The 520891-nt window shown below is 43.4% G+C and overlaps 4 protein-coding genes across 15 annotated transcripts; 2 read left to right on the top strand and 2 right to left on the bottom strand.

Moving 5' to 3' along the window:
• Positions 1 to 24737: 24737 nt before the first annotated feature.
• On the bottom strand, positions 24738 to 169723 carry HIPK2 (homeodomain interacting protein kinase 2). 8 transcript variants are annotated; one of them, XM_074825965.1, is made up of 16 exons: positions 169463 to 169723; positions 124046 to 125144; positions 70157 to 70280; positions 67938 to 68057; positions 67121 to 67207; positions 65837 to 66021; positions 63403 to 63462; positions 61853 to 62015; positions 59070 to 59196; positions 57353 to 57474; positions 52654 to 52796; positions 52097 to 52276; positions 49203 to 49484; positions 39001 to 39248; positions 37830 to 37990; positions 24738 to 36076 (listed from the first exon to the last, which is right to left on the bottom strand). In XM_074825965.1, exons 1-16 carry the CDS (start codon positions 169479 to 169481, stop codon positions 35609 to 35611), a joined length of 3588 nt encoding a protein of 1195 aa, XP_074682066.1. In that variant the 5' UTR covers positions 169482 to 169723; the 3' UTR covers positions 24738 to 35608. The 8 variants fall into 8 exon arrangements, with proteins under 8 accessions (XP_074682066.1, XP_074682062.1, XP_074682064.1 ...); XM_074825961.1 differs by having other exon boundaries at positions 59070 to 59289; positions 169463 to 169721; XM_074825963.1 differs by lacking the exon at positions 169463 to 169723 and adding an exon at positions 167223 to 167636 and having other exon boundaries at positions 59070 to 59289.
• A 35660-nt stretch (positions 169724 to 205383) lies between these two features.
• Positions 205384 to 437557, top strand: TBXAS1 (thromboxane A synthase 1). Of its 5 annotated transcripts, XM_074825957.1 has the most exons (14): positions 205385 to 205572; positions 258607 to 258700; positions 284649 to 284701; positions 307397 to 307493; positions 334525 to 334641; positions 341983 to 342071; positions 344513 to 344661; positions 346352 to 346482; positions 367303 to 367617; positions 426939 to 427027; positions 429455 to 429592; positions 433021 to 433183; positions 433811 to 433893; positions 435339 to 437557. In XM_074825957.1, the coding sequence occupies exons 1-13, from the start codon at positions 205475 to 205477 to the stop codon at positions 433883 to 433885; spliced, it is 1608 nt and encodes a 535-aa protein (XP_074682058.1). In that variant the 5' UTR covers positions 205385 to 205474; the 3' UTR covers positions 433886 to 433893; positions 435339 to 437557. The 5 variants fall into 5 exon arrangements, with proteins under 5 accessions (XP_074682059.1, XP_074682058.1, XP_074682056.1 ...); XM_074825955.1 differs by having other exon boundaries at positions 433811 to 437557; XM_074825958.1 differs by lacking the exon at positions 334525 to 334641 and having other exon boundaries at positions 205384 to 205572; positions 433811 to 437557.
• A 1113-nt stretch (positions 437558 to 438670) lies between these two features.
• On the bottom strand, positions 438671 to 456183 carry LOC141924097 (protein mono-ADP-ribosyltransferase PARP12-like). Its single transcript, XM_074825954.1, has 12 exons — positions 455821 to 456183; positions 454682 to 454817; positions 453291 to 453585; positions 452240 to 452338; positions 449354 to 449477; positions 447560 to 447755; positions 446838 to 446958; positions 445217 to 445313; positions 444155 to 444233; positions 442733 to 442863; positions 441886 to 442037; positions 438671 to 441058 (listed from the first exon to the last, which is right to left on the bottom strand). The coding sequence occupies exons 1-12, from the start codon at positions 456114 to 456116 to the stop codon at positions 440781 to 440783; spliced, it is 2004 nt and encodes a 667-aa protein (XP_074682055.1). The 5' UTR covers positions 456117 to 456183; the 3' UTR covers positions 438671 to 440780.
• Positions 456184 to 481597: 25414 nt separating this feature from the next.
• On the top strand, positions 481598 to 487953 carry SPIC (Spi-C transcription factor). The gene is made up of 4 exons (XM_074825333.1): positions 481598 to 481703; positions 483355 to 483467; positions 483994 to 484102; positions 487526 to 487953. The coding sequence occupies exons 1-4, from the start codon at positions 481598 to 481600 to the stop codon at positions 487951 to 487953; spliced, it is 756 nt and encodes a 251-aa protein (XP_074681434.1).
• Positions 487954 to 520891: the final 32938 nt, after the last annotated feature.

Below are 520891 nucleotides of genomic sequence, written 5' to 3'. Positions count from 1 at the left end.
GCGATGAGGGCATAGCTACGTGGCAGGACATCCACGCAGCATTAGTGTTGCTCTAGGGGATAGCGGGCACAAAGACAGGGGAGACCTTTTCACCACAGGGCTCCTCCTGAGCCCAGCTCTCCTCAGGGCCATGGGTGAGTCCGGCAGTCACTGAGGAGCACCAGCAACAGCTGGGAAAAGGTCCCGCCAGAAAGTGAGCTGGGCTCACCTAGTTTCCAGCTGCACTCGCAATAAAAAGGACTAACAGTATATCAGGGGGGTTCCTAACGTTGTTCTCAGCACACATTGGTCACAACAGATAGACCTCGCTGCCAGAGAAGGATGGAAGAGTGAAGGATTCATCTCGCTGACATACAGAAATAAAGCGATACCCATAAGCTTTAGCTGTCCATCACCCAGCGCACTTCCCAACACAGTATTGCACAGACAGCAAAGGAAAATAATGCATGGCAGATCCTTGGCAATGTAAATAAGCAAGGCTGAAATCAGCCAAACTACATCAGCTGAAGATGTGGCTCAATATAGACACGGTGAGTAAGGGGAGGGCGTGAAATCTGAAAAACCTCCCAGCTTTAGGTTAGATGTTTTCAGGGTCAAAAAGTCCGCGGATGTGCTGTCTTTGGCGAGGTATCAGAGGCAGTCACTATGATGAGTACTTCAGGCCTTCTAGCACGAGACCTGTACTTTCATTCTAAAAATTGCGGTCAGTACGATATAATTTTCTTTCATTTTGTACAGTGGAGAGATGTTTCACAGAAAATTTCATGGGTGATTACAACCTATATATTAAAATGAAACTAAAAATTTGAGCTATAACATGCCATGCAAAGATGTTAAACATTGCAAAAAGACCACAGTGGGACATACCCTGCCCCCCTCCCCCCCCCCTCCAGTTTTCAAAACATCTAACAAAAACTGAATGAAGAAAAACTTGCACCATTTATTTTTTTTTTTTTTTACCTGAGCAAATAAAAAAGAAAATCAGGGCCTGGGGATTGTTTCTGTTACATTAAATTGCTGATAGAGAGAAGTATGTCTTTGATATTCCTTTTTATTTACTAAAAAAAATGAGATTTCTGTTTCCCAGAACACATTAGGAATCAAACAGCATTTTTTTTTTACTAGTTGCCAGTCCCATGAAAACAGCTCAGCTCCAAAGAGCACTCATTAGATTTTTTTTTATAACTAGGTAGCCACCATTTGTGGATACGTGCCATGTTAGGTACTTCCTTGCTGCCATCTCTCTCAGTTTCTCTCGTCCTTCCCAACCCCTTTTGCAGATCTGCAGTGCAGGCTAAACAATAGCCACCAAAAGCTTAAAAAAACCCACTTCATTCCAATATGCCTCATTGTGAGCAGCAGCGTGCACCCGTGTTTGGCACTGGAGTGTGCAGTTACATACTTTCTGTTTGCAGAATGTGGTTTTCCTTTTCTTTTAAAAAGCTAGCCCTCAGTATTCAGTAAGTGAACAGGAATCCATCCCTGCTTCAGGTTCAGTGGGAGCTTTGGCAGTTAATAGTTAATTTCAAACCAGATTTCAGATGCTGCCTATCATCTCCTTCGCTGAAAGATACCACATTACATCGTTGTCCTAACAGTGCCTCTAGTAACAGAGCACGTAAGGCTGCCTGTAGTACATTTCAGATTGCCTGTAGATAATCTGTTTCACCAAGCCGCAAAGGTAACTTCGCAGACTAAAGTGTGAGACGACTTCTCTCACATTTCTGAGATGTTACCCGTAATGAAATCCACCGCAACTGCTAACTCATTCACTGTCTCAGCTAACACGATTTCCTGCTCCAGTTCCTGGAGTTCAGTTCACGAAAATAATCTTCCTATCTTGTGTTTGGGTTCATGTTCCCCAGTTTCTGTGTCTGTTGAGACCCAACTGGTATTTATGTTATTTCCCCGCTTCCTGAGCTAATTTAAGAACTGTCACATTTGATCGCATATTCTCTATTCCCTTGCAATTTCACACGTTCCACCAGACACCTCCAAATTAAACTCCTGTTGTTAAATAACAGGGGGAGAAATGGGCGCTGTGAGGCAGCTACCTGTTATGCTACAGTACACTCCTTGTTTTGGTCTGCTGTTTTCCAGAAAGTGTGAAGGAATTTCACTAGTCACATGATCCTCCGTCCTGCTTAGCTGCCTCTTTCAGTGGAGCCATGCTCTGGGGCGATGCTTTTGCCATTGTAGCTCCTACTCCCCTTAATGTTAGTTAACTTTCATATCTCTGTACTTTGTTTAGTTCCTTTAATCCTTTTTGTAAACCTCTTAATCCCCCTTTTTCCTAGAAAGCCTCATCATCTGTGGCAACCTGATTGACAGTTACTTCACCCATTTGCCTTGATCATAGAATCATAGAATAGTTTGGGTTGGAAGGGACCTTTAAAGGTCAGCTACTCCAACCCCCCTGCAAGGAGCAGGAACATCTTCAACCAGATCAGGTTGCTCAGAGCCCTGTCCAACCTGACCTTGAATGTTTCCAGGGATGGGGCATCTACCACTTCTCTTGGAAACCTGTTCCAGTGTTTCACCACCCTCATTGTAAAAAATTTCTTCTGTATATCTAGTCTGGATTTACCCTCCTTTAGTTTAAAACCACTACCCCTTGTCCTATCGCAACAGGCCCTACTAAAAAGTCTGCCCCATCTTTCTTATAGGCCCCCTTTAAGTACTGAAATGACACAATAACATCTCCCTGGAGCCTTCTTTTCTCCAGGCTGAACAACCCCAACTCTCTCAGCCTTTCTTCAGAGGAAGGGTGTTCCAGTCCTCTGATCATGTTCGTGGCCCTCCTCTGGACCCACTCCAACAGGTCCATGTCTTTCCTGTGCTGAGGCCTCCAGAGCTGTACACAGTACTCCAGGTGGGGTCTCACCATGGCAGAGTAGAGGGGCAGAATCACTTCCCTTGACCTGCTGGTCATGCTTCTCTTGATGCAGCCCAGGATATGGTTGGCTTTCTGGGCTGCGAGAGCACATTGCTGGCTCATGTCCAGATTTTCATCCACTGAACCCTCAAGTACTTCTTGGCAGGGCTGCTCTCAATCCCCTCATCCCCCAACCTATATTGATACTGGCTGGGGATTGCCCCAACCCGTGTGCGGGACCTCGCACTTGGCCTTGTTGAACCTCATGAGGTTTATGCGGCCCCACTTCTCAAGATTGCCAGGTCCCTCTGAATGGCATCCTGTCCCTCAGGCATGGCAGCCACACCATGCAGCTTGGTGTCATCCGTAAACTTGCTGAGGGTGCACTTGATCGCACTGTTTATGTCATTTATGAAGATATTAAATAGCACTGGTCCCAGTACAGACCCCTGAGAGACACCACTTGTGAGTGATCTCTATCTGGACACTGAACCGTTGACCACTACCTTCTGGATGCAACCATCCAAACAATTCCTCATCCACTGAACAGTCCATCCATCAAAGCCATATCTTCCAGAGAAGGATGTTGTAGGGGACCATGTCAAAGGCCTTACAGAAGTCCAGATAGACGACATCCATAGCTCTTCCCTTGTCCACTGATGTAGTCACTCCATCATAGAAGGTCACTAGGTTGGTCAGGCAGGACTTGCCCTTGGTATAGCCATGCTGGCTGTCTCGAATCACCTCCCTGTCCTCCACGAGTCTTAGCATAGCTCCTAGGAGGATCTGCTCCATGATCTTCCCAGGCACAGAGGTGAGGCTGACAGGTCAGTGGTTCCCAAGATCCTCCTTTCTACCTTTTTAACAGTGGGTGAAATGTTTCCTTTTTTTCCAGTCACCAGGGACTTCACCTGACTGCCATGACTTTTCAAATATCATGCAGAATGGTTTGGCAACTCCATCAGCCAATTCCCTCAGGACTCTGGGCTGCATCTCGTCAGGACCCATGGACTTATGTATGTTCAGGTTCCTCAGGTGGTCACGAACCTGATCTTTTCTTACAGTGGGAGGGACTTTGCTCCCCCAGTTCCTGCCCTGCCGTCCATCCACAACCAGGGCAGGAGTTATCTATACGTATTTGGCATCTTTGTGGCAGCAGACTCATGATTTTATGACCAACTACGGGGCTTTTTTTCTTCGGCTTCCCTTTATATAGCCTTCAGCTATTTCTTCAGTACACTTCTCATCTACCAGAAAGTCCTGAGTACAGCAGGAATCCTGACAAAGGATAGGTTTTTTTGGTTACAGCTTCAAGCACGTCTCAGCCTGTACTTCTCTTTGTGCTTTCCTCAGGACTTCTTTAGGCTGGGTCAGTGCATCCTCACCACCTTCTCTCTCTCTGGTCCTTTTCACCTTTTGCAGATGCACAGATAAAAAGTGCTACAGAATAACCAGCGAGAACTTCACTCAGCTATCCCTCCAAGGGATGACATTCTGGGACTTGTGGTGGAGACTGTGTTTTTCCTTTCCCTTTGGAACAGCAAAAATACCCCAAACCACCTTACATGCTTCTAACAAGTATCTTAAGTTCAAGAATGACATTTATAATAACAATATTAAAAACAAACAAACAAAGATCCATAGAAGACTTCAGATTCTACTAAAACAGAAATCTGAGGAAATGCAGCAAATTTTGCTAGGACATTAATACATGCCGGAAATCCTGGAATCTGTGGCTCTCACAAGCTTCCCTACATTGTCCCTTGCAAACTCACAAAGTGAAACTAGCTATAATTTTAACTACATTTTACTCTGCAGCTTAAGTGCATTCATCACAAGAAGTAACTGAGTTGGAAGGTGAGAAATTCTCTTTCCTATGGTATTCTACTGTGGTCTTTCACAGTATGGATCAAAATATTAGCTCCCCCTGCTTAAGGGGAGAGTAGAAGTAATCTTTTGTAACAGTGAGGCTTGCAAGGGTTATTTACTCACAGCTGAATGACTTCCCATTGCATATACACCAGGAAGTTTTTGACATTACTGAGCTTTCCACTACAGTGACAGCTACTCTGATTTATCACTGGGGCAAGACTGAGGATGCAAAAAAATCAAAGGCTGTTCAAAGTATGATTAGATTAATGATGACAGGCTCCACCTGGAAACCAAGAGCTTCTTTTGTGAAGGACATAAGGGGAAAAAAAAACCTGCGACATTTTGAATAGAAACCTCACAAGTGAACACACACAGGGGGACATTTGGAAGCTGAAACCTCAGCAGTGGAAGTGAGCACCCACACTGCAATGACAGAAACAAGAGCGTCCTCAGAAGGCTCTTTGTGGAAGTGCTCATTTCTTCTTGTTGCCCAGGTTTTGCTGGAAGGGAAGGTGTGAAATTAGACCCTCTTACAAACCGAAAGTACTTTCCAATCATTTTGTTTTTCATAGAGTTATGTAATACCCAAATCTGGAAAACCATTCCTCAAAACCGCACATCAAAACACTGTTTCAGACATGCTGAAGTGAATGGGAGACCATCAATATTATTTCCAATGGAACCAGACAACTGCTCAGTAATTTAACATGCAGTTATTACTGGTTTGGGACTCAGTGACCAGAGCTGCTGAATATATTTTCTGCTTTAGTGAACAATATTTATATTTTAAAAAAACCAAACAAAACAGAGGTTTTTTTCTCCTGCTCTTTTGCTGCTGCTGAAATTTATGAAGAAACAGATTTTTTTGTGAATGTTTCCAACATGCTGAACTACCCATTGAAAAAATGTTCAAAGCGAGAGGTCCTAACTTGGCTTTGTGAAGACCTTCAGACAGTTTATTAGGCTATTCCCAATGCTCTCAAACATCTAGTTTTCTTACCAATACTTGTGTCTAAGGGAGCAGAGAGTGCTTTTTTCATTATGGTTTTTCTTTGACAGCTGTGTGCTGTGAAAAGTTGCACGGTATGTGACATAAAAAAGACTCAAACCATTTACAGATCAATACAGCCCAGTCTTGTGCACTTTCATTCTACTTCTGAACTCTCATACTTTGCTCAATCCAAGCTTGTGCTCTAGGTTACTTCTGCCCTGCCCCTTTTAACTAACTGATGAAGTACAGTAGCAACAGCTGCTGGCACCAAAGAGAAAGGAGCCAACTTCAGAAGGCCAGACTAACAAAACAGATCAGTTTTGTTCTAGAAAGTACAAGGAAAGTACTAGAAAGTATGCTTTCTAGGTTAAAAAGTGAGAGAAAAATCCAAACTTCGTTAGAATATAGATTTTTGTTCTTGTGTAGTTTAACAAGATAGTCCCATGTGGTCTCATGTTGTAACTGTGTAAAATGCAATATTGGGAACTGGCACCAGGAATGCCCACACAAATACCACATTGTTCCTGTGTAAAAAAGGAAAAAGGCAAGAGATGCATATATGCTGTGTTTTCAACTCTGAGCTGCTAAGCTGGAGAAATACATGGAGGTAACTCAGAGAAATAGTGTTTTATAAATAAAGTTGTCTAATAAATTGCTTTCTTCCACATTTTCCACTACAGATTTCATTGAGACATTAGAGAGACTGGCCAAGTGCATCTCTATTTTGCTGAAAGGCTTGTCATCTTTTTGCAAATACCTCAGGCTATCTGTTTAATCCAGTTCCTGGACTTCTGGCAATGGGTCTGCAACAAATGTCTCTGATATACAGCTTCATACTCTTCCTAAGAATGGTTACTTTGATTGCCTCCTCTGACTCCTTCACTTTCATCACCTGCCAAAACCTTTTACCTCAAATTCCCATCTCGTCAGTTCTTCTGAGGCAACGCGATAGAATAAATGAGCTTAGTATTCTTCCTCCAGTGAAGAGGTATGTAGCTCTCTGAACCGATGGTCTTTTTTCCTTCATATCTTGCCACCAATCCTGACCTTAACTGTCCCATTTTGTTCATAAAATAGCGTTTTATAACACAGACATACCATATTCAGAAATTATTGCACCGCAGACGTATTTTGCCCTATCAAACTATCCTTCATCCTTATACACTGAGAAACTGAAAATAATTCCATCTATACTTAGCTAACTTACCATAAAAATAATACATTTCAAGTTACTGTAGCATTGATTATGATAGCAATTAGATTATTTATCTGCGTTATGGAATGACACACAAAAGGCGAGCAAGCGAGATCTTGTCTGTTGTAGTTTTGGAACTTAAGTAAATTTCAAGTACAGTGAATTTATTATAAAATATCCTTGGTAATCCCATCTTAAACAGAGTGCTCACTGAAAAAGTCACTAACACATACATCCATTAAACTCCTCCCACAAAACAGAATCAACAAACGTTCCTGCCACTTTATGCAATGTCAATAAATACTTCCAAAATATATCCAGCCCTTGCAAAATCCTCCCCCACATCTGTTTCCAATCATCACTTCATAATTCAGGGTACATCTCCCATTCCGGAAACCATTTGGACTTCATATAAAAAGATAAGGCTTCCTCCTGTCTGGCCCAGATATAGTTTATACCAAAGATAAATCAAATGCTATCCTAATTTATATAATGAACAAGGCAGATCTGCAGGTTTTGCAGACTCAAGGATTAGTGTTTTTTGGAAAGTAAGAATAACAAAATGAGGCGATAGGTAGATGCTTTGCCAGATTTTAGTAGGAGCAGCTGTAATGAACACTTTCAAAATCTTGCCCATGACATTCACCTCTAGTGAGTTTTGCTCCTGCTCACAGCTGCTAGTAGCTTGACCTTCCTGAGATAAATGCTGTAACAGCCCTTTTCCTTTTCCTCAAATTTACTTTGGTTTCCTACTGCTGATGGTTTCTGGTGCCTCTAGAAGTTACAACCCCAGCATCCCTCCCATTCAACACCTGCCACAAAACACCTATACTTCTGTTCTCTACTCTTTTTTCTTCATTCACATTTGTCTTCCTACAGCCTTTCCACCTTTATGTTACCGTAAAGACCTTTTCTACCCATGTTGCTTCCCTATCTCTCAGTGAAATGTCACCATCCAGGTCTCTGTAAAACAAGAAACTTACTTTACATGACTCTACTTGAGGCCCAAATTGTGTGATTCCTAAGCCACGTTTCACATTATTTTCTTCAACCAGCATTGTCCCCCACCAAACACCCTTGTTTAGCATTGAAAACTGCTGTTGGAGTGATGCTACTTCCATTACTTTTTTTCTTTTCTGGAAGTAGAGCTTACAAACCCTGCCTGCAAACCAGGACCCCGCTGTATCAAACTCAACAGACACAGAACAAAGGAAGCCAGAAAAGACGGTCCTTGTCTGTCTCTACTAAATAGCCAAAGTACAAATCCTGGTTTTGGAGCCGGCTCATTCAGCTTTGCCTCAGGGTTATTTGCACCACGGTGTGTCACAGCACAGCTGTGCCCTAAGTAAACTTTAAAAGACCATTGTACAGACTTGTGACTGTCAAACATAATAGAGAGACATAAAACACTTGAAAAGCTTTAATTGTCAAGAAAAAGAAGAGTTTGTTAAGGGCAATATTTGAAAGAGAAATAATTTAACCTAAAAAAGGCAAACCTGAGTCAGAAACTCCAGATAAAATTTCTGGCAGTGGGATACAACAGCATGGAAATCACCCTTCAAGGACAGCAACAAAACCCTGCTCTTCTGGAATTTTAAGGCTCACGTAGATTGGGCACAGGGCAGAATCCAGGGAACAGCATTAGAAGCCATGAAAGGCTTACTCCGCTGCTAAATTCAGTGACAGAGAAATGAGCTGAAAGCTCTGGTGTGTTACTAAGGTACCTCTTATTCACAGCTCAGCTGTCTTTTATGTTTACATTCATTACAGGATGCTGACGTGGTGTTTTCTTCTGTACTCTGATATGGATTTTAAGCTGAAAAACACTAGTCAAGAGATTGAATTACTGACACAGATACATTAATTGGTTATTTGAATATTATATTCTATGTGCATCACAGAAATAATTAAAATTATTTCCCTTTCTTCAAAAATGGGAGAGAAAAGACAGGCAAATCAGAAATTGCCTCCGAACCCCATAGAGACATTAGTGACACAGGCATTTGCCCCAGCAGTCCAGCGAGTCATGTGGCTGGGACATGCTCCTGAGCAGCCAAGTCTTCAATAAAGATAAAAGCATGACTAATTGCAGTCTTCCTTCTTAGGTGCCACGGCAGTAGGCATTAGCCAGACTGAGCTCAAAGCATTAGAGTAATTAGCCTGAGTCAGTAGTGGGCCAGCATTTGTCTGGGCTGGTGCTGTGTGGTCCAAAGCCACCTCTAAAACTGCCCTCTGTGGATACTCATTCCAAATACTGAGGGTGAGTCCCAAGGGTGAATGCAGGGTAAAAAGTAAAGACCAAGAAACTGAGACAAAGGAGGATTTGGGACACCTCTCCTGATAATGTTTTTGCTTAGCTAGGGGAAAGCCACAGGACAGAGTAATCCTTTCCCATGGAAGAAGTTCTAAAGGCATGAGCTGCAACTACTGCTGATGTTTGGTTAGGAGAGCTACTGGAGTGAGCAGCTGCAAGTTGAGCCGAAACTCCTTCCTTCTCCAGTTCTTTTTGGTGATATTTTATGCAACGTTAAATTAAGGTCAGATAAAGGACATGTTAGTAATGTCCTTGCCAGTGAAAACCACAAGTTAACTATTAAATTATGTTTATTTACTTACTGCTTTATAAAAAGAGTTTCTCTTTGAAAGTCCATTTGAGGAACCTGTGAGACTGGGAACAATATTTGGACACAGCTCTGAACAGTTAATGGAAGTTCTCTGTGCTCTGTCTGAAACCAGTTGTGGTTCCCTTTTAGCACATTAGTTGAATGTATACACTGGGAATATTTTACTTTGTTTTATGTTATTGCAATTTGCAAAATTTACACTAATAGTCCAATTTCATGCAATTATCTGAATGCAAAACATTGTTCAGTTGAATTCCCATAGCTTAATCCTACTAGTTCCCTTGGCTGTGTCACTTTCAATTACGAACCAAGGTCTGCACATCAGTTGAAATGCTGCTATTGTAAAAATGGATCCTTTCTTTAAAAGTTATTTTCAGTGGTCTTCTGCCATACAGGCTGTTTTTATTGTCTGCAACCAAAGGCACTTTAAGGAAATCTGATTTTAACATCACAGGCTTGCAATACATATACTTTAGCTAGAGTGGTTTGTTGTGTTATTGTGGCAGTAACCCAGTTATGTTTGCACCATAATTGTACCTCTAAATGTCTCTTGAGCTGCACATATGGGGCAAAGTGTGGCTTTATGAATACACAGGGGAAGGGGAAGAAAAGAGGAAGGCCATACCAAGAATTACATCCTTTTTTCCTTAACACAGCTTACACAGTTTTGGAAGGCAAGCAATGGATGATGTTAACACTACATTAATGCCAACTTGGTGTTCAAATCTGAGTATTCAGAAATCATAAGGCTGGCTAAGGGATCATACATGTCTGGTTTTGTATTTGCTTTTCCCTTTTTGGAGCCTTTACAGTTCACATCTTGAAGTTTTACTCCACAATCTAGGGGAAAAAAGTTTTTCTTTTTAAGTAAAGTCCAAGTTTTTATTAAATTATGTGACTCCAGAATCTAGGACTTAAAGAAGAATACCAAAGAAGTTAAGACTTATACAAGTCAGTGACAATGTGGTAAGTTCCCCAAATCAAGTGAATGAATTAACCTAGACAACTGACCTGCCTTTCTGGAAGGAAGCACATTTTGTACATCTTGAAAAACGTGGATAACGTCATGCTGTGGAGTATAGTTCCTTGAAGCTTCAGAAAGCTTGACTCCTGCTCTAATACATCCCCCCCTCTTTCTGTTCCTCTGAAATACCTGTCCTGCATTTCCTTATTTGTGCTCAATGTACTGCATCCTTGATTGCTTACAGACCTCTCCTTTTTGGTAGGAGGAAACTATTCTTACATCCACTTTGGAAAGAACTTGCATTCCTTGACTCAACCAGGACAAATGTAATAGATCCCTTTTAACTGAAGTTACATGCGTGCATTTCTTTGAAACAGTCTCTAAGCTCCATTCCTTTGTTGTGAATGAAAGAAATAATACGCATTTCCAGGTAAGATAGGGCAGACATCAGCCTCTGGCCTTACCTGGCTTTCTCCTTTGTCTATAGAGAAAGGCTTCGATAACTAGGTCCTTTCTTGTAGATCGATAATGTTAGATGAAATGAATTCCAACACTGATGTCACATTTTGGGTAACCATGAATCAAAATAATAAAGTTAAATTCCTTTTTTATTTTCACTGCCTCAAATATCTTCCATCTTTTTTGCCCTAGAGGAACAGCTGCCTCTCCAAGCAGTGAAATTTGTGTTCCATATAAAAGCTACACATTTATCTGACATCATTATTCAGGTCTCCGGATGACCTTCATCAAAGAAAAGGAACTGGAGACATGACATTTTGGATATTAAAACGTGAAAAATAAGAAGAAAAAGAGGGAAACCCCCGAGATTTTAAACAGGACAGCAGTAAAAAACAAACTCACTGTTTTTAGCTTTGCATTTCACATTTTACAAACTAATTATATAGTCACACACCCAGATACACACACATAGATACCCTGTTACTAATTACCTTTAAGGAATACTTCAGACAGTAAGGCAGGATTCTCCCATCTTATTTTGGCTGGCATGCTTTATAGTAGCCCCTTCTCGTTGAACCTGCAAACAGGGCCATTCTGGCACTTTACTTACATGGTATTTTATTTGTGAATATTAGTGCTAGCCCAGAATAAAGTCTCAGGGAACACAAATTTCATTTTGTGCTATATGCCAGCCGTCTCCATCACAGGCACCAAAGAGTAAAAAATATATATCAGCTCCCTAAGGATCCTTTCATTTTCTTCATCTGCTTTGTTAGAGCTGCCACAGTCACTCGCTCCTTGCAGAGGATCAGACAGACACATGTAACACCTTTGCTCACTTCTACAGGAAATCACTCACAAAGCTGGTTTCCTATCATTAGGCTACTCTGAGAAGTAACTGATAGCGATGCAGGCCTCGGCAATTATTTAACATGGTGAACAGACAGAAATAAGTGGACTGGCTGCCTTGATGCTGCAGTACTTTTTTCTCATGTGACTGTCTGGAAATTCTGCTGCCCTGAATCTCTGGTTTCTAGTGAATGTATAGTAATGCACCAGCCTCTTGCTTGGGGTATATTACTAATACAGAATATTATGCTTTCCAGCATTTATGTGTTATGTGCACTGCTAGCACAAAAGTATACGCTAGAACTGGCAAGCTTATTAATTACAATTCTGATTTAACTTTCCTATTCCTATGTCTTTTATATCTTTGCAACATCCATTTTTATATATATATACGTGCATATATATGCATGCACACATACATTTATAAGTATACAAGCATTGGATGCTCTATTTTTGGAGCAGAAATCAATACTAGCTGCCCACTGCCAAGTGGCTCCCCAGAATGCCTGACCATGAAATTCTGCATTAAAAAACACCACATGGGACACAGAGGAGAAAAAGGAAGAATGTTCAAATGAAGGCATATTTCCATTTCATACTTGCAAAGCACTATATAAACAGAAAATTAGAAGGTATCAAAATTGACATTCTTAGTGCTCTTAAAGTTGTGTATCACATATTGTATTTCATTATACATTTTTTTAAAAGACTCCACCTACTCTCTGGGACTAGAAATCTTTTAATAGCATGAAGTTAGTCAATCTTTCTTTCATTAATATTCATATATATGCCCCAGTTCTTACATTTAAATCCACTGATGAAGATTCAGTGCTGCTGCAGCCAAACACTGTGAAGGACTGGGACCTTTTTGTGCCGGCAGCCCCCATGAAGCACTGAACTGCGTGGTGGGAAAATGGCGTTCATTAAACAGCACCCACTTCTCCTGCTTTCTGCTCTCCTAGCCCTTCTTCTAATTCCTTGAATATCTTTGGTGCACCCTCGGTTGAGGGGGGATGTGTTCCCATGCAGTGATGAGAGTGATAGGCAGGGACTTGTAATGTGCCTGTCCTCTGTGTTGCAAAAGACATTTTAATAATCTTTGCCAAGTTATTCAATATTTTAATCTTTTGCATTATAAAATGTTCCCCATTTTATGAAAGGGAGACAATAGTGCTTCTCTTCTTCCCAAGAATTTCTTACAACCATACAGCTTCTGGTTTCCATTTAGCACTAACTCGATCTCCTTATGCAGCACTACACTGTGATGTGTAAACTTAGCCTGAAATGGAGTATGAAGGCAGAAGAGACCATTATGATCATCTAGCCTGGCTTCCTCTAGGATTTTTCTCAGGGATTCCTGCATGAGGCTCCACAGTTTCAGTTGCCAAGGAAACAATTATCAATCTTTTCCATCCCTCACCATCCCTATCCCTCCTTTCCATTTTGTCATTTCTTGCTACAATAAAAAATCTTGTCAAATGTCCTAGTCCCTAGCTGTAGCATCCTTACCTCCACCTCAAAGAAAGAATGGGAAAGGGTGGTGAGGATCTTTGGCTGGGAGTTCAGCCTGAAGCTTACCTCTTATTCTTGGATTCTGTGCTGCAGGCGGACAACCCTTTTAAAATTATCCTCTCCACTGCAGATAGCTTATCAAATGCTGTACTGTTTGACTAACACAGGACATATTATTTTTTTAAATTACCCAGCAGTGTACCGCTTGATATATTTTTGGTACCTTTTCTTTCACCATAGCCTTAGCTCCACTACAGCCTCATGTAGAAATGCTTTGGAAAAAAACCACACTTTATTGTAACATGCAGCTGAGGAGCAAAAGCAATAATGAGGTAAAGAAAGGAAGATGCAAAGAGATGGAAAACAGTGTAGGAGAAAAATAGAAGGCAAAACCCTGCATCAACTAGAGAATAAATTAGATTTGGTCAGAGCCAGAGATAAACTTCTGGACTCTCAGGAGGTTAAACTTGGGTACCTTCAGGCAAGTTACAGGAGATCTGCATGGTTCCTTAAGGTCTGATGAGTCCACCTGTATAATTCATAGCTTCTGACAGTTGCACTGATTTTATTCCCTTAAATACAACTCTGGTCAGGGCAACTAAAGGACAGAAGGGTGTCTCACCAATGTAATTGGAAAGGTAATCCCCTCAAATCCAGTGGAATTATATCAGTGTAATTAGTTCCTCAGTGTGCACAAGAAGGAGGATGAACACACTAACTGCAGGGAGGGAAAGAAGAGCCAAGTACTCACAAAAAGCTTATGGGGAAGAGGGCTGCCTTTTGGCATGTTTTGATAATTCACCACTTAGAGTAATTGTCCCGCTTTTATAAGTAACCTAACAGTAGCTCACATAAAGGAAAGCAGGCTTACCTTGCAAACCTCAGGAATATCAGATGATCAAATAAAAGTCAGGGATACGCAGAAACTGAAACATTCCTCAGGGTAAGCTCCTAGGGAGAGAGAAGCAAGGTAGACTTAATTAATAAGTCAATTCCTGCTTATGGTCAGGGAGTGATGCTCCAGCCCTTCCTCTTCTGGACACTCATTTTTGGAGCTTGCTGAGGTTTTTTTGCTCTGTGTGTGAGATATAACAAGGTGGGTCTGAGGATAGCCAAACCATGCACATATACACAGAAAATGTAATGTCATACATACACCACCATGGAAACACTCAGCGCATGTCCAGTAGATTGGCACCAGAGCCACTGGGCCTCTGCTGGGACCTCCATGGGCCAACACCTCAGGAGCGGCCTGTGGCATTACTCACTATAAGCCTGGGAAATCTGGATCTTTTGGCCATTTGGGTCCATTTGTTTAAGATGCTGGATCAAATGTAGCCCAGCAGGATGCACAGATACTGAGATCCCTGATACTTTTTCTGCAGAAATCACTTACTGATGGTTTAGGGTGGTTGTAACAGAAGTAGTAAGAAAAATCTGTGTGTGAAAAATGATGGAGAAAACAAGTTATTTTTATGAATGTCAACAATATCTCAGTTTTTCTGTTGGCTATTTTCCTGCCAGGCTGTACAGAAGAATGTTAGAGGGAAGCAAATAGGAAGAAAACAGTGACAACGTACCAATACAGTTTCAAATATCACAGAGCTGTTAAAGAAGTATATTGGGGAATATCTACCCACATACCTTCAGGCAGGCAAGTGTTAATTTCTCCTAAATCCAGGGAGAATAAAGAAGACACTGAACTGCTGAAAACCACAGCTAGACAAAGAGGAATGAATGAACAGCAATGTTGGGATGAGTCAGAAAAAAGCCAGCCTTTAAGAGAGAGTTGGTTTTGGCACTCGATCTCAAACAGGTGTGTTTATGCTTAAGTGGAGACTGTTGAAACCATGTTTTCTGGTAGGACTTACGTACAAATGCTCTTTCTTTGTTTCATCTCACGTTTCATCTTCTGATTTCCTTTGGCTGAAGAAACATCTTTCCTTTCAAAAAAGATATTCTTGAGCCCTCTGGATCCGCTGCTGGCCTGAAGTGTGTTGGGTCAGTGCGGTGCAGAGCAGGGGCTGCTGACTTCTCTCTTCACATGAGTGCTGGATTCAACTACCCTGGAGAAGACTATGTGGAGGGAAAAAAAAAATCCCTAGTTGGCAGCAACATGAGGTGAGTTAGCGTGCTGGCTGCCTCACAAGCCTGTACAGCCTCCTCCCTTCGGCAGTGGTACACAAGTGTGACAACTCATTATTCCCAGATAAGAAAAGCAACAACTCTGTATAAAAACAAAACAAAACAAAACAAAACAAAAAACCCCAACAAACAGGTAAACCTGAGAAGGGTACTGTCACTTGACTCTACTGTTTCTCCCACTGGGGCGTGCTGCATAGTTCCCAGGCAACCGCTCCCCTGCTGCTGCCTGCCCCTGCCAGGCTGATGGCAGAGAAAAGAGTATCAGTTTGCAAAAAGAGAGTGATCCCACTCTGCTCAGAAACAGCTCAATCTTCCCTTACGGCAGACCTGAGCATATTAATCGAGCAAATGGCACCTGGAGGCAGAACCTGAAGGTTATCTCTTCTGCTGTCCGCCTGGGCTTTAAACTATTCAACTCCCGTTCACGCTATAGGACAGATGGGCAGTGGGGTGCAGGCAGCAGTGTCCTCTCCACAGCCCTGGCTGGAGATGTACTGGGGAGGAAAAGGCTCTCTGCTGCTTAGGAATCTTGAGAGGGAGTCAGTGAGGGCCCCGATCATGGAGGTCTTGTGTCCTGGAGAGCCTCTGCCGCTTGCTTCTGGATCCAAGACAGACCCTTTATGCCCTCAGGATCAAAAATAGCTCATTTCACCAAATATCCCCTAATATCTTGAATGTTTCAGACTCATCAATGCCATCCACTAAGCTAAAACTTCCCCATCTACTACTCACAGTTTCCACCTTTCCAAGACTAAGCAGCCCTTTGCTATCAGAGCACGCCCGATCACTCTGTGTGACTGTCTTCATCACTGTCTTCTGTCCTGCTAATCATTGCCAGCCCCTGCTGGTCTAAATAGTGATTTCATGTTCATTTAGATCATAGGTTAAATTGTTACATTAATGGATTAAGCAGCTTCCAGCATTGCCCTAATCTCCATGAGCCTCTCCTGGACTCCTCACTGGCTCTTTGAGGTCTGTCAGCAGGCCTCCTCTTGGTGCTGTTCATGCAAGCTGTATTGATATTTGCACGGTGTTCATTTTGAGACTCAAAATGCAGCGCACTACTGACTCATATGCCCAACACAGTTTCACATACATTATCAATCACCTTTGTCAACCAAATATGTAGTCTTATCAAAGCACAAAAATCAGGTTTGTTTGATAAGTTTGCTTATGGTTACCATAAAAAAAAAAAAGTGGCATTAATGATATTCTTTTCCTTAATTTTTTCTTGACTGAATCCCATACAAGTTTTCCTTTATTTTCCTTGAAACTGAGCTAAGCCTAGCCAGCCTGCAATTACTGGGCTCATTCTCCTGGGCAAAATTAATACTAGTCTTTTGCTCTGCTTTGTGCCTTTATTGTATCCTTGTCCTGACCCCACCCTTCTCTGAGTGTCTCTGCCCTGACCTGCTTCACAGAGCAGCATGTCCTCTTTCGCTCCTGGAGGGGCTTAGGGGAAGGCATTGAGGCTTCTTCCTCTCCCTTGCAAACCATTGCAGAGCTACTGCATGTATGAAAGTCTGGGTTCTGGGAGGGTGGAGGGCAAGAGAGAGGACTTTGGGGATCTACATGCCCACAGTACTACCTTGGTACCTCCACATTATGTTACTCTGTCCCAAAGAGACAGCCCCTGGTCTCAAGAGAGACCAGACTACCTGAGAAATCAGGGATGAGTGAGGACGGTAGAGCTGGAGAGTTGTCCGTCCCTGCTCACGCTTCTCCTAACCTTTGTCCAAAAGGTTTAACAGTACTGCCATGATTGATGATACCATAATTGCATCCTTTTGTTTGTTATCAACAGCAAGGTTCAAATTATATCATTTCTTCTTACCTGTGGGTCTACTCTAAAGTCTGCTGGAGCCTTTTCATTAGCATTAATTAGCATCAGATCAGAGTTTATGATTGCATTTCCCTGGATGCATCACACTCATTCTCTTCCTTTTTGGGATGCTCAGCATGATCAGAGGGTCTCCTTTGCACGAGAGCAGTAGCAGTTGCATTTGCTTTTCCAGAGGAGTTACAGGGCTTCTTTCCACTTGCCAGGCCCTGTTCATACAGTGCGGCGTTTCAAAGCCACTGGTGGGGCTCCTTCCCACCAAGCCAGATTCTCTGATTGCAGGATTCCCGAAAATTAAAACAGATTTTTCCTACAAGTCCTTAAAGAAATCAACGTTTACTCACCAGGAAACAGATTCAAGACCACACAGCTGTCCTGCTAGGGTAACCTGTTGTAAAAACCTATATAAAGAGCATATGCCAGGCCACGGAGAGCACAGGAGAAACACATGTTGCATGGTAGAAAGGGTAGATGCAGCAGAATCGGTTTCAGAAGATCGTTATTTTATTCAGCAACATACTTCAAGTGCCCTTTGCTAAGGAGGCCTATTAATAAATGGAGACAGAGGCTGTAATAAACTAAAGAACAACTGCTTCACAGTTCAGAGAGTAAATATAGTGCCCTGGGCAAGCAAGCGAGATGGCTCAGTAACAGAGAGCTCAGCACAGACCAGTCAGGACCATTGATAACTCTGCTTATCGCAAAGAGGAAAATCAGGATGATGAGAGAAAATAAAGAAAAGAAGAAAGAATAAAAGTGAGAGAGAAGGCAGCCACAGAAAACTGAGCTTTATAGTAAGTGTGTGCATTGCCCTGTGACCCTTCCTGCCTATAGTTAGAGGGCAAGGAGTCATATACCCTATTAAAAATCTCTTAAAAAACCAAATCCTTTCTCTGCAACCTCTGCTTGTAGTGAAGTAAGGTCATAAATGACAAATGTGGTTCAGAAAAAATTTCTCAAAGTTTTCATTAAACATAAAGAGTAATAAAACATTATGAAAGGAACCCAAGCATTGTTTCTGTTGTAAACCACAGGCGATTTACTTCTCAGAGATTGCTTATCAGTTATTCTTTTTCCACAAAGCAGATCATTGGCTTCTCAAGCATCTGCACATAGCTCAAAACCTTGGAGTATTTCGTGGTGAAAGCCCTGTCTCCTTTGAAAACTCGGAAAGTGGTAATGAGGAAAGACAAAACAGACACGCTTCTCCGCTCAGTTTTCTTCTTGCAGGGCTGAAATCAGGCTGCTGCCTTTGCAGCTGAGGTGAAATATATTGGGGGGGGGGGGGGGGGGGGGGGAATAAAATCTAAACAACTCCTCACCTTCCTGAGAAGTGATAGTCTTCATCATTACTGTAGCCAGGATCCTCTGGAGAGCAGTGGATTTAAGAAGCCAGAGGACTCCTATTTCTGTTCAAAGGGCAGGCAACTGAGATGGATGAATGGGCCCCCACGACCTTTCACCATCCAGATTTTGCCTTCAGGTAGTTCTATCAATTTGCTGGGAATCTCACAATCAGTGGTTCCAGCACTGGATGTGTTGGAGCTGCTAACATTTGATATCCAGCTGAGGTATTATAAAATCCTCTGCACAGGCACAGCGCTGTTTCCTGTGATCAAAGGCAAGCCCTGTGATCAAAGGTATATGTGTTTGAGGATCTTTGACTCTTTCTAGAGAAAAGCACCAGTAAAATCCTTACTGGAGTGCTGAATGAATATTCTGCTTACTTTTGCTTTACCTCTAGTACAGACTATTTTTTTAACTGAAATATTTGAGTACCTTTTCTGTAATTGTCTCTATGGTCTCTGAATTCTGCTACCTCCCTTTCAAAGCACCTGCATTACAATGTCTCTCGCCAGGTTTCCCAACGCTACCGGATCTGGCTGGGATGGAGTTAATTTTCTTCACAGCAGCCCATATAGTGCTGTGGTTTGGATTTGTGTCCAAAACAGTGCTGATAACACAACAGTGTTTTAGCTGTTGCCGAGCAGTTCTTGCACAGGGTCAAGGCCTGCCCTGTTTCCCACTCTGCCCCACCAGCGAGTAGGCTGAGGGTGGGCAAGAGGCTGGGGTGGGAGAGCTGGGGCAGCTGATCCAAACTGACCAAAACGATATTCCATACCATATAATGTCATGTTCAGCAATAAAAACTGTGGGGAAGGGGGAGATTCCAAAGCTGCTGTTGCTCAGGGACTGGCTGAGCATCAGTCTGCTGCTGGGAGGTGGTGAGCGATTGCCCTTGCATCGCTTGTGGGTTTTCTTCTTTATTTGTTAAACTGTCTTAATCTCAAGCCAGCCTTCTTTCACACCAATATATTTGAGTATTTCTACCGTGCTTGGCACTTAACAATGTCATCTAGCACCCAGCCTGCTTTATTTCATATGGCTGCACAGCACCGAGTACAACACACTGGCCGCGACTAACTTTTCTGTGCCACCTAATTGCAGTTAAGGAATAAGACAGGATTTTTAAATCCCTTCACTTCTCGGTACTGACAGCGTGTCCCGTACACTCACCCGGGGGAGCCGAGCCGAGCCGCGCCGAGCCGCGCCGAGCCGGGGCGGTGGGCGGGGCCGTGGGCGGCCGCAGGCGCCGAGCGCCCTCTGGCGGCCGACGTGGCGCAGCGCCTCGGGCCGGTGCCGGAGCCCGCGGGTGGCGGCTGCCGAGGGCCGAGCCCAGCGCCGAGCCCAAGGCCGAGCCCAGCGCCGAGCCCATCACCGCTCCGCCGGTAGAAAAATATTTTCTTCCTGCGCTCCAACGTCTTGTGCACACCCCACATTGGAGACCACCGCTCCAGAGCCTGGGTGGAACAATCTGAGAGACCACCTGATTTTTTCAAGAGGGTGAGCGCTGCCACCCCCACCCAATCTTCTGTATTTTGCTTAGAGCAGTGAAAACTCATTGCTTCTGAAAATCCCTTCTTTTCTCTTTCCCGTCTACATCACTATTTTTTTCTCCTCCTCTTTGACCCACTGCCTGTTTTCCTCTCAGCTCTCTTTCGTCATGTCTGATCTCAGAACATTTCATCCCCTTTATCCAACTTTCCCAGTAATAACCAGACCCTCTCCCATCTTGTGGTGCCCTCCCCCTTCTTCACACAGTCTTTTTTACCTCCTTTGTTTAATCTGCCTGCGTTGTGCACCCACATTTCCATATTTTAGCAGGCAGCATCAAGGGCAGGGGGTGGAGAGCGTGACAGACTGGGGCAAGTGGCAGTGCCGGGGGGATTGCATGGATGTGGGGGAAGGATTCCCAGCTGCCTTGGTTCTTCCCTGCCAGTGTTTTAACACTAGTGGGGTGCACACACACGTGAAGGGTTAAAACAAACATGCTAGGAAAGAAGTGCTCGTCCAGGCTGAGTGGTGAGCCCTCACCAGAGTGTCTCTAAGGCCTTGCTGCCATGCAAACACAGTTGTTCATTATATTAATTTAAAGCCTTAACCCCCCCCCCCCCCCCAACCCGTCCTAATGGGATTTGCTCTTCCCGTCACCCTCCACTACACACTATTGCCTCTCACAGGCTGCACCAGCCCACCCCGCGGCTTTCACCTGCCCTGCTAAATTATGCACACACATGCTGGGGTCAAAACAATATTGAAAGAAAATAAAGGAGCCAGGGGGAGAGGTGAAGAAATGGGATCATGCAGGACAAGGGTCATTTAAAAAAGAGGAGGGGGTATTCTGATCCTAGGGAAAGCAGGGATAAGGAGGGAGACGTGACTAGACTGGCTCACTGATACACAAGACAGCAGAGCTCTGACACCTGGGGACTCCACATCACGTAACTTTTGTAAGAATAAAATAGACAAATAATCTGACACGTGCCGGTGAAGTATGGCTGAACCTTCATCGATGTCTCCTGTGGTCTCCTTCCAGACCTGCCTTTATTATTGCTATCGCTTCTACTCCATAAACTCCTGAGGAAGCCTGTTGCGGTCCGAAGGAGAGAGTCAGATCAAGGATATTTGGGTGTGGAATAAACACCCTCAGAGAGCCAAAGTGAGCTTTTCTTGAGCAGCCCAGCAGCACCGTGATGCAGCTGTGACCAAACCCCTGGTCTGTGGGGGGAGCAATTCAGTAGCAGCCATGCTCTTTGTTTGTGTGTGCATTAATTGCTCTCTGTGGTTTTCAGACTGTCCCTGAGCATCCAAAGGGAAGGGATTTTTTTTGTCTCAGAGACCAGTCACAGTATTGTGAACTATAGTAAGTCTTTCTTTTTAACTGTACTTCCCCCCATTTTTTTCCCCTGTGACATTACTACAAGTTTTAATTTATTTTTATACAATCTTGGAATAAAAAAAAGGGGAATAAAGAGACTTTTTTGTATTTAATGCACCAGAGGTAGCATGCTGTCCAAGTACAAATGGGAAGAGTTCCAGATGCCTCCTGGACTTGTGGCCTCCTGCACCCCAAAACTACATGTCTGGATGTGTCCAGAAAGGCCTGTGCACAAATGCAGCCTGGAGTTAAGTGTACTTAAGCTACCTGGCATGCCTTTTCATTGGACCTTGTTACAGGGTTAACACAGGGGTGACGAGTCCCCGTGGGGATGGAGTGCTGCTCCCTGGTTTGTGCTGGGTCCCTGGGGCTGGCACGGTGGTGGCAGCGCTGCCTGGAGAAGCCTGCTCCTGTCCCAGCCTGCTGCCTTGACAAATGGGTTTTAGCGTGGCTCAGGATCTGCACGCTGAGCTCCTCCCAAGGCTGCTTCCCTTTGAGCAAAAGCCCCAAATAGCAGAGACTGACATATAGTGCAGTGCGGGGGCCTTTAAATAACAGCCTTTATTGCTCATTATTTGCACAACCCCCTCACAGGAGAAAACATAAAGAGAAAGCGCATTGCAGGAAACCCTGATGCAGGCATGTTTGCTCTAGCCTGACCGGCATAGTAAGAAAGAGAAGACACAAGAATTTACGAGATGCAGGTCCACAGCTCCAGCATGGGTTTGCTGTGGAGATCTGACACACGTGCACAGGTGACTAAAGTCTGCGTTTCACAGAACAGGACCACTCCCCTCCCTCTCCCAGTCCCCCTTTTCCAGTTTCATTTGAAGTGAATAGCAATTAGGAGGGCAAAGCAGCGTTGGAAGTCAGACAAGGTCTCCTCACATGTATAAATACGAATTTAGGTGCCAAATTTTAGATGCCAGAATTAAAACAAAGCCACTGCATTGGAAAGCATAAGCAGCACACGCCAGGAACATCAGCACTGCTATGCGTACATACACCATGTTGGTGTGTCCCCCCACCCTCCCAATTTTAAGTAAGAGCCATACCCACCTTGAACAAAGCAGTTTGGCCGAGGTGAACACTCTCAAAGCAGCAGCAGAGATTCCTTCTGGCCCAGAAAGAGTTGGACTGGCCCAAGCTTGGTGATGGTAATTTTTACCAGGTGCTCAGGCTCATGCTCTCCAGGCACTGATGTTACTGCAGGTCCAGTGGGTTTGTGCTACAGTGAGAGTGTCTGTCTGTGTCTGACCTCAGCTCCACAGCGGGTCAGGCTCTCCAAGCCCTGCCAGGCAGTTTAAGCTTCATGCATGTTGCACTTAGTATCTTTTGAGTGAGCTCGGAGGGATGGGGGATGAATTCCTTGTGACCAGCTGTGCCAGTGGAAGATGCACACACGGACAGTCCTGGCCTCCTGCTAGTCAGTAAGAGTTCCCTTAGGTTTCAGTACAATGCCTACCAAGTTTGATTGAACTGGACTCAGGAGCGTTTACAAGTGGATGTGCACATAAATGAACACCACTCCTTGGTGTTGGGCAGTCTGGAGGCCAGGCTTGGGGTGCTGATGGTGTCAGATTCTCTAAGACCATTCTCATCCTTTCATCTGATAGCTGAAAACCCTCACTGTATCCTCTCGCAAGGCACTGCAGGCTCCATTAGAAGCAGCCCTGCTTAAACTGAGAATTCCCCTCCTGGGAAAAAATGGTCAGAAAGTACATTCTCCAACTACAATGCATTTTTCATCTGTTTTGGTCTTGGACAATAGAATGACAAATATTTTTTACAGTTTTATAAATAAGTTTTACAAAACAAAGAAACAAAAAAAGAAGACACCATAACACAATACAAACATGGAGAAACTCTGCACTAGTTAATCAAGTTCTCCTGGATTTCAGCTGTTTCTGAGGTTAGATCATTCACTAATGTCTCTTCCTTATATCATGACCCAGTAAACTCCCCATTTCCAGTAGAGCACTAACCATGCAATTACCTGTTAGAATATGTTTAAAAAGCTTGAAGTTTAATAGGACACACAATTTTAAATTAAACACAGACTTAATTAGTTTGCTGAACAGGCACAGGCATCACAGCTTTAATTGCTTTGGCTGAGTTGAGATGTCAGCCACTTTAAGGCAGCTAGGAGAAAGGTCCTGTGACCTCTTGTCACCAAAAGTTTCATATCTACCTAGAAATTCATAGCAACAGTCTGCAATGCTTGCTGCTTATTCCAGAGATTCCTGAGACAGAAGGCTGGAAAACCAAGACCACGGAAAGGGGATTTTGCCTCACTGCCTGCACTCACTGATAAAACAAGCTTCCTGCGCTACCTGAAGGTTTATGTCTTGATGCGAGCCCATCGCCTGGCAGGGCTGTGCAGTGCCATCAGGCAGTTATCCCACGTTTGCAGAAGCCATTCGTCAGACACCTCACGCAACGTGTGGCCCCGTCCTGCAGGCAGCCCGGTACAACCCCTGAACACCCCACTGGCCATCCCCAGGGACGGAGAGGCTGCAGCAGTGAGCTGAATCCCGCAGGCCAGGAAACCCGGGAGCTTGTACCTGAGTCACGACGCTGGGAAAGGTCAGCAACAAAACCAGGCAGGTCTTACTTTTCCTCCATTAAGAGTAGTTTTTGAGGGCAGCCTTTGCAGACACGTCTCCAGCTTGCTCCTGAGCAATCCTCCTGGTGAAAACCAGGCACAGCCCAGAAGGCAGGTACCACTATTGGCAACAGGTGGTGGTTTAAGCATCTTAATGTCTCTGTAAGCCTTTCAAAGGTCAGCTGGGACTTGGCAAAGGAAAGAAAGGGAGCAAATGAAATGAGGGCTCAGGCATAAAGAAAAGAAAAAACAGCCTGATATTTGCAGCCGATCCACACACGTCAGTTGGCACAGCAGGACGTAGCAGGGAGCTCTTGATGGAGCTGAACGTGGCAGCCCTGAGCAGCCTTCTGTGCTTCACTGAAGCCCAGATCTGAACATCTGAATGCAGATGCTCTTCTGCCCTGGGAAAAAAATACCTCTCACAAATCTAAACATGTCACCTCAAAGGGAAAACTATTCATTATTAATGATATGATTACTGCTGTTTTTCCAATAGACTGAGGAGATTAAATAATAGTAACTGAAAACTAACCAAATGTTCAGACCAAACTTTAACTACTGAGAAGACATACAGACACACAAACTTTGCAGTGACTTAAAACAGTTTAATGTAATTCCAAGACAAAGTGTGATTACATTTCTACACATATACAATATGCATATGTGAGTTTACAAATTCTGATTAATAACTCGTTTCACCTCAGAGACCGAAAAAATGATCAAAAAGAAACCGTGAATAACAAGCTATAACATAGTTCACCACAACGGGACCTCCTTTCTCACCCTACAGTTAGTAATATTACAATTAAAATAACTATATTCTTCTATAATGTATTTTCTGTTAAAATCATCTCATAAATTTACAATGCTATTATTAGTTTCCAAGACTAATATAAATTCACTCCATTTTTCTACAACGAAAATGATTATTAATTAGAAGCACACAACGTCATGATGAAAAACACAAGCATTTTTTTTAGTAGCAAGAACTTGATTGGTTAAGAATTAGTTTTCTTGTAAAACATTCTAAAGCCAAGTAAAATATCCATTCTTATAACATACCTATAATATGAGACTAAGGAATAGGTTACATATAGGTCTACAACACATCAGTTTGTTTTTGTTTTTTCTTTTAAAAGAAGAAAGACATATTACCAAAAGAAAAAAAAAAAGAAAAAAAGGAAGGAAAAAAGAAAAGAAAACAGAAAGGGACAATTCACATAGGAAAAAAGCAGTACACAAGAAAATACTGTTGCACACAATAATTTTCACAAAGATTAACATGGATTAACACTCTTATTACAGAAACCGTACAGTGAAGTAACACAACGGCTCAGGGCTTTCGTGGGGTTACTGGGCTGAGATGATACTGTAGAGAAAGAACCACTTGAGATCCAGAGCTGGGGCAGGGGCATCTTTTCCCTTGCGATTGTGATAGCGTTTCACAGCTTTTTCCCCCCCTCTCTGCCCCTTAATAATTTTGGTGCAGTGTATTTTAACTTCCACTTTCCATCCAGAGTACGCTGGGCTTGTGGGCAGTCGAAAGGCATAAAACATTCCCTCCATTTCCCCTCTCCTGTTTTTAAAAGGATTTTACGGCTCATAAAAAAAATGTTTCACCCATTGGTTCGTTTTTAACTACCTGAAGTCTAGACTCTTCACCTTCCGAGATGCCCTTCTTTCTTCTCTCTTTCTCGCTCCCTCTCTTACTCTCTCTCTCTCTCTCACACACACTCCTTTAATAAAGCTATTAATGACACTTTCTCTCCTTTCAGAAATTTGATTTGGTATGAAAGATACAGGCTACATTCTGGTTCTGCCCAAGTAGAATCTGGTACCCAAACCGCCTCGATTGCTCTGTTGGTGAAACATGGGATGAGGAGATCCTTTTTTACACCTGAAATGGTTGTGCCCTGGAATATCCGTGGAAGTTTCATTTTGAGAAGGATACAGAGAAAAAAATTATAAAAGAAAATAAAGAATCAAACACATAAGGGATAAAAGGGGGGAAAAAGAAAAGCCAGAAGTGTTGTATGTAACCACGTGAGGTGGAAGCATTGCAGAAGCGTTTTCTTTCCTTGCTGAGGGCAGAGGTGCTATATGTAACCATCCAGATCCTACAGGATGTGCGTTGCCAGTGTCAGAAACCCCTTCTTGCCTAACAAGCTGCAAGCCAAAGTATTCAACAAGACCCTGTGGCTCCTTCATTTGAGTGTGCTGGTATTTGCGGGTCTGACTCCCTCCATGAGAACAGAAGGCCAGGCAGATGCCATGGACAGCAAAGCGTGTTGGTTGGGTGGCGCTGCACGGTGAGAAAGGGTGGACGTTTTCCAGCTGGCCCAAGTGCTGCTGACAGTCCTGGCTTGCCGTACCATACGTTTATCGCTTTGGTAATGTGGATGACGAGTTGGGCACGGCAGCCCCGGAATGGTGCTGAGGGAGGAGGAGGAGGAGGCGGGTTGCACTCCCCCGGCCCCACCGCTGCTGATTGTACTGGGAGCAGCACAGGTGCCTGACTGCAAAGCATCGCCAATCATTCCTTTTCACTACCTCTGCTCTAAGCTGACTGATACAGCCCCATCAGGCATGATGGAAACACGCAAGGAGCCTCCTGAGAGTAACCGAGCTCCACGGCTGAAGCTTGGTTCTTCAGATGTACATATACATACTTTTAAATGCCAGTTCCTGTACTTTCATGACCTCAAAGTACCATTTTGCCCAGCAGACATTTATACCATGTTCATTGGTTACCCAAGTGAAAGAACACAACAGACAAAACTAGACAGCTAAGCTAGACCGGGGAGGGGGGATTGTGATATATCAAAATGCAAAGTACAGGGTAACAGCAGTGGGGAAACAGCATTCACAGGAACTGGCATGGGCTGAGAAAACAGAGCCGACAAGGAGATGGTCAGTGAACTTTGTATTTTGTTTACTGGTTCAAAACATTTCTGTGGTGGTAAGCATCGTTTGTAAGAAAGGGGTGAACAGATGGAAGCCAAATTACAGCATTGCCTCTGAGTGGCTATCACACACACACACACACAAAACCCCCTCACAAAATAAAACAAGCATTCACTAACTCAGGAATTAATCATTTGGCTAATGATTTATCAACAGTACAGTACAATCCTTCCTTTGAATATCCTTCATTCTCCTGACGTGGGTATCTTCATCCAGATGAGGATCCTACACAGAACAGTGAATTTAGTATCGTGCTCCCTGCTTCATCCCAAGGAGCCCGATAAAGTATGTTATTAAAACAAGTGAACAAAGAAATAGCTTATCTGTTGGACTAAATCTTCAAAGTGGGTGGAGTGTTTTTTCAACCAGACTTTGGAATACAGTGGGTTACTTGATTTCTGGACTGACTTTCTGACACTATGTTATATCTCAAAACAGAATATACATATTAAAGACACATTTGTACTTTTCCATTTTTAACGGGCAAAATTAAAAAGAGGCAGCTGTATTGAGTTTTTGAAGGTGTCACTTACAAACACAAGATTTCCCTTAAAAAGTACCAGTTTAAATGTAAACTATAAAACACTGTAATAACTATAAAATGTAGCCAGAAAACTGTTTAAGTAGCCACAGTCTATTATTCAGTTCATATTGGTTTAAAATGTGACTCATTAAATATCTTCTAGAAGGCCAAAGCATTTTACAGTAGCTATAAACATATATACTTACATGTGCATTTTAACATCACAATTGATTAAAATACATAAAAGAGTAATCTATTCCTTGGTTTAATTTTTTTTTCTTTTTAAAGATTCACTGTCTTCAGAATTCACTCAAGCAACAATGACCAGGGTGGGCATTTATCGCTATTCCGCCCCTACGGAGTTCAGAGTCTTTGAATCAAAGTTCAAGCTGGCTACATGTTTTCAAAAAGGCTAAAACCAGGATGAATGCCCACATTTGAGGTAATTATTGCCATTAGGTCACAGTTTGCGTAATATAAGTGTATCTAAATCCTTCTTTAAAAAAAAGAAAGTATCCCGTTGTATTGGGGGATACCCTTTGTAGCAATCAGAATCCAGAATCCTGATCAGTGGGTTTGCTTCCAAAGGAGCCAGTGGTCCTGGAGCATCAGGTGCTCCCGGGACAGCCACTGGCCAGCCTAGAGCTCAGGTGAGCAAGCCTGCAACAAGCCATTTTTAATTTTTTTATTTTTTTTATTAAGAAAAAAGAAAACAAAAGAAAAATCGGAGGTGCCATAAAATAGATTGGTAACTTTTCTGATCAGAATTCCAGACTGAAGCTTTTCTATCTGTCTTATGCCTTTCCAAACAGTTTGCTGAAAAAAAAAAATAATCAAAACACATTGGCATTAAATATTAACTCTATGCCAGCACTGCAAAAACTCCTTGGCTATGTTCTGAAAGTGGGATAAGCTTTGCTTTTGCTCTGAGCATTGTTGCCCCATTGCTTTCTGTTTCAAAGAGGAAACCTTGTTTGAAAGAAAGGAAAGGAAAGAGAGAAGGAAAGAAAGAAGGAAAAGAAGGAGAAAGAAAGAAAGAAAGGAAGAAAGAAAGAAAGAAAGAAAGAAAGAAAGAAAGAAAGAGAGAGAGAAAAGAAAGAGAAAGAGAGAAAGAAAGAAAGAAAGAAAGAAAGAAAGAAAGAAAGAAAGAAAGAAAGAAAGAAAGAAAGAAAGAAAGAAAGAAAGAAAGAAAGAAAGAAGAAGGAAAGAAAAAGATCAATCCCTGGCTGTCAGAAGTACACGCAAGTATTTACAAGGTTTGTGTGAATCTGCACACAGTTCCCCTCACAGCGAAAGAGTTAAGAACAGAGATGTCACAATATTTATCAGTGCAGTAAAAAATATCATTTTTGGAAAAAAATATACCTTTAGTATTGCCTTTCTTAGATTAACTATGATAAGCAAAAGATTAAAACCAAAAACTTTATCTTCAAACACACATGAATAGTCTGTTATAGCAGCACTGCTAAAACTGGAAGGACAAAGCTAACCCGTAAATGAGAAACAGGAGTTTCAAACTATAAATGCCAAACGCAAAGCCTCCTAGTATGCTTCCTAAGACTTCTGAAGAACCAAGCCAATCTACCATTCAAATTTCACTCCTGACACACAAACGTTCTAAACTGTGTCTTCCCACTGAAAGCATCCGATGCACGCAGAGCTCAGCCCGGCTTACCTGCAGTCCAGTTCTCACACCTCCACCTGCATCGGCAGCTCTTCCCAGGTAACTACCGCCTCTGGGGTCACTCCCAGCAATTACATTTGTCACGGGCGAAAAAGACACCTTCAGCGCGGAGCCCTCGGTTGGCAGTGCTCCTCTGCGCGCTGCCTGGGCTCACTTCGAGGGGCTGCCCCTGCGGTGGGTCTCACTGTGTGCCTGGGGTGGACGGCGAGTGCGGTGGCATCACGGCATCACTGGCAGGTAGAGGCGTTCCCGGGTGGTGGGGAGAAGGATGGAGACCACAGGGACACAGACCAGCCTGGAGAGCCCAGCGCCTCCTGTCCAACACAGTGCTCCAGCAAGGAGCCTGCGTGTGGCCATTTACAACAGGACCGTCACCACGGCCTCGAGCACCGCGGAAAAATGTACCTCACTCAACGTCAGCACCCCGGGGTGAAACTCTCACCGTCGTCAAAGGCAGCTTTGCTGGAGTACGGCAGCAGGGGAACCCCAGCAGTGCAGACCCATCTTCTCCTCTCCCAGTATGGAGGGAGCAAAATGATCTGTAGGCACAGAAATGGGCCACGGGAAGTAAGGTGGGAACTCCACGTACTTTGGGCACAGGCCCTCCTCACAGCAGCACCGGCAAGACTCAGGGATGGGAGGGGGGCGTGACATGGATGAGTGTCCAGCACTGCGAATCAACTGCTTTGAAGCTGCCACAGCAAATGGAACCACAGCAGGGACAGCTCTGTCAGCAGGAAGGGGGAAATCATTCCTTTCCCAGTTTTTCCCTTCTGCATTGCCTACCCTCAACAAAGATTATTTCTGCAGACCCTGCCTACGGGTATCCAGGATTTGGCCCACAGGTAGCACTGCAGATCTCTGATGGGCTGATTGCCAAGCCATGGAAAAACACACGCCTAAGTCCAACACCCTTGCCCAGCTGTGCCTGGCCTGACCATGGCAGCATGGTTTGGGATCGGACCCACGGAACAAAACCAGTATCCTAAATCCAGGGAAGGAGACACTACAGAAGCACGGAGAGCATCCAGAAGCTTATCCTCACTATGCATCTCACCATTTCCACACTGCATTGTTGCCACTGAAACACTTGAATCAATGTGAACAATAATGAGAGAAGAAGGTTTTTGACATCCCCTACAGTTTAGGATAGCAGCAGTATTTAGTATGAATTTCTCTGCCTGTCAAGCTAGCTACTCAAAATGATGACAGAAACTTGAGAGAAAAAGAAAAAGAAGAGAAAGGAAAGATGGAGTTCCACAGTGTATCCCCATTGCCTGGCGGTCACGACTCGTGGCTTCATTTAGTTTCCGGAGTGGGTAGGGGTCTTGTTCTCTCTCTCTCTTAAAAAAATATATCTTTGGTTAAAGAAAAAAACAGGTTTATTACCCTTCAAGTTTGCTAATGGAATTGCTTTCAAACCAAATTACAACACATAATCCTTTGTAAGTATAAAAAAGGAAAAATGTCACAGACAGAAGTGTCCCTTTCTTGGAATGTTTTCTGTATTATGAAAAAAATACTAGAGAAAGAGAGAGAGAGAGACTTGCCAAGGTCCAATTTGTTGGGTGCAAGCAGGTACAACTCTGACGAGGAAGATATAATTGCATTTGATCTCTCAAAGGACTGGATTTGGCCCAGTCTGCAGTGAGAAGTGCTTCCATTTGGGTTTTCCATTCTGCTCATGTTAGCAGTTCTCTCCCATCCCTCCTGCATTCTGGTTTCACAGCAGGAATTTGAACATCCACCTCTGAGGAGAGGTAACGTCCATGCTTCCTCCTGCTTCCCACATGAGAAGAATGCATGATGAGATGATGGAGAAAGGGACTGCATTTTCACTGTGCCAGCCATCAGCCACCCATAAAACTTCCAGTATCTAAACATTCACCTCCCCTCTCAAGTTTCCATGTCGTTTACCCCCCACACATGAAGAACACTAACCCAACCCAACCACGCCAATCCCCTTTCCTCTCCAAAGGACTCTGCAAGCAAAACAAGCTGGCTGTTATTATGTATGTGGCACCGACAGCATGCAAAGATTTTGCTTCCTCTGCTGAAACGACCGTTTTCCCCCTGTGACTAACCGTACCGCACCTTCTTCCATACTATTCCTTTATACAGGTGTGAGGGAGGAGGTGTTGCTCAGCTCCCCCACACCCACCAGAAAACACAGCTCCCATGCAGTGTTGCACCATCAAAGCAATTCGATGGCCGTGCTGTGCATCTCTTGCAATCACAGCGTCCCATCACCACAATCATCTGACGACCTACAGCTGGCAGATCAGCAACTCCAGGATGGACAACGTGAAACGTGGCTCCTCTGACACACAGTGTGCCCCGTCTCGCTGCCAGTCTGTGCTGTTATAACAGCTCCACTGCCAAACGCCCCCCAAAATCAGATTTGAGCCCGTGTGGGAGAGCAGGTCAGATGGGTACACAGGGAAAACACAATTAATACAAGTAAAACATTACCGTGATTGAGACTGCAACCTTCCATGCTTCACTGGTCCTAGGCCAGAGGAGCACATAAACAAGTAATTAACTTGAAGGGTTTAAGTCTGTTCTTTAGCAAAGCACTCAAGTGCATGATTAACTTTAAGTCTCTGCTGAAGTTCTATCACATTTTTATGGAGTTTAAATTAAGCCACTGCTTCCCCCCATTCTAACAGAGCAGGCAATGCAAATGAAAACATAAATATTTAAACTCTAGCAACCAGAATAGCTTAATAAAATTCCACAACAAATAATTATAAAAGAAGGGAAAATCTACATCAAGCACACACAAAAAAAGAAGCAATCCTAGCATCCTGGCCCTGCGGACACCTGATTAATCTTCAGTGAGAGAGGAAGAGCAGGAGAGGAACCCTGCCCTGTCTGCGGCCATGCCATACCCAGCTAACACTGTCCCTGCGCACCAGTGTCCTTTATCCAGTGATGGGACTGAGAGTCACACCTCCGCTGCAGCTCCTCCGATAACCCTCTTTCTGGAGAGCCACCTATCTACTTTCTCCTTTAGGAAAATCAAACCCTTAATGTGTAGCGTGGCCTTGGGTTCATCGAAAGGGCCCAATGATCATGGCCTGGAGCACAAACAGATCCTGATCTTATGTAAATGTCCTATCAAACAAAGTGATGGTGAGCTGGATCCTAGGTCACTCAGGTCCTTACCTGCCTTTGATCCAGCTCTCCTGACAGATCATTACATTAGCTGCTGTTTGGTTTTGGCCTCTGAGTGAATGTTTCTGGACTTATTCTGAAATGCAGATATGACCTGGAGGATAACTCCTGTCCCTCAAGGCTGTAACCGCTCTCACAGAGCAGCCCCGCTCCCCCTACGTTAGTGGCAGAGTTTTCATCATCAGAACAATCTTGTTTCCCCTTCTTCCTGCAGTTTTCAAAAACACAGCAACCCTTCTGATGCCACTGATGAAGAGCAAAAAAATTAACAACAATAACAACAATACTAAGAGAAAAAAACCCCCACAAAGATTAAGGAATGCGTGTGCAATTAAAACCCAGAGTAAAATATAATAATAATAAAATAATAATCATAATCATAACAACCATACAATAAAATAACATTATCTTTCCTTTTCATGACACAAGCAGCATGACACTCTCGCTCCCGAACTGGTGGGAGAGGAGAGGAATGCAACAGAGAGAGCAGGGCTTTATTTTCCTGCCTCAGACGAAAGGGGACGTGTTGTCTTTCAAAAGGAAGGGGAGGGGTAAGGTGCATAGGCTGCTGGGAGATCGCATCTTCATCTACGGTATATTGAGCTAGAATGAAGGACAGGCAGGAGAAGAAAACTGCGCAAGGGTAGGTCAGGAACTAGAGCTGGCAACCAGGGAGGTTATTTGGTGGTTTGCCAGAAGACAACAGCCTTGTTGAACAGCCTATGCATAGCAGGATCCCTTCTTCTTCCAGGCCAGCCAAGCACTTACCGCAAGACAATATATTTGTGCTTGTCTTTCTGTCAGCTTTTCCCACCTGAGAGAGCCTCCCTCCTCACTGCCACTCAGGGAACCCATCCCTTGCCACCCTGCCAATGAACCTGCTATTTTCCAGCATTTTGTGAAATACCTGAATACTTCATGCTCTAGTTACAGGTAGAGTGGAACTGAGCAGCCACGTAGACTTCAGCTTTCATGGAAACATGGGAACGCTCCATCAAAGTCTCTTCTCTCCTTCCTTCCCAGGCCATCCACAGGCGTGGGTACTCTAGAGACACTTTCAAATACTGATGCACCAGTACAACTGCCATTACCAGCGAAACTCCCCTCTGAGCCAGACCCAACTGTAGGAAAGGCTCTCTTTAGAAACCTGTTGGAAAACAAGTCGACCATGTAGCGTTCCTTGACGTGGAGGACCCACAGGACCACTGTGCTCTCCGGTTCCAGGGTCACTCTGCTGCTGCAGGCAATCTTTGCGGGTGTAGGTGAGAAGGGAGGAGGGGAAGCGCATACTGTCACAGCTACGTTACAGTGGGTAAGGCCCGATGTATTACAAGACTCTTTTCACTTAAGAAACCTGAGTTTGACTCTCTCAACTGGATTTTCTCATGCTTGCTTTGGGACTCCAGCCCTTTCCCAACACCTTTCCATCGACAGACGTAGCGAGAGTTGTTGGCAACAACTGGTGTTTCCCCCTTTCACGGGCTAAAGTTTTGTTCCCATTTCAGACATGCAACTGGGACAACCTGACAATGCAGGCGGACGCTGTCCTCCCACTCCTTCGAGAACGTCGGCAAACAGCAGAATGAGAATTCAGTTTCTGGGGAGGAAACCTGCTATTTCAACAGGATAGAAACCGACCAGTCCACAAACGAATCCCTAGACCCTCTGGGAGTCACCCTGGGTCTCACAACTGACCTGGTCACTTCCAGCTCATCCAGTGCTCGACAAAACACCCAGCTATATGCACTTCCAACCCCGATGAGCCTCCCCAACACCTCGCCAAGGGAGCTAAGATTGTTGATGTGGGAAAAAAAAACAACACCACCAGCAGAAGAAGAAAACCGGCAATAACAACCCCCAAAAAAGAAAAAGAGCTGAGAGTAAATTCCGACTAGCCTCAGTCAGTTTCTAGGAGTACCAGTGGAAGTAAACCCTTAAACCGCGTCTGTAGTTTGGTAAGGCACTACGAGGGAATGATGTAAAACTAAGACTGTGACAGTTGTAATGGCTGTGCCGAGGAACACACCACAGAGAGAAGGCAGCATCTGCACGCACACGCACGCACGCGCGCACACACACACACACACATACATACCTGGACAATCACATTTGTTACATGCCTATGTTATATCACTTTTCTTTGTGCAATCACATTGAGGAATAGTCTATTGGTATCGTTGAAGTTCAACACAAAATAGTAAAAAGGGCATATGACCTGTATAGTGCTACATTCTACCGGGGGCTGGGGGGGGCGGGGTGGGGGGCAGCTAAAATGTCTCCTCCTATACTAAAACGGCTAGGGATTGAAAAGGAAAATTTCTGAATAAAATAAAATGAAACGCAACTGAAATCCAACATACATTATTAGAGATCTCATTTAGGAATAGCATTTCTCAGGGATTTATCCAGTGTGTTCAAGGAAAGGGAGAAACATCCCCATCGCTTCTGCTCTCAACCAGTGCTGCGTGGCCTCTTTTGCCCAGGCGTGTTTAAGTGTAGCAGTGCTAGATCCGAATTTACAGCACTGGGACAACATTTTCTCCTCCTCCCTCAGCCTCCCTTACCCACTTTCTATTTCCAGAAAAAAAACCCCAAAACCTTATGCATGCTTTGGGATATGAAGATCACTGTAAAGATGGGGTATAAACCCTTTGAAATGCTGGATAAATCCCTAATCCATATACCTACTGGATTAAAAACCTAATGGATTTCATTTTAGGTGTTCTGGATAACAAATTTCTAAATGTAGCTCACTATTGGATGAAAATAACCTTTAAAAGTCTGTTGGTGAAGTTCTTCAAAAGACAGGACCCGCTGGAGGGTCCTTCTGCTTCTCTCTCTCTCTCTAGTTTGGTGCAGAATGGTTGTTTTTTTGTGGTTTATTTTTTTCTGTTCTTTTTTTCCATTTTCTATTTTTTTTTTTAAATAAAAAGTGTAGAATTGGTTCTCCCCCTTCTTTCCTCTTTTTCATTTCTTCCTTAAAGTCTCCTTCGTTCAAGTTTCACGCGAGCCTCCCATTGCATTGTTCGTTTGTCACGTTCTTCAGTACAAAAGCGGCCGCCTCACTCCCCCGGGATGGGTGCGTCTCTTGCTCCTTATTCCAGTGTTTAGATGTAAGGGTACTGGTTGACCTTGGTGGGGCTCAGTGGGTATCCAGTGTAGACTGTGGAGGCTGGAGAAGCACTGATATAGGTCTGATGGGCAAACTGAGCCTGGTACTGACTCGGGTGGATGGTGGGTGAGGGCAGAACCCGTGGGCCCATGCTGACGGGGACCTGGTGGACGATGCTGGCGGGGTAGGTGGTGTGCTGCACGGCGTGCCGCGCAGACCCTTGGGAGGCCACCAGGTGCGCGACGGTGCCCGTGGAGCCCAGGGCGGCCGGGGCGGTGTATGTGTAGAGGTGGGGTTGGGTGGGCAGGTGAGCAGCGGCAGCCGCGGCCAAGTGAGGATGAACTGTACCATGGCTGGGACTATTGTGCGGGAAAGAGTACGGGGCCTGAGCTATCGTTGGAGTGATGTAGGCTTGCTGTCTCCGGTGACTCCCTGTGCGATCGGTCGTGATGTGCTGCTGGGCCTGGATAAAGACAGCAACAGTGATAAGCAGTTACAAGACAAGAGACGGCTCTTTACCGCCTCAGTGGTGCCTGGGAGCCTCCCTGCAACACCAGAACGGCCTCAGGAAAGTCCCTTGTGCTCCTCCTGACGCCCTCAACATCACCACAGTCTTCCCTTAGAAATGGGTGATGGCAAAGGGTCCCTCCCAAGCCTAGGAAGACCCTGTAGTTTCATACATTCACTGAAATGGCCCCAAAAAAGACAATGCAGTCCCCCAGTTTGAGTCACAACCTCCTGGCACAGCTACCATGAAGACCCAGCCTTGGATGCCTGGCTCCTAAGAACATCTTCCACAAGTCCAGTCGCTCACACAACACACGGCTTTTGTTAGTGAACATGCTGATGAAATGTGGTCCACTGACAGCTCAGGGGAATGAAGTTGCCTAACTAAGTCTGGAACAGGCAATTTATTTTTGCTAAGTTTGGGTCTTTGCAGTTATCATTCCCTTGGTTAGTAAAAATAACTTATTTATTTTTGAAAGATAAAACCCTTGGCTCGATCAGATCCTGCAGGCGCCCGGTACCCTCACGTAATCAGCTCTAATTACTTGAGCACAGGCAACGTCTTGCAGTGGGACAGGAGTAATGTACTTTTTCAAGGATCTTCTAAGTTGGTTTTTTTTGCATTGCACAATAATGTCAAGGAGTTTTCCCAGTCATTTGTAGTCAGAGTATTAAATAACCAATCAAGTAGGAATTAGAAGGCAAGAAGCGCAATGCTCCATGTTATTTCCTTCTATTCTTCCAAGCCCTCTCATCCTCTCTGTAAGCACTCCCTACACTGTCATTGTGGTCTGAAATGCAGCAGCCACACTCCTCCCCCACTCTTGGAAACAGCATCTCGCCCACTTCCTCCATTTTCACTTGCTTTTATTTCAAGTTTATTTAAATTTTTAAATTTCAACTACATTTTGAGGGGGAAGAGACATTCTTCTCCCCCAAATTATTTTTTTAAAAAAAACAGTTCTGCTTATATCCCGCTCTGGATGCAAACCAGCACTGTTCTCCGAGCTCTCCAGACCTTCTCCTCTTGAAACGTTGGTAACTGTGCTGTAACTTCCCTACTCTCATTATCTCACCTTGGGGAAGAGAGGCCCCAAGTGCAGTATGTGAAAAGGGCATTATTTACTGAAGCTCCTGGGGAGCTCCCTGGATGTTTTGATCACAGACTCTGAAACACCTTAAGAACTGCCTGCTGCCAAGTAACGGGATTTGCGCAGATCTCAGCCCAGGTTTATCACAGGATGGATCCAACTCACTACGTGAGGTCATGTATATACACAGAGGCTCTGCTTTGCCTTGTCACATCTGATGGGGACCTCTCCCAATCCCGCAGCCGGGCTGATGCACTCCCTTCACTTGGAAGACACTCTCCTCATAGTTACCCACAGCTAAGGAGAATTCAGTCCTTCCTACACGGTCATGCTCCACTCCTTTGTGTCTGAGCCACTGCACCTTCTCTCTCGCATTATTCCCCCTCACACTGCCAGATCATCTGACTTCAAAACCATGGTAAGAGTACCACCAGCCCGCTCAGGGGTGGGATCTGCGCTACCTCTGCTGCCTGAGCTGGAAGATCAAGGTCTGCAGTGAAGTTGAAACAAGTCGATCAAACCCAACACGGGGCCCAACTATCATTAGACTAGACAGGACGCTGGAGGAGCGGTAACAGCTGGGTGACGCACCACCAAAATCTGTCTCGGTTGACTTACCTGACTTAGATTAAGAGGTTGCTGCTGCTGGAAATGTGCTCCTGGTCGCTGCTGCCTATAGGCAACGGCTCCAGACGAGCTCCCTGAAGAGTGACCGCTGGTGGAGGTCACGGTGCTGGAGGACTTGGACTTGTAGGAGGATGAGTGGTGACTGGTGGTGACTGTGCCAGGAAAGGAAACACATTTGTAGCTTACATCACATTCTTTAATTGTTCACCCTACCTTTTCCTCACTGAATCTCCTCCAGAGTGGCTTTTGGGAGGAGACATACAACAGAAGCAGGATAAGAAAACCGTTTCTCTTAATTAACAGAATACCTCAGCAGTGCTTCATATACATGGCCAGCCTGTTATCCTAGAGGCAGACAAGCAGAGCCAGTATCTGGACCCAAACTGGGCCCAGAGAAGGCTTTATAGATCCTTCAGAAGTGTGAGAAACTGTTCTGCCAGCAGAACTGTACGATGCAGGTATAAATCCCAAGGAGAGGAAGGAAAGTATAGTGTGCACAGCACAAAAAAGCCCTGTCTTGGCTGACCTCATGGTGAGTAGGAAGGGAGGGAGAAGGAGCTAGTGGGGAGCTCACCCTCTGAGCCTTTGTGTTCTCCAGCAGTGTGTCAAAAGAAAGGACTGCCAAGTAGCTCAAAGCCAATTGCTTTGGGCCAGACTTCCACCATAAGCCCCTTTTCAACACATCGTACTATCTAGCATTGCGGAGGCTCTGGATCAGCAAACCTCATCAGTCCGTAATGAAGATCCTGGGGAAATGTTCTTCCCAGAAATGTCAACAAGTCTGGATGAAAATGCCCATGTGTTTTCAACCTCTTACCCGTTTTAAAGTAAACCTATGGAAAGGCAAGACAGCAAAGGTTCACACTTGCATTTGGGAGCCTTTCATGTCAAATGTTGAGCTAAAGGCTGCATTCTGTTCTTGGGTTTGTACAGAAGTAACTGGGACCGACACTTGCCCCTGTGACTCCTGAGTGTACCAGGACACACAAATAATGCAATATGGCTCCCAAGAACAGATGTGTCACTTGAGAGAAGGGCAGGAGCATGGTTTCTTTGGAAAACAAAACAAACAAACAAACAAAATGAAACCGAACAATGAGATTCTTCCAAGATAAATCATTTATTTCTGACTAATTTTCTTGACGGAAGAGGTGCAATTTACCTGGTGCCAGGCTATCGCACTCTACCAACACCTCACTGGCCTGGGTTTTCAGTGGTGGGACGATGATCGTTCGGGGGTTCCCACTGCAGTGAGTCTCTGGGACCCCTTTGGTGTCGTAGGTGTTTCCGTTGTTCTGCCCTGCGCGGTGCTGCACAGAATAAGGGCTACTGTTGCTGGACGAATCGGAGTAGGGGGAGTCATGCACGGTGACACAGCTGATGACGTTCTTTCGCTGCTTGGACAAGGTGCTGAAACACAAGCACACAAGTGCAAAGAGTGAATGGGCAACGATCGACTTGGAAGCGTCCCGAAGACTCTGCCTGTGACAGACTAGCTCTGTAAAGGCAAAGCACACCCTTCAGTCCTCTGTCAGATAGATGCTGCTTAAGCCAAATCCCGGGCTTCAAAACTCACTCGTTGCTATTCCAGGAAAGCCTTCATGGAGGTCAAGGAGTGAGTAAGACATTGTGGATAGATCTTATATTCACACTGCTTAGAATAGCACTGAACCAGACTGCCAGATTTATTTTCAGACTGCTTTTTATATATGTGTGCTGTAGAAGCCCAGCAGTTATACTATGCTTTGTTGCAAGTCTCACCACCCCCACAAAAACGTGGCGGTTTTTCCCAGCCTTCCAGCAATGATTTAATAATAGATGCTACGACTTTTCATGCTTTAATCCCATGAATCTACAAAATACACTCCGTTCTATTTACTAATATGATACAATGGGCATATATTCTCAATAAGCATTTGAAACCGAGAAACAAATGACAAAAAAATGAGCAAAGTACGTAACGTTTCTGGTTTTCTTTTCTTTCTCTGAATAGCCACTGGGTCTCCTGACTCTAGCATGGATTATCAAGGTCCTGCTGCAGCTAATCTATCTATGACATCAAAAAAGTGATTAAAAAAGAACATCAACACTTCCAAGATTAGTGCTAGAAGTTCATTAGACTAGACTGCATGAGTACGATTGGGATTTGCTCTGCTATTGTGTCTAATTATTCCTGATGGTTTCTCCTTCCTGTTATGAGCTTGTTTAGGGAGAAAAAGAGAGAGTGAGAAAGAGGAGGGAGGAAGGGGGATGGTGAAGATTTGCTTAAATGGCTCACATCCTTGACAGTGCACAGACCTTGACTACAGAAAATAGCTGCTATGTTTCACTGATTGCATTATGTTGTTATGGCAACTGAAGTTTTTAAAATGATGAAAAGAAATGGATAGCACATAAAAAGCTAAGTAATTAGGCTTAATGGTGGAAACAGCCCCAACAGGAACAGAAATGCCACAGAGAAAAGGAATCCATCTCTTAACTTCTTGAGTGTGCACTTTAAAAAGAGAGAGATCCCTTTACCACAGAGTCTCCTCTCTGTTCCCTCACTCCGGCCGGTCCAGTCCAGGGAACAGCTGATTAATCCGGTCTTAGTCTGTGATGGATCCATTTATTCCCTAGTCTCAGCATCGCTTCTTACGCAGGGAAAGGTGGAGCAGATGCTGAGAACAGTTTCCTTCCAAGGACATTGTTTGCCTTATTTATTTATTTTTCACAGTGCTACAGGAGCACTGGTGGGTTCCCTTCAACTTGTCCATCCCAAAGCCTCTCCATCAGCATCGACAAACTGCTGCTCACCACCTTTCCCAAGACTTGTAATGGAAAAGCTCTCATCTTCTCCACTAGAGAACGCCCTGGGGTGCTGTATTCACAAACAAGTTACCATCACGCAGACTTGCCCTGGGCTATCACCACAGGATCCTGGTGTGCCTCAAAGAGGACACAAGACCATGTTGTGCTGCACACAGCAAAAAATATGTCTCAAGAGGCCCCTGCTATCCTAAAGCACTGACACTTGAAACAGGGCAGATGATAGAGGGGAAGCTATCGCGCAGCAATCTGGAAGCTGAAAGCAAAGGTATGACAGCGGCCCCTGGTATTCTGGCTTTCCACAAGGAGCTGGAGAGTGCTGGATTAGAAATGGAAAGAGCAACAGCGTATCTTAGATGGACAACTACTGTATGTGAAGAAAGATGTAGCAGTTTGGATATGGTGTTACGAAAGAAGACTATTAAGCCAATAAAAATGACGAATATTGCATCAATATTCCTCTCTCCTTCAGTAGAAATGCCTGTAATCATGCATTTATGAGTATCCACACTGCTTGCCCTTTGCAGATACCCTTGGCTGCCAGTTGGGAAGAGATATATATTCTCTACCTCTGACAGTTATTACATTTTATAAAGAAAAATCAAGTCACTAAAGAGTTTTCTGACAACTGATAAGGTCTAGCTATTCTTTTACAGCCCCTTCCTTCCATAAGTGGTTGAGCTGCTGAACTGGAAATACTTGCTCTCAGCTGACACTTGACATGGGAAGGCTAAGCTGCAGAACTGGAAAGATATTTTTCTGTGTAATCTATGCTATTTATTGCTTTAGAATGGGCATATTTTTCACCAATTTGATTGAGGGCTTGTCAAAGCAGGGACCATGAGGAGCCTTCTCGTTCAAAGTGTTACAGATCCTTGGTTACAATAACAAAATCAAGCAGATCTGTTTGGTTAAACAAATAAGCGTCCCCAAACCTTTCCAGAGAAAGGGACCATAGCAGGATATTAAACTCACTTCATGGATGGGAAACTGAAAAGGACCAGAGCTATGGTCCTGCCAAGCCTTACGCAAGTGCTCTTCACTACTAGTATGTGTCATCCACCAAAGTCAGCTGGACTTCTCCAGTAACAGAGTTAAAGCACATGGGTCAGTATTTGCAGGACTGGGGCCCAAGTGATTAGCCACTTGATTCAGCAGGCTCCATCATTTCAAGCGCATGAGAAGTCCCATCAAAAGCAGTTGGATTTTTGTCTTTAGGAAAGGTAATGACTGAGGTTAATGTTAGAGCAGGCAGAGAAGTCAGTCAAGACTATTCACACACGCTCAGAGCTCGGCACCTGCTGTACCATAGCCTGCGCCAGATATTAAGGGTGGGAATTTCAAAAGCATCAAAGGCCCAACTCAGGCTGAAAATCAGTTGATTCATAGGCTTAAAGATACACGTTAAGCCAAAAGGGGGGCTTCTGAAAATTCAACCCAGAAGAGCTAGCTCTGCCCATTCTCCAAGCCTTCTTGCTAGCCAGCAACTGTCCTCCTTCCAGCTCCCTCTGAGGACTCAGCTGCTCTCCCCACCTCGCAGTAACGCAGGAGTTATCTGTGTGAGGTCCAGGCTGATGTATCGCTTTCCCTGCTCACAAACTATCAGGACTGAGAGCTTTTACCTGTTGACACAGCACTTGCCTACTCAGCAAGCTTACTGTAGTCCTATAACTCAGCCACAGCTTTTGGGGATGTTTGTGCTTACACAGAAAAATACTATTAAAAGTCTTGCCCCCTTCCTATTAAGCTCACTCCAAGTCTGGTAATTGCTTTCCCTCCTGCAAGCACAGTAGCAGCAGCGTACGTGATTTAGTAGTGTTGAGAGTTGGCATGTGTTCCTGGTCAGCTTGTGTGCCTGCCTGCATTATATGGGTAGGTGTATTTTAATTCTCCAGAGGAAGGAGGGGGAGAAGATTACCAAAGTGGCATCAAATCCATTTACGCAGCCTGAAAAGCAATAAGCCAGGAAGGCTTTTTAACCCTTACTGGCTAGAGCTGCGTCCTCCCTTTCAGAACAGCAGCTGGAAAAATACGCACTGCTTTGTAAGTTTATTATTATTTATGAATGGTATCCCATTCCCACCTGGTCCTGAAGAGCTTGTTCTCAAACTTGGGACACACAACAATTCAAGTCTGTTCAATGCGCAGACACAGAGCATGACCGTGCCTCTGAACATGCAGCAACAGGTCTTGGAGACAGCTCTCTAACATATACTACCCTCGTGAGTGCACAGCAGAGAGAGGGATGTGGATCCTTATTCCCCACAGCAAGGTAAGATCTCAAGGAAATGTCTGATAGAGGAAAAAGATGACAGTTTATGCACAAGCACTGGGCAAGAAACTAAGGCGGGCATCTGAGACATCGTTATAGAAAGGTGCCAAATGCAGACATCAAGAACAAAAAGTGAGAGGAAATTAAGGTAAAGAAGATGCTGAATTAGGTGTTAAAACAACACTGAAACCACCTAAATAGCCAAGGACAAGGACAGGGACAACAGCTCTTGTAACAAGGCAACTTGAGATTATTTCTACTTGCTGAAGGCCCAGCCCAAAAGCTCTGTATGTGATAGCACTGCCTGAACACAATCTTTTTTCCCTGAGTATCTTGAATTACACCAGAATCCTAGAAAAAGCAAATGGTGTCTAGTGGGGGCAATTCTGCAGTGTGTGGTTCACCCAAAGAGACACAAACCTTTCAGTGTGGCTGACACTATGGCAACAGAGGCTTCCAGCTCTCAAGGTCACCAACATGCCCTTCTAGTTTGGGGGAAGAAGGCCACCATCTTACAACTGTGCCTCTGGACTGGTGTGCGTATACACCATGGCACATTAGCTTTACATCACATCACAAAAATTCTGTTCCAGGTCTCTGAAAACTTAATAACATGCAACCTTTCCAGTTTGCTGCTTCTGAATAATCCACCTATTCTAGGAAAGTATAGGGTCAGCCAACAAAAACTCATGCTACAACTGCAATCGTTCTCTTCACGTTGAAATCTTATGCCATGCATAGCTCAGTGTTGAGAACATGCCCCTCTCTCTTCAGCTCAACCTCCATCCCAACCTCTTAATCTGCTCTCACCTTCTTTGTGAATTTGTGATGCTAAGAAATATTTATCATGTACTACACTGAGGCCATTTTATTAGGCTACACAGCATGTGCTGTAGCTATTTAAGTCATATATACTGAATTGCGTAGCAGCTTGTAAAGGTCCTGCTGCTGAAGGTTTGCTGAAGGAGCTACTGTCTATCTTTGTTATTTTAAGTATTAGTTGCATGTCAGTGTGTCTTCTAGAGATGGAAGGCAGCAATCTTTTTACCAAATGACTGTGGTTAGTCAATGTATTGCTATGCAGAGTCAGTGCATTACTATGCACAGCATAACATAGCCACAATAGGCTACATGTCAAAAGAGAATTACAAATGCTATTTTGACCCTCACACACACACATCAGCAAGTTGGCAAAAGCACCTGGTTTGTGCCTGCCAGCAATTTCTGTCCGTAAGGGGAGTGAAAGTCCTCTGAAGTAGGCTTTACCACCGTTGCGCTACGACGTGAATAACAACTTGCATCTGCTTACGCTCTGTTATAAAGGTGAGACTCACACAGAGACCACACTGTATAGTTTACCATCTTAAGAGAAAGGGAAAAAACCCAAGCCTGCAATAATTTTGTGCCAGTGAAGGTGGCCAGTGAGGTAGTTGCTCGGTATGCCCACATGACAGCTTCGGTCAGTCCTTCTTGCCCAGGAAGACAATGATTACTGTGAGGATCCCACAGAAAACCAAGCTGGAGAGGTGTTACTTAATGATACTAGCGCAGAGCAGGCAGTGAGGAAGTGAGGGGCTCTCCTGCCTCTTTGGGGTGGAAGCACCCTCAAAACCACCCACCTCAAGGCCATCATTGTATAGTTTCAAGAAAACAGTCATATTTTCCTTGGCTGCTGCACCCATTGCTTGGATGGGAAGTCATCTAGGCACATCACAACAGCCTTTCCTCCACTGCCTTTCCTTCCACCTCTTCCTCTTGCCACGCTCTGCGATGGGGCCCTTGGCAGGACATGGAAATACCCGTCGCTGCACCACCAGCGCGGCCCGGCGCATCCCTGCTGCAGGGCCGCGTGTGCTCTCCCTCCCTCCCTCCCAGCCACAATTCCAGGGTGCACCTGTGCCTCTCTGCTCTGTGTTTGAGTTTATTTTTCTCCACTTATAAGCTTCAGAAACATTTAGTCAAGGGAGGACTTACATTTAAACCACTGCACTATATGAAGTTGTATACTGGGGAATACTACTCACTACTCGGTGAATATGTGCTCCGATTACTGTGACTGCGGTTGCACTCTTGGTCTGTCTGTCTGTCTGCTTGACTTTCTTGCAAGAGCAAGTAGAAAAACCTAAGAGGAATTTATATGAAAAATATCAAGTTTACTCTCTGTTTCCACTCTCTTCAATGCTTTACAGGTAATGGTTAGACCTAAATTCTTCTTTCCAGAATAAATAACAGTCAGGGTATTATCTTACAGAGCAGAAGTAAACAGCTCTTTGGCCTATAAAGTCTCTTTGTAAAGGATGCTGAACTGAGAGTTTAGAAATTCACTGGTGATAAATAAACAGGGTAAAAAAATTGTTTCCTGTTCATTTAATGCTTTTTATATGCAAATTTTTTTCTGCTGTTCTACAGGACAAAATGTCACACACAGAACTTTGTGCGTATCAGAAACCAGGTAAAAACAATTTCATTCAGTAAAAATGTTCCCTTTTTATTTTGACCATTTCAATTTTTTTTATTATTTGCTTGAAAGAACCCCCCCTCCCCATTAAACCAGAAAAGAGAAGTCTTCCCCTTAATTAGTTAGCCCACTAACACTTCCTTCCCTTTAAAAAAAAGTCAAAACTTTTTGTAGTTTTGAAGCTTCCCCAGATTCCACTGTGTTGGGGATATTACTAGAAAAATCTAAACGTAGCTTGCAAAAAGCCTTAGTTTTGACAAACTGATTTTTTAAATCAGGAATATTCCCCCTGAAAATCTCTGACCATTTCTCTGAGGACAGTCCCTGCAGAACTGTACCTGAGGTCCCTCCTCAGTGATTCTGCCCAAGGCACGGGGCTGGGGCCCAGTAGATGGCCCCCTTTGACAAGGCTCCATCCAGAGGTCCTCCAGAGCCCACCCTGCACCACTTCCCCAGCACCTTTACCCGACAAGGAGCCCAGCATTTTCAGACGACTATTGATTTAAAAAAAATTCACCAAGCTATGCTCATCGACAGTGCAAAACACACGTGAGCACAGAACAAGCAACATGCTGGCCTGCCTGCCTGGTCAGCTGGCAGTTCATAAACATCCTTCTTGAACATCTGTGCTTTTCATTAGGAAAAGGAAAATTCTGCCCATATCACATTGAATTCTCCAGATTTTTCTTTCGCCAATAAAAAATCTGCATCCCCTATACAAGAAAAGCTCTCTCTGCTGCTCTGGTATTACAGAGAGGCTTTTCTGTCGGCTGTAGGGCTCCTTTACTGCATCAGCAGTATCATATTTTATCAGCATTACCAGTCCTTCTTAAACTGAGACTTAGGAACTCTTATATCATTGAAGGATCTACTACTTCTCGCAACCACAGGTAGCTCTAATCTCTTTTTGCTGAGCAATCAATAAAATAAACATTTTTAATCTCATGGGTCAAAGAGAAATTTCTACCACCATAAGAAATAAGAGAAGTAGTGTTGTAGCAAATTCAGGAGCTGATTCAACTCCAGTGAAGTTAATGCAAAGATATCACTGCTATCAATAAGATGGGCTCAGGCAATTAACTTTGATCTCTCAAGTGCCATATGATTTCTGTACTCTAATCTAGAAAAAGCTAATATTGTTAGGATGTGACCAATAGCATGTTTCAAATAATTCCTTATTTTTCACCCCCACACCACAGCTATTGCCCAATAGGGTAATATTTGCATAAACATGGGTGAGACAAGGCATTCTTTGCACGGTTTCATTTTCGACTCAGATCCTGAACCTTTGGGCACTGACTACACTAAAGCACATACTTCACTGTCACTCCCATTTTTCTTGGAGCCAAAAAATAGGCGAGTAAGAAAACTTGGAGGTACTTTCCTAGATGTGACGCACTTTCAATGAGAAAGACCTCAACTTTGGCAGGGGCAAAGTTCATTGGCATTAAATGCTCTTACAGCTTCCTTGACTGGAAGTTACACTCTTATTCCAGCTGAGAATCTGGTCTTAGATCTGCCCAGGTCAAAAGGCACTGAGCGAGTTGATTTCACTCTCCCAGAGACTTTGACCAAAAATTCTCATTCTGGACATGCTGTTTTCCATCTGTGTCTCTGCCTCTAATTCTCCACTTGCTCTGGTCACATCTGCACAGGCAATTTAACTCACTCTGGAATTCCAAAAAGTGCCCGAGAACAGCCCGTGTCCATTCGAAATGTCTCTACATGGTTCAGAAATTAAATCTAGCTCTTAAGCTTTGGCCTTCCAGGAATGCTGGCACCCTGGCACTCTGTATAGATATGCCATATGGATACAGAAAGTAGCCAGGGATATGATCCCAGGCAGGAACGTGTCCTGAATATGCTTTAGTCATATCAAAGCCAGTTTGTTTATGTAAGTCTGGCTCCTGGGACTACTTTCCTACCCTTGGCAGATCTTGCCCAAATATTTAAATACCCCAAACTCCCAACTCGATTTCCAGACATTTTCCAGAACTTCGTTCTGTCTGTCTCCCTGGAGAGGTGCCGAATGAAGAAACTGGTCAGATGGCAGCAAAGTTGAAGCAGAGGAGACAACTGTTAGCCGAAGTGGCCGCAGGATCCCAGATCTTCGCTCCACCCTGCTCTGGACCCAAGACGATACCCAGATGGTAAGTATAAGTATTTGCACATAATTTCCCAAAGCCTGGGATCAGCACCATGGGTAAACATGCTTGCAAATAGCTCCCATGACCCTTGAAATACCTGCCCTCTTCATGCTGCCCCACCTCACAACCTTACTTTTCAGCACCTCGTCTTCCCCTTCCTTTCCCGTAAGAGCCCTGGAAGTGGGAGCTCCTTAATTATAGTCCACCTGACTTCCACGCTGACCTTCACTGAACTCTTTCTGGAGAGACACTTTCTTCTCCCTACCAAACTAAGGAATACTGTAGCAATTATTTTTTTTAAAGGAAATATGTTTGTTGTTTTTATTTTTGAAGTGAAATAAGTTATGCTGTCCGGTGATCAGTTCCCCATGATAACCACTGCATTCACAGCAAGCCTGAATTTGAGAGTCACTGAGCTCTTGCTGCCCAGTGGAGTTCACTGGTAGAGAGAAGGGGAATGGGAAGTGGCAGTGGCTGTCGGGAGGCAGGCTGAAATTGCAGCCCTGGATGCCTGCATCACATGTCTCCTCTTTACAGATTTTCAGCTCCTTGAGGCCAAACGCATCTCATCTGTTCTGCACACATTTGCAGTGCTCCACTTAACACCACAGCGTAGAGATGCAGAGATATAGATAGATATCTCCAGTGATTAAAGGAAAAAATGCCATGGTGCATGTTCCAAATAAATAATAATATTAATTCTTTCTCGACAATACTGGAGCAAGAAGGTTAAAACAATTCCCAGCTCAGTTACCAACATAAAGATGGTGTAATTATTCAGCTGTTTACAAAGCTACTTCTCAACAACTTATAAAGCAGAGTGATGTCTTGTGACAGGCATCAGATGGGAAACCTAGAGTGCTTGCATGTGATGAAAGGTGCTGAAAAGACAGTCCTGGAACATTAGGTCCTCTCTCATCCACAGCAGATGATCACCAGTGGCAGCGGTCCTGGGCCGCACTGTTCACTCGCGTGAGGTAATTCTCTGAGGAGCAAACTCAGTCACCACGGTCTTTATAGCCTCATCTATGCTCCTCTGTAGAGCCAGCCAAAAAGCAATCAGTTTCTGCCACTATTTACAATAGTTCAGGGATGTTTTGGCAACACAATCAGAACTGAGCAAACCTCTCGCAATGTATTTACCATTATTGAGTGTTTAGGACACAACCACTAACTGTTTTTCAGGACCTTTTTATATAAATTAGCACATATAGAAGGTGTCATTTAATGCTCTTTATAGATGCCTGAATCACTTAGAAAGAGAAAAGGCAATTTTAAGCTTCCTTCCTTCCAATCCTTTCTTTTTATCTTTGTTTTAAACAGCTCTCTGACTTAAAGAGGGACATCACCATAGGGTCTCCTTTCAACAGTCCTGCGAGGTTGAGAAAGCTATTACTTCCTCTTACAGATGAGAGACTGTGGCAGAGAGAGACTACTACACTTCTCCAAGGTCACACAGCAAATGTACAGCACGGTAGGGAACATCACCTAAGTCCGCCGAGTCCTCAGCTAGTATTTTAGCTTCCCCTTCGTCTTTCCTCTCAAATGAAAGACGACCTGGGTACAGACACCCAGCTGTAGCTCCTGGGACCCCACAGCAACTCCTGGGATGCTCCAGCACATCTCTGCCTCTGTCTCTCTCTCCTGCACACAGAGACGAGCAGAGAGTCGCTGCTCACCTGGTGGGTGCATGCTTCTGCTCCTCCTCTTCATCTGTGTCGCTGCTGATAGTGATGACACTCACAGCAGGGCTAGGGGTGTCGGGAATGATTATCGTCTGCCGCTGCCGCTCCCGCGTGGTGCTGTTGACCACATCGCCCCAGCTGCAGGAGACGGAGGTGCTGCAGGCAGGGCTGTTGTGCACCATGGCACAGCGGGGAGGTGTGTTTTCCTTCACTCGTTTTGAGCGCTGAGGAGAGCTGATGGACTGAGAGGATGAAACTTCATAGGTGGATGCATTTCTGGAAACGGGAAAGGTTGTTAGTTGGTTAAAACTCAGTTTGCTTAAGTTGCCCGTCGCCATGGCTTGATTCCTGGTCTCTGTGGCACCGATTTAAGGAGTCTCGGAAAACTGCAAAATTGACATAGTCACCTCTTCAAAGGTCAGAGTGCCTCACATGACTTATTTATGTAATTGGCTGAAAAGTAGTTTCTTTTAGTGAAAAATTCAATTTTGTTTTCCCTAGAAATTTCCAGATGAGAAATGCTGCCTCTCAGGAGTTTGTGCTGGGAGGTAGAGGCTAGTCACACAGCCCAGACATACAAACCACAGGCAGGCACAGTACGGCTGTCGCAGAAGGAAGAAGAACTGAAATGATAACCCTGTTCTCCTGTACCCTGCATGGATGCATCACGAACAGGTATTTTTTGGCCAGAAAAAGCTAAAGGTAAAATTAGGATATGTTGTGGAAAACAACAATCATTTCTCAGGAAAACTGAAATTTAATTTTCTGTTTTAGAATCTTTTCAATGAACTTTTCCAGCCCAATGCTTCATCCTCTAGGATAGTGGACTCCCATGGATGACAGCACACAGATGGGAGCACACATACTCAGTTTCATTCCATTCCCATGTGAGGCAGCAGATACAGCATATATAAATCAGAAAGAACAATCTTTTTATTATGCAGTAGAAAAACATTCTCAAATCCTGCTTTTTCCCCAGTCTTCCTACTTCAGCTTCCCTGCCTGACAGATGGAAAGGGCCCACTTGAATCAGGGATCTGAACACAGAACCTGTCCACCAAACAGTGCAGCACAGGTCTGCAGATGGGATTATTTACCAAAGCACACTGACTAAAGCCCATTTCACTCATTTCCCACATTTTCTTTCTTCCTTCTATTTCTTGTATCTTCTCTGCCTATTGCAGAACATTTGCAGATACAAAAATGAAAAAAACAATGTTCTGGTTTTGTTCTACAGTGAGGCCTGGGCTGCACATTCAGCCTGGCCCAAAAGCTAACAAAAGGAATAGGTGGTATCCATCAAAAGGAAGTCATTCTGGACGTATCGCACTATACCAACTTACACGGGGTCTTTTGCATAACAAACGGCTGCACAGTAGCATTTGCAGTGCTTTTTGAATACCAATGAGCAGTGTGGAGTACCCTCCTCTCCAAATGAGCATGTTCCTCATGTGGCTACAAAAGTGTCACAATTAAGCTGTAAAAACCCACTGCTCTCAAAGTGTCCAGTTCCTCCTGGACACTGCCACCCTGCCCCTGGAGAGGGAAGGGAGAGGGGAGGCCCTGCACAGGCACACTGGTTGCAACAGCCGTTCTCTTTGGCTGGCTTGCAGGGCATGTAGCTGCCTCTGCTCTGCGTTACGAATGGACTAAGACAGCTGGAGCCCACCCAAAGTAAATGCAACACTAGAGAGCAGATAAATGGGAAGGATTTAAATAGTGGCCTCTTAACTGGAGTCAAATTGGTTGTGAACTCAAGAGCTCCTCTGGACCCAGTCCAGTCACCCAGGAAAACCACAAGCTCCTGTTTTCGCCACTGCACAAATGGTGACCCATTTTGGTTCTCTCCCCTGCACTGTTCTGTTTTATTTTTTTTAACAGAAATGTGCTAGTTTCACAGCCCAGAGGACTTTCCCCAGACCAGCTGCACATACATCTTAAACTGCCTTGTCCTCTAGGCAAGATTACAGGGCTGTGACAGGCGCTGCAATCATCCCATCATTTGAGTTGTGCCACATAACAGAGTATGAACCAAAACCCAGTCTCCTCCTTGCAGAACCAAATGGTCCTACTGGGAGCTGATAGATTTAGGTGTCTGAGGACTGCTCCTGTATGAGATGTCCTTATAAAATGTTCCCTGGTTTATGCTGCCACGATTATAAAAAGGCCAGTGCGGGTATCTGTTGCTGGAGTGTACTGTTGAAGATAGGGACCAACCACCTGTGTTAGGCACTAGAGAGCTTGAAGGTGGCCTACAGCCACCCCAGTCCCCCGCTCTGCATGGCATTAAAGCTCAGAAGATAGGTCATCACCCCATTGCTTTTGAAAGGACAGATCTTGTGTGCACACATCAGGCACATGTTCCTGAAGATGCAGTCCCCTGGAGGTGCACCACCCTGTGGAAATGCAGACACTGCACCTCAGGAGTGCTTCCTCGAGATGATGTGGGAAGAAAAGGTATGGCAACCGGGCACTACGCCACACTGACCTGAGAATATAGTTACGTTTTCAATTCCGGTGACTACAAGGCCTCAAATAATCACAGCAGCATAATGAGCTGTATGAACTGGGTGTGAGTCTCCCATCCCGCATCCCCTCCAGCCACTAACTCCTGCACAAAATGATGCTCACCAGGTATAAAATGCACCTGACTACCTCTTACCCTCTGCTCTCCTGACCTGGGTACAGACGAGGTGAAGCAGCACAAAAAGCGTGACCTAATCACTTGTGGGCCGTGGAACAAACTTCCTTTTTCCCCACAGATGTCAGTGAATACCACCCTTGTCAGCACACGCACATGGCAGGGCTGCATTCAGAACAAACCGGGAACGGGCTCCCGCCTCACCCATGCCACGACCAACGCCAGCACCGGGGCCGTGCACACTTACCGGGGTGCTGACTGGTGCTGCTTACTCTTCCTGGCAGAGGTGGCGGTGGCGGGTGGCTGGCGCATGACGTGAGCAACACCCACGTTGACGGGCTGGGCTGCCGGGAGAGTCACGTGGCTAGCTAACAGCGCGGGCTGCTGCATGATGGGGTTATAATGGCTGCCGTGGGCGTGGGTGTTTCTGCAAAGTGGGGAGACAGGCACACACTTAAAATGCAACTGGCGGCTCTTCAGCAGGCTCTTTCACATGCTCCCCCACTGCCTTCACCGAGGCACCCTCCTCCAGGGCCCATTGGGCTCCCAGTCCCCCCAGGAAGGAGTGTTTCCCACAGGGAAATGACTCAAGGGAGCGGCATGGGCACAGTCCTCCATTTCAAGGACGGGGAATGGAGAAGCTGCCCGTAGCTCTCAGACAGGGGGGTCGCAGGCTGCAGGCTCTGCCCTCCTGCCCCTGGCGCTGCAGCCTCGCGAGAGCCCAGCCCTCCTGCCCCGGCTCTTCTCACAGCTCCTCCAGCACCGTTGGGTGCTTCAGGAAGCCTCCAAACACCTCCTGTTTACCTCCAGTCTGCCAGTGGTTGGGTGCCCGCCATGGACTCCGGGATGACGGTTGCGTGCTGGACAGAAGTGTGGGTGGCCACCCCAGTCAGCTGCTGCCAGGCAGGAGGGAGCAGGATCTGCTGAGTGCCACTGGGCCACGCTTGCTGTTGGACAGAGGGAAAACAATTTCTTAACAAGAAGCATCATACACTGAGCGTGAGTGGTGGTTCGTGCTCAGCTGGGGCTGCTAATAACGATCGTGGTCATACTATCTAGTTCTTAACACTTTTTAGTCATAGATGACAAATACAGTTAGGAAACGACAGCAAAAGCAGTAAAAGTTATCAATATAGAGAGCACAAAGGAGGGGAAAAATCACCCCTGACGTCCAAAGCAGCACCTGTGTTTTAGGATAAACTGGGAATGGGAGGGATTGAAACTGGTCGGCATTTCAACCCAAACATCAAACCCTTTAGCACCTTCGAATTTTGACTCTCCAGATCAGCTGGGCACTATGGTCTCATTATTACTGTCCCCTTCCTACAGACAATTTTCCTTCCCACCGCAACAGGACATAAAGGACTTCAGAAACTTAAAGGAACTAAAAAGGAGAATGAACTTTTCAAGGATCAAACAAGAGAACAGGGGGCTGCAAGGCTTTTGTGAGGAGGGAAAAAAGGTGAATTTGGGGATACCAAAAGGGAATGCGCATCGGTCACTGAGTGCTCCTCAGGAGGCACATCTTGCTGCATGGGCCAAGGAGCCCAGTCACCTGCCTCCAGCTCACCAGGAGCCCCCCGGCCAACGCGAAGCGGAGCCATGCGTGGCTACACATCGCGTGTCTGTCGTCTCCATGTGCTCTCCAGCTTTTTCTGAGCGGGTGCCCCCCTTGCAGGGATGGAAATCTCTGCCCTGTGAGTTGAGCCATCGCTCTGCTATGCAGCCATCCCTCCAGCTGCACTACCACAGGCATGACTCAGGTCGTCCTGCTCTGGTGACTCCACACACGAGTCAGATTACTTGTTTTCTGACTTGGGGAACTTTCTTTTCTATGTACTGCCTGAAGGCAGCTCCAGCAGCTTCTCACTGCCTGGGCTGGGGAACAGCCCTCCTTAGTCCCAAGTGGCACTACTATACTGGACCTGTGTTGTGTTATCTCACAGCTCTAAGGAGGCTAAATTTTAGAGGGGAGGCTTTTTTCAGGCATGCATTTGTTTCCATCTCCATCTTCACAAGAATCCTGCTAACTGCCTCCATGATCCCCTCCTATTCCCCAGTAAAAAAAAAAAAAACCACCCCCCCATGCCCCAAAAACCCCCCACTTTTCCCAGTTCTGCTCCAAAGTTGGACTGTCTTGTAATTTTCCATGTTGCTGAGCTAGGTGAAAAGGCTGCTACGGCAAGACCTCTCAGCAACATCTGCAAAGGATGGACAGTCACAAGGCTCCTGAGAGCTCTTCATCTAAGGAGTCACAACTACAGACTGGTGCTGCTCGGAGCAAGTAGGAAGAGAAGGCAAAGACACAGAAAGATCAGGGAGGGAAAAGCTTTTTTTTCCTTTCTTTTCTTCCCAGCTTTGATTTAAAAGAGGAGACTAAACTACAGTTGCAGTCAGTCCCAGGGGACTACCTGGATTTACTTGCAGAGAAAACTGCTTCCTCCCTTTTCAGGAAGAGAGCTGAACAAATCTAAGCTCCTCTCCCAACTGCAGTGCATAAATTTAGATGCAGTGTCAGGGTCCAGGCACAAATTCCTCACTCATTAGGTAAGGACCACTGAATCATTTAATCTGCAGATAAGACTTGTCTAGGCTGATCCACCAGCACAGTGTGCTGTGCTTACACATGGCAGGCTTGTGCCGGCAGCCACAGCCTGTTCTCAGTTATTGCATTACTGTAAAATCATGCTGCTGTGGTGGAGAGCCACGCTGGCCCCTCTGCTCCGGAGCTGGTGGGTCGCCCGGTGCGACAGAGCTCCTGCTTTGGATGTAGAGCAAAAACAACTAATGGAATAAGTGTGTTTGTTCGGAAAGCTGCTGGCAGGACTTCCTTGGGAAGAAGTGTTGTTGAGAAGGAGTTAAAAGGAGAGAAAAATCAAGAATTCAGGCTGTTATTCATGGACAGGGGACAGTTCTGGGTCATATCATGGAAGCCTGCCAGGAAACCGTACAGCTTTGTCTCTTTTGAGATCTGAAGCTGTAGAGAGCTATTAGTAAAGACAGGATCAGTGTCTATGCATATAGTATGGTCTCTATGCGTATAGTATGTGGACCACACTTGCTTGAAAGGGTGAAAATAGACCCAGGGAAGTTACAAGTAAGTTACTTTCACCACTGGGTCAGCATCTTGCAGGCTGCTTACTCTGTCTAGCTCCACACCACAGCCTGCACAAACACAGCTGCCAGAGATGATGCTCACTGTCTCTGCCCTGGGTCCCTCCAGCTCCTGGAGCTCCTTCCCCTGTTCCTCCTCTAGGACTGCTGGTCTTGTACAAAACACAGAGGAAGAACTGGATGCCAGCTGCGCTGGGATGCAGTGAGGCTTTGCCAGCCACAATCACCCTGCGCTGCGTGCTGGGCAGGGGAGAAAGCTTGATGGCACAACACAGTGCTGGGAGCACAAGGAGCAGCATCATGCCTGATCAGGGGGGACAAATAAGGCGGGTGGAAAGCCAGAAGTGGGTTCCGGAGGCACTAAGCTCTTTGCCTGGGACAGTCCCTCTAGTAGTTGGAGCAATTGCACGGTCTGGTCTGAAGAGCATTAGATAGGCAGCTGTGCATGAGAGCAATAGCTCTCTGGCTGAGAGAGATACGCAGCCGCTTAGAGATCAAATGTGACTACAATGCATTACAAAGAAGCTGTGTTTTTCCATTCAGGAAACTGGTATTGGGTACAGATTTGTTTATCAGACCAGCTGCTCAGCCCGAACCGAGCGAGGCCCGCGGACACCAGATGCCACTGGCATCAATCAGAGCGCCTTGCCATCAGAGCGGCAGCTAGCATTTCTCATTGCGTGAGACAGATGTATCAACAGGCAGACCGCCTCTCTTTTATTAAATCAAGAATTAAAAATCTATGCAAGTGAGGAGTGTTTCACAGAAACAGCTTAAATTCCCTTGTGGAAGGGACGGTGAATAAAACGTCAGTAGAAAGTATGAGCAGAGCAGCCCATGAAATGGGAGTTCATGTAGGAGGGGAAGCAGAGAAATCGGTAGCAAAGCTCCTCCTGAGCACTCCCTCCCTTGCACAGACTGACTGGTGACCCCAACAAGAGCACCTTAAGAAGAAAAAAGGAGCTAGAGGTCCTGAGATCTTTATGGATCCTGCTGCCTTTAGGATGCTTCAGACCTGACTCTCATCCCTTCAAGCCCCATGTAACAGCACACCTCAGGAGGCCTGGCAGAACAGCAGGGCGTGCAAAGCTCTGTCACCTCCTTCACCCACTGCCTTGCCTGACGTTTTGCACAAGCAAGAGGTGCCCACAACCATGCCTGCAGAGATTGCTTCTTGCTTTGCCACTGTTTTTGTTTCCCCTGCCTCTTAGGCTCTCCTTTCCTACCAAACAAGAGAGGTGGCCCACACAGATTGTTATGACAGGCTGCAACAGAGGTAGGTTGGAGGTTTCAGACAGCCCTCTAACAAAGACTCTGCTATTGGGAAGGGGCCTGGCACGTTATTAATGAAAATCATGCAGGCTGCAAGTTGTGTTTCGATCTGCCTTCACCAGATAAGCGTGACTGGTAGCTGACAAAAAAAGGCAATTGCACCAACAGTCTTACCGCAGCAATGCAACACACAGGCATAAACCCTGAAATCTGCTGGTACCTGACTGCGTATGACCGCACTGGCATTAATGAAGGCATGGCAGATCAACCGATCCTGAGCCAGAGGCATGCATTTTTGACTTGTAGGTTGTCTTTTCCAGGTTGCACAATTTCATACTATGTATACTAGGTGGTTTATTTTTTTTTTCTGCCAGAAACATGCCTGATATTGGCAGAGGTGCCATGGCACCAGCTGAAAACCAGTAGGGGCAGATTCACTGAAGCAAGCACAGGGAGGAATGAACTGCTCCTCCTTCTCGAGGAGCTGGCATTCCCCTTGAGGATGTGCATGTGATCAGTGGTACCCATTCCCGCCTGGGTTTTTTCCTGGGAGGAACCATGATTTTCCTGTGAGCACATTTCAGACAATTGTGGCAACAAGTGCTGCTGATAAGGAGAGCTCTGTGGCTGTGGGGCCCTTGCCTCTGCCCCCTACATCTCTCTCATAACTTAAGAGCAGAGAGGCAGCTCATAAAAGAGAAGGGTGCAAAATTAAAGCATGAAAGATATTTATCTGCAGCATGAATTCACCAGCGCAACTCCTGGCCACAAACCACCACTGAGACTGCGAGTTCAGGACGATGCAGGAAGGTTATTACCAGTTCCTCCTCAGCAGAGGCCTGACACAGCTTCCCCTGAGGCTTCCCACTGATTCCAGTGGAGAAGCAGAAGGAAAGGTCTTTCTAGAGACTTCTGCAACTCTGACATAGCCTTTGGGCTGAACAATGAACTGAGGGAAGTCTGAACATTTTGGAGAAAGCTGGAGACCCTTACATGCCTGTCCAAGTCTCCAAATTGCACTACAGAAGGCCGTCAGAGAAAGTTACTCTCCTCAGCCTCTGAGAGCTAAACAACACAAAAAATACCTGCCAAGCTCAGTGTCTTCAGAGCTCCTTACCTGTGCGAGGAGTCCTGGCTGGATCTGAAGAGGCTGAGCCCCAGGAGCCTGAGTGACAATGGGAACGGCGTTCTCCATCCGAACTGAATACCCAGCGTGCTTCGAAGGGGAGGCTTGTAACCCTGTTCCACCAGCACAGAAGGTACAGCATTAGCCATCAACAGCACTGCTAGGAATGGGGGTCTGGTTTTCAGAGGTCTCTAAAGGCACTCGCTGATGTCCACTTAAATTGCAGTGTTCAGTCCCTCCAAAAAACTGGGCTCTCAGGGTTCCACATATTCTACCCCAGCCCAAAGATGTCCGTCAAATATTCATAAACATGATACATGTATAAAGGGTGCAGAAAAGACATTTACAAAAACATTAAGGGATTAACTGAGTTCATATTTTGAGGGTACCTCAAACATGTGGGAAACATCTCAATACAATGTGTACAGGAAGAAAAGGAAGAGAGGGGAGGGAATGGCTTCTCTTACCCCATATTCTCTGGTTGGACAACAGAAAATGGTCCTTGCCAGCCAAAACCCATTGCTATGTCGAATGCTCTCTTTAGACCAAAGTGGAACAGTGCAGCGGGAATCCAGAACCCCGTATTCCCTCAGCCTTGACAAGGAGAGCTGATTTTCTCTTGCACAGCTTCTCAGGACTCATATTTAAAAGGCTCTGATCTGACCAGGCAATCTAGCACACCCCAAACTCCAGTCACCGCTGACTCAACCACGTACTAGCATAACTGAGCTGGAGGAAGCTTCCCTCTCCACCACCTCAGTGCGTGGCACTGCCTGTGCTACTTCCTCTGCTTTAGAGCTTTCTCAAGACAGCAAGTGGAAGATGTTAGCTTACATATTCTAGCAATCCATTTCTGAAGTCAAACCCTTGAGATGCATTTTAACTATGTAGAAGAGGTCTAGCTAAACTCTCCTAGTTCAAAAGAGCTTTGATAATCTTGCAGAACATTTAACAAGTGCCTAGAGACTGCTGCACAGACAGGCTTGTAGAAATGAAGAGCAGAAGTTGCACCAGCTGAATCAAGGTCTATTTAGACCTCTTCCTACAGATACCTGGCTAGTTTCGCCAAATTGCTACAGCGTGTACCGTCAAGAGAAGGACAAGTGGCTAAATCTGATCATCACCCGACTTGTCTGACAATGGTACCTGCCACTAGTACATGCGGGCAGAGCAGCTTGCAGCAGGGCTCGAGCTGAAGGAACTGTACTGATAAATGGTCGGGAGCATCTGTCATGGGGGCAAACCCTCAGCTCCACCAGCACCACACTCCCTTCTGCGTTAACCTCCGAGTTCCCCTTTTAACAACTGAATCCACTGAGAAGTGACAAACCCATTATTTATGTACTGATTTATCATTGTTGTGGGACAAAGTTTTCAAGTTTACCAAAGTGAGGCAGAAAAGCCTGAAACTCTGTTCAGGGCAAAGGATGACAAATACCACATATTCTCTCCCAGCCCCTTCTCAGTGCCTGCCCTGTTGTTTTAGACCAGCCACCTCCAACTCATGATGTTGGAGGTGCCTGTAAGATCCTCCGCTGTTGCAAACATTTCCATCCGTAACAACCTCACTCCTCTGATTTACTAGGCCAGCAACTTTTCTACCATAGGATCTGCACTAAGGAAGCTTGTTTCCAACAAGAGCGAGATGATCAAACAGCAGTGGGGAGGGAAGAGCGACTGGCCAAGACCTGGCGAGGCTGTTACTTACCTTGGAAGCCTGGTGGGCAGACGATGAGAGCTTGCTGGAAGGGGTCAGGCCGGGCGCAGATCTGCGCTGTTCCTGTCTGCAGGGGCATGCTCCGCTGGGCCACCGCAGCCATGGACGCCGCTGAGGGCTGGTAGAGTGCAGATTGGTAATTTAGTATGGAGACCTCGGGGTTGGCTAAGGAAATAGTGGCACTGGAGGAGGTGGGAGCCAGGTTGGTGGTCTAAAGGAATGACGGGAATTAAACAAAAACAAACAAAAAATGAGGGAGATGGGTACGTTGGAAGAAGCAAAATCCAAAAATAAAATAAAAAAGTAAAATAGTGTAAGATAAAGTTTAAAAAAAAAAACCAACAAAACAGCAAACTGAAACCAAACAAGGGGCAGAACAGGACACCGAGGAGCACAGAGGCAAGGGCAGCGATGGGGAAAGGAGCACGATCTGCCTGAATAACTGCAGCTGTACCACGCCGTGCGACCTGTGGCCATGCGGCGCTGCTGTGTACTGCTCGGAAACATAGCATATTCTCCAAAGCGGAACTGTAGGGCCATTTATTGCCCACTTGGTTCTGGTTTGCAGCATGATGAAGATGGGTTCAGAAAATGCTACTACCCCCAAATCACATTGTGTTCTCATCATGCACATAGCTCTAGAAGCAGCTCGTATTTCTTAAGCAAAAGAAACTCAGCACAGCCATACTCTGCGCAGCCTCATCCTGAAAGGGGAGACTCATTCCAGCCTTTCCTCTACCTTGTATCTAAGATGGCACATGGCCCTTGAATTATGTTTTGAATTCAAAGGAATCAGAATGCATAACAGGAGGTAATAATAATACTTTCAAAGTCCAAACTTCACGTGGCTTAACTTTAAAATCTCTCAGAGCAGAAACTCCAGCAGGGGATGTTGCAAAGCCACAAAAATCAGCGCAGTGTTCTGCAAAACATCTAGAAATCTGAGGGTGACTCGTTTTTAATTTGGACTGAGTCTGTAACAGTTGCAGACAAACAACCCCTAAACAGCTCTGACACTGCTGTATAAAAATACATCCTTAGCATTCACATCTAGGCAGCTAAGTTCTACCAGACCAAAGCCCACCTTTCCCCTCCATCCAAACGCACCAGCTGGAGATAGGTCAGACAACACTTTCTCATGGTGAACATATGAACCCAGGATGAGGCTTTGATCAAGTCTGCAGGAGGGAGCAGGCAAGCATTTCGTGCTGCCCTGGTTGCCACTGGGCTTGGAAATGGTACCTATGCTGCACTGCCACAACTGCAGCCACGAGGGATGTGATAGAGGAACATTTCTTCTTCCTCCTCCCCTCTCTGTGCAGAGGCAGAGGAGTGCAATCCGTTCCCCTGTGCAACACACCGAGCAGCAACCACGACAGCTCCCACACTCCTAATCTCAGGAGTCATAACTGGGAGGAGGCAATCCCCAGACATTTTGCAGACACAGGGAGCACCAGAGAGCCAAGATGAGTGGTATGTTGAAGAGAATGGTGAAAGGCTTAGAGCTTGTTCAGATTAAAACACCCTTCCTGGAAATGTTTCTACCACTTCTTCTAGGAACACTGGAGATACTGGTTCTGCTCACAACACACACCCCTTATGAGAATTCAGAGATTACCACGGATCAGCCCAGCCAACAACTGATCTCAACATCAAGTGAGTTGTGAGGAAACGAAAGCAAGTCTGCATTTCCTATTAGCAATTGTGGTACAAATGGTGTCTCTGCTCTGCAGCTGGGGCCTAGGGGAGCATGTAGCATGCATTTCTTTAGTCAGCATCTCAGAAACAGCCAAGAAAGGGAACCAGTGTTTGTAACTAATACCCTATCACACCAAGCCATAACCCATCTCTGTCTGCATCTGCTTAATGAATTGTTCCAAAAGACCTTCTGTGATCACATGTATCGAGAACTGAGTCATGAAGTCTGGTTTTCTCAGCGAACACCCTGTACATCTACACGGGCTCTCTTGCTTTCCAAGCACCATTTCCGCAATGCCACCTGCAATCTCTAGAGTGAATCTTGAGCAGCCTGTTCCCAAAAGGCTTAAAAGACAGTAGCTACTTCTTGAGCTTCAGTCTCCCAGAGTGCTGTCCCTGGAGAGTTTCCTTTTGCTGCTGTAATACAGTACTGCAGCGAACAACTTAGCCTGCTAGTCACATAAAATTTGTCAACCCAGCATCCCCCAACACTGGGGCATGTAAAACTAATACAAGAGTCCAAAGCATGATTACAAAGCCAGAGCCCACCAATGTAGACTGCACTGTGTTTGGAGTGGCAGTTTGTGCACAGGGTCCCCAGGTCAACTGTGGCACCTGGAGTAAAGCCAGTGAGGGATAAGAATAAACATTACCACTAAACTCTTTTTTCCTGTTGATCGGTTACAGTGCTGTGTCTGTTACAAAGGGTTTAAATTCCTTTTACTTCAATGCCAATTTGAAGAAGGGCTGTAAGATCACAAATACTTCTGCCTGACCCAGGGAGTGCAGGCCTGCTTGCTGCATTAAGGGACTAATGAGCTTTTCCCCATAGCAACTTCTCAAGTAAGCAGGATTTATCACCCCCAACAACGAGGACAACATTTCACTGTCACACAGAATGTCACAAGATTACCGCTTGCCTGAAGAAAAGAGAATGAGGAATGGTGGAGGAAGGAGAGTAAAAAGGACCATCTTTTTGCAGGCATGTTAAATGGGATGCTACTTTGCTTTTCATCTTCTAGATCCTACTGACATAAATGTTTCAAGCATTGGCTGCTTCTGATCGATGGCCTTACCTGGTTGTGGACTGTGTTCAGCTGGTTGTTAAAAGTCATGGTCAAGTTGGTCGATGTACTTGGGGCTACATGGGTGATGAATGGTGTCTTGCTCTGGTTCACTGTGTCATACATATTCACTCGCCGCTTGCAAATCTCCATGTTCTGGAAGCAGGACTTGACGCTGTGTAAGGAAAGGGGGGACAAGGAAGAGACAGAAAATCAATCAGCTGACCAACACAGGTAACAGTTCATCACAGTGGCCCTGCATTAGGTCTCCACGGCAGACTTGGCACTTTCTAGGCTCTTAGAGCCCTTTGCTATTTTATGCAGGTCTCTTAACCAGTGAGAGTCAGATTAACCCTGTACTGAAGAGGGCCAAATGGGTGTCAAGATGAGAGCAGCTGCTCTGGGACTCCTGGGTGCCCTCATGGGTCTAAGCACTGCAATGTAAGTCACAAAAAGCAAGCAGATTGGTTGCTCTTTAGGTGGCAGGGCAAGAAATACAAAGTGGCTATTTTAAAAGACTGAAAGAGACTGCGAGCAAGCAAGAAAGATAGATACTGGTTTTCTTCTGACAATTGAGCCTGACAGGAAAAGACAACTCATGCTTTCTGCCTCAGTGTAAGTCTGAAGGTAGTTTTACAAGTCTATTGCAAGGAAGAATTTTACTGTTCTTGGTCACTGAGATTCCTGAAAAATCTTACTTGTTCCTTTTAAAAAGTAGTTCACTGAGAGTTGAGTCCAGCCAAGTGGTTAAAACATTGCCCCTGTCTGGCTAAACACTTCCACAGATGCTTATGTTAAAGCGTATGAGCTGTCCTCTTCCAGTCAATGGGACAATTCATATTGCAAAAGGTTACACCAAATCAGATTCATCAATGTCCTGAGGGACTCAGGTTCTGAGGTTATCATCTCAGACTAAGAACTGGATCTCTGGGGGAAAAGATTACAGCTTCTTCCTCTACAGAGACTTTCCTTTAAATGTTATTGATATAGCAATGGAAATTTTGAGAAGTATCGTATTTTGTATCCCCAGCAAATGAGATGAAATACTCTCCGCATTGCCAGCTACACTCTAGGTGTCTGGTACATGAAACTGCTGGTATTTCATTTTTATAATTGGGATACCAAAGCTTACAGAGGTTTAAGAGATAACATAGTGATCTTGCACAAAACTGTATTTTTAATAAAATCTCATTTTTCCAAGGTCTAAAACCCAACACAGTTTTTCACAATTCTTCCATAATAATTGTTTTTACAAACGTGTGTTTCAGAGTCTGAAACACAACCCAAAAAGGTATAAAGGCATTTATTTTATTTCCATTATCCCAACCCAGAAAAATAGAAAATCCAAAGAGTGAAAATCATCTGTAGCTATAAAAAAATCAGCTGTATGCATAATTTCTTTTGCAATGATCTAAGCTGTTACAGGTAGGGGAGGTAAACACATCCTCACATAATTTTTAAGAAACAAATGTCCCTTCAAAAGGAACAAGCTCAATACGATCCCTAGGGTTGGTCAGGAAGACGACCTAGATCTTTTTATCCCTGTCTTGTCTCTTACTCACATGGTCATCTTTCTTCTCTTACAGGGAATATCTTGATAACGGGGTCTGTGGCATAAAGACCTGCAGATAAGACAGGCTCAGGACACTGTGCATAGCTGCGCATTATGTGCATTCAGTTAAAGAACTATCAAATACCTCTAAGTTGCAGAACATTCAGAAAAATCAAACACTTATTAAATAAATATTCTATATTTATCGGACTATTGGATTGCATTTTTCCAGTCAAGTATGAACATAATTCTCACTCCAAAAAGTAGAAGGCACTGGAAAGAGTATAAATTCTGTACATGATAAACTGTGTGTGTTACCAAATGGTTTTATATAACAAGGTATAATCTCTACTAATGTAATACTGTGCTCTCTGTCTTTACTTTTCAAAAAGGGGGGGAAAAAAAAAGGCAGGGACAGAGCAAAACAGACAGAAAGACTGAGGAGTACCCAACAATTTATGAGCCAGGCAGTTAAATATGTGAAGTGGTGAGCTAAACTCACTTTGCTGTTTGTTTGAAAGTAAGCAGAACAGCCCCTCCTGGGCTGCTCAAACTTGCAGCCTCTCTGAAGCATGCCACAGCAGAGATTCCTTCCAGAAGCTCCAGCTTCCATATATTCTCACTTTCTCTGCTGCCTGATTTACTTTCAAGAGAGATTACAACTCCCTGCATCTCTCGAGGCTTTGAAGTTTCTATTCTCAAAACCACAGGCAATCACAGACAAAATTTCCATCAACTTGCCACGCTGGTTACAGCTTATTGCTCTCTTTACCAATCACTGCTTCCAACACGGAGGGGCTGCGCGGGGTTACGCACCCGGCTGGCACAGCATTTAGTATTCAGAGACCTGGTGCTGAATTGTTTATTTGGGTAAAATTCTCACTGCTACTGGCCCCAGTGATATTTGCAACCTTTCTGGGGCTTTGCCTGAGCAGCCACAAGTGAGCATTTCAAAAAATGAAGATGCAATTATCGTCTGTTGCGTTAGCAGAAAGATTTCTGATGGCGATGCATTATGCCACAAATCTCTCCTATTTTACACAATTGGTTGTTGCACAGTAAAAAGGACTGCTGCAAATGGAAAGATTTTAGTTTATGATGCTAACACTGTTAGAAAATACTGTCTTTTTTTATTTATGAACATTTTTATACGAAACTTGCTTTCTCTCTGTTTAGCACAACAATCTCCCATCTTGTTTTCATTTATCAGTTTCTATTTACTTATAGATAACAATGTTCAAAGATGTCTGTGCAGGGTAAGTGTGGGTCTACACAGATCGTGCACCCACTACCTTCTGGTAAGCAGCTGCTCCTATCTTGTGAAAAATGTAACAAAAAGGCAGCTACAGCTCCTTTACAGAGGGAAAACTACCTTAAATGAACTTGAAATACCGCAGGTAAGAGCACACATGGGCAGGAGAGGTGACACAGTAACCTGCTGCTCTGCAGCACCCACACAAACATACTCTATGACTTTTTAAGCAGTCCCCTTTATTTTCATATCTGAGCCCCTCACAGCCTTTAAACACCCATGCACATGGCACCCAGTGCTGCATGGTCAGTACAGTGCTGCACAGGTAACTCTGCTCTCCTGACGAGGTGAAGGGACAGCATGCAAAAGCACCTTGAACTGCAAAGTCCGATCCTGTAAAGCAGGATGGTCAAAGCTAGGTGTCCTGAAGGCTTTGGAAAATTCCTACTATGTGTCTGCCTTCACTTGCACCTGAGAAGCCTGGCCCTACGTGAACTTCCCAGGGGAGAAGAGCAATATGTTGGGCACAGGTTTCCTGTGTTTCAGGCTGCTACACTCCATGATGTAGCCTGAGGAGAAGGGGGAGCCAGTCTTGAAGGCATGACTCTTCTTCACATCTCCATCGGGCAGTGGAGCCCATCTCCATTCCACAAATGTGTCAGCTGAGGTCAGAGCGTGGTGTTTGATGTTACACAGGTGGGCAACAGTAAAGCCGAAAACTCAACTCTTTGTCCTGTTGCCTGTGCCTGTAAACGAGCCTTTCTTCCCTCAAAAAGCAAACAGCCCCAAATTGACCCCTGCAAGATGGGGAGGTTCTGGGAGGAAGGGTCGGCTCTCCACTGCAGATAAGGTTGATTACTGCAGTAACAATCAGACTATATTACTTTGAGATACACTGATACTTTCAGCACTAATTGCATAATTTCTTCTGCATTTTAATGCAAACATACGTAATTATTGAATATTTACATAATGAATGTAGCACAGTCTGCAGTGTTTTAAATGCCAAGCACCTACAACACAATTCTTGCAACCTTAAGAGTTGGTAACCCTCTTTATTAAACCAGAAAAAGATTAAAACTTAGGACTTAAGCATCTTAATAATGCCCTTCAGATACATTTGGTCTCTACCACAACCAGCTCTCATCTGAACCCCTCAATTCAAAACCCAAGGGAAATGAAAGCCACGTACTGTGTGCTGTGAGGGAAATCAAGCAAGTGCGTCATGGTGACAAAAGGGTGGTTCAGAGTTTCAATGGGTGTTATTCTCTTATCTGCGTCTATCGTCAACATCTTCTTTAACAGATCTATAAACTCCCGTCGGTCTGCCTTTTCCACCAACATATCACTTCCTTCCAAATCTGTTGTCATGTTCACCTAAAGGAGAAAGGACAAGGGTGAGCACTAAAGAGACAGAGCAGATGGTCAGGTCTCCAGCAAACTGTTTACTCCTCGTTGGAGCACATGCCCTGCAAGCTTCTCTGTCTAAAGGGGTAGTTGCTGAAGTCACATGGCAGACTCCACAGTGGCTAGTCATCTGGCTTGTGCATGTCAGATCTCTAGACAGACTGTTAAGTGTTCATCTCGCTTGGGTCAATGGCTAATGAAACACTTAGTCACCCTTCACTGAAGATGAACAGCTTCCATGTGGTAGCAGGCAAGCTCTGATAATCAGTATATTTATCACATAAAGGACTGTGCTATCAGATACTTAACTATGTGTTCTGTGAGCAAAAAATATATAAAATAAATAAAAATTGTCAGTGGGTTTATGAGAAACATTCCATTCATGTATCAGGTGCCAGGAAAAAAAAAACATTATGTTATTTCATCCATTTATACAGTCTCACCCGATTTCAGCCCTCCATTTGCTTGTGAACGCTATGATGTCTAGACTTCCTAGCACAAACTCCAGCTTTGGGCTAGTGTTGTGCGCTAGTGCTGTGCCAGTTTTGCGCACTAGTTTGTTTGCTAACACAAACTCCAGTCACAGGAGTGGTTATGCTGGAATTCGCTTTCACAACCACACGGAATTGACACAGTGCGTTAGTACTCCCCATTCCCCCAGACAGCCACATTCTACGGACAGCGCGCTCTTCTGCAGCCACGGCGATTATTTCCAATGTCACTGTTTTACAAGTGGAAACTCTAAAGCACAAAGAAGTAAGTGACTTGCCAGTGGTCACATAGAGAAGCACTGGAGAGACAAGAGAAAGCACAGGATTTCAACACTCAGAGATACAACTTAGCCACTTTCCAAGGCTGCTTTACTACAGCCCATTGAGCCCACATGCCCCTGTGTGCAGTTTCCCCTACAAAGCAGCACATAACAAGCTGATTTGGTAGGCATAATCCTGGTATTTCTCAAGAGCTGGCACAAGAATAGGATACATGGAGAAATCATGTAGTTCTCCTTTGTTAGCGTTGCCCCAAAGCATGTGAGGCAGTCTTACTGGTTACTCACCAATGCTCTTACCTGTGCCATATCATCCAAACAGTTGAAAATATACTTTCTTGCTTCCTTCGACTTAATCCCCGTCTCTGCCTCGTGATCATCTGGCGTCTGCGCAAAACAGGAGACAGGCATTGACCAGAACTGCCCTGCAATCAGCTGCGGGTTATGTGCCACTTCCAGCTTGTGCCTTACCCTTCCCTCATCAGAGACCACTGTGTCTCTCTTGCCTGACCAGATAACATTTACGCTATCTCCGCTATGGTTATATGACACCTTTTGTGTCACAAGGTGATGTATCTCTTCTTTTTCACTTCAGAGGATCCTCCCAACTACGATGGGAGTCACAAAGGTCTCTTACACCCGCTCCAGTGTGAGGCTCAGCATCCCATCCTTACAGCCAGAAGCCCACTGGCCTCTCTCCTTGGGGACTGGATGCAGACAAGCATGCTGGTATGAGAGACTCAAGGCTCACTTGCATTACTGGCGGGTTTGATTATCAGAATTGAAATGCCTTTTTTTCTCCCCTGCCCCAATGCATTAGATATTAGAGCAAAGACTGCCCAGGGCATGTTTCATTTGAACTACACATTAATTCATTGACTACTTCGAAGGAGATTTCCAGGTCAATTCCGGACTTAAATTTCCCACAAAGCAGTGCCGAGCGGGTGGGCTAAGGGCTGCAGACTTTGGGGATGACAGTTTTACCTCGGGCTATACCCACCCCGATGTCTGTGCTGCATTGCAAAAAGCAGAGACCTAGGCCCTGAGGTGACCTGAATGTCTCCTCACTTCCAACCAACAACTGCAAGGTAAAAGAAACAAGGGAGAGTCTTCTTACCTTCAGTCTCCACAAAGGATATGGTGAGTCTGTATCCCTGTTGAAAAACCTCGTAGTCTTTGTCCCTGCACTTAACAAATACTCTGCTGGTAAGCCCTGTGTCTGTGAAATATAGCGAATCTGTAAGAGAAGGATGAGAGGTCACTGTTCATCCTGTGAAGATCTCTGGAGGTCTTCCCTGAAGGAGGGCAGGAGGCATTTAAAACAACAGAACAAAGAAAGAAAGAGAAAATGTAGCACGTAGCTAGACTTCACCAAAAAAACCAAGACCAGTGCAAGGAATGAGAAGAAAGAGAATTCCTGTGCAGCAATCCTCCGTTTATCACATACATCACTGGAAACTCACCCTTACGGTACGCTCCCACAAAGCCTGCGGATAAAGGGAGGAAAGTCCCTAGGTTTTAGAGGTCAAAGAGGAAGACCCACACAGAGATTTCAATGGGGTGTTTCACCGCTTCGCACCTTTTTATGTCACACTCTCCTCTCCAGGAGATAAGTTCAACAATTTGATGTTTGTGTTCTAACTTTGGCTGTTTTTTCCACCAGCTGAGCGCACAGCCTTTCCTAGGAGCAGTTTGAAGTTCAAAACAGAGGACTATGAAGTGACTATCTTTGAACTTAGATGAAATATACACTCAAATGAACTGACACCCTCATGGTATGTAAAGTACTTCATCTCTACTGCCTACATGACTTCATCTGTTTTGGGGTTACTTCCATGACTATGACCTCGCTGGCACTCACACAGCTAAAAGATGCTACACATGTGTTTCCAGGATCTCAGACTTCAATTTAGTTATTCAAAGGAGAAAGGGTCTGTGATTACACAATTAGAGACTGATCTCACACACGCCTGGGGTGCACAGGAAGCCTTAACTTTAGCATCTCCTGACTGCTGAATGTTTCTGCAAAACTGCTGCAAACTCTGCAAAACTACTAAAAATAGTCATCTACGCTAGAAAATTCTAGGGAACAATGGAAAGTGGTTTTGAAAGAAGAGACAGAGGGGGATAAAATAAATAAATAAAGGCATAAAAAGCAGACGTGGCTTCAGACTTCCAAGTTCTCAGGACCCAGTTCACTGAGCGCACTTTGCTTGACTCTGCAGCTCCTCAGGTCCATTGGAGCCTGCGTGCCTGAGAAGCACCAGGACCCTGCCTGCAGCCCGGCACCAGTGCTGCAGGGCGAGCTGGGCTGCAGTGAGGGGCCAGGATCAGTCCCTGCCCCTTTCCCAGCTCCCCAGGAGGCCTCACCATAATTCACTGAAGGAAGCTTTGAGCTGGGCAGTTAAGCTGGGCAGGTATGTACGGTGATTTCTTTTTCAGCTGTGTGTTTTATGGCTTTTGTGGGGTGAGGAGAAAGAAATCTACTCTTCATGCCTGGTATCTGATTTCTAAATGCTTGTAAGTTTTTCAGCTCCCTCTGATTTACTTTGGAGTCACTAATGGCCCTGCTCCTCACTGCTGTTTATTTCCCCTGATAAATTTCACCTTTAAAGCTCTGACTGAAAAATACTAGTTACATCAAAGAAACATTTGCATATATGAAAAACTTATTTATTTATTTATTACCCTGCTCTTTTTTTTTTTGAATTTTCTAAAAGAAAAAAAGACCCTTTTCAGGCCTCATTTGCAGAAAGCTAAGATCACCCCGAAGAAGACTATGGGAATGGAAAGTGTTCTGCAGCCCTGGCTCTAGCAGCCGCTGCGCTATCAGTTTTAGAACTACAAAAGGAGCAAAAAAGCCTATAGGGAGAGAAGCACGACAGCTTACATTAACTGGAAACCTACACCACTGTGAACGTTCTCCTTCTTGTCACTGTGTTTAATATGCACCCTTGTAAAAGGGATTATGAAACGCAGCAGAGATCATGCAGTTTCTTCTAACAAATAAACCTCTATTCAGTCCTTGCTGTTACAGCAGAGAAAGGGTGCCTGTTCTGCTCAGTGAGGAGACACAAACACAGAGCTCTCCAGTCAACAGCACTGTTGACTCTTGATTGAGATTTCACTTTGGCAGTCAGGACTTAAAAGCCAGCGTACTAAAGAGCACACTGGTTACCTAGAATAAGTACCCCAGGTGGATAATGAAAAAGTTGACTTGGGAGGGTGAGAAACACCTGTTAGCAAAACAGGAGAAGTTGGTATCTGTTCACGCTGACACAAGATAGGAAAAACATCCATGCACTTACCAGCATCTAGGGCAGTATCCATACCCACCTGATCATACTCTGAAGCTCCTGGGTACAACGGCCAGCCCAAGAACAGCTCTGCAATGACACATCCCAACGACCACATATCGATTGCTTCACAAAACGGTAAACCGAGGATGATTTCAGGGGCTCTGCAAAGGAAGACATCAGAAAACATCAGCAACAGGAGCGGATCCGCTCAGCTGGTGTGGGGAGGCCCGTGCAGAGCGCAATGCTCATGAAGCTGCCTGCTGCCCACAAGTGTCACTGCTCCTAAGGAGCTGAGGGCTCCACTGACCACCGGCAAAGTATCTGCTAATCAAGCATGAGTTGGTGAATATTTATCCTTGTAGAAGCGTCCTCTGGCAGTATTTAGTCAAGAGACAGCACTACATTTCACAGCAGTTTGCAGAGGAGAGAACTACCATTATTTTCATTTGGCAGGTGGGAAAATGAAGCACAAAACAAACATCATGCGTCCAAGGCCACCCAATTAAGGCCCCCACTCAAGGCTCTTGGGCCCAGCTCACTATCCTGTGGAGGAACTGTGCAGACTCCCTGTGGTGAAGCATCCTCCATTCACACAGCTCGGTGGGCTTCACAAACAGCCAGACATTAAATAATCATTACAGGATTGGTATAAAAGGATTACTGAGTTTTTAAACAAATGGATGTAACTATAAAGCAGAGAAATAATACAATTAGATCTATTAGACCTAAGCCTTTTCCTCAGGAGGAAGTAGCCAAGAAGCCTTCACTTCCCAGTCTGTCCCAGGCACCTGATTAGATTTCCTCTTCCCTTCCAGGCCAAACAGACAAAATGCAGTGGCACTCCTGCTATGCATTTACTGCTGGCTTCAGGAGATGCCCACTGAGGCACCTCTGCTCAGCGAGTTTCAGGATTAGCCTTGCTGAGGGAGTAGAGAAAAAGGTAAAAGCCTTGCATTGGCTCTCCAGGAGGATCCTTGGATGGGGTGCGGAGGAGACGCCCAAATAAGCAAGACCAGTCTCAGCTCAGACTGCCAGAGGACCTTAAGGTAAGGGTCATTTCACTTTTCAGCCAGGTAGAAGTCCAATCTTAGCCAGGTACAGTGCAGTCAATGGAAGACACACATCCCCCCCCAAGGTGGATTTGTCCTACTGTCTTGGGATGGTTTGAATCTTTCTTCTCTGAGACTAAACTCCAGTGGCCAAGGTGAGACAAGACGAATCCTCCCCTTAGCACACCAAATGCTTTGTATTTCAAAAACAACTTCTATGTGGAAGAATCAAAAGTACCTTACAAATACTGAAAACCTTATACAAAACCCACCTCCACACACAAAGACCTTCCTTCCTTTCCCTACCTCAGCCCAGACTTCCACATGCAATTAAGTGCCATAGTTTCTATCTCACACAGGGATCACCTAAGGCTTTCTCTCCTGCTCTTCTTGCAGATCTTGCAACACTACTAAAGCCCCAGCTTCTGAAGTCAGGTGATGTACAACAGAAAGAATAACTTACTTTCCCATATTCCTCTAAATATAAAAAAAAAAAAACCCAACAAGCAGAAGACAGATAAAAGAAAGAAACATAAATTATTTGAAAACTTTCATCGTTTTAAAAATAGCCTTGGGATTTCTCAGGCCCTGATGCATATTTTGGGAATGCCTGGGGTTGACTATTGAGCAAATCAAGTGCCATCATCCAAGGCTAGAAATAGGGCCCATGGTTCCCAGTTTCCATCTGTCATCAGGATAAGATCTGACACTAGTGAGATCATACTAAGGATTACCAATTGCAGTGGAAAATATTATGTTTTAATCACACCATTGCATAGTCATGTGAAGACAAGTCTTTAGCCAAGAAATCAAGCAAAATGGGTAATTTTTTCCAAAGAAATAAGCAAAGGCCCTGTAGCAAGAATCCATGCCCCATCTTCAGTCCACAAACTTCCTAATTTTGGGTTGACTGGTAATGACTAAAGCCCCAAACTATCTGTTCTCAAACCAGCAGTGCAGAATGTAAAAATTACAGGAAATTCTAGGATTTCAAGGTTAGGATACTTTGGTCCATTCCAACAAAAACATGCCAGAAACTTAAAAAGCAGCTACCTTTAGCCCTTCTAGCTTCACCTATGCTTGTTCTTATACCCCACTGTTCTTCAGCCCATTGTGACAACCTTTTTATTCTAGCATCAATCTCTCCTTAGGAACAAGGGGTTAATTTTCCTCCTTTCCTCCCCATTCCGTCACTACTCAACACCTAGACAAAATGCAGAGAGAAAAAGACAGCTATGGTGACCTGAATCTCATTACTATGTAAATCCTGCATTCAAAGCCATCTGCCTCTCCCTGTCTGCCTTCCACATTGTGAACGAAATGTCCCTGGTCACTAATGAGAGCTCAGCCACGCATCGCCTGAACTTCAAATCCCTCCCACTAACTCAAGTGGAGGGAGCGAAGGGGTGGACTATCAGTGGGATATTCCCAACGTGATTTTGTGTAGAAACGTCCCTGTTCATAAAAATCACTTCCACTGCTGTCATATGCAGCACGCACCTCCTTCCCTCCCGCCCCACGCTTATGCTGCCAACACCTCCAGACCCCTGTAAGAAGGGATGACCTAGAATTTGAGGTTAAAATTTTAATTTTTTTTTTTTCTCATGAGTCTTCGGCTGTCCAGCGCATTTTTCTTAAAGCTCCAGCTTCTGGAGTGCAGCACTTAGGAGAGAATTTCTTTTTCACACACCAAAGAAGTTTTGTACCTCCACTGTTGGGAAGAAAAGCACAAAAGTAGTGTCCGTACCATTTAAACACATACAAGGCAACTAAACAGAACACCATTCATTATATTAAACCAGACCTATCGTTGCAGGGAGGGGAGGTGGTGAGATAGCTTTATTTTATTTTACTTTTTTGAAAGCTGGTATTCGCATTACTCAATCAAGCCTAAACATTAGTTGCAATCTTTGCCTGTTCAGCCCCAAACAGATGATAATTTTCGAACAGCGATGAAAACTCCTGTGAGAAGGAGGCCAGAATGAAGTGATATGGTGCCCTACGTACACCACAGCCAGCATTTGCTGTGGCTTTCTCCCAGCCCTGCCTTCGCATCATGACTGCAATTTTTCCATGGAAAGGGAGTGGCCCTAAGACAAAAAGATCTTGTTAACTTAATTAGGCAGTCATTAAGACACCACAAGAATGACAGGTATCAGACACCACACCAGCTTCCAGATTTTCAGCTAGCAGACACCTCCCATTTGCGGCGCAAAAGAGAGCTGGAGTCACCTGAGGAGGAGCAGCGGTCTGCCTGCCTGCTGGCACTCCGCTAAAGGCCAATGCCAAGCATTTTGGTGGAGGATGCTACAAGTTCTGTAATGAAACAACTTGTCCACTGATAAAATGCCTTCTGAACCTCTATTGGGTGGAAATTGTTCTGTATGCTCAGTTATGGATGCATAGATCCTTCTGCATACAGACCTACATCTAACACATGGAACTCCTCTTTTTCTTAATATAAACATGTCAATTTTTCAAGACAAGGTGAGATCTTGACTTCAATCACATGCTGTGGCATGGAGTTCCACAGGCAAACCTTCTGCCTTCAATAGCATCTTAAGTCAAGTTTTTTAAAACCTGATTTTCCTTCATCAGGTTTAAATTTGTCACCTCTCACTTCATGTTCACATGGCTTGGCCTAGGGGTGAAGACGGAAGTGCTTGAATAACCTTTCTTTTAGCACAAGCTATTTTTATCTCTCTGCCCTGTTCTCCCTTGTTTGCAGCAGCTTCTGGCTTCTCAGTCTTCCATCCCATGGATGCTTCAATTCATTCCCACTGCCTGGCCCTACAACTCCTCTTCCTGACATGACTTCTTGGAGACAGGCTGAACAGACCTAGAAACAGTTAAACATGAGGATATTCCCAAGACTTATTTTACACTATTTGCAGAATACTTTCGTGTTCCAGTCTTCCCTGAGCCTAATATTTTGTTTGCTTTTGGAGTGACAGGAGGTATTTCGGCAGATGTTTTATCTGAGAGATCCTCTGAGACACACAGTCCTTTCTCCAGAGGAGCTGCAGTTAATTTAGGACATAGAATTATGTAGAAATGGTTCAGTTTTCCTCTTCCAATGTTTACTGTCTTTCAGGACTCTGCTGATCTGCCATAATGTAGTCTGTAATCTAGATAAAGGCCCTTAAATGTTCCTCATTCTTTTCGCAGCCTCACCTAAGCAAGTCTGTGGTATCTGCACACTTAAGCACCTCACTGCTAATCCACCACTTTTTATAGATAATATATCAAATAACTGGTCCTAAAATGTGCATGCAGGCCACTCCATAACTGACCCTTTTATTCCTAAAAGCACTGCAATTTAGCTCAGCTGCTCCAAGAATGGTGTGATTCTCTTTTCCAATGGGAAGGAAAACATTTCCATGTCTTAGCCAGTTCTTATGTGGGATTTCTCCATTCTGCAGCTGGTAATACTATGAAACAGGGGAAAATACCCTGTTAAAGTCCGCACATCAGAGTACTGCAATTATAAATCAGAAAGATGATTCACATGATGGCAGGACTTCCCAGAACAGCACTGAGATCTTCAGCAGCTCTCTCCACAGCTGCACAGGGAAGTGTTTTCTGCCCCAGTATTACTGCTTTTAACACAGACTCACCAAGCCTTTCGACTGTGGTGGGGATCTTGTTTGAAACCACGCTAAGGCAGCATGTTGCCAGATACCTTGGTACATGCAGGAACGTCCCCATTTCAGCTCTCCCCCAGTTTTTTGGCTGTGCATCTGCAGCCCCTCGGCACAGTAATTCCAGCCTCTGGTATGAGACACATGGAGGGAAAACAGAAAACTCTGCCCTCCTGTCCTTCCTCTCCCGCGAGCTGCCTTTGACATCTCCCAGGCACTCCCCTCCTGTACACGCAGGCACAACCTGCTCTACAGCTCACACAGATCTTGCCAGCATAGACCAAAGATTTGGAAACTGCTCACCATCAACCTAGGAGAGACCAAAGAGCCCACCCAGAAGCCTGTATCTCCAGGAGAGAAGCAACCAGTCCATGCCTGCTCCACACATCTCCTACCCCTTTCTCAGACCAGATTACTCCCTTGGACAGCACAGAGTGACCTGCTCCTTGGCTCGGCGCTGGGTCCAGAAAGTCCCCCATCACCTTGGAGCCCAGCTTCAATGTGCCCACATATACCAGAGAGCTGCCAGCGCTGGGTGCCGGCGACACAGGACACAAGTCCCCATGCTGGCAGCGCCCACAAGTCCCCAGAGGCAGAAGTGCCATCTCGTCATTTGCTTGCACCTCACATATGACCCCGTCCTGTTTTCAGGCCTGCTGCTGGCAGAGTATTTACTTTAGCAACCCTGCTTTGTGGCAGGGTAATTTCATTGTCTGGTGTTTCTGTCAGGAAAATTAATTACCAGTCTAGCTTGCTGGCTTTTTCACCCACACATCACAGGACATTAAAAACAAATGCCAAAAAAATTCATTTCCACAGACTTGGATTCAGAGAGCTGGGCTCTTTGTGAATTTTAAAACTCCCCTGCAAACTACCCTCCTTGGGGATAATTTACCACCTCTGGTAGGGTCCTGTGGCCGAGCGTGATTGTCTCAGCAGAGTCCTTCACGGACAAGTATACACAGCAGACAAAAATATAACTTAAAACTTGATACTTGCTGGCACCTTGAGCAGAGAGTGTGCCTGCTTCTTGCCTTTGAGGTGATGCTTCTAAAAGAAGGCTGTGGGCAGCTGCAGGCAGTGCAGACAGACCTACAGTGATGCTGTCTGCTGTGTCGATATACACACCTCCTGTCGTCCTCTACCTGTTAGTCTCAGCTGCCAAAGCCTGAACTTCAGGAAGCAGTAGCTTTCACATCTCCATCCAGAAAGCCCTGGACAGAGGCAGAGAGGCAGGAGCCCAATCCCTTGGCCCAAGTAGGTATGTACTGACAGGCTGCACACCCAGGGCTACGCACCAAGATACCTCCTGTGAGGAGGAGGAACTGCATCCTTCACATGTCTTACAAAGGGGGTTTTATTTAAATGATGGGGTTCCATCCTCCTCTCAGCTGAACCCTTTTTCTTTGGCATCTTTATGGACTCTTTCTCATACCTGCTCACTTGATCCTTTTGTATTTTGCAGAGTTATCCACTTTTTATTGCCATATACTGTAGCATGTAGAGTACCCTTAGCTCTTAGTTAATGGAGATGAAGACTACACAGCACCTTTTTTTGTCCCTCTGTACCTCTCAGACCCCAAATCACTTCTTAAGTGCCAGGCTGTAAAAGGAGACAGGCTCATATTCTGGGAGTAAAAGGTTATAGTTGCTATTTCCCTCATCCCTCCACCTCTCCACTTGCACAGACACCTGGAAGGGATGCAGATATCTAATACCAATGACCCCCAGACTCAAGGCCTTCCTCTGCTCCACAGCTGGACAGCCGCAGACTTCCCATGTGTGAAAAAGCCAGCCATCAAGACCAGAGCTCAACACCTACAAGCACCAACAGCTCCTGCTCACTCCCTCACTTCCCCATCCCATGCAGTGGGCAGGAGAGCAGCTCCAGACCCCAGCAGGGCTGCTCCCAGCTGGGGAGAGCCGTGCTCACCCTCATTGCTGGCTTCGCTGTGGGACCTCTACATTTTTCGTGCATCCCCAAGCATGGGATTTTGATCGGATGCTCAGCTGAAGCCCATACAGAAGTGCTACAGCTCTGCAGACCGCTCGCTAGGGCCTCAAGAACTGCCAGGAACTCCGGACTGTGTTGGGAAGCATCAATCCAGCAGAATTGCAAGAAGGGACAGCCCTCGGAGTCAGGACTCATCCCAGAACATGCAGGCACACCATGCCTTTCAGATTCCAGCATAAAGTTCAAATCCTGGAGAGTTTAGTCATCACAGGGATATTCATGAGGGAGGGAAAGGGCCATTGAAGAACATCACCCAATCTATCAGAGTATGCTGTTTACCCACAAAGATGTTTTGTTTTGAGTTGTAAGGAAGGACGGTGCCTCTAAAGGGCCTACTAACACGCTCCCTATTTCATAGGTCAAACATAGCTACATGTGGTTTCTGGAAAGGACTGTGGGTGTAGCCAAAGCCATTTCCAGGGCTGTCAGACCACCAGCACAACCACCACTAGAGGGTAGCTCCAACAGTGCATTGCTCACATTGCCCTTGCCCATCCCTCAAGATTAGTTTGCAACACATCAAAAAATATCTCTATCAGCTCAGAGGACTGGAAGCTGGATCCACTCAGCCTTCGGTGATGGTTTATGTTACAGGACATAAATATAAACTGGAGGCTGGTAACAAGTGAGGTACCTCAGGGGTTTATCCCGGAATTGGTCTTGTTTAACATCTTTATCACTGGCCTGGGGGAGGAGGCAGAGTGCACTCTCATCCAGTTTATGGGTGACTCCAAACTGGAGCGACCTGGTGATGTGCTTGAGAGCAGGGCTGCCACCCAGAGGGACCTGGATGGGCAGGAGGCATGCACCAATGGGGACCCTCTGAAATACAGCCAGGATAAATGCAGAGTCCTGCCCCTGGGAAGGATGAGCCCTGGTGACAACTGGGGAACTGCTCAGCGAGAAAGGCCATTAGCACCTTAACTTAGGGGGCAGTGGGCTGAAACGAGGACCCTGGTCGCAGCTGGACCAACGGCTTCCCTGGAGCAGGGCCAGCTGACTGAGGAACATGATGACCCACCTCCAGCCACACCTGTGAAACCACATCTGGATACCATCTTCAGCCTGCGGCCCCCAGTGCATGGGCAAACTGAAGCAACCTCAGCAGGGGGAGAGACAGCCATGGGGGACCTGACAGCAGCCTGCCTCCTTCTCCACCACATGGAGGAGATGATGCCAGACCCTTTGGTCAGGTGGGCTGCAGAAAGCGGAGATGATAAGACATAAACTGAAAGAGGGGAGGTTCCCACTGGGGACAGGGAAAACACCTCCACTGTGCAGATAATGAACCCCTGGCACAGGCCGCCCTGAGAGGCTGTGCAGTCGCCATCCTTGGAGGCGTTTAAGATCTGACAAGACAAAGTCCTGACCTTGATCTCACAGCTGTCCCTACCTTGAGAAACAGGTTGGGCTAAATGACCTCCAGAGGTGCCCTCCCACCTGAGCCACTGTATGGTGCGGTAACTATATGCTTGTCAATAGGAAGGTCACCACAACCATCCTACATCCAGGCAAAACACTACATAGCTGGGAGTGTTTCGGGCAGCACAGATGCAGGTCCCAGGGTGTTTTTAGCAAGTATATACACAGAGTTCTATCTTTTAAAAACAGAGAGCAAGGTACACAAGAATTACTTCTGGACTTGATTGGCATAATTATTGAACAAGCCTCAGGAGCCTATCATTACTAAGGGTATTTAATAGCAAATAAATCATAGAAGCAGACTAAACTACCCGTCCCTTGACACCACTCATGTTCCACCAGGGTGCTGACTGGGAAGGGTGAAAATACTCCAAAGGATGGTGTCAGAGGCTGACAGAGCTGACCCTGACCTGGGAAGTCACCCACTCCCCTCCCTGCACTGATTATCGGGCCATCCATGCCTATGTCACTCCTGGCAAGTGTTCAGCCAGCTTGTCTTACAAACCTCCCATGGTAGAGTGTCAAACTTTTCTGTGCCCCGAAGGACCTCACCCCTTTTAATTCTAAGGAATAATACAGCTGTGCATAGCTGACTTTATGTCATGCTTAATTACAACTTGTTGTCAATCTGGCATCTCCGTAACACATATGGAAAAACATAACTTAATACATCTCACTTGACTTTGCCTATACCCATCTTCCTGCCAGGCTGTACCTCCTCCCTGTGGCCTCAACACATATTCAGTACCTATAGCCTTGTCTCTTTTTCTCTCCTGCTTACCTCTGTCTCCTTTTTCTGTCTTGTCTTTTCTGCTCTCTTCCTGCACTTATTGTGGATGAAGAGAGAGGTGGACATCACCAACAGGGAGGCTGAAACTCCCTGCCCCCATGGAGGGGATGCACACTGCGCGCCTGCAAACACAGCCCTGTGCTGCTATGGGGACAAGCTCAGCAAGCACAGATTGTGTGCACCCATTTTAAAAATGGGGTTTCACACAGACACACACCAGGCACCCCAGTGTGATCCTGACACTTGCTGCGACCGTCAGCATGAGGCTCTTTGGAAAAGCAATTTCCATGGGTTAATCCTGGAAGAGCTTCAAGCAAAGCACACTAAGCGTACCCCAGGCACTTGCCATCGCTACGTACCTTTCTTGGGATTAAGAAAGCCGGATTCAGCCACGAACAAAGCCTGGGTTTAAATGGGGAGAGAGGGGTCCCTGCCGGGAGGCTCTGCACCACTCTGTTCTCCTATATACATTGCACATACACATTCCATTTAGGCTAGGGCCTGAAAGAAAACCTCCTGCTCTCTTCAGCAAGAGTGTGTGAGCAAATGACTGAAGCCCTGAGCTGGTGAAGGCAGCGCAGCTGTTTGTGGAAAGAAGACAAAAGATTTAGAAACAGTTGCTTTTTTTCCCCCTCTCCCATGTCAGGCTGTTTACAGAAACCAAGGGATGAAATTTTGCAGACAAAAACACTGAGAGCAGCCTGTCAGTCTCAGAGGGAGGGAGGGAGGGAGAGAGAGGGAGAGGAGCGTAGGCTTCTTTCAGGATTATGGATCATTGCTAAATTGCTCTATCAATTATTAAACCCATCACTCAAAGCACAGTAACCAAAATACAGCAGATAAAGCCTTTCTCAACCACTCTCTACCAGCTGCTCTCCTCCTCCTAAAGCCAGAGGGGAATGAAAATTCCCGTAGTTTATATTTTATAAACATCATTTTCCTTGTGCCTTGAAAATAAAGGCTTTTTCGGACAAGGTACAGTAGAACCAAGCCCAAGGCAGGAAGATATTAAAGGAGGACTCACCCTTTTGATTAACAAACCCAAGGAATAAAACAAAATCTCTCCAATCAATATGATTTCTTAGCACTGACAGGTTAAAACATTTGTCTGTGGATAAATGAAGAGGCAGGCCCCAGCCATTAATCGCTGTTAGTTCCTATTTGCCTTTGCCGCTGGGCGGATCCAAGATCAACAGCAGGGTGAGCATGGTCCCAGGAAAGGATGGGACATGGCCAAGTGGCATTTGGTCTGGCCAGTGACTCTGTGGAGAGAGCAACTGCAAATGCATCCAGGATGAGGGAGGAAGCCCTGGGTGGGCAGTGCCAACAGGGAACCACACAGGGAGGAGGACCAGGCCCTGACATCCAGCCGGAAAGGGTTCCACGTGACTGCTGATGTCTGAATGGACATGGGTTTTTAGCAGCAGTATATGCACTTGCCAGAGGCTGTGGCTCCAGTTCAGCAAAACCCTTTACCATATGCATCACCTAAAGCAAACAGGTGCCCAAGACCCGGCAAGGGCACTGGATGGAGCTGAAGTTAAGCATACATGTAAGTGCTTTGCTGAATCTGCTAGCAAGTCCTTGTTGCACTTGAGCTGGAAATCTTGGGAGGCAAGAAAAGCTATTAAACCAAATAATGGAAAAGAAAGCCAGGTCTTGGGTCAGCCAAGAGACATACTAAGCTTGTCCCAGCCAGAAGTGCATCTTCATACATCCCTGAAGGAAGCCCTACTGGCCTGATCACAGTCATGCTCATCTCTTTGGACTCAGAAATGCAGGACTCCATAAACTTCAGAGGAGGTGCACAGTGCTGAGCACCACGACCATTGCCCCGGGGTCATCAGCTCCACACTGACCCAGAAGAGCAGAAACATGCACAGGGGGTGATGCAACAACAGCTACATTCAGCACAGTGTGACCTCTGGTTGTTCTCCGAAACAAAGGGTAATGCATGGAGGGGGGAGAGCTGGGGCTTTCCCAGGTTATGGAAGAAATCAGAGAATAGGAAAATCATAATTTGAAAACAAAAGCCCTATCCATGCCAGGCAGTGAATGGATGAGCCGCAACGTATTGGGTGCAGAGATCCCCCGAAGGAGGCATCTGATCAAGAGGGGAAGAATGCCAATTATGTGCTCCCATTCATGCACCGCAATGAAAGCATAATTCTGACTCCGCTTTCTGACCCGCAGTATGCAAATCCAAGCTGTTCTCGCTTCCCTCAGAGCCAAATGTCCACCAATGCCAGAGCTGGCTCTAACTTTTTGTTTTCCTTTTCAAATCTATTGTTTTCACTGTTGAATATTTAAGATGTTTTGTTGTTGCTGTCGCATTTCTTTGGAAATGAAATAATAATTAAAAAAATCCCAAAGCACACACAGACAGACAAGAGTTGACTTCTCATCTCCAATGGCCTTCCATTCTGCCATGCTCAGCTCCATCCCAAGCCCTTATCATTCCAGCCCAGAGCCCTGCCACGTATTGGCCAAGTGAAGCTCCTCACGTCTGATCTGTAACATTCCCCGAGACTTTTGTTCACAGCAAATACTGCAAGTTGTACCAAGCTGCATGGTGGTTTTATGGGATTAGCCCAAATACTGAACCAACTGTCAATATAAGGCTCCAAAGAATTTCTAGCCCTGGAAACCATGGATATGAACCAGACTTAGGCCACGACCCTAAGATTGGCTTCATAGAACAAGTAGCAGGTCTGAGGCTAAAAGTATCAAATTACTGCAGCCTACCTTTTTTTTTTTTTTCTTTTAATCATGTCTACTGGCTTTTTTTTAATTAGAAAAAGACAAAGACAAAAATAAAGTACTTATCCTGCCTGCTCCTTGGAGAAAGGAGCATTGCCCTTTACTTATCTGTGAAGAGCCATGCAGATTTAATATTATTATTAGTAGCAACTATTTGTATTTCTGTAGCACGCGGAAGTCCTGGCGGAGAGCAGAGCCCCATAATGCTAGATGCTAAAACAAGACGTGCTAAGGGACTGTGTCTGCTCCAGAGAATTGATGATCTAAGGCGATGTGTGGTGACAGGGGAACAGACTGGTGGAGCAGTTCACCCAAGATCATACAGAGAGAACGTAGCAAAGCCAAGAAAAGAAACGGGGTCCTTGCGAACAGTGTGCCATATTAGACCACAACATCTATTTACGATATTTGAGAATAGCAATATTAATACACAGATTCAAAGACCCTTTCCAAAGAGATGGGTATTACTGAGGTAAGCCAGTATTTTGAGGTGAAATGACCTGTAGATGTCACCCAACAGGACAATAGTCATGTCAGGAATAGTTCACAAAACCCAAGACCCACTTTAATGTCCTGCTTGCTGAGTGGCAGCATCCTGCCTATGCTGTGAGGGCCTGCCTGGTCTACAAACAGGTTCTAGGAAAAGCCTGGGAATGCCTGTCGACCCTCACATGGACGTACACATGGCTGGGAATAGCAGGGGCACCCTGGAGCTGCCCCAGTAGGCTATTCCTGCTGCAGAATGTTGAAAATTTCCACCTTCAACTCAAGCCCTACTTGAATCAACACAGCCCGCGGAGCGAGTGACAACAGTCCCCTGTATGAGCAGCAGGGCACAGCACTGCAGAAAAACATTCCTCTTCCACAGAATTGCAGAAACACAAATCCACCCTGAATTTAATTTGTTTTTATTGTATTTATATTAGGGCTAACATCTGGAAGGGTTAAGTAGGGCCCTACTGTACTAGGTGCTGTAAAAAACTGTAAGAAAACAGTCCCTGCCCTAAAAGACTTGCAACCTAATTTGGGATCCCTCATCACTCTGGAAATAGAAACTCTTGGACTTGCTGCTCAGCATCTGCTAAGTGGGATCTGTAACCAAGCCTGTACAAAACACAGTCCCTGACCCACTGGGGGGACCACTGACAGTCTGGATCCTGCAGTCAATGGGGACAAGATAGAGCACATGGATGTAAGCAGCCCCACTGGGAAGCCCGAGCTATCAGTATTCCATTGTCAGTTATGTAAGGAGTACAACGAAGTACGGCTTAAGCATACCTGCAGGAAGGACAAAGAATCATCACTAAAATCTCAAGCTGCTGATAACACACGGCTACCCTGAAGAAGCCAGCACACAAACACCCTCCAGCACGCATCGTGTCAGTGTGGACCTCGAGTGCCCAAGGCTCTCAAGCACAAACCCGAACACCGAAGGGTAACTGGGTACCGCCTGCTCCTCACAGAAGACCAGGCCCTGGGCACGGTGATGGTGGTGAGCAGCACCCCGAGGGCTCGCTGGGACCAGCGCCTTGTCTGCAGCAAGTGGGGCCCTGCTCCCCTCACACCACACCTCCAATGCCAGTTCCCCTAGTTCCTGCCCCTCCCTCGCACTCCTCCTGCTGTCCCCACCAGCCCCTGCTCCACTCCCAAACTCTGCTCAGCTCACCTGCTTGCTTCAAACGCCAGTCTATTTCCTCCTGAGATCCCCTCCTTCCCCAGCTCTCCTCCTAGGTTACAACCCTTCCTGTCTGAACGCCCACTGGTCCAGTGCCTACAGAGCAATGGGATGGACAGGGCAAGCCCAAAAGGCTATCTCTGGAGTGGTGCTTTCTGTGAATGCCCTCTGCTCCCACCAATACCTTATCTCACATGGGGATGGGAGCTGCCACATTTTAAGGCCAAAGACTGCAATTCTCTGATTGTCCAGACAGGGAAGAGAGCCCTTGCAGCTGTTAGCAGAGGAACTACTCTGACTTTAACCTTTAGTGCCACATACCTTACTGGAGCTGGACAGAAAGCCAGAATACAAGCAAGAACGCATGCATGGTGTGCAAATAGTCCCAAAGGAACCACGATGTTTGTGGGGAGACAGGCAACGCTTCAGAAGGAAGACTTTTAAAATGAAAAGTCTGCAAAGTGAAGTTCATTCTCTATTTAAACCCATCATATGGAAAATTCAATTGTTCTCCAACGCATCTCTGTACCAAATCAGGAGACTAAATTCAATCATTAAAGTGTGAAGCTGATGAATTTAAATCCATAGTAAGTGCAAATTTCAACACAATTTTAAGTAAGGAGTCGCTCCCAACACCTTCATAACATGTCAACACATAGTCATATATTTGTTTCTGGGACTCTTCAAATGTCTCCTTTTACAGTTTAATTTTTTTCTTGCCAAAACAAATTCTTAAAGCTATCTTGATGTTCTGAAAAAATATAAACATTTCCCGCATGTTAAAAATCTTAGGTGGCCATGACAGAAATCTTGGAGAGACAAAACTTGCATAAAAAAACATCAAACAAAACAAACTTTTCCTTCTCTTCACCATACACAAGGGGAATTTGGACTGATTCCCGACTGAAGAATTTTAACTTCTAATTCGTCCTTGAATTGCACTGCAGTATGGATGTAATTTCTTAATTTGACTGTTTTGCAAGTAGCCAGTACTGTCCTTGTAAAGGGCAAAGAAATCCCCATATATCAGGAATGCTTTTGGCTGAGAGGAAGTTTAGTAATTACTCCAGAGAAAGAAATAAAACAATCAAAAGTACTTCCCAGGACATGAAGGCAAAGATCCTCCCTTTCTTGAAAGAAATGGCTCTCTTATGTATACATTCATATCTTCAATTATCATGAACTGCCTGTAATCATTTAGCTCTCTGCTGAGTCAACTGCAGGGTTCAAGAACACTTCCTGGCATTCTTCGCATTTTTTCACATGTTGCAATTTTATCTGGTGTATATCATATGCTTCCCCCCAAAACGCCTGAACTGAACAGTCTCCCTTCTGACAGAGGAGTTTGGGCTTCATAAACTTGTCCGCAGCTCTCAGAAACCTCATTACTTGAGGGCTGCGTTAGAAATTACTGAAAATGGAGCAAGTTTGGCTTTGACTGGTAAAACCACCGTACATTCAAGCAGCAGACGATGCAAATGGACCAACACCTCCCCTTAAAGACACTTTCATCTAGGCCTGTGCCACAGTTATAAGCCCATGAATTTATCGCTCCAACATCTTGGAGCTTCTCCGTCCCTCCACCAAACACCTTAGTGTACATCTTCGGTTTTGTTACCTCCTTTACTGCACCGTTCCCCACCTCTACACCCATAGCTCCCCTGACACCTATTTTAGTTGTGAAAAGTGGTTTTTTTGGTTTAAGTGGGACCTCGACGGAGTTGGTGCCATTGTCTGCACCGTGATGGGCAGGCAGCCTCCAGCTGGGCAGGGGGAGGATGGAAAGGTACCTGCACGAGGTGCACCTCATTACCTGCCATATGATTTACTACCAACACACGGCAACATTTAGGGCGCAGTAATAAGGCGGTACATGAGTGCTTTACCAACAAACAAGATGGGGAGGGGAATAACTGTATTTCCGCTGTTATTCTAAGGGAAGGTTCACCAAAAGGTTAGTGAGAAAACAATGTAGGCCATCGATCACGGGGACAGCTAACCTAGAAAGGTTACCGCATGTTCCTGCCTCATTTTTCACATCTATAATTACCTCAATGCTTCTCCTCACATCCCACCCATCACCAAGCACCAAACGCAAACCACCACTGCTTTATTAATTATGTATTTTGTTTACCCTCATTGTCACCGCCCTGCAACATGCCATTGTGTCTGAAGGATTAAGTGACACAACTTCTGCAATCCCCGCAGGGTGGCATGGCCAGGGAAAGGCAGCTTGAGGACTTTTCTGCCCTTCCTTCACCCGACATAAGAAGCTGCCACCTCTCAGTGGAGGTTGAGGTGGGATGGAGGTAGGAGGGATGCGGGTCTTTACATCCACCATGTGAGACAAAGAAGCAAGGTAGGGGCGTGCGAGGGAAGACCGTTTCCATTCATGAAAGGCTCTGATTTGCTTTCGGCTCTTCATCCAACTGAAACAAAACGCCAATATTGCTGAACATACTTAGCACCTCCTAAAGCGCAATCCTACTCCGAACAGTGCTTGCCTAAAAACAGCAACACCAGGCTCCTTGTTTACTGCGTCTCCCTGATGCCTAATCTGAATTTCTCAGTTTAAAAGAAGAATTACTTTTTTTTTTTTTTTTCCCCCGTCTACCAGTCCGGCAAACCCAGCTGAGGCTTTGAGAGCCACTCTGGACTCATTTCTTGCACATTTATGCATGCAGACATGGGCAGCCAAATTAGAGTTATGCAGAGATGGGCAGGGGAAGTGTAAGGCAATGATGTGAAGACAATGAATTTGCAGGGAACTCAGTATGTTTCTACTCAAAGTATAGCATCACGTTTCTGATGCAAGGAAGCCTGAGGGTCTTTTTTATTATTTTTTACTATTTTTTTTTGCTTTGGGGAAACCTAAAATAGCTTCCTTTGAGAACCTGTGCTCTGTAATCACCATTTCTTTGTTCTGCAGTATTTCTTGATCCAGGCTTTTCAGTTGTAGAATAGTAGTAAATATGTATAAAATAAGGAAAACTGCTGCTGCAGCAACAACAGTGAGAAATACTTTAAGCCCTAGATCCAAGAACTATTTTCTGTTCTTGCTTTTTTCTATCCCATCAGAAGTTATAATTAATTCATGCTCTAACAATACTAAAATCATTATTTTCTAATCGTAACCATATCTGGAACAGAACTCCATGTTGATGCAAAGTGGAAGAGAAAAAAAAAATTGCTGACAAGAGTGAAAAGCTTGCGTGACAAAAGCCATGCACAGTTATATGCATGTCCTGTTTTGGACCCCAGCAAAGTTCACACTCACTGAATGCTCTGGAAAAGCCAGTACGAGTAGTCTCAAGAGGAAATAAACCACAGAATTTCTCTTGAGAAAGAAACCGAAAAAGGTGAGAGCTTTTGCAGAGCCTCTGAGGCTGCTGAGCTCTGAGATGCTCACCTCAGGACCCTGATAGAAAAGCTAGGCACAGGTAGGATCCAGAAAAAACAAGGAGCTGTAGGCCTGCTTTGCATTGGCAAGGAAAATCCAAAGCACAGCACCTGCTACCCTCTGAGGCTGGCTAACTCTATCAAATATAACAATGCTCAACCACACCAAAATAACACGTTTCCAAATGTTTGTGAAGAGGTCAAAAAATAAAAATAAAAATCACAGAGAGTCAGCCCATCCCTAAAGCTTTATTTCTGAGTTGGATCCACAACAGACAGTGGAGAGGATGCTGAAAAAACCCACAATGGATAACAATGGACATTGGTTCCCATGTCCCAGAGGTGCCGTGCAAAATCTCTCTTTCTCCACACACTTCAAGAGCCAAACCCTTTCTCAGCCAGACTCCCCACTCCTGATGCCTGTGAGCACGTCCTGCACTCAGATGAGGCTTCCCTCAGCCAAGCCCTCAGGAAAGCAGCACGGGATGGCTGTAACAGCGACCTGCCATCTTCGGTGTTGACCATGTGTAATGGTTTAGCCCCTGCTGGGGTCTGAGACCACGCGGCTGCTGCCCCTCCCCCACAAAGGGAGTGAAATACAAAGCCCCGGTCTGAGATAAGGACAGGTTTAATACAGCAGTGCAATAGCAACACAACAAACAGCAACAATAAGAATAACAGTGATAACAATGAACAGAGCAAAGTATATCTACCAATACAGGAGTGAGAGGAGCAGATGTATAAAACCATGCGCCCCGCGCCAGGATGTGACGCGCCAGGATGTGACGTCTGCATGGTATCTGAATAACCCAGCTAGAGCTCCCCCCCCCAATGCTGGGGAAACTTAACCCTATCCTGGTTAAACCAGGACACCATGGCACAGATGTTCCAGCTACAGGCACCTCCAGTTCAGCTCTCACCCTCCTCTTTATAGTTCCTCTCTCCACTCAATGGGGTATCTGATTACTGAACCCCTGTGGTGCTCCACACCAAATCCCTGTGGCTAGAGGTGATCCTGGCACCTCTGCCAGGCCTGGCTGGTGGCTGAGATCAAGGGAAAACCCACCATGAACACTGGCTTTTTGCACTGATGCCCGTCCTGCACACAATCAAGACGGGTGGCTCCTGACCAGAAGTCAGAGCTACCATCCGTACAAAACCTGGATCAGGCTGGGGAAGAGCAGCCAGAGATCATTTGAAACCAACAGAGTAAAAGCCACCGACAGCCACTGAGGGCCATGCTTTGTGCCCTCCTCCCATCCACACCCACTGTGCTGACTTCTCCAGAGTCACGCCTGGTTTATAGTTATCTTCTTTCATCCAACAGCGAGGCCCTGTGTCAGCACAGTGCGCATCCTCCCCTGAATCCACGAGGCAGTATTCACTGGTCACATCAGCAGTAGGACTGACACTTGGGTACAGTTTGCTGTACCAAGGGGGAGAAGAACTGGACCAGGAGATGTCTAAAAGCTTCTGGTTTTGACAATGCCCAAAAGATCCTCAGGGACATCAAGAGAACAGGAAGAGCCCTTATTGTGTTTTCAAGGCAATTTATGAGAAAATTTGAGCATCTCATGTGTGATTTTAAAGATCTAAAATTGAATGATGGGAATTTTCTTCCCCTCCTGATTAAGCCAATTTACAGTTTTTTTCAGGTTGATGGTTTACCCATAAGTTGGGGCATATCTGTTGGGGGACATCTCTTGGTTGTTCCTTTGAATTCTATTGTTTATTTATTTGCTACAGAAACAAAGGACAAACAACAACATGGTACAGAGCCACATGTTCTGGAGTGGAGCAACAGCCACAGGCCCTCCAGGATTGAAATGGGCCCTCTGAGGATCCATCTCACTCACTTTTAGAAAAATCCTGGCTTTTCCACTCTTCCTTGAAGCAGCAAACTAGATGAGGGAAGGATTAATTAGCTGATGTCTGTAAAGCCCTTTGAAGATGAAAAGTGTTATTTTTATTTTCAAGTCTCACCAAAGGAAAAAAAAAATTAAAAAAAGAAAAGGCCAGAGAAAGACTTCTGCTGTTTCCTACAGACGGGGGTCTCGGGATTGAGCAGTAGTACAGTGACACTCCTCCAACAGTATATATTAACTGGCAAGCTGACACTGCAGCCCTTCCCCTGGGGCATGCATTAACAGGGTCTCTGCCCAGCTGCCTATTTTCATGAAACATGTAGAACTCAATACCACTGAGACCTCTCCCCCTGCATCAAATACGCTTGAATTTGTCCACCGGATTCAAAAGTTAAGGGGAACACAGCAGCGGTGTGATCACACACATCTCATTTCCTTAGAAAAGCAGCCCAAAAGCAAATGAAGGCGGCCGCGGAATACAGATGCAGAACGCCTGGCTACCCAGAACCCAGGCGGGCTATTTTTTCCTGAAGTGTAAATTACAGAACTGATTTATCTTTTTTTAAACACTTTTCACCTAGTGTTGGAATTTCTGTATGCACCTTTTATTTTTTTGCAGTTTTTTTGCCTTTTTTTGGGTTTTTTGTTTTTTACTCCCCGTGTTCTTGGCATCACGAGGATGCACTACAAGGATCCCCCGGCAGCTGGAGAGCAACAAGCAGCTTACAGGTGGGTGCCCTGCTCTAGGAAGACAAAAATAGCAAGAAGACAGACAGGATTGCAACTTATTAGCAAAGCTGTGCTTAACACCTAAATCAAGGATGACAACGAGCTGTTACAGGTCAGGCCTGAAGTGAGCTGGCAACCCAGAAGGGGAAGACTAATGTGTGCAACCCATTACAGCTTCTTCAACTCAGTGATCTCATCAAAAACCTCATGACCACCAAAAATAAACAGGATGCTAGCTCTGAATTATCCTGTTAGATAACATCTAAATATTCATCTTAATGATGATGCCTAATGTCCAGCTCCAGGTATGTTCGTTTCTCCATGACCAGGACTAGCAGCATCTGTCCTGAGCCTGCTTTCACCTGAGTTCCCTTCCCTGCTCTCAGCTCAGCAAGGCACAGCGCGCAAGATCTGTGAGGTCCTGCATAAAAACAGCCATCTGGTGAAGGGGCAGGAAGAACCAGTTAAAAACAGAGTAGCTCCACCATATGGAGAAAATAATTCAGTTGGGCAGTGTAGGAAGAAGCAAACCCTATTATAATAATTGTGTTGCCAAGTGATGTTGCAGACTTGTTTTTCCCCTCACGGCTTCTGCACTGATTAAGAACAAAGCTTCCCCCATGATGTGGCACCATCCTCACAGCAAGATCAAACCGCTCCCCTAAGTGACTTGTGGGATTACCAGGTTACCACCAAAATGTCTCTGTGCTCAATTCACGCTGTAGGCAGGAGCACTGCACCCCACCACCACCTTGCTTATTCTTCTATTCCGAGTTGAAACACCAAGACTTTGGGAAAAGGTGATCCAGTTCAGCTGGACGGCACTCCAAGGAAAGCAGACTCAGAATTAGCACAGGAGGTAATTACACTAGTGCAAGCTCAGGTTTGAAACACTTCTGGCCCACCATACGCAAGGACAGGCAATGCAATCCTGCTTGGGGCTAAGGCACCTCTCCTCCTCAACACATCAATTCTCGTCCTCCTGTACTCCCTCATATATCTGGGAGAGAGCAACCTGATAAAACCCCAATTATAAACAGATCTTTCTAGAACAGCTCCCCTTCTTCTTCAGACATTTCTGGGCTGTTGATAAAAATGTACCAGGTGTGAAAGCTCCAGAAGTACTCCTTACCCTGCAGAGTGAAGGCAACCCCTCTGTGGAGATCACACTAATCAGCTCCCCCACGGGAGCCATTATTAGTTGGGCTCCCAGGGTCCTCCAATCAGATTATCACCCCTAAGAGCTAACTACGTGCAAAAGGATGAGTCTCCTCAGGTCCTGCCCAGGCTCTCCTGGTCACAGTGGTGTGTCCCTCTTGGGAACCTGGCAGGCAAGGGATCCGCTTCTCCTGCTGCTCCCTGCCCACTCGCCATGCAGACTATCAGGTAGCCCCCCAGACAGCCGTGTAAAATAAGGTTGCTAGCACCATTACCTTGGTCAGTATGTGCTGCTGCTGAGCCCTGCATGCGAGGTGGAACAGATGCCCAGGCCAGGCTAACTCTGGGGCAAATATGGATCTGGATGTTAAGCACAGCCTCCATGTTGAATGATGGCAGGTAACCCCAACGCTCCACCTCTGAGGACATACCCTCCTACTGACCCATTTGTTACAGGCATGTTCTTTCAGGTAAGAGCAGCTCAGGTCCAAGTTCAAGGCTCTAGCTTTCTGTTGGTAAAGAACTTGCTCTTTCCCCCTTTTTCCTTTGTTTCCCCTCTCCCCTTCCTCCCTCTCATCCATTCCCATGCTGTGGCTTTCCACTGGGCTACATTTATTTCCAGACATGCATGGTTGTAACCAGAGAGATCTCCTTGCATGAGCAGCCTCTCAAGCTTCCAGCTGAAGGTGGACAAACCCCCTAATGTCTCCAGAGGCGTGGAAGGCAGAGCGGGAAGCACACCCTCTTGCTGCAGACATCATTCCCAGGCAAGCGAAATCCCAGTCTGAGGCCAGTTAACTTATTAGTCATTAATTCTGGATAAAAGGAAATTTATTTGCATGGCCCTGCTTAGACAAGACTGAAATCTTAACTTGCCCCTCCCCCTTCCCCTGCTCTCCTGTAATAACTTATTAATATTGTATGCCAGCACAAGCCGACATGCAAATAGAGCTCTATGCAAATACGGCTCAACGCAAAGACAGCTGCCCTTAGTTCAGCGCCTTAGTGCAACTCCAGAGGAATAGCCAGGGGATAAAATCATATAGATGATAGAGAAAGGATGACTTAACTTCCAAATTTGCAGGGAGAAAGCCGTGTGTGCACATCTGTCAGAGCAGAGTTTACCAAGTTTCATCAAGCAGATAAGGTAGTTAATACTCTGCTAATTAGAGGCTGCAGTGTTCTTTTTGGGACACCGAGAGGATTGCCCTCCTAAGTGTCTAAGGCTCTGTCTTGCAAAACCTACTTCTAAAGTGGACTTAAAAGTGCAACTCTGCTCAGTAATGGCAGTACTGTCAACTTTCCTGTCCACTGTTTCTTTGTACTTCCACATCAGTAACTCTTAGTTTCTAGACAGAAACCTTTTCACAGGTTCTCCCTGAAGCACAGTCCTGCAAACAACAGCCCTGAATTTGAAAGTCAGTCACTTCCATTCTTTCCCAAGCATGGCTACCAGCATTGCATTAACTGCTGCTGGCAATCAACAGGTCCGCAGGTATAAGGCTGATGAGGGGCAGAAGTATTTCTGCTGAGAGTTTTGAAGAGATACCTAACAGAATGAAAATTGTACCTTGACGCATATGCTGTCTGGCCCCTTGGAGCAGGGTCTAGGTCAAGGATGTTCACAAGAGCTGCTGATAACTACCCTACTTGCCTGCAAGCAGAATGAACTTCCATTCGACTCTAGCTGTGAGAAGCAAGCCAGCAGGTCAGCCGTTAGGGTGTGGGTGGTATCAGAAAGACCCAAGCACTTCGTATTTCCATAGACACAGCTGTTGGACTTTCAGAAACTTTAGTATACCCAGGTAAGGCAAGCGCGGTTTATTAATTTAACTTTTTAGCTGGGAAGACTAAGAGATGCAGCAGAAAAATAATTTAGACAACTTCACACAAGCAAACAAGAAAATAAGTTCCTTTGTCCCAACCTTATGTGTTAGACACAAGACCAACTCTAGATACAGGTGCCAAGTTTATTAGTAATACATATCACTGCAACTGGTGACCTTGCATTCAGAAATATTTCTTGGCTGTGAAGGACAGCTGAGAACGCATTAAGGTCACTTGGAGCACTTTTTGAGAACAAGCAGTCCAAGGAATGTCATTTTTGTTGAAGAACTATTTGGAAATGAGGTTCCCATCTGGAAAGCTCATCTGCTAGAAGTGACAAAGGAACAAGGGCATCTGTCTTGCCCAATAAATACAGAAACAACACGTCCCTGCTCTTAGCACAGGAGCCATGAGTCTCCAAGGAGCTGGAGTTCAGGAAAGAATTAGAGCCCAAGACTGAAAAGGAGCACCTTGCACCCCTCACCGGCACCTCTTCCACCCAACACCACTTCAGCAGCGAGCCCCGGGGAAGGAATAAGGCTTCTTTCTGGATTCAGCAAGGGAAAAGGTGACATCCAGAAGGAATGCAGGCAACCTCTCTTTTTCCTCAAACAAAGCTACTGGACCATATTTTAAAAGTTCTCTCTGTGTGCTGCTTCTATGCGATGGTTTTTAGATGTTATGCAAATGTCAACCTCAAAATAAGGGAGAGAGGGAGGCTACAAAACAATGTAACACCTGATATCTTCACAAAGCAATGTCCTCTCTTTGGTAATCTTTGATTCAAGTCCAAGATGTTGCTCTTAACTGTACTCTGTGCTATTATCCCATATACTGCTCTTTATTACAGATAATGTTATAGATCCACACCTGCTGCACCTGGTAGTGCTTTTATTTGGAAATAACCACGGGCAGACACCTGGCATGTAGCAACACATCAGAAAGGGCCTCAATGATTTTTTTTTTTTTTTTAAATTTCAGCGTGGCTACTCTTTTAACACTCTTCCTTCTTTATGTAACTGGGAAAGGGCTGAGGTGAGAAGGATCCCACACAGAAAAAGAGCTGGCTTGCAATGCAGAAGAATGAAAGCACTGCTAGGAAAATGAGAAGACAGCTGGCTTCCACAAAGGGTGCCAGACCTCATGTCTAAAATTAAAGAATCTCATGTTCTAAGGAAAGCACCTAGTCTCGCCCTTAAGTAGAAAATTAAAAAGCAAGAACTGGAGTACACCATGTGATTATTAGTGCCCTATAAATACCTTACACAGGTTGGGAGCTAGATTAAATCCTACGCATGTCAGTAGTACCTGACAGGCTTTATTTTTCAGTGGTTTGTTTCAAGGCCTGTGCGAATGGAGTTCAAAAAATGGTTGGGTCAGCAGCCAGGAGCTGGACTCACCTTACAGAAACAGTCACTTTGGGTAGCACGGTTGCGCAGCCCTGGAGGCACCAAAGATCAAGAGAGTCATGAGGTTGGCTTAGCCCTTTACCTAGATATGATTTCTCCAGGTCATGTAAAAGGAAAAAGAAAAAGGGGAGCGGGCATTTCACCCCTGCTTCGACACCAGCCATGCTACCATGCTTCCCACCTTCCCTGTCTACTTCCCCAGCACAAGCCTAACTGTTCTTGATCGGAGGCAGACACCCTGATTAACAGAGATGAGTAACAAAGCAGGTACCAATACGGGCAACTTCTGCACAGCTCTAGGCCAGCATCAACAGCTTGTACCATCTGCAGACCTGGAGTCCCACCTCCACGGGAGGCATGGGGAAGCACACCCCCAGCCTGTCCTGGCTGTTGTGGAGGCTTTGGTCTCCAGGTACATCTCCTTCTGGTGGCACTGCTCGTTTAACCAGTCTCTGCCCCGAACCCCAGGTCCCACCCCTGCACTTTCCCTTAGGACAAGATGCTGCAAATGCTCACCGGGTTAGGTGGTGAGGAACCAACTCTGACTCACCAGAGAGGTAAGATAGGGAGATGGAGGCAGCACTGCTCAGGCAGCCGCTGTCACCAAAGGGCACATATGTGAGCATGCCCCAAGAAGACAACTGCTCCCTTGGTGAGCTCATGACCAAGCTATCACACACAGGTATGTAAAAACCAAGCCAGAGCAATGAGTAGAGTGATGGAGATCTAAGTGGGAGAATACACTGCTGGCCCACAACTTGTTTTTCCTACGCCTCTGGCAGCGCAGTATCTTTCAGGTGGTGCTTGGTGGTTTGGACATTAATCACAGATGAAGGGTATTTTCTCTCACATAAAAGCAGAAATCCCCCAGAAGACAGTCTGCTGGTGCCACCACTGTGACTCACCAGGTGCCTGAAGGAGGGGCTCCAGAGGCACGCACCTCATAAGGGATCACGGACTTTACACTGTCGCCCATCCTCGCCTGTGGAGCTGCCAGGGAGACGAGCTTTGCTTTTCATATGAACGCACAGTAAATTAATCTCTTTCTTTTAAGAAGGAAGGGGGAAATTGCATCACCTTCTCAGTTTCCCAGCACTTGAATCCTGAATGTGTTTCCCACCAACACCACAAGCAAAGTGTCTCACATCCAGAAAGCAGAGAACAGCACAGAAAGCGAAACAGAATTTACCGCTCCCGATCAGGTAACAAATATGGGGGGGAAAGGTCTCTGGTAAACAGTCAGAAGGACTCAGGAGAAAAATCTCTTATTTTTTACCAACCTATTTCTAGCTCGCTTGTATTTAGGGAAAAAAAAAATAAATTCATCGTCATTAAAGTAATTTTGAAAAAATTAGTTTTGCATCAACTCCTCTTGCATCACTTTTGTGCTGGCTGAGGAGTCCACATACTACTTCAGTCTTCGTAGATTTTCTTTAAGACATATTTTCTCCTTGGCTTTGGGCCAAGCCCTGGTATTCTTTTTACTTGGGGAAAGTCCTCAGGAAAGTCTGTCACAAATTTGTCTCAAATCATGGGTCTTTGCCTGTAAAGATTCATTTCTTTCCATCGCTGACTAACACATGAAAACAGTCCAGATCTGGTTGTCGGGAATTCGGTAGGATCATGGAAATTACCTAGCTGTGGCAACCTTGGCCACAACAGGCTGTGGAAATAACCTTCACACTCCACGGGCTGAACTATGAGAAGCCACCTGAGAATTAATGTACACTGTTATTGATATTATTATGAAAATCAACACTTATTTCCCCTGCTCCTACATTTCTGGAAACTAACTACAAAGACAAGGCCCAGGTGGCTTCCCGTGCTCGTTTGGTGGGCAACCAGCAGAAGGTGGGTGCAGACCCTCTCCCTTACTCCCCATCCTGCCATGCCCCTGTCCAGCCACCCCCCAGTTCAAAGTCGCTGGAGGCCTTGGTTCTTATCATGAAATGTTCTGCCAAATCAAATGTAAACAAATGACATGCACAGTTGACATGGCAACAAAGCAGCCCTGCACGCAAGGGCTGCGGCGGCAGCATTTAACTCTGCCGGGCTGGGCACAAATTTGCAGGAAAGACCAGAGCAGCCAGGAAACTGCAAGGGTAGAACACAGTATCTCCTCTCCGTTCCTCAGGTGCCTGGAGAAATACACGGCTCAGCACCCAGGGGTTTTCTGAGAGAACAGTCGGACCATCTTCTGCAAGATGTCTTCAAATTTCCAGGCAGTTTTGGGTGGCATGAGGAGAGCTCTAGAGCAGCACACCTGCTTATACATCTCAAAGCTCCTCACAAAAGAGTTCAGCATCTCAGACTAATCTTTCCTACTGAAGACTGGCAGCATATCCCTCTTCCCATGTGACCCTGCCTTGTGTACGGGTCATTCACAGGAGCAGAGCCCAGGCACCCAGCACACACACAAGGATGATACAAAGCAGGAGAGAGAATGAAAGGGCTCAGGGAAGGGACACAGAAGCACACAGGATCACTTGGTATACAATACTGTGCTATATGCCCCCTTCGCACATCTCCCACCAAAATACAGCCCTAGGTATATACATATTTAATAAAAGGAGTCAGAATATTAAATAAAAGGAGTCAAAATAAAAGTCGCCACTGCACTTGGGCTCACCTTGGATTGTGCAGTTTCGTCAGCTCCCTTATAGTAAATCAGATTCAATGAAAGCTTGGAGCCAAAGGTGGGTGTTTAACTGGAAGCACTTTGGGGCAGGGACTGCAACTGTGTGATCTGACACTGCTTTTCCCTACAGACCTCATCGTCTTCTAATTTTAGATGCCCAGGACAATTTTCATGCTCTGACCTAATAAAAAATACCATGCACTGTCAAAGAGCATCTCACTTTTATCGTGGTGGCAGCACTGTTCCAGGGATGGGGGCACAAATCCCTGCAAAGCCTGCACAGGGGGTGAATACTTTGGGAGCCTCAGCACTAGGAAGCATCCTTTTTGGAGCAGACTATTTCAGTTCCCCTCTCTAAGGAAGGTGTGCGATCTCTGAGCACCCTTCCAGGAGAGCCTAGCAAGCAACATCAAGCCTGCAAGGCAAAGTCCCTTTAAATAAAAGCGGCTGCTGATGTTAAGATAAGCATCCAAGCAGTAAAAATAATGAAGCTGGCTCTTAAATAATGAGTGCTGATGGCCCCCTCTGCTTGCATTCCTAGCCTAATTACTTACATGGTTAGCTCAGCCCTATATGCCTTTCAAATGCTGCCATTTAAAAATGAAAGTTAAATCTACTTGGAGCTGACAAGAACTAATGGGAACTACCGTGTGTGCACACTGCTGCCAGAGGTGAGGGTCCTGCCACAAGGGCCCTTCCCCTCACTCTCCACTTTCAACAGGAAAACACGATTTAAAAAAACAAACAAGTAGCCCACCTACAGATGGAAGAATAGCTCTTTAAGATGGAAGAATCTGCAGCTTGTGAGCTTAGGAATTCAAACTGCTGCCTTGCACGAGACATTAAGAGGCTCAGGTTATGGTGCTGATGCCAGGGAAGGCAGGAACAGCAGCTCCTGCCAAAGCAACCACAGGCTCAGGTCGCAGCCCCGCTGCTGCCCTTTGCTGGGACCTGCTTCAGCTCCGTCCAGCTCCAGAGGAGCACCCGCAGGTGTCCTCACACTGTGTGGTGTGTGCCCCAACCATGTCCCAGCCACCCGGACAGGCCACCCACTTGTACAGACAGGTATATGAAGTCCTACCAGCAAATCCATAGGGTTCCTTGCACAGCCTCTGAGACCAAATTACAGGGTTAAGGGTTGCTCAAAAAAGAAAAAAGGAAAAAACAAGCCCTAAGAATGAGATGCAACTGCACATACTGGACAGGAAACGGCAGGAAGGAAGGAGGACAGATAACGGTTTTGGTGAAGAGGTCAGGGCCCAGAGCATCGTACCACCCCTCACCCCACTGCCACAAGAGGGGTGCTCATCAGAAGAAAGGCTGCAACCTCACAGGGTAGCACCCCAACTGGTCTCTCACATGCACTCTCCCCGTTTAGTTTGGCACCAACATTTTGGCTCCAGAAGCTATCCTGGCAACAAATTCTTTCCTGAAAATTTATCACATGCCTTTATACAAAGCTGCCAGAGTCATTTATAGCCACTTATCTAACAATACCTGCTTTCGCTTCAATCATTAAGGAAATAAACAGAGGCTGGAAAAGAGTCAGTATGGAAAAGGGGCCTCTACTTTATAGAAACAACAGCCTCGAACTACCGGAGACAAGCAAATGCTGCCCTGCCTCAGAAACAGGCTAGCGTGACAACAGTGATGGATTACAGAGAGAGATTGCTTCTCAAAATGACGTCCAATTACTCTTCATGCCCAGTCAAATTGGTTTTAAGTTATCCCTCAGGTGAAAGAAGCATTCCTGACCTAGAAGAGAAGGCAAGGGCTTTACATGTAAATAAATAATTAGAAATAACTATAGGCTGATGGCGCAGTTGCTGGGGTCTATCAGAGAAGAAATGACAAAAATCAGCAGCAATGGATTGCTTTCTGTCTCTTATCTGTGAGGATTTTTTTCAAGATCTGTAATTTATGACAGATTGTTTTTATGAGCCAGTAAGCAATGATTTATAACATTAATAAACAGCGATAGGTAAGTTCCCCAAATATGATCCCCCTGTGTACTTCTCCATGACAGGGATAGAAAAGATTTTTCCTTTCGAATACGAAGATCGAGCCTCATGAAAGCAACCACAGAAGCAAGTCCTATGCTTGTCAGGGACACGAGCCCCGCTTGCAGCTTGCCTTTGTCCCCACCCCTGAGCGCTTGCCCCAGAGTGAGGAGGAGGGAAACGATGGCTGGGCTCACTCACACATACAAGTCTGCACAACTAGGACTCCTGGGTTGCGAGGTGCTTGGGGATGTGCTATGCCTTTTGTAAATAAAGCACCAGCTATACATCTATGTCCCTGGATAAATAATGTATTCACTGCAATCACTGTGTATCTCTGACACCAGTTTTCCTGCCTTTAACAACTCCAGAATGTCCCCAACCATTTCAAGAAGGGAGACCTGACAATTATTTTTCTTTTACAGCCTAGATTTGGAATAAATGGCTTGGAGGAATCCAGAATAACTCCCTAAGCCCTTTTCTCACAGGTCCTCACAAATTTCATACCTCAAAAAACCCCCTGTGACCAGCTGAGAGCTCAGACATAAAATGCGGCCATTAATGAAGATGTGCCTCTACTTCCAGAATGCAATTCGTTAGGAAAAGAGTGAAGGGGAGGGCAGAAAGGGGGGAAATCAAACGTAGCTCCCATAATGTTCACAATTATTCTATGAACCAGGAGTCCTGTTCTGGGGAATATGAGCAGTAAATTGCTGAGTGGCTTTCTAATCTAATTATTTCACTTGCAATTCAAATTATTTTCCAATTAAAACCAAGCTAATACATTCTGAAATGTAAATCAGACTCTATTACCTTTTTTAATTGCAATACCTATACTATTCCCCCTTTCCCTTTAATTGAGAGAAGTCAGGGGGAGATTTCCATACGTTCTCCTGCAGTCCTGCAGGGTTATTTCATGCCGGCCTTGCCGGTCTCACCGTCCTTCACCTCTGTCCTTGTTTCCACCACAGCAGAGGCCGATGCTCTCTGCTTAATGAAAGCAAAAAACTTAGAGAAAGAGGGAGAGAAACAGCTCTTTTCTCTTTGCATGGTGGCAAAGCCTTCCCATTGCAGCACTGCAAAGGTATGGACAAAAGATGCCTGTCAGGTGCCACTTTTTGCCCTAGAAACAGGGTGTTTGTCCCCAGTTGCTGTGGACCAGCCAGCCCCAGTGTGGTACATGCAGCAAGTTCCCGTGGCTTCGCTTCTCCTACACTTGACGGCTGCCCTCTTCTGAAAAAAGAAGAGGAAATAAGTACAGAACATTTTGTCCATCGAGCCAGCACAGGTCAGATATAAATACATAAAGAATGAACAACGAAGCCTCTTCCGTAAAGGGAAGCTATTTTCGATTTAGGCAGTGCCTCTTCCAGACTGACAACTTCTGAATAAGCTTGCAATGTCTATGATACTTCCCTTTTCTCTCCGATTGACAAAACTCAAGGGCAGAGGTAGTCTGCAGGATTGGTTCTCTCACATTCTACGCTCGCTTCCTTTTCCCAGAGTACCAATACCAAATTCGAGCCCAGCAGCCACTGACAAGCCCCTCCTGCTCCAGGGTGGGTGTCCCCACTCTCCCCCAGGGACACCAGTGACCTCCACAGAATTTGGGCCATCAGATGCCTGTGCAGCAGTGCCACCCAGGAAGGAGCCGATCACAGCATGCCCACCTTCCTGCAATACTGGCAGAGAAGGCATTCACTGTCACCTGCTATTTTATCCGCATGGGATAGGAGCAGATAAAATAGCAGGTAACTGCCTGTTGACTCCGCAGTCCAGGTGTGCGTTCGCTCCTGAGCCCCACTGATCATAATGTGATGGATGGAGCTGAGCAAGCAAAGGTGCCGTGAAGGGTGGGTGCTCGTTGTAAAAGTGTGAGGCAGCTCCTGCTACCCACAGGAAAAGCAAGTGAAAACCAGTGAAACCAAGTGGGACTTCATGCCCCATTGGTGTGGGCAGCTGCTCCAGCCGCAATGGTCTGTGCTCTTAAGTTTTCCCCTTCTTGAGTCAGAAACGTGAATTAAAGGGAAAAAAAGAAAAAGAAGACACAAGATTAAAGAGCAGGAGACGTTCAGCCTGGCAGACTAACTGTACTGACAACTGCAGCATGAACCCTCACCTTTATTCCACTATTAATGGAATTAATTAATAGAGACTGCAGATGTGGAAAGGCTTGTCTCAAATTCAGAAGGCGCCTAATCCAAATTCAGTGTGGATTTATACTTCCCCACAGTCACACTGCCTTCATCAAGGCTAATGGAGATATAAGTCAAAGGGAACGACCCTCCTATCTGGCGCAAATCCACTCTTTTCTGTTGTTTAACTTTTCAGCATAGTCTCTGAGATGCTCTGGGAATTTTCAAAATTGAGCTTCTCTTCATTCAGCAAACATCCATTCTCTACCTGTGCTTTTCCTACAGTTTGATATTAACATTTGGATTGCTTTGTAGTTTACACCACTGCAACATACTATAAACCATTCAGAGAATACAAATTCTTAATTAATTGCTCTCACACATAGACCAAAAAAATCAATGGCATGTGATTATTTTTTCAGGTTAGCCCTCAAATGAAGAGTTTCATCTGAAAAAAATCAAAATTCTCTAAATATTTAAAGTATTTAATATATATATAAAATATTTAAAAATATTATGCATTTTAGATTCTTAAGGCAGAGAACTAGCCAGGCAGTTAGAAGGTGTGATGCCTTTTGAGCCTGACCTACCAGGACCCTTTAAAAATTGTATGTGGAGATACTTAAAAAAACCTGGCCATAATGTACAGTTTTCTAGAAGTCATCTCAGCAGGTGGGTGTTAATCTTTTGTTCCTACAGAAACCTTTTCAGACTTCTATTTTATTTTATTGTTTAAGGAAGGTACAAAACAGACCCAAATCTTAGATGTGGAAATCCCCATTTTCAAAGTACTGAGGGAAAAGAAGAAGAAAGAGGAAAAAAAAGAAAAAGAAAAAAGAAAGAAAGAGACAAGCATCCAACTGGAAGAAATCTTCTTCAAGTGTCAAACCTAACATTTCCTTTACATACAGATTCATTTTATTTGGGGCAAACTCATCTCCAGCAGAGCACTGATGATTCTAGTAACCTGTCATACTTCAGGGACTAGTGGGATTTCTATGTGTCTATTAACCCACTGGTAATCTCTTCATCATCCAGGTGACGGTAATCCAGCCTCTCCCTCTCTGGGATTTGCAGCGGCTAGCTGCAGCTCTCCACACAGCAACGACAGTCCTCAAAACCACTATGCCCCGTTATGTTTTTCTCTTCTCGGTTTTAAGCCATGTGTTGCCTGGCATGGCCAGCCTGCAGATGAAATAACACTGCATTCATCCAAATCCCTCCTTCCCAATCGGTTTGCTGACTGCGGGGTGGTTTTGCACTTGCCATCCCTCCTGGGTGCTGGTGCATTCTGCGTTGTATTGCTTTGATCTCTTCAACTCCCTCTTACTACAAACACATTTCTGAGAGAAGCAGCAAGTACAGGGGCGAGCGTGCAGGGAGGTGGTGGTGGGTTTGGTACTTGGCACTTGAAAATAAGGAGGTTCAAGGGAAAGAACAGAACAGGAACGACCCCGTGCTTCCCTCCTGCTCCAGGGTTTCTTCTTCCACCCAGCTGCCTAGAATGAGGGCTTCCTGGCACATGGGCAGTCACCTCCCCACTGGTTCTTCCCCCATGGGAGGCTGAGGATTTTAAGGATCTGAAAGGCTCTGGGCAGCTGTGCATGGAGAGAGGATGTCTACCTGGGCAGCTCTCCACTCCCCAGGGCTGGGGCTCACACAACACCAACCACCCCACACCCCCTTGCATGGGGGATGCCCCAGGGCCTGCTCAAAGCAAGAGGTGTAGAAAGAGTGCTGGCCCCATAGAGGAAAGTGCAGGTTGGGCCTGTGAAAATTAGAAAAGAGCAGAAAAAAAAAATAAAAATAACATAGCCTAGACTTCCTCGGCAGCTCCTTGTCAGAATCAGGGAAATTCTGGAAGCAGATTTTCCAAGAGCTGTCACTGCAGTGAACCTGAACCACAAATAACTCCACAGATGTTGCACTGGAGATGCAAGGATTTAAATCAAGAGAGAAGCAGCTCCTCTGACTTCAGTATCATGGAGAGTCACAGAGCTATTCTTCTCCCACCCAGGCTGTTTCTGCAGGTTTTCTCCCAGGAAAGGATTACCTAAAAAGTCACCTGCCAACCTCCAAAATCACATCAGATTTTTTTTTTTTTTTTTTTTTTAATTTGAAGAACGTATTCAGTCTCTTAAATTTAGCTTGTTTTCAAACTCTTTCTTGCAGTAACACTGAGGTCTAGAAATGCCTCCCCCTTCTTTTAAGTTAAAAAGCAGACTCTCTCAGGTGGGTAGGATGTCCAAAAGACAAAAAGAAGAAATCTTTATAAGATCTGATGAAAATGTAAGGAACTAACAACACTGAGTGCTTCTACACCAGTGTTTCAGTTGGGCCCTTTAGAGCCAAATCTCCCAGTCGTTCTCACTTGCTCTGTGCTCCCATTCAGAGTGGTCTCAGAGCCAGGAACAGGCATTCACCCAAGACCTAGTCCAAAACAGTCAACCCAAAAATGGCTGTCGGGTCCTTGGCACCAACTGATTTACTCTCCAAAGCGGGTCCCACCAGGCCATGCTGCTTGCTAGGACACACAGAGCCACCATCTCCTGGGTTCCTGCATGGGTACCTCGTTCCCTGCTGTTATCCATCGACAGTCATTTTATGGTTCGCATCTCTGTGCCCATGCCTGGAACGATGCAAGTTTCATCGTGCATCCCTTTACATGGGAGGACAAAAGCACAGGCCTGATTTATCATGTGACCCTTCATTAAGCCCATTAAAATGTCAATAAAATTAATTGAAAGGGTTAATACACATCTGTAAGAGGCTATCCCGGTTATGACACTTAACTTCCCCACCACGAACGAGTTATCTGGTCTCTTCTCTAGAGTAAAGATAACTGTCAGCAGAGATCAACAATCATGTATTATAAATATACAATGCGTATTTTTTTTTCTCCTGCTGTTTTGAAGTACTGAAACTGCTTTAGATGACATGCATGAAATATTTAGAAACCGTTGGAATAGGATGTTCTGAATCCTCCTAAACTTTTAATAACTTGCAAATTGTGCTGTCACCCACAGGACAGCACCAAGAAGGTGCCTGTGCCAAGCAGCAACAAGCCAAAAAACAGCTCCACTTCCACTGCACCGAGCAGGTACCATTTCCCACAAAGCAGGAGTTGTAGCTGTTGAGTGTCACTTTGTTACACCCGGACAGTAGGGTATTAAATGCAAAAGAAAATTTGCAGAATAATTATCTCAATTCAGTAAAATCTTACTGAGCGCTCTCAGTTGAAGCGACATTAACTTCTTGCCGTCCAGAGAAGCACACACAGCCTGCACAGGCAGGATCGGCTTTACAGTAGGCACACATGTGCTAGATAGCTGTTGTTTACTAGGTCATGTTGATTTTGCTTTCAGCTATGTTTTCTTAGGCACCCACGTCTCCTCATGTAGGAGTGCCTTAGAAATTACAAAATATTACTCCCACTCAACATGCACTCGTGTATGTATACACTGGGTTTGTGTGTACATAGCTATAGAGATGCCCACCATAAACAAACATATACATCCATGAGCTTTCAGAAAAACAAAGGTATTTTTCCACCCCTTCACAGGGAAGTACTGCACCTGAAGCGAGGAAGAGCTACAGCCTCACCGCTTTCATCCACCCCCCTCGTCCCAGCAGCATTTTGGGAGCCCAACTCCTCCGTGCCTCACTTCCAAAGACACCACGCTGAGCATGGCCCTGTCAGGCACCTCTCTCCTGGGGCAGATGGAGGAGCAAAAGGAGGTCCTGCCCTGCTGAAAAGCCTCTGCCTGCAATGCAACTCGCTTGCAACTCAGCATTTCCCCACAGAGGGGCCTCCAAATGCACGGATAATTTCACTCTTCTCCTTCCCTGCCTCTGAAGCATCCCTTCTGCTAGCTGTGGAAAAGCCCAGTTTCTTGGAAAGCAGCAGACTCTTACTTAAGATAGGAATTCCTGTTAAGGAAGCTGATCCTGATCAAGCCCTTCCCTTCTGCCCCGACCTCCACCCCAGTTTAGGAAATTCACCTTCCTGGAAATGCCTTGGCTATAAATACAGCCCTAAGAACAGCTTGTGACATTTTTCCCTTTACTACATAAACTTTCCACTTGCCGAAATCATCCCAAGGAAAGCCACCACAGAATATAAACTGAGGAAAGCAGCGCTTCGCCGGAGAGGCGGCGCGGGTGGCAGCAGGCAATCCACACGCAGACCCTCAGCACACGCCTCGGCATGGAGCTACCTCGCGCATGGATTTGTGAGACTGTAATATAACCTGTCCTAAGGATTCATCCCCGTCCCTGCCACCCCTTGTGCTCAGCACCCTTCTCCCTCCGCACTCCCCCCCCTTGCTGTTACCCCAGGTTTGTTTCATTTCGTAAGCAATGGCTTACAGAAGCCACTTGGCGGAAGTTATTAACGCCGCTTTGGTATGGGGAAAATCTCATTAACGTCAGCAAAAGGAGGAAGAGTTCTGAAAAGCTCCCAGCTAATTTGCTTTCTTTTAATTTTCTTGCAATTACAGTAAGCAGTGTAGCGCTCTCCCAATAAATGAGTGTTTAGCATTGTGGCAGCAGTCTTCTCCCCGAATCAATTCTCGCTCAAACTTTTAACCCTTCGCTAGATTGCCGGAGAGGAGAAATGACTGTACGGTGCACCTTCCCAGAACAAATGGATTTCAGACATTTCCAGTAATTTATCCACATGGTGGAAAATCCCTGTTTTGGCTGTGCTTTTTTTTAATTTTTGCTTTGCAGTCATCACAGCGGTACCGAGCTGGTGCTTCCCACATCCTTTACTTGGTCTAAATTCAGTTTCTCTTACAGTAAACACAGTTCCTAAAGGCTGCAATCCAGTTCTTTTCTGAAAAGAGGTTCAGTGTAGCATATCCCACACACTGGCTGATTTTTAAAACTCGCTGTGTGATCTATTTTCCCTTACTGCTTTGGAAAGTTGAAGAGCAACACTTCTATTTCAGACTGCAGCTTATTATTTTTACTCCACTGTAAAGAAATAAAATTAAAAATAAAAAAAAAAGGAAGAATGTTGAAGAATGTTTAAGCATACAGTCTGGAGGATAGTAAGGGAACAGGGTTTTGGTTTGTTTTATAAAAAAAGAAGCAAAAACTGTCCTATACATAAAATAAAATTGGATTGATTTTTCAACCACCAAAAATGTTACAATAAAGCCCAACACCAAAATTTCATAGTGGCAGGTTTTCAATTAGAATGTAAAAAAGGTTGGAGGTTTTTTTGTTAAAAAATTCGGAGAAGTGGAATTGTGGAGGGAAATCGTGTTCTGATTATCCCTAAATGAGATCACTTACCCACATCAAAACAAGTCAGGGAAGTCCAAACACCATTATTATTTGATGGCTCTTTCAGTCAATACTTACTTTTTTTTTTTTTTTTTTTTTAATTCTCAGCTGTGGTTTCATCCAAGAACACTAGCTTTCTGTTTTAATTAAGTTTCTAATCATCAAGGCTCCAACCCAAATCTTTATGGTATCAACCCTACAATCTAAAAAAATCCCAACCCAAAATAAAGAAGAATCTGTTGTTATTTTTTTACCACAGTTTGACCAACTATTTTCACCCATTCCCATGGCAGCATGCAGGGGAAGCAGGGACAGCAGGAGCCCCTGGGAGGGAGCAGAACTCCTGCTTGGACATTTGGAAGTGTCTGCCCATGTCCCACCGAACACTGTGAGGGTCCAGCCCTCCCAGCAGAGCACACTGCTGACACTGGAGTGGAGAGAAGGGCTGGATCAAAGCGGCATCAGAAGTTTCCTGCCTTCACAGTTAACAGAGGCCTCTCCACAAACAAGTGACCTGCCTGTCCTGGGGACTTCACAAAGCAAGAGGAAAAAGCATGTCCTGGCACATGCTACATTTTTTTTGTAGAGCTCTAATCAGCACACATGAAAGGAACACTGTTTTGATTAAAAATTACATTGCACATGGAAATTAGGTGGTTAATGAATTGGTGTTTGACTGGACCCTTTGCTGAACACATTTCAGCCCAGGGAAGCTTCTTGCACTGATTTGCAAGTTGCAGAAAACCCCACTGCTGCCAACATTTGAAAATAATTAAGTAGGACCTTTGTTGTCTGTGGAAAGAAAAGAAGCCAATAAAGACACATTTTTAGCTTCTTTTAAAGGATATTTGATGATCACAAGCTTCCTGCATGGATAAAACTCTGCACAATGAAAAAGGGTGTCCCCTAGCACATACATACATGTACCAAGCCCTGTGCTGAGAAACAATTCCTGCATCATTTATAACTCCTCTACATACTTCAGAATGTATGCATGGATGAGCTATACTGAATGCAGTATACTGAAACTGTCTCAGGTCAGTCACAATCACGTAATTAAAGGATGGCCATAAAAAAATCCTCATTCAAACCGGGAACAGCAGGAGAAGGTTAATTTTGTTTGTTAGAAATGAGCCGACCCCATTTACAAGTGAAATCAAGGGGTGATGGTGATTTTCAGCAATTAGAAATCAAGAAATCTGAAGTGGGTCAGGAAAAGCAAACTCAGAAAAGTCACGCAACAAACCCCAAGGGTTGGCACCCCAGCAGAAGTCACTGTCAGGAACCAAACGCCAGCTCAAGTTTTCCTCTTGGCTACGGAAATATGGACCCACTAGAAACACAGGTCTTCCTTTCCACTCATCAGTACTCCATCCTCAGAGCTGACAGCGTTTTAAATTGAGCTCTTGTTTAGTCATGAAAACATAGGGCACCAAAGAAACACATCTTCGGGTGGTGCAGTCACTGGGGAAAGGTCCCTTCTTGCCACCCCTTCCTTCTCAGGACCCAGAGCTCCTCAGCTGACAGGAGCATTAGAAAACCCACTCTGTCACATGGCCAGAAATTTCTGCTCTCACTCAAAACACTGAGCTCGCTGTGCTCCTAACAAAGCAGTGTTCAAAACAAGCGTTGGCATGTGCGTTTATGTGAGATGACTGAATGGCCCTGCAGGTTGATAAAAGGTTCTGGAGTCTTTCACATACAACTAAAGTCATCAGTTTGAACCCAACCTGTATCAGTGGTGTCTGAAATTGGCTGCAGCTGGAAGACTGCTGGTGTCCTATCTAACAGAGTTGGTAGTATTGCTCCAACTCCTGGAAGACAAATATACACACTGTTTGGGGTACTTTGCACAGAGAGGCCAAGACTCGAAAAGGAATGAATTTTGAACTTCCTTTTTGTGCACGCTGTTTGTCCCGCCAATGCAGCCTGCAGCAGCAGTAGGCTCTTGAAGTAGACACAAGGTCTTTCATGGATCGTGATACACCCTCCACAGCTAAGTTTTAATTGAAAATATCTTCTACGTTACCATTTCATACAGTTCCGCAAACCATCTACCACAGCCTCGTGAACTGGGGCTTACGGATGACGTTGATGTCTCAGAGAGAACCTGATGGAAGAGTCCATTCCTCCCACACCACGCAATAAAATCCTGCTAATGTTAAAACTGAAAATCATCCCTGAAGAAGTCATCAAAAAACCCCCAATACCATCCATCTGCCCTTGCCTCCATCTCCCAAGGCCATGACCAATTCTGCCAGTCAAGTTTCCCACGACAGCTCAGTGTTAGTAAACTCATTCCGCCACAAAAGATAAACACGGATAGATAAATTCCCCATCCCATTTGTTTGCATACAAACGTTTAGGCTGAATGAAGCAAAACCGCATCCCTGCTGCTATAGCTCCCTCTGAAACTCACTTCTGAGAGCAAAGGCCACAGTGGGAGTGCCCCGCAAGATGGGGCAAACCCAATTGTAAAGTCGTACCGAACTAAAGCATGGTTCAGATAAAACCTCATTTTACTGGGATCTTCAGACCTCCTACTGGCACTCAAATGGGTCTGCTTTTAGTCCATTTTTACAGCCTCACGCTGACCACCTTAAAAATCTTATTAACCTGATGAAAAGTGCTCCCTAGGCCCTACTTTCTAAACAGTACCAAGCTGCTCGTCAGCCCTTACCAAAATGACAGAGAAATAAAGAGTGATCCTCTCCGTGTGAGTTACAGGCTTTGCCCCTGCCTCGCTGAGGCGGCAAACCCTGCTGGCTCGCTCCCGTTCACACAGCCCTGCACATGCTCAATAACACCATTGATTTTGTGCAGGCAGAGAGAATCCAATTTTAAAAAGCCACATTGATTCCCACCCATTAAAAACAGAGCAAGCTGCAGTATTTGCTAAATGGATAAAAAAAGACTGAGGTCAGGGTGGAGGGGTGGGAATAATGTCATTACCCCAAGCTCGTTCTGAAGAGCAGAGAATGACAAAAACAGACAATAAAATAGTAACCGTTTGACTTTACGTTATTTGTCGTAGTTTCTAAATTACAAAAATAGCAATTCAACAAGGGAGTGCCCAGGCGCAGAGACAAGGGATGCACAACGGAAGGCATCCAAGAGCATGTAGCTGTGATTAGTTGCATTTGGAGCATGAAGACACACACGCACGCAGCGAGAGAGGGCACAGACACAGGAACCGAGAGAGAAGCCCTGTGAGTATCTGCGAGGGCCCTGTCTGCTTTTCAGTTCTTTGTTTTAGCACATTAAACAAACAGAGCCATCGCACAGGTCACCAAGGACCCTCCTTCTGCAACTGTGGCCCCAGCTGCACTGCACACAAAAACTATTATTATTCTCTAATGGCTGCACCTTTTGGACAATGATTCAGTGTTTTGGGTTTTTTTTTCTCCTTTTGTGCAGTGCCACTTAGTCTTTCGCTTCATTTTACGCTTTATTCGCACACTCTTGAAATCTTCATGTAGTGACTAAAAATTCATGAGGAAGCCATAACTAGGAGCTCCCGCTCCCCCTCCTTTTCTAACCGTAGTGAGCAGCTAAGTGGGTACTGGGCATATATCGGTGTTGCCTCAGCAGCGAGGCGGTGGGGAGGGAGATGGTGCTGCAGCCCTGGGGGTACTTCCTCACCCCGCATCTGGGAACACGAGCTAGACACAGTGCCAATGTAGGGCACTGCGGCTCATCGGTGCCCAGCAAATGCACCCCAGAGCGCAGAGACCCCACGCTCCACGCAGTGGCTGTGCTTCAGCTCAACACCGTGCACCACCTGATCGCCAGCCTGCCCGTGCACTGCGGAGCAGTCACTCATCTCTTCGACTTCAGTCCAACGATGTGAACAGGCAAGTGCTTGCTAGCATTAGTGAGGCTTTCATAATTGGTCCCAGCTGGTTAGTTGTAACATGCCTTGTTGTTGAGCAACTACCTACTAACGCTGTCAGACGTCCCCTGGTTGCATAAGGAGGGTTAGTATCATTATTAATTATGGGCTGCCACCGGCCTGTGTCACACTCTGCAGATAAGAAAGCCTTTAAGCTCTTGGTCAGTTGAGGCCTCATTGGAAAATCTTGTGCCAGCTTTGAGGAAAGCAAGCTCAGACTGTAGCCACAGCAGCCTCCTGCCCTTTCTACCACACTATGCTTCCTGCAGTGCCTCAGTCCTCTCTCCCCTCTGGCTGCCACGGGGGCTGCTGCCACGGCCAGCTACTTGCTAGCCCTCCTGCCACGGCACCAGCCAGCGTGCCGAAACCCTGGCTCACCAGAGAGGTCCATGTGTGTGCACATGGGTATGTACAATGAGAGCATGGCAGCTGTTTCAAAGCATCGTGAAGAAATGTACCCCAGTGCCCGGCCACACCACTGATGAAAACCACGACGGCAGCAAATACTATAGTGTGGCACAGCTCCAAGCATAACCTAAAAGCTAAGCAAAGCAATGCAGTATCAAGCAAATGCACTGTTCCTGGTGTGGAAGGGATATGCACAGCAATTTGGATCTCTCAGAAGGCAAAAGCATCAGGGAAATACAATGGAAGCAGCTATTTCGCAAGCTACTTGAGCGTGCCAATGGCTCTGAAAACTTAAGTCAAAGTTTGCAACCATCCCCACTCCCCCAGCCTTCACTCACAATGCAATTTGATCTGAGCGATACAGAATGTCAGGGGCATTTTCTGCAGAAAACCAAGCAGCATCCCCTTCTTTCTGCCCTGCCACTGGGCTGCTGTGACAGTCCCCTTACAAAAGTTACAGTTGTATTCTGCACACAGAATTCTTACATGACTTAAAATGCCATTTGGTGGGCAATAATCATATCCTGTAGCCCCAGGCTAAGGTAAAAGCTGCGCATGTGTTTAGGAGCTAGAGCTGGAGGGTTGCTCAAAAGCACAGACCTTGAACTGGAAAGGTGTCTCTTCAAATCCCACATAAGAACACACTGCAGAATCGGGCTGAGAGTAGTAGTCCATGTGGCTGTATCGGCTGTCTAGAGCAACTCTGGCCTTTGCCATTCTCATCTTTCATCTGAGCCAACACCTCATGCTCTGGGTTTGCTCCTGTTTCTTGTCTCTCCAACTTCTACTTTGGCTGCCCTTCAGAGCCTGCAAAGGGCATCAGGGTGCTAGGAAAATGCCCTGACAACTTACAGGTGGGACAGACACTGCTGTGCTTCTTAAGCTGCCAGAGAGAAGTGGCTGGCAATTCTTCACCTCTCCCTAATGAGGAGGCTGAAGGCTTGAGCTCATTCAAGATTCGCATAACAGGACACTTCCCCCCAAAGTGGGGGTGCGGTCAACTGTGCCTTGACACTCAGCTGCGGATTGAGTCTTTTTCTAAGATGTGAGCTACCTCCCCATGCATGCCCAATTCCTCCAATAACCACCCAGGAAACGCAAATACACTGCAACACTTCATACACATTACCACCATTCCTCATTTTAGTGTAGCAATTCAACACATGCTTTAATGTTACCCATACCTCTGGAAGCCAAGAGAGCCATTCACATAAGCTCAAGCTTAGTTTCTTTTGCTAGATCATAGGTACTGATGCTGGAAGGTAATTCTCTAAATCCAACGTAAATGTTTAAAGTTTATTCCCAAAGGATTTATGTAGACATAAATATACAGATTAAAAACAAGCAAGACTTTGGGGGCTTTTTATTACCTTCTAAAGTAGCCAGGCACATGGATATTTTATCTCTCTTTTGTACCTGCTTTCTTCCCACTGCACAGTTCAGAGACTTCATACAGATCAGAGGTAAAGTTCAGACTAGCACTGACAATTTCATTAAAAAAAAAAAAAAAGAAGAGAATTGTGTTTTCTTATGTTCTCTCCTCTTTTATTGCTATTTTCAAAATGAAGAACAGACCCTATCAAAGTGCTAAGGGCTGAAAACATAACTCTAAACGATACGGGAAAGCCAACTTTGTGCCAATCCAGTTTTATCATCTCTTTGTGGCCATAACAAAGCTGAGAACAAGAGCTAAACAATAGAGAAAAAAGAATATTTTCAACATAATTTTTTTGCTGAAACTAACATCGGTGACAATAACAAGAACCTATTCAAAAGACAGAATGTTATCTTTCAACCCAGTTAACATGCCTTTCTTTCTCTCGCTCATTATATATCTTACACATCAAGCTATATTTTGACCTCACTTACAAAGGAATACGTTTGGAGCCACCACATCTCTGTATGCATATTGGCATTGCTAAGTAAAATGCAGCCCGTGGTACCTTTCCCTTCCCTGGTCCCTCACGCACCTGCCAAGAGGAGATAGGTTAACAAATGAGCCTCCAGAAAAGCATTTCCAGAAACAACAACATGGCTATTTTCTGCTTTTGCTTGTGCTCATGCAGCCCTCCAGTATCCAGTCCACTAATTTAAGTGGCTAACAACAGCAGGAGCTGTATTTTTGACAACTACAGGGATGAGATTGCTTAGGTAAGCTTTTATTTTTGATACAGGCCTCCACCATTACTTCCTTTTATCTGCTGAAATCAAATGGCAGTGTTTCATTATTAACTTTTTAGCATAGTAACCAGCAAATTCAGCTAGCCTCAGCTGAACCTGTTTATCTTTTAGATTTCATCTGTCCCTCTTAATATTGTTGTGAGCATCAAAGAAATACTCCATTTTCCTCTTGGATGATTATTCTCTGTTTGCAGTCTCCCACTGGCAAGTAAAACACTCTCAGACAAAATCAATTGAAACTTTTTTAAGCTATCAGATACTCCTTCCACCCCACCACCCTGGACTTTCTTTTGAGTGCACAGCTCTGCAGGGAAGCAACTAGTTGAAACATGAATTCTTACCATGGTGGATCTGAAAAAGGCCATCAGCTTCCCTTCTGTACACCAGCTGTCACATTAACGTGCGTGCTAGCCCTCATGGTCACGTGTACCATTATACTCTCTATTACCCTTTTGTTTAAGGGCCTCAGCCACAAAAAAATCTTTGTGCGTTAGGTGCTGTAAACACAGCCCCGCTTCAGAAAACACAGCATCTGAGGAGAACAGCATAAGGTAAACGGCAACAGCCACCTACAGCTAGACTGGAGAGTACGGGGAGAAAACAGTGTTGCTCAGCAGTATTACCACAAGCGATCTAATTGTATGATCGGCAGTTAAAACACAACTCATTATAGTATTGCTCCTGTTGTCAAATTAACTGAAACATTGCTAACTTTTCCTTGTCTGCCTCTACATGAGCACAAGCGTCAGCTGGTGGAGCAGACAATTCTCCTCCTCTAAAGGCTTCAGCTGGTGAACTTCCTAGGCTCAGGAGCTGTGCAAGTCACCAGAGTTATTGGAAAACTGTCCCAAGCCTCCCAGAAAAGCAGAAGTTCAGTGATGACTCTACAAAACTTTTGGCACTTTTCACGTCTCATCAGGCCTGGGGTACTGCGCTCGCACTTGAGAACTTCTACTTCAAACCAACTAGGAATGGCAGTGGTTGGCAAACAGAAAAATAATGACAGTTAACCCAACTCTTTGAACCATACGTTTTTTGATTCAGAGTCACTTCAGTTAGATTCAGGCCAAATCCCACACATCTACCCTGCCTCCGCCCCTAAGCAGGAGCCTTTGGAGACAAACAGTAGGTCTGGTAGCAGGTAGACGTCTGCTATCCCTGGCTAACGCAAACCAGGAGGTGCAAGGACGGAGGAGACAGAACGTGAACATGCACCCAAGCACTGATCCCACACAGTCACAGCAAGATAAGGGCAAAACCTGTCAACGCAAAATAAGTCATGTCTGTGCAAGTAAAACAACGGCTGCGATTACTTCTGTCCTTCAGTAAGTAGAAGACAGAGGTCAAGCTGCCACTCAGGGACTCACAGATTACTTTCCAGCCCATCTCAGAAGCACACTGTCCTGTTTGGAAATCACCTATCTCTGGTTTTGAAGTTTCCAGATAGCAAGAAGAGTGAAATCTCATCTTCTTTCCACCCACATCTTTTCTTATACAGAGAACAGGTAGCCATCACCTATAAGAGGATTTCTCCTCTGCTCTTCCCCTCTCTCAGTTCCTAGAACCACTTCCCTTCTATTTATTCCTCTTAGAACTAAAAATTTCTCACGGTATATATACGCATGCCTCTCTTCTGCCTTTTTTTTTTTTTTTTCCTTGTAAAGCACCACAGAATAACCATTGTATGACCTGGCCTATAAGGCAAAGGACATTACCTTGACCTTCCTCCTTAAACAAGTAACAGCTGTGGCTCTAACTCAGCTTAAGTTAGGCCACAAGATTAGTGTTTTTCAAGCAAGACAACCACTTTTAATTGCCTGAGAGTTGCTCTTTTTCCCCAACGTGACCTGGAGAAGGACGCAGCTACTGAGACCCCACCCGGGAATTAGGTGCTTTTACATCAGTTTAGGCTAATTTGAAGCATCATTGCAGCAAGTGGCTTGACAAGTTAAGATAGAAACTTCAGGGACTGAAATCACAGCATTCAGGGGTCTGAAGGTGGGGAATGAATAACCCCTTACTAATCGTAGCATCTTTAGGTAATTTCTCTCTTCTAGTAATGACTCATTTGCTCATAAGCCAACGTCAGTCACTTTTCTAACCTCATTGCCAATAAGCAGCAGAGCAGAAACACTTTCCAATCAGAAAATGCTCTTCAGTGTAATACAGCTTTTCAGTCCCACTGTGCTGGGGCCTAAAATTTGTGAACCTAATGAATGCACAGATGTCTGCAGTAAGCTTCCTCCATGTTACTCTTAAATCTCTTGCCTGCAGTGAACAAATGTGCAGGGGGAGGCAAAAACCTGATAGGATTTAAATATGTGGTACTTGAGCAAAACATTCCTGAAATCCTGTACAAACTGTGTTGCTAATGCTGCTTTTTCATATTCAGAAGTACAGATGATGAATCTCACTACTCGTAATTCTTATTTTCACACTTGGAGCACTGATCTCACGCCAACAGCCCCTCACATCGTTTTGCTTCTCAGCAGCCACTACTGCCCTTAGCCAGCTACTGCCCTGACCCAAACATGCATTGAAATAAGCAGAGAAAGATGTGGATAGTAACAGTCCAGTCTGTGACTGCAGCGCACTCTCCTTCACTGGCCACCTATTGCTGGAGTAACGTCTGTGGGTCACCACACTGCTGTTCCTATGAGCAGCTGCTGCTGTTCTGTCATAGGAGCTGAAAAAAAGAGCACCCTTTCCCCGCTCCATTTCCTTTGCACTTGGCGAGGAAGCAACTTGAGTGGGAGGAGAGAAAGGAGAGCAAACACAAAACCACAGAAGTAAGCAACTAGAAGCAGAAACCGAACTTTATGTCTTTCATATACATGCAAACAGTGGACCCCAATTGCAGCTGGCCCTTGTTCTAGCTCTACTAATTGTACCATCGCTCACAAGTACGGCTGCAGGAGCAACTGCTTGCCACCGTACTGAGCTAAGTTATTTCCCAGCCCCTGGTCTGAGCACAGGTATCTTTACCAAAAGACAGTATGTCTTTTATGTACTACAGAGACGGAGTCTGAAGTGCTACAGCAATAGCTGCAATAGGAGGGTTTTGATTTCTTAGGTAAATAGCTCTTTCTAAGTAAAACAAGCTAGCCATTTGTAGCTATTTCAGACCTGCCCTGGTACAGTAAATACGAGAGTGACCTTGATTTTTCACATCATTTCACCAGGCTGCAGCCTTAAAGGGACTTACTGTGCTTATAAAGCTTGAGAGAAGAAAAACAGACAGCAGGAAATCCTGTGACAGGCTTGTTTTGGTGATCATGTGAGAGAAACAGTAGCAGGAGAAGAAAAAAACAAACCACCAAAAAACCCCTAAACCCAAGAACACCTGTGGCCAACCTGCAAGTGGGGAGACCAGGACCTTCGAGCCTCTCACTGGTCCTCCCAGGGTAACTGAAATGCCTCTGGCAGCAAGTGTAGACAAGGCAGGGATTAGTTTAGGATTCAGTGCTGGGTTTAAAAGAAAAATGTTCATGGATGCTTATGTCAGGAGTTCCCAGATGACTTCAGGTGGTAGTACGCAAACTGGTAACGAGTGTATCTGCACACTGCCTCCTCTCTGCAAGACCTCTTGAAAGCTGGCAGAAACTCCAGTTCAGCTGCGTTTGAAGCGTATTTGTTTCCAAACCAGAAGGTGTTGCTTTCGGGGAGGTCAGCGCCAGGCGTGGGACTGCATGGAGGGAAGGTGAGCTTAAACGGGAAGGTTATGGAGTAGAGGGGGTGGAGGGGAAGAGGAGCACTGTTCTCCAAAATCATGTCTCTCTGGAGCTGATGTGGAGAAGGGTGAGGTGAGCTGCCCCAGCGTGGGCAGGACACCTGTGCCAGAGCTGGTGGTTGACCACTGAGCCCTGGGCAGCAGCTGTGCCACTGTGGCTCCGCTCCGGCTCCGGCTCCCTGCCCGCACAGCACTGGCCCAGGCCGCGGGCAGCACCGCTGAGGGTGCATGGGGCTGCCCGCATCCCGAGGGCCGCCTTTCCTTCTCTGGGAATCACTCACATACTTAAAAGCTGCCTTGGAAAAATGCTTTTTTTAAGAAGCAAACTTGCATTTACCTTCTTTTCCCTGTGTTTTGCTCACTCTTTTGCACAACTGACATTTTCCTAAAAGAGGGATCTTTCTTCAGCCATTCACCTGCTCCCGGTGTCACCCCCTCACCTGAGGCCATCATCCTGCTGCTTGCATTGGTGGCACTGGCAATCCTATCCCCTTTCCACATCTAGAGGGAGACTGTAACTTCAGGCACGGAAGAGAAACCACTGGAAATTAGGAACTCCGAAGAAACAAACACACTTTTTTCACGCAAGTATCGCTAACAGTGATGAACAAGGGAAAAGCAATGTGGGAATGACAGGGTATGGTTAACAGGTGGCCCAAAGCCCAGATTTTGGGGTGCTCTTAGGGTCTCTGGTTGTTCCAACAATTAATGATGAGCGTAGCAGCTAAAAATCTTTTTATTTAATTTGTTGTTGTTGTTAATCTGTGCTTATTGGGACTCTGCCAAGCAGTTCCCTGTGGTGTTTTACCTCGTTGGACTATGGCAGAGGTTTTGCAACTCCAGCCGACTGGTGAGGACCAGAGCCCCTCACCTGTGGGGTGGCACCAGTTGATGGAAAACCAGCGCTCCCGACCCTGGTACCTGCCTCTGGCTGCCTTTCATGTACTTGACTCTGATCTACAACACCCGTAATGGATTGAGCCCTGCCTGTGGACAGACAGATTCCTTCCTTTCCAGCCACCAAGATAAAACTGAGATCTGCAGAAGGAATAATTACTGTCAGTCCTCCGTCTTTGCCATATAGGAGCTGTCTTCAGAGAGGGGAGAGGGCACAGAAGGGACTGGCTCAGCATTCAGTTGAGATATTTGATTTTCCACCACTCAGACATGGATGAGCCAAAAGGAAGCAGCACGAGACTTCTCTCCCTCCTCAGGCTATTGATGTCTTCTCTTTGCTGGGAAAAGCCTCCTTGTCAGGTTCCTTGTGAACAGCCCTTTCTTACAAATATTCTTGGGCCCAGAGGCACATAACTGGTCATATTTTATACACTTTGTTAATAAATAAACAAAGCTCCCCTGTGATGGCCTTTCTGACTCTGCAGAGGAACGCAGGTTCCTCTCGGAGCGAGGCCAGCATCATGTGCTGGAGCTAGGCAGGGAGATGCTGCAGCATCACAGGGAAAGGGGCAGATCACTAACTTTGACAAGACAAAGGAGGAGCTGGCATGTCTGCTCAGAGCAAAACAAAACACACCTAGGGAAACAGTAAGAAGGTTTCAGCAGAGAAAACCCTAGGGAGACTCTGGTCTGGAGAGATTGTTTAGGCTGAAATATAGGCTTTTCTGTTTTAAATTACATCCCAGAAAGGGAGTTATTTTGGAATATACAGTGCGTATCTTCTGTCGGATGCACCATGGGCACAGTGCTGGTTTACCATCCCTGCTCTGAGGTGATTTATGCACAAAGGAACTTGGCAAAGAGCTGTCTTTGCTTGAGTTTTGTAAAACCAAAAACCAACCTGGCCTGACTATCGCTGAGATGGGACAAAGCCAAAAGCTTTCAGCTGAATGTCTGTTCCCTTCCAAGGCTCGGTGGTCTGGGTACAATGAAACTGAGATTTAATTAATCCAGGTGTTGGTTTTGCAAAAAAAAAAAAAACACCTGAATTTTGGTTCTGAAAAAAGCAACTCCAAACTCCAAGTGTCCTTGGAAAAGAAATTAAAAACTGCTTAAAACAGTACAGCTTGAAGTCTGCTTTCCTCCACAAAGTCTTCTGCAATGCATTGCCTGTTTTGCAAACCTACTAGGTGTGATGATCACTAAGTGAAACCGAGCTTAGACTTCAGGAATGAACTTGGTGGTTTTGCTCCAGTCCTCAGAAGAAACTTTCCTCCTCAAATCATCTAGCTATTCTGCTCTTTACCTTGGAGAGGCAGAGTCAGTAAAGCAGTGAATGTTGCAGGTAGGATTGAAACAGACTGGCAGAGCAATGAGGCTCCCACAGCTGCAAAAGGAGTCAAGTCTGAGATAGAGATGTTTTTGCAAGTCCAGAACCGCAGAAGATTTTGAAATGTAAGTGCACTAACACTGTTATACAAGGACGTAACAGATGCCAATTCACTGAGTAAACTAATGAGCGCAGCCTATCCTTGCTGCTGTTACTACTGCCTCATTTAAAGTGCAGTTTTGGCCAGAATGACACATACTCTGAGTCACACGATGGGGAAGAGGTTGTGATGCTGCTCTGGAATCTACCTTGCTTTGGCTCCCTGTCAGCACGGCTAGAGGACTGATACCTGTCACAGCACAATGTCCACGTGTGGCAAGACAAATCCAGTTTAGGCTCCTGCATCCCTCAGGACCCGCACTCACCCAGCGAAGCGAGTACAGCCAGTTAAAAAACACACCTGTACACGGCCTCGCTATCTACTCCATACGGGCAGCTGACAGCATGCGCATAGGCCTTTATGCCTGCGTATTTTCTTGCAGTGTCTGAAACTAGACTGATAAACACCTCTTCAAACTGATACTCGGCTTCATTCTCTGTTATCCAAACATTTCATCAAAGGCCACTTACCTACAAAGCAGACATCTCAACCCAAGCCAGACACGCCACATACCAAAGCCTTTTGAAAACAAGGAACCAAAACTACATTTATCTGTTAATAGTGCATGGGTGACAGCCATAGTTTTATATCTGCAATATTTTGCAAATTCTAAAAGACTTAAATCTCATAAGGTGATTACGCCATTAATTAGTGAAACGCTGTCATCCCTGGGGTGCAACACAGAGCAGCTGTTTCAGCTGAGCAGCAAAGAAAAGCCAAGAGGACAAGGCAGCACAGTGGCAGTGCCCCCAGGAAAAGCCCTCCTGCTCCAAGCGTCCCAGAGCTCCTACCCACACTCTGGTTCCAGCAAGGGAGGACTGCAGCTCTATCCACCACCCTAACCATCCCCTCTCCCAGAGGGTAGTACCCCCTCTTCCACCTGGGGGCATGAATGTGGGCTCTAACAGAGGGGGTGTCTGTTGCAGCCTGAGCCCTGCATTTCTCAGGACGTGGGTTTTCCCGGGAAGCTGTTCAGACACGGATTATCAACCCAGAAGGGATCTCTCTGGTCGTTCATCCCTCTGACCTCCTGCAAAACAGAGATCACAGAGACTACTTCAACAATCTCCCCTTCAAACTGCAGCACAAAAAAGAAAAGGGAAAAATAAAATCCCATGAAGATACCCCATGATGCAGCGGCTATCGCAGCTTTTTGATCGGTTGCTCTGTGAATGGGGTTTCATTCCTAGCCTAAGCGTGCCCGGCTAAAACTCCCAGCTGCAAAGCCCCGCTCCTGCACTGTGAGCTGGGCAGAGCTGCCTCCATCGGCAGCTTCAGTTCCTCATGCAGGCACCTCCAGACCACGGCTGGGTCACCATGTTCCTCCATGAAGGGTCACTGATCAGGCTGACTCAGCTAAGTGATAAGTGACAAGATGAAGGACTACGGTGACTGGGGGGCAAGCTAGGACCACTGTCCTAAGCAAGGGGGAATGCTTGGACGGCCACCAGCCAGGTCCTACACATGCCGGCTAAGGATGCCACAGCAGAAACGCTTTGCAGCACAGTGAGTTTTGCAGCACAGGCTGAAGATGGGTGGAAGGAAGGAGGCTGATCCTCTTCACAGCACTCCCCCTTTTAGATGACAACTCTGACCACAGTACTGACAAAATCTCTGACTTGGCTGGAGCAGCAGCACAAGGAGCGGCCGAGGAAATCAGGATGGGGCAGGAGAGCCCCTGCACGGCCCACCAGCACTGTCAGGGAGCGGGGCAGCGATGCGAGCGCCACAGTGCCAGAGCTGCGCCGCCATCAAGGCCGGGGGAGATGACTGTGGCAGTGTGGGCCTTGTGGGTCCGGGACCCTACCCCTGGTTCCCAGTCTGCTCTGGGGTCATTCCCCGTTAGTAAAGGACTCAGCACCAGTAGCTTTAAGCTCTCACAACGGCTGTGATGTCCTTTGTAAATCCGGTGCAGAGCCAGCGGCAGGGCCCAGGGTGTGCCTGTCCCCCCACCCTGCCAGGCTCTGGCTGGTCTCATCCCCTTCGCCAGAGGCCTGGGGCAGGCACAGGGATGTGACGGTGCTGCCCTCACAGACCAGGACACTCGGCAGCAAGGGGGGGTTTCTGCAAGGCCCACCTTAGCCTGGCGTGTCCTGCCTCTCCTGGGCCCCTCTACAGTCAGGAGCGAGGGAGAAAAATCTCCACAGTATCAAATATGGCAGTAGATCTAGCCTGGAAGAGGCTAGTTTTGCTAAAGACATTTTGATGACCATTTTTGATACCTTCTGTCCCATCCTGCCACCTCAATACCACACAATCCTTCCGGAGAGCACTGGCTTAGCCTGACAGAAATACCCCTGGTGGGACAGAAATGTTCCTGATGTTGGGGCGCCCAGCGAGGGCCCCCAGGCTGCACCAGCAGTGCAATACCACGTCTGCTCACTGTTCCTCTCACAAGAAACCGGACTCAGGGATCCTGTTTGTCTTCAAAGCATGTTACGTGGCAGCAACCGCAAATTGCTCACATAAAGTCTGCAAGCAGCCATGGGACTGTTTTAGCTTATGCTGGCTATGCAGATCTGGGTCAAGAGCAAGCATGGAGTTTGTTTCAAGACACTTCTGTCTTCCACCTCCAGGAGAAGTAAACAGGCCTATCATTTACAGGAAGGGGAAAGGCCTTCTACTGCTCTGAGAATGAGCGGGATCCCACACAACTTTCCTCACTTGAAAGGATTTGGCCATCACATTCTTGAGAGTAGTTTTAAACAAACAAACAAAAAAAAAAGCAGGAAATGAAAAAGCAAGTTGTTAATAAAATATGGGGACAACCTGGGAATTTGCTTTCCAAAGCCCATGATAAAAAACCTCCAGCTGAGAGCCAACCTCTACATTATATTCCCCAGCACTCAGCCATGTCTTTCCTTAAATGCACGGGGCACAGGACTTCTGTCACTTCTTTGGCATGCCTGCTTAGAGTCTGAGAGGTTTTACTCTGAGGAAGCTTTTCCTTCACGTTCAGCTTAAATGTGCCATTTCTTGAAGTCATCCCCTTGTATTTTATACTCTAGTAAGCAAAACAAGTGTAAATTAAATGGAAGACACATGAAATCTTTATAAAGCCCAGTGTTCTCCCTAGCATGGAAGGTCCTTCTCTTTGGAGTGGAATGGATCTTTACTCTGTGCTGTATTTTTCCCCATCAGAAAATGAAGAAGAATAAAAATTTTCCTCATGACTTGAATTTAGCTTCATCAGCAGCCCCCTGCTGATGTAATTCCACCCAAAAACATTTTTTTTTAAATTTTTTTTTTTTTTTCCTGGTGAGCTGCTGCCCCTTTTCTCCTCCTCGCACCAATTCAGGCATGGAAAACAAGGGAGGAATTAGACAGAACTTATTATCCAACAAGCTGCAACTTCAGACAGGGCAGGAATAACATTTAAAATATAAAAAGCAAATTTTATCAAGCCTTTTCCTCCCCAGAGACTGCCACAAAAATATTCCTTGTTTGTCGCTGAGAATGAACCATTTTCCTCTTTCATTTCTGCTTTCTGTCACATATTTCATTTTGGCTGCCCCTTCTGTCTTTCAGCTAGGGACCTAGGCTGCTAATGCAGAATCACAGATAACAACAAAACGCCTGTATTATCTTTTTTCTTTTTTTTCTTCTAGTCTGCCAGGTAATTGCAACCCTAAAAGCTTTTGCATATTTACCACAGAAACATGTCTCTCCTGGAGGATGGGACTGTCATCAGGTAGAATATTTCATTTAATAAGTCTCTTCTGAGGTATAAACTAGGGTTGGGGATTTTTTTCCGGCCTCCTTCAGAGCAAAGGACAAGCAGATAAAAATCAGCTGCTGCAGTGCTACACTGTCAAAGTTCCTGTGAAAATTAACTCTTCCCAAGCTCACAGCTCAGGTGGGCTTTGCCACTGTGATGTTTATGAAGTAGGAAAAGGGTCTGTTATCAACTCATGTTGTTTTTTTGTCCCCAGTCCTCCCGATGTATAAGACAGATTTCTTTCCTATTACAAACAGAGCAACTATCCTGCTTTTCTTTAACCCATCTGATGAGCTGTGGATGCTGCCAGGACTGATTTTCATTAAATCAGTCATCAGGAAAGATGACATTTTCCCTCTTTGCCCCCATTTCACGGAATTACAATAACAAAAACATGGCCTGAACGTTTCTAAATTCAGCTCTCATCTAAAGACAAATTCCCTTTTTTCCCCCCCTATATTTTCCCACCCCTGAGGTAAAAGTAGAATTACTTTTCTCAGTCCTTGGGATGCTGAATCAAGCTGACTGATACCAAAGAGAAGGTCTGAGGAGAACATCTACAGAGAGACTTTGTGTCTTGGAGTTAAGACAGATGACCTTCCAGGGGTTATGAAAAGAGGCTGCTTTGCTGAAACTGTTCAACAGACTGAAGAAGGATGTAGCTGGTTCACACGTTGAGCTTCGCACGCACCTACACAGAGGTCAGAACTCCATCCCAGCACATAACATGCCTAGAGTTAAAAGCACTGTGAGTGGGAATTGACTGTACACGACAGGTCCTCAGTCCAACACCAAATTACTGACAATACTCATTCAACCCTACCAACAGCTTCCCACATGGAGAAAGGTGTTTCCAGCCTGGCCAGGCTGCCTGCTTACCTGGAGCAGAGCCAACAGGAGCCAGCCAGAATCCTCCCATTGACTCTAGCAAGCTCCACAGCCTGTGTGAAAACTACTTGACAAATCATCTTCTGCATCCATACAGTTTTCCTGTGGGCCAACCTTATTCTTGTAAAGTACCTGGTTTCACGTATGAGTACATATTTGAAATATGGATTGATTGTTTACGTTAAGGTCTTTCTGAATCCAAGAACGTACTTGCATTGACTTGGAAAGGAAATATGGACTCTCCAGTGTGGTAGTTTAGGCCCTGCCGGGGTCTGAGACCACGCTGCTGCTGCCCCTCCCCTACCCTCCAACCGGATGGGCCAGAGAGTGAAATACAAAACCCTGGGGCTGAGATAAGGAGAGGTTTAATACAACAGTGCAACAGCAACAAACCGAACAACAACAAGAACAGTAACAATAGCAATAACAGTAATAACAATAAACAGAACAAAGAATGTACCGATACAGCGGTGAGGAGAGCGACCACACAACCCGGATTCTCCCGCGCTTGGGCGCCAGGAGGTGACGTCAGCATGGTATTGAATAACCTGGCTAGAGCTCCCCCCCACTGCTGGGGAAACTTAACCCTATCCTGGCTAAACCAGGACATCCAGATATGTTCCCTCCTCTGGAAACAGTCCCAGAGAGAACAAAGTACTGACAGAGGTGAAAGGCTTTCTAAATTGTAACTGGCAAACTCTGTTTTTACAACATTTTATGGTTATTTACAAATTTCCAATGGTTTTCAATGCAAGTAAACTCCAAGAGGTTTTACCATTTTTTCCTATGACCAACAAGCCATTCTAAGAGCCATCCCAGTTTAGCATTAAGGGATGACTCTCATTCCTTTACAGGAATGTAGGAAAATTCCCATAGATAAAATATTTTTCCTAGTAAAGTTACGAGCCCAGTCTCTTACCTGTAATATCTGGATTGAAGGTAGGTGGAACACACAGCTTTAGACACGTGGCTAGCTGAACCGAAGTCTATGACCTTGACCCTATATGGCTGTCGGGATGGGTCTACCAACATGATGTTTTCTGGTTTGAGGTCTGCATGAATCAGTCCCAGGCTTTTCAGCTTCATTAGGGCAGTTGCTACCTGCTGGAGAATTGGTCGAATGTACTTAAGGGGCAAGGGACTGAATTTGTTTTGTTTTAGGAAATCATAGAGATTCTGCTCCAACATTTCAAAAACCAAGCACGTGTGATTCTTGTGCTGGAAGCACTCGTATGCGCGGACAAAGTTGTAGTCATCCGCGCTTTCTGTACTCAGACGAGCCAGGATGCTCACTTCAATCTGGCCTTGCCGGGCATAGGAAGGATGGTTCTTTAGGATTTTGATGGCCACGATCTCATTAGTGCCACGTTTCCAGCATTTGACTACTTGTCCGAAGGTTCCACGGCCGAGAAACTCTAACACTTCGTACGTGTTGGTCATGGAGCAGAGCACCTCATGTTGCACCAGCTGGTAATCCCCTTCGCTGTTGGAGCCACTGTTTTTGGAGGTGGCCGTGGAGGTGGTGGCGGTGGCTACAGTGGCCCCACTGGCATTGTTCTGAATCATTGGTGGGTGCTCTTCGATGATCTGCACGCTGCTTGTGTTCTCGATCTCCTCACTCTTGCGCTTAAGTCCACATTTTTGGTAGGTGTCCAGAAGGCTCACAGTGCTGCGACGCATCAGGTTGTGTGGCCCGCCCAGTGTTTGCCCAGACACTGCGACCACACCAGAAGTGCTGTTGGCGGATGTCACCACGATGTGCCCCGTGCTTGCTGGGAAGATGATGGTCTGTTCGTAAGGGATGCTTGGATTGGGGATCTGGAGGGAGGCGTTGACGGCTGCTGCGGCGGCTGCTTGGGAGGACTGCACGTTCTTGCTCTGGCTGTAGACTTTGCTGTGTGTGCCGTACCCAGTCATATCCCAGTTCGAACTCGGCTCCACTTTCAGTTTCTTCACGCTACAGAAGGCACTTGACTGAAGGGTGTGAGGAGAGAAAACTTGCACATGCGAGGCCATACCTGCAATACAACATCAGAGTGAAACCACAGTGTCAAGATGCCTTCCCCAGGTTTTTTTGTTTGTTCAGTGGCAGGAAGGGAAAATGGGATACAGACTTCAGATACAGCACATGCACACACACGGAAATCAAGTCCTTCCAGAAATATGTATTCAACACAAATGTTATGCTCTAAAATAAATCATTACCCCTGATTGAACTATACTAACAACAACCAAGATTCCTGCTCTCTTGCTCTCCCTCTTCTCATTTTTAATAACAGGAATGTAAATGTTATTTTTACCTCCTCTGCCTAAAGAGACTCCTATTCCCATTGTCTCCAGGAATATTTCTAGCTCTCAGGAAGAATTCACGTCAAATACTGAGAAGTATTCTGCCTATGGAAGTCAAATCTCAAATCCTCAGGCTCATCCTACATTAAACAGTTTGGTGGATCTGACTTAAGCCCTCTGTTTATTCCCATAAAACCACTATATAGCTTCTGGCCTGCAGAGAGCCAGGATGGGACCAGAAGATGATACACCGTGACAAAATGGAGGTGCATGGACGAAGTTGAGGAGCCAGGACAGAAGCAGCAGATGATGTTTCAGGTTTCTTGCCAAGTCTGTGTGTGTGAATTGTGCACAATGCTGGTCTGTGCTCAGGGACACTGGAGATGGGAGTTACACAACGTGAGCATCACTGTGTGCTCTCAGTTCTCCCAGATTTATAAAACTGCGTTCATCTGTTCTTATTCACAGTGACAATTCCATCACTGGAAAGCAGATCCCCCAGGAATGAACAGCATCGTTAATGAAGCAACATACATGTTAGCATGTGGTAGAACTAGGTCCTGATATAACTATACTTTTCAAGAAAAGACAAAAACCTATTTTACTGCAAGCTTCTTAGGTTCTAGAAGAGTTAATGATCTTCCACATCTTTATTTTTAAAAAAAACAACCACCAAACAAACAAAAAAAGAAACCCACAACCTCATAACCAAAGTGAAAATAAAGTATCACTGAGACAGACTTACTGAAGGATTCTCAGGAATATTCCACTGAAACAGAAAATACTCCTATTCAGAAGAAAAGACATGGTCCACAGAGAAGCAGACATCTAAGTTCTGACTTGCTGACATTCTTCCCTGGCCAGGGTATGGATGGTACCGTTGGGGCAAAGGTATCGCAAACGGCACAAATCTGTGGGGATTCCTGGGGAAGGAGTCAGCGCATGGCGGGAGTTAAAGCAGAAAGGCACAGCCTCCTTCACCCTTCTATCTGTCGTCAGTGTTTCTTTTTAATAAACCAGAATGACTAGGGAAGAAAAAGACAATATGCTGAGCTGGCACCGTTGCTGAATTATTAAGCACAAACATAACCTTGACTTGTTTTCAACTTTAAAAAGTCAAAAGCTGAATGAATGCTTCAGTGACAAAACCACAACAAACTCCGCAGTGCACATGGATGACTTCTTCATGTGGAGATCTGAGAGTGTCTAACACTCGCCTCCCTTTCCTAAAAGAAACCCACACTCCTCTAGTCTATGTTGCTCTTCGGAAAATTTTCTGGAGCTCGTATGTACACATACACACAGGCATGCATAATTGCATACACCCATATAGAAAAATATGAATGTTATTCTACACTTCCAAAGCTCAGTAGCATGGTCAAGCAAACACATCTAAACACACCCAACACCCGTTTTCCAGTTAATTCCCAGCAGCCCAAAGCCCAGGAACTGCTCAGGAGAGGGGCACTGTGGCGAGCAAAAAACCACCGTTCGTAGCTACACAGAAGTACGCTTCAACACCCCCACCGTGGCAGGGGTGACACCCCCACCGTCACCCCTGCCACAGTAACCAATTTATGCAGACAGGGCAGACGCAGAAGAAAACCCCTATCAGGACATGTGGGGAAACCCTCACCCCTGCTGGAACACACAACACAAAACCCCACTAACCCCGCTCTAGCAACGAAGCCCTGCAAACTGCAGTGTGCTCTCCTTTGCAAACGTGACCCCTGGCTTTAATGTGATTTCTGGTGCTGCCTGCTGCCATTCGTATTAACTCCCGCCCACCAACCTCCTTGGCAGCAATTTCCAAGGTCCCTGCAACTGGGTCCTCAGACCCCCTCCCCAGTGCTAAGTGCTTTCTTTCCTCTCTCCTTTCCACGGGGCGATGATGTTGCCACAAATGCCGTAGCATGTGGCACGCAGCAAGCTCGGAGAACCACAGCAGTATTACTCAACTTGTCATCCCAGACACAAATATCATATGTGAGTGAGCCGAAACTGTGTTTGTTTTTCCACTGATTAAGAAGAGTCATGGTGTTCCTTCTAGTACAGTACTGAACCTGCCTGGAGAGTGGGGTTGGTTTGATGTATGTTTTCCCCCTGGACGTGAATAATAAAGCAGATGTAATTGGTAACATATTGTGGACCTAGCCGAGGTGTAATTTATAGCTTTATGGCTTTCATTCCACAGTGTGCTTGAGCAATATCTCTTCATACAAAATAAAAAGGGGAAAAAACGATTGACGCAGAACAAGGAGAGAGGTTCTTCTCGCACGTTCCTCTAAAGGTAACACCAGAAGATGCAGGCACCCCAAATTAAGGTCAGGGATGTGAAGGGCAGTAGCTGCAACTTTCTCAGCGCCGCTGTAAAAATCAAGATAATCGCCACCATTAAGAGACAGACTTTCAACTGGTGCAAACTGGCAGGGCTCCAGTTGGTATCAGCTGACGCTAAAAACAAGGTCAGCAGTCACTCAACGTTGTCAACGTCAGATGGCTGCCTGTGCCCCTTGGTGAAATGAGTTCTTGTTAGGCACTGGTTTCCCACATCAACAGCCAGCCCCTTGCTGTCCCTGCAACACTGCTGGCAGCCTCAGCAGGGGGACAGGAACAGGGGAGAAACACTGACCCACTCTGGTATCCCAAAAATGGAGAGGGTGGAGGAAGCAGGCTGTCTTGGGGCTAAAGGGAGGACTCTGGACTCCTCTGCTGCTGCTTCCACTCTCCTCAGAGCTTATATCTCATTGCAGGATAAATATTTTTATTTCCCTAAAAAAGGAAGTAGGAAATCTTCTTCCTTCCATCCAAAATTATTTTCTCACACTGGAGGTTTTAGGGGCACACATGTAAGGAGAATAACTTGTCCAGCTCTTCCGCATAGTCTGATACCAAGAAATTACAGGCTGATTGACAGCTTGGTGATGGGAAAAGAAGGCTTCTGCAGCAAAGTCATTTTTATTGTAAATTTGCCTGTGCAGTTAATGTGAGAAAAACACAACCCTAGATTTCCTGAGGACACTATCAAATCATGCTGGTGGCATGTTCTTTTTTTCAAAATGGATCTTTGCTCCATGGCAATAGCAGAAATAGCAATAAATGTGAATAAAAGTTGGATGGTTTGTTACAGCGATCAAATTCCTCATTACAGCCTGTAATATGATTTGCAACTTCAGCCTTTTGATTACATAGGCCAACAGTAGCTTGCCACGACATCCATGAAGACACAAGCCTGCAGTAATGGGGCGATCCCTGTGACAGCAATGCCCTCTGAGCATCCCCCAGAGACAGCGGGGATGTTCCTGGGGAGCATCCTCACTCCTGGGGTCTTGGAAAGACGAAGGGGCCATAAGCCACAGAGGGATTGGAAACTATCTGTTTCACTTGGGAAAAGTCCTCTTAAACTCCCACTCACACCTATGCCAAGAAACCTCCTGTGTCAGGCTGGGCCTCTCTTGCCACCATCCTTCGCTGCAGGAAAATCCCAGCAGACACCTTGCCACATTTTGCGTGGAATGGCCCGAGGCTGGCACCCAGCTCCTTGCCATTTTGCCCTCCACCAGGAGCGGAGGGCGTGAGGATGCTCAGGATGAGCAGCTGTGCCCACTGAGCATTCCCACTCACTTGAAGCCCAGACTGGCAGCTCCACCTTCACTAGCAAAAGGTTTCTCTGGACTAAGGCAAGTGGCAACACGGGCTGAGCTCAGGATTGGTCCCTGCCTCAGCAGCGGGGCAGGGCAATCTCCCACAGTCCCCATTAGCCAGCCAGGCTGCACCCAGGACTCCGCAACAGTACAAGCCCTGAAGAGTTCTAATTTTTATATCACCCCTGCGCACAGCAAGTCTCTGGACTGGGAGCAGAATCAAGGTTGGGCACTATGCATGAAATAAAATTCATAGTTCCTTTCTTTAATAATGAGTTTTAGTGTAGCCATTTAAAGCTCTCATACAACTGACAGTAACTGGATTTAATGGGGCCTCCCCTGTCCTTGATACGACTCACGTAACTCCCCGTAGTATCCACATGAGCTGAAGTATGTAGTGTGCAGCCAGGGGACAACGTTAAAACAGCCTGAATGACTTTTATTAAAAGATCTGACTTCTTTTTTCCCTGAGAACTCCTCCCACGTCAGTTTTCACTTAATAATAATTTAGCAGGTGCTATTTACAATTCAGATGGCCCTCTTCTGCATGCAAACACAAATCATACAGCTGCCTCACTTGTACTTCCAACAGGTTTCAGGAAAGCAAATGAGGTAAAGTTCCCCATCCACCCACCTCACCCCAAAGGGCAAAAAATACACTTTGGGGACTAAAGAAGGAACCGTTTGAAAGTCACTGATGTTTCCTTCTGCTTTACTCCTAGCACTTACTGCTGATTTATACATGTGGCCTTTGCAGTGGCAAGAGACCAAGCCCCTACCCTGTATTAAGCAGGCAGTAAGACCTTTTGCCATACCTGCAGAGCTGCCAGTGCTCTGTAACCAGAGGCTGCTTGCTGACTGCCACCAAAATGACGGTGCCTGCTTGAAAAATACTGTAGAAAGCACATGGCATGTGTTCAGCATATAAATGATGCACACAAGACACTCCTGAAATAAATATCTTCCACTTCTCCCCAGAGAGGCACAAGCCTGCAAACTCATATAGAGGCCCAGGTTAAGAAGGCAATGAAAAGGGGATCTGCCAGGTATGGCTAACGTATTGCACCTTCAAAATAGCTGTGTCTCAAGCACAGCACCCTTCTTCACAATGGCCTCTGTGTGGCCCCTTTTGAGGCATTGTCCCCAGTACCACTGCATTCTTGGAACCTCCTTAAAATTTATGTCCCTGGAGGCTACACAAATTCCTTCCCTTGTGCTACCGAATGTTTGGAGACAACCTCAAAGTGGAGTTCAGACCTCAACAGCTTCAGCTCTTTCCTGTTCCTGGTGAGCAGAAGATGTCAAGGGAGCCTTCATTCCAGGTGAAAATCTCCCTGCCTTCCTGCTCTGCTTTTCTTGTCCTGCTAGTAAAACTGTCTCATCCTAATTAGTAGTTTCCTAAATGCTTACGTAGCACGCAGCAGTTCTTAAAGATGTGACAGAGCCTGTCCCCTGCAGTGTTCCAGACCTGCCTTCACACAGCTGCAAGCTGCCACGTTTGATCCACATCCCCCCGCCAGATGAAAAAGCAAGACTTTCCAATGCACAGAGTAGCCATAAACAAAACCAACCAACCAAAGCCAAGCACCTTTCTAACCCCCACACACCTGAAAAAGCGTATCTCCTGCTGCAGGACAGCAGCCAGGGAGCTCTGATCACAATCACCTTCACACTCTGTATCCCCTTGCCACCCCGACTGCCCTCCTACACACCCCTCTCTTGCATTTATAGCATCAGCAGCGCAACCCTGCCTACTATTTCATACTCCACAGCGTGACTTTACTTTATAGATAAAAGTTAGCAACCAGGACCTCAGTTAGTACTCTTGGGCATGGGGGGATGTAGGCAGCTGTTCCCTATCATGCCCTGAGCACTTATTTTGGCATGTAGCTCAGGATACTGCTATCTTCCCCCCCAAACCATCTTTATTCACTTCTTCACTCTCCCTTTTAACTCCTTAAATACAGGGCAACTCGCCTGCTGAGCACTGAGAGCCTTCTCAGCTGACCAGGGAGAAGAGGACACAGCCAGGACACCTGGGGACACCATTCTCTGAGCCAGCCCAGTCTGTCCTGTCCCCTTCCCCGAGACTCTAGCACCACTGCATCTGCCCGTAGGCACAGGAGCTGCTGGGAGAGGTGGCAAGGGCTGTCCAGGGCTGCTAGCCAGCACTGCCTGTGTCTGTATGCTGTGGAAAGCATCCCTGCCACCCCAGGTGAGAGCTCACATGAGCAGCTCTGTGGGAAATGGGCTACCCAGAGCCCTGGCATGTCCCACACAAACCAAATGAGGCAGCACCAGCCTGGGCCAGACCCTGCACCGGAGCCTGGAAACATTCTAGGCTGCTCGAGCCCCATCCGCCCATGCTTGTCACATCTGGTGGGTCGCTAGACAATGCCACGTAAGCTGGATTTGGATGTGGGCAACCACTTACATAAGCATGCTATACATCTGAAACACAAAACTCATAGGAATTAGTGAACACAAGGCATCACCAGCCACAGATTTCCCTTTGAACCACCTGTGCTGTCTTTTACATTATTTTGTCTCTATAGACAAAGGAGTCAAGTCCCTGCAATATCAAGCCTTTCCTTCAGAGCTCTGACCACAACTTCACATCTCACCACTACAAAACTCCACTCTTCCATATCCACTGCAAGCCACAAAGCCCTACTATTAGATATCTTCTGTAACCTAGAAACATCACAATTCTTATTCATCCTTTTGATGTGGGTTCAGGTGCCCACGAGCCTGAGTAACAGGCTGTGGGCTCCTCTGACATATTCCTGGTTTTAGGCACATGAAGCAAAATCTCAGGGACAAATATATACACTTACATTTAAATTCCTGATTACACCTCAGTGAAGGATTCTTTCAGGGTCACCTCCATCTCCCACTAAAATGAATTGCGGTAATGACAAGAGATATTACAGATTTCCTCAGTAAATCGTGTGACTAGTTTATGTTTCACATTATAGTTAATTAACAGTGCAACACCTGAGAACATAGGTTAAAATATACCTCACGAGAGGATGCCTCATTACTTCACTGCAGATGCTGCAGCCACTGGTCCTGACATCAATTTCTAGATCTTGGTGTGAGAAGGTCCAGCAGTCAAGTCCGTGCTCCCGTGAACTGGAAGGTAACCCCTAGATACCTTCCTAGGGGAAAACCCAGCACAGTTGGAATAGTGCAAAACTTCTCTCCAGGACACCTCAATGTCACTGAGTGGAAAGCAAATGAAGGCAGCAAGCGAATACATTTGATAGGCTACAGCCTTGACAAAACAGAGCCAGACCCCAGTAAGTAAACCCCTTCAGCACACCTGTCAAAGCTGACAGGCAGACTGTCACCTCTACAGAAATCATGAAATGACGCTGCAAACACTCTACCAAGACGTCAAAGTGCTCTCCAGATATAATGTAAGAAATGTGGGAGTCCGCTGTGCTCATGGCATGCCTCTGCAGCTTGAGAAGGCAGATGGATAGTCCTGCCGGACGTACCTCACTGAGTAACAGTCCTCCCGAGCCAGGGAGCAAAGCCATCAGCTCCTGTGAAACATCTGGAGTCTCAAGAGCAAAATGAAGTGATGAACAATAAAGACAGAGGCGGCAGCAGCACCTGAAAATCTTCAAGGTCTGCATGAGAGTGCAAAGGAACTTATGCACAATCTCAGTGAAAAGACATTTTAGGAAAAGTGGGTGTCAATGAAGTCAGGAACAAGTTTTACAACCAAACACTCAGTACTCCCAAGGGCCTCAAAGGAGAAGAAAGTCTGCTCTGGAGTCAGAGATAGGATGAGAAAAAAAGAACAAGATGAAGTCAGACAGGCAGGATTGCACAGAGCACTGGCACACTCATGGCCTCCACAACTGCCTAGTGAAAAGGATATTTTGGCTTTTTCCACCACGGCTGCCTCCCCACCTGGGTGACTTCCCACCTGTAAATATTAGCTTTGCAATGTCAATGACTCCAACTGGCCCACAAGTGTGGTGAAACCACAGGCAATGGCTGGCACCTCACATACCTCACAGGTTAGAAGCAACCCTACTTGTGAAGGCAGGACATGGGCAAGGCTCAGGCTGAGCCTCTCACTCCCACAGGATTTTTTCATAAGTGTTTCATTTGCAAAGAGGCCACTGCATGACATTCAGCCCTTGCTTTGTTTACGAAATGTGAAACTCAGATCAAGCACTAGCTGGGCTGAAAAGGTCAGTTTGCCTGTTCGCAAAGTCCCTCCCTTCACTTCATTGGCATCAGGATACAGACTTGTTGGAGAGAAGTAAGCCTCTGCTGAGGTCTGGATGAAATACACAGGATTTGGGCTGCAAAGGAAGATGAAGGTGCAAGAAGAAAGGTGGGGAAGCTGGGCACAGGGCTCTGCCAAAGCAGAAAACTGAGATAGACCAATTTGATGACCTCCCAACCATCCCAAAGCCAGGGTTAACTCTATCTCCTCCCTTCTGTAGCAGCATCTCCCTTTCAAATAAGAATGAAATCCAAAGACAGGATTTACAGCACCCTTATATATCGAGTGCTATGGGGTGTTTTAGGAAATTAAGAGAACGGATAGTGCAGGTTAATCACCTGACCTGCACCTTTAGTTAAAACAATTCTGTACATAACCTGTCCTCATACAGGCACACAAACACACACCCGCAGAAGGAAAAGCCCTTCAGTTCTCAAGGAAACATGTCCTGAGCATGAATTTTTCACCCTTTCTTCCAGACATTATCCTCCTCATCACTCAGGGCCAAGAGAACATCTCCAAAGTGATGGCCAAACAGTCAGAAACCTTTTCTGCTGTCACCCATGGTGTTTGATTTGCAATCCAAATTAATACTGTAAAACCAGAAATTAAACGGGCTGGGGCCATGAGCACAGCTCAGGACCAGAACGGGCACAGCATGACTGAGCCATCCAGCCCGAAACAAATACTGCTGGAGAGACACGGGGTTGCGGTTTTGGATGTGGACTCATTTCTCCTCAAAAATCCCCCTTCAGTCATCTCTTTAATTCACAGGCTGAGCCTGAGAAGAGTAACCCTGTAGAAAACTGCCACTTAACTGTTTCTCGATCCCCTTCCCCTCGAAAGTTGTGAGTTGCTCAGAGAGCATGCTGAGAGCTGCTGAAGTCTCCACGAGAACGTCTTGTGTTAGGGTGTATTCGTAGGAACCGCTGTGCTTGTGTTAGGGTGTATCCATAGGAACCGGAACCGCTGTTCTTGTGTTAGGGCGTAACCGTAGGAACCGCTGTTCTTGTGTTAGGGTGTATCCGTGGGAACCGCTGTAACTGCGGTGCCTGGATCCCCTTCCCCTCGAAAGTTGTGAGCTGCTCAGAGAGCATGCTGAGAGCTGCTGAAGGCTCCACGAGAACATCTTGTGTCAGGGTGTATCCGTGGGAACCGCTGTAACTGCCTGCCTGGAGACTTCCAATCACGGGCTTCGCTGTATTTAAAGTGGTACTGACCCCTCCCACATGGAACACACGATCCCACTCGGGCACACACAGCCATATGAGCACTTTCAAATGACCCACAAAGGCAATTAATCTCTTCTCTAAAAGAAATGAGTGATGCTGCCTGAAATGATCCCACAGAAGTGCCTCTGGACACCTCCCCGCCGCCCTGATGGCTGGCTGCTGGGCCTGAGGGCTGGCAGTATGTGCCTTATTTCCCACTGTCTTCACAGTAACTTTCTTTTTAAGCAAGGTCTGACAGGACAGAGGCCAGTTCAGCATGCAGAGAAGCCACCTGTTTGGGCAAGGAAGGACAGCCTAGGTGATGCAGGAAGCTATTGCTAACACAGAAAGAAAACCTGATTTAGGCATGGGGATAAACTACATGAAGGATTTCAAAGCCTTGAAGGGTAAACATCCAGGGGCTCAGGAAAGGATATCTTCTTGAGGAAGAAGGGTATAAGGTCCTTGTGTGCAATGAAGAAGCTCAGGGACACCAGTAACTGCCTACTCCCCCTCAAAGCTCTAAAAGAAAAGAAATCAGAGCAAAGCAAGTCATTAAGAGAAAGAAAAATCTCCACCTGTATCAGCAGAGCTCCCTGGCTACCACCAGTGTCTCTCCCAGGTTTCTGTTTTGTGCAGGATATGATTATTTATTGACATATTTATTTACTCAGCTCTACAGTGCTTAACGCCATGGCTGCTGGGCTTCTTGTGCTGGCAAGACTAGAGTGTGACAGGAGTGTAGCTGAACCTGGAGATCTGATACAATACATGCCAAATGCCTTCTGTAGTGCAGCCTGAGGCATGCTACCACTGTGATGGGCTAGAAAGGGGGATCGAGCTTCAAAAGCAGGCTCTGGGCGGAGAGAGCCCCACAGCCAGACTGGGCGTACACACTCCCCTTCAACCAGGAAAGAGCAAGCAGGTGTTAGCTTCGGTGGGGTGTACAATTAAAGACAACCCTTGGTGTGACTGTTCCAGACTGCTCAGTGCTTTCAAGACCCTGAACAGCACCCTGCAGAGACAGGGGCACCTGAGCACACCTCACGCCTTGTATGACTGCGCTCACTCTTTGCTACCAGTAACTGCTGTGCAGCACTCGTGGGTGCGGCACAACTGCTGAAACCAAACCTACGGAATCAAAAATCCGCATTAGAAAGGATAGCTGGCTACAGATGACAGACTAGCTAAAGGGGCTGTCAGGCCTCCTCATCCATGATCCTACGCTTGTGAACTGACATATAGCTCTGCAATTCCAGCAGCATGCAGCCACTTGCCCCATCTCTTCAATAAGCATCTTTTGGCACTATTACAGCTGTTTTGCAGCCGTGTCCTTTCAACCCAGAACACTTGACTCTCCTTTTCCTACAGCAATGAAATTAAGAAGATTAAGCCTAGATGCAGTGGGACAAGGAGTTCAGAATCATCAATGTGCTGGTGATATTGCAGCAAAGCTGTCCACAGTCACACCTATGAGTTTTGACTAACGATGGAAAGGAAGTCTGAGTCACAGGGAAAGAAGAGTTTTTGGGAAAATAAGCTCTGTATGATTTTCTCATAAGGAGCAAATACTACTGTTTCTGCAGGATCCAGAAAAAACAAATTAGTAACAACTTGTGGTCAAATCACAAGAGCTTTCAATAGGTCTAGGAGAACACTGGACACCTTAGCTTTGTCTAACATAGGAATGACTAGAGAGAAAAATGGCCTGGGGTGGTGGGCCTATGGTTGTTGCTAGAACAACTGTGAGAATCCCAGTAAACGATAAGAGGGGGGAAAAACTGCCAAAAAAACAAAACCAAAACCAGTTAGGGGAATTTAGTACCAAAAGTCCTGTGAACTTTCATCAGACCTTAAGCACTCAAAACTTAAAGAGAGCTTTCCAACATCCATATGGATGAAGAGTGGGAATGGAAATTAGATTCAGCAGAAGTACAGTAACTGGGGAAAGAATTTCAGTGGAAAGGGGCAAGCTTACACCCTGCATAAATACCCAATTAAATTCGATGTTTGCAGTACTCCTTTGTGGATATACTCCTTGAGTTTGGTCATTTTTCATACCTGAAAATAGCCACACTTCCCTCTTTAGTCCTTCCTGGGCTCATGGGAGACTGAAATGAGTCACCAGAGGACCAGCTGAGTCATCCAGCCAAAGCTTGGAAAGCGATGCAAAATTGGTCATCACATCCACGCTAAAACGTGGATGACGGCAGCCCTCCTAGCAACCAGCCATGCATTAGGCAGAAAGAGTTGGAGACCACTGCCACTATGAGCCATTATTTTAAGCTAGACGGAAGGCGGCCTTAAATGAAACTAATACAAGTGCTAAAACAAGTGCTGACCACTGGTTCTGCATCTGATACAAAGCCCTTCTCCATTCAGTTTCTCCATCCCAGTCGCATTAAGAAAAAGGGAGTTCCTTATCTCAGAAATGGCCATCTCCATCTTCCATTCTCACCGATTTTCCAACTTCCACAAAACAAAGTCCCAATTCATTCTATTTCTTTAGAGTATCATCAAATCTTAACAAAACCTGTTTCGATATGCAATCTCCCTCAGGACCAAATAACTATGATCTTTTAAGAACACAGGTCCATATTTCATTTTTATGTCTATTCAGAACAAAAGGAAGTGGGGCAATTGCTTTTGGGCACAGAAAACATTTACTTAACAGGTTTTTTATGGTGATTACAAAAGTTTAGCGAGTGAATTCAGGACAGTGGGGGACTCTTAGACGCGTCCTGAGGAGCTGGGCACGTTGTGAGCAGATGCAGTGCAAGCTCCCTTGCCCCACATATCACTTGGACAGGGCACCACAACCTTGCATTGGACACTGAACAAATGATGCTCATCCTGCCCAGCTGCCCAGCCCTTCCAAACCTGCTGTCCACCAGCACACACCATCAGGCACATCGCTGACAAACCTGAACGGGCTAAAAGTGCCAAGTGGAACCTCAGTCCTACAAACATTATGTCACAGGCATGAAAACATGATTTATACCAGCACCTACAAAATCAGTATCCCACAACACAAAGCTCACCTTGATCTGTACCTCCCTTTACAGAAATCTGGTGAAAATAGAAGACAAGATGTAGCTGAGTAATAAAACCACCAACAGCCACAGAAAGACCTAATATTAACTATTATGGAAATATTCACACAGGAGACAAGTAAAAGGGAGATGTAGCTCTAAAGCAACATGAACAGTCGGTAGCTCTCTAGGGTAAACACCCGTTCTCCCTGTGCTGTCATGGAAGAGCAACACTGACTTGCGAGGACTGGGTCACATTGCACTGCTGCTCAGGGAAACCCGTCTCTGCACAGCTCATCGTCGCACTGCGAACCTTGTGCCACAAGCTACTGCCAAGCCAAGCGTGGGGGACTCCAAAGCAGCGGGCAGTTATGGGGACAGCATGTGGGGCAGATCAACAGTGCAGGTCCCTCTGTGGCTCACCCAGAAAACCTGCTGGCTTGAGGCTCCCGACCACACTCCTCTCACCTGCCCCAAGCAGCAGCAAATGGCACCAAGTGACTGCATGCAAGATGGCACCAAACAGGTTTTCATGAAACTGCTCTAAATTTCCCAACTAATGATGTCACTCCTGTTTAGTCTTGGTCCTTCCCTCCAGCTGATCCCTGGGTTTCAGCAAGGAAATGATACATTCACCTTGCTGTGCCTCTGCTCCCAGCCCTCTGCACTTCCTCTCAACTTTGCAAAAAAATATTTAAAAAAAAAAAAAAAAGGAAGAAGAGCTGAGAGGTTCAGGTGGACATCAGTTAATGAAGAACCCAACAAACCAGAGTAACATTCGAGCCTTAGAGAAGACGGATGTCAAAGAGAAGCAGGTGTAACTGCACATCTAGTCTTTTAAAGGCTCAGTGGTAGAGACTCCAAGCTGTTCAAATGAAGTCGTAACTTACTCCATGCTCTGCAGAGACAGAAATATGAAACTGGATCCTGGCAGCACCCATAGATCCCAGAATTGACCCTCCCACTTTCTTCTCTGCCCCCTCATGCTTTCTGCTCTGCCTGCTCCAAAGAACATGTTATTCCTGGAGAAGTTTTAAAAGATAAAGCCCAAGCAAGTGTTCTCATGTCCTCTCCACCTCCCAAAGTCAACGCATGGACCTCACTTGAGTGGCCCTCCCATGCGTGGCACCCTCTGGGTCCTGGCACTTGCTCACAACCCAGCACCAGCACCACGGGCTGTCCTGGTACTAACCATGAGCAGTGCAGCAACCGCAGCGTGCAGCTCAGCACATGCAAGCTACAATAAACTTGTCAGACTGTGCAAGACATGAATCATATGGATTGCCACAACAGCAACACAGCATGTGCAGCCCTGATAAAAAAACAAACAAACAAAAAAAAAATCCTAAGACATCCCAAATCGAATATGTAGGTAAACGGCCACTCTCTTCAGGCTGCCAGTAGTTATGCTACAAGGCTTGCCTAAAAAATATATGCCCTCCTGATCTGTTACACTTCAGAAATGCTTCAGCATGGCTGTAGCGGGGAGCCAGGGGAAAGCAGGAGTAACACTCAGCCTCATCTCACAGGGAACCTGGACCCCAACCAAGCAGATGCCTGGGTTGCCCAGGATGCTGAAAGTGAGAGAAAACACCTGTAGCAGAGGCTGCTCATCGGTCACTGAGGGATGAGGCTGCAGAGGATGCTCAGGGTCTTTTGGAAAACACATCTCTGAGTGCACTTAGCCAGCTGGAGGTGCTACTCCTCTCACACCAGCAGGGAAGTTAGCTTGGGGAAACAGCAATGCCTTTTTCTGCTCAAGGTCCTCCTGGAGTCCTTAATGCAGCCATGAGACTGAAGCATGGAAATAATGCTACAAGTGCATCTGAGGGGTTTCCATGCTGCCTTTACTCTTTGGGGCGGCCTTCAGAGTAAATGAGATGGCTACTCGATCCATGTTTGTGGGCCACCAGGACATACCGTTTCAACAGTGAACCTGTCACTAGTAACTAGACTTTACATGTACATATATTTTTCACTTGTATCACTATGATATGGTCAATGGGGATATAGACCATTTTACCACTCTGTTTTTCCCGTGCTCTTTAATGATCTCACTGTGTCACCTCTTAAGCCACAGTTCCTCAAACACTCGCAGACGTGCTTCACCTTCTAACCAGTAACTGCAAGCCTGTGACCCAAGACATGAATCAGGCAGATAAAAGCAAAGGGGAAAGGCGTAAGGCCAGTTTGCTCTTCCTGGAGGATTTCAGCTTTTCCAGGTCAAGACAGTGTCTGCATTCGAAAATATTCTATAAATTCATTATCTGACTGTTTCCCTAGGGCAGCTGGCTAGACCCTCATGCTACAGGCACGTGGGCCTGTGTCTGAGTTTAAGCACATGAATTGTCTTAACTAACTTCAGCAGGACAACTCATGCATTGAAAGCTAACCACATGTGTAAGCATTAGCAGGATCAGGGCATTAGTCATCTTCCCTTGTCTTCTGCAAGGGGGTTTGTGTAGAAAAGCAAAAAACCCCCACAAAACTTGTGGACACAGTTCAGGTATCCGAGTCATACTTGAATCTAAATTAAACCCCTCTCTCCCACTCTCCTTTTTTTAAAAGTAAGTCATTTTCTACCAGTTAAGTATTTGGTCTGCTGTTAACCGATTTGAAAAGGAAATCCGTGGAAAGTAAAGTCTCTAGCACCCATGCCCGCCTGCAAATTTGCGCAATCTCAGAAGACCTGCACGGGTATTCCGCTTTTTCTCTCCTGGATTTTTTGGCATTTTTATTTCCCTTCTTTCTTCAAGACCAGAAATATGAACAGTCAAATATGCTCTCTGCTCTGCTCAGAGTTTGGCTGCTGCTGCTCCGAGGTCTCCACCTGGAGTGAAAACTCCTCTTAGTAACAGCATGTTGTCACCGTCACCAGTGATGATGTCACAGACTGAGTATTGTGACTTCAGCTGGAGAAGGAACAGCGGAAGCAGATGAACTCCAAAAGTAAAGATATTGCTCTGGTGTAAACAGCCTTCACAGAAAAGAGGGAAAAATTTTAAAAAGAAGTATATAGAAGTATATGATAAATAGTTTTCTCTAGGCAGATCTCTCAAAGTCCCAACTAGGTACTGAAAGGTTTGTAATTTTGTTTCTGTTAAGAAATGGGGCCCTTATTAGCTTTTGAAATAAACATTTTCTATCCATTTTTAAATTTTGCTTTTAATACCTTCATGTCTCATCATTGTCCCAGAATAAGCAAACACCACTGCTGTGTAAAGAAACAGGTCTCAAGAAATAATGTACAGCGTGTTTCCAAACGCTTCATAAATCCACAGGCAGCTTGCAAATACTGCCTGCATTCCTGTGTGAGGGTGGTTGTTTTTCATATAAGTCACGTATTAATGCAATTTGAAAAAAAAGTTAACCCCATTCAATCACATCCCCTTCCACCTTTACACTGAAACCCAGAGGTTATAATTACACCCAGGAGCAGGAATAAATTAAAACAAGCACTGGTACTGCCTTGTATTCTTTTTTTGAAAGAAAGGTGATCCCGTCTACCCTGTCTTATGTGCTCTGTCTAACTCAGAACGGGGCTGGCTCGCAGGCAAAGGGGCAAAGAGTAGGTTTTCATGAGGTCAGAAATGAAAATGAGGTCATTTTCAGAGGTCAGAAATGGAGTAATGCATCCCATGTCCTAACACACACCAGATCTTCAGAGGGGGACGTCATCTTCGCTACCTCCCCTTCTGCCACCCAGGATATCTTCAAGCTGTGGCACCTCAGGAGCTCTGTGGAGGGGAGCAGGAGGGAGGATGCAGGCACTTCACGGGTTAGACACTTTCCACCCCTCAGTAAGGGTTATTTAAAAAGCAGCACTCCATGACAAAGCCAACACCCAGCAGTTTGGGTGTGAAACCAGACATTGGGGCAACAGACTGATGCATCGCAGTGGACTCCTAGGCGGGCCATGTCTGAGCCCTTTGCTTGAGTGGCTCAATGCCGTCTTTCAGAGGAGATGAGCACCTCCCATGGTAACAGCCCCTTTCCTCCAAAATCCCTGCTCCAGAGCAACTCCGTGTTTCCCTCGCTAGGGTTATGGGAGACAGGACACTGGTGGTGATCCACACTAAGCGTAAGTGCAACCTGGAGGTGACCAAAGATGCCCACACCAATGGTTGCCCCTGTGTGCAGGCACACACTGCATGAAGCAGGACCAAGGGATGACAGTCCCCTCATTCCTCCCTCGTAGGGCCCTCGGCTGAAGCAGGACCACCTGCGCTACCCCAGCTTCTTCTACAGGGTTTTGACATGGCTGACAGATCTCAGCTCAGAGTTACATACCGAGAGCTGCCAGTTAAAAGGCATGCCTACTTTTGGAGGAGTCAAGTAGCAGGGAATGTGAAAGGCATTTGCTATTAAAAGAAAACGAAACAAAAAAGAGAAAGAGAAACTATCATTGCTTGCTAAAACACAATTGCCTAATGCTTGAACAACTGTAATAACCAGTCAGTGCTGGCAGACCAATGTCTGTCTTGACAAACCTTTCTGAAAATTCACATGCAGAAGAAGAAATATTGGTAGGACTTCAGTTATCAGCTTCTCAGGGGACACCACAAATAATAAGCAGTTCCCTCCCCAAAGTACCCTAATGGCATCCTAGCTTTACAAAAAATGATGCTTGAATTTCTTTTCTGAAATATAAACTTGCCATGCACAGTCAAAATTAAAAAGAAATATAGGGCATTTTTAAGAGAAACTCCATGGGGAAAAGCAACTGTGAAACAGCCAAACATCAATTATGAAAACCACATCAAGAAGAGGCTCTTGTGCACGGGCTTTAGGGTTTAGGGATTTGAAGAAAATGCGCATCTTGGTTTGACTCATAATGTAGGCAGAAAATGAGCAAGTTTCCTCAACTTGTACAGCTCAGTGTGTTCCCCTGCTGAACTGTAACCCTTACTCCCATACTAAGTTACTGCAGAAGAAATGGCTGATAATACTGTGACAGGGGCAAAACTTCTGCTGAAGCATGCATCCCAGCCATCCAGTAGCTTGCTCATTGGTGGCATGATCACAATTTCTACTTCAAACACTCAACCAGAGCCGCCTCCTCCCATGCTACTGCCCACATACAACTCTGAACTAGTAACGGGCTGCGGGCAGCACGACTTCCTTCTACCTGAGGAAACACATGTAGGTAGAAAACCAAAATATAAGGAAGTGAACAAAAGCAGAGGGATTTGGGGGTGATTCTGCCTGTGAGTCTGGGCTGGATCATTTTCCCAAGCTTAGAGATGACAGTCTCATGCATGTACTGCTTAGGATTTCCACAGGGCAGGACCCGGGAGAGGGAGCAACCAGAGTAAAATCAGGAAAAGCCTTCCCACAAGACCCACAGCAAAAACCAATGGGATGATCTTGTTCTTCTTTTAAATAACTTGCAAGTCTGTTGGTTTGTGCCATTGCTGCTTAATGGTACGCAGCATTATTATAGAAAACCAGCATAAACCAAACAGTTGCCATAAGGGAAAAACAGGCACCTCGACTGGTTTGGTTTTTTTCTCCATCCCTGACTTCCCTCTATCTCAAGGGTCACACATGCTCCTAAATGCAATGCCTGGATTTAAGGCTTCACCAAGAATTTTCCTCTCTGACGACCGATGGCACCAGGCATTACCCTGTTTCTTCTTCCAGGAGCAACGGCTGTTTATTATTCCTCATGCCCACTCCGCATAATAGACAACTACACAGAAAACAGAAAAAGGTGAAAGCAAGACTGTTTAAAGCTGCAAATTAAGAACACAAGGCTTAGGGAACCTCAGCTTTATGACTGCCTATGCAACCTTCCTCCAGCCCTCTTTCTTGCCTGTCTACTGTGGCAGAGCTGTTAATCACATAATCACAGCTATTTTTCTACAGGACCTTGGCCTCACCCAGTACAGCAGGATACACGGTGCTCACTTAGCAAGCAACTAGTCACTATTTCATCTTCTCCGTGCTCTTCGAGGTGTGGCCCCAAGCCTTGTTTACTAGGTACCTGCCACACTCTGCTCGGCAGACAAAATTAGTAATTTACTCATGGGCTTTCCTACAGTATGCATCATCAGAGTAACTGAATGTTTCACAAACATAAAGGAATGTATTTTCACAATGTCCTTATAAAGTAAGACACTGTATTATCCTTATGTCATGGGCAGGGAATTGAGGCACAGAGATATTAACATGAAAAGCTTCCACTAATTTTAAATGTCTAATTGAAACTCTTAGGTCCAAATCCTTCAGAGATCTGTTTTGTCTGCTGAGGATGTGGTGGCAACTGGTTTTTTTTAAGGCTTAAAACCTGGCCACATTTGGGCTGATGTTCTTGTAGACAGCAGAAGTGGTGCCTCCTACATATATACCATGCAAATTGTATTGGGTTGTTAAGGTGGGGGCTTGCTTCCTCGTTTCTTTGTAAATTTGTTATATTTAACATGCATCAAAAAAATCAACAGAGGTATAAAAGAGCTGTTTTCTAAATACACATTCTGAGGCAGGTAGCTGGGATGGAAAATTTTTGCCCAGAGAGTTTGTTTTGTAAAATTGTGAAAAAACAAAACAAGGGTCTTAAAATGGGGAAGCTGTTGGATGGCCTCAACAGTAGGTCATTGCCATGACATACACTTTTCTTTCTCTTGGATGATATTATCCAGCTGTTGAAGAAACCACTCCAGCCAGATGTTACACTAACAGAATCAAGTCAAACTTAAATGCAAACTGCAACTAAAGCTTTATTTCATATCCTGCTTCTGTTCAGATAAACAAGATTAATTTATTTTTAATCTTAATGCACAACAAAGTCTTGTTACTCAATTCCAAATAGCAACTTCTGCTTAGAGCATAAGCCCCACCTTTCCTCCTGTTCTCTCCGAGAGAGAAAGCAAATGAAGTGTCAGGCACTGCAGGCAGCACTGGTCATAAGCTGGATATAGGACAGGCAGATGGACAGTACTCAGAGGTAGTGAATCTTACATTGGTATAAACTGATCCTTCCCCTGATTATTTACAGGGAGATTCACCAAATCCTGAAAAAAGGCCCATCTGAAAATTTCAGGCAGTGATTCATCTGTGTTAACACCGGGAAAGACAGACGGACAGACATACAGACAGACATATGGAGGTGAGGGGGAATAAATCAACCAATCACTGGTGCCAGCCTTCTTCAGAGCAATAAAGTATTTTTAGAGACATTTTTGTAGAAGTGTAAAATCCAGCCTTGCAACTGTCCACCAAGTGCACACAGGACTCGGGGGGGGGGGGGGGGGGGCGGGGGGGGGACGACGGTGAAAACAGAGTGAGACAGTGTGGGAGTTGGCAGGAGAATTGGTTCCTCCATCACCTTGTGAACATGCAAGGACAACCCTGGGGTAACTCCCAATGATTCCTCTTTGCCACCCAAGCTGTATTCCTGGCAAAAGATATTATAAACCATCCCTCCCCTAGACACATACCACAGGCACACAGATGAACACAGACCCAGTTTCCCCGTCCTGCACTGAAAACTCTTGCCATATATCCCTGCTTTTCAGCTAGCAATGTCTCCTGACTACGCTAACATTGACTAATTTAGTATTTTTAATTACAGAGGGATTTACAGCACTCCACTACAGTGCTCTCTTTTATTATACCCACTGTTTCTGCTGGATCTGGGTACACTCTACATACAAAGTTGCACATTAGACAAATTACACTGCACATTAAGTAAATCTCTCTCTAGAAACAGGATTAGATGAAGAGGCAAATCTTCCTAATTCCTAGTGTATAAATTAATATCTCCAAAATCAATATGAAGTAAGAGCGTTACATCAATTTACGAAAAAAAAAAAGTTTAAACATTCTCCACAATGAATCAAATTTATGTAGGAGATGCATTCTTTTTCTCCTTTTTTGCTTAATAAATAAAACAGCTGGTCTGAGGAATCAGGTCAATCAGTGTCTGGAAAAAGCCCCATTAAAGCTGCTATATAACCTAGTTTCTCAAGCTGCATAAGTCATCCTCATATTGGAGAAGCAGAAGTCCATGCAGAGACAGCCCGCACAGCTCAGCTTCTGGCCCTTCAGGGTTATGGAGGATATTTATCACAAAAGATAGCAGCAAGTGAGGTATCTTGCAAACATCTAAGGAGCTAGGCTCTAAAGGAGCACAACAAAGACAACATGATGCATCCAGACCTATGTATTAAATATTGCTAGTGATCCTGGGCATCTAAGTTGAGGTCATCCAACACAAGGCGATGGTAAAGGACTAGATTTTCATATACGCTGAGACCCCCTCACAGCTAGCCTAGCCCTGATGCCACGGTGGTGACAGCACCTCTTCTCGTGGCACTCCATGGCTGCATGGTCCCATCCCTTCCATTCCATGGGGGAGGGTGAATCTGACAGTGCCCAAAGCCATGGGAGTGCTGTGCGCGCACAGAGCCTATTCCAGTGCAGGCAGAAATCCCCCATCATCGGCCCTCCTCCTCCTGCACCGTACATGGCTGTTGTCATGATGCCCAGGCCCTGGTCACCTTGGAAAACAGCCCTTCCTTTCTTCTACAGGGTTGAAAATGTTTTGCAAAGGGTATCACAATCCACATCCTATAGAGACAAAGATGGAGCCAGAAGAAAGTAAAGTGACTTGCTCAAGCTTAAAGAGCAAGGCAGCAGCAGAACTGGGAAATGAAACCTCCTGACCCACAACTCTAGGTTTTAGCTTCTTAAATAAGGATTCTCTTTCCTCATTAAAAAATTAAAAATGGGAAGAGGGGGAGGAATATTCTGCAGACACAATGAACTTGGCCCTCAGAGGGCTAATGACCTGATATACTTTTCTTTTCTCCTTCTCACCTCCATTTCCCCTGATAAAGTTACTGTAACTTCAAGGACTATCCTTCTTTACTAGTCTACTTTAACCTAGTGTGTCGGCTCAATATCCTTTTCCCAACCATCCGAAGCTAGAGACCATCCTTCCCGGAGAGGAGATTAACTTCTCGCTTTCAGTCTCTCTTGGATGTCCTCACAACACCCTGGACTGAGACCACTCCACTTTCTGGATTGTGCTGAGGGACACCAAAGTCCTATCCGCTGGTCTCAGCCTGCAGTACGTGGCAGCCTGAAAGGGTACCCTGGAGGTAAAACCTGGTTGTTCTCTATTAATTTTTCATTTCAAGAATGGCTCCAGGGAAAGGAGGGAGATATAGGTCAGAGACTTTGGGGGCTGATTAGTAACTCTGTACATCTTCCTTTCATTTTTTTTCCCCCCCTTTTTTTTTCCCTTCCAAATTCAGAAACAGAGGGTTTTCCCTCTGTATTTCTCATTTACTCCTTGAACATCATCAGCATTAGTCAGCAAACTCCTGCTTTTTCCTCCGCGAGCCCCTGACACTCGCAGAGTGACTAACCCTTCTCTTCGCACGCTTTGGCTTCAACAGTTGCATCTGCTTTTTTCCCCAAGAAAAATGGGTCTCCGCATTGCACACATGCAGCACTCCCCTGTGGTCACTGCCCCATCCGCTCCTGCTGTCATGCGACTGCAAAACCACGATTTTTTATGCACAGAGCTGAAGAGCCAGGAGGGGATGGCAGGGCCTGCATTCAGGTCACTTCTTAACTCACCATCACAGTAGCAGTGTCCCTCAAACTGGGAAGAGTTAGTTACTGCCCCAAGCACAGGCATGTGGGGGACACAGTGGAGGAAGCCTGAAGCAACCTGGCTTCTCCTCATGGCCCTGCCAGCAACCTGGTCTGTCAGGTCACATTGCCTCCTGGTGCCTGTATTGACCTTTCCTTCCCCAGACCAAGAGTGTCTGCCCTCACCAAGGTGCCTGGTGCCTGACATGGCATGCAGAAGGTCTCAGCTTGGCTTCTGAAGCACGAATGCAGGGTGAGTAAAAACACAGCTCCTCGTGACTCAAAGCCACCTCATCAGAGCATGACAGAAGGCTCCTCCTGGCCAGGTGGGCTTGCACAAGATGTCCACCCACAGCCACGCTCACAGGGGACCTCGCATGCAACTCACGCTCACGTAGGCATACCCACAGACCTGCCCACACTTCGCTCTCGGCGCCGCACTCGAGCAGACAGTGAGTTTGTGGTGTTCACCTTTCCAAGGCCATGCCAAGAGCACACAGACCACTGTCCCGTTCGTCCAACATGCAAAGACGACACCTTGCCCCCAGGGCAAGGCCATGCCCTCAGGCTACAGTAGGTGCTACCTGCTGTCACCCATATCGGGAAGGACCCACGTCCAGAGCGGAGCACGTCAGTGAGGATCGGTGGGAAGGCTTGCCAACTTGGTGCTGGAGGAGTCTGTTCCCCATTTAACCTTGACACCCTCACCCCAGCACCAACCCCGCTCCCCCCACTGTTACCTCTGTCCCCATTGTAGGAGAGCCTTCTGCATCGCTGTGTAGGGAGGCATGAAAATAAACCACCGGCTCCAGTGCCACACTCCCTCCTGGCAGATCTGTTTCTCTCTTCTTAACTGTTTCCAAGTGCCTGGCTGTTTTATAATCCCCACTGAGCATTCCCTTAACTCCTTCCTCACTGAGTCCTTCCACCCTCCCTCGCCCGCTCTCTCTTAAAAGGCAGAAAAAGCCAAGGCGAGGTAGGGGGTACGGAAAGCAAAGGAGGGGGCCTGAATCAAAGAAGGAACAACTGAATCAAACTGCACGTATAACAGAACCAGCAGATTAGTCATTTCCCCAGCCTTCTCTTACGCAGACAAACTGACTCTTCTAATAAGATTTTTTTTTTTCCCATGGACATTTGTGTACCTTAGTAGCTTACTTCTTTGCTAATCTCTTTGTGCTTTTTCATACCATGAGGTCATATGCTTCTGCTGGTAGCACAATTTTAAATCACAGAGCAGCTTGCCCTTTGAGGTCTGAACTGAAATCGCTTTCTTAGATCACAAGTAAGTATGAGTTAATGGCTTCATGCCCAGTGTCACCACCACCACCCCACTTATGCATATTGCAAAATCTGAGAAGAATCGAGCGCAGGTATCGCTTCCCAGTGGAAAGGACCTTGGCAGTCACTGTGAGGGCTGTGAGAGGGCTGTGTGGAGGAGCTCGGGCAAGAGGGACAATGCCTCCACGTTCCTGAGATGTGGGACATCATAATTGCCCTGAAGTGAACTGGCGAGAGCTGCACATGCCATCGGTGCTAAAGCCTGTGCATGGCACATGTGTGTGCACGCATGTCAGCGAGTGCAGGTGGTGAGAGAGAGGGAGTTACCCGGCCTGAGACATTTTAGGAGACCCACGGGTCAGGGCTTCACCAGGATAACGATGACGTACTGCAGGTCGCTGTGTGCCGAGGTATGCTGGCAGCGCGGTGTGGGGCGGGACGAGTACAACGACCCAGCAGCTTTGGATTTCATAACCATGATGACGTGCAAAGCAACATCACAGAACACTCTGGTGCGTACACTGCTCCTGTGAGAGGATGAATAAAGAAAAAGGAGGGAAAAAGCAATGGTTTTCGTATGTCCCCTCTCAGGTGGGAACGTGATACCTGCAGCTGGCTGCTGCTCTTTCCTCAGAGCCCATGGCTGCTTCTTCCACTGTCTTGAGGTTACCCTTGACAGCTTACACTCAAAAGTTTGCCAAGGTATCTTTTTCCCTGACAAAATGAGCTATTCTGTCGCACAAGGCTGGGCTGCAGGGCTTTAAAAGCGGTTCTGCTGATGTTCAAAGGGAGCAGCTTGCTGTGCAGAGGAGTGGTAGAGTTAATAGTAGTAGGATCAGCACAAGCTCCTACCCTGCCATCTGCCTTCAGCTCAGCCAGGCCTTCTGCTGAACAGCCAACACGGGCTAGGGCCACTGGAGTGAGCAGCTACGCAGTGACATGAAAGACTGCCTGGGTTAGTTGATTAAGAATAAGATTAAGAGCACAGGAATCCTGTATAGCACTGGTACTGACTCAGCCCAGGGATTTCATGGGGATATTTAAGCCTGGTTTTCCAAAGAAGTCTTTTATTTTGCACAGGTGGGTGTTTGTGTGCCAGCTTAAACCAGCCCCATGAACTGATGATCCCAGAAACAGGGGTCATCTCTGAAACTGCTATGCTTTCTTCTTTGGTCACCCCCAGTAGAAAGGAGGGATAAATAATGCTTAACTACCTCACTCCCCTGTAATGTTTAACTCCTTCCCATTTATAAAGCTCTGCAGGAAACACAGGAAAGCCTACTGGAATGGACAGGGATGTCCCTCGCAACCACGGGTCACAGATCCCTTTTGTTTGCCTTGTGGGCTTCTTTTAAGTGCTGGCCACTGCCAGCACACCCCGGCAGAGACTGCTTGGCTCTGGTCCTGCACATCAAGATTGACAGCTGCCTCAAGAGCTTTCCCTCTTTTTTTTTTTTTTTTTTTAAGTAATAGAAGAGTCACTTAAGGCTTGCAGGTGACCTCAAAGTACCAAACTGCTGACCCGCCACTGAACTCTGAGCCTGCCAGTGCAACCATGAAGAGCAGGGCTTGGTCCCCTTGAGGGATGGTGAGGGCAAAACAGCTTTGTAGGCCCATAACAAAATGCTGAGGTCCCCTCTGACCTGCAGTGATATCCCATGGCAATTTAATTGGCTGATCAGCTGTGGCTGATCTCCAAACCCAGGAGGAGACAGGTGGAAGGAGCAGCAGAAGGGTGCTGGTCTGGAAGGGGGCCAGGGGAGCTGGGATGAGTGAGGGCACAACCTGCCTGCTCCGAAAGCGAAAGGAACGGAGAGGCCCCTCCTTCCACAGACGGAGGAAGGGAAAAAGACAGATGAGCGAAAAGCCTGGACTTAATCATGAAAAACAATAGCTCATCATTTATTTTCATATCCCCACGCTAATGCTGGAATAATGCTAACAGTGGAATTCTTATGGCATGCATGTCATGCCTGCAAATACCAAGTGAATTACTTCTCAGCTAGGCTATGGGCTATGGCACTGAGCAGCACATTTGTTACAAGCGATTGGATGATGAACAACAGTTCCCAAATTCCTCCTTCACAATGCTACTTGCATTAGTTGTAATTTAATGAGAGAGAGAGAGAGAAAGAAAGTTTTGGCTCAAACCACTGAAATAATACTGCCTGCCGCTGCTTCCCACTGGGTCTTGTATTAACTCACACCACCACCACCTCCACCTCCTCCTCCTCCACCTCCTCCCTTTTCACACCTATCCTCAGGTGCTAAAAGTGGTGTCATGAAACCCATCAGCATGGCAAGAGAGCATGGCAGGAAGCCCCCAAGCACATGCATTCCTTCTGGCTGAAAGGCAGGAGAGGACAGAAACCTCTCCTCTCCTCTGCTGGCAGTAACAGGAGGGCTGGGGGGCATTCCTCCAGCAGCCAATCTCTGTGTGAACAAACCTCCAACTCTTCTTTGGTTTCTTAGTCCTAGAGAGCTGGTGAAGGTGAAAGACACTGAACTGGAAACAGAGCACCAAGCACACACAGCATGACCCGTGTCGGTGCAGAGCTCCCACCATGCACCCTCGCCAGCACATGCCTCCCGGAGGGAGTCAGAGCAGGGTAGCCTAGCCTCGTCCTTGCCTCCAAGGCTGTCTTAGCTGGCTTGTCACTCTTTGTAATGATTTTGAGATCTGGTAAGCAGCCAGTAAATGCAAACAAAACCTTTGCTATGGCTAAGGCCTTCAACGGCATAAATGTGCCATCACTGCTGACCCCCAGCAAACCTGGGAATCACTCACAGCTGCCTCCTCATGAGCTCTTGGGTAGGTCTGTACCTCCCATGCCTTCAGGGCAGAAACAAAGTCCCTCTTCCATGCTCCACAGACCCTGCCGAAAAACAGACAGCCTCTTCAGAGAGGCAGGGGCGTCCTGCAGGTTTCTGCCCTGGAAGGAGCCTAACTGGCCAGCATCGCCTCCCACTCCTGCGGCAACCCTGCCACAGAGCCCATCCCCCTTCACATGACAGGACATTTATCCACCAGATGACCCTACATGTAAGGTTCACGCCTGAAACATGACCCAGTGAGTGGGGTCTCATATGTTGGGCCAGAAGAAAGCTGAGAGGTCTGATCTGAGCAGCAGACCTACAAGTAAGAGGCTGCAAATATCATTACTGCTCTCCTGGTGTATCCAGTCTCTTCAGTGTTCCCCACTGACAGTGTGTAAATGACAAACATCCATGGGTTCCTACCCTATGGAGCATTCACAATCCTCCTTATCCCCTCTGTGCCAAATGTAATTTAAAAGTCCCCCACCCGCAGCCACATTTTGTGGTGTTTTGAAAAAACTAATCCAAACTTAATTCATGTTTCTGAAACGAAGGTATAGGCAGGGGAAGGCAAAATGACCTCAGGATTGGAACCAAATGTATTTGTGCAAATGAGTCCTAGGATTTAGAGTTACCTTCCAGCCTCCAGCATGTGCTACAGTCTTAGATTTGGCTTAAAAACCATCTGTTTTCTTGCAAAGGTTGACAAACACCAGTGATCCTTTCTCCGGTGTACTGGCTGAAGTCCCATGGACCTGACTGGGGGAGGAAGGTGGGCAGGATGCCACAGGATGCTCCCAGGGACATCCGCAGACGTGGATCTGTACAGGCACATAGGTGCATGCATGTCCTTCACAGCAATACAGCGGGCACAATGCTGGGGGCCACCTCCAGAAGCTATCCGGATGCAGATCTGCCCCTCACCAAAATCCTCCTCCCAAGCCCAGGTGTAGCATCACACACTCAGTGGCTTTCCTAAAACTACAGCTGTGTTTTAAGCAGTGATGGGGCTCTGAAATAAATGAAAGCATCCAATTCTGAAGTGACCCTAAATGAATGCAACAACAAGCGTTACAAATAAATAAACGAGGATCACAGTCACAAAGAAAAAGGAAGAAATGGTGAGCCTCAGCCTGCTGTGATTACCTGTGTGCTGAGCAGCTCACCCACTCCAGCAGTGCAGGGAGCCTGGCATCTCCCTGAGGGGGACGAGGTGAAAGGGGTCCCTGTGCAGAGAGCAAGTGTGGGGAGGAGGGGACACAGGCATGAGAGGGAAATGGGGGGCTCCCCCAACAGAGGCCCACCACAATGGCTACGTGGCCTTTAGGAGCCTGGCACAGGGCTGGTGTTATCTGCTACAAGCCACACACTGAGCCTGCTGCCCACAAAGAGAAGCAGTGACCAGGCTGGGGAGATGGAGAGCAGTTATCAGGGCAGAACTATAGGGATGAACATACACAACCAGACGTATGGAGACCAGCTGGGCTGCAGGCAGAATGGGCCCACTACTGCAACAACTTCTTCGGGCATCCAGTGAAAACCACAGAGGTCAGAACCGCCAGCCACAATTAATCACATTTACAGTTTAAAACCTGACCAAATCCAACGCTTCTGTTGGGACCAAGAAGTTCAGCTGGAGGTTCCTGGCCCTGCTGGGAAGGCAGAGGTTGTCCTGCCCCTCGGTTCCCCTCCTGGCAGTCTGTCACAGCTCAGGAAGGGTGAAGTTCAGCCACAGCACTCGTTGCCGCACTTGAGTTCCCTTTAAGCCTTCAAATTAGGGCTTACACGGGGCTTAAGCCCAGCCCGTCCCAACGCAGGGTTGGATTTCACAGCTCTTGTGTGCTGCTGGGTTGCCACCTCCCACAAAAAAGGGGCTGAGCACCCCGCAGGCTGGCTGGCAAGCAGCCCATCTGCCTCGACACACCAAGCAGAGGGGAAGTGCCTGCCCCCCACAGCCCTCCCCACGTCCCCAGTGGGCAAGGCAGGAGGGCCGAGATCACCAGGAGAGGCTCCCGCTTCCCTTGCCTCAGTTAGCTAAACACTCCCCAACATCTGCTTAACCACAGAGTGTTTTACCTGCATGACCATGCCTGCCCTCTTCCTTCCCCACGTGCCTGCTAGCCCCCCAAGGCTCTCTCCGAGCCGTAGGGAGACTGCAGAGCCCCTGCCCTCACTGGCCCATGGGCTGGGACATCTGACACGCAGCATTCAGCTCCCACGGGAAGCGGGCACGTTCTCGATACGTGGCACGCTGTGTCCTCGGCCATGAACACCTCAGGTGGGCTGGTCATCTTCAACCAAGTACGCCCAAACATGACAGGGTTGTGCTGGGGAGAGGGTGGCAAAGGGGAAGAGGCTGCCAGGGACAGGAGATGGGACATAAAATACACGAGGAGAGTAAAAACCCCATCCCCTTCACAAGCCCTTCAATAACAACAGGGCGAGACGGACAGGAGTACCAACAGCAATGAAACCCAGACAAAAAACTATGACCTGCAACTTGCACCAGTGATGCCAAGTAACATAAGCACATCTCCTAGATCACCCCCAGTGCGGCCACAAGCATCTGTTTTATTGCGCCCGGTATCAAAAAACATCGGGCATCCCCACCTGAAACCCTGCCCTACCCTGCCATTCACTCACATCCAATCTTCTTCCCTCACACATTATTTTCTACAGGCAGTGTTTTTTTGGCAGGAGACTCAGTGTCTGTTTGCGACAGAGCATGGCAAGGGAAAGCAGACATCTCCTTGTAAAGCATCCTCTTCCTGAAAACCCTTCAACCCTTCCTGGCTGAGAGGAAGTGCGGGGATTGATAATGACTCAAGTGCTCCTCTGGGAAGGAGGAATGATTTTGGAGGAACATGAAATAACTTTTAAACCAAGCCCTGTCCTAAAGAGGGGAACTCCAATCTGTAGCTCCAGTTCGCAGTTGAGTAGGAACAAAACCAGGGCTCAGGCGTCTACTCACAGGCTACTTTACTGAGGTGGTCTCACCTACATTAGATAGGTTGTGAGTGATATGGTAAACACATCTAAATGGATACAGATTCCCCAGGGGGTATTGCATTTGCATACAGACGCCAGCTACCACAGAACCAGGTCAAGACTGAAACAACTGAGGATATAGAAGGACAGACCTGAAGCAGAGCTGCAGATACCCAAGAACTGGACCAGTAGGGCTACCAAAACCTGGCACTGGGAGAGATGTGTAAAAGACACCTGCCACACAGCTGTTCTGGGTCAGGATGGAGATGAGCTGGTAGACGTGGATTACAAATCACTCACAGCCAGAATGTCTTGGATGGTATTTTTCTCAAGCTTGGGTTTCTAGTAACCCTTTTGTTCAGCCTGGTAAGAGTCACACTCCTTCAAAAAATCTCTCCCTGCCTTTTACAGGCAGAGTGGCAGTGTCCCCTCCTGAACACACTGTGATTTACAGCCTTCCACACTCACACCAGCAACACAACCCCTTACACAGAGACTGCAGACAGCACTCCTGCCAACACATACGCTGTCACAGCATTGCTCCACATAAACACCCTGCATTCACCTTGTTTATATTTCCTCCTGTACAGGCTGCGATGGCTCACAAACACACAGAAAGCCTAATTTATATTTATAATAAATCTCCCTTCTTCATTCTCCACAGTGGAAAAGAGCCTTGGAACAAATGCAATTTGGTGAGAGAATGGCGTAATAGCTCTAAGGAGAATCAGGCCCACCACGTTGCCTTCTGTAGACAAAAGGGATGAAGCCAAATGCAAACACATGTGCACTCCTACACGTCTGCAAACATGGGAAGAGTCACACATATACATACATACACACATAATTCCCTTCCACCTGTATTCTCACACACACAGCTCGATAACAGCATCTACCGTCCCCCTTCTGACTCGCACGTGCTTCCACGCAGCACAGGCATTTGGAAGGTGCATTTTCATTATCCAGGTGCTCACAGCCTCAGATAAGCGATGAGAAAATGACACTGCAAGAGAAGTACTGTCACCATCAATGGGATATGCTCATGTTTGGGTTTCACACGTCCTCGTCAGGTGGTGCAGCTATTTTAAAATGGGGTTTGCAACGTGTTCCTTATACCCACTTACTAAATACATACATATTCTGATGTTGAGATAATGCAGAGGGGTAGTTTGATGGGAAGTCAGGTTTCTGGTGGTACCAGTGATAGTGCTAGAAGAGATGAAGGAATTTATAATTATACTCATGACTAAATGTGATCCCCACTTGCTTTGTAGGAGTTATGAGGTCTTGGCTTTCTCCATGGTGTTCACAAACTGGCTGTAGCCAAGAGTTGTCCTTTTGTTTTAATCTGGCTTCAGAGAAAAGGCTGTGATCTCTCTTCCCTCTGCAAAGGACCTCATTCCAGCCTCCCTCACCCCCATCGCCCTGAGGCCTGACTGCAGAAGCGTGTTTCCCACCAGCCTGCTCAGAAACTGGGGCTGGTGTGCTGTGCTGGTGCTGTACAGGCAAAGCACACCCAACCAGTCCTCTGTGGTCTCTACTGGCTCCCAATAAGCTTCTGTGACCTAACTATTAATACCTGTCGAGGTGTTCTGTACTCATGTATCTTCTGAGTGACTTTAATCCCCCATGGCATTGGACAGTCTGAGTGAGTTGTGCGATTCCTCCTACCTGCCAACTTCTCTCCGTCCTGGCACCACTAAGCTGGATCAAAAACTCTTCGCTCAACATGGCCACCAAGCCCACCAGCAGCCTGCCCAGATGCCAGGAAGCTCCTGAGCACTGGGCATCACCTAACCCCAGTGCTCCTCTGCTGCTGACCCAGGGCTCATCCTGCAGCACGTCACTGTACTCCCATAATGGAATGAGCCCCATTACATGCTCCCCTACGCTATTGCATCGCTGAACTAGCTGACACGTTACCTATTACTGCTCTGCTCAGATCCCTCCCCTGCACTCCTCCCTGGGACACCAGAGTGCCTAAGCATGGGATCAAAACTGTTTTTCAATGTTAAGGTGCTCAAGACCATCACCAAAGATTTGCTATGTTAGAGATGACCCTACTCTGGGTATTTTGAAGACTAGCAATGGCCATTTAACTCCCCAGAAATTTTACCACCAGAGGAAGATTAAAGATTGCACACACACACAGAGTTATGAGGATATCTAAGAGGGCTTTCTTGGAATTTTTTCTCCAGCTTCTGAAGTCAATCATCTAAATAGGAAAGTAGCAATGCTGGCCAGAAACTACCGCTATTTGGAGGCAAAACAGAAACCTGCTGAAAATCCTTGCCAAACTATTTGGAATTTGTCAACAGTAAATGCTGCCTAGGAGAAAATAAAACCCCATGCATTTTAGCTGGACGTTCTTTACCTCCAGCCTCATGTGTTAAGCAAACAGATAGTCTTCCTACCAATGTAAGCACGGAGCAGCAGAGATACTCGTCCTTCTGCAATCCTGCTGCTGTCAGCTCCTGTCAGGGGAACAGCCTGAAGCCATGGAAGAACCATGCAGATGGTCACAAACCAGGCCCCTGACCCACTACCAGCACAGCTCTTCCAGAAACATCACTGTGACAAGCTAACACTGGGGTGAGGCTCAGACCACCTCTGCCACGACGACTCTCTGGGCAGGCTGGAGCACTGCCTGGAGATCATACTTCTGCTCATATCCTTCTTTTGGGTACTTTTCCCTTCTCTCCCCATGCCAGCTCTGGCTGATTTGAGCACCTGTCACATCCTTTCTCAAATACAGGTTGCGAGCTCTCTGGGGCAATGCCATGCCACATTTGTCCATCTTTTGGAAAACAAGCAGCACAGAGATCTTTGACTTAAGATCTCAGCTGCTAGGGGCCACAAAAAAATTTGTAATTAAAATAAAAGTGAAGGTGCACCAGGAGACTGTTGTGCCTCCAAGTTTTCTCCAGACTAGATTACTCTCAGGAGACACAGGAGAACTACCACGGAGATAAAAAAATAAATCTCGGCCTACTAGGTTTACACAGAGACCAAAAATATGCGTCTGTATTGTTCTGACCTCCAGATCTTTTTTTTTCCCTTTGCTTTTTCCTAACCTTTAAAAGGGATGTAAGATAAACAGAGGAGAAACCAGGCAGACAACATCCTCAGAAGAGATGTAGGAATATAATCAAGCCCTCAGACACACGCACACAAACACCATAATTTATCTCTTCCTCCTCCTGTTTGATATTATCCTCTGTTCTAGTATCATAATCTGTTGCTATGGAAACAGCTATGATGTCACTACGAGAGGTTTATGGATGCCTTGAACAGGAAGGAAAGGTACATGATGATGGGAGAGAAAAAAACCACCTACAAACAGCTGCTGAGCAGGAGACGTTCCAGGAACGGCAAGTGTTAACAGGGAAAAGATAAATACGTCGACGGTGCTGGCGCTGCCGCAGACAAGAGCAGAATATAAACCACGTTTTAAAAATAAAGAATGCTTACAAATTTTGCCTACAAGTAAAAATATTCTGGGAAAGCTAAAGGAGCTTCCTGAAAAACCAAACTTTCTCTGAAATGTTCTGCAAGTTTTCTAGGACTGGATATTTTTTGAGCCTTGCTGCTAGAGTCCAAGTCTCCATCAACCCACTCCATCGTCTGCTGTAACATTCTCTCCAGAAGTATTAGCGTAACACCCCACCAATGCAGCTAATAGTTAGGGAGCTTGCTGGCTATCAGCTGTTGCGTGTGCCTATACGACTGGTAACTAGAAAAAAAAAAGTCATATCTTCAAGCAAAAATAAACAGAATCATAGAATCATTTAGGTTGTAAAAGACCTTTAAGATCATCAAGTCCAATGCTAACCTAGCACTGCCAAGTCCACCGCTAAACCATGTCCCTAAGCACCACATCTACAGGTCTTTTAAATAACTCCAGGGATGGTGACTCAGTCACTTCCCTGGGCAGCCTGTTCCAGTGCTTGACAAGCGTTTCAGTGAAGAAATTTTTTCTAATATCCAATCTAAACCTTCCCTGGTGCAATCTGAGGCCACTTCCTCTTGTCCCATCACCTGTTGCTTGGGAGAAGAGATCAACACCCACCTTGCTACAACCTCCTTTCAGGTAGTTGTAGAGAGCGATAAGGTCTCCCCTGAGTCTCATTTCTCCAGACTAAACACCCCCAGTTCCCTCAGCTGCTCCTCATAAGACTTGGGCTGTAGACCCTTCATCGGCTTCACTGCCCTTCTCTGGACACACTCCAGCACCCCAATGTCTTTCTTGTAGTAAAGGGACCAAAAGTGAACACAGTATTCAAGGTGTGGCCTCACCAGTGCCAAGTAGAGGGGGGACAAGCACTTTCCTAGTCTGTTGGCCACACTATTTCTGATACAAGCCAGGAGGCTAGTGGCCTTGGCCACCTGGGCACACTGCCGGCTCATATTGAGCTGGCTGTTCACCAACACCCCCAGGCCCTTTTCCACCTGGCAGCTTTCCAGCCACTCTCCCCCAAGCCTGTAGTGTTGCATGGGATGATTGTGACCCAAGTGCAGGACCCAGCACTGAGCCTTACTGCACCTCATACAGTTGGCCTCAACCCACTGATCCAGCCTGTCCAGATCCCTCTGTAGAGCCTTCCTACCCTCAAGCAGATCAACACTCCCACCCAAGTTGATGTTGTCTGCAAACTTAGTGAGGGTGCATTTGATCCTCTCGTTCAGATCATTGATAAAGATGTTAAACAGAACTGGCCCCAGTTCTGAGCCCTGGGGAACACCACTTGTGACCGGCTATCAGCTGGATTTAACTCCATTCACCACCACTCTTTGGGCCTGGCCATCCAGCCAGTTTCTCACCAGCAAAGAGTACACTCATCCAAGCCATAAGCAGCTAGTTTCTCCAGGAGAATGCTGCAGGAAACAATGTCAAAGGCTTTACTAAAGTCTAAGTAGACAACATCCACAGTCTTTTCCTCATCCACTAAGCAGGTCACCTTGTCAAAGAAGGAGATCAGGTTTGTCAAGCAGGACCTGCCTTTCATAAACCCATGCTGACTGGGCCTGATCACCTGGTTGTCCCGTACGTGCCACGTGATGGCACTCAAGATGATCTGCTCCATAACCTTCCCCGGCACCAACATCAGACTGACAGGCCTTCAGTTCCCCAGATCCTCCTTCCAGTCCTTCTTGTAGATGGGTGTCACATTTGCCAACTTCCAATCAATTAGAACCTCCCCGGTTAGCCAGGACTGCTGATAAATGATTGAAAGTGGCTTGGTGAGCACTTCTGCCAGCTCCCTCAGTACCCTTGGTGGATCCCATCCAGCTCCATAGACTTGCGTGTGTCTAAGTGGTGTAGCAGGTTCCTAACCCCTTGGATTATGGGGGCTTCATTCTGCTGCCCGTTCCTGTCTTCCTGCTCAGGGGGTTGGGTACCCCGGCAACAACTGGTCTTACTATTAAAGACTGAGGCAAAGAAGGCATTAAGTACCTCAGCCTTTTCCCCAACCTACGTCACTATGTTTCCCCCCGCATCCAATAAAGGATGGAGATTCTCCTTAGCCCTCCTTATAGAAGCATTTTTTATTGTCTTCTACAGCAGTAGCCAGATTAAGCTCTGGTTGGGCTTTGGCCCTTCTAATTTTCTCCCTAATTTTTTCCCGTGCATAACCTCATGACATCTTCGTAGTCCTAAGTTACCTGCCTCTTCTCCCAAAGATCATAAACTCTCCTTTTTTTCCCCCTGAGTTTTTTCCTGAGCTCTCTGTTCAGCCAGGCCAGGCTGAACCCATCGGCTTGTCTTTCAGCACATAGGGACAGCCTGCTCCTATGCCTTGAAGATTTTCTTCTTGAATAGTGTCCAGCCTTCCTGGACTCCTTTGCCCTTCAGGAATGCCCCCCAAGGGACTCCATCAACCAGGCTCCTAAACAGGGCAAAGTCTGCCCTCTAGAAGTCCAAGGCAGCAGTTCTGCTGACCCCCCTCCTTACTCCTCCAAGAATCAAATATGCTATCATTTCATGATCGCTGTGCCCAAGACGGCCTCCAACTGTCACATCACCCACAAGTCCTTCTCTGTTCGCAAACAACAGGTCCAGCGGGGCGCCTTCCCTAGTTGGCTCACTCATCAGCTGTGTCAGGAAGTTATCTTCCACACACTCCAGGAACCTCCTAGACTGTTTCCTCTCTGCTGTTTCCTCTCTGCGCAGAGACGAACTGAATCCACTGGATCATATCCAGTAGCAAATAAACACCCTGACCCCAAACTATAAGCAAAAATAGAGCTCTTCCTGCCCTATTCACCCAAGAGAAAAACCATAATCTTATAGACTCGCTGCCAAATGTACTGACATACATGACCTGCTACTAGAGAGAACAGTATGTTGAGCCTCATACACTCAAACTGCACCCAGCCTTCAGGCCACGCACAACTGTGTCGGTATGATGCACGTGTGGTTCTCACCCATGAATTTAGGTGCTGATGACTGTGCCGCCACGCTCCTACCCATTTTGGTCAGCTGGACTGATGGTGAGATTAGGGCAGACATGGGGACAGAGGGTGGGACATGTGCCCTTAAAGACATCACGTGGAGGCTGTGGGAAAATTCAGCATGTGGGGCCTGCCAGGGAGGAGGAGAGCAGATAAAATTTGTCCTGCACAGACACCTTTGTCATGGGAAGGGCAATGGCAGCAAGGGAGGAAACCACAAGGATCTCAGATCAATGAAAAGTGCTGGTGTTTTGGCTAATCTCTGCCTCATCAGGATTTCCTGAGCATGAAGACCAGGATCAAAGATCTTATGGGAATGCTATAGCATTAGTTTTGTCACCAGTCTCAGCTCCAGCTATGAAATCCCTAGGCAGGCTCTCTATGCCACCTAGCACCTATATCCTAATGCTGATATCTCCCGTCCTCGCCCACCTTCCCCTCCAAAGATGTTAGAGGCAAATGCAGGGAAAAAAGCCTGGGAGACTTAAGTCAGTAAGGACAGCTGCGAAAACACTCCAAGCCAGGATCTTCAGCAATTCACTCAACTTTCTGTTCCTTGCTGGCCTTGGCTGTGACTGCCTCAGCCCTGTACTTCTCGGTGATCACCTCCCTCTCTCCTGTCACAGTCACTTGTCCTCACCTTCCCTCCCCACCCGTCTCTCTCATCCTTTTCTCTCTTGTTGCTGACCTATTTCCTTACTTCTCAACCTCCAGCCCACCCTTCCCTTCCCCAAACAAACCCCTGTCAAAAAATGTTTAAGGAAACCTTCACATTGTGATTTCCTCTCCCCAAAGTCCCCAGCCGGTTTGTATAATCCACCCTCCTGTGTCTTCATCTACATAAAATGCAAATTACAGGTGGGAACTATCTACCCCTTCATGTCAATGTCATGCCTGGTGCAGTAAGATCCTGCTTTTGTTTGGCACTGGCACCGCTACAGCAAATACAAATGTTCTTAGGAATACTTCAAAAGCTCCAAAGGAAAGCAAAAGGAGGTCTGAAAACAATGCCAAGCGTTTTCGGTTTTTTAGTTTATTTTATATTTTGGGTGCTAGGTTCTATTCCTATTTTTTATGAAACAATTTCTTCTCTTCTGTGCTTTCTATTTGGGACCGTACAGTGGAAAACGAAGCTGATCTTGGTGAAGAAACAGAGATTGTGCTTTTTTTAAATTGGCAGGTGACACCAAGCAGGAAGGGACTGCAAAGTCAGGGGAATTAGATTAGAATTCAAAACAATCCTGACAAATTGAAAATTACAGGTTGAAATTCAAATGGGACAAATACAGAAATCATACGCTTAGGTAGGAAAGTGTAGCTCCACACATACAGGATAGAAAATGGCTCACAAAGCATCAGACCTCTTGGACAGGATCTGGGAGCCACAAGCTACACACAGATGAACGATGTCACGGTGCAAAAGTTAAACCAAACAGGAGCACTGCCTGTAAGAGACGTGAAGGAACACTTCTGCTCTACTTGCCAGCGCAGGACCCCAGGTAAAGCTCTAGTAGTGCCATTCAAGAGAGGTGGACCAGCTGAACTAGGAGGATGGTCAGAGCTGAAAGAGCTGAAGGATCTATCTGAGAGGGGATTTAGCCTAAGGAACACAAAGCCAAGGAGAGAAATGACAAAGAGGAAGGAATAGTTTTTCCATACCCACTGTCGATAGGACAAGGAATCACAGCAAGCAAAACAGAGCAGAGTTACAGAAAAGGTAAAATCTTTTCGATGACAACAATAGCTAAAGGCAGCAATGACAGCCTGGGCAGGCTGTGGACCCTCCATACACGGAGAATATGCTGTACGAGCATGTTAGAGAACATGCTGGACAAGCATGCATTTGGTATGGTACATCCTGCTTCGAAAAACTTTCTGAAGTCTTTCCTATGCCCACTTCCTATGATTTCAATGATTTCAGTGAGAACTAAGTTTCTTCAGCATTTCAGCATAGCCCACAGACCAAGATAAACCTGTCTGTGTTTAGAACCGGAGAAGACATCAGCCTGCAGGGTACCGCTGTGTAACACCGTTGTTCCAGGTCTTGCTAATGCCTTTAAGGATTAAAGGTTGTAATGAACAGGGAAGACAGCTGCCCTTCTGAGTTTCCCAAGTATCTCTGGTAAATACCACTGCCTTGCGGGGTGACCTTTCCCGCTTTTCAGGGTAGGAGCTGTAAGTGATTGCTCTCACTGCATCTTTCCAGAGACGGATATCAGCACAGGCACTGGAAGGTGAGCACGACAGAGAACAAGGCATGAATAAAGAGTGAGCTTCAGCTTCTTCAAGCAAATCTCCCATTCAGTGGGAAATGCTGAAGGAAACCAAGGGAGCAGACTATGCCATCCTTCACCCAGCATAAAACTCCCTCTCCCTACAAAACGCAACGCAGACAGGCCAACACTCGCTGCACGGAGACGGCACTTGCCTCCTGCATAGCTCCCTGGGTTTCACTGGCACTGTTGCTGACCTACACTATGATCCGAAATCAGAATCAAGCCCAGGAACAGCTTGAGGGGCTCACATCTTGATGATGCTTGCCTCCCACTGTCTATTTTGTACCCTTCCTTCAAATAAGTGAAAGACTCCATTTCTTGGCATCATTCTGTCAGTGCCTTGATCAGACAGCCACTCTTTATATAGCACCTTGAACATATACAGCAACTGTATAAACACAATTATTACAGCTTATTATTACTTCCATTCAATAAATAAATTCTAATGGCATGGCTTTGTAATTCTTTTAGCCCTGACTCTGGACTCTCCAAGGTATTTCGCAATGTGGTGATGTCCTTGTCAGCCTAGAGAGACAGGGGCTGCTCCTCCACTCACCTGTGGAGGTGGGGAAGTCTCAGAAGCTTACCACAGAAATTACCCAGCTTGGAAGGCTCCTGAATTCAAGAGTGGTCCCAAAATACACGCACCTGTGCTTTCCAGAAGAAGGACCTCAGTTGCTGATGTGGCCAAATGAAGGAGGATTTATGTGCGCTCTCTGTGCTGTAAACGGGTGAAAGCAGTAACATGCCTCTACTCTTCCCCCACGACGAACAGAAAAATTGCTAAATGCCCTACCATCTGGAGTGAAATTATCACCTGGGTTTATTTTCAAAACAAAAGCTGAACTCTGTACTGCTAGGGGGAATAGTTTCAAAAGAGAAGGCCTCCTGTTAAACACCTAGGTCCATGGCAGGGTATGTAAATAGCTGAAGAAACAACCTTTTCTCTAAACAGCCTTTAATTCTCACTTCTTGTTATCCACCAGTTAACCTTCCAAAAGCAAGAAAAAGCCCTATAAATAATATTTCACATTCAGAGGGCAGAGATTTCCTAGTAAGGGTGAGGAAACAGCCTCATTTTTATAAATGGACTGATTAAGCTATAGAGGCCATGAGTCAGAAAGGTACTTCAGCATGTGGCCAGCTTTAAAGACAAACAATTCTAATGAAGTCAGCAGCACTGCCTGTGAGCTTAAATTTAGGCACAGACCTTAAAATATCTTCTTAAATTGGGATCAGAGAGGAAAAGGGTGGAACTTTCAAAAACATCCAGTCTCAGCCTACCCATCCTCTACAGACACAGGGATAGGGACACCATAATAGCTGTCAGCCCACCACTGAATGCCTTTGCAAACTCTCCTCCTCGGGAGTCTTGCCCAAAGGAACGTGCTAGCCCAGCTGCCTCAACACCTGCACCTAAGTGGTCTAATCTGCCTCATACCGGTGTCTCTCAGCCCAGCGCGAGCAGAAGGTGGCTGAACTTGCCCTTGCCATCTGGCAGGACTGCTCTAACACCATCACCTGAGACCCACTGGGTGAGGCCAGGAATCAGGACAGGGATTTACCTCCATGCTTAGGTCACCAATCCTTCCATGATTTGACATCCCAGAGCTTTCCTTCTGACCAAATATTCACACACTTTTACACATCATTGCTGTGATGTGGCCAAAACCGAGGCTTATTCGCTTAGCCAACCAAGTTACCTGCCTCCAAATATATGGTCTAACTTCCAGAGGTTGACCCAAGTTCAAAACTCTCACAGGCATCAGGGAGGTCTCTGGGCTATCCCCCATCGGTAGAAGACCTACACCGATCAGGGTGCACAGCCAGCTCTTACCCAGTCTGGATGAAACCACATCCAGTAGTTTCAAAGCACCATGTGAAAGCAGGAGGTAAATAGCAACCACAGGGTAAATGGGGAAACCGAGGCACAGGAAAATGAAAATTACTTCATTTTCCAGGCCAGCTGAGGTGTCCAGCTGAAGCCAACAGGGTTCTCCCTACCTGCTACAGCCATGCAGAGGAACATGCTGCACGAAGTCCAAGGGCCAATGACTGCGCCTGCCTCTTTGTCCAAGCACGTTGTTTGTCTGCTTGCCCCGGCCCCTGATCCCAGCAGTGCTCTTTCCGCCTCCGAAAATAAAACCAGCATTTTTCACCCATCACATCTCAAACCCATTTAATCGCTAGATGCTGCAGCATGATAAGAACAATAATTATAACTGGAGGGGGCTGTTATCCTGGCTATAGCCATATCCTGAGCTAATAAAAACTTATGCTTTTTGTCCCACCATTGACTTAGCTTAAGCCCTTGGTTATTAATTCATAAACAGGAAGCACCTCTGAGTTATCATCTCCCTGCACGAACTTTGGGGTAAAGACCTTTACTCTGCCTCACTGGTGCCGCCTCCCCGATGAGCAAGTTTTGTTCGCTTTAACGAGATTTGAGGATGCATTCAAAACCCAGCAGGGCTGGCCTGTTCCTGGCATTAAACTGGATCTGATCCATGCCGCATTCAGGGTCGGATTTTCAGGCTTCCCAGCCCCTCGTGTGACAAGGACAGCGTGCAGGCAGGTTCCTGCCTGTGCTGAGCTCCAGCAGCGGCACCGGTGGCGAGGTGCAATTTACAAATATTACCCAGATTAATTCCATAAGCCACCCACATAGAAAACTACCGACACGGCTGCTAAAAATACACCATGCGTTGCAACAAAGTTGTCAAGAATAAGTAAAAAGCAAAGCAAAGAGGAACAAAACCAAAACAGAGGTAATCACTGTTTAGAAAATAAAGGTTAAGGCACATAAACACTTCTTTTTACGCAATTCTGAAGGATGCCAGGTATGAGGCATCCAGGAAATCACCGGAGGCACCCACCCAGGGCAGAAAGCTACCCACAGCCCAGGCACTGGTGACATCTAGCAGTAGGTCCTCTTAAAATGGGGTCTCCCCTGGTCCACAGACCCTGGCTCTTGTCCTCTACACAGGAGAAAACGTCACACGACGAGCGCACCAATAATGATTTTGCACAGCAAGGGAAACGCTGCCTAGAGGAGACTCTGAAGAACCCGATTCTCGCTTGCCTCAAGCCATTCACCTCCTCTGAAGCCGATACAGCTGCCCCTGAGGAAGCTGCATCTCCGGTGCTCAGCGGGACAGTGGCCATTAGTTTGCCCCAACTCTGGAGCAGAGGCCATGCAGGATTATACCTGATGAGGGCCGCTTTGACGCTCAACACATTTCCCTGTACGGCTCACAATCGAAACTAAAATCCAGGTCAAACATTGTGTGGCGGTGTTACTTCTGTTTTATTTTACTTGGTAGGGTTTTATGTCCTTCATTTTACTGCTCAGCTCTGCAATACCCGGAAAAAAATGAATGAGAAAAACCCAGCAGAGGAGAAGACGACAGCAAAAACTCCGAATTCCTTAAAACGAATGGGAAAATTCTCCTTGCACAGTGTGTGGGGGGAAGGATTTCACAGCAGATATTCACTTATTTATCATGCCTCGCCTATTAATATCAGGTGAGGCATGGTTCTGTTCCCAGAACCGGTATTTAAGCCAGCTGCTCAGCACAGGCACACACCACCCTCACCTACACGTTGAGAAAGGCAGGTGACTTTGTGCATGTGCTCTATGTTATCACTCACTTAAATTTCTACTGGAACCATTTCATAAGGCCTCCAAGGTGTCACATTTCCTCCCGGGGTGCCTTTTCTGTCAAAGAGCCTATGTTCTGAAATCCGTAGGGTGGAGATACTGTTTCACCTACCCTCGCCTGCCTTGCGGTGGTGGCGGTGGGTGTCCGTGCGTGCCACCCAAGACCGCTCGGTCAAGGGCAGGACCAGAGGAGCGACTGCCCGCTGCAGCGCTGCTCCAACCCCTCGGCTCCTGCGCTCTCCTCGGCGGCCTGACTGTACCTGATGCTCCAAAGGAAGGTGACAGGCCAGGCCAGCTACGCACACAACGTGAGGCTCGTAAGGGAGGACGGCAGTCCTTGCCTCCTTCCAAGGAGGAAATCGCATCCCCTGCGATAAGTAAGTTTTTATCTATGCACTGCGATATTGCAGGGAATTCGAAGGACCTCTCATGGCAACTAGGAGGCGAAAAACATTCATTAACCCCTCCTCCGCCTCCCTCGAAGCCATCCAGCAGCAATTTAACCCGCAAACGTGCTGCAACACAAAACAGATAAAACAATCCCTGTCAGCCTTTACGCTACCTGCTGGCTCCTGCCATTTGGGATATTCACCTACTTTAAGGCTTGAGGCGCGCTGCAGAGCCTGGCCGCGGACCCTCCTGCATCGGTCGCTGGGAATTTCTTTTTACGGGTTGCTTTTCAGGGCATTTTTTCCATCCGCTCGCTTTTTCCAGTCAGGCAGAAGCACGGGCGCCGCTGAAGTTAGGATGCTCTAAGGAACCGCTAAACTTCCACCGCACGCTTCGGTGCGGCACCGCCGCCTCCTCGCCGGGAGGAAGCCGGCGCCCTGCCCGCCCCGGCTGCGGCCGAGGCCTCCTCGCCGCTCCCTGCCCTGCCCTGCCCTGCCCGGCTCCGGGGAGGCGGCCGTGCCGGCGCTCGGCGGGCGCCCGCTGCGGCGCGCCGGGAATGGGAGCGCGGCCGGGCTGACCGCAGGCCCCGCGCCTCACTCCGCCCCCGGCCGCCGCCGGGCACCGCTCCGCTCCGCCCGGGGGGATGCGGCCCGGCGAGGAGCGAACTTCAGAGGAATCGCCGCATTACCCACCCTGCCGGCGGCGCCCGCCCGGGAGGGGCTGGGCAGGCTCAGCGGCGGGCGGTGCGGGGCGGTGCGGTGCCGGGCAGGCCGCACCGGCCCGCCGGTGCCCCGGGGCCGTTCCGGGGTGGCGGGGAGGGACGACAGGCCCGGCCCGGCGCGGCCCGGCCCGGCGGGGGGCTGCGGGCGGGGACCGGGCAGGTACGCGCCGCGGCCGCGAGCCCCCGCCGCGACCGGGGGCGGCGGCCAGGCGGCGGCGGCGGCCTCCCCCTGCCCGCGGCAGGCCCCCGCGGCCGCCCGCTGCCGTGGAGGCGCCGGGGGCGGCCCGGGCTCGGTGGGGGGGGGGGGGTGGAGGCGGGGGGGGGGGGGCTGCCCGGGCCCGGGGGCCGAGGCCGCTCGGCGGCGCGGCCGGCAGAGGGCGCTGTCGGCGGGCCGGCCCCCACCGGCACCCCGGGCCCGCCGCGGCCCCTCCGCCGGCACCGGCACCGGCCCGCCGCCGCGCAGGGCCCCGCCGCCGCCCCCAACGCCCCTCCGCGTCCCCCCTACGGCCGCCTCCCCGCCCCCGGCGGCGCCGCCGCCCCCGGGCTCCGGCAGCCCGGTGCCCGGCAGCGGCGAGGGCGGGGAGGGACGGCCGTCCTCCCTCCGCTGCCGAAAACGCTCCTCTTTGTCTGCCTTGCCTCTCGCGGGGTCCGGACTCCGCACCGCCGGTGAGCCCGGGGCTGCCCAGAAATAACCCGGCGGGCCGGTAACTTTACACCGCCCGCCGAGCGCCCTCCTCTCGGGCGCTGCAGCCCGGGCTCGATTTTCTCCTCAGATAAGTTTTACCGGCCTCGCCATAGGGAGAAAAGTACCGTGTCCCCGTGTGTCGCCGTGTCCCCCCCCCCCGCCCCCTCCGCCGCCACCGACCGACCGGTCCCCGGGCGGGATAAATCGCCGGCCGGGTGGATGTCCCCCCGGTTTATGTAACGCTCCCTGGGCACCGCCGAGCCGGGAGGGGTGACGGGAGAGGATAAATACATCGCGAGGGGATTTAAATTAACCCTGATGTATTTAATTTTTTTTATATATATATATAAACAGCCACCCTGAAATACGTACCGGTCTAACACACACACACGCACACCCTCCCCCATTTTTTTTTTTTTTTTTTCAACCCGAAAAAACTAAGTTGGGGCACTTGGGTTTCTCGCCGCAGCCCAGGCTGGGCTGAAGCAGAAGCCGGAGGAGCTGACAGGCGGCTGCCCGCAGCCCCAGCCGCCGCCGCTGCCCGCGGGGTCTCCGCGCCCCGGAGGAGAGCCCCGGTGGGGGGAACTCCCGGGAAATCGGCGAAGGGAGCGGGGTGGCCGGTCCTGGAAATGGAAACTGCAGCGAGGGGCAGGCGGGCGGGCAGGCACACACGGAGGCGCAGGGCAAGCTCCGTCCACCTCATTGTTCTGCTCGGCACCGGCACGGACTTCACCCACCGCCCCCCGCCGGGGCCCGAGCGCCCGGGACCGCGGGGCCGGGGAGGGCTGGGGGGGGGGGTGGGTGGGGGGGGGCAGAGCCGGGGGGCGACCAGCGCCGCGACCCGCTCCCCGCCGGGCGCCGGGCAGGGCGGGGGTGCCCCGCCGCCAGCCTCCCCGCAACAACGCCGGGGGGACGGCGAACCGCGGGCGGCCGGGGACCCCCGGTTCCCCCCACCACCACCCCCCGCCCTCCCCCGCGGCTGGGCGAGGGGTGCCGGCAGGGCGGGCCGTGCCGTGCCGTGCCGTGCGGGGCTTACCTTCGTACATGGGGGCCATCGGTGCAAGGACGCCTGTTATTCATGGCAACGCCGCCACGAACGACGCGAGATCGCAGCCCCCCAAACTCAACACACATCTGCCATCTTGAGCGGGTGTCTCTCGGCGGAGGCGAAGCTGCCGCCTGCCTTCTGCATCGCTGCCCGCCTCAGCGCGGGGGGAGCCGGGCACATCCAGCCCCGCTGCCGGCCCTCCGACGCGGCCGGGGCGGGCGGGCGAGCGGGCGGGGGGCGGCGGCGCCGGGCCGGGCCGGGCCGGGCCGGGGCCGGGGCCGGGGCGAGGCGCGGGGCCGGACAGGGGCAGCGGGCGGCGGGGCCCCCCCGGCTCGGGACGGCGGCGCTGGGGAGGGAGGGAGGGAGGGAGAGAGGGAGGGAAGGAGAGAGGGAGGGAGGGAGGAAAGGAGGGAGGGAGGGAAGGAGGGGGGCTGGCGCGGTGCCCCCGCTCTCAGCGCGGCATGGCTGCGTGTGCCGGGGCGCCTGCAAAAGTTGCACTGGGGGTGAGAGAAAGGGAGAGAGAGACGGAGGGAGAGAGAGGGAGACGGAGACCGAGACAGAGAGGAGGGAAAAAAAAAAAAAAAAAAAAAGGGGGGGGGGAAAGCGAAGGGAGTTTGCAAATAATCAAGCGCCGATGGCACTGATCGCGGCTTCCCAGAAGGAGAGAGCGCGAGCGAGAGAAACCCTCTGCTGAGATTATGTGGGATCTTGTTTAACAACACATTTCAATCAGGAGAAAAAAGGAACAGTCAACAGAAGTTGGTGAAACACTTCTGTCTCCCCCCCCCCCCTCCTCTTTATAGAAAAGAGAGGAAGGAAAAAAAATAAAAAAGGCAGCTGATTGAAGCTTTGCAATTCACTGGCTGTGGGGATCATATAATTTGAGCTCATGTTTTACAATAGCATGGAAAATTCCTACCTCTCCCCCTCTCCCCAAATAAATCTTCTATTCCCTCAAGGCATTTCACAATCTGGTTCACTGACAAAAGTTCCAATTTATCCTTTTTTTTCATTTAGCTTGCTTGCAGTGTAAATATTTAGCGGATGCATTTAAAATAAACATACGTTGTTGCTTTTAGGATTGGGTTGTGTTTTTGTTTTTTAAAAAAAAGGAACCACATCAAAGAAGTGTTTACTTACAGAGATTGACAGCCACTACCCCCCCCCCCTTTTTTTTTTTTAAATTTAAAAGACCCATCTCTGAGCTCTTGCTGTAGGAACACCAACCCGACCAGCATCATTTTTGTCGGTGCACACAGGAAAGCTGTAGGTGAAGCCACATTATCCGGAGCCCCCTTTGCATGACAGGAGCTTTACAAAGGAAGGTCAGTCACCAGGTACCCATTACACAGGCAAGGAAGCTGAGACTCATGCAAAGCCTCTGGCAAACGTGGAAACGAGTCCTCGAGCTGTGATCCTGCATTAACTCCCGTCTGGATCTGCCTGCCTGGAGCTCCTTACAGGCGAGCAGTCTGGGACCAGACCGGTGAAGACGTAGTTTCTTCGTGCCTACTGTTACAGCTGGTCCCCAAAAATGCTGCCTCTTGCTGCTGGTGCCAGCCCAGACCTCTCCCACCGCAGGACTCGATCGCAGTAGGGCTCAACACCCGGCTGCTCCGGTTGATGTCTCGAGGAGGAGGCAAGAGGTAACTTCTATTTGGGGATTTCAGTGAGAGACAAGTGCTCCTGCCAGCCTGGCCACTAGTCTTGGGGTGCTCAGAGGGTGCCTATGCCGGCAGATAAAAGCGGGCCAGGGAGCAACCCGTGTTGACTGGCTGATAGAGCAGGATGGCCATGGCTGCACTGCGGAGGACGTGATCCCCAGGTTCCTCTGGGCCCCCTTGCTCGCAAGGTTTCTTCAGCGTTTTGCATGATTTTTTTCCCCCACTGAAAAATGCCTGGAATAACAGAAGGTCTGCCTCATGGCCCATTAGCATTCTATTTACAACACGAAGCTGAGGATACGTGTTAAATGTGGTGGGGAGTGGCATGCAGGGCAGGTGGAGGTGATTGAGGGCACAAAGTCGGCTGGGATGAAACTGAAGAACTGTGTACAGCAGAGGGAGCAAAACCTGCTGCCATCTCATCCCTGCTTCATTTTGAGAGTGATCCCAAGACCAACCACCACCAGATCTTGGAAAAAAATGGAGCTGACTCCAGCTGGACCACTGGGCAAGTCCAGGCCAGAGCTGGAGGGCAAGCAGGGCAGACAGCAGCAGGCACAGTATTTGAACTTGCTTCTTGCCCCTCTTTTATTTAGTCATGGCGACTCTCAGGCTTTGGCTCTAGGCACTAAGTTGATAACTTCACATTTTCCCAAAATATGTTTCTGGTCATTGTAATTCCACGCTGCTCTCTTCTTTTATGATGGAGGACATTATCTGCTTTCTGAGGCTACTGATGCTTGTGATCCCAGCCTGCCTCCTTGTCCTTGTTCAGCGTGACAGCCATGGACCCCTATCTCAGAACCACGGAGATGTGGAAAAGTATTGGCGAAGTGCAGAGTACAAAGCCAGAGGGGAGGAGCAGGCTGCTAAAGGAACCGGCTTTGCTTCTTGTCATTGCATTTTGCTGCAGCATGGCTCCAGGTTAGCCACATCACCCTCGCTCTCCTTGACTGTGAAATGGGGACAGCGGTACCAGCCTCTCCTGCATGAGACTGCACTGATGGGTTCTTCTACCTCTCCGTTTCACCCTGAGCTATCCCATAGCCATCGGGCCTGCGTTAACTCCATGTCCATCCAAAGCTAACATGACGCAGGAGCTTAAAACATAAGTGAAACTCACTCCCCCATCAGAAGAAAAGAGGAAGGAGTTGGCAAAGTGGTCTGCAGGACTCACTGTGTGTGGCCTGGGCATGGCAGTGGTGGCTTCTGGCCCTGTGGCTGGCGGGTGGAGCACAAAGGGGGATGCAGGAGCAGCCAAACCTGTGCGTGACATACCTACCCAAATGCTAAAGCTGCCTGGCTTCAAAGCACAGGTTATTCTGCCTCTTTTAGGGACAAGGTGCTGAACTTGATGAACTACTTGGCTGGCCCAGAACAACAATTCACGATTGCCTTTCAGGTTCGGTAACACCAAGGACATTACAGATTCTCATCTGCTGATAATGCATCCAAAGATAGGAAAATTAACGGGGATATTTTCACCAACTAGGACTGTTCAGATCTTACGTATTTTTAACTATTGCTGCCAAATGAGGTCACAGCACATTTGGTAAACAAAAACCAGCCTCAACAGGTCTCGACCTTGGCCCAGATTGGCTGCTAAAACCCAGTGCATGGAAGAAACTCACGGTGTGTGGGCCTGCAGCGGGAGCAGGGGTTCAGCTTCCTCCTCAGCTCACACAGGGGCCTCCCCATGAGTCTCCTTCCGAGGGGACTTGGGGCACGTGATTGGAACCAAGGGGTACAACCCCTTGCTGTGCTTTCCCACTACTGTGCACAGATGAGGATGCACTCTGGAGGTGGCCCAGCTCTGGGCCTACAACCTTCTTTCCATCCTCCCCAGAATTGAGCATCCATGCAAGGATGCTACACCCCCAGGCCAGGGCCAAAGCCATGGTGTGAATGTACCTGTCGGGAGCCAGGTGCTGGCAGCGTGGCCGCAACAGCCCCGGGGCAAGGCCGTTCTGCGGGAGAGATCGTGGTCCGCTCTCTGTGTACCTGAGACTGCAGGACATGTCACTAAAATTTTGAATCCAGAGAGATTTTCCCGCCCCAACAGACTGCTTCTTCTCTTTGGCCCCTTCACTCAGGAGAGGATGGCAAGCTAGTGCTAGAAGAGCACATATTAACTTCTTACGATTTTTCATTTCTCCATTTGCATATTTGGGTCTACCGTAAACACACCCGTAGTCTGGGTTCAAGTACGTGGCACGCTCAGCCTCGTCACGGAGTGTCGTGTACCACTGAGGCAGCAGCATCCTCAGCTACATCCACCATGGCTGCTGGGCAGTGGTGGCAGACACTAAGCCAGGGGATGGAGGGGTGGGCTTTTACAGTGCTGGGCTGGCACTCAGGGGGGCTCTTTTCCATTTCTGTCCCACATACGCAAACTTGGTGGTCTTGGGCATGTCACTCACTTCTCCAGAAAGGCACAGGGCGTTTGACTGGCGTGTCTCAGGGGGCTGCTGCTAACAACCCGAGCCTGTACTCAATTGCAGTGGGAGTAGCAGGAGTTCCTGTTTCTTGCTGGAAATGGTGAGAGTTTGGGATTCTTTTTCTTTTCTCTTGGAAAATAATACAGATTTTGAGGTCAAGATGCAAGACGGAAGGCAGGCAAATTTTAAAACATAGTTGTTGGTTGTCATTCACAATTTAGGGGCGTAGCACTAATGGACACGAGGTACCCTTTGGTCTCTCAGAGCCAGAAATGCTATGGTGGCATCCTCTTCTCTGCTGCTGCCACCGGGCCCTGGCTGTGCCGAGAGCATGCGAGGGCCAGTGCTTTGGTGCGTGCTGCTGATGTGGAATTTCTTTCTCTTTCTCCCAAAGAAAGCTGAGGGGGTTTGTGGGTCCCAGATTTCTCAGCTCATTGTCCATCCACTGCATTTTCTTCTTCAGAAAGATTGAGCCTAAAAAATGTACTAATAAAAAAAGTACTGTAAGGTACGTTAAAAACAAACAAACAAAAAACAGAAAAGAAAGGCTGTAAACACACAGGGAGAGCACATCCCCTTCAGTGACAACCTTTAATACCTGTTTGTCTTCAGGGAGGAGCTGGAAGGCACCATGTTCGTAACAAGAATCAGGCCCCAAATCTTTTGCATTAAGCAAAGCAAAATACTTCTGTAAACACCAGGGGAAGGTTTCCCAGTGAAATACACACAGATGTTTTCTTTTTAAATGTAAATCAGTGCGGGAATGGACAGTTTAATTAAAAGCGAAATTATTAGGTAAGTGCTGAGGGAATCTACTTTATTTGCTGGGTACACTCACATATTTTTACTGGTGAGTCAATTGCAAATTTTAATTTCTTTCCTCCTAATACGATCAGCTTCAAGACTAGCCACTGTGATGTGGAATATTTAGGGGAGGATTTTTCCATGGATAGCAGGAATGTCTGCTCTGTGTGCAAGTTGCGGGCACTCAGGCAGCCTGCTACAGTATGCCTATTCCCAGCCTTATGTCTCTGCTAATCGTTAGCAGACACTTGGTATAGGCTGCCTCTGTGGCATCACCTAGAGAAAATCCTGTCCCTTGTGACTGGGATTTTGGGTCACTGCTAGCGACCAAAACACTTGGGCTTGCGCTAGCTGGGATGGTAAGGGAAAGAGGCTACAGTATCAACTGACCTTACACCCTGCTGATGCTCTATCGCTAGACACAGCTCCATCCAGTACCACCCGTCCCTCCACATGCAACCCTTTTTGCACGCAGATGTTTTGCAGAAGCCCCCCTGTCCCTTTCCTCCAGCCCATGCCTCCCTCTTCAGCATGACAAATGATACAGACTGACTCCTAAGCATGTCAGAAAACAGTCAGCATACTGGACTGGGACCATGACTGCTTATTTTTTAATGTTCTGAGTAAAGGCCTTTATCTTTGAATGCATATGAAAAATATACTGCATACTTGAGTGGGGTTGGGGACTGATGGCTCTGTCATAGCTAAAGTTCAAAATGAGACTACAAAAACCTACAGCAAAATTATCCCGTGCACCAGCGAGTGGGACTTCATAAGAACACAGATATTTTTACTCAGTCTGAACATCAGTGGCATCCTCAGTGCAGCTTGTGTGATGCAAATGCCTCTTTCAGGGGGTAACAATTGGATTTAGGGTGCAGACATACAGAGGGATGAGACTTAATTCCTGCTATGAAACCAGATGATGCTGATAAAGCCTCAGTGGCTTCAAGGGATGTACTCTGATACAGACAGGAGTGTGGTAATGAGAAACAGGACAGATGTTGGTAAAACGCTTTAGGTACCACGGATGGAAGAAAGGTGTGATGAAAGCGCACAGTCTGATTTAGTGCCCTGGGGAAGGCAGAGATCTGGGTCACCTCATCCATGCCTACCACCACACCTGATCACATTTCTGAACCTTGGTTCCCCATCAAGAAATAAATGCCCTAAAAATGATGTGGTCTCTCCGTTTGAGGGGTTAAACACAATTTCCCATCATTGAGCTTTTGCAGTTGGCTCAGGTATTGTTGTCAGGGTCTTGGATCCTTTTCTTCTTATTATTAAAAAGAAACTTTGAAATATAAAAAAAAAAGTGCTTATCAGATAATGAAATTCTAGCTGTGGTCAAGTCTTTCAAACAACCAGGGCCATGATTTAATTGGAAGTAATTATAGTCTTTTCTGAAGTATAATTTTTAGGGTATTTTTTCCCCTGACATTTGCAGTGTGGAAATTAAAAATAAAACGATGTCAGAATCACAAGATTTCAATCTGTCTTCAAACAATAATGTGGGCTAGTGTCAGAGGTTTGTCCTTGGCTGGAAAGAGGAAAAAACTCACTGAAGAAAATCCTCCTGGTGAAAATCGCCAACAGGACCTAGTCATGCATTTTCTGTGCTCAGAAATTCCTAGGAGACTCCTGTTTCCCAGAGCTCGCTAGAAACCCTCCTGTGTCTGCTGCAGTGGGAAAGGGCACATCAGTACCTAGCTCCTGAGAGCACCGCATTTGTGATGCAGGCTTTGTTAATTATTCCAACGGTAAGGCTTTATTAAGAGACACACTTAGAGCAAGGGAAAAAAAAACCAAACCACCATTCTACACAACAAAGATTAAATGCAGTCCTTATATCCTGCTGAAAATAATCCAGGTTGTAATAAAGTTATTTCCACAAATCTTTTTCACCCCCAATATTTTCCCAATTTTTAAAGAAGAAACTTTTCAAATTATCCTCTTCTAAATTTTGCCCCGATTTCACTTTGTAATTCCTCAGCTTCCTTTGGTGAAACCATCAGTGCTTCCCCTAACCTCCAGCTCTGTCCTGGTTTCAGCTGGAACAAGCTCACACACTCTGTCTTACCCAAAGTGCCATTCCCAAGGGAGGGACAGTCTCCGCCAGCATAAACTCAACCTTTTTGGTGGCCAGTGGCGTCAACAGGGCCCTGTGGGCAGAGCCTCAGCTGCCACCGGCCAGCACAGCTCTGTTGGTACAGGTGATGCTATGATGCCTGCAGGCAGATAGGCATCTTTAAATACACCCACTTCGAAGGACAATTTGGCCCAGCCTTTTAAATCAGCTGCTCCAGACTCTGAATCATTTCTGTAGGGATGCTTATGCGCATGCGAGGAATCATCTTGCACTCCAAACCCTCTGCTTCTGGATCTGAAATTTTAGATTTAACGCCCATTTTAAATCCATTCCTGAACACCAGTCAAAGGGACAGGAGGAAACTATTTCAGATTAAAAGGGCAACACATATGAAGAAAAAAAGTCACATATGAGGCAGGCTGTGATCATAGCGCTGTACAAAGTGCCATAGAGGATTCTGTGAGGGATGCTCTGCTCTGCAAAGCATGTTGTCTTTTTGATGAGCCATTAGGTGAGGTCCCCTATCATTATAGACTCTGTGGAGTTATTCACCAGCTGAGTTACAAGCCAAATTCACACTGGGCAATGCTTGCCTGGCCCACCCATGTACCCCACCTTGCCACTCAGCTTTATTTATCCCAGTCTCTGCTCTCCATCTTAAAAAGACCCATTGCGTGGCATCACCGGCTCAGAACAGCTATATCTGATCTCAGGCGTGACTTCAGCAAGCAAGGGAAGGGACTTCCCTCTACCCTTCAGCCTCTGAAACAGCCTTTTCAAAGAAAGGTATCAGGAGAGTAATGTTAATTATTTTATTATACTAGAAGTTATGATAAAGGAAAAAAAATTATACAGACTGAGGTGAAATTTTGGTCAGGCCTTATAAGACAAACTCAGTGACTTTAAAGTAATAAAACTTTCTGTGGCACTTTGCCAAGGCTGGTCTTCCATACTTAAGGGATAAGTACGGATGTGCTGACAGGAACCTCGTGGCTTCCAACCCATGCGCTGTGGAGACCCTTGTGGGATTTTCTGGAAAGTGACTGCTTTTCCTAAGTTAAACATTTTTAAACCCCCTCCCTAAATGGCCAGAAGACTAGCAGTGTTTCAAAGACGAGCATGTGTGTTTACTTCCATGACTTTCATGCTGTCAACAGAAAATACCTGAAATTGCAGGCAAAGTTTCCAGGAAAGAAGAAATGGAGATTTTCTTTGCTTAAATTTCCCTGTACCTACCAGCAGTCTTTCTCCTGCGTTTGCGCCGCTCCCTCGCTCAGCTGGGAGCCTGGAGATCTGAGCCCATGACTTGACCGTCGATCTGCTCGGGGACTCTGGTCATTTAGGTACCATGGGCCAAGGAGTATATTTGGTACATGCAGTGCCTGCCACGACACAGCCCTGAGCTTGGTGGGAGCCTCTTGGCCAGAGGTGGGAAACCCTTGTAATATTTACACTACTTAATGGAGGTCATCTCCTTTTCGAGCCCAGATCTCTGTAAGAGCCAAACCTGGCCACAATGTCCACCACTGTTAATGCTGTGCCAATATTAATAGCTAAGTTATTGGTGATGGGTTCACACACCAGTGCTGTGCCTTGCTGGTTAGCCGCAGCCTGTGACTATGGCTTTAAAAATTGTGCTGATGAGGTCTTGTCTTGAGACCCCGCCACCCACCCACTTCCATGCTGAGAGAGCCGAATAAATATTTACTACTTCTCAAAATAACACCCAGCTGCACTCATCCTTACCGCTGCAGAGTATTTCATCTAATTGAAATAAGAATATAAGTAAACTGTTTGTCAAGGCAGTTTATTACGAAAAGCATTGCTGTGTCAGGAGCTCCCTCACTGTGAGAGATGCTGTGTTGTCTCTCTTAATATTTAATGCCATTTTAATAATGTTTCCCAGTTAGGGGTGCAGGCTGATGCTACAGACTAAAGGCCAAGCCTGCTAAAGTGGGGAGGAAGGAAATCTCAGGGACTGAGGTCAGCTCAACTCCATTGTCTTACCCACCCAGAGGTTGGGTAAAGAGCAGTCCTGCTCTTGTTCCAAGGGACTCAGCCACTCCTGGGTCCTCCTCTCAGTACCTTTATCTCAGATTTGTGGATATTGCCTTTCCTCACTCAGAAGGACACTGCAAAAGTTTAGGGCCTCATCCTGAGGTGGTGGAGATGAGAAACCCACACTTTTCCTCTGGCAAACCCATTTCTCATTGCAGTTGGGCTCATTAATCAGATAAACCATAAACTACTGAATGTCTCTCAGGCTTGTGATTGCAGCTGCAGCTACAGCACTTTTACCCGTCGTCGGGAATTCTTGTTTTGGAAACCTCTAAACCTTGGGGTTAAAGTCAGAGGAGTTTGAGCTCAAGGAGTGGGGAGTTGCAGCTTAAGTATCAAAGGTCCCCACTAGTAAAGCGTCCACCGTTGCTGCCTCTGTGTCACCCTCCAGCCCTTACAGACCTGCCTTGGCTGCAAAGCTGCTCCTCAGGCGGTGCCCCAGTCCCCGTGCCGGCCCCCAGGACTTCGGGCAGTGATGCCCAGCTCAGGCTCTTCCTTGTTGTGAAAGACTCCTGGCTGAAGGACCAGGGAGTCAGAACCTTTTGAAGCTGCTGCGTAATAAGCTGTATTTTTTTTCCAAACATCACTAGAGAGTTCAATAATAATTACATGAACTTTATAATCAGCCAAACCAGCATAGGCATCCACCTGGCCTACACGTAGCATTTGTGAGTAATTTTACATAAGGGCAGGTACTTTTGAACTTACTGCTCAGGACTTGTGCACAAATAGCTATAGGAGGAGGGCCCAATTATAAATAAACCATCCTTAGTTGTCACTTTGCTGTCTCTGACTTCCCACGCATTCAAATGGTGAGACTGATTCATTTAATCTTACTCTAAAGCAGAAAGCCACAGAGGCAGTTTCCTGACAGCTGCTTAAAAAAGTGTAGCTGAGCTCTCTTAAATTGTCTTCCCTTGTATTATATTTAGACATTGTGATTAGAGTATCTGCCACGATATGCTTTTACTTTAAGGCAGAAGTTCAAGCCGCTCTCTGAAAGCAGAGATGCTCCTAGGAACCGAAGGGGCACAAGCGCCAGGGTTTGGCATTTAGGCGCAGAGCTCTTCAGCGCCGCTTGGGCTGCCGGCTCCCCCCGGCGCGGCCAGCCTTATGAAACCTGAGTTTTCAAATAAGTGCAACATTATTTATGATAATGAGACTACTGGGAAGGGTGGAGGCAGCGAGAGAATTAGCGGCTGTTTCCATTGTTTTTAGCAGTATCAGCTGAGCAATTCTTGCGGTCTTCCCTTCTTCCCTCCTTCCCTCTTCCCCCCTCAAACCTGGCTTTTCTTGACAAAGGCTTGGATGAAAAGTCTGGACACTCCTGTCATGTGACCAAAGCTTAGATATGTTTGTGTCGCTGCAAAGCAGATTATAATGACTACACTTCATGCATTTTACTCTAATGAAGTCGGTGGAGATTTCAACACAGATACAAACTCGATGCGCAGCTCTGCCCTTGACAATTGCATACCAAGGAGTATACCTGAAAGCTCTTGTTTTGCTAAATATGCTATTTAATATTTTGTAATGCTCAGGTAAATACAGTCAGTGAACACGGAGTCTTCTGCATTTCTATATCATTATGGAGGAGGTCATTAGAGTTGCACTGAAGGAGCTTCCCTTGTTACGTGACTTGCTTTGACAGAGTGCTTGTCAGATACTGAACTGCAGGTTCCAGTCCTGCTGACCACCAGCTGTGATGAGAAGACCCCCAAATTCCAGGAGAAGCTGAGCCACTGGTCTGGCTGCAGGAGCTCTACAGCAAGGTAGCAAATGTGACAAAAGGCTGGCAGGCAGGACAAGGTGAAGGACCCTCTGGGCTCTAAGGTACATGGAGAGACAGGGAGGGCTCTGTGTAGAGGGCGAAAGGTAGGGAGCAGGTGCTGTACCTCCTACACATTTTGTTAACCTGAAATAAATACTGCTGTGGAATTTAATGCACTGAATTGAAAGGTGAGTTTCTCCCATGTGCCAATTGCTAGTTTTTAGGTTTCTGTAGGATGGCTGTCTTCCTCCTCTAGCTGATCTAGGGAGATCTGTAAACCTGTTATTGCTTCCAGATACCCTCACAGAAACTTGTGCTTTTTAGTTTAGTACATAGAAAACCTGAGGCCCTACATCCAGATCTTAATGTTAGTCCAAATATGATTGGATTACCATTCTTTTAAGGTCTGCTGTATTCCTTTTCTCTCAGATAAAAATGTCATGCTAGAAGCTTTCCATCATCCCCGTGTCTCTAGAGAGAGTCTTGGAGGCTTGAAGGTGACTTTTCTGTGAAATGGTCTCAATATAATTCCAAAAATACTTCATAATTTGGAGCCTGCTCCTCAACCTCCAGCAGAGATCAAAGGGATCCCGGAAAAAAATTAAGCACCATGCATTCCTAGGAGCTGAGCCTTTGGCTGTCATGAATCAATCAACTACCCTTTTATCAGCCAGATATAAATTGACTTGGGGCACTTTGGCGCCTAAGGCTAGTATAAGACTTCTGGTTTAGGCTTTATTTCCATTAAAAAGTTTGACTCCAGAGGAAGACCTTTGTTTTCAAATGGTGTTTTTTCCATTTTCTTGTTATTTTCACCTTCCAGCTTGCTTGGCCAGTTGGGTATGAAAAGCTTGTTCTGGCCTCCTAGCAGCAAGATTATCTGTTGACGGTATTTATGGGGTGCTAATTACTATCTGTCATTGGTATTTATGAGGTTCCAATTGCTACAGTACCTAGGCACCAGGTACAATATTGAGATAAGCATAAATGTTATTGAACGTGGACTCTGCTCTTCCCATCCTAGCCCTTGGCCCCTTTGACTTGAATACTTCTCTTTGTCCTCTCCCTCCTGCCCCTTTTTATATTTGTGAGGAATCTGAGAAAAGGTGAGTTTTGTGCTCTGCTATAAAACAACCTTGGCTTGTGAGCCCACCGGCGGGGGGGGTACCCAGTGCCCGTGGCTCCATCTCGGAGCATATTGTGCTTCTGGCCCTCCCGCTGGTGGGTGACCCAAGGCACTGGTGCTGTGACTGGCGGCACTGGGAGCAGAGCCTGTGGCGGCCTGGGTCTGCTTTGCCTGTAGCATGCGTGCCAGCTGCTGCTGAATTGTTTTCCATAGGATGTTTTTCATAACCCAGCAAACTGTGGCAACTGGGAGAGCTGAAAACAAACCAGGTGCTGCTTCCCAGCCTGTGCACGGTCACAGAAGGTATCCCGGTCAGAGAGCATGGAAAGCTTTGAAGTCTTTGGACCAAGAGCTGCCTAGAAGCAAGTAGAGAGATGCTGGAGCCTGGCTGGCATTAATGTGAAGAATTTCTTCTGGCTACTGGTACTAAAGAGACAGTTTACTACTCAAACTACAGCCCTTAACCAACTTGACCGATAGCTGTGGCCAGAGATTGAGTCGCAGCCTGATTCTGAGAAAAACACATGCCTGGGACTCCCTTTCTACCACTACAGAGAAAGTAAAATGATCCCACAAGAAAGTGTAGATGAGACGGAAAAAAATGCAGGTCACGGTAGCAGCTAGTTCCTAAGTGGGACAGGCATAAACTTCTTTAATATGGATATAGAAGGGGACATATGTTGTTTCTATTATTACCTGATTATGGGAGAGTAGAGGGAAATTTGCTCACAACCTCAAGAAATAAGTGTTCAAAATACACTTTTTAAACATTTTAAATTAAAAAAAAAATCAGGAAGGAAATTGAAATGAAGTATCTGTAAAGATTTTTTTCCCTGCTTTTTGGTTAGCTGTGTTGATTCTAATTGCTGTCAAAGGAGAAAGTTGGAAATTACTTCAAAATGCAGAAGAAAGGGATTGCACCCTCGGCAAGCCCTGCCTGTGGGACAGTAACCCCAAGACATGCTGAAAATGCATAAAGGAAGGTGCCATGAACAGAGATTTATCTCCTGCTTACCCTTACAGCTATTTCCTTACCCTCAAATTTTCTGGAATGAAAAGCTGTAAGGATCAGTAATTATGCTAAGACTTTTCCTTTATGTATCACTGCTCACTCAAGACTTTCATCCCATTACACAAATAGCAGTGACGTGCTTGGCAGGAGCCCTTTGAAGCAGGTAGTGCCATTGCTGCCAGCTTGGCTTCCCCAGCAGTAGAGCAGCAGTGGAGGGAGGCGAAGGAACAGACCTTGCGATGCTGGGATGCCCTCACTTTTCTCACCCTGGCGAGCCGCTCATGCCCCTCCTGCTTTTCCCCCGCATGGGTTTCTGGGCTCCTGACCCATCTGAGGTCAGGCTCTGTTGGGATGAGTGTGCACTGCCAGATTCTGCGGTGCACCAGGCAGACAGCGAGTGGGCACCCAGGGCCAAGCAAGCCAGCGATCCTACCCCTTGATGGTTGAGGGTTGCTCCATGACGCCAGTAGGTTTGCAGAGAAAAAGCACGGCTGGAGTCAGGTTACACTGACTCCCAAGGACCAGGCAGCAGCTTCCCAGGGAAAATACATGCCACGTAAATAAAGAGGGAAATAATTATAAATGACTAATTAACTGAGCAGAAGTAAAAATGGAAAGCAGAAGCAGGACTGAAAGACAGAAGGAAAGAAAAACGCCTGAGCTTTTCTGTAGATGCAGACGTTTGCATTTTGCATCTAAAGAAATAGGGGAAGAAATTTAAATACATATTTAGGGGAAAAAAAACCCCAACAAAAGGGAAATGCAAAAAGATCCACGAGCTTTTGTGAGGAAGCCACTGAAGAAACAGAGCTATAAATGCACAAATCCAAATATCAACCTTTGTTCCTTCAACAGTAAAAAACCAAGTAATTTATTTAGTACAGAGTAAAAGTAAACTTTAGGAAAGCACCCGAGGACAGTGCTGGGAATTGCTTACCCTGTTTTTTTTGCTCTAGTCATTGGGCAGTATAAGTGAGGTAGTTATTAGAAGTGTTATTTATTCCAAGAACCATTGTATTCTTTTCTTCTCACCACTACCTTGCTTATAGTCAGGTGTATTTATTTAAATGTGCTCAAAGCCCTGAGCTGGACTACCACCAGTCTCCCAGCACCGTCCACTCAGCCAGCCAGCAGAAGGATAAAAGACCCCTATCGAGTGAGATACCCATCTTCCCCATAGAATCATTGTATAGTTTGGGTTGGAAGGGACCTTTAAAGGTCAGCTACTCCAACCCCCCTGCAAGGAGCAGGAACATCTTCAACCAGATCAGGTTGCTCAGAGCCCTGTCCAACCTGACCTTGAATGTTTCCAGGGATGGGGCATCTACCACTTCTCTTGGAAACCTGTTCCAGTGTTTCACCACCCTCATTGTAAAAAATTTCTTCTGTATATCTAGTCTGGATTTACCCTCCTTTAGTTTAAAACCACTACCCCTTGTCCTATCGCAACAGGCCCTACTAAAAAGTCTGCCCCATCTTTCTTATAGGCCCCCTTTAAGTACTGAAATGACACAATAACATCTCCCTGGAGCCTTCTTTTCTCCAGGCTGAACAACCCCAACTCTCTCAGCCTGTCTTCACAGGAGAGGTGTTCCATCCCCCTGATCGAAGGAGCCATCCCTTCTCTGGATCCACTCCAACAGGTCCATGTCTTTCCTGTGCTGAGGGCTCCAGACCTGGATGCAGTACTCCAAGTGGGTCTCACCAGAGCAGAGTAGAGGGGCAGAATCACTTCACTTGACCTGCTGGTCACAATTCTCTTGATACAGCCAGGATATGGTTGGCTTTCTGGGCTGCAAGTGCACACTGATGTCTCTTAATTCTTCTATTAAGGAAAATCTGGAAAAAAGGATAGGCCCTAAGGCACATCCTGAAAGCCAACAGCTGCCAATGATAAATATCCCTTGGACTCAGATACAGAAGATGGTTCCTAGTCCCTTTCTAGAGGGACATCCCACCCTGTTAAACAGCAAAGCTGGTGGTGGGTGAAATTGGGGCAAGGAGGTAAGTAGAAAATGGCTTGTCAGGGAAGCAGGACCTCACTTACAGAGCTCCTGAACTGAAAACCCAGCCGTTAACTTGCTTCTGAAAGGCTAGATGGAAAACAAGTCTAAATATGCTTTCTTTGCTCAACATCATAAGGTACCTTCTGTACTCTGCTCTCTCATGTTTCTGGACAAAAGAAAATTCAGCAGGCAATTTATCACCAAATTAAAATCACTTCTATCAAAATCATTCTGGATCCAAAAGAGCCGAATAAATTTGATCTTACTTGTAGAAATGTATTTTGGGCAATGATAGAGAGCCTGGACCAGCTGCTTCTTGCTTAGCTCTTATATAGGCAACACCTGCATGGATTTCAGTCACAGGCTGGCTGAGTAAGGGCTGGACAGGGCAATTGCAGTGCCATGAGCTGAGCTGGAGACAGAGGGGCTGGTGCTTGGGGACCACACTACGTTCCTCAGCCTGGGATGCTCCAGAGACCCTGGAGACATGGCAGTCAGGCATGTGCTGCTTTTTCTCCAGCTCAGTTAGGAGATAATGGGAGTGATACTGAAATCCCTCGATGATTTTGTGGCTTTTCAAGCACTCTGGGTGGCAGGGCTGGAAATATGGGACACACCAACAGACTTTATTAGTTTAATAAACTAGAATGACTAACATATTTTGACATTGATGTTAGTTACATCACTGCAACTAGCTTTTAGTAAGCCAGGGTCTTTGACCAGTGCTATTTCCAAGGAGGATTTCTGTGTCCTTATGCTTGCCCTGCCTACCAGGCATGTGGGGGCTGTGCTGTTCAGCCCTCCTTCCCCTCATTTATATTCCCCATTCCCACACAACCCATAGGCAGTGTTCTCCATTATTCCCCTCCCCCAAACTTTCCCTCTTTCAATTGGTGTTACCGCAAAGGAATAGATTATTACTGACACTGATCCCAATTTAATCCTTCCAATAATCTGATTTTTCCAAGCCTATTTATATCCTTGAAATGACAGTAGGGTTTAAAGTGATACAAATACCTTAGCCCAAGCACTGGTACTATTCACACCAGCCTACTCCAGTTTTGACCCTCCAGAATAAAGTGTAACCCCAAAAATTATGTGGTAAATCCCTTCCCAAGCATTGGTAGTGCTAGACTGGTCCCTGGTCCCTCTTTTCGTTGAGCAATACTTTTCGTGCTACAGGTTTACTCTGTGTTACACTGGTAACAAGCTGAAGTCCCAAAATAAGTTTTAAAGCTCATATAGATGTAGAATTTCTTTTTCCTTTGTGGATTTTTAATAACCTTCTGGTGTCTGGAAATGATCAAGAAGTAAAGCTTTCATAGCAATGTAAGAGGTATAAACCCATTCTAGTTTGTTATTTCATCCAGCAACTTGAGAACTCTTTTATTTTCTTGGGCTTTAAGGTGATCAGCCAATGTTTTCTCCCATCCCCAATCTCCCTAAGAAGCTTATTAATGTTTTTCATTCAAAATAAAGACAAACCAATCTGAAAACAAAGCCATCCTTAGGGCTGCATATTCTAAATGTGCTTGCTGGACTATTTCCACTATTTGTTAGCAATTCATTTTAATATTGCTCCTGCTTCTTGCTAGATCTGCAGAACTTCAGTTCACACATAGCCAAGGAGTCGTTCAACCAGCAGTCAGCAGGTTTTTGTTCTTTTTTTTCCCCCCACTTTTATAATTCAACACAGTGACTTGTTTATATAACCGAATCCTTTTGTTTCTCCAAAAGGGACTTGAATATTCCACTGAGTGACAACACCCATAGTAGGTGATGGTCTGTTTTTTCCAAAGCAAAGACCTCAGTTTTCAGCAGAATTTACATTCCAGTAATAAATATTTAAAGGAATTATAACGGAACTGAAGCAAAGAATGTCCCTCTGAAACACACACACACGCGTGCGTGCACACACGTGCGCTCACACACGCACACTCACGGTCAGTTAGTCTGGGGTCACTCTGAAGCAGAAGGTGCATTTATTCCAACCCTGAAATATTTTGCTTTTTCCATTAGAAAACTTGGCCACTTTGGATTTTTAATACCCCATAAAAAGCTTGTAAGATGCTATTCCTTACTGTCTGTGTAGCAGATCACTCAAACATCTATGTCAAAGGCATTTTCTGCAGCAGGATCTCTTTCTGCCCTTAAAAAAAGTGCAAGACTGAATACAAATCGTGGTGATTTCTTGCTGGTTTTTCTCAGGTATGAGCTTTAAGATTTTTGATCATCTCTATTTTTTCTACAACAGGCTAAAATAAATCACACCAATGTGGCAATTTTGGAACTATCGGGGCTACACAACTACCTTTTGGCTTCAAATGTGTAGGCTATTATCAAGAAAATGAGATACTGATGTACTTTTCCATTTACAAGGCTTGTATTTGCCCCTGTGGGCATAACACCAGGTTATGTCTTAATTAACGACGATGAAGATCATATATATGACATAAACAAAAGAGCTGCTTTTTAAAAATAATAAAAAAGAAAATATTCCCACTTCTTTGAGGAAGAATGAGCTGATTCCAAAAAGCAGAATAATGAAACCCAAAAGGCGAAAGAGGGAAGAATGTGGCATAAATACTGGACTCACCTGCAAATGTCTCCCTCTGCAAACAAGACGGTATTTATTCTGCACAGTTTGTTGTATCCTGCACAGCACTTCACATTACTCATAGGATAACCTGTCCATCGTTATGTTTGCATTGAACCATGCCCCCGTTAGCAGCACTGCATCTGTATTACCTACTGGCTGAGTATAATGCTGCCCATGGCTGAGTGCTGCCCACTGAGAAGGTATCAGAGCCTGCTGTCCCCTCTCGTGCTCTGGACCGCTGCCCTTCACCAGCAGCTTTGCCATGAGGAGGCCTGCTACCTGCGGAGGAGTTACCTGTGCAGAACTGACCCACTGAGACAGCACAGCGTGCTGGGGTCTGACATGTCCCTCTTCAAATTGGCCGATGTAAATGCAGTGGTACTGACATCCTTACCTTACCTGTGTTATCCGCATCCACAGTCATCGCATGATGGGACCAACACACTGATGGGTGCTTATCAAGGGAAGACTATTATCTCTGACTTTCAAAGACCTGTGGCTCACAGCCTCACAAAAAAGCAAGTGAAAGGAATGAAGAAATGGGTGTTGGGGGGGAATCAGTCTTGAAGAGGGGCCCTAAGGGGTGGGAGGGAGAAGGCTACATGTTATTTTTCCATTCATTCCTGTGTCCAGGGCTAAGCAGGAAAAGAGTACTTCATCTCCATTTCCACCTCCATCTCTGATTTTTCACCTTGGGAATCTGGTCATTCTTAGCCTAGGTAGGTTTAATTTGCTGACCTGACATGAACATATCCATCTTTTATGTTGATTCAGGCTTAAACTCATCAGAAAGAAATAAGAGTGGAAAATAACCTAGCTAGCCACTACAGACAATGAAACTCAACCCATTTAGGAGAAATGGAAGGTGAGCACAGGTACGTGGAAGGTCTCCATCTACTCAAGGTCGTCCACAGCCAAACAGCAAAAGGGTGGGCGTGTGTCTGTGGACATGTGAGCACAGACATGCATGCACCAGTGGAGAAGCAGGGATAAACGCTTTTACACCCATCAACCCTCCTCACCGTGTTCAGCTTTCCATGGGCACCAGTGCAAGGAGGCATCCCGGGGAAAGGGTTACCCTCATCTCTAGAGATCTTTGGGATGGATCCTCCAGCCAGTGTAGGAATGGAGAAGGACCTTCTGCAAGAAAGGTGAGACCCCTCCAGGGCAGGGGCAGGGCAGGAGAAGCCCCTCTTGGGAGAGGGGCGGGGGGGGGGCTGGAGGCAGGAGGGCCTCCTGCTCCCATGGCTCGCTATTCCCATGCCAGCCCTGCTCCATCTGCTGGCAAGAACAATGCCCGCCGGGATCCAGCTCCTCCTGCGGCTTCCCCAGCCCAGATTCCCTCCATGGCCTCATTTCATCTGCCATGAGGGCCAAAAGTGGGAAGCACAGAGCCTTCCCCAGGCAGAGGAGAGGGAACAACCCTTTCTCTTGGGTCACAGGATGAGGAACTGCCCTCCCATGAGCTTCCCTCTACTTTTGCTTCTAACATGTCATCAAGGTTACAAAGGAACAAATTAAATATTATGCATGCCGAGTATTCGCCCCCTGATCTGCTGGCTGGGACCCTGATTTCACTGCTCACTTGTGGTCAGTCAAACCCCAGTGAAAATACCCTGCAAATCCCCCAAGGCTGCCTGGCAGAGTGGGATACTGCTGGGGACGGGGTGAGATGGCAGCATCAGCTCCTGTCTTTGCAAGTGCCCAGGAAACCAGGACGCAGCTGTGAAAGGTATTCAGGGGAAACAGGAGCACTTCAGCTCTCTGGTTTGCTGCTCAGCACTTTGCAAGGTTATTGTTTTGGCTTTATCTCCATTTTTCTCTTGCCTGTCAGGTGTTTAAGAGAACGTGCTGAGGAAAGTCCCCGTCTCTTCAAAATATGGAAGCAACATGGAAAGCTTCTGCTATGTATGAGGCTGAATGGCATTGCAAACTTGACTCATGCTTCGCTGTGCAAGGAGATGCAGGCTGCTTTAAGAAAGCTCCCCTGTGAAAGGCAGTGGGATTTTTTTAGTTCTGGCACCACTGGCATTAAATATTTCTTCCTCTTGTCCTGCCTTCTGCTATTGGGAAATCATCTGCACCTGGATTTTGCTTCTCTCTTCCATATGGGAACAGAATCATGTTCATCCTCCTGTGGTCCTTACAGATGGCATCTCTTTCAGCTCCATGCTAGAGGCGGTCAGGTGAATGGGGTGGGCTGAGGTTCCCCACGTCAGCCAGCCCCTTGGGGAGGCAGCCAGTGTCAGACCAGTGTTTACAGAAAGTTTAGTCTCCAGTGGATTTCCCTACTCCAACGAAACAATGGGAGGGTCTGGTGCTATATTATCCATGCTTCCTCTTTATTCTGATTTTATCTGTGAATTCTTGCAAATAATAGATGACTGAGACCATTATTGTTCTGGGAAATAGGAAAATGAAAACATTAGACAGACCTTAGCAGTTTCAGTTGACTTATTCATGGTGTATTTAGTTATGCAAGTCTTTACAGAGTCAGGAACTAACAAAATACCTGTTGGAATAAGTAATAATCCTGTGTGTTCAGAAAAGCAGTTCTCTTACGGCTCATTTTTAATAAGAGGTACTGACTCAGTCAACCAAATGCTAGAGCTCAGAATACAAAAAGGAAACAAACAGCTCCACTCTTAATGACAAAAGATCTTGGGAAGCAATCCATTCCAGCTCTTCTATGTTTCTGTTCTAATACAGGCATTCTTGATGTAAATTGCATGCTGGTGATTAATAGATCTTCTATCAATTGAACTTGAACTGAAGTCAAAAGAACTTTCTTTTTTCTTTTTTCTTTTTTTTTCCCCTTTTCTAAACCTACATTAAAAAAGATTATTCAGAAATCTTGGAATGAAAAGTGCTAGGTCAAAACTCACATTTTTCTAGCAAGTCTATGAAAACTTACTTTTAAAAGTCACATACTGTAGAATCTCAATTATCCTGGAAGGCTTATCCGGGTTATGGCTTAAGTATGCTATTCATGTGCTGCCAGCTTGTTCTAGAAGTACAAGACGAGCTGTAGTGCCTTGCAAAGCAGCTAAACCCTTTCCTGGGCCAGATGGAGTCCAGAAGCAGTTCAATGGCTTGACTCAAGTGAAGGAGTCCTGCAGTCGCCTGCTAGTCCTTCGCAGAGCTGGGCTGTGTCTCAGCGCTACAAGCCATGGAGCAGCATGGGTCCTCTGTGGTTCTGGCAGGACTCAGTGTCTGCCTCCTCACCATGTCCCAAGCTCTGGGAAGTCTTCTTAATTTATGAACAGTGCCATACAACTGCACGGAGCCAGCTGTGGCATGGTGCTGTGTAGAAGCTAAGAAATCTTCATGGGTCCCACCTGTCTGTGCACTAAAACCTCCTGCATCACTCATGTATTATTATTTTCCACTATCTAGGACTTTCCTTCTCCTCCTCTTCACCTCAGGTAAAGGGGAGCCGTTTGTATATCCATGAGCTTAATAGCTACCGGTCTTGGACGAACTTCTTTGGCTCATTGTACATTAAGATTGTTCACATTTTTGATGCATGTGCAATTAATAAAATTTGGGCAAAACTTTAAAATTTGACTATACTCTGGACAGATTATGAATTTTATGTTCTCGATGAAGTATCATTAAAACTTGCTACCCACAAGGACTAATTACTAAGAGGAGATTTTACTCTGAAAGGAGAGCTTTCTCTCCTTTGCACAGCCTTCCTCTCAGTGTTAGAAAAACAAACATTCCCAGCTAGGCAAATAGGGCCATGCTCCATTTCTGTGGGTCTCGTGGCATTTAGTGTTCTTATTGATCTCCCAAATTCAGGACAGCAGCAATTGTGTGAGAAACCTTACCTCCAGTTTTCAAAAGAAATGCCTAGCTTTTGGGAAGAGATGCCTAAATAGAGGCCAAACATGAGGTAAAAAAGAACGTGCAGTTTAGGCTCCCCTTGCACAAGTCCATCAATTCGGGTGCAGGTAGCTTGTGAACCACAAGCCTGAATGATGCAAGCGTGAAATACATGTCCCGTGCAGGGGAGGGGCGTTATGCAATTGAAGCTACTCTGCTGCAACTCCCAATGTGGGTAAGCCCTTAATTACTTCTGAAATCTCACCATTACTAAGCCATGCTTATAATTTCTAGAGGCCTCCAGTTTCTGGAACAACTGGAGTATGAGATTCAATTGCATTCACTTCAGTGGAGGATACAGTTAAGTATGGGCACGTTTGTAGGCCTGAGGCCAGTCATTAACTAATTAGTGTATGGGAACATTTAAGTTTTTCCCATCTGATTTTGCAAAGTTATTTGGCAATGCTTGCTTATAAGCCTTTTTTCACTTTTTTCCCCCTTCCTTCCCAGCAAAGCAAACCCCTGCCCGAATCAGAAACAGCATTGCAAGTACACTAACTTCCCGTTTTCCCCTTACTGTAGACAAAAATATTTGCTGAGTTTTGCTTTTTTATACACATACATATATATAATTTTTTAAAAAATATATTTAGTACGTTTCAGAGTGTTTGTTTCCTTCGCAGCCGTGCAAAGCCTCCCTTCCCAGAAAGGGCGTGTCAGTGGGAGCGGCTGGGGGGGGGGGTGTGTGTGTGTGAGGGGTGCCCCACAGGAACTACAACCCCCAGAGCGCATGGCGAGGGGCAGCCGGGGGGAAGAAGGGCCGGGGGGGCGCGGGGCCTTCTGGGAGTTGTAGTCCCGCGGCCCGTGCCTCGCCGCTGGGCCCAGGGCAGCTTTCCAAGCACCTGTCTGTTTTGTGGGAGGCAGCGATGACTCCGCTCGCCACCGCTCCCCTCGGGGTGTTGCAGTGCAGCTGCCTGCTGGCAGCCCCACCAGGAACCGGTGGAGGAGGCATGGGGGAGATTAAAAGGTAAGGACCTCCTGGTATTTGCAGTGGAGTTGGCAGAGGAGGGGAGGGTTGGTGGTGGGGTAAATCCTGTTGCCCCTCACTGGCCCTCGTCGCCCTGTGCTTTTGGTTGGGAGGTTTTGCCATGTCGTTCCCGTGGCACATTGTTGGGCAAGTCATCTGGATTTGGGTTGGCTTGCGGGAACGTCTGCAGCATTAGCACGTGGGGCCGGCTGTGTAGGGATGTCATTCTCCCGTGCAGCTGTGGTCAGAAGTGTGGCTGTTCTCCTTTATGTAAAGGTTATGGGAATAAATAATCATTCAATCTTAGAAGAAGGTGGGGGAGGAAATCCCACTCCTCACAGGGACTGGAAATCTTTCTCTAGTGAATAAGGGTGTTATGACATCAAGTTTCTTCACGAATTTAAGCTTGCTTTTTTAATATTTTTTTTTTTTCCTTTTAAGTTGACTTTCTAGGTCTTAGTAGGGAGAAATAGCCAAATACAAATTTTGCATAAGTGTCTGCGACAGCCTTTACCTGCATTCATTTCCTTGTTGCAGCGTTTCCGCTGTTTGCTGAACTGGAGGCAACTGAAAGTCTCAGGCTGTGCAGATCACTACAGTGCAAATCCTTGTAAATGCTTCAGTTTCATCCTGCTGCTTAATAAAACAGAGCAGCGGTCAGGATAGCGCAGGGAGGAGCTTTGTGTGCTTCACAGGTCAGGTAAAACACTCCTGAACATTTCAGCTGTGATGCTCAGACTTTTGCAGCCTTGCTGTCAATGCTTACACCTGAGTGTAAATTTGCCAGAGAGTTTTGGGAAATACTTTGCACAAGGATGCTCTGCAGGCCTTCCAGGGCTGAACGTACATCACATGGGGATCCCCAATGCAGAGGGACTGAGCGCAGTGACACAGTTATATCGTGATGGTCCTTTCCTACAAATAGTCCACTAATTATGCTGAAGACTGCAGATTTGCTATATGCACTGCTTATGGCCAGTGACACTGGTTCTCGACTACTGCTTCTGGGGTGGGACTGCACGCAGTGGGCTGTGGGAGCAGAGTGGGAGTTTTCAGCTAAGGCTACTGATGCGAGACTCTATTTAAATGAAAAAGGTGGAAGCAAAGACAGGAGTCAGTCCTAGTAAAGGTCTCACCCAAGAGAAGATGTGAAAGGCAGTTCTCAGTTCTGCTGGGAATTGCATTGCCCTTTTAATGGTAATAAAGTAGCTTTGCTGTTAATCTCTGCAGATGCTGCCAAATGCTGAACAGGTCTGGACAGTGAAGCAATTCCCTTCCTGCTCAGAGACTTGGCACCTCTGGGTCAACGTGGAGGTATGGCTTTTGGGCGTGTTGGGTTTGTGCACCGTGGGCACCAGAGCTGCTGTGGTATGGAAAGGCGGAAAGCAGAAAGCTAATGAGCAGGTGTCCTTCACAAATCAAGCATGCAGGAATGTTAAACACAGTGCCCTCGAATGGTTACCCACAAGGAGAGGATATACATCTAAAATGAGGATACTATAGCTGATGTTAGAGGTATTGGTAAGAAGCGCTAAACTTTCTGCTAACTAATCCATTACCTTAAAAAACCCAGCAGTTGTAATGGGGAGGGCTCGTGGGCTTCTTTTCACATGAATTTTTTCATACACCTCATAGACTTCCAGTGTATCTGATAGTCTCACTGTTTACAGTATTAGTGACACTGCTAATATGCATGTAATAGAAAATCATTTATGGGGGCATCTGAATCTGAAAACATTCCCTACATGTTGAAGAAACTTTCCCAAATGTGTGCAGCACTAATATAAAAAAAGGGACCATATCTGCATGCAGGCTTGCTGAATTTTGGATATTTCCTTGTGTGCTGACACCATGTGTGCCAACTTAACCCAGGCGATAAGAGCCACTGCAGGACTGGCAGCTCTGTCCCCAGAGCAGTGGCATGGCTGGGAATGCCACCGAAACCCTGGGGCAGGGCAGGTGCCCAAGGAGGAGGATGGTGATGGTGGGACCTCCTGTTGCACCCAGCCCCGTGCAGATTGCAGCAGCGGTGGATGCCTCTCCCGCCTTCCTCCTGGAGGTGAGGGCTGTGCCAGTAAAATGCATGGACCCCCCTAATCCACCTTTCCCCATCTGCCAGTCAGGCTGCAATGTCTAAAACAGGCATGGATCTTCCTGTTTACCCAACATCAACGTACCTCCCAAAAAGCAATTGTGTCCATTTTGTTTTCCTTTCCTCATACGTATCAGAAGTCAAACAGCATGATGTGGCTAATGGGATTGTATTGACTCACCTCTGCTGTCGCTAATAATATGTGAAAAAATTCCCAAATGCTGCAGCCCCAATGATAGTACAGTGCCTGCCTGTCTTTCTCTTGCCAAACAGATTGGGGTCTTTTTATGTTGGCAAGTCCAGTAATTGCTAGTCCAAATTTTGCTCCTTGGTAGTTTTAAGAAGCTAGGGACCAGATTATATAGAGAAGAGACTATATAGAGGATATATAGAGAATATGCATATTTGCAAAGGATAGCAAGTTGATTTGCAAGTTGATTTGAACAGTGTCCAAATAGCCAATTATTTTTTTTTTAAAAAAAAAGGAGGCTGAAGGGGTTTGGAGGGGTTGTGTCTTCTTCTTACTGACTGTAGAAACATAACCCACCCTCTTAAAAAAAGTGCATTCAGAATCCAATCCTGGTGCACAGGCTACTAAATTTCAATTGCTGTTTTTATGTCATTATTGCAATTGCAGTAACTCTGTAAAAGACAAGACAAAAGGTTGCTGTTTCCACTTGGAGCTCTTTCCATCCTCCGCTTTTACAGCAAAGGTTACCCTGAGCAATGTGTACATCTGTCTGTTCTAAGTGTAGAAATACATATTATTCATACCTTGTCAATGTGTATGCTGGAAAACAGCAGCTGAATTTATAGCTATATTTCCTCTCTGCCGGGGCTTTTAGAGTTGAGTGTTTCAGTGTTTCCATTATAAACCCCTGTTTTCTGAGGTTTATAACAGTCTTGGAGAGCATAGCGGTCTTGAACCATAATAGAAAGCATGTAATGTTGCATTTACAATACAGCTGTAACTGCACATTAAGGAGTGTAATCTTCTCAGTGTACCCACAATGCTCCAATAAGGTTAATTGGAGTTACATATACTAAGAGAAAAACAATATTTTACTCTTGGACTTGGTGCGCTCTGTCCAGAGAACTGAGACCATCACACAGGGACAGAGTGCAACAACCTGCACCAGACTTACAAAAATGCCATTCCTTGCTATATCATTAAAATACCCATGTGCATCTGCAAGGGCCCCTCTCAGCACCCACGTCTCTCGTTTGATGCCTCAGCTGCTTTACAGTCTTGGACAAGGGAAACCAAAGTAAAGGTGACTGGCAGAAACTAATTTATCAAATGCATGGTGAGGCTTTTGTCCTGTGCGGTGCCTCTGCTGTTTCTGCCCTCAGCTTCTAGTCTTGCATGAATATAGGTCCCATGTGAAACCGATCTTCTCCATTTCCAGTCAGCTTATTCCATCTGTCATCTTGCATTCAGGTATCACTTTGGTTATGAATATAAGGTAAATGAATTACAGTTCATCATAACCTCCCACTGTCCCCTGGGCTGTCTGAAGTAGTCCCAGCTGCTTTGCCATGCATCTTGGTAGTTGCTGGCTGCTCTAGTTAGACTGAACTGCTACAGACAGAGTAGGGGCTCTTAAGGAGAAAGTGACCCCCCCATACATTGGGGTCCTTGTCTGCCCAGTCTGGCTCTAAGTTGCATCTCTTCCAAGGCACCTAGCTTAAACTTCTGTTGATGGCTGTAGGACTCTGTGCTGGGCCAGAGATCCCATCATGCCAGTTCGGCTGCTGTGTGAGTGTAACCATCAGAGTTGGGTGAGAGGGAAATGTCTGCAGGTAGTGGTGTTCTGAGTTAAAATGAATACTTAAAAATGGATGATGAGGAAGAAAAGCTGAAGTTAAAAGTGGACAGTTGCCAGGGCTGCTGGCCATGCTCATACTAGAGCTGATTTATTGCAATTGCTCAGTTGAGCTTGGACTTAATTGGCTGAAGGTAACGAAAGCAGCAGCATGTTCAGAGTAGAAAGAAACTTCTAACAATTGTTTAAAAAAAAAAAAAGCCCAAGACTCTTGGAGCTTGCAGACTTTGTTAGGCTCTGTGGCAAGTACAAAGCAGTCCTCTCAGATTGTCACAGAGCCATGATTTTCAACGAACCTTAGCTCTGATCAGCAGCCAGTGAAAAGATAAAGAATGATGGCTAAAAGTTTTGTTCCATGGATTATTTTTTTTTTTTTTGTATTTCAGTGAAACCGAGATGGATACATATTTCATTTTTGCACTATCCCAGCCACAGTCTAAGGTTGTGCTTATCTGCCACTTGGTAGAAGGGATGAGGTAGGAGGCTGGACTCACTGTGAACCTTAGGCTCAGATCCCATCTACACTTCAGTCTGAGAGAGCAAGTTAACATGAGTGTCAGTGGGGTTGAAATCTTGTTGAGACCAAGTTCTTATTGCTGTTTCAACTCATACATCACATTATTTAGTCTTCCACTTAACCTCTCTTCCTATGGCTAACAGGTCAGCTTATTGGGTTCATGCCCTTTTGCAAGTATTACTAACCTCAAGCATTCAGAAATCACAAATTTACTCTCAGATTCATGAGACCGCAGGAAAACCATGCTTTTTTTTTTTTTTTTTTAAATTGAGCAATTAAAATAGTTTAATTAGTATTTTAGCCCTGATCCTTTAAGTTTCACAGCTTTGGAACAGTTTTTTTCCTTGCTTTGATGTCTTGACCATCTTTGCTCCCAGTAAAACCTGTATTTGTCACAATTGCACAAACGAAGAACTAACATTTTAGCAAAAATCTGAACTAAGCCAAGACTTGCAGTAAGAACTTGAGATTTGGAAATGCTGGGTTTGTGATTGTATAAGTTTGTTTTTTCACTTCTTTTTTCTGCCCTCTCACCAGTTATGCATGTCCACGTTACAACATACCTTCTGAGAATGAGAGAGCTGAAGGTATTTCTGATTTGGTGAATTAGTGTACAAGTGGTCAGCAGAAAGGACTGCAGCAAAAAAGCGATGAATGGGAGAGCACAAAAGGCTGAACTAGAGTAAAGCCATCTGTATGTTACATGTGCTCTTCTGCAGCATGTAAGGGGCTGCAATTTGCATGTTAGTTATCTGTGCTCCCTTTCATATGGGTAAGGCGGCCTTTGGGAATATTGGGCACGATCTACTAAGAATTATTCATCATGTGATGCATAAATTTAGGCAGTGAATATCCCCTGGATAGGGGCATGAGTGAAGATAAGGCTTTTCAATGTACTTTATATTGTCCCTGCATTTCCCCCATAGTGTGAAGGTGTTACATGTCTTCCTGCTGCAGCTCTCTGTGTCTCAGTGCCCCATAGGTATCTGAAAATACCTGACACGATTGTTCACACTTCAGTTATTGTCATTTTGAAATATTTATCGTGGGGAACATTTTCAAAGGCAAGAGAGGCAACAGGGCACCAACCTTCCCCTGTCTGTCTACAGGAGTCAGAGCAGCATTACCAAGCCCTGCACCTGGTGTTCTCCAGAAGAACTTTCCGTGTCCTGTGAAGGGATGTTTCTGCAGCCTGAAAGAGAAGCTCTGTGGATGCCACTAAAGAAAGGCTGAAGAATGGGGATTGGTCCTCAGTGATTGCCTTGAACTGCCAGGTTGAGTCTCTTTGCTGTCATATTGCCTTTCTACGTGTGGATGTGGACTAACAGTTTTCTGGGCTTCTTGAAGTATGAAAACTGTTACTGTGGTAATAGTATTAGTCTGACTTGCTTGATTTTGACCTTTCTTTTTCCTCTGTGCCAGTTTACCGCTTCTTCTGTGCTGAGACTAGATGGTGGTAGTGCCCAAGTTGTAAGGCCTGTCCTGGTTTTGTCATGTTTGTGTTGTCTAACACATTGCCCATTCTTTTGCTCTTTCTTTTTGCTATCTTACTCATCTCAGAGGGATAATTGCATCTAATCACTCTGATTTTAGACAGTTAAAGATAAAGCATAAAGGCAGAGCTGATACTGCCCACAGTTCCCAGATGGGACCTGATTCTACCATTCTTGTCTGCCTGAAGGCCCTAACCCATGGGGACGTTCTCCATTCACAACTGTGGGGCTTCTTCTGAAAGCATGTGCTATTTGAAAAAAACAGTGGTAGGCTTCAGGTGAAGAATGCTTCTTTACCTCATCTGAGGTTCAAGGTTTTTGAGACTTTGGGTGCCTTTGTCGTTTTGAGTTTTGACAGGGTATTGATAAATGTGTTGTATTAGTGAATTTACTTTTTCAAATACCTGACTCCCATGTGTCTGTCATTATCTTTTTACCTGTTCTAGGCCTTAGTGCCAAGCCTTTCAGGTCCCTGAGGGCACCAATAGATCTTAATTGTCCTGACTGGCCTCACCTGAGACCTCCTACTTACCCACTCTGCCTACAGGCCCAGGAGCCCCATTGAAGGTTGGGTATGGCGCTTTAGTTACTGACTTGTCCCCTTGGGTGTCCCTCAGTCCTGGCTCATCCCCTGCTGTGCCAAAGGACCCTGTCACCTGCCTCCTACATTCAGCGTGGTGGGCCCGCAGCCCTTGTTGAGGGCTGGTCTACATGAGAGTTGTCCTCAGCTCCCATCCCATCCCCCCTCCTGGCCCTGGCAGCCCATCTCCAGGGCATGTGTGCAGGCTGCTGATGGTCTGTATCAGCAATCGGGTGCTTTTGAAAGAGGTACTGAGCAGCACGTTCATCCAGCTTTTGGCTTGTCCTTTTCACAAGCAGAATGCAGGGCAGATGACTGTGGCTGTCATCCCGTGACAGGATGGTCAGATCTGCCTCTCTTGGCTGCTATTCTCCCCTTTGTCCTCTCTCTTTGTTCTTTGAGTCCCCTTCTCTCGTTAGGGTAACTCTAAGGATGCAATGGCCAGGGTTTCCCCAGCTAGCAATCCAGGAGCCATTGCATGGCTCTGTGCAGTGCCAATTGCTGGGGCTAATTGCCTCTGAGGTGGCTGCCCCACTTTTAAGGAGGCTGCGTGTAATCTTTCTCTAAAGAAATCTCTTTGTATCGTATTAAAAGGATTCCACAATAAAATTATTGAACTGCAAACTGGAGAGGTAAGGTGGGGAATGTAGTAGCTAGAGATAGCACATAGAGCGCTCAAAATATTTCTGTTAATTGGGGAAAACCAGCGTTCTACATCTTCCTATTTGCAAAATGCAGAAAAGGACTGGGATTTATATGTTTTGGTGTCAATCCCATGGGATAATGGATGAAAGAGAAGTTGATGAGCACAGTTGAGTTAATTAAGTTATAGAAAATGGTGCTTCTGTTAAGTTTTTCACAGTTCTTTTGACCTGTGGTCCACTACAGAAACACAGTTTGGAGAATTCAAGCCTTGAGTTTGCTCTCTAGAGTAGCTTTTCAATCAAACAAAGAAGGTTAGGTATTTTTTTCATGGTGTTTAAAAACTGAACTTCACAGAAGAAATTATAACTTACTGGTTCTTACCTTGTTACAAAGGCAAACATTTATACAGCTCTCTGCAACTACAAGACTAGGCAGGGTTCTTTGGCTTTTACTGTCAGTGTGGAGCTATTGATCCATGAACATAAATCCTTACTTATCTCCAGTCAAGTTTATAGGACAATGAAATTATAGGATTACTTGAATCAATCAATGTTTCTAAAGCAAGCTATAGAAATATAAATAAGTTACCGATTATTTAATAAAGTCAATTTGCTTAGAAATGCCTGGCCATGGGCAGCAGATGTTACATTAATTTCTGCTTTCTCTGGAATTTCACTGGGGCTGCAAGATCTTAATGTCACTATTAGCAAAGGTAACTTTATTTTAGAAACTCATTCCAAGCTCTCACAGCAAGAGGAAGAAACTGTCATTCCTTTTGACCACAAAATCTGTGCTATTTCTAAGTGGAGTTCTTTGAAATAACTAGGATATCTCACAGCTTGTTGCTTTAGAGGAGACTTAGTACAGCGGCACTACATTTAGTTAGCATAATGAGTTTTTCAGCCTCTGTGATATTGACTGAGTTTGAAGTATGATAACTTTTAGTTAGCTAAGATTAAATTTGTTAGTGAAGTACAAGTTTGCATAATATTTTAGCTTTCCTAGAATTTTAAGCTGGGTGCCTGTTTTCTGAGAAGCATTTAGGTTAATATAACCAGGCTCTGACTTGGCAAAACAATTTAAGTATAAAAGTGTGTCTTTCTGTTTCTCAGTAGGAAGTGTCATGAAAGCAGCTTCCTCAGCATGGTTTCACAGTTACCTTGTTTGCCTTTTGAGATCCAGTTCATTGGAGTGATTTTATTCAAGGTGGTTCAAGAATCTTCCATGAGCCCATGGTGTCCTTTTGGAGCTCCCATGTGTTTTGAATGCAGAGCAGGATCTTTGTAAGTTGACTCCGATGCCTTGGTGGTCTGTCTGTTGAGTTGTTTGTCACAGTTCATCATTCAGGAGCACAAAATCATATCATTAATCTGCTTGGTCAATCCTTGAACAGGGATAGTAATAATGAAGTCATAGATGGCCACTGTAAATCCCTCTATTCCAATACATTAGTATTCCCAGTACTTTGGCCATTAAGGTTGTTTTAAATATAAAAAATATCTCTGTGAAATGTGCCTTTGATCTTTTTGATTGGTCTACCTTAAAGCTGTTAAGAATTCATTTTGGCTTTGGAAAGGTTTTTGTCTTTAAGATAAATTAATATCATATATACTTACACAGTTTTGTACATGGGCTTTGTTAAAGCTTATACATAAACTAGTCTGATTAATCTCATGGGTTTTTTTAAGCTGTTCTGTGGTATTTCATTTGCAGTATTTTGTGGCTAAGCTGTCTATATAACAGAATTTTGTTGATCTGAAGACTATGCTACAAATTTCTGTAGAGATGAAGAGCTGTAAAATTAAAACAACACCTTTCTAGACTTCCTTCATCTGTCTTAAAGTTGGTGTGCCTCGGCCTTAATTAGGTTATTATAGACCTAAAACATATGGGGTAGAATAGTGTGAGAGGAGTTGAATTTGGTCATTATCAGGAGTGCGTGGTTAGTCTAGCTGGTGTAGTCATTAGCCTCTGAAATACATGAGACTACATTTTCCATTTGATATGCTTTGAAGACAGGTCAAAATCCTTAACATGATTTAGGTCTACTGAGAAGGTCTATAATCCTGCTTTTTAATAAGCTCTATATTTCATGTCAGAACGATACTTGTGTATGTCAAGCATTGCTGAGGCTCATTGCCACACTTGTATTCATTTTGAAGTTGAAATGCATTGTTTTGGAAGAACATTTACAGAAAATATTATTGGAGTCCTAGCAGACAGGGCTTTAAGGAAAGGCTTCCTGGAAAACCTGGATTGTCTACGTGCTGGCGTTTTTTCTTTTTCAGTTGAGGAACAATTCAACTTCTCAGACTTTGAATACTATAATGTACTTCCCTTTTTAATATTTACTGCTGCGAACGTCCGTGCAAGCTGAAGCTCTGGCTGTTCAGGATTGAACTGTTTCTGTCTTGTAGGTCTGACATTTGCTGGGGAGCTCCAAGGCTACAGTTACGGCAGTGCTGGGGAATAAAGGATGAGATGAGTGTCTCAAGTGTAAGTTTGTGTTAAACATTTGTTGTTGGTGGTGAAGTTTATACTGAGCAAGGTGGTGATCTGTAGATTTTACTTGCTACGGAAGAGAAGAGCTTGGATGGCACTGCATCAAGAAGCTGTGAACCTTGGTAGATGCAATCTTGAGTGAAGTCTTGTGGAGGCAAATGCAGACAGTGCTGCTGACTCATAGCAGTCTGACAGGAAAAGGCTCTCTTCCACTTCTGCTTGTCTCTGGCTTCCTCCGGCATGCAGTTAGTGAGGACTTTGTATCTGTCTCTGTAGTTCTTTGATACATTATCATAATCAGTCTGACCAGTGTGGCTCCACAAAAAGAACTGGGAGGTTGGTGAAAAATATTTGTGCTATTAACTAGTTAATTAGGATGGTGTTTCTCATGTAAAGGACCTGTAAAGAGAGATGCAGGACCAGTAAATAGCCTGTTTTCATTGCTGTCTGCATCCCTGACTCCTTTCCCCCCACCCCACAAAGCATCATGTGGATTTTTGTGACTCTTCACGGAGCTGAGATCCTTTACTCTGGGATTATAACTGTGAGCACGTGGGTCTGTGGTTAGGAGTGTTCCAGGTGGGTTTTAGAGTCAATGCTGTGTGCCACCCTTCTTACTGGTTGGAGGTGCAGAGTTAAAACTCTTCAGCTAGAAACAGGTGCTGAGGCTTAAAAAACAAAGCAAAAAGAAACCCCCAACATCAACAACAGAAAAGTGTGGTGGTTTTTGTTGGGAGCTTGATTATGTGTTCTCTTCCAAACTGGATGCTGATGTGAGAGCCTATTTTCTTTCATAATGTGTGTGTTTAAGAACTATTCATCCCACCTACCTCCCAGTGTGACTGGGAAAAGGCTCCAGTGCTTCTTAAAAAATAAGTGAGGTCTGTACTTGACTCTGTGTTTACTGATAGTAGTTTTGCCATGGACTTTAATAGGACGTCATCAGTCTTCTACGTGCAGAAAAATATGTCCTTTAATTAAAAAGCCAAGCAAATTAAAGCACAGTGAAGTTGGAATGTTATTTCTTGCCTTCTACACTTGTGGTGATTGGTTTAGTTTTTTGAAGAGACTTTAATGCATATGGATATTTGATTTTTATTTTTTTTCTTAAAGTCCCACAGGATCAGATGCTGTTTGGGATTGGCTTGTGCCCACTGATTAATTCCTTGCGTCACTGGTCTTCAATCTTGTTGCAGTTGTTCTTGGAGAACTTGGCAGCAGCAGCAAACTGGCAGAGCTATTATTGACCCAGAATAGCAATAGCATTGTTAATACAATAAGCAAGGTTTTCTGTGAACTACTGTGCTATTCTGTGGAGCTGATGAGCTGGTTAACACCTTTTACTTATTCTGCAAGGATCTGAGGCTGGAAGGGAATTAATGCAGTTGTGAAGCACGGAGAACCAAAATAGCAGTGATTCAGTTAGAATAGAGCCAAATCTTCTTAAAATTAAACTCCATTGTGTTAGAGATTTTACTTTTTTGATACCTATATTATTAACTTCTCTGATAAGAGCAGGAATTGTAATACAGTGATATTGGAGAAGCCTTGCACATTAAATCTAAGCTATTATCTTGGGGTTGTATGAGAAGAAACCACTCTTCATCTGGTGTGTTATGGGAATCAGATGTTGTAGAATTTCTGTTTCTCAAGGATACCGTATAATTCAAAAAACTAGTTTTTTGGGTAGCTTTGATTTCCTTAACTTTAAAATAGGTTATTTGGAATGGGTGGGAAGGCTGCAGTACAAACATGGGTATTTCTAGTTTCATAAGTAACAAACGATACCAGGCAGTTTGGCGAATTTTGTCATGGGCAAGAGTGCTTACTTGCAAGTTGCTGCTGCAATCCTGAAGATTTTTTTGATAATGGCATTTGGTAACTTTGTGTGTAACAAGTTGGTGGTCTTCTCTCATAGAAGTGCTTCAAGGTTTGCTTTCTGGTTGACCTTTCTAATTGGACTGGATCACATGCTTGAAACAGGATTGAGGTTTGCAGGCAGGAAAATATGGAAAAAAGCTGAGGAATTCAGCTTTCAGATGCATTCAGATGACTGACATCATCTACCCGGACTTGTGCAAAGCTTTTGACACTGTGCCACATGACATCCTTGTCTCTGAGCTGGAGAGACATGGATTTGATGGATGGACCACTCAGTGGATAAGGAATTGGCTGGATGGTCAGACTCAGAGTTGCTGTCAATGGCTCAATGTCCAAGTGGAGACAAGTGGCGTTCCTCAGGGGTTGGTATTGGGACTGGTGCTGCTTAACATCTTTGTTGGTGACATGGACAGTGGGATTGAGTGCACCCTCAGCAAGTTTGCCAACATCACCAAGCTGTGTGGTGCAGTCGATACGCTGGAGGGAAAGGATGCCATCCAGAGGGACCTGGACAGGCTTGAGAGGTGGGCCCATGCAAACCTCATGAAGTTCAACAAGGCCAAGTGCAATCCCATGCACATGGGTTGAGGCAATCCCATGCACAAATACAGGCTGGGCAGAGAGTGGAGGGCTGTGTAGATGATGGGGGGATGGAGAACCTCCCTTATGAGGACAGGCTGAGAGAGTTGGGGTTGTTCAGCCTGGAGAAGAGAAGGCTCCGGGAAGACCTTATAGCAGCCTTCCAGTACTTCAAGGGGCTACAGGAAAGTTGGGGGTGGGACTCTTTATCAGGGAGTATAGTGATAGGACAAGGGGTGATGGTTTTAAACTGAAAGAGGGTAGATTTAGATTAGATATAAGGAAGAAACTCTGTGATGTGAGGGTGGTGAGACACTGGAACAGGTTGCCCAGAGAAGCTGTGGATGGCCCCTCCCTGGCAGTGTTCAAGGCCACGTTGGACGGGGCTTTGAGCAACCTGGTCTAGTGGAAGGTGTCCCTGCCCATGGCAGGGGGTTGGAACTAGATGATCTTTAAGGTCCCTTCCAACACAAACCATTCTATGATTCTATGATTCCTATACTATGGACAAACCATTTTCTGAACTGCAGTCAAAGCTTGACTGTTTGTGTGCAGGTTGTTCAAGGGAGTGTGACAGCTTGGCTGTGCCACAGTGGAGAGATAGTAGATGTGGCCATACTGATGTTAACGCTGATACTAGAAATACAATGCAGGGTTTGCCAGAGTATCTCTGGAGAGGCGGGTTGATGGTACCTCAAGGGTACCACTGCATTAAGCCAGGAAAATTTGCTCATATTACTCATGAACCTGAGATGAAACAGCCAAACAGTGCTGTCTGTGTGGACTAACCGATGTGACAGATGCTGACTTGAGGACCCTGGTAGTACAGTTGGGTTTTTTTGCTCATTAGTTTTTCTTTCTATATATGTGTTCCAGTAGTCACATGAGAAGAGTTTTCCCTTAATTCCTCCTTTTAGTTGTGATAATTTAAAGTTTACTTTGCTCCATTCTTTTAAGGTATAACCAGTTTGGAGATGAAGTTTAATGTTGCAGAGATGCTCTGTTGATCTTACTTCAGAGAATGCCACTGTTTGTATGCCAGGGCACCCCTGAAGGGTCTTTATATTCTTCTTCCATGATCTGTACCATGGTCGGGCTGTCCTCCCCTCTTTTTTTCCCCACACTCTCCCCAGTTTCCCATACTTGATGTCTAAAAACCTATTCAACAGCACTGATGTCTCAAGCAGTGGGTATGTAAATATTTACTGGCATGACAGTCAACAATAGTGGGAGGGGGGAAGTTGCTACATCCTACCATGCAGGGAACCTTCAAGTTCTCTCAGAGTGTGCAGTCGATGAGAACAGGAAAGGTTGGCAGTTTTTACTTGACTTGATGTGTTTTTGCTCTCTTGGTTCCTGTTTTGCTGCAGATGTCATTCATATAGCTGTGGAAGGCTTTATCAGCTCTTGCAGAGACTTTCCCCTGCACACACCACTCAAGGCTGGAGCTGCAGTGGAGGAAAATGGGGCCTGTAGATCTCCTGGAATTTGCCCCTATAGAAATGAATAGTACAACGGTTACCCTGGCTTTGCTGGCAGTCTTCCTGGTCCTGCTGTACTGGTAAGTGATAATGGTGATATGGGCTGCATATCAGACACAAAGCCTGCAGAAGATCCCCAACATCTATAGTCTTTTATTCATAAGGGGAAACTGGAAGATAATTGGCTAGAAGGGACATGGAGGGGGAGTTGGTTTGGATGCAGGGGTTGAAATAAATACTTATGGAACTCATGATGCTTTTTAGAGAATTCTCTCCTTGCAATATTTTCTCGTAAGTGCTTTACCAACAAACTGCTAACAAAAATTGTCCTCAAAATTAGGAACTTACTATTGGTGGTTTCTTACTAGTTTCTGTAGGCAGCAGGAATATTGTTGCTGGTCAGAAAGAAACCGAGTACTTGTTGGACCTCTTCTCTGTACTATGCTTCACACTTGTCCCTTGCCAGGCTTCTTGGCTTAAGTGTACAGACACTTTAACTGCTGCTTGAATTTCCTCTCTTGTTCTTTCCACACCGAGTAGTGGATACAAATCAGAATAACAGCAGCCCTAATGGTTAGCACAGTAGGCATTGCAGTGAGCTGTACTGAAATGAAAAAACCCACCCTGTCCAGATAATTTATTTCAGAAATTAAATTAGCCGAACTGGGAGTGCTTTTCTGACTGTTTTTACTTGAATGAATACCTCTTCAAATCCTGCCTTCCAGTCAACCAGTGTTTTTTCTCATTTGTATGTGTGTTCAAGAAAAAAGTTTCAGGGACTTCAGTGGTAGAAAAAGAATCTCTGACAAAAACCCAAAGCTAATCTAGAAGAGAATAGTGATGGCATCATGAGTTTAGCACAACTCTGTTGCAGCAGTGTAAATGACAGATCACTTCTGCACATATTTCTTTATTCTTTGACCCTGTTGAGCTTTGTTCAACTTCTTTCTGTGTCAAGGGAGGGTCTAGAGAGACTGAAAAACAGTCAAGTCAAGCCCACATTTGATGTATGTTGCCATATCAAGTAAGTGGGTGAGCCTGCTTTCTTAATAAGATCTGCCCAAATCATCACAAACGTCCAAGTCTTACTTCCTTTGAATTTTACCAGGAAAAGAATGGCGGCACTAGATCTTTCAGTAAAACCATGCTGTTTAGCTGCTGACCTGTGCACCTCTGTGAGCTTAAGGGTGTGATAGGGAGGGCAGAGGTGCATCCACAGTTCAGAAATGCAGATCGGTTGGTGAGATCCAGATGCTTGCGAGTCAGCTGAAAGAGCTCGATGCTTCCATGTAGTACATGTTAAGATGGGCTGAGGTCTCTGAAGACACAGAACTGTTCCGTATGAATGTAGGGTATGTTCTGGTGCATGCTTCTCCAGAGCCTCATTTTCAGGTTCAATTTAAGGAAGGTTGTTCCTTCCCTTGAAACGAAGACATGGCAGTTTAGTGCAGAATTCAGTCTTGCCATAAACAAACCTAGCTCTAATTGCAGACTGAAGTCAAAGTTAAACCAGGCTCCTGGCTGTGAACAGATAGCTGCTGAATTCAGTGCCTACCATATAAGTTTCAAAAAGTCCAATTTAGGAGTGAGGTGGGAAATTGCCTTACAGTAGAGATACCCCTTTCAGAGCTTCTCTTTTCCTGGCTGAAGGTGAGTTCTGTGAAGGCATCAAGTAAAGGAAGGTGGAGTTGTATATGGGAAAGTGTTTTATACTCTTACCTGCCAATGGTTATTACTAATCAATCTTGCTGATCTACAGATATGGGTTGATTTTAAGTAGCTTATTAAGTACAGGTGCCTATAGGTCACTCCTCCAATGAGAAGCTGGTGTTTCTTAAACTTGCAGTGAAATATGCTGGGCAACATCTGTGGGCTATTGGTAGGTGTGCCTGGGGGCTAAGCTATTCAGATCCATTTATTTCTGTAAAATGCAGTGACTGAACCTGTAAGGTTAATGGCTTGAAGCACATCTGCAAGTGTGGTGGTTGTTGCTTAAACCTGTCAACCTATTCATTTGAGAGTCTATTTTTTACAAAGTTTTTTTATACTGCGTGTCTGTTTAAACAAATAAGTAAAACCCAGTGCGTGCTCACAGCTTCCTTTGTTCATGGCATGAGTTTAATACTCATTTAAAGAGTATGTAAAGGGTTGCTAATAGAAATGCGGGTCCCTAATTTTAGAGAATGTTTTTATTACAATCATGTTGCATACCCAATTGTCTGGCTCTTCTAGGAGTCAGAAAACACAAGTGTTATGTATGGCAGGAGTAATAATAAAGTAATAACTCTTCAAGTTCCTTTGACGTTTTCATTCTAAGCCTTATTCTCATTTTTTAATAACTTCTGAATTCTTCTTTTTCTAGCTTTTTCTACCAGCATTGTATCTTTTCAGAAGGGCAGTCATGGGGGAATGGAGGAATGAATATTTGCTGTTGTAAATTTTGTTATGGAAGTACCTTATGATTAATTGGGGTCATATGGTGTCAACTGTTATGTGAGTACAAGGAAGAGGCAGTTTGTCCATCTTGTTGGCTGTAAAAGTCTTACAGGCTAAACAGAAGGCAGTTGCAGGTAGAGAAGAGAGTCAATAGATCTAATGCACACTAGAATAGCAACACGATGATGGCAACTGTTGTGTTATTGAATTATTTCCTTAGCATGATTTTTGTGGATGGGGGTACTGGGTGGTTTGAATGACAGCCTTGAGCTGCTGACCATCGGTTCAGCCTCAGTCACTGTTAGCATGTGTATTGTAAGGCCAGCTGTGATTTATCACAGTTCAGCTGGCAGGTGGTATCTTGCTCAGTTGTGATAGGACCAATCTTTTCACATTTTTCGGTAAGGTGAGGTCATATGAAACAGGGAGAGAAGCAAGGGTTGGTTGCGAAAGGGAGGAGAGGCTGTAGCTGCGTGAAAATAAACCTCTAGAGAAGATACAGGTCTTAGGAGGAAACTTGTATGATTTGATAAATTTTTTTAGACTTATTTATGGTACAGTGAAGATCATCAATAACTCTTTATAACTAATCCTCTAATAGCACATCTCTGATTTCTCATGTGTTGCCATCGGTGTAGTGTATTGTGTACATCACCTTCATAAAGGTGATGCGTGTAGTGTATTGTGTCAATTTTAAATCAGTGGAAAAATTCAGCAACTATAATCTCTCAGTGTTTGTCTTCCACATGACCTTAAGTCAGCTGTAAGGAGAGACTTTCTAAGGTAGTTGTTTTAATGTTGGGAGTAGAAAGAACAGAGAAGCTTTTGGGTACACAGTCTCTTCAGATTTGAAATGGGAAGAACAAACCTTAGGTTGCTTTGTTTGGTAATCTGTTAATTTAACAGGCTGCTCAAGCCTGCTTGCTGTCTACCCTCCCCATCCTTAGCACTTGCTCTCAGTAGGTCAAAGTCTCTTCTTGCAGATCTCATATCATGGATTCTTCGATGGCTGTTGCTACCTCATTACTGTTGTGACAGACAATGAAATTACTGCTTAACCAACAGCAAAAAGGCGTAATATGGCTAAATACATGAAGTTCAGTAATACCAGTGGCACAACACTGAGTACTCCTAAAAAATGTCTTGTCCATGTCTCTCCCACCCCCTGTAATTGCTACTAGACAAACTGAGTATCAGAGCAGTTTCTTTTAAGAGCACTTCCTTTCTCAACTGCAAGGAGTGCTGTCTCCATTTGCTTAATCTTTGTGAATCTCAGGTTTTTTTCAGGCATGAAATAAAAATAAGCACTTAAGGGAGGAATGAGGTCAACATTTACAAATCCCAGTGATAGTCTCTATTGAAAAATACAGTATTATATCTATGCAACATGTTCGTTTTCATTTCAAACATACGCCGAGTTGGGTATCCCATGCTTGGTTGTAGCTGCAAACATTGCTTTGTGTCTTTCTTCTTGCTGTCTGGGAAGATGTTTGATAAAATGAAAGCAGGAGTTTATCTTGCTTTAAAGTTTAATGTACCATAAGCTTAGCATTATGAAGAAGCTGTCACAGCATTCAGATACCTGTGTTCAAACTGGATTATCAACCCCTTGTCTAAACAAACTTGGGTTTTTTTAGAAACATGGAGGTTGGATGGGAGGTGTTTGTTTATGTTTGTAAGATACATGTCTAATTGCATGCTTTCAAACATAGCAAAAGGTATACTAGTGGTGTTCTTGTCTGTTTCTGAAAACTTAATCATTCAGAAAGATGCCATTTTTACAGTGAAGCAGTATTAATGATCACTTGTATTACAGAAATGTATAGGGAGATTGAGAGATTTGGGTTCCACTGGATCTAGATACTGTCCACTCATTGCATAAAAAGTCAATCCTAACCCAAAGCATTTGCAGTCTCTGATCAAAAAGAATGAAAACTAAACTTAATATTTTTTTTCCTCTGGCCTTAATCCTAGATGTTTGCATACACTTAGATGCAGGAGCTACTTAGACATGTGGGACAACATGTGTTAGAGTTCATCAGTTGGTACCACACCTGTACTAGACAACATCAGAATTTAATCTCAGGACAGGTAGTATTTTGATACAGGTGACTTCAATACTATTGCTTGTTTGGCATTACTTTATATCTGTGGTTTTAGAAAGGGCTCTGAAAGGGAAAGTTTAGAGATAATCTGTCCCCAAATAAAACTTCATTCTGGTTTTGCAGAATGGGCTTGAGTGAGGCAAAAGTGAGATCAAACAGATCTCAGGTATTTTATTTTTCCAGCTAGATGCCACCTAAAACTATATCTGGCACCATTTTTTTACTCAAAAAAATTAGTATTTACAGAAGATGTTTGATTGCTAGAGCTCTAGGCTTATGGTTTGAGTGCAGGCATAAGGTGATCAGGTTATTCTCCCTAATGCATCCAGATAACACTTCTGGACACATCCAGTATCAGGCAGCACAAAACTTGGATCCTTTCTGGAAGGAGCACCAACTGTGGGTGGGTAAGCCCAAACTTTACCAGCTGTCACTGCTGCCATCAGAGGCACAGGGCTGCAAGGACCATTACGGCTGGAAACAGGCCTGGGTACAGAGCACCAACATGCCCCTGTAAAGATGTACAGCTCTGCTCTCATGTCAGGCTCATTGAGTTGAGAGGTTCAGAGAGACATCGTAATCTTCCGATGTTAAAGTATGCTTGTTTCCTTCACTGGCAAAAAGCACAGCTCTGCCGACGGCGAGTGCTCAGGGCTGATGCTCGTGTACTGCTGCTGGGCACTGGCTGCTGAGCTCTCCTCCGTCTTGCACATCCCTCCCACAGCGGTGGCTGGCCTCACAGCTGGGCTGCAAGGTTACCATCCCTAATGAGCCTTCCCCTGGTACAACCTTGCAGCTTCTCAGTTTGCGGTGAACCCTGAATCAGGTTTATAGGGTCAGAAGGCAGGGAAATTTTGTTTTTTTATATTCTGTTAACCCCAGCTGGTTTTGGTTTTTTCCTAAAATGGCCGTTATGTCAGTGGAAGTCATTCTGCTTCCCTCCCCTTCATTCAAATGTCCCATTATGAAAACTAGAAGGATCTGACTCAACAGGAAACATCAGCAAACTGCTGGTGATGACAGAAAAAACTAACAGATTCTGAATTGTCTTTGTCACGCGGCTTTACATCAAGTAAATCTGGAATTCCCACTAACGTGTCAAACATAATTTGATCCCACAGCTGTGCAATATATGGCCTCATCTTTGAGCTAAATCAAGCATCTCTAGGTGAGCCTGAGAAAGAGCAGAGTAGGATACTGAATTATAATTTGGAAAAGTGCCACACCACAAAAGACTAAATACTTTCTTTCACTGGAAGCAAAGATTTGGTCATCCAGAATGAAGTTCACTCGGTGCCCTGATTATGCTGCTTTTAGGTAAATAAAGTCTTCTTTTTTGTGGGGGGAGAGGTACAACAATTTTCCATCATTGCTTTTGCAGCTTCAGAGTTAAATTCTCTGGGATGTCCTCAGAGGCTGTTATAAAACCCTGGTTAGCCTGATAAATGTATTTCAGCCTTTAGTGATGTGCAGCTTTTGTTTTGCTTGCTTGCACTTCACTGCAAAACTCAGAGGCCTGTTCAAATTTGGGTTTTTTTTGTTTTTTTTTTTTTTTTTTAAAAAAAACTTAGAGATTACATCTCCAGCTGTGTTTATTTGAAGACCCTCAAGTGCTTCCTGTTTTTTTGCTTTTGTGAAGGTGCATTTTACCCTAACAACCCTGTGTGAAGGAGTAAATGTCCAGCCTATTCATTCCTCCTGGTCTTCATTTTTTCCTAAATCTTTTCATGCCTCTCCCCATAAAATCCCTGAAGCACAATTTGGTTTTGGTGCATGGAGATTATAGCATTAACAGTATGTTAAGGTAGACCTACAGGGATAGGTTAGCTTCCTTTCACAAAACAATTGTATATACCTGTCTTCTGGCATTGTCTCCAGATGTAGTATCCAGTGGAGCATACTGCAAAGCTGGCTAAAGCTCACAAATGCTGCCAGGCCAACAGGAGCTGGATGCAGCCCTTAAGCAATCCCATTTCTGCTTTCCCTTCCTGCAGGGCTTGGAATGGACTGGGTCTGGTCTGGACTGGGTTGACCAGGCAGGAGAGATTGGCAGGCGGGGGAATTACTCTGGCTTCTCCATTGGGCAGCTTCTGCCTGGGGTTCTTCTCTGGAGCTTCACTTAGCTCTTCTGGACTAGCAATTTACTTTTAACTTCTGATCTGCTGTTTGTCTTGGGGCAGGTTGCTTTGTTCATCTTGGGGATATTCAGGCACCTTGCAAACTAGTTTTGGGTGCTCTGAATTAGCTTCTGGGAGCTCATGCTCCCAGAGTGGGAGATCCACTGACTGTATTAAGAACCGGATGAATTTAAGGCAATGCTTTTGATACACAAAATGGAATTGAAATTAGATGATGAAAGAAGGCAATGTAAACAGCCTCCTTAAAGAGAAGGCTCTGCCTGTGTGAGCAGTGTGACACTCCATCCCATTGTGCAGGGGCTATCTCTTGCTGTGTCTGTGCATTTAATTGCCAGGCTCAGAGGGGCCTCTCAGGACTGTTGTAATTCCTCTGAACAGTGCTGTGAACTCTGCTCTCCCCTGAACCCCAGGGCAGCATATTGGCAGTTCCTGTGACTGCCCTGCACTGGGGTGACTAGTTTTGCATCCTCATGTGCTCCAAGGGGCGTGGACTTGTCACTCCACATCTTTCAGTGTCCTGCCAGCCTGGCTGTGCTCCTTCTTAAATGAAAAGTTAAATCAATTGGGCAGCTTTGACAGGTGAGACTTCCTCAGAGTGCTGAAAAGTAAATCTGTGTTCTGCCTTCTCTTGTCTCCCTGAGCACTGCTCCCATCATTAAAAGAAAGTTGCCTTATATTCTTCTTCACTCCTTTTTGTCTTTGTATCAGGCTTCATCAATAACTGTTTGGTGTGTTTTGTCCTCATTGCTGGCTCACTGTTAATTAATGCCTTTGATTGCCATGCCTTGCTCCTCTGGAGGAAGGTTTTATACAGTATTTAATGGAGCTGTCTGAAAACTATTTTACAATAAAATATTGACATATTATCGAGAGATCGTTTTTTATCAGTTCCCCTTGACATACCCGAAACCTTTAGATGGATTTCTTTATCTGTTATCTCCCTAGGTTTGTTTTTGGCTTTTTTCCCCATTGAAAACAAAGTTTACTGTTCCATGAGCAAAGTGTGTGCTAACTGTTGAGAAACAGCCAGCAGAAAGAGCTCAAAGTATTTTCTGGCTTGAGTCTGGAAATGCATTTATTTCACTTTCACAGGAATTGTGGAGGAGCTTGAGAAAACGATTTTCAGTATCTGTCTCTTCATCCCCTCGCTTTATGTGCCACTGCTTACACTGGTGACAATTTCTTTTAAGTTCTGCTTGTTTATTTTACATCTATTTTCTATGACTGGAGTGACTGTGTAGGTCAATAGGGATACTAGAGTTTTAATGCAGGGGTCATCTAGAATGTGGTAGATTCTTCATTTCCATTCCTCTGGTAGTTTCTTCCCTGTCCAGTCCTTTCTTTCACGGTTCTGCAGAACCTGTGGGGTTTTGGGGGGAGTTTATTAAGGAATCAATAAACAAAGGAAAGGGCAAAAGCTGTTATATGGGTTTGTTTCTTGGATAGGAAAAGAAGCTGGATGCCCAGCAATGGCTGGAGAAGGACTGGGAAGAATGAGTGAGAACAGAAGAATATGACTCCATATGAATTCAAAGTGGGTCATTACAGATTGAGGCCAAGGATGTTTGGGAAAGTTGAGGCTGGAGGAAAGGAGCTGAACTAAGATCTGTATTGGGAGTAGGGCATGGGGCAGTGGCTATGTGCTTGTGTTGACAAAGTGAAGTCTGCTTCCTTCGAAAGAATAGTTCCTTTCAGCTAGTAGAAACCTTGTGATAGTTGAGAGGTATGGGAAGGATGAAAAGGCAGTGGACTTTAGAGGAGATGGGTAATTGGTAACTGTATGATCACAAGCTCCTGCTGTATGAATGCTCTTGGATGAGAACTATTGGCAGAGTTTTGAACCTGTAACCCTAAGTATTCTTTTAACTTATTCAGTAGCAATAAATCTGATGTAATCTCTGCATGCATGTTTGTGGTTTCTCATCCAAAAAGCTCCAAAGAGCTTTTATGTAAACACCCTCTCAGTAGAGCTATAACAAGATGAAGAGGTCATTGAGGCACGTGGTTTGAAATGTGGGAAAGACATGAAATACAGCCATCCTGGGAGAGGAAGGAGCAGCTAAAGGATCTTCAATGTGTTGCATGCTAGCATGAGGGACAGAGAGTGATAGTGGTCAAGAATGCAAGGGCCTTCTTCCAACTTTTAAAATATCAATGTGATCTGCATGCCCTCTGAAGACTTTAACAAATCTCAATTTTAAGATTTTCTGAAATATCATGGGTTGAGATGCAGCAATCTCTCCAAGAAAGACCTCAGTATAGGCTTCATGGTAGGAAAACTGAGAAGCTGTATGTTTATGGAAAAACAGATTTCAGTGAGTAAAACACTAATGTTCTGGATTGTTTCGTGTCACTGAAAGTTATGATGTATTGTACCCAGCATGGGACTCTGGGCTGCCCAAATACTTCCTCAGTAGCCAGTCAGGTCACACCTCTGGCTGAGTGAGAGACAACACAGCTTTAAGAAGAGCAAACACCTCTCGGTGGTCCCAGAAAGACTTCAGATCCACTCTGTAGCTAATGAAGTGAGGCTGTTCTGGAGTGACATTCAGCAGCCTTCACTTCTAGATCTGTATCTGGCTTGATGTCTCTAATCTCCTCTTAAGAGCTAAGAATAGGTGGGGCAAAGATAAAGGATCCTCAGTTTTGTGATAACTATTCCTAGCTATGGCAACAAACCTTGAGCCTTTCAGATCTCAGAGGAATATTATTTTAAACTTTGTCTACCAGAAAGTTTTAGACTTCGGGTCATTTCTCACAGTTTGGACACCATCCTCAGTAGTTATGTTTTTAAACTTTAAAAAGTTAAAATTATTACCAGTAGTTAAGTATTTAGTGGTTTCACAATTTATTTTCTTTCCTGAGATATGACTTTTGCTTAATATAAATGGCAGTGCTATCAACTTGAGTGGAAAACCAGCTGTCTGGTGTTCTCCTAGGACACAGAGCCCTGTTGCTGAAAGAAAGAGACCATCAGATTTTGGCTGTCAGGCACAGAGGAGTGAAGAATCTCCCCAGAGCAAGGTTGCAGAGGGAGTTTGGAATATCAGCTGTGGGCACAAGATGGTGGAAGGATCATTAAGAGTCTGTGCCTTTGCAGACCATGCATCTCATAAGGACTGGTGTATTCACAGAGTAAGGATGTTCATCCTGCTGGGACTCAGGGCTGGGATTTGAGACTTGGGATCTGAGTAGTTTGTCCCCTAACCTGCCTCCTCAGCTTTAGTAGAAGCAAGCTATTAACAAGCATGGTAAGGAGGCCCTCATTTCCATGGTAGCTGGTGACTCAGTTCCTCTTGCAAGCCTAGACTGTATCATTGATGGACATTTTTTTTATTTAATTTTTGACATTGCTAGGGATTCTGTGCAGTAAAGCCTTTTCTCCCTCCTCCCCCCCCCTTTTTATTTACGTTCCTGAGTGAGAGCATAGCCAAGCAGTGAGCTCAGTGCCATGAAAGCATTTTATATTTTGAGCAGAGATAAAAATCTCATTCCTTCTATAAACAAAACAAATCAACAGATGATGCCCAGGAGAACCATTTCTCTATAGCCATTTTCCTCCAGCTGCTTTCTATTCTGTGCAGCTTGCAATGCACCATATGAAATACGTGTGTGCCTTTCTGTGTCTGCAAAACACAGGTTTCCTCCAGACAGTGGCAGCTCCATCATAAAAAAACCCCGCATTTTTTCTTTTACAATGCTGTAATAAGTTTACTAATAAATTTGAGATATTTGGTTGTTTAATAGCGTATAGTTTAGCAATGCTAGAGATATGCTGGAGGAGCTCTGCAGTCACAACCACTGTGTCTTCACTCTGTATGGGTTTGGGCTCTTGTCTGTGGGAGGATGAGGGGCAGAAATAATCTGAGTGAGTTTCTGTGTATCATAAACATGGGAAGGATGAGGGTACAGCCAAAATGCTTGTTCAGAGTTTGCTGCCCTGTGTGTACTTGCATGTGTCTGTGTTGGTGAGGAGTTCCTCTCTGGTGCTACTGTGGCTTTGTGGCTGGGCACAAGTCTGTTGCGGGAATAAGCCTGCTAGAAGGCAATGAGAAGTGGCCCCTTCAGCCTCTTGGAAGCCCTTGGATGATGGTACCTCTTGCTTTCCTGCTTTTGTTTGGCCATGGTGAACAGTTCAGAGGCTCAGGTGAGTGGCCAGAAGCTGCAGTGGGGGGTGTGAGACCCAGCAGCACCATGAAAAGAGATCAAGCATGAAAAAGAGCAGAGGTTTCTTCATGAGGAGCTGGTAGATAATGTGCATAGTGAGGTCTCACATGCTTGGGAATACATGCAGGTCAGCCCTTGGCAAAGGTGCAGCTGCAGATGTCTCTTATCTCAGCAGCATCTTTCTGCTCATTTTCCCCTCCTGAGATGTGCTTCTGTACAGGAGGAGGGTGGCTAAGCCAGATGTTCCTAAACTGAGGCCTGGGGGAGTAGTATTTACCTTTGCAGGGGCAGGGAAAGGTGATAAAAGTTTGAGCATTGCTAGGTTAATGGACTCCTTTTTTGCCATAAATAGTCAGTAGCCTCCAAGACGTGGAGGAACCTGGAGCTAGCAGGGGGGCAGGAGGGCAATAAAATTTGGCAACACTTCTTCTGGTCATCGTGATAAAGCATGGTTTAGAACTGAAGGAAAATACTGGTTTCTCATCCAAAAAGCTCCTGAGAACTTTTATGTAAACAGCCTGTAAGTATGCATGTATGTACACACATATGTATACATTTCTATTTATATATAAATACACAGCAAATGACTCAGAATAAACAGCTTCTAAATAAGCAGCAGAACATAACTGATCTGACCCTTGGATAGATCGCGCTCAGTGCCCAAAGCAGCCCCCTTATCCCATCTCTAGCCAAATGACTTCTGGCAGCTAAGGAAATAACCTTGGGTAAAACCAATAGAACTTTTATAACAGGGACATTAGCTGTTGACCCTGAAGGTATTTTATGACACCAGCTTGGTTTTGCCTTGTATATCTTCATTCTGTTGTTGATATGTTGTTCTGTGTTTTTGAAAAACTGCAGTCTCTCCACACCACGTCAGTATCTGTCATTGCGGCACTCGGGCTGCGGGTTCACACTCATCAGCACTGGATCATTCTCTAAGGCAGATCTGACCTAGACCAGGGTGGGCACGAGACAATTCTGATTTAATTAATTGGAGTGCAAGACAACTAGTTTATACCATTTCTGCTATGCTACTGGGAGAAGATGGGCTGTACTTGATCTGGTTCAAAGTTCACTTTTCCATATTAACAAATCTGAGTTAACAGAGCTCATTTCTACCAGATCAGTTCTTTGGGTGGTGTGGCTGGGATGGTTCTGTTCAGAGGCTTCTTGCCCTAAACCTGGATTTACTGTATCATTAAATCAGGGTCTCAAACTTGCTTGAGAACTCGGTTCCGCTTACTTTGTGCCGTTGCCCTGGTAAAGTCAGGGAGCAGCAACAAAAGTTCAGTAGAAATTTCACTGACTGCCAAGTGCACATGAATCAGTTTTTAAAAACTTGTATTTGTGAATATGCTTCCCAAGGTGGTTTGCTTATATCTGAGCATTTAGGCTTGTAGCATCTATGAAGCTTGAACTCAAATCTTTAAGGAAATGAAAGGTAAGCACTGTAAAATAGCTGACTTTTTTTCCAAAGAAGCAAAATATTTTAGGTGCTCAGTTCTTTTGAAAATTTGGCTTTAAATGGAGGTGGTTAACAGTCAGAAATCTTGTCCCAGTTGTTAGTTGCAATGGCTGGTTGTTTTTCTGGGTGACACTATTTTGTGTCAAGTTATAGAGCTGACTGTAAAATTTAAAAACATTTCGGTAAAGTTTACGTGGGCAACTTGTCTCATTCATTATCCAAGAAATTCTGAACTCTTAAATAACCACTCTAAGCTGATTTACTAGTGCAAGCCCTTTAAATTTATAGGCTGAATTTGGCTTGCATTGCTTAGACCAGTGATAAAAGTGTTGGGTTTTTTTCTTTCTTACCTGAGAACAGTTAGAAATAATTCTCTCACCTTTCAACTTTCACATGGACCTTTTTCTGACTGAAAAATGTTGTTAAACATAATATTGATACAGTAAAAGAGCAATCCACACAGAAACCCAAGCTGTACCATAAATCTTTCTCTGAAGTTGCTCATACTGGTTATGTAAATAAAAGAAAATTGATGCTGTTTGCAGAATTGTGATGATACAGGGGAAATTGCTCTTACGTGACAGAAATTGTGTGCGTGTATGTACGCCCGTCTATCTGTCCACTCACCCACCCAGCTCTTTTTTGTTTTGGTTAACTCTGTAGCTGGCATACATAGCACAGAACCACTACCTGAGGTGGAAAATGCCCTTTCTCAAGGTTTCATGGAGGATCATTACAGTGGCTGTTTTGTCTTTTCCTTCCTTGGTAAAGACCTTTTGACTGAAAAGTATATTGCTCAGTTTGTGAGGAATTACTGTATGCAGTCAGACACTAATGACTTTCAGTTGAATGGGGTGGGTTTGGTTCCCATTCCAAATAGTTTGTAGAGATACAGTGCACTAAGGGACATTTCAGCCCCAATGACTGTTGATCCCCAAGGATGCAGCTGATCCATCTTTGGTTTTTTATTTGTAAATTGCATTGCATTTGTAAATAGCTGGTCGCCAAAATCATTATCAATGTGTTAATTTAAAGATCAGTCAGCATTTTCAAAGGCTGGACAGTTTCAGGAGCTTTCTCTGAGCAAGTTGGAGGCTTTGTCTCATAGGCTGCGAGCAAATTGTTACAAAACACAGGAGAGTTGGTAGGAGTTTGTGGAATCATAATTAATTGACAATGGTTTTTCAAAAAACACATTTTCCAATTTAAAATAAGCTGTTAAAATAATTTAGAACAGTGTTATGATAGTCCCTTGACACACGTGGGTAGCTTTGGGTTAAACATATAAATAATGCTGAAAGGGCTATATTTAGTTCCAGACTGATCCAAGGACAACTGAAAAACTGAAGGTCAAATAACAAAACAAAGAAAAGAAAATTATAGCCCTCCTTGTTCTGTTCTGCAGCATGCTGCTTGGCAGCCGTGAAGGTTCAATACCGGGGAATTTGTCACATACAACTATTTATGATTTGTACTTTAAGTAAAGCAAGTAAGCATGAAGTGTGTGTACTTATTGACAAAAGCACATCACTGAGTCTTGTCACACTGAATCTAGACAGCAGCTCCTGAGTATTGCAGAATTTCGGGGACCTGGATATTAACAAATCTATGAAAGACCAATTAATCAGTGATGGCTTTACGCATGCTCTGTCTTGACCTTTGGGCTCTGGCACTTTCTGCCTGGAACTGAGCTAAAGTGTAACCAGGTGCTGAATGGTGGGCTAAGACCATTGCTTGATTTTTTTTTTTTTCTTTTTGTACAAGCTATTAAAACTGTTGAACAAAAGGAACTTTAGGTCACTACTGACTTGGGAGAACTAGGAGTCCATGCTTGAGCAGGAGTTTGTTTAAACAGCCCAAGCACAGAACTCAGTGCTTCCATTTGCAAAGATAAGGCAACGAGCTTCAACCCATCTAAGTGAACCCTCTGGTGGTGGTGGCTTTTTCCTCCCTGATGGAGGCAGCTAGTGCCTGTGCTGCCGATCCAGGCAGGATCTGAGGTAGATGCTAGGCTGTATTCTCTTCACCTAAGAAAAGGATTTCATTTAGGTGGCTGCAGGTAACACAGGCACCATTAGAGCTACAGGACCAGATCTCAGTGGGTCATGCCTGTTTGTTCAGCTGAGGATCTGCACAAGGACAGAGAAACTCCGAATGCTTAGGCTGATGATAAATTGATGGAGATTTTCAGGGATGTGATTTGTGCAATTATGTTTATCCAATATTTCACTTGACATAATCTTGCCAAGCCTGATCATGCCTGTCCTCTTGCACAGCTCCCCAGCATGCCCAAAGCACTTGCCTACTGGCCAGCCAGGCCACATTTCCTAGGGCCAGATCCCTTCCCCGGGGTATCCGCTGGCCACTTTGCTCCAGCCAGTTGACATGTTCTGACTGCCATGATTTTATTAGGGGATTCTGGTAGTACATGGTGTAACTAATTATTTTCAGAGGTTTTATTCCCTTTAAAATAGTTTCACACCTGCCTTTCTCTCCCTGAACTGCTTATGAAACCTTATTCAGTTGAAACTGCAAGGTAACATCTGACAGAATAGTGAGATTTCTGAATTCTGAATTCTGAAATTCTGAAAACAGAATTTTCAAATTGGGTAATATACTTTATATCAAATGTGTGCATTGTATGGACAATGTCTATTCAGACAAAACATTGGCTACCAGTCGGGTGAAGATCAAATGCATCCTTAGAGGTCCTCAAAAATAAATGAAATGAAAACATGTGGTCCAACTTGGCTAGCAACTTGTCCCAAGATGTATTATTCAGCTCTGCAACTGCAACATTCAGAGAAACTGGCTTCTTTTTCTTAGATGGAAACCATGTCTTGCATAATCTGTGTTCTTTCAATTTCACTTTACATCTAGGGTTTGCATGTCAGAGATAATGGGAAGCAATTATTTCCTTCCAATTATTGGCTAGTTGTTGTTTACATTTCCTACGAGCAAATCTCTCTCTCTCTCTTTTTAGAAAAATATTTTTGTACATGCTGTGTCTAAAAAAAAAAAATCAGAGGCCCAGTAATTAGGGTCATCCCTTCAGCAATGAGTTAATCTCTTTGGAGAAGTGAAGAACAATTGGGATTGTCCTCAGCCAAAGTCCCAGCTGATGCATCATGTTTGGTCTGGTTGTTTCTTCAGCTCCTGAATTTATATGTTTAATCTAGACTGACTTTCAGATTAAGGTGTAAACTCAGATATGGTTTAGAAGATCAGTTGAAGTCTTAGCCTGGTGAAGGCCTGTGCAAACTGAAACTTGAAATTTAGCCTTAGAAGGTTGTGTAAAATACCAATTCTTGCAAATGTGTCTCTTAACAGACATGTTTCTAACAAATGGTTGCTCACCCACTTCTTTTTTCTTTCAGTATTACAAGGAGCACTTACATGAATGGCCTATCTTTTCATTAGTTTAGTTGTGCTCTTCGTTTATAGCTTCATTTCCTCGACCTCAGACTTTTGCAGATTATTTACAGACTAATTCTGAGTTCATAAACTTAGATATGCAAACATATAATTTTTTTTAACCACCAGATATTCGTGATTTGGGTGAGGAATCCTTGGGCAGAACAGGGAGTTCAGCAGTGCCACGAGTGAATGTGGGTACAGCTCTGGCTTTGCTTTATCTGTGTAGCATGACACTTGCATGTGCATGCACAAGAGGAGGAAGAGGAGATAAATTCCTGAAACCGCCATTTCCCTTACTGTTGACTACCAAAAAGGAACTAAAAAGGAACTCCCAGCCCTCGCTATTTATGGTATGTCACTACAGACTATTTTGGAGTTGTTTTTGAAGGGCCATTAACCTCACTATCTAAAAGCATGCAAGCAACTAGCATTCTTCTAACTGCCAAATGCAAGTTAAATGGATGCTTTTAAATTAGTTTTCATCTATGAAGAACATTTTGTTGTTCATGTTTAGTCTGTAAGGGTGCTCAAATGCCACAGTTAAAGTCAGAGCCAGCCGCATCGGGAGAAATAATCTTTACACAATGTGCTATCTAACTACGCATGCCTTTGTGATGAGAGGAATATACCTTTCCTAACAAAACCAAGTAAGAAATATCTTAGCAGCGTAGAAGTCTTGATTATGATCTTTATTACCTTGCTGTAAAGCAAGAACAGCACCGCTGAACTCTGTGGAGTTGCTCTAAATTGAAGTGTGAGCTCTGAAATACAGAGCAGAATAAATTCACTTTATATACTTTAACTTGGAGAAGACAAGTCTCTGTGGCAGTCCCAGCAGGATTACCAACATTCAATCCATTTCAGGGCTTGTATATCCCAGCATTGTAGGTAGGTTTGGGAAGCTTACTTTGCAGTAGAAATGTCACTGCTCTTCCACAGAATGCTCCAGTAACAGCCAAACCTCCTAAATAATCGTCATCCCTACTGTTCAGCGTGTGAATGCTGGGAACAGAAGTGTTGGGGGAATCTTTTGCAGTTCTGGCAGAAAATGTGTCTCTTGGAGAATAGGACTTTCCACTGGCGCAAGTCCTTACTTTTAAAGACCTGTCTCTTTGCTGAGACAACCATCTGGCCATCTTTGAGGGATGGCAGTTTGCGACGTGTTGCTGCTGGGGGTGGGTGTTATCTTTCCAGGTGGCTAGGAAAGCCTCTTACGCTCGCATGCTATTGCCATGGGCAGAATGCACCACTGCAGGATTTTGAATGATTAAATTCATTATTCAAACTCCAAAATACTGTGCAATTATTTTGGGGGTGGGAACCCTAACCCTGATGACTCTCACTTTTGGTGTTTAAGCATAAACAAGTCTTTACTTGCTCATAGGTTTTGGGACTTTGAGATTGGTTTTGGTTCTACCTAGCAACCACAAGCCTAGAAATAAGCTTTAGTTGGAGCCCTTTATCCATGCCCAAACTCCACTTCCTTATGCAATCATGCGGCTTTAATACTGATGCTTTCAGAAAAATCCAAATAATGAGGGATTCATGATAAAGCTGTGAGATTTTGTTGCCAGGTTTATTCTTGCGGAGCAGAACTAATAAAACTTTAAGGAAGAAGTCTTAGCCAAGTTTTTAAAAGTAGGCTATTTTTTATTGTGAAAAACAAAATTAAAAAAAACCCCAAAGCTTGAAACTCAATTTAATTCATGTGGCCAGTGTAGGCTTTTTGGTGATCTGGAACCAGACAAACAGGTGTCAGGTGCATAGAAAACAAAGTCGTATCAGTATGTTGGCTATGAACTGAGCCCTGTTTCCTCCTCCTTGCATGCATGATATTACAATGAAAGTTGGCAGAAGGAAATACGATTGCACGTGATTAAATTTTGACAGCCAAGGAGCCTGCTTTCTGTTTACAGAGGTAAAAATGACAAAAAAGTTAGGGGGTGGAGCTTCCTACGTGTCTTTACACAGTCCCAGAAAATATGAGCTGAAAAAATTGCAAGGAAGGCTGTAATAGCAGCCTGATAAAAAAAAAAAAAAAATGTTGAAGATCTCCAAAATGTTCTATTGAAAGAAATACTCTGATGCAAATTGCAAAGGAAGATCACTGGTCCCCCCCGGGTGTGTGCTGTATTCCAGAGCAATTGAGAAATGCATGCTAACAGGAAAGGGGGGACAAGTTTTCCCCTTTCCTGGACTTTTGATATAATTATTTAGCCAACACTGAGAGAATCTCTGCATACTCTAAAACTTCAGTCATTTCTGAAATATTGATCTGGGAAGGTCACTAAATTCCAGAGCTGGTGAGGTCAGGGTAATGAGATCAAGTGACAGGCCCAGTGGTACCCACTGATTTAGTTGTTTAGACACTGTAACCAAGCCATGACCTTCTTGTTCTGCAGCCTCTTTGATCTAACTATGTGAAAACACAGCTGCTTACTAGATATCGCATGTTAGTACGCATGTAGGCGTTAGAGTAACTTTTCATGACATTTACTTCAATTATTCTGGTGTCGGATTATAAAAATGAGTATCATCCACCTGCACAGCCTTATGTTACTCAGAGTCCTGTTTTGCTCTCCATCGGTATGACTAGTGAGAAGATGACCATGCAGGGTCTGCAAAATACTCCCCCATCTGACTTGGGGGTGATGGGGGAATGTGGAAAGAAGTCCTCCTGAATGAGGCAGGGAGCAAGACCTAATCTCCACAGTCTTTGAGAAAGATGTTGGCAGGGAGGGCGTGATTACTGCTATTTTCAATCCTGGCAGCTTTGCTTAAGGACTAGACCCGGATCAAAGTCTCTTCTAACAGAAAGGTGGCTTCAGGTCGCTGTGACTTGTGCAGTGTGCTCACAGGCTTTGTGTGAAGAGACTCACGGATGCCCCGTTCCCATGCTTGGTGCCGATTCCTCAGTGTCTGCTTTCCCCTGTACCTCTCCATGCAATGCAGCCTGTGGTACTGGTGTTCAGCAGGCAGGGCGAAGCTGCCAGTGTGGGACCCAGGTCTGCCCTGAGCTCCACCTCTACATAATACTGCCCATGGTGTGGGTCTGTTCACGGATGAACCTGTGTTTTACTATTCTTTGTCAATCTTTGTATTTCTCTCACTTTTTGTTTGGTTTTCAACATCTCTGCAACAGATTGGTTCCCTCTGGAGATACTCTGCCATAAACTCTCCTCTGCCTGTGCCAGAGTCCACATGGCATTTCCTTCCCCAGGCAGAAAAACACAGGTATGGAGCAGAAATTAAGCCTGCTAAAAGCTGTACCATGCTCCCATGGAAATACCTACCCAGATCCATATGAGATCATACACTGGAGCCCAGCTGCTTCCTGCCCCAAGTTTAAATACCGTGAGCACAATAGTAAAGTTTGGTGATGTATGGATGTGACCTGGAATCACTTAGAGCAGAGGAACGGGATGGAGAATTTATGTTTAGCCCAGGGCAGAGCACGTGTACTCCTGGCTATTGTGTACTGTTGCCTTTCCACTTGCACACAAGCTTATCAAAATGTTTTTGCAGGCTTGCTCCAACTTTCCTGCACAGCTTTTAACTCTTCATTTGAGGACCTTTGTGAACTAAGCAGTAGCAGGCAGTGCTTGAAGAGGGTGAATGGTGAGAGCTCAGCCAGAGCCAGGCTAAAGAGCCAGGCTGCTGTAGAGCTTGGCAGGAGCTGGGAGCCTGCAGCGCTGTCTCTGCAGGCATGCTGACTGGTCTCCTTTCCCCACAGCCATGAGAGTAGAAGCATTTAAAAATAAATAGGAAGACAGCCTGGAGTGCCATTGTGTGTTGTCCCTCTGAACATGATTCGAAAGTACGCACGGGGGAAGTTTAGAGATGATCAGACATATGGACTGGCATTAGAAAGACAAAGTGCATCCAGAGAGGCACCACAACTCCCTACGAAGGTCAAGCAAAAATAATCCTGTGATGAGTTCTGTTCCCACACACATACACTTCCATGGAGACTGGTGTGGGGTATGGAAACCTGACCCCACAGCACTGAATGCTGAAAAAAGATGGAAAGATGGTTGCTGGCCTAATAATCTTGAATGCATTGGAGTCCAGTTTAGTTCATAGTCTCTTTCATGTGTAGAGTAAGCAATGAGGTTCACATCCTTGAAGTATGTTTTGTGTTTAGTAGGGAGGTGGTTGCCTTTTGAGGAAGACAGGCAATGCTTCAAACTTTCATCCACACTGAAGTAAAGAATCGAAGCACCTTCTTTAGATGATTTTTCTGTTTGTTTTTAAAAAACACTGTCTCTCCCACTTTGTATGTAACATTTGCACAGTGCATGCATGAAAGGTGAGCAGGAGAACAGTCACTCTAGGCACAGGCAGATTTTTGCAGGGTGCACAAAGGTCTGGAAGAAGCAGTTCTGGGAATGTCTTTCCTCCTGCCGCAAAATGTCCCTTAGCTGCAGAGAAATAAATAAGGTGGGGGCTTTTTTCTTTTTTGCATGACAGTGTAGATGTTTTGTGGTAAAATTAAGTGATTGAAATGCTCTGGTCTTTTTCTTCTTGTGTTTATGTTTGTTCCTTGCAGTGGTTACCCATCAAGAGCCAAACCAAATTGCTAAACATAGTACACCACCAAAGTAAAACTGCCAAATACAGTCCAAGTTCATAGCAAGGCAACAAGTACATTTTTTTTTTTTTAATTGTGGATATCTGAGGAGTCAGCTGAGCATTTGTGAAGTACCTGTCTGAGCTTTTATCAGGTTGATTTATAATGTGGATTTATATCAAAATTTGTATAATGAATGGGTGTGGAAGGAGTTATTTCTGCTGCTCAGCTTTATCTGTATGAAATACTCACCTAGAACAGAAGACCTAGTTGAACATTTCAAAGAAAAATAGCTTTCAAAGCATGCACTTTCTCTCTGTTCTAGGTTAAAAGTATTATGTAGAGGCTTAAATAGCTAGCTGTATTCTGCCCTTTCATATAATGAGATATGGAATGATAATTTACTTTTGTGTTTAATATTGTGCAGCTGTGAGTTGGCTGTAAAGACTGGAAGCATGCTTACACCCATATGAGAGGCGTGCTCCAGTTCCACTGTCTGTGGAAGAGATGGAAGAAGTATTGCTAGAAAACTCCACAGAGTGCTATAAAACTGTGTCAGGAGCGTGTTGCTGCAGGGATCAAATAACTAAACCTGCAAAAAGCTGTTGTCTGTTCTAATATGGTGCGTGTAGATAATAGAGTACTTCTCAAAGAAAATTCTGAAAGAGCCAAATTCGAAGGGGACCGGAAAGTCACCTTGCAAAGCGATGAGCAGTTCATGTTTACTTGCTTTGTTACTTGTATGCAAATTGAAAACATACACATGTGTAGCAGAGAAAGTATGGCCAGAGCATTTTCACATGTGGCTCTCGAGGTGTTAAATCAGCCAGCACTTTGAATTGCTGCAGCGCAGGAAATTGGCGCTGGGTCCTGATGCAGTTTAGGGTGAGGCTGGTCTGCCCAGGAGACCTCTCACTGGAGTCAATGGGAGCTTTCATGGAGAGAGGTGCCTGTTTGTAATGCACAGTATTGTGGCCCAGTACAAGTCAAGGAAATGGATTTCAAAGCTGGTGAAGTCAAGGGAAAACTGGGAGAATGACAGAAGAAAGTCAGTCAATACTGAGGTGCATGAGCAAGTCACTGAGAAAATGTAGTAAAGGGTGTTAGGTAATTGTGGGGAATGCTGGTAGTATTTTCTGATTTACTTAAGATGGAAACACTGTTAAATTTAAACCCTTCTCTCACTTTTAGCTATCCAGTTCTTATAGTCAACCCTGTGAAGGGTGTATGTGATACTGAAATGGATTAGATGTGTCCTGATGGAGACTGTGGGATTAGAGTTCACTTTTCCACAGTGATTCTCTCGCTCTGGGCTGCGTTTTTGCCCCCTGTGCGGCTGTACCTGGCTATGGGCTTGCTCCTGCTCAAACTCTCCCTGGAGTTCAAAATGCCGCAGTGCTGCTGGCGTAACGCTGCCAGCCATGGTGTGTGTGTCACCCCAGCACGCTGTCTGTATAGTTTCCCTTTCCTTGGGATCCTGTCGTTAAGGCAAAGTGCAAATCCCATGACGGGGAGCCAGGCAGGAGAGGGGGGATGCTCAGAAGGGAGAGGGTGCTGCCATGAGAGGTCACATTGTTGTAAGCTTTTCTGTAAGCTTTGCTTTTCTCCAGTTTACAAACTGTGCTGATGTACAGAGATGTCAGACTGTGCCAGAGCAGAGTTGTGTTCTTACATAGCTCAATATTATGCCGTATCTGGGAAGAAAGCCTGAATTATTCAGTCACTTGCATAACTGTGTGTAAGAATGTTTATAATCAAGGACTTGGGTTCTGTCCATATTTATGAATGACCAGGGCTGAGTCTGGGCCTAATTCCAGCACTGATACTGTGTGTGAGTTGCACAACTATTGTGGGTACATGACATTGTTGCTCCACACTAGGCCATGGGATGGACGGGACATCTGGCAGAGTTTCTGCTCCCTGCTTTGAACAGCTCATGCACAGTGGGGACTGCTACTGTACAAGCACGCAAGCCTGGCACACTTAGAAGTCCTTCTGCTGATTTAGCCACTGTCTCTGGCTAAATCAGAGATCCCTCTCCTTCAGATCATTTAATTAGTCATAAGCCACGCCTTGAATTTACCAGAAGCCTATCTCCAGCAAAACTAAGAATACCCCCCACCCTCCCCAGCTATTAACTTCCTTGAGCACTAATTGTTGACTCTCTTTGCCTTTTATTAATGGTATATGAATACAGGGTCTTTACTGTACTTGACGAAATGCTGGGCAGTGTTGCAATTAGTTCCACAGCTGCTTTAGTCATTGATGTTAAACACTCACACTTCTCTAGAGGCTACTTTAAATGGGAACCTGATCCAGGCCATTATTACCAACCTCTTTTGCTTTCACCTTCAGCTGAAGGAGTGGGAGCCTTGATGTTACCTGAGGGAGAAAAGTAGCAAAACTGCTGTGTCTCTGTTTCACTCTCACCTCAGCGCTCTGCTCTGTAATGTGCTCTTCCCGCACCACTACTGGGCTTCACCACATAGGGGATCATTGTATTGCTTTCATCTCCTAGTTACCACTTTGCAATGATCTAGTCACAGGCAGTCTGTTCGTTGTGTTTTCCTTCTCTTCGAGCTCCTCTGTGTCAGATGGCTGGTTAAGAACCTCTGCTGACAGGACGAGCTCCCAGAGCTGGTCTTCAGCCCCTCCTGGAAGTAATCAGGAACCTCTCAGTCCCCTGTGTCTGATCGTGCAAGGCATGAAGCAGAGAGACCTTCCTGCTCTGCAGATCCTGTGGTCTAAAGCAGAAGAGTGCTGGTACTGCTGTATTCATTATCAGCTAATAGCTGTTGGCCAGTGTCCTGGATGAAGGCTTTGCCTGCTGTACTGACATCCATCCAATTTGGGTAAATACTGGATTACGCAAGAGAGAGGCAGTGAGAAAATGTCACGCTGATCTCCCAGAAACAGCCTGTGATGTGACTTCTTTGCCTTGTCCTAAATGAATTATCACTGCTGTAGAAAATGGAAAAAACAAGCCTCTCTATGCTTTCTACTTGTACATAATACGAGAGGAAATTTTCCTTCCTGACCACACGTTGGCAGGTCAGTAGATCCCTTCTGAAATGACACAGAATTAAGGATGTAGAATAATGCTCCTGTGGTAGCATAAGATACTCTAATTTCACTTCCTTACCCAAAGTAATCTCTTTTTTCAAGAAATGCAATTCCAAGTTAGTGGGAAGTTGCCCAATTTATTTCTAGCAACTATGAATAACTACTGACAACGTAAGAGGAGTTTGTTTTGACGGGGAAGCATCATTCCCAATTGTAGTGTATTGTGGGTCATTTGGTCATAGAAATATTCTGTTGTTTCTCTTCTGATACAACGGAGATCCCTCTGTTGCTTCTAGACATGTTCATGTACAAAGCACACAGCATTGGAGCTCTGAAGGAGCTCATCTTTCAAAGCAGTGCTTATCCAACTCCTTTTCAAGTAAATTTTTGTCCAAAGCCAGGATGCAGCATGTTGGTTGTGCACTCTGCTTGAGGAGTTTTAATTCTTCATAGTTCTCTGACAGCTGGACTAGGGCAGCACGGCATCATCCCTGTCCAGTGGCAGGAACACAGTCCAGCCCTAAACAGTTAACTTCCTCACGGTGGTCTGTCACCAATTATCAGGAATGGCAGTTCTCTTTGAAGACTAACTATCTTTGAGAGGAAGATGGTGGCTGCTGTTTTTAGAAAGCAAAAAAATGCAATTACCTTTACCAAAGGAAGGGAGCAGCTCTAATAGGATTTTTTTTATCAGACTATTTTTTTAGACTATTTGGGTAATTCAGTGATTATTACTGCACAGCTCTTTTTCCTTAGGGGATGCTAGACTGTTCCAAAAGCATTTGTTAGTTTACTTAGACATTAAAGGGGTCCTTATGAATTTAGATTATGCTAAAGTACTTCAAAGTGTCCCTAGAGGTCCAAGCTGCTTTGAACTTAACCTCTTCTGCCCAGTCTTGTCATATGTGTGAGTGCAAAGATTGTAAGCAAGAGGTTGGTGATTCTCAGTCTTTTTAATACTTTGACCTATGTTACAACAGGAAAAAATAAACAAACTAGATTTCCTCTGATCTAGCCAGGAAGAAAGAGAGAGGACGGTTTCAGTGGGCCTCTTTGTAACCCTCTTCTTAACCTGCTAGCTCTCCTGACCCATTAAATAGAACAAGCAGGAAAAAAACAAACAAAGCCCAACTTTAAATACCCATTGCCTTACTTCTAACTGCTTTCCTTTAGAATGTGTTTGGTCCTCAGGGCACCTTGAGATCTTAATGGGGTTTTTTTTATATAAAATTTGAATAATGAAGCATGTGAGACACTTGCGATTGGAAAAATATGAACTTTAATAAAGCTGGTCACGCTGCTTGTGAGCTGTGTATATCACACAAAAATGTGTGGCTAGATCCTCCGCTGGGGCTGTTCAAAATAACTGCACTGACTCCAGCGGCGCTGTGCTGATTTACGTGAGGTGAGAATCTGGCTTGCATCCCGTATTATCTTGCAATGTGACTGTGCAGCTGTAACGCAATCTTATTCAGCTCGTTGGGTTCGGGGGCAAAATACGTGCCCATGGTTATTTTTAGAAAAGCACGTCATCAGAGGGGTTCATATGACTCCCTCTCTCTCATATATTTATTTTTTATTGCTGTTGACCTACCTGAGCTCTTTTGGTGTTTGGAGACTTTAAAAAGAATAATTCAATATTTTTCTCCACTGTGGTAGCTGGACAGTTTGTTTTTTCCCCTTTCTATTGCTTCACAGTGTTGGAGGCTATACAGACAAGGCATTATTTTGCACGATGCAACACAGCTCTTGTTTTTCTTGAAAGGTGGGTCTGACTGCACCTCTCTTCAGTTTTCAGGTGTCTCTACACAGCCTGCATTCTCCTTCACTCTTTAAAATAGAAATTGGACTGCTTGAGGGTTTTGTGGGTCATGTACTTCTCATTTTCCCATCTGAAATCTGAGCCCTCAGACCCTACAGTCATCTTGGCTACAGATAATCATGACCGTTGTTTTTCCCATTCTGACCCTTTGCTTCAGTCCCTGGGCTACAAAGGGAGCACGAGGGCTATTGGTGTCCTTGGGACCAGGGTCTGTTACTGATCAAAAAGCCTTTTGGATGTGTGCATCCTGTTTATATGCCAATATCTCCCTTAATAGCGTTAGGGAGGAGGAAATTTGGAGTGTTAGTTATTTTTGTAAGCAGAAAGTGCTGCCTATTTGCCCCTGAGGTATGAGCAGCTCTTTAAGAACATTTGGAAGCATGAAGCAGCAAGGTACTACTGGGCGTTATCACCAGCATTCTTCTTTAAACTATTTTTATTTACACGTACTTTATCTCCAGCATTTCTCCAGTCTGTGAAGATCAAGCAGACGCCACACGTACAGTGTAGCCCAGACAGCCAGATGACCCAGTACTGTTTTGACTCGAAAGTCAGACTTCTGCTAAGCATCAAGGGGCAAACCTTTATCTCTGCACATAGTGCTGAGGGGTGTAGGGAAGAATTCACTCCCTCAGTCAGTGGAGCTGATCTAGATTTTCCATTGCGGTCTTTAACTGCAAGCCTACTAGCTACGAGACTCTTTTCTCCAATGTAGCTCTGGGATCCGCCACGAAACTTAAATCCACCAGCCCTGTACAGGTTCCTCTCCCTCATCTATTTCTCCTCTGAAATTCAGTTGCTGCAAAGAAAACACAGAAGCCTCTGCTTGGTGCTCACATAAAGGTAAATGAAAAGTCTTTGCATTCTCTTTCTATCCCGCCTCTTAATGAAGTGTAATCGCCACCTTGGTCCTGCTGGAATGAAGATTGCCAGTGCCCCAAAGGAAGTGACTGGCTTGCCGCCAAGAAATATGTAAGCCATAAAGATGGTTCTTGAAATGAAGAACTTTGAAATAAGAATTTGTCACTAGATTGTAATGTATTGAGTCATTTGGACTGACATGGGTTCTAGGTTGCAGCTTGCTGTTAAGGGAAAGTCTTGTGCCTTACAAAAATCCTTTAAAAAAATTTTCTTTTAAAAGCATGAGGTCATCTTGCTCTGTGGAAAGTTTAGTGCATTTATCTTCCCTTCTGGAAGGTAAGCATAAATCAGACTGTGTTATGATAGAGGTGCTCACTGAAACAAATTCCTAATAAAAGAATAAACATGGAAGCAATCCATCTGTACCCTCCACATTCCTCAGTGAAGCCTTCCTAGAAGCACAACTTGAAAGGGACTTGGTGGGGTGGATGGGGGATACCGCTTGCTAGTAAGCACTGACAAATGAGGAGGGGTCTGTTAAAGTTAATTCTGTTTCCCAAAAAGTAAATGAGATTCCCAATCTACTTTTATTTTGCCAGTCAAGCTAATCCAATCCCCGCAACGCTTTGCTTTCAAAAGCTGGGACACTAATGCAATGTGGAAAGCTCCTTCCACTAGCTCAGTTGTGCATCGTCTGGACTTGCTGGTTGCGGTATTGTCCTGGATTTAGCTACTGAAGCTGGCAACCCTGTATGGTTATAAATACCTTTATTAACCTCCTTCCCTGCCTATTCTTTCTCCCCTTCCAAGAAAACCCCTCCATCAAAAACAACCAACCTTGTAACAGGTCCAAATTCAAGTACACTATTCTATGTAGGTGAAATTTTGCATCGGCTTTGCCTAGGTTTGGTCCTGGCTTGCAGTCTGTCTTATCCAACCAGAAGACTACATTTAAATAGCACTTGATAAATGGATACTTATGACAAATGTCAAGAGCTTAAGAGGAATATCCATGGAGGAAGCATAGAAGAGGCTTGACCAGTTTCATCCACAGTTTCAAGTTACTGATCCTAAAAACTGTATCGACTGCTGAGCAGTGACACATCTGAATGTGTGGTCATTGAGAAAGAAGAGAGAAGTGGCAGTCCTTTATGGAAGAGGAGTTACTCTAACACAAATTTAGCACAGAGTTGTACTTCTTACACTGGTTTGTGCAGCCCCTTTTGCTTTAAGACTTCAACCATTTAATAAACAAACCTGGAATTCTTTCAAGAGCATTGTTTTTCCCATCTAAAGGTGGGAGAGCTTGAACACAGTGAAATTATTTGCCATTGGTGCACAAATTCACATCAGAACTAAGAGTGGACCTAAAATTTCAGGCTTTCTTGGCAGTGTGCTAGCTCTTATGCATTATATTGTGCTTGTGTGAAAAATGAGTACCATGAAACTATCTCTCCTCCCCAGTGTAGCTGCAGTGTTTCCTGCATATTGATAACAAAGTGAAGCATCTATAATAAATTTCAGGAACCTTATTTCAATTGTTCTGCAGACAGTGATTACAGAACAAGGGGAAAGTTGTGGTGGCAATGAATGCCTTGTCAGTGTCTGAAAGCTGACTTGGTTTGTCCACGCCTTTCCTGCCCTGCATCATATGAACTGATCTGAGTTCCTAGAGAGTCTGATTACGTGTGGTCTCCTACATAAATGACTTGGACTGCAAGGAAGAATATGCAGCATTCATCTCAACTTCATGCCAATCCTGGGCGGTTTTGAAAAGACAATCTGTGGTGTTAGATGGCTGTTGTTATTGTGTGCTGTTAGAGAAAACATAGCTGCTTCTCACATTTCATCACCTGCCTGTTTGCTGCTGCTCTGTGTAGCTTGTTTTACCATGAGGGCCCCCATGCTGAATGATTAACACAGTTATTTGCCCTTGCAGACTGGGGCAGATACCCAGAAGAGGTGGTCTGAAACCATGATGGGAAAAGAAGGAGGTTTGCTAGTACACTTTGTGTTTCCTCACCCGTGTGAGTGCCCAGAGGAGCCACCGCAGACCCTCCCTGGTGTCCTTCGTGCCCTGCCCATGCACTCGCTGGCTCTTGCAGCTCTGGCAGAGCAGCAGCAGTCCCTCAGTACTGTGGTGTGACCGCCAGCTCAGCACAAATCCTGCTTCACCTGCCCCTTTGTAGGAGCTGGTTGTACACTTCCAGCCATAGCTCACAGTACTGAGAGACCTTTCAGAAACAGCATGTGTATGGGGGGGATGGGGTGGAGGGAGAGAGGGGGAGGGTTGTTTAAACTGTCTCCAAATAAAGATTTGCTCCTGCTGTCTGTGGTTAATATTGATTTAACATATTTTTGCTACAACTCAATTTAGTTTTTACTCTCATCCAGCTGTGGGAGCTCTGGTTTGCAATTGCCTGTGTGATTAATCCTTTTGTGCATTTCTTTCATTGTATGCATACTGTCAACTCTCACCTAGCACATCACATGCTGAAAAAATCCAGAAACCTGCCTTGTTTTCATTTGCTCTGTTGTACATACACATCAGTGTGGGGTTTTTTTAAACAAAAATATCCATGAAAACAATGCTGTAGTGTTAAAACTTATAACCCTCCCTCCTTCCCCTTCTCCCACACCCTTCCATCCTTCCTAAACCTGTTAAAGGCATATATAATCATTTGGCTTTCCTGGCTTACTGCCATATTTATTACATGAACAGCAATGCACAACAGCACCTGTGAGCTTTATAAAGGTCTTATTCATCTGATGGGCTTGTGCAGCACCCGGCATGGAAACGAGGAATACGTACAAATGGAGCGGGAGGAAATACTGAACGCGTGCCTATGAGAGAAACTACGAGGAGCGTGGGAGGTAGGGTGAGGGGATTTTTTTTTGAGTTGAGGCCTCTTTTGTGTACTTTCTACTGATTGATGAAGGTGAGCGCTCATCCCAGCTACCACCCGCAACTCCCACATACATGCACGTTCTTGCTTATAGATCATGCTCCCCTCTGGATGTACGTGTAAAGGACAAACCCAGCCGTCAGCTGTTACTGCTGCCCTGTGCCTTCTGGGAAGAGACTGTCCTCCTGCCACCGCATGGGCTTGAGAGACGTGGCGGTGGGACGTGATTTCTGACTCTCTGTGGACACAGTCACACTTGTGCATCGGCAGTCAAACAGGACAGTAATATTAGTTGTGTTTTGCTCTTTCTTTTTTGGCACATAAGTAGGGCATCACATAAAAAGGGAAAATAGTTCATGGAAGCTTTCTGTTCCTGCAGGTATGGACACACACCTGCACAGGTTTATCTGGAAGTTTGACGTTCTTTATATTGAATTAATAAAATAGTTGCAAGTTTTTGTTTGTAATTTTGAGAAGTGTTCTTGCAATTATTTTGTCAGTCCCTTTAAAGAAAGCCAAAGTGGTATAAATTTATTTTGAACTGGTACAAAGGTGTCCTCACTATGTTTTCTGCAATGAATTTAATCAGTGGAAGTTTTATGTGAAGGACAAGATCTACTGAAATTAAATGCTCAACATCCTCCTCATGTATTCTGCTCTGTTCTCATAGTTTACATGCAGGTAACCCTTACTTTAAGATCAGTGAGATTCTCTTGCTTGCAGACAGCATGATTAATTAACTGAGGGGCAGTAATTCTGGTGTTAGCAGCCCAGATGAAACAGCCTGCTTGTGTATCCTCTGGAGCACCATCATGGGCATTTTTCCTTCTACGAAGAGAGGCTGTGCTGGTGCTGTTGGGCAGCAGAGTCCATTTCTGACAGGGGCGGTGAGGGATCGTGGTAGTGAAATCCCCAAGACCCAGCATTGGGGCAGACGTTGCCTTCACCAACTGGAAGCCGGTCACAAATCTGAAGCTCTGTAGTGATATGCCACCCCTCTAGTGTGAGTTCAAACTTTGATGGAGGAGTACTTTAATTTGAGGTGAAATGATTAAAAGAGCTGTGGATTTTTGCCTCCTCTCTGCCAGAAGAGAAACACCACCTGGCCAGGATAGGATGTGTCCCACCTTGCCATAGCAATGCTCCTTCCTTCCTCTTGGAGAAATAAACTGGACTTAATGCATGATTCTGTACTACATGATGATGATGTGCAGGGAGTATGAAGAAGTGTGGTCCTTGATGGATACAGCTCTTCTGGCAGAGCCTTGAGTACTCTGATTCCCCTGATAGAGTTCCACTTGCTCCTGGGCACGGTGGCTTTGCTATACTGCAGTGGAGCAGTTTTGCTAGGGCAGGGTGTGTGGTCGATGTGGTGTACTGGTAGTCCTGTAACAGTACAGGTTTTGTACTACAGTCATAGTTTTGCCATGGCTGTGTGAAGGAGAACAGGAAAACGGTATAGGTTCAGTCTTTCGGATGCAACAGTTTTAAGAGCCCTGTGGTGCCTCCCCTCCTATTCCAGGCTCAGGCCAGCCGCAGTTCTGGGTTAAACCCTCAGCAGAAGAGGAGAGACTGGTCAGGACAGCGAGTTAGATAATATGAGGGCTGTAAAGTTTCTCAAGAAGCAGTTATGGTTTTGTTTTCCCTCAAACACAAATTAGGTTATTTATTTTCCATAGAACTCAGTGGAACTATGTTGCTCTAAAAACCTATTAAGCAAGATCATACTCAAATGCTGGCTTCTGGTTTTAGTGGGTTTTTTTCTGGGTCTTCCCTACAACTGTTTTCCTGTTGGTATGTCAGTAACAAAGACATGCATTTGAAATCTCATGTAGTTTGAGAAGCTTTGAAGGTATTTTCCACTTGATAAGGTCTGTTTTTGAGAACATAATGTGTTTATTATAGGTTATCAGATCACATCAGTTACAATTTTCTCAGAAAAGTGATCAATTTCTTAGAATAAAATGGTGTTGAAAAAAACATTCAAGTGTTTCTTAATATAGTGCCCCTTAGCCTATCTGTTGAAGTTTGGTTGTTTTTTTCCTTGTAATATCTATTTGCAAAGTGCCTAAGTGCTGAAGTGCATATTCCTAGTGTTACAGTTTGCTTGAAATGTAACTCAGAAAAAGTGCAGTACACCTTCTGCAAAGGCTTAATATAAGACCTAAGCGCTACTTAGAGTTTAATGTAAGCCCTGTTTTGATGGGCTGAAGTAGAATACCTGCTGACTCTTTGCACAGTGATTAATTTCACCTCTACAGTTTGATTTGCAATTGATGTTAATAAGGGGATGGCTTACAGGGAAAGCAGTCAGCGTGAAGAAAAGTGTGGAGCCCCTACCTTTGACTGGAAACGATAATAGGTGTGGTGCTCTAAATTTGACATGGCTTTTTTACAGCTTGTGAAATACAGGAATGGGTAGGCCTGTCAAAAAATAAACGAAGCCATGTTTTCTACTTTCCACTGCTTATAGTACAGCCCAGCACTAAAAAGCAGTAAGCAAGCCAAAGGTAGGGATGAGAAAGAGGGTGTCAGGGTAAGTCTGCAAAGGGGGGTCCTGAAATGCTGAGCCCAATCCCCAGCAACTGCAGGCACCTGTGTTGTCCCCTAAGCCTTTTCATAAACTGATCAAGCTTTAAAGCTCTAACTCATTAGGTGATTCTGGCTCCTCTATGAGAATAAGCTCAGTAACACATGTCCTTGTCTTCATGCCTCAGAACTCATTAATTTGAGGAAATTTATTTAGGAGACCAGTAAGAGATGTTGTTAGGAAAAAGGTAAAGGGACCAAAAATTTCAGCTTAGTGGCTAGATTTTGTGAAAACTTTTGCAGGGGGGTGGACGGCTTTCTCATAGATATGAAAACAGGAAAAAGAAAAGATGGAAAGATTGATGTCTTTGGCAGGACAGAAAGGAGGGGGGACACAAAAAGGGAGTAAGTGACTGATGTAGGAAAGTAGCGTGTGATTTCTCATCTCAAAGATGAGAAGACTTACATTTTTAATTCTGTTTGCAGAATATAAATACCATGATAAAGTGTTGTTTTTTTTTTTTAATTCACTGATTGTAACTGGAAATTCAGGGACAGCCTTATAAAAGCCAAGCAATGAGCAGAAGCCACCAGTGCTGAGCAGTTGTGTGATACAGTGACAACCAGCAGATGCAGAAAGCAAACATCTGTTGTGCTGCCCAGCACTCACAGGCCAGCTTCATGCCTGAAGAACAGGCCAGGGTCTGCGTGTATATGGTTAAGACTTTGAAATGTCATTGGCAATGAGGAAGGGAACATATCTGAGTCCTCTATGGCACCAAAGTGGGGTGCATGCACCCCAAGGGGTGTGCAAGATAATCCGTTAGAGTGCAGGAAGAAAATATTTTTTGTCCCATTAATTACAAAATGTAGTACATCTTTATCTCACACTTTCTTAATTTCTATTTTCGTATATGCATTATAATGTACATAATTTATTAGTACAGTAGTACATGTATATAATTTATAAATAAGTATATATAAATACATTTGGAGTGTGTGCTCAAAAATGTTCTACTGTTAGGGGTGCACGATCAAAAAAGTTTGGAGGTCACTGCGCTATGGATCCCTTAGAAACAGCAAATGTAGCAAATTAATTGATAAGATGTAGTATGATGACCTGGATAGTTCATTTTTTTAATGCAGATCTTCAGTGTGCTGCAGTCATTTCTGCTCTGAAGGTCTTGCATAGGGGTGTTCATCCATCAGAGAAGCCAGAGCTAAAAGGGCTTCTTCATATTGTTTTGGGATGTGGCTGAGCATGGCAGTGAAGCTGGAGTGTCGGCATTGCCCATTTCTACATCTGGCTAAAGTGTTTACAAAGGAGGGGGTGTTGGGAACAGGACCAGTATTGTCACAGTAAATGTAAGAAGTGGGCTAAATCACTTATCTGGTAATTGAGAAGTAATCTTCATGTTGCCCAAATTATTTAGATGCTTCTAAATCACCTCAATCACCCTAGTGCCTGTACAGCAAGGTCAAAATCCTTATATTGCCTTTATCATGCTCTTGCTGCTGCTTTCCATAAGTCAGATTTTGTCAGCCTTTGTCAGCTCTGCAATACTTTTTATTCTAGCAATACTTTTTATTCTAGCAGTACAGCCAATTAACACAACCATATCAAATGAGATTACTTGCAGAGTGGGTCCGATCCAAACCTCACTGTGGTCAGCTGAGGAACTCCCATGGTCTTCAGTACATTTGGGATAAGGTCCAGGATAAAGAGCTTGTCGAAATAGGGTGGTTGAATGAGTCCCTAGCTCTTTTCAATAGATTTGATTGAGCTGTGCTAACAAATTTTTTTCAACTGGAAAAAAACAGATAACAGCATGTTTGCATACAGGCTTGTGCTCTCCTCCTTTCTCTCCCCCTCCTCCCTGCATGCACATGTATTTAGCACAGAGGCAGACGCGTGGTTGTGTCAACTAACTGACATGAAGCAGCATATCTCTGATAAAACTGGGACTCTGTTTGATGTAGTTGCAGTCAAATGTGCTTGATTTGAATAAGAGGGTTTTTTTAAACCTATTTTTATGCAGATTTTAAAGCCTGTAAGGTAATGAGTCAATAAGACAGCTATTAACACTTCAATCTTTCTGATACCTAGACTAAGACAAAGAGGTGGATGAGATCTGTCTGTTGTAGATTTAGCCAGCCTTTTCATGCTTGGGTTAAGTTAACCCTGTTTTATATGCTGAGTTTCGTGTCTGAATAGTTCCAGATTTTTGCAAAAGTGAGGTTCAAGTACAGGTGTGCTGAGATGTGCACAGTGATATTTCTTGACTGCATCCTTCCTCCATTTCCACATTTATATTTCTCTGATAATGTCCATTTTTCAAGGTAATCACACAATAACTTTCACTGACCTTAAAAATTGTGTGCTAGGACTGCCTGCTCATGACCGTCCTCGTGTTTTTCCTATATTGATCACAGCAGGCTTGAATAATGAGCTTCAATTTGCAGGCCATGGAAGCACTGTGTCCAATTATTTAGAAGAAAAAACACAGAAAACACTTGATTATATACTTTAGAAAGGAATTTTCTGTTTTCATGTAAGATCCTGGGATAAATGACATATAGACCACATCTTCTGTTTATTTTGCTTGCCCCCTTCAGGGTATGATCTTAGTTATACTTACTGAGAATTGCCTGTGTACGAACACAGGATGCCATTGAATGTATGGAGTGTGCCTAGCATTCACATATTTACGATTACTACATGTTCAGACTGACTAATTATACATGACAGTGCAGATAATTAGGGGTTCATGTAGGCATGCACTTGGTGAAATTGTACAGACAGTTGTGTGTCTCAGCTGTGTGAAAATTGTGTCTCTACTCTTCAAATTACAGCTTTGGAGGGCTAAAGAAATTTTATACACAGAACAGGTAGGGCAAACCCAGCAGTTCAGTTGTTGCCTTGCAAGACACACAGCAGACGTGCAGCAGTCTGCTTCTTGCCGACTCGGTGTTTCTCGGGGCTGACCTATGGGTCTGTGTGTTGGTGAGATGGGGCACCCTGTTTCCCTTGCTCTCTCAAAGCTCTGGCCCCCTTTCTGAGATGCACACTTAAAAAATCCCTCATCATTCGTCTCATCCTTCCTCTCTTCTATTTTCCACTCCTTCTACACACTGTTATTTCTTTCTTGTGTTACTAGTACAGCAGCAAACAGTTTCAGCTAGGCATTTCTGTCGCCAATGTGGTCAAAACTTCTTTGCTATCTTCAGGTGCCTGTATTCGGACACTTAAATGTACATAATGTGATTATTTCTTTTCTTTAGAAAAAGTTGGGTGCCTGCAACTTCCCTTTGTTTCCGGAGAATTTTTGTGCAATGTCTTGTTAAGATAGAGCCCCTTTCTTTGAGTAGCTAAGTGTAGATTTAGGAGCTTTGTCTTTTGACACCCAAGTTTGAAAAATGTGGCTGCAGGCAGCGATGCAAACTATATAATCTTTCTCCTTTATAATGACAAAAACACTGAAATACGTTTCTAATAAGTGAGGATAATGTGATGTCGAATATGCAGCCTCTGGGTTACTTCTTCTTGTTTTGTAATTAAATCCAGGAAAGTTTGTCTTATTTAAGATCTTTGTAAGCTGAGAGTTGTGGAGTACCAGTTGTGTGCAGAACTGCTGTGTTGCTGGTTGAAGGGAAGCAAGACCACAGCCAACTCACTGGCAAGGTGGATAAACCAGAGCAGCTAACATGGGTACTGGAATTACTGTGTACTTGGGGTGCCTCGGCTGCCTGAGCTGACATACCATCTTTTATAAGCACTAAATTATCTTTAAAAACAAACAAAAACTACCACATGCACCATTTTAGAGACACACAACCTACTTTATCACCAGCCACAACTTGCTAATGGAACAATAGGAACCACTGTAGCCTCGGATGACTGGTCTGAGGACGTTTCATAAGGGCCTCTGAGTCATCTCCCATCTATTCGTTGCAATGTTTCATCAACCAGGTGCAGTCAAGTAAGACACTCAGCTACCCTTTTGCCAACATGCCAGGAGCTATAACTGTAAAAACCTCTTTGTCTAAGCTCAGTCACAAGCACTTCAGGTAACCCAATCCCCAAATTTTGCCCCATAACCATGTACTGCCATCAAACTCTTCTTTTCCTTTTCCTTCTTCCTTCTCAAATGCTGTTTTATAACATCACAGGTCAGTCTTTTACTGCTTTTCTCCATAGGAAGAAAAGCTATGATAGGGTGCATGTGAAAGCCTGTGCCAGTGGTCAAGCAACAGGAGACAAATTGTGCACACACAAAAAAGGGCTATGCTCTGCTGTAAAATACAGCTCTGTTTAAATAGACTTGTTTCAGAATCAAAAAAGCAACTGTTCTTCTGGCTCTGATCTGTCAGGAGAGAAGAATAATAACACAACTTTAATTTTCAGGGGGTTTGAGCCCACAGGTGGCCTGACCATAGTAGTAAGTTTTGGATGCTTGATATGTTGCTAATGGAATAATTAATCCCACCTGCCTGTATTTCATAGAGTGGTAAACCAGTGCAGGTATGGCTGCTGAAGGATATCTGGTGTCCTTTGGATGCTTATGTTTTGAAGTTGAGAATGTATCTTATGCGGTCTAGTATCTAGGAGAAGGTTAGAAGAAAGAGGTGTTTCTTATCTTATGTTGAAGAGGAGACTTGGTTACAGGTTTACTATATCAACATGTCTTTTAGACATTGTTTTACTTATTGGAGAATGTGTGGGGGTGCACTGCCTTTGGAATGCTGGGTTTTTGCAACTTTTTTTTCTCCTTCCTTAAAAGATGCTTTAGGTTACTGGCAGTTACTGTAAGTTAGAGACCATTCTTTACAGCTGTTTATATATCCACACATGCTTATCCCTCTGTACATCCAGAGGGTTGCACAAAATCCTCTAACAATGTTGTGCTGTAGCTGTAAGGTTCAAAATGGTGACAAAGTTGTGGTCTTGCATCTCTATGATCATGCCCTTTAATAACAGACATTCTCTCATGCACATGTAGAAGAGTTTCTTTTGTTGTTTTCCCCCTTTCCTTCAAAGAGTTACTGTTCCCAATAGTTGCCTGGGGTTTTTTTTTATTCTGAGGATTATTTTCTTATCTTTTTTTTTTTTTTTAAAGTGGAAAACTTGTGGGATGATTAGTTTCCCAAACAGGCCTTATTTGGTGTGAGGAAGGGAGACTTGTCTTTCCTCACAGAGGTCTTTGTGTTGTCTTTAGATAGAAGACTCCATGCTTTAAAACATGTTTAATGAAACTGCATGGTAGGATAAGGTAGTAAAATAAAAGCTAAATGCTAGATTCTAATAAACCTCTCAGTACAGAAAAGCCTAAACATGTCTGGGACTGCTTGGCTAATTGTTAGCTGGCTTGGTATCTTTGCTTAGGCTCCCATTTAAAGAGGCTAAGTATTTGTCTTTGCAGATAAGCTGTAGGCAATTTCTAGCCAAGGCCTTTTTGTTGCTGTCTTTAGCTGTGTCACTGTACTGGTGTGGAAGGGGCCAGCTCTGTGACTTTGTCGCTGATTTGTATTGGTAGCACAAATCCCTCCCTGATGGGAGAGGAGGAAAATAGTCCCTCTTCCATTGATAGCAAACAACAATTAGAGCAATAGTTAATGACTTGTTTATTTATAGACCAGAATGACCTAGGCTTCCATCTAGTTTGACTTCCTGTGTGTTCAGGCTGTGTGCTTTCCTTTAGGCTTTGTAGGGGGAAGTCCTGTTTGGTGTGGTGTTTTGTTTGGTTTTCTTTGGAAAAAAAAAGTAAGAGGAATCTTCTTCTGAAAGCTACAGTGAGTCCACCAGCTTCCCTGGTAAACTGTTTTAATGTTTACATGCCCTTCATCCCAAGAAATGGCGTCTGAATTCAGGGTTACATTTCTGTAATGTCTGTACCCAGCTCCACGAGTGTTCTGGCTTTGTCAGGGAGGATGGAAAGCTGCCCGCTGTCAGAGCTCGTTTCTGTGTAGGTATTTGTAGGCAGCAGTCAAGGCACTTCTCAACTTTCTGTTCAATATGCTGCACTAACTGAGCTCCTTAAGCCTTCCACTTAATAGTTCATTTTATTTTTCCTTCCCTATTCTTTAGATCTCTTTCTACCTTCTTTGAGCTCCACCCAGTACTCCCACGCCTTTCCTGAACAGGACTGTGTGTAACAGTTGTGAGATTGTTTTACCTATGTTCTACACGTTGTTTCCTCACTTCTGCCTGGTAGACCCTTTTTATACCCCTGGGGATTATGTTGGTGCTTCCAGCCCCACCACGAATGCTTCCACCTCTAATTGAAGCAGTGACCGTGGACATGTCTGTGACCTTTCCAAGCAGAAGCTTGCATCCTGGAGGTATGATCCGTGTTTCTGCTTCCTAGATGTATCATCAGGCTGCCAGATGACTTTGCTTCCCTGTTCTGTAGCAGCAGCCTGTCCTTTTTGCTCTGTGCTATCCTACTCATCTTCGTGTCAGTGGTTAACTTTGCCAGGAGAGCTTTAGAGCTGCTCTGTCTAAGGGAAACATTTCACACAGTGACTGAACTGACCTAATAGCTCTTGCAGCTGCCAAAAGGGATATTCCCCTTCCCATCACCCACTTGCCAGTGCTGACTCTGGCACTCATTAGGCCCCTTAGCAGACTTATCTGTCTCACTACATGGGCACTCTTCCCTCTCCTTCTAGATACAAAACCACCAGCAAAATAAGTTCCTTTCTGCTGGGCTAATTTGTTGGTTTAGTGTCTGCATCAGCTTGAGCAGGGATCAGCCGAGTATAGGGAAAGCAGCAAGAGGGAATTTGTGGAAGTGGATGGTAGGGAGAAGGGCACAACTTTTTTCAGCAGCAGAGAGCTCTCAGATTGTCTCAGCTGCCTCCTGAAGCCCTACTCCAATAGATGACCTGCTGGCTCGATTGTACCCTTATAAATGCCATGGCCAGGATGGGTTTGTCATAGTTGAGGTGAACAGGACCATTGCTGGTGGTATGTGATGCCCAACAGCTATCAAAACATCTGCCAGGACAGATTTCCAACTATCAAGTCCCATGGCCACTCCAGCAGCTCTATGGCAGCAGGATGCTAGAAGAGTCTGCAGACACATTCCTTAGCACAGAAAATCTGGGGTCAGATTTAAGTGGCTGTAACTTGTGATTCCTTTTATTAGTGAGTAAGAAACTATTCCTCTAAATCCTCCTAGTAAGAGTCCTCCTGATTAATACCTTATGGTTATTGGCCGCGTTTTGTGGCCAAGCATTGAGCCAACTTTTAGCTTGTCTAGTTTGGTGTCATGTTAGTTCTCTGTGTAGTGTGAGGTCTTTTAGGCAAGATGTTTTGTGGTCTAGTGTTTCTAGTGCATTGGACTAGCCCAAGTAGATGCTATTAGAAGAGTTGTATTTATCAACCATACCTATACCCCTGCCAAAAAAACCCCACCCCAGCCCAATATGAATGGCTCGTTTGACAATACTGAAAGGGATTAATTAAACTTTTAGCCTCTCCTCAAATTTCTTGTTGATGGCATCCCAAATTGGAAGTTCCATTATTTTATGTGAGGTTGATGTCAGGCTAATTGACTTATTACCTCTGCTTTCCTCTTATCCCTTTACATTTTGGGGTTATGCTGGCAGTCCTTCAAACACTCTGAGTTGTGCTAGTGTTCCAGGATTTGTTAAAAATCAGTATTGTTAGTACAGAGCATCTTAGCCGTTTTGTTAGGTGTATATTATGTGATGCTACTTAATTTTCAAAACATTCACCCTCAGCAGGATGCTGCCTCAGTTACAAACTGTACCTTTTCTATTGCATAAGTTTAAGAAATGGTTTTTGAAAGAATTGTTTGTCTAAATACTGATACCTGTGGATGCAAAAGTGAAACTAATGTTTTAAGCCACTTAGGAATTGGGTGGCTGCCTACCTTCCTCACATAACTTCAATTTTCCTTTTTTGTTTTCAAAGAATTTTTAAAGTTTATCTCTCTTCTATTTTATCTTGAGGACAGGGAAATTGCCACAGCAGAGAGCCTTTAACACCAACTTGCAGGTCCCTAGGCTAACGTTATAGTCATGGGTGGGTTCTGGCCCTTTGCATGGATTTGAAATAAAAGGAGTTGAGAAGGGCTAGGTTCTCCAGCAGGCAGCCCAACAGCAGAAGAGGACAAAACTAACTGTAACTGGTGGGACTGTAGTGCAGAAACTCTTCAGCCGTGCATGTTAGGCTTTCCTTGAGCACTGTTTGGTAGGGGAGCTTCCCAAGGAGAAGAACAGCCCTTTCTGAAGGGGGCCAGTGTGAATGCTGTATAGCAGAGTGTCATCTTAACATGCCTCTGCTGCAGATGCATCTTCAAGGGATAGATGCATGTTGAAGATGTGTACTTAGTGTGAATAAAAGCATGAATGTTGTACAGAACCCCTTGTGGAAAATGAACAGTATCCAAAACATACAAAATTGTTAGGTATTCATTTTGTTCTATGGGAAAATGAACAGATTTAATGTGTGTGTGTGAATGAATGTAAATATATGGATGTATACATAAATATAGAAGTAAGATTTCCTAAAGGATTCAAGAGTACCTTAGTTTGAGTTTAGCTATTCCTAGTGTAGAGACAGAGTAAGTAAAGCAGCCGCTATGCAGTGTGGTGTGCCAGTATCGGAATGCATTGCCTTACCTGGGCCTTTACATTGCAACCACTGTTTCACTTACCACTTGGGGGAGACATTAAAATTAAAGCTTATCTTCAGAGCTCTGGTACTGGCCAGTGAGGGTCACCTCTTTCCAGGTGGCCATATGTGGCACATGGTATGTTAGATTTGTGCATTGCTACACTTTACTTGGTTTGAGTGGATTGTGCTAATGCTTTCCTGAGTGTCTTTTTCATATTCCTCCAATTCAAAGTTTTCTATCCATTGGGTTTTTTGGGGTTTTTTTGTTCCATGATTGGATCTTCCAGTCTAGCTTCTCTTAGGACAGGCATTAAACTCAAACTCCCCAGCAATAAGTAAAAGTATTTGTCTTCAGGCATCCAGCTTCATGTCTTATGGTTAGGTCCTTGGAGACAAACTAAAGCTGGAAATAATGATGCAGATCTGTAATTAGCCTTAAAAAAAAATTACCATTGTTTTAGTTAGCAGAAGAAACACACAAATCCAACTGTAATAATTAATGAATCTATTTCATTGCATCAGAGTTTTTTCCTTATATGTGGCTCAAGGTAGTGTGGAGGTCCTGCACCCCCTCTCCAGTATGTGACTTCTCAGAGACTTTGAGTGGCTGAGCACCCCTCTCCTTTCTCTCAACAAGCCTCTTTCTTCCTGCCAGGATTTCTGAATTTGTATCATGCCTTGCTCTTATTCTCTTCTGTTCCCGATCCTGATTCCATTGTCAGTCCTTTTATTTTTATCAGCTGCTTAATCTCTTTTAAAGCCTCTGTGTATCAGCATCTAGTTTCTTTGTTCTGTCTCTGGAAAATATCACTGATCTGCACCCAGCTACTTGTGGAGAGGGTGAAGACGACTGGCTTCTCTGGTCTTCAGCTCTCCTCTTGCCTCTCTTTGAAGGTGAATCGTTCATGGTAATGACTCACCATCGCTACGTCCCTGTGGAATTTTAGTTCATTGTGGTAGTTAAAAAGTAATTGAATGACAGTATGCAGACTTCCCCCCGTTTTAGGGGACCCCGTGATGATGATTTATTTATCATTTTTGTTTCAGCAGGGGCTACAAAGCCCTGTCAAAGATCAGGGCTCCACTGTGTACCTGAAGTCTGTGTGATGTAATGGAAAGATAGTCGCTGTCTCAGTGAATTTGCAGTTGAGGTGTTGAAGCATTTTGCTTTCATGTGCCAGGAACGTTTGTGACTGTTTAACTGAAGGAGAGAGGTTGAGCTGGGACAGGGGTGCAATAGCACTCTCCTTTGAGAGACGCTGTGAAGGGGGTCTTTAATGGATTCGTATGGTACATTACTCATGCAACAGTATGTCAGATGTTAAAAAGCCGAGAGTCGAAGGAACAGGCAACAGTAATGGACTTTCCGTTGTTAGCAGAGAGCAATGATTACAAATTGCATCCAGCAGTCTGCCAGATAAACAGTTCAAGAGAGAACATGAGCGATACAAGAGCAAAGATGCTTCATTAAAATTAGCTCTTCCTGTCATGTGCACAACTGCTTCATGGAGAGGAGGACTGCGGCTCTCTGGATTATGGAAGATCCAGACAAGCAGGCTGCAGAGTAAGCTGTCATGTGCTATGACACCGAGTAATGCAAATCAACTCTGTTCCAGGAAAGCCATTTCCATGTCAGCCTTCACATGAAAATTATCTGACTTGAACAAGGGTTTCTTTATGAAGTTAAGAGAATTATTCCTAAGGATGGGAATTTGTCTGTGTCATGGAGGAATGGCCAGAATGGACTTCAAAGTGCAGTCAGAAGATGAGATAATGTGCAACAAGCACTTTTTTTTAAGCAGCAGCCCAGAGAGGAGCATGTCAGCTTAAAAAGTATATTTCTGTCTGAACCGTCCAACCTGCTGTTTTACAAGTAATGCATGGTGTTACTGCATTTTTCAGTGATTAAAGAAGGAAAATACCTCTTGGTCCATTCTGCTCTGGGTTTGCCACTTCGTGCATACCCAGTGTTGCTATTCCTGCATGTATGCAGTTGCTCAGTCTCCTTATAGCCTGAATGGGTGATTCGGAGCTCCAGGAAGCCCCAGTTGTTTTTGTTTTGCTTTTAGTCTGGATGGCACTTGGGAGCAGTGCTTGAGCCCACTTTTTTTTAGCCAGTTTTTCGAGTTCAGAAAATCTCCTTGAAGTTTGCTTCCTGCAATCCTTTCATCCTGTCTGTTTGAAATTCTGCTTTTCCTCTGGCTTTGTTTGGCATCTATTCAACTACCTTCTGTTTTGTAGTAGGTATCAGCCTTTGTAAGTGGCCCATCATAGCTTACTTGGGCTGATGATGGTGATTGACTGCTCAAGCACACTGAAAGGTGATTGAAATAATTTCATTGCTCTTCCTGTCTCATGCCTATGGTTGGTAAAGGGTATTCTGCTAGTGCTGGGGTAGGGAATAAAAGTTATGCATATCCCTCCTCTATCTACTTTGTCTCTTACAAGATGAATTCACATTATAGAAAGGACTGAGTTACTCCTCTTTCCTGTGAGCTCAACTCTTGTCAGTCCACAGGTACTCAAGAAGTCATGAATAAGGTGCAAAGGAAAAGAGGAGGCTGAGTTTATTCTTCTGTATTTCCACAAGCCTTTGAACCCCACTTCTGTACTTCCACTCGCTGTTCATATGCGCTTTGAGGTTGGAAGGATTGTCTCTTATTCCCTTCAGAAATTAATGATGATGTTCCTTGGTGACCACAGTGCTTTGCTGCTTTTCATGAAGGGAACTCTGGACACCCTTCACTTTAATTCTGGTGGTATTAAATTACGCAGCAAAACATAGAGCCCTCGACTTGCACTATTCAGATGCATGGTGGTAGCTTCTGTTTGATTCTGGGGCTTTGTAGCAAGTACCAGTGCTATTTTGTGATGTAGCAGGTTGTCACTTGTTCCCTGAAGCATTCTCACTCCCAGTGGGTCCTTCTGTGTTACTTCATGTGGCTGGTGCAGGGATCACTCCTCCAGAGGTGTTTGTGCCTCCTTTCTACCGGAGCAGTATGGAAATTAAATGTGTATGTGCGAAGTGTAATGTACTAATTTGTGGTGGTTTTTATTTCTTATTGGGAATGATGGAAAATGAGAGAAATAGAGGAATGAAAATCTGAGTGAGAAAAGAAAAATGGAGGCATCCTTTCTCCTTGTGGCATCAGAGTACTCCAGTTTTCAAGTCATGGGGAGCAGGCAGAGTCTCCAGTATTAATTTCAAGTTTATCATAGGCTGTCTGGTATGTACAGTATTATAGCATCTTTCCTGTAATTAAGGGTCAGACAACGTTGTCATTGTCACCCCCCCTACTATAATGGATTAGAACTTGCATAAAATAACTAGCTATGAGCTGAGATTTTATGTGTGCTCTCAGACTGAGAGGCAGCACTTCCTTTATTTTTAATCTGGCATACTTAATTATAGGCGGGTCTGAGAGCACCACAAATTAAGGTTGTGTGATGCTCCCATTACACAACTCTATCTTCAACTGCCTATTGCTTTATCAAATTCTAAGCAGTTGGTCTTGAAGTTTACAGGGCTGGTGTCTGCCTTTGGAATTACTGAAAAATTTCAATTAAAACGAGCTCAATAATTTCTGAGACAAAGGCTAAAGAAAAATGTTGGTTGGTTTGTTTTATTTTTGGGATCTTTCTGTTGTGTTTTTTTTCATTACTCTTTAGAGGTGGTGTTTGATTTTTTTATATTAGCTTTGATGCAGGGATTCAATATTTGGTGAGAGGAGGTGGTTTTTGTCAGAGGATGTACTTTTTGCCTTTCTCATGCAAATTTGGGCAAATTGTAAGTCTTTGAAAAATTGCAGTTAGCACCCATTCACTGGAATCTCTTATGTTTTCCTATAATTTTAAGTTAGTATTTCTGATTCTGTCTTTGCTAAGCATATTCCCACCCTTTGTCTGTGCTGAGGGTTGACCAGGCAGCAAGTCCCTGAGAGCAGTTCAGCTTGCTCCAATTACAGGGGCTGAGAAAAGCATTTCTGTAATGGATCCCCCATGTGATAGCATCAGTGAGTCTTGGGCACAAGAACTGCAAGCAGGGAGCCTGTCTCACCTCTCCATCAGCTCTTTTCCCCTCGACTTGCCCCCCAGCTGCGTGCAGTGCTGTTCAGGAGGAGGAAGGAAAAGTGGTGTAGGGTGGGTGTCGAAGTGGTAAGAAAGGAGGGGACTTGTGCAAACAGTCTGGTAAGAATGGGGTTAGGGGAGGAGAAACTGGGGTAAATCACTGCGTGGAAGAGGGTGAATAGCTGATACAAAACAGCGTGGGACTGTGTTGGGAAGGGATCAGTTGGGGAGCTCACGGTGGGAGGTGAGGCAGAGGCTGGGTGAGGGGAGCAGTGCAGGTCTGCTGAAGCAAGAAGCAGAGACTGGGGCCGGGGGTTGTGGCAGGTCCATGGATGAGGAGGAGCGGGGATGTGGTGGTACTGCCAGGGGATCAGATGAGGGCTCACTGGTGAGGTGTCAGCACCCAGCAAGGAGCCTAGCATTTTGGTTTAGGAACTCTTAAATTTTTCTGGTTTTTTTCTCTCTGAGGAAGTATTAGAGAGACCCTCTGGCAGGCTGTGCCTCGCAGCTCCCTTGCATGAATGACAACCTGTTTCTTCTGTCAGCTCCACCATTAGCTCACTTGGCAAAGGTCTCTGCCACAGTCCTAGGGTCTTTTGATGACCCCTGGGAATGTGAAATGATGCAATGTGATGGATTTTTAATGAGCTTTTAGAAAACCCAAGAACTTGCACAGAAAATTGCATTAAAGGCGCATTATTGAGGTTGTAAAGTCAAGCACACACAAGTTAGAAAATGCCGGAACAAAGTTGGGCTGTGGACCATTAATTCAGGCTCTCTGTACACTATGAAATGATCTCTGGCACTCTGATCACATCTGTTTCTGGCCAGCAGGACCTCTGCCATGTTCAGTGCACTGGATGGATGGTGGCCCCTTGATGTTAACTTAAAAATAAATAAATAAAATAATTGTTTCATGTGCCATGTAATCATGAGGTCTGTCTGCATTTATCCAGAACTGTCTAAAGGGAGGTGAATTGTCCCTGCAGTGTATCAGAGCTGCTTATTTGAGACTACAAGTGGGGAAGATGCCTGGAGGTTTGTTCCAGTAACTCTTTTTGTCTGTGCTTCGGTGCCCTCCGTCTATGCCTTACGTATGCTGACAGGCTGGTCTCAAAAAGGGAGGAAGAACTGTGTTCCCCACCTCACCTTCAGTCAAGGAAGTCATCTTGGGCCCAAAAGCACTGGGGAGGCGTTAAGCCTCTTGAAGTAATTTTGTCTTTCCCTGGCAGAGTGCAACTCCATGAAGCCCTTGTGCCAGCTGGTTCTTAATAGCACTGAATGGCTCTGTACGTACTGTTGCTGTTGAGGAATGTGGTGCAAGACCCGAACTCTAAAACCAGTTCCCTGACAGCAACAGACATCAAGCAAGTTGTGTGATAGACCAGAACTGCATGGAATAAAAAATGAAAGGCAGCTGAAGTATGTATGTGCTAGTGGGAATATAACTTGGCTTTGCCTGCACAGTGCATCACTACTTGATGTGTATGCTAGATAACATTTCAGGAATTCAGCCACCATAGCATTGCAACCTCTTTTTGACCCTATGAAATAACAGGCCAGTGGCCTAGTGAGTACCTCCTTTATGGCAATGAAAAGTCAGAATGATCAGGCTCCCAAGCATACTTTCCTCCCTCAATTCAAACATGAAACTGCATCCCTCATCCATACCGTTATTTCTGGAACGTAGGAATGGTTGAGATGCAAACAGAAACAGGTGCCATGTTATCTGTAAATGGAGTTGCATCACCAGGATATGAACTTGCATAACAATTAGGAAGACTAATTAAGCTGAAACTTCATGTCCTTTTAATTATGCAATTAAGATGTCCAGTTCAAAATTAAGATATGTAATTACTTGGGGAGGGGAAAAAAAAAAAGCTATGAAATTTTACTATGGTTTCTGAAAACTGTGTTTCTAGTAATGCACCTGTTTATGCAAACTTTAGTCTTTCTGGCTGAAGCAGGGTTGTGTATAGCCTTGGGGTGGTACCATTTTCTTCTGTGTGCCTCACAATATCTGTGTGAATAAAAAGGGGGAAGAGGAAATTGATCCTTAAGAAAGGTATGGTACCAGTGGTCCTAGGGAGTGAAAGGAAGGCTTGGCTTGTGGTGAAGGCAGAGGGCTTGAGCCATGAGAGCTGAGTTTAGCTATCAGCTTTGACCCAGGCTTCCTGTGGACATTGTGTGTGGTCTCACATATGCATCAGGCCACAGATCTGCTGTGAACACGCCTCCTCGAGAAGAGACCACCCTTTGTGCTCACGTGGGGTGGAGGTCCCACCACCTTTCCCAAGTATATATGTTGCTGTGAGGAGGTAACAGCCTCTGTTGCTGTTGACCTCCATTTTGTTTAAAGATGTTGAGCCAACAATGAAGGGCTGAAGCTGTGGATTTATGACTCTTGTTTGTTTGCTCTTTATTTGGAAAAGTCACCGCCCAGTGTGAAGGGGCTGCACTCTGAGAGAGGTGATGAAATACTGTCATTGGCCTGCTGTACAGACCATCTGTCTCTCCCAGGGCTACTCTGGAGCGTGGTGAAGTGTGTTGCTTTCCAGTATGGGCTTTTTCATTTAGTTGGCCTTGATTCACTGCTATTTTTTTGGTCTTTTTTTAAAATCAACCCCCAAAACTTTAAACACACTGTGACAACCTGCAGCCTTATTACGACCAGTCCCTTGAGTCCATCAGTTCTCTTAAGATAAGAGACGCTGAAAAATTGTTCAGCAGACCGGAACAGTATGGATTAAAAAATGATTGTTAGCAGATAGATGACTTATAAAGTTAATATTGAGCATATAATTTGGCCTTTCCTGCACATTATTCCTGGTGCATTAGCAAATGTTTCAATGAAATAATAATTCTATGGTCATTTAGGTTTTGCAGCTGGAAAACATCTGCCCCTGTGAAGGCAGATGGTGCAAGTGAATGTAATGTCTGTCCTTTTCTTGTGCAATTATGTCAAAATTAAAACACTGGGAGTGCATGCAAGTGATTAAGGAGAGCAAGTGTTACATGGAAGTTCTCATTAGGTCTGAAACTGGTATTACAGCCCTACAAATTCATAGTTAAAAAGTAGAGATTTGTTGAACTTGAAAATGAAATTGCAGTACTCAAAAAGCCTCATCCCAAACTGGCTAAAGCCTCTTTTGAAGCTTACCTCTAGAACGTACTGAGATGATACTTGTGGATATTCTGTATCTTTTTTTTGAGGACTAGTAATAATTCCTTATTCTGAGCCTGGTATTCTACACAACCAAGTGTATTTCCTTCCAGCAAAAACCTGCATTTCCACCCAGAGGTACCGCTAGGTAACAGTAAAGGGCAATTTGGTAACCTTTGCTGACCAAGGTTAGAACAGGTTATAAGAGGGATTTACTTTCCCCGTTTTTCTCTCTTCTGCTTTGTGAGAGAGTGCTTCAGGACCTACCTGTCTTTTGGGGATGAACAGCTGATTTAATTTTGTGGTTTGTTTTTCTTTTAGTGAGTACACTTTCTGGAGGTAATAACCAGAGGTGGTTGTATCCATCTGGGGTGGTATCCACTTTGGCTGCAATACTCACCCACTTGCAGGGCCTGGGTTCTGCGAGTTCCTCTATCGGAATGGGACCAGATAATGATTTTCTATCTTAAATATCCTGAGCATCAGAGTAGGGGAAAGACTTACGCGATGGCAGCTCTCCAGTGACCCTGCTACAGTATTTGTAATGCAAAATTTTCCCGAGAGGGCTAAGAGCAGAAAGTCTAACTCTGTAGCCAGCCCGGGGATATCAATGTTTTGGTGAGACTATGCTGTCTAGGCAGTGCTCCCAGGAATGCTTGTATATTTTTATATGAGCTGTCATTGTAACGTTAGGGAGACTACCATTATTTTGTATATTATTACTACTTCGTGAGCAAAATACATCCCAATGTTAACTGGGAACTGGTATGGTTATATGTAAATAGAGGCAAATAGGGGAAAATGCATGATTATTATCTCTTGTTTGGCAGGAATGATTTCCATTATCTCAGCAAAATACTTTGTTTTCCCACTCGCTCTTCCAAAATAATGCACCTCCCAACAATGAGATTAAATAACATCACTGTTTTATCTCTGAGTGTCCTAGTTTATCGCTTTCAGATATTATTAGGTTGTGCATTACTTAGATATAGAAGGAATGATGCACTTTCTCTATTGAGAGAAATTTGGGGTGATTTCGGTGGTATGTTGGAACTCTATGATGCAGAATTGGAAACTCTGTAATGTTATCTGCTACACAAATTGATAGCACTTAATGGTAGACTGTATAATACTTTTTCCTGCAGTACTGATCAGTACTGACCTGGTTGGGCAGATGGCTAGTTCTGTTAATTATATATCCATCACAACTTATGTTAGTTATCTGTCGATTTTTAACTCTTTCTCCTTATTTTTTGCATGGTGTTTTGTGGAGAGAAGTTCATATGTCAGAGAGCTTAAATCTGCCGTGCTGGCCTACAGGAATGTATTTGGCATGTTAACTTTCTTTTAATATATACAGAGAGCATCTAGCTCTGAGAGGCCATCTAAACGTCTTCAAAGAGTTATTGAATTGTTTATTGATCTACTTCATTACTGCTGTTCCTCTGGTTCCTTTTGATGTCTTGTCACTTTGTTCAAAATATAATGCCAGGGTTTTAGATTAATAGTTGAGCAGGAAGCCCTACATTTGTAAATATTAGGGTATGTTTCTCCTTTCAGTGAGAATGTGCTATTGTCCAGTAAATATTGCTGCCATCAGAGTTTTGTCCTTTTTCATGCCCCTCGCTTTGCACAAAGACTCCCTCCTCTCTTCCTCTTAAGAAAACTGAATTGTCTGAGGCTTTATCTTTTAGGTTTTAAAACAGTCTAATCTCTTATTCTGCCATTGAACGCTTATGGACGAGTTCCCTGCTTAGGAAAATAAATTTGATTAATTTTTCCCTCCTTCCCTTTAATCTTTTCCATGTGTGTCTCTTACATTTGTTAAATTCACACATTAAAAGTGCCTGCTGATTTTTTCTTTCATTAATTTATTTAATCACTTTTTGAAGTTTTTTAAGCTTCTGGAATAGCAACATCCCATGGCATGGAGTTCCAGAGTTAGTATATTAATTACTTGGAAAAGTGCTTTGTTTTTAGTCCTGTCATCTGAATATTCATTTGTGGATTATTTTTTTTTAATAGTAGGTAATAATTCTTTATTTATTTTCTAAGTCATGCAGAATTTAAAATATATTTGTCATATCCTGCATCAGTTGCTTCTTTTTCCAGGATTAAGATTATAGCCTGTATTGCTTTTACAAAAGTTGTTCTGTACCTTTGGCCATCTTGGTCACCTCTCAGTGTCTTTTCTATTTCTAGATTTTTTCATTTGACTTAGCCCTTTTAGTCCATTGGCTGGTCTTCTAGCCTTAGTGTGCATCCACAGCAACACCAGGAGGTTGCCTGATATCAGACTAATTTTTGTGATAAATTAACACAGAAGCGTGTTAAGTGGCAGAGTGAGAAATAAGACTTCCTGCTGGTGATGAGGCAGGTTCAGAACTGCTTCATTTAGATGTACAGCTTCTCCAGACAAATGTCTTGTGACTGCCTACAAGTGCCTGTTTGCACTCTTCCAGCTTCTAGCCCACCTCCCCTTCTCAGCAACAAAACCTGGCCACTGTTTTCCCTGTGCGGTTCGCACGCAGCTCTGAGAGTTAGTGGCCAAGTGTGTGTCATGGGTGTGCTGAGTAGCTGAATCACATGAATTGGCCTGTTCGAGTTATTGGTTGCTTCTGGCTGAAAAGGCGAAGGTTTCTGCCATGAAACTGTCAGGTTCATGTATTGCTGGTGTTCATTGTGTGTTATACAGGATAATTTTTCTGCTTTTTTTCTTTTTCTTCTTTTAAAAAAAGAAGCCCCCAAGCCACTCCTTCCTCTTTCTCCCCCGCCCAAAATGGTGGGAATGAGATGCAATATTACAGAGGTACGGAAAAAAAAAAAAAAAAAGCTCTTAATAGTTAAGATTGCAGAAAGTAAGCTGTTACATTAAAAATGGTCAAAGTCAAGGTTACCTGTGCAGTATTAGATCTTGCTCTTTTTTGTGCATGCAGCACCGTCAGTCTTTAAGCACTTGCATACTGCTTTCTTTTCTGCAAAACTGCAGATATTTCAACAATACCAGAAATATTGTGAAATCGTAGGGTAGAGTTAGATGTGTTTATTGATGAGATTTCTTTTTTTTTTTTTTCCCTGCTGGCCCTACCCTTTCGATGTTATATTTCGGTGTGTAGCTTGACTACAGTGCTTCTGTTTCCCATCTCATTGTAAACTGTGTTTCCTTACCTTTTGAAAACCTACTTCAAATGTAACTGGATAAAAGCATCAGAGAAAACCCAGTTAGGAGGGGAAAAAGGAAAGCAAATCCTCAGCTGTGTGGAGCTGCCAGTAATGTTCAGAAGCTGACAAAGACGAACTACTCATCTAAGCATAAATAGTCTTCAGAGTCTCTGTGTTTCTTGCCTCATGTAACTGGGTGCTCTCTACTCATTAGTTTTGTTCCTTTTAAAATATTTGGTGATCACATTGTTTACTTTGTGTAGTGTAAGGCTCTGTTGCAGTCACTTTCCACTTTGCAGTATGTGAAGACGGGGAGTCTACATAGTGTCCAGTCTACAGCGAAATTGGCAGTTAACTGTAGCCCAGCCTGGTGTGTTGTGATCTGCCATGTATTTTACAGTGAAAACATCCAGGATAAAATGCCACAAAATTGATGGGTTTCCATCGAGAGGGATTTTCATCTTTTCCACTGTTTACATACTGAAGATGAGGACTTTGCTCTGACACAAAGACACTTTAAGGAAGACTTCAAACAACAGCAAAAAATCCTATCTTTGGGGAAGAAAATGTATTGTGTAGGCAGTTTATTGTTTTGAAGTTAAAACATTTTTTTTCCCCAAAAGTATTAGCTGTTTCAATGAGGAAAAAGTCATGGGTTTTTTTTCAAGTGGTGAAGTAGCCAAAAAGTCAATAATATGTATAAAATGTGTAATAAATGTCAACTTCTGTGCCTTTACTCCACCATACCCTGTCACACCGAAATAGGGCCCTTGCATAGACTAAAGACACATCGTTTATATTGAGAGGGTTTGTGTTTGTGAAAGTTTGTACTGCCCCATAAAAAAATCATTGTTGCTGTTTAAAAACAATCAAATTTCTATCTTCTGATTATGACTTCTGTGAAATATCTTCACAAAAGAAAACCATTAAGAGAATAGGTACTGTGCTGCAGGAAATCTCAGGAAGTGGATACAAAAAGCTACTAAGTCGGTACTTAAGTCCCATTCTGCTTTGCTGGTCATGTGAGACTTAGTTCTCTTGATTTTATATATTTCACTTTGCAACACCATTCTTTTCTTTCCCTCCAGCTGGAGGAGAGGACCGTTTCCTGACATCAGCTCTTTTTTTCCTTGCCCCCCTTCTCCCTGACCCCCAAGAATTGTGCACTCTTTGCCCATTAGGGTTAGACCCGAGTATTCCTGCCTGCATCATGTAGGACATTTCAGAAGAGGCACGTGTTGATTATTGGACCTGAAGGAGGAGAGGTCCAAGTCATAGCAATGGTTTAGCATAGTCTTCAGAGTCAACAAGGCTGTACACTGGGATTAAGAGGGAGTCAGCCCATCTGAGTCTGAGGGCACTGCTTCTGCTGTCCCTCTATTATGTCATTCAGATGGCTTGCAGACTTGATAGACTAAAGCAGTTGATATCGTAACCCCTACGCTATACGCAATTCATAGTTTTTATCTTGGGATAGATTTGCTCCCCAGGACTAAAGAGTCTCACTGTGGTTGGGGTTCAAAGCTGAAGGACTGCTTATTAGTTCAGAACTGCCCTGGTAAGAGATGAAGGATTGGAGCAGAGCTTGAAGTTCAGTTTCCTCTCAAAAAACTGTGGTTGCATGTGCCAAAACTGCTCCAGACACAGAACCATCATGCAGAGGGAGAGCTTTAAAACTATACTGTTGCTCTGGGCTAAGGTGTTAATATAGACACAGCCTTTATTAGTCCTCCTAGTGACAGTGTTCAGCATGATAGTATTCAGTATTATTGTGTCTTTGGCTAATCAAAGCTGCTGCTGTTAGCTCCTTCTCTTTCAGGTTTCACTAATTGAAGTCCACTGATTTAAATCCATTGTTTGTATTAAGAAAGGGGGAGGGGAGGACAAAAAAAAAAAGACTTTGGGGTTTGGTTGTTCTTTTTTCTTTTTCTCTAGTATTGTCCCTGACAACACAGTTTCATTTGAAACAAGAGATGCATGAAGCTTTCCAGTCTGGGTTTTGTTTCCCTGTATTTTTTTATATTTGTTTAATTTGCTGACTGGCAGCTGTAAAATCACTTAATTAGCATATCTGGCCCAAATATTAGGCTTGACTTGAACATACTGACAGTGTCTTGGCTCATGCACAACTGAGACTAGCTTGAATTCTTGTTCTGTGATCTGTATAGGTAGCAGTGATGGAAGAAGAAGAAAATAATAGTCTGAAGATCTGTCTTGTTCCTTTCCCAGCTGTGCCACAGTAGTCAAACACTGAATGCCTGTTTTGATCTTGTTCGTAACCTCACGTAGCTTTGGAGAGTCACTTCTAACTTCCAAGACACTCTGTAGTAAGAGGAGCAGCTCTCTATTTCCACTGCTCAATTTGCAGGCCTGTGTTTGAGTCCCTTCTTTTGCCCTCTCTGAAGCACCAGTGCATTGCATTTATTTCTGTGACCCGAGGAGCTGCTGAGCAATGTCACCACATTGGCAGTTCTGTTTGGCCAATACAGAAAGCATCTTCTCCCTCTGAATCCAGGGAAGTAATCTGAAATAATTACTATGGTAAGTTGTATCATGATGAGATCCAAAACTATCTTGCTACCTTATTTTTTCCAGGTACTCCACATCTGCATTCTCCAAACTAAGCAAAGTAGGGATCCGACATCCTCCACCTCTTCCTTTCATTGGAAACCTGCTCTTTTTCCGTGAGGTAAGATACATTTTTCTTTTGTATTTATTGGAAGTGGTGGGAAGAGTGGACAAGGAGGTAGGAGAAATTGAAGGGGATCCTACACTTCAACGGTACCATCTCTTCAAGCATCTCCCTCCAGAAAGAACAAGCAAAACTCAGCTTTTTGAGTGAATTGGTAGAAGCAGTTGTGTGCAAGCAGCTCTAATTTCAGGGTAAAATAAACTTGAGGGAAAGAAAATGTGTAAGCTCCTGCAGTTAATTACTTGAGCTTTTCCAAGAAAGTTCATGCCCTCAGTGAAACAAACTTAGTTATGTGAATAGAGCAGATTATGTTAACTAGCCCCAACTGGTTTGTTCTAAGTGGTTTTGGCTCCTACGACCTTTCTGTTTGTTTTTGCTTTTGCTGATTGTACACATTTATTTTAAAGCTTGTAACGTTGCTTGTTCCTAAGCAGTAACTGGAATTAGGTACCACTGAATGCTGTTGCTCTGTGCCCCAAATGTTGGGACTGGGAGGAGGGAGGAAGAAATATTGAGATTCTGTCTCCAGATTTTGTTCCCTTATTTTTCTCACCCATTCCCTTTCATTAGTCTACTAATGCTGTGGTTTTTTTCCTTGCTCAATTTCAGCAATGCTTCTGAGGGTCCAAGATCTCTTAATAATGAGAAGCTGCCATTTCTCTGGTTGGATCTTACAGTAAAATCTCTCTAGTGTGTGTCTGTTGCAGTCCAACATCTTTTCAGGAAATCTGGGCTAACTCCAGCTGCTGCCCAATTTCCTCTTTTAAGTGCATGGTCATCAGTATCAATGCTAAGATTTGAATTATTAATGAGAATATAGTGCCTCTTACCTTGGTCTTCATGGTGATTATTCTGTCAATATCTGTCTCATTATTAGGTAAAAACCATTTAAACACCAATTTTACATGTACATCTGATTTCATTTAGAAAATAGTATAAAAGGTAGACTTGATCCACTCTTGATTAATTTGAACTGGAATTGACAGGGTGACTTTAACATACAGGGGATGCTGGTGATGTGGAATACAGACCAGTTCACCCTCACTCTTCTGGTTTCAGTTCAGCTGGATGGTATGAAGCTACTCATTCTGTAGCTCTTTGGTGACAAAATCCATTTATCATTAGTCACCTGCTAACACTTGCTGTAGGAAAAGGTGTCTAGAAACTAAGTTATTTTGATATATTGTAGAAGGGTTTGCCCTAAACCAGTGTACAAGCAGAAAGTTTTTTGCAAACTGTTATCTGTGATCTGTTAGGCAAATTTCATTACCAGAATTGCATTCATTAAATTCACTTAAAGCAGGCTAATGAAGAAAAGATAAATTTGATTTTACTAACTTCTAGGAAAAAAAATAAAAGTAGCTGAGAAATTATATCTTGGAGTACCAAGAAATAATAATTCCAGACAGGGTTTTGAAACGAAGTTGAGCGATGCAAAGCCACAAGCTCCACCAGGCTATATGTCCAGTGCTACGATGTTTCTCTGTCCGTCTTCTCTACAGTCCTATTGCTACCAGTAGGAACAGGCAGGGGTGAGTCCAGGCTCTTTGTAATTTTTCTTTCTTCCCTCATATATTTTGCCATGTTTTCTGAATTTGCTCCTGTGGCTTTCTTAGAAATAGTGCCCATAGCAACACGCTGGTCATAGGAGGGCTGCTTTTATACTGCAGGCTGTTCTCTATGAGAGCGTTTTCAGGGACACAAGTGCTCTCACTGCAGTCAGTAGAGGACAGCTTCCACTTTCCCTTCCCCAGCAGGGGAGAACCAGAGGTTGTCTGTCACCTTCCTTGGGATGGGGATGGTTTTAGGGGCTTAGCTGCTAGGGGCACAGCTGTGCATGAGCAGCAGTTTGTTGGGGGCTGGGGTTACTTTTTTTAATAGGAAGCAGCAAAATGTTGATTTGTTCTGTCGCTACATCTACAATGTTAAGAAGTTCTTGCACTTGCACGTTTATGCAACTGGGTCTTTTCACTGATCTGGCATTTTAGAGAGTCTCACTTTTAAACAGGCCAGCTCCTTCTTGGTATTGCCGATGCTTTGCAGGGAAAATGCACAAGCCACATTCCCACTAAATCATCAGACTAGCGGTTTTTAATCCATGAACATTTATTTCAGAGGAATTCATGAATGGTGACTAAGAGGAATGAATTGATATGTGCTGTATGGGAATCTGCATATGTGTAATTCATAAGTTTCCAGTATTGAATTTGGTCTGCAGATCAACACAGGTTGAAAAGTCCTGCACAACAGTGAGATCTAGAAAAGAAAGGTAAATCAAAACACTTGAACATACACAGCCTTCCAGTCCAAAAAGTGTCCTCATCTCATGGTTTCAGGCTTTCCTCCTAGAATATGATTGCTAGAAACTTAAGGAAAAAAATAAAGGAGGAGAGAGAGTCCCTTTAACATAATCAAGTAAATCTAGGACCTGAGGATTTAAGAAAGAACATTAAATATCAAAAGCTTTCAACAAAATTGTGGGAGCAAGCAGTATTTTTCAATTTGTAATGGCATAAATTCAAGGATTTGCTTGTCTTCTCCCTTACTTGGGTGTAATTCAGTTCTACTGAAGTGAATGGAGGTTCCTGTTTTGTTCCACTGTATATGTGAACAGTGCATCAGGCCTTATCCTTTCTTTGCTGCTATTCTTCTTGAATAGCAGCAAAAAACAAATGAACAATGCAAGCAGGATTTGACCAATAGTGCTAGGTTGTGAGGTTTGTAATAAACTTCAAATGTATTTTAAACAAGAAAATGTTTCTGCATGAGATTTTTTGAAAGAGTTATTTTGGGGATTTCTCAAACAGTGTATTTTCTTTGAGTAAAATAGGAGTTGCTGTTAATACAGTGTTGCTGTGAGAGGAAGAGAAAGTGCTGAAAGTTAAGGGGCTGAGGGAAATGCAACAGGAATGACCTATCTCCATCACAGAGAAGCAGACTTTAAGAGCTGACTTGGGGAAGACAAAGTTATTTTACTGTAAGTCACCCCTTCTCTCTCAAGTACAATAAAGGGAGATAATCGCACCCTGAAACTAAAACATATCCAAGTTAATCGGCTTATCTCAAAAATAAGAAGATAGGAAATTATTGCAGTTCTGCAGCTGGGAAATTATCTGAGTCCAAGATATTAGATTAAAAATTCTTCCATTGCATGAGAACAATTTGTGGTGGATAAGTCTGATGTAATAGTAAATATGATTAGGCTGTTTAAAAAAAGCAGCACGTTCAGTTTCCCCAATAACCGAGCAGACAGACTGCTGTTTTGCTAGAAACTCCTGACTGTTCCCCCACCTCTCCATGTACTGCATTTTTCCTACCAGTCTGTGGAAAAATGTGAGGTTTGTTTGCGATAGCCGTGTAATGGGAGACACAAGGTTATACACAGCATGGACTTTAACACATGGATTTGCATGGGCTTTGGAGCAGCAGGTTGCAGAAAAACTAACAAAACTCTCCTAGTAATTCCCAGGCTAATGATTTTATTACGTGACAAATGCTCGGAAAACTGAGAAGGCACATGCGCCGCATTGCCCTTCTTCCCAAAGAACCGCGGCAAACGCTTGACCTGTTGCTATGGCTGTGCTGTGCTTTTCTCCCCATTTCCCATCCCCTTTCTAAAAAGGCAGCTACGCCGTTTCTAAATGTCATTGGCTCTGACATTTGCACGGCTCTGGTCGCCTGGTACTGTACCTGTGCGCACTCTTCCCTACTCAGCCTTCCGGAGAGCAGCACTGTGCTGCTGCAGCCTTGGGGCTGGCGTCTCTGGTGTTTTGGGGTGGTGGTAGGTGTGTGGCTGGCTGCCTTGTTTTGGTCCTTGGTAGGCGGGATATGCAGCTGCGCCCTGCGTACAGTTGGGTGATGTGCTTTGGGTTTGTATAATGGCACGATCATGTGTTGCTTTCCTCCTGTTACTCCTAGCAAGCTCCAATGATGCTTTTGACTGGCTGTGTACTTGTATCCCTGCCTTGCATTTTAATGAAAGACATCACTCTCTTTAGCCCCTCTCTGCTTGGACAGGATACCCTTTGTTTACTCTGTTTATTTCTGTCTGGCCTACTTGTAGATCCTGGACTACCCCAGAGCGGCCCATTTCTGCTGAATGGAAGTGGGGGCTGTGTGGGTGCTTTGTCTTGCTTTCAGATTGAGATCTGCCTGGGCTGTGTTGTTTTATGGCTGATGGGTGGGAGTGGAGAAGGGGGAAGTGCAGGGAGGAAGCACAGAGCAAACATGATCTTTTTCCACTATGCATCTGCCAGAAGCATCCTTTGAGTTGGATGTAAAGAAAAATAAAAGGCAGAGTCCTTGCAGGAATGGAATTAACCCCATGTCTAATTTGCAGCCTAGAAAGCAGTGTGTCAGTGCTTAGAGAGAGAGGCTGCAGCGTTTACTGTTCTGGAATTTAATGACACAGCATGTAAACCCAAACAAGGTTGGAGTGAGGCAAATGGTGAGGGGAGCAAAGAGGGGGGAAAGGGGAAAGGGAAGAAGAGAAGCTCTCAGGCTGTAGACCTGGAATTAATTACAAGAATAATATGGCTTACACTGACAGTAAAAGCCTGCACATGGTTTTGTGTTGCTTTGTGCAGATAAATGAGAGGAATGGGATAGTGAGCGTGTGTTTTGCCACTTGATAGCTGTCTGTGTGGAACCAGACAGGCCAGCCGTGGCATCACCAACCAGCCTGGCTTTCTCTCCCCCAGTTGGCTGTGTGTATCCACTGTGGGCAGCTGACTGCCCAAACCGGCTTCATGGGGTGCCTCAGGTCTTCTCCTACGTCCTGGGAAACCCACCTTGATTGGGAGGCCTGTGCATGCATGCATTTCATGTGACATGAATACATGTGGTGCAGATCTAAACCTAGCCATTTCACAGTCTGAAACATGACAGAAAACCTGGGGTTAGACATGTTTTTATGTGTATATTCATACATCTATAAAGCCAGTCTCTCTCCCCTTCAAATACGTGTATTTTCCTAGTTTCAGCTGGTATGCTGTGCTACCTCCTTTGATCAGACGTTAGCGTTGTCAGATCCCCTGACAAAGTCAGTGCAGTATCTGTTTGTGGGAACCTAATGCAGGAAATCAAAACATCACAATTAGCTGTCTTCCACTTGACTGTGCTATTTGCAACCTTCAGCAAGATCTGGACCTCTGGTTTCTTGGAACAGCATCAGGCAGAGCTGTGCTGTGGCTCACCCCAGCTTTTCCCTGAGCTTGTGGGATCTCAGCAGGGTGAGCCTGCTTCTGTGGGGAGCAGTGCGTACGCCTCAGAAATCCTTCTGTAGAGGCACGATGTTCTCAGCCTATTTGCACTCAATGTTTCCAATAGCTGTGTTTGCAAGGTATCCCTGAATGTAATGTCATGGTGGTCATGATGGTCATGGAAGCTAGAGACAGTATTGGGATACAAAAAGCAACTGGCAGGTTTTACATAACAGAAAAATGGGGATGAATCATTGCTGCTTTGCTGGTGAATAATGGTGACCCAAGCGGTGAAGGTGGTAGTAGTCATAACAGATGCTTTTGCTCTTTTGGACTGTATTGTTTTTCCTTTGAGGAAAGAAACAGGACTCCCTTTAGTATTCCAGGGAATGGCATGTTGACTCTGTGGCTTCTCCCTAGACCAGCTCTCACATCTATTTGCTGTGCCAAGGCTGGGTGAGTGTTTCCTCTAGACCTCAGCAGTTGCCTCTAGGAATAGATGCAGACTTCATTGATGAGCAACAACATAGTTTTTGTATTCTTTAAGCCACATTTTGGTGGTTCCTTTTGGCATACTTTATGCTTCCTTTATTAAACACTGAACGAGGTGAAGGGCAATGGCTGAGGCATTTGCTAGCTGTATGTAAAGGGCTTTACCTGTTAAGTGAAAAAGGGATGATGTTCTCCACACAGCAAGTGAGAAGAGAGACTCTCCAATCATGCTCCTGGCTTTCCCCAGACTCCCAGTGTCAATTTAGGCAGGTCTGAGTGGGGCAAAGCTTTGTTTTCTTAGTAAGCAAATCTCTCTTGTTTTAACTTGGGCCTCTTTTTACCCATCTGCAAAATGGCATAAATGGTGTTCTGAAATAGATAAGTGTGCTTTTTTCATCAGGTTATGGTGAAACACTTCGAGCAACTTCTCTGGGGACTTTCTCTGGTAGATTTAGGGAGGCTGGTATCACTGCTGTCTTTAATGGACTGGGCCACTTAAAGGCTGGAGAGAGATTAAAGGATTTGGCAATAGTCACAGAGCAAGTGGGGCTGTAGATTAATGCCAGGCTTGAGCTCTGGTCTGTAAATGAAGGTGTCTGAGTAAGGTGGGTCCCCAAGATCACAGTGTTGAAGGACACTTCTCTGTTGTTCCATTCCATCCTTGACCAAAACCGTTGTTCTCTGATGGGTTTTTGGTGACAACTGACAAATGACTGCCCAAGATCCATCAGAGCAGAGGTCTGCATCATTAAAATGTCACCTGGCTCGCCACAATGGTGTAGGGTAGGTTTGCCACGTGTTGTGTCTTTTGGAGACTATATTTGCATGTTCATCATGTAACCCTCTGGAATTTCCTATGGAGCCTGCTCTTTAAGCAGCATGTACTGCTAAATTAAAGCCAGCTCTGGCATGACATGTAGCAACAGTGAACACAAGACAGCCATGCTACACAGTATTTATTTAGGTTAAGAGAATGAAGATAATGTATAGTTCCAGTGGTAGTAGCATACAGATAGACCCAGTGTAATCACTTAGACTGTACTTTACCTTGGACTCCAGGGACCCTGTGATCATATACAAGGAGTAGGATTCCCCCAACAAGTAGGGACCCTAACCTTGAAGAGTAGTGCAATAGTGATATGATTGAATAGGAGGACTCCTGTAGCTGTTGTAGTAAACTTAATGGGCTTCTGCACATGGACTTAAAAAAGCAGGAATATTTCTTAGGTGTGATTGTCTTCTGTTCAGTTTTCACTGTAGTCACATCAGTGTGGCACTGGCCTGGAGAAAGAGGGATTGTACTAAATAAAATCTTTTAGTCCTTGAAATTAACAAAGCAAGCAATAGACTTGGCTGCAATGAATAAGAGCAATCTCTGTTGTTTTAAATGAAGTTGTAACTTGCTCACATTACCTGTAAATCTGGAGTTTCGTGGCGTCATCTGCTGCTCACCTTCTCATTGCTACGTGGAGAAATCTATCTTCAGAAAACCAGTTCTTCTATGCCAGATCAGTATGTATAATAATGGCCAGGTATCAGTTGTAATGCTAAAATTATAGCAGGCTCAGATTGGTTGTTGAGAACAGTTGTTATCCATGAGCCAACAAATTTAGCTGAGTCTTAACTTCATTAGCAGTGTCTAAATGCATTAGCCATATGCTCCTCAGCATATGGGTAAATACATAACAATTTATTTTCATTAGGGTTTTCTTACAAGTGCCGCTAACCCAGGCTCCACTAGAAATGTTTACAGCATGACACGTCTCTTCAAAGAAGAAGCTGGCCTTCTGTACAGCAAGTCATCCTGAAAGGGTGGCAAGCCCTTTCTGAGAGTAGGAAGGTACAGCTGCTGTGCGTCTGATCCACTGCAGCTAGCTGGGCTCAGTTTCTGCAAGACTTTATATTAAAATGAGTGCTAGAAGGCTTTGGAGAACTGTTCAAACACGTGCCATTAAATCCCTGGTATTCATGGTGTGCTGTCTTCTGGCTGCCTATGGTGCGCCTTGGGTGGCATCACCTCCTGGTAGCTTTATCTGGATATAAGATTCATGACCCTCTGGGTTCTTCCCCCTTCTTCCTCTCCCCAGGCAGCATGTGGAGGTGAACTATAACTTTCCCTAAGAGGGACTGGGTGTGAAATTGGGTCTTAGTCATGGCCCATAGTCAAGCGGATGCAGTGCTGGGAAGGGCGGGGTGGATTTGCAGGAAGGGTGCTGGGGCAGGGCCGGGAGGGCTTCAGTTGCTGTGGACATGGGACAGATGGAAAGCAGCCATTGTGTGCTCGGGCTTCTCTTAATTTGTCAGAAAGACCTGAAACATTATTTTCTGGAGCACTCTTTTTTGGTTAAAAATTTATGCTATTTGATCTAGAAATGCAAGTTGCCTAGAAAGGTATGGAAGTGTAAGAAAGGACCAATCTTGTCATGATGAGAGGTATAAAGATTTAAAATTAATCTAATGCTCCATGTCCTCAGAGGCCCCAGGACAATCAGCCAGAGTTGGATTCTAATCAGGTTTGAGAACTGACTGGCTTCATTTTTGTGGTTGTGGGGGGTTTTTTTGCTTGTTTGAGTTTTTTTTAAAGAAAAAAGAGGAAAAAAAAGGTTTTTCAACATGAAGTCTAAACAAACCTGTGTGCTTTAAAAACATGTATTTCAAATTGCTGTTTTTACCACGCGATGCAGTGAAACAGATAATACAGTCTTCGGTTGTCCTTGTTCTTTTAAACTTTTGTTTCTTTGTTATTAACCTTTTTTCCTGTTTCCATTTTGTAATTTTTAAATATTCTGTGAATTTTAGAAAATTTCTATTAAAGCAGAGGGAAAATGTTCTGAAAATGAAATGAAATGTTCTTTGGACAGTTGCACTCATGCAATTTTAAATATTCAGGTAGAAAAAACAACCCACTCACTGAACTTTAGTGATTTTTTATTTCACCCTGCGACAGGAAAAAATAAAATCACAAAATTGAAATTGAAACCTATATATATGTTTAAAAATACTCCCAAATACATATTTTCATAATAAACTGTGCAGAAACCCCATTGAAATAATTGCAAATTAGTCTTTACTATTTTATGGGCTTCCATAGTTTCCACACATTATATCTAATGGCTTTTTAAAATTCTGAGCATATGCAAAGCTGTTAACTTTTCCTAGGTAGCATGATGCCAGAGGTGATTCAGGTAGGATTAGTGGAAGCTGAGCTACAGGAGCCATAAGAAGTCACATGTGATGAGTTAAGGAGTTTAAGTATTCTCTGGGAAGCTGAGGGGGACTTTAAACACGGTGATTATATTCCACTCAAGAAAAGGGGAAAAGATACACAGCAAGAGCAGGGTTTGGAGGGAAGCATCCCTTTGGACACACAGGAAAAGGGGATGGGGAACCCCCAAATCTTCATTGATTTGCCTCTATTTGCTTTTGCGTCTATATATTGAGAGGAAAGAGCAAGCCCTGGATAGGATAAGGCACCTTGTGGCTCTAGATGGTAGCCTAGGGAAGAAGTATAAAGAGGTATGAGCAAGAAATGCACTGTGTGTTTGATATATGATTTTTGCAAAGGTTACAGCTTGCAAAGGGGTGAACAAATCTACCTTGATCGGTTAATACGCTGCAACATATTACGTGTTGTTAAAAGTGAGTGGCAAGGCAGCCAGAGGAAGGGTGGCATTTGTGTTCCACATCTGAGGACAGTCTTGGACAGGAGCACCTTGCAGCCAAGGTGGGGTGGAAAAGGTGCTTGATCACACACAAGGGGGGAAATGGGAGAGCTTTGGAAAAAAAAGCTACGGTTGGTGACCTTATACCAGGGGTCTCTATTTTAATAAAGAGTCTCATATAGTTCATGACAGATAGAATTAGGGACCATGCAAGTATCTTGTAGTTATATTTGTGTTTATATTTTTCACTACCTTTTTTTTTCCCCAATGCCCCAGGGAGCCATCTCGAAGACCTCATAAACGCGAGATTTCATTTTCTAATGCTATTTCATTTCCTGGATGGAGGACCTGCCACGAGAAGACCAGACCTCAAATTATAATAGCCCTATAAATAACTCCCTAAGGCAAAAGGAAAAAAGAAAGCCTTTGAAAGACAACCGCAAATGCAAAAATGGAGGTGTTTCAGCTCTTGCAGAATCAGACTAAGCAGCTCTGGTTAGGACATCATTAATTTAGTGTAAAGTTTTTTTGGGTTTCCCTGTTTATCTCTGTGCACTGTTTACTTACAAAGCTATATCTGAAAAGTCCTCTGAGGTCTTTCACTTGAGTTTAATTTTCTATGGTGTTTTGGTGCCTTTTGGCCTGTCTTTGCTAGAAAATGGAGTTTCCAGGTAAATTTGAAAACAATCCAACAAACTGACTAAAACAAATACAATCGTGAATTGAGTAAAAATAGTCGGAAAACGCAACTTTATCTTCTTTCTGGGTGAAGTCGTTTTATTTCAGCAGACCCAGACTGTCTGCCTGCTTTCCACTGGAAATCTGTGCAGAATTGGCACATCGACTAGAATAAAAACATTCCTGAGGAATCGGCATGTTCTGTCAAAACATTTGAACAGCTCCCATCTCCCGGAGCATAGCGCTGCTGCAGAGCCGGTAAAGGGAGCTCTGCAACGCACGGTGCTGGCTTCCCCTCCAGCCCCCCATCTCAAATCCACCTTTTCGCATAATTACAGGCAAAGTGCTTCAGGTTAAATTATATTTAGCTGTGGTGGGAGTAGAGAAGGAGATTTGTGAGAGCCTTTTGCACCATGGTGTGACCTATGTAAAGGCTGTCCTTTCTCTGTTCCCACTAAGGCTGTTGTTGGAAAAGTCAGGCAGGTGAGGCTGTAGGACCCCAGTATCTTCCAGTAGCAGCCCGGGTCAATGTACTTGCTGGGGACAGCTGGGCTGGCAAAGCCGAGCTCCGGAAGTGCTGCTGCGTAGGGACAGGATTCCCCCTTGACTGATGCCTCTGTGCCATGCCTCTCGCTGCTGCATGACTCTGCTATGTGTGAGCTCAACTTCCAGCAGCAAAGTTCAATCTCTGTGTTGTGGAGTAATGATAATTTTATTTTTTAATGACTTGATTAATTTAAAAAAATAAAGAAAACTGTAATCTTTGGCTAGAAGAAGATACACAACAATTACAGAATGTAACTAAGCGAAGTGTGATTAGCCTCAACCTTTGCAGCAGGACGCAGATTACTTCAGTTTTGCCAAGTAGTATCTTAGTCCTCTAGCACAGAAATGAAGGAGGTCTCGCTGGTAGGCTCTACTCTGTATGAATGAGCGTGGTAAAGTCAGGCCTGCAGCCAATTTACCAGAGGTGCTGTCTGTCTGTTACTGAGGCCAATTGCTTAGGAATGTAATTGTATCATTCTTGTTACCCAAATTGATATCCCCTGATGGACCACAGCTAAATGAGTTTTTATTTTTGCAGAATTTCTGGGCTGTTGCACGATAAGGCATTGTGGTCAACAGCATGCTGTTAGCGGTTTGAAACAAATAAGTTTTTCTTCATATTTGAAACAGTGATGTGTATTAAGCAATGCTTTCCTGTGCTTATGAGCTAGCAGATGGTGTCCTTTAAGGCTACACATGTGACAGTAGCCTGTTTGAATGAGTATCATACCTATTTGTCTAAGCTCCATCCAGCAGAAGAATCCTTCATAAAATAACATAAAAGTAAAGAAGGTGGGAAGGCAAGCAACCCTACGTATGTGCTTATCTTATACACCATGGCACATGCCCACATAGCAATTCAGAGCTGTTTTGGTAAAAGTGGCATCACTGAGAAATATGATGGAAGAGAACGATCCGTGCCATGTGGAGCAAGGAGGGCAGAGGTGGCTTAGAAAGCAGCCCTAGCTCTGCTTGTGTTCGTGGCAGTGCAGCACTTTTACAGGGGGTGGGTTGTGAATCTGCATTCCTAATGCTATTACTTATCCCCTGGGCCAGAAGGGCCAGATGTGTTGCATAGGCAACATATTTAATCTGTGATCATTCCTGATGGATCCCCTCCAGCCAGTCCAAAAGTTACATTACTGGGCTGCAGCCCACTTCACGTAGAAAGACAAGACCACCCAATCTGGTGCCTTTAGGGAAGGGAGAAGGTGAAATTCCTGTGATTACTATGATTAATAATTTCACTTTCTATGCAAGCAGCTCTATGGCCAAAATGCTTATATACTGGTGTCTAACCCAAGGCAGCAAAAGCCGCACTGTGGCATCTAAAAGCGTAACTGTATGAGCCCACAGGAGTTAACAGGCGTTGTTACTTTCAAACATTGCTATAACTCCTTTTCTTTTATTTAGTTATGCAAAGTCTAGCATGCTGCACTTATAAATTTTGGCCTGAGCATGCTGACAAAATATGATCACCTCTGGGACTGAGGTGAAAGCAATTTACCACAGTATGGCCATATGGGAGGGGAAAACCTGTTAAAATCCTTCTATGGACAATTATGACAAATACATGTTAAAAGGCTTTGAGACTTTGCACAATGACGAGCCCATCTCTTCCTAGGAGAGGTAATGGGCTGAAACAAGTGTCAAAACTGAAGCCTCTTAATATGTTATATTACTGTCTTGAGAAGATCCAAGACGCAAGTTTGTGCACGCTTACCACCATCCTAACACAGGAACAGTCACTTCATTTGCTAAAAGTTTATAATCTGCAAAGGCAGACCTGGAAGAAAGGAAGTGTTCTTGCACTTTTATGGGCAAGGAAACTAAATCCAGCGCCTATAACAGTTTTGCTTCACTACCCGTTGAGACCAATGGCCAAGTGTCCACTGTCTTTGCTGGGCATGGGAGCAGGTAGCGAGTGACTCTTCCAAGTGTGCACAGAAAGAGGTGGTGGCAAGGCTGCGAACTGCATTCGCATCCAGTGGGCTCTGGCACAGTGCTGCAGTTGCTGACGCCTTCTCAGAGCCTCCTGTTGCTGCAGGAGAAGTTTATATTATGTGGAGGACGATAATGCCTCAAAACATCCGCACTGGAATAAATAAGCATCTTGAGATGCTTCAGACACAACTTGCTTTTCTACTACTTCTGTAATCAGTCTGGTAATTTTTGTTTGGCTTAGGAAAAATAGGAGTAAGTGTTAAATTCATGCTTAAAAGATTGCTTCTCTTCAGAGAAATTTGTTATCCTTTTTCTCATTTTCAACAAGGAAAACTCGCTTTTGCAGCAGAGATTTTGACATTAAATGTCTTGATAGAATAATAGGCATGAGATGGATTGCAATCTATTGCCTCAAGACTTTGCCAATCATAAACTAAAATCAGTTAATGCACTGAGTTAAATCTTGCTATATTATGCAGTGTGCTAGTAGTATTAAAAAAATCAATCCAGCAAATATATTGATTATATTATCTCCATAGCAACAAACAATAATGGGATAATGTTAGCTTAATAATTGTGCTTTGTGAAAACCTTTCAGAATAATTACTGCATTGTGGTCTTTTCACAATGTGGAATGCAGTAACACTTCTTCCTTGACTGCAGTCACCATCAGCACTGCGTCAAGAGATGCTGTTTTTGTGTGCATGCATATGTATTCATGGGTAATTTTGCTCCGGGTGAAACAATTTAGCAGACTATTTTGGGATCCATTTTTAAATGGTCAAGACCACAAATTGGCATTTGTTTTCTATGTGGTTTGTTTTCTCCCACCTCCTCTGACAACTGGCTACTGTAAAAAGAGGCCGTTAACATTCCTTCTCCCATGTCTTTCTTTACAAGGCACAAAGATTTTGGCATGTAACAAAGCTAAATGTCCAGCTACTGTGTTAGGGATTTGCAGGAGAGAGGAACTCTGCTCTAATGACAGTGCTTCAAAGCTGTCCCTTTAATTGAATTTCATCTATCATCCACTAGAAATGACCTGTTCCACGGAAGCTGAGATATTTGTCTGTATTTTGGAGGACCTGATTCTCTTGTGCATCCTTCATTGTCATATAAATAACCTGAGGTTGTTATGAATAAATATATATATTTTTTCTTATATATGTGTATAATAATTTTTATCTTGAATTTTAGCAGGAGAGTCAGAGGAATAGATATATACTCTCTTCATCCGGGTCTTGCTTTTAGTTTTACTTCTAGATCAACCCTGTAATTTTGATCTTGAATTAAAAAGAGGTGTTGACCCAAATCTGTGATGGAGAGGCCAGGTTTTGAGAGTGGTCAAAAAAACCCAGTTTAATCCCTGAAGTTTAAGCAGTCCCTAAACTGTCCTGTCTCTGTGAAAGCCCTCAAGGACCTGGGAGTGGGTTAGGAGTCCATTCACCTTCTGGTCATGCCACTATTTCCTGATATACTTGTTGTGCCAGGGCTGGGTTTAGAGATCAGCCAGCAGAGAGGAGGCTGCTGCCAGATCTTGCTCCTGCAGCAGATTCTGGTGCCTGCACCAGAAAGATGCTTTCGTAGGGTGCCCCCTACTATCCCCAGTAGTATGGTGGGATGCCCCTTTACTTCCCAGGGCATGAGTGGACACCATGTCCTCCATCCCTTTTCCTGTGGGACAAACACTGATGTCAGACAGGTTAAACTTTTTTAGCACTGCTTCTTAACAGTGCATCATGTTATTTTGATTCTTACTTCTGGATAGAATTTGTCATTCAAATGGCCCACAATTTGATTTCTTACTGTTTACCAGACAGGGGTCCCCTTTTCTTTGAGAACCTCCAGGAGAAAGCCCCCACTTTGGCACTACTATTAACAATATGTGACCATCTTGGAGCCCGGAATGTGCAAACCCTCAACTCTGTAGGTGGTGGCACTTTGGTACTGTATACGTAAGAAACACTGTAGAGTGCAAGCAACTGACAGTTTTCCATTTGATGTCTTCATAAGGTGCTTGATTGTGCTGTTGTCCCCTGCCGTTTTCCTCCACAGTCCCTCCAGGCTGTTGCTTTACAGGGGGGGCAGTGTGATGGAAGAGTTGTTTTCTGTCCCAGGCAGTGGTTACTTTCTGCCAGCTGCCCAATCCCCTAGGAATGTGGTTAATTCACAGGGAGAGGGAGGAGCAATGGTTGCTCTCGACTTTGTGCCTTGTGCCAAAGCATCTAGTTCTGTATGGATGTTGTACTGAATGTAGGTGCCAAGCCCTTCTCTCCCTTTCTGGGTGCAGATGCAGTTATGAAGGGGCAGCTAAATTCATTGGTTCCTCTGGAAAATAGCTGGTATTTGCAGGTGTGTAGCATTCATTAAAAAAAAAAAAAAAGCAGCCCAGATGGATCCACACGGTGCTTTTTGTGGTGCTGCTGCAGAATCCAGCCCTGAGTGATGGTCTCGAAACAGAAATGAATGGGTGATATGAGCCAATTCAATCCCCACCTCCAAAACCAAGCTCTTCTGTCTATGAAATTATCATGGTTGAAGCAGTGACTATGCTTCTGCTTGGCACCCCCTGTGCTCGCCCTAGGTGCTGGCTGGTGGCCTTGCTGATCCCTAGAGCTGTCCCAGATTCTCATTCCGCTGAAACCTCCTGTTTAGTTTCCTTGTGCTATCTCAGCTTCTACTGCTCTCCACAATCCTATCTCCAGCCCATGCAGGGGTGGCACTGCATGTTTCTGTCTGTCTCTTCCTAATCCCTTGTTCCAGAGAGGCCTGATATGGCTTTCTAGTGTGTCTGTTTCCCATGCTTGGATCCTACCAGCTACCACATGGGTGGCTTGGATCTTAAACAGTGTTTGTCTTCAGGACAGAACATGAAGAGTAACTTGCCTTATGAAGACAAGGAGATTTTTTTGGAATAATTACTTTAAGATAGGTGAAGAGTTGACTGCCTGGTATGATATGGCTGTTGGGGCTGCAGCTTGTATTATTCCCGAAGGGATTAAACTATTCTGTTCTGCACAGGATCTTACAACACATCTCTGTCCCTAGTGGTTTAGGGTAAGTCCATCCTACCTGGTAGACTGTTGGTGTGGGAGCAGGATGAAGCATGCCAAATGTTTGTTCACATGGACAGGGTGAAGATGCTTGTAGCTTAGCAGCCACATGCCCCCTCATGCCCTGTGGAATGTATGGGTTCACCTCAAGGCTTGTGTGTGTCAAGCTGACTTGTCTGTCCTTAACCTTGTGGCTTTTACAGAGGTGCCATGTGACAGATGGTAGTAAAAAAGGACCTGTCATGCCTATGCCTGGCTTGTCCATGCTACAGATAGCAGCATGCTCTGTTTTGCATCAGATGCCAGTACAATCTATAGGGACATTTTTCTCCTTTCATGCTTGAGAGCCTGCATCCATACAAGGTGGGAATTAGGCAAGAGGAAGCTGGGCTTGTCCAGCTATGTTAAAATACAGAAATAGTCCTAGTATCCTTCAGTAATGCATTAAGTGGCATGATTAATGTCTGTCACGTGTAATGCTCTTTCCATGTCTCTTCCCTTGATGGAGTACTCTGTGTGCAGCATAGTGCTTTGATTTGTGCACTGTTTTGTGTCTTAGTGTCATCACAATAAAAGATCAAAATTTGCGAGCTGAACACAGATGGAGTTTGCGATAATCTTGAGTTCTTTCAGATGTATGTTTCATAGTTTCAAACTTATGATCACAGATAATTAAGGGGCATTGATTTCATAATCGGTTCGTAAACAATGGTAGAGAACCCTAGCACTATAGATGGGAAATGTCTCTGAGGAGACCAAGATACTATCACCCCCTGAATGAGTAATGTTGCTTCCTAAAGCTGAGGTGTTCTTGAAACCCACCTGTCTAAATAGTACCCGCTTAGGCACTGGTGAGTTAGACCAATATGAGATAACCCAGAGTTTGCATCAGAAAAGAAAGCTTAAACGCTGTCATTCTAATTCTGTATGTGAAGATGCAAGATGTGCACATGGACATGTAATTTTTCCAGTACTTATTTCAAAGTGTGTTTGCACGCCCAAGAGAGACTATTGCACAATGGGATTCATTAATAACTTTTATCCTTAAAAATGACATTTTCATAATCTGAAGGAATCTGCTGTTGATGGATCTGAGAAGGAGGGGGACACTCTTCAGAAGTGGAGAAACTCCTTGGAGAAAAAGAGTCCCTGTCTCCCTTTCTTGGGAAAGAAGTCAACTTTCATTTCTCCAAATGCCAATTTGTTGCCCCGTAAAACAGTGCTGTGTTGTCAGAGTACTCCTGAAATGTTTGTTTTCCTTAGATTTAGCTAGCATGTCTGTCTGTCCTACAAGAAGTTGTTTCCATTTCTTTAAATTATGCAATTACTACTTTGCTTCCCTTAAGGGAGGCCAGCAAAGGAAACTAATAAAATTCATTCTCCATTAGTAAGACGTGCTGAATGCTTACGCTAATCCATCTGAGAGACATTGAGCACATAGTGAAAATACACATTGCAATGGTCTTCTATTGCACAATGAATTCCCTCCTATAGAGAGCACTGTAATTCTCTGTTTTCCTGTTGTAATTTGAGGGTGTAGTAATACTAAGAAATGCACAAAGATGGTTAGCGATCCAGTGGAATTACATACAAGAAGAGATTGTGTAGGAGAGAATTACAGTCCGTTTGGAAAGAAGACAACTTAGAAGAGATTTAGTGGAAATTACATACTCTAGTAAAAAAAAAACCAAAGCCATCATTCCTTTCTCTTTTTTCTTAGTTTCTTGACTTATTATAAATATATGTTTATCACAGGATCAGAAATTGCAGTGAGTCTGTAAGACCTCATATGGAGCCTTTCATGAACACGCATTGCACAAATTGTATTTCTCTTTGTACATGTCTTCATAATGACATGTTTTCTGTTTTTGATAAAGGTTCCTAGAAGCCTGAATAGGTGTCTTCTGTGACATTTACAATTAAGTAAAATAAGGGCCTAGCAGGTTTAAGTGTTATCTAGACAATAGTCCTAATAAAAATAGTAAGATTGCAATTATAGCTCTGCAGCAGATATAAACAAGGCCTAAGCTAATGGCAGGCGACTTCCAAATAGATAAAAAGAAATATCACTTTAGCCAGTGTAATCAGTCCGGAGAATTCATCATTGCAAGAATCAGGGAGTCAAATACAGCAGCTGGAATAATTTGACAGTCTGGATAATTTTGTGACTAATTACATTTGTAGCTATGCATATTATGATAAAAGTAATTGAATCTTAAGCCAACTGTTGGGTGAGGAAGAAACCTCCCTCTATTTAAAGTATTTTAGAGTTAACTGTGTATGTAGGGTTGTTTTCCTCTTGCCTTTCTCCAAGGCCTCAGGCATGTGATACGTCTGAAAACTCAGAAATAGATCGAATTTGTTGATATTCCTATCTCATATACTGTCTGTGTTTCTATAGCAGAGAAGGAGTGGTTGTGTAAGATACCAAGAAGGAGGACTGAGAAACCTGCAACTTGTCTCTGGCTGTACCATTGACTTCTTGTGTGGCATTTGGCAAATTGCTTAATCTTGCGTACTTTCAACTCCCCACCTGTGACAGATGGGCACTTACCATCCCAGAGATGTTGTGGAAATGAAGTTTGTAAAGGGAAATGAGATTGAAAAGAGAAAGACAAAAAAAAAGCGCAAGAATCTCATTGCAGTATGCCAAATTAATGTATGAGGCCTTATCTATGTGGGAATGCTTTGGAAAGTTAAGGTGAATCAACTAGATGTGTGAATGCAGCATGCATGTAACAGCGTACAGTAAATCTTTTCCACGAGAAGAGTCTCTCTCATTCTGGAAGTGGCTGTGTATCACCTTGAGGGGCTGGCATAGATGGGCTGGGTTATTCATCCTACACTCCATTTTTAATAAGTATCCACATCTTATCTCCTGTGCTTCAAAACCCTCCTTGAGGTTCTTGCCTTCACTATTCTGACTGGGAGGCTGTTCAGAAATCTTACTACTTTGATAGTCAATAACTTTCATCTAATTTCTAGCAACATTTATCCATGGCCAGTTTATACTTATTTGATATTTTAGTAATGTAGGCCTTTATATTAAATAGATATTTTTCCCTCCCTGATGGTTACTCCCAGTACATTTATAGACAGCAAGCATGTCTCCTCCCTTTGGTCTGCTAAAATGAACCTTTGGTTTGCTAAAATGAACTCTCCTAATTACTACTTGTAAGACAGGCCTTCTGTTCCCTGAGGATCCTTGTAACCCTTTTCTCCACTCATTCCATTTTTAATTAATTCCTTTTGAATGTGGCTCATCAGATTTCTATGCAGCATTCCAGAGAAAGTGTATCCCAGACATTCTACATTTGTAGTTTCCATCATACCTGTTGTTCATCATTATCCCGTGGTTGATGTTTCCATCCAGGTTTTTCTCTTCTCTGTTATTTTCAAACAATAATCTACTACTGCAAAAATTCTTGGAGTTAACATAGTCCCTCTAAGGGCATGAAGCTTTGCTTTCAACTAAAGACTCTCCTCTGTTACAGTTGTTCAGGTTCTTTAGGTCATCCAGTTCTTCTGATATGACAATCTCAATCTGTTTGCCTGCTGAGGAAAGAATCTGTCTTTCAACCCAGAACCGTGAATGTACTTCATTAAAGTCTGTCTGCTTTTTGTGCCAAAGTCAGTCCTCAAAACACTGAATGAGATTTGTCCCAAGACTGACCCTTAAGAAATCTATGGGTTTCCTCCTCTCATGCCTGTATTTTTTCTTTCAACTCAGTCCGTACTCATTTGCCTACAGCTTGCATGTTTACTGTCTCTCAATTTTTATCCTGATCTTCATCCTTCTGGGTGTGATGACTGTTCACCTGCCACCAGACCCGAATGTGTTACTGAAGTCTGTGTACATCTTCCGCTGTTCCCTCACCTAGTGAATGTGTTACCTTACCAAAGAAAGATAACATGTAGTGTATCCCATTTCGCATTCCTCTGACCCTCTTTCCTTTAGGTATTTGCTGTGAAGCAGGGTGCCAGGTTGTTACTGGTGGGCCAGAAGTGGTGCCTGAGGGACTGTTAACTGGCTGCAGCTGCTCCATCCAGCCATGCCACTTATGCAGTGCTGGTGCTTATGACTCAAATGTTAAAAACATATGGCGGGGTTTGTGAGAAAATCTGAGAACTGTGTGTGTTCCATGCACTGGGAAATCTTGCGTGCTATTGAGGTCAGGCTCGCAATTGTGTATTTACTTGCTTGGCTTCCCCTCCCTCCCACTGACTCCTCAGTTACCAGCCTATTAGAATCAGCCATTAACCTGGTTAATGGGGAGAAACAGCAAATACCAGAAAGGATGATGTGCTTTTCTTAATTCCCTCTTGAAAACCTGACTGTTTTAAACTGTAAATGTCTCAAGAAAAGGCTGAAAAGGGTCCAAAACATGTCTTGCTTTTGTAATGCAGGCACACCCAGGCAGAGGAGAATGAGGTAAGGCTGTTCTCCCTAGGACTTCACTGTCAAGTGATCTTTGGGGGTGAAAGGGTAGTGCCCTGCCAAAACTGCCCAGGTGGCTTCAAGCTGGCTGCATGGAGGCTTTTGGGTGGTGAATCAGCATGACCGAATCATATTGTGCCATCCGATCCTTTTGGGTGATGTGATCCATTGACGTGGTATCTCGATGCAATCTGATCCATCCATCTGACCTGATCGCAGAAGCCTCTGCCTTTGTTGACCAGGGCAGGTGATGGACAGCAGAAGGAGAAGAGGGAGATGAAAGACATGGGGTAAGGGCAGAGAGGAAGGGAGAGATCATGCAAGAGGGGAAATAACCACCTTTCAGGGAAAGACTGGCGCGGTTTCTCCAAATAGTGATATGACAACTCCTTGTTCCAGACAGCAAGGGCTAATACAGCACACAGAAATAAACCTGCCCACTTAGTTTTCATTAAAGATCTGAAAAGGTAGAAGGAAAAAATTTACAATTTGTTTGGTATTTAGTTCAGGTAATTTTTTTTTAATTGTGTAATGAGAACACATTGTCCAAATTTTCATATGCAGATTCAATTAGTGCTCAGTTAATTAGCCTTTACAGATGAGGATTAACTTAATTACATAACACTAACCTCTCTTAATAACTATTAAGGGTAGGAAGGCTGCTTTTAATAAATTTGGAAGGGCTATATGTGTTTTTTAAAATCTGAAATGGCATACACATAAATTAAACCAAATTACACACAGAGGACAGCCATTAAGGGAAACGATCAAAGGAAACAAACTATGTACATGGCTCGGAATCAGGCTGGTTAGAAGTTCATGCTGTTTTCCTCCTCTTGTCTGCTGGCATCCTAGTGTTTTCACTAGGATTATTACTGGAGATGATGTACAGTCTGGGGTTATTCCTTCAAAGTGGGCTGCAGTCTGATACAAGGTTGCTTTAATTACATATTAGCTTGTATTTAAAAAAATATCAATTTAGGTACTAAGTTATTAAGTAATTGTTTTTCTCCAGGTGGTCTAAGGAAAAAAAGACATGTGAAGCCCATTGAATACTAAGAATCTGATCCACAAATGTCATTCATTGTCATTATGTACCAGAAATAACTGTATAGATCTTTGTCTCTTGGTATGAGTTATGCACTCAAATAATGATGCTGTGGTTATTAATACCACAGTGAAACAGAACATCATGTCTGACTACAGGGTGGTGAGGGTGGAGCTTATATGGGACTAGTGATGGCATGTGGTGTCTTTGGCTTTTGAGTCACAAGTTTGAATCCAAGCTATCTTGGAAAGTGACTGACATCAGGTAATATGTGATGCTTTTCAGAAAGGTGCAACAAAAGAAGCCTTTTTCCCTTGGCTATTCTTTCATGGGTAACATTTCCCACTTGCATTTGATTTGATGGGCACACCACATCCATCTCCACACAGCTCAGTAGCTTTTGTGACATTCAGTGCACTACAAAATTCAAGGGCTACCCTCATTGCATTCTGGAAGTCACTTTCTTGGAGTCCAAATTTTGAGTTACTGTCAGAAGCACGCATCTGCTGGATCCCAGCTTTGTGGCCCTCTTCAGACCATTTTATCTAGTGACCCTTAAGGACTATAGCTAAGTTCATAAACCACATGATTTGTTTTCTAGCTGCAGCAAGCTGAAATGTTACAAAGCATCCTCTGTGCAGTCTGGGTTACTTTAAGCTTGAGCTTAAGCTTAAAGTCACTTAGGTCCCCATTTACAGCCACAAGATCTGTAGGTATTGAGCAACTACTAAGAACAGGTTGGATATGTCTCATGTTAGACACCCCAAAAATTGAAATTCACGGTACTACTGCCTCTTTCTGAAAACTTTGGCTTAGTGCCTACACCCATTTTCAGCAAGGAGGGAAGATGACATTGCTGCAGATTTTTTCCTTGCTGTGAGGAACTAGCAAGGTGAATATGCAACAAGGAGGAAATTGCAGAAGGATCCGTCTTGGAGTGGCAGAATCTACTGAAAAAAGGAAAGAGTATACTTGAGCCAACAGAGTCCTTTCTGAAGCCCTTTCATGTATGTGCTGCTCAAGCTGAAGCCTCCAATGTTCAGTATCTCAAGATAGATGGTTGGCAATGACCAGACTTTGCTCTGGCTGATGCAGACCCAAATCTTGTTCCCTTCCACAGGGGTTGCACCTGTATCCCTGGGAGCAGGATTTAGCCTTGCGTGGAGTTCGGCCCACAGATGCAGCTGATGATACATGCTCAGAGGAAGGGGAGAATGCACATTCCCTGTAGGGAGGCAACTGCCAGCCATGTAAACAAAGAAGCCTTCTGGGTGTGCAGCAGTCAGCCCACTTGAGCTGCTGTTTCCATGGTATACCAGATGCTGTAAAATATGCTTTCTTCAGGGAAAGAAGCTTTTCCTACTCCTGCATTATCTTGTTTGATAATGGGCTGTCATCAGGCTGGTACCTCTCTGTAGGGGCCACACACAGCAAGTACCCCCTGCCCCAACCCTTTTCTCAGTTGTTGTTGATGACAATTCATATTCTGCTGCTTCCAAACAAAGAAAAAGCTAAGTGATTTTTCTGACTTGGAACAGCATTACTGACTATGCTTTTATACTTCATTGTTACGAGTGACTGTTTAATGTGCTGCAGTTCCTCCCGATGCACATGGTGTCATCTCATAATACTGTGCATTGTTTTGCTTTTCAGTTTCCTTCTGTTTTCCTAAAAAATCAGAATACTTATGTTTCCATTTTTCCCTGATTTTCCCTTCCTAACCCCTACATTGCTTCATTATAGCTCCTGTCTTATGGCTGTTTGAGCCACTGGGTATACGTCAGCAGGCACCATTTCTAAGTTCACTTCCTTTCCTTGTGTTTACCCACTGGGTGATCTAGGGTCAAAGAGAGGTCTCCGCCTACATTTTCTTGTAAAACAGTTGCTGTTGGTGGGCAGCTGCTTAGTTGTCTTGTAGGTCCTAAGAACAACTGCAATTATGAACCTGGACAAACCTGCGATAATGAGCCTTGGAGCAGATCGACCTCAGCTAGTGTGAATAAGTTACCAAAAGCACTTATGAGGCTTGCTGTGCTTCGAACATGACTCATAGGAGGAGGAGGATGTTTTCGAGGTACTGTCTACTGGGAGCCATGTTCAGGGATGATGTTGCAAAACTGGCAGAGCTATGCGGACATGGCATATCCCCCCACAGCGTACTGAGACCATCACAGGTACATTGGCCTTCCACAGGGCTATTGAGAAGAAACACAAGTGACTTCATACAACCCCAGCTTCCTCTTGTTGAAAGGTGTGCCTTGGCTTGAAAGGGATGCACACACACACATGCCCTCTGCCTTGCCCATGCTCTGGCCACAGCAGCCTCGTGAGGCTCTGCGTGTGCTGGTTGCTTGTCTTTCCCAGGCAGCCCAACGAGACCTGCTCATGAGTGCTCACCATGCCCGTGAAGGGGGTGAGGATAGCAGTGGGTCCATGGGGTGGATGGCGGAGACAGGCAGTGGTGTGTATGTGATGGTGCAGGATGCTTTCACACAATCTCTCCCAGATACTTTTCAATTCCTTCTCTCCCCCCATCCTACAGGCTTGTACTTCTCACTTTGGGGAAGAAAAACTAAGCGTGGTTAATTTTAAGCCAGTGCTATCATTTAGGAGACCTGGAGGTGGAAAACCAGTTATTGGTTAACAGGCCTGATTTGAAATGTGTTCTGCCTGACCCCTCTACTGTAGTGAGCCAGGAGCCGCGCTTCTAAGAAGCCAGCTTTCTGGAAGGCTTTTTCACTGAATCATTTAAAGCCTAGGCTTCTTGTAAATGTTAATATCCTGCTGGCTCGCTGGAATGCAGCTGGTGAATACAGCAAGAGCAATACCTATGTGCGTGCTCACAATCCAAAGCAAAATTTAGCAGGCAAGGTTCAGGCTGTAGTTTGGGATGAAGGCTCAGGCTAGGAGGAAAGTGGGAGAGAGGGCAGACCTGATTCAGCATCGTCTGACAAGACTGGAAGTCCTTCTGCCCCATGCAACTGATACTGTTGTGGTACATGGGGTGCAAAGCACTGGTGTGTGATGCTGCCCAGTAACCTTGAGCAGTGCCCTGTGTCGCGGTGATGCCTCAGCGTGGTGTAAATCTGTCGGCTGTCTTTTAAGCAGGTTGGAGTCACTCTCCCAGGCAAAGCGGTCAGAGTGAACCAAAAAGCTGAGCCTGCTTGACACAGCCTTAGATGGCCTCCTGGAGAATAGCGCTGGGGGGAATTTGGCCCCAGGATTTCCCCTTGCATCAGCAGGGGAAGGCAGTAGGCAACCTTTGTAATGCTGAAATCATAGCAATTGCAGGCTGAAATCCTGCAACTGCTGAAGTATCGCTATAGCAAAATGCAGGTCGGTGTGAATGTGTGTGTACCTTTTCCCCTCCCTCAGTGTCTGCAGATAAAAGCCTTTTTGAGTTAGCTGTATGTATTTGTGGTATCTCAAAGGCTTTGTCCACCTTAGTTTCTGTGTGCTAATGGATGGGGCTTTTCTGCTTATCTTAGTAGTAAAGTATTTTTCAGGTGAGAATATATATATATTTTCAGGCAATCATCTAAACCACCTCTTTCATAATTTTATATTTAGGGTGTTTTCTTACACACCATCCAGTGCTTTAGCTTTTTGTAGGTTAAGGAAGACCTAAAGTTCAGCCCTTAACCTGGAGACATATTGTCCTGTAGAATAAACATTGCAAGTCTATGATTAAAAAAAAAGCACAACTCTATTAAGAAGAAAAAACAACTGAAGGGCTCTATAAGAGCAGGACTGTAGGTGGTGGCAAGTGCATTGCTAATTTGGGTGATAAATTAGCACCCAAGGGTGATAAGTAGGATAACTACTTTTGATTACCAGATTTTCTTTTGCCTAGCGTAGTAAAATGCTCCCAAAGCATACACACATTACCTGGTGTTGTTTATTTATGTCTGCAGTTAATGTATTTACAATAGTTCATATTGTTCTAGCTAATATTATTCAGTATGTCATAAAAAATAAGAAAGATTCAATAAGAGGCGTAAGTATTCTACTTTGTTAGTGAATTTTCTCTGAAAAATGAAGATAGATCACAATAGTCTTTCTTGAATTAATATAAATGCAGATTAATGCAGTCAAATGTGTTATTTTTCCATAGACAAGTTACAAATACGACGCAGTATGATTCCCTAATATCGCAGTTTTGTTAAAACAGATTTTTTCATATTCACTTTTGGGGATACATTTTGCACACCTTCTTTCAAATTAATCAATTTGAATTCATTTAGGACACTAACAATTTAGTATAGTGGCAGGTATATTTTGATAAATGGATACCAATTTTCATCAATTATGAAAATGAAACAGGAAAAATTCTAAAAGTTTGTTAAAATAAATCTGCTTACTGTTCTGAAGGGTGTCCCAGGTGACTGCCTCGTGCTAAACTCCAACTTTGCAAGTTTCGTTTTTTTTTCAATAATGCAACTAAAACCAAACCAAGACAACCTTTCCACATTCCCTGTTTCTCTTATGTTTAGTAAGTCATATACTTACTCTGTTATTAATTTCTCTGTCAGTTTTTCCATCCACACACATATCAGAAAAAAATTATGAGTCAGGACCCCATAATGAAATTAGTTTAAAAAAATATAATCATGAAATGGTAACATATTTTGGAGTGCAAAACCCTGACAAAAACATACTTCATGTGTCTCCAGGTCTTTTTGGGGGTTGGGATTTTTTTTTTAGTCATCATTTCTAGGCTCTACTGTCACAGATAGACAATGAGAGAAAGGTGAGGTTGTGAGTCAATACTGTGGTTCTCCTAGTTGAAGCTCAAAGCTTTGGTGTGTGTGTTAGCAACTCTGTATAACAGAGTTTCTGTTAAGTACTGTTCTAAAATACTTTGTTATTTTTCTTTTATCCAGGGTTTTTGGGAAAACCACGCAAAACTCATAACAGAGTATGGACCTGTTTGTGGGTAAGCTTAGCAGTGCCATCAGCTTTCTTCTTTTCTGGCTCTTGCTGTTTGAGTTTGTTGGGTGGGAGAGGAGAAAATACCAAGATAAGGTCATCAAAACGCAGGGTCTGGTATTTCAGTCTGGGGGACAGAGGTAGAGGTTGTTTGATAATATGCAGAAGCTTATTTTATTTCAGCATTTGGTGTTGGACTTCATTCTTCTCTTTCTAATTTTAATTATGCACATAAAGTTTAGTCTTTTTCAGACCTGTACAAAGCTACCAGCCTTCAATATTCTCTTTTCATCTGCACATTCTTTATACTTATGGTGAACAGTGGAAATAATAATTTATCACCTTGAAAAAAACTCAGTTTATGAAATAGCATGAATTTGGTTCAGCTGTTGCTATCTATAATATTTATGCAAAATTCCTAAACTTAAAATACAATGAAGTGCAGATTAGAAATAAGGCATTCCTCTCTATAGCTCAGCTGTGCTATTTTAGCGGTTTATTAGGAGTAAAGAGGGTTTAAGCACTATATCCCTTCATACAAGCCCTTCCACATTTCTGTGAATGTCATTTCTGTTCCAAGAGCTACTTTCCAGTTGTCATCATTTAAAGTGGAAATGCGGTTATTTCATGGTAGCAGCTATTGTTGTGGTCAGTTGGTGTTTCTAGCATAACTATTATTTCAATATGTAAGTGTCAAGCAATATCCAGAAAGTACAGACAATGTCAAATTTTTTTCCTGTGTTCTGAAAGGGGTTTAAAACACTTGTAAGAGAGCATATATGAACGTGTGTGTGCATATTTGATCATAAATAATATAAATATGCTTTGTATGCTCTTTCAGCAAAAAAGCTCTATCAGAAAGAAGTCAGGCTCAGCCGTATGAAGCATTTGATGCTTCATTCACGGCCGCCTTGTGGCATTTATGCTCAGCCCTAAGGACAAAGTGCTGCAAGAAACGATGGAAATAATGAATTCCAAGGGTTAGGTACTTGTCTAAGAGGAAATAATACAGTGTCTTGGCTGGCCAGGAATGGAGAAAGATATTCATTAACACTGTGGCAATTTGTATGTTGTGTAACAAATGGAAAATGACTGAGGCTTATTATGTCCATGACCTTTGGTGTGATGCCCTTAAATGACAATAATGTAAGAACACTGGCATTCATTCCTCAGTGTATTTCCCTCCTTATTAATACCATGCCTATTTTTTTCTAAGCGGAATTAGAGACAAGTTGCTATTTAGTCATCTGTCTGCTCACTCGGCCAGGCAGAGGCTATGTCATTGGAGAAAGAGATGTATAATTACAGTGTGTGAGCAGATAGATAGAAAGTTTCATTTTTCCAGTCTACCCAGAGCTGTTAGGGAATGAAACCTCTGTAAGACTTGCATGCGCTGCAAAGCTGGATGATGGTGGTAGTGGTCAGCCAGGACAGTTCTGCCTCTTCAGGATCCTGTAGGTAGGAGGAGTGAGCAGATTGAGCATAACTACGTCCCATTTAGTGAATGCATGAAAAACTCTATTTGTGAGGATCTAGGAGGCTGGCAGAGAAAAAATGCTGCTTTTTGATATCTCCTAGGAAAACAAAGATGGACTCAAACATTGCTGTGCTTGAGGTAAGCTTTATTTGTCATTGAAGGAGGATGTTTAAAACTCTGGCTTGCGAGCTGCTGTTCAATAGGTGTGGTATGTGTCAGGGGGTATTTATCATGGTCCTGTCAACTAAAGAAATTCCTTCTCCTTCCCTACACATCTTCTGTGTGATTCTTTCTGTGGTTCTTTGAAATAGGCAATAAATGGTAGGTGTGTTTATGTGTATGGTCCCAGCAAAGTATTGGATCTGGCAGTTGGAAGATGTGGCATTTTGCTTTTTCTAGATTGAAAACTGCTTTCCAATAAGCATAAAGAGCAATGATCTTTATTTCTACAGTGGTGAAGTGAGTTGAATACAAATCTTTGGAACTGAAGCCTTTTTTTCTTTCTAAGGTCACTTGAATAGTCTGAATGATACCATCACAACTGTTTTCTTTTGTGTGTGAATTGGTTTCCTTGACAACAGGATGTCAAATCAACTTTTCAGCTTTAATCAAGTCAAAACAATATATCCCTTCCATTCCAAAAGGCCTCAAGTCGTAGAGAATTATTTCAAGTAAGGCTTTTGTAGGTCACAAAAGCATTTTTTTTTCTTAACTCCTATGTGCGAATCCAAAGGAGAGGTGATGGTATTACTCTTTTATAGAGAGAGACAATGCAAATAGTCTTCAGTTGTGAGGTGTGTGCTGTGAAGACTGTTTTCATACAGAGATGGCCCAGGATGGAGGCCTAGGCAGAAAAAAACAGCTCTGGTTTGGTGCAAAAGCAGGATTGGAGCATTTCTGTTCAACAGGGGAATCCAAACCACTGACGTGACTTTTGAAGAGATCCTGCCACAGAGTGTTAGTCTTTGGTTCAGCTATACTTTGGAGTACCTTCTATAAAAATACCTCCTCTAAAATATGTGTGCTGGTTCTCTATAACAAAAATAAAAAGTGAAGAATATCCTATTTGGAAAGCAGTGTACTGATACATGCTAAGATTCGTCTTGAATGTTCTCCTTTTATGGTAGGAGATTGCAGGAAAGTAGTCCTGGTTTCTGTGGAAATTAGAGACTTATGTCACTTATTTTTTGGATGAACTTTGATGTTTTGATACATTTTCACCCCCACCATATCCAATTGTTCCATTTCAATTGTAGGTTATGGCTACTGATTGGTAAGAGCAGACAGAGAAACAAAGAGCTTCTGGGTTGAAGAGGAGAAATAAAGGGGGAGAGTATACTTTATGGAATCAGAAAAGCAACTGCTACAATGTGAGCAGAGCTGTGGAGGCAGTTAATTTTAATTTATATACACACTTCATATGTATTTGACCACTGTACTGCAATTGCATCATTATGACTTTACAGCACTGTGAGCATGTATGGCTGGTTTGGAGTTGGAAAATAGTGCCAAAATAAGTAATATATTCTTGTCCCAACACACACTACCAGTGAAGGAACAGAAAATACGATACAGCCCCAAGCAGACAGGTGATTGCCTCTGGGATGAATGAACCTATTCTGCCTTCAACTGTAGCAATGCATTTGGATGTGGGGAAGAGTGTAAGAGTTCATAACATAGATCTCACTGCGTATAATCAAAGAGTAAGAACAGAAGATTAAAATTCAGTGCAATCTGTAGGGTGACACTTTTTCTTCACGTCATTTTGCATCTGAAACAGCTTGCAGCAGGTCAAACCCTGTTCTTACTCTTCCTTCACTTGAACTCTCAACTTCAACCTGCTCTGAGAAGTCTGAACAACTATGTAGTAGAGTAAGTGCTAAAGAGGGCAAGAGCCAAGTAAGGCAAGTCAAAGAGATGGGTCTAGGAGTAGCAAGAGAATGGTGTTTGGGTTAAAGCAGAAGATGATTGGGGTGTTTGAGCTCAGGGTTGTCAGGCTGTGAACTGGCAAAGGGAGGCAACAAGCTCAAAATCTGATTTTGTAAGGGGGGGAGGAATTAATGAGAACGTTTCTAACAAGATCCAGTTGTAAACCATTCTCAATCCCTAATAAAACCACCAGCGGAAAACTTCATCTACTGATGCTGAGCCTCTGCTGGGCTCCAGCAGAAGCATAACAGGATCAGCACAGTACCACAGAAACCGTGTCAAGGTGCAGGTACTCCCAAAGCACCTTGTGAAAACACAGATGTGAATGGAGCTCCATTTCCATAGAAAGAGTGTCTTGTTTTGTAGTGGGGTTACTTCAGCACGTTTTTAAGTAATACACAGAAAGTAACTTAAAATAGGAGAGGCGATTTTTCTTACAGTGTCTATGGGATTACTCAGTGTCTGATTTGTGGGTGGTGTTTGGTTTTTTTTTTTTTTTTTCATTAAAGACTTCCTAATATTCCTTAAATGATTTCCTTATAAGTCATTACTGGAACCAAGATCAAGCCTGGTCTCTTAAATGATTGGGTGGTTTGAAGGATTAGGATAGATCATGGATCCAGTCACTAACTTGAAACGTGTCCAGGGGTGAGTTGTGATTGTAAGTTATGCTGGCAGATGACAGCTTTTCAGAAGTCTATGCAGCCCAAGTTGGTTCTGTTTTAGTGCTTGACTTCTCCTTGCCCAGAAAAATGTTGCTGCAGATGGCACTAGTTAGCATTTCTGCAGATGAGTCCATAATCAAGCAGTTGTGGACAAGAAACTGGCTTCGCTTGCTGCTGCTCCTGGCCTCTGTCTGCATCAGGGCTGAGGCGCACTGATTAGTCACTGTGGAAATTTGGGGCTTTTCCCTTTTTGGACAGAAAAGGGATATGCATTTCTGGGATTTGGGTATCTGGAATTTTTCTCAAAGCCTTACCTTTCCTTCTGCCCTCCTCAAACACCTCGAGGCAAACTTAAGGTGCATAGGGGCAGGATCTCCTGCAGGGAACAGCTGATGTCTTCATCATACACTTATTTTACTTGAAGAAATAGTGTCTTTATTCCCATTTTAATTTCACAAACTTTTTTTTAGCCTCACTGTTTCTAGCCTTATTCTGCTTTATGTGGAAAGAGTAATCCCAGGACAGGTATTCTCATCTTTGTCTCTGAAGGCTCCTGTAAAGAAATAATTTAGTTTTATGAAACAATTTTATCCTTTTGCACTGGGGGTCTAATGGACTTAACTACCTCTCCTGTGGTCCTTCCTTTATTTTGATATTTTAAACAATTTACTTTTCATATTTCAGCTAGAGAAAATCATACCTGGGCAAGCATAGGGGGAGGGAAGTAAAACAGTCTTCCTATTACTGATCTATAGCTCTTCATAATCCTGTTTCACATTTAACCTGATAAAGATTTTTGGTAGCCTCAGTTGCCTGGATTTTTGTTTTCTTAAAGAGCGATATACTTTTTTGGCCAGAGTTAATTCTTTCATATTCCATCAGGATTTTTTTTCCACTGTGTTTCTTCATTTATGTGTTGTGATAAGATCCTTTGACTCTGTAGGGTTGTTGATCAGCCCCAGAATTGCTATTGTGAATTAGAGTTACCTCTTTTCCTTTAAATACCTGAAAACTGTGGATACAGTACAGCAGAACCATTAAACATGTGCCTAACTTTGAGCACATGAGTAATCCCATTAAAGTCAATGACATTACTCAACATGCTTCAAGTTAGGCAGAAGTTTATCTACCTTGCTGAATCAGGGCCATAAAAGAAACAATTGCATTTGTGACTGAAAAATATTTTTACTGCTGTTGGTACACATAAACACTTAGGTTTATTGTAGCTGAAAGAAGTTAATGGGGAGAAAAATATTTCTTCCCCCTCCCCACCCTCTCTTTTGACAGCACTTCTCATGTAGACAATTTTATTGCTCCTCTGTGTAATGTGCTAGCCATTCTCTCTGAAATGGAAAGGATTATCTCAAAACTTGACTGAACAATAGGAGAATCTTAACATTCTTGAATTAAACTTTCAGACCGCTTCTTTCTTTTTTTTTTTTTTTTTTAATTAACACTTTCAGAATTTTTAATAGTAACATATTTTTAAAAAGTTGTCTTTTAAAAGAGAACCGAAACCCAACAATATTCCTGGCAGAAATGTAGTGTCATGGTACAACGCTACATCTCCATCTGAATCCCCACAGTTAACCTTAATTAGGTATTGGTTATAGTTGGTTCCAAATCAAGCTGCTGGAACAAGTCCTGTGAGTTACTTATGGGTATATCCTCACCAGTTTCTCCTCTTCTCTCTAGAGCTAATTGGTCTTAAAAGCATAGCCTTTTATGGGACTGATGCCTAAAGATTTACACAAAAGGTGGCTACCACAATGTTTTGAGAATTGGAGTCTAGTGTTATTGTTACGTTGTAATGATTTTTGTGGGCTGCCTGATCATTATGGAGTATTTTATGTTCTGGGTACGGAGACCTGTGGGATGCAGTTTATAGACAGAATTTATGGTAAATTAGTTGACTAGTTTAATTCTGGCATGTTTCAAGTGTACTTAGGTCTCTGGAACATTGCAACTGATGTTTAGTGTACTAGTAATGTTGAAGGTATTCATTAATGAGTTCTTCTTAGCCATGGACAGATGTTATGTGTGGACTACAACCTCCCATGAGAACCATGCAACTTGAGACTTGAGTTTGTCTACTCTGTGATGGCTGTTGATTTGTTACTGTAGCCTCTTGAGGTCCCGGTCAGGTCCAGGGACACTTGTGTTCTAGGTATTCAAAAACAGAGACTCGTAAGGCCCACCGAAACTTCAGTCCCAGCCCTCAGTGCAGGCGAAGCCATTTGGATGGAAATGTTTGATGCAAGCGTTAAACTCTTCTGCGTGCAAAGCTCTCTGTCCCTTCTCTGAGACTCCAGATGTTGCCCTGGGGTGGCTGAGTTGCAGGCATGTGCTCACTGCTGCACTTTTTCCAAGTTTCTTTCCTCCATCCATGACTGCTCCATGACTCTACTGCAGCTGTTCAAGCCAACATAAGTCAAAGACCTGATGTAATCTTTTACACCTCTAGAAAGTGAGTGTGAAATCCAACCAAATGAGACAGACAGCATTTTATATGCTCTTGGCAAGGCAGCAAAGGACAGTGCCTGTCACCTCTGCCATGTTCCTGATGCTCATTTCTGCACTCAGGCATGGGCCAACTGCTGTGGTCGTAGCTTCAGCAAATTAGTGTTTGTGTAGAGGGAAATCCCCTGGTTGGTACAGCTCCACTGAGATGGTGTTGGCCAGATGCAGACAGGCTCTGTGAGGTTGGCCAAAACTGTGTCAGCTCCTAAGATTGACGAGGGAAGCAGAGAGCAGGCCCTTGTACCATATCTTAGCATTTGAGGAACCTGATTAAATCTTGGTCTGCTTCTGCATGTGCAGGTAGCAGCTTTGGCTGGGAGGAGGTTTCACTTCCATTTGGTCCTGGGGAGGTGTTTCTTCGTTCCTCTGTTTCTTTGCATGTTGGTAGTGCAGCGCTTAGATGTTAAAACATAGTCCTTGTGAGCTCCAGGTTAAGATTATTTGAAAACTGAAGTTTCTTTTGAACACATGCTGCCTGAGGAGTGTTTTACACCTAATATACAGCACAGGTGATCCTTGATCTGTACTGCCTGCTTCTTAGTTAATTAATGCTTAAAATCATCATTTTAAAGGGCTTGGAATGGGACTGCTAAACAGATTGCCTCTTCTTATCACATAACATCATCATGATCAGCACCTGCGTACCAGACTGTGTCATCCTAATTTCAGGGCAGAAGGAGGAAATATTCTGAGTGAACCCCACAGTTATAAAAACTAGTGTCCTAGACTTAATTTCACCTTTACCTACCCTCTTCACCATCTACCAGAGCCTGCCTTTGTTAATCTTCTTAACAGGCTGTAAAGTCCACCTTGTAATTTTTTCCCCCGTTCCACCATTTGGGAAGAAGTAGGTTGAGGGCTTTTAAAAGACTGAAAAATCTGAGGCATAATTTCAGTATACCAATCCTTCTAGAAAGTATGGGAAAACAGTAGTATTATAGATTTTGTTGTGCATATTAAATGCTTTTATTAGAATTTCCTACAGCACCCAGAAGTATTGATGCAAACCTGAAGTGGGCACATACAATATGTAATGTCCAGTAGCTATTAATGGTCTCTGGCTTCACCCACTGTGTATCTGATTATGAACTGGTGTTCCCAGTGCCATGCACGGAAATTTTTTAATGAAGTTCCTGAATCATTTCCCCCCGCTCTACACAGAGGGAGGAAAATGCATCATCCCTCCCAATGTGTGCATGTCCCCTTTCCTTTCTTGGCAGCCTTTGAAGCAGATCAACTTTAATGCTGCGACTCAGGAGCTCTTCCTGCCCTACTTGGTTGCTGAACATTTCCCAGGAGAGTCAGGTTACTGCCTCTCCAGGTGACTCCCTACTGCCAGTTTACCCTTCACGGTGGCAGCCCAAAGAAATCCAAAGGCAGCTTGTGTCTGCTTTCTTGTGTGCTATGAGAAACATCAAGCAAAAGGGATTTCCCTTCCCCACATATTCCTCACTGGGGACTGGAAAGGAAGGATGCAGGGAAGAAACAGCAAATCAGCAGCCCGTTGCAGGTCCCCATTCCCTGCGAGCCCCAGCGCAGGCTGGAGCATCCACGGCTCTGTTTCCTCCTCGCACCCACCTGAGAGGAGCTCTAGGATGCAGATGCAGCTTAGACCCCCTGTCACCATGCTGGGGAGTCCTCAGGCAAGACTCTGTGGGGCCTCTGCCCCTTAGGACACCAAAGCCTTGCACAGGAATGGATTGGGAATGTCTCTTCTTTAGCTTCTTAGAAATAGTCTTATTTTCCTCTTTGAGGATGACCACAGTTCGCCAGGTATCTACAGAGGTGCTACCCATCAGTTGCTGCCCGTTGTCCTTCAATGGTGCCACCATTTTGTTGGCTCTGGTGTTTGTTCTGTTTTTCTTTTTACATTGACAACCTTGTCTTGTGGGCTTTGTATCCATGCTTTAATTCTGCTGTGATTTTTTTCCCCTCTAAATATTTGCTCCTGCTTTGTTTTCTTTCTCTTATTTCTCTCCATCCTCTTCAGCCCTATGCTATCTTTCCTCCATGCTCTAATTCTTATTTCTCCCTGTTTTTCTTACCCATCTTGAGCTGAAAACAGTAACATGACCTGACAATTTTTACGTCATTCTAAGGTTTTTATGTACTTCCATAAATCTCTTCATTACTTTTTTATTGTTTTGTCATATATAGGTTTTAGTTTTTCCTCTACCTTATTAGTCTGGGGATCAATTTTAGTCTACTATGTTTTATTAGTAGTAAGGGAAACAAAATATCTCCTTCTTCTTTGTTGGTTTGGCACCATCTTCAAATTACCCTTTTTCTCTGTTCGACTACTTCTCTTCTTTCCCTGGAGAGTCTGCTTTATGTCAGACCTTCTGCTGGTAGTGAACTGGGTATGATTTCATCAGGCAATAGGCAGAAGTATGCCCCACTGCAGAGGAAGAAGTTGTTGTCAGCTGTTATTCTATTTACTTTTTTTCTAGCTTGGGGAGCATGGAATGAGCTGAGCCACCATTACTCTGGGGATTGTGAATCTTTCCTTCCTTCCATTAAATTTGGTGGCTAAACTTGAGGGCTTGTCTCGAAGGAGGATTTATTTTAGTCATACTGATAAAATTGTACTGGTATAATTAAACAGCTATAGTAACGTCAGAAAACCTCCTATGCACAGACACAGCAGTTCTGGAATGACAAACTACATCAGGCAAAAAACTGACCATCTCCCCCAGCAATTATTGTACCTGTAGGGGTGTGCTCGCATAGGAGTTTTTTCTAGTCTAATTTTATTAGCATTCAGATCATGTCTTGTCCCAGAATCTCCTCTCTTCCCTCATGTAAACAAGCCTGAAAATAGTGGTCTGGACCTTCAAGCTGTTGTTTACTTCAGTGTAGCTCCACTAAAGGCATAGAGCCGTGACTATCTGAGGATCTTGACCCAATGTTTTTAGGTGTCTCTCATGTTATATAACTTCGATTTTTGGATGATGGTACCTATTGAATAAAATTAGGTTTTGTACAGCAAATTTTAAGACATATCCAGACATCTTAAAGTAGTTTACAGAAAAAGGAGTGAGTTGGGAGCAATGTTCTGACTCTGTAAGGGCTAGCAGTAGACATTTTATCACTCAGCAATAATCCAAGCTTTTCTGTCAATGTTGGAATCTATTTTATTGAAAAAAGATCTTGGCAAGGACACTGGGAATTGCTGCAGAGTCTTTCAAAGTGACATTATGAGAAGATCTCAGTTCTTTGGGACCTTTTATCACACGGAACATCTTATGAAATACTCTGTGTGAAGGGCCAAAGTAAAATGTTATCAAAGCAGCCTAACAATTTTATATGTCCACTGGCTGTCCACTTGGCCCAGTAGGAAATAACCTATGCATGGGACAGGAGAAAGAGAAAGTAGGTCTACAAGTGCAGCACAGAGACAAATGTTAAAATAGGTCAGATGGTAACATAATGTCACATGGGAAGGCATTAGCTATTAAATATTATTTTCTATTAAAGTAATTTAAATTCAGATTTTTGAGGCAGAGAGGTGTATTGCAAAACGGGAAGATCAATACTCGAAGTACCTGAACTTATTCTTACTACAGACCCATCTTTTCTCTTGCGTCAGTGGCATTTTATTTGCTTTTGCAAATAAACTAACGCAATTGGATTTTCATCAATAGTGAAGAACAGAATCACTGTAGGTGAAACTACCATAATTTTCCTCATGTTCATTTCCTTAGCAAAATATTTAAACGAATGCACAGTTTGTAAGCCCTCAAGTAGACCCTGATACCCCTTTGATACACCACTGTGTTTATACGTACTCACAGGACTGCTCTGGGCATTGCGTTCAGCGTATTTCCCCATCCCATGCTTCTTTTGAGTTTGCCATTTTGAATATTGGATTTCTGCAGGCAGCTGTTCACGTGATTCTCTCCAGCCAGCACGCCTAAAAATCTGCAGGCTGTCCCTGCCTGCTGGAGGAGCCGGAGCCACGGATGGCGCTGAGGTCAGAGGACAAGCGGGTGTTGCTGGCAGCGCTAACGCTGCCATGCAGCCAGCATTGCATATTTAACTGTAAGGTCTCTGCTGGATTAAAAAGGCTCCAGGTGAGGAGAGCATGATCAATAATTACAAATATTAAAAGTGGTGCCTTCCCTTGCTTTCCTACCTTTTCCCCCTTCCTTCTTTGCCTACAGGACACGAAGCATCTGAATCCCCCAGACGATTGCTCATGCATTTACATTTTCATTTGCTTGGTTTATAGCAAGATTGTTCCAGCTTTTGGGAGGGGCAGCTATCAAAGACGTACAGGCACTGCCATTGTGTTTTATTGTTCCAGTCCATTTTTCCCTGTGAATGCAGGTGGGAGTTTTTCAGTGGGTTGGTTTTGTGTTTTTGCTTTCTCTTTCTTCTAAGCATTTATAACCCTTTTATTGTCAGTCTTCAATCATTTTTGCTAGATCAATATATTTACTTCAGTGATAGTTCATCCTACAGTTGTGCTGTTGGGTTTTTTTTTGCTTTGTTTATAGAGGTTATGAATAGATTCAGTGGGTTGTATCTTTGCTATACCTCTGTCATTGCGTGAGGATTGAGTTGCTTGATCTTGCCCCATACCTGTGTATTTAGAAAGAATATGAAGTGCTTAGATTGGTCTGCTTACAAATCTACTTGTTCTCCCTTTTTTCTATGCAGAATCTGAGCAATTAAAAATGCAATGTTTGGTTCAGAAATGTTCTCAGAAATCCTAAGTATGACTGCTGGTGTTTCATGTATGCTCAACCATTTGGAGGGAAGGGCTCTAGGAGACCTCTCAAGCAGACTCCAGAGATCAGAGGATTTGGGGAGTAACATAGCAAAGTGGTGTTGGACAATAACATTTACTGGGATGACTCAGAAATGAGGCAGGTCCGCGGGAGTCCTGAGGTCTTTAGCCAAGCAGCTGTGCCTGAGCCAAAGAGGAGAAATTCTGGAGTCTACATCGCTCGTGTCCTGCGCAGCCAGATGTGGGCCTGGGACAGCTGTTTAATGCAGCTGTGAAGAGAGCTCAAACGTGTGCAGTGCGCGTGTGGGAATCGGGTGCCAGCGTCGGTGTGATACGTTGTGCCCTGGCTGGCTGTCAGAAGAAGGAAGTGGATGAACAAGACCTGCTGTTCCACAGTGAAACGTCCGTGGAAGAGGAGAGGGCTAAATGTACTCTTCCATCCTCAGCAATATGGGTTATTTTAGGATATGGTGAGGTATATGCCATTAGTTATACAATTGCTCCCTTCTCCCCCACTAAAAATGGGAGCAGCAAAATAAGCATGTTTGTTACAACTGATAAGACACAAAAGGCAATAAATGGAAAATAGGTCAACTAGGTAGTGCTCTTACTAATATTACTGTTTGAAACACGATCTGTGTTTTATGTCTGTGCATTGTTTTGGGAAAAATGACTGAATATGCATGTATCTCAGCAAGGTTTAATAATTTAAACCAGGTGAGCATGTTAGCTGTTTGTAGGATGTTATCCCCATAGTGCCTTACCAGAGTCAAATACATCCTGTTTTTCAATACATCCATTTTTAGGCTGAAATAATTTTCCATGTTATGAAAGTTGTGACTCAACTACTTCTCAGCAGTGTGTTGTCCATTTGTAACAGCAGATTTTCCTGGAAGTCATTACTCTGGAGTGCCTTTGTCAGCTGTACACATCACTCCTGCTCCTCTTGTCCTTTGTAGCGCAGATTTGCCCGTTGTTGTTAGCAAGGATATTACCACTGATGCACAAGCTATCAGGTTTTTCCGTTCTTTTCTTTCTTTTCTATCTCTGTTGAATTGCAGTTTCCTTTGTCTTCTGCATGGTGCACTAAAAGAGGTTAGGAAATTTATCATGGTTATTTTTAATGGGTTTTTAAAGTCTGGCACAAACAGATTGAATTGATTCAGGAAAATTTCCTGGAGCTGCAGTGTTTTTTACTATTAAAAATATTTTTATCATTGCAATTTTTCTGTAAGAAAATACATCTATTTTTTCCTTCTAGTCCTATAACAAAGCCCTGCTTTCTAACGTTTCCACATGGTCAGGTATTAGCCATTTCCCAAGATAATTTAGTTTGGTCATGTGTACAGCTAGCATTTTTATTGTAAAGAATTCTGCTAGTGGTTTCATGATAAATGCATAAAGCATTGGGAAATTACTTTTATTGGGCTTAGTGTGCATTTAATAATGCATTAACAAAATTAAATGATTTTGTGTGTATGTGTGTAGATCTTAAGAATATATAGAAAAAGTACACGCTACCATAGGTATGCAAGGATTTTAAAAAATGAATCTTTCCTGGGTGCATTTTGTATGCTGTAGCATAAAAAAGTACATTCCCAGGAGCTCAGTAGGTGGTTACTATCCTTTTTTTTCTTTGTTTCAACATTTTTTTTTAAGGCAGATCAGGAAAGAAAAGCAAGTCCCAATGACTGTCCCTCTCGTGGCCACTCTGGCAAACCTTTACTTGTCTGAGTAAGGCTGTCCAGTGTGGGCTGGGATCTGTGTCTTTATTGCATGCAAACTAGATGAATGGGTTGCCCATTGCTTGCCACTTATGAAACCCTGCTTTCATTGGCTTAAACTTCAGATATCTTCAGGCTGGTAGCCATGACCAAGTCAAAGTGTCTTGTTTCTTGTTTCTTATTCAACAAAACAGTGTATGCATGTGTAGTTATGAAAAACTCAATTTGGCTTACTCATTTCATCTTGTTATGTTTATGATGCAATAAATCAGTATATTGAGTCCTATCTATGAAGAATTAATATTTTCTAATATTAAGACAACATGTGTCTGCATTAACATAAACAGAGCAAAGGAACAAAAAGAGGTGGTGTGCAATATATTGTAACTCTCTCATTGATTTAAGATCAAAATGCCAGTAAGAAGGAGTAGACTGAAAGAAAATGATGTATATGTTTATTTTTAACACATGCAAAAATAAAATATTGTATCATCCACTACTGCTGATCGTATTTACAGGAGGCGCATGAGCTGTCTTGCCTATGAAGAAATCGAAGAGAAAGTGCAGAATTAAAACAAACAGAAACAGCGTACTGGTTTTGAATATCTGTGTTCTGAATGACTCTTTTGAAGATATGTATGAGGACATGACTTTTCAGCAGATAGAGATACTCAGTGTTTTCTGAAAGACTTTTCTTTCCTTCAGGGCTTAAATGGCTAACCAAAACTGGAGATGTGGAAAACTCTAGTCGTACTTGAGTCCTGGCCATGATATGTAAAGGATATGCAAGATGAAGGTTGCAGAAATGCAGACTTATGGATGGCTTTTCTTTGTACCCTGATGTCAAGTCTCAGGGAGGAAAAATAATACAAACCTCAATTTTGTCATGGTCAGATATGCTTTATGAGAAGCAGAAGTCAGATCACACAGGTTTTGTTTCAGTCATCTTGAAATGTGTTTGCTTATATGTTTAGTGATGGATGTACGTGTAACTAGCAACTTTATTACACTTGTGGTTTTATTATAGTCGACCTGTTTTATAGCTTGCTGTATCTTGCAATGTCGTAGTATCACAAATTATATTTAAATCCTTTGACCTCTTTCTTGTTTCATTTTCTCCATATGGTTGCACATATGCTCTCTTCTTTTTGTCCCTTGTCCCCAGATTTTCCTTGGAGCCCGCACCATGACATGTGCACATTGTCCAGCTTTCTGGGACACTGGGGATCCTCCCTGGCTTCATGGCCACCCATTTGGATGGGTCTCCCCTGCTTTGCTAGAAAGCAGCCCTGCACCGCACGGCCCTCTTCTACGTGTTCTCTCAGCCTTATTATTTGATGTAGCATCCCAGTCATATCCCTCATCTTCTTCAAGTCCAGTGCTCTGTCTCCATTTATCTTGTACAAAATGGCTGTAGCCTGCTAAGGTAATACTGCCTGTTGTTTCCCAGAAATTGCTTACCTGTCTGTCAAGAGAAGCTGCTTAGAGCTTCTGACTAGAAAGCAGGATAAGCACTGAGCAGATCCCTCTCCCTCCCTTATGTGGAAAAAATAAGATGGAGAAAAGGCCGTCCTTGTTTAGCCCAAGTAACATTGTTTGCTTATCCTCCTCAGCCATCTTGTATCCTTGTTTTTTTTCACTGCACTGATAAAAATAGGTAGCACTGCTGAATATAAATAATAGACTCATACAAATCCATACAAATGAACAGTGTGTAGATGGTAGCAAGTGAAGTTAGGAGACACAGAAAGTTTGCTATCTCCCAGATGTAGCCTTACCTAGAAATAGTAATTCAGTGTTCTGGAAATAGTAACCTGATGGTTTTTCTCTCAGGGTATGGCAGAGGAGTACTTTGGTAGTGAATTAGGTGCAAAGAGACTGAGATGAGACTGCTCTCACACCATGTCTCACAAACCCACAGGAAGGCCGGGCACAGAAATATGCTGAAACCCACAGGAAACGTCTGCTGCACCATCACATGAGGTCAGTCAGGCATACTGTGCTTTAACGAGCACAGACAAAACAAGCTTTGGTGAAAATGTCACAGTCTAAACATGGGTAACAAAACACAGACTAATACAGTCCAAGCTTGGTGGGAAACACCATGGGAAAAGATTTAGAAACCTTCTTCTGGCACTCTTGCCGAGGTGAAGAGCTATGAGCGCTTTCAGTGTCAGCCAGTAGCAATAGCACCGCATACCCAGGCGGGAGGAGCAACTGGTTTCTTATTAATATCACAGTGCTTCTCATTTCCAGTAGCATCCTGTAAAAGCAGTACCCTATTTACAGCTTTCATTTCGCATTAATGAAGTGGAATACTGATGTAGCTAATCAGCACTAGCGGTATGATGCAAGCACGTGGAGCGGTGGTGGCGGTGGTGGCAATCATCTTAGCCCAGTTGCCAGGATAAAAATAACCCCCACCAGCCCTGGGAAGAGGCGGCTCCCCAGCTGCGGAGGAGCACGGCTCAGGACCCTGCAGCTCCACGCTGTCCTGGCGCCCAGCTTCTCCTGCAGCCCACCTGAGCAAGAAAAAAACCTGATTCCGTTATCCATGTCCATCCCCTTTGCTGCTTTTCTTCCCAACCCCTGAATGTGGGCATGAGTTTTTGTACTTGCACTTGTATCTGGACTCAGATTTCCTCAGAAAACCAAATGGACATAAATTGCCAAATATGCTTGTATAATTCAGAGGTGTTTTTTTTTCTCTCCATGGCACTTTGTGAGTTTAATTTAATCCCTGTCATTCCTTATATGTGGGTAAATGTCATCTACTTCATTTCATGAATGAATTAACACAGCCATGCAGAGTCTGCGTCTCCTGCACTGCTCACTTGGAAGGGGGAAGGGATTAGTAAATATGTGTGACACCCTCAAGTTGCTAAACCCCAGCTGGGGTTAGAGATGCCCAGAAATAGATCTTGTTTGCACCCTGGTGTAAGGTTCTTGAAAGACTCTCCCAGGTCTGTACCTTGCAATGGCCCCAATCAGCCCTCCTTCTCCTTGTTGTCAACCCTAAATATATTACTTTCGTACGGCTAGTCTCTTACTGCACCTGACAAGGGAGGAGCTCCTTTAAAAATAGCTGTGCTTTTAGTGGTGGGGAGAATATAAATAATCCCAGAATTTTCTTCCTTTTTTGATACTTCCTTAAGCATGTCAGAAAACAGAGGTCTTTTGGCAAGGTGCAAGTTTGAGATAGCGCAGAGGTTCTTGGTATGTAGAAGATAGCATTTTTAATCCTGGGTATGTGGACAAAGAGGTGGATGCATAGCAATACAGAGCAGTGCAGAAAGTGTGCGCGAGTGTCTGGGCATCTGGTTACATGATATTTTTAATACAGTCAGGAATTAAATTAATAGTTCTATGTGCTTATTTTAAAGCTTTCACGGCATGAAAAGAAGCGTAGTTCATCGAAAAAGGAAATGAGGAACAATTTATTCTTAAATAGAAATCACTGTGGCCATGTCTTCTTTTTCATGAATTTACACAATGGGTTGGATTAGTCTCCGGCTGAGGCATGTGTGTTGGCAGAGCTGTGCTTTGAAACTTTTCTCTGTGCCTGAGACTGCTCAATGCTACCAGGGCTTCATTTTCATGTGCAGTAAGCTCACCTGTTTCTAGGATGTTGGGGGGGGGGGTGTTTTTGGGGTTTTTTTTGGTGGGTTTTTTTGTTTGTTTTTGTTTGTTTGGGGTTTTTTTGGTTTTTTTTTTGTTTTTTGGGTTTTTTTTTCCTTTCCTTAAGTGGTAACGTACATTTTTTAGTTCTCTAATCCAGAGATACTCAGCTTGTCAGTGCTTTACAAAAATAGTCCAGGAGGGCACCCTGCCAGCTAGAGTCACAGCCCAGGATGCAGGAGAAGTGGCACAGGAGTTAGCTCCCAACTTTCCAGCAGACTTCCCCCTGCCTGAACAAAGCCAGTGTGGGATTTCCAGGTGTGCATGGCAGCTGAGGAGTTCTGTTCCCACAGGGAATCAGAACCAATAGGTGATTGCTGACAATTCCCGGCTCCTCCCTACCTACCTGTGCGCTAGTCCCTCGGATGGAAAATGGAGGACGTTGTTTGTTTTCCCCACTGTTTGTCGCTCCTGCTTATTTAAATTGTGGACTCCACAGGCCTAGAATAAGCCTTCTACTTATGTGTAACTCATGCTGAATTAGGTCCTGGGGACCTTGGAGGCCTCTAGCTGCTAATATAACACAAATAATAATGGGACTCACGGTACCTGACAATTTTTTGTCCCCTCCTTTCCTTTCCTCTCAACCCAAAGTAACCCTTTCTGTGAAGACTGTGTTTGGGCTTTGCAGCTGTTTGTGACATATCGCTTAGTCCTACAGAGTCTGAATTGCCTGCAAGAGATGGAAGGGGACAGTGCTCATGACAAATCAATTTGCTGACCTCTGAAATAATTAAGCAAGTAATGCCAGGCTTCAGTCCTATTTTAAACAAGCAGTGCACTATTCATTTTTGCGTTTCTTTGCCTGCAGTGAATGGTTGTCTCTAAACAAAAGAGGCAGAGTGATCGAGGAACTTTTGTTTTGAGGAAATGTCTCCTAAGAAAATTAACCTTTTCCCTTGTATATCTGCCTCTTCGCATACCTCTCTGTTTCCCCCCTCTTTTTTTTGTTCTTTGTTCTTTGCTCTTCCCTGAGGAAGATAAAGATAATAAAATTTTCTATTTTCATTTAGCTTTCCAGATGATCTTTGTGTACTTTACCAGACTGCAGCATAGAAAAGAAAGCCTTGTTTATTGCCTAACAGCATATATGTGTTTTATGATTAATGTGATGTGTTTGTAATACATGAGACTGATAATAGATAGGGAGATCAAAGCCTTCTGTGAATTGACAGCAGCACTATAAACAAGGTGAAAGGGTTGCAGGTGTTTCCCACACGGGTGTTATACAAAAACATATGGCCCTTTGCCATGATGTACTGCGTGCGCACTCCATCTTTTCCTGCAGAGTAAGGCAACGTTGCTGTGAGCTTTGCTCTGAGAGCACGTCCATGGCTCAGGACCCGGGGGGGGTGCTGTCAGCAGCAGATGACTGTGCAGTGTGGCCAGAACGAGCTTGGGGGCACAGAAAGGATAATGCTAAATTGGTCCTTCAAATTAAAAGTTGCTGACTGATCTCCTACATCGCCTGAGATCAGAAATCTGCATTCCTGGGGGGGTCCCTGGTAAACGTTGAAAAGGGAGACAATGTGCTTGGGTGTTGCAGGAGGGGATGGGCAGTCCAACGTGCCTCTTGTCTCATGCTCCTACCTCAGCCCGTGGTTGGACTTGGCAGGCATCTCTTACCTCCATGGCATAAATTTTGCAGCCATGGCCATGGCAGGCACTAGGTCCAGGTGGAGACACTTGGGCCACATCTCTGTAGGAAGCAATGGTGGTGCATGTGCAAAATAGCAGAAATCATTGCTGGGTTGCTGCTTATTGTTGTGGATAAAAGAAGACGTGTGTTTACTTAATGACTAAATCATTGCAAAGAGAACCACAACGTCTTGGGTGAAACCTGAACACAAGGCAGAAGTCTCTGTCCTTTTCATAATTGACATAAGAGTGGTGCTTATCTGCTCTTACAAACCAAACTGCTGCAGTTGAGTGTGTTGGGTGTTTGTAGCCTCTTCAGTTATTAAAACACTCTGGATGCAGATGAACTTCCTTTGCTCAATATACTGTAACGTAACGCCCTTCTTGACCTGTGAGCCCTTTGGTAAACACGACTGCCTTTTCCACAATTTCTGGGAGTGGATCCATGCCCTCTGTTGAAAGCTTCAAGCACAGGGCTGCCCGCTTCTGCACTGGCAGCCCACTGGGGCGATGGCTCATCATCCACCCTTTCATCTGCTGGAGGAAGCTAACGCTGACCTCACGCTGTTGTTGTACTGGTGTCAGGTCTTTCCTGTCTCACCTTCCAATGGAGCTAACGCTGCTGGTCTAAAAATGTGGATTTTTTGCTCTATTTTAGAGCGCCACAGCTTAAACTGAAATTTAATAGGAATTACTCCAACAGCATAACTTAAATAACTGAGGCTTCATCTACACAGGAAAATTACATTCATGTGTGGGTCATGAAATTTATTTTTACTGGTATGCAGTGTTACAACAGATTTCCATGTGGACAGGATTGCATCGCTCTGAGGACACCATTCTTGTTTCTCTGCAGGATTGAGCTAGATAGTCCTAAGCATTTGCATTACACCCTGAATGCCCTACATGAAAATATTACAAAGGGTTGGGTCAAGCAGTGTAATGGTACTGTATCACTGTAGTTAAAGGTAGGAATTTTGTGTGTGGACAAGCCCTGTGAAAAGATTAACCTAGAGAAAGTTAATAAAAAATGCTGTCCTAAATTATTCATGAATCTATTTGTAATGCACTTGCCAGGAGGCTTTTGTTTTTCTCAAACTCTTATTTATTAAAATCTGACAAGAATATCGGGTTTCGTTCAATAATAAATCTATGTGAGACTGGTGATATCCTCGTGTAGTAATACAGAATCAAAATGAAGTTACATGGCAAGGGTGAATATGTTATTTACTTGGGATGAATAGATTATTGTTCAGGAGGATTTTATCTTTTACTTGCCATTTTTGAACATGTAAAAAAAAAAAAAACAAACCTATCTGGGAGATATCCTCTTCGTTTGTGACCGAGGCCTTGATCCTGCAAAGGATTTTAAATATGTTAAAACTCATCTTTCTGGTGACTTTGCAGGTTCTGGACCTGTGTTTGCTAAATGAAGTAGCTCAGATGATCTTGTTTCATGCTTAGTTCTACTTGTCCTTTTTCCTTAACTTCAGGGGAAAATCATGGAAGTTATGCTCCTAGCCTGTGGATTTTGGCTTCCAAAGCATGTCCAAACACACTCTCTTCTTTTTGTGTCCTAGAAAAGGTTAGAAAGATTATATACAGAAGGTAGGAGAATGGAAAAAGCCAGGAAGAGAGCTTTTACTGTTTGGGATACAATAAAAGATGATAGTCTGTGTGTGTTTTACAGCAGTCATTCCTTAAAACCTGGCAGAACTTTGCTTAAAAAGCAATTTAAGATATTTTTTCAGTATTTTCAATTTATTAAACTTAGGGGATTTTTTCCCCTCCTTCTCTGCCCTTATTTCTTAACTGGATAAAGAAAGGAAAAACAGGTGCCTATAGATAGAAAGTTAGAAAAGAATAAATAAAAAAGAAAGAGCTTAGCTGTGGAAGCAGAGCTGGAAGTTCGGGTGACTGGTCTGAGTTGGAGGATGATGAATAGATTTGTTTGCATAAGCTTGGCTTGTGAGTCACTTTCTCATAAAAGCAGCTTGAGTAGGAGATGCTCCTGTCCCAAATTTTAGTCCTAAATGCTTTCAAGCCCAAAGTGCACTGTGACATAAGGACTCCAACTGCGAGTACTGTCCTGTTATTCCAGTGGACCGAAGCTGGAGCTCTGCAACTTCCCAAATTTGAAATAAACTAGAAGTGTCTCTCACACACACACACATACGTGCTTTGCATGATGTATCATGTGATGCCTCGTGGTGGTCAGAGTTAAGCTATCTGGGTAGACATAATCAGCTTCTGATTCAGATTTGGAATCTGGTGTTAGGGATTTAGTCCCTGTGAAAAGCTGTGTGTTGGAGGACCATCAGTCACTAACCATTAAATGAGACAAGGAACTTGATAAACTTGGGAGAGGGGAAGAGAAAAGCAAGGTGTGAGTGTGAGAGGTCAGTATTCATGGTTGACCATCCCAGAAAGGTTGGGAGCAGCACAGGTCTTCACCTTGGGAGCTTGCTTTCCCTCTCTGATGCCAGAGAAATTGTACAAAGTACATGCAGAAGGGGCACGTAGGGCATTATCCTCTTTTGCCAAAGACTATGATCAAAGCACTCTTTAAAATGAGGCCTCAGCTCTTTCTTATGCACCTGTTAGGATTCTGAAGAAAATTTGACCATTAACAGGCAACTACTTCGTTGTGGTTTAGCAAACTGGGAGAGGTGAAAAAGGTTTATTTTAATAGACCGTACCACCTGTATCTAAAGTTCAAGTGGAGCCTGTGGGATGGATTTGGGAAATAACAGTTCCCTCTGGAAACCCACCAGGAAGAAAATTATTTTCTTGTTCTTCTCTGCCATTTGTTTGTTATGAGTTTTGGTGGTATGGGGGTCAAGGTGGACTCTGAAACCCTGCTTTGGAATCAAGATATTTGTCTGACTTGTTTGCCCTTGGTGAAATCAGTGCTGCTGCAGCTTCATTGCCATGGGAACCTCCAGTTACTAAATTTAATTCAGCCCAGGGTTTGCTTGTCTGTTCTGTTGCTGCAATGTAGACAGGTGATAAGCAATATATTGATACTAAGCTATATCATACCAAAATGATTAGGCATCGATATTACCACAGTATTGCAGCGTCTGTGGTGTTGCTCTTGAGTTCTGCTCTGAGCTGCCTGGCCCTCCTGTGCCTGCCTCCAGCCTCCTCTTCCTCTCTCCTGGCAGAGCAAAGGCAGTGCCGCCTGCATAGTCTTTCTGGTCCAGCAGTTGGCAAAGGTAGGGACTGCAGGCAACCTCTGCTTGCTGGTGGTACTTCTTCCTTCCCCTGCAGAGCAGCCAAGCATGGAGTGCCTGTGGGCCTTGGGGGGAATGCTGCTGGAGAAGGGAGCTCTGCACCCCTAGGAGTTGTGGGGTTGGGGTGGGTCCCAGTACCTCTGCACCATCTACAATGGTGTGACATCCCCCAAGGACAAACCCTGGCTCCACAAGATCAGATTAAACTGGGAGGAGAGAGACAGAGGGTGTACAAGCGGAGAGAGACCCCTGTCACCCAGTCTTCTTCTAAAGTTCTATTAATTCCTTTATACTCGGTGAACCTTTTTTTTCTTTTTCTTTTTCTTTTTCTTTTTCTTTTTCTTTTTCTTTTTCTTTTTCTTTTTCTTTTTCTTTTTCTTTTTCTTTTTCTTTTTCTTTTTCTTTTTCTCTTTTCTCTTTTTCTCTTTTCTCTTTTTCTCTTTTTCTCTTTTTTTCTTTTTTTCTTTTTTTCTTTTTTCTTTTTTCTTTTTTTTTCTTTTTTTTCTATTGGTGTTATGTAAGGTTTAGATGGTGTCTGTTAGGCAGTTATGTTCATGGTAACGCAGAGCCTGGGGTCTGAGATGCACTCAGTTCCAGTGCTAGTAGAAGTGGTGAGAGTGTGCCTTTACAGCAGCCACCCTGGGGGCACTTCTGGAAGGCCTCATTGTAGACAGGGCTTTGCCATGGAAAGACATTTTATGTGGCTAACTGCAGGATAATCGATTTTGTAGGTCTTTCATGACTGTTTGGGTTGTTGGTTTCTAATGTTTTGCCTCTCTGTAGTTTAGTTTAGTGATGTTACATCACATTGTACAGAATTCATAGTGAGCATAGAGTGTGTAAACCTTTACATTGAAATGTTGAGTGAGTATTGATTAATCAGTAAAAGGTTTTAAGATGTTTCCTTTAAATTCCAGGACCATGCATCTTAATTTAATAGTTGAGAGGGATGGGGAAAGATACTGCTTTACCCAAGGGAATATATTTTCCGTGATATTTGTTCATGGCAAGTATTTTCAAGCCAAAGAGGTATTTTAGGGAAGGAAATGCTTCTCTGGTGGTCATAATGTGCTAAAATGACTCTCTACTTTATTTCTTTGTAGGTATTACATTGGTCGCCAGATGTTTGTGGTGGTCTCCACACCAGAGATGATCAAGCAAATCTTAGTGACAAACTTCAGTAACTTCACCAACAGAACTGTAAGTAGATAAAAAGGCTGGCTGTGTGGATGGAATTGGTAGTACTGCTAATTTGAGCTCAGACCAAAGCGACTACAAGGGAGTTGGAAACAGACAGGGGAAAAAGTACAACATGGTTCAATAAGACTTAAAGCTATATAAACTCAATGTATACATTCAGACGAAGTCTCTTGTTACCAGGACACTCTGAGGATGAAAGAGAATGTTCTTAAAAGAGCTGCACTGCACTTGTGACTTGAGGCACCAGGTGGATGCTGAAGAGAGGGGGTTTCAGTATCCAGTTTTGCCACTGACCTGTGAAATCCTGGGAAAATCACTTACTAGCTCTCTTCCTTGGTTCTCAAACTGTAAAATGGGGACAGTATTATTTGCTTTCTCTGGCCCATCATCTGTTTTGTGGTTGTAGGCTTTCTAGGGCAGGAGCAGGCTGCTTGGGACAGGGACATGGCTCCCACAGCTAATGTATGTTGCTTTGTCATAATGACTCTGAAAATAATAAATAGCAAAGAATGAAGTTGGAGTTAGCAAGGACTTACACACATACATATGCTGTTGGTTACACGCTTATATGTTAAAAAGCTCTTTTTCAAGTACTGGTTAGAACAAATAATGAGGGAGGAATGGCTAGAGGGATAGTAAAGATTTCCAGTGGTTTCTCAGCATTTTGCAAGGAAATACTGTTACTGTGACCGCACGCTGCCTCAGTGCCATCCATTCCCTGCTTCCTGCTGCCCCTTTGTATGCTCAAACCTGCTCAAATAAACCCACATGTATTCAGGAGGGTTGTTTGTGCCCTCAGGGAAAAGTTCATCTCATCAGCTGTCTGTCTCCTCTGCCCCCCCAATCCTCTCTGCAACCAGATAGTCTGTTTGCAGACTGCTTGTCTCCTTTGCTTGCTTCTTTTGCTACATGAGGTTCATCTTGTGACTACCTGTGTCTTATTTAATAACCACTTGTACCAGTTGTCCTCCATTCTGCCTGTACTTCATTTCTGAATGGAAGAATCCGAGTGTGCAAGCTTTAGTCTGAAGTTGTGTGTAGCAAGGGTCTTTTCTACATTTTTTCTGTATTTGGAGGAATTTCCCACCCCTTCCCTTCTTCCACCCCCGTGCAGGAACCCAATTTCTTCCTGTTTATAACTTTCCCATGCTTTTCTCCTGTATATTTGATAGAAGAAGACTGTAACCACTATTCATAGCAGTAGCTGGTGCCCAAATAACACCTCTATGAAATTAGAGAGCATTCCTTTAAGGGTACATTCAGATATTCATTCTGCTCTTATTTTTTGTCAGCCTCATCATTTGACTATATCTGTCTGTGCATTGTCACCCTTCTTATTTGGCAAAACTTTTCTTTCTCTCCAGGCATTTATGGTCAGAGGTTTATCTCTCTTGTGGTTGTACATCCATCTGTCATGCTCTGTAACATTTGTGTTCCTTTCTGAAATGCAGGTAGGTCAGGTCACTATAGCCAGTCTCTCTCGCTCCCTTTTTTTCTTCATCAGGGATCTGTTAGGTATAGCTGTCTGTGTAGGTTCGTATCTTGCCCTTATCACTTGACTGTCCCCTGAACCATTTGTGGCTTTTCTGCACAACATCCTGCTTTATGAATGAGGAACTGAGGCACAGACTGAGTGACATCCCCGCTGCTAACCAGAAAGCCTGTGGCAGATGAGAAAATTTAACTCCTACCCCTCTCTAACAAAATGAACAGCTTCCCCCCTGTGCACTGTTGCTATTTCTGGCTTGCTTAATGCCCATGAGTCTAATTCAAATGAACTTGCTTCATCTTACATGCTTTTATCTGCTTGTTCCATGATCTTCTCACACAGCTGCAATCTTTGAGCGTTGTTATTTCTCACTTTCCACTTTGTTCCCCCTCTTCCACCCATTGCTTTTCACTTACTGAAGATAATCAGCCTTCTGTTTCTGGGTACTTCCACATCTAACTTGGAAATATTTTTCCCCTCTTGAATTTTCATACTGGAAGCTGCCTCTCCTCTTTAATTCACAGTCAGCTCTCTCGATGAAGTTTTCGACTACCCTGTACACCAAGGATTCTGTATGAAAATAAATAATGCTGGATGGTAGGTAATGAAGGCCAGTGGAATTTATTCAGCTGTGATTTTGGTTGTATGTGAATAATAGTTGAAAGGTGAGAGTGAGAAAAGCACTTTCCAAGTAATAGAATTCTTTCTTCTGATATTGACTGAATAAATGTCATTTTAAGACTTCCAATAGGGTTGCTTCTGTTTATGTCTTTTAAAATTACTCAAAGCAAGCGAGGGTTTATATTTGCTAGTGGAGAATTCAAAATGCAAAATAGATCCCCCTACCTTATGTTACCCATTCCTTCCCCAAATTATCTACTAATGACTGGTTACAGAATTGGCTAGGCTAATATCATTCAGTCCAGACATGGCATACACTTCTTATTTCAAGCCAAAGCCTTTTTTCAGGTTAAGTGTCAGTCTTTAAGGGTGAGAAGGATGGGAAAGGGAGTGAGACTGATGGGTTTGAACAAGCCTTGGGAAAATCCACTGTGTTTCCCCTCCACCTCCCTGCTAGTGCATTTCCAAAATCAAGATTTGTACTTCATCCATCAGAGGTGAAATGTGAGTTATCTAACCCAGAATTCCACAGAGAGATTATTCACTGCACTCTGTAGCAATTGTAGCAATCATATATATGTTAACAAAGCGTCGCTAAGTTGCAGGATGTGCAGGACTAATTCTAAAAGCTAAGTGTAGAAAAAGTTTATATTTCATGTTTATTTTGCTGCTCTTTCAATTAATCTTAAAATATGTATATATTAGAGTAAGAGACAATGGGAAATTGAACTTGTGAAGAGTTGCAAACAGTGGATGTACTTGATAGGCAGAAGCGGGTAAGATAATGATTCAGTGAACTCCGAGCTTTTATTAAAGCTGTCTATAATGTGATATCATGTCTTTGAGTGCTCATAAAAAGAATGACCTTAATCTGGGATTGTGCACTTGCTGGTTGCTTGCTGGGAAGTCATCAGAAGACCTTTATGGAATCGGGGTGGTTTTAATTTACTGAGAGGACTCATTCAGAAGCATCTTGTGTCCTGTCTCCACATCCAAAGACACCTGGGCCACTTTGTACACTTCTCACACATTGAACCTATCTGCTCACTCGTTATATAGACAAAGTAGGTTTTGCATGGGATCAGAAGCCAAACTCCTGTTCACTTTATGCAATTATGTTTCCCTTTGATATTATACATTTCACATCTTTACGATGAATATCTTTCCAATATTGCTGCAAAAAGACTTTTAGGTTCCCTTGCCATCTTCTGTTGTTTCCGAGTTACTAATCAGTAATTCTTGCGACAGAAGTGTATGGTGACTGCAGATCAAATCTGCATTAAGGTTCACTTCCTTTTAGAACAAGCAACCAAGTCTAGCATGCAGGGTGTTATTCCCCTGTAGGCATGCCGTATATTTATTGTTAACTGTATAATCACAGGCAATAATGACATTCTACTTTCCCACTTAATTTTGATTTAATTAAGGTGAGCATTGTAGCCATTTAAAAACAAACATGTCTACTGTAATGTACCTTCATACTTGAGCCATATGAAGCCTTTTCCCTATGTTTTTAATTATAGTTGGAGAAGAAAAGATGAAAATTAGCTTATAGACCTTCTGCCAAAAAATATGGAGTTGATTTTAATTTAGGTTAACCATGGAAACCTGAGCCAGCATTCTAGGCAAGGCTGTGCTGCAGTAAATGATACCTTTTTCTCACAGCTATGGTAAGTTGTCTCTTGATTAAAAGTTTTCTTTTAAGAGCACTAAGACTGTTTTTAGCTGCATTACTGTGTTGTGAGTGAGATAGGTTTATGATGTTTGTTGCATTCTGCTGGGCAGGATAATGATACATAATCTGTTTTCAGATTGTTTTTAATTTCTGCATTGAAAATTTGTTTTTGAATTAGTACTTGAGAATCATTAAAGTGTACTTTTAAAAATGTAGGAACAGAATGTTAAGATGGAGCAATGTGAAGAGAGCTATTACCTGGTATGTAATGTAAATGACTCAGAAGTTATAGGCCAAACTATTTGCTAAAAATGTGGATCAGTGAGCCCTAAGGCAAATTTAAGTACTGGCTAGTCAAAGTTTGCCAGGCTATTGGAGTCAGTGCTCTGCCAGGTTTCATGTGGCTATCACAAGTAGAAACTCGTAGTTGATCCAGACCAAATCCTTAAATCTGCATGCCAACCAGCTGGAGGAAGGTGGCATTTTTAAACATAAAAATCTACACCAATTCCAACAGCTGTAAGAAAACATTACTATTTTCTCATTGAGAGCTTTGCTGTTACAGTAGAAAAAGTAACAATGGATTAACAACAAATAATAATGAAGTAGTAAAAGTAAGAACAAAATAGTAGTGAGGAAGTTGATATAACATGGCAGTACAAGTTCCTTGTATCCCTCTTCAAGGAAAAGTGAGTTGGCCGAGCTTCTTTTCTCTTTGCTTGTCTATCCTTCCCCTTCCCCCTCTCCTAATTCATCTGTGTGGGACATGATTATTCTTTTCACATGTAGAATTTGCCTGTTACACTAAGCTGTTGGCTTCATCTTTATTTTGTTAAATCTCTAAAGCTTCAGGCCTACCTGTGGCATTAAACAAGTGAAATACAGCCACCAAATAGGAAGGAGCCTATTTTCTGCATCTTCTTCAGCTATGGTCCAGGACGGCTGCCATTATCCCATGCTTTTGTTGATCTTTCTGGTCTCCTATTAGGGGACACAGTACTGGCAAGAAAAGTGTGTATACTTCTCTACCAAAGGTCTATCCAAATTTGATACAAGATACCCTCCAGAGGTCCCTTCCAACCTCAGCCATTCTGCAGTTCTGTGAATTTTGGGTCAGGCCCTCAGCCAGCATAAATCAGCATACTTCCATTAACTTCAGATGACCCTACACTGACTGACAGCGATTATGCATCTCCAGAGCGGGGCTGGGATGCACAGCTGGCTTCCAACAGCTCAGAGTGGTGCCTCAGGAACTGACTCTGTGTGTGTGTGTATGTGTTCTTGGCCTTTTGCAAATAAAGGGTCACTTGTGTGTCTTGTGCAAGATCTCACTTGATGCATCCTGCCCCAGTTTTTAGAGCACAGGCATTGCCCGTACGCAGCAGCCCCACTGAGATGCTGTCATTTGGTAAACAGTGGTAATTCACTTGTGTGTCCAAACCCATAGTCTGATCCAGCTGATGGGCTGGGCTGTTTCTTCAGTCCCTCTCTCACAAATATGGGTTTTGTTTTGAAAAATCAACCCATCAACGTATTCATTTGGAGACATGTCATATAAAAATAGTTAAGGAATGAAGAGTTGTGTACTGTTGCCAAAAGATGCATTGTCATGCTGTCTTGATGCTGTAACCTCAGTTGTTTGGTTTAGAAAGGTTTATTTTCTTCAAATCAAACATCCTAGGATTATTTCCGGTTGTGTCAATGCCATCATCATGATCATCAGCCTTTCATGTGAATTTCTTAGTTTATTTGAAAATTATTGTTGCAAAATGCAATGAACTCAGTTTGTAAACAGATGACGAGAGTGCTTGTTAGAGGCTCACCTTTGCATGGGCTTGTGGTTTGAAGAACTAATGACACACAGTATGACAGACGGTAAGTCAATTTTTTGAAAATTGTTCAAATAAATGAGAAAAAATGGTGAGATATATATGCCGTGAGATCTTAATTTTTCCACCCTTTAAAATGATTGTTCAGTGGGATGGTTTAGTACACAAGTGATGTTCCAGTGTGTGCTAATAATTTGATTATGATATTTAGTTTTAAAAACAAGCTGTTTTTTTGTGGCAGCAGAGGGAAGGAACATACTTTAAATTTGTTCACTGCCTCAGTCTTTTTAGATATGTTTTTTCATGTTCCCATTCCTTCATCTTGTTTCATCTTGTTTTTTGTTGGGTTCACATAGGACATGGAAGGTGACCAACATAACGCTTCTGGAGCCAACATGTCCCAGGATTAGTTGTTACACCTGCATGTGTGCATATTTGTGTATATTTATGGATGCACACAGATGCACACACAGTGATTCAGGTCTCTGTGATCTGAGGAGATGCTGAATCTCTAGTCCTCACTAGAGCCTTGCAGACGTCAATTGTGCCATATCTTGTTACAGAAACTTCACAAAATGTGCTCTTTGTACATGCTGTGGTGATATTTTCTGTTCCTGGTGCAGCAAAGCCATCACACCTGATGGCAGGCCGTGCCTTGAACATCCAGTTCTTTGTGAGACAGAGCTGCGATGTTCTCTCCTTCCTCCCTCTTTCCCTCCCTCCCTTTGTAGGACAAATTCAAGCAAGTGTCGATCCTGCCACATGTACAATAAGGCTCAGTCTCATTGAGCTGAGAATATTCAGTGCTTCCAAAAATCATTCTGTGCCTTATAAGGATAAGTGAAAAGGTGTCCAAGCAGTGAATTTATTAAGATTTACTTTTTTGCCTAGCAGTTTTCTACAGCTGCTAGATCATAGTTTGTTTGAAATCTTGGCTGGTACAGCATCATTATAGAAAGGGAATTATGCTAGCAGGGAATGCGTTTGGCTGTATAGCACTTAACTGTTTAATATTAATTTGTTTGACTGCATATTTGTGGGTGCTGTTGTACAGCCATGTGAGCCCAGATGCCCAAGAGATTTTCCAGTGCCAGTCTCTGCCAGGGAGCTGAGCAAGGGCTCTTATGCTTGTTTTGACCTGATGGTTCTCACTGGGCTGTGCCAGAGCAGGAGCTCCTAGACTCAACAACCATAATGATGTATCTACTTTTTTCCCCAGTGTGCCTCCATGCCTGTCTTCTAGACATACTCAGGATACCTTTCTAGCTTGGTCAATGTATATGTAACTATTTTGCCTTTTTCTTTACCTGGTAAAATCGCTTTTAACTCAGGATTTCTTTTTTCTTTCCTCTTTTTGCTTTCAGAGCTTGCTAGTTATTTTTTTCTGAGCAATTAAATCCAGTTTTGTTTAAATGTTTTAAAGTAGTAGTGCATATGGTTGCAGTAGACACTTTAAAATTAAAATAATAAATATTCAGAGGGTCATTTCTTTGAGACTGTCTATGTCTTTTTATGCATGCACAACAAATTGCCCCTTATTCCCCATATGCTGCAGCTAATAGCACAAAACTAATGTTGTCAAATGATTGCTGCTATTGACTGTAAAATTAATCAGACTTTGGCTTCACTTAGCCTTAAAGAAAGACTTGACATATTAGTAGACCGTGTTCTGGGAACCACCTGATCCTCTGAATCCCAGTGAGATGAATTCTGGTTTCGTGATTAGGGCTCTAGGTTGGGATTTAGGAGCTCTGAACTCAGTTTTTGGCTTTTCTACAGAATTCCTGTGTTCACAAGGACAAATCATTTACTAAGTGATTTGTCACCTTAACAAATGTAAAAGAGTATGTTGGGAATTTCCAGCTGAACATTATCATTAGTGAATGTTAGTGCTTCAGAACAGGTTGCAAAGGGTTAGGATTTGGTTTATCTGTTAATTCAAATAGTTGTGGTGGGACTGTTTTTTATTTGTTCTTAAAACAAACTTCAGAAATGTAGAGGGAAAAGTTTTATTGAAAAGGTCTTTTTTTTCCCCTTTTAAATAACTTTCTATTTTGAAGTATTTAAAAAAGCTAAAGTTAATATTAACAGATTCAGTTGAATGTATTTTGAGGATTATCTTCTCTTAAGTTTGTAATTTTTGTTTGTAATTCTAATTCAGAACAGGAAACCAAGTGAAATCTGTACTGCAAGGTGGGAAAGATCTTTTGTTCCTACCTTGAACACCTGGCGTGTGCCTCTGTTGAGTACTATTCATAAAAAGGTGTTAGCATTTACTTCTGTGCACATTCTTATGTCTCATTTAATTCAGTGGGCCATGAGTGTGTATTTACCTAAGTATATTTATTAATAGTTTGTCCAAAATGGGGATGTTCCCTTAAATAGGAGACTCTATTTCTGTGCCTCACATGGTCTCTTCTCACACATTTAAGTATTTGTTAAAGACGAGTTTCTGAAAGTTTGGGAAGATATCAATGGTAACAGTTTGGAGTGCCACAGAACAGCTTACAAGCAAGCAATCTAAAAACATTGACTGAGGGTAAGTCCACTGTTTAAGGATAGTCCAGTTGACTGACTCAGAAAGACCACCTGTTAAAGAGAGGAACTTCTAACAGATATTTTATTTTTTTTGAGTAGTTACTTAGATGGTTTGTTGTTTGAGTAAGGTTTGCTGTGTTTTCATGGGTGGAGGGAGCTTCCCTGCAAGAGGTCAGCATATAGCCAGCAGTGGCGGTCAGACCGTAGTTGGGCTTGGAGAAAGCCACACTTCTTGTGAGGCTGCTGTTTTAACTGGCTAATATACTGTTGTCCAGGTAGGTCATGTGAATTTGCTTAAGATTTATGAATCTCTAATTGAGTAAGCAAACAGTAATATTTGTCACATTTCTGGGTAAGATAGCAAATAAAACCAGCCGATCCCTCCTATATGGAGGGCTAGCAGTGATGGTAGAAACAGATGGGTTACACACAGATGGAATACAATAAAAACATTCAACTTTTTCTCTTTTCCAGGCATGGGTTGAATCTTTTTAGATGCTATGGACCATAAACCTTGGCAATAGAAAAGCAATGCAATTGACTGTAAGGAGACTAGAAGTCTTAAAAACAAGTTTCCTCTTCCCTCACCCCCCATCAAGACATGATGAATCTGTAGGTTGAGACCACGGCTGATGTTGAGATACACAGTCATCTTATCTTTTACAGGATTTATTTTTCAGCATGGGTCTAAGTATTTGAATCTATCCCTGAGTCTTTCTCTGGTTTATTAATGGGCTGCAGTGCTGCCATCACCATGGTATTCCACTACCTCTTCCCCTGTGAAGACTGCAAAACCGCATGTTGACGAAATTTACATTTTTAATTCTCCACTCTCCACGCCTCAACATATAAAAATGGTTTGCAAAACCATGGGGGAACACAAACACAAGGACAATGTGGTATTGAGAAATGGCTAGGGTTGCTGTGTTGTTTTGTTCGTTTTTAATGCTCTTTCTTTATGCTATTATACTGCAGCCATCATTGGTTCAATACCTGCTCCTAGGTAGACACCAGAACACCAGATGGATTACGTACTTTACAGCACTAATGATAGTGGCTGATAATGTGTGCAAATCTCCCTTTCACTGATTGTTCAAGGCAGTTAAGAAATACTGAATACAGCTGTACATAATTATGCTTCTTTTGAAACTAAACCAGCCTGTGAAATTTCTGTTCCTGGAAAATGGTCAAAATTAGTCAATAACAAAAACAAAACAAACAAACAACAAAAACCCAAACCCTTTGCATGTACTTAGTTAATGGTATATTGTGACATTCTGTTTCTTAGATGCAAGACTTCCCTGCCAACTCTACTGAGACTTAAAGGGGGGAAAAAAAAGCTGCATAATGAAACTACAAAAAGGTGGTTTTGCTGCAGGTGTAGGAAGATGCTGATTTGACAATACTCTGCGCGTATGCACTTGTTTATGTCAGAAGGAGTTTGTGTAGGACTAAGTATGTATACGTCTTAGTGTGTTGCAGGTATGTGAAGGGACATTCTCTCTTTCTACCCACTCCCTGTTTCTTTCACTTTTTTTTGATTTGCTGTAAGATCAACTTTTGAAATTATCTTTCTTTGGCTTGTTTATCCTCACCTTTTTTTTTTCTTTCTTCCATCATTCTGCAAAATTTCCTTTTCTAAATGACCAAAGAAAACAAGATCAGACTTTTATTAGGTTTTGCCTTCCCTTCCCCCAGTTCTTCTCCTGTTCAAACTTGCCAATCACTTTTAAAGCCTACATTGGGTTTTTCTGCAGCACAGGAGATATCATTAAGGCATTAAACCCACTAATGAGGGAAATGTGCGCTGCTTGAAGGCTCCTGCAATATTAACTACATCCAATTATGTTAGGTAAACGTATGAGTATAGTCAAAACAGGATGAAAGCATATCTTTCTATTCAGGCCAAAAGCAGTCTTCTGAGCCAATCTTTCATCAAACTTACACTGGCTATTTATTTACTGGGTTTGCAGCACTTTTTTTTATACTGCAATGCTGAAGACAAACACCACTTAAAGACAGGAAAGGACAGTCTATTCCCAGGGCTCTGTTCCTTCTTTAAAGAACACGTTTTATTGCTAGATAAAATATGTGAAATCTTAAGGCTGATAAATATTTTTTCCTGTTTAAATACAGTAGTGCTTCCTTATCTAATCCTGTCCTTAGGTGACTGTTATGAGTAGGTGACACACATGTGGAGTGGAGATGCAGTTCGTGCTGGTCTTTGCTGGTCCTGACCTTTGATTTCTTTTGATTTGTTGTTTTTTAAAGGGAAGTTCAACTTACCCTACTTCTTCAGGCATATGCTGTGGGGATATTTTTTCTGAAGCTTATTCAGTCTAATAGCGTGGATTTTCAACAGTCCTTCATTTCTGACTTCTGAAACTGTTATTTGTCAGTAGCAGATTGGTTCTTTTGTTTACCATTTTCTCTCTTTTTCCTATTCTTGACATATAGTAGAGTGTCATGTCCTTTGATTCCTGCTTTTCCCAGTCTTTTTTTGTTAGGAGAAGAGTAATCAGTTTGTCATGTGTTCCAGAATTGATACAGGCTCAGATCACAACATTCAACTTGGCCTTTTTACATACTTGAGCACTCAAGAGTTCAGACCCGGTACTTTGCTTTGTTTTCAGGACTTTAGCCACGTTTGAAAACAACTCCCCTTCTCATGAACAAAAAGTCCTTTTGTGATGATAGAAGAACCCATTCAGGTCTATGCAAGTGATGTTTCACAGCACAAAGAAGTGATTTACACGTACCTACCCAGAAGCCTAGAAGTTCAGCACCGAGCATTGGAGCAGATGTGACATGGCAGTATATGATAGTTTGAACGGTTGTCCCGTATCATGCCTAGGATCTGTGTAGCCTAGCTCAGTGTCCTCTTTCAGAGATGGCCGGCAGCAGAAGTCAAAAGACTAGCATAATAGCAAGACAGACAGTGACAGTAATCTTCCTTCTGGCTCATCTGCCCAGCCTCCAGCAACCTGTGCTGTGATGAGTACCAGCGCCAGAGGTTACATCTGAGCATCATTTCTCCCAATGGCTCCATTGGCTACAAATCAGTTTCCTTTCTATTAACTATTACACAAGCAGGCGACATTTTTTCATGGATGAGCTTTTTGTTTCAAATGTGATAGGAGTTACAGTTGGGGACTTGTGTGTGTGCTTCACTTTTCACTCCTCTTTATGAGAGTTAATGTGATACACATGGGCATTATCATACTAATCCTTGCAAGCCTCTGCTCTTCATTTTAAGTCTTTTAGAAGTAGTGTCATCTCAAAAATAGGGGGAATAATTCTCTCGTTAGTCATTCATTCAGATATCTTAATCCATTTACCTGCCTTTATGTTTATATTTGAACTTAAACATGTGAAAGGTTTTTTAATTTATTTTTTAATTTTTTTTTTTATGATAATATTTGTATCTAGCACAATGCTAACAACCTTTTGTTAAGGTGTCTTAGCTGGACTTACCATTCCCATAGCAAGGCCTGTGAAATGGATCATGTGAGCATTCCTCATCTGACTCAGCTCAGAAGCTAATCCATCTTAGTTTATGTATCAATGTGGACTTTTTCAAAACTATGCAGGCTGACTTGGCACTGAAGCAGATGCTGAGTGCTCACAAGGGCTCTCCACCAGCTCCATTTCAATGGTGGTAATCTCCAATAGATGGGGGGTGGTGAACAGCTGATGGGGTAGTAGCATCTTAAATTGATGCAGCTGTTTTTGTAGTGGTTCTCTGACCAGAGCCTGGAAAGTTCTCTCCTGATCTTTACAAAATTACCTAGCAATTAACTCCAGTAGATTTGTTCTAAGCAAAAATTTTTGCCATCCTGTTTTTTTGCTTGTGGTCATACACTATGTAATGTTTATTCTGCAAGAGTAAAACCTCCATGGGAAAGGATGTTTAGAGACGATGCGCTCCTTACCACTGACAGTGTGTTACAGCTATAAATCTTAAGGATCATAAGTGAAAAATGAGTCGGCAGGTCTTATTTTAGTCTCTAGTGAGAATTCTTCTTTGTTTGTATAGCAACCACATACCTTGGCACCATTTGTTGTAAATAGTTGATAGCAAATAGTTGGCTGGTCTGAGCCTTAGGAAGGGAACACGCTGCAGTGTGTTATGCAGGTGCTGGGGAAGCGCTGCGCCATGCATGCAGTGTTCCTGACCATGACCAAGGAAAGTTGCTGAGCGCTTGTCAGTGCTGCTGACTTTTCATCAGCCTTAAATTCACCACACTTAAAACAAAAGGAAAGAGGAGGGGGTGTAAAATTCAAGTCTCCGCTCTGCATGGCTTGCTCCCAGCTCTCCAGCATAATGACACTCTCTACTTTGAGCACACCTGGCCACTGCTCATTTTCATGTTGATTCACCTTTCTGAAGGCTCGGTGGTGGCAAGAGGAGGCTCCATTTATCCCCACAGATACACACACAGCAACAGATATATACAGGGATCAGGAAACAGCTATCCTGCAGCAAAAGAAAAGGATTGTTGATCATTGTTAATTATTTACTCCTGCCAGACTCCTCTTGCTGGCATTAAGCAATAAAAACTAAAATAACTACATTCTTTACTGAAATAATGTCCCATTCTTCTTCTTTTCCTTTCATGCTTGCTCTTGCAGAAAAGGGTTTGGGGAAATAAGTAGTAAAAACAAGACCTGTCTTGCACCATTCTCCTCCGCTAGATTAATTGTAAGTTGAAGATACACAAGATATTCCTTTTTTTTCCCTTTTCAAGGCAATTGCAAAGGATAGTTTCCCCATTTCCTCTTCCATTTTCAGTATGCGCATTTAGATGAAGCTAAAACTGCACTCTTGCACTTTTTATGCAGCTTTCCTAAAATAATTCTGAATAATTTAACAATGACTCAGAAACATTCCAGTTTAACCAGTCGTTGACCTTCAGTCATGTTTTAATGTCATCAGGGCTGTACTGGTACTTCATCTGTTCCGAAGAAGCTGTATTGTAGCAGAGGCAATGGCGATATCTATAATTAAAGTTGACCAATGTCTTCCATTATGGTGTTTACCTTTCAGTAGGTTATCAAACTTTAACTGCTTCAATTAATATTTTCCATTTAGAATTTTTCAGTCAAAATGGTCTCGGTATTTTGGAGAAGTTGCCTAGGGAAAATAGAGGGTTATTTACCCATTGTGGGGAAAAATAAATGCAGGGTCTTTTTCTTTGACTTTGGCTTTGTTCACTCTAGTGTAAGGGCTGGATATAAAAAACACTTTTAAAATCTGACCAAACTGTTTAAGTTTATAAGCCCCTGAAGAATCTCAGTAAACACAGACTCAACAAAAATTATTAAAGAATAAGAAAACTCACTTGCTAGTATCGCTCTCTGGTGACAGGGGTTTACAGATCACTAACTTCTTTTACAAGTTGTCATGTGAGCTTTATGTCTAAAGGCTGAGAATCCTGAGCTTCTGACTCATTGATTTCACATGAAAGATTTTTTTTTAATTTGTAATATTAAAAACTTTCAGGACATTTTTTTCTTTATAAGTATTACATTTGTGAAATCAAATAGAGATCCTGTGGGAAAAAAATAGTATAGGATAATATAACTGAAGAATTTGACCCATTTTTGCATATGCTTTAGGATACAAAGACTGCATGCAGTCTAAGATTTTCAAACCTTTTAATGCTTTATTTTACTCTTAATTTTCTCCTAATATATTTGTAATCGACTGCAGTAGGAATAGATGGCATGCTATATTGCCAGCATCAAGAATTAAAAAAAAAATATATACCTTACATGGCCCTTAATGTTTTCTGAGATTTGATTAGGAAATGTGTGGAAGACAGAAGTTTCATGTTGTGGCTAATTTTGAAGAGCGAAAAGCTGAAATTAAAAAAAAAAAGAGTTGATTAGAATATTTTGTTTCAGTTACTGCTTCTAATGTAAAGTCAAAGTTGTTTCAATTCACAAAGCAAAGTTATTTTGTTCCAAAAACATATATAACAAGATATTTTGTTGGAACTTTCTTCATTTTTTCTTCCAGAAAGCCTGGAAAAACAAATTGATTTTGCAGTATTTCCAGTTTCTCTCACCACGTGCGTCTTTATTTAAGTTTCTCTAACCAGCTCTAGTTTTATTTTGTTTAATGTTTGATTTGAGGTTTTAGAGGGAATGCCCCCTCCCTAACTGGTGTTTCACCATGTCAGATTAGATGTTCTCTGGATGCCCCGGCTGCTGGATGGTGCAGCCTTGGTTTTTCCATCCTCAGTGGTCAAGTGGGGGAGCTCTCATTTCCTCACTTTTTTCAGCTGTTCCCTTGGTGCTTGTGGTAGCTTTTATATTATATTGGCAGTGTGTAGTCAGTTTTGGCTGTAAGAATTTAGTCTGGTCCCAGGGTTAAGATTTATTCTAAGTAAAAATTTCAGCGGGGTTTAGACATGTTGCAGAGGGTTATTTCTTCAATTTCAAGATCCGTTTTATTTTTCAGGCTGTTGGATGCTGGGGGGATTCAGCACAGACCTCAGATGTGGGAGAAGCAGCTGTGCAGATGCAAAATGAGTTCTTGTGATGTGGGAGTGCGTGGCCAGCACTGATGGTTGGAAACTACCACCCCTTCCTTTTCCCCTCTCCCACTCACCAGTAAAGCTGGGCTCAGAAGTGCAGATAGTGATAACGTGCAATAACGCTAGGTACACGCAGTCAAGCGTGATGTGCGCGCTGAGCATGGGTGAGGCCTGGCAATTTCCCTGACTCATGGTCTTCTAGAGAGTGAGGCCTCTTTTCTCCTTCTGTGGTGGTTTGACCTTGGCTAAATGCCAGGTACCCACCAAGTGGCTCTATCACTTCCCACCCTTCCCTTTTTTCTCAACAGGGCAAATAAAATAAGATAGGAAGAAAAACAACCCTTGTGGGTATAACAAAAGCAGTTTTAATGTAAGCAAAGTGAAGCAAAGGTCCGTGCGTGGAAGCAAAAAGAAAACAGATTTATTCTCTACTTCCCATGAACAGGCGATGTCGGGCCTTCTCAGGAAGCAGGGCTCCAACACGTGTAGTGGTTGCCTCGGAGGACCAAGGGTGACCCCACCCCCTTCCTCCTTTCTCCCAGCTTTACACTGAGCAGACGTCATATGGTCTGGAATATCCCTTTGGTCAGTTCGGGTCAGCTGTCCTGGCTGTGTCCTCTCCCAAGATCTTGCCCAGCCAGTCCCACTGTGGGGGGGAAATGTCAGAAAGAGCCTTGGTGCTGTGTAAGCACTACTCAGCAATAGCCACAACACCAGTGTGCTATCGACACCCTGCCAGCTCCCAGCATAAAACACAGCACCATGAGGGCTGCTACAGGGGAAAACCAATTCTGGCTCAGCCAGACCCAGTACACCTTCACATGGGAAGTCCCAGCAGGCAGGACTATGGCAACCTCCGCTTGAGTTCCCCATTGGCTTTCTGTCTGTGTCTGGCTGTTGTGGGGTTAATGCTCAGTGAAAGATTGCGGGTGTTTCATTCTCATGGCTGGCACATGCTCCTTCCCTCGGCACTCAAAAGAGAATGTAAATCCCAAATACTGCTCTGTCCTACTGTGCATTTGCTGAGTTTCCAGCTTGTCTATACCTGAAATGCTAGCCCTGGCTTTTGGGGCAATATAACATATCAGGATTTGACCCGTGCCTCTAGTTTCATGTCACAATGACAGTGCAGTAAAACTGAAGTAATGGGGTGGTGAAACAGGCCCTCCAAACGCTGTGTCGCCTGAAGGAGGCCTGTTTTGCAAGAAAGGGTTTGGTGAGCTCTGGGGTGTGGGCTCCTATCTGTGGGGTTTTTGGTTGTTTTTAAATTTTGTCTTATCCTAGAATTCCTAAGATGACAAGATATGGTGATGTGCTTTACGCTTCATAATCTGCACTGCTTGCTATTACAAGCCTAATATGTTTGAGAATGCAAAAGTAGCTGATACTGTTAATTTATTTTGAATGAGGTACTTCGCTGATACTCAGAGGAGCCTTTTAGCTGCTCTCCTTGAAGAAATCAAGTAAGAGTGATGCGAGGAATGGTCTGGGTACAGGTTGTTTGGGAAGTGAGGCTGTTTTACTGAAATTGTGAGCTCCAGGGAACTCATGATAAGTCCTATAATAGTATCTGTACGCAATAGGACTTTATTATTGTTGAAATTATCTTATGACAAACACTTAATTCTCGATGTGCTCAAATTAATTTGTGAGATTCAAATGAACAAACACTATTTCATACAAGCATGTTTTGACATGCTTTGATAAATTAGGATATTTTTTTTTGCTTGATTGAAACCAGACAAATAACCACAAATATGAAATCTTGGAAGATAAAATCCTGAAAGTGTGCTATGCAACTACTTACAAAGTTTTATAGTCTAGCTCTTCTTGAGGGACAAATAAAGGAGGAACGAAAGCAGCTACTACTATCAGGAAAATACATTAGTGTTTTGACAGATAGATGTGGAGATCTTAATACACAAAGTTTGGTTTTTTCCCTGATGTGTAAATATACACTTAATGTAATTAGAAACAATTGTGAAGTAGCAGTCAGGGAATTCAAATTCTTCAGTTAAGCGGATATTGCAAATGTGATTTGTTGACAGCTTGTCATGCTGCCATTACAGCTGACCTGGAGTTTTCTTTCTGAATGACTTTTCAAAGGAAAACTAACATAAAAAGAGACATATTTGGCCAGGGAGTGCTCTGTCTCTGACTAGCAGCAGATGCTTAGAGAAAGAGCAGAACAGCGCAAGTGCAGAGTGGTATTTCCTATGGAATAGCCCCCTAATATCTGACTGTCCATGGCTGACTTCCTGAGCTGGATGTTGCATCCATGTTTTTAATTTTTAATAGCCCTTTTCTTCCAGTAGTTTGATTTAAATAGCATCTTGAACTCATTTGTATTTTTGAAAACCACGAGGAATCTTCACAAGCAAACTTTTATTTACTTTGTTTGACATTTTCAAATTTTCATTTTGGAATTAGAAGGGAAAAAAGGTGAAATACTTTTGCTAAAGAATGAAATACATGAAAAAGTGTCTTTTTTTATGTACTTGCCTCTGAAGACAAGTTTTGAATACAAGTAATATCTTTAAAGTCAGCCATCGGTAAGCCTCCCCTTCAGCTGGCTAGCTTGCCTCTGCTAGTAATCAGAAAGTCCTAAGCATTTAACCCCCATTTGAGGAGCTTAATTTGAAAATACAGATTAAAAACTCTTACTCAGCCATACTTAGTGCTTGGAAGTGCCTTGGGTCCCTTGGAGCTGTGATTTCAACACCAAGGTTTCTCAGGCATCATGTAAGCATGGTCAGAAGCACTTTGGTGCCAAAGTGCTTAGCAAGTTTTGAGACCTACCTCATGTCCAACCTAGAAAACCTATGAATATGGTGTTTTAAGAGGAGATGGACCTCACAGGTACCTTTGAAACTGGCTGGTGGTTCAAGCTCTGGAGAAAATGTAGCAGCAGAAAACACGTTCCTTTGAGTCACAAGAGAAGGTGGTAGAACTATGACTCTTCAATACAGTCCCCCATGACAAGGGGAGCTGCCCAGAATGCAAGAGAAAGGCCTTCATGCATTTTTCTGCTGGAAATCGTTCCAAGGCACTCATCTCATCTCTGTGGGAAGTGCCCTACCTAGCAACCAATAAGTGATTCTTGGGGAAGATGCACTTGCAGCCTTATGTGTTGAAGCTACTCCACATTCCATGCAGTCCTTGGCATTCATGGTAGAGAAGTCAGTGAATCTCTGCAGCCTAACAGGGCAGTCATCTGGATCAGGGAGGCCAAGGTTTCAGATACTACTACAAAATATTGCTAAGCACAGAGGCCAAGGTTTCAGATACTACTGCAAAATATTACTCATGTATCTTTAATGATAGTTTTATATAAACAGACCTTGGAGAGGAACTGGGATTGAAGCCCTTTTCACAAGGGGAATGAATGCTCTAAGTCCAGTCTCAGTTCACTCCTAAGTATTCCCTGGAAAGGACAGGAGGGTTTAGGACTATCCCTCCCTATACCTTCCCCTAGCCTGTACTTCTTATGTGATAGTTCTTCCGTTCTTCATTATTCTTGTTTCCTTACTTTTCTTCCTATCCTTATCCACAGGAAGGAATTGCAACTTTTTTTCCCATGTATGATTTCAATTCCCTCAGTGACAGTACAAAAGGGAGTTACCACCATGACTTCCTTCACTTTTCAGTTGAAAGAAAAGGAGTAATACCTGGTCACAGCTGTAGTGGCCTCTCTTCTGGAGTGCACTCTGTTATGATGTCCATGAGAAGGGAGGTGGTGAGGCCCTAGGGAGGTGTGGGACTCCTGCATTGCTGTCATGGCAGCTTGGACAACTCTGTGCTTAGCTTTGGTGAATCCTCTTTTGAGGTATCTAACTGCATACCCAAGGCATTTGGGTCAGGATTATGACAAGGGTCAACAGCCTAGAGAACAGGCAGTGGGAGGCTGGGTAGTACTTACAATCTCTCTTGGTATTCTCTAGAATCTCCAGGGGTGCTGCAGAGATGTCTCTGAATGAGCAGATTATGGAATATGATGTTGCTGTGTAACAGAAGGTTCTAGACCAAGTTCTTATGGACATTGCTTGCCATTCCTATGTATACCAGTGAGTGAAAGCATGGAAATAGATCTGTAGGAAAAGTTATTTGGGACGGTTTTTCTCCAAATTCTTGTTACAATCTGTAAAAGGAACTTTCTGGTCCTCAACCTTTCCTCTAGGAAAAGTGTGCATAAACAGAGAGACTTTTAATAGTCCTATGACTCTATCCAACATTAAAAAGTCCAGTTATGTCAGTTGGAAAGTAGATTTAAACATTGTGTTTAAAAACTGATTCTCAGCACAGGAGAAACTGCATATAGAGCACAGGTTCTCTAGTAGAACCTGAATTTGTTTATAACACCAAAACTCCTAATTAATTAACAGTAAATACTTTTTTCTTTGGTTTGATTGTTTTGACCCCAAATATGCAAACTGACTGCCATATGCAAACTGATGCAGGCGTGGACTTAATTTTGATCTTGCTTACACCAACAGATGGAATGATGTGTGACTTGCATCAGTCTGGGTCAAACTGCAGGAGGCCATATGTGTTTATTTTAGCATTTATGAATGGTTATATTTACCTCATTGCAATGACTCGCTTTGGTTTCTATTGACAAAACCATGACTTAAGAGAATGTTTGCGAAGACAAGCACAGATGTTTCCAGGCTGCTTGCCACAGAGAGGAAAAAAAGCCAGTATTTACTTGTAAGCTGGTGTTGGCAGTGCCATTTTTCCAATGAGTAATGATGAACAGTAGCCATTAGTCAGTTCCTGAAGATCCTGACTTGACAACAAAAGAATGGGCTTGGAGATGCCTTTTTGTATAGTCTGATCTATACAGTAGGGTGGAAGACAATTGCTGTAATCACTGAAACCAATTCTACCTTGTAACACTCTTTTGAAGTATCTTAATGACCAAGGGGAATGTAAAAGCCTAATGAAATAGATAATGCATTAATATTTTTTCCACTTCTTCACAAGCGTGTTGGTTTCAAATTAAACTAAAAACTTTTACTAGACACTTTTATGAAATTGTGAAGCAACATAAGCTTTTCGGAGTTAGTTTGGTGATTTTCTTTTTCCCTCTGCAACCATAAGAACACCTCCTAAATCGTAGATACTGAAATCAAACTTGTTTTAAATTGACTTCTGTGGAGGGGGAAAAAAGTATAATAGACTATCAGCAGGGTTAAAGGTGATCTGGGAGGGTGTTTGGGAAAGTGTTTGTGAAGAGATGTCTGTGCACATAATTTTAATGGTCAAGGAAGGACTGACTTCAGTCACCCAAGAGCAGCAGCGTGGGATGTGTGGCATCCCACACTGGATTTGCATATGGAGTTTTGGAGAGACAAGTGAAGAGTGAGCCTACTTTGGGAGAGACAACACCTGTGTGCGGCGATCGCCTCTGGTGTTATATGGGTGGGAGGCCTCTTTCAGGCGGAGCAGAGGGGTAAGAGGGGCCCCATGGTCTTCCACGCTGGGGCACAGCGCTCAGTGGGAAGTGCTAGGCCTTTGTCCTCTGTGAAGGCTGTGATCTTTTGGTGATGAGTCGAGTCTTGCTCCAGTATGATGATGATTTGTGAAGAGAAAAGCAATACACGTTTTGAAGAGATGTGGCTGTAATATCTGTGTAAGCAAGAACCAGCTAGATGGAAATGATAATGAACTACAGGGTATATGACATAAACGAACTCTGTTTTGTTTTTAAAAACATGCAACACAGTACTCTCCTGGTTCAGCCAGAAGCCACTACACAATGTGTCTTAAATGTCATGGATGCAGGAAGAGCTGAGCATGACTTTTCCTCTTACAAAACACCAAGCAAGTTTGAAGGAATATACTGTATCAGTTTACCAACAGGGAATTTTAAAACTAACGGAGGCATCTTCAGCCCTCCCACTTTCATGATCCCCTTACTGCAGGCTTGGTTAGAGGTAGTCCTGGAAATATCTCAGGGATTTTTTTTCCTGTTACTGTTTTTAATAGGAAGTGTTATATTGATCTGTAAGTATCATGCCACTGGCTGGATGAGATACCATATGAGCAGTTCATGGGCTTACTGGTTCCACCTGCTGGCTGAACTGGTGGTGATGACCTGTCAGTCAACTGGGGTTGAACAAGAAATCTTATGAAAATATTTTATGAATAATTCCTGTCTGAGGTATGGGGATGGAGTCTTGTCTTCATGCTACAAACCTTCTCTCTGGTTTTTCATTAAATTTATTTTCATTAAATTCAATTTAAAAATGCAATTTCTTAAGCAGGGTGGCAATCACAAGTGCATTTTTAGCAAGAGGAGGACAGCAACCCTCTTTGAAAATAAGATGAACAAATTAACCCACTCGTGCCGGTGCTGCTGCATGCTTATCACTTCTGAGGCTCACCCAGGGAGAGAAAGCCTAGACCCGTTCCCTCCAGAGCTATCACACATACTTCAGGGAATGCACAAGGACTAGGAGAAGGATAACCCCTTGCATTGGGAACATACTCCAAAAATTTCTCCAAAGAAGGAAAAGGATCGGGGTGGATGGAACCCAGAGCTAAACTTAACCCTGGATACTGCAGTGTCCATGGGTACAGAAGAAAGGCTGAAGGTGAGAGGAGTGGATGACTTTCATTAGCATGAGTTGTAGGGTTGAGACTAGGGCTAGAGTTCAGCAGAGCATGGGCACAGGATTCCAGTTAAAGCTGGATCTTGCAAAGCCTGCAGGGCTAGAAGAAAGCTGAGGACTTACATGAAGACAAATGGTGTTTGCTACGTATGACTAATGCCAGAATTAGTGTTGGAGTTACTGTTAGAATTTGGGATTTTGGGTGCTCTAGAGCTTAGTTCCTTGTTTGAATCTCACCAGGCTTTCAGTGCTGAGGGTCAGCTCCAGCAGAAGTAAATATTTTTTCATTGGTTTTGTTAGCACTAGGCTATGATTAAGCGCTAGGCTATCGTTAAGTCTAAGTTTAAGATAACAAAGTTTCTCAGATCCTGTTTTATAAAGTCTCATTTCTTGCTGTGTTGTCAAAGCACATGGAGTAGATTAGCAGCTGGGTCTGTGGAGGTGAATGGTTTATATTGTAGGTTTTGGAGCTAGTAGGTTTTTAAAGGTCTTTAGAAGTGCCCTTTAGGTTCTTTGAAGATTCACCTATTCAGGATATTTTAAAAGTCCATGGCTGCATTAACTTTCTTCCACTGGTTGAAAACCTTCCTCCCTCATTTTTCTACCAAAGGAAGAAGAGAAGATTTCTGAGGGAACATCGTGGTGCTGCTACCCTTCCTCCTGCTCCAGGCAGTCATTGCTGGCTGCCAGAGGTTCAGTCTAGCCTGTTAGTGACAAGCTCAGAAAAGGAGCAAATGATTTAGGACTGACACAAAGCTACAGTTACACTCCAGAATAAAACAGGAACAGGATATTAGTACATGAGTAGGTCCTACAGATGTCCATATTGACAGGCTTCTTAGCATGGTTTTGTCCTGTATCGATTAGTTGTCCCCCAGGCATGGTCTGGGCACAGTTCAGGAGGTGGACATGCACCATGACCATAAGCAGTTTGGATGTGGCCATTCTCTTTGGAAAAGCGACTTAACCTCAGGGACAGGAGGTGTTCTGTACCACTTGGCCTCAGACCCAGAGAAGAGTCGCTTGCCTGAATTATTTACTAATACACAGCAAGCCAAATTGACTCAGGGACAAACAAGCCAATAATTGGGTCTAAAGGGTCAGCCTAAGGAACAGCTTAATGGGGAGGGAATTCTTGCATCAATTGCAGAGATGCTGCTCATCTGCAAACATTATTTTGTTTTCTGTTTTAAAAGTACTGGTATTTTAAAGGATTTGTTTAGAAGCAAATCCCTCCGGTTTTCTTTGTTATTTCTGATGGCACGTCTGTGATTGTGGGAACTCAGTAGCACTTGCAGGTATGCCGCAGCAGATTACCATGCTGCCAGTAGTTTTCATGCAGCATTACTGTGCTGCGGTCAGAAATGGTTGATTGCACAGGAGAAGGAAGCGCAGAGCAGTTGTTGAGTATTTAGATAATGCTAGATGGAATATGAGTCTGATTGCATTTGACTTAAAAGCAACCTCCTTCCCCGCCTAAAACCCAAAATCCCACCCCTGAAAATATTACATCTGCCTCCAATGGTAATTTTTTTAGTGATTTTTTTAATAGGCTCAGGAATTCTGAGATACAGCTAGTACTTCGTCCATCAGAGAGAGGTGACACTTCATCTTTCACTAAGATACTTCAGGCTTATTCTCATACCAAATCCATTTTCATTCCTGCTAGATGAACCTGTAACATAGGTTATGCAATTAGGAGGAAAGTGTTTGCAGAAACGATAAGAAAACCTGATAAATGAAATCCACTATACACTGCCAGTCGTGCTGATGCTATTCCAATAAACACAAACATGTTTTTGTGTACCCGGTTTAAAGAGACAGAGTAAAATAATTTATGGCCAAAATTGTCTTTCCTTCCTTGCAACATTTATATGTCTATAATACTATACACACCAAAAATATGTTAAGGGAGCATTACTGACATAGAGTGCTAAAAAGGCAATGCTATGGTTAGTGTCATAGTTATAGCATTATAGTTAACAGGCTTTTTGTTCAGTAACTGGGCCCCTCTCTGTGAATGCGCTATATGCAGTCTTTATGCAATTAGGAGCATTTTTTAGGGTGAATGTTTGGTTTTAGGAAGGGGTTTTGCTTTCAAGGCAAATGCAGTGAGATTTATATCACATCTGTTATTATCTAAGTTGAACCTTGTCTTCCAGAGGAGGTTTGTCTTATAGAGTGCACAGATTGGGCAGCCTTCAATTTAGGATGCAAAATACTTTTCCAAGGGTTGCCCTATAATTTCCGCCCCCCCCCCCCCCTTTTTTTTTTTTTTGTACACTATTTAAACCTTACTTGGAAGACAAAATTGGTCATTTCCTTGTGGAAATAGTTATTCTGCTCTTTCACTGTAGTTTCTGAGTGTCTCAGAAATGTTAATGTATCATTTGCAGTTCTGAGGAGGTGATGTGGTATCTCCACTTTATAAATCAGGAGTGAAGGCTGGTGGTTGAAGCACAGGTCTGAGAGTGTTTGCTAATCTGGGGGCCCTGTTCAATGACCTGATTTCTTGGACTAATGCATTTGGTGTGATCAAGGCACATTCCCTGCTGTGATTTCAGTGGTATTAGTGAGTGCTCCGGAGCCCTGTCCCTGAAAGTGTTCAAGGCCAGGTTGGATGAGGCTTTGAGCAACCTATCTACTGACAGGTGTCCCTGCCCATGACAGGGGGGTTGGAACTAGATGATCTTTGAAGACCCTTCCAACCCAAACCATTCTAAGATTCTCTGCAGTCTGGGCCTCAGGGATTGAAACTGAAGACCAGAGATATAAGGAATACTTATTTGGTGACCAGCTGAGTCAAGGTTTAGGGCTTCTCTAGCAGCACATAAGAACTGTGGAACAGAGGCTAGCATACAGTACTTTCTCCAAGGATAATGCTGCTTTCCAGTTGTCCAGAGCCTCTTTCTTCTGATTCTACTATGCCTTTGAATATCTGTAAGAAATGAGGCAGCGCTCCAGTGAGTGATGATCTCTCTAGCTGCACTTCTGATCCTCAGAGCAGATACCAACTGACAAGTTAGAAAACAGATCATTTACTTAAAGAGGATACTCAGAGAAAACAGTCCAAACCACTTCAGCTTTGACAGCCTGTCCCAAGTTTTCCTTGTTATTGCGTGAAATAGGATAGTCTATGTATACATTAAAAATGTGCCCATATTTTATCTTACAGTAGTCATATGATGAGAGTACCTCAGTCAGTCTCTTCCTTCAGCTTACTCTTCTATTTGAAAACAGCTCATCTTTGCTCAAAACTGGTCTGTAGTGTCAGCTCAGTGACATTAGTTTACTACACTGGGTGGTGTTGCTGAGAATGTAAAACTATTCCATTAGCCTGTTTGCAATATAAAATAGGCTTATGCATTTTACAAGCTTATGCAGTGTAGCAAGATTCTGGCAAGTGTAAAGGAAAAAGGTGTTAAGGAGAGCTGGCAGCTCCTTAAAGAACAGATATTAAGTGCAAACTCTTCCAATAAGGAGGAAAGTTAAGGAAGTGCAGTAGAAGACCAGTGTAGCTAAATTGTCAGCTCTTCATGGTCTCTGAAGAAAAGAAGATTTTATACAAATTGGGAAGTAGGTCAGATTTCCAAGAACAAGGATTAAAAAATAGCATGTAGCGACAGAAAATCAGAAGTCTTGAGACAGAAAATAAGATTAAAGTATCCAGGTGTGTAACAGGTGGTAAGAACTCATTTTTCATGTACATTAGTAATGAAAGAAAGGCTGAAAGAAAACGTTAGAGGGTGAAAGGGAAAAAACAGATGGCATTGGGAAGGCCAAAGTGTCTTTGTTTTGTTTGGGTCTTTCCCAGTAAAGTAGATACTGCCGCTACAGAAAACATGAGGGACTGTACTGCCATTGCTACCCTGGGACAGGTAGGCAGGGGCCTGGGTGCTGGAAGATCTCACATGTGCAGATGAGTGTCTCTGTACAGCCTGATATCTACAGAAGTTTACACCTTCCACCCCCACCCACCAATTTTAGGTTGTTTTGTCTGGATGACATTGCTGTGCAATACCTGAAATACTGATGGAAGATTACTTGGAAGGTGGGAACAGTCCACTGATGTAAGGAAAGCATGAGCGGGGAGGATCCCAGAGGTGGCTTCTTTGCAAGTGCTATTCTGTACTTTTGTTAATGGGTTAGATGATGGCACTGTGTGTGATAACAATTTATATAGAAGGCAGTAAGCTGGTAAGGATGAACGATGCTGTGAAAGAAAGGGCTACAATTCAAAGTGGTCTTGATCAGTTGGAGAAGTAATCATAAAAAACGTGGTCACAGTTAAACAAGGAAATGTTCTATATATGACTCTTAGGAGTAACCAACTTTAGTGATAAAGGCTGGGGAATAACTTCCTAGGGAGTAATTTTTCAGAAAAAAGTCTGAGAGTTGCAGGGAGCCACAAACCAGTACGTGAGTTGATGTTGTCATGCTGTGCTATGTAGTATTCTGGGATAAATAGAGAGGAATATAGCCTGCAGCAGGTATGAAAAAAACCCCTTCCTTCCTGGAGTACCATGTCAAGTCACAGGGACTATACCTTGAGAAAGATGCAAATCAACGAGACTATGCAGAGAGACAGCAACAAGACTGAAGAAACAGTCCCAGATAACAAAACTGTTCAGTATGTATTGAGTGAATTGGTGTTATTTGTGGTAGATGGCAGCAATATGATCAGTGGTTATTATAGCCTTCTGTATATATGGGCTGCTGCAGAGAGAGAATAACCTGTTTCCTATGCCTGTGATAGCACAAAGACTAAAGACCATAAGGTCCAGCAAGAGAGATGGTGCTACCATGGTAAGAATAGTCCAGCACTGGAAGAGTTTGTGTGCGGAGGTTATTGAATCTCCATTGTTGGAGGCCTTCAAGAACAATTAGGAAACATCCTCTGGCAACAATATAAATTGTAGTAGATTCTGCTATGGGACTGGGCATCTCCTGGTGTCTCTTCCAGGGGTAATTGTGTTGTTTTCTGACACGCTTCCTCTTTCATCCTTTTTTATCCTTTTACTCCTTGGTGAATATCACTATTCTTTGAACTGGGATTTCTTAGTTGGTGGGGATTAAAATTTAGCAAATCTGTAGCAGTAATCTTGGTAAAGAACTTCATGGGACAGTGCTTTAAACTACTATGTTTGACCACCTGCTGAAGCTGTAAGAGTCCCAGGCCACAACTTCTTAGTGAGAGTGTTCCTTAAGGACAGAGTAAGGACTGGGACTTGCTTTCTAATCAACATATTTTCTGAAGACTTTTAAAATGCGTGTAACAGTCTGACATACCAGCTGTCACCAGAAATCGTGTCCCCCACTGACACCCGCGTGCGGTGCGTTGGCACTCATGTCACATGGAGAGGGAGTGTTGACAGGTCCTCTTGCTAGCCACCTTAGAAAGGGAAGAAAGAAGCCAGGGTTCAGCAAAGGAGAACTGGCAATTGCAGGAGAACACCAGGAACGACAGAACCAGAACAGTCTGAGCAAGGAGTTACTGGGCTGGCCCGGGGCTTTTACAAGCCCAAGAGAAAATGTGTGCAGCAAATGAGAAATTTTCTCCAGCCTCATCCATGTTTAACTTGGTGTTTGGGACTGATTCAAACCTCTCTCATCGTGGGACAGCAGTGCAATGCCATTCATGGCCAATCTTTCCAAGTTCCAGAGTCTCGAGTAGCTCTAGTTGCATTTGTGTTAAAACTGAATCATGCTTTCTTTTGACTTAGAAGCCGAACTTGATTTCCAAGCCAATGCTTGACAGCATCCTTTGTCTTCGTGATGACAGATGGAAGTATGTCCGGAGCCTCCTGACCCCAGTCTTCAGTGATACCAAACTGAAAGAGGTAAGGTGTAGACAGTGCTGCTTTCATAATTTAGAATACATAATCGTTTTCTTTTGTGCAGGCATCTACTTTATATAGGTCAGGCATCTACTTTATATAGGTCCATATTAAGGATGGGTAAAACCTGCTACTTTGTGCCAGTTTATTTAGACCTGAAGAGCACATGCAGTAGAGCGTTTGTACGGTGTTGTACAGGTTATAGACAGGTGAAAATCAGAACAGCTTATCTGAGGATATGATCCTCTGTCTTTCTCTATATAAGCTAGTCTGTCCATAAAAGTGTAGCAAACTCAAAAAGGACCCTTACACCTTCCTTCCCCCCCACCCCTGTTAGGAGTAAGCTAAAGTACGGGAAGGGTTATTGCTCCCAGTTGGAACATAGCTTTTCGTGATTTGCAGAGTCAGCAGCTCTCACGTTAACTCAGGAACTGCTGTCAGTCTATTTTCATTTCTCCATCTCCTTCCCCCCCTCCTCCTTTTATTCTTTAATCCTTTCATATAATAAAATAAGTCACTGGAACAGAATGTCATTGCCAGATAAATACCTCCAACTGAAAATAAATGTCTCCGTGCTGACCTGCTGCTAATTTCCTATAAATGTCTCAGCATTTACTTAGCCATGGGAACCCATTACCCAGTAACAAAGTCCTATTCCAGTGACACGATATCTCTTAATTAAATGCAGATAAATGATTGACTGGTTAAAGTCTTCTTTCAAGGAACAAAAAAAAAAAAAAACCCACAACAAAAAAACACCTCTTCCTTTACGTATTTTATTCTGAAAGGGAGTCATGCCGCACTCCGGTGCCCAGTCCTGGGTTGTAAAATTTTCCACTGGGCAGACGCTTGTGTTGTTTTGACATGCCGCTGTCGAAATCCACAGTAACATCTAAATGTGTCTGGCTCTCCCAGCTCTATAGACAGCGGTCGCTTAGCAACACCGGCTGTCACCTCCTTATTATGGTAAATTCTAATTGGCCGCCAGCCTGGCGGAGATGCTGATTAATCACGACTGACAATGCCATTGGTTATGCGCCCCGACATTTGCTCTGTCACCGGCTCCATCACAAAATTTTAGTGAGGCGAGGGTGTTTAAATATGCAAGCGATTAGTTGCTTATGGCATGGTGGAGAGAGGAGAGTTTTGCATTTTCCTAGCGGAAATTAATCTGCCTTACTGCAGGTCATCGGCTCTTTGCTGGCGGACTAACAAAAGATGAAGCCGCGCTCCCCTCAATTTGTGGAGAGCAACCTCTGCCGGTACCAGCCAGGCAGATTTGGCTGAGGAGACTGGTGAGGGTGAACAGGCGGAGGCCCTGGGCATCTTTTGCAGGGTTTGACCAATTCAACTGGGGTGGGAGGAGAAGTCACAGTGCTCACTTTGCACTGCTTGGTGGTGGAGCTGCAATGCAGGAGTAGCGGTAGGAGGTAAAATGGAGGGCTGGCTAGTGCCTGGTAGCCATCTCACATACTAAAATTGAGATCTTTATTTTTAGCCTGACAATCAGCTTTCCCTGTGCTGCCTCTTCCAAACTCTGTGGAAGGGGTGGGATTGTGCATGGGCTCACAGTGTCCTGGAAATGGTCACTTTCTCCTACTAGTCTACAATAAGTGGGAAAACAAGGACTGGAGTAGGTCTCTCTGAAAGGCCCAACTTTGTTATTCTGTCCCATGTCTTCACCAGAAGACCATCCATCCCTACACAGAGAGACACTTGCAGTAAGTCCATGTGAGATTGAGAACCTCTTTTGAATGGATGCACTCCTCAGCCTTGCATTTCATTTTCTACCCAAATACAAGAACAGTCCTGGGATTTGAAGTTAATGCGACTTAAGTCCTCGCCCATGTGCTTCTCTTGCTGTTGCTTAATTTAGAAGCCATACCAACACTTCTCAAAGGAAATCAATGCTCATTAATTATGATCTCACTTTTTAACTCTCCCATATTTAGTACTCTCTCAGAACCTCTACAGCAGCATGGAAATAAAAATACCTTGTTCTCGTATTGGCCATACTAGAGTATTCAGAGTTATGTAGAAGACATCCTGTTTATAATAAACTCTTCCTCTCTACCTCAGACGAGTCACAAATAAGCTAGTTTTGGTATTTATTGCATAAGAACCTGGATATGTTGTTTTATACATATTTATAAACACTGTTAGACACATTTCTTCTCCTAAGACATTGATTCCTTTGCCACATAGATCTGAGCTCTGACAAAACCCCACACCAAAGTCTTCCTCTTTGTTCACTCTGGATGTCTGCCTTGCCTTCATTCCCATCTATGCAAACTCCCCAGTGAGGCCAGAGAGACTGCAGACCTCCCAGTTGGCTTTGGAGAGCACTGCAGTCCCTACTGCCACTCTGAACATAGACTTGTCTGTCTGGATACTCTGAGAGAACTGGACTATTAGCCTGTGACAGAGCAATAAATGTTAACAACTCCTTGTGCTCCCCATAGCAATCACTTCAGATAAAAAGATGCGCAGAGGGCCGGAGAGTTAAGTGTAGGTTCCTGATATCTCCATTTCAGAAACACTAGAATCTACTAGTAGGCTAAAGGACAGCTTCAGCACTAGCAAGAACAAGAAGCTGGTCATCCACTCTTTAGCCTGGCTGCTGGAGGACAAAACCCCAGACAGAGCTGATGTACGTTGCTAAGGTTTGACCTGCAAAGCCCCACAGAGGCATCTAGCTGCTGTGGCTGGGGACAGAGGCATACTTTGCCCTTGTCTCTCCACAGAAGCAGTGTAGTGTCACTGAGAAGTTCACCAAGCTTGAGGAATTTCCCCTTAGTTTGGCAGAAATCTCCAACAGCCAGTCACCAAATGAGGAAAAGTTGATCCCGGAAATTTTGAAGTTTGCAAAGTGATGAGCAATTAGCAGAGACTAGAGGTTATAGGGCTGTTGGGTAGCCGGTGTAGTGACTGCCGCGTGTACGCAGAGTTGTTTTCCTAACGTTTTTCAAGATTTCCTGGCATCTTCTCCAGCTTTCTGTCTCCTCAATTTATCTTCACAAGCTGGGCACCGTTTCACTGTTGCTCTTACAGATTTCTATACATTGTGTGTTATCCCTTTTCAGTTTCCTTTTTCTAACGAGTATGTAAAGATTAGTAAAGCAGTCTACTCCAGCTGAAGGAAGGTTTGGCTCCAGGTAACATTAAATTCAAATACTATAGTGGTGAGCATAGCATAAATCAATAGACTTCTAAACTTGATCCTGCAGTAAGATTTGGTAGCATCCCACATGAGATGCCACCAGAGTTGATAGCAGATCTGATAATAAGCTCTTTCCATTGAGACCCCTTAATGGACCTCATAGTGCCATTGCTATGGGAGCGCTGACAATGAGAAATGAGAGACTGGAGGCAGGAGACGCAAGAAGTTTCACTTCCAGCTCTGCCATTGACTGTCTGTGGGTGATGTGGCAGAAGTTACTTAAATTCTCTGTGCATAAAATGACTTTCATCTGTTAAATGGGAATAATACCGACTACTGAAAACTAATCCAAGATGTAATTCATGAGGAATTGGTGAAGTAAAATACCCGGTGGCCCTTAAGTAAAAGATGCATTTCCCGGTGTTCCTGTCATGCTCTCCTCAGCTGTTATGTATTGAAACAAGCTGATATGTTAGTGATGTTGCTGTACCAATCTTGATTCCCTATTTAGTATTTCTTATTTTGTTCCTCTTCTTTTTGCTGTGGTGCCTGTGATGATCCTGCAGTTCTAGACCCCTTGTCAGACTTGATAAATAGCTTTGCTCTCTTTTACAGCCAACACCAGCAGAAAAACTATTGATTTTTATTTATTCTGATGGTGCTGCAGTAGTCTTGTCATCTCCTATCAGTATGCCGGGAATACTCTCCTCCATTAACCAACCATTAAGACAAAACAGAACACAAAAATTAAAGAAGAGAGCACAGCATAATGTAGCATTGTCCTACGTAACCTGTGAAGTGGAGTTTGTGTTGAGGCGTTTTCTTTCAAACAGAGGGAGACACAAAGCAGAACTTGTGATAACATGGCAGAACAGTGCAGGAGAATCCTCTAGTGTCACTCTCAGGCATGTAGATCTTCCAGGTCCCACTAGGACATAAGATCTGACAGTCCAGCCGTTGAGGTTTCCTTGATTTGTTCTTACTCTGCTTGTGCACATTGGTCAGAGACATTTTGGAAAGGTCTCTGGAAATTGCTACCGTTACTCGGCAGAGCAAGCGTGCTCACCTGAGACAAAGCAAATCACTAACGTAGAAGCTGGTATGTGAAACATGCATATCCTTGAGCCACAAGTCAGTGTCTGGTTGAGTTGCTCACTTTAGTAAATTGTGCCTATGGATAACAGGGCCCCACTGTGAGGTGATGGAAACAAATCCTCTCAGAAACATCTTCCTGATGCTCTGCTTTTTTCCCGGTTTTAGTCAGGGACTTGAAACCTGGTACAGATGCAATTCTTCTGTTAAATATGTATCCTTTTTCCTTCTCTTTCCTTTATATGTCATCCCGTTTGTGGAACAAAAGGCCCAACAAGACTTATGCATACTGTATGTGAACAGTAAAGTCTCCAGTGTGTCTGTCTACAGTGAATACGATCCAGCCTTCTACTTTTTAGTTTGGGTGCTAATAATAAGGGGAATAATAATAGTGAGTACTGAGGACCACATCTAACTAGAGGAACGTGACTCATGCCTTTGAACAGTGCAAATATCCCCATGCACTGTGCGTACGCAGAATCAGAAACTAATTGTTGTTATGTGCCAAATAGCATATTGGCAGGATTTATACAGCAAAGCCCCTGGCATCATGAAAACCCTAACCCCAAATGCTCTTCTTTGGCAGAAAGAAAGAAATTTGGACTCTGGGCTACTCTTGCTATTAGATAACTGGCAGATCAAATATTTACAGGGACCATATTGTTTAGATTTTTCTTCATCCTGTTACTCTCAGCCAATCTGAACACAGAGCAGCTGGGGTTTGTTTACCCACCAAGAACTGAATCTCAGGCAGGTTATGCAGCTTTTATGTTCTGACTGGCAAATGAGAATGTATAGGAAGTTAGCGGTACCCAAGGCAGTGCAGATCAACATTTCTATTTGTGTCGGTTTTCAAAGTTTGATATAGTTCACCTCCTGCAACAGTACTTTATTTTTCTTGACAATGAACAAAGGGTTTAAAGTGTTAAGGGACTTGAGAATGTTTCAGTCTGTGGTCTTTGTAGTTAGCAATCTTGGACTAATTTATGTCCCTCAGGGGAATAAAACCCCAAACCCAAACCCAGGATTCCTGAGTAGATATCCCCAACAGCTTTCATATGCAAATAATTGTCTCATTGATATGACTATGTCCTATCATGCTAACAATAAATCAAATCCATGTGCCCCCCTCCCCATTTTCCTGGTTAGATTTGCTAATAAAAATATCTTATGGCTAGAAATGAATTGCAATGGTATTTTGAAAGGCTTGTGGCATGTGGAAAGGGCAGAGGTGCTGTAAGATGCCCTGGCCAAGCATACATGCCCCTGCCATCTCTGCCAGCTGTTGGAAAGCAATAGCAACCCACTGGGTGGTTGCAGGTCTGGTGATGTGATGAAGAATAAAAGAGAAAATAAGGCAATAAAAGGAAAATTTGAAACGATCACCATCTGTTTAGGAAACATCATACCTGTTAAAATATGGATTTTCATTTTGTTCTCCTTGACTGATTCAGTTCATTGGAGGGGCTGGACCCGGAGATTATAAAGCATTTCACCCTGGTTCAATCTGTTGAACAGAAATGTGTTAATTTTGTTGAACCATTTGAGAAGCTCACTGCAGGGGACCTTCTTTAGAAAACCAAAAGGGGAAGAAAACTGCCACACAACGTGGTGCGCACCTCCCAAACGCATGCCAGCTACTTTTACCGAATACTAATCCGGCTTTAGAATTGTCTTGTGAGACTGTGGCAAAGCCCAAAGCTTTGAACTGAAATAGTGACAACCTACTCTGTCCCATATAGGTACGGGACCTCGAGAGCAGCTAGACACATTCTTGACTCAGACTTCTGCCTTTGGAAAACATGTTGGATGCTCCCGCATTGGCCTTTTGACTGTGTATAGTCTTGCCCATGTGTTAGGATGGCAGTGTGCCTGTGCACAAAGTGTTATGCCAGTTTCACAGAGGTAGAAGTGCCAAGCAAAATGGACTTGGCTGGGCAGGCTGCATAGCTCTTGGAGTGTGCTGAGAGGCTGCAGTAAGTCTTTTTTGGTAACAAGAATGTCAGAGGAGTAGGACAAGTCTGTTCTCATGTTTGTTGACATCCGTATGCCGAAGGAGGTTGTTCAGGAAGGAAAGGCAGGTTTCTGTGCGTATGTCTGCTGATGCTTGGCATAATTATTGAGGCAAGACTGTGGTATTAAACTGTAGGCTTTAAGGATCTCTCGGCAGTCTATATGGAGAAAGAGCTATAGCAGTTAATGCCTTTAGGGCCATGGCTGGATTGCTATTACACCCTTTCTCTGCCATCCTAGTAGGTGTAATCAAGCCAAGTGTCTGATGCCTTTCATATATAAAAAGTTAAAGAGAAACAGAGAGAGAGAGACTTTAATGAGGTCCTGATGATTGCCTATGTCATGGTTTCCATGAAGTGCTGAAGAGGAGACTATTGCACTGTTAGCTACAGCCAGCCTGTGGGTAAGTCTACCTGACTACCACATGTCAGTGACTGGAGAGAACCATTAGCTGAATAAATTCACATGAATGTCCATTTAATAGCATCACCACTCCAGAAAACCCTTTCCTCAGGTAGCAATAGCAGTTTGCCCTCAGCAACTTGTAGCAGCGTATGTGGTGGTTTTCTAATGTACATGTTAAATCTCTCAAACTGAGGGACAGCAGGATGGAAATCCTGGGCCTCTGATGCTCTTCTCTTTACAGGACTTTGGGACTATGGAAAATATTATTCCTTCTGCCCCGGAGCATATGTAGCCTTAACACAATGCACTGTAAATATGGATCTTGGTAAATCATCAGTGGAAACAGGGAATGATTAAAAGAGAGGGGAATGTCTTTGTTTGTTAGCTCTCTGTGTGTACAGCCACAGGTTGGCAAGAACCAAAGGTCAGGTAAGTGACAGAGCCTCTCGTATTTAGGCCCAGAGCTGGAGAAGAGCACCCCTGTAATGCGTACGTTTATTTTTAGCAGACAGTCCCAGCATTTCATCTTACCTGTGCAAAAGTGCCTGACCACACCTGCAGAGGATCTTGAGAGCTCCATCTCATCTACTGGATAAAGCTAATTTAGAATAACTGATTACTTTCTTTTTTTAACATTTTAATGTTTTTTTACGATACAATGTGTTCCTTTCTAGATGACACCGCTAATAAACCAGGCCTGTGACGTCCTGCTGTGTAACTTGAAAGTCTATGCAGATTCTGGCAAAGCTTTTGATATCCAGAGGTATGTTCAACATGCCAGAAATTAGTAGCAGATTTAAAAAAAAAAAAAAAAAAAAAAAGTTAATAGCAGCAGTTATTCTAAATATGTGCTTACTGTATAAAAGAAGATTTTTTTTCCTCCCTCAGTTTTGTAAGTGGAGATCATAGTTTAATAGAGGATGTGTCTGATAGATGCTTTTTCTTCCTGGGGGCAGCCATTCCATACTTGAAAAGTAATTTTGGAAAAGCATCTAATGTATTTCTAGCTGTTGTTTAATGAAGTTTTAACAGCTGGAAGCAGAAAGGAAAGCTGCATCAGTCCCTGTCCAGTCTGCTCTCTACAGTCTGCCAATAATGTACAAATATAGAAATTGATCTAGTATCAAATCCCTCTAGGCCATCACCCCCTTGCTTTTTTTATATGAGGTTTTTTGAGCACTTAATCATTCTTACTACATTCCTCCTAACACCCTCTAATGGCATGCTAGCCTTTTGTGAAACGACGGGATCGGTGCTCCAGATGAGAATACACCATTGATTTATAAAATGACACTTTAATATTTTCCATACTGTGCTTTCTCCCATTTGTTATGCATTTAATATCCTATTATCTTCTTTGTTGCTCTTTCATCAGAGGTATTCTCTGTCTAACCCCTTCTCTGAGCAGATGCATTTCTTCTAGGACGCTCTACAGCGTATGAGTAGTTAAAATGCATTCTTTCTAATAGGTGCTCTTTTGCATACACTTCATTTGCTGGGTTGGTCAGCACCCACTGAAGTTCTTAATGATTCCCCCCAAACTGGAGCAGTGCAAATAATTTTGTTTCATCTAAAGAAATCGATATTTAGCCACAATTCATCCATCTCTTTTCAAGTACGTGTGTATCTATGCACGCAAGTGTATGTGTGTGCACAGAGATCTCTTTATTAAACATCTGAAGAGATGCTATGAAACCTTGAGATACATTACGCTTAGCCTAGCGCTCTGATGAAAATTGACCTTTTGAGTCCTTCCAGGCTTTTCCCTTTTTTCCATTTGTCTTTTTTCTTTGCCTGCTCTTTTAGCTATTGATCCGTGATAGGGTTTCACCTCTCAAGAGGCACTTTGGAAAATACCTTTTGAAAGTATAAGTGAATGATGTTGACCATCTCAGAATATGATCTTCCAGTTATTTTATCATACTACCATTTCAGCAGGTTTGACATATATAAATGTGATTCCTATTGCACTGCAGTTTCCCAGAATTGCCTTGGGAGCTATTTTTTGGATGTAAATACCCTATATGCAACTTCCGGTTGTCTTGCATGTTAGTTGTCTTTAGCCATTTTGTGTTTTGCTAACAACTTAACATTTAGTTTTTAAGCTTTTTCAGTACCTTGGAGAGGTAGATGATCGACTGCTTCTGAAATTATTGTTCTATTGCAGTGCCCCCTCTTTTAACATATCAACTTCTAATAATGCTTACACACACAGTGTGTGTGTAAGAGTTGAAAACCCGAAGAAGTTACTTAGTTTTGCAGTATTGTTGTTATCTTCCAAATCTGTGCTGGTGTCGTCAGAATGACAGTGCCCAAAGACCATAGTTTATAAATGCTGCTTCACAATATATATACAGGTTATACTGGGCCTGAGACTCGTCATTCTCTTAATACATGCTCACTCAGGTTAAAACACCAGAGAATTTGATATTAGCCTTTTGTAAGGGAACATAGAAGAACAGTCACTGCAGACTTGACCACAGATCAAAAGAATCAGATTTCAAGGATATTTTACATTCTCAGTCCCTTTCTTTCAAAACTAAATATAGCTGCTAATGCCCGGTAGAATTAAATGATGGTGAGACAACTGGAGAGATGGTTAGATATGTGGGCAGAAATTCAGTAAATTCTGAAGTTGCTAGATCATGGTCCACAGATCATTTGTAGTTCTCAAAGAATTTGCTGCTCCTTTGCAGAGATACAGATTATACATAGTGTCAGTTCCTCTTGGTTTTGACCACAATTTTACATTACAAAGGAGCTATCAAGAAGACCAAGGAAATCCTTAACAGGAAATTTTACTTAAGCACCTCTTGTCACTGAGAGTTTAGACTGAACTGGTAGTATATGTGGTCTCTTCAGTTTGAAATGAGAAAGGAATGATCTCTTTTATTAGGATGCATACTAAGAAAATGCTTATGAATCTCTGACCTGTTGCATTTGATTTCTAGGTAATAACAAATGAAATTGTTTATTTTTATACATTTTTGGTGGAATTATTGAGCTATATGAAAATATGTTCACTTTGTAGATGGAGAGAAGGCGAGCATTTGTCAGAATGATGGAAACATCTCTTGTTGGCAAAGCTCACATATAAAAGAAAATCAGAGGCAAAAATTAATGTTATGTGATGTTTGTAGAAGCAAGATATTAATGAACATGTAATTTTTAGCTAATAATTAATCATTCTTCAACTCAATGCAGGTGTTACAACTGCTTTACCTTGGATGTCGTTGGTAGTGTAGCTTTTGGTACTGAGGTGGATTCTCAGAAGAATCCCGATGACCCCTTTGTTAAGAATTGCAGAACATTCTTTGAAACGTCTTTGTTTAAGCCTCTCCTCATTCTAATACGTGAGTATAGTCTACCTTTGTCTACTTCTTTATGCTGATTTTCTAAAAGTCATTCTCAAATTGCAGAACATGTTGAAGCAGGAGCAGGAAGATGTATAGCAGACTTCATTTCAGAGGTGTTCAGAATGCAACCTACAGGCCAAGTATACCCTTGAGATTTCCACCATATGCTCTACAGTTCTTGCAACTTCCTCCAGAAACTGAGAGTCTGGGAAGGCAATGCTCCAGGTTGATCTGAGTGGAAGGTTTCTGGGACCTGTAATTTCTACGATATCTCTTTTAATACACTTCTGCATTAAAACAGAGTAACTGCCCTTTGGAGCCTGAGAGTAAAGTTTTTGTGCACTCGGTTTGCTTGGTAGAGATTGAAATCCCACCCATAAACAATAGTGGGCTAATAACCCACTAAAGAATAGAGGTGGAGGAGCATAAATGGGTATTAGAAGTCCTCCAAATTCTTGTTTGAATTGCAGCAGCAGCCTGGTTGGTGGCTATAAAGGATAAAGATGATAAGTGCCAGCTCAGGCTGTTATTAAGAGGATGCATTTGTTTTCAGGTGAATAGATAGGGAATGCAAGAAGGGGGTATAAAGCCATTTAGTTCTAGGGCATGAAAGCTAAGGCTTCATGGTGACAGTGGCCTTGTTAATGCAAGGGCAGTAAGAATCATAGCTGAGGAAGCCACAGCATAATCAAGGCTGTTGAGGTTTCACCATGTTGCTATCTAAACCTGCACACAGTCATGTCAGGTGGCACAGTGGCAGAGTTTCCTGTGCCCATCTGATCCTGCTGGCATTACAGATTGCACCTGTACTAGCAGCACATGAACTGTTTCCTTCTGGAGTTGTGTATCCAAAATGTCCCGGGGTTAATGTTTAACCTGATTGCAAAGTGTGATTTGTGACCAATTTCTGAACGGACAGAAATGTGCCCCTATATGTCTAGGACCGTGCCCTTCATTAAAGAAAGTTTCTGTAGCGTTTGGGGTTGGATTCCTTGGTTGATCTCTTTCTGCTGGTACGTTATGTGGTGTGAATTTCCACACTGTGTTGCCCTGTTGGCAGCACAGGGGTTTTCTGATGACTGATTCATTACTCTTAAGCTGTTCATAAGTTAATGAGGGGTTTATTAAGATGCAAGACCTCACTCGGGTTTCTTGTTTCTGACTATAAAGGGCATGGACTGGAGATCATCCTTGTGATAACATCCCACTTCCAGAGTCTGTGGCCTGTTTAGAGAAGCAAAATAAAATAGCAAACCAATATCCTAATATTGGAGGACTGTAAATGAGAATGACTACTACACAGTTTCATGGATCAGCGCCATAAGCTTCTAGGCTAGTTCAAGATCTCCAACCTTCTGTAGGTAATTGTTCGAGTAGGCAGGGAAAATAATTCTCCCCTTTGTTGTGGTGGTTCTGTGGCATCAAGGAGCTGAACTGAAATCCTGAGGCATTGTAGAAGCAAGCTTGGAAGGCATCTCTATCTGGCAGGAGAGTCCCAGCCAACATGGAATTTCTGAAAGGAAATCCTTTACCAGCCTATGACAGTGGAAGAAAAAGAGGGAGGAGGGGAGAGAGAAAGAGGAAAAAACTGGTTTCGCAAAAGTAACGCGTCCCACTTAAGGAGTTTTATAATATTATATACCTTAACAGTCTGATTCAGTGTTTTCTTCTTTAAAATCTCTTACAGTTTCTTTCCCATTCATAATGATCCCATTGCTCCGGATTTTGCCAAACAAGAAACAAAAGGAACTGAATGGATTTTTTATCCAAACTATAAAAAATGCAATCATCTTCAGAGACCAGCAAGATGCAGCAGAGGTAAGACTATCTCTGTGGTAAATATATGGATAAGCAAATGTTTTGAGGGAAAACTGGAAGTGGCATAAGCCTCAGCTGAAAGAGCAAACTCAGTCTGTTTGAACATTCAAAGCAATTTAGTGAAGATTTTATTCATTTTTAGCTTTATGTACCATCAACCAGGCTTGGTGTTGATGCAGAATTGTTAACACAGGAAAGATTGCTTCTCTTAGTATTTCTGTTCAAATAAGGATGCATAAATGTTACATCTGGGATGACTCTTCAACCCAGTTTCTAGACCCAGAAGGAAGGATTCACCCTGCAGAATTTTTTCACATCCTAAAGTCAGGTATTTTGCCTATGCTACTTTTCCTAACGACCAGAGAAAAGGGAACCCCCACTGAATGTTTCAACCCAGTCATTACTTAGGAGCTGAGGCAGGTTTTATATAGTCCTGTGACAGTTCCTACTGCTTTTGAAAATGGAAAGAACCTGAATGTCTGGTTAAGAGCAGACACTTGATACTGAGATGGCTGAAGAGAAAGGTAATAAATTCTACCTGAAGTATACAAACTAATGGGTATGCATTATTAGCAAATTGTTACCCATGGATTTCTCTTCTGTCTGGACATAAGGCAGTTGGGCTTTTTTTGTTTTGTTTTTATCACAGTTGTTTTATGAAGCTTCTGAAGACACGTGCATTTTTATGAAAGTCTATTTTTTACATACAGAGCATTTGGAACAGAGGCATGTGCTTCAGCTCTGTGATACAAAAGTTCTTCACATCTACTTGTCCTTTTGGACCATTCTTTACTGCACACTGCACATAATATCCCTAAAATAAGTTAATCAATTATGGATGTGTAGTGAGAAACAAAGAATATCAATGAGAATTCCATTTTAAAGGTAACTGAAAAAAGTTCTGCATATCAATTGACATGAAACACACTACAACATACACATTAAGAAGCTGTTAATATTGAAATATGAGATGTTTCTTACCGATTTGAGATGAAGAGCAATTCTGATGGATTAACAGCACAGGTGAGAATGGATCCTCTCAACTTTTTCTCATAGTTTAGCCCCACAGCTGTCACCTTTCAGGAAAAAATGGATTTTAGTTTACCCTTCATTACATCTAGGACACATTTAAAAATAAAATTGATTTTCAAAGATACCGGTGCTCTTTGCTATATTGTGTGTTCTGCTCTTTTTCTTTGACTTCTTCTGCAGTGAAGTCTCACTTTTGTATTTGTTATGCTTTATCACCACATGCTTCTTGTCTTTTGTCCAGCCCACCTTTATGAGTCTTTGCTCCCCCTAGACTTTAGGTCTTTGCCTTCATCGTTCTTTACAACCAAAAGATTGTAAGCACCACTGACCGACCACAAACAATTCATGATTCATAAACATGGTTCTTGGCCCAGACCAAGTGCTGGAGGAATATTTTCTAACAGGGATGCTGTATCTAAGCTACTTTTAGACACCTCATTTCTAGTGCATAGGTCCAGTGTGAACTTTTAATGGCATACTGGTGTTCCTGTATGTACAGAGAGTTTTGAATCAAAGATTTATGCTGAAGGGGTCTGCATGGAAAGTCTATTCAGTTCATCAATTATAAAAGGGACAATGAAACAATCTAATGTGGATTAAAAGTAGTTAATGTATTAACTTCTATTAATAAAACGCAATGTATTTCTGTAGCAGTAGCACTGAGGGCATTGATCATGGGCTAAATGCTTCACTATACTAGAAATGGTCACTCCCTCAAACTGCAGACTAAGATAAAGGACAGCAGGTGGGTATGGTTAGGAGAAAACACAAGGAAAATCAAGATTGTAGTGACAAGAGCAAGAAGCAGCATTCTCTGTGTATGCAGCCTGTTTGCAGGTTTCAGTGTTTGGTGGAGCGGAGGTTTAAGGTTACATTGGAAGGGATGTTGGGAGGTGCTGTAAGAGATAACACATGGCAGTAGCTGCTCAGTATCAGGGCAGTGTGGAGGAAAGTACAAGGTCCATGTTTGCTTTAACAGTGTATGCACAAGTCCGTGACTGGCTGTGGTCCCACCTGCTCCTGGACTTTTGCCTAGTTTGCAAAATTGGCATATGGGGACTATTTCAAATGCTGGGAGTTAGACACTTAGGACCAGATTTCTGAGAGCGCATTATGTCCCCTTTGCATTTCAGGATCGTTAGCACAACTTTCAAAAGCAACTGGAAAGTTTGGAGCTTCCTTTTTTTCCCTTTTCGCTGCCTGTCTGTTAGGTGCTCTTAGAATTTTGACTATTTTAGGTTGGTGGCACACGAGTCCTGTTACAAGTATAGGCAACTTAATAATTTGCCGGGAACGTAAAAATGGTATGTGAAACAGATCAAAATGCAGCTGTGTCCAATTTAATGCAGAAATGTAATCTGTAGAGATTAGGTGTCCCAGATAACCCTTCATTTGAAGGAGAATTATGCCCTGTGTTTTAGGTCTTGAATGATGAAATGTACCCACTGAAGTCAGTCAGAGTTTTGGCACTGAATTTTAATGAGGCCGAGATATAACCGGTAGCTACTGGTTCTTTGTGCTAGTAATGGGAGCTAAAGCAAAGTCTTACAGTCTCCTTGTGCTGTATGAGGCCAGTGGGTATTCCTTAGGTTGCCACATTCCTAGATGTTACATTGTGTGCAACTTTTACTCCTCATTGATTTTATCACCGTTAAAAATGCTTTTAGGTTCTTTTCTTGGGGGGGGGGGGGGGGGGAGGAAAAAAAAAATAAAGCCTTTGGAACAAACTGTAAAACAATGAAAAGCTCCACAAAAGTGATTCAGCTGAAGCTTGTCTTCCTCTCATCTGCAGCTAACATGAACAAAGAATAAAGAAAGGCCAAAAAACAATGTGACAAGAGAAGTCAGCCTGTTATCATCCCTGTTCTATCAGTAAATTAAACAATGCTTCTGAATGCCTAAAGATAATCCCATGGGCAGATAGTAATTTTACAGCCAGGTTTAGATCTAATAATACGCTTGCAGTTTATATGAGATCTGTGATGTCACTTTCTCTCATCCCATCGGTTAGTGCTGCAGATGTAATTTTAATTATATATTATCTTTCTGTGGTCAGTCAAATAATTTCAGTACTGGATATTCCACTCATTTGGCTTATGTACAAAAACATTTAGTGGTCGTACTGTAGAAGTTTTAATATATTACATTTATTCATGGATTCAAATTATTGTAAAATGCTTTTCCTACTATTTACAGAAGAGCACATTCACCCTGCTCAGAAGAAACAGCACAAATTTAATGCACCACTTAACACCTACTTTGAAGACTCCAGCAGGATTTAAGTGTTCAAATACCTTATCCTGATTATCTGCCCAGGTTTAAATTTTTCCCTGAGGCAAAATGTTTCCAGAAACAGGGCAGATAGACTGTTTACTTCAATAAATGACGGTTTGATAGATTTTCATTTAATAATCTGATATGCAAATCATTATTCATTTAAGAGTTGTTTTTCTATCATGTTATATCTCAGTTCTTAACCTACCAGTCTGTTTTAAATGATGATATCTAGATGAAGAAGTCATTCGTGATGCTCAAAATTGAGACTCCTTTCTAAAACTGTGGGTTGAAACTAAGCCTCCTCGGCAGATGAAAGGCCAGAATTTCATTTGGAATCCATAGTAATAATAACAATTGGAATGTAACAATTTAAGGATATTGCAAAACATTATTTTTGGAAAATCACAACAGATCTGTGGGAAAATCCAGTTTTCAAGATGTGCGCCCTTTAGCAAGGAGAATTGGAGAGTTCATAGAGGCTGCAACACATTCTTCTGGCATCTCCTGATTTTTCTAGTCATGCTGTCTGCTGTGAATGCATAATTCGAGGTCAGTGATCCATGCCAAGCAGGTAGTGACCTGATGATGTTTCTGATGATGATCAGCTGTTTCTTGGTGGTCTCGAGACGATTTGAAATGAGAGGGTGACAAAGCACAGAGCAGTACCACCAGAACTGTATTCATTGGCATCTCAGTTAGCAGATTAATCAATCTGGCTGGAGGCCTACAGACTACCTGAATGGTTTTGGTGTAAGTACAGAGCAGACAGAAGGGAAACCAGGGGAAGAGTGTGAAGGCTGTGCTGCTGTGAACCACGCTGCCTGTGAGCCACGTGATGTAAAGACACAAAGGAGCTGTATGGTGCTGTCTGTTCTGGTGATGATCTGGCCTCCCGTGAATTGGTGTGGGCCTGGGGTGCTCTGAGCTCTACTGTGCTAGGTCTGGATTCAAAAGAGGTTGTCTTCCCGTCAACAATTGCCAGTGAACAACTGCAACCCCCTCCAGTTTTCCCCACTTCCCATCCTCATTCCTGGCCAACCCTTTCCCTGATTGCAAGTAGGTACAGTCAGTGGCTCTGCTGCTCCCGAGCTGCCCATACATCTGGGCAGGCACGAGTAGTTCCTGGTAAGTGGAGATCCTTTGATTTTCCAGCATCAGCCATGGGAGCCTAAAAAGGTCAGGAAACTGAATTTTGAGGAAGTCTGAAACTAAGGTATTTAAATGCATGCAAAGGGGAGAGAACTGCCCTTCACTATGGACTAGCAATAGAAATGTGCTATAAGGAAGTGGTATCTTTTAATATCTTCCTGGGAAATGATGGCCTGGTTACAATTTTAATCTCTGGAACCTGATTCCCAGGGAAAAATGTGCAATGAGCTCCCCTAAATGCTTTACCTAAGGGGAAGAGGGACATGTGTGTGTGTACCTGCATTCTGGAGGATAAGGGACAATCTGAAAACCTAATTACTGTGGCACTCTGTTCTTTTCTCTTCCTTCCCCAGCAGTTCCCTGGAGTTTTTCCTTTTCATGAACTAATGAACTATTTTATTCAAGAGCTGCTTGAAATGAGTTGAGCAGAGGTAATCCTCCTGAAAAAGTCTGATCCTCTCCTTGTCAAGGGAAAACTATACAATTACTAAGAAAACTTAGTTAAAAATTTGCTAAATACTGTGTACATTCCAGGAGCTATGTGTGTGTTTGAACTGTGGAAATGCAGTACAGATGTTAAAAAGTAAATATTTTTCTAAGGAAACAGCAGATGGGAGGATCAGACACCTTCTAATAGTGTGCAGTTTTCTTGCCTTTGTAGAAAACCAAGCAAAACTTGTTTATATTAGAAAGAAGGTGGTGTCCATTTAAGGATACACACTATATGACAATATTAAGTAATCCATTTTTATTGATTAATAAAGTCAGTAAAACGAAGGATCAGTCTGGTCCTTTTGTTTTTCTAAGTCTGTAGGAGGGATGCTACGATTCTGTTCCACTGGGTTGTTCTCATGGTTTGATCATGTCATTATCCACTCCCTTTGTCAGGAGGAAATGTGAAGTGGGCTTTCCAAAAGGTAAATGTCTTAAAGATATAGAGGGAATATATGGGGTTTGTATTTCTGTATCTCTGCTGTTTTAAGCAGAATGTTATCACTCCTCTAGAATATGTTGAAAACCTTTTGAATATTAAATCTGGTGTCTGTGCTTGGGCAGCATACAGTGATTCTAAGAGGAAAAAAAAGTGGCATTATGTTAAAGGCATTTTAGTTACTCACCTTCTTTTAAAAATCAAGCCATTACTGCCTGCTTTTAAAATTGTGTTCCTTCCTTCCCACATTTGAAGAAAAATATTTTTTTTTAATTTTTTTAAATTTTTCTTAAAGATTTAATGAATTTTATAACTTCCTCAGGGTTTCTTAAGTGAGCATTTAAACATAGCAAAGTCTCAAAACCTCAAATGGAGATGAACTTGAAATCCCTATTACTTTTGATCACCAGTTGAAATTTCTTGATCAGTCTGTTGTTATCCTTCCAATGATGAATTGCAGGCCTACGAAATGTGATCTTTTGGGTTCAGGCCTGGGCTGAAGTGTCTGACTGAGGTGCTTTCATCATGAAATGCAGTTCTGCAGTCTCTCCGCTCAAAAGAGATCAAGGACAGAATAAGTAACGAGAATGGTGACTTTCTCACCCCCCTGAGGCACGTTGATGGGGAAGCAGGAAGAGTTTTGCATTACTGCTGCATCTGTCCCAGTTCTGCGGCCCAGCACACCTGTGAGCCCAGCGCTTTATGAGCACTGCAATAACAAGAAGATAGCAAATGTCTGCTTGGTTACGTGCTGCCAGCAAGCATGTACCAGGTCTGCTTGCTGTTGTTTACCCTTTGCTCTTATAGCACCATTACTACTGCCTCCCTGGTTATGGATCAGAGTACTTTATGGATCCTAGACAAGAAACAGGCAGATGGTATCATGTATATATTATTATCTGCCCTGCTCCAGCAAACCCTGCGGCAACTGTAACAATATAATCTTGGCATCTGGGACTCTTTCTCCAATACCTCTGTCTCTCCCCACTTCCTTTCAAGTCTTTTTCAGCCACTGCTGTGTATCTTCCTCTTCAGGGTGTGGCAGGAGCAGTGTCCCTGTCTCATACTTCACGTGTCCCACCTCAGTTAAATCCGAGGTTCAAAGTTCCGTCATGCACGTGAGCCATCTTACTGACTTCTTGGAGCACCACTCACATGCTTCAGTTTGCAAGAACATAGACTTGTACCAAAGGACAGAAATGAAATCGAAGCACCTGGGTGTTCATACTGATTAGGCTGGTAAAGTTTCTGCATGTCCAGAGTTGCCAAGAATGATCTTGCAGACAGTACTGGGAAAATGTGGGTATCTATGCAGGAAAAGCTAACCTCACTTTCTAAGAGATGTGGCGCTCCTTCAGAGGGCCTGCCAAAAAATGGTAACTTTGCCCCTTTCTGGGCAGAACAGGGGAGGTTCAGGTGCTCCTATAGCAGCATTAACACGATGCCTTCAGAGTTATGGGGAGAAAGGACTTAAATGCTTCTGTCAGTGAGGTTTGCATGCATTTTCCTCCTGTTTTCACCAGCTGATGCAGGAAGTGAAAATGGACATTTGGCTTTGCTGATCTACAGCATATGAGAAACATCATTTAATTGAGAAGGGTGGGATTTTTAGTGTTGAAAAAAGGCTTTTTCATCCAGAGTAAAAATAAACCCACATGCTCAGTTGTCGGTAATGTCAAGAGTTTTAGTGACTTTTTAAAATTGTGTTTATATGGTAAAATCAGTCACTTAAAATACTGTTTATCAAAAATCCAGGCCAAAAGATAGCTTAAGGACTCTTTCAAATAATGTCTGTAGTAAAATTTCTCTGAAAAACTGGAGGAGGAAAGAAATGAAATGCAACCGTGTCTTTTTCAAAGAAACTGCCCCATCACTGAAGGGGAGATCAAAAGTCCTTTTTTTTTTTTTTTTCTATTTTGGCCAGCCCTACTTACACCTCCTTCTAGGTGCTGGTAATTGTGGCTATACCCTGTTTTTCCTGTTCTTGATACTGAAGGGGAGGGAGTGTTCACAGCTCTGGTTTATGTGTCCATAAAAATAAGAAGAGCAAGAGCTCACTGTGCTTTGAAGGTGGGAACCTGCAAACACTGGTCTGTCAATGAACTCTGTGGTGGTTTGACCAAAACAGCCAAAAAATGGAGGATGAGGAAGTTAAAAAAAAGGTGGTTGTTCCTTATAAGGTCGTGGGTCTCTTGCTTCTCCTGTGCAAACTAGAGCTGGCCCACTCGTCATGAATTTTTTGCTTTACCCTCCCTTATGATGGCAAGGGGACCCTGTGCTTGTTATCCAAAGAGAAGTTCAAATGTTGAAAATCCTGTTTATGCCTGTGGTAATTCCCTCTAGGCAATAACGTCAGTGCTGCCCACTTGTCCCAGCCTGATCCTGTGCTAGTAATGAGTATTCGCAGCATGCATTTCAATGTCTGATTAAATCTTTCTGAAAGGCCATCTGTTTGAGGAGGATGTGGCATAGGCTTTAATACTTTTTATACCTAGTACTCAATACTGCTGTTTCATGACCTTAGACATAAAGTTTGTCCCCTGGTTAGTTAGCATCTCTCCTGATACTCTGATCAGAGAAAATAATTGGATCAAGGCTGTTGCAACCTGTTGGGTCACTGTGTGTCTTTGGTGAAAAGTTCGTGGGTGTTGGGTCAGAGAAGTTACACATACCCAGTGAGACTTTGCAGTGTCCAGGGCTGAGAAAAAGGTATCTGTTTTCTGGGAAGGAAGTAAAGCATCTCCAGCTGCCTTTCTCTTCTAGCACTTGGGGCAGAATCTGATGTAGTCATATATCTGTTGATACATGCGAAATCGGTAAGTAATCTGGCCTTTCTGCTACATGCTCTCATCTGTGCAAAATGTCCAGCCTAAGCAGTGTTACATCTGTCTTTCAGGGTCATTTTCCTATAGGCTTGGAGGCACAGTTTCCTTTTGTGATTCCCTCAGCATAAAGTAAATCTTCTCCAACGTGTCTTTTCTCACTTCCTGTCATTTGCTTTCCTTCATGGCGAGATTGAGATCGTACCATGGCTGAAAGGCTGAAAGGAAAAAATGTCACTCTGAAGTTGTGAACATTCCCTTTCTTTTATAACTTCTGTCTCTTACAGTTCCTTATCTCTTCTGCATGTCAGCCTTGAGGTCTGTCCCTCCCAAGTTTCTGAGAAGATCCTACTTTAAGTCACAGAGAGCCTTTCCTTTTTCCTGCTTGATCTGTGATCTCATCTTCATCCAGGGTGTGGGGTTTTCAAATCAACAAAGGGAATCTTGCCATAAAATCTGGAGATCAATTTTCTGCATAACAGGTTGGTGGCCTTTAGTACCAAGGTAGTATATATGATCTAATCTTCATTTACATAGCTGCCTTTTTTTTTTTTACTTGATCTAAATCTGCAAGGGATCAGTTGACTGGGACTGGGAGTTTTATGTGTTTAAATTACCTTGCCATTCAGAGCAATAGCACGTTTGGGTACTTTTGCTCTACAAACCAACTTTCTTATGACATATGTAACTAGAGCATAGCATCTAAATTCTTAATTTAGAAAAAAATCACAGATTTACTGACCTAATTGCAATAACACAGCTTTCCCTTTCTGTGTCAGTTTTAACATTTTCGTTTTTGTCTTTCATGTTTCATCCTTTTTTTAAATTTTATCTGTTACTGGTTCATCAACCTTCCTCCCCGAATTGCTCCCAGAACTAGGAGGGGAGTTGCAATACTTGTGGATTTAGTGGATGATCTTTGAATTTGTCTCTGTTAGTCTGTGTCTCTATTTGCCTAGAGTGACCTCTCTCAGCCCCACGCACTGCTTTCTTTCTGCAATACAGTATGACCTTTTCTGAAGCTGTTATGAAAAAGCTGTTCCATGATATTTCATTCTGGTCCAACCGTCTTGCCCATCTGTTGGCATGTTTTGATCTCTGGGGGTTTTTCCCTTGATCTATCTTAACTGTTGGTATCTACTTTGCACTCCTTTGATATTTCTTCCTTTTCTCTTGTGTCTACTTACCTTAGCAAATCCATACTCCTACTTATAAGAGACACCAACAGCCTGTCTTGCCAACAGGAGAACCATTTATGTGGCCAGCATTTGGATGCTAAGTGCCTGAAGTTGCTTTTCTTTTGAACCTGGTGGCAAGTCAATCTGACCATCTCAATACACAAAGGTGACCAACTTTGCTGCGGAAATTCTCTTCTTGCCACCAGGCCAGGCTGCCCCAGGGGCTGCCTCTCCTACCCCAGTCTGCTGGAGCCAGCAGAGCCAGAGGCCTTCGCTAGACCCCATCCGCTCATGATCGTATACGGATTTTGAGGATAATTTAACATTAGAGTTACTTATTATGGAAAACGACAGATTGTCACTGGAAACCTTGAGGAGAGGCTTTCTAAAATGTGCCCTTGATGTCAGCTGGCTGCAAGGCGGGAATCCCTGCGTGGCATTCCTCATCTGATTTTTGCTAAAGAGCAGCCTGAACGATTGTGGCGATTCCTCTCCCTCCCTGAAAATCTGCCTAGGAAATCCTGCATCTGCGGCAGTCAGTGGCAGCCTTGCCCTGGTTTCATTGCCTGTGACTGTGCAGGGCTTTCTCCACTTTCTTCGCAGTGACTACCCTTCATTTTTTCCTCCCGCTGGGATAAGCAAGCAATGTCTAAGAGAGACAGAGACTAGAGGGGAACCGAGCACCTCCTTTCTCTCTTCAACAGAAATGTACACTTTTTAATAATGTAATCTCAATTAAAAACATACCAATTAAAATGGGCTTTTTAGTAGGTCTCTGGGGAGAGGGAGCCATAATTCACATTAAAATGTAAAGCTTCAGAAGCAAGGAGACCTAGGTGCATTGCAAGTGCCCAAATATTCAGTGATTTTAATTACAATGGAAACTTGATAAATTGCTTTGTGCCACAATCCATTATTAACAGCTTAATGAATATCACTGCTGCCTGTTTTAAACTGCTCCACAGTGAAAATTGTTGTCAGTATTTCAGTTGCAAACTCTGATTTTTAGTGTGTTTGTAAATTGGGCCCCTTAAAAAGGGGAGGAGGGTGAAAGTCCACAGGCTTGGCTTTGGGTCTGGATAAGTTCTGCTGGCTGCAGCATCCTGAGAGAGAGACAGGAGGGAACATGGAGCTTGTTTCACAAGTCTTGGGACTGTCAGGGGTTAAATCTGCTCCTTGCACAGTTTAAGAGCAATGTCAGAGCTGGTTTTGGGCACACAGAGGACCCTTATGCCAGCTGAGGGGTCACCAGAGCACGTACCTTTACATGTGCTGTTTCTCTGCACGCTACCCATTAGGCTGGAGTGGACTGTTTGGGGTGTCTGCTCAAGAGTAAAAGGAAGCAATAGTGTAACAGCCCATGTTCAAGCATGCTGATGAGCTTATTTTGGAGTGAGCAAAGTGCAAGTTGGTTCAAATTTTCCAAGTTTTAGCTAGCAAAAAACTGATTTCAGGTATGGAATTAGGCAAGTCCTTTTGGAGCACTGAAATGTAAACAGTGATTGTGCTCAGATTTGAACGGGGACGAAACATTTATTTTTTTTCTTGACAGTTATTATGTCTGTAATTGTGCTAATGTTAAGATGCTATATATCTATATGTATATTTATAGTAAACTAGTACCTTTCTCCCCCTTTTCAAAGCAGCTTAATATTTCAAGGATAAAGGTTATTATTAGGAATGTTATTATTTTAGATGCTAACAGCAGGTATAGTGGGCTTATAGTTGCGCCCCATTGAAGTGTTAAGCTGTAGGGATTTAAGTAGCTATGGTCTGGTTTCTATGAGATTTATTATTTATTGTGGGTGTTCTGTTTTCACTTTTCACTTGATCGTGTGGTCTGACCCAAGGGTTACAGTCACCAAAGTGGGGTTACTGCCAGGTGTTTGACAAGATCTTGACAAGATCTGAGTGAGGCGCGAGGTAGATCTCAGGACAGAAATGTCTGGGAACTGCTCTTCTCATTCAGAGAAGTCACAAGCGTGTGTATGGGATAAACATGATTTGTCTGAATGTAATTAATGTCTTGGGTTTTGCTATTATTATTCTGATTATGTTTTTCTGGAAAACAAAAGCATATTCACTTTCCTCATCTCAGAAATGGCAGCATTACTCATAATGATGTTAACTTGCACCCTGCCAATTACACAGAGCTCTCCTGGTTCATTATATCAATAATTACACATAGGATTTTTATTTTTTTTTCTTGTGAAAAATCTTTCATTGACAGAGGAGTAATGATGCCTGCAAGTTGCTTAAGAATTTCTCAGTCAGGGATATGTAAGATGTGGGAGATGTCCTCATATTTTCGGGGAGAAAGACAGCTGGTATTCTGGCATGCTAATACTCATGTGCTTCTGAAGTTGTGGTTTTTTTCTAGTTTGACTTTAGGAAGCATTGCAGACCACAGGGCTGCCTGACTGTCATTTCTCATGCATCTCTGTACTGGCAGAGGACAAAGTGGCATGAAATATATAAAATGCCATCTAATTTTTCTTTTGTTCTTTAATTCATGCACATATGCTGCTTCTGTGTGTTTATCAGTGTGCACAAAATGCCTATATTTGCAAGATAATAGCTGTGTAAATACTAGAAAGTCGTATTGAAACTCTGTGAAGGAAAGGAGAGCAGGGGGAGAATCCTTCCTGCTACCGAGGAGCCATCTATTGGATAAAACCCATAACTGAACCAAGCATCCATGAAACTGCGGAGGATAACACAATTTGTTATTGGTCACCGGGTAGCTGAAAATAATTCTTTCCTTCCCAATGCTGCTTTCATCCACTGCATTAGAAATCTGTACCCCTTCATGCACACAAGTGGAGAGTCAGATGTAGAGGCGATTTATGTACTATAGGTAAAAGCCAGTTTAATATAGCCGAAGATCCAGGATAAATCCTAATGTAGGGTGCAGGTGTGATCATGAATGGATAAGCCAGCAGTAGGATTGCCCGCCAGCAGTGGAGAGCAATTGCTCAGAGAAGTGATAGAAAAGACAAGTGTTTTTTCCATATTGTTAATAAAGAACATAAATAACATTAACTGTACTTTTTTGTAATGGTACATGTTATTTATATCAGTCACACAGCCATAATTAATTTAGTTTAAAAAAAAAATTATTTTTTTTAGTTACCCAGAATTTCTTAAGGCCATTGCAATACCAAATAATGAGATGTTCATTCCCTCAAAACATATGCAATTTATATGTAATATGATGCAGAAAGAGATGCTTTTGAACAAACCATGGGAAGAGATGAGGGAGGACGGGATGTGAACAGTAAATTCCCTGGATGACCCCGAAACATCCTGATGGCTCTTCAGAGTGAGTGGTGGGGCTTTGCAAGCATGTTGAAGAGAACATATGGGGCAGGAAGAACAAAGGATAAAGAAGCAATAATGAGATTCCTGTGCATTTTCTTGAAGTCGGGCAACTGCTAAAACCAGAACTGATTATTAATCAGGAATTAAATTTAAGCAAATAAAATTATAATCTGTGGCAAATAGAAAAGGAGCAGAGGGCTGTCTGCAACAGCAGCCTTTAGTCAGCAATTTGAGTCAGCAGAGGTCAAGCTTCTGGGTGTCAGACCCTTAGCCTAAAACACTCCCTTCCTGCATCCTCCCTTCCTCCTGCAAATAGCGGAGGGGAGGAGTGTTGGAGGGTTTACTGGGAGGCCAGATAAGCTTTGGGGGAAGATGTGTGCATGCAGCATGCGGCAGGGTGGTCAGCTCACTGCTGCTTTGGGAGTCAGTGCCTGTTCCACACACTGGTGTGCATGTGGGGGCCCAGCCCAGGCTGTTCTTCCCTGGCACCCAGTTATTTTTTCTCTTGTTCTATTTGCCCACTGTGTATTCTGATAACCTCACTCCTCCACCTCCAAGCAGCAAAACATGTGCGGGGCAGAAGAAGTTCAGCTACCACACACACAAATCCAATATTTATTGTTTGTACGCTGATAATGCCAGGAGTCATTATCAGAGTATTGTTAGCCTAAACGTTTTGCAAATACAGGATAAGGAGGTAGCAGTCTGCTGTTATTTGCTACCAGTGTCTCTTGCTCACCATGATGCAGGGATTGGGGAAGTTGGATGAGACTCTCTAGCCATTGCATTTTGGGCTGTTTTCTGAGCCTTCCCCATGTGTGCATGCGATGGAGAGAGCTGTGGTGGTTATACTGTTGTGCTGTGCTCTGGGCTGAGGCTGCCAGCCCAGTGCGGCAGAGCTGCCAACCAGCGTCTGACACTTGTTTGCCATTAGACTGAATTTCATGGAGAGGTTTCGTGCTTCTCTGAGACACCCAGCTCATTTTGTTCAGCCTGGTATTGGAAGGAAAATCCTCGGTCAGAGACAACCATCAGTTCGTTAGGGGTGTAAATGGACCAGGCTGCAGGCAGTCACTTGGTTTTACACTGAAGAACTACCAGAAGGGTTTCCAACTCTCTAGGCAAGTTGTAGGTTTCTCTGTGGGCCCCCATAATTAATGAAACAATCAAATAGGTGTGTGCCTTATTTTCTGTCTCCCATAACTGTAGTATCTCTTCATCCTGTATAACACTTCAGCCAAGTTAGGCCTCTGGCTTGGATCTTTGCAGCTCACAGTCAGCAGGTCCACACACTTGAGATTAAAAAAAGCCTCCTTCTACAAGAACCATAAAGAGCTATGTTAAGCTTGTTGCAGCTAGAAACAGTTCTTTGCTCTCTCTCCATTCACGAACAATTAGATCTGAAATTCAAATTTTTCATCAATGAACTGTGTGAGAACATCTCTAGAAGGAGGTGGTTGTCTTTCAAGATGTGAGCCCTCTAGTGCCACTTTCAGCAGTTTAAGCTGAAGGGAGATGGGTCCCTAAAAAAATCTTGGTTTTAAGAATTGCCCCCAGCTTTATTTTCAGGTCAAATTAGGCTTGTTCATGCCTCTGTAAATTACTAATGCTCTTGCTTTAACTTTGCATTTTAAAGGTCAGAAAAGTGCAACATTTTTGAGGAAGAAACCAGCAGTACCTGAGCACTCTTCTTCTTCACCTCAGGAATGGAGGCACTACCATGTGAAAACAGTTTTGTATTTTTCAGCAGTATGATTTCTCTGTTATCAGCATGCTTTGTTAAAGACCTAACTGAAGTAATATATGGAGAGAGAGAGAGACACACATATACAAGTACAGGCTCAGATGTTGCAGGTGTAGCTGGGTGAAATCTAACAATCTGCATTATCTGCAGTGACTATCTGGAGGGGAAGTGACTATCTGGCAGTGACTATCTGGAGGAGGGGAACCCTCTCCAGTGATGAAAATGGTTCAGTGCCGGGATGGACTGCCTGGGGAGGCTGTGGGAAGCTAGGCTTTGGCTGAGTTTTTAAGAACAGGTTAGACAAACATCTGTCAGTGTTGGTTTGGCTGATGCTGCCTCGTGGCAAGGGGATGGAGTAAATAACTTGCTGAGTTCCTTCCAGGCTTCGTTCCCCCATGTGATGGTGCTTTTGCCTTAAACTCTTTGAGTCTGTGTAAGTCTGTTTTCATCCTAGGTCTTAAAGGGTTTTCTGAGATCATCATTAGCTTTTCCTCACGGGGTTTTATAAGATTTGATGCATGTTGTACCGATTTTACAGGTAGAGAAGGTACACCAGTTATAACTGTGTTTTAAAAGCAAAAAAGGGAGTGCAGCTTTAAGCATCCCAGCTTCTGTGGAGGTCCGTGCTTTAACCAGTAATTCATAGCAGCCATTCTTCAGATTTAGTGGCAAACTCAGCCAATAAAATCCATGTCATATTTGAATTTACACTTACTCTTGTTTTTTTATTTTTATTTTTTAAAAGACAATTGGTCACATATAGAAGATATGTTTTGTTACCATGTTTAATACTTCCAATGCTCAGGTGCTTTTATCAATTTGCTGATGTACCTGCCCCTTCTGGGCCTGTTCAGCATTTCATGTAGTATTTTTGCAACATTATTGTAGAAATGCTTCTTTTTTCTTTCAAGTAGAAAGCAAAGGCGTTGCTGTGGCTTCTGATATCAAATGCAGTGTCACTGAATACTCACAGTGGTCCCTCATTGCTGTGTGCTACTGCCAGAAACTTGCAGAAGAGTTTAGTGATTATAATATATGAAAATATCAGAACAAGTCCAAAGTTATACAAAATCTTCTCGGTCTGGGGTTTCACTACAAATGTTAAGATCAGGTCAGGCTGGCAAAAGGCTATTCCACTTTCCAAGTGGCCACTTACTGAATTTTGGTTTTTTGTTAAATTTACTCAGATTTTTAATGCAAGTTATATTGCTTTGTAAGATGCGCCTGCCCTCAGACATCCATCCCATTTACAATAAAAACATTACAGTTTCACCAACTGATGTTAACAAACGCAAACAAAAGAATTTTTTCTGCCAGACTGAAAGCCTCCCAGCCACTCTTGAACAATGTCCGTACCCTCCAGTTCAACAGACTCCAGGTCCTTCCAGAGCTAAGCATCACCTCTGAGAGCACCATGCTCTCAACTTTGAGGGTTGTCAGCTCTGGCCTCCCAGTTAATTCCAGCTTCTGGGTTCAAGCACAAGGCAAAAGGACAATCTCTCTGAAATGTTTTGGGACTGGATGTATTAGCAGAGAGACTGGCTTTTTTATGATTTCACTGAAAAACCAAATGAAACTTGCAAGTGTTAGGGAGAGGTTGAATTTGATCCTTTGAAAGCAGTTTGGCAAAATGATAGTTGGGGCTGCATTTTGTGTTTCTTTTTCAAAAGGATCTGTGTAGCTACCACAGTGCTTTACTGAAAACTTCAGGGTGACACAGGTTTGTCTCACCTAAAAAGAAGGTTGCTAAGTCAAACTTACAAAAAGTGACCTGGATATAAACTAATATAGCGGTGTTTGTACAAGTTTGTAGGAAACTAAAATAATACGAGATGTGAGCTTGCTACCTGTTAGATAAGGATTCTGAAACTTAGCTTCTGCTTTTCTGAGCTGCCATCAGAGCATTTGAGAAAGGTTAGGGGGGGTTTGCACAGTTTATTTTGAGCGGTGTTACATTAGCGGCATCACATTTGTATGACTTCTGCACCACAGCAAGTGCTTTACAGAGTTATTTACCAATATTTTACCAATAATTACCAATAATTTACCAATTATGTCATCTAGTTTGATTTCTTGATTCATCTTTAAGTTGTTTTTTGTAGTTCTGGGCTCTTTTGAACTGAAAATGGGGAGCTGAACTATCAGAGTGGTTCAAAATTTGAGTATAGTTTGCAGAAAACACAACGGAAATCACAGCATTAAGAACAAAAATTCCAACTGATACACATTTCGTAGTTTTCCTCAAGTAATTTTTTGGCTTCACCTTGCAGAGAATTTGAGTGGCTCAGTCTCTCTACCAAAAGCGTAACCCAAGGGTCCCCTGGATCCCCAAAGCAGCGGTGCATTTGCCAAAAGGTCAGCCAGTGTGTTGATCTTAGATATGAAAACACAGTGCCCTGTTCAGGATGGAAGGAGCTGGAGACATCCCCCGCCTCCCCAGGACCCTTGCCTCCTGTGAAAAAAGTCATGATACATCACATATGTGAGAGATATCTCTCTCTTCTTCTGACAGTTGCAAAACTTAAAAGCAGTGATTTGTGGAGGGGTGATAGATACTGCCGGATTGGCCTTCCCCAGTATAGCACACATCTATTCTTCCGGTGGGTAGCACATAGCTCGTTACAGTTCTGTGCAGAATGATTTCTCTGCATGGCCAGGCGATGTTTAAGGAGACTAATGAGAGAAATGATACGGCCCAGAACACTGGTGTCAGGAAATATATTGCAAGGTGTCTATCTTGGGGAAGCTGAAAGCAGGGCTTGTCTTATTATATATTTCAAAGGGGATGTCTGTGTCACCACCAAGTTAGACATGCACCCTGTCCCATACTGCATTCAAATTAGATTTTTTTCAAATAGCAGCTATCCATTCAATTTTCATTGGCTTAATGATAGGTTCTGTGTTGTACGGGGGCAAAACAAGACTCTGTCTCATTGGCACGCCGTTCTTTTGAAGTGGGAACTTGTTTCTGAGGCCATTGTAACATAACTATGCAAGTGTCAGAGGACAGGATAGAGGCTATTATGGGCTTCTGCTTTTTTTGTGAGGAAAATCAAACAAATGTCCCCGATAGAAAAAGGAAGCCAGCAGCTGTATGTGATGACCAGAGAATGGTTTTGTGCAGTGACACTGTCAGTACCTGGTCTGTTGTCAAACTGATAAAACTGCCTTTTTTTTTTTTTTTTCTGCTGTCAACTGGAGAAAATCTCTGTGAATTTTCATGAGATACCTTTTCCTCATTTCCAGCACTTAACAATCCAATTATATTTGGTTTTATGCTACTGTTTGCCTCTATTGCCATTGTTAGGTTTTTGAGTCAGAGTGATTTTTCCATCTTGATGGTGCGGAAGAAAAACATGTTTCATTGTGAGTGGTTATAACCCTGGAAATCTTTTCTCTTGCTTGGGTTGATGATGATTTTTTATGTTGCATTCTATACTGACACCTAAAGTGAAGTAGAATGAACCATAAGGAAGAGAAGCTTTACTAAAATATAGCTGCTTCCACTGTGTAGAATTATATTAGAAAAACCTTGCATCTCTCTAATTTTATGCTTTTTTCACCCCACTATTATTCAAGTGGTTTTTACAAATTAATGTTGTTTTTGTAAGGATTGTTTATGAAGCCATTGCTCTTAGCAACCCCTGCTCACCTGTGAGCAAATTACATGGCACAGATAAGATATCTGGTTGTTTCTCAATACTGTGACCTTATAAACAGATTCTGCAACAAGACAAGCTTTTAAATTCCTAACCAAATATATTATGTGAGTAATAAAAAGAGCTCCTCAAAATGGCCACAGAGGCATTTCAGAGCACATTCTTGGGAATATTCACTTATGCTAGCATTCATTAAGTTTGCTTTCAGCAAAAATTCTCATGAATGAAATTTTATTCACTAGTCATTATGATTATTACTTTACTATCACAGCAATAACCAGATGCTTTGTGTAAGGCCGGGACCTGATTTTGTCTAAGGCTGGAGAAACATCTTATAGGATCTCCAGAGATTGTATTGTCTAAATATAAGACCAGACTCAGCTAAGAGCTCATGACTGGGAACTGCAAACCCTCAGAGAACAATGGGTTTGTTTACAAGAAAATTCACGGCTAAAGAAGGATGAATGCAGAACCATACCAAATTTTATACCATTTGAATTATAGTATGTTACAGTGTTACAACTCCAGTGAATATGAATGTAATTATACATTTTTATGTTATAAAGATAGTTTAGGTGATGATGACTAGTCTTATGGTTAAAAGGGACTTTCTCTACAGATCCAGTTCATTACTGTACTGGACTAATTTATCCACACACTAATGAACACACTGGAATTGGACTGTTTTGGGGTTATTTTATTTTAAAAATGGCCTAACACAAATATATGTACCAGGAAAATCCCTGAAGCGTAGTCTGTGCCAAAGAGTTGGACTCTGAGTTGTGCAATACATGGACTCACAGAATGTGAATAAAGCCCTTTCTGGAAAAGTTAAATGAGATTTTTAGCTATGCACAGCTGAAGTATGCATGAAGTCTTGTTTCCTCCAGTCTAGAAGAACATAAACGAGGTATCCTATCATGCCGGAGGAAGACGACTGTGACAGGGCAGTTGCAGCTTTTGACTGTATTAGAAACGAGAGACCAAGGAAGCATGGCCAGTCTGAATATGGAAATTGGACCTAAATCTAGGCACAAGGAAGTATTTTCAGAGCTGGAGCTCATTCACTGAGCACAATGTGTATACTGTTGCTTTGTATGCCTTCACTTACTGGGGGAAAAGCATGTATCCCGTGCCTTGGAGATGATGCAGTTTGACTGGCCAATTTGTAGAGGCCTTGAGCATGCAGTGATTGGCACTGGCTACTATCTGGAGCGTTGATTCCTGGGTGTACCAGGGTGCAAGGTGCACTATGGTCGTGAGTACAAGGTTTGTAATGAACATGTGCAAAATGAAAAGTTTCTGTGGGGTGGAGGGAAGGAGCTGTTAAAGAGGTAGTGTGCCAATCCCTTGTATTACTCAAACCTCAAAATAGTCATTTCTCTCTGTCTGTAGGATAGGTCAGAACAGTTTGTTGGCAGCAGAGCTAAGCACAGGACGCTAAGTATTTCTCCTCTTTTGTTGTCTCACTGCTCTCTTTTCCCATGTCATGTGAAAAAAAAAAAAATATCTGATTAAGTCCTTTGACATTTATAATTAATTAGTCCTTCCTTACTCTTATCTTGTTTGCCTGTCCTTTTATTTGGCTTTTCCTTTTTCTACTTTATCTCTCAATCATCAAATCCAAGAAACCATTCAAATGATTTCTTTTTAACAGATAAATGCAGCTTTACAGCATTTTTTTCTTTTGAAGAAAGACTTGGTCCCTTCTTTTGTGCATCCCACTGCACAAGTTGTCATGTTCTGGCACTGCAGTCACTTCTAAGTCCTTGAGCTATCATGTATTCTGTTGGTATTTGAGGAATTGAAAATCAATCACATAGCCTTATGGCTTAGGTTCAGCACAATTCTATTATGCCCGCTCCCAAAAGTCAATTCAAACCTTTTGGGTTATATTTCAAAGCCTAATCAAGCTTGCTGTCCAGACTGGTTTGGAGTCAACTCACTCTTGTCCATAGGTCTGTTTATTAGAGTTTTTCTGTCAGAAACTAGTGTGAGAGAAAGCAGTTTTCATAACGGTAGAATCATTCAGTGGGCAGTTTGCAAAGACAAGCCACCCAAACAGGTGTAATGCATTTCTGCAAATATGTTAAAAAAAAGAACCCCTATGTTGGTACAAATGTTCATAACTGTACTTTCTCATAAAAAGATACACCAGTTTACTGAGATCAGTTTCTAGTCCTGTCTTGTTAAGCTGGTACAGATATTATTGTAGATGCAACCCTAAACCTAGATGGTGACTTTCATGCTTTGGACCATGTAAACAAATGAGGATGGTGCCTCCAAGCAGATGGACCAACCTCTCCAAGCATGGGTTGTGCCACCTCCACTTGGCAGGTGCACGTGGGACAGTACATTGACTATGTCAATCCCCTTACCTCCATCAAATGCCAAGAACTCACCCTGAGGATAAAAGAAACTCTGTATGGAGCTGGCCATTAGCAATCCTCTGTGAAAACCTGTACCTGTTATGTATTGGGGGCAGATCAGTCTCATCCTGCTGGGAAGAAAGCAGTGACTGGCTTTTAGTGATGGCACTTCCAGCTGATTCATAAAGTCTCCTTGTTTGGTGAAAGGCTGGTGGCCATTCTGTGGGAGCCAAGTGGGCAGTATAAATAGGAAACAGCTCTCTCCTTCCATCCCCCATGAGTAAAGGCACTGCTTTGTAACCCATTCTTTGTTCTTCTTCTCATCCTGTATTCTGCAGAGACGCAGAGATTTTCTTCAGTGGATGCTCGACTCCCGCGACTCAGCTGACTCCCTGGCAGCCGGGTGTTTTGATGTGATCGGTCCATCTGCTGCTTCCAGACAGAACGAGTCACCTCTTGCTGGCAGAGCCCCATCTGAAAAGGTTCAGAAGTCGTTAACAGAGGATGAGATAGCAGGCCAGGCTTTCCTGTTCCTGATCGCTGGGTATGAGACCACCACTAGCACACTGTCCTTTGCCACGTACTTGCTAGCCACCAACCCAGAGTGCCAGGAGAAGGTGCTTCAGGAGGTTGATGAGTTCTCAGCAAAACATGTGAGTACGATGTGCTGGTGTGGAGCTTCATGCAAGGAGCAAGGCAACGTGAAGGTTGTCATACCACTGTGGCACCTGCAAGACCCTTCTTTGTCTTAGTTATGTATGCATATATCAACATTTTATTAATATTTTCCACCAAAAATTCAAAATTAATCTATACTGTTTAGGTTTTTTTTGGAAACTGTTAGTGTCACTTTACAGCAACTGAAGAGATGGCCCAGAGACCTTGTGTCATGGTGAAAGCTTAACCTTTACAAAATATTTTACATTATTGAAATAAACCAGCTGTCACCAGACAAACTACATATTTCTATTTTTTCCCTCTTGTCCAGATTTTTATTTTTTTTGTGGTCAGTTTTATTTACTGATCTTTGTAAGGAGATAAACAGCATTCTTACAAACTATCAACTGCAAAGTTTTGCTTTAAATGGTCATACTTCTTTTTTTTTTCTTCAGCAGCAGAATATATGTGTATGCTTTAAAAAAAAATCACAATATCTAATTTTCTTATACTGTGTTCAAATTACTTCTCCTTCACTATCTGTATTTACCAAGGGCATGTATGTTTTCTGGATAAATGTTGACAATATTTTGTATATCTAGCAGACCATGCAGCAGCCATTCTTCTACCCTACACTCTCTGCACAAGTTATGAGAATTCAGATCAAGGGTCTTTTTCTTTTCATGAATGCTTTTATAATGGATCACGAGGCTAACAGGAATAAAATGACACCAGGCATGGCTGTCTTGCAGGATTTTAGCTGCTGGATTTGCATGCTGAAAGCCTTAACTACACAGTTTTGGGAGTTTCATACTTTTTATGCATTCCATACTCTGTGTTGTACTTACAGAACAAGAAAAGAGTTGTATAATTTTCTGCTTTGCTGGTAATAGAAAATTCTTGACTATGCAAAGTGTGCCCGTTCAAAAGCTACCATTTCCCTCCTTTTGCTTGTGCAAGCATAAAAGCCAGGATTTGTGTGCACAGAAAATGTCGTCTTTTGTCTTGCGTGATGAGGTTCTGAGCATGGTGGTTGTCCGTCTAAGGTTGCATTTGCTCTGAGGGTGCATACGGATGACAGCAGTGGAGGTTAGGACTGCGCAATCTGATCCACAGAGCTTTTCTTGGTGCATGCTTCATACCTCTGGTGTGAGTTAACTCAGTACAATGAGACTGTTGATGTGTTATGTTCTAACATATAGGGCTTGGGTTATATTCTGAGGTTATTAGCTCTCAAACACTCCAGCTGGAGCGTATTTACTTGTTTCATTCAAATACGGCAGATCTAATTATGCCCTTGTGTCTGGTTAGTTCATCTGACTTCCTTAAGTCCTGCAAAGATGTGAAGGTGCAACTTGGCCTGGAGTATTAGCAGTTTACTGGTTAATACTGGTGGCAGAGTTGCGCATAGAAACCACTATTATGCAGCCCCAAGGAAAATACGGTTCATCTCCTCACCAGTTCCTGAAAACTGATAGCCTAAGACACCAAAGTGAAATTGCTAGGAGAGGTACCCAATGTGATAGGTACACGATGTCATTCATATCCGTCTGTAGACAGGATATGAATTAGTAAACTTTTCCATGTGATTGCATAGAAAGCTGACTGCAAGCAGTCCTTAACTGGCCAATTCCGTACAGAGATTTTACGTAGGGAGACCATGTATATGGCTGTGTCTACGTTACCAAGTAGTGTGCTCCCATAGACACATATTCATCATCTAGCACAGTTGGTAGTGAGGACTGTTGGGTGCACACTGTACACACCTCAGGAGTTTATTTTGGGTTAGTTCGAGTCTGGCTCTGTGTACCAAATTCCCCTCAGCAGTTGGACCAATCTTCTGGTTTAGTTTCAGGTAAAGGAGCCCTTGCTGTGCACTTGGAGACTGCAGTGTGAACCAGTGCAAGAGACTTGTATGTGAGTGTGCTCCTGATCCAAGCTGGAGAACTAGATAGACCCTATGTTGTATATGGTTTCTCTGAGCTGTCACTCACTATTCATAGTGTTTCAATAATAATCCAATTCAAATACATAATGCTTGACTCTTTTGGTGCTCTAAGAGGAATATTTTGCTAATAATTTCAGCTTTTGCAGTATCTAGGAGAGGTGGTGGAGCTAGGGACGCTTGTGGCAGAGAAGTTAAAACTTGGTGTAGAGAGATGTCACTCAAATGAAATGAATTGGTTTTGTAGATCAGCACTGTACACAGTCTGCGTGGTGCCTCAACCCAGACCGATGGCCTCATCCCAAACAATGCTGTCCCATGTCATATATTGATTGGCAGTACCTTTCAGATCACTTCCCCATACTTTACTAGTTTTCAGGTTTAGCTTTAGATGATGCATATGTGGCTATACGGCCAAGGAGAAGAGGGAGAGAATGAAAACTATTTATCTGCTGTCCTTGATACCAGAAAATTCATAGATCTAATCTGTGCAGTCCCAGCCTTCAAAAGATTTCCTATTATAAACAGTTCATGATTTGGAGGAGGGCAATGCACTGCTCAAGGAGCCCATCCCAGAATAAGGAAAAAGGTGCAGCAGTTCAGTCCCCTTAGTGACTGTAATTAACTACTTTTAGCCTAGAAAATAAGATCTATGTGAACGGTTTGCAAGTTACGGAGCAGAAGCTATTTTAAAACTGGGAATATATAGATGCTGTGTTCAGTTGTCATGCAAGGGAGAGGAAGGGAGGGGGCATAGCAGCTACAGGCTCACGGTTAGTATCAAGTCAGTTGCTAAGAAATTTGATTATTGCTTGTGCTCAGCACATCAGCTTTGCTCTTATAAAGGTGCTTTGCAATTTTCAGAAAGGAAGGGTTTTAGAAGGCCAAAACATGGATAATGTTACAGTCAGGTTGTTCTGACAGGTGGTGGAAGACTGCTTTGATTTGCAGATATGCAAGTGTTAAACACGGTACCCTCTTCAGCCAAATTTATACTCAGGTAATTATAACTACAAAATTCTCTCCACCACATCCCCCTTCCTTCCTCCAACCATTTCTGTTGCCTCATGCAGCATGTTTTATTGCCCTACTCTATGGTGTAGAACTGCGGTCTGATTTTACAGCAGCTGCGGTGTATCATCCCAGAGGTGGCTGTGCTTTGGTGGTGGACAGAGTGATTTATATACTCATTTACTAAAGTATATAAAGACATGTGAGAGCCATCTGAGCAAAGGTGCTATAAATGACAGGTGCCATTCCAGAGTTTTTGGCATACCAGTTGAAAACTCAAAGCACAGTGACCTTGTGATAGCCAGTAAGAAGAGCAAGGTCGGTCCATCTGGGCATACAGCAGTATTTGGGTGGCACTTGAGGATACCCCTGGGTTTGCTCTGCTCTTCATCTGTCTTGCTTGCACAGTGGGTACCTTAGCAGAATGGGACAGCATGAAGGGGAAGGAGAAAGCCAAGGCGCTGCTGTGTAAGAGATCCCTGTAGTAGCCTGGTGCAAGCTGCTGCAGTGTGGTGCAGAAATACGAGGTTAGGTGCTGGAAGTGGTCTAGCCCCAGTGCTGTGCTGGGAGTCCGGGGCCCAGAGGAGAGGCAGGTCCAACTGACTGTGTTGTACTGCTGAGTTGTGTTTTGCCAGGTTTGTCTCAGAGCTGTCTTGGGAGACCTCTCTGCCTCTCTCCACCACGCTGTAGAGGTGGCACTTCCAGGCAAGTATCCTCAGACAACAGCACCTGGATCGACTCATGGGTTGTTGCCTCTTTTTTTACCTCCTGGATCTTCCTCATCCTTTCACTAAAAGGACTTTTCAGGTCTTCTCTTGGCTGACGGTTCAGTGTGGAGGCTTGATGATGTCTCTTTTCCTTAAAGTGAGAAGAGGCACCTGGCCCATTTCAGAGTCTGGCAAGCAGGAGAAACCTCTATCATTGGCTATTGTAGAGGGCCGGACACACAGGTTATTGCCCTTCTCACCTCTGTCTGGATCTTTGGGGTGTAGGGAAAGGGAGTGCACAGCTCTTCATCATCTCTGGGGAAGCAGAGAGACAGGGTGCTGAGTGGTGACTACTGTCACTACACACTGCATCTTCCCATTGTACCTGTGAATCCCTGTGTCTGCTCCAACTGCACTGGGAAAGACAAGTTTGAGCATAATTCCTCTAACAGATGAACTGAAATGAAAACTGTAGAGATTCTGACCTGGCCCTATTCATTAATCCATCGGGGGTGTTATATGTGCCCTGTGAAGGGCCATCCACTGAAAATAAGATGCACCTATTTGCTGCAGGCTTGTTGCTGGGTGTGCAGCTTGCTTTGATACAGTGAAGACAAAATAAACAAGATGAAAAGGGAGTTAAATATGAGCTAGTGGGGGCAGGACGCCTACATCTGTGTGTGTATAAAAGAATATTACTTTCTGCAGAGACCACAGATCTGTTTCCAGGACAGTAGAGAGGGGTCAGATCTTCATAAGGTTGTAAACTGGCACAACGTGTTCAGTATTAGTTACAGGTATGATGATATGCATCAGTTGAGAAACTAGTCTGGTATATACCAGTAAAAGAGGATAGGGGAAGCAAGGGGAAAGATTGCTATTTCAAGATCAGATTATTTTTACAGAGTTTGGAGCTAAGCATCCCTAAACTGTTACAGGCTATACAGTTGTGAAAGAGATGTTTTTATCCACATTAACCAGGTGAGAAGGAATACACCTGTGATCTTCACCCTCCCATTTCAGTCAAAAACGATCCCTGTGCGGAGTTGTTACAGAGCCCTTTGGAAAACGTATATTTATTAACAGTTTTTGCACTTGTTACTGATTATTTTGTTGTAAAAGCAAGTTGATTTTTATTTATTTGTGTGTGTGTGTGCATAGCAAAAGTGTAGCATGCCTGTAGCATGCATTTGTTCTGAGCAGATGGACACTTGCTTCTGAGCCCCACTGCACTGTGAGCTGCTCTGTGTGTTTTCTCCTAAACCACATCTTCCATGCTGGGGATTCCCTTAATATGAGGTCTCTCTTTCTTACCTCTCTTTCCATTTTAGCATTTAAATGTCTCTCTCTCTCCCTCCCTTCCCCCTCTTTCCAAGCCTGAGTCATTCACAATTATAAATGATTTTTTTGTTTGTTTTACAGGACTGCACAGTTTTAGACAGGAAGAGTAGTGGTACAAAATAGATTGCAAAAACATGGGTGATCAAGTTAACTTCTCATAAGAACTTATTTGTTGCCCTTAGGTGAAATGTGGCAAGTGACTATGTATGTGCTCCTGATCTGTTGCAGAGTAAACAGATCGGGTTAAACCACTGAAATTAGGTCATTTTCTTGAGGGAAGAAAAGCAAGTATGCTTTGGGGCAGCTAAGGAGGGCAAAAGAGGTATAAGAATGAACTCTTCTGCCTCCATCTAATAAAGAAATGCGTACTTGAAGGTGCCAAGCATAGAGAAATCTGTAGCAAGGAGCACCCTGAATTCTAATCTCAGCTTCAGGTATAATTTACTGCACATTCTCAGTAATAGGCAACCGTGTCTTGCATTAACAAATGGGAAGACTTGGTACTTACAAGTTTTGGTTTTTAGCTCGTATCTACATAAGCTTCTCATTACTTGAAGCACCACAACAAAAGGTTGCATTAAAGGCCTCGTGCTAGTTACAGAACCCAAGGCACGTGTTGCTGCACTGATAGGCAAGGCTGCAGGGGCTCTGTGCTAGCCGGAAGACAACTGGTGAAGGACAGAATAGAAGCTCACTCCTCCTTGCTGCTAATGCCTAGGAATGCTTTTAGGACCTCTGACAAAGTTGAAGGAGAGCACAGGAGTCAGGACTAATAAATAAATGAAATGGTAACTAGTACTGTAAAACATTAATTGAAGACTGCAAGACCAACTGGGTTTTCCATTCTATTTTTAAAATGCCATGTACAGCTCTTATTTATCAATGCTTGTTATGATACTTAGAAACATCAATATGGAAAGTAATTAAGATCAGGATAAGCCCCATCATGTCTCTACTCCATCCGATTTCCTGTCCACACAACGCAGTAGTGTAACTATTCAGTGCTAGTGTGACCTACCAACTTTTTCACCACTGGCTAGAGCCCATAAAGTTTAAAGAAACTTCAAAGTCCTGCCATACTCTTTCACTATTTAAATGAAGATTTGGAGGTTTTTTCTTTAATGGAAAGAAATCTTCCTGTTCCTATAAATATTTGCTTTTCTATTGCTCTAGGGCCTTGGAATATTTTCAATATGTCTAATTGAAAAAGTTGACCAGACTATGTTTCAACTGTATTCCTTCATGTCGATAATATTGAATGATGCCAGCCCAAGTTCATTGCAATCCATAGTTTCATTTATGAAAAGGCACGGTTTAATTCCATTTGAACTGCTGTGTGTGGCCAGTTGTGAATTGGCTGGGTTGAACTGGACTGATACAGAATCTCCTCCTTTATGATTTACAACTTTGGCACTGAAATTTATCAAACATACTGGGTGTGGCAGTTGCTTATCTGGGGTAACTTGGCATGTCATCATTGACTTGAGTGGAGTCATACTATTTTACACTGGCTTATGATTCTGTTCTTCACTTTGAAGAGCTCCTGCAGTCTAACAGAGATGTCTTATTGTAAAGTGATTTTGCCATTTCAAAATTTTTCCTTCTCATAAAATTCCCAGAGAGCAGTGAGAGGTAGGACCATTTTTATGGTGTCTCTGCCTGATTGAGTGCTTTAGATTTTTAAGCTCTTTATGCAGAGAATCTCCTTGGTAGCACAGACTGCTTTCTCTGAGCATTAGTGAAAATGAGAGGTGAAAGTCAGAGAGATGGCACTGTCAGGGAATTACCACAACAATTTGCATGAGTTTGGTCCCTTTCATGCAGTATCTCATGGCACTGTGCTCTCAGAAGCTTGCAACTACAGAGACTAAGCTTCGCTAAGCAAATATTGCTGACGGTGGAGGCTTGCATTTATCAAGGGAAACTGAATTATAAATAGTTTGCAGAAAAAAGTCCACAGAAGAGAGTTGCTGTTACACATGCATACACATACACACACAAAACATACAAAACCAGTAAGCACAAGCCATATTGTATGGTGTTGCTGTTTATTCTGTTGAAGGAAATTGCCCTCTTTGATTTCTTTATTTGTTTAAGAAGATGTTGCAGAGCCTCACATCATTCACGAATGTCAGCTGTCAGCAATCAGTTTTGTTGTTTACAAATGAAAAGATGCTTTTAAACATGTAGAGACTAAATGCTGTTAGGTTGTATTTCTGCAGTTCTTCATACAATTGCTTAGTGTCTGAAATCAGTTAATTATCTTTGTCTTATGGTGCTTCTGTACATACAGGTTGAAGATTGCTAAGTTAGAAGAAGACAATAAGCCCTTCCCTGCATTTCTCCCCTTCTCTTAGTATCTAGAATCTACTGATTTGAATGTAGGCCTTGGCCTTGAGAGACCCAAAGTCACTTTTCTTGGGCAGAGGTTATTTTGGTTCCTAACTCTTCTTAACTCTCAACACCTTAAGGACCTCTGAGACTCGGGGCTTTGGTCTCTTTACTGACTTGTGTCTCTGCTGTATAAGAGAGGTAGCCTGAGAAAGCTCTTGAGCTCAAGCCTGCCTTGTGTTCGGCCACTTTGCCATAAGCCTGTTCCTTGATGCTGAGGGGAAGCACTTAGACAGGAAAGCTGGGGCTCAGTTTGCTCACTGTGCAAGCCTTAACAGGTATCTCTTTGCACAGGTTGCCTTCTGCCCTAGGCACCCTCACAGCACCAGCCAGAGTCCTGGAGGCCTTCCTGGAAGATCCCTGTTGCTTGCTCCCTCTTTACAGAAGCTGTGGTTTGCAGGTGGCCAGAGTCATCCTTTGGCAGGAGCATGGGCAAGCAGGAAGAGTGTGACCAGCCAGGAGCAATTCTTTTTGTTTACTGTATATCTGTAGTTCTTACACTGTATCTACAGGTCTCTGCTCTCCACAGGTAGCTTTTAAAAAGATAAGCACTTCCTGGAGAGTCAGGTTATTTATAATATGGAAAGAGTTGAGTCGATCAGCTGGTAAGTGTGTCCACGGTGTCTTTGAAGAATGTTTTGGCTTTGCTTTTTTGAAAAGTCTACTTTTAGCTTATAGGAACAAAATCAGTGTTTTAATCCCCAGTGGTGTCTTGGCATTGTCCCCCTCCCTTGACTTTTCCAGGAACCCTACCAAAAAGACCTGTGTATGAAAAAGAACCTTCCTTCTTTCCTGGGGAAATCCATTCAACAGCTGAGAACTGGTGATTCTATGTGGCCTGGAATGAGGTGTTATTGGGATGATTAATGTGCCCATATTTCAAGGAACTTTTTGTTGTTGTTGACATTGCAGGGTTCATTTACCCCTCTTCACCAAAGGAAAAAAAAAAAACAACCCACTTTTATTTTTCCATTTGTTCAGTTCAAGCTTATCAGTCTCTTGCCCATGAAGACTAATTTATCTTTTGCTTGCAATATCACATGTTGTTCAGTGACTCTGCCTTATTGCTATTCTTGAGCAAAACTGAGTCTCAGGTAATGTATGCTAGACAGATACTCATTTTCACCCCTGAATTTTCCTGATATTTTGCCATCCTCATAATAATTGACCCACTATCACTGCTACAGGGTTCATGTTAAAGAATAAATTCTTCTAGTGACATGGAACATTTAATGGTGAAGATGTTAATAATACAGTACTTTAAATGCGATTAGACAGATTTGTTTAAAGAGGAAGTAAAGGGAAGGATGCATCTTCCCTGTCTTTCTGTTCCTTCCCCCTCGCTCCATATGAGGCTTTTATGGAGGAAAAATCATATTTGCTTTTAATCTAAGGAAAAATATCACTGCTGAGTAGGAAACTGGTTACAGTTTTCTTCAGGATTCATATCCCAACTGCTGCTGTGTACCACTCTGGACATTATATGGCAATCAACATGCTTCCTTCAGGGACAGAGAAAACCAAATTCATACCAGTATCAGTATCAGTGCTAACTACTAGTATCAGTGTTAACTTTTTCAGCTACATATAGGTAACATTATTTGCAGGGTGGAGCACAGTTCCAGGTAGAATTGGTAGATCAAGTATTGCACTGGGCAGTTGAGCCTTGCAGAAGTGAGTAAGGAGGTAAGCTCAAACTACAGTAAATATCACCACCCCCCTCCACGACTTTGGGAGGGACATACTCTCAACAGTCGTGCCAGAGGAGTTACGTATGGCAGGAAGAGAGGTGCACATGCCATGACTTCTTGGGAATGGGAATGCCCTTTATGGGTTTAAGTGCCTGATCTTTGGATGGCAGTCTGTCTAGCACTCAGGACTTTCTTCTGTGTGAAGTAGGGGTCAAGTCCAGAAGGTACTATGCTATATATATATTGGGGTTTTTTTCATGGAAGTTAGGCACCAAAAGATTTTCCATAAGGTATGTGCTGTTGAATTATAAATACCTGGCAATGAAAGGGAGGACAGCCAGCCATCGGCACAACCTCAGATGCAAGAAATCAGAGAAGCCAAACCATCTGGCCCTAAAACAACTTACAAATGAGAGAGAGTAGCCTTGGACATCTGTGTCAGGACCCCACACTGTGTCTCAGCGTTAGTAACCAATTGCATTCATTAGGCAGGAGCTTGGCTCCTGGGGAATATTAAACACTAAACTAAACCGAGAAGCATTTTTAAGGTCTATGTTAGTTATCATCCATTTGGAATTAGATCCCTCCATGTCCCCAGATTGACAAGCAGATTCTTCAGGGGATGAAGACGTTGGTCCAGCCCTGGCATCCTCATCTGCTGTGGGGATCTTCACTGACCTGTCTACTTTTGAGATGCCTTCAAGACTCGGGGATAAAATCTTGCTTTAACAGCACTTTCCCTGGTCAGGACAATAGTGATTCTTGAGATTTGTGAAAACAATTACCACTTTCTTGGTAAGGACTTTTCATGGGCAGAGTAAGAGAAGGAGAGGTATTGGGGAACAGCTCATAAACCAAAACCGACCAACAAGTCATGTGTGTGTGCACATGCCTGCATATGAGAGAGAGGAGGAGGGAGAGAATGAATCATGGCTGAAGAAAAGAAGGTCTTTCATCTGAAAGTTCAGCACAGATTCCTGATTGCACATATTATATGCATAAGGTGCGAAAGCTGAGCTGAGGAGAACACATGCCTAATTTGTTAAGAAACAGCAAATCCCCAGCAGCAACCAAGAAGAAATTAAACTTGTATTCGACACATTTAGAGCTTAAAAATGATCTTAGTTTGTATGAATGTGAGGTCAAAATGGAATTTTTCCTCCAGGTATGTACATAAATTAGGTAGCATTAATAGGAAGTAACCAGTCCATTTATTTGTCAATAAGCATTCAAAGTGAAGGCTGAATGAGCCTGTGCCAGAAGGAATGGAAACTAGTTTGCATTTCATGATTATGTAAAGCAGTTCTTGGTAGAATGAACTTCTTGTGACCTCCTCCCCCCTCCCCCCACCCCCCACCCCCTGCCTTTTTTTTTCCTTCTCTACCACCCTGGCAGCACATACGTATTTAAATTATTTCCATTTCTAACAATGTGTTTGTGTGTTACTTTTAATCAGCATGAGATGGCTTTTGTATTGTTTGTCCTGCTTCATGTTATGCTTCCCTTGAAAGAAAGAAAGAAAGAAAGAAAGAAAGAAAGAAAGAAAGAAAGAAAGAAAGAAAGAAAGAAAGAAAGAAAGAAATATTTCTGGGTGTGCCCTTGCTATAGAAACTAGTGGTCTTCCAGTGACAGGAGTGAATATTTCCTTACTTAACCAGATAACAAGACTGGTGCAGAAGGAGTAGCCAGAAAAACACAAAGAAAAGTAGGAAACATATGCTATTTGAGGATTGTTCCGTTTCATACCAGTTAATAGATTTTACTGTCTCAAAGAACTGGATTATACCAATTTTTCATTAATATTGCCAGCTGATTTGATGTCTGGTTTTCAGAAGACAGGTTGTGGATCCTTTCCAAAATCAAATTCTTTAGAGAAACCAAAAAACTTGCACCTCAGTGTAACTAGTGGTCAGTGCCCCAAAATGCTTTCTATGGAAGTGGGATGATCAGAAGTGGAATTTCGCTGCTGTAGCAGATGCTGAGATAGGCATTCAGGGCCTCGATCAGGGAAGCTGGGAACTTTTATCCACTAGAAACACCCAATAGCTTGTACGGACTGGACTGTTAGTTCCTAGCCAACACTGAGTGGATAAATAGGTGCTTGAATGAAGACTCATAATAACTGATACCAAATTGTGCAGTTTCCTTAGTCAGGTCTCAGATGTAATGAGACTGAAAACTCAGTTACTTCCTCAGTCCTAGGAATTATCCTTCCTGGCTGCCACTGAGGCATAGTGCATTAGGGCATGTTGTGCAAGCAGAAGAATTCAATCTTTAGTACTGTTGACTCAGTACTTTCCACCTGTATGAGATCTGTGCTTTCACAATTCAACAAATTAGTCATATTATTTTATATGTAAAAAGTTTTGATTTTACAAGCATCTTAAATAAAAATTGAATTTCAGAAAAGTTTCTGTTAATAAGTGTGAGAAAAAAATACACAATGTTTAACAACCCTCAGGTTAAAAGAAGGAATGCGTTAAAATGATTTTGATCTTCTGGTGCAATAGAAACTTTGAATAAACTTTAATAGTTTTCTCAGTACTCCTAGTTACACTTCACATTTAAAGGAGAAAATTGAGAAGTGAAAAAGTTCTGAACAGTGGGCAATTATCCACAGCCCCTTGCTGCTGTTGATCTAAATGAAGGAACAGGGAAGTAACAAGATGTCAGAAAGTCATTGTATTGTGAGCTGGAACAAAATGCTTTTAAGAGCTTTTGCTTTTTGGAATTTGTTTTCAAGATGCATCAAGTTCATACGCACTCAGGATATGATATGAAGAAGATTTTGTGCAGTCAGGAATGAAGATTTAATAGCCTGATAAGTAGAGAACCTTACAGATAATTTCAAGGCGTTAATCTAACCTTGCTGAGCCTTGAATCGTTCGGCATTCTGGAGAATGTAAAAAATAAAAGCTGACTGTTTTAATATCATAGAGTAGTCATGGAGAAAAAATTTCTTCCAGCAGAGCAGCTTTTAAATAAATTATTACTTTTTTTTTCTTACATGATGGGGAAAAACAACTGTAAGATGGATTTAAAGGGAAGTGAATTTACTAAACGTCCTGCATCTTTCTCTCTCACTAATTAGTAACAGTCAAATGCTCTTGTTCTGCAGACAGTGACTACAAAGAAAAGGATAAAGAACTTGGGAAAGACTCTAGAGCCAAAATAATTAGGCGATTTATCATTTAGGGTAATTGGACTTGTGCAAAGCAGCATTATTTACCACAGGTTTCCATTTCTTCTAACTGGGTGTGAAAAATACGACTACATTGATTGGGAAATGCTCTTAGTGCTTTTTCCAATATGCATTGTGCCAGGGATGTTCAGTTCAAAGTGTGGTGTTCCTCCCAGTGATTTCTTTTCCCTCAGTGATCTTCAGAAGCAGCCTTCAGCTTCTAAAACCTCAAACCAAAATTAGATTAAAGTGCCCAATATGGGGTCAGAAATGGGAGGGAAAGAGAGAGGGGTTTCCACCAGGGAATTTTCACTTAACAAATGAAAGCCTTTGCTTTGTTTCAAAGGAAAAATTGTCAAGTGGAGGCACATCTTAATCACATCGGTAGCCAGCTGAGATGTTTATGCTAATTTCCAAAGGTATGTAAGTATAGGAATCAGGGGGTCCAAAACTCCTGCCTCTGTGATGTGAAAAACACAAGCATTTAAGCACCACTGGCAGATAGCTCTGATGTTGTTTCAACGTAAGGGAGGGGGGGGGGAAATAGTAGCGAGGGGTTTACTTGAATTTCATTTCACAGTTTGCTGGCAGTATGAATGACCTTTCACCCAAAGGTGAGTTTTTCCATTGTTTTTCCAAGAAGGAGGGCCCAGCTACCCCTTTGCAGTTTGTTGAATTAGGGCACTCTCCCAGCTTTGTGCTGTTGCCCTCCACTCTTGAAGATTACATCTTCACAAGCAGCTTTGCTTGCAATGGACACTCTGGAAATGTTCAAACTCCCTGGATTTCACCACCAGAGTCTCTGGTACATGGTGACCCCATGGCTGACTTTCTGCCAGACCCTGGGGCTGGCCTGGGCTGTCACATCCCACTCCAGCATATGCAGCTTTGCACTGCAGGTACTTTGTGGTGCTGGCACCCCAGTGTTCAGGTACGTGTCCCCAGGCTTTAGGGCGAGGAAATCAAGGAGTGGGAGAAACTGTTATTTAAGAGTGATCTTGCTCTACCTGCCTGGTAGAAACCAGCCAGCAAAGATCCCTGCTGGGAGGAGAAGTCGGGGGGGACTAAGCTGATGTTTAAAAGCATTTTACTCCCTGCCTGTGAGAAATTCACAAATATGCACTGCCAGGCTGTCATAGGTGGGTGCCGCAGAAGTGCTTTTAAGTGGCACAGCTTGACACCAGTTGCATGAGTGTCTTCAGATGGTGTCAGAGGTTGTGGGTTTTTCCCCCAACAGCTTATTATTTTAAAACATTTGTATGTGTTTGATACCTTCTTTAATAAGAAAGGCACGACTACCAGCAATTTCCTATGGAGATACGAGGAGCAAGAAGTAGTAGGCTGTTACCTAAAATACTGCCTGTCGCCTGAGCAAGCTCAATGTGAGATAAAATGCGCAGTTTGGATGCAAACTGGAGGTGCTTGATCCCTTGCCAAAGGGAGTGTGTGAGCTCTGGTACTGAAAGGCATACCTTTGCGGATGTGTTCACGTTGTCAACTGAGAAAATTCCAACATTTGTCAATTTTTGTGCCATATCATAATTTGTTGGCTGTTTGCATTGTTTACATGTGTTGAACAGAGCATCCAGCTGAAATTTCAGGGCCTTTGGGTTGTTTGGCTTAGAGTTAGGATTCAAATACCTTTGAAGTGACCCTCCTTATTTACCAGGAATGTGCAAACTCTCTTTTTGCCCAGCCTAGCAGGAATTAAGCAGCAGGATGTGACCCCTGTGCTCACAGCTCTGTGGAGTGGTGTGGATGGTGACAGTCCCTCGCGAACTTCTGAGACCACACCTGGTGCTTCCTCATCTCCTTCTTCAGTTTCTTTTTCTGATCCTTTTCCTTCTTTCCTGAACACATAGGTCTGTGCAGAGAACTACCAGGAGAAACCACTCTGCCCACAGATGCCTTGTGCATAACCTTGCTTGTTATTTTGCGTTGTGACGGTCGCCTGTGCGACTTTGCACAGGGACTGTAATCCTCCTTACTTGATTCTGTAATGGAGCTTATCAGTTTCTTAGATTTATCCAGAGAGACGAGTGGTTGCTTTACCTACAGGTTTCAACATTGTTCAACCCAAACAGTAACTGTCAGGCAAATTACTTTCTTTTCTTTAGGTTTGCTACTCCACCACTTCAGCACATCAGACTTCTGCCAGTGGGAGCAAGATACCATATCTTCTCTAAATATTTTAGGCTATTTTAGTGAGTTTCATATGATAACACCCAAACGATACATAAATACTAGACTCTAAATATACCTACAAGACTTGTAATATTAATGATCCTGGTTTTTCAGGGTGAGGCACAGAGACTTTAAAAGTTTTAGCATGGGAAACAAAGAACTCATCAAGCAATATTTGCATGTTCTGGTTAACTTACATCCCACAAAGAATCCTTTGTACAATCATCTGGTGTTTCCCCCATGGGTTTAAGTGAAAATACAGTGATTTTCATCAGAGATCCAAATCACTGAAGTGAATAGGTCTACTGGTGTGCACAAATTAAAGGATGTGCATGCATCACCCTGTGCAAGGACAGAAATGCAAATGGTGTTTTTGCCAGTGTTTTGAGTAGTCCCTGCAAAGCACACTCCTTTCCATTCCGCAGGGGAAAAAAAGACGTATTGTCTGTGAAATTCATTAAACCATAGATTTCAAGTTTAGGAGCTTGTTACTGTGCAGTCTGATCTTGTGTACAACCAAGGGCATAGGACTTCACTGAATTAATTCTGTTTAAATTAGTATATCTGTTTAAAGAAAAACCCCTCCCAGTTGTTTTAATTAGGTGGTATAAAATGTCTTTCCTGATTTTGAAAATGAAGGATCCCAAGAAGCACAAGGAAAACAAAATGCTTTAGTAATCTTTTTAATTATCCTTGTTCCATTGTTGCAAGTTTTGCTGGTTTAGAAATGTTGGGCAAAACTGTCTTTAACATGTTGTCTTTATAGAATTGTGGAACTTTCCACCTTTTGTATTAATTAAACATATAAATCCTACAAACTGTTTCCAGGGCAACTGCAAACCAAGAGCCCGATTCTCAGTTTACATTTATGCCCTCCTTCACCGCTCATGTAATGCGAATGGACTGTCAAGGTGTGCGTACATCATCCTCACACCTTAGCTGCAGCAGTATTCTCATCACCTCGTTCCTGCTTGATACTATCTTATTAACATATAAACAAGCACTTGCAACTATGGTAAGACCTGTTTGTGATGCCATAGTAGGACCTTAGTGCAACTGAGAAGCAGGCTCCAAAGACACATCTCTTGTTCTTACAATCCAGTTATTTAAAGGACAGAAGCAATACTCAGCTTGCTGGCAAGGAGCACAAAGCAAAACCAGTAATTCAGAAAATGATAAGAGAAAGAAAAGACAAAACATGAAACACTCCATTAAGTTTTCCTTTTTTGTTAGTGGGAAGAACATGGATATTTTTGTGATGCTGTGTACTGACTTTGATATAGGAAGTGTAGCCCATGCAAAATAATAGATTTTCTTATAGAAGTTAAAGATGGAGTGGAAACATTTTTTTTAAATTCTTTTTTGTTCGCACTACCTTCTTTTATATTCTCTGTTGGACTGAAGTAGCAACTTTGATATAAGAGCGCAAATAATTTGATTAAATTTTGTATTTTACCAGAGATTAAGTTCAGTTTGTAGAGTAGCAACATAGAGATGCCTGTCAGTTAGGAAATCTGCAAAGACTTGACCCAAAGTCTTGGGAGACTGTTGCTTAGGTTCAAATCCTAAGTGAGATCAGTGCTGTGCTTTTCTAATCAAGAGGCTGCTGTTGCTGGGCTCAGGGTTACAGTTGTACACTCAGCCCCAGAGGACCAGCTGCTCTGCTGTAAATTGGGGCTGGTACTGAGTGGGAGTGAGAGACACAGTAAACACGCAGAGTAGCAGTAAATGACAAGAGGATATGATATGTAACATTAACCAGGCTCAGTGTTTGCTTAGGTTGTAGAATGGTCTTTTAAATCAATCTTTTATTATCAGCAGAGCCTTAGCAGTACACTTAAATGCAGAACAGTGCAAGGACACAGAGACTTGGTGCAAAGTGAACATCCTGATTTCTTTCCGAGCTCCATTTTTACAAGAAAAACTCTAGATAGATCCAGGTCATAATATTTAGATGTGAACTTTTACCATGTTTGGCAACGTTTGGAATTGGGCTCTGATTTCATCCCCATTCCTGCCATAAGGATTCATCTTGCCACCAGTCCTGACATCCTGCATAAATATAGCTGGGAATGTCATGCAAGGAGTCCTCCTGCTTCTACCCTAACCTTTCTGGCAACAGTGAATTTACCACAATTTTGATTCATCTCTTCCCATAGTTAATTATCAAGCTCCTAAATAAAGATTAGATTTGTTTCCATTTTCAGTTTATTGCCCTCAGATTCCCCGGAACTTCCATCATTCTTGGAATGCTGTACAAAAGACTCTTTGCATAGGAAAAGTATTTTCTCCTCATTTTCTACAATTATATAATTTTAAACTGTGGCAGTATCACCTGTTAGTGTTTTCTTGTGTTAAAGCTGCAAGTTCTTCAAATAATTTATTTTTCTTTCTTTCTTTTTTTTTTAGAAATTGGACAGTATGTGTGCCTGTTTTCAGAGCTTCACCTATAGGTTTTTAGCATCCTTTGGAAAATGTGGATATTAGAATTGGATAGAGTATTCTGAAAGCAATCTCCACCAGTGCAAAATCTTACCAAGCTTATCTCACAGACCTGGTTTTGCCAGTGTGCTTCTTTCAAGCTGTTGGTGGAGTTAACTGTTTGTTACAACTTCTTGTCAGTGTATTAGTTTCTAGGAATACACAAAGAGAAGTTAGAGGGGAAGCATTGTCACAAGTTAGGGGTTAAGCTTTTGTTTTGTAGGAAGACAATGTTACCAGATCTCCTAACTCCCACCAAGCCACAACTAATTGCTGGAATGGTTGCTTGAAACTGAATTGAAATCTAATACTGTCTTTTACATTTTTAGCATTCAGATTAAGGAAGTAATAATTTTAATCCCACTAATGCTCAGATTTTGCAGAGAAATGTGGTAGCCACAAGACACTTGCTGTGCATAGGCAGATATGCAAATTCTAAGCAGTGCATTGGCAAACACTACCAAGCCCTCATGTGCATCTTTATGCATCTAAATATATGTGTACTTATATATCCTTCAGCATGGGACTATGCTATGGGATGGTAATTATAGATCAGGTCATTCTTGGTAGTAGATTTTTTTTAAAAAACTCTTGGGAGAACTTCCTTTTCCAAGACAGCAATGGGGAGAAAGGGTTTAATTTCAGAGCACTATCCAAAGGGTACAACTCTTTAGTGATACAGTACACCTTGTCTCCTGGTCCAGCTCTGCATTTCTGTCAGCACTGCAGTAATCAAACCAAACCATTGGATTTTAACCTTTTCATTTCTGGACTGCAAGAGGCAAACAGAGAATCAGAGGAGCCCACGTTACCAGCGGGAGCTAGGAGGTTCCTCCACTGTGCTGAGTTATTTGACTGAATGCTGGGCCATCCAGTGAACAGTAGAGATGTTAACTGAAGCTGGTTTGGGTTTGCTGCAGGAGGGAAAGCTGTAGGAAATGGATTTACATTGTTCTTCAGAGCAAGGTAGGAAACAGATCTCTTAAGTTAAAAATCCAGCAGGGTTTGGGGATGTATTCTGTCTGGATTCGGAGCAGGAAGAAGCAGAGCTGCCAAAGGAATGGCTCTGGAGATGTAATGAGCAGTTAAACCCGCAGCACTGGTAGGACTGGACAATCACTAGTTAAAGCTAGTTAATTATTTAAGAAAAAAATTATGAAGTATAAAATATTCAAACTGCCTGTGCCTGATGCGTGCCATTGCCACAAAGGCACACGCCCCTAGGTTTTAAATTCTTGCCTGTTTATTATATTTTTTGAAAAGTAAAGATATTTTAGTACTAATGATGGAATAATATTATTTGTGAAACATTAATAATAAAGAAAATATGGGGGAGAAACTTTTCTATTTGTTTCTTCCAGAGGGTGATATATCCACTTTCTTTAAAATGAAAATCATTTACGTTTTTTAGCTCTCTCGGAAATGAATAACTTACTAAGTGTTGTGATAATTGTGCAGAGAACCCGTTACAGTAACACAGTGTAGCTACAAACTGACTGGGAAATTGGTGCCTTGAGTCTGAAATTACATGTTGCAGTTACCAGGCGTCATTTCAGATTAGCTGTACCTGTCTTGTGGGCAGCTCATCGGGAGCCACGCTGGTGAGTCAGAGAGACCTACCATTTTCCTCTCTTAGAAGCTGGCCTGGCGTAGAGGGCTTAACTTAGAAACAAAGATGAAATAAAAATCAGGCTATGCAGAGCTGTTGAGCCTGGAGACAGGGTCTGCTAGAGAAGCAGTTTGTTGGAAACCTCGGCAAAAAAACCTCCGCCTCCTGCAAAAGCTTGGAGATGGTGTTAGGCAGCTTACATACCCATTGACAACTCGAGTACCTGGCACTCGCCTGAACTCGCTGTCGACATCTGTACACCTGCTCTTAGCAGGCAGAAGGCAACATTTCTCCGACAGTATCTAAAAATGGCATTTCTCACAAAAAAAAAAAAAAAAAAAGTGGCTGTTAGTCGCAGTATCTTTGCCAAACTCCATTTACATGTTGGCTGCTTAAAGACCCATCTGCAGCGTCGATCGCCTGACGCTGGTTCACTTCCTGTCCTAAATTGCTGAAAAATCCCAGAACATAAAATACTGGCACTGTGGCTTTTCATCAAATCCGTGACCTTCTTCCTCCTCGCATCAGCTCTGTGTGCTCTCAGGTCAGCTTCCCATGGCCTGCCTTCCTGGGTCTCCATGATAAAGCTGGGTTGGGTGAGACCTCAGGACCCGGCCCCACAGACATCAAAGCTGGCACTTTCCAACTTCTCTGCTTGCGATGCCATATATACTTGCATTTCTGCCGTCATGATTTGAAGTCCTCACCCCTAATCTGGGGACCGTTGCTGGGTGTGCATGAGTGATTCGGGTCACCTGGGGGAGCAGGACTACCTGGATGTGGAAGCACACATTTTGAAAGTGTACTGAGATCCTTCAGGGTATAAGTTTTATACATGACAGCTGCCTGATGGCAGGCACTAGAGTGGAACATTTTGTCATCAGTGCTTATTATCTCAAGATTCTTAATTAGTTTCATTGATAATTTTGTTGCACTTGAATGTTTCAGATTATTAAATATTTCAGTGCTTGTTTGGTGGAAAGTCTCTCCGTCGTGTACAGCAGGACATAAGACCGATTCCAGATAGTCGGTGTTCACTGTCCCTTTTGCAGCCCCTTGTGGGAGCTGCTCTCTCAGCGCTGAGGTTGGGTCTCATCATGGCAGACTGCAGAACACCAAGGTGGCTGGTTTAGGAGGACCAGAAGTGGGGATGATGAAAAGCCTAGTTTTCCCTTCCAGCTTTGAATGCAGTATTTTTCCTCCACTGTCTAGTCCACCACTCAGGTGTCCCAGTTGAATGCACAGGAGTCATTTGCCATATTCCTGCAGAGAAAGATTTTTCAGCTAGATGGGTTTCCCAGATTTAAATTATACCTGGAGGAGGCTGCCTGCAGTTTTCTTTCCGTCTCCTTCACACTTGTGCTGAGGGCAGCAGGTTCCCATGTCAGGGCTGTGGATCGGTGTCTCCCTTTCACATTTACTGGGCACACCTTCAACTCCTGCCCACCCTCCTGGCTGGGGTGAGATGTGCCTCCAGCTTCTGCTGGGGCCAGGTGGCCGCTTGTGCAGTGTGTGCACACACACACCCTGGCCAGCAGAGCACAGGGCCCATCTTAATCCTTTGAAATGCTAACAGTAATTTATGTCCAAGCTAAAACCTGTCCTGAATCACAAGGATTTTCACCACAGCACATGGTGTGTCTAGTGTATATAAAAGAAAAAACAAATCAAAGCACCAAAACCCTTTAAAATGCCACTTCTCATAACTATTTACTTAAGCTATAGTCCTGAATGCTGAATGTCTGTTGTAAATTGATGGTATAAATTCCCTGTTTGCTTCAGCAGAGATTTTGGTTCTTTGCCTTCAGACTTGTAAGAAGCTAATGTTTTAAACCTGTGGTTAGGAGATGTGGCACATCCATATCATTGCTTTAATCAGATTACTTTTTTCCGCTTTATTTTTTTTTTTTTTAGACCAAGTTGTGGGGTTTTTTTCAGAGCCCTGTTCCTTGAATGTTCCCCATAGGTGGAATGTAATTAAACTCTACTGGCATCTCCCCCTGCTGGGATTTAGACTAGGGACAGATCTTTAGGAAGCATAAAACAAATACTGTGAAAAAAGAAACCTTGTTAGAAGAGTTGCCAGAGAATCAGCTCTGCTCCATTTACAAGCTGATAGTTTTGAAAATATGCCCTTACTCCTTTTGTGAATTGGTTTCTAGAAATTGTTAATTAATCGTTTCAACACCAGGGGCAGGGGGGAACCCACAAATCTTTTGCAGCTCTTGCTCTGCTCACGGGCTGAGAGTTCACATGTCAAGAAGCACTTTCTGCCTCGAACCCTGGCTTTTGCTTAAAATAATTCGGCAAGGAAGGGACCGTCCTGACGGTGCTGAGGAGGGAAGGCTCCAACAGCAGTGGCAAGTGCGATGGATACTCGAGCCCTCAGTGTGATGGTGTGATGGTGACCTGTCCCCTGGGAAGCCCCCATCACTGACGATGTGGGGCAGCTCCTTCCCTGGCCAGGTCAGAGCTGGGTCCCCTCTGTGTGGCCCTGTGAGCACGGATGGCCTCCTGCTACTCCTGTCCCCAAGGGGCTGCTCCCTCACAGCTCCCACTAGCCTATTCCCATGTTGTATGTACCTCAGCTACCTCTGGCTGCAAAAAAAATTTTAAAAAATGAGACCTGCCTCTCGGTTCTGGGGGTATAAATATGGAATAACCTTGTCAGCTCAGCTTACTGTGCTGTAACCAGGAGGAGAATCTGTCCCCAGATATTGCTTGACTAATGCCTATCAAAGGCAAAAGTGAAGTGATAATAGTTTGGGATCAGCTGCTGAGTGAGCTAGTGTCTATACTGCAAAACAAACCGTACCATAACTGGGACTGTCTTTGATGGTCCTCCTGCCTTAAGATGTTCTCTTTGGAGTGAGGAAAAGACTTAATGCTAGGAATGATGTATTTCTCACCTGCCTGATACAAGACTGCTTCCACTCTTCTACATACTCTTGCAACAATGAAAAGAGAGTCCTTATTTCTTGGTCAGTGAAGTCTGTCACTGTGAATGGCAGAGCAGAGCTTTCAGCCCGGTAGAGAAGGGCGTTGTGCTGCTCTCCTCTCAGGGCAGTGATTGCAGTTGCTGAGACCCAAGGTGGGTGCAACCCTGTCTCAGTTGGAAAGTAAGTTGTCTTGTCATAGTCCTTTGCTAGGTGGTGATAGGAAAAGCAGCATTAAAAGATTTTTTTTAAAACCAGTTGAGGAAAAGCATACAGCATGCAATGCACTGGTTAGGAACATGGATAGCTTGTAGTCCAGTCAAAAGCAGGTTTTAGTGGTTTATGTATTAGCTCTATTAATTGACTTTTTTTTCCCACCATCTTTTTATCTATGCCAATTGCTTTAGCATCTGATTACTACAGTGCTGTAGTGTAAACTGAGAACAGGTCACTGCGAAGTCACTGCTTCCCTCTTCTCCCCTCCATTATCTGGCCCTGCTCTGTACTTCCTTTTTGCTCTCCTTTGTGTTGTTGGTCTCATCGTGGTCCCTCATGCATGAGTGTGCTGGGCTCTGACCTGCTCCCTGTTTGGTGAGGGAGCTTTCTCTGTCAGCCACGTGTGGTGTCAGAGTGACCATACAGAACCAAGATGTTCCCGTAAGTGTTGCGATCTGAAACCACGCTTGCTCCAGAGGCCAAGAAAGTACCCAAGTTCAGTATGGAAAAAACAATCCGGTCTGTGCATCTGTTCGCTGCTGTTAGGAGTATTAGTTTTCAAGAGCAATCCATTATACTGTGAAGTACCTTACTTTGTTAGACAAACAAGAAAACCCACACTTTTAATCTCCTGAAGCTTTTAATGGCATCACAGGATGCAGGTACTTGAGACACTGATACCTACAGCAGAGGGATGAAATGGCCTTAGCTTCTCCTTACTGCTGGCCTGAAACCAGCAGAAAACAGATCTGTGCCATTTTAAGAGGATTTTGCCAGCAAGGACATTTTTTGTAAGCACATCAGGTGCATGCGCTTGGGCAATAAAGGCTATAGAGGAGAGAAAGGTCTGTGCTTTGACCACTCTGAATTTTCTATAGCTGTATATTAAATTCAAAATAGCAGTCTAAAAGTGTACCTCCATCGGCAGAGGCTGCTGAAGGGGAGAATAACAGTGGGGTGGGAATTAGCTGAGTCTCTGTCACCTCATGTGTGCAGTGTTTTGGGGGCCAGGGAGGCTTCAGCATCGACTGCTAAAGTATGGCAGGAGAAAGAACAGCAGCAAGCTGGGGAGCAGGCTGCTCACCTCTCTGTGTAGCCAGAGATAAATTGCTGCAGCAAAATTGCGAGCAGTGTCTTGTAAAGAAAACGGAGAAGCTGCTCTAGGGGTTGAAAGAAACGAGCTGTTTTTTGGGGCTGTCTGAAGCAGAGCGAGTTCAGGGTGTTCTGACTTGTTCCAGCCACAGCAAAAATATGAAATGGGGGCGAGGAGGCTTGCCCACAGCCAGGCATATTATTATATTATAATTGTGTTACAACTGGCTATACTTTATGAGTTGTCTCTTCGTGTTTGTGTACATACTGTTTGTGTGGCACGTGTCTGGTCTGGGGATGTTTCTCTGTGCACAAAGTGGTGAAGCTAGTGTTTGCTGCCATGCTTCTGCATCTTCTCTAATGATCGTTGTAAATTTGCCTCTTCCCTTTTTGAACTACACAGCCAGCACTGTAATAAAATGCTTTTTGTGAAGAGAATATTGAAGAGAAGAAGGGGAAAAAAGAGGGCATGGGTGTGCTTAATAAAAAAAGATTCTCTGCACTATCGCAGGTGCAGTTGATGCTGTTTAGAGCAGTCACTCATCTCGCTCCAAATAAATAGTAATGACTGTTTCCTGTGACTGTGCTGTGAATCATATTCAGTCCATGCAGGGGAGTAGAAAATAAAGCTGCATGCAATCCACATGAGATGATGGCTCTTGTAATATTCAGCAGTTGGGCCTGGTTAGAAGCGTTTCATTATCTCAGAATTAAGAGAGAGCTTCCTGCTGTCGCAAAAGCTTGTTTATTCTTCTGCCTTCCCTCCCCCTCTCTTCGTTCATTCTTTCTTTAACACGTAGCCCCTCTCCCTTTCTCCTGTCTCTGAAATGTCGGCTTAATGTTTTTGAACAAAACTGCAAGGTCAAATTAGGGACAGTGGCTCTGGAAGTGCATTAGTAGTTTATTGCATGGGTTTTGGCTTAATAGGAGGGCGCCTGAATTTTCTTTTATCTTTTGCACTCTGCTTCTTTTCTTAGCTTATACTCAAAATTTATCAGGAAGAAGCAGAAGGCAGCAACCTTCTTTCCCATGTCTCAGTGAACTTCAGATTTTTCCTCCTTATCCTTGGCTTGGTCCAAAGTTAATCAGCAGGAGTCTTTTGGTGAACTCCAGTTGCTGTTGCCACCTTAAGTCATGACACAATTGCCTCTAGCAAACGGCTGCTCTGTGGGTGCAAATCTGTTTGTGCATAAACTGGATGTTAGAAGTCAGCTAATGGATAGGAAAACCGGTCAGATTCCCTCCTTGACTGGAGGGCTGAGGCAGAGCTTCTTGCCTAGACCCTTAAGGAGGAGGCCAAGAGCCAGAGCCTGCTTTTCAGGCTCCACCATCTCTGCAGAGTGGCAGTGTGGGGCAATTAAACCTGTGTGAGGCTCATGTCAACCCACATCATGGGGTTCCTTTGTAGTTGATGGGGAAGGACACACATAGAGGGAAATATGTCCTGTCCAACGGTTTGAATGATCCCCTGCGGACTTTACTTTCCCTGTGGGCTAGGGAAAAAGGGAGCCTAAGGTAGCTGCGTTTCTAATATAGGTGCCAAAATAAGATGTGGTGAAGCTGCAAGTGCCTTGCTGTTTCAGAGGCTGTGGAGGATGAGACACAGACAAGTTCCCAGACTCATTGTATGTCCTATTTAGAATAAGAGTGGATAACGTGTCCCTGTGTGCTGCACCTCGCTACACTCAGGATTGCTGGGGCGTCCCACTTGCCTGTCAGTCACAGTCAGCAGAAGCCCACAGCTGGAAAGCTGAAGGACCATCTGAAGCCAGGTGAGAGTCAGGAAACATCTCATCTCAAGAAGAGCTCTGATTCAGGTTTCCACGACTGGATGGTCACTTTGATTCCTTGCAGGTGAAGGAGGACAAACTGGACTGTGCATCCCTTGAACATGACCCTGCTGTATTTAGTGGCCAGAACATTTGACACTAAACGGGTGCAGCCAGGGCCTTTATGGGGTATCTGATTTTAGCCCATAGCTAGAGTGATGGAGGGACCTGTGTGATCCTTCCTGGCTCCTCTCCAGAAAGTTCTGAAACTACAGGAGGAAGTGTACTGCCCTAAGGACATTGGCTTACATGGACGGTGCCCTCCTGGAGGGTGAATCCGTGAATAGTAATGAATTCATTAAACCTCCTAAAGCATCTCTGTTTCAGTAGTGTTTGCCTCAGCAGCAGTCAAGATGGTTAAAAGGCAATTGCAGCCACTGAAATACGTAGCAAAACTATTATCAGAAGATGTCATTTTTCGTAAATGTCAGTACGTAGATTTTTTATGGGGATATGGTGACAGGTAGTGAATAATTTAACATAAATTTACATAATATAGTGCAGCTGTTAATTTATGGCCATATTAGACTACAAGGTTATGTATCTAATGGCTTTTGGTCTCTTCTTTTTTTTTTTTCTTTAAAGTTAAAACTTTCCCTAAATTGTCCCACTTTACTCATAATTCATGAGACACCTGTCTTCCCTCCCTTGTGCCGTACAGAAGGCTGTGCATGTCATACCCTTTTTGCAGCCATGTGATTCACAGTGAACTCATTCCCAACTCCAGTCTCAATCATTTCACTTCAGTGTATCCCTGTTTTTATTCAAAGCAGGCTTGTGAGGGGCAAGAAGTGCTGTTACTACTGGTTGACTTGTATTCCTCAAGGCCGAGCTCTTGGACACAGCTAGAGACATGCATTGCTTCTCCCTTGTTTGTAAATCTGGAGATGTGAAGCTGGAGCTCAGTAATTCAAGGTCTCCACTTGCCTACCCTTTCCAAAATAGTCAGCGGAGGTGGCTTCAACTCAGTGCTCGGCATCTGCAGTTGAGGATAGATTTTTTCCAAACGTTTGTTTGGTAACTTTCCATGGTACAAATACTTGCCTAAATGAGAGGTGTCCATGAATCGATCCTGGTAGGACACTAGTATAGAGGTGTGGCTTGAATCTCGAGGGGCTTGTCAGGGCATAAGTGATGGCAGGGCCTCCCGGAGTGCTTGATCTCTGGAGTAGAGTTTATGGACCACGCTGCTGCTTCCATGCTGGCCTGAAGCTCCATTCTGCTGCCATTTTACGCAGATGATGTCCAGCTTGTGGGGCAGAGGAAGAAAGGTACATGCTTAATTGCACTTGATGCCTCTGAAAGTTTTCCCCATTTAGGCAGTTGAATAAGACTCGGGATTTCAGGACAGCTGTGTGCATCTAGCACGAAGTAGTACCAGTATGATACCAGTATGCCCAGCTGTTTGAATCATGCCCCTAGCATGACATCTAGATGGGAAGTGAGCTCTCCTTGGAAACCTACTACAGAAATCAAACCCTCTGAACATCCAAGACTCATTGTACAACATGCAGCTCGACAGTGAAGAATTAAGATTAGAAGTCAATGTTCCTAAACAGAGCAGAGGCCCTTCTTGCAAGGCAGGTAAGTTTCCATCCAATTTGTTGGGGATGTTACTTGAAATATTTTAAAACTGTCCAGCTATAGCTTTCCTCCCCTCAACACACCTCCAGATGGACATGAGAAATCATGATTCATGTCCAGCAGATAGGTTTGCACCAATGGATATTTGAATAGGATTAAACTGTATGCAGTTTTACACATAAGCTTTGGTAAAAGGTAGTTTGAGCAAAGGGTGAATATTTGTCCTTTTATTGAGGGAGATAGAATGAGATTTTTTTTTGTTCAGATTTTTTTCAGATTATGTACAATGTGCACAGCTTCACACCCACAATAGGAGAGTGGCATACACCCTTTCTTATTTGCAGGCCTGTATAATCCTGGGAGTGGGGAAAAAGAGTGGTCGTTCCATTTCACCCTTGTCCCTGCCTTCATCATTGTGTCCCTCTTGAGGCTTTTGAGAATAAGAAAATCCTGTGTGCCATTGACCTCAGGGACTATGTCCGTTCTGTGTGGAGTCTCGAAAAGTTGTCTCCTCTGCCAAGGCAGGTAAAGCCCTGAGAGCAGTGTGATCACTGTTGTTTTTCTGTACAGTGCTGTGGAAAACAATGGGTGTTTTAAAGAGCAAGAAAGAGTTATGTAATCGTGCTTTATTGTCTCACACTGGAGAGGAGAGCAAAGGAAGCATTTAGTTATATACAACAGGGTAGTTCATATTCCCTAAAATGAAATATCATTCCTTTAGTTCCAAGGGTTCCAGCAGACACTGACTTCTTGTCTCTCCTCTTCCAACCAAGAAGCAAGTTGCCTCATTTTCTCAAGATGCTTCTCCGTATGCTTTGTTTCCTCATGAAACATGAAGCATCATGTCCTCTGTTACCCCTCTGAGGGCGAAATTTTACACCCGTGGCTGTATCCCAGGCTCAGTGCTCAGTTAAATCAGCACAATGGAGCCCTGAAGACCTCCTCTTGGAGCTCACTGCAGTGTAATGATGGCAAGCAAATGCCTGTTTGCCTCTCTAGGGAAGGTCTCTATTAAATACTCAGTATGTTTCTAATTTTTCCATCTTGCTGTCCCACCTCTAGTTGAAGCTCCTTATCATAGCCAGATATCAGGGAGAGCTATGGTTAAACAAGATCTCCCTGCCCCCCTCCCCCCATGTCTACTGTGTTTCCAAAACTCCCAATTCAATAATATATTAGCTTGATTCATAGAAAAACAGTGGACCAAATGTCTACCTCTCTTCTCATGTTTCTACGGGGCTTCCAGGAATGAAAAGAATTAGCACACAGACAGCCGATTTCTGTAGCATACCACAGAGCTGTATTTAGTGTGGCCTCAAACCTAGACTGGATTCCCACTGGACACCATACAAATGTTTAATAATTAATGTCTCTTTTTAAAAAATCAAAGGGGGTGAAAAGAGGTTGATCTATCCCAGCAGTTCTAACTGAGAGATGGTAATGGATTGAAGAAGCCTAAATTCTTCCTACCCTCTAATATTTCTTGTCAGGAACTGTAAACAAGCCCCGCATTTTTGGGACAGTGGTACTCAGCGTTCCTAGAGCACTAATGGGAATATTAAGTATAAGACAGCTATGAGTCACTGTGGTTCATTCAAGTCAAAAGCATAAATAGCACTTCTCATATATCCATGCTGTGTCAGTCAAAGATACTGCATTTCCTTTCCCCTCTGCCTCTAATAAACATCCGCCGACCTTAAGCTGCTATATACAGGAAACAGCCTGTTGGTTATTGTGTAAAACTGATAAGGTCCCCTGGGATGCTTTATCTGTCTCTGTTGTGCGTATAAATTTAGCTTCAGTCATTGTAGGTTTTGTTCTTTTACCCTTTTTATTCTCCTCCTTTTTAAACGCCTTCTAAGTAAACATGACATTGTGGAAAAGGAGATAAAGTAATTTTTTAGCATAATAAGATCAACATCCAGAGACTTAAGATTCCATCAATACACTTTGCCTTTCAGTTCTTCTGCCTGCATCTTTCTTACGAACAATGGGTTTCTCTGTTTTGAAATCTATACCTGTTATTTGTTACTGTACCCTACCCACACCCCTATTTCATGCAATTGTAAACTGCAGCAGACCAGAGTGCCTGCCACTATGATTTTGCTCTGAGACATGATGGTATTTACAGCAATACTGTATTCCTGTCTGCGTTTATGGCAGGTTATGGAGCTTTCCTGCTCGGCACAGTGCTGTGAGATGGCAGCCAGAATTATCTTTTAATGCAGTGCTCTCAGGAGGTTGAGTTCTTGAAGCTGTAGAGCAATTAACACTCTTAATACTTCCAGTATTGCTTAAGGGTTCGGTGTTGGGAGAGTGGAGCTAGGGTTTGGGTTTGTTGTTTTGTATTTAAGAGAGTCCTATCTCTCATTCTTAATTATTATAATTATATGGGCCAAAAATATGACCAACAGTGTCTCAAAGCTGGCTCCAGCTTCTGGGTGGGATGTGTGTGGTGCAATACTATTGTTCCTCACTTTTGCTTGCGGTATGCTCCATACTAAAAGCATGTTGGGGGGCTGAAGGATGTGGCTGGATGTAGCAATCCTTCCTTACTCTGCAGCCTCTCAGAGGCCATTTGAATTGGCTTGTCCAGAGGTGACACAAGCTCTTCTTAAGGTTCACTTACTGCCTTCTGTTATCACTCATCTTCCATTCAGGAGTTGGTGAGCCTGATGCCCTGAGGTCTGTCTTTTGTGTATTTATTTCTTATGCAGCTCCAGGGTAAGCACCTCAGGGTGTATTTTATGCTTAGTTTGTAAAAGTACGACTAATTCAGCAGGGTGCTGAGCAGAGAAGGTTCAGGCCAGACATTTTACCAGCTACTTCTCATAGGCTGAAGTGGTAGCTGGGCAAGCTAACTGCCATTTGTGCCTTGAAAAAACCCCTGCAATGTTCTAGCCTAACTCTCTCTGTCCCTTGGTGGAAACTGGGCACCTTCATACTGGTTTTGGCTTTCAAAATGCCCTCCGTGGTCTCTCCCTCTGAAGATGGCTGAGTGACTCCCTTTATTGCTGAACAAGCCAGAGGGGTCTTGCTGCTGCTCCTGTAAATACTGTCATGGCTATGTGTGGGGTGTGTCAAGGGCCAGAAGTTTACCTTACTCTTGGTTTCATGGCAGAACATCTATCTCTGCCACGAGAAGCCAGCGGCCTACAGGACAAACAAAACAAGTGAGGAGCATTCAAAGGGGCATGCCTTTACCAACCCCAGATGCAAAACCAATGCTGGATTAGGCCTGCTATGTACACACTCTGTGTTTGATAGTACGGCTGCTGCATAATCAAGATAATGGGTTCGCTTAGCTTTTGGTTAGCTAAGTAGCCCTGTCCCAGATGACAGGACAAGTTAATTATCTGAGCATTAACCTAGTTACTCAGGTGAATTTCAGTTCCCACTGACCTTTCTACTTCTGGTGTGGTTTCCATTACTCTTAGCTCAAAGCTAGCTCAGCAGGTACATCCACGTTAGTGGCCTTAACTGCAGTATAGACTTACTCTAAGACGCTTGGTGTGGTTTCCAGAACAAAGGAGATGGGATCAAAAAGTCTTAAAAATAAGGTAAAAAAGTCAGAGAATGTCCTTTTGGCACCTTGTCCTTGTGTCAGCTTCCCCGGGGCAAGGGCTACCCCTCCTTTCATATTGACAGCCTTGAGAAATCTAAATGAAAGCAGGATCTTCAGGAAGAGGCCAGATAAAGTCTTCACAGCACTGATGCTTGCCAAATTTCCCCAGCCCAAGGTAGTCCTTGCATTTAGCCTTGCAAGGCAGTTGTTGGAGATCTTTCATAGCATTTGGACAAGGAATTTGTCCAAGCCAGTCAGGGGTGAGGATCTCGCCCTGCTTTCTTCAACGATGATTTTGTCATGAGTGGTGCATAAAAATGCATTACCACTTTTTGTCAGTAATGAACTTCTTTGTTCATTAGGTTAACATTGGCTGCTGTCACTAGGAAGTACATTTTAATGAGGAAGAGAGCATTTTGAAATTGTGGAAACCTGGCACTCTTGGGTCTAATTCACAGCTCATTGAAGTCGTTGAACAGATAGTGTCCCACTGAATTCAGGTCCCATTCAGAGCTAAGGCAATTTACCCCGGGTGAGGACCTGCCCCTGGTTTCCCCATGTGGCTACTCAAGTGTAAAGTGCAGCTGCAGCTGGCAGGTTTTTTTCTTCCATTTAGAGTTCTGAATCCATCCGGCATTATTTTCAAGGCAACAACACAGCAATTGAGGTTTTGTTCTACCTCCCCAAATTAAACATAATTCTCTTACATCATTTACTTCCACTTGTTGGTTTGCTTTCATTTGACCTGCTAACCATGTCACACAGCATTAGCTTTGTAAATGCTGTCACGAACTTGGTTTGAAGGTTTGTGCCAGGTCAGTTGTAATTCCCTGTTTTTCTCTTGCGTGCCAGAACAAGCAGAGAAATGTATATCATGGGTGTGAGCCCAAGTTTGTAAAGCTTTGGTTATAAGTAAAATGAACTTTTAAAATTTAAAGAGTTTTCTGCTAGCAAAATAATCAAACAGGTTCTCGGTTACTGTCATATTTTAAAGCTGCTATTTCAATTGTAAGTCCCTCAAACTTGCTTTGTATTCCTGTTTCTGATGTTTATGATTGAAAAAATATACTTTTTAAAAAAACCCAGACAAACCAGACTTTCACAGTAAATAGTTCTGTGTACAAATTCCACTTGTTGCTTTGTGGAAAAATTACGGATGTGTTTTAAAAAGCTCCTTCTTCATTATTTCCTTCTCTTCTTAAATAACAATTGTACTTATTTTCATACAAGCCCTCTTTTCCTGCACAGTACAGTTGAATAATTTGCACATCCCTGCTGCATGGGAACCAGAGAGCAAAGCAGACTTCCTGAGGGAATGTTGCTGAAATCCTTATTCCTGTGATTATTGGTAGAGTACTGCTGAGAATTTCCACCCTAGATCTGGGTTTTATTGGAGCATACAATGTTCAAAAAAACTAATAGGACATAGATTCTTAAAAGCTTGTGGTGCATACTTAAACTGACAAAACAATATGTATTTAAGGTTGTATATTGCTGTTAGAGATGTTGACTCCTTTCCTAATACAGGAACTGCAGGTAGGTAGAACATTGCTCTTCAGTGAAACACCACTGAACTGATTAGGACTCTGAATAAGTACTCAGGTTCCCAGCGTCTCCTCTGTGGTACTAGAGCTTGGGTGTTTGCTAAGGTCACCATCAAAGCTTCTGACTGTGACCATATAGTCCTCTAGATGCAGTCGAGCTGGATGCAGGTCAGCAACAGTTCATCAACCACCCTTTTGCCTGCACCATGGCTTCAAATCTGCGAGCCTGAGTAGTTGCCCCCGACACCTGCCTCAGTCAAATGACCCTATTTAGCATGAAGAAATTTTAATTTAGTGTAAGACTTCATCATAAAGTAGTAGGGATTTTGGACTGAATGAGCAGAGAGCAATTACCCAAGCAGATCTGCCATCAAGATCTGAGGGGCTGGTAGCTTGCAGCTGAGGGTGCTGCTGAGCAATGGAAGCAGTAACTTCATCCAGCTCAGATGCATGCACACTGCATAGTGTGCCTATGACACAGCCATATGGTGACCTGCCCAACTTACTACCATGGGGCAGCACTGTCTCATAAAGCCACTTCCAGTGGCTGCTGTGGTACGCTTATGTGAGTGTGGGCTGCCGAAATAAGTCCACTGCCCATTCTGAGTAAAATTCAGAAAGTTAAAGAAATAGCATGAAGGGAAAATGCAATTGTAGATTTTTACACTCCTTTCTTAAGAACCTAGGGAGACAACAGGGGTCACAGCACATGCCTTCACGTGGAAGCAGATGCTCGGTGTCTCATTTGAAAGGGCCCACAAAACTCCTTCTCCATATACCATCGTGGATCATGAAACTTGTCCTAGGCCTTCACAGCCAACTTGAAACCTCTATATAAACATCACTAGCTGCAATTATAATGTATCACAGGAAGAAAGAAAGACAGATCAAGATCTTAAGTCCTGGCAGTAACAGGGCATTTGTTAAATAAAACTCATCTTTAATGATCAAAGCTGTTATTAGTACATTGGTGAACACAGATATCTTTTTAATGGTTTTCATTTTCATATTAACCTTTTAATAGTGAGTGAAGTCCTTCTAAACTAGAGAAAGAAATTATATTTTCACAGCTTACCATGTCAGAGGAAGTCATAAAAAGGGGGCCTTTTCCAAGTGCTAATTTTTCTGAAAATTGAAATTCTCAGGATGCTCCTATTGGGCAATTGCTGAACCTGCCATCATGCAGTCAAGGGTCACTTCCCCAAAGCCATCAGTTTACGCAAGGTTTCCCTCAGATTCCCATAGACAGCTGCTACAAAGGATTCTTGCTTAACTTTTGCAGGCTCATGTGTTGTTTGGTTGCTCTTTTAGTACAGCCTTGACCTCCAAGGTCTTCAGATAGGAACAGTGCATATCATAGTTGGGACATGCTTTCCTTAAGGGTATTGTATTGTGGCCCTCTCATATGAGTGGATTGAACTTGACTTAGGGGGAGCAGGAGTAGAATGAAAGGGATGTTTCGGTTTCCTAAGGGAAAATGAAGTGAGCTGTATAATCTTAACTGTTTGTTTTAACTCTTGCTGCAGTCTCTGGCTTTCTCTAAAGAAAATCGTTTGTCTGCTGGCAGTGACTGCAGAGTGGTTTATAGCTTCCCATGCTTTAGCTTTGCGTCGTAAGAGAAGTGGTATGTATAGGCAGTGCTGTAGGCAAAGCCTTTTATGTTTTAGTGGGGAGTGTTTTCTCCTTTAAAAATGTCAAGCTTAATACTGTGATGCAAAGGAGCAGGGCCTCCATTAACCCTCCCCAACAAGGAATGATCCCAAGATCCTACTAGTTCTTTATTAGAGCAGTGGGGTTTCCCCATAAGGCATCATTTGTTATATTACTTCCACCTTGTAAATTACATTTTCTTTTTTTTTTTTTTTTTTTTTTTTTTTAAATTATGCTCTAGGGAGGAGAGGAGAGGGAAAGGGCAAGGTGCGACTCTGAATTAGGGTTTAGGGGGTGGGGGGAAGAAAGGAGCATAGTGAAATCCTTTCCATCCAAATGTAGGGAATAGGGCAGGCTCTGTAAGGAGAAAGTGTGCTGCAGAGACATGCAGAACAACATAATTTCAAGAGAGGTCTTGGATCAACTGCATAGGGATTATTTTTGTCAGCCAGGTTAAGTGCTTTTGGAAACCTATAGTGTTTGCACCTTTATTTTCCATCTAGTTGATCCTTTCTTATATTCTTGGGAGGGATCACATCACCCATTGCATTCTTGAATACAGCCAGAAAACCAGTGATGCTTTGTGCTAAAATGATTTGATCCACTGCTTTGCTGTCAGTAGTGAAATCTGTGTGGTGATGAATCTGTCATTCTTCCTCCTCTCTCATGAAGACACACTGAGGTCTTTGAGCTGATCGGGGACTACTAAGACGGGGGACACTGATTATCACGCCGAAATGAAGGAATGAATGCCTTAAGAAAGAAAGTGCATGTAGCATCTGTAAGCCTGAAAACATTTCTTAACAGCTTCTTTAGCCAGTTTCGGAGTCCTTTCATATTCCCTTTTGCAAGCAGAAATGAAGGCAACAGGGCTAAAACCTAGGCAGTGTTTTAGAAACATCTGTCTTCATAAGATGTTTACTTGCATAAACATGGTCGCTTCCTTATGCCCTTCCCGGATGCTATTAACATAGCTGTGATACTGCGACGTGATGTCATATAAATCAATCCTTATGCATCCATCGTTGATCGATTACATGACAACTGTTAAATATTTATCTGGTATTTTTCAATTGATTCCACAATTTCAGAATCCAGGTTCCTTACAAAATGTAAATAATCTCTGTGACTTATACAAATAGCCGATTAAATTGAATTTTTTACTATTTGTGTCACTGGCTTCAAAGGAGCTGTGCTGATTTGCACCCGTTGACGCTCTGGCCCAAAGCCTCACGCTCAAATCCAGAGGGTTCACAGTGGAGAGGGACACGTAGCCCAGGGGCAGAGGGCAACCATCTCTGCTGAGGCAGGTTTTGATTTTAATTTATTAGGAATGTTTTTCAGATCTTTTAACTACTTTTAATAATCATAGTGTTGAAATCATGACATTTAACAGTTGCAACTTCTCCTTATTTATTTCTTCATTGTCATTGAAAATAATGAATACTGGATCTTTAAAATCCTGCTAAGGCAGGTAAATTGTAATTAATCATGAGCCCTTCATCAATAACTAATTATTCAATTACATTAAAGATAATCTTGTTTTCAGTGAATATCAATCATTAAATGAACTATTGTTTATTTCTAATTCCTAACATCAACACTATTAATTCTGTAATTGCAAGTGTCATGAAATGGCCAGAGCATAATAAAACATACATGCCCTATAACCTGCATATTAAATCAGAATGTCATACTGACAGATACTGCAGTGTTGCAGATAAGTCACCCTCTTTGCAGCCACCTTTTTCCAATTGAAATAGCTGGAATTAAATGAGAAAGAAATACTGTCTGTGTCATAGTTAAGCCTGTTTGGAAAGGTCTAAAGAAGCAAACTAATAGTTAGCAGACTGATAATTACAGACATTTAAAAATAGATACGTAGCTATTTATGCTGTCTGGAGTATTAATAACTTTATTTACAACTGGAATAAAACTCAGCTGGGAGAGCCAACCCCTATATGACATTTCCTTCTTTCATGTGGGAGCAGAGGTGGCTCCAGTATTTTTAACTAGTGGAGACTTCACCAGAAAATTTTGTAGCAGATGTTGTGTCTGTGTGCATGTACAAATAAAGCGATGGAGGTTTGAGAGAGCATTATTGTGCAAAACAAAAATGGTACAGGTTATTCATTATCCAAACAGTGCAAACAAGATGAGAATATTTTGTTGTAATACACTGGCAAATAGGAAAAAACAGCCCATTGCCTTGTAAAGGACTTTGTAAGGTTTTGCAATGTGCTGTGTTCACACTCAGCCCATGTTGCTGTATTCTTCTCTTTACGAGCTTGGAAATGGCCAGGGAAATCCCTGCTGTGGGCTGCTGCACAGATCCTGTGTCCTTCCCGCTCAGGTGTGTTGTGGTGTGAGGCTGGGTGCTACCAGGGCCACCGTCCCCACTCAGTGCAAGGGCGAAAATGGGGTTTACAAAGGTTTTACTGAAGGTTGTAAAGTTCTGGTGGGGCTGGACCTCACCTTCACCAAGGTAAGAGCTGCTCCAGGGTGGGAGTAAGACAAAAGGATACATTCATGCAGGATTATCAGCATTTAATAATCTGGGATTCGGGGTGATTCAGGTGAGGTGGGCTTGCAGGTTGAGCGGTGGTTGCCTGGGTCTGAGCCCCCAGAGCCCAGTGCCAGCTGCTTGGTGCCCACAGTACCAGCCCCAGCAGCACCAACAAGGAGGCGGTCATCTGTTCAAAGGCTGGTGCCAGTGATCTTTTAATTCCTCTGTGAAATGGAAGTAGACATACCCATCAGCGCCCAGATCTGCTGCTTCAGCAAGGCAAGCTGTTTATATTATTAAAAGACAGGTATTTGAATTTGCAAAAGCAGTTTTTCCTTGTCTCATTCAATCTTTCTGCTGCAGCAGTGTCGGTCACCGAGCGGGGTCTGTGTGTGTGTTGTTAATAGGCAGTCATGGAGAAGGCTGGGGGAGCAGAAAGGAGAGGAGGGTAAAAGGAAGGGCTAACCTTTTCCATTCACAATCCCCATCACCCCAAACTGCCCCGCTTTAAATGCGGGGAGCCAGATGTCAAGTGGAGCAGTCCTGTGCTCGCCAAGTGCCATCTGGGGCCAGTGTGCAGCCCGCTCCCCGTGCTGCTTGAGGGGACCTGCAGGGCTTGTGGAGCTCAAATCCTCCATTTCTACCAGAGGCAGTGGGCCTGCTCGGCAGCAACATGACTATTGGCAAACACAGGGATGTGAGGAAGTAGCTTCCTGTGTTTGTCATGCTGGTCTCCTGGATGGGATGGTATTCATCACTGTGTTAATGAGGGCTTAACGCTTTCTCTGGCCTATGCTGCTGTAGTGGCAGGTGTTTGTCCTGACCCCTGGGTGCAGAGGGTGCGTTGCCTCTATGTCCGGCATCGGGTTTGTATCTGCTCGGATCCTCTGCTGGTGAACGGGCTGAATTAAACTCACAGATCTGCTTTCCCACTCCATGAACTAGCCAGGGCTAAAGCTCCTGCAGGAAGAGCCCAGGTGGTTTGTGATGGAGGAAGGCTGCCTGGCAGGGCTGTAGCTATCCCCTGGTTGACCTAGGGACAGTCCTGGAGACCTCAGGCAGGAGGAAAGTGACCTTGAGCGGGAGCCTGCATGCAGCTTTGGCTCTTGGCTCCTGGCAATCAAACTCTGGTTGTATGGCTCCAAGGGGAAGAGGGTAGGATTTCAAGGGGTGTAATCCCCTGCATCTCGTATTTCCGGAGTATGTAAGAAGTAGCTGTAAAGTTAATGATTGCTGAGACACCCCTTAGCTGTCTTCTCTATCTGGTGTGTGCCACTTTGATACTGTTGGTGTATCAGTGAACAAGGGATTTGTTTATTAGGTTGATATAGCAGCATGTAGTTTAACTGCTTAATCAACAGGACTGCTCATGAAGCTGTAACAAGCTTGTCCTAATAGCTGCATCCTGTTAGAAGCTAAACAGTTAATCCTGAGGAAGAGAAATGGCTGCATGGCAGAGTGGCAAGTCAAAAAGCAGACCCACCATGCCACAGCTTAGTTGTAGGACTTAAGAGCTGGAGTGGGTGACAGAGATAACGGCATCTTTAGAGTCAGAAGGAGATGTGGGCCAGCCTTTTTGTGCATGGCTGCCCCTCTCACCCTGTGCCAGCTGGCACTTGGATCATCTGCAGAAGCATATGTTTGACCAGCCCTCCTGCCAGGGGAAGGTGGTAGCTTGGGCTGATTTAAGGAGAACAAATCAGCACAGTGAGCAATACAGTTGTTTCTTATATCAGTATGGGGCTTTTTTAGTAAAGTCTAAGCTGAAAATGTTGTTCCCTTTTGATTCAACTTTGGCATGCACTCAGACCTGACCTATGACATCCATGATTATAGAATCATAGCATCATTTAGGTTGGAAAAGACCTTTAAGATCATCAAGTCCAACAGTAAAACTAACACTGCCAAGTCCACCGCTAAACCATGTCCCTAAACACCACATCTACATGTCTTGTAAATACCTCCAGGAATGGTGACTCAACCACTTCCCTGGGCAGCCTGTTCCAGTTGTTGTTGGGCTTCTGAGAAGGGCCATAGGAAACATGCTGAGAGACATGCTGTTCATTCTCCACTGAACAGAGAGGGGAAGGCTGGTTTCTTGTTTGGGGAGAGGTTGCTGGCTAATGTTGCTTGAACTCCTTGTTTCCGAGTTTTCTTAACTTCTGACTTGCTCTAAGACCACAGCCTGTTCATGTGGTAAATGGAGCATGCTTATATTTCTCTTAATGGATGTTTGAGATTCTCAACTGAAGGGCATTAGGAAAGAGAGCATATTATTATAATTTTATTATATCTCCTACTTTTTCATGACATTATGGAAAGTTCATAGTAGTATTTCAGCATCAGCCTACACAAATAGTATTTAGCAGTGGTATTTCCAGTCACGGGTGCCTAAAGTTAGGCCCCTAACTCTATATTTAATCACCTAAATAGGGTGCCTAAGTTCGTTAGAGGGACTAACCACCAGCAATCTCCACCAATGTGAATGAGAGCTTTAGATGTTCAGTGCCCTTTAACACCAAAACATTTCTTTATGGGGGTTGTCCGAATCTGGCATCTCGTTTTAAGCATCAGAGTTTGAATATGGTATGTCATTACTGATTTTGTCATTCTGATTTTGCAATCAGCATTTGCAAAGTCATTGCAAAGAAGCAATAACTAAGTGTCAATGCAGTTTATGCAGTTATTGAAGACAGTTGGTGTCTCTTTGGGGCTTCTGCCTAAATCATCCACTCCAGGAAACACAATTCACATGTTTAGCAGTGTTAATGTAAAAGATACTGTGTATTTTTGAATTAATCCATGCCCTGACATGTTTTCTGGATCTAGAATCACTTATCTTCCCCATCAAGGTGCACAGCAGTGAGCACGGCCAGGCTGTTATTGCTTTCACTGTATTCCAAACACGCACAGGCGTACACACACATCTGTATCATCAAAATCTGGCAAGTATTTGTTGTTGTCTCTAAGAAGGAGTAATATGCTCTTACAATGTGCAATTTATAGGCACTAGTTTTTGCTGCTTCTTATTATAAAAACCATTCATCTCATTGCAGACTGTGTGCTTAATTATAATTTGCTAATGCCCTTGAGTTTTTTAAAGTCTTAATTTATTGCTCAAGTGTACTGTAGCCAATATTATCTGGTGACAAAGCAAGAGAATTAGCTTAAGGAACTGATTTTTCTAGCACTGAATTTGTGATCTGTGACCTTACGCAAAACATTTTACCTTTTTCATGAGTCAGCTTCCCCATCTGTTTTTTAAAAAATGGCTGGAGATTACCAGGTGAAAGGTGCCATATTTTTATTTTGTTAAGCGTCAGAGCACTGGATATATTCAGCACATTATTTATAATATACAACTCTGCGTTTGAAACACCTCATCATATTTATACTTTTAATTTGGTTTTACTTTTGCTGTCATTGCGAAACATAAACCACCCACAGATTAAGGACATTGATGTTCATAGTAGTCTAAGTCATATCAGTGATTTAACCTAAACTTAGTGGTATAACCAGCCAGTACTGCCAGTGGTCTTAGGGCTTGATCACAACAAAGCAGCATGAGGAGTGAAAGCCATTTTTCTCTTGGCATCTGGTTCAGACCAAACCAACATTACCCGGCTTGTGCAGCGGCCAAGGCACATGGGCTGCGTCCACGTGGTGTGTGGATCTTGTCCGTGCTCTTCATCAGCTCCAAAGATCCTTTATCGGCTATGCCAAGGGAGAAGAAAAGACAGGGATCTTGTGTATGATGGGAAGGAGAGAGAGAGGTCAGCTTTTTTCTCCGAAGACCTGAGCTTTCTCTAGTTTGTGGCAACTTCAAGTAGCCTGCTAACAAATCTGAGCTGCTGCTTCTGTTGCAGAAGGCTGTGGATGTCATGTTAGTGACTGCTTTCAGAGCAACCCCGGGGGCATTTGAGTGAACATTTTCTCCAACTGTTGACATCTTGGTGGCCTCAGAAAGCTGGCCCCCTGTGGCTCATAATGGGATGTTGGCTGGATGAGATGAAACAGGGCATTTAAACAAACCACTGTTGTTTTTCAGTTCTTGCTTGCATTCCTGCTTAGCTGTGTATATATCATATCACATAATGCACCTACATCCTGTGAGGCATTTGTAGTTCATAGAAAAATATCTTTGATGGGAGTATGCAGAGAAATTCCACTGTTTTTTAAGCAAAACTGCCCAGAAAACTTTGTTTTGCTGCCAACAGCGCTGAGATGTTTTCTTTTATAGCTACAATGTAAGTACCACTGGGGCAACACTGTGTGCCCCGGGGGTACACATAAACTCCTGACCCTGCTTAAACTGTGTGGCACAGGACACTTGGGCACATGTCAGCAGCATTTGTGTGTTCGGCACCACCGAACCAAACCATGTGTTATAAACATCATTCATAGCCAGCCGTCCACGGGTCCGGCAATAATGTTGCAATCACTGGTCCTGATCGCTTCCTGCCAAATAACAAACACAGCCTGTCGTCCCTAAAAATAGCGATCTTTCTTACTGCGCAGTAATCCCAGTGCCAGCACCAGAACCATACCTCTCTGCAGTCTGCTTCAAGTCTTAAAATATTTTTTTCCTACTTTCTTTCTGGCATAAAGCACAGTTTGGGAAATCTATTAGAGCTATTCATTTTGTTTCGGGGAGCGCAGGGGTTCTAGTGTTTTATTAACACAGTAGCTGGGCTCAATGGCAACATCTGGTTTTCAGTGAGGTTTAAGGGTTTTTTTTTTTACTCCATTTTCCAGCTGTGTTGACTCAAGTCAGAAGGCAGTCAGCCACTTGTGAGAGTGAAGTCTCCAAACACTTAAAGAGCTGAGATATTCTTTGAAACTCCTGAATCTTGGAAAATTAGGGCAGAATCTGACAATACCAATTTTTCCTCCGGAGCCTTCCAGCACTCACATTTCTGGTTCCAGCCAGGACCAGGAAATTAAAATTCACATGGAAACTTCTGCAGCACTTTCAGGATGGCTGTAGGTTAGATCTGCATGGAGGCAGAAAGTGCAGAAGGGAGATTTAGTTTTCCCAGGTCATCTGTGTTGTGTTGTTCATGTATCCTGAAAGACGATTTACCCTGCTGAAGAAAATGTGTAAGTCAAAAGAAAAAAATCTAGGTTGTCTGGAACAAAGAAGGAAAATGCAGCTTTGGTGTCAAGGCATTAACAATTCATTAGGCTTACCTGTGTCCCAGCAGTGGGGCCAGCCAAGAGACAGATACTCTTATAGCTAACACCGGCTGCGTGTCTGATGTGTGTTATAAATCCCATTCCTTTGGGACTTTCATTAGCCAGGTGTGGGTATGTGCCTGTGGCTTGAGCTCCAACAGAGCAGGGAATGAGTGGCCAGAAGGACGCATAAAACGTGCTCCTCCACGCTCTCCTGCTCTCCCCGACACAGCCTGGCCCCCAGCCTTCCCCAGGCCCCAGCCCTGCGGCACCCTGCTAAATCTCAGGGACAGGCTGAGGTACCAGAAAAGCTGTCACTGCCGGTGGGGTGGCTCCCTTGCCACCTTGTCCACCATTGCTTCTGTCCTCGCTTCCTTCTCTCCATCCCAGCACCCGCTTTTTATTCAGCTCTCCTGTTTTCTCTCCCTTTGTGGCTCCTGCATTATTCCGCTTTTCTCTGGCAGTGTTTTTGCCTCCTCTTTTTCACCTCTCAGCTCACCACGTTCCTTGTACAGGAGGAAAGCAGCAAGCCATGCAGTACAGCCTTGTAAGCCACAACTAAGGGCAGAATGAAAGAAAGAAGAGGGAAGGCAACTTTAACACTCAGCATCCAAAAATTAAATGTTTGCTTTTTCTGCAGTCAGTTTGGTTAGAGGAGCTCTGGGTTCCTCGCTCCTGTCCCAGTTACCTGACTGAATCAGGGGGCTGTGCCAGCTTGGGATGTGGACTTCGAGTCTGGACTCTGCCTCTATGACACTGCCCAAGCCCAGAGGAACTTCACTGATGCAGCAGAAATTTGCCCAGAGTCAAATAAGCTGGGGTAGGTGGTGTCCACTGGCCATGATGCCTCATGTTCTCAGTTTTAAGTATGTTGCCCCAACTTTTGCCCTATTCTCAACCTTCCTTTTTTTTTTTTTCTTTCCTGAAAAAAAGCCTAGCCGAACTTAGGAAAATCAGTCTGCAGAACAGGAACTGTTGAGTTATTTTAGGGTTAAGTTACAACTGTGTTGTTTTTTTTCCATGTGTGGCTTTTCTTGTTTTTTTTGTTTTTTTTTTTTCCTTTCCCAGGCTGCTTGAGTCCTAAATTCCCCCTGTAAATCTGCTTTCTGTACCATCAGTTTGCAGAACAATGAACCACTTGATATACCTGATAAGAGTTAACATGAAAAATGAATAAATCATTTGCTACTCCCTTTTCTTTTTTGCTGTAACTGGGTGTTGGTCTATAAAATGAAGGAAGTTACATTGAGCAGGAAGTTTAAAAATGCTTAGACAGATGTCATTAAAAAAAAAATCAAAATTGGCTTCCTGCCAAGTGACTGTAATTAAAATTATTCTTCTTAGTGAGAAAAAAGCAGATGCAAAGGGAGGTTTCCTGTCTCTCAAAGTAGGAAATATAAATAACTTAGTCTCTCCTTTGTGTGCACGCATGTGTGTTTGTGTGAGTGTGCGTCTTAATGTAGAACTCTGCTGCTTATCTCTGAAGTGGCTTGTGATTGAAAACTTTAGTCAATACCGTGTGGATGGGTGCTTTATTAATCTATCCTTTTTTTGGTCTTGTTTTTAAATTGGATCTTTGTTGAAAAATAATATCTATAAATTGCAGTATATAAATTACCCTTTCTGTATTACAGATTACTGAAATGGCTGCTCTTACAGAAAAGAACAGTAAATTTCTGTGTGCAGTGTTGAAGGAAGAACAGGATGTGGGTGGCTGTACACATGTGTATGTAGCTATACACATCTATGCACATCATGTAACTGTAGCTGATAGCTATATTAATTTAGAAACCAAGGCAGTCAATGCCATGCAACTTCCTAGCATGCATGGAAGTATACAAGTATAAAACTGCTTCTATCAGCATAACTTCTTTTTTCCTGTACAAGCATCTTTAGTTTAATATAATGCCTTTATATTATACTTTAATTTTGTTTTAATTACAAAGGTTTCTCATCTGATACAATTATACAAATTCTGAAGCAGTCTATTAGCCAAATTAGGCAAGTCTACCATCAGGGGATGTGCTCTATGGCTCTTTTATGTCACTATTTAAAAGAGGGCTGATTCCCTTTCTCTCCTATGCATAGATAAGCTAATGACTTACACAGATTGAAGAAATTCTATCAATCCATTTACTGTATTTTTTGCAGATGTTGCACTGAAGTTTTGTAGTTTTGTTTCTTTTTAAAAAGAAGTTCCTTTTGAGGAATTGCTGACAAGGCATGGGCTTGTGTTTCAGTGTTGATCCATGAGAACTGGTAGGTGGTGGTAGAACAATACCCCTTGGCAGTTGCTAAGGCTCCAGCTTAGCGCAGTTTGTGTAGAGTGTGTTCCATGTACATACCTGGATGGGACATTGTTTGCTCTTTTTAGCAGCCTCCCGTTTGCACAGGTGAGACGTACCGTGTGGTTCTTCCACCAATGCTCATTTATGAGCTTTACTTATTGCATATCTGCATTAACATGTATTATAACATAGATACAGTTCCCTGGCAAAAGCGTCCTGGTAATATTGTTTTCTCTTCTCACTATATTGCAATAAATTAATCCAGTGAAGGGACTCAGTAAAAGTGTGCTTGTACTAACATCATTTTCCTAATTTATTATGCTATCTAACAGTTTTAAGTAGACTATGCTTGAATTTACCTCCACCTGTGAAAGTGTGGTTTAGCCCCAGCACTATTCTACCAATCAGTACGTACTGCTCTAACGCATATCAAATAGCATATCAATACAAATATGCTATAGGCTATACAAATAGCACAGAGTATAGGTGTGTGGGTGCAGAGCCTTGGTTTGATATTAAGCACATGAAATGAGGAGTAGGAGACAGCAGATAAGCCTGCCAGTGTGTTTTGGGGGGGATGACCAGAGGCAGGCATACCTCTCCTTTTCCGTGAGTGCACTACAATACAGAGGAATAGCTTAATTTTACTGCTGTTTTGTTCAGGACTCCACAACCACTCAGCTTCTGTTTGTGGGCCAAACAGTCTCAATGCAATAAGATACCTGCAACAAGAACCACTGCTTGTATTGATAAACCCTGACTGACTTGAATGTCAGAAGCTGGATGGCATGCTGGTACAGTGTGTACTGACCTTTGTAAACGGTTCCTCCGTGATTTTGGCATCTTTGAGTAGTCCTGGAAAAACTTCCTTGGAACAGATAGTAGAACTCGCTTTGGTATTTTGAGTTGCCAGATTATCTGGCAAGAGAGCTGCTAAAGAGAGGTTATGAGAACAGCTGAAAAAGAGCAAGTGCATGCCTACTGCAATCAATAGAGCAACTGGCACCTACCGAGCAGGAGTAGCGGTGATCTGAAAACATACAAGAGGAACATGGACATTTCCATCCTATGGGTGTTGCAGTGCTGCAAAAGCCAAAAAGAGTTCTTAATTGCTCAGAGAAATATAGAGGGACTAATCTAAATGGACAAGTAATGTAGGCTTTGGAGGGAAGATCAGGTTAGAAAAGCTGTCCCCAAGAATGCTGTTGGAAACTTCAGCAACAGCTAAGCTTATAGCTCTTTCAGAAAATGAAACAAACATTTTAAACTCACAATCGACTTCACAGCACAGCTCAAGGCCATAGGTAATCCATCTCTGCCAATCCTAGGATGTTCCCAGTAAGCACATGTTTAAGAACTGCATTGCAACAAGCCTCCTTGTGTCCTGAAGAGAGATTCCTGTCTCTGTTGAAATCCAGAGGCCCTATGAAAAGGTAGGGAAGGTCAAATGTACAGCACAAACCATGAGAAATCCCTTGTGTTCCTCCAGTCCTGACTCTGTGCTCTTCTGGAGGGCAGTTTGCCAAAATCTAATCCAGTTGGGTTTGCAGTTATGTCTGCTACTGCAAGGAGAAGTCTGCCAAATGCGCCTTTCAGAGACGTCCCAGGCAATCTGCTGGAGAGGTTTTATTGCTGCTTCCCAAGTGGGAAGGGGAGCCATGGAGGGATTAAATGGCCACTGCTGCAGCAGAACCCACAGCTCCCAAATTCTCATCTGATGCCCTAGGCTCCGAATCAGCAAATGCTTGAGCTCTTGCCTTACTTTAAGCTGCTGAGCCATTACATGGGAAAGATAAGACAGTCTCTGCTGTTGGAAGTGATGCCTTCCTCACATGCTTGCACCAGCCGTGGTGTGGTATGTCTGTATTTGGGGAGATGTGCTGTGAGGGGAAGGGAACAGGGCAGTTTTATTTGGGGAAGGTAGAGGAAGGATCAGGCAGGAAACTGATGCTTCTACTAAAAGTGTCAGAAAATGCACCAATGTTTTTCACTCTTGTGCTGCTCTGCTACAGACATTTTGCAAGCAGAAAAGGAAAGCAATGGTGGTTTTTGTTGGCATTTTGGCAAAGTGGTTTCGTGAGCATGGCTGCCCGTTGGAGACATCTGTTTAAGTTCCCCAACCCAGGATAACAAGCAGGTCTGGGCGAACATTCGGGGCTGTGTTTTTCCAGCAGGTTCACTTTATGTTTCGTACATGTGAATCCAGGGACGAGTAACAGATGCCCTGAGCAGGCCTGGCCAGTGCTTTCAGCTGAAACACGTGTTTTGTGTCCAGTGCATGGGAAGGAGATTGCATTCCCAAGGAGCTCTTTTGAGGAGTGCTAAGTAAACAATAAATCTCTCCACAATGGAATTTATTCTGAGTGAATTATCATGGTTAAAAAAATACTCCGTTGCTTTCAGCTCTTATCTTTGTTTACCATATCGCCAAGGACAGTGACCTGCCTTTGTGCCCTAATACTGAACTGTCAGCAAGAGGGACAGGAAATGCTGCCTTCTCTATAGGCTCAGCATATAGGCTGAATGAGAAGAATTACATCTTAGCAGTGATTGTTGGTTCTGCTCAGTTCAGTTTATTCTCTTTTGTTGTCTTACTTCAGCAAACGTAGATAATCTTAGAGAAGGGCCTTTGTGCCAAATTTCTGCACTCTGTAATTTAGTGACCTTAAGATATTTAAACACTATTAAGACCAAGTTGAGCTGACAAAAGAGCCTATATCCTTTTCATTTCCCACCAAGCCAAGCATGCTGCATCCTGTCTGGAGCCTGGTCGTGCGCAGCAGTCTGAACACGAGCCATCTTTCAGCTCGAGCAAAGAGGAATTGCACCAATACCAGGCAGAGCACCAGCTCCATCCTGTACTGTGGTAATGCCGGGTTTGCGGGAAGCCCTGCCACTCCTGGGTCACCTGAATAATAACTCCCATTAATGAAATAAGAAATGCCTAATGGAAAAAATAATCAAATAAGGAAGCACTGTCCCAGCTGAAGCAGAGATGTGCTGGTAGCACCACACGCCGTGGAGTGGCATTGCCTTGTCCCAACAGCCTCTCCCCTCATTTTGAGGAGCATGGGACATGAGAGCAGCATAAGCCCAGCTTCTGCACCCTGACACTGGCTGCAGGAACCCATCCTGGTGTCTGCTCTGGGAGCACTTTTGGTGCGGCTCTTCTTCCAGGCGTCCCATAGCAGCAGCAGTTTCCCTGCACAGTTCTCTCTTCATAATTTGAGACAGCAGACGTTCAAGGAGCAGGGAGGATCTCCATGGATCCCAACCTCTGTTTGAGACCCAAGGGCATCATAGATAGATAAACTTGGAAAACAGATCCCTTGAACTTCAAATTACAGCTATTTTTCCACGCAAAGGTAGGCAGAGAGTTTCTTTGCCTGTTTGTTGCTGGTGTGTGGGTAAGTGTGTAACACCCATTACAACTTTTTTCCCCCAGCAATTGCACATCATAAAGCAAAGCTTTAATGGTGGGTTAAGTTCACTTCTTTATTTACACAGAAGGAATGTGTAAAATTTCTGTTCTGGTAGTCTGTCCACAATTTTGTTGTTCGTTCAAGATTTACCTTTATTCCAAATAGTATCACTATTAACTGTCAAGACTCACCTCACCCATGACTTAAACATTTTTTTTTTTAAAAAAAGCAGGGGAGTTACTGTTAGCTCTGTGTAATGTCAGGCTTCGAACAGGAGCATCATATGCTGCCTGCCTCTGAGCATGCCAGCAGTATCCACACAATCTCATGATTAAGGTTTACTGGTCTTATTAAAAGTGCTGGAGGAGAGGAAGAGACTTTCCCAAATTTGCTTGGAAAGCTGCGTCAGGACTTGACCTTCTGACTGTGAGCCCCGTGGCTTCACCACACAACGGCTACTCCCTGTGCTCCTCCTGCCCTCGCAATAATGTGCCTGGAATCTGACCCCGCATTTCCCGCTGTCATGTTGGTATCAGCTGGAGATAAATGAAGCCTTTTGTTAACTTGTTCCTTGCTTTGCAGGCTGCTTTTCTCTTCTGCTTTAAAGAAGAGCCAGTAGTGATGTGGCACTGAGGCACACACACTGTCAGCACGGTATTTGTAATAAACTGGCCGAAACATCTCTTGTGGTAGAGATGAGACAAGACTCCATTATAAGGAACATAAATGGGATTTTTCTGTCAAGTCCACTGAAAGCAGGGAACAAGCCATCATCTTCCCTGGCTCTTCAGCTCTCAGTCTGCGTGGTACCAAGGAGCAAAAGTGGTGACGTGCATATGCAGAACGCAAAAAAAAAAATCTTCTCACATCCTGACCTAGATAAATAGGACTTGGAATGAATTTTCTGACTTCGCAGTACTGACACTTTAAATCTTATGAGATTTAAAGATTATTTTTTTTTAGTAATTTTATACCATTTCAAATTGATGGATGTGTTACAGAAAATACACATGCATACATGTGTGCGCATATGAAGAGAGGCCAAAAGTACTAATACCAATCTCTCTTACTGTGCCATAATGTGAAATGGGAAGGGAATGTGTTAGGAAAAGCAGTGGGTATGGACAGAAGTGCAAGATGCTCTGGCTCTTCCGAGCTGCATCGCAAATGCCTTGGGAGCTAAGAAAGAGAAAATCTCAAGGTTGCTCTAAGTTACGCTGGCAGAAGGCAGGTCTAAGTATGCAAGAGGTGCAAAAGGGAATCGCATCCACTTGCAGTTTTTCCCAGCATGTTTCTTACAAGAGGTGTAACTCAGGCAGAATATGATCCCAAGTAACCTGCTTTCCAAAATCTTTTCCTTCATAATTGGTCCAACCCTACCTTTTTTTTTTAGTGCATCATAGGTATTATATGCCTGGGACTACCAAGATGTTGCATGATGTCATTTAAACTAGAGCAGCAAAGTTGGAATAGCAGCAACGTGCCTTGGCTTTGTGATTATCCTGCTTGTTCACTAGAAAGAATTGTAGGTTTCTTTACACACATGGAAGTCAAAGAAATAATAAGCACCCTTCATCAGTCAGATAGTCTTTATTTATACATCAGGGTATGTGTGGGAAGCATGAAGTCCTGTTTTTTCTCTGTTTTTTTCTTGCTGATTTTCATTTTTTACTTTTTAATTAAATTTCTTCATTTAGAGTCTCACAGCTGTCTGGGTTTCAGCCATAGATAAGTGGATCTGCGTATGACAGCAGCAACCAAAATTTATCTTTCTTTTCCCTCCCTCCCCGTCACTTCCTCCCTTCCCCACCTCCCCTCTAGTACCCAGCAGAAACAAAATGCTATATATAGACTCAGCACTGTTTCCCCCCCCAATTACTTTGTCTGCGTGTTTCAATTTTGTTCTGTGTCAAGCTTTGCCAAGGTACTAAGTTTGGCATTTTCAAGAGGAGTTTGGATGCTTAATCCCCAAGGCCCCTCTTGGCAGTGATACCCCCCTACCCCCAAAACATGTGCTACAAAACCATGGGCACTCTGAGGGGCAGCTCACGCTTGTGTGATGTTTATTCATGTGAAGTTCACGGTCTTGAAGACTTTTTTCTTTTTTTAAAAGATCTGTGTGATTCTAGCCGAGTGTTAGCAGCAGATGGCCAAAGGGCAGGCAGGGATGGCCCATGGTGCTCTGTAAATGGAATATTACCAGCATCCTGCCATCGCACTGCAAGTGTCTGGTATTTGTTTTGTATTCTCTCAAATCACTCGACACTGAAGTCAGGTGTATAACCAGAATCTCATCTTTCATTATTAAAACAAAAAGCAACCAATAAAAAAAAGGGGGAAAAAGGCTTCTAGTTGAAAAGGTAAGACTGAAAACATGAATCCCAGTTCAGAAGCCAGAAGGCAAATGAAGTTCAAAATATTATTATTTGTCATAAATCTCATGTGTTTCCAAGCCAGTTTCTAAGTATGTTGGGGCCTCGCTCATAACGTTTGAACGATCAGGGTTGGTAATACTCTGAGTATGTCTAGCTGCTCTTGTGTGTGTGACAGGCCCTTTACAGGAAAAGTCTACAGCTGTGCTCCATCTTTGTACTCTCAAAAAATCCCTCCCCACAAATTAGCCCATCTATAGATGCCTACAGATCTTTGTGCTACAACTTGTGCTAAAAAGGGCAAAGGATACCATCTTTTATTAGGTATTTTATATGGGCAAAATTGCTAGTGAACCCCCTGCAGAACACTATGGTTTATGGACTTTTCTGGCTTAAAAGTGCTCTTTTATGCTGAGTGATTCAGCAAATGTGTCACTTTGTGGGTGCCACCTTTGTGTCTCAGTGGCATCGAGTGGCCTTCCTGTCAGGGCTGGCTCAAATCCAGGTAGGTACCACCGTGTTGGCCAGGTTCCCCTGCACCCCAGAGCTTTTGTGACTTGGTGCAGGATAGAGCTTTGAAAAAGAAAAAGAAAGGATAAAATACTGGGTATTAAAGTAGTGTGGCCATAAGTGAAATGACAGCACCAAGGTGAGGTGTGGGGAATTGTAAAAATGAGGGTATCCTTGGAAATATGGAGAGGTAAATGAGAGAGGTGGCCAGGCACTGAGACAGGAAGGGGTCAGGTTCAAGAAGCAAAAATATCCTTGAGAAGCAAGAGAGAAAGAACAGCAAATTGGTCTTCACACCAGGATCGTTGTGGGACTGTGAGGTAATAAATAAATAAAGGCCAAAGCAGCTTACTCATAAAGCAGAAAAAATCGTGAGCAATACTTTCCATTTGCCTTCCCTGTAAAGTCTTATATCATCCTAAAACATGCTAGAAATGACCTTGTTCAGATTACAAATGAATTCTGTATTTTCTCACTGCTGACCCTGTGACTTCATCCTGCAGCTTTCTGAGTTGTGCTTTTTTTTCCCCTCACTCCTGCATGCTCATGAGGCCAGTGGTTCAGTCCACGTGGAGGGGCTTCCTACCCACGGCAGTACGCAACGCCCCCCAAACGGCTGCACTTCCCAGGCTCCGTCCTCAGCTGGTGCAAATCGGTACAGTTCCTCTGACTCTGTGATTCAGGTCTGTGCTAAAGGAGACCACGAAAGATGTGGTCTCCTGAATTGAATGCTGTTCTTTATAGTCTCTTCTCCAATATGCATCTTTAAGCGTCAGAAGGACCCAGGTCTCATTTTTTCTTCTTGTCTTCTCTTCAGTTTTTGTGGATCACATGGACACTGATAATTGCAGAAGAATTCCACATAAAAAATTAAATTTTTGTTTTTACTTCCTGGGATTAAGGTCAGGTGGGCTCTCCTGGGGGTTGTCCCGGTGGAGTTTTTCCACTGGCCTTTTTTTGATTGGAAACATTCCCACAATTTGGGTACAGTTTGAGTGTCATTACAGAAGTCCAGTTGGCCCTCAAATAACCTACTGTGCCTATCAGTGTAATTGGGACCAAGTCATCATGTGAAGTAAATCATAAACAGATGGACAGCCGTGCCATGCTGCTCTGCAAAGAGTAGAGGAAAGCAAAGACACAAAACAGTGCCAGAACACGACACCATGATGGCTTCACTAAATCTAAGCGTGAACAGGCTTAGGGAAATTTCTGTGTTCCCAGATGGAGAAGAGATAGAGTAAGGGAAGAAAAGGAAAGAAATCCTTGAATAGGCGTCTGCCAGGATTCGTTGCAGACAGCTTTATCTGAATATCTAGAGAGGTTTGTCATAGGATAGTGTCATGGTAGCAGACACCCCTGCTCACAGCCAGCTCCCCACTGAGCTTGGGGTAGTGTGTTTTGGACTGGCATGTAGGTTTTTTTTCCTTGAAGAGCCTCTTCATGCGTTGGAGAGAGAAAACACAAAAGCTGTTTCAAGTGCTATCAAGTTTTTTCACATACCAATTGTAAATTGCTTTTTTGTACCCAAGGCAGTCAGCACTTTCCAGAGGGAGCAGAAGAGGAAAAGGTGTTGAATAGCTCTGGTCAGAAAATAAATTTTTCCCCTTTCTTTCTCCATTTTACATATTTCCAACTAAATTGTGAGAAGTTTCAACATGAACAAACTTTTCTCTCATGCCTTATAGAAAGGCCATATGCTAAGATTTGGAGCTAGGACTGGACATGGCTTTTACCTGCAGATTTTACATGTATTAGGTGTGCAGAGATCTACAGCATTAGGAGGTGCAGAAGTCTACAGCAAGGAATCGGAGCTTTGACACCAGAAAAGCTTTTTTACTTTCTGTACTTTTAGTACCATCAGTTTCTCAAGGACAGACTGAGCCCTGAATTATGATCTTGGCAGCTAAAACCACACAAAGCTCCTTTGTGTTTAAGGCATATTTAGATGCCATGCAACAGATTTCTTTCTCTTTTGGTCATTTTCAGTCTCTGCATTTGGAGTAGTATTTGCCTATTTACTCACAGGAGTCATGCTGAGGCTGAAAAAAACCCAGGCTACTTATGAAGGTTCAAGTTGGTGGGTGCTTGACTTAAGGTTGTAATTGTTGGCCTCAGTCTTCAGCACCTCTGCTGGCCCCTTGTGTACAGGGAGGGAGTATTTACCAGGAGCACCTCACACATGCGTTTGGAAGATGACCAACTAATTAATGTTTGCTAAACGCATCTTGAGCCTCAGGGGAAAAACAACTATGGAAAGGCAAAGTTTTATTATTGTTGTACTGCACCTAATGTACATAAAATGTTTTCAAGGCATCAGGCACTACATAAATGTTGTATGGTATTAAAACTGACCTGCCCTTGTCGGAGCAAATAATAATTACGCTGAGTGATGGGAGAATCTTCCAGTTTCTTTGCTGTGAATGTTTGCCTGTTTACTAATTCAGAAATGGTCTCATCCAGCAACTGCTGAAGCCAATGACTTAAGCAGCCACTGGCTCAAGCCCATATTTAAGTATCTGCAGAAAGGTGAGTTACCGAAGTAATTTATTTTGTGTAAAGCTCTGCTCTCCTCATAGGTTGGACCATGCTCTCTAGGGTCCATTTCCCCAAACTGCATGTCTGGGGCTGAGTCACCTCTCAGTCCGTAAGGCTGACAAGCATACAAGGCCATAGAGATGAAGAACGACCAAAGAGAACCTCACTATATAGCCCATATGATAGCCTCTATTTGCAGCATGAAAATTCATGCTGATGCCTTTTAATATAAATGTAACGTGAGGAAATGAACATTTGATTAAACTAAACACACAGGCCTTTTATATGCAAGGCCCTAATTTAAAGCACTGTCACCTCCATACAGAGAATACCAGCTGGAGCAGGAATGATTAAATTAAATCATCTGGCTCTTATGTGATACCATGAATGTCTGCTGAGAGGGGAAGAAAATCCCTCCTCTTTATTCCTGTAGATCTCCAGCAACCACCAAGGGACACTTCTATAGCAGGAAGGATTAAGTCTTGCACGAACTTCAGTGCTTAATATGCTTTGGACTGGTGACATGCCCTTCGGACAGACCTACTCCAGTTTTATAATTCTCTTTCTCAGCCTTTTGGGCCTCTGGCAGTCCTTTCTCCTGTTTAATTTCCTCCTTGCCTCCCTCCCACTGGGATCCTTCACCATTCAGCATTTCTGCCACCCAAGTAGAAATTTTGATTGTGTCAGACAAGTGTAGAAAGAGAGACTTTCGAGCCTCGATGGGCTGAGGAGAGAACTGAGGAGGATTTCCTGGGGGCTGAGTATTTTTTAAGGAGGTGAGAAACGGGCAGTCTCTGTGCCTCTGGTGGGTTTAGCCTAATACAATGCATGGCCAGGGATTATATCACATCCAGAAATAGCTGGAGCGAGGCACGCATTGCATAGTGGTAGGGAGCCACTTCTGGAGAGGAACTACTCTTCCCCACTAAAAAAAAAAAAAAAAGTATAGTGAGGGTACTTGTGTATTAAAAGCTGCCAGACTGGGCACTGTCAGCACACTGGGGACCTGCCCCCTCCTTTGTGACAGCAGAGCACCCCAGGCACCCAGTCTCACTCCCAGTTATTTATTCACTTTTTGTTTAAGGACACCCACTTCTCTTGGCATGGGAATCTGGGAATAGGTGGAGTTGACAAATTTACAAAACCGAGATTGAAACAGATTTCTTTTTTTCTCCTTTCTTTTCATTTGTAGCTTGCCTCATAAAGGATTTCCGTAGTGATTTTCTTCTCTTTTCCTGCCTATTTTTTTCCAGATCTTCTACCTGATGGCACTCATTCTGTTCTTGCTGATCACCATGTGTCAGTAGTAATGTAGGTGGAAGAGAATTTCTGACTGTTTTGGTTGCAGCTTTTGTGTTTATCTGTTTGGTTTTGGGACACTGTTCAGTTTCAGGAAGTATTTTTATCTCACAGGAGTTTCCTTGTGAACAGTGATGCTATGAAGACCTTGTTTTAGCACCATGAAAGCTACTGAAGGTAGTGCAGGTCTGTCTTCTGTCAGGAGCCGAAGTCTTTGATTCAAAAAGCAAAGTAACATTAAAGAGAGTTGACATTGGTGTAACCTTATGCTTTCTGGCTCTTTCCCCAGCACTACTGGGTACACACTTAGAACCGCATTTTCCTCTCCCTTACACTGATACAACCCCAGGGAGCTGCGTGGATTTGCACCAAAGTACCGGAGGGAATTTGGCTGCAAGGTCTGCATGTAATGTGGTTATCAGTGTGTAACTGGGGTGCCAGCCTTTCCCACCACCTCTGAACTTAACCTGCGAATCAGCACCTGCCCCTGCCTGTGCTCATGCAACTTGCGACTCACGTGGCAGTGGACCTGGTGAGAGGGGAACGTGAAGGGTGGAGTTAGAGGAGGTGTGAGGGTGACTGGCAGGTGATTTGAACAAAAAGCTGTAATACTAAATTTGTTTGGCACACATGGTCTTTAGGAGGAGCCGGGAGGAGTTTGTTTGAGATGTCTGAAGCACTGAGTGCTGTTGTAGCTTGGGAAGTGCCTCAATGAGCAAAGTAACGCTCCCAAACCCAATGAGCATCCACCAAGGGTGGGGGTGAGAACCTGTATGCTGCATTTCTATTTGAATGACAGCCCAAGCAAATGAGGGAGGTGGCAGGTAACCCACATGCAATAACAAAATAAAGGGAAGGCTTGGGAGTAGATGTTTTGGATAGACTTTGCTTGCTTCTGGAGAAAGAGGCATGACGGGATGTAGCTGAGGACTTGCTTTAGTGTTCATTTTTGGGAGCATGTGAGAAGGCACAACGCTGCTGGTAAGGCTTTAGTGCTACCAAGGCGTGCTGTAAGGATTCAAGAGGAGAGGTGCTAGGCAGCTCTGGAAGCCTCTTGCTGCTGCATCTTAATCTGGAAATCAGGCTTGTTGTTCTATTTTTTGTTCCTTAACCTTGCTCTCAATTCTGTAGTCAAGAATTATAGCTTCTTTGCTAGAAGATACCCTTCTGTAGGCCTCTGTCACTGGAAATGGCCAACAGACACTTAGTGATTTTAGGTAGGCTCTTCTCTATCTTAAAGCAGTGTATCTTAAAAGCAACACCTTCTGCCATGACCTGCCTCCTGGGATGAGTGGGACTCAGGAACTTCAGTGTCCTGTTTCCCCAGTGTCAAGGGCTGGTTCTGCCTGGTGCCATGCCTCAGAGAGACGTCTCACTCACTTGGCAGGTGCAGGCTGGACCACAGGCAGCAGAGAGAAAGATTTTACAATAAATATCACATGAGGACTATATTAAGCATTTTTTTAGTATTTGGTCCAAGTTCTGAGGATAAAGCCAAGAAATTTTACTTCATCAACTTTGTCCCTGTTTCACTGCCTGACATTGTAGGGAGGTTTTAGTTTGGTGCTTTACAGGTAGTCCAACACGTTGTTGTGGAGGTAGTAAAACACGAGGTAAGCTTTCTTTAAGGAAGTTAAAGATAGGTGCCTGTTGAACCATCCCAGCCCTGTTTTTTCTTTGATCTACATTTTGAGTGCTGTCCCATCTCTAATGTTTCCTTTCCTGATATGGTTGTTAGCAAGGTTGTCATGGGGCAACCCTAACTTGACATAGCATCCTTGCATTTCTTCCCCCTCTCCCAGGCTGAGCATGGCATACAGGCTCTAGTTCTGTTAGGGGACGAGCAGCTCCTAGAGGTGACCAAAGAGAGGTCAAAACCCCAGGCAGATTCTTTGATCTATCAGCAGCTTTTGATCCATTTGTTCAAGAAACATTATTGACCTGTTTGTGAATCCTAGCTATGGCTACGGTCTGAATAGCTCTTTTGGCAATTTGAAAGGGGGGTGGGTGAGAGTCACTGGGGATGATGCTGGCTTGTTTTTGATTCACCACCTCCTATCCTATTGCTATCCAAAGTCTACATTTTGGGGAAGAGCCAATGTGGGCTGTGTAGCTATGCATACACAGATAACTCAAGGATCTGCATCTGCACTTAAGCAGATCTGCATGTCATCTCTCTGACATGGACTTTGTCACAGTCATACCTGCCCATGAGGCATTTGATTTGGATTGCAGTTTCTCAGAAACCACAGCCGGTTCAGTCTCAGGCCATGACTCAGCAACGCTAGTTATGAGGAATGTGGTCTCTGCAGCCTTTGCTGCTTCCAAATTGATTTCAGGTGCATGCCACACTGTCAGCTACAGAAAATTTTCTCTGATTTTTTTTCATTTCTGGCTGCTGAGCACCACCAGACCATGACCAATAGGATAAGTGGAAATCTCTTATTCAGTGATGTGTACTTGGATTACTATTCCCAAAACAGAGGTGGTAGAGAAGGATCTGTGCCTCAATCATCAGCTACTTTGGGGAAAAGTTAGTATCTCGTCTTAAACTGTCTTTGAAGATGGGTTCATGCTGGACGTTGTATGGAAGCAACTGAGGTGCAGGCATATGTTCCCTTCTGCTGACTTGGCTGTGGTGACGCTAACCACAGCCAGCAAAGAGGAGCGAGCAACTGGGAACAGTAACATCTCAAACTGCAGCAGAAAGATTGGCCAGACCTCTCCTGTCAGCACTTGGATTCCCTTGGTGTTCATTGAGGAATTAAAAGTTAACTGAGGGTGGTGGCAAAAAATAGGTTTGCCTGCCTAGGAAATGCTAAAGCCGATACTGAAAAGCAGAGGTGGATCTGAAGGCAGTTATCTCTCTTGGAATTTATATGTGGCTTAAAACACGTATCATCCTGGTAGCACATAGACAATTTTATAATCATTGCTGGTATTTCACCTCAGAGTACTCTCTGGGGTGAAGAGTTAATTTCCCACCTTTTTCTAAGGAATAGAGGCCTGGGATTTGCTGTCAGTCATAAGGGAGAGTTTGTGGCCGAGCTGGATGCTTTCTGGATCTCAGAAGTGCTTGAATGGTCTGGGATGGGTGAGGGTGTACCAGCACACCTCCGGAAATCAAACGGGGCAAACATGCATGCAGAGAAAGGCCACAAGATGTTACATGGCCATTTCACCTCCACGTCAACAGGAAAAGACACTACGAGACTGTGCAAAGCATAAGACAGACTGCTGTGCAAAGCAGTGGCTGCAAAATTAAAATATAGGATGTTTTATTACATGCGATGTGGTACCTCCTTTCTGCCCCCACATCTCTTTTTACAGAAAGGAATCTCTTAATGAAAAAACACCCAATCTTGAGTAAGAGGCAATGTAGACTTTTTATTTGCAGGGGGTTAAAGTGGTATCTTTGCACAACACCACCCCCCACCCCAGAAAACCTGCCAGCAGTTGAAAGATATAAATAGGGACATTTAGGGAGAAAAGCATATTTAAGTTCCTTTGAAATGTGCTTGGCTAAAGGAATATTTTGAAGAGAGGGAGTGGAAAAACAAATGGAAAATATTTTCTTTGAAAGGGAAAAAAAAGCAACAAACTGTCCTTCCTAAATAGAGATACTTGGCTGGTGTGTACTTTACACAGCCATAGGTCAGACCTTGCAAACAACTACTAAATTAGGTCCAGCTACTTTGATGCTAAAAGCATGGAAGTGCCAATAATTAAGTTGCATCAGATGTAGGAAATGACTGATGTGTCTGCCGTGCTCACGATAGCAGAGTTCACTGTGCTGCCATTTGACCGACCCCTTTTTCTTTATGTAAGCAAAAAGAATTTTCTTCTAAGGAAAATCAGCTGGTTTTGCACCTTTGTTTTGTTTTCTGAACTGCTAATCCCTGAAGGTATAGAAGCTATTCGAAAGAGCAAATCAAAGCTCCCATAATTTAGTGTTATATTATTTGTTGATGTATGGTTTGATTTAGTGGCTACTTATTATATCAGGTTACCGTATAATTATCTTAATTATTGACTCCAGAAGTAAGTAGAGGGATTATGAGAGAGACAGGAAGGCCCAGTGGAAAGAGCATGGCTCAGAGAATCGAACACATCACAGTGTGCTCTTGGCTCCACCACTCATTTACTCTGAGCCTGAACTCTTCCCTCAGTCACCCTGGCCAGGAAATCAGGAGGGATTGCAGGGACAGGACTCAGGTGCTGACCCAGGATGCAGAGATGCAGAATATCAGTATAAAAAGGACAGAGGAAAGTTCTGAAAGCGAGATCTAAAATTAGCAGAAAAAAAATGAATAAACAGCACAGCATGCATTTGCATCAAAGAGTGGACCACTGTGTGGTCATGGAGAAGGGTAGTTTTGCCACGAAGACCTGAAAAGATCAGAGTTCATTTCCAGCCTCTGCTACTGATTTCCCGTGCAAAATCAGGTATCCCTCAGATCCCTTTCTGAAAAATAAGGACGATAAAAATCATCCTTCTGTCTTTGGTTTTAGCTATTCAAATTATTGGAGCACAGCTCTTCATACCATGGTTCTCATGACATTGCAGCCATTTGTGGCTTTTAGTCTCCTAGTCCTTTGTCTGATAACCATCGACCTAAGCCAAAGGTTTCAGTTAGTAGGCACTACTGCAATATAAAAGCGACATTGAAAGGCTGTCAGTGCAGTCTGTACTTCCTGTATTGGTAATATTTGACATATACTGACAAAATACTTCATCTATTGACAAGCTGAGTTGCATCTTTTTCCCTAAGAGAGGAGCAGACACACTGGTTCTGCTCAGCCTGTACAAATTACTTTTTCTGGTTTTGCTTTTCTTTCCTGAGCCAAAAAATGGGAATAATAGAATGTATCTATTTCCTTCCTAGAAAAGATCAGTTAATGTGAAATGGTGCATGGTGGCTTAGTGCTGAATAAGTGGGATACCCTAATCCAGCAAGGTGTCCTCATTCTATTGTACGCCTTTTCTGCATACCATCTGGAGTTGTTCTCTGCTTAGTATTTTCAGTATGTACCATATGTTTTTGCATGAAAATTCAATAAAATATGCATTATACATGAAAAGTGCTGTAGTAAATAAAGGAAGGATGGAATCCAGTCCCCTTTGTGAACGGCAGGGGCCCCAAATCTTCATAAAAGGTTTAGTCTAGTCTGACGTAGGTGCTTTTCTCTAATTTACTCTGTGTCAGTCTTTAGGAGATGCTCTAATTTAAAACAAAACTCTGCTTTCCAGATGGGGTTATTAGATGTACTTTGGCTGCCCTCTGCTGAGAGCACTGAATAAGACAGGGAAAATGTCCTTTTTCCGAGGAAGGTAACAGTGGGAAAAATTCTCTGTTCGTTCATGTGCTCAGTTGTGTCACTGCTGCTGGTGGTTGTCCGCGGTTTGGTGTCTCTCCCTGTCTGTTTGCTGCCCGTCAGAGGGCAAAGTCTTCTGAGCTACAGCCTTGTTTGGGTTTTAGTGCCCACCAGTCGTTGTCAAGGGCCGGGTGGTTTTGCAGACTTACGAAACTGTGGGCTCAGGCATTGCCCGCCATGCAAAATTAAGCAGCATTACACAAGGAGTGGCCACGGGAGGAAACAGGCTTCTCTTCCCAGGCACTATCACAGCCCTGCCAGGTGAGATTTGAGCTGTACCTCAGCCCCCTCTACTTGGCAGAGCAGCTCGCTCTTGCGTGCCATTCCTCATCAGGCTGCTGGTTTCTTCCAGTGCCATCTCCCACCCCTCTGCAGGTGTCACAGCACTAGCACTTTGTTTTATTTCTATAACTGGGAAAGGGCAAAGGGTTTGCTCTAACATCAGCAAGAGTAACTGAAGAACTTTCTGTTCCTTGTGGACAGAGTGCTCCTGGTCTGCCACGCTCTTTGGTTTGGGATGAGACAAGGGTCCTGTGCAGATTTTAGTGCATGTATAAAACAATAGCTCTGTTGTAGCTATTAATGCTCTCTCTAATGCCCTGTTTTTAATACTTCCTAGCAAGTTGATTTATTATTATATCTTCAGCTGGGCTGCGCACCAAAGCATTTTGATGGTGAAAGGAATGTTATACACACATTTAATTACTGCCCACATTTTTGTATAATTTTATCATTTACTGTTTTAGATGAGACATGGAGTTCTTCTACAGGAAAAATGCCCAGTAAAAAATAGATGATTTAAAAGCTAATCTGAGATGAGTTTGGCACTTAAATGTGAGAAAATGTAATTGTTCCTTTCTTCCTGCCTTTTCAGATGGTCCCTGATTACCAAAATGTACAAGAACTCCCTTATCTGGAGATGGTGATTGCAGAGACATTGCGCATGTACCCACCTGCATTCAGGTATCTTTTTCCCCCCCCCCCTTCTGATTCCACAGGGTAGATCCCTAGCTTTATAAAATGGAAATCTGCTGTTGGAACACCAATGTGCCCTTGGTCTCTGTGCCAACATCAATACTGCTTGTGCATTTGAAAGAAATAATGTGGCCTGTTGAAGGAAAACTGGCTAATACTGGTATTTCTAAAGCAGTTTTTTACAACAGATTGGCCAAGATTGCTTCCTCGCCGTTCTTCACATCCCCCAAGGTTAGAGGATGGAGCCTTTTTGCAGCAGGACTGGCCTTAGAAAGCCAGATGCTGCTGCTTCCATATGCCTTGGGCTTTGGGGATACAGAGCAAAGACCTACCCTGGCCTGTTGGTCATTAAGGCCCTGATCTGTAGAAGGGTTGCACATTCCGAAAGCTGTATTTTACATGTGTGTTTAACTTGGACCCCTCCTGTTTTTCACTTAGTACGGTGTTATATTAATATAGCTAAGCTAATGGCTACATCCATTAAATTTTGAAAGTTCTGCCCCAATTCACACAAGACTAATTTACTAAGTTATACCGATGAACTGAAAACAAGGAGGAAAGAAATTAGAAAGCTGTTTGATTGTCAAATTTTCAAGTTATCACAAGCATAAATGCAAATGTTAAGAATGTTAAGTGGTCAGCCAGTTGCACTGCTGCTTGTGAAGCCAGAGGAAAAATTCAGACGGCTGGAAAGGAACCAAAGATGAGCTTGCTGTGAGAGCCTTTGAAAAATTTACCCCATGACTGCGAGCACCTTCAAATAAAAAAGCTTAAAATCATATTCTCTTTTATGTGTTCACAAAGATCAGAAGTCAAGATTTTTCCATGGACATCTGCAGGATTGTTCAGAGAGTAAATGTCAAACCTATTTGCTCTTGGATGAGATGACTGGTCTTTACTATGTTATACATGGTATACAAGTGGAAATTGTTTTGCCAGTTAAAGCGTCAGGGATCTTTGGCTTTCAGCTGAAACACTGGGAAACAATCAATGTTTGTCAGATGGGACGTAGAACGAGAATGGAGCAAAGTTGTTCTGAAGTTTTAGTTGGCATTGTCGGTGGTGTTCCTTGATCTGGCTTTTACTCTGATGGATGTGGAATGTATAGGACAGCCCAGTGCCTCGGAAAGATGCTGGTTGCCTATGACAAGGATAATGCTGAGTTAGGGGAAAATTCAGTAACAACCAAGCTTGTTATAAAATGAGTTGGGTTTTTTCTTTTAAAAAATGAACTTACTAGCCAGAGAACTTTCTTCCCCAGAACTCATGTTTCCACTATCACCAAATTCATGTAAGGATGAGAAGAATGGCTTGTCAATGTGTTTTTTAGCATGCCAGTGTTTTGTTCCAGGTTCGGAGCCTCTGTTGTTTATTTGCCTGTGAGAAAGAGAGATATGGGTGACAGCGAGGAAAGAAAGTGTTTCTGTAATGATACCAGACTGACAGCCCTGAAACTGAAATCTTTGTTCAACTTTTTAGGCGCAGCATAGGGAGTGGCAAAGGGAGCTCCTGCACATTGTCTTGCCCCTGTGATCCCAGCTGGTGCTGGGGAATAGCTCCTAGGCTGCGATAGCAGGGCACCTGCCTGGGTCTGGGCGGGTTTGGGGTCTGTAGCAACCACCCAAGCACCAAAAGATCTAGATCAGGATCTGCCACCACACATGCACACCCACACATCATTTTTTACAAGGTTTACAGACCCAAGCTCAGCTTTGACAGGTGGCTTTTCTCAGCCTTCTTGTCACGATGGGGTCCCTAAGGACAGTCCTGCTCTGTCACCTGTCACCACAGGGTGGGAGGAAACTGGAGAGTTTTGTTGCTAACGTCATGCCTATCTTTGATGAGTGTATGTGAAATGCAGTTTTTCAAGGCTTGTGAATTGGTGGTATTTTTGTAGCAGCAGCAGAACACTTACCCCTAATATTAAAATCATCCCTTGCTAAGTTTCAGGTGCTGTCCCTACATGAGGGAGCTTCTCAAATAAACAAATTCAAAACTGTATTTGATATAATTTTTTCCTGAAAGCACACCAACATGCTATTTCTGCCTGTTATTAGAGATGACTGATGCATTTCATCTGCAGTTTTCATAAAAAATGAGTCTATAGCCAATGTTAGCAGCAAAATTGCAGTTTAACAGTTAATGTTTTGGAAAACTATAAGCAACCAGAAATGCTTTACTGTGAAAAGGGCAAAAGTTAGCCAGCTGGGTTGGAGCTGTGTGCTTCTAGGTGAAGATGATTGTAACCTGAGAAGACACTAGCATCAGCAACGGTTGCTGTATTTATCTACTGGGAAAGTGTTACTCCCAAAATTGCAGGGTCAGTCCAGCTGAAGAGATTGACTTTTATGGTTCCCTCCTGCTGTGTTTTTACCTTTATTAATCATCTGGGATACATGACACTTGCTGTTGCAGGTTCACTCGGGAAGCAGCTGAAGACTGCGTAGTGCTGGGGCAGCGTATTCCAGCTGGGGCTGTCATTGAAACTGCAGTTGGACATCTCCACCACAACCCTGAGTTCTGGCCAGAGCCTGAGAAGTTCATGCCTGAGAGGTGCGTGGAGCAATGCTTTCCATTCTTAGGTTGAAGTCCTTATTTGGGCCTGTTTAGATCAAAGGCCTGCCTTAAATGCTGTTTCATGCGTTAGGTTGGGCACAGGACTTCAGCCTGTCCAGTGGAGACACCAGATCCTGCTGCTCGTTTGTAGCCACAGTCAGCCACTATTCACCCAAAGCAGCATTTCCGCCAAGAGAAGCGTAGTTTAATTTAGATCAAAAATATGTTTCTTCTACCAAATTAGACAAGTGGTGATAGTGGCATATCCCACAGAGGGTGTGAGGTTTGGTCAAGGTTGAAATGTGACGCAGGTTTTCAGACCCATTTCCAAATCAGATCCTGCAAATAGTGTTGCGCCTCTGGATGCAGAAATTCTGAAGTGAGATAGTCTATTCATTGGTGTGGAGGTACCCAGGAAACTCGTCCAACTCCTGGCTGGTTTAGAGCAGCCTTTTCACCTGAAATCTTGTTATGATGTGAGTACTCTGTGAGTGGGGAACCTATCCCATCTCCCACTGGGAATTTGCTCTCTGTCCATAAGTTAGGACTCTGGGTTCTTAGCTCTGCTTGGCAAGACATACTTTCACATTGAGCATTTATTCTCTTCAACTGTGGGGGCACTGTCAAGTTGTGGTTTTGTACCCTGCCCTACCTTACAGATGCTGAGTTGAGCTTACAGGGAGAGTTTCAGCTGATGTGGTGCTGTGGGGAAGCACAATTTAGTTTCGTGGGCAGCTATATTTTAAGCTGTTCTGTGGGTAGCTGCATTTTATGTTGAAAAGTCTACTAAGAAAAAAGGTGCATGCTCCCCAAACAACTGGATGTGGGGCAGGCAGCCCAGAACCATCTTTGCCAGTAAGACAACACATGTATGGTGTAGGTGGATTTGCCCAATGCTCCTTCTGGAACAAATCTTGGCATATGCTCTATCAGGCACCTTAGGCCATGAAGAAGAGCAGTGCCAGGGTTACAGAAGCCCAGAGCTTTTGTTGGGGAGGAATCTTAGCAATAACTGGAAGTCTGGGGGTTTTTTTTAGCAACACTTATCTACAAATGCTGTCTTAATTGTTTATTCACCACTTTAACAGTAGTATAAAAGTGCATTACAGGGTAAAACAGATAGTGGGGACTGCAGCCCCCTTGACTCATACGGTGCTGTTTGTTATGAGTCTGAGATAAATTCCCTTTTGAAATTTCCCTGAGGAATGAAGCATAATTGCTAACACTCTCCCCAGCTTGTATAAGTTGGTAATGTTAGTAAGAATTATAAAATAAGAGCTTAACAAAAAATAAATTCAGCTACAGTCTTTTTTCCCCTAATATTTCGTTTTGAACTCTGCCTCAGGAATAATACAAGGGAGACTTTAAATTTAGCAGAATGATATATGGAGGTGAACAAGGCAAGAATTGCATTAACCTGTTTGCATGGGATATGCAACAGTGCTCAGTACATGAGTTAATGGTCCTTCAGTCTCAAATTAGGGGTTGGTATAGTGCTTTCTGCAGCAGTATCCCAATCTTATTTAGGATGTCTAAGCATGGGGATGGGCTTAGTGGAAACACACAATATTATTTTTTCTCAAACTTCAAAATAGACTGTATTACCTCTCATCTCCTTCTACCCTGCATGAGTTCTCTGGGCCGTAGCAGTCTAAAGTTCTTGTAAACTGTATCCAAACAGATGAGAGATTTTCAGGGATGACCCTATACGTGAAGGACAGAGCCTTTATCCACATACAGGACTGGAAAAGTAGTTTTGTACTACCAGAACAGCTCCAAATACCTTATGACATGGGAGGACTATGTAGATTTCCAGGGTAATGCCATCACTGTAAAGGTTTGCTTGTTTTAAAGAACCACTCTGATCAGTGAGTGACTCAGCACAGGCCAGAATGAGCCTCACCTTGTTGATTATGCATTGGCCCTAATAACTTGTACTGACTCAGATGCTGTACTCTTGTCTGTACATATTCTGTCCAGTATACATCCATCTTTGCAGATGTTGTGTTGTGGTTTAACCCCAGCTGGCAGCTAAGCACCTCACAGCCTCTCGCTCACTCCCCCCTGGTGGGATGGGGAAGAGAATCGGAAGGGTAAAAGTGAGAAAACTCATGGGTTGAGATAAAGGCAGTTTAATAGATAAAGGAAAAGCTGTGTGCACACGCAAAGCAAACCGAGGAATTCATTCACCGCTTCCCATCAGCAGGCCATTGGTTCAGCCATCTCCAGGAAAGCAGGGCTCCATCATGCATAGTGGTTACTTGGGAAGACAAACGCCATCACTCCAAACAGCCCCCCTTCCGTCTTCTTCCCCCAGCTTTATGTGCTGAGCATGATGTCATATGGTATGGAATATCCCTGTGGTCAGTTGGGGTCAGCTGTCCTGGCTGTGTCTCCTCCCAACTCCTTGTGCACTCCCAGCCTACTTGCTGGTGGGTTGGTGTGAGAAGCAGAAAAGCCCTTGACTCTGTGTAAGTACTGCTCAGCAGTAATGAAAACATCTCTGTATTATTAACACTGTTTTCAGCACAAATCCAGAACTTAGCCCCACACTAGCTACTATGAAGAAAATTAACTCTATCCCAGCCAAAACCAGCACATGTTGGCAAACAGATTTAACTTTTTTCCTTTGGACTGCTGTTCAAATAGGAATTTTGTTTCCTTCGTTAAGGGGGGAAAAGAAAAGAAAAAAAGAAAAAAGAGGCTCATTTCTAATGGGTTGATCAAGTATTTTAAAGCCAGCTAGTTAATGCAGATCTGCATTCGGACTGCCACATTAATCAGTCTTTCCAACTGGGCTGAGGTACTTCAGCTCTAAGAACAGAACTGTCTGCAATTTCAATGTTTCCCAACTGGGAACCTGGTCTCTTTGGGCCAAGAGCAGAAAGAAGGGCTGTACTGAATTGTAATAACTGTCTTCCATGGCCTGTCCAATCCCTTGAGATTTCATCTCCCCTTGCAAGCTTCAAAGAGAAATTCCCGTTGATCTGCATCTGCAGCACACAGCAGGGAAGCGCTGTTGCTAATTCTAGTTAGTTCACGTTGCAGCCCATTAGTTTCCTCTTAGCTGTAATCTCTCCCTCATACATGCAAAGCTCTACACAGCTAGCATGTCTGCACCTGAAGTTATCATTCTTCTGAGTATGGTCATCAAATGAAGGCAATTCATTAAAGATAGATTGGAAGTAATACTAATGTCTGTCTGTCCTCTCCTGGAATCACCAGCTGACAAAGGCTGATGGCCATAAGACAATTATCTGTTTACTTAAGGGTGTCAGCCCCATCAGGACATAATCTGTCAGTAGTCCCCTTGACCCGCCCATTAGGACCAGTTGAAATAACCACCTTTTGAGATGTAAATGAAAACCATGCAATCAGGAGCAAAAAGCATTTCTTAAACCAGTTTCCATCTCTGCACCTTCTAGGTTTACAGAGGAGGCCAAGAAGGAACGACATCCCTTTGCATACCTGCCCTTTGGAGCAGGACCCCGTGGCTGCATTGGCATGAAAATGGGTTTGCTGGAGACAAAAATGACTCTGCTGAGGATTCTGCAGAAGTTTCAATTTAAGACCTGCCCAGAGACTGAGGTTTGTACATGCAGAGGGTTAGAGGCCACACTTGTCAACTTCAGGGAGTTGACAGTGTGTTCTAGACAGGATGACTGACTTGCATTTGTGACTTTCTCTTTGTTTGAGAAAACTGCTAGAGCCCCTTCCATAATAAGGTGGGACAAGAGGCCTGGACTGCATGTTTTAATCAAACTGTGATTTAACCTTTATGATTTTTCCAAGACAACAAACAGTTACACAGCCCTGCCTTAATGGAGAGCAGTGTAGAAACACCACAGTCAAAATACCTTGATTTATACAGGGTGAGAATGGGTGTACATCTTTCATGGGCTCTCAACAATTTAGTATATGACTATTGCTATATACATTGCACCTGGCACTTACTCAGTGGCTCTAGAGTTTACAGAGTTAATTTCTTTCTGTTCAGATCAACAGTATACCTGGGCAACCGCTGCCTCAGCCTCTGGCTGTAAATTCTATTTAATACTATACTACCACAGCTGACTGTAAAACAAGTACTTTACAGCTTCTACAGTAATCCTGGTATGAGTTGGTCCCCCAGCAAAAATGTCTGTATGTGGGGGTGTTATACACACATAAACAAATACGTACAACTGTGCATAAGCTGCTCTTTTTTTCTTTCAGATTCCTTTGCAGCTGAAATCAAAAGCCACCCTTGGACCAAAAAATGGAGTCTACATTATGCTAGAATCTCGCTAAAAGAAAATGTACGTCCTGAAGCCTCCTGGGATGGGACCCCTTGTTCAGTGACTCACTGGGTATAATTATTTTTCAGAACGCCAAAGACAGGAGCCTAAAGTCCCACTGATAGTCAGTAGGTGTTGCCTCACTGCCTTCCTGAGGGAGAGCCTCCCGTCACTTTTTTAAATGAGACGTGGGCTCCACAGTCTTTTTGGTGGTTTTCAAATTGCTGTGAATAGTACCTGTAAAGAACCATCCCACTTTCACTTGCTTTTCTACATTACACTTCCTTTCACTCATCTTTGAGAATGCTTTCTTCACGCTCAACTTCAATAAATGGAGCAGGCGTTAAGCATACATGGGATTTACAATAGATTTTGATTACAATTCATTATCTCACACATCCTTCTCATGTACTTAGAAGTCCCTACTCTAGCAAACGCCCAAGAGGCACCACAGTTATAGCAGAAGAACTGGGATCCAGTGCATTGGATTTTATCATGAGCTCTGCTAAAAATCAAAGCCGAGTTTCCTGCACAATGCTTCATGTCTCCCTGTGTCTGCACAGTGGAAGGAGTTGCACCTTCTTCATGCTTTTGAAGCGATTAGAAGTACACTTAGATTAACAGTTTGCACTTGGCACATTGCATCAACACGACTGAAGGGGAATGAAGAGTTTCCCTGCTTGCCAGTTAAGTTCCAGGGGCTAAGACCAAAGAAATGAGGTGACAGCCATTTTGCTGGCTACTGAACTGTTGTTAGAAAGGTGGAGAAAAAGAAGATACAAATTTAAAGAAAGCAGGAGGACTGGAGGAAATTTAAGTGTAATCAGAAGGTGTAGGTACAACTCAGCTTCTTGCTGAGGCCTTACCTTTCCAGGCATTGCATTTGGCAAGATCCTTGTCTAGCTCATTGACTCAAGGAAATAAAGAGCGCTGCATGGCAAGGGAGTGGGTTTCAGGATCATCAGTCCCAGCAGGTCTTTTGATTCCTTATGTGAGCCTGGAGCAGGTCATGTCCCAAGTACCAAACTCCACTTAGGAAGAAACTTGTCTGATTGCCAGCTGCAGCAGCACCATGGATCTGTTCAAGCTGTATGCGCACATGCATCTTCACAGCCCAAGCAGCAGTACGCTTCCACTATTCGCATTCCCTCCATGCTCTTTCCTACTCCTCTACAAAGCCCTTCAGTCACCACATAGCTAGTGGAGCATCACACAGCAGTGATCAGTTGACCAGAAAAAAAACACATTTCCTTCAGTGGGCACCACAAGCTGGTTGGCTGCACAACAAAAGCACAAGAGGAGATGGTCTCAGTCTCTGGGTCCTTTTTTTATTTTTTTAATTTTTAAAAAATTTTTATAAATAGCAAAAATTCTTATGGCACCATAAAAATAAGGAAGGACCTTTTGGTTCTTTGCAAGTGTTGACCTTCTGCCTGCTGACATCCTCTGCTTGAGGTTTTTCGTAGGTACGGCATCTCTCTTGGTGGTGTGCACAGAGAAGCGTCATGGCAGCAGGAGGAAGAGACTGACTGCTCAGCTTCACTGCAAGGATTGCTGGAAGGAGCCATCTGCTCACTGATCCCTAGCTAGTTCCCTAGTTTCTCTCCAGCAAGCACCTTTTGCTGCCTTCTTCCCACATGCTGCCTTAACACTGATCAACTTACTGTATCTTCCTCCTGGAAGATTTTCTCTTTCTCTTTCATGGGATTTTTTTTTTTTTTTTTTTTTTAAACCAGAATTGTACGGGTAGTAGTGGTGAAGTACTGACCTGGCAGTCTTGGAATTGTTCCTATTTCCATGGAGCATCTCTGGCACACTAAACAGAAGTGCCTTGTTACAGACACACTGATTATATGAATTATGATGGAGTGATTGTTATTTATTTGAAAAGCAACACACTGTATACACCCTAGTTTCTACACTTATCCATCATTTTTCCCTCTTGAAAATAACATGCTGGCAGCTTATACATACAGTTGGGAAAAAGTTGGCTGGGCCATGCCTAAAAACTTCTCACCTACCTGAATGAGCAGGAAGTTCATTCCAGTCCGAAGAAGTCAGCTATCAGAGGCTTGTTTAACCCTTAATTTTTTTTTGCTGTTTTGATTCCTTAGGTGAATTAGCAGGTTGTTGTGTGCTTCAATTTTTGACCAGATACTTCAAGCTTAAATCAAGCTTGTGCACTTCTTCCATATGCTTTTGTATAGACTGTTCTACAGCTTGTCTGTTTACAACCTCAATGTTTATCCAAGAAAGTGCCACTAATGTGCAGAGTAGGTGAACAACTCATATTTCTGTGCCTGAACAGAGCATTATCAACTTGACTCCACTGGAAAAAAAACAGTACTGCAGTGACTGCAACTGTGCATCACATTTTACAGGCTTGAAAATTGCACCAAGAGTCTTTCCCAGCTGCTTCTAAGTTGAACGCAGACAGTATGTGTGCAAATAAACTCACTTGACTCTGCACTAATGTTTTTTCAACTATCCTGCAAAGTTTTCTGGTTAGGAAGTATTATCTGGTTTTGCTTGTCAGTTTGTAGTGGTATGGAATAGAAGCATTATTTTTGCAGCTGCAGGCCAAGTCAGATTTCTGGAAGTGCATCACCCCTTGTTCTACTTGCAGGCCGAGCGAGACAGCTAGAGGAGTAAGATGGAGAAAAGGCCGCCAACTTTCCAGTAATATAGGCAGAGCCCCAAGCCATTTCTTCCTTTTAAACAACAGCTGCTGATACAGTCACCAGACACTGCAGAGACATTTTACCAGGATACTTAATGATGCTAGCCCTCGCCCTGGCTGTGTGGGCTCAGCAGCATACCTAAAGAGAGAGCTGTGTCGGACCGGTGCTGCTCTAGCCCCTGGAAGCACACATTTGCAAAAAACAAAACATGAGACTGACAGCAGCTCTCCAAAACCAAAACTGGTAATACTACGTTAATCACTGTGTTTGTGCACCCAGATAACATGGTCCTGAACTGATCCTGAGCAGAGTTGGCTTTAGGATCCGTAAAAAAACCCCAAAACCTACAAAAAAAGAGAAGCATTAAGTTTATAGTTGCAACACCAAAACATAACATTATATCCTGATGGTATGGTGACTGTTAGCATTTCTGGTACAGCACGCTTCAGTCAACAGCAGTTGAGTCTAGAGGGGAACAAGGAAGCTGATTTAAAATAATTTATCTACGCAGAAACAGTGTGTTGTCTTGCATTGCTGAGCTGTGGGTTTGTTTAAAATTGGGCATGTCTGTTTTACAAAAAGGTCTTAGTCATTCTCTGACAGCTGATACAAAGCAAAGGCTGCTTGGTAAAGGAAGGCTTCTATACAAAACATCTTCTGGGACTTTGCAATGATTACAGAAAGCTGCCAGTATAAAATTATATTTTTAATGAGAGTGCTGATATAGAAAACCTTTACGAATTTGTACTTTATAAATAGTATTCCTAGAAAAATGGAGCTGGGTGTTAGAAATTATTATGCTTCATTGATTGCAAATTTGAACTATCTATTCTTTCCTGACATTAAACTGCAGAATTTCCTCTCTCTGTGTGATACTTTCTGAAAGGACTGCCTTCTCATTTCCCTATGTTAAATGATGTTTCCATCTTGGACACAATTTCACCTAGCATCAGATTCTTCTGTGCATTTCCAGTAGTAAACATGCTAAAAGAATTTAAAGCTGACTTATAAATTGTTTATTTCATTGCTTGGTTTTGCACTGACTCTGCTCTATTTCTTCTGTGAAAAGTCCGATCGGTGTGTAAGATGTTTGCTTGCTGCACTGCTGGGTGCTATGGCTACTTTCAAGGAGGGAGCAAGATTCCCTCAATTGCTAGGATTTTTGCAAGTAGAGATGAATTTGTGACCAGACCTGAAACAAGAAGTGCCAGGGAGCTAGTCAGGCCCGGGAAGCCTATCCCCTGCTAAAACAGGTAAGCACCAGTAACCCGGGCTGTGTAACAGCCATCCCTCCTGCATTTTGTGCTGGAAGGACTCCAAGTCAAGCAGCTTTTCTGCAACTCCTACTTGCCTTTTGGCTTAAAGGCAGCTCTGAGCAATGGTTTATAAGAAGCAAAGTGAAAGTCTTCTCCAAGCCAAGCAGCACCGAGCACACTACCATAGCTGGTATGTGCCATCCACCTAAGTTCCTTTCATCCACCACCCCTACCCCACCAGGCTGCAGGTATCCCAGCCGGGCAGTGTAGTGCCACTCCTCTGCTGTCCCCACTTACAGACAGGATTTGACACCCACATCTTATGAAATCCAGGCAGGTATCATGATAAACCTGATCACAGGTAAAATTCATTAAATGGTGTGTGACCTCGGCTGGCGGCCCAGACCCTCACCCAGCCCAGCGGGTGGGGGGGTCAGGGGTCCATAAACTACCACACTCCAGACTGCACTACCGGCATAGCAAAGTTGTTTGGTTTCTGCTGGTTTGCCATCTGTCTTGCCACAATGGACCTGCTATCAAAGAAGGAAACAACCTTCACTTATCTTTCTCCTCACATGGGGTAGGAGCGAGTGAGAGATTATTACACTGTTCCTGCTCAGTGTCTGAAGTAGCCAAGAGATACCCTCACTCAGAAAAGAGAGTCAGTATAAATTTTTGTCTGAAGTTTAGTTTTAATGCAAACAACTCTTTAATCTGTTCATTTCCAAATGCAATCCAAACAAGCTGTAGAGGCAGTCCACTACTTAACAGCAGCATCTTTAAGGAAGTTTCCAAGAACTCAGAAATTTAGTGAAACATGGTGCTTTTACTACTGAGAGAGAAAAAAACATTACAAGGAACTTAGTGGTTTGAATACCTGTTTATTTACTACACATGAGAAAGTTACCACTGCAGTTTCAAAGTGGAAAACATGGTAACTTTTTTTTTGCATTAATAAAGAAATAACAGATGACAAAGTAACACAACCAGTCATTTTATTCCAGTTCTTTTACTTACACACATACAAACACATTCACACACCCCCTCCAAGAATTAAGATTTTTAAAAATACTACTAACCATCAAAAATGTTACTAAAAAATATCTCAATTTTTGCATGAAAAAATGTTTTGTTTCAATTTTCTGGCAAAAGATTAACACGATTTTAGCTATTCCAGTTCTTAGCTGAAATGCTGGTTATCTTCAGAGGAAGAAGAGCATACTACCACTATTCTCCTTTGCCATGAATGTGTAGATGAACGCGTTTTGTTTTTTTTTTTTGACAGAAATATCTTACTCTGCACAGGTATGAAAACTTTCATACATAATGTTATCCTCCTCAATGAGTGTGGTATTTGCTCATTTGCTGACACAAGATTTATCATGCATGTCCTATTACAAATCTTTCAAAAGAAAGAATACAGTCAACTTGCTTTTCCACATCCTGAGTTTTACTGGGTTTAAACACGAATAGGAGTATTTTCCTTTAGGTATCATGCTGCTAGTTTTACAGCTCATATAAAAAGGAGTTCTGCACAGCCTTACTCCAGCTAATAATGGATAAGCTTCTGGTTCACAGTGCTGAAGTAATGAAGTTACCCAGTGTACACCTATCAATCATCATCCAGATGAATTAAAAAGAAGTGCTTCTACAACACAGGTAGAGATGAACTTTTTTTGGTCCTAAACAAAGTATATCTTAAGGCTTTTGCAGTACACTATAGCTAACAGGTACTCATTTAGAAGCATTAAAGCTGTGATAAAGTATCTGTCTATGCATCAGCAACTTTAGTCTTAAGAAATACTTGACTGTTCAAGTTTTTTGAATATCTGCATACACGTATGCTGACTGCTCAACACTAATAACATCTTTTGCCTGGAAACATTTTTTAAAGGTCTCAGCTCTGTTGCTGAAGACCACACCCCAGGTAAGCATGTTTTTCCTGTGAGAAAGTCCAAAGACACCTTTGATTACACAGGTAACCAGTGTATCTCCTGCAACCAAATGGGCAGTACACGTAATGAGAGACAATCACTCACTGTCCTTCCCAACAGCTGTAACAGAACCATAAAGTTGCTCCACAGAAACAGGGTATTGCTAATCAAGCAGTGCAAGCAGTGTATTTCACTCCTAAGTAGGATATTCTTAAATGACAGGGTGAGTTGCCTCCTCTTCTTCCCCCCTGGCACCTGCCACCACTTCCTCACTTGTAGGCACAAAGTCATGAAAAATTTGTGTTCTCGCACACCTAAAATACAGCATTTATTTGATACAGTAAGTTAACTGAGTAACACAGCACCAAGCAACCCTTGCTACACTTCATGTCTTTGGTACTTGTTTTAAAGGAGAAAACTAACAAGTGAAAATAAGCCTCTGTTCCTTTTCAACAAGCAAGTTTAATTTTTGAGGCTTTGTTGGTGAAGATTAAATAGGCACAAAAAAACCAATGCTGCTAAGAATTTATGCAGTGAGTTGAACACAGAGACAGTCTCATTTGCAAACACCTGAATGTCTACTGTTACAGGAGACATTATTAAAAAAACAAGTTTTATCAAATTTTGAGTTAAAACATGAACAGGTAGGAGGAGACATCCTCTGATCAATGAGCACATGTAAAGATCTGTCCTGAAACAATTATAACTAAATATTGTTTAAACTTGGCAGTCATAGCCAATCTTCATGTTACAACCACCAGTGAATTCACCTACTGAATTTATAAAAGTCTCTAGTAATGCAGGGAACCATGATACCTGCTAAAGAATAGGAGACAGGCACAGGATTTTAAGAATTCCAAGACATCCTTTGTGTCTTTTTACCCTTCATTTTCTATTTCACAGAAAGGATAGAGAATAAATGTTTCTGAACACTCACCTACTCAATTAGACAACTTCTAAAAATCACTTTTTCTTTCTTAAGCAAATACTAAAAAAACATTTATACCAGCTAAACATAATGATGACAGGTGTTGGTGCTATAGCATTTTTGCCAATGCCTGGTCAATGTATTCTATGAGATACTCTGGATAAATCTGATGCCTCTCGAAGATGACAAAGATAGAAGGGTTTGAAGAGTTATTCACACAACTGTCGTAGAACTTCTGGTTGTCCTTCAAAGGAGGCCGAACATAAGAAGAACTACCAAGAGTGAACTCCCCCACCAGGACCCGAGCCAGAAACATGGTCTTGGTGGTATGCGAGTCTTCCCTGCAGTAATTGTCAGAGTAAGATGCATCCCTTGCAAAATAGCTTCCTGCAGAAGAGACACCAAAGAGTTGATAAGACATCAAAATTGCAGGGAAGGAAGTGATACAGTGTGAAAGCAAATTCATAAGAAAATCCATTAAGCAGTTCATGAATGGCCTTTCCAAAGCCTTCACTTGTCCTGTATGACCTTCTTAGTGAAAATGACCACTATGTACTACTATACTTTTATTTTTCACAGCACACATATTCAAAAGCCACACAAGGAATGTATTAAGTGTTACCATATTCCTCAAAAAGATTTCCTCCTAACCTTAGACGTCCACCTTCCCCAATCTCACCCAACTTCCTCTCCTGACAGGCTAATCTTCATTAGAACATTTCTGAGAGTTACAAAGTATTCAGTCGGATGGGTGGGTAGTCAGTCAGTCAGCCTGTCTCTTTGCTATTCCACTTGGTATGTCAATCCTTTCCTGTACACAGGACAATGTAAAGGAATATAATTTGCTAACAAGGCAAAAAGCCTGTAACCAGGATGGCATTTAGATTCCTGGAAAAAAAACAAATAATGCCACGTTGCCTTCCCATAGGAGCTTGGCAAAACTGGAACAGAAGTAAGCCTGGACTCTAGGAGAAACTGTCCCTAGAACTGGCCTCTCCTAAGTTTGTCTTGCAAGGACAGAGTGGAGCATACAGGCCAAGGCCTTTCAGTATGCCTTAGCTAGAAGCAATCCTTGCCAAAGTCAGCTATGTTCTCCACATCATCACAGAGATAAGCCCTATGTTGGCTGCGTGCCCTCTTTCTAACTACACCTCTGCAGTAACTATGAGAATTTTTTAGCAAGTCTAGGGTTAATGAAAGAGCTGAAAAACAACCTTTCCCGTAGACTGTCCCATGAAGGCCACAGATCCTCCAGTCAAAGTTTTGCTGACAGATAGCATCAATGTAATTTTTACTGGTCCCATGAAATAAAAATCGCTCATCCGCAGCCTTTCCACCATTGCTCTTCTGCATTTGTTCCTTCTGCCTGCAATAAGAAGCAGTATCTTTGCAGTTCCACAGTGGCTGTACCCAGACAGGTTCCAGCCACACCAGCACTTAAGATAATTTTACACAGAGTACATTCTGAAAATCCTTACATTAAGGCCTAAACTTTGGGCATACAGAGTAGCTTGCTGTCTAGCTGCATACAAACATGCTTTTGTTATACACAAAGACCTCCAGATATTTAATAATAAATATGTTTTGTTTCATTCACTGCCTATTGGGAGAGGGGGAGGAATCTTCACAATTTTTTTTTCTGAGCACAGGCTTTCCCTCAGTGAGTTTTGCATTTAGTTTTGAAGGCTCTTTCAGTTTTGACCAGCTACAAACCAGTGTTTGTGCCAGTGCTGTGCCTGATTACCAGCTTCAAGGCTTCAGTGGAAGGCAGCTGTCCTGGACACAGGCCTGGCAGAAGTCAGAACTGCTTATTCAGGAGCAAGGATTCCTCCAGCAGAGCTCATCTGACTATTCTAAGCAATATGTTTTGACTGAGTTTTGGTTTTGTCGGTATGTCTTTATCTACATGTTGATCCTGGCTAGGTATTTCATTGGGGGAGTGGAAGCAGATTCTTAAATGCAGCTGCATTTCAGGAATGCATATGTCTATCTTGAGCATACAGCTAACCGCAGAAACAACAAATTTCATGCACACATACCAGAGCAGTATTTTACACGTACCATTGATACATTTCCCAGAGAGATGGGTTCTGAACTCTACGAATCCTTTTAATAACTGTTTTGGGCATTGTGCGTTGAAAGTCCACCTTGACTTTCTTGTATTCTTCAGAAGAACTGTCAAGCTCAATCAGCTGTAAGGAAAAGATTAAAAAGCTACTCTAACCTTTTACTAAATCATAACAAAGCCACCCTACCTAGTGCACTACTCAGAGCTTTAAAGTCTTTTCTGTGAAGCAGAGGTACGAGCAGCAAAAATACTCTTGGAAAAAAGGCAGATTATAGATCCCTGCTCTGTAAAAGTGAGGTCTTAACTAGGGAACATTAACTTCTGGGGTTTAAGACACCCAGGTTGCTCTCTCACAGGCCATTAAAGGAGCTACCCAGCCCCTTTTAATATTTGGGCCAAGATACATTTGCATGAATATATCAAACCATACCTAAATACATAGAAAAAATGAGCACATAAATAAAGAATGGAGAATTTATGTTGCAGCAAATCAAAGAGTACCTCTACACCCATGCTTTTTAAATCTTTATAGTTTATACTCCCTACAGCCAGTGAACACAAACTGCACTGCCCGTTATGTTTTTAAATAAATTTAAAAGGCTTTATTCAATCAGCCATTTTAGGGAAGAGTAGGGACACACTGCCAAAAATCAGTTCCTTACATGACAGTCCTGAAAGCAAGCAAAGTTTTCTACTTACACGTTTTCCCCAGGAACATCAAGAATATCAGCGTTAGCCTTCTCTATTTTTTATGGACAATTTCTTAAGGATTTGCATTTTGCAAGTTAATAATTTTTGAGCTTCATATAAGAAGATCTTTTCTGTAGGTATAGTTACTAGAGTTGACAGAGGTGGTGGTGGAGGCAGGCAGGAAGTCAGCAAAGGTAAACCATGCAGTTATTAACTGGGTGTGTTACAAAGGTAAACGAGTTCACTCCACTGGAGTTACGGTACATTTTAATAAATGATCCCAGCCTGAACTCTGCTGATTGTACTCCCCAGATGTACAGCAGTTTACTTATACACAGCTCAGGGAATGGCTACTCTAAAATTTAGAGGCGTGATTTATCTCTGATGCTTCAGCACATGTTGGACTTCAAAGCTATGTATCTTGGGCCCCAGTAACAGCCTTGCTAATAGAGCATAAGCTTCAGGCAAATTTGCCAAGCAAAGGGATAAATAGTAGAAGTGAAAGTCAATGTTGCCATGGTTATACTGCCACCATTTGTTAGTTTAAATTTGGGTCTGATTTCACCTCTAGGTCTGCCCAGTGTTGCATCAGGCTCAAATTTACCAACGTCTCTGCATTACATTACATAAGAAACAGTCATCTACAAAAGCACAAGGAACACTGAACTTTGATGTAACAAACTTGTATGCGGCAAAACAGAGAGAAAAATCAAAAAGCTCCAAACCTTGAATCCCAGTTCAGGAAGGGCGGATTTGTCCCAGTGAGCTGGAATGCCCTTAAACTCTTCTGTATGTTTAAAGCCCCTGCACATTACAAGACACTACAAATAGGTAATTAAAACAAAACAAATTCCTACATTTTATGTACATATGATACTACACACTTCTGACCAGTTTGGGAGAGTACAGGCAACTGAACATCTCAGAAATATTTCAAAATTGTCTTTCGAGTTCAGTACATGAAAATATTTGTTCCAACTCATCATGTCAAGACTTATAGCAGGAACCAAGACACCACATGAGAAAAAAAAACAGACATACACTGAACTAAACATGTAGTAGTTCTCTTAGTTGCAAGAGTTGAATGTATATATAAAAGCTCTGCTACAGTGGGCTAGATAAATAAAAATGCATCCAGTATCATATCAGTATGACAGCAACAGGATAGATACATCCTCCCTTCTACTTACACCCCAATTTTAATTAGTGTGTTTAGCTGCTCTTTTCTGTGTTGCTTAAGCAAGCACTGTGTGCTGGAAGGGAATGCATAAAAACAGTTGGCTGTTACATGCAATTGTATAAAACTTCTCTCCTTGCAGACTCCCACCTTTTGCTCCACCTGTAACAATTACTACTTTCCTCTCAGATTGTCTGGTTGTTCTCAAAAGAATTGTTTCTAAACGTGTGTTTAGCTTTGGAAATTACTGATCTTAGATGTCAGAAAGGGCTAGTATGCATAAACGTTATTGCTTCCATCTGTATCAGCTGCTGTAATAAGATAGCTCCCTCTAATCAGCAGCTTCCTACAACAGTGCTACATGTTGAATTATGTTCTATGCTTCCACACTTCTGTGGCCAAGCCCAAACTTCCTTCATGCCCAAGGGTCCTCAGTTGCTTGGAAACTGTTGGCCAGGCTGCAATACTGCCCTGGCTAGACATTGTTGTAGGAAAGGTATATCCCTTCCCCTCTCAATTTCTTCTACAATTGCCTTATTTACACCCTTGGAAGACACTGCATTCACAATGCACTAAATCCATCACCTCAGAATAAGCAGTTGCAGTTTACCTTGCTCTTGACTCTTCTACCTCTCTCTGAGAGACAAATTTAGGTCTTCTGCAAATTTCTCTCTCTGTTCTGTAGTGAAGGTTCTTCTGAATCATGTCTGGGAAAAAAAAAAAAAATAAACCCCTGAATATTCAGAAAGATGTTTCAGAAAGCCTTCATACTGCAGCAAAACTTGCCACTAAGTTGTTTTGTCAAAAAGACACAGCTTTTTTTCTTGCTACACAAAGGGAAGTCAGAGGAGGATATGGAATCCACAGTCTATCTTTATAAATCACCAAGAAGGATTTCAGTTTCTGTTTTGCTCTTAACTTTAGAAGGAATGACAGACACTGGTAGCTATTTTCCCTTCATCGTTCCATCAGCCACACTTAACTGTGAAGGATCATTGTAAAATAAGTATCTACTTGTGTTCCATGGATTGCATCCCTTCTCAATTTGCAATCAAGATACTGTTTTCCTACATGTAGTTGTAGATTTCAAACCCTGTAAACACAACCTAACAGCTGTCACAGGCCATTCATTCTTGTTGACCACCAACAGAAACAAGTCACAACAACCTGAATTTTAGAGACATTATTTCTGAATTTTGGAACCTCTGTAGTTACTGCCACATTATACTAGCAATTAAGAGTCAGTAGCAGCCAGGAGAATGAGGCCTCATCTTCACAGAGAGATACACAGGAAGAAAACAAAGAAACCTACCTCCTGGCACCACCAAGCCTAGAAACTAAGTTTTGGAATACATCTACATTGTGTATGTTTGCCTAAGTTACTGAAAAAGACCAAGCCTTAGAAAAGGGATTGATTTACTATGCAATTTTCCCTTCTAAGCCAGACGAGTTTCCCTAGCCTATAAAGAAGATTACAGCATTGCTTTCAATTGAATCACAAACAACATATCACATGCCCTTTCTGCTTGTTCATTTTTTTCCATGCAGAATGATACAGTAATGGAGAGTTGGATCAAAGGCAACTACACCAAATGAGTGTATCAAAATGAGTATAGGCAGTCTGATTCCCACCACCGCTGTTCCCCATGATTTTTGAAAAGGATACGTGGAAAGGCAACAGCTCAGATAGGGCAGTACCATAACAACTGGTGTAAATTTCCTGAGCTCTTGGGAAACACATCTTCCTACTTTGACATAGTCAAGATATTTCCTCAGCCTTTCCAGACAGGCAGAGCTATGGAAATAAAACAGCTGCATAGATCTTGCAATGCTAAGGATTGTCTGGACCCTACACCTTGCCCAAGTATTCATTTTTCTGTGAGCCAGTGATTAAAACAGACCAGAAGCTGGCTTGTCAAGCCTTACAGAAGTTTCTCACCATCTGTGTTGGTGCTAGCATCAATGGCAATGTCACACTTGGACTTGCTGGCAGACATTCTGAAACCTAGCACAAGAACTTCTTAAAAATAAAAGGTTTGGAGGAACAGGAATGCCACTTTGCTGATATGAACAGCTCTTATCCTGAGAACCTGACAGAAGCCCTGTCTCTGTAAGCATCGCAGTTCAAAGTTCAAATTTCTCTCTCCTGTAGTAATGTAGTTTAAAAACCACAAAAGACCTGGGACGGAGGGAGGAGCAAACCAAAAAAACACAAAGCAAATGAAACCTACCTCCAAAACTGAGTTCATATTCATGTCTTCCAGCTTTGAAGTTCAGTTTTGGAGAACCTTTGGCTATATAAGCTTTCTCCAGGTCATCACTGGAGACAGTGGCAGCTGCATGATCATCATCCTGTCAGGCCAAAACCAGAGGAAAAAAAGATTCTCCTGGTCTGTTATATACAAGCAAGTTTAAAACCCAACAACTGTCTTATGGTATGGTGGCTGCAGCACATATCAGCTTTTGGGCATGATAGTAGCTGTCAGGCAAAAGCCATGTATTAAGCAGTTTAAACTGCCCCCAGAACAAACCAAGCAGTGTTACGAAGCCTAAACTTACAGCGTAAAGTGCATGCTGTGAATGCTACTACTGAGACTGCGTATTCACCAACTAGATCTTAGCAAAGACACGCAGAGTACTACTGGAAGCTCTGAAAAGGAAGTTTCAATCAGGAGCAATGAAAAGAATGTATTAATGTGATCCTATCTGACGTGACTCACTGAAGAATTATCTGTCACTAATATTTGTGACTCACCAGTGAGCACTCCCCTACCTGAACCAATCAAATTCACAGGGAAGATCCCATTAGGCCTCTAAAGTCGATCTGTACAGTATGAGTGAGAGGGAGGGAGGGAGAGGGTGACAAAAGAGGGGGAGGATATAAACATTGTGCACTTTTCAGTAGTTCTGCACTTTTAACACAGAGTTGAGAGTCTCCCCATCTCTCACTTACTTTTTTTCCATACTCCCGCCACAGGCCATATTCATCTTTCCAGTACCAGATCCATTCTGTTGTAAGAATGAAGTGAGGGGGTTTGGTCACAGAGGAGGCTGTAGAAAGACGTCTAACCTTTGCAAACCCACAGCGCATATTCAGAAAACAGATACATGGCAAGACAGAGCCACTTTCAGTAACACCGTTATTAAATCTGTAAAAAAAAAAAAAAAAAAGGAGGAAAAAAAGTCAGAACTGTTTGTGAAGCTTTACACATAGGTTCAGAAACCCAACACAGATTTGCAAATTAAGTAAACATCACTCAAAAGCAGAACACAAACCTACAGTTTCCACAACAATCCCAGCCCCCTCTTGTGTTTGTACGTATTTTGCATTACAGTATTACGTCTCACATTGGTTCCATGGGCAGTAATCATTATCAACTTGTAAATCAGTGAGTTACATAAGATGAATAGAAACAGTGGAAAATGTATACTGCCACCTTCTTGCTAACCAACTATACTCTAAACGGAACACTGTCATAACTTAAGGATGGCTTCAGAGAGCCTCTAATGTAACATAAGAGGGCTAGGTAAATTCTCCAGCATGGGACACAGCACACTGGTATGAGCCCTTTCTAATACCTTCTTTGTGCTACATAACCAGTTCCAAACTCTTAAAGGTATTTCCATATTCTTAATGTTCTCTTCACTCGAGTATCTCTCCAGGTACACAAGGTAGTCATACCAGTTCCACAATATGGACTGGGGGAAAAGAGGGTGAGAGGGGAAAATCTCATGCTACCTTTTCATCCTCCAGCTCAAAAGGTGAAAGAGAAGGTTACTTCTAATCATGGGGTCAAGCTGCATATTGACAAGCTCTAACCAAAGACAGATTCTCACAAGTACTTCTGATAAAATCACCCCTCTCTGCAGTTTTCCAGCCATTCTTACTGAGGATTAAGACTTCCTATGGTAGCAGCAGTAGGAAGTATTTATACGTTTTTTTCACAGCACAGAACACTAGACTCCACGGGTCAGTCATAAAATAACTGTGGTGGATTGACCCTGGCCAGCAACCAAGTACTCCCACAGTGAACAGCTCGCTCACTTCCCCTCCCCTTCCCTGCACAAAAAGCAAGAAAAGTTGTGAGGCAGTTCAATAGATGAAGAAGGAGGGGTGTGTGTAAACAAACAAACCAACAAATAAAGCAAAGCGAATCGCTCACCACCTCCCCGGGCAGTCTAATAGCCAGCCAGCCTCCAAGCAGCAGCCACCTTGGTAACTAAAACCCCAACCTTCTTCTTCCCCTGCCCCAGATGTTATTGCTGAACATGATGTTATTTGGTATGAGAGATCCATTTGGTCAGTTCAGGTCAGCTATCCCGGCTGATCCTCTCCCAACGCCTTGCCTACCCCCAGCCTACCCACTGTGGAGGAACAGTGCAGAGTGGGAGAGAGAAAGCCTTGACTCTGGGCAAGCACGGCTCAGCAACACCTAAAACACTGGTGCATTATCAGCACTGTTTTAGTCACAAATCCAGAACACAGCACTATAGGGGCTGCTATGAAGATAGTTAACTCCATCCCAGCCAAACCCAGCAGGGTAGAGGGTCCTATATGGACTCCAGGCATAAGTAAGTCACAACGGATCAGACCTCTGGCAACAGTAGATCAATTGGCAGAGTGAGGTCCGCAGAAGAATGAAGCTACTTACGTAATGACTGCAATAGAATCATAGCAATTTATAGCTGCTAAGGGCCTAGCCCAATATAGAAAACTCCAAAGTCATTAAATTTTGTAAGTTTATACCTGGCATTACTGGGGTCACAATATGCTTTTTCTATTTCTTCCATATTCTTCAAGTCCTTCCAGGTATTACCATCAGAGATCTGCCATCTATATGGCAAGTGAAAATGAGTTCTCATACACTTGTCTAGAAAGTTAAAAAAAAAAAAAAGAGATGCATTATTTTTATAAGCGATAAGAAAAATTCCAACATTTCAGGGCTGTACACCTAGCTGGTAAAAGTTATCAAATGCATAGCTATGGAAAATGCTCATCTACAGAATCATTACAAGCTGTAGTTCAGAATTTTTCAGCGTGAGCAAGCAAAACTTCATTTTTGAGCTTAGGCAGAAGTTCAGTTTCTGTACCTACTAGATTCTCTTTGTGCAGGAGCTCAGTGGTGAAGGACCATTCTGTCTTCTCAGTTTCAGTGACAAAAATTTACAATGAATCGAGATCACAAGCACATGAGGCTATTATCTCACATATAAAGTAACAGTGCAAACTCAAATACCTAGGCTTAACCACTTAGTCCCAAAGTGGTATTACCGAGGAAAAAAACCCCACAACAGTGCTTCATTTTAGGATAGGAGGTGGCTCATTTAGAGACTTCAAGAGGTCTCCAGGCCTCACCAGGAACAAGAGTAGTGGTGGTAGTGGCCCAGGTATCACAAGTGTTACCCAGAAACCATTCAAAGAGTCAGTACGCAGTCATTCCTCAACAGGAGTGAAGATCACATCACCAGTACACATATGCACAAACTTGAGTAGTAGAACAACAGGCAACTTAACTGCAGAGAAAGTCAAGGAGACTGTACCACACAGTTCAGATGAGAAGGTGTGCACTACATCAGGGAGCTACTACAGGTCAAGAACATCAAGTAGGAAAAGGATGACAAAAGGAAAATATCATGGTTTAAACCCAGCAGGCAGCCAAACACCACACAGCTGCTCGCTTGCTCACCCGCCCTGGGCGATGGGGCAGAGAATTGGAGGTGTAAAGGTAAGGAGACTTATAGGTTGAGATAAAACCAATTTAATAATTGAAATGAAATAAATATAATAATGATAATAAAAAGTATACAAACGAGCGACGCACAATGCAATTGCTAACCACCCACTGTTCGATGCCCAGCCCATTCCCTGCTAGCGATCCCAAAGGAGGGAAATCCCAAAGCCACAATCCCAGAAGAGAGAGCCCTGGCTTCTCAGCCAACCTTCATCTAGACACTGAGCATGACGCTATAGGATATGGAATATTCCACTGGCAAATTTGGGTCTGTTGCTCTTGCTCTTGCTATGCTCCCTCTCAGCTTCTTTTGCACCTGCACGCTAGCAGGACACAGAAGTTGAAAAGTCCTTGATTCCTTAGCAACAACTACAAACATCAGTGTATTATCAACATTCTTCTCATACCAAATCCCATACTGAAATCAAAACACAGCACTACTCTAGCTAAGAAGGAAAATTAGCTCTATCCCAGCCAAAACCAGGAAAGACAAAAAGAAAGCTGGCACAGCAGCCTTTTTCCTGGACATTTTGAAAGGGACAGGAGCTCAGACAGATGGAACAGTAGAATGCTAGAAGAAACAAGGAAGAATGTAGGATTCAGAGTATCTTTTGTAGATATTTTGAAATGGGACTCCTATAATTCATCAGTCCCTTAGGTGAACACAGGTGGAGTAGTAGCCCATCACAGGCAGGTACTATACATTTCAGAGTAAAACAAAACAGCTCCTTTGTTTGGTATACCAGGTAGGTCAAACACCTTCACAGAATCACAGAATCATCTAGGTTGGAAAAGACCATTAACCTAACACTGATAGTTCCAAACTACACCATTTCCCTCGGTGCTATGTCAACCCGACTCTTAAACACCTCCAGGGATGGGGACTCCACCACCTCCCTGGGCAGCCCATTCCAACACCTAACAACCCATTCTGTAAAGAAATGCTTCCTAATATCTAGTCTAAACCTTCCCTGGAGCAACTTGAGGCCATTCCCTCTTGTCCTATCGCTTATTACTTGGTTAAAGAGACTCATCCCCAGCTCTCTGCAACCTCCTTTCAGGTAGTTGTAGAGGGCGATGAGGTCTCCCCTCAGCCTCCTCTTCTCCAGACTAAACCCCCCCAGTTCCCTCAGCCGCTCCTCGTACGACATGTGCTCCAGACCCTGCACCAGCTTCATTGCCCTTCTCTGGACACGCTCAAGTCATTCAATGTCCTTTTTGTAGTGAGGGGCCCAAAACTGAACACAGTAATCAAGGTGCGGCCTCACCAGGGCCGAGTACAGGGGTAAGATCCCTTCCCTGTCCCTGCTGGCCATGCTATTGCTGATACAAGCCAGGATGCCATTGGCCTTCTTGGCCACCTGGGCACACTGCTGGCTCATGTTCAGCCGGCTGTCAATCAACACCCCCAGGTCCCTCTCTGACTGGCAGCTCTCCAGCCACTCCTCCCCAAGCCTGTAGCGCTGCTGGGGGTTGTTGTGGCCCAAGTGCAGCACCCGGCATTTGGCCTTATTGAAACTCCTACAGTTGGCCTTAGCCCACCGCTCCAGCCTGTCCAGATCTCTCTGCAGAGCCTCCCTACCCTCGAGCAGATCAACACTCCCACCCAACTTGGTGTCATCTGCAAACTTACTGAGGGTGCACTCGATCCCCTCATCTAGATCATCAATAAAGATGTTAAACAGGAGTGGCCCCAAAACCGAGCCCTGGGGGACACCGCTCGTGACCGGCCGCCAAATGGATTTAACTCTGTTCACCACAACTTCCTACCAGCACTCAAGATTACAGTGAGATTTAACTAAAGATAAGCGTAAGCTCTGAAGTTTCCCCTTTCTGTGAAAGATTTCTATCACTGTATAAGAAAAGGAAAATAGACAGGACTTGCTACAGTCACAACCTACCTTTAAAGCCACAACTTCTGTACAGTTGATATAAACAGATCTGTTCCAATTCATCATCATTTGTAGTCGAGGACTCTCGGCTAGAGCTGTGTTTTCTCTCTAGACAGGGGAATTATAAGCCTTATTAATACACTTTGTTTCAACAAGCCCTCTTAAAAACGCACCTATGGGTAGGGAAGATGCCTAAAAGCAATCTTTATAACTATGTAAGTGCATTCAGCTCCAGAAAGACACTGAAGTTTTTGATAATCTTGAATACTCAGAAGTCCCATCCTTCCTTCCTGAACTTGACTTTCCTGTAACTGCTAAATTCCTCAGATACAGTTTTTAGCTATCCTCACAAAATAAGAACAGAATCCGATGCCTTTCCTGTTCTAGATGGACTTGAGTTAACCGTGCATTCCACATAGCTGTTCACATTGGCAGCTATAAAATCTGAAGTCTCAAAATTTGATACTTCTGTAAATTAAGGCACACCTAAGGACATAAAGAAGGGAAGAAGAAACTGCAGGGAAAATAACAGAGATGAACACACACACACTTGGATTTTCCATTCTGTTACCCTTCTCTTTCCTGCTGAATTATGCTTAACTTACAGTTCTAAGGAACTTCAAAAGAAAAGAACAAACAAAATATTACATCTCTGAGAAATAACTAGTATAGTGCTGTCTGTGAATTCTTATGCTAGACAGTCACTACATTAAAGAAAATAAAGGATAGTTTATAATCACACAAGTAAACACCACCCCTAAACAGTTCTCTATGTTTTTCACCAAGAAAAAAATTACAGTTCTCCCTCTTTTCAGTTCCTGTTATGCTTTTTTAACCCCAAACTTTTTATAAACGCCAAGCACTTTATTTTTCAGGAACCCATAATGCCTTGAAAAATCACTTCACCTGTCAAACCACAAATCTGTCAATGAGATAGGTGCAAGGTCCCTCTTAAAAGGCACATCAAGATGTGAATTCAGTTTTCCTTAATGACATCTGTGAGAATGTTACATTCACTATAGTGACTCTTCTAATATTTTCAAAAGATGGTATCATTTACCTTTGCAAGGTGAAGACGTGGCATCTTCTGTGTCATACATGTTCCTGTTGCCATTTTTTATGTCATACATATTCCTATAAATGGAGGGTAGTTTCTCAATAATGTCTGAGCTCATTCCCTGTCTCTCCAGTTTCTCATAACATTCTGAATTTAATAAGTCATGGGATCGCTTGCAGCTGCTGCCAAACCTGCACTGTCCCCGCAAAAAGTACTGGCAAACATGCAGTTTGGTGCACATCTTCTTATAGGTACAAGATCCATAAGGTCCATCACCTTTGTTATAATGCAAGCAGACCTTGGGTAGAGGGGAAAAAAAAAAAGGATTTAAAGATTAAAGTACAATGTGCTCATACAGACTGTCTGAACTCACGATTTTTAAATTTTTATAGCTATGGGTTTACATTTGCATTTAGAAGACTTATACAAGTTTCTTCTTGTTTTCCAAATGATTACTTGATAGTTTTTCCTTTTCCCTGCTAATATGTAGAAAGATCTTTCAACAGACAACAACCATCTTACAGACATTCTCAAGCAGATGGGATTTTGTTCCAAGTCACATAAACGTAGGACAGCGGATTTTATTGTGTCACTACCCAAACACTGGTTTTCTAGTTTTGGAATAGTGAACTTTTTTAACCTGAATTTGATGGTAAGAGTTACTGGATCTGGCTGGGATGGTTAACTTTCTTCAGAACAGACCATACTGTGCTTTGTTTTGGATTTGTAACCAGAACAGTGTTGATAACACACCAATGTTTCAGCTACTGCCCAGCAGCGCCTGCACGGTTTTGAGGCTTTCTCTTTTTCTCTACTCTGCCTCTCACCCCCCAGTATGCTGGGGGTGGGCAAGAAGCTGAGAGAGGACACAGCTGGGACAGCTAGCCCAAACTGGCCAAAGAGATATTCCATGCCATACAATGTAATGCTCTAAAATAAATTTAAAAAAAAAAAAAGAGGGGGGGGGGAGGGGATGGGATGGGGACATGGGTCCTTCTTACAAGGTGACCTTCCCTCAGAGACTTGCTGGGCATCAGTCTGCTTGTGGGAAGTGGTGACTAACTTCCTTTGCAACACTTGTTTGCTCCCCTCTCTTCTACACTTGCTAAACTGTCTTCACCTCCATCCACAAGTTTTGCCAGTTTTGTTCTTGTTTTCTCTCACCTGTCCTGCTGGGGGCAGGGGAGAGAGGAGTGAGTGAAGGGCTGTGCAAGCTCTTAGCTGCCAACTAGGGTCAACTCACCACAGAGGAGAACAGACGATGCAGATTTAAAGCTTTAGATTTGCATTATGCTAACGAAACTGACACCTAACATCTCCATGTAGCATCAAGCCTCTTCGACTTTGCAATACTCACTGAAACACAAGGCTAAAACTGTCACAGTACTACTCACCTCTGGTAAGAGGGAAGGGTCATTCTGAAGCAGAAGCTGGCAAAGTTCATCTTTGTTTAAATACTCAAGTCCATATTGCTTTAGAACATTGAGATTGTGGTCCGAGTGGTAGTTGTGAATAAACCTGCATTCCTTCCTACAAGTTAAGAAACCCAAGTGCAAAGTGAGTGTAACAGACTAGCGCTATTTTGCTACCCCATCGGTATTACACTACACAGTTTAAAAAGGACACCAAATTAGCCAGTTTCAGAAAAATCTGTAGAGCTTCTTTATAAAGTAATTATGTGATTCGCTAAGCAGATTACATAATTACTCTGAGGATAATTGCCACGCTATTTCTGATTTAGTGTCATTATAGCATTAGTGTAGTCTGACAATATTGGCATTTTGGACCTGCAGCTCACAAAGCACAAAGTCCTCACATCGACAGCGGGTGCGGGGTGTGTGTGTGTGTGGGGGGGGGGGGGTGTCCCCCCAAGCTTTCCCGCCTCGCACGGGCCCTGCGGGGGGAACCGCCGGAAGCAGGATGGTGAGCAGGGGAGGAAGTGTTGCAACCCGAAGCCTGTGAAACAATCGCCTGTGTCTCTCTCCTTTGGCCAAAAAAAAAAAAGAAAAGCAGCGATGCGGGGGGTAAAGGGACGAGCAGGCTCTGGGCGCAAGCTCCCAGCCCACAGCGAGAGGCGGAAGCGGTCGCAGCGGCCGCCCCCCCGCCCCCGCCGCCCCGGTGCCACCACAGCCCGTGAAAGTAACAGACTTTTCTCCCCAAAACACTTCTCTTTCCCACAGACGCGTCTGCAGAGCGCTACGAACGGCAACAGGGCCGCCGGCACAGGCCGCAGCAGCGCCCAGCCCCGCTGCCGCCGCAGGGCTTCGCGGCCCCCCACGGCCGGGCTAGGCCCCGGCCCCCGCCGAGAGGGGCGGGGGGGGGGGGGGGGAGGCCGCCGAGGCGCGGCGGGGAAAGGGGGCTCCGCGGACTCCAATCGCGCCCGGGGGCAAGGAGCAGCACACGAGCCCCGGACAAACACCAGACCCCCCCCCACCTCCCGAGGGCTGAGCCCCGCCTGCGCCCCCCCCAACGCGGGCAGCCCCGGGCGGAGAGGCGGCGATGGAGGCGCCGCGGGCCGCCCCCCGCCCCTCACCTCGCCTGCTGGTTGCGGCAGAGCCCCTTCAGGTGGTACTTGCAGAGGTGCAGCCGCCCGCACTGCCCCTCGCAGCCCGCGCCGTGCTCCTGGCACAGCCGCAGGGGGCTGGTGGCCACCACCGCCGCCCCCCCCTCGCCGGGCCGCTGCACCAGGGTGAACCGCTGCGCGTCCCGCAGCGCCAGCGCCAGCTGCTCCGCCGTGGGCCGCTTCGACAACCGCCGCTGGAGCTCGCCCTGCTCCAGGCAGCCGCCGTTGGCGCACAGCACCTGCAGCGCTTGGGCGGCCAGCGCCATGGCCGCTGCCTGGCTGCCCTCCCCGGCCGGAGCCGCGCTCGGGGAAGGGCCCGGACGCCCCACCCGCCGCGGCGAGGAAACGAAAACGAAACCGGCGGTGTGGGCGGGACGCGGGGACGGCCGCCCCGGGGAGGGGTCGGGGGCGGAACGGGGTGCGGTGCCGCCGCGGCTTGTTCCTGGCCCGGGCGGGGGCGGCCGGTCGCGCCCCGGGGCTGGGCAGCGCTGAGGGAGGCCTCTGGGGGATGAAAGTATTAACACGGTAATGACTTAGAAGCAAATCGAGATTTATTAATGTCTAGCAGCACTTAATCATTAACCAGTTTGAAGATTTACAAAATAATTCAGTAAAATACGTTATAATTAAAATAGCGACTTAACTACAGATTACACTATTTGCTGCCTTAAATCAATACATATATACATGCACATTCACAAACACAAGACGTACAAACACACAAACGAAAGTGTTTGTATCTGGTAGAATAGGTATGTACCCACACTCGTGAAAATAACTGTGTATACCCAATAGGTAAGTAGGGAGAGAGTGGGTGAAAGAGAAGCTAGCTCACGGTTAAAATTTCCCTCTTCTCAAGTTTAGAGTAAATATGCACAATGTATTCCTCAACAGGCAATAACTGAGACTCCAGCAGATCGACTTCATCCTGTCTTCCCGTCAGCTCAGGACCATACCTCGAGGAGTTAATGCCTGAGAGGTGACCCAGCTCAGGGGAGATGCAGATCACAGACCCACTGTGGTCCAGGAGAACTCAAAGGGTCTCACTTGAGATGCTATTTACAGGTCCCAGGTAATTGACTTTCATTAGGTAATTTTCACTCTGGCCCACCTCAACCAAGGAGGCATTCTGGTGTCTTCCTCCAGTTGCATAAGAACTTGATGAGTGTGCAGTTCTGTTAATTGATAGGGAAAGCAGGAACCAGACTCATTAAAGGGGCACCTTGACTCTGGTTTACTGTCATTATCACTGTTTATTTCCTCAGACTAGTATGTGGCCCAGGAGGGGCTTAGAATCACACTAATCACTGAGTGGCCCAGGGGCTGGGGGGGGAGAGAAATTGCATCACACCAAGGCCCCAGCCCTAGGCGCTTGAGGTGCCCTCGCTGCCTGCAAGGCCAGAGTCTCCCTTCTCCTGCTGAGATGCTCCCAGAAACCTGGGGTCACCCGAAAGGCTTTGGTATCTCTTCAGTGGGGTTTGGAGTCTGGTTTGGTTTATTTTTCTTTAACCTGACTGCAGGGAACGTGACGTCTGGAGTGGTACTGTGTGAGGGACCTTTGCCTCCCTCCTGCTGCTGATTTTTGGGATGTCTTGGCCATTTTAAACCAAATTCGACAAAAAGAAGTGGCAGCTGCAAGATTGCACATCTCTTATAGGAACAAGTGGCCCAGGGGAGAAGAGAGACCTCAGCCAAGCCTCCTTCACCACCTTAAATTGCAGGAAGAAGGCTGGTGTGTGAATTCAACCATTGTTAGGCACCAGAAAAACTTCTCAGTTAAGGTTTCAGACCTGTGTCAGTTTTCTGATGATACATCATGAAGGTCAGTCTGATGATATGTCATGAAGGTCCCTCTCACACTCCTTTCCTTTCAATATCTGAATATATCTATTAAAAAGCTCAGTCATGGGCATGCATCTGCTGGACATGCAGCTGCCATGGTTGCCATGCTTATGGTACCGCCTGCTACACAGAGTCACTGCACCCTCTTGCACTGCAGCCATGGCACCAGACTGTGGCCAAGCAATGTGCTCACCCTCTGGGAGCTTGTAAACTCCTTAGAAAGGGGACCACCTTTTCATTTTTTTGAGCGTCTTCCTCTGGATCATTTTTGGCACTCCTGGTGCTGCATCACATTCACTCAGAGGCATGCTTTCAATCATGGTAAAACAATGATGTAAAATACCACTATTTAAGTCAGACTGGCAGCAATAGGCATGGGGACTGTTAAGGTGGACGGTGATTCTCATTAAACAAGAATCCTGCCTGCTTCCTTCTTTTGCCAGTCAGGTTCTGTTGCGCCTTTCCCCTTGTCTTGTTTTATTTCCTGCTTGCCCTGTGAGATCAGGAAGGGAGTGACAAAATGAGAAGCTAGTACACTGAACAGAAGAACAGTTATACTGGGTCACTTAGAGGTTCATACAGATCTGTAGCCTGCCTCCAACAGGCTGTCAACAGATGCCTAGGAAGAAACATGAAAGGCTGTAGCATTACTGTCCTGCATCCTTTCCCTTCCAGTGTCCACTGATTAGCTTTCCTGAAACACAGGAAAAGTGCTATTCACTTTCTTGGTTCAATTTATGATTTTATACCCCTCTTTGTTGTCTTTTTTCCAAACTGAAAAGTTTTGGTCTATTTTAGTCTTGTTCTATGGAAGTAATTCCATAGCTTGGGCATTTGTCCTCCTTTGCTCCTTAGGACAGTCTTTCTTTAAGGGTCAGACCTGCAGACGGTCTGCAAGATGTGAGTACATCAAGTGTGCACAGTGGCTTTTCAGTGTTGTTTGTTTTGTCTTCTGTTGCTTTCCTAATAATCCCTACTGTTTGATTTTGTTGATTACTTCTGAGTTTGGAGTGTCATGGTTCACTTAGATATCTCATATTTACAGGACAATTGTACTCTGTAAATTGAACTTTATTTTATGAGCTCATTAGGAAAGAATTCAAACAAGGGCTCAATCCCCTTTTGTACAGACTTGTCTAAAATGTGAATTCACTAACTTATCACTTCATTAATTCATGAAGTTTCTAATTCACAAGTTCTCTAATTCATAACTCATAACTCGTGCACCTATGAGCAAAGTAGTCACCTAGTCGAGGGTGAGAGTGCTCATTCTTTCTCCTGCGTCACAGTGCGGGCATCCCCTGTATCACACCAGGAAGCACAAAAGCCTCATCAGTCTGGCTGCTGTTGGATCAGCTTCAAAAGCTTTTTGCGTAAGCTGATGGCATTTATACCTTCCAGCTAGGAAGTTTGGTCTATACCATTTCCATAAGTTAGTGGATTCTGAAGCAACTTCCAAAGGTTTAATATGCACGAATGCAGAAGATGATGGCTGCAGGAGACAGCAAGCTGCAGGTAGTATCAGCTGCATAATGTCCTTTCCTGTCCATCCTGTCCTGCCAATGTGTTGCTCTTGCTTTGACCTAATGGTGCTGCTCCCAGCATATGAGTGAACGGACACATTGGAGCTGGTGTTTTCATAGAATTATCCCATTTTCCATAGATCTCATTCCTGACTGGTAATAGATTAGAAGCTATCACTATCCATACAAAGATAGGATAGTTTCTGCCTTCTTGTCTAAATCCTGAATTTCAGCTGCTGTTTCATCATCTAGTGTACTATAGGGTCTTTCAGCAATTCTTCATAGTTTGCCATAATCACTGTTTTCCTCAATAATACAGCGCTCCCAAAATATCTTACTGCCTTATCCTATTTTCCTGATGATTTATGAGTATCATGACTAGTGCAGGGCTGAACAGGTCTGTGCTGGGGGACTGCCCTCTGCTGGGAAGAGCTTTTGGAAATCTCAGTCAACTGTACAAACTCCTCTGACCCTTGCCTACATACTTGTTGATGCCCTCAAATAGTTTCCATGTTTCTGAGGTATAAATTTAAAAAGGCCTTGCTGGCTTTTCCTTAGTATTTTCTATTTCCAACACCTTCTATTCCAAATTGTAGGTTTCAGTGATTTGGCTTCCTGCTCTGCAATTCTCTGGATCCCCCCTGGGATCCAGGTGCCACATTTGCCACTGAAAGTCCTCTGGTAGCTAGGCACTTCTAAGTGAGAGATCACACACCACAGATAGTAATTGACAGAATCACAGAACAGTTGAGGCTGGAAAAGGCTACAGAAGGACATTTGGTCCAAACCCAAACTCAGCTATTTCATCCCTGAGTTGTTCAGAACATGGGTGGAAGCCTCCTAATTTTGGTGTTTTGTCTAATGTTTTCAGTTGTTGGGTAACTATGTATACTGCCACATCAGTAGGAGATATCTTGACCTGAACCAAAACTCAGGGAACCCTTTAGGGTAAAAAGCACTGAAGCCAACATGGTACTAGTCAACTCCCATTCTCCCCAGTAGGCTTCCATTTATTTTTCTGTCCAGTGCCCTAAATCCATCCTATCTAACTGGTTCCCAACCTTTTACATCTTAAAGACCTGTGCTGTCCAGGTAGCTTTTTCAACTGCATCTCCCCTCCACACTTCCTTTCCTCGTGCACCTGAAAAAACCCTACTCATTTGACAGAAATATGGCAATTTTTTCATCACAAAATTTGTATGAATGACTATGCCAATGCAAATATCAACATTATAGAGAGAGAAGTACAAAGGAGAGCAGAACAAGGTTGGGGCTGGAGGGGTGTTTGCTGGTAGCTTTACACTGTTGCAATTCATTCCAATGTGTTGATGTGCGTATCACAAGGAAGTTCACATTGCTGTTCCTGCTTTGCAGATAAAATGAGTTTTTTGAGGCTCTGGAGTGCAGCTATCATTCTATCTCTTTCCATAAGAACAAAAGTAAAACTAGGAAAACAGGCAGTGATTTATGCAGAGAGATTTGCAGAGCTGCATTTCAATTTAAGTACCTTCCCATCCCCGAATGCATACCCAAAGTAAATCATAGCTTATTCCTTCTCACACAAGTTTTTTGTAGTTTGTTTTGTGGCATGTTCCTCAGGAAGAAAAAAAGTACCTCTTTGATTTGATAGAACTTCCCCACCTATGAATTATATATAAGCAAAATTCTACTTTCTCCTTCTTCAGAAGAATTTTCTGCTAATGGAAAAGTCAGTTTTTGTTTGTAAAGTTAAGTACCTCCAGTGCAAGAAAGGGTTACACTGGACCTCAAGGGCACATAAGGCAAGTGGCTCCTCTTCACCTCTCAATACGCTAATTAAAGGTAAGGCTGAAACTGTTTTCTTAAATGCTATTGTAGCATAATTACATGAGCTATTCTACCCACAGTTTATGACTGCTCTGTGCATTGGCCCTGTAATAAACTCCCTTTAAGCAGTTCCTATGGTTTCTGAACAGCTGCTGAACGCCGAGCACATGGATTTTTAATAACTGTGGGACTTCAGGTACTACAGTTTCAGTGAGCCTCCTTTGCTAACATCTGATGTACAGTGCTATGAAAACTTTACTCTAAAATTTTAAAGTCTCAGTCATTAGACTAATATCTTTAGTTTTAGGAACAGTTGATGGATAATTGTGTTAATTTGAACTGTGACATCATTTCATAACCTTGCATGCATCGATCTTCAAACTGTAGTAATTTAACGATTTTCCCATGAATTTTTGTAGACATGTGTAAAACATTCGTTATCATAATAGTGCCTGGTGCCCCCATTTCCCCATCCACCTCTTTTAGCTTCTGGTGAAACTCCTAGATTTGTATTGTCTATTCTGGAAGATGACGTAAGGAAAATGGACAGAAAAAGAGAGATTTTAGACACAGTTGTGAGCTAGAATGTTCTCTGGTGAAAGATCACCTTCTGGTTGATACAGCTGCATTGCTGACTCTTAGGGGTTCAGAAGCTTAGAAGTGTGATATGTTTGCTTGCGAATGTTTTTGATTGCCTCTCAACCTACATTTAAACACATGCTCATAGGGCTAATCATTTTCCCAGTGATGGCCTGACAGCATGGCTACTTTTAAACACTTGGCTAAACCTTCAGCAATTTTGTCTTCAATTGGTCTGTTTATAATGGCTTGTATTTGCTATATATTATTTTTATGTACTACTCTAATTTCTTCACTTATGACTTGTATTTCTGAAATCTGGACTGCCTGACAACATATCGAGCTTAAAGCTACAATCCCAAGAGTTTCCCAGTGGCACACTAATCTAAAAATCAGCCAACAGATATGCACCCACAGCTCGAAAGCAGGAACCTAGAAACTCGGTTCTGGTGCAGTACACGAGTAGCACCAGACTGTGGGGCTGTTGGCTGTCCCAGAGATCTCACAGACTGCAAAGAGGAGGATAAATCCTCATTTTCTACTGTTGCCTCAGGACTGGGTTTATTTTCAGATACTAACAGTATAGTATGAACAGGATATAGGACAAACTGCCTATTTATCAGAGTAGGCCAGCCTAATGGTACGTGCAAGGATTTGTATTGTGTACACTTTGCTTTGTTACATAAATATGTTTCAAGTGGCTTTGCTTCTGAAAATAAAAATAATTTTGGGCCGAAAATTCACAGTATAGTTAGTGATGCTGTTATTTGTCCTTGGCACACGTCTAGTTCTATTCCATTGAAGTTTTAGCTACTTGGTGCAGGTGTAAATGACATGTTTATTGTGCAAGGCTTTTGTTCTTGGTTTCATACCCTCAAAAGGGTATTGTATTCACACAGTCCCATCATCTTCTACACTGCTTCCTCCATCTTTCAGAAACCTCCTAAGAAGCTCTCTTCTAGACTCCTCTTTCCTCTACACATCACGTGTCTCCCCTACTTTATCCTTGTAAGGACTGTGTCGTGCATTCTTCTCCGAGGTCTGATCCAAAACTCACAAGGATTAGTATGGGAGGGAATTTTTCCATTACTTTTTAGGCCGCAGGTCTCATTCCTGGTGACAGTTTCCCTAATTCAGTGTTTGAAGAGGCTCACCTCTTGCTAGAAGAGCAATGCACAGCCCTGTCAGCTCACATGCAGACGTGCCCCTAAAACTTGTGTCTTTGCTGGAACTAAGTCTCTGAAGCACATCTCTCTTCCAGGACTTCTTAACAGGGTTAATGGCTCCTTTAATACTACAGTGATCCTCAAATGAGCAGCAAGTGAGCCATATCCTGAGCAGCAGTATTTTGGTTCACACATGGAGAAGCTGTATGAATGGTAGTATATATGCTGTGGACAGCCCTACAGAATGACCTTAACAAGTGGTTCTGCATGGTTTTGTCCAAGTGTCTTGCCATCATTTTTTTTATACCTGTGAAAATATCTTAGCCCACCAAGTCACTCCTTTAAAGGACAGGGAAGGTGTCATGATTATGACAGGGGGAACAAACCAAATCCATTGATTTCAGCTAAATTTTTATCTTCCTGCTTCTCTTCATTTAGAATAGAAATTCAAGGTGAAGCTTGTGCAAGGCGGAGGGGGAAAGCATGGGAACCAACCAAAACAAAAAACCAGTTTATTAAAACATGCAAATAGAGAGAGCCAAAGTCTAGAAGCCTTTTGTTGTCTCACAACAGTTTTGCCTGTGTTTGTCACCACATTATCCACTGTCTACATTATCTACTGTCCTAATATACTGAATCTGAATATGCCTGTTAATTCCTCCTTTAAGCCTTCCACTTTCTGATGGGAGTGACCTCCCTGTTGACAGCTAGTGAATAGAAATTCTATTTTCTTTATGAGTTCCCACCAAACAACTTATATTTCTATTACAAATATTTGCTTAACATGCATGCATTTAAATTAGCAGTTCCAACAGTTCAGAAAGTTCTTTTAAAAGCTCAGTACTTTTTCCAGAGTTTCTTATGATTAAAAAAGTGTAATTTGGCAGGAACCAGAACAATTATAGAACCCTACGTCACATTTCATTTTGTACTGCAATCAGCAACAATACAGAATTTGGCCTTATTGTACAGTGTTTCATCCTGTGTTAGACAAAATATGAAATTCCATTGATAAGGACTTACCTCTGCTCAGTCTCCACCAGCTGTATGAAGAGATATGTTTATGACAACATGAATACTTATGAATGATAACACTATCTCTGCACATAGTAGTTCAAAAATTCCTTGCTGTATTATGGCTAGATTGTTGGTGTTTTTATAGCATCAAAACAATTTGGAACACAGGACAGAAGGGACCAAATAGATCATCAGCTCTAGTCACTCACAATCACAAGCAACCAATTTTTTAGATATGCAATTCAGAAAAGTCCACAGCATAATCAAGAGACACCCTGAGCCCCAGAGAGCTCTTCAGCACTTTGCAACAAATTTAAGACCTGTAGCCACTGAACACACCAAAGAAAAAGCAGGATCATCACCACTGTAGGAGAGGGCAATAGATTTCAGAAGGGGTTGGTATGTTTCTCAGACATTCTGCCCAAAGCCTTTGAAGACAGCAGTCAGCTACATATGGGAAACATCCCAAGCAAATATAAAAAAACTTAAAAATGCCTTTGCAAGAAATCAGAAAACCAGCTGCTAGACCCTACTTTCCATTGAAGCTTCCTAGTTTCAGTGAAAACTTTCTAAAATTTTCTTGTGATTTTTACTTCTGTGAGCTCATTTACTTCTCTGTGTGTCCATCAGCTAAATTCACAATTGTTCACGTGGTGTGTCACACATCACCTGAATGTCACAGGGAAATGATCTGGAGATCAGGAGCAGCTACTTATGGTGATGGGGGATAAACAGAAGGAGCAAAGGATCTCATCAAAAGCAAGCAACAATGGGCTTTCAAAAGCTTCTTGCAATAGTATACTAATGTGTATAACTAACATATTCATACTACCTTAAGCAGCTATCTAGAATCCCAACTAAAATGGATGCTTGGTAAAGGGAGACCTAAATGGCACATAATACTTGAGTGTGTATAGTTTAACTGGAAATGAAGCAGCAAAATGGGAATGTATTCAGAGGTATTAATCAGATAAAGGGCATTTTGCAGAAAAGTACTTCCAGTAGCACCAAAGACAATATGCTCTATAACATAGTTTACTGCTGGTGCAGAAAAAAAGTGTAATTTCAGAGGAGTCTGCTGCATCTTCTATTCTTTTGTCAGATGACCCATGAGAGAGGTTTTTCGCCCAGGTACCCATTCCAACTAGCAAAATCGGCTGGCTAATCTGGATTATCTGGGCAAGGCAAATGTTCTACATTGACATAGAATAAGCACGTTTACCAGCTGAACTGCTTTTAGTCTTGCACTCCCTCCTGCCACAAAAGGGCTATCTACCTATGTAGTACCTCATAATTTCTGTATAAAAATACATTCTGTGTATTTTTTGTGTAATGTTTGCATTTACTTCTTCTTCAAAAAATACTTAAAATAAAGCTAGTATGTCTGCTGAGATGTACGGTGTGGAAATATTGCTTTTTTGCTGAGAGAATGGTGCTACTATATGTTAGCAAGTTTCAAGTTCTATTAAAAAAAGAGGAAATTATTTGTAATAAACATTATGCTGAGTCATATAAGTCTTCTAAAAGTAGATTTACAATTGTTTTCTAGTATTCTCGTGGGAATTCCATACTTGCAACAGAGATGATTTTAATCAAACCTGGTGACTTTTTTTCATTTATTTTCCTTTCATTTGGTACCTCTCAGTTCCCAAGTTATTACTGGTCTATGTCATCTTCACAAGCAAATATTTTTTCATCAGTTTTTGTACTCTGAAATATCAGAGAACTCTAAAAGGCCGCTTGTGGGATTTATTGTCACTGATGCTTAATATTTAACTGTAGGCAAATACTACTGAGCAAGAGACAATCTGATTACTTTGAAATGATGCACAGAGGATAAGATAGCCATGTTCTTTTTCTGCTTTTAATTTTGCTTATAAAAAAAAGAACCTGATGTCTCTCTTCATCAGTATATAAATGGATTATTTTTGCACTACCATATCAAGATCTTCTTCATGTCATGTTTGTGTTAGAAGGCCATGGCCAGCTGGAAAATGAATGAAACCATGAAATGACGAGAGCAGATGTGCCAAAGCTCTGGCTTCTTAGCCACAGGCACATCTCATGCTCTTATAACTAGCTAGAGTCTGAATGAAGACAGGGGCTGTTTAGTAATCCTAATTCCTCATGTGGTGCTGCTGAGGCCGACGTTGCTTGGAAAATTAGTTGCAAGCTCAGCCCAGACACTTTCCCAAATGGAGCACTAGCAATATCTTTGTCATCTCTGACCTGTAAGCACTCCTAGAGATTCCCCTTCCTACAACTTTCTATGTGCTTTGTGCCTGTAATTGATCTGAGATTTTGTTATTTTGGTCATTTTTAAAATAGAGATGAACACTGAGAATCTGAGGATTGCAGGAAAGGAATTTTTACTTAGTTACATTTTTGTTAATGTTGTTTTATAAGAATACCTCTATCTGAGTCAAAAGTCTTCAAAATATTTTGGAAAAAAAATTGTTATTGCTGTTAAAGTGTCTTCTGGTAAGAATCAAGAAATCCCTTTAGAAGTCAATAATTTTTTTAAAAAAAGGAAGGTGCGACTATATTCTAAAGTAGGAGACTAGTAAAAACACAGCCCTCCTGTCTGTGAACACAGTGAAAACTCCTTTAAAAGGATATTAAGATTACAAATAAAGTAAATCTACAGTTAATTCCAACATGGCAAAATTTAATTTGACTGGTACAACTTTAATTTGCCCTCACCTTGTACACGTTATGGTACTATTCTGACATGATCACCAGCTGTTTCTGCTACAAGATCTTTCCTTCATTCAGTGCTTGTATGGAATTGTGCTTTTAGTGACTAATTAACCACTGGGATTTCAATACTGATTGCATCCCCAAGCCTTATTTACTACATGGTCATATGTTGCTTTCAGGAGAGAATTGCTAACCTCTTTATAGACTTTTTATGCTCCCCCCATTACAGCATATGAATACTATATAAGCATGAAGACATTTATATTCAGAAGAGCATTGTGATGTGAAGATAATTTTATTATCCCTGCTTTACAGATGAAGACACAAAGAAATTAAATTAGAGAATACACACTAATTTTGTGTATTTGATATACCTAAGAACTCGTGTTTTAGAGAGTTCAGCATTTGAGGGCAGTTTGTGGGCTCAGACCAGTGCTCAGTGACTACGCTTGCAGCTGGTACTGCTCAGCATTTCTGCAAATCTGATACTGGGGTCTCGAGTCAGAAATCCCAAAAATGAGGAACATACAGTAAGTGACCACCTGTGAAAGTTTGTTCAAAGGGACTTGCCTAGCATCATTTGGGAACTCTGTGGTAGAGACAGGGTCAGAACCCACTTCTCCAGGGTAGCATTCAGCTGCTTTAATTTTGAGAGCATCCTCTCTCTTCCTTATTCACTAGACAATTTATAACTTCTGCAACAGATGCAGCAGGGTTTCTGCAAATGACAGTCATTTACTGAACAGTCCCAGTTCACCATTAGAGCAAGATTTATTCCATGTGCAGAAAAAAAGTAGTGTCCTTTAGAGGAAAATGTTAAAATATACACCCAGGGAGGAATCATGGGAGATGATTATGTTTTGATTTGGTATTTTCTGTCTTTGGAGTGCTTCTGCACTCTCCTGGAAGAGGTTTCCCTATGCTCAGCTTTCAGATTCCTCAGTTAACAAAAAAAAAAAAAATTTGGAAAAGCCTGGCATAAAAAAAAATCTCTTCAGTCTGCCACCTGCATCTCCACCATTTCAGTTAACAACTGCTCAGCTGATGGCAACAGCAGGTTGCTCTCTTCCTACTTCACCAGAGAATCTCACAGATATTTGCTGCAGCAAGGAAGCATTAAGAGTCCAGGTGAAATCTTGGGCTCCACCATAGTCTTGGGAGTTTGGGAGTGGGAAGAGAACATTGGTCCTTCTACCTGTATTCCTCAAGCTTGCCCCCTCCTTCCCTTATCTTTCAAAAGCCAGTCTTCCTTCTCCACTATCTTTGGCTTCTATTCTTCTTGCCCCACTCAGTCCAAGACATGCTGGCCCAGGCTTCTCATCCCCAATCCTACTCTCTTCATCCAGATGCCACAAAATTAGTCCAGATTCTCTTATGAATCTCAGCCTTCTTTTTATCTTCTTGCCAAATAGGTTCCAATCCGCTCTTCTCAAATCCTGGTCAAATCTCTTTCTGGCACCTCTCCCCATCACTCCACTGAGCACACTGGACTGAACACATGAACACACTGGACTGAGCACACTGGTGTTCAGAGCCAATGTCTGTGCAACCACCTTCCATCTCCAATGACCTCCAGCTCCCAGTCTTACTTCCCAGCATTTTCTGCTCCTCTAATTACTAGTCGCAGTTTCCTGCTTACACCTCACGTGGAGTGCTGTGTAGCAGTCTCTGGTACTGCTTCCTCCCAAATTCAGCCCTTCTTGTGCCCATATTCCAGTCAGGCAGCTGCTTGTCCCATGAAGCTTCAGCGCTGTCCAGGTTGCGGTAAAAGAACAAGTTGATCTGAAAGACCAGGGAAAAGACAGTTCTTGCACTGTTAGTGCTCAACTATATCCTGGTACAAAGCTTCAGTTACACAGCAAGTCCTGATTTGCCCCTGCAGTAGTTGTACCCAGCATGTGCTGGTGGAAGAGTGCATGCACAGTCCCCTGCCTGGGAAGAAGCTGAGAAGGAACACAGCACATGCCCTTGCTCAGGGTCCTCCAGCTTCAGACACTGAAGTATAAAAATTCATTGAGCATGAGTGAAGAATTGCAGTGGCTTGCAATGTTATCTAAATTCAGGTGAGTTTTTATGGGACAGATAAAAACATGTCCCCAACACAAACTGTACTGCACCTGTGAGATTTTCTGTGTCTGATCAATAGCATAATTAAGCAGTCCTAAAGAAGATGTTTTTTTAAGGAAGAAGCAGTTCTGCTTCCCGTGAATTTCAGCTAACACTGTTGAACAAAAATTCAACAGGAGGCACACAGTGGCATAAAAACATCTACTCAGTTATTTCTGTCATGATTTGGATTTATGGACCTTTCTCAACATATTTTTAGAATCAGCTTTGGAAGGAGGCAAGAGTTACAGGTCATGCCCCACGTTGTTATAAATCCCTGACATGGGATGGAGTAAAGTTTGATCTCTTAGGCTCTGTGTGTGAAATATGTTATGTTTCTGTTGTACTTAATTTAACTGAGTAGGCTCTATATTCCTTGAATCTAAAAGCTGTTAAAGCCTCCAACATATATTTTGGACAGGTAACATTAAGAACTTGACTTAAAATAAGAAAAGTACGCAGACACAGGTCAAAAATGCTATTCAGTTTGAAGACTGATGTGGAATGTTTCTCATTTTCACTTCAGGCATCTTCTTAATGACGTAACTTGCAAGCTGCCTTCTCTAGAATCCTATTTATATTTGTTTCTGTGAGGTGTTTGACATGTTTTTTGAGAGCTATAATACAAGGCATGCAGTAATCAGGAGCATGTTAAGCACATACTTAATTTTAAGTTAAAATGTGCTCCTGATTAAGCATGAATATAAGACCACATCTGAATGTTTTCTAGAATTGGGTCCCTAGCTCTGCATATCTTTGAAGTGATCTTTAAAGAAGTGACTTTAAATTAAACCTCTCATATCTTTATTCTAGATTCTTGTATGCGACTGAATTAAGCAGTTAGCTGACCGACAGCTTAATAACAATTTCATAAAACAGGCAACCAGAAGCCTTAGCTTATAAACTCATGATTCACGTCATGTTTTTTCATGTTTCTTTCATACCTACCTTTATCAGATACACCCTAGAAAACTTGAGTGAGCTAGACTCGCTGAATCGTGTTGTAGGTGTGGGTTGGGGAAATTCCATGGGAGACATTTACAGGACATATGTAAAACTAAGGTGTGGCGTAATTGTCTGGTCACTTGCTTCTTTGTTGAATTTAACGATAATTCAAAATGCAGGCATCTAGCCTTCTTCTGCTGTAGGTCTCTTTTAAAGGAATTAGATTTTAATGTGTTTATTTGATTCTGGGGGCTTCTGTGGCTGATGAGTGGAAGTGGGAATGGCAACATGACCAGAAAAACATTCCTAATTTTTTATCTTAACTGATAACTTTTCCCCTTATATTTCACTTTTCTAGTCATTTAACCAATTGAATGTAGGAAAAAACCTTCACAGACAAGTTAGTTGTTAGATTTTACTATTCCTTTTACCCCCAAAAGAAATTGAAGAGTGCGGCCAAACAGAAGCCATTACAAAAAGACAGTTTCATTTGAAATTTAAAATGAAAAACCACTCAGCTTTAGAAAATTATCTTTTAAAAAAGATTCCAAGCCAGAAAACAATTTTACCGACATGCCTCCTACCCTACCATCAAGATACAGGATTTCTTTAACACCAGTTTGTAAAAATCCCCAAAGCCTAAGTGCTTCTTCAGCACTTCCCTGATAATATAGGAAGCATTTATTTGCTAGTCATAGCAATTTATACCCACATAACTGTTTGCCTCATCAAAGCATAAAACCCCATTATTTGGGACAGCTGTTTTTTAGTCACCTTCAGAGTACAGTGGTGAGAGGAATTCTATTTTTAAAGAATTTCCTTTCCTGCTCTGCAGTTCCTTAAAATGTATTTCTTTTATCTAGAATTCTGTCAGAAATCTGACCTCATTGTACTCCTTCAGCAAAGGCAGAATGTGCTGCATTTTTTTATAATATGACAGTTATATCACCAAGAACAGCTTTAAATAGTTTTTATATTTTAACTACTTTTATTCAGAGCATTTGACTGTAAGGTCAGACATGTTTTCGTGTCTCCAACTGAACTAGATCAACTGGTTACCTCTTGCAACTATTTATGACTATCTTCCTCCCAACCATACAGCTTCCTTCCTTTCAGATGACCTGTTTTCAAGTCTTCACTACTCTACTCTTTCCATCTCAGCCCTGTGTAGGAAATGTTCGTCCAGCTCCCTGGTGGAACTTAATGTAGATGTCTCTCCCTGAAAATATATGTTTTGTCAGAGGCTCAAACTGCTATGCTTTTGGTGGTTGCACATTTAAACATTTTCTTAACTTTGTGGTACCAGTCATGTAGTATGGTAATCACTTGCACGGGATTATGTCAAAACGTGATCCCACACTTTGTCTTAATAGAAAAAATAGAAGCATATTCACTTTGCAATGCATCTGTGTGGGAAGGGCAGTTGGCCTTCCTCTTGCACATTGTGGAATTTGGGCCAGCCTGCCAGGGTACCCTATTTGTAATTATTTAAGACAAAAGTACCTGCAGCAGAAATAGCTGGAGGAAAATTCCTATGGAACATTTCATCTTCCGGTTGAAAGCCCAAACTGATTTATCTTTTCAGTTTTCAGGAGGTTAATCCCAACATACAGTTTGCTTTTCTAGTTCTTGGTCTTCTGATGAAATTGCACATCTTCCATGAAGGGTGGTGCAGAAAACTCATGTTTGTGTTAAAAATATTTTCTTCCCATTTTAAGTGGAAATTTATTTCTTTTATAGTGTCTCATACTATTTTTGCCTATGTTTAAGTTATAAATTAAATACATACACTTCATAGGCCTTATACTAGTATCCTGTAGAGCGTTGAATTTCTTTTAAGGTAAAGGTCAGCTTGTATTCTTATGATGAAAAAATCATGTTATATTCTTATAATGTATAATGTTGGTATTTTTATTAATAGTGCACTCATTATTTCTATCCTCTAGCTCAATAGATGTAAGAATCCCAGGCTGGCCCCATGGTTTTCTTCCACCACTTTTTGTTATAAGCATGTTTTTCCATTGGTAGTGATTTACAGAGGATTTAAAGATAGTTTAGGGCTTGCTTAATTATAGATATTGATTTTTCTTCTTGTTCAGTAACTACAGATGTAGTCCTTCAAGAGATGCTTACCTGGTCTGTCTGCTGAACCTGGTATGTATCTTGTCTTAAAAGTGTTAGGGTTACATTACATTTATACTGTTTGCTTCTATATCATTCTGCTACAGGTCTTTTAATTGCTACTGTTTTTTTAAATCTGCTACAGAGCTTCAAAGACCTTATTTTCTTTTCTTCTTTAAATCACTGTTCTTTTTTTTTTTTTTCCCCAATTACATCTGGTTTTTGGTAACTATCATCATTGTATCCAAAACCTTGGTGCAGATCCTTTAAAGTCAACATATTCGGAGACTTGATAGTAGCTATCAGGGATTATTCTGCTTTTTTTCATATGGATGTTAGAATAAGACATTCGTGGAAGCAAGTATGTTAGCCACAAGGAGGTCTGTGTGCAATTGATAGCTGGAAACTAGGTCTCCATGCTTCTCCTGTTCTTATGTGCTTCTTTAGGCATCCAGCATGAGCAACAGTCAGAGGCAAGATACTGAGCTGGATGGACTTTTGGTCAGAGTCATTTCAGCCATTCTTGTATTCTTAAGCCTTGTTCTTAAATATTGCCTCTCCCCATCTCACAGCTAAAGTGGAAAACATTTTTCATTCTGGTTTTTGAACTGCAAAATGAGTTCCACCAACAATTCCAAATTCTTGCACTGCAGCCAGCAACCATACTATTATATGCTTTTATCATTTTTCTTATAGGGAATGTATATATTCTGAGAATAATTCCTTTTCTTAAATAGCCACCCCTTCAGATTTGTTTCTAGGCTCTACCTGGAAGTGTTATCATCAGGAAATAGTTTTGCACTCACACAAACTGAGCTAGAAAGCACTGTTCTGCAGTTACCTAACTCTGTAAGCATTTAATTTCATCAACACCTCTCCAGTTGCCTTTCATGTTTTCTAGATGATTAGGCATCTGAATGTAACACAAAAACCTTAAGGGTCACCATGTGCAGACATTCTGTCATTCCCCAAAATTTGTAGCTTAAGGAATTCAGTATCTCCATATTTAATAGCCGTGAGTAGATTTTCCTCCAATTTCTTTTTGAATAAGTATTATTTCATAGCTTCCGCAACATCCTGTAGATAACTGATATTTGCTGTAAATTAACAATTTGTTGTGTGAAGTACAGTACCCTTTGCTGGTTGTGTACTTACATTCCGTGGTGTCCCTTCTGGGGACTGTTTTAGAACTGTAATATATATTTATTCATATTCTCTAAGTCAATACTGATTTAATAGATTTCTACCATCCCTCCTCTATTTTTTTTCAGGTTTAAGAAGCAATGCTACTTTTATGCATATGTAGAAATGACCCAGTCTGATTGGATCAGTGCTTCCCTCTTTCTAATGCTGCCCAGGATCCAGATGCTGCACTTTTTCCTGACTGAGGTCCCCTGCATTGTCCAAGCCGCCAGCTGTTTCTAGATCATTCCTAATGCTAATGAACAGGCCTTTCACCTAATGAGATTTCAGACACTTTGTTTTGAGATGTGGGCAAGAGCTGCCTCTTTTAGTATTGCAGTTCAGTGGCATGAATGCTTCCTATGGAAATAGATTTGGAAACAGCCTTTTCAACGGTTTATGGAGATGCAAATTTAGATGTCCCACGAAGGCACAGCTTCAAGGTGAAGAAGTGCCACAGCCTGGGTTTAACAAACAGTTCTACTGTTCAGGGCCTTCTCCTGAATGGTGGGGAATGTGAGGTCAAACTCCTGAAACTGAACCCACATCACTACTGCCCAGGGCAGTGCTGCCATCATTCAACTAGCATGCCCACCGCTGCCCTTTTCCCTATGGGGCTTTAAAGAAACGATGGGGCCAGGATTTCAGACACCTTGTTTCTTACTAGCTAGATAAAATGCTTTTACTTCCTGCATAGTGCTGCGGCTGCTGCTTTGATTTTGAGATACAAAACTACCTCCAAGAGCTTTCGAGGACAGTAATGTACTGCATTCTAGAGACACCTAAAGCATATGTATTTCAGCACCTAAATTGTAAAGTCTGCTTTTTATTGACCTGGCCATAAGTCTATGCACTGGAAAGGCAGGGTTTCTTAGCTGTAACATGGTTGCAGATGCTACAGCAGTTATCATATGCCAGTCTTTTCAGCTTTTCTAAAATAGACACAATTGCTTCTTTCCATTCTTTAGAGTTCAGAAGGCTCTGTCACCTAGTCTTAACATTTGTCACATCTCAGCTTTATGATTTAGGAGCAATGGGATTGAAATGTGGTATTGAATTAATCCTGAATCATCTAAATGCCCCTTGAATCTGAAGGTGTGTTTCTTCCACATATAGTTACTTGGAAAATGATTAGTTCTTATTTGGCCTCCCCAGTTTCACCGTTACGGGTTATTAAAATACTGTGTTCTTCTTTCTATATGCTTTCTGTTTAAGTAAAAGACTTCCATTTTTACCCTTTATCAGACTCACCTAATGATAGTCTTTCCTTTATCCATTGCTATTTTTATGAAATACTCTGATATTATTAATCCTATCTTGCTCTGATAGTTTTCCACTAAAGTATTATTGACTTGTGGGTGTTTAAGCTACCCTATTATTGAAGGGAATATTCATTATACCTATACATTAATCAAAGTCATTACTTCATATTTCACTTTTAAAAACTTTTAGTTAGGGTTGTGGGTTTTTTTTTTTTGTTTTTTTGTTTTTTTTTTTTTTCCCAATGCACTTTTTGTTATCAGTTCCTTGTGCTTCTGTTGTGGTTTTTGGTTTTCTATCTTCACGGGGCTTCCCAGCAGAAAGTCACTTCCTTTGGTTATATGGAGCCAAAGAAGAAGCTTCCTGAGAAGCCCTGCTGACACGGACAACTGGACCAAATATCAGGTCTAGTTGTAAAGTGAAGGCTTTAGATGTGGGTTTTCCATTGAAGAGCTGATCTGCCCACTCATGCAACTTCAGCCTTCATGCTGCACTTCTCTTTTTAGGCCCCAGAAGAGATAATTCAATGTTTAGACCTAACCTCTGTAATGATTTCTCCAAATACCTAATTTTATGGTTGTAATTATTTGATAGTTCTAAGTGGAATATGTCACAGATGTAAAATTAGCCAAGCAATTATATCTTTTAAGGTTGGATCATAAGTTCTTAAGGCAGTAAAATGTTAAGATTCAAACATATCAGTATTTCCATTTATATGCTTTACATTAAGATAATCACGTGTAATTTTTAAATAATCTAAAAGTAGAGACTATCTTAAGAATTACAAGACATTTTTTCTTTGGACCTTTAAAGTCCAGAAAATTATTAACTCTAAAAGGATTTTCAAAGCAAAATATTTTAAAGCAATGTTAAAATTAAAAACATGATTCTGAGGTGGGAATCTCAATGTGACATGCAAAGGTTTCATATTCAGAGGTAAGGAAATTAGTCTGATTGAGATAATCCCTCATTTCAGGCTTGAAATTAAATTTGTAAAATATTTTCAGTATCTTTTTTCTTGCTTAAGAGGAGAAACAGCTTCATACGTAAGATGTACTTAGAGATAACGATTGGACAAAGCTATTTTAAAAAAAATGTTGCCCTGGAAGTAACTATAAAGAGCTCTTACAAGGATTAAAATGCAAAAATACCACTCTTTCTGTTTAACCAACTGTAATACTTTATAAAGTAGCCAAAGAATTAAAACAAATCAGGAAGTCAGGGAAGAATGTGCCACATTAGTGCTGGCACAGCAAGTTTCCTCTTACTGTACTGGAAATAATACTAGTGTCAACTATGAGCCAGAATCCCTGTTTGTACAAATCATCACTGATCCTTTGGCTTTTGTGGCTCTATACCAATTTCTGCCAGCTAAGGAACTGATACTATAACTCCATAAATTACAATAAAAAACTATATTTTGCATTGCAGAATTTGCTATTTGTAGAATGATTTGTAAGGCAAGTGAAGAGTTTCAATTTATGTTACATCCTCATCTTCTGGCATTTGAATAAATGACCGTGTTTGTTGAAATGCATAGACCAAAGTCTTCCAAGATAAATGGAATCATTAGACCCAGTTTCATCATCTGATTTGTTTATAAGATATGATGCCATAATTGTGTCTTTTGTTTTTATGTTCCCTTTCAGGTTTTTTTCTGTATGTATTCTACACTAAATTATCTGACCAAAATCATGGTAAACAATAATACTTAGGATGGTACTAAGCAGTATTTATTTCCTTTTTGTGTTTGCTTGGTGTTTTGTTTCTTTTTAAGGAGAGATTTCATTGTATTCAGGGTCTGGGAATGGGAATTCAGGCATTTTCTGAGCCCACTAATTTGAAGTTCAGATTGCAGACTGATTCACTGCAAAACACTCATGCCTGGATTATCACTACGCTCTACATGTAAAAGCAGAGAGCTCCCCATGTGTTGATCCCTGTTCTTGCTGCGTAGAGAAAAGGCTGCATCCTTGCTGCAAGAAACTTTCCAGTTTCTTTTGAACCTTGAATGGAGCGGACCAGAAACAGCATGATGGCAGACATTTGAAAGTTTGCTGGTCAATATGGTTAGACTCAGGAGGTGAGCACAGGCATGTAATCTCTCAACCCTTCCACTTTCAGGGAGACAGTATCTGTGGTTGTGTAATTATTGTGAACCTGCACCCATGAGGATTCATGACAAAGATTATTACAGAGCTGCATGGCCAGATGAGGGGAGGCAAAGAGGTCTGCCAAGTGCCAGAACAAGTATGTAAGCACAGAAGCTCTCTGTGGCTGTCACATTCACCAGTTTCTGATTTCTGGAGATTCTTGAGCTGGTAGGCAGTCTCTTATGCATGGGCAAATAACTCCCCATGACAGAATAATTTCTACAACCAGTTGTGGTTTTTTTTCTGTGAAGTGCCTTCTGTTGTGAGTGGTCTATATCTGTGCTATTTGGGCAGTAAACAAATTGCCTGACATTCAAAAAAAGTCTGAGAAATTTACAAATGCCTGGTGAGAAAACTTGCCATTTCAAGTTTTACATTCCTTTAGGAAGGGAGAGACTGTTTTTTATTCCATGTTTGAACAGTGCCTCATGCGAGAATCTTTAAGCTTTCTCAAGCCCTCCGACAAGTGCTGTAATACATCATTTAGTTCTGTTTTTTATTCAGAGAGGTGAAAATGCTTTTTCTGTACCATTACTATGAACTAGCTTTGAGTGTCAAGCAAGGATGAAAGAAAGTTCTGAAACTTAAACAATCATTCTGTTATTGGAAGTTATTTTTAAAACATGGAGGAAGGAGAAAAGCTTAATGTTGTGGTTTTTAACTGATACTCAAATTCTGATATCAAGCACATCAATTCTTTGAGACATGAAAATGTGAATAGTAAGTTCTCTTTCTCAGGCATGTATCTCGAATGCATCTTCCAATCCAATGCAAAAATCAAATCAGGTTTTCTTCCATAATAACATTTCTTGGTAGAGGGCAACATGCTGCCTGCCTTGACTGGACTGTGATTTGTAGAGGAGTGAGCAGTCAGCGTTAGTTGACACTCAGTCCCGAGCTGTACCTTCCTCTGCCTCTTCTGAAGCCTTTTAGAGGCTTCACAGGGAGGTAGCCTAAGCCCTGGCTCTGAGCTTGTGACAGGCCAAAGATGCAATGTACAAATGGGTTACAGAGTTTAAATGCACCCTAAGAGACAGCTTTTGCTCTTCTCTCTATGATGTGTTTGTGCTATGTATGGTACCTTCCCACTTCCTCTGAAACAAACCTTTTGCTGACCTGCCTTATGGTGTAGCCTCTTATTTGAAATGAGAACATTTTGATTGAGCAATTTGATTTAGGAAGATTGATTGTTTTAATGGTGTTAAAACCATTAGCTTTAATCTCTCGACCTTCACCCTGTTTTACTACTGGGGTGTGTTGGTCCCGGCCAGCAGCCACACACCCACACAGCTGCTCGCTTTGGGAATTTAACTGAATTTATTACCTTTATATATTTAGTTGCTGATTTGGGTATTGGGAAGCAAAGAAGACAAACATTAAAACATCTTTCCTTCCCCTTTCCCAGGCTCAACTGCACTGCAGACACATCTCCTCCCCTCTTCTTATCTCCATAGGTTACATACACTCAGTCACTTTGGTGAGGCGAAGAGTGGCACGGGAGGTTGGGGTCAGAACATAGTGGTTTCTCTCTGCCTCTCCTTGTTTCTCACCCTTTTCTTCCACTGCTACTTTATTCTTACTCATTTCTTCTGCTCCAGCGTGGTCCCTCTGTGGGGGTGTACCTGCTCAGTCATGGATCACCTCCAGCTCCTTTGACCTTGTTGTTCCCTCATTCCTTTGTTTCTAACCTTGTCGCCTTGTTCCTCTCCTTGTCCCCCCTGGTGTTCCCTCCCAGGTTTGTCTCCTCCCCTTTGGCATTTTCTGCCCTTTCCTCAGTATGTTTTCACAGAGGTGACACACACGTGGCTGATGGGCTCCGCTTTGGCATGTGGTGGGGCAGTTGCAGAGCCTGCTGGAATTGGCTGTGACCAGCACAGGACAGCCCTGATCTCCTCCGCAGGGGCCACCCCTTCAGTTTTGTAAGCAGGATGAGTGGGGAGCACAGGAGACCAGAAGAGTAACTGCACAGCTTCAGGTAGAGATGTAGGAGTAGGCAGGTCAGATTGCATCCTCAGAGGGCCTATTAGAGCATCATTTATCAGGAAGGAACCCAGGGGGGATCTTGAAGCTCATTCATAATTTTGAATCCAATGCATACTTCTACTTCAGAAAAGAACTGAACCACGAAATCTATGCTTTTCCATGTTGCAAAGTAAAGTTAACTGTATGTGGAAAGAAAGTGAATTGTGTAACAGTATTTTGGCCTGAAATCTGGTGCTGAGTCACAATTTGAGGTTATAAGAGCACAGTTGCCAGTTAATATTCCTTTATAGGCCCAAGTCATGTCAGAGAGGTGCTACAAAATGGAACTTGTAGTCCAAAGAAGCACATACATGTATTCATGTATTTCACAAAAAAAAAAAAAGGATATCCTGAAACCTTGTGGTGCAAATTTGGAAAAGGCAGCTTGTGTCTGAAACCAGCAGAAATGGTTGAAGCTAACATTGGCTTCAAATTGCCTCCACTCAGCATTCATATCCAGGCTCGTTCTTGACTATGGTTCTTGATTGAAGGAGTATAGATAAATATAGTAAGAGGTAATTACTATTTTACATCAGTTTCATGGCAAATGCTGAGGAAAGTTTCTAAAATGTGCCTCTGAAAGACTTGGCTGCAAAGAGCTACAGCATAGGATAGACTATGTCAGCAATAAGAAGCTTTCTACTGAAAAACATAGTTCTCATCCCGTAGGATGAAACATCGTGGCTTGTAGCTGCTCAGAAAGCATGTGGTAAATCAGCAACTACAGCTTGTCTGAATCTGTATTGAATGCTTTAGTAAATGCTTTAGACCTGGACCTGCTTTGAAGCAGAGCTATGAAATTCCCTCAAACTCTTATTCTGAGGTCTATTTTGGTCCACTTCTTGCGCTGAGCTAAGCAGGCAGTTCAGATAAAACCTCAAAGTCCACTGCAGTCTATATGGGAAAGATGAGTGATGTAGGTTCTTGCCCTAGACATACCATACTGGTGACAGATTTGTTAGGATGTGACATAGACAAAAGGAATCTCTCCCAGTGTTTAGAATCTGCATGTTTTGGACAATAGTTAAAACATTTGATTTTATTTTATGTCAGTATAAATCACCCTTCTTTTGTGCAGAATGAAGGGCCATGCTAGCAGTTTACTATACCTTTACTCTCAAAAAACCCCCTAGCCAAAACACTTCCCTAAAATCAGCTATTTAATGCAGCCCCTTTGCCAGCCCATTGCTGTGGGAACTCAGTCTTTCATTTATGTATGAAACCAGACAGATTCTTGTCTTGTGTGTGGAGCTGAAGTTCTAGGTAAGTGTCTAGACTTTTTTTTAAACTTCTTTGAGGTGTGACTTTTTCTTTTTTGGTATGAATTCAGCTGTGTAAATGGTAAGACCGTTCAACAGTACCTTGCCGATACTTGTACATTTTAGGCTTTGAAAGGCATCAACAGTGACTATAGATGTTCTGTCAAGATACTAAAGTATCAGTTTGGAGTTTGAGTTAGACAAAAGCAATTTAAGGAGAGTGAATTACTTAAAATTAGGGGAACACCATGTGAGGATCTTTGCAAAGGAGATTCCTGTCTTTAACTTCTACAGCTTTATACTCCAAGAATGTGTGGCCACCATTGCAGCTAAAGGATTAATATGGCCCACGGTGGTTTTAGAATAAAATTAGATCAGTTTATCAAAATACTTGCTGCACTGAAGTTAAAGAGAAAAATCCCATGGACTTCAGTGAGGTCAATTTACTGAATCACCAGGATTTCATGATATACGCTTGGTCATCAATATTTAAAAAAACTTTTACAAATTTTAACAGTAATTTATAACGTACTTATCTGAGGCAGAATTACCAGGTTAGAACATTCATGGCCAGTCTTGGATAAAATTCTTCCTCATTTATATTTATTCATCTTCTCTCCTTTGCATTTATAAACTTCACAGAGAGAGCAGTCTTGCATCTGCTGAAATCACTGCTAAAATGTCCAGTATTTTCAAGAGATTATAATCAAACATTTAATGAGTAAATTACTGATATAATGATTATTATATTGATTATTATATTTACAAGTTTGAAATAATAATGTAAATGAGAATAGGGAAAAAAGACCTGCAACACAACAAAACCTGATTATTGTAATCTGTAACAAATATGAATAAAAAATAGCTACTAAGGGATTTTCACTGTTTATTAAACAATCAAATTTGTTTCTGGAACTCACAATTAGTCTGAGAGTTTATGTATATTCATATACAGTCATTTGCCAATCTGCATTATGAAAAAATGTAGGCTTGTTTCAACTGTGTCTGCAAACCAAAGGGACTTAAACACTTGCATGTAATTCAGATCAGTATTTTCTTTGGGAAATTAGTAGTTGTGCTAACTAAGACTGAATGTTAGCAATAACACATTTTCACTTCATAATGTCTTTTAAAAATATGTTTACAATGATGGGGATAATAATCTAAAAGTTACAGTATTAATGAAACTGGAAACTTTAGTAACAAAAAATAGTATCAATTTTTAAAAAATACAATGTTGCAAGTATTTAATTTCATAAAAATACCACCTTCTAATCCTAAATTACTTTCACCTGTGTTATTAAATATATTTTATTTCATCACTGGAAATAATAGTTATTTCATTTAGTTAATTTTAATTATACTGAGAGAATTATTGTTTATTTTGAAACACACAATCAAATAATATTGTTTATTTTAAACAGGATTCAAGTTTTGATATCTAAATAATGGTAAGTCTACAATGCCTTTATTCTCTTTCATTACTGAGTGCTTCAAATATGCTACAGAAAACTCTCAGACAAACTCAGATTTGAGGGGATTTTTTAGCTTTTTAGAACAAGATGTTCTAAAATGATAATGAACAGTTTTCTGAAAATCAACACTTGGTTTCCTATGCTGGCATAGTATAGCATTTTCTCTGCATATCCACTTTGTAACTTGTGTGTAATAGTTTTTGTCATGTCAGTGTTATTGAATGATAACTTTGGCTTTATAAATCATGTTACACAAGTGATACATACCTGTGTATTACATACTATAAAACACTCCAATAGCAGTAACACCCTTTATGTAAACTTCTGCTGCAAATTAAGGAAATGAACCTTGAAACCTTCGCACGAGTGAGTAATGTTACCCGTGTGAGTTGTCCCACTGACCTCAAAGCAACTTCTCAAAGGAGTGAGAACTTTCTCATAATAGTAAACGATTATGGTAATGCCTCAGTGCCTGCAAAATACATATTCCAGAAGGATGTACATTCTATATAATCACTGTATTTATTTGGGATTTTCCGACTAATAATGTTGAAAGAGCCAGCCTGGTTTTTTCTGACTCCTGACAGAAAAATGTTCTTGCAGAGTTTTCCTGACCAAGATGTACTGGGCCAGGCTTTCGAAGATGCGCTGGAAGTACTGCAGCAGCACTCTGACAGAGAAATGCAGTATTCACCAGGTAAAAAAGACCATTATTCCATTTCATTTACCACTTATATTTTTACAGGAACGTAGATCTTGAAGCACATAGATGGGAGAGTAGTTTCCCAGAGGTGGATTAATGGACAGCAGAGGGGTATGTTGGGAGGATGGAAAGGGGGAAGAATATTTGGAGGATTTCCATCCCTTCATTAGTACTGCCCAGTGTGGCGTTCACCTTCCATGTCACAGTGCAGGGAAACTGTTGGACAGTCCCCCTCTACCTTCCCCAGTACTAGCCTAGGTGCATTGAGCTCAGATTTCCTATAATCAGAGGATATATGACCATAGTGCAACAGCCATTTTCCAGTTTTAATGTCTTAATTGAAAAATGGCCTTCTGTTATGCTGTGAATAAACCCATATAACAATGAATTCTGGTGAAAAAAAAAGAAAAAAAAAGACCAAGAATACAGCAGGTGAAATTAATTTCCACAATTAATTTTTTTTACATTAAAATATAAATTTTAAACAGTTTTATGCAGGAATGATATTTTGAGTCTGGATAGTTGATAGAAAGTTTTTCTTGGCTTCAAGAGTTTTAAACTTTACAAAACTTAAAATACAGGCAAGCTGTAAATTGTTGCAGTTCAGGCAAGGTTTTGGCAATTAAATTATTATAAAATTTAAAATCTGTGTTTGGTGTTTTTACATTGTAGAAATTTACAAATAGAAATGGAAGGAAAGGAAAATAGGAGGCTACATCACAAACCCTCTAAGTCCAGAACAAAGTATCTACTGTCTTTGTTTTGAATGCATTTCATACGAGGAAGTTTATTTACATATTATCTATTGTATACTGAAATATAAATAAGACCAATTGGACCATATCTTCAGCTGTTGTTAATAAATTTTTGGCTCCGATGAAACTGGTAACTTACACATGCTGAAAGACCTGCTATATATAATTACTTGTAGTGTTCTTGCCTGTATCTGTTGTTAGGGCCAATGGAGAGAGGTATTAAACACTTGCAACTCAGTGTTTACTGTGTCCCACAGCTGCACCCACATTTCCACTTGCGATAGATGTAGCCTCCAAAATCTTCTGACCACCTGCAGTGTGTAATTTATTCCAAGTGCCTCAGTCCAGTGTCCTCCTCTGCTTCTTTTAAACATCGTCAGGTCTTGGGTGCCTTCTGTGGTCTCTCAGGCACTGCAGATGTTCTGATGCTCCTTCACTTCATTCATGATTGGAGACTCTGGCTTGCATAGTACTAATGGCCTGCAGAACTGTGTGACATTCCCTTTTCCTTTCTAATACATGTATTGCAGTGGCCTGTAATTATCCCGTTCATTATGTCCGGTGATCTGTTTGGCCCTCATTTTTCTATTAACCGAACGATTTCATGATACCATGAAATATCTGACATTTCATCTTAACAAATACTGCTTTTCATCTTGAAGGCAAACAAAACCAGGCCAAGGGTGTGATTAGCAGTAGCAGTACAGATTATGTTGGATAACCTGCTGATATGAAACATCTTGGCTCTGGAGACTTTATTATCTAGAAGGCAGCCTTAGGATAAATGCTTTTTGATAGACTAAGCAGCATGATAGATTGTTTGCGGCTGGATTCTTTTCTTTCTTTTCCTTTTACTCACTCAGTTTTTGCTCCATCCTCCTAATTCTCAGGTTATAAAAATTGCCTGACTGTAATCAACCATCACCACCACCTCCGAGCAAGTCCCAGCTACTCTACTGCACCATCTACAGAGGACCAAGGGTATAGCTGGAGAAATGTGATTGTAAGTGAACAGATTACTAATAAGAGTCAGACATAAGTGGAAAATTGGCTGCCCATCTGTGAGTGTGGCCACCAGGAGTGCCGGAAAATGAATATTGCAAGGGAGATAATTTCAGGTAGATTCTACCAAATCCCATTTTCAACCAGCAGAATAGTAACAATGTGACAGAGGAACTACAGAGTCTGTAGGGGCCACTGTCCAGGTGGCCCTTGTCTTTCACTAACTCTGGAAACAGAGTCTACTGTCTCTGCTTTCAGCAGAAGAGTTAAAGGTTCAGAGTGAGGCAATTACTCTGTTTTCCCTCTTAATTTCTCCCCTGGTGGGCAGTCCTTCCAGCTGGACATAAATTAGTGCAGCTTGTTACTGGTACCGTACACTGCATGCCTCGGTGGCTGAGAAAAGTCCTCCATGGGTGAGGTGATGAAAGGTTGCATTTTGAAGGCTTCAGGGAATTAATTACTACAAGTTTCTTTTTCCTCAGAGAATGTACTCTATTAATAACTCTTCATTGTCTTAATTCTTGAAGAACAGTGCAGCGGATTTTTATGCAGATGAGACTGTCTATCATACACTGCAGAATACTCCAGAAAGCCAAGCGATGCATGCTGCTGCTGGCCAGCCAAAAGCAGGGAAAGGTGTGTAGAAAGAGCATATCTTGAAATGTACATTATGTTACTTTTAAAACTCTCTTGGAAAATCATGCTTTCTCTTTTTCCTGACTTTTTTTACTTTTAACGGGGAAAAAATTAGTCAACATTTAATAGTAACTAGAATGCAACTGCTAGTGTTCAATTCCTATCTGCTAAATCTCGTAAGATAAATCTGTTATAATTTTATTCTGTCCTCTTGTTTAGTACATGGAAAAACAAACCAGAGATGTATTTCACTCCAAATCATCTTGGATGAAGTCTGATGCAGAGAAGTAAATCTATCAGTAACATCTTTATCCACTTTAATAACTTCTTTTATTTCATGTGGTCCAACAAGGTGTGGTTTTCTTGAAGGTTTTTCACATACATAAATATTTTTGCACCTGATTTTATGCCTTTCTTTGTTTACTTTTCAAATTAGCTCTTAGATTTTGTCACTTCCAATATGTATTTTTATAGTTATTTTTGTTCTCCTTTTGGTTGACTTCACTTGAGTGGATATCTATTTTGCAAAGAATAGATCAGGTGATATCGGTCATTAGAGTACTTAATTTGTTTATTGCATTCAGTCTTTGATTTTTATTTGAGACTCAGCATCCTTTCTATGACTCTGCTAGATGAGATTTCCACAGCTTTCACTGTTGTACCTACTTTTGACCATGGGGTCTTTTTGAGTAGCTTCCTGGTTTTGCTGCTTTTTGAAATCCCCTTCTCTCAACTTTAGCCACATAGTGTCAGTTTTTGGTATCATCTCTTCCCATTGATGCTGAACTGTGGTTTCTGTTGCTTAATAGCTACTACTACTGCTACTACAAATTCCTTGGGATGACAGGAAGAGTAGCCTCTCCTTTTAAGTTCTGTACTTCTAGCACTTGAAATTCACCATTGCAAATGAAAACCTCTCAATCCAGGAATGTTGCTTTTCTAAGTCTTACCCAGTGTTGCACTGGGGAATTTTACAAGTCAGTATTTTAATTCACCTTCAGTTGTTACTGGTCTGTTAAACTTAATTTCCTGTTTTATATTTCTTTTACATTATTATCGATCTTCTTTCCAGAAGTCCATACTGCATAAATTTGCAGAATGGCTGACTATTCTTATGGGGTTTTTTTGTGTCTTCTCACTGGATTCTTTGTGTCCATGGCAATATTCCTGCCAGAAACTGTGATTTGGGGGACTATTTCCACTATACCTAAATAAACTTAGTCCTCTTGGCTTCTTATTGAGTCATGAAAGGTTTTCTATACACTAGCAAGCAGTGTGGTCCTTTAGGAATAGATCTGTAGATGAAACAATCAGTACTGAGGACCCAAAGTCTGTGTTTAAAGCATTTCACAAGGATTTATTTAGGGCAATCTCTAGGCTGGCTGCAAGTTCTGAAAGGTGCAGTGACTGAGATATGCTTCTGGAAAGCATTTTTGGGTTAGATTTCCTCTGAAAGGAGTCCAGTTCATGCAGATCAATACCATTCCATGATCTGAACTAAAGCTTGGTGAGTGGAGACAATCAAGAGAGGTACTTTAGAGATGCATTGATATTAGACACACCCAGAGAAAATTAGACTGCTTCAAGACAATTCAGCACAGAAATCTAATGCAGATGCTCTGAGACACCTTCTGGACCAACCTGCCTCTCTCCAGTGACCACACAAGAAACCTACAGACACTAGCCTTGCTAGCTTAGGTTGATGTTTAAGGTAATGAACACCACTGGCTTATGCAATGAGGTGCAGTACAAAGATCTGTGAACTAACCCCAGCTCAGACTAGTGCACCCACATTGTGTAGCACTTTGGAGATAACAGCTGGGCTCTGGAAACATAGCTGCATCAACACATAAGAGCAAATAAGCCCTCTCAAACCAAGACATCAGCTAGAGACGATGTGTCTAGGAATAAAAGCCTGGGCAGAAATGACAGCTGAATTAAGAGGGCAAACAGCATGGAATCAGATGCTGCTGCAGACATATCTACACTGTCATTTTCCATCAGAGATTCAGTCTGCAGTAGTCCAAGGATTTTCCCCTGATCTTATTTGTTCTACCATATGTTCATAGGTTTACAGGACAATTTGAGCTTGAGGGGACCTACGGAGCTCACCTACTAAGAAGTGGCTACTGTGACCAGGCAGTGTTCTTCACCGGTTTGCTTTTAAGCTTCTCACCTTAGTAATACTATTTGGATTTCTAGTAGAATATGTACTTCTAGTCACAGGCCAATTTTTATTTAGATAATGAAACTTTATCAATTTTTTGGAAAGTACCTCTGATTTCAGGCTCTTCTTCCTAGTCTGACTGTCACTTCTCTCCTCTTTCCTTACCACCAGATTCAGAATTACTGTCATCCCTAACAGATGTGTTGGCTTGACCTCAGTGTTCCTTAGCAACTGTCACTTTTCCCCTGTTCCTAGTTTAAAATAGCTATGCAAGACAAGACTTTATGAACTTTAAGTGCAGCCACTTGTTTCCACTTTGGTTAAAGTGGAAGCCGTTCTTTTGCACAGACTCTCCTTTCTGCAAAATGTTCCTCTTTGTCTCATAATCTTAAATTCTTCCTCCTTATGGCAGCTTCTTGGTCACCCTTGGCTTTGTGAAGGGAACTAGAAGTACTTCAGAGAGAGGGATCCACAAGACTAAAGTGAAACTAAATAAGCCTTACTGGTAAACTTAAGTTTGAGAGCTGAGCCTGTGAGGAGAAACGCTTGGTTAACTGACAAATATTCCAGTTCTGCAATATTCTGCATGGGAATGCAAGTTGACACTTCTGCACATTTTTAGAAAACTAAAGGGTACCAGAAGATCTAGCTCCTTATTGACTAGGTGAGGTTTATGGTCCAAAACTAACTTGCTCTTCCCACTCACCTACTCACCCTTTCTTATATCAGAGACTACCTTGCATCCCCAAAACATTCCTGCAACAAACCTGACAAAACTGAGTCATCTCAAAATCTCTGAGTTTTGATTAAGCAGGGAAAGCATTTATTCAAAAACATTCAGACTGGCTCTCCAGAACCTCTTTCCTGCACTGTCTGAGGATGTAATTTCCTGCAGTGGGTTCCTTGATCATGCATCTACACAGCATGTGTCTGAAGACTGCTGAAAGTGGCTTCTGAGACCTACCACATAGTGGAGTCACCAGATATTTGTCATGATCCCCAAATAACCTGCTCTTGGAATTCTAATGACCAAACCTCTTTCTGTCACCACAGATCTGTGCATGTTTCAGAACTATCATCCCATTTGCTGTTGCTGGTCTTCTGTTGAATAGTTTACTACTGATCTTTTAATTCATGACAGGGTATTAGGTTTACCTAAGCTTTTGCCTGTAAGATTCTTTCCAGGAAGACAACTGCTCATCTTTTGAAACAAATATGTGTTCTGTTCTGACCTTTTGTACTTTCTTTCTTAATAGGTAGAAAAAAACTTCGGCTGTTTGAGTATCTCCATGAGTCTCTGTATGATCCAGCTATGGCAAACTGCATCCAGTGGGTGGATAAGCCCAATGGTGTCTTCCAGTTTGTCTCCAAAAACAAGGAGAAACTTGCAGAGCTGTGGGGAGAAAGAAAGGGAAACCGCAAGATCATGACATATCAGAAAATGGCCAGAGCACTGAGGAATTACGGAAGAACAGGTGAAATCATTAAAATTCGAAGGAAGCTGACATACCAGTTCAGTGCTGTTGTTTTACAGAGACTTGCTCCATCTTATTTCTTGGGCAAAGAAGCAGTTTATCATCCATACATTCAGTCTAACCAAGAATATCAGTGTGCAGATGACTGGATCAGTTACAGTAATTATATGTATAACAATGGTTATACATTGCAGCATGCTAACAGCTAGACATATCTTTCACATAAACAGGTCTTTGTTAGTTAGTAATACTTTCCAGCACAGGAACTCTTCTCTGTACATAGCTTTTCCTTTAAGATATAATACAAACAGATGAAGAGGAGGTTTAAAAAATTATATTGGACTAGTTTTGTTCCTTTTGAAGTTAATGATAAATGGTCATTGACCATTGAAGAAAACCAGCAGTTGTAGGGCACATTCTATTCTCCATGATATTAATCAGTGGAATTATTTTACGTTCAAGCTGGTATATCCAAGATCAGGATCAAGGCTTTTGTCTGTTAGTGGGCATAAAAGATTCCATCCTGACAACACTCACTGGAAGTTTTATGCATATCCCAACATGTCCAATCAGAATTTAGATGCTGTTGTACCATAGCGTGTGCACTCCCTATCACTTTGGTGCACGTGAATTAGAAAGGAAAGAGATTTGCCAACTGCATGAAGCTGCTGTCTGCCTTTTTCATCAATGTTCTTTATTAAGAGACATTTTCCAAGTGAATGCCTGGCTGAACGATAGAGTCCGCATGACAGTGCACCTGTTGGCCAAGTTGTTAATCCTTAATCACTTAAATTAACATATCTTAGCACAGATCCTGACATATGGTATTAGGATTGCCAGGTGCACATTTCACTGTTGGCAGTGGATTCATTGGGAAAGTGACCATACCATGAGAGGGTTAGTAAAGGATTATGCTTTTCATGTAGTTATTTACAGTTCTTTCCCCATTAATATGAGAAGCTGCACTTCTATCCAGCAGTTCTTTACTCACCTAACAAACATAGCGCTGTTATTTATTTTTGGAGTTATAACTTTATGCATATAAATGCAATTTCACTTCTCCATCTCTTTTCCTACATGGGAATGTAGGTGAAAGGCTCAGCGATTTTACACTCTCTTCATGGGGAAGAAGGACTAAATTTATGTAAAAAGAGAGTACTAGCCTCTTATGCCCAGATGATGCCTATAAATCTACTTTTTCTTAGTCTTCTGTTACCTATCAACTTGTATCATCATATGAGCTGTCTGTTGTGCCAAAATACTTCCATTCAACTGCATTCAGTTCAAAGTTCTGCATTTTGCTTCAAGCGAGTGCAGGCCCAGATATTAATAAAGACAAAATTAATTTGTGTGGAGAGGTACAAATGGTGGCCTGATATGTGTGATGTAATTCACTGACTTTGATAGTTGCCCCCTGTTCTAACTCCTGCTGGCTTGTACAGGATATAGTTTTATGTAATAGACACAAAGCAACACACTCCACTCAGGCAAAATTTGAGGTTTTGAATTAGCACTTTGGCAAGATGAAAGATGTATACTCTTAGAAATCTGAAGCATGTTAAATAGCACTAAAAACAGACTGAGATTTTAAGTCAGTAAACACCTGCCAAAACAAGAAGGTAATAGCTGTGTGATTAATATTTCATTTTGAGTATAGTGTCCTGTCAAATGTAAACATTGCTACAAAATAGACACAAGAATGCCTCTGATCTTATAGAACTGAATCTGGATCCTGCTGTAGCACTGAACGCAGTGGGAGTTTAACTCTTACAAAGGACTGAGCTCTTTCAGTTGGGATGCCTTCACTCTGTGAGCACGTGTGTAAATGCAGCACTTCAAATGTACATAAATTTGCCAAGAAACTGCACAGTTTAGTTACTCCACATCTGTCACCTGTGGCACACCGACTATGTTATTGACAAGGATGGTAACATACACGGGGTTGAGTCTGCTTTCTGTAAAATGCTTACTATTCAATATGTTTAGATTCACTTTCCTCAGCCTCTTGTTAAGGAAATAAATACTTATTCAGATTCTGTGTTACCTTTTTAACTTACCTATGAACATTAGCATTTGCTCCTTATAAAACTGATAACCAGGTGAGATATTATAGCTGCAGCTGGGAGAACAGTACAGAGCTGTAATAGAAGAGCATAAGGGGTAAGAAGAACTGAAGGAAATTCAGGCAGAGAAGAGATGAGGGAATCATAATATCTGTGTATAGGAAGAGACAGATTTCAGCCACAGGAGTAACCATGGGGACCGACAGTGTTAGAAAGAGATGTCTTTGAGAAAAGGTTGCCTCATGCCTTCCAACTTGCCAATCAAATGTACCCAGAGAGATTTTAGAAGCTCCTACAGTACTTCTGTGTCTATACAGAAGGATATTTAACTCTGCAGTACAATGATATTGGGCTTACATACAGAAAAGATTCTTGACTATTAACAACGCTTTAACCTAGCAAAGACAGGTTAAATGATAAGCAAAACACAAGGTTACCCAATATCTGAAGCACAGACTTAGACTTACTGAGGTCCGAAATAATGTGTAGCTGTTTTTAACCGTGCAAGTGTTTAATCATCGAAGCAACACACCAAAGGGTGTGGTGGAGTTATTGTTTCTCAACATCTTTAACCCAAGACCATATCCATTTCTAAATGTACAGTACTGCAATAAAGTCATGGTAAAGTCATAACCATACCACAAGACACAAGACAATGTAGGAAATTGGACTCCTGCTAGTCTCAGTATTTGCAGGATCCTGTTATGTGACTCCATGTAGGAAATTCAAGGCTACATGTGGAGACCTAAACAGAAGTGAGGTGGGTGCTTGTAAGACATTTTGATTCCCAGTGCAATCCTCTGTGCACCTCACCCTCCATCACTGCCGTCCCTCCCTCAGCCTCTGCATTGCATCTCCTCCCTCCCATCTGCGCAGGCTTGGACACAAGATGTGATGGTGACAAGCACCCGGGGGAAACATGCGAGGCAGCTCATCTGTGTAATTCTTGATAACTGGCCCATTGCTGCCATTGCTGACTTCACTTTTGTCTCTCTTCTGTCTTCTTTCTCCTCACCCTGGAAGACAAATCACAATCACAGAATCATCTAGGTTGGAAGGGACCTTGAAGATCATCTAGTCCAACCATTAACCTAACACTGACAGATCCCAACTCCACCATATCCCTCAGCGCTATGTCAACCCGCCTCTTGAACACCTCCAGGGATGGGGTCTCCACCACTGCCCTGGGCAGCCCATTCCAACGCCAACAACTAGTTCTGTAAAGAAATACTTCCTAATATCTAGTCTAAACCTTCCCTGGCGCAACTTGAGGCCATTCCCTCTTGTCCTATCGCTTGTTACTTGGTTAAAGAGACACATCCCCAGCTCTCTGCAACCTCCTTTCAGGTAGTTGTAGAGGGCGATGAGGTCTCCCCTCAGCCTCCTCTTCTCTAGATTAAACAACCCCAGTTGTTTTAGAAAGCTGCCTGTCTGCCAACCCACTCACCTGTATTTCACACTCCCTTCTGACTTAGAGGCTGCACCTTGTCTCAGAAGAGCCTGGGATAGGGCCATGGGTGGGAAAAGAAGCTGGGGTCCTCCCAGCTCCCACACACAGTATCCCACTTTAAAGGATACCCCAGTCTGACCAAGGTGCCCCATACTGAAGTCCTGCATGCAACTAATACTGTGCCTCATGATGCTTCAGGCACTTAATGAGGACATGAGCCTTTCAGAGTGAAGCATGCCTCTGAAGGGATGGCAGAAATCCTCTTGCACAGCTGTAGTTAGACATGTGGACAGTCTCCTTGCTCATCCCTTGTGCTGACTTCACAGCCTGGTTTCTGTTCAGACATGGCAGACAAGATCAGAGTCCCAGGCGAGTGCTGGGCTGGTGCCTCTCCCCAACACAGAGTTCCTGTTTGCTCAAGTGACCACCGGTATCATGTCTTGTATATCTGCTGTAGCTTCGTCGTCGTCCTCTGATGGAAGGTCCCTGTGCTACAAGCCAGGACAGTGTGAGGTGGGGTTGCACTTTGGTGGAAAGAGCTTTGCCTCTTTGGTGTGGGAGTGGCTCTGGGCCCACAAGATGGCACTAACGGACAGCTTTTCACACTGAATTGGTGATGCTTGCAGGCCTCCAGGTCCTTTGCTCTCTGCACGTCCCTTTTGTTTTTTCTTTTTTCCCCCATGGTTTTTTTTTTGGTTTTGGTTTTTGGTTTTGGTTTTTTTTAACCATCTTCGTGCACATTGCTGCTGCAGATGCGGCAAAAGCAACACCTTTCCTTTGGAAGATATTACCAAGCCAGTTCCAGCTGTCGCAGATACAGAAAATGTTGTGACCGAGATGATGATATGAAACCCACAAGTTAAAGCAGATACATTATGTCAGCAGATCCACAGCTCTCTGTCGACTACCCTGGACAACAATCGGGTTTACAGCTGCAGCTCAGTGTCTTCTCCAAAATAAGTGTGGCTGCAGTGGCCTCCAACATTGCTGAGGGTGGTGCATGAAGAAGAAATAAAGCTGATCTTTCAGATTTAGACTTCTGAATTCCTATAAGCAGGAATTACATCGACAGCCTTACAGACTCTGTGGAGGAGGCAGAACCACAGCATCTTTGTAACATCTTTTATCTACTCCATCTTGCTCAGCCTATGCCATACTTGCATATATGTATATCCTGTTCAGCAGACCAAAAGCAGGTGAGATTCTTAGCTTCCATCTGATAAATTATTTGCTTTGATTTAATTAGATTTGAATTTGACTCCAGTGAAACTTTTCCTATTGGTAGCACACATCAAGTACTGTCCTCCACCTTGTCAGACGCTTACCAGATGTGCATTATGGTGGCAGATGGGTCAGACTGTCCCACTGTCCTAAGTGCAGATGGATGCTGTCTTACGGAGACCTTTGGGTTACCAATTCCTACTTTTTACAAGCTGAGATCATCTCCTGTCATATCACAGAGCTGCTGCATGTGCAGGTTTACCATTAGTACATTGCTTAGTGAGTATAAAAAGGATGGAAAATACCACAAACAGTGATGGAATTTTTTTTTTCCAAGAAACTGTGCCAAGGATTGTTTTCTGAAAAGTAACCTGAGTGCCAGATGTAGACAAAACTATGTAATTTTCTTTTTTGGTTAATGAGAGCTGCCCCTGCATTCTTGCCAACATCTAAACAACCATAGCTAATTGCCTAATAGATGAATGACTGCAAATGCTCACTGGTGTATCAGGATAACATTGGAGCTCAACCTGGGAGTTCAGACTATTTTCTAGTTATGTTTCATTGACCTTGGCAATTTTCCTATTTTCCTTTTCTTTTATGAAGCAGGTCAAAGCAAACTCCCAGACTCTCTCTAAAATGCAGGAGCAGATTTCTACATCTGTGCACAAGCTGAGGGCAACGACATTGAATATGCCTGCTGCTGTTTGCATGAACAGATTCACTTGAGGGACTGGAGAGAGTCTGTGACCATAAAACAAAATTTGTATTTTAAATCTTTTTTGGACAATGGTTTTCAGTTCTGCTTTCAGTCAGATTTACGAAGACTCTGAATTTCAGACTGAAACATTTCCTGTAATATTCCATTAGACAATGTGTTTAAGGCCTCACATACATTACAGGAGACCTGGAAAACTGCATACTCAGTGAGCTATGTAGAGGAATCCCTTGTTGATGGTGACAGCAGAGGGCGTTTGCCAAAGTGCGTTGCTTACTTGGGTTTTTTAGATCCAGTAGAGCTCCCTGTGAGTTAACCAACTGGCCTCCTGGAAATGGCATTTCACAGTCAGTTATGATCTACCTGTGTAAGGACCTCTGCTGAAATATACCACTGTTTTAGAGCCCTATTTCATCCAACTTCTAGTTGTCTTACCTGCTGACATGCTGCAAAATTCATGTGGTATATTTTGGACCAAAAGCTGGCAGCAGTACCTATGAACTCACCACTGCTTTATTCAGAAGAGGCCTAGACCTCTAACACCAAAGTGTATCACCAGCAACACAGTGCCTATCTTATAATATGGCTGTCTTATCATGTCTTTTATTATATCACCTTCACCAAGAGATTTCAAAGGGTCTGTAAAAGTACCATTATCCCCTTTGTATCTGCAGGTAGAGCAGAGCACGCATGAGGTATGGTCAGATGTCCTTGGACTCAATGGCAGGTGAGGAGAATGGCAGCATCCTGACCCTGCCCTGCAGCTAACAGCCAGGCCCACCGTGTGGTGGTCCAGCTTCCTGCTGTTTCCAAGACATCAAAAGAAATAAGTAAAATAATTAGCAGAATCCATTCCATGCACTGAAAGTGCCCAAAAGAGAAGTAAGCAGTGCTCCATTGACACATATGGCACACCTGGAGGCAGCGCAAGCTTTTCATATTACTCAACAGCGCACCTCAGATTTGAAATGTGGGATGTGCTAGTGTGGAAGGGTAGTCCTGAAGCAGATGCCTCAGCAGAGTATTTCTTTTGGTTTTTTTCCAATGAAGGAAGTTATATCTAATTATGCCAGTCCAGAGCTTCAAGACAGACAGCCTTAGTGCTGGGCATACATTTTAAAATACCACTCTCCCAAGGCAATATAGTGCCTAAGAGGCACCAACCACCTTGTTAGGAAGTTGCACATTGAACAGTCAGTGTTGATACAATGGATTATAAGGTGTATTACAGTGCAACCAGGCTGTATTAGCAAGATGCCATCAAACTGCATGAAGAGTGTAAACTGATGGATGGAAAAGTAAATTCCTTATTTGACATTCCAGAAACACATAACCAGAGCCAAGAGTTCAAGAACCACAATGAAATAAAAAGACAGACAGCTGGTTGTTTGTCATAATATCTCTGTGTAGCATTAGAGGCATTAATTACATATGGGGAATATTAATGACAGTTTAAAGTGGAATGCAGCTAATCATTATGGTACAATCTCCAAGCAGAGCGCTAGTGAAGCCATATAATATTTTCTTTCAGAGGAAATGAAAACTCAGCAAATCTATTTGGAGTACTAGCAGTGTGTAGTAGTCTGAGGGACTAGGCTGACTTTTCTGTCTCATTAGAGCAGAATTCAATCACAGTTAGAAGACACAATTCTTTACAGATTTGGCTAAGCTCATTAGTCTTGTTGAGATCCAGAAAGCACAGGAGTTGGCTTAGAAATCATGAGCTTGTCTTTAAATAATAATATTTGAATGATTTGATTTGCCTTCTAGTTTTAACCTTCTTGATTTCAGGTTTCCAGTCTGCACCCAGCAATGTTGAGGCTAACACAATTCTCAAAAAAACCCACCCAAAGACTGGGAGAGATGAGTTTGTTGGAAAAGCAGTACATTTGGAGAGATGCAGAACAGTGAGGAAAACTCCATCTTCTGTACAAGCAGCAACATTCTTCTTAATGGAGGCAAACCCATCCTCTGCAAGTGGTTAGTGACTTGCAGACAGAGGTGAAGGAAAAAAGATACAGCAGTGGGATGCTCTCTGAGCACTGGAAGTCTGTGCAATCACATGGGCAGCCACATTTTCACCCAGCTCCTACTGCTCTCAGTTTCCTCTTGTCTGGTTTTAAGCAACTGGATTGCTTTGGACCTCTGAGGTCTGCAGAGCCTCTCAGTCTTCATAGCAAAGGATTTAGACAGCATTTTGGCATGTTGGGACAAAATCCAGAGAGTCTAGTTGTCCATTCCACTGGTTTAACAGTCCACAGTATTTAAACCAGGTGAGAATCAGGTTTAGATATCTCATATGGCTTTGGAAGATCTGAGCATCTCACTAACAGCAGTCCTGCAGGAAAACTGCAGTTTTCACCTGGTGTCACTGTGAGATTATGCTGTGTCCCATGAAAAGCACACTAGAAACAGAAAGTGCTGAGTAGGCCACAGAGCATCAGGCCCCTGAGTGCATGTCCCCCTCTCCTGTGGGTTTGGCTGCCTGGGCTCAGGGCCAGGTTCAAAAAACAGCTGTCTGGCCTTGAAAATGTTGTGAAGGAAGAGCTGTTTGAGAAGAACCTGAAAGAAGCCTCAGTAGGGGCTCTATCCCTTTGCTTGAGAGCTGCATTTAAGCTGACTTGGACCCTGCCTGAGCTGTCCTTCATCTGTGCCCTGCCTGGCCATGTATCTTGTTGATCCAGACCCTCACTGTGACCCATGGACTGACTTTCTGATGTTATATCAGACCTTGCTCATCACTATGTACTTGTCTGACCTGGTTATTGCCACTGAGCCTGTTCTGCTCAACTTGGTTGGGTGCTGCAGGACTGTGCCCTTGTCAGCAAAGTCTCTGCCTGGTCCACCTTGCCATGCTCAGCAGCCTGCTCCCTTTCCCTTGCAGAGCAGCTTGCCCTTGTTGCTCATGGACACAAAGGCAGCCGAAGTGCAAGTTGTTAAAATTTTCAGTCCTAAAGAATGAAAGACACTGCCACATCCTGGGAAGTCAATCTCAAATGGAATTACTTGAAAATAGTATCTAATGGGTCTTTCAGAGTATTGTTTGGCATATGGGAAGCATTTATTTCTCTCCCTGACCTCTGCACAAAAAAAAGCCACCTCTTACATAACTCTTGTCTACAGAGGGAAGTTCTCTTATTATGTGCTAAACTGCAAATTTAAACCAATGCTGTTACACCACTATTCCCTTCTCCTTATGTGAGTTCTTATTACTCATGGGGCTCAGCCAAATCCACATTTACTCTGGAATAAGCATTACACAAGTATAGTTGTCAGTGATAAGTGGTAGCACTTCCTTATCTGGACTAAGCAAAGACACGTTTTAATGAAATAGCTCTGCAGGATTTGGACTGTTGCAGGCTGCAAGTAACTGGAGACAAAAGTCTTTCTACTTTCTGTATCGATTTCTCTCAGATACAGCATGCTTTAATTTCCAGTGTGTGTCTGTTGGTTTGATTTCTTCTCATGTTTTGGAGTCCCCGGGTAGCTGTAATTTACCCCTTGGCTTGCCCTCTGACATGGTGAGGACAGCAGCACATAATCAATGGCAGGCTTGCTCCTATTAATCTTGTTCAATAAGGGCCTGATCCTCTTTCTGCGAAGGGCAAGAGGACAGTTCACACCGACTGCAGTGTAGGCAGGAGAGTGCCCCAAACACTAATGGCTTCAGCAGCAGGTGTTCCGGGAAGCCCACATCAATCTTCCCTTTTGTTGAGATTAAGACTTTTGCCACCCTGTGCTGGGCTGGAAGTCAAATACCCGTGCAACCTGACTCTCCAGCATTAGGTGTGAAAGGTGTTGCCACGCAAAGCTCTCCATTCATTTTAACTGCAAGAAAAATTAACAACTAGCCCACTTGAAAAATTAACACCTTTAAAAGTTCTCACAATTATCTTAAGCTCTTATCTTAAGTTAATGATCTTCTGAGATTGGAAGGAAGAATCACTATATATCACGAGGAAGGTGAATTTGTTGCTTTCCAGTGGCAAAAATCTCCCTTTCTTATGTTTTCTAGGCCTGGAACCAGGTACAGATCTGGGTTTTGGGTCAGAGGAATGACCATTTTGTGGGCCAGAGTCATTTGGAAGCAGAGGAGCCCTCATTTCAGAGTCTCAGTCTGCCAAGACTGTGAACTACCTTCACTAGGATTGGACATGAACATAAGCCTTTGTACTACTGTGTCATAGTTAATTTTTTAACAGCAGCTGTTCAAAGATATTCAGAGGCCTGGAATGCTGCAGTACTCCCTGAGAAGTAGATTAAGCTCCAGTCCTACAGGGATTTCAGTCTTAATTTTGTATTGTGTAAAACTCATGTAAGTCCTTCTTGGCACAGACTTGTACAGAGGACACCCATGGAGTGGGCTAAATGCAGTCCAGCTAGTCAGGAGCTCAAGAAATACACAAATTATATGATTACACAGCCAAACATGTCATTTATTGCATGTAGATTTCCGAACAGTTAGGGGCATATATATGTGCATAACTCAATCATTCAATGTTGAGTGTTTAAAGTTTGTATATATTTGCATCATTTATGTTGCATGATGCAGAATATATAAATGTGCTTAGAAGTTTATATACACAAATAAGCACCAATACCGTAAATATTTAGATTTTCTGTATAGATTGAAACAGAAGGATATTTGAACTCCTTCTGCTCCTTTAATATGATATATGATTGTTACTATTTGATTGTTGATGTAAGTTGTTCAGCAGATAGGTGAACTGTATCTCATGAAAATACTTTTCATATCATGTTGCCCTTTGAAAATGAGTCTATTTTTAAATTTTTGTATAATTTATGCCTGTTTGACAGCATCAATTTTTAATTTCAAAGTAGCAAGAGTTGTGAGTGGCTGTAGAGACACAGCAATTTACTTACAGTTATTCATTACAACTTCTAGTAACACTAGGAGCTGTTACTGTCTTTTAATTGTTTTGAGGCCTTTGCATTATAAAACAGAAAGAGTTAAGCAACTGAACTTTATTGTTGTAACTATATTGTTGCTAATACTTGATAATAGATGAATAAATGTTTTGCAGAACAGTTTGAAATAGAGCAATATGTAATTAGATATTTGCCTAGAAGAGGAAGAGAGTGCTGCTTTGTATTGTTTGGAAATAATTTTACTCAAATGCAGGATAGAAAGGATCTTCTTAGTGAATACATATAAAGGAACCACATACATATATAAACTTTACATACACACTCATATCATCTTTTAGATAAAATATCTGAATAAATTTGTGTTTTCATATTTATTTCCTGATTCAAACATAGGTAAATATTTACATTCTTTGCAGTGACTTAATGTCCTATTGGGAAATCCCATTTAATTCCTGTTCCCCTAGACCTTGCGGCACCCCAAAGTGACTCCAGTCACCCACCTCTACAGGGAGAGGTCTCACCCCATCCTAGGTTTGCCAGAGTTGGGAAGGTGTCTGTGAGATTTAAAGGTCTGAGCGGTGCTGAGACACACTGTGTTGAGGACAAGGTGAGCTGAAACCCAAAATGCCTCTTAATGACTTTTGTTCAGACACTAAAAGTTAAAATAGAAGTTTGCTTCAGTTAATTAAGTGTTTTGTAGGAACCAAAATATTAGTCCAGGGCATGTTTTGGGAAAAAATAACTGGGGTGGTAAATATCTTGTTGTGCTTCATGCATCTGCCTGTGAAGGTAAAGTCCCTCCCACCCTGAGCTGCCATGCAGTAGCTGCAGAAGTGGGAATGGGGAAGGACACTGGGGTCCCCAGGAGCACCATCAGGGCTCCCAGGGCAGCCTGGTGGGGTCACTCCCTGAAGGTTAGGTTGCACAGGTACAGGCATTTTCCAGAGTGTTTTTTCTGCATCAGCAGCTGTGACTTCCTTTTCATTCTGCAACCAACTCTCATGACAGGTGTCACAGAAACTTCCAGGCTGGGCTGCTTCAGTTTCTTGTTTCCAGCAATGGCCCATGCCAAGAGCTAGGAGAAGGGTTCAAGGAAGGCTGGCAGTGGTTGATGGTGAGGATAGCCTGACTCTCGTGGGCATCTCTCCTTTGGTGCTATTTGGTAGCTGTGGCATTGCAGGAGGGTTGAAGTTCTTTCCCCATCCTGGAGGAGTTACAAGTATTTCATCAGAGTATTTCATAAAGAGGCATGCAAAGCCTTCGTATACTGCTTTGATGTGATCTGAATACTCCCAGTTAATGAATTCTCTTGTTATGACTAGTCTGGCCTAGGAGTCACAAAATGGGCATTTCAAATTCCAAAAGGCGGTGTTGCTTGGTCTGCTCCATTTAGAGATGAGCGCACTGTGAAGACTGTATTCGGACCCGCCTCCCTCATACTCCATGAGAGTGAGGGGTATTAAAAGTTGGTGTTTGTGTTTGAACTTCTCTTCAGCTTAATGTCGTCATGGAGCACTCTTTTGAATGGGGGTATTTTTTGTTTTTCAAACAAAATGCGGCTGTTTGTTTTTCACCTTTTTCTCTCTTGCCCTATACTGACACATGTCACGCTCCTAATACCTTGTAAATATACTTACTAGGTAACAGAGAAACAATGCAGTCTCATGCCAGTTGTCAATCATATGATCAAAGAGCACAGCACTTTCTGTCCCAGGTCAGTGATGAATTTACATTCCGTCTTGTCCAGCACCTTTTTACTCTGAATATTGAAGAGAGTATTTAGATGTGGAAAACTGAAACCAGAGAGTCTTTGCCACAAATTTGTGAGCTTAAGTCCTTCACAGATTGCTGCGGAGATCATTACTTGTTTTTCTGAGCCAGGTAGAAGCAATGTCACCTTCACCACTTTAATCTGCATGTGACTTCAGCTGATCTTGACCCACAGCCAAGATGCTGAGCGCTAGCTTTGTGATTCAAGCTCTGGCATGCTGAAGATGGGAACAAAAATGTAAGACTTCAGATTACACTTTGGCAAGGTTTGTAAAATTCAGCACTAAACTGCTTTAAATACTTTTGGTTAAAGCTTCATTTTTTTGAAGGTTAATGATCATCAGAACGGGTTGCTGCTGCAAATAAGGACCATAAATTAGATCACAGTAGAGCTAATAATTTTTCTTTCATGCTCTTCGTATGCGGTTTAAACTTTAGCTTTAAAAGATTGTTTTATTCACATGGACAGAAGACTTGCTTTCTTTCCTCTTTAGGAAAAGAGTTGAGATACCAGCTAATTGACAACTCCTGCTTGTAGTGAGTTGGGAGCTCCATTACAAGCCGTTGTCTAATGACCTTGGTTTTAATGTATTTCCAGTATTTAGGACAGATAGGATGCAAACAGTGCTCCCTAATTTTGCTAAAGCTTTATTTGAGAGGCTTGGGGACATAAATATCTTTTGGTATAAAGCAATTGTTGCAGGGTTATAACTGCCCGTGAACTCATGTCTATGGCATTTCTATAAGGAACCTTAGGCTAATGTGCTCAGCTCACTGCACGGTTAACATTATTCCTAATGGCTTTCCCTCCATCCTCTTCCCTCCTTTCTGGTCATCTCCCATGCTTTGACCTTTTCCAGTCCCCTGTCCCTGTCCCCGAGCACTTGCTAAAGTTCTCTTTTTGCTGTTTTCCCAAAAGTTCCAAATCTCATTGTCTCCCAGACTTCAATGGTATTGGTTCATGTTTGACATTGGATGGATCTAGACAGAGTTTTAGGATGCCTTTTATTCAGGACAACTTGGTGTTCGGCGTACTAGCAATGCTAACATATCAGCTTTTCACTTTTCCAGTAACTGCATCACATATCTGCGTGTAAGGTATACCTCATCTATTTCCTCTTGCTAGACATGAATGTTTTATATCTTTGTACAGAAATTTTTCAGCAATAAAAATAGAAACACTGATGTCAGTTCTTGATAAGTAACTCATATCAAATCACATCCCACTGGTAATCTGGCATAGCTCATTCTTACAAAAGTATTATGTGAATGGATGCCCAAAATAACATTTGGTGTTATTAGGAGTATCAAGGTCTCATCTGTAATAACAATAACTACTGAAAATCCTGCAGGAATAAAACAGATGATGGTTCTTAAATATAAAAAATCTTGTTTCTTTTTAATTTCCTTGTGTGACATGGCTTATTGAGATTATTCCAACCTCATCATTAAATGTCATCAGTGATTACATAAACATCAGAAAAACTAATCTTCATGAAGGTTTTTCAGGTTTTTTCTCCAGTTATAAAAATTATATAAGAGTCATTTCACAAATGCTGAGATAAAGTAAAAATTGCATTACTTTCTGTCATAGTTACTCTGTGAGTTTTCCCTGAAACCGTTACATATGCTGCTTAAAAGTCAGCATTTACCACTATGGTACCAGATATGTTAACACAGAAGATTCAACTTAGTTGTTAGGAAAAATGTTGGGAGTGAGAGGGCAATGAAGCAATGCAATACATCTTTAGGGAGGGTACACATTCTTCAGCACTGGAGGTGTTTGTGGTGAGGTTAGAAAAAAAACAGGAATCATACTAGGGTAGGTGATCTTGCCTTAGCATAGGGGCTGCGTGAAACAATCTTTTGAGATTTCTTCTAGACCTATTTTCTTACAATTTTATGTTATATATTGGAAATATTTTATAGGAGTAATAAGTAAAAGTGAGTAATAATTGCAGGATAGTAGCTGTCAGTAACCATTGAAACCTCTAGGTACAAAAGAAATAGTGTCAAAACATATGAAAAGACTGAAATAAATTACTAGTGTAGCTGACTTAATTGAAATGAAATGAAATCCAGCCACAGGAAGCTGAAATAAAATTCTGAGGAGACTATTAGAAACTAAGTGGTGCTTTTGTTCATGTCTAACACCCATTGATATATATGTGTATATATCTTTATACAGTGGATCTTTATTTGGGCTGGATGTAAGGGCATACTTATATGAACATAAGTCCTGTGAGTCACCTTTGAGACTAACTTGTCTGTCAGTTCATAAGCTGGAGAAATGAATATTTGGGTAATGTTTGTTCTGGCCTCAAAATATGCTAAGGCCCTGCTTTACTTAGCTGTGCAATACATGTAAGAGAAGGCTCTGTTAATCTGGCAGGGCACTAAGTGCGTAGGCACAGTTGAGAATCAGTTGGGGATGAAGGCTCAGTCATTTGGGAAGGCAATGCGAGGCTGAAGCTAAAAAAGCAACATGATCCTACTTGATTTTGACAATTTAATTTCCGTCATTGATCTCTGGAAGTGACAATGTGCTGAAAATGAAGGATTGTGCTGCTCAGAAATTATTAAGCAAACCTTGGTAGAGAGGGGAAATGCAACATACCTGTGTGGTTCACAATTCTTTCTTAATTAAGTGCTTGCAAGATTTCCTAGAAGGGGGAAAAAACTGCACATTTTTTGCTAGCTGACTATTGTTTTGGCTTCACTCCCAATTTCTGCAATAAAATCTCTGTCCAGGGAGAATTATTCAGTGTTCACCACAGCCTCCAGCCTGAACTGTTGCTCTCAATTTTGATTAAGTTGCAAGTCCTACTCTAAAACCGCTAAGCAAAGAAGGCAACGGTATGTTCACACCAGAGCAAAGAGCGTGAACTTTCCTTCACGTATTGTTACATGTGTTACAGCTGTGACAGCTACTCACACTGTGGTTCTGCATTAAATGTAAGACAGAGGGCACTATCCTGCAAACAGTTGCTCTAGTCAACATACTCATTCCCATGGAGTCATTAAAGCTCATTTTGCACAGGATTGTCCGCAAGGAAGTAAAACTGGTGTGTGAGGCAACCCAGGTGGAAGAGCTTCCAAGAGGACTCATTCTTGGAGTTTTCTGCAGCTCTGCACAGTGCTCACAGAAGAAACTGCATAAAGTTTGCAGGGATTAAATTCTCTGTGCCAGACACAGTCATTTTTAGAAGCTTATCCTTTGATTTCTTTCTTTTTTTTTTTAATCAAAAAGGGCAAAGAAATTGATAGGCAGCTGTTAGGTGCAGAACCATGCCTAATCAGGCAGTCTCTGTGTATTAGATTTCTGTATACAAATTCATAAGCAGTGATGACATTTCAAAGGGTTTTCTAGAATTTCCATAACCTTTCTGTCTGGATCTGCTGTGTACGCTAACGGAGACATGAGTACATGCACTATAACACCAGCGTGGCTGTTCTCCTGAAATTTTGCCCATGGTCCCATCTGTAGCCATTAGAGGTATCTGGAAATCCTAGAGAAATATATAAAGCTCTCAGAATCTGTCTGGGCAAAATTATTAGAGCAAACAGGTTGTGTCAGAGAAATAGTAGATATATGAGAAGCTCAGTTGTTGAGGAAGTCTTATTAAAATGTATTGGATCCTGATCATGCAGGTGCAATTACCTTGCATTGCTAGTAGGAACAGAGCAAAGCGGAACACAGCAGAGGGAATGGCAACCTCCTGGTGGCCTGCTGTCTGCATTGCTGTGTGTGAGACATGAAGCTGTACCACAGCAAATAGATAAAGCTTTGTCTGAAGGGAGTGAGGAGAGGAAAATTAGCCGGCCCATGGGTGAGCTATGGTGGCATCTGAGGCCAGAACATTCCTTTTCAATTGAATTTTCCTGGCATGCAGCTTCTAATGCGTTCTCCCCTAGAACTGCAAGAAAAATCAAAATGGTTTTAATATCTTCCAACATGAAAAAAGAGGAGGCATTACCACGCCATTCCATTGCTTTATTGGCTTATGGAAAGAAAGAAGGAAGAATTTCTTTTGATCCCACACAAGAAGAACCATGTCTGTTTCTCATTTTGGATTCAAAACCCATGCACAAGTGAAAGGAAACTAAACTTGTCATACCTCTGTCCAATCACATGTAGGGGCACATACGTAATGCCTGATTTTACCAAGCAATGCTTCCCACCCAGCCCATCCCATATGGAGTGGAGTGGAGGTGGTCTGTTCTCATGTAGTTTTGAATCACTTCAGTAATGCCATTGGTTTATCGCAATAAAACTTTTGGTGTGAGCATTGTACCTCATGGGTGTAACATGTTAGTAAATTACACATGGATTTCATCTCTTTCAGACATTGAATATTGAGTTTCCCTCTCTTCTGAGTTCTTCTGTGTGCTCCGTCAGTGTAGCTCATCTCAACAGCCTGCAGTCAGTATCTCAAACAAACCAGTAAGCATGAAGGTGTGTTTATATGCAGGAACATGTGTGAGAGAGGGAAAATAGGGGACAGAAAAGGGAAGAGAGAGAGAAAGAGAAAGAGAGAAAAAGAGAGAAAAAGAGAAAGAGAAAGAGAAAGAGAAAGAGAAAGAGAAAGAGAAAGAGAAAGAGAAAGAGAAAGAGAAAGAGAAAGAGAAAGAGAAAGAGAAAGAGAAAGAGAAAGAGAAAGAGAAAGAGAAAGAGAAAGAGAAAGAGAAAGAGAAAGAGAAAGAGAGAAGGAGAGAGAGAAAAGGAGAAGGGGGAGAGAGGTGTGAAAGAGACAAATAGAGAGCAAGAAAGGAGGAAAGAGAGAGAGAAGGAAAGAAAGACATAGAAATGTCAAGTAGGAGAGTCTGCTGTCCTGTGTATATTTTCTGAATTATGTTGAGCAAAACCTGTTTTGCCTTGTCGTAGAGAGGCACCTGGGTAAAAGGATACCCTTTAAAGAAGTACAAGGACTTTCTGTAAGGACACAGTATGCATGTAAAGTGCTTACTTGTCACTTTACTGAATTCTTATCCAGGCATTATTTAAACTGTTTCCACGTGGCACAGGACTGTTTTATGAAAACCCACCCACTCAGATACCATATTAAAAAAAGCTATCAGATTTCTTTGGCATTGTCTGATTCACAAATCCCTCTTGGCTTTAAGCCAATAGGTTTTTCTGTTCCATCCATCTGAAAATAGATACTCCTCTCAAAGTTTGCTAATATTTTACCTGGAACTGAAGTCAGGCTGCCAGAGCTAGAGTTACCCAGTTCTGTTTCTAGTCTTTTTAAAGATTGCAACATTTCTATTCTTTCACTTTGTCTCTTCCAACTTTTGATATTTACAGAAACAAGCATTCTTCTGAACATGTGCAGAAGTGTCAGGGTTGCTAGAATAATTTTTTGCTACCACCTCTTTAATAACAGCTTTGGCTTATTTTTTTCATTATTGTACCCTTGTAAGAATTAGAGTTGATGAATTCTAAATCTCTTGTTGCTGTTATCCTCTTCCAATAGTGCTGTGCTGTGCTCCTCCTGGAAAAGCAAAAAGCTTTTCCTATTTCCCAGCTCCTGTGTAATGTAAGAGTTTCCATATTTTTTCTCCTTTTCCCTTTTTTTGGTGTAACTGGAATGGAATGTAACTTTCAGGCACAACTCTGAGGGGCAGGTGGTGAATAAGCTGGGCTAGGACAGGAGCAAGTGAGAAGTCTGAGTTGGAGGCAAACCTCTGAGCAGGAGGATCCTTCTTGCATCATCCTTGCTTCCAGGAGTTACTGAGAAGAGGGGATTAATTTCTTACTAATCTTCTTTCTCACACTAGCTTAGCCACTCTGCATGGTAGATAGCGGTGAGGGGACAGAGCCAACCATTGCCTGTCTTTTACTCACCAGCTCTGAGCTGGCCCTATTGAAGTCTGCTATCTGAATCCATGGACTCAACTGCCCCTGCTGTGTGGAAGAGGTTTCTCATTTGGGAACTGTCATTCATAGTTGTGAACTGTCAGTGCTAGGTTAACAGTTGGACTAGATGATCTTCAAGGTCCTTTCCAAACTAGATGATTCTGTGATTCTGTGATTTCTCTGTGCAGATATTTAATCTGAATTAGACAGTAAGAGAAGTGTCTAGTTTGGATAAGTGCCAAAGCTGCAGTGATTATTCAAATTTTGTCTGAGCCTTTTGGCTGGAGTTAGTCATGAAGCGGCTCATGAACTAATGGATCTTGTGTTTCTAGCATGTTATGTGCTTATAGCTTCTAGCAGGGAGGATAAAAACAGCTATTCTTCCTCCAGAGCTCTGGCCATAGCCAGCAGTAGGGAATACAGGGATAAATAAAGATTAAAAAGACCTTGCCTATGGCTGCCCAGACAGTGTCTTCTGTCTTGCAGTTCCAGGGATAGTAGAAAGACTTCAATTGTACCATCACCTTGACATCATCAAGAATGGCAGCTGCTTTTTTTCTTTGTGGTATATTACTCTGAAACTACATAAATGTCAACTGACTGCCTGCACATATTACACTGGGAGGAAACAGCATTGCTCTGAACCTCTAACTTAGCTTGTGGGCAAACTGAAACACTTATATCTTTAAAAAATTAAACAGAAATAGAATATTGTAGCCCAAGGAATAGTTAAAATCAAATCCGCTTCTTATTTCATGTGCCACCTCCCCTTTCACGCTGCTTGGACGATTTTCCATAAATTCTTACCTCTTGGTCCCAGCCAGTTTCACTTCACTTGTGCTGATTTTGGCCATCGACATAAGGCTATATTCATTTGTCTCAGACTTCTGTCCGTTTAGTGATAAAATGATCCTAAACAAAAAATACTAAAGGTTGTTGCCTCCCTCACTGCAATGGGTGTCTTGACACCCTGCTTGGTTTTGAGCAGAACGGTTTATAAAAAACGTGAAAGCTAGTCTCTGTATTATCATCAAACTTCAGAAAGGGAATCCAGGGCTTGGCTTGCATGATGGGATTCTCCTTGGCAGGAAAATATATAAAGTCCCTAAAATTAAATAGGAATCTTTGTATGCTCCAGCAAAGACTTGTTATATTGCTGTAACACCTTTTACAATTTTGTAAAATGTGACTTCTTTTTACAGAAAAATCACTTCGATGCAGCATCATTATCTTAGTTTGCAATCACATACATAACTGGTACATGATAAATCCAGTTAATTTTAAAGAGTGCACTTAGGAAAACACAAGCTTTAAAAATTGTCTCTTAAATAGGCATAATCTGTCTTCTAGTTTTGACAGTATACCTATCCCTTTTTTCCAGTTCCTGGCTGGGATGGTGGAAATAGATTCACAGCTGTTCTCAGGACAGTTAAGAAACAGTAGATTAGAGCTGAACCACTGGATATTCAGAGATTAAATCTGCCCTCTTATGGCTGGAGTTTTAAGAAAACTATTTCAAGGACTGATTGCAGTATAGTCACAGTATCATGGAGCTCTCTACAGACTGCAAAGCCCCTCCAAATATATATCTAACCTCTTGCATGGGTTTTGCAGCCTGTGCTATGTTCTTGGCTGTTACAGCTAAATTTGCTAGCACTACCCAGTTTAAATAATGGGTAGGTATCCTCTAAATGGGTAGGCTTACTAGGCAGGACCTACAGTGCATTCACTGCAGTACAAATTCTTGTATTTAAGTTAGTGGACTTATTCTTGCATGCCAAGTTATTCATATGCTTATATGTTTGCTAGGTGATGGGGCTCTTTTTAATAAGTAGAGAGGGTCAGCACTTGGAGTTCAGTTTGCATGTACATATCTGTAAATTAGATGCATATGAAAAATTGTACTCACCATACATAAAACAAAGATTTTAAGGCTTCCAGGAATTATGCAGAAGGTAAGAAGTGTTGCGTGTTATTGTCCTCTTAAGAAGAAAATATAAATTAAAAGAAAAATTACTACGCTTGTGAAACACTCCCATTGCATGGTAAAAATAAATTCAAGTAATAGCAAAAGATTAAGTTGTAAAGATGTCTACATTACACTATGCGTTATATTATGCTATACTATATTTTGCAGTTCTACTGTTATATGTTTGGTCTTAGTTGTTTTTCTCTTCAACCTGCAACAGGGTGTTAGCTTTTGTTTTGCAGTTACTGATTACTGTGCAATTGCTCAGTTGAGCAAGTCTAGGGAATCATGACTGTAATGCATTGCAAGAGACTTCGTTTTTTGTGCTTTTCTTCTTATACCATGGAGACTGTATTTACCAGAATAATTCAGTAAGTATAGTTTTATCATAATGCTTCAAAGTAACTACAAACCTCTGACAGCTGCAGCTGTTTTCAGACCCTGTAATGAAATGGAAGATGAGTCAGACTGACACTGTGCCAAAGGATACTGCCAGTGCAATACAACCTCCGTGATACCTCCAGTGAGGAAAGCAATGCCAGTGAAGAGGAGGTGTCTAGAAAGGTTGAGCCAAAATAGTCCTTAGTGACAGATCTCAAGAAAGGAGCTAGATCCCCTAGAAGGGAAGTTAGTAGGTTTAAACCTGTTCATCTGGATATGACACTGTCAGCTTCATCAGTTGAATGGGCAGACCGTGTCTGCTATGCAGTGCTCACCGAGAACATGCTTGAAGACGTGCGCATCTGCTGGTAGCAGGATCAACAAGTTCGAAGGGCCCCACTGCCTCAGAGGTGTGTCCTCCAGTGCCTTCTTCCAGAAGCTTCACTGAAAATAACTTTGTAAAAGAGAAATGTGGGTAGACTGGAAAAATGAGACAAATGAACAGCATTAAAGCGGAGGGCTGCACATACAAGCTAGCGAATTCCAAGATGGAGACTTTTTATTTTAACAAAAAAGAGGAGGGAAAGTGTAAAAACCAACCATGATAGATTCCATCAATAACAGAATAGGATATAGGGAATTAAATCGAGAAAAATCTAAAGCCACCACCCTATAATCTTTATTATATAGAAAATATCAGAAAACTACGAGGTTTTGGAAAATTTTTGTTCAGTTCTTAACATTATGAGCTTTTATCAAATGGAATGTGTGACCTGTTAAGCAACTCAAATGTAATTTGAGATATAAATGCAACTGTCCAAAGGGCATCCCAGATAAGGATTCCTATAAATTTAGATATTAAGTTGATATTAAGGAGGAGAGAGAGCACATTTTGATCCCTCAATCACCTCCAGCAAACACACTTTGCTCTTTGATATGCTCTTACTTGCTGAGTAAGTAGAATAGTACTTGGGGTGAGCTTGCTGGCTCCTGGTAGCACCATTTACTAAATAGCAACAAAATTAAGGGCCAGTATTATTTACAGTGGGCGTTTCCTCAGTAAGCTAGTCAGTTTTTCCATGAAAAGAACTAAGGACAGGAAGGATAATTTGATGTCTAGGACAGGATTAGAAACCAGATATATAAGAATACAAGAATGCTCTGCATCCTGTCAGAGGCCATTTAGTCTGCAGTGTTTGCTAGTATGAGATCCTACATATAGATGGTTGAAATCTTGTTTAAGTCAATGTCTGTCTAACTGTGGGCAGTTGGATATTCCTTTACATCTGGAAACATGATGGCTGATATACCCTAATTTTTTTAGCCTGTGTAACTGCAGATGAAACTATTTAGACTTCTGAGAAATGGGCAGCTTCAGGGAGAGCTAAATTTGTTCTGACAAAACCTTTTCTTCCTGTGCAAGAATCAAGAGTTCACCACCTTTGCCCTTCTTTCTGCAAGTGTTAGGAAATGACATTGTACCTGGAAGGTAGCAGAGTTTCTTCAGGGAATGATGGATTTTTGCATTTTCCTGGACTTCTCAGAGGCCTCTTCATACATTCCCACCAGCACCTGCATCAGGGAACACTGCTAGGTTCAGTGGGATAAGTACTTGAGGAGAAACATATGTCTGCAAATATCTTTGTTCATACACCAAAACTGTATGAACGAGTATGGCTAATCTAACATGTTAGTTGGCATCACTGTGGCTTACACTAGAGGTGCTTCAGTTATTCAGTTATTCATATCATCTTCAGACTAAATATCCTTCTGTGCTTTAACCTCACTTTGTAACCCAAGAGAGGCTGAAATTGTCAGTAAAATCACTCCACTTTGGTACTTTACATCGCTTTGAACCTTTTCATTGCTTCCTCCTTCTTCGTCATCATGCCAAATTGCATTTCATATTCTCACTCGCCTAAACCCTGAAGGTGCCATAATCCAGCCTTAATTTTCTTTACATGCATCTCTTTCATCCTATCACAACATCCAAACACTTTCTTTCACAACTCCCTCTTTTTCTGAGGCCTCTTAGAGAAACAGAATTGCCTCTTAGTTCTACTTTATAACTCTTTCATCTTGTTTAAAATCTTCCTTAAATTCTCATTGTCCTGAAAACACTAACTCCTCCTGAATTAAGATTATGTGTGTATTAGTAGCCTTCTTACAGAAATCTGACTGTCAGGACAAAGACTGCCTTATCCTGAGATTTATACAACTCCCAAGTCAGGCTAAAAGTTGACCTGTGTGGTGTGCCACAGACCTGCGTGGCAACAGGGGGAAGATACACAGGATTTTAACTTTCTAATCCATCGCGTAACTTGCTCAGTTCCTGAGGATGCCATGTCTACTCCAGTTAGTGGGCTTAGCAGCTTTAAGTGACCAGGAAGACAGAGGTGGACTGACCCCAGTTAAATGATTTTTATTACCACTGGCAAAGGGAAATGGAAATTTTCACCCATTTTCCTCAGTTCTTTAGGTATGAGAACTACAGCAGAAACTGGCTTGCTTAGGGTGACAGTGGCAGAGGATGGCATTAGAAATTCTGGGCTACGTATTCATTATTAAGTTGTATAAACTCCATTGGCATACCTGCTCATTTTTAGTAAAATATAACTATGATTTTGAAAACTAGGAGCCTGAACTTGGGTTCTTAAGCCCATATTCAGATTACTGTGACTAACTTTGACAGCACTGCATAGATGGCAGCTCCCAGTGACAGTTTAGGGCTCCTGAAAACTCAAATTTGAATATTGGGCTTGGTAGCCACCTTTAAATTCTGTATTTTTTCATATTTTTTTAAACCAAGCACAAGCATATTCAGGAAAATATGTGACATTCACTAATGTGACATTTATCCCTATTCATAATGTTTAATGCCAAGGAAAAATGATAGTGCTATACACAACCTACTGACTGATCCTTTTGACATTGCAGAAATCTGATAGTTTGTTTTTTTCCCTCTATTTTTATAGTTCTCTGCAGCTTGATCCTTGTCAGAAGCACATGACGGACAATAATTGCAGAACACTAACAAAAGAAACAAGAGAGGGTGGGAGATTTGAGACAGGAGATAGGAGTGAGCAGGAATATGAAGGAGAGACAGTCTCTCCTGGAATACACTGGAAGTCCCTGGACACATTAGCCATGTGGCTGCTGGTGAAACCAGCAGGAGGATTTAAGAAGAGGCCTCTTTCAGGTAGTCCCAAATACCAGACAGCCTGAGAATATGCAACAAGACCTGAGAGTGTTCCTGGTCCACTTCAGCATGCAGTTAGCATCGCTAGCTGAGATCGGTGCTGAAGCTATCCAAAGGAGAGTAAGAAGAAACTAGATGAGATGATAGTAACTGCTTAAACTGCTAACCCATACCTGCAAGAAGGCAGTAGTAGAGGGAGTGTTGAGTACTGTCCAGCTGACTTGGCCAAAATGCCCACAGGAATGATTCGCTGTGTGACTCATGAGGAAGAAAGATTGCGACTGACAGTCTGGGGCTGTGGCTGGTTCCTCATGGGAAAAGCAAGGGATGGACAGCCACTGCCTGACTGAGAAGTTTATACAAAAAAGCATTTTCAACCATATAAATGATCATTTACTGCAGATATATCTCAAGCCACAGAACTTTTTTTTGTAAATTTAGCACTTGAAAGAAAAAAGTTTGTGTGCTTGTTTAGGTGCCAGTAGATGGCACACAGTCTTCCTGCTTATACAGTTAATATGCTGGGAAAAAGTCCTGAGGAAGCAATCCCACAAGGGTTATTGAATTGGTAATAAGAAAGCAATGACAGCATAGTGCACAAATGCTGTTCAGCCCTGGCTGGGCTTCTCATGTGTTTGTATTGTTATGGTTCCAGACTGCTAATACCCTAAGCCTCAGGCTCTAACTTGAGCAGGAAGGGTTTATTTTTGGAAGAAGAATTTTTCCCATAGATGACTGCTTGCAATACCAACTCTTTTTTTTTTTTTTTTTTTTTTTTTTCCAGATAAACCGTAGAGTAAAACTTAAGCTGAACTAAAAAGATTTGGCCCAAAACATCATTGTACCACTGAGAAAAGAACAGTCAGAACCCCGACTGTGAAGTCTGTACACTGAGATACACTGCACTGCCAATAGCATGTCTAGGAGATGGTAGTGGAGACGAGATGGAGCTGAGTGGTTCATGTACGCACAGACGAAAGACTTTGGCTGACATGTGATTCTGTGGGTACACAGCCACTGTGAGGGTGAAAAGCCAAACTGGGCTGATGTGCTGTGGCCACTCAGGGAGAAGCTGCACAAGCCCTGTGGTTTGGTACACATGAAGCAGATGATGGGAGGAGCCTGTGGAAGAGGGGAGGAGCACATAAGAGGGCTCACTTTTAGACATCCAATGTATTGTTGTAGTTATGAGCTTAAAAATCTCTCATAATCATTAACCTCTGTGAAAGATACACTGAGCAGGGCTCTCTGGATATCTACACTGGAGCACTGACATGTGGGCTGATGATTGGAAGGGGTATCACCATTGAAATCCAAGATACGAGATATCTTATGCTAAAACTCACTTCTGCATTGCCCTCTAAAACCCATCGGATAGTGGCTTAGTTCAGTCCCAAACATACGTGTCTAGTGCCATCAGAGGTGCCTGCAGTTACTTAATCCCATGGAGGAGATGGATTTGACACCAGACTTACTGATGACCCACATGCTCTGCAGGGGCAATGGGAGGCCATGACAGATACCAGAGGGCACTGTCAGGTGACCGTGTGTTATCATATTTAAGTAACTGAACTGAGCCTAATGACTAGATCTCCACTGACTGCACAGTTGGGACAGAGTTCAGATGCAGAAGCTGGCACTGCCCTCGCTAAAACTGAAGCACAAGGGATCTCACCCAAAAAGTCAAAACAAGTGTCTGTTCAGAACTTCATATGTGCAGTCCAGGGCAAATGTGAAATATATCCCTCTGGGATTTCTCTTCCAGGGTTCACAGATCCAGAAAGCAGCATATACCTTAGATTAGGAGCCAAGAGCAAAGACTGAGAGCCGTATCTCTGGGGTCCTGTTCTTTGACCCAATATCTCACACAGATCTTCAAATCCTATGACTTGTCTCTGTTTGTTCCTTTTTATATAAAATATCCTTTCTAGCCCACTTTCACCAGGCTGTTTGTGAAGCTTAATTAATGCAGTAAGTCCTTGTTAACTGATACTAACAGTGTTTTTCAATCTTTAGTCCTACCACTTCATGTAATTTTTTGAGTTACAGATTATCTTTAAAATTCATGCTGGATGTTCTCCAAAAACATCAAGTCAGAATCTTCTATAAACAGGACTTTCCCCAAGAAAATCCCATCACTCATTTAATGGACATCACTGACTCGGCATGAACAGAGGTTACAAAGACTTTGGAAATACTAGTAGAAACTGGCACTCTATTCCTGTTTGTGTTGGTTTTGGCTGGGGTAGCGTTAATTTTTTTCATAGTAGCTAGTATGGGGCTAAGTTTTGGATTTGTGCTGAAAACAGTGTTGATAATTCAAGGATGTCTTAGTTACTGCTGAGCAGTGCTTACACAGAGTCAAGGCCTTTTCTGCCTCTCACACCACCCACCAGCAAGCAGGCTGAGGGTCCACAAAAAGCTGGGAGGAGACACAGCCAGGACAGCTGAACCCAACTGACCAAAGGGATATTCCACACCATATGATGTCATGCTCAGCATATATAGCTGGCAGAAGAAGAAGGAAGGAGTGATGGCGTTTGTCTTCCCAAGTAATAGTTAACCTGTGATGGACCCCTGCTTTCCTGGAGATGGCTGAACACTTGCCTGCCAATGGCAAGTGGTGAATGAATTCCTTGTTTTGCTTTGCTTGCACAGGTGGATTTTGCTTTACCAATTAAACTGTCTTTATCTCAACCCATGAGTTTTCTCACTTTTACGCTTCTGATTCACTCCCCCATCCCAGCGGGGGGGAGTCAATGAGTGGCTGTGTGGGGTTAAACCACGACACTGTTAAAGACAATAGGTGTTCATAAATGAAGCTAGGTTGCTGCCACTATGTTCCTGTCATGCAGCCATACTAAGTATGTTACACAAAAGTTGACATTTGTTAGTGCAGAAAGGGGTATGCCATTCCTTTAATTACATAATGTACATAGGAAGATGGTAAATCTTCAGCATCCATCTTGTTCAAGGGGAACCACAAAGTTATGAGGACTGGTCAGGCTCATAGAGCAAATGATGAAAACCGAATAACCCTCATTGAAGGTGAAGGTCTCCACAAAAGCAGAGATTCATAGCTAATTATTGCAGGTTTACTTTGTGCTCCCAGTGGATGGTGCTGCCTTTTCAGTTATGCCCTCTGCAGCTCACGTTCACTCTCCTCAGTGAATCAGTGGGACCCCCCAGTGGGTTGCTGGAGGTTGAGAGGAATTTCATTTTTTTCATCCAATACAAAGGGAAAAACATTTGGATAAATTACAGAAAAATTTATCTCCACACAACAGACATTTTTGGAATTAAGAGATCATTATGCATTACTTCACAGGTATCTCAATTATCTTCCAGAATAGGAAGCGGATGTTTATAAACTGTGGACCTCGGACACAGCAAGAGTATAATTTCCTGTTAAACCTAACACTATGTGTGTGTAGGTTGCAGCTAAGAGGGACAGTCCCACTCCCCTGCTGTGACTGTGCAGTCCCTCTGCCTCACACCTAGCAATCACAGGGCTGCTAGAGAGTATCACTTCAGCAAGCTAAGCCAGCAGAAATAAAGTATCTCCAGCTCCAACGAGTAGGATTCACTCAGATCAGTAAGCTGAACTAACTCATCCTGTGTAATCACTAGGTGCAGCACAAAGAAGGGAACAAGACCTCCTGGCTGAGGGAGGAGGAAGAGAGAAAGGAGGGGAGAAGGGGCCCATCCTGCCAGCAGCAGTCTGCAGCAGCACTGGATTACGTATATCAGGAAACAATACCATTAATATGTCAAACAAATTAGCCCAGTGTATTATACTGTTATAATTATACTGCAGGTATGCTAAGAACAAGTGATATAATAGATAAAAGATAATACCAGCTCCAGAACTTGATACGTTTTATTCCATCTATTCATATGCAGCAATACTTTTTAGCCATTGTAAATAGTAAAAATATATCATAGTAGCAACTGAAATTAAGGTTCCACTGTGCAGACAGGTACCAATGCACACTCTATAGGCTCTCTAAGGAAACAGAGAAGTTATGATGATAGCTACAGGGTAAAAGAATGGGTTATGATCCCCACTTTACAAAGAAAGAACTGAGATATGCCCATGTTAAGGAAGCTACTTATGATGGTGTATGAACTCCTTTGGACATCTGTGAATTGCATGTATTTCTGTTAAATACTTTCATAGAGTGATCATTATATAGCAAGGGTGACCTTAGATGGTGGCAAACTGCATGAGAACAGCCACTTTGACAACATTTCCAAGCTATCATATAGTTAAAGTGAATTTTAAAGTTTTATTTTCACTCTCGTCATGGTTGGGACTTGGATGCTTTTCTCTGAGCGTTAATGAATTATGACCCTTGGATTTACATCATTCAGCCTGAATTGTTGAAATATTTATTTACCTCTATGAAGTATTAAAATTTGTAAGACTGCAATATTTAAAATTCTAAAGGAGACCAAATAAAGTTTTTTAATATCAATGTATTACTAATACTTTTGTTTGGAGGCTTGTGACAAATTTATCATAGAAGACTGGCATTGTATAAGCACTAATTACAAACTCTGCCTCTCTCATTGCAATAATTCTAAAATTGTCTCAGAAATACTAATCAGGGTTACTTGGAATCCTCTGTGCTAACCTTTCCCATAATACAGGATTTGCATCTTTGGGTACAAGAGGTACCTGCAGAATTTTGACACTAGAACATTCTAATTGTAACCGGTAGGAAAGCAGACTTGGAAAAATTAGTTTGGGAAAATCTGTGCTATTACTGGGATAGTTATGGATTTCAGGAATTTCCAGGACTAAATTTCTACAGGCACGTTTTTGAAATTCTGCAGACTTCTAATAAGACAGATCAAATGCATTGAAAATAATTTAGAATGAACCCATCAAGTTCAATGCTGAAATGCTATATTCACACCAGAAAACACAAAAAAATGCAAATCTGAGAGAGAACCTGAGATCAGAGTCCTAGGTTTATAATGATGAAGGGGCATCTTCCTCATCCCAAACCTCATTGGCCAGTGCTGGAGAAACCATACCAGCGTGATACATCATAACCTGCTGGGACAAATCATGTGCTCTTTGTAAACTGCTGAGGTAAATTTCACATGCTTAATGAACAGATCAAATCAGGGCTGAAGAAACTTCTGTTTGATATACTGCATCAGGCATTCACAATTAAACAGATTTCAGTACGATGGAGCATGTAAACCCAGCATGAGTTTTGCTTACCTAGGCATAGCTCAGGTGAGGAGCTGCTCCCAATTTCACCTGTGGAAGTAACAACAAAAATCTGGGCTGTAATGTCTCTCTCCTCTCCTGGCTGCAGGGTCCTCTTTCAAGTTTCCTCTTAAAAACAGAGTGAAATGAGCTCTGGCTCTCTTGAAGTCAGTGGCAAAATTCCCATCACTTTTCCTTTCTTAGCAACCCTCATCTTAATTTTTTCTGACTAATCCAGCCAAGCAGTTGACAGAAAGAAGCTGCTCTCCTTCCTCCTCCTGCCGTTTTGCCTGCTGCCCTGACCTAGGGACTAGCTCTTGACTTTGGTGCTGAGTGCCTCAGTGCACTGGAATTTACTGTCAGAAAGGAAACACTCCAACTGCTATAGGACACCACAGGGCATGTGTTGCTTACACAGTAATGTCACCCTTTGGGTCATTGTAAGGCAAAAGGTAAAGTTGACAAGTGGTGTTTATCTGTCAACGACATCTTGTACATGCCTTGAAGTGCCTCCAAGCCGACTGTCTCAGAAAAAAAAAATGCAATCTAGACTTTAAAGTTTAATCTTCTCTCGTCTTGCCACATAGAGTAAGAGCCCATTTGTGGATGCTACATCTATATAGAAAGTATTTCTCATCACTTCTCAACCAAGGTCATGTCTCATTTACATGGCAGCAAAGTAGAGGGCATGCCTTTTTTCCTGGCAGATCTACAGTTCAAGTCTGTGATTAAACTGAGCTGGCCAGGTAAATCCAGGTGCCTTTCATCAACACCAATAAGTTGAGCAAAGTTGTCAGACAAGAAGGACTGCCATCACAAATTAGTTGGGTGCAGCATTCTTCCACGCTGAGGTACTTCCCTCTCTTGCAAAAGTAGAAATTGTGCATTTTTTGGTTGTACATTTTTAGTCTTCTGCTTGCCAGCATAGTAGGAATTGAAATGATTTGCTCTGTGGATTATCGGTGATATCAAAAGAAATAAATTCACCGACATCTATAATGTCCTATTTTAAATAGAATATGTGTCAAAGGCACAAAATGATGTCACTATGATGTGATTCTGTTATAGACACGGAGAACAGGATTTTCAGGCCTTGTGCCTGCTGGGAGAGGATGTGGGACTTGAATAGGGCTTGGGCACTGTCAAGCGTCATTCCAGCATCCTTCTGGAGAAGCACGTTTATGGGTTCCCCCTGACAGGAGACAAGGCTCCATCTGCTGCTGCTTCTTATCCATCATCCTTGGGCTCAGTAAATAACTTTCCTAGAGTTTCCAAAGCTCCAAATATTAAAACTGATGAAAAATGGTTTTCTGTTATGTAAGATTTCAAAACTTTGAATTCATTATTAGTACAGAATTAAGATGCTGTTTATTTTTAAATGAAAACAAATAGACAAACCAGCATTTGGGGGGTTATTTCCAGATTTTGTACTCTGTGGACTGGGAATCCTTTCCCATTGACATCTAAACTGATCATTTGTGCTCAGCGTTCTTATTCCAATAGATCAGCTTTTCTTAATATCAATAAAACCTTTCTGTGGAAAATTCTGAAATAGAATCATAGAATATCTTAAGTTGGAAGGGACCCATAAGGATCATCAAATCCAACTCCCTGCTCCTCACAGGACTACCTCAAAGTAAATCATATGACTAAGAGTGTAATTTGGTTAAATAGTTTGGTTAAAGATTTGTCTCTGAGGTCTTCTGGGAATGTCCTGATCCTTTGGCTTGGTGACAAGATGAAGATTTTTCTTTGGTAACAAACAGACAGTGACTTACTAGAATAGAGACTGCAGTAAGTGAGAGAGTTCAGTCCTAGGAATAGCAGCAAATATGAAGTTATGGATGCAGATCTAGCAGCTGCAAGAGCAAATAAGGGCTTTGGATGTTTGACCAAGGGAATTTATTAAAAACAGACGAGAGAGAATGATTTAATTATCTGACGCCTTGGTTAACTGCTGTTTGGAAATTGCTCAAGGAGTTGAACAGAGTTAAAATAGGATACTCATGTTTTGGAAAGAGACCATAGAAGATTAAGTGGGGCAGGCATGAAAGGGAAAGGCTCAGAGAGCTTAGCGTGTTTGGCCCCTGAGGTGGCTGAGAAGAGTGCTTACAGTGGTGCACAAAAGCCATACTGTGATGAGAATAAATTTTGGTCAGAAGACTTTCACTTTATGGAAGGGCAAAATACAAGGTCACAAGCCAACTTGATTGTGCACAGGTTGGGTGGATGAATAATTGTATGTTTAGACATCTCTGTGATCCAAGAAGCTTAGAGATGACCAAAATGGCAAAACCAAAAAAGGTCAGGTGTTTCCTTCTTTTCATTTTTTTCCTTCTTTTTTTTAACCAGTCTTAAAACAATTTGGACAATCGTTGGCTAAAATCAACAGCTCTCCTCTATGCAGTGATAAGGCAAGTTTGGTGACTACGATGAACTCTGCAAATGAGGAAAAGAAGTATAAGAAGGCGAGCTCTGAATGACATCTATCCAATAGCACCAAAATACTAATAACTGTTACGGCACAAACAAGATGGGGTCAGTATTGTGACAACGTTTGTGAAGGAAGAAAAATAAACTAAAATGACTAGGTTGTCTTAGACTGGAGATTGAAGTATCTGCAGGTGATTGAGGCATGGACTCATCTGGGAATTAGACAGAAACAAATAAAACATGGCTTACTTTCTTAGGAAATAAACTGCTTTCCCTCTCACTGCTAGTGTACCTAGTGCTAAGGTACGCTGAGCTATCACAGTCTAAATCTACCCCAGTGGCATCTTTTGTAATGCTATTAAAGATTATGTTACAGGAAAGTTGCAACACTGGAATTTTTTATCAAAGAGAACATAACATGAAATGCAATGAATTATACAAGCATAATGTAAGGGTAGAAAAGAGTGAAAGAATAAGAAAATTTTCAGATGGTTGCTACTCCACAGCTTCAGTTTGTTTCATGCAGTTGAAGAGCCTTTTGCTTGCACTCTCAGCTGGCCTTTACAAAACAGAGACCTCAGGAAACACACATCCCTCCACATGCTACAAAGGCAACTATAGTATTTCGTGACTTTTTTCTGCTCATAGCCTATCTTCTTCCCTTGCTGTCTAGCAGAGGTTATAGAGCCAATTTAGTTTTTCTAGCTATGTCTATACCTGTAAATAAAGCAGGGCAGGCATGGGTTCAAGTGTTATCCTGTGATTATCCATGCTGGGGGATGGCTAGCATGGTCCCTAGTGCCATTTTGGCTCAGGTCAGGTAGCACTCTCTCGCCTATGCCTAAGCCTACCTCAGGCACATGCCAGCAACCATTCCCTGTGGAGATTTTGGCTGCAGTCTCCCGGTTTTGGGTAGAGAAGGAGTTTTGCCGTGTGGATGAGAACACACACTTTCAGTTGGCCTCTGGGCCAGTGAGTGGTCTCAGTACAGATTTATTTAGTACTATAAAGCTCTTCTATGAGCTAGATTATGTCTTCCTGAATATCCTTCTTCCTCTTCCTGTAAAGGAAACCCTTTAAAGCTCTAAGGATAAACACTGGTTTCCAATCCTTTCTCACCATGAGATTGCAATGGAGGTCCTCTCTAACCCATCCAGTGCTAGATTGTGACCATATTTAATCCTGTTTGTATTAACAGGAATCTCCAGACACGTAATTCTCAGCACCTCTTGGCACATGATGGGTGAAATGCAAAGCAAACTGTCTTTACGTCTTACAAGGGGCCACTAAGGAAACACCATGCTGGAAAACATCAGCAGTTGCTCTTTATCCCCTTCCAGTTCCAGCCATCACAGCGTTCGGTGCTTGGATGTGAGTAGAAGAAGGTGGAACAATAAAAAATGGTTTCTGCAGTGTTATTAGGGTTGTTCATGCACCGATTCCCCACTGCGACCACACTCACACACAGAGAGACAAAATCCCCAGTTACCTATTCAGGGTAGCGCTTTGTTTGCTTTCCAAGGACAGGAATTATTTCAGTGATATAAGGAGATTTACCTAAATAGTGATATGAAACAAAGGAGGAATATTAATATTTAATATTCCTTGTTTAGGTTCTTGTAGGCAGGGGTCTTGCCTTTCTCTGTATTTTATAAGCATATGAATCAGTCAAATAATAAAACACCAAAATGCGTAGAGCAGGAAGAGCCAGATGATAGTCTGGTCTCTTAAAAAAAGGAATGAAATGTCCACCCACTATAAGATGCCTATAAAATATGTAAATAGCCAGAAAACAACAGATTGTAGAGGAAACAATCATACATTGGCTACAGGATAAACAGGCACATGACCACTATTCCCTCCTATTCAAAGACATAAAATATGTTTTCCATAACATTTGGGTGTATTTAGACACTGAGCATTCTGTCTAGTAGCCTAGTTCTTATTGATATGTGATAATGATATGAAA

Source organism: Strix aluco, chromosome 5 (assembly GCF_031877795.1).
Source record: "Strix aluco isolate bStrAlu1 chromosome 5, bStrAlu1.hap1, whole genome shotgun sequence".
Lineage (NCBI taxonomy): Eukaryota > Metazoa > Chordata > Aves > Strigiformes > Strigidae > Strix > Strix aluco.
Note: the sequence above shows the minus strand (reverse complement) of the source record. Positions and strands in the feature narration are given on the sequence as shown.

What these genes read in the sequence shown, in the direction of transcription:
- SPIC (XM_074825333.1), top strand. Translation starts at nt 481,598, where the DNA reads ATGTTCTTGCAGAGTTTTCCTGACCAAGATGTACTGGGCCAGGCTTTC. An exon ending in AGAAATGCAGTATTCACCAG is followed by an intron (nt 481,704 to 483,354) that starts GTAAAAAAGACC and finishes CCTAATTCTCAG; the next exon opens with GTTATAAAAATTGCCTGACT. An exon ending in ATAGCTGGAGAAATGTGATT is followed by an intron (nt 483,468 to 483,993) that starts GTAAGTGAACAG and finishes TAATTCTTGAAG; the next exon opens with AACAGTGCAGCGGATTTTTA.
- TBXAS1 (XM_074825957.1), top strand. Translation starts at nt 205,475, where the DNA reads ATGGGGCCTGTAGATCTCCTGGAATTTGCCCCTATAGAAATGAATAGT. An exon ending in GAGTATGGACCTGTTTGTGG is followed by an intron (nt 284,702 to 307,396) that starts GTAAGCTTAGCA and finishes ATTTCTTTGTAG; the next exon opens with GTATTACATTGGTCGCCAGA. An exon ending in GCCTCTCCTCATTCTAATAC is followed by an intron (nt 344,662 to 346,351) that starts GTGAGTATAGTC and finishes AATCTCTTACAG; the next exon opens with TTTCTTTCCCATTCATAATG.
- LOC141924097 (XM_074825954.1), bottom strand. Translation starts at nt 456,116, where the DNA reads ATGGCGCTGGCCGCCCAAGCGCTGCAGGTGCTGTGCGCCAACGGCGGC. An exon ending in CAGAAGTTGTGGCTTTAAAG is followed by an intron (nt 449,478 to 452,239) that starts GTAGGTTGTGAC and finishes TTAACTTTCTAG; the next exon opens with ACAAGTGTATGAGAACTCAT. An exon ending in ATATGAACTCAGTTTTGGAG is followed by an intron (nt 445,314 to 446,837) that starts GTAGGTTTCATT and finishes TTTTTTTCCCAG; the next exon opens with ACATGATTCAGAAGAACCTT.
- HIPK2 (XM_074825961.1), bottom strand. An exon ending in GAGCTTCAGAGTATGATCAG is followed by an intron (nt 68,058 to 70,156) that starts GTGGGTATGGAT and finishes CTTCTCTTACAG; the next exon opens with ATTCGCTATATTTCACAGAC. An exon ending in CAACCACTGGCAGACTGGAG is followed by an intron (nt 52,277 to 52,653) that starts GTAAACAGGAGG and finishes CCCACTTTGCAG; the next exon opens with AAACACCCACGCCCACGGCA.